The sequence below is a fragment of the Lepisosteus platostomus genome, chromosome 6, assembly GCF_059453375.1.
Source record: "Lepisosteus platostomus isolate fLepPlt1 chromosome 6, fLepPlt1.hap1, whole genome shotgun sequence".
Lineage (NCBI taxonomy): Eukaryota > Metazoa > Chordata > Actinopteri > Semionotiformes > Lepisosteidae > Lepisosteus > Lepisosteus platostomus.
Window position 1 is genome coordinate 31,595,581 of NC_142616.1, and position 537,002 is coordinate 32,132,582.

At 36.7% G+C, this 537,002-nt stretch overlaps 10 protein-coding genes across 36 annotated transcripts; 3 read left to right on the top strand and 7 right to left on the bottom strand.

The window, feature by feature from the left end:
• Positions 1–371: 371 nt before the first annotated feature.
• On the bottom strand, positions 372–94,073 carry marchf8 (membrane-associated ring finger (C3HC4) 8). 12 transcript variants are annotated; one of them, XM_088635401.1, is made up of 10 exons: positions 93,902–94,073; positions 66,196–66,378; positions 61,663–61,680; positions 25,903–25,953; positions 17,803–17,882; positions 16,720–17,589; positions 9,794–9,974; positions 7,512–7,659; positions 5,275–5,289; positions 372–3,803 (listed from the first exon to the last, which is right to left on the bottom strand). In XM_088635401.1, the coding sequence occupies exons 2-10, from the start codon at positions 66,292–66,294 to the stop codon at positions 3,499–3,501; spliced, it is 1,767 nt and encodes a 588-aa protein (XP_088491527.1). In that variant the 5' UTR covers positions 66,295–66,378; positions 93,902–94,073; the 3' UTR covers positions 372–3,498. The 12 variants fall into 12 exon arrangements, with proteins under 12 accessions (XP_088491527.1, XP_088491529.1, XP_088491526.1 ...); XM_088635403.1 differs by having other exon boundaries at positions 7,524–7,659; positions 93,723–94,073; XM_088635400.1 differs by having other exon boundaries at positions 93,906–94,072.
• A 9,558-nt stretch (positions 94,074–103,631) lies between these two features.
• zfand4 (zinc finger, AN1-type domain 4) lies at positions 103,632–119,187 on the bottom strand. Of its 3 annotated transcripts, none has more exons than XM_088635420.1 (10): positions 118,733–119,187; positions 113,118–113,425; positions 111,770–111,845; positions 110,710–110,777; positions 109,864–110,050; positions 109,257–109,404; positions 107,529–108,704; positions 107,037–107,091; positions 105,623–105,740; positions 103,632–104,606 (listed from the first exon to the last, which is right to left on the bottom strand). In XM_088635420.1, the coding sequence occupies exons 2-10, from the start codon at positions 113,299–113,301 to the stop codon at positions 104,471–104,473; spliced, it is 2,148 nt and encodes a 715-aa protein (XP_088491546.1). In that variant the 5' UTR covers positions 113,302–113,425; positions 118,733–119,187; the 3' UTR covers positions 103,632–104,470. The 3 variants fall into 3 exon arrangements, with proteins under 3 accessions (XP_088491546.1, XP_088491547.1, XP_088491548.1); XM_088635421.1 differs by lacking the exon at positions 118,733–119,187 and adding an exon at positions 118,478–118,624; XM_088635422.1 differs by lacking the exons at positions 113,118–113,425; positions 118,733–119,187 and adding an exon at positions 110,870–111,009 and having other exon boundaries at positions 111,770–111,843.
• A 1,568-nt stretch (positions 119,188–120,755) lies between these two features.
• washc2c (WASH complex subunit 2C) lies at positions 120,756–145,134 on the bottom strand. Of its 6 annotated transcripts, none has more exons than XM_088635414.1 (33): positions 145,002–145,134; positions 143,880–144,020; positions 142,698–142,862; positions 142,116–142,184; positions 141,528–141,701; positions 140,402–140,495; positions 139,849–139,910; positions 139,702–139,755; positions 139,454–139,543; positions 139,010–139,097; positions 138,444–138,518; positions 137,247–137,368; positions 136,877–136,946; positions 136,135–136,194; positions 135,163–135,342; positions 134,507–134,670; positions 134,087–134,197; positions 132,487–132,579; positions 132,030–132,143; positions 131,493–131,606; positions 130,540–130,700; positions 130,292–130,409; positions 129,604–129,786; positions 128,653–128,838; positions 128,117–128,245; positions 127,583–127,699; positions 126,155–126,253; positions 125,836–125,970; positions 125,244–125,306; positions 123,741–123,953; positions 122,611–123,228; positions 122,038–122,215; positions 120,756–121,442 (listed from the first exon to the last, which is right to left on the bottom strand). In XM_088635414.1, the coding sequence occupies exons 2-33, from the start codon at positions 144,018–144,020 to the stop codon at positions 121,294–121,296; spliced, it is 4,389 nt and encodes a 1,462-aa protein (XP_088491540.1). In that variant the 5' UTR covers positions 145,002–145,134; the 3' UTR covers positions 120,756–121,293. The 6 variants fall into 6 exon arrangements, with proteins under 6 accessions (XP_088491540.1, XP_088491539.1, XP_088491543.1 ...); XM_088635413.1 differs by having other exon boundaries at positions 130,289–130,409; XM_088635417.1 differs by lacking the exon at positions 138,444–138,518 and having other exon boundaries at positions 130,289–130,409.
• Positions 145,135–168,652: 23,518 nt separating this feature from the next.
• npy4r (neuropeptide Y receptor Y4) lies at positions 168,653–177,384 on the top strand. Its single transcript, XM_088635423.1, has 2 exons — positions 168,653–168,805; positions 173,412–177,384. Exon 2 carries the CDS (start codon positions 173,499–173,501, stop codon positions 174,651–174,653), a length of 1,155 nt encoding a protein of 384 aa, XP_088491549.1. The 5' UTR covers positions 168,653–168,805; positions 173,412–173,498; the 3' UTR covers positions 174,654–177,384.
• A 47,385-nt stretch (positions 177,385–224,769) lies between these two features.
• cccdc110 (coiled-coil domain 110 molecular ruler complex subunit) lies at positions 224,770–230,284 on the top strand. Of its 4 annotated transcripts, none has more exons than XM_088635429.1 (4): positions 224,770–224,809; positions 225,497–225,552; positions 226,300–228,445; positions 228,747–230,284. In XM_088635429.1, the coding sequence occupies exons 1-4, from the start codon at positions 224,785–224,787 to the stop codon at positions 228,905–228,907; spliced, it is 2,388 nt and encodes a 795-aa protein (XP_088491555.1). In that variant the 5' UTR covers positions 224,770–224,784; the 3' UTR covers positions 228,908–230,284. The 4 variants fall into 4 exon arrangements, with proteins under 4 accessions (XP_088491555.1, XP_088491557.1, XP_088491558.1 ...); XM_088635431.1 differs by having other exon boundaries at positions 228,653–228,835; XM_088635432.1 differs by having other exon boundaries at positions 228,668–228,835.
• Positions 230,285–230,759: 475 nt separating this feature from the next.
• hells (helicase, lymphoid specific) lies at positions 230,760–272,070 on the bottom strand. 5 transcript variants are annotated; one of them, XM_088635427.1, is made up of 27 exons: positions 271,842–272,060; positions 261,116–261,254; positions 260,597–260,749; positions 255,595–255,706; positions 254,896–255,028; positions 251,409–251,506; positions 245,009–245,118; positions 243,414–243,536; positions 242,584–242,643; positions 242,278–242,317; positions 242,044–242,105; positions 241,916–241,957; positions 241,261–241,491; positions 240,576–240,758; positions 239,989–240,132; positions 239,130–239,326; positions 238,351–238,447; positions 238,066–238,227; positions 237,660–237,805; positions 235,434–235,575; positions 235,237–235,320; positions 234,850–234,969; positions 234,398–234,514; positions 233,766–233,925; positions 233,076–233,172; positions 232,597–232,673; positions 230,760–232,343 (listed from the first exon to the last, which is right to left on the bottom strand). In XM_088635427.1, exons 7-27 carry the CDS (start codon positions 245,099–245,101, stop codon positions 232,255–232,257), a joined length of 2,466 nt encoding a protein of 821 aa, XP_088491553.1. In that variant the 5' UTR covers positions 245,102–245,118; positions 251,409–251,506; positions 254,896–255,028; positions 255,595–255,706; positions 260,597–260,749; positions 261,116–261,254; positions 271,842–272,060; the 3' UTR covers positions 230,760–232,254. The 5 variants fall into 5 exon arrangements, with proteins under 5 accessions (XP_088491553.1, XP_088491552.1, XP_088491554.1 ...); XM_088635426.1 differs by having other exon boundaries at positions 260,589–260,749; XM_088635428.1 differs by lacking the exon at positions 260,597–260,749.
• A 126-nt stretch (positions 272,071–272,196) lies between these two features.
• Positions 272,197–303,345, top strand: LOC148661537 (uncharacterized). Of its 2 annotated transcripts, none has more exons than XM_088635436.1 (8): positions 272,197–272,667; positions 284,350–285,140; positions 291,992–292,153; positions 294,612–294,780; positions 297,365–297,504; positions 298,009–298,127; positions 300,498–300,604; positions 301,056–303,345. In XM_088635436.1, exons 1-7 carry the CDS (start codon positions 272,526–272,528, stop codon positions 300,592–300,594), a joined length of 1,620 nt encoding a protein of 539 aa, XP_088491562.1. In that variant the 5' UTR covers positions 272,197–272,525; the 3' UTR covers positions 300,595–300,604; positions 301,056–303,345. The 2 variants fall into 2 exon arrangements, with proteins under 2 accessions (XP_088491562.1, XP_088491561.1); XM_088635435.1 differs by having other exon boundaries at positions 272,199–272,667; positions 301,079–303,345.
• A 1,497-nt stretch (positions 303,346–304,842) lies between these two features.
• On the bottom strand, positions 304,843–325,827 carry prkg2l (protein kinase cGMP-dependent 2, like). The gene is made up of 19 exons (XM_088635434.1): positions 325,620–325,827; positions 323,874–324,460; positions 322,199–322,365; positions 321,155–321,268; positions 320,390–320,495; positions 319,938–320,001; positions 318,949–319,026; positions 318,650–318,744; positions 317,664–317,732; positions 316,501–316,599; positions 316,250–316,400; positions 315,366–315,502; positions 312,931–313,020; positions 312,052–312,193; positions 311,425–311,588; positions 310,095–310,217; positions 309,677–309,739; positions 309,258–309,324; positions 304,843–308,480 (listed from the first exon to the last, which is right to left on the bottom strand). The coding sequence occupies exons 2-19, from the start codon at positions 324,329–324,331 to the stop codon at positions 308,385–308,387; spliced, it is 2,283 nt and encodes a 760-aa protein (XP_088491560.1). The 5' UTR covers positions 324,332–324,460; positions 325,620–325,827; the 3' UTR covers positions 304,843–308,384.
• A 9,722-nt stretch (positions 325,828–335,549) lies between these two features.
• col13a1 (collagen, type XIII, alpha 1) lies at positions 335,550–404,554 on the bottom strand. The gene is made up of 39 exons (XM_088635437.1): positions 404,534–404,554; positions 399,457–399,492; positions 397,273–397,299; positions 394,753–394,803; positions 388,710–388,745; positions 388,195–388,221; positions 387,606–387,632; positions 386,125–386,151; positions 386,003–386,029; positions 384,471–384,497; positions 382,878–382,934; positions 378,586–378,675; positions 377,937–377,978; positions 377,304–377,321; positions 375,330–375,365; positions 374,607–374,651; positions 373,554–373,580; positions 367,500–367,544; positions 364,038–364,073; positions 363,088–363,132; positions 360,666–360,752; positions 360,227–360,253; positions 359,402–359,437; positions 358,771–358,848; positions 357,372–357,416; positions 355,978–356,022; positions 355,313–355,447; positions 354,546–354,617; positions 353,194–353,238; positions 352,704–352,754; positions 351,859–351,885; positions 351,135–351,224; positions 349,273–349,308; positions 348,222–348,275; positions 346,864–346,917; positions 345,727–345,762; positions 341,635–341,721; positions 339,355–339,393; positions 335,550–335,921 (listed from the first exon to the last, which is right to left on the bottom strand). Exons 2-39 carry the CDS (start codon positions 399,475–399,477, stop codon positions 335,889–335,891), a joined length of 1,788 nt encoding a protein of 595 aa, XP_088491563.1. The 5' UTR covers positions 399,478–399,492; positions 404,534–404,554; the 3' UTR covers positions 335,550–335,888.
• Positions 404,555–414,186: 9,632 nt separating this feature from the next.
• LOC148661540 (uncharacterized) lies at positions 414,187–467,272 on the bottom strand. The gene is made up of 3 exons (XM_088633776.1): positions 466,543–467,272; positions 457,243–457,312; positions 414,187–414,374 (listed from the first exon to the last, which is right to left on the bottom strand). Exons 1-3 carry the CDS (start codon positions 466,840–466,842, stop codon positions 414,187–414,189), a joined length of 558 nt encoding a protein of 185 aa, XP_088489902.1. The 5' UTR covers positions 466,843–467,272.
• Between the last annotated feature and the right edge of the window lie 69,730 nt (positions 467,273–537,002).

Consider the following 537,002-nt stretch of genomic DNA (forward strand, 5'->3'; position numbering starts at 1 on the left):
GGTGGAAGGGGCCTTAGAGGTTGGTAATCTCCACTCATAAGTCATAAGTAAGGAAATTCCTTCCTACTGTGCTTCTAAATGTGAAATTGTGTCTTCTAAAATATACACAACGATGCATCAAAGATGATATTTCATTCATCATCTTAAAAAGACAGCATTTTTCTTTAAAACAAAAATACTGGAGAATGTTTATGTGGGGAAAAAACAGAGCAAAAACTCTTACACCTGTTTTGCATCACATACAGTATCAGTCTCCTTCTGGCGTGGGCACAAAGCATTTATATGAAAAAAGCAGGTACATTAATACACATACTTGTGTAGGGCAATTCATCAACATCACAATAAAAACAATCTTCGTCCCTCTGGTCATCTTTCTTTCTGTTTTACAAAAGTTTATTGCTGCAATCAACAATCCCTCAAAACCACGACACAAACATAATCACATACATTTCAATAGGAAACTAAAGAGCCAACCTGCTAAAAGTGAGATAATACTGAGAAAAGTATATAAACATACCTAAAATAATACAAAACTATACACTTAAGTTACAACATTTTTTTTTGTTTACCAACAATCATATTTAGCTGCTATAAAAGCAATGAAGACTGCAAGTTTATTCTTCAATTTTCTTTGTTGGACACTCCATTTTGTAAGAGCCTCTGAGAGCAGTGAACAATCTAAACCAAAAGGAATGCCACTGTGATGTCATCTGTTATTTGTCCATGTACTTTTCAGTTTTACCTCTGTTCAATGCTGTGAAGTGGAACCGCTGCTAAAAGGCTTAATGTAACTGAGGTTTCGTAAACCCTCCTCCTGTATCACATGAGGCCTAAAACAACAGGCAGCTCCGTTTTGTAGGACCAGCCAGGGAAATGTGACTTCAAGTGAAAGGTAGGTTGAAATAGAAAATATTTATATTACACAACCACTTTATTATTTTTTTTGCAACATAAAGTAAGAAATGGAAATAATTAAAAAAAACCTTTTTTTAAAAAAAAGCACAGATATCCAAATGAATACATACACATCAAACATAATTCACATTCAGTGGTTTGGAAAAGGAATACACAATAAAAAAGAACTAGAGCAGTATTTCAGGATCAGTTCAATGCCTGCAAGCAGTCAGCAATTCATTTTATGCAAGTAACACCTTCTTACGAAGAAATTAAAAACGGAGGCCTGGTAGCAAATGACTGTAAACATGTTGACTCTGGGCTTCCAAGTCATTTCCTATCTCAAACTCCTCTATTAAGTTGTTTAGTCCTTTGAACGATGAGTTTATTGTGCAAAATACCCTTAATGTCCCCTTCAGATCATCAAGCTAACTTGTGTGTACATTTTAAATGATCTAATTTAAGAAAACTAAAAGCTTTAATACATAGAAAAGTTATTCTTGACTGTCTTTGGACTATACTTGGTGTTAATACATAGACAGTACAAGCTGAAACAAAACCAGCTGGTGACTGCCCTTGTATCTACTGCTCCTAACAATAACACATCAGTTTGAAATCCTAGACAGCACTTAATATAAGCCAGTCCTTCACAGACAGATGAACAGAAAATCAATCTGGATGATATTCATATATGATATTTTCAGTATACCCCCCATGGTAACATGTTAATGTTAGACATCCTTGGAGCACGTTAAAGTACATTTACCTTGGAAGATCTTACAGTTCATTAAAAAATAACTAGCATAGGATAAAAGACAGACAGAAATCATGGTTCTTACAAATAAAAAAAACAAATGAAAGACCTAACTTTGAGTTTCTTTCTTGATTATAACCAAGCCTTTATTTTCTTTCAACGTTGTGTCATGTGTCATACCTAAACAGTGCACCCTCACAAGAGAGGATTTGCTCCCTTTTTCCCATGGTTTTCCATTGTTTGGAATGTTTTTCCATACATATCTATGCTTCACCCCTCTTTTTGGATTGTACGGCACTGTGTTATACTTCACTCAGTTGTTACCTACCACGCTACACAACAATAACATTTGAAAAGGGCAATAAGGGCAAAGCCCTTGTGTCTTCTCCAAGTGTCCAAGTATGCAAAGCACGTCGTGGGGATGCTGAAGAGCATGTGAATGGGTGGGAATGTACAAAAGCAACATTACATATGATACTCCTGTGATTTCAATTGCTAAGTGTTAGTTGCATAAACTTCAGGTAACTTGGACGAGTGCCGTATATACACAAAAACTGTGCGCTTTCAAAATTATTTTCTCAATAAATACAACAAAAGTTATAAAAAAATATGTATCCAGTCCACCTGTACACAATACACAGTGAAATACAAAACATTTAGCTATATGATCAGTTTAACAAAAGGGTAATTGCACTTTTAAGATGCATGTAGTCTAACTGCCCGAAGCATTTTTGTAGAAAACTGTTTCAGGTCTAAGGACCGGATCACAATCATATTCCTACCTTTTCAACAAATGGGAAGATCATTACACTCTGATCTATGAAATTACAAAATACGCCTGGATCAAATGTCATGCATCTGCTATTGCATCACTGATCTCCACTTCTATCTATACAGTCTTTGTGTAAAATACCAAAAATTCAAAATGGGAATTTTGTTAGTTGTCACCATCTGGAATGTACTGTTCTTTAAAGTATGCATTATCTTGCTGACAAAGACACCTTGAAGTTCTTATTTCTCAGTTGGGGTCGGCAAGTTTACCATACAGCTAGCCGCGATTCCTTTGCACCTATTTATCGCTTACAATTCAGACTCAAACCCCACCACTAATAATTAAACAATCGCACAAATGAAAAAGCAAGACAATTAATACAAGAGATGTCAATCATACAGTATAAAACGACTGATTTCATCAGCAGGTTTGCATGATACTGATGGAGAGAGTTGGAGCAGAAAAGCTTAACTTGTTAAATCAGTAGAAAAATGAGTGTAAAAAGTTTACATTCTTTCAACTTCAAAATGTTTGTTTTTCCACTAGTTTATTTGCTTTTCGGGAATACACAGACCACAACCTGCTTTTAAGGGCTAAACCTTTTTTTTTTTTAATGTGGAATGCTTATCTTAGTGTAAAATTACCTACCTGCTCCCTTTTTTTAAAAAAAAATCAAGAATTCATCCAACTTCTACAATGCTGAGTTACAAAAATCATGGTATAAAAGGAGAATTTTGAAACTGAAACCTTTTCTCAAGTTTCTTTTTCCATTTTTAGAGAACACGAGTATCGCGTAGAGGAATGGCCAGAAGAATGCTTGTATGCGTTGTCACAGACTTAACCAGAACTTGAGCAAGAGCATCTCAGAATTTAAAGTTCAGACAACAGCAGTTAGATGGCAGTAGTTAGATGTGTTCAAGATCTGGTGTACTGATTCACACTTATTAGCTGACGCAGATAAACAGGAACAAAAAAGAACCTGGTCAATTTTGTACAAGACTGTGAGCCACAGAATGTCCACCCAAGCATAAGGAACAGTTGTTCCATCAGGAATGAGAGGTTAGGTCACCGTAACTGTTCAGACATGTAGTATTTCCACACTGTAGTCCTCTGGCTCTGTGTACTGGGAAGAGTTTGTGTCTGACAGGTGTGGAGCCAGGGCCTCTTTGTTCTCAAAGTTTGGCTCCATTAGTGCAGGCTTCTCGAAAACTATCTTTTTACAAGTCTCTGGGCGATTCTGCACATATATTACTCTATTGTATGCTTTCAGTCTTCTCCACAGTTGGACGTACACCTTGCACTGTACGTACATAAACACCAGTCCTCCAGTGAAACCGATTGCTACCACCACCAATTTTGTCCAAAAGGGCCATTCCAAAATACCTGCAATAAAAGTTCAGAGGTAAAAGTTAAAAACTGGCAGCCTCTACAAACAAATAAGACTGACTTTAGCTGCAACGGATGTACTGTATGTGAGCAATGGTGACGCATGATATTTCAATCGCACCTTGTATGCACACTTGAAAACATTTTCTCAAAAGGCCTGGCTTGACAAGTGGAGGACAAACATGCCATGTAACGCCCATGAAGGGCCAAATGATACAGAAACTAGATTTACTTCAATATATTTAGATTAAAAAATCTTTCCAATGGACAAAAATGTGTGGGACCACTAGAAGAATAAGGTCCAAAACAAAAAAAAAGTAATAATGACAAAAAAGCAGCCTTTCGTGATCTGTGGATATCACAACTAACAACAAAAAGAGGTTTACTTGACTTAAAATGGCACTGTATTATTAACCATATAGAACAGATGGTTAATTATGTACAAGAACAAGTAAGATGATACAAATGTTATTAGAACAACAGAAAGGAGCAGAAAAGACAGAAAAGCGCTGTTAGCTCACACTCAGGCCCTGCCCTGCTAATGAGATCACAGTGGTCTGGACATTGCCATAAGCCTTCCCAGATACCTGAAGCATTAGAATATCTGAATCCCAACAGTCTGATCTGGTAAAAGCATTTTATAATCCTCACCAGGCCTAGATCTTGACCTGTCCAATGACCTATACAATACCTCAACATATTGGTTTATTCAGGTAATGACAGGTTGTTTAAATAACACTGCTTTGAAGTAAGAAAAAAATCTCAGTATCAGTATTTTTTTTAAATGAGCTTTCAAATATTTTTGAAACCCCAGTGCCTAAAATTGTTTAACCAAATGACACTGATACAAGATGTCGCAAATCCAGCTTACAAGGTTTAATGAGCCATTTCATCCATGTCTAACTGAGACATATGTCTAAGTCAGGGGACTATAACAACAGTGCATGATAACACCCAAATCTGGATGGCTTGTTACAACTGATTTTAATATTCTAGCTACTGCAAATCAATGAAACTCTGCGAGAGCAGCACAATTGTGATATAAACAAAGCTCCCATTTCAAATAATCATGGTGGTTCATATATATTTTCTGTATACAGTATACTTAATTGGTAGATATTTTCTTTAACCCTGCCATTTCCTGTTACCACTAATATTAGCATTGTCTCTAAAAAAGACAAAGAACTACATAAAGGCTCGGTTATGAAGTTTTAAAATTCTGTTTTTGTCTTTCCTGAGTGACTGCTTTTGGGATCCTCTGAGACACATGAGCAACATGCCAAAATGGTATTTATTTTTTGCATTATTTTGCAAAAACACCAATATATTGATTACACTATATTCTCAGCGATGCCAATTAAATGTGCATGTGTATGAAAAAAACCTTGTATAAGCTCACCATATTTCAAACTGAAACTGTTTTTCAAGTTTTATACTCAAAGTAAAAATTTAAGTTAAAAAGAATTACCTGGGATTCTTCCGGCTGCATGGTTAAAAAAAGTTTTAGTTATAATGTATTACCAAAGAAACATTGTGACCATAAGAATACAATCCGATACATAATGTGCTCCTCTTATGATTATTGATATAAGTAATGTAAACTTAACTATTAACACCTTTAGTTTGTGCTGATGAATTTCCAATATCCACAACAACCTGATTTTTCCAGTCTTTGGAAATCATGGAAATACCTGGTCAGATCAAGGGTAAGCACCTACTCAAATGGCAGTATCAACAAATGTGATTTACTAGAAAACGCCCTTTGCAGTCAGACCCCTTCAGTCTCCGAGGCAATTTTGTGCACTGAACCTCCGGTCAGGGGCATTGTTACTCAGAGTAGCTAAAAGACAAGTGGCTTGAAGTGGGTCAGTACCTGCCTATTCTTCCTCATTCTCTCGTGTGCGGTCATGGGTTTTGGAAGACATGAACAGCCAGCATTGGATATTCCAACTCAGGTGGTATTAAAAAAAATCTTTGCAGATTCAATTGTTATTCTTAAAAGATTAATATACCCAAATAAAACAATTCATCTTATCAAGTTCACAGGGCCTTGTTCACAGAAGGTTAGAAGTGATAATAAGCATGTAAGTGCCACTTAATGAATAACTTTATTAACCATGCAAAGTCGTCTGTCTTACCTATGAAAGAACATCAATGTAAACTTTTTCATGTTGAACATGCTAAACAGATCTAGGTTTATGTAAATATGGAAAGACAGAAGAAATGGGGAATGATAAGCACATGGTATTCACAAACATGTCCCAGCTGTGAGATCTGCCCGATTTGCACATGCACACATTTGAACTAGGGAAAGCTATAATATATAATTATACAGATATAACGGGCTGAGATCATTCTTACAAAAATGTGACGTGCAGAATGAATGGTTTATATGAATAGGCAAGCATTTAGGGAAGGAAAAGGCACCATTATCAAAGCAGAGATGAAGAAGATAGTTCTGGTGACAGAAGAACAGCGGCATCCAGATTACATGATGTATTATAAAAAAAAATATCTATTTTATATTCTCCTAAAAAGAAATCACTTCCACCTGCCCACTCTACTACACTTTCGCGTGGTCTCAATTTCTGCCCAGTCCTTTATAATCAGAGGTAGATCATTATTGCATTTAAAACACTATTTACAGGTAGCCTTCTGATAAGGACCATCTTCACATATGACCTCTGCCTAACACACAGGTGGAGCTATGCTAATTATATCAAAATTTGCAATTCATGCATGAACAATAGGCACTCACCCCCATGAATACAAACTTGTATAATCAGTATCTCATTAGATATGAATCCACATGTTTTTTGTGAACATTTACAAAATCTTTGTGAATGAGGCCCTGTGTGTCTAAATCATCTTTCCCTTTACTTTAGCACATAACTCTAAGGAGTATATCTTTCTTTACCAGAAGGGTAACCAGAAGTGGTATACCATAGTCAAAACCTTTTAAGGGTATTTCTAAAAAAAACATTAACCAGTCTTCTTTCCCCCTTAGTCCAAAGACACAACCTCCCTCTCAGACTCTGGGATTGATTAATGTGGAAAGATGTTGACCAAAGAATCCACAATGCTGCAACTTCCAACTGGGATGCAAATGTTTCACCCGGGAATTTGTATTGACATTGTCTAAACCAAAAAAACAGAACAGTCTAATATCATTTTTTTGTGCTGACCTTTGTTTCGAGGGGAGCTACAATATTAAGATCATGTGCAGCTTAAAATGGTCCATGCGGCACAGATAGAAATTAAAACGGACCATGGAGCTTTGAAGGAGGTTTTAAAACCTCTCAAACACTGTTTTTTTAGATGCTCATCAAACATGTGTCACTCTGGTCACTTCAACATCACAAGATAGCCTGAGCTGAAAATCACCACAATGATGGGGGGGGGGGGAGAGTAAGTGAGTGATTCTGTAGAGAACACCTCTATTTATCTTACTATACAACCAAAGGAATACCTAATTTTTTAAAATAAAACCTCTCAATTTTGTCTTTACAGTAGCTACCACTGAATAAGAAACTCCACTTTAATAACGTGTTTGGGCATTATGTAAGGAAAGGGACAGTGCGCACTGAGCATGCAGGGTTTAGGTGCTGTGGCTTACAAAGCTCAATACAGAGGTTACAGGTTCTTCACACTTCTCACGCACGGACAGCGAGACAGGTTTGGCAAAAGGCACCAAACTGTACATACCACTGGTCTGACCTTGTTTTATTTCCTCGGCGGTGCGGTCGATGAGCACATAGAGAGACCACACCACGCAGGTGATGGCGATGATGTGGAATGTCACAGAGCACATGATCTTCCTCCTCTCGCTGGACGTCATCTGTAGCTTCTCCCACTGTGAGGATCGGCCAGACAGCCTCGTTAACACTCCCCTTAACCAACCAACACTCTCGCGTGTACCCTCAGCAGTGACAGAAAAGCCTGTCGATGGCATTTAAACTGCAGATGCAGAGGAGACTGGACAAATGCCTCAGCTGAATCTACCAATCTGACAACACATGACCATGTGATTAAAAAAATGTGAATCAGTGCTGATGATTACCTACTGTATTTATTTTACAGTGGTAATGTATTATTCACTATGCCACTTACAAGAGCATTGTTAAAAGGGTTACAATTGAAGCAAATATTCTTAGAAGGTATTTTGCCATGCTGGAATTTTTTTACTATCTGTTGAACATTTGGGAAAGCACTATATAATTAAGCAAACTTAGTACTGTAAGTCTTACGTTTCATGTACTGTATGTAAACCACAAACAGCATTCACTATATCAGCACTTACTAGGAAGTATAAACACCCGACCCACCCAGCACTAGAACATTCAAGGAAAAGGGGAAGTTTGGGTTATACTGTATACTTTATTTCAACAAAAATATTCTTTTGTCAGGATCAGAGTGAAAAAGTGAAAGCAGAATAATAAACAGAACCAGATACAGAAATCTGAAGTATTGCAATGATCAGAAAGTCATAACCTACAGCAAACTTACGAGGTTCTAAACGTTTCCTAAACCGTGATCTTATTTAAGAAAATATTAACAGCTGGATATCGCAGAGCTGTGTTGTAAATATAGTTCAACTGATTACATTCTGAAATACCCCTTTAACACAAGTGCCATGATATGCAGAGACATAAAAGTCTTTTGATTCAATACATTGAAAGAGAGATAAATATGCTTGTGACAGGCAGTCAGCCTAGATAATCACCTAAGGGGAACCAGCTGCTAGTCATTAACTTCCCAGTCCCTGTCAGCTGGACTCCTAGATTTAAACAAGTACTTCTTACTCATCAGGTGTGCGAGAGAATCACAGAAAGTTTTCACTGCACGCCTGGTCTTGGAGAAAGCCACAGAACCAGGACCAAGGTTGAACCACCAAAAGACAAATTTTGAAGATTTGAAACAAGAATTAAGGAGAAGAGCTGTTCAACTGCCTGACTCTGAAACGGTGGATTTTTCCACCATTTCAGAGTTGGGTTTCTCTCAATGCACTCTAATAACTGTGAAATATATATTTATACATTTCTAAAACTTTGATTCACCATGCATTTTGCATTCTTATTGTATTAAATGTAAAGAAGAGTGAAAGCTCTGGGAGGAGACTTTGACAGAGGCATGAGAAACTGACATGACCAATGATATAAATCACACACTTAGAGGACTGGTATTGACTACACATTAATGACAAGACACAGATGGAAAAAGGATGCCGATGCTGATAATATTTTCTCTACTGAGCCTAAGATAGGAATTCATTCTAAAAATATTTAATTCATTTTGAATTTTGATTTTATACTTGGCACCTCCCTCCCTTAGCTCCTCCTATAATCGTGTCCATGGTCTGTTTTTGTGCAGTACTTATCTTTGTTCAGATGGATTCCCGTAATGCACAAAGGTAATACAGATTGATTTTAATCAAATTACTTTCATCAAAACCTTTCTTAAACTTCTGAAAGTACATTTGCTACATTAAAATAATTATGCTATCAAATGCAATTCAAACAGCACTAAAAAAAGCAGACAACCTCATTCAAGCAGATATCATATGTCAGATACAAAGGGTCTTGCAGATCCATGCACACCATACAGAAAACATCTGGTCTCATTACACAGCTGGAAAAGCCAAGGAACAGGGAAGACCTTAAGGGGCAACAGATTGGTCTGATTTTCTCCAGCAGCAGGAGCCATCAGATAACCAGCAACACCATTTTGAAGTGTTGAGTCTTTAAGCGATGACTATAAAGTTGACTTCCACAGATCTGGCAGGAGGGCATGTTCATTAAACGTAACGTACTCCGCTGGGACACACAGGCTATTAAAAGGAAGCCCCTTATCAGACTTCCTTTTTTCATGTCGTTAACGAACAAAAAAAAAAATGAATATGTTAAATTCTAAAATGATAAGCAAAGTGTTAGACCACAGCTCTCCTGAGAAATTTTTGGAGTTTTTTTCCCCCCCAGACTTTTACTTACTTTCCGTAAAGGTTTTAATTTGGTCTCCATGATGAACTCATACTTGCAGAGCTCGCAGCAGCGCGTGTCCGAGCTCTTGATCCACTGCTGCAGGCAGGCCTGGTGTACGAAGCGCAGGCTGCCCGTGCAGTGACAGGGGGTGATCAGGGGGCTCTCGTCATCTCCTTCACAGTGACAGATCCTGGGGGAGGACAGCAGTACCAACATGTTCTCAGCAAACCAACACTGGGGACCATCAAGCGTACAGGGGTTTTGGCTCTTTCCTCCAAACGACATAACAGAACTTGGTTTGTCTTCAGACCCTGTACTGGTTCAATTTATCACACTTTGGGACTCAGTTTACAGTATATGTAGAAATCATGTAAGCTATGAGTCAAGATGGATGTTGCAACTTTGTGAAAAACAGCAGGTATCGCCCCCCGTCCCATCATACTCAAACAGAAATTATGCCTGAAAGCTGTCTGACATTTGACCGATTTGTTCTACTCAAGAGGTACCTGTAGACACACAATCATTTACGTATTTTTTGTGCATTTCCCCATGAAATTAAACAAAATTAAGTCCCAGAATGGAAAAGGCTGCACAGGCAATATGGGACAAACAAAAATGAACACAAGCAAAACGCCTGATACAGAAATCAGTGTATTTGATACAGTATGTACATTTGCGGGGGAGTTTTACAGCCTTTAACTATTGCACTTACTGTATTTATAACCTGAAGCTGAATTCTGTTTCTTCAGTTCTGCATCTGTCACTTCTGTGATGCTATAGAAAAATACTCTACTTTCACTTTTGTTGTTATGTTCCATTATGTTTAAGTCTCCTTGAAAAGATCATGCTCCACATCAGCAAGGTTTCTAAAGCATAATGGAATTGAAATTAAATATGACATTGCCCCATAGCCTTATTTTTTATGCAGAATTTGGATTTCTCATTAATATAATCCAGTGTGTGGTAAAATATTTTGGAAAGAGTTGTGGCATAAAAAAATCAAGTCCTCACCGTAAATGTCAGCTGGAGATGGAATTATTGTTTCTTTTTCAACTTGACCAGATCTTAGTTTTACACCAAACTGCAGTGCATTACTTTGAGAGCAGTACAGTACATCTAATAATAACAATGCACATTGCTGAACAGGGTTTACTCTGAAGATGTTGCCAATGAGGGTGTAGCAGGGGAAAGGGAAATGAAGGTGGAAACAAACCTGAATCATTTCTTCAGCAACACAAAATATAAAAGTACTTGCAATAACCCTCTCATGTACACTTGAACACAACAATTCTTTGCAGGACCAGGCACTTTGCTGGAACAGATCATTGCTGCATAGATACTGTGGGATGTCTTGTCTGCACCTTTAAATCCAAATATATTTTTGGTTTGTATAAACAGCCTCTGGCAAATCACCTGTAGGTACACAGTAAACATTTCTTGAGGAACATGTGTTCAAATACACTATCTCATCTCCAGGGAAAAGTGGAGTGCTTCCAGTGTAAGATAAGAGAGGTTTTAAGGATGAAGGGATAGACCTGCTGAAATGGGATTAGTTCTGCTGCTCAGGTGTTGTTCAAGCTGTGCTTGCACCATATGGATTAACCACAGAAGTTAAATTTCTGAATGCCTACAGGCAACTGTAAATACAATAAATGCCAAAAAACACATCAATATTGAGCATTCTATGTAGAGACAGTTGCTTTAAAATATGGCTAATTTATCTTTTTATACTGCTTTCTGAATGATCGGAATAAATGAGGTCAGAGCTTAACTTTTGCTTTAAATTAAGACATGCAGAAAGTACATCATCTAACAGACTTTAAGCTCACTAAGTACTCCCTATAGATACCTATGTAATTCTTCATAAAAACAATCCCTTCATATTTTTCCTGTTTTGTATGATTGGATGTGTACTTTAGTTGTATTGTGAGTAAATGAAAGAATGGTACCAGTGAAAAAAATGTTAAAGAAATTTGAATGCAAGCAAAGTAATTGCATCTCCATGAAGCCTTATTTTAAATTTCAGTGACCATGATTATCAAACTGGCTCAGAAAACTGAGAAACAATCAGATTTATCTGTTTTTACAGGTTTTGAAACCATCAAAAGTACCTGAATGTATTTATATCTAGTAAAATTTAAGCACAGAAGTACATATTGTAGTAAGCTAACAATGCAGTTCACCTAATATTGTTCAGCCACAATCATGGCATGGAAACCACCACCTCTTGCTGATTTTTCCTTTCTGTAGAGTTGGTTCTTCAATACAAGTTTTAATTTCAAAATGATTTTTTCTGTAATACTGACAAGAGAATTCATCAGGTGTTATAAGATAAAGTGAAAGATGAAGTGTCAGAATTCAAAAATAGACTTTGGATCTTTACATGAGCTGTAATTCCAAGTGTGAAATAAAAGGTGTGTGCTACACAAAACTCACCTATTAAACTTTATACTTCTGTATTCAAAACTTGTAATCGATAATTAATACCTGTGTAACAGCTTGAATTGCTGGTTTCAGCCACAGCCAGATACTGTATATCTCTTGAGGTGCTAATTGCTTGTGGCCTTTAACCCTAATGAAGTGCTTCTTTCATCTAAAGATGCCTGAGGAAACTGAAGCTGGTAGCTAAAGGTTCAAGGGTATTTCTTGTATTTTCTAATGATGCTAACGCACAGCAAAGCCACCATAGGGTTTCAATAAGCCACAGCTCACAACTATTAAAACCGAGGCCACATTTCAAATGTCTGAACTGACCTCCAGAGAAACATTTTTACACTGTTAGGATGTGTTTCAGGGAACTGCTGTGTATTTCACAGGAGCACCAACTGAAAGCTTTCAGTATGAGGAGCAAAAGGTACAGAGAATGGCACAAATTATAGAAGCCATTCTACATTTATGGCATTTCATTAAAAAGAATAAATTAAGGGCTTGTGCTTAAAAGCAAACTAATTGAATCCTCTTGTCTAGTGGACAACAGGGATGGAATGTCTGCTTGTGTTGAATGCAATTTAATGTCACAGATATGATGACAGCTTTAGGACTGCAAATAAGACATTTTTTACCCCCACAAAAAAAAAGGTGTTATTGCCTGGGCTTTTGTGTTAGGTTTCATACGTCTAGTTTCTAGATTGCAGAGCAAAGGATTTTTTAAAAATCCATGACCTTAACAAAATAAAAATAATAACCACAGATAGTATTTGCCCCAGAATCATTACCAGATTACCAGAATCACTTAATTGATTCTCTGGTTTCTTTGCCCTGTCCAACACAATGCCAGCCTGATTTACAGGCATTCCCAAATGCACATATGAGCACAACCACAATAACAACGGAGTACGAGCTACAAACTCAGCATCACTATGCTGATGCTCAGTACATAAAATGGGAAACACTGAGCTTGATGTTGCTACTTATGAAGAAGAGTTATTTATTGATGTAGACACATCCAGACTCTTGGGAAGCTATAAAAAAGTTAAGTAGAAGGTTGGGATGTACCACATAGTTCAAATAACTTGCTTTGATTTAAAATCTTCAATGTTAAAATTGTACAATGCAGAAGTAAGATCTCATTTGGAAAACCATATTCAATGCTGGTCAATATGATATACAAAACCTATTGCTACTCTGAAATCAGTCCAGAGAAGAGTGACCGAGAAGGTACATTACTGGGCACAAATGAATATCCTAGACAAAAAGTAGGGAACAATTTTAGCTTTGAACAGAAAAGACTACGAGGGCACCCAATAAACCCAGGGCCACCAGTGGCTCTGTGGCTAAGGATCTGTGCATGTGGCTGGAAGGTTGCTGGTTCATATTCTGCGGCCGGCAGAGGAATCCTACTCTGTTGGGCCCCTGAGCAAGGCCCTTCACCTCAGCTGCTCCAGGGGATCCTGCGCTCTGACTCCAAGCTTCTCTCTCCCCGTCTGTGTGCCTGTGTGTATCATGGAGAGCAAGCTGGGGTATACGAAAAGACAAATTCCTAATGCAAGAAATTGTATAGGGCTAATAAAGTGATCTTATCTTATACTGATCTTATCTAAACTTCATGCATTGACAAAGTTAACCTAGAGGACTTCTTCAGAATGAGCAGCGACACACGAACCAGAGGACGCAAGCGAAAACTACAGGGAAGTGTGTTTAAAACTGAGAACAGGGAAACTTCTTTATGGAAAATGTTGAGGGAGTCTGGAACAAGCTACCCAACCATGCTTTTAAATCTGATCCTCTGGCCACTGCCAATGTCTGGATGAGCTCTACTTAAAAACCAAATGAGCTCAACGTGCCAAATGGCTACCTCTCGTTCATGAGTGTTCTTATGTTCTTCTGATTTTGAGTGTGTACCCTACAATGGACTGGCATCCTGTACAGGGCGCAGTCCCGCCTAGTGACTGCTGGCTTAAATAATGCAGGTACTGAAAATGGATGGATGCTCACAAGTGCATCTCAATGTCAATCAGAGGCTGCCGGGCAACTGAAGGATATATCATGTCCTTAGAACATACAGTAACTGACGATCGGTATATTTAAGCAATTACTATTTTATATACAATATCTGAAAAAGTCAGGAATAAAGTCAAGCTTGCATGAAACAAATGAAAAAAAGTCCTAATTTAACTTCAAACAAAAATAAAAAAAATTCCAAGCTACTTCTTGAGAAACATTTGATGCTAAATAAGACCAACAAATTGAGATTACCATTTTTACATGCTTGGACACCGACTATGGCCTCCTCATATGCCTCCATCAGTCTACTGAGTTGATCTTTATAATTAATTCTCATCGCTGATACATTTCTATTAAATTTAAATCTCTAAACCTTGCCTTGTTTTATTTAAATCAGGAATGGCCCCAATAATCTTGCACTGCTGAGCCCAGTCAAGACAGAGTTCAAACTAGATATTAGCAGGGTCTGGAAAAAAAGGGCATTAGTCCGGTGTCTGGAAAAGATGGATTGCTCATGCAATCCCTAACATGATAACACACAATGCCTGAAGTTATTTTAAGCTGTTGCTCTTTCATCACTGATCCCCGGCACTTGAGATATTATTAATCGCAGTTAATATTGAAAGCTGTCGCTTCCCACACCATGACATTTTGTACAAACGTGTGGGATGGCTTTACGAGAGTGTGCTCATGCATACCTCCACTGAGTGGGGAACAAATGCCCCAAGATGAACCTCACACTGATAGCAGCACTAGACAGAACAAAGACATTGGGACCTTGGCTGTGAAAAAGAACTCGGTGTTCCCAGTCCAACGAGAAGCATGTTGTGACTAAAGCCAGTGCAGCTTCACTAGTACAGCGGATCGCTTATGGAAACTTTACACGAAGGAGCAGTCGTTCTTATTCACATGAAATGATCACATCAGCACTATTCCCTGTAAGACTTTATTTGGTGCACCTGAAATGGATGCATTTGCATGAATCAATATTTAAGTGATGTTATCGTGATTTCTGCTGCTCCGTGATTTAGGGTCTTGTATTGTTCGCTTGATTCTGCAACCAGAGTCCTTGCTCAGCAAAATCCTAGACATCTGGCAGACACCCCAAAATCAACATCAATCCAACTTACCCAATTCTCTACTCATAATACTACAGACCATTAGCCTCTTCAGTTATGTATTTACAGGCTGTTATCTCATCGCCATTCAATTCCCCAAAACCAAGGCTACATCTTACGGTCTTACTGTATAAGGATTCTCCACGAGGCGACAAACTAGGGCACCCCTCTGGGGCAACATACTTTCCTAAGTACACATTCAATCCTAGTTCATTCTACTCACAGCCTCAGACTTATGAAAGTGAGTGATGTCCTTTTTATTTTCCTAAAGTGGTGGAATTTTGCACACATATCTACATCTTTAAAAAACATTAGGCAACTGCCTGTAAAATGTACAGAATTGCTGGAGATGTGTTCTCGTAGAAACTGCTGCTTAAGGGGCAAGTACAAGAATAACATGCTCCTCAATTTACAGCAAAGTAATTCTTAATCTGTTTGTGAGGAAAGAGAAAAATGGCCAATCTTCACTTTTTGAAGATGTGATGTTAGAAAATTTAATATTTCCTTTCAGCATGTCATTTTTAGTTTGTACTGAGCTGTCAATGTTACTGTCAGTTACTCTGCATAAAGTCAGGAGCTTTTAAAAGCCTCAGTGCACAGCACATAAGTGATAGATTAGGGGAATATGCAATCCATCATGAAGCTTTTTTTACTGATGGATATACATGCAGACGACAGTAACTGCTTTCAAAACAAGCACCCAGGAAGGAAAATGGTATATTTTTTTTCTGATATTTTCACACACAAGAGGAAAAATACACACAATACTTGTAATTCTGAGTATATACAGGAGACACTTAATGCACAGCCTTTGGTATTTTTAATTGTTTAGAATACATTTTCATTTGCATTGTGCTTCATATAACATGTTTATATAACATGTGTAGCTCATTCTTAAATCACTCCCTAAATCCTGGCTTGGATTTCTGTGTGAACAAATGTTCCAGTCTGTAACGGCACGATGGCCAAAAATGTATGTAAAACTGGACCCTATGCAGTAGCAGGTTAAATATCCAGCACGGGATCTGAGAGAGAGCCTGGTGTACTTAGCCAAATCGTAGAATCCAGAATCGTAGTGGTGCGAGTTACAGTACCTGTCTTTTCAAGAGTTAAAAATCGCAAACATCTAGAAATGTTGAAAAACATTATTACTTATTTCTGTATCTTAACAGCTGCCAAAAAAGAAAGAACTACAATCAAGCAAGCCATGTGATAAAAATAGCTCTGCAGATCTTGCTTTACAAAAAAAATACCTTTCACAAATTTCCAACAAAAGGACAAAACACAGAGGAAAGGAAGTCAAGGCACAGCAGGAAGGAGGGTTGATAAGGGTCTGAAGGGGTGTGACAAGGGTGGTTGGGGTTTGGCACCAACCTGCAGACGTCCCCTGACATTGAATATGGAGACTGTGGGACCATTTTCTCAGACAGGGGTGATGAGCAGCAATCCAGGTCACTGTCCTCCTCCAGCGAGCAGAGGGGGGCGCGCACATCGTCCGCCTTGCCGTGCGACTTGGCGGTACCGCCGTCGTCTTCAAACACCTCGTCATCTCCGATGTCATCGGTACAATAGGACTCATTGCCTTCCATCAGTACGCTGGAGGACTTGGCCATGTGCAAGCGCGTAGCGTAACTGTCCAGCTCCGAGAGCCTGTGAAGGCTCCCGGCCGTGGAGGAACGGGAAAAAGGAAACAAGAGGCGAAGGATGTTTGTGCTCTTCTGCGCATCGTGCACCAGCTTCCCTTCATGAGGCGGGATTGGAATGGCGTAGTACTCGCTTCCTGGACCACTGATGTATTTGTAGTTGGTGGAAAAGGAGGGGACACGAGCCGAGAAAGGGAAGTTGAAATGGTGAGGTTTGCCGTTGTGCCCTTTGGCTTTGCTCATCTGAAACTGATTAATACCTGAGCCGTTCAACGGGACAGGTGGCAGCTCTCCCTCCGAGCATGTCCTATCGATGAAATTCAATCCGCTGGAAAGGTTATCCATCTTTGGGCCCACGTCGTTGAGGGATTTGGAAAATTTCAAAGAGCCACCGTCTGACTTGATGTTTACAGGAGGCTTCAGCAAATGTATCCAATCCTGCCCAAAAGGATTGCTCCTTTTGGCCTTTTGGGCAGCATCCTGGCAGACGGTTGTCACGGTAACACCCTGAGCCGTAGAATTCTTGCCGCTAGAACTCACCAGGACCACGGCTGTCTGTACAGGGCAGTGTGGGCCCTGATCCCCAACCACCACATCAGAACTGCATGCAGGGTTAAATGAATCAAGCAAAGAAAAACAAAAAAAAAAAGGCAGAAAAAAGTGTAAATGAAACAAAAAGGAAAGCATGCATAAAAAATAGTGAGGATTTATAAAGCACAGCAATATTTAGAACCTAATATATCCTGAGATTGCAGCTGGTCATAAGCGAAGCCCAGAGTAAGAACCTTGTGATCTCCTGTGAACATCTCTTTACCTGCAGATATCCTGGTTGGATGGCGTGACAGATGTCCGTGAGAAGCTGCAAGGGGCATTTACGGAGGTTGGGCTTCCTGCCTAAAAGAAATAAAAATATCATTGAAAAGGGTAATAACTAAAGGTGATTTACAACATCTCTTGGGTCCTGTTTGATATTGGACTGGAGTCCTCTGGGGAGTCTCTCTGCGATAATGGGGGTATTCACAGACAAATAATTCTGCAATTTATCACAGTTACACACAGTAGGTGAACTATCTACAAAGCCTTTTTTATCCCACAGTTAAGACTTCATTCTCAGGGATATATTTGTCACAATACAAAGTCAATTTGATCAGGGGTTGCTAACAATTCCTAGAGAGCCTAGTGTCTTTTGGTACTGACACCTGACATCTCGGTTTCATAGTTTTTTAACTGCATCTTCTGATGAGGCTCTGAAGTGGTGACTGTACCCTCAGTTAAGTCAATGTTTTCAGTAACTGTAAAAGACATTAAAATGTCTTTAAAAATCATATATAACTACTAAGAAAATAACTGGGTTAATTTTTTTAATTGACTACTGAGGCTAGAACAGAAAACAGAAAATATTAGGCCCCCGTAGAAAAAAGTTTGAGATTCCTGTCATAGATGTTCCTTCTTTCCCTGCTGTCTGAATCCTGATAAATGGCATTAATCTCCTCATTTCACTGTGCGGTTTAAAGAACTGTTCAGATGAAATACCTGGGTGAAATTCACAAAAGAACAGCACTAACAGGGACAATGTGAAGAAAAACTAACTATCTTATCCAGCTTGTTTCATATGTAGCACTGTGATCTGTAGAGTGGCATCTTTATTCATCTTTTTTCTTTCAGTTAGATCTCAGTTAATTAGAAGAAAACATTGAAAACCTCCTCTTTTGTACTACGGTTTTGGTTTACATTGATTGACATTTTTATCTTGTGTTTTCTTTAAAGACTCAAATTATTCATTGATTTAATCTACAAATAAATGAAGCCAATAGTTTGTGGCTGTAGGCTCGGCAGTAATCAATACATAATGAATGCAAGTAAGTACATAAGATGTTTGTTTTGAAAGTTGTTCAGGACAGCTGATCTAAAAAACAGCTTCACAGCACTATGCTGAACAACTATGAGGCAGGGTTATTGAATATCAATAAACCAACGAGGACAGACTAAAAAACATGGAAACTAAAAGCTAGTTTTAATTTGAAATCAGTTACATAATGGAAACAACATAAAACACTGAGAGCAAAACTTAAGGAGCATGTTCTATCAAAAATAAACACTTGCATATTATTTATTATTTAGTTCAAATTAAAAACAAGGAGATCATTGTATAGGAAATAGTATGAGTGTAGAATGACACAAACACATTTTTTTACATCTTTAACACATATCGCATGTATTTTTCGAAAAGGGGGGGTCCAATTAGAATCCTGTACACAAAGAAATTTCTGAAAAGGTTTTTTTCTTAGGGAAAACTTGTTGCCAAGGTAAAAGGGTAAAACATTTTAATTTGAGAGAGTCATCTGCAGAATATTGACTCAAAAATCTAGAAACAGGAGGTGGTTCCAAAGCATGTCATGTGTCTCAAAGTGGATTTGTTGTATATTCAGTTCCATCAGGTAAAATTAGGACTCTTCAGTCTGTGTGCACTGAGAGCATTATTCACTTGCTGTGTTGCAGCACTCCACCAAGGAAACAAACTGCTGTCTGAACAGCAGCTATCAACTGAAGAAAATCACAGAAATATGTACGAATGATCAGGAAATAACAATGAAATTCATTGTGAATTCATAAGCTATTATCAAACCTCTTTTACTGGAGATGGACAAACAAATTGCATGCAGTAAATAATCTTGAATTGCAAAGATTGCACAAATAAGTGAAAAAAGGAAAGGCTTGTCACAAATATACAAATATGATACCATTTGAGACCATCTTCACTTCTATTCAAGGTTAATATACAGGTATTAAGTTGAATTTCTTCTCTAAAATGCTCTTCCAAAAACAAATTTCCGAGGTTATTGGACCAGTTTTCTCCTCTATCAGATGGTTTCTATCTTTCAAGGCACTAAACTCAAATATGGTCATGTGCTATAGATTTTCACTCAGCAATTATGAGTAATATGTTATCAGCCTCTAAACACTGAGCCAGTTTTTATTTCAGGCTGAACATTTTCCCTGCTACCTAAAATCTAAAGGAGATCTAACAAACATTCCCTATGAGTAAAGTGCTTTTTGAGCTACAGCACTGCCACACATTAGCTTCCGCTGACCTATCACTCTCAAAGCCACATACAATCATCTATTTCCCCATGTTGTGAAATGAAGGACAGTCAGTGTTATACCCACTTTATATATTGTAAAGCTATAGAGCTTCTGCAGTCAGTTCCTCATGTTCAACAAAATGTAAAACATACTCTGCTTACAAACGACAAAAAAATGTCAGGGAAAAGCTCACTTAACACAAATTGCGCAATTTGGTGGCAGAATCCATTATTTCTGCAGTGAGATGCAATTGTAAGATACATTGGAAGTATTCCACCATAGCTCTCAAGGCACAGCGACTTAAGAGATATAAAAGGTAGAGCAAGGAGCTGCATCATAATTATAATAATAATAATTGCTTACACTTATATAGCGCTTTTCTGGACACTCCACTCAAAGCGCTTTACAGGTAATGGGGACTCCCCTCCACCACCACCAATGTGCAGCATCCACCTGGATGATGCGACGGCAGCCATAGTGCGCCAGAACGCTCACCACACATCAGCTATCAGTGGGGAGGAGAGCAGAGTAATGTAGCCAATTCATAGAGGGGGATTATTAGGAGGCCATGATTAGTAAGGGCCAATTGGAAATTTGGCCAGGACACCGGGGTTACACCCCTACTCTTTTCGAGAAGCGCCCTGGGATTTTTAATGACCACAGAGAGTCAGGACCTCATCCGAAGGACGGCGCCTTTTTACAGTATAGTGTCCCCGTCACTATACTGGGGCATTAGGACCCACATGGACCGCAGGGTGAGCGCCCCCCGCTGGCCCCACTAACACCTCTTCCAGCAGCAACCTTAGTTTTTCCCAGGAGGTCTCCCATCCAGGTAAGAAGGATCATCAGGCAAGAAGGATCCACAGGCGTCAACAAGCTTTTTGGTTCCTACACAAATCTATACCTACCTTAATCTTTTCACTTATAAACCGTAAAGTGCATAATATTTAGGTCATTTAGATATTTAATTTTAATAGGTTATCTGCAAGGACCTGTTTATCTATGTTTGTAATATTGATTTTTCCAGAATGCTTTTTCAATTAGGTAATTAGGTAACTCCAGGTAGTTTATAATCAAGCAGTTCTGTCTGGAAGTAAAATTCTATTCTTACATTTTCATACAACAAAAACCAAGTGATATTTTCAGATGTCTCAAGTCCCCCCACCACAGTTTCACCCTTGGTTAGGTGTTCATCATTCAGCACTGTAATTGTCACCATCCATTGTTTTTATTTCCTGTCAAATTTAATCGTATTAAGCTTATTCTAAGGTTTTAACCTTTAAGATCTGTGACACCTTGTGTTCCTCTAACCCTGCTGCATGAGATATGGGAGATACGGACATGGGTAGCCACCACCAGAGACACCTGCTTGCTGGGAGGGAGATATGGGTCTGTGGTCACACAGGTGGACAGGGAGTTTTTCCCAGTTACTTCCCACTCGGAGTGTTTGCCGTGAGAAAAGCTGCACACACGTTTGGCTGCAAGAAGTCACTCACAGCCTCTACTGGAACAGCTTCATTTCCAGACTCTACTGTAAAATGTTCTATGGCAACTTGGAAATACTGGAACCACGTTGGTATAAAACAAAACTAACAATGGCAAACTGATGTACTCTCATGACTCTGCAGTGACGTGTAGAGAATCGGCACAAATCTGTGATGAAATATCTGCATCATGTCATGCAACAGTCTTCAAAGAACACTATAGGAAAGTGAGCAATTTAAAGGAAAGCCATGTACAAACAAAGACACTGAACTACTAAATAGTTAACTGGACAGGATTAACTTGCTTACAGCACTGCCATGAAAGAAAAGCCATTGTGTTTCCTTAGTTTGTGCAAAGTTCATCTGGACTGGTAAATCAAAGGGGTCACCACCCAGCTTTCACTGACATGGACTTCAATCCATCATTTGTCCTGACACATACTGGACCTTTTCTCCTATGCAATATGTTTTTGATACATTGCACGTGTATACTGGAATTTATTGATTGTAGATTTTTTCCCCAATCGATCCAAACATTTGGCCATGAATAAATGATTCATCATTTATTGATAAAGAACGGATATATATAAATAAGTCAGCAACATGGGAGACACAGACTGAGGGAAAGGCTGGACTCTCTCCCCCAGACAATCTGGGTCATGCCTCTGAGTGGCTGCATTTACACCTCAGGGTGAAAACATGTGCTTTGAAGGCCTCCTCCTTCCCTGAGGCATAGTCTGACAGCTCCTTCCATCTCGGTATCACAGCTGCATCAGTGCTAATGTGTGAAAAGTTCTTTAATCCACTTTAAACCAAGGAAAGCAAATGACAGTCTTTCATAAGGCTCTTTATTCACTGAAGTCTACCCTTTTAGTCTAGCTATTTTAGCTCCGAGTACCTTGGTGGGGTGAAATTCACAAATCACTGAAGAAATCATGGGTGTGCTGTATCTTACAGTATATCTTTACCTTCACTGTTCAGCTTACTCTTGATGTGGCCAAAGGCTGAGTTACCATAGTATCTCTATGAACTTCATAACATGTAGTTTGATAAATAAAACATAACATTATAGTACTTCTTGATGCTTTATTGTAGCAGAGGTTTTCATTCCAGTAGTGCTGGATGGCCTTGTAGTTCTGCCCTTCAACATCACTGTCATTCAAAGAAGCATGTTTGTGAATACATACTGTACAGTACAAACTGTAATGTCTATTACATGTCTGTAAATCTCTGTCTGTTTGGAGGCATTAAACTGTATGATTGTCTGTCAGCAATGTCTTTGCTAAACCTTGAATTGGTGAGAAAGACATATATCACTGGGACAACCTATTTCCTTTTGACATCTCTCAGATGAGCATTTCATGTTTATGCATCTGCTCCCTGAAAAGGAAAGAGAATGTTCCACAAAAGACATTTCACAAATCAGAAGCATGTAGTAATTTTTCACTTAAATTTAAATGAAAAAAAAAAACCTGTTGGAATAAAAGTCTCCAGACCTAAGTAAATAGTTGCGAGTACCTTCTTTCAGTTACGTATCTACACATACTGGACTGTACTATACCCACTCATCTGTATAAACACACAAATGTAAAGACTGTAAAAATCAACAACAAAAGAAACCAAAGATTATGAAATGGCACGGATCTTTATTATTAAAAAAACTCCAACAGAGCACCGATAACATCACATACCCAGTCCTAAGACACTGCAAATGACTATTTCACTGCAAAAGAAATGCAGTTTCAAAATATCTGTTTTCTTAATAGCTCAATAGAGTTTACATTTTTTATGTCACACTGAAAAGGAAAATAAGACTCATTGTTGTAACCCAATATTTCTGCAAACATTCCCAAATAGGATAATACAAAATATGTAGCAGGTTTTGTTGGCCTGTATAAAATAGCACACTGTTAGTAATGAGTGAACTGATCTCAATACTATGGAAATGGGGTACTATTTCCATGCCTGAAATGCCATTGTCAGGTGTGTCTACAATATGACCAATCAAATGTTTTTCTCTTTGGTTTCTTAATACAGTATAGCAACGTTTAAATGACTTGGCTCAACCAGCCTAGAAGTTAAATGACATCTATATAACTTTAGAAGCATTATTAATGACATTAATGTCTCAATTTCTATGGCTACCTCCAAACCTAAAGTATGTCACTCATTCATTTTTTAATATCCTCAAGCACATTTTATTATATATTATTTGTAAATATGTCTCTACACAGGTTAACGTCAGCCCCCTGACAATACATCCACATTGCCCAGAATGCATTGGAGGGCAGAAGTGACTTAAACCCTCAAATCCCTCTTTATGTGGTTTAAAAAAGCAGAGAAAAATGCATTAAGTCCTTGGTACAAAATCAGAGAGAGATCTCAGTCTCTTCATATCAATGGTTTCAGTGCTGCCTGTCATTGGGAAATATTTGTTGTCAGATATCAAGATTAAAATTAGGAAGACAACTGACCTCAGAGCTTCCTGCAAAAGCAAATAGTTGAAGTCAGTCCTGAGACCAACACTAAATGGATAACAACTGCAACAGCTTTATTTTTTAAACTAGCCAATTTCCCACAGACAAGGTCAACTGCAGAGTATGAAGTGGTGCAAACATGCAGAGCAAAATCACTGTCCTGAGACCATGAAGGCCATACATGAAATTCATTTCAACTAAAAAAAAACAACTTCCGCAACAATTAATTTTATAGTCCACTCTGAAAAACGAGTTTAAGGGGTCCATTTCTTTTAAAACCCATTCAGAAAAAATAAATAACTCTAAAATATGGAAGAAGAAAAAACTCCTACCCCCCCCCCCAGCAAAACTTTATTTTTTTCATCTAAATTTATACTTGCCTCTTGAGGTTTACAATGTATCAATGTTTTCTGGCAAAGACTATACAGACCTGCTGTTTATCTTTGACTGTCAGCCACAGTGATTACCAGCCATAGCCTGCCAAACTGCTCAATCCTCTGCCAAGGTCTGGATGAAATACACAGCACAACACTGTTCTAGCAGGTACTTAGTGCATAATGTCACTACACTGTACATATGCACCAGTGGAAGTGCAGGAAACTATTACTAGTGAGGTTGACTCTAACATCAAGTAAATGGTTTATCTGCTAAGAGGCTCACACATACACCGAAATGGACTTCGCTAAAGCTGCCTTAGGAGACAGATGTAGCCTTGAGGGAAAGTCTCTTCTTATCACATTTTCCTTTTTCAGCTCTTTTGATTTTTCCCATGCTGTTGAAGGTTATTTTTTAACATGAAAGGGAGGTATTAAAAGCTGGCATTTGAGAATTAAGGAACCTCGATATGAAAAACAAAAATAAAGTAGAAGGTTAGAGGCAACTTTTTCACTAGGCCTTTTAATATGCTAAAACCAAGCCACTGAAGTGTATTTTTACTGCGTCTGGCTCATGGTCCTAAGACATACTGCACATTTACTAAAAAGGCACTGATATACTATGAAAACAAAGGTGTTACCTTGAGAGTGGGCTCCAGTCTTGTAGACTAAATATAGACTTCAAAGCATTCATAACCATGAATAAATTTTAAATTAAATTTTACAGCACACCACACAAACAAGGACTACAGACAACATTTACCCTCTATATTGCCAATCAAATGTATTACATTTAGTTTTTAACTGTAGAAACAGTACTTACTGCTTTGCTGCATATTCCTTTGCTTTTCCCGACTCAAATGTAAAGAAATATGACAACATTTATTCAACGAAAGCCCAATTATCTGGGAGAGCCGATTCCTCACCCCAAAAAAATCTAGTCTTTGCAGAAGGTGTTGGGGTTTTTTCAACCATCCACCTTCTTATCCCTTTAGTCAGCGCTGGGTCACAAAAGAGCCATAGTCTATCCCAGCAAGCAACGGGCAAATGACATACTGAAGGGCAGACACTGACAGGCACACACTCACACCACATTGCGTGGTGTTATCTGTTGTACTGAGTTGTCTGCTGTACTGTGCATGTCCTGAGAGAACAGCCTTTAGTAAGAATCCCATTGTATATGTACATATGGCAAACAAACTCCCCTATCTCACATCATGGCCAATTTTCCCAGAAGCCAAAAAGCCTACCAGCATGCTTTTGGACTATGGGTGAAACTGGAGCAGCCTGTAATAACTCTCAGGATTTTCCCTTCAGCTTAATTGTCAAGTAATAACTGACCACTTATTTGATGAATGAGACCAATATAGCACTTTTCCGAGGTTTTATTCTTTGATCACTTTAAGAGGCCTACACAGTAATTGGATTACAGTTCTTACAGACTTAAACATTACATGTACTGTTTTTGAGTTGTGACTACTTAAAGGTTACATACCTTTGAAATATTACTTGACCGGCTTGCAGAGTGTCCCAGCTGCTTCTCATTCTGTAAGAGAAAGAGGTAAGATGAGTAACTGTTTTCTTCCCACTGAAATATTACTGTTAGGACAATGTGAATGCATAGAAAAAGTTAAAAGACACAAGTCTAGGAAGCCTAAAATTTTACTATATATATTATTGAATATTTTACTTTTTAATAGCAAATATTCTAAATGTTTAAAAGTAAGAAGTTAAATGAAAATGTTTATATCCAATCAGGCAGTTTTATATTTTGTTTAACTAATTTTGCCCAATCTCTTCCCTTTATGAAGACAAACCTATGGTCCTAAATGCCTGAAACACAAAACAAGAATTGATCAAGAAATTAAAAGGATGGTCTGTCCAAATGCAAAGTATTTAGTGCTTACATAATAACAGGTCTTTATTCTACATCTACTGTATAGGCTGTGCTCAGTAGTCTTTCTGCTTTCACATGAAACTAACTTGGTTCATTCTTCAATTTAAAGCCATCTATTCCTCTGCCAACCCTCATTTCAGGTTGGTTTCATACAAACTAGGTTTTTTTCTTAGTTTACAATCTATACATTTACTTTCACTTTGTTTTCCCCGGACAAACACTGCTTCCTGCTGTCCACTGCAGATTTCTCTGGAGAAGGATTTTAAATACCTATTTTCAAAGCATTCCATGTGCCTGTAATGGTTTTGGTCTTTCAATCTTTTCAGAGCAGTCATGACTATAAATCTCGAGAGCAATTTTGTAAATTAACCTGAATGCTTTCATTAGTTTGCATATTTTTGCCATTTACTTCAAAGCTCTGCAATATCTGAGAATATTATCTGAAAAACTAGTACACATCCTCATTTAGCCCTGTAAATAAAGGGCCTAAAAATACAGCTATTCCAACCATAGCTCAAGGGCCTTTTCTCTAAAAGAAAAAGCAGCAATTGAATAATGTGCAAGCTTTCAGAACCTTTAACCTTTTTTTTTGTTCTCAATTTAAAGATGCCACCATTTTTTCAGAATTTTATCCATATTATGGTCATAAATCAGAGGACACCTGATGTATGCAGTTTTACCTAATAGATGTGAGTTTTCCTTGATACTTGTGAGTGGGCTTCTCTGACACTTAAACTATATCTGCTTTGCATTTTGATGATTCTGTATTTGAATGGCTAAGGGGTTAGACAGAGGAAAAACATCCCAGACTTTCAAATTCAAGGACTAACAACGAAGTAAATGCAAGGCTAAATTCTGTGGCTTTATACCAACTAAACTTAGTCAGTTTAAACTGCTGGTGAACCCAAGCTTGGACACAAAGATTGTCATCTAAAGTGATATCTAGTGCCAGAAACCAAAATGAAGCACAAAGCCATATGGTTTATCTTATCCTTTAATCAGTATCTGTTCTTTCTTTTTCAAAAATACATTTCTGTTTAAAAGTATTAATAAATAAATTATTGCATATGTCTCCCTATAGTTATAAATATTGTATGGTGTTTAATCAAGGAAATGCAATTTAGATTTTTTTCAACCGATAATGAATTGTAATTAGCATAAAACAACCAAGGTTCACATCTACAACAACATTTAATAAAGCAATTTCAATGAACGGCAGTGTCTGAGAGGCAACAGCTCATCTGATACAATAAACACTTAATTTGTTTTTATTATAAAATAAACAAGGTATTTAAGCAACACGCACATCACAAGCCAAGGAGTTATGGAAAACAAACAGCAGATGGTAGGAACATAAGAAGGTCAGCCAGTAAGCATGGTGGATGGAACACCAATGGCCAAGATGATAAAAAACAGGCTTTCCTTTCAATTAGGACACCATTACCAACAACCAATTAAACCCTGTGCAGCTGAAAGATAAAACACTATTAGTAGACACAAACAGGAACCCCAGTGTTACAAGTACTTGTGCCCACATGGGTCTTTCAGCAAGTGAAATGTATTATGTTATTGGGAATGCACTGGAACTGATGGGAGTTGACGACTCTAATCCATTCATCGACATTAGGGCTATTTAGAGTATTAAAAACATGACTTTCTGAACAGGATAAGTAGAAATCAGCCCCCAGATATTCATCTAAGATTTTAGTTATTAGAAAATTGACAATTAATGGTGTAAATAAACCAGATTTATGCAAGTTATGCAAGTCTTTGCGAGTGCTTAACATTATTCCTTGAGAGATTCAGTGATTTTCTTTTATTAAATACCTCATTTACTTACTGCAAATATGTAAAAAAATATTTAGAATCCTTTAGATTTTCTTACAGCCTCAAACTAAATTAATCTTTCAAGCACAGTAAAACACAAGACTTTGAAAAATGGTTCCTTGCTTTATGTGCCATTAAATAAATAATTAGGTCTATTGATTGATTTCAGGACAGGAGGCTGAATGGAAATACCATACGTCAAGACTTTTCCATTTCCAATTTTGGGGATACTACAGTAACACTAGTAAAATAACACTCGTTTCATGTTAAACATGGAGATATCCATTTCCAAAGCGCTAAAGCAACACCTCTATCATGATGTTTCTTTCAGAAAATATAATGTAAGCCTTGATTTTGAGAACAAACCCGAACTGTCTGACAAGTTTAGAGAAGGTATGAACCCAGGTTTTAAGAGTCAGTTCTAAAATGGGAACATAAAGGCAGAGGAACCTGTATTCATGCTGACAACAGCTGTCTTTTAAATGTTTACCATTTGTCAATGCTATTTGGCCCTGATCATGCAGAACTTTTTTTGGCAACTTTCAGAGGATAGTGGTATAAAAATCCTCCCAGCAATATTTGACAAAGAGCCTGTTGCACACATGTAGGAATCTGTACAATGTCAAATAACCACACTAATTCAATAAATTGGCAAGAAAATAATATGTGAAAGGTTCTTGTGAGTATCCTGAAGTTTCAACAGCTCTTTCTGAAAACTTAAAACTGTTGTAAGTTAAGTTAAAACTAACTTCTAAAAGTGTAATGCTTCAAAACACTGGATATCGGGATTGAAAAAAAACATTTAATCACCATCAATTTAAGAAATATGCATTAAATAAAGCAATAAAGTATTATAAGCCAGCATGGAAACAACAGTGATGTTTAATATAAACCATTATTCTTTACTTTATGGAAGGCTTCAGGTTGTCCTTAAAGATATTTATAAACTTACCTGCTCCTCTATCAGGATACCTGACAGATACATCTGATTCTCTAATAATTACCACACATTCAGTCATAAAGCTCTTTGAATTAAAAGTGAAAATTTCAGCCTACATCACTTTAGTCAGTACTTTCCAAACAATTCAACTAGGTGCACTGTTCTCCAACTCTGTAGTGAAACACTAATGGTTAGGAGAAACAAAGGCAAGGGTGCTCTCTGTCTCCAAAACTACAGTATGTACACCATCCAGGGCTTACACTTACACATTTTACACAGATCTTTATAATCAAGAGTGGTACTTTCACCCAAGGTCCATGCTTCCTATTTATATCTATTAATTTCCTATAAGGCTACATGTCTTTAGAGTAGCCAACTATACAGGAGCTAAGAAATGTTTTGTCTCCCTGTGTGAGAATGAACTCTGATGGGATTTAAATAGTCCAGGATTAGTAACAAGTATAAGACGTGATCAAAATATCTAGGTCAGCATCACTGGTGTCACACACAGCATAAGACAGTTGTGAAAAGCAGTTATATCAATGTTCAGTAACAAGACTGTAAGCTATATTCTGCTTCGTCCCAAAAGCTCAACAGCGTTGTTTGAAAAAGAAACAAAACCATTTGCTGTACAACTATGAAATAGTACTATAAGTCATCTACTGTATAACACAACCACTAAGAGCAAGCAAAATTGGTTAGTCAAGATCTACCCTTTCTTCTGAGCCTTTTAGTTAGGCTGTTTTCTGAGAAGCCAATCACATAAGAACAGATCCACAGATACACATGACTGCTTATATTGACTGCCATTAGGGATGTGCTCTAACTGAGCACTCAGACCTGTTGATGTTTGATGTCAAAATGCAAAACAAAATCAATGGATGATATATTTGTGACCGTTGTCCATTAGGAAATGACCCTCTCCCATTTTAAAATTACACACATAAAGGATAATTAAATAAGTAATAAGTGAATTAACTACAGTATATTGTTTAATAATATGATTGGCATAACATAAATACAAATAATTTTGACCCTAGGAAATCATTCATTGCTTATAAACAACAATATTATGACACTCAAAGTGTGTTGGATTTAATTCAGAAAGAAAACTATGTTCAAGTCTCATGGAGTAAAAGAATTATAACTAATATTTTTAGATTCAGGTTATGACAACATGCTGGTATATTGTTTTACTCCACCTACAGTTAAGGCCTCTTAGGTCATGTAGTCAAAACATGCTGAAAAGGGTCAGTCTCGGCGACTTCGCTGTCAGCGTACAAAGCGCCAGCTATTAATCACATTATAATCCGTCACTGATGCCAGAAGGCCGGTAGTTTTGATAGATATGCAAAATGCACAGTGGCATCACAATCCTCAGTAAGCCATCAGAAGAGCCAGGCTTGTGTGTGCCAAAGTCAAAAACTACAGCATGCCCAAAGAGCTGGTTTTACCTTTCATGGCTGCACATAAATTCTTCAAGTGGCTGTGTACAGGGAAAACACATTCAGTTTTAATGTTCTTTCAGAAACTATTTTGTAGAGGGAAACAACAATAAAAAAGCAACTGCAAACAGCAGACACTTTCTACAGCAAAATGAAATATTTGAAAGACACAAACTATACAAATATACTTCTTCAATTACAGAGCTCTGTTGACAAATATTGCAATTGTAAAATAAATACCAATCAAAAAACAATTTGCATGGAGACGAGCATAAACTTTAAGACAAAGGAGAAAAAGCTTCTTGTTTTAAAGAGGACTCAGAGGAATGCACTTAATAAGAGTCCTTAGGGAGGAGGTCCCCAAAGACAAGTAGCTCTGCTATCAGCTCTGATAACTTATTACAAACACTAATAAAACTATGCACTCCAATTTAAAGCACTTTCAGTTAAGACCATGCTCAGAGTAAAGTGCCAAACACGTGCATAAAACAAGTTCTATGGCACATATAAAATCTGCCAAATGACATTGCACACAGGAGCTAAGGACAATGTTTAGGCTGATGGATTATATACATGCATACTTTACACTGAGTTCATAGAACAAATTCATACAGTAAATAGAGATCCCTTGTTTCAGAAATGTGTAAATGAAGAACTCCATGTCATTCCTGGTGTACTATTTCTGTAAACAGGTGGCTAATCCATGTACTACTACAGAGCATGGTCACAGATCCACCATGACTCTAATAATATTTACTTCCAGTGACTGTCCACAGACTATGGAGGAGCCACACCTGCTGCAGGGTACAAAGACGGTAAATCTCCTTGATGGATCTTCTTCTTGAGGATGACCTTCTGCCTGTACACAAAAGTGATCCAAGTTAAAAACAGCACACCATTTTCCTGGAAGAAGAGTCCTTTCGTTGAGGCTGCCTGGCACATTACAAAGTTGGAAGAAAACTCGAAAAGCTTTACATCTGTCTGGAGGTCTTGCTTTTTACCTTGCTAACCATATGTAGTCCTTCATGTCATCTTATTGCAAAACACAATGAAAGCCCCCTTCTGGGAGTCTCTGGTCCAGGTTTAGGGCCATCCATAAATCATGTCTCCGATACAACGTGTATCTTCTCATCCCCCTTGTCGCTTTCTGTTGCTCTAAGAATCCACCCACTCCCCTTCTTAAAATAAAACCACATTTAGCTTCCATCATTCATCTTTTTTATGGATTGTGTGACTCAATATAAAAATGTGTTTTCTGTAGCAGGACTGATTTAGGACAAAAACCATCTCTAAAATTTAAAATGAGATAAAGACAAAATGATGTAATAAATGAATGTTAAGTTTTCGGATATATGTACACCTGCCACAAATAATTATGAAAGTTCTATCAGAACGTACACCCCAAATGTAGGTCTGCACATACTGTACACTAAGCTGCACCACATCAAACTAAATTATCTTCACTGGGTCAAAAAAACACCAGCATTACAAAGAATTTGAAATATTGTGTTCTGGAATCACAAAGAAGTTTAAGCTTACAAAACAGTATTTTTTACGGTTGACTTTTTTAGTCAACCCTTCCTGATAATTCCTAACAAAACAACTAAAATACACATTTTAGTCCCATATCTTCAAATCTTCACTGGTTACATTCATGCTTCTCTTTTTGTAACTGCCAACATTGCCTTCTTATTGTCACACAATTTAAACAGCTATTATAGATCAATAGCACTCTCACTATCCTGGTAGAAACAAAGGTATCATGTCATAAGAATCTCTTTGCATCATCAACTTCTACTGTAACAAAATACACACAAATCAAGTGTAGGCTTTTAGATTTTGCATTTATTAAAAAAGAAAAATGCTACAATTGAAAATGCTGCATAAAATATTTTAAATAAAATGTTAAATAATGCCTTAGACTATGGACTATAGACTATCTATCATAAGACCTAAAACTGCTCCCATTTTTTCTGCACTAGAAGTTTAAAGACTCTTGAGATTATAGTTATCGTCTTCCACTTAGTTTGGGCTCCACTATTTAAACACTGTTACCCAGCCTCTTTATGGTGTTATTAAAAATATGAAAATGCAATCTTTCGGTGAAATAAACTTTTGATTAAATGTCTCCTGATGAACTTGCAGTTGTAGGAGTGTACATTTGATGTTTTTTGACAGACATGAGCAATTGATTAAAATTTAATTCAGTTACAGATAAAAGTGTACACACCTACACTGCACTTTCCACTTGTAGTGGAATCATTTTCTGGGGGAATTTCATTATCCTGCTACCATTAGTGGAACTGAAAATCTTGATTTAGCATGCTGGAATAATTTATCACCTATGTACAAGTCACACCACAGTCGGGAACAAGGCCACTTCATTATTTTGCTATGCAGCTGTGGTTCACATTTAGCTTATTTTCATGCATTCTACCACTGTACTATTTCATTTTAGTGAAAGATGTGTATTTCACCTTGATTTGCCACTAACTTGTTTTTGTTATTGCTCGCATTTGCTATATAATTTCACATTTTAAGCAGTCATATGTTTAGACTTCAGACTATCAATATGTGCCTATTTCCTTCCAATTTTCCTTCAATTTTTTTCTACTCTAGAATATTATATAGACATCATGTGTAATTCCTTTCTTACCTCTCAAGTTATTTTGGTAGATACTTTTTTTATAGTTATAGGTAGCATTCCATACAAAGAAACTCTATAAGTTTACTTTAAGCACAGCACATCAAGTTGTATAAACGTCATTACAGGCATTAAACAGTCATTTCCAAGTTATTTTTGTAACACAATTTGATTTATTGGTAAAACATATCCTGAAAGTAAATGCCTGACATCTGTGAGGGGTTCTATGAATTGGCCAACCCAGAATCCTTCCTTTTCTAACCAATTCTCCTGTGAGAAACGTAAACAATGCTTTGCTGCCTTGGGGAGGGCAGACACCGCTACATTAAGGGTCCCCCAGCCATATCTACAGTATCCAAACCAATCCCATAAGCTTATTAAAATTGCAATTTGGCTATCAGAATGTCAATCCTTATTCCCATGGGGTTGTGGGGATATGGAATAAGCTATGCAGTCATGTTGCTGAAGCCGATACCCCGGCTTTTTTCAAGAAATGGGAGCGTGAGGTTGTTGGATCAACTAACCAATTAACTCAATAAACAGAATGGCCTCCTCTCCTTTGTAGCAGTTCTTAGGTCACCAGGATAAAGCAGGAAATAGATGGTCAATGCTCTCTAAACTTCCCAGTAAACAGTGACTCCAGTAACTTGCTAGGCACCTGCAGGCTGGCAGTGATGTCAATGAGAAATACGCTGTTCCTCCAATCTTTAAATCGCCTGTCACACACTACGGAGTTTGCAACAAGTCTGAATAAACTCCATGTTGGGCATATACAGTATATGTAATAATGAGATATTGCTGAGCTTTACACCAAAATGGTTCTGAGCTAAATCAAATAAAATTTGTGGCAAGAGATAACTGTGTTTGAATGTGGTCTTACTTTTCATTTAATAACATTTCCCTTCATGGCAGCACAATCATTTTGTTGTTGCTGTTGGATTGTCTTTTGAAACAGAATTGATAGTGATAAAACTGCTGAGTACCACAGAGTATGCAAATTGGGATTATATTATTTAGATTCATATTATTTATAAAAAAATATTCAATATAAAGTAACCAGCTTTGTTTTTAAGCTGTTCATCAGAACTTCATTAGGTCTGGCATGGTGTTTAAGTTAATTACTGAAATTTAAATGATTATAAAAGCAATGGAGATGAGGAAACTGATTCTAGAAACTGTTTTCTTATGGGTAATGGTCTTCTTTAAAATAATCTTTGTTGTTTATTGGAATGCCCTCCTTTTAGAGAGCAGGGGTCCTGCGTGGTTCACACAGCAAAAGGCTAGAGCCTAATGTACAGGAATTGTGACACTTACTGTCTACAGCAAACAGTCTTGAGACAATAACACTACAAAGGCTACTCACAGGCTCCCAAGTGGTTTGACCAGAAAAGGAAAGCATGTAGAGTCCTACAGTCTAGACATCATTGGAGCATGGATTTCATTAGCTTCCAGGGATTTTGTCTTCTACTGATAGCGTACAGATGTGTCTGAACTCTAATCCGGTACTTCACGTTGGGGAGTAAAAGGAGGGAAAGTCACTAAAAGGGAGTTCTTACTACTTTAAGTTATTATAATTATATAATTAAATATGATAATAAAGCTGCAAAGACTTTTTCTAACAACACCTATTTGGGTCCCATAACCTCATTAAAGCCAACGGACACAGTATGCAGTTGTTTTAGCAGAATGTTTAAATCGTACGACAGCCATTAACTCGGCAAACCACACATCCACCAAATCATACCATAAATACCCTTCCTTCAGCACACTGCAGGAAATCCTTCTCTTTTCATCAGCAGGAACACCACACATGGGTTTCAGCAATCCGAAAAATCCGTGGTCAACTACCACAACAGATTGCATCCACATGTTGCACAGGAAACTGCCAAAATGCAGTACCTACTGTACAATTAAGGCTAGAACTGCACCTGCAATCTTCAAGAAATGGAAGTCAGGTTATGGGTTTTTTTTAAACATGGGTGGATCTCTACTCATTGTAGGAGAGAAAGTGTATAGATAATAAGAGACACTATTTCAAACGTTAAAAGATTCATTTGCAGAGCAGTATTTTAAAACAGAAAAAAGAATGAATCCTGCTGTGAAGGACGCAGGGCTCCGAGGAACTGTGCTATTAGCATGTTGCAATCCATTACATTAAGTCTTAGTAATGTTCTTGTGGTCCAGAAAAGAGGCATCTTCTGACATTTTACAGACTGTTGTACTTACCACAGAAGTAGACAAAAATGCAGAAGTAGCAACAGTAAGCACATACAATATTTTTTACTACGCTTTCTGGTTTTACATCAGAATTCGAAGTTCAGCAAAAACTAATCTCAAAACATGTTTTTTATATTCCTTGCCTCAAAATGAACTGTACAATATTATCATATCTTTTTTCTCTTCAAGAATCACAGAAAGCGAAGTTTGTAATGATTTTGAAATTGTCTAGAATAACAAGAGTGTAGTAATATACAAAGAGCTGACAGGTGGGTTCTAAAGCATTTTCTTTGGCTGTTAATGTGAATCCAAAAAGAGAATAATATTAAAAGGGTTAAATACGAAGGCTTGTGTGTATGGACGTGGTGATTGAAAACATTAGCAATAAACAGATGCAAAATCAAACACTTATTGAGACGTTTTGTTATACTTGCTTCTAATACAGAAGCTGCAAGGTCTGTTGATGTTTCTAACCTAAACAGTATATTGCTGACCTGTAAATCAGGAAGGCTGGGTTGAAGGAGGCCCAATAAGTTAAGGTTGTGCGTTATCTGGCCTCTCAAGAACGCCTCACTCATTTACTACTGTGAAAAAGACAATCCTAAATAAAGAGCACACATTTTCACTTATGATTGTTAAGCTATTTCAATATAAACACAGAAGATCCTGGAGTCTAAATGTTTCATTGAACTGAATGAAGATCACAAGGTTCAATTACCTGACCTTTAATGCAGCGATATTACAAACACTCCTAAATATAAAATTATTTATTTCTCTGAAAAGAATGTTAAATTGCACTAGCATGGAAAAACCTCTGTGACTGCTAGTCAGTACATTAGACCTTGGGAAGCAGATTAATAATTTTGAGGCAAAAGCAACATGCTATTCCAGCGATGTTGGAAACCACTGTATTTCTCTTGCAAATAACAGAGTGTTTTTTTAAAGGGCTGTGTAGTGCATACTTGTCATGTACATTGCTTTTAATAGGCATATCCTGTTTTGATTTGATTTGAATTTTATATTATACCACACAAAATTATCCTTGTACTTGAAAACACATCAGCATGCGTAGGCTGCAAAGGAACAAGTAATAGGTTTATTCCATGCTGAAAAAAAGAAGAAAGAGAACACAACGTTTCGGCCGTGGAGCCTTGAAGAAGGCTCCACGGCCGAAACGTTGTGTTCTCTTTCTTCATTTTTTTCAGCATGGAATAAACCTATTACTTGTTACAATGTATATTGACACACAAACGCACTACAGTATATTAACTAAATCTAATACATTCTTAAATTTTGAGTTGGATGTTAATTTTTAATCAAAAAGGTCTTTACCGATTTTGTACTGTTTTAGAGTACAGGTGGTCTCTTTTGCATTATAACAATTGTCCGGTCACGTATGTCACTTTAAAACTGCTTTGGAAACTCTGTGTTAAGTGTTTTTAATAAGTCTAAAGCCTTGGTTTAAATATGTATAATAGTTAGTTATTTTTAAAGTAATATAAGTTGAAGAAAGATGAAGAATTTTAAACAAACATTACTTTAAAAAAATAAAACTTCTAAGAGCAAATTTCAAACGATGTGAACTAGTTTATCCCTTTAAAAAAAGGTATCAAGTTTGAACTAACACAAGTAAATATTCTTGAGAGATGTTTTTTCGGTATTGTTTGTTTCAGTCAAAAAACATTCAACACTGGCATTGAAACTTGGGAAATGAGTTGTGTTCAGCCTATTGTATTTGTTGTATTTGTTGTAAATATTTCAATACCACATGGTGGCAGGCAGGAGTTTGCCCTTACTATAGGTAGTGACTTGTTTAAAAGTGCTGTAAATGGAGTGTATTCAGAATCTATTTACTAGGTGCTAGTAATCACAATAATACTAGGAAGAAAATTGGCAAACAAATTCCTATGAGGCTCCATCTGAGTATGCTTATTTGTGTACGTTTACAATGCAAAGTTAATAAATACAGATAAACCTAGGATACTGGAGATTCCATCTGGAGTACCGTCCCCTATTGCCACCATTCTGGCAGATTTTACATTTAAATCCCAGTCTTGCACGTGACCATTAATCTTATGCCAAGGGATTTCACACAAAGCCACCGATTTTGAGCAGTGATGTGATTTGCTAAAACTTGGATTGAAATTACAAATCAATCTCTAAGCTCAGCTACCTACTTTCTTCTTGAAAAAAAAAACAAGAGCAGAGGCAAAGGCATAAGTTGTGCCCTTTGTGATGTATTCTGCTCCTTCGGCTCTCCTCTTGTTCGGATGTTTCTTTCTCAGACAGCTCAGTAGCGTTTCAGGCTAAAAGCTGATTATCTGTCACCGAAAGCTCATAATAACATTCGCACTTAAGAAGATTCGAGGAGCCCCGGTGACAGACCTTGAAGCAATATTCGAATCTTAGGAAGACAACAGAATAAAGTGAGTGTAATGCAGATATCATTAATGTCAGTTCACGTCAGAATACCACAGACAATTCAAACTTCATTTTTAAACAGGATTGGAATAAACAATACTGGACACATTTCTGGTATAAATGACCACATTACTTAAAAAAAAAATCAGACAGCACCCACGTTTTTATGCTTCTGAATGAAAACAATATTTGTTTTCAGATCACAAGAGTAGTATAAAGTATAATCGGTCCCTCTCTATGACCGCTCATGATAGTCTCCCACACAAAAGCTCCTCTTTTATATCAGCACATCTCGTTTCAAAGGTTTCATGCACCATTTCACCAGGTCCGGGCTTTTAAGTCTAAAAAAAAAAAAAACAACCATAGAAAGGGGAGAAAAAAAAAAGAAGTGGGTCAATGTTTTGCATGTCTCTGTTAACAGATGTCGTGCTAATCTGGACCCACAAACAAAACAGCCAGTCACAGAGCAAACGCAAAACATTTATGGGACCGTACGTCAGAATGGACCAAACCTTTTTGTTTGACCTCACAGATGACTAGCAATCTCACTTGATTAATCATTTTGAACAACTGACTTTGGCAAAAGAAGAAGTGACCAAGCCGAGAACTGCGAGCTGTGCTCGTCGGTACTGTAAGTGACAGATGGAACAGGCAGGCCTTTGCACAGCATCCATGGTTACAGTACATTCATATTCCACGGCACCTGAGGATGCAAGTCTTGGTTCTGTAGGCACACAGCTCAATTCCCTGCTGTCAATAACACTGGTGAGCACTCTTACCTGAAGCTTCATTTTCCAACAGGAATGCATTTGTATATCCTTAAATGTGGAAGTCCCCTCCACACACACTCACAGAGATTCCCCCAAAGGTTACATGTCTCCTGTTTTCCCTGCAGGACCGGTTGGCAGATATGGAAGCGTTGCTGTAGCAGCGGTGGTGGCGGCGGCGGCAGCCGCAGCCTGCCCTACATTTGCCTGAGCTTGCAGAGCGGAGTTGCGACTTGTCTGGGCTTGCTCACAGCTCCAGAGCACCACACCAGTCTGTGATTACATTGGACAAGCTGCTTCCTCCAGCTGATTCCAATCAAAGCGGCATCTGCTGAATAATTCATGAGGCCTGGGTGAATCCACTTTGTCCCCACCCCTTCTCTTTGTCCCAGAGGGAATCAGCTTTCCTGTCCCGAAAGGACAGCCAGCCATTTGTTGCTATGAACAGGCACTTGAAGAATGAAGAAGGGCCACATGGCAATTTCTATCCCCCCCCCTTTTTTTTCTAGGTCGTCTATCTTCCACCCCCAACACCCTCCTCTCTCCTGCAGGCAGTTCCTGATTGTTGGATCTGCTGTTTAAAAAATAAACATGGTATGCCACTTGTCCCACGGTGCTCAAATAAATTAGCAGCTTTTCCCATAAAACTGCCAGAGAACACCAAGTGGAGAAGGAGCTGAGGCAAAATCAAATAAAAACCTAAAAAAGATGGGGTGTTTCTAGGACCTTTAAGTACACAAAGTGTATCAATGGAATTACAGATATGAGTGCTAATGCCTTTTATCTGACATGAGGTTATTCACTAATTAAGAACATTAAAGATTTTATTAAACTATTTTTTAAACTCTCTTGTAAGTTTACCGCACATTTTCATCCTAGCATGTTGTGACCATATTGTTCTAGTGAATAAAATGATAATAATTATAATAATTGCTTACACTTCTATAGCACTTTTCTGGACACTCCACTCAAAGTGCTTTACAGGTAATGGGGACTCCTCTCCACCACCATGATTGGTAAGGGCCAATGGGAAATTTGGCCAGGACGCTGGGGTTATACCCCTACTCTTTTCGAGAAACGCCCTGGGATTTTTAATGACCACAGAGAGTCAGGGCCTCGGTTTTACGTCTCATCCGAAGGACGGCGCCTGTTTACAGTATAGTGTCCCCGTCACTGTACTGGGGCATTAGGACCCACACAGACTGCAGGGTAAGCGCCCCCTACTGGCCCCACTAACACCTCTTCCAGCAGCAACCTTAATATAAATAATTGAAGCTTTCCAGTACATGTCTAATAAAATTGTTTTGTCAAATGTACATGGACAGTATCAACTTCACAGCTGCATTTCTGGGGTAACCCTATATATATGAAAACAGGGTTCCTGCATAAACCAAAATAGATGCCTGACTTATATTCCTTCACAACAGATGCATAAACTGTAACTAACTCCAGATGTTTTAAAAAAAAATACAGTATTTTTCAATTAACTCCTAACATGGTATCATTCTAGTGAGGATTTTATTCTCACTACTCAAGCTGCTTCTGTCTTGGGAACTATGATAGCAACTGAATTGAGAGTCAACAGAAAGTCATTAGGCTGCTGTACTGTCATTCGTTTCTTGTTTCTACACATGCTGTAAAGCAAGCTGTTCTTGAGCAAATACTTGATCTGTATCATTCTGGTGACAGTATAGTTAACATGTGGCTAAATGGAGGTCCTGCATAAAGCCCAATGTCTGCCTGACTACCATTGTGTTTACAAAAGTCAAACCATCATGGTGATAGAAACTGCTGTATCATTTAACTGGACACTTTCATCACAGCCAGACCTGCATCAGGACAGCACTTCACATGCACCGGTAAATGCTCCCGGTAATGCTGTCTACATCTCCTCAAAACTTCCAACTCCAAGCTTGGCAGACACCACTGTGGTGCTGATATGAATAATGCTGAAAAGGAGCTTCTGCTTAAACCAATATGGCTGTAAGACCACCAACATGCTTACCCAACCGCTGCTTGGTACTGTAGATACTGCTATACTGATTGACTTGAAACTGGTCTGGTTTTACCACACTAAAATCCCATTTACACCTCACATTTGCAGTGAGCATGAATCATCACCTGCTTGACAAAACCTTTATCCTATAACACTAAAATTTTATAGGATATATGAACTCAAAAACCTATTTGCAGTTATCTAGCTAATATTATAAAGCTAAAGCAAGGAGCAGTAGCTTGCAGTTCTAAAGATTCCCATACTGAATGTTATCGAAGGAACATGAATGATACAACAACCAAAAAAGCAAGGCCACTATGTGATCTAGCTTTGATTAAAATGTAGAAATCATGGTTTCTAACCATGCCCATTTTGGGAAGGTCTGTCAGCATGGTGGTAGTTTCAGAGCAAATGCCAGGAATAATTTTCATCACAAACACAAATATCACTTGTGACAATTCAAGGTTTGCTACTGGCTACAGTAAACTGGAACAACCCTCGTCTTACGGATATAGAAGCATAATCCAATTCAAAGCAACACTGGCTGGAGACCAGTATAAAAGAATTGAAACTCTAGTAATGCAGCAAGGGAAAATGATAGATAGTATATGTCTTTTCACTACTCGATCAAAGGATTTCATAGGCTATAGAGATGTTAAACATTGAATCAAAAAGATAAATTTCTTAGCAATGTTTAACAAAATATGTAAATACATTTTTACTTAAAACGTGTTCACCACTAAGTGAAGCTATGAATGAGGCTTGGCATACCTTTAACAAAACACGATGTTTAGGAATGTCTAATTTATTTAAACTGTACATGAACCTGGACTTAGATATGAGAAATGAGAACAGTGCCTGTCCTGCCTAAAAGGAACAAATGTTTGCATTTCTGTCCTGCAGCATCAACAGAAAAGATACCCTGGCAATTCAAACATCACAGGCTAAGGGTATGTTCATGTCAGCACTCCTAAGCCCACTGTTGACGAGCATAGGGTAACCGGTTGCTCAATATGGGGAAAATAGATCTTTCAGTTCTAGAGGGATGCACAAAATGATAGACAAGAGTTAACACTTAAAATCCCTTCTGTAGGAAAATAGTTCTAAATTCAGTTCTCTAGAAAACATTTGCTTCTGCCATTCAGTGCAATTCCCTCCAAAGAGCAAAGATGCATTCTCTCAGTCTCAACAGATGTCTGCTTCTCAGACAAGCTTGGAAAAAGTACAGATTGGACTGAGGTCACACATGCCCTGGAAGTCCATAGGCTTCCATCTGCTTGACGATTTACATTTTTGGCATAGCTTTCTATTTACTGCTGGGTTAGAGGATCCCCAGCAGACGAACTAGAAGATTGTTTAATACTGACAGCATTTATTAGAAAGGGAAGTTTTCAAGGAATTTATTACATCCTGTTCACATGACATAAAGAAAACAGCTAGATCAATGAGATTTTCCCCCACTTTATTTTCTATGATCCCTGTATGCAACTAGTACTTCAGTTTTACCTGTAATGTACTGTAGTGAAATGACTAGATTTCCTCCAAAACAAAGATGGTTCTCTAAGCATCAGAGTAAAGAGAGTAAAGAGAGTAATACAGTTCATTAGCTAGAATAGGATTTTGCCTGTTTGGCCAAGAAGGGAACAAATGATGTCTGCTAACTAAACATGAAAAACTTACATGTTTACATGTAGCTGTACAAGACCTGAAAGGTCTTTCATACTGTACACTATGGTTTGGTACAGTATGTGCTGCACGTCATCAAATACATTTTGCAGTACAATGTTAACTTACTGAAGAATGCAGTTGTTATAAGATGAGAGTCCACAGGTATACAATACATCGAAAACATCAACAAATTACACTGCAGGATATAGTGCACAGCTTTAAAGGCAAGCTTCCTTGCATGCACACTACCCACCTTATGTTCTTGATAAATGATAACAGCTTATCATACAGTGCCACACATAACTGACCCATCTAACTTTCTCTGAATAAATCTTTGACAACATTGAGAGTTATTCAAGGTTATTGTCACGACATTTATAATGGAGGATGGCAAAATTCAAAAGTGTTTTTATATAGGTCGCTGCTTGCACAGTCACGGTACAGCAGCTTCTTCAGACAGCCTCATTACTAGATACTGTACGCACAGGTGCAGTGACCATGCTGGATAAACATTCAGAAAGTCCCCTACTGATCACTCATGCTGCGAAAGCATTGGTTTTATAATTCGAGCCTACATTTGTAACATGATGGTCCTGAAAAGTGCATGGTCTCCAGTGTGCCGAAGAACGAGAAGCGATTGTGTTTACAAGGTGACGATTAGAAGCTTCTGTAGCTGCTTCCCAGCATTGAACATTCTATTAAACAGTTCTGTTAGTTAAAACAAGCTCACATTTCACACTGAAATTCTAGCTCGAAAAGTGAAGTCAAATACCCCTTATCGTCTATTGTTTCAGTTCAAAATAAATTATTTCTTGCAGCATCGGTGCCGGTGATTTAAAAAATCACTTGGTGTGTCACAAAAAGTTTGGACCAGACTTTTTGCAACACAATTTTAAAGCACCATGTTAACAGGATGAAGAACTGGTGGGTGAAAGAAAGGTGAAACGTAACTAGCAGTACACCATTAAAGAAAAGGCACTGAAAAATAATGACAGACCTTTAGCGCAAACCTTGACCTAACGGCAGAAAACACAGCCTGCTTACAGATAAAGAGACATAATGGTGTCATCAGTAATCAGATGTGTATTTTTGTAGTTGAACAGGTAAGCTGATTCAATGGCAATTAAATATGTTCTGAATACCTCCAAGTGTGCAATGAGGATGAGGGCTTCAAGTCTTAATTAAATTCAGTCCTTAAAGAACCACCTGCTGTTTGAGACAGTGCTTTTAGTCATATTGGAAATTTCTCAGTTCCCTCAAGGCTTAAATGTAAAATAACCTTTTATCTTCTCTCTCTCTCTATATATATAACAAAATCTAAAGAGTAGATTTATTTTTATTTCATCTACAATCTTACTGATGTTAGAGCATATTTTAACTGAGGACTGAAAAATACATTATAGAATACATGAATGAGTCATAGGAGTGCTTTACAAGCAGCTGAACAGAGAAGAGCTTGCAAAAAAGGAGTAGATAAATAACTAAAAGGAATGTATGGTCGTCTTTAAAACCTCTTTATACACATGCATTTGTAGAATAATAAAAAAGTTGCTTCAATCACACATTGTACTCTGACGAGAAAACATATAAGACTGAACATTTTTTATAAGACAATTTAGACAACAGTGTCATTCAGATTCCTCACTGGCGAAACTACTAGAGAGGCGAGTGATATTTGAAAAAACAAGATAAATAGTTTTTGATACACCAATTCTGATTCTTGTGCCACCAGATGAGATCTGTTACATAGAATGAACTTTACACATTTTTTACTGCTTATGCATTAAAGAAGGTTGGGTTCTCAGGTATGTGACAATGTGAAGGGAAGATGGGCTTTTTATAACCTTTATATAATTAATCTTATACAACATTTTCATCTACAGAATCTTGGTCACGATGTAAAATGAAGCAAAGAAATTGGGTTAAGCATGAAAAGATATGGGAGAGATTGAAATGACCCAAATTGCAACTTTCAATAGCTCTCATGGTTTACCGAGAAGGACATACTACAACAGAAACATTAACAGTACTTTGCTTTATAATCTCACTGGTCAGAGGACAGGAAACAGATGTCTGCTCCTAATATGCCTGTGATGAAGGGAGACACCAGACTTACGGACAAGCCTAGACCTTGGACTTTCTGCCTTACCAAACCTAACATACTGTATGTATGCTTTCGGAAAACTGACACAGACCTTGTTACATAAAATGCTGTCTGAACTAACAAATTCTTCCTTTGTGATTCTAGTATAAGGAAGGACAGAAGACCTTCTCGACACATTGGAAAAGAAGAAAACAAAGAATTATTTGGATTACACCTCAGAGTGAGACTACAGTAAGTGCCTGCCTCGAAGACATCCTATTTTTGTAGCGAAAATAAAGTGTCTAACAGAAATATTCTGTGGCATTTTTTACATAACAGTGGGCCTAACATTCCACATTTCCTGTGTATGAAGTTTTTTTCCTTCCTTTTTGGAAATGTATTCATCTAAATACTGTCAGCTGCCTTCACTGTGCGAGGCTACCAAGATAAAGCTGATGTGGTACTGCAGGCTCTCCTGTAGCACTAGTTCTCAAGCCTTTATATTAGACATGAACCATTTTTTACACAATTATCCCAGACACACAATACATACTGCACTTTACATCCCCCAGGGAGGACCATTTGTCTGTAATAAATTAAGCAATGGTGAGGAGTGAATAAACACTTCTGTTTTATTTGTAGGTCTGCTGATAGTCTCAGGATATTGTACTCAACTGGAAATGGAAGGGAGGATTCTGAATGAAAGTTTTTTTAGCCGTGACTTTGATCATTTCAACGGCTTGGACTTTTTCATATTTAAACCGGATTCTGCTTTTCAATCATGGTAACCTGCAATCACTCCATACCAAAGCACCCTGTGTGATAAAATTCTATTTCCCTAGTATAATCAAAAGGAGTCCTCAGTAAGAGGTACTGAAATCACTCCTAAAATAGCTTTGGTCACATGTGAAAGATCAATACAAGAGACGCCACAAATAGCTTCATACTGCACTAAGTTCATACCTGCTGTTTTTTTAGGGGATGTGCTGAAAACATCTTTGCAGCTATGCAGAGAAAACATTTATACTGTTAATATAAAATGAGTCCATATTCAATTTAACTTAAACCTCTGTAAAATATCTTTTGCATTGTAACCAACTAAAACTAGGATTTCATATTGTCATGTTATGGGACTACCTCCCTTGTGTAATGCTATTGGACAATGCAATATTCTAAGAAACAAATTAAGAAAATTACAATTTCCGAAATGTATTTAAGGTCATTAGGGGGTTTAAAAAGAGAAGACATTATGAAAATACTATAAGTGTATAATGTATGACTGCTCCTTTGTCCATTACAATTACTCTTATCTAGTTTCAGCACCTTTTTTGTCATTTTAGTTCATAATCAATAAGACTAATGACTTTATGGTTAATTTAACTTCCAAAATTACTCTTGAATCATAGCTTTGCTATTTAAGAGTATTTACATTCTGTGACCTATTGTAGCCTTTTGTTTGTAGAGCATTTTGACAGAACAATTAGCAGGAAAACGTTACTAAATGTAAAAAGTGAAAACAATGGCAAAGAGCCTCAGTGTAGTTTTTCTAATGATCCCTTTTAGCATGTGAAAAAGCAGAGCACTAAAATAATAAAACCTCCATATTACACTGCTAATTGGGATGCGACAACTTCAATATCCCACTTGATGACGCTGGTCTTGTGCCTTTGAAAATCAGCCAACAGCCCTCTCTGGCTGAGTCTGGCTGTGATGATAGATTTCATATGTGCGTTTCAGAAGTTAAAGATCACATACAGCTGCAGAACTGCTCCGATCCATTCCGGTCCTGTTGCAAATTAATCTGTGACAGCTCTTTCTAATGAGGACATGGAATCTAATCCACGTTGCCCTTTTCATGGAAAAAAAAGACATCTGCACAGAGAGCAAACAATAACTTTCATGTGGGTTTCTATGGCAATGTATCTTTCAATTAACACACCTGTGGTTGGCCTAGTTCAGCATTCCTGGAATCAAAGCTTCATGCATCTTAAATTCTATTCATGCATTAAATTTCCACATTTTGTACTTTCCCTACTCAAGTCCATTAGAAGAACCAGAAGAGCCATTTTAGGTATAATCTCCTTATAAACCTTGTTCTAATATTGTTCCCATTAAGGAAAATGGTCGAACCGAGTCAGGGATCCAGTTTATCATGTTGATAAACTAGTTCTTTAAATTATCAAAGAAAGATATAAGATAAGAAATGCAAAGAATAAAAGAATAAAACACCTGAATCAGTAATGTACATAAAACATTTTTTTAAGCAATTTAAAAAAGATTTTAAGCAATTTGATCAGTTCAAGGACCAGTCACTAATTCTCTTTTTTCAGTCCATAAAAGAATTAAGTCTCATAAAGCTGCACTGATATTGTTTTTGTGGGTTTATTTCAGCATCTTAGATTCCACGTAAAAATATTTTGAACGGTGAAATAATTTCAGCTTGTGATAAAATTATGCAAAATGTACATGAAATGTAAAGGTAGTGGTAAAATGGTCATGCCAACATATGGTGTTGGGCCACTGTTACGTCCTCATGTGTGTGTCCGTATGTTTTGTTTTTTTTCCCCCCACTTCCTGTATTCAGCTACCATCACATTGGTCCATCACTACACCATCTTTGCCGTGGTGACATCATCGTCGATCAACTCACGACCAATCAGAACTCAGGAACGGGCAGGAGAACCAAAACTTTGTCACCAGATTGATATGAACGGAAAACAGCTTTCTTATCATTGCTAAATTCCATGCCTTTCTGTACAACTCCTAGTGAATTCTTTGCCGTGTAAGGGTTATGTAGGCGCTCTCGGAATTGACTAACATAAGTTAGCACATTAGTCTTAGGACTTGATTCAATGTTTAAAATGTTCTCCTTTAAAACCTTTAATGGACCTCGAACGGTATGCCCGAATACAAGCTCTGCGGGACTAAAACTAAGAGATTCCTGTATAGACTCGCAAAAAGCAAATAAAACCAATGGAACACCTTTTTATTTACTGTTCGAGAGTCTATACAGGAATCTCTGAGTTTTAGTCCCGCAGAGCAAAGAGACAAAGTTTTGGGTCTCCTGCCCATTCCTGAGTTCTGATTGGTCGAGAGTTGATTGACGATGATGTCACCACGGCAAAAATGGTGTAGTGATGGACCAATGGGGGAATGGGGAGGGTAGCTGAATACAGGATGTTACGTCTGAGTGTGTGGTCCATGTGTGTTTAAGCTAGGGTGTTTGAAGACGCCGAAGACCGAGTGTTTCGGGTTTTGTATTGTAGTTAGGTTAGCTTTCCCTCACTTTCTTAGCCAGCTCCATCTTGTTTGTTGTTTTATTTTCTTTGGCACCGCTCTAGCTCCCTTTCCCTGAGTGTTATTGTGTCCTATTACATACCAGTCACTTAGTCCCTCACCAGGAACCCACCTGGATCCAAAAACTATCCGAAATGTTACACCCCTTTAGCCCTAGACACTTCGGGACTTAACACAGGAAGTGGAAATAATATATACGGACACTCACATGGGGATGTAACAGCCACCATGTATGACCAGTACAACCTGTTTGTGCCCTATTATCATTTATCCTGGAATTCTCCAGGAGATGGAAATTGTTCTGTCAGGTGTTGTTCCTAAATACCTCATAAATGCTGGACTGGGTTCAGAACTGGCGACTGAGAAGGCCATGACGTCTGGAAAACATCAGGGTCATATTACCTAAACTACTGGGCAACCACACGTGCTCTGTGGCTGGGGGCTTTGTTATCCTGGAAGAAACCCCTTGCTGCAATTAGCATTGACCTGGCTTTTCAAGGGAATAAGTGCACCCAAACAACACCAGCAAAATGTGCCCAAAAACATTATGGAGCTACCAGAACCTTTCACTGTTGGAACCAAGTACTCAGGGTAATGGAGTTCTTTACGTTGACACCATGTGCGCGCTCATGCGCTTGTGGAGAACGTGGAGAAGGACGATTATGGAACACGAGCAAGCGATACGAATGATTCATCTGACCATATCACATTCTTTCACTGATTGGTAGTACATTGCCTGTGCTCTGTAGACCAGTAGGCTCGTGCATTGCCAGGAGTGAAGTACAACTTGCGCAGTGCACCTCAACTACAGCATCCCACTCTGTGGAGCTTGCGGCGGACCGTTTTCGAAGCAGCTGGCTGATCCTGCTCCAGATCAAAATCTGGAGACGAAGTGGCAGATGCTCCCTGTGCTTGCCTTACATTTATTATTGCACAGATATCGCAGAGTGTGTGCTTCTTCACCCCGTCGGCCTTTTCTGCTGATGGCTTTACCTCGGAGTGTTGCAAGTGCAAGATCAGCAAGTTTAGCTGTCTTGGCCACTGAAGCTCCTGCCAAACACACAACAACCCTCTTTCAAAGTCAATGAGGCATGCAGGCATGCTAGCCTTGATTATAGTCACCCAGGCCTGTTCAGCCTGTTTTATACATGACCTTGAACTTTCCAGGATGTTTTTTGTTTACTTAACACACGAGCTGACTGGAGTGGAAGCATATTTGATGACCCTCATTTACGAAGGTGTTTCCATTTTTGGGTTCATTAGCTGTATATGCTAGTATAATTCCAAAAGAGATAAGATAGAGATGTCTTCCTTTCTTGGATGGAATATTTTAATAACTGAATTTAAAAGAAGCAGTAGATTTTCCTGTTTTAATACCTTGGTTTTCTTAAATCCCTTTTGTCCCCAGATTCCCATGATTAGGGGAAACCATTTTTTTTTCTTACAGTGAATGCATATAAAGAAGCTTTAGCTTCAACTAGATGATGTAGCCAATTTTCATTAGTATTATTTTGGGTATTGAGTAATGTGCTACAGTATCTAGAACACAATGTTTCTTTGTCTCCATGTATTCCTTCAGTGTCCATTAGACCATTTGGCTTGCTGATAAAAGAGATGGACTCATTCAAGACTCTTACGGACCTTATTTCATAGCTGTGCGTCTCTGGATAAGAAACACCACTTGCTGAAGCACAGCCAGGACGTGCTGTGCACTGCAGCACAGGGAGTTGCCAGTCTTGCTTACACTATTAATCTCTGGCACAGTTTCCTGGGTAACCAGCAATGCCTTTCACCTCACTCGGCTTTCAGAAAAAGCGTACACAATTCACTGGCCTTTTCTGTAGTCTAATGGCTGATCCCGGATGAGCTCACCTCTCTGTATGTGGCTAGGCTGAAATAACTCTGAAAAACATGGATTTTTTCAAGCAGCTATTTAAGAGCAGAATACACATCAATGAGACCTCCCTTGTAAAGTGCATGATGCAGTACGGACCACAGAGGAAGAGGTTTTGTCTGTTGCTTAATTGTGACAGCAACACAATTGGGAACAGAGATATGGAAAGTCTTAAAAAAGGCAACAAAACATTTGGTACAAAAGTTCCAAAATCCCTCTTAAAGTCACAATTAGCAACTGTCAAGCAACCTCTCCCAAAACTATTAGCATGCTTGTAGTCCTTCAGGCCAACAGAGTTTAGCATTAGCGACTGAAAACATGCTTTTTTTAGTTCTATCATAAAATCCAACAGTCACCAACACATTTCTTAAAAATGCTTTCAGATCTCAGAGTTTTTGCTTTCTTCTTTCTCAGCATTTTGTGGAGGATTAGAATTTTTTTCTCTAAGATGCAGTATGCAGTATTTGCAGAACTCCATTTTAAGAAGTGAAGGGAAGAACTACTGCTTACATGGCATTAGGCCACAAGACATGTTTGGTTCCATTTTTATTACACCAGCAGGGCTCTGCACAGACAAAGAGACAACAGAAAGTCTTGCTGCCCTTATCAACCTTCACCCACGTTATTCACATCATATTATCACTATAGCTGACAGGATTAGCATTAATATCTATATTATTACAGCACTGGCTGTGACATACTGTTGTATTAAATGACAGTAATATATATTAGAACTGACAACAATACTGTACAGTTTGCATTGCACTTGTTGGTTCCTCAAGTGGTATAAGTCCTGTCCATTTTACACTGCTTTTCACACTTATTTCATTACTGCCTTCACAAAAAATACATTGAATTCATACCTTCACTTTAAATGAGCGATCTTGTGATACCTTTCATTATGGATGGTGAATCATTGAGGATTGGAAGGACATCTGATACTGTTTATATTAAAGGAAAGGAAATGCATTTTCTGTCAAGTAAACCTATAAGAACACATAGCTCTAGCATTGAGATCAGTGGCAGTATATTTCTTCTCCAGCTAATATTTCTATTTAAAATCAAATCTTGAAGCAAATTAAAATGTTGATAAGTAATAAACAGTAGGGAAACATACTGCATACAGTATGGTAAGATTCTAATGAAAGGCACAAACAATAAGAAATTGTTTCTTATACCGCGGTGTCTCAGCAGAAGAGTTTCTTTCTCGCCTGCACCTGCAGTTAGATGATGACCCCAGCTTCACAATGGATATTTATTTCTGCATGACACATCTTATTAAAAATTAAATCAAAAGTCACTTCATTGTTTTGGAGAGAAAGCCTGCAATACTCTGCCTTCTTCCTTTTAAAATATGAAAAGAGAAAACCTTCATCTCTACCGCAGACCACTTGATCATTTCCCTTTGTATATTTCCAAAAGAGAAACACAGGCCTGGAAATCATTGTAAGATCAGGCTAGAGTGTTTTCTGAGGCAGAGAATGGCATTAATATCTCTATTAATGTAGAGAAAAGGGCATGTTACAACAGAATACAATACAGTACGAATTAAGGAATTTCTAAAAGTGAGTGACAAATTATCCCCATTTTCAAGGAATAGCTACAATACAGCTTAAACTACTCTGCCTTTTTACTTCAATGGAAACAATACAGATTCTCAGAACTTTTAAGTACCAGGACGACGTTTGATGGGTTGGGATTTGAGTTCCTCCAAACTGAACAGGACTGTAATCATCCTTTTCTTCTTAATTCTTAAACACACAGGCATGGGCTTTTGCTGTAATTACTGCAGACACTTTTTCAAAAGTTTTTTTTTAAAAGATGAAATCTTAACAATCATGATACGGTTTTCCACTTACTGTTAGAACATCGGTTAATACAGATGTTATATTTATGAGGACATCTTTTGTTTCAGAAATGGCCTTGTCCATTACTAGTGATCTCATCTTTCCAACAAAACCTACCCAACTTAGTTTTTACCTTACAGTATCATTAAAAAACTCATAAAAAAAGCTCTTTGCAAAACAAAAAGAGCAGTGAGGAAAGCCTCATTTAAATTAAATGAAGCTACAGCACTATCAAACATCTGCATGGAGGGCCAATGTTATACAGTGCAGAAATGAAAGGAATCACAAATTTACCATCAACTAATTAACATTTTGACATTTTATCACCTGCTGGATATACTCTGATTGAATTAGCGGTTATTAATAACATTCACAAAGAATGGAAGGAATATGCAGTATCGCGAACAACAAATCCAGACTAAATTAAGTTAAAGTCAAATGATTAAGGCCCTATAGTGCTTAATGTAACAGAATATCTTTGATGCTATCGGCAAGTGACCGGTATGAACACAAGTATGCTCCCAGCTGTTACAGCAAACATGAGAAGGACTACAGTACGTTACCATTGGGTCTCGGTTTGAAACCTAGCAGAACTGACAGGTTACCCGCGATGTGTAGACTGGTGTTAGAATTGCACAGATTAGGAGCCATAACAAACAATTTAATATACTGTACTTGCCTGGATTTGTACCAAATAATAAAACATACTGGCAGTAACAGAACCAGAGGTGGAGGGTGGAGGTGTTTCCCAAATATTAAAGTTAATAATAATAAATAATATTAAAGGTTTACTAAACAAAATACTAAATAATCATAAAGGTTTTGTATGGACCCCAATCAGAAGAATATTACCATTTAAAGAATGTGATCTAGATTATATTATTGTAATAATCCCTGTGGACATATTTAATTCAACGCTGCTTTCATTTGTGGATCACTTACAGGAGTACTGAAAGCTTCAACTCTGGACAATTAGTACAAATCGAACCATTTACTGTAATCTATAATTACAAGTGTGGAAGTGTCCTCAATAAACCTCAGTTAATCCCTTCCACAATGCTACTGTAAATCCCAATGATCAGAAGATCAGCTATTCCAACTCTAATCAGGGATCTAGCAGTCTTGTAAAAGCAGGCTGTAGAGGAAATATACTGTAGAGCTGATTATGATCCTGTAATGAAGGACCCTGGTAGTGTTGCCTGGTGCCACCTGTGAATTGAAAAGTTAAATGTGGTAGTAAAACAATTTCGGCAAGAATACAGATTCCCGAAATTTCCCAGAGCCTTTCCCATTATTTACAAAATCTACACGTAATGGCAATGTCGCACCTATGAAAATCTTGCATTTTAAGTATCAATATATCCAAACTCTTCAGAAGGCTCCAATATTGACAGAATGCAGGTCATACTTCATATCATAAAGACAGTTTAATGACTTAATGATGACAACTTCACTTTCACTTAAAGGTGTACATTGAATAGTGCAATTCAGTTAATGGAATAATGTCTCAAGATTGAATAGGTCTTTGAAATAGTATATTTCACACTATTTTATCTGTCCTTTTAGTTGCAGACTAGGGATAACATTTCTCACCATCAGTAACAATGAATAAAAATAACCCTAAAATGTCCACATTTAAAGTACCACACCTCCCACGATTCTTTTTGCAGTACTGTACCAGCAAGACCAAAAAAATTGAATATCCTATACATTAACATTTTATCTTTTAATAAGAAATTGAAATTGTTGCTTCTACTTTGCTAGAGGGGCAATACAATGTCTTCTTACGAAAAGAAAATGCTTGAATGGTCTCCTCTCATGTGTAAACTTACATCTTTATTTGTGTTACCAATTAGAAAGGAGAGCAATACGTTTAAGAAAATATTGCACCAATTACATCTGATTGTACTGGTGCATAACAATGGAACTTTTTTTTCCTGTTGTTTACACTCTATAATTAAGTGGTTAGAATATCTTTGTGCTTAAATTGGCTAATTTTATACAATGTTCATTTGACTAAGAAGGCATAGATTTACAAATCTAATTTAGATAATCATGTTTAACAGCTTTGGTTAAACTAAAATATTGTTTTAGTACAGTATATTGGTGATCTCACCAAGGATAAGACCTCAGGGCCTGATGTGATCAATCACAAGCATTCACAAATACAAGTCACAAAGACTGCTTGAAGCCAGAAGAACACAATAACAACAGACCTCTTTAGAAACCAAGAATAAGCTACCAGGTCAGCCAGCAACCCCTGCAATTTTTCATACACCCTTCATTTCAAAATATACAGGCACATTTCATAAAAACATCTCACATAAAGAAAAAAAAAGTATACTGTCCAGTCCAAGGGTCTTCCCTTAAAACCCCCAAAGAAATACTGTTCAATCTCAGATGACCCACTGAAGAATCAATTAAGTGCATAAAAACCAACCCAGCGAGGGGATTGCTGCCAACAGTTTATATTCATGATAAAGTACTTTATTAACAGCACAGTAAGTTGTTATTTGTGACTGTTTTAACCACACCTGAAATGCATGTAATCATGCTGAGGCTTTGTCATGAGCAGACGGCTACTGCAGCCTTCAGAGAAGAAATCATCTCGACTGTGGGAGTATGGAATTACAGTAAATATGTCACTAATAATTACACTGGCTCCAAAGGTATCTGTAAGAACACTATTAACTTGCTTTACTTTACACATACAAAGTGGTATCTATGAACCTTGTTTTCACAGTTGTAAGGTTTCCAAAGATCCATTCATCTCCCAGACATAGTGAGCTCTCCTTTCTTGCTTTACTCCAGAAACCATTTGAACACGCATAAGTCGGTATTTCCTTAGTCTAGCCCTGTCATAGAAGATGCTGCCAAAAAAACTGAATCTTGGGGTTAATTAGAAGAGATTATCTGCAGTTGCTTTTCTTCATCAAGTGTTTGCTGCCAAAACTCAGAGAACACCCCCATACCACACAGGAACACAATTTCTTTGGTTCAACTGACAGTTCCTCTATAGTTCAGCATCTCCTAGCAGTTAACAATGGCTCCAGGGGTATTTTTACTACCCCCAGCTGTTTGAGAGAAAACGACACTTTCTCCAGTGTTTAACTTTTCTGTTGGACAGCCTTCAGCAACCCCACAGCTAGGTTTCTATGTGCTTTGTCTCTTTTGTTTCTTTCCTTCCCAGTTGGAAAAGAAAGGCCCCTCGTGTCTTGAAGGCACGTGTGCTGTCCTGACGCAGGTAATCCACATTTGTTCCCCGTGTGTGATCTTTCAAGTCAGCATTAAACCTGCTTCTAAAAATGCTCAACACTTTTATAGGTGAAATGCAACTGCTCCAATCGCAGTCTAGCTTATCCCTCTGGAAGCAACTGTTTCATAAAGTTGATTATTCTTCTCTTTCCATTATATAACTTCTCAGTTTTAATGTAATGGAAGTATGTTTTACTCTACAGTCTTATAAAGAATAACCTTACATTGACTCCCAATCATAACATACATCAGCAACCGTATACATGGTAATCTGAAGAGACAGACAGATCTAGCTCATTTACCTTCTCATCTAATTTTTGGCATTTAGGCAAAACTATTATACCACTTCTTTACCATTGTACACATAAAAACATATTTACTGTATCATTTTTAAAACCGTAAAATATAAAAATCTTTCTTCATTAAAAGGTAAAGACGCATTCAGTTATAGCAGGAAAACAGAAGTGCTACATTATCTACATGGTGCTGCTGAGATAATTTAGTAATTTAGTAACACTGTTTCCTCAACTGTAAACATAACTGGAATTATGTCGACTGAACCTAAAATCCATCGGAGCCCAGCCATCAACATTGTAATAGCTGCCACCAACATTGGGAATGGATAAGACAAAATTTAAAAAGAATAAAGCTTTTGGCCCTACATTATTTTTTCCAAGCCTGCTATGGAGAGAAATTTGGTCAGAAGTGCTGACTTCCACAAGAGCTGCAGCTTTTCTACTATGATGAGTTGTTACTGAAGGTTAAGTACACAGGCTACAGAGACAAAGAACAGGCCTCCACCAAGGATGCATTTTTAGCCCACTCATTTCTAACAAGTATGGAGGTCAAGATGTACTCTGGTGTACCCTCCCTCTGTAGTGTACTCTGCAGCTGAAAAGGATCCAGTTCAAGTTTAATCCCATAGGTGGCAGCACTTCAGTGTACAGTATGATCATTTATTTTACTGCTGTTTCTCATCTTTATCCTATCTTTTATCCCTGACTATATGGGGTTTTTGTCTGTATGTAGTTAAACATATTAAACTTAATTGTAGTGGTGTTTCATTCATTGAACATACATAAAAAATGCCTTTTGTTCTGACTGTCACTCAAGGCCTGTATATTGTTACATAATTTGGACACAGGGACTCGAGAACACTCTTCTCCACACATGTACGTGTTTCATAAATCGTGCTTCAACTGTTTCCTTTCAAACTGTTCGTCAACTGTATCCTTTCAATCAATCTATGCATACTGAATTAAGGAAAATCTGTTGTATTTTGTCCTAGCTTGTAAAGTATGCAGCAAACAAACACAAAAAATAAAAAAACACGTGGTTTGCTTCTTGTTTTTATAATTTAAATATTTTGGGAGTTCAGTTCCCTCAGCTTCTTGCTGGGGAAAATTACTTTAAGCAATATATTGTTCTTCTCTGGACTGAATCAAGAGCAGCAACATATCTTTTCAAAGATGAGATTTTCTCATTTTGTCTCGCAATGTCTTACAATTTATTACTATATCATCAAATTTCACAAATTATATATCCGCCCCCATGCCAATTATTTCAGTACAATCTTTTTACTGACTCATACTGAGAATATGAACTTTTTTCATTCTGAGCTATACAATATCATTACTGTAAATGTGTTTGGGGAAGCTGGGGAAAGACTTGTTTTATAATTAAGTACTGTACATTTTCAAAATAGCTTCAGATACAAAATGTCATGAATAGAATATTTTTCAATGTACTAGTTAAAGATGAAAATACGAACTAGCGAAAATTGGGATAAGAACTTGCATTTTATAACTTTTTTTTTAACTTCCTTTAGGACATAATTCATTAATATAAGTTCAGATTCATTGAATCGGCATGGAGTATTAAAAATCAGTTTTTGAAAAAGACTATACAGCCACTGATACTAATATTATAACTTAAGAAAGTGAACTTAGACTTAGAGTGATTTGTGTAACAGCCTGCAGGCTTGACAGACAGATTGGTAAACACCTTACTGTCTGAAACTAGTTTTAAACACATTAAGAACATATTGCAAAAATTAATCTGTGGATGTTTTCGTATACGGATAGGGAACGCCCTGGAGACCTGCTACAATTATTTATACTCAGCAAATGCACTTGAAATGCAACTGTGAAATGAGTTAGAAATCAAAATCACTTTTTTTTTTTAAATCACTTTTTTTTTAAAGTAAGGCAATTACAAGTTCAGCCTACTATTAACAAGCATGAGAGTAATTTTTAGGACTGAGGTGTTTCTTTTAAATAGAACATACAAAATGTTGTAATGCTCATTTAATTCTTAGGCACTTCAGGCAGATGTCACAGGGACATTAATTTTAACTGCAACAACAGATCACCACAGTTGTTTCCAGCAAGGTAAAGTTAATGTGGGGCAGCTGTGTCTAATAAGAGAAACAATGTTTGGTGACTCTCCCACCACTGTCAGATTACAAATACAAGGCTTAAATTTTTATTCTTTAACTGGTTGTTGAACTTAGCATTCAGAATCATATTTTGTCAAAAAGTACTGTAGATGTGATTAACACTTACAAAGGCCATCAGAAAGACTACATTTTCTTAAACCTCCTCCTCCTTAACCAGGCTTTTCTGTATGATTGTTTCAAGCATTTGTCTTAAATAGTATCAAGAGCTTTAGCCAGCTCATGCATACAGCATTTCTATGTGTGAGAGCTAAAGAACTAATTTAAATATTTTGGAAGTCACATGCTCCTGTTTAACAGCTGTTTCCTGTTTATCTCACATTTGTCATTGAGACACGAACCTTGGCAAAGCCAAGATCCAAGATTAGAAAAAAAGCAGGGTGTTTCTTAAGCATTTTTTAAATTGTGATTTCTTGCATATCTGTATGATTTGAGTCTTCTATTGAAGGCATTACATGGCTGTAAAGTATCATGTGTTTAGTGACTAGTTATGTAGTGAAAACTACAAGAAAACAGTAAACTAAAAAATACAACTTTACCCTCTTTAATTCATCATTAAAACAGTAGTGTAGTATAAAAAAATATTTGTGCACACATTGCTTGTGCTCGCAGTTTCTCATACAGATCACTGAAAAATCTTTGCTTGGCCACATGCATCAACTGAGAAAATGTTGACAGGTTTACGCAGGTGAGTTGGAATGCATCACTGAAATAAAGAAAAGCTCACAGTCAATAAAGCAAAACAAAGCTGTTATAAAAATTGTTGACCTACAGTACTCCTGTTTTTGCTAAATCCACAGCACATAATCATGCAACTTCACGTTCTGCCAGTGGACATTCTGAAAAAGATTTAAGCCACAACTTGGTTTACAAACATTCGGCACATACTGTAACTTAATGTTCTTGTCAGAACATGTGATTTTATGATGGTGGCTTAGTGTGTGACTTCCAAGACCAGACTGCACACAATGAGAGCCAGAGACTTTTTTTTTGGCCTTTGCGTTTTATCAAGAATGAATACCACTTGATTAAACAAGTTATTTTTGCTTTCTCTTGTTGGGCAGAGTTTCAGGTGCTTCTCATAGAAGGTACGTCATAAGTTGAAGAGATATTGGGAGGTTTCTGAATGTCAAAACTACTCCCATCAAAAGTGACAAGGCTCGACCTGGCTAGTATTGCCTTCGGAGTTCAGAAATTAATCACTAATATTATTAATTGTAAAAGTTTTCTCTAGTATTACATTTCTACTCAACGGCAGCTGCAAACCCAAACGATTCCCCAAAACTGTTGGCACTCTGGGTAAAACCAGACTAACACGAGTAATAAGATCTATGTGGTAAAATGCAGAAAAAAAGCTGACAAAAATAATAAGAACTGCTTGGGTGCATTTTTTGTTCTGAAAAGCATCAGTGTGCATGTTCTTTCTTTTGTCAGATTGTCAGTTTACAACCCCCCACATGAAAGGGCAAATTAGCACTACTCTTTCCAGCACTTAATATTTCTTAAAACAAAGGAAACCTGTGGGAAGCCCCCTATCCAAAACTGACGCAGTAACACCTGGCCAGATCAGCTCCCCAACAGTAGACGGCATTTAAAGGATGGAGGTATCAGAGCCCACCTACATGCTGGCGTGGTCCTGAATAACCAGCATAAGGCAATATCTTATCCAGGGCACATCGGCATTCCTACAGAAACTGACCACATGGAAACTGGCGCAGGAGTGTTCAGCAGGAGTCACAGATCCATCTGGCACGATGGTGTGCAGAGACACGGCGAGAGGTAGTATCCATGTTGCATTGCACAAGTGCCCCAGTTCAAAGGTGGAGGTATGATGGTATGGATTGTAATAGAGTATAAAAATATCATGCATAGGGTTTATTGATAGTTAATACGCAAAGTTATACCTCACACATTGCACCTTAGTTTGTTCAAAGATATGCCCTTGCCTTTATGCATCGACGGTCCACGGCCCCATCAACGTAGCATGCACCTTTCAGACTTCCCAGGCACAGCACAAAATGCACTGGGATGAACCCAGTAGTGCACCTCTGGGATGCACTGGTCCTATGCGTCATCCAGAGCCTAAACCACATACGTTGGCTTGAGCTATGAGGAACACTACTCAGAGAGAAAGAAGTGTTCTTGTAGCATCTAAGTCACAACAGGCAGGAGCTCTGCTAGGTGCAAATGGAACAAAGACTAAATACTGAACCCATTCAAGGAAAAAATGGACTCCCATGGTATCCTCTCAACCTTCTTTGATCTCAAAGGTTTTGAACATAAATGTGCCCTGTGAGACATAAATTAGTTGGGGTTTTTTTATTTAGTAAGCTTGATGCTAAACTGATGCTGTCGGGACATACACAGTCTTCCCGATATGTTTATTCACCAATGGAGACTGGTGTTTCACAGTTCAAAGAGTGTGCGCCTTACCAGTGGGAAATAACGCCAAGATTCTGTGTTTCAAAGCAGCAGGTACCTCTGCTAAATGTAGAGGTCATTCTGACATCGAGATATCACAAAGAACCAAACCATTATATAGCCCCGTGACATTATCAAAGAGGAAAAAAAATATTTGATCCTGCAGGTTCTATTTTTGCAGAATTAATCCTTCATGTGAAATGAAATTTAAAATTTACAGTGGATATAAAAAGTCTACACACCCTTATTTAAATTGCAGGTTTTTGTGATGTAAAGCCAGAAATCAAGATAAACCATGTCAGACATTTTTCCACCTTTAATGTGACCTTGCAACCAATAAAATGCAGGAGAAAAACAAACAGATAATTTTGGGGAAAAAAAATTAAAACTAAAAAACCTACAACACCCTGGCTGCATAAGTCTGCACACCCTTTTATAATGGGGGCTGTAGTTGTGTTCAGAGTTAACTAATCACATTCAAAATCATGTCTAAAGTTAAGCAGCATACACCTGCCATCAATGAAAGTGATTCAGATTAACCCCAAATAAAAATCAGCTGTTCCTGTAGGATTTCCTTGAAACGTTTGTGGTTGGATCCTACTAGGATAGCCATGGTCCACAAGAGGCTGACAAGACATCTATAGGATCTTATTGTTGAAAGGTACCCATCAGGAGAGGGGTATAAAAGAATATCAAAGGGATTGGATGTACCATGATGCACTGTGAAGACTATCATCAATAAGTGGAGAAATTGTGGCTGCACAGGGATTTTTCAGGGTGGCTACCAAGAGGCCTACAGCAACATTTAAGGAGCTGCATGAATTTCTAGCAGGTATTGGTCACTCCTTACATGTGACAACAATATCCCGTATTCTGCACGTCTGAGCTATGGGGTAGGGTGGCAAGATGGAAGCCATTTCTCACAAAAAAAGAACATCCAAACCCATCTAAATTTTGCACACAAAAAAAAATACAATGACCCCAAACCATGTGGGAAAATGTTTTATGGTCTGATGAGACAAAGGTTGAATTTTTTGGCCTTAATTCTAAAAGAGATGTTTGGTGCAAAGACAACACAGCTCATCATCCAATATTGGATAGATACTGTATATATATATATCCATACTGAGGGGTAAATTATTCATATTGTTGTTTTGCTGTACTCTGCATGTTCAGTTGATCTTTATTTTCCTTTGGTTAATAACACACCCTTGAAAGCAAGGTCACAGGGCCTAGCAGTGGTCTTCTAGATTAAATCCTCTTATTTACTGGTCCAATGTGAAAATAAAGTCCTACATGTGGAAGTGTCATGTGACTGTTTCAGGTCACAATGTCAAAACGATTTGCACAGAAAATGAGAACATCTAATTAACCTTCCTCCACTTGTGGAAAAATAATACTGTGTATCATATTAGCAAAACAAGACAGCCTCATAACCTTTAATCATAAGTTATCTTTTAAAGTTATAAAGATACTGTGCCTTGAGACATCAATTACAGTAGAGTGCTTTTGATGTATTTTCAACTATACAGCCCTGGATCTCACTCTCATAGTAAAAAGGAGCTGGGTCTGAGCTCCACTGGGTCCAACACTTCATCCTGTTCAGTAAAGACTATTTTATATCTTAGTGATTTACACTCCCATTTAGAATTTAAATATTTTATTCTGTTCATCCACTTGTATCACTGCTTTCTGACCAAGGGTTATTTTTTTAAATGGTTGCCTTTATAAGTGAATAAGTGAAAACTGCAGTACCTTTTGGAAAATGTAGACTCTCTGAAACCGTTCTGCAGATTTCTGTTACAGAATCCTGCTGTTCTATTATAGTAATATACTATATTATAGTATATACTAATTTAATTTTTACCAGTGTATATTTTGTATACTTCTCACAATAGAACATCAATGAACTTATAATCTTGAAATCAAGATCAAAGAAACATTAAAAAATAAATTAATCTTACTACATATCACTTTTTTCATTTGTAACAAGGTGAATATTATCTGAAAAACACCAATAATTGACAAGAAGGTTTTTAGACATGTACACTTTAGATTGTAGACTACAAACCTACATCCGTCTATTTTACGGCCTCCTAATGTAACAGGAATTTTCTACAGTACTGTTACTACAGCCCCTTATTTTCACAGAGGTAAAACCACATAATCAATTTTACTTACTGTACTCTTCATTGCAGGCTAGAATAAAAAAAACAACATTTTGAATGGTTAACACATCAAAAAGCATTTGATTAAAAAAATAAAATAAAATGCACACAGGGAGATTGCCCTTTACTTTTTTTTTCAAATTGTATTAATGTTTCTCCTGAAAGTTAATAGCCGTACCGCAAGGTAAATGGTTTAACCATTTTTTTCATTTTACATAACCCTAAACAAGAGAAGATTGAGTCAACAACCAGCTGAGTCATGCCAAGACTGTTTTGGAATTACTGCATTTACAGTAGTCTCTTTTGCTTGTAAAAATAAATTCCTCTATCACAGTGTATTTTATTTGTCCGTTAAGCTTCCATCAGACAAACCTAAACGGAAAACCTTAACCTAGTATATTCAAAGGAATATTTTGGTCAATTTTCCTCATGAAAATAGTTAAAGGAATGCTAAATACTGCAGATGTGATGGGAAAATTCAGAAAAGGCATTACTTCATCATTCTTGCATCTTACCCTTGCATCTGGGTATTTTATAAATCCAGCATATCAGTTTAGAATAGAAAAAAAACATTTTCATTAATATCTTATGGTTATATAGGAATATATCTGACGAAGTTATTGAGGTGTTGAAAGGTGTTTGCTCTTGATCACAAGCTGATCAGATCTTTCCTGAGAAGAGGATTAACATAAAATGAGACTGAACATAGTCCATGCATACAGGAATTTTTCTTTTCCTCTAGTGACATTTTAGGCACTCATTCTTCAAAGTCTGTGAAGGCTTAAAATTTAAAGTATGTTAAGACTGTATAAAAGTGTCTGCACTACCCTGTGAAGTCTTTATTAAAACTTAATATCTAATGTTTTCTATACAATCTGAAGTCGCCAGGTGCTCAACCACGACTCTGGCTGAAAGTACTGAACAGAAGTGGATTCAAATTATTTCTCTTTAAAAACTGTGATTCTAGGAGGGGAACTGCAGACTAAGATTCAACTGAGGATATGACTTACTTCCCCACCGATACTATGCCATTCAATAGATAGGCTTGAACAGCCAAAGTCCTCCCCCAAACATTAATTAGATCTGCATTGTCTACACTAAATGGAGCTCCAAACATTCTGGAGACTTCTCTACAGGAATAGGAGGTTATATCTATGATATAAGGGTCTTAAAAATGTTTGTACTTTAAGGGTCAACCAATTGTGTGTTGGTGACCCTGCACGCAAACATCAATCTTTCCTCCGTTTTCCTAAATTTCCTCTCAAGACCCACGGTGCAGTACCATTTATGGAAATATGCTAGGTTACAATAAAATACTGCTTCAAAACAAAATGAAGTCAGTGACTTAAAACATACCATTTGCCATATGCAACAAGACCTCTTTAAAACAGCTGGGATTATATACTTGAGCGCCTCGAGCGCAAAGGGTATTGTCATTCAATGAAAAGCAAGGACTTGACCACAGATTGCCTTAGCACATCTTTTGTTTTTGTCATTTGGTTATATAAGAAACACTCAGACGTATGTCCACAAAAACATAGTCGCTGTGACATACTTACTCCAAAATACTGACAAATCAAAACAATTCAATATGCTTGTTGCACAACAAAGTTGTAATTGGGAAAAACACTTTGAAATTAATGGGAAATAGAAAAATTTAAAAATATGAGGAAACATCAAGTAAACTGAGTGCATAGAACTAGACCACTGCTTTTTATTGCTAAAATAGATTTAGAGAAATTATTCTCTACTTACTGAAGCAGTGCAGTATATTTATTGTAATTTATGCTTTAAGAGGGAGCAGTACAGTAACTCCCAGAGATTGTTCCAGTACTTTTGAATTTCCTACTAATTTTTACACAATACTATTTAAATTGTAATAAACAATTTTGTTTACAGCTCTTCAAGTGTGGAAAGTGAAATAGTTTTGTATGGAAGGGAAACATGGAAAAAATACAGTAGCTCCAGAGTTATAAAACAAAGAGACTGAATCTCTCAAAAGCAGTAGTAGAAGTTTGTAGTAGAAGTCCTACATCCAGACTACACTGCTGTTGTTGCTCAAGACATTAGGTGAAAAATCATTAATCTCTGACCAAAACCTTAATTATGTAATATTGTCTGATATTGGTTCTTCTCTGTGTTTCAATTGTTCATCTGCCTAAATCCTGATGTTTCTGTACCTCAGTTTCCACTGAAATAGTCAGTTCTTTACATGCAGCCTGTAAGATTTCATTTATGCTTATGTTTCCCTCAGACACTGTAGACTGCAACTTTGCTCTATAATTATAATTTGGGGTCTATCAGAAGACCCAGAAAACGTGGTATTCTCCCTCTCAGATTTTCTGTAATCCCAGACTCCTTACAGACAATTATCATTTCTCCCCTTCACTTCAGAGTGATACAAGGATCCCTGTTCTGACTATTTTTTAAATAATATTTCTAACAGATATTTTTATTTGCACGGTTTAGGACTAATAATCTTAGAACAAGTAACCAGGCTCTTCTTTCTCTTTTTTACTTGCACCTTCATTCTGCAGAATGTGCCAACGGTGTACCTGCTGGGCCAGAACTCCTTTGATGTTTTTCTACTGGATGCTTCAATCTTAAACTGCAGAGATTTGCAGAGGAAGAAATCTGATGTGATAATATAAATGCCATTTCAAAATATCCTAATGTACGAATGCTTCATTTAAAACTTTGTACATAAAAAGGCGTGCATCATCCCTCTTAGACAGACTGGGCTTGCTGGTGTGTTGGGAGCTTGTGCGTCACTGGATCTGGGGTTTTCACAGCTATCAATTAGAAAGCATTCTCTACTGCTTTGGCCCTTGGATCCGGACTTCAAGGTGATGGAGGCTTCAGAGGAGAATTTTCCGACCTCATATCTTCAGATGTAAAACCAGAACTTCCAAAGATTACTTACTGCTTAAGTGCATCTATAATATTACATTTCTCAAGTTGCACAATAATACACAGTTCCAATGACTAGACAACCATTTTTTCTTTTGATGTTTGTTTATTTTATACATTTTGCCTCAACATGTTTTTTGAACCTACACGAAACAGTGTACTGCTCTATATGCTACACAAGATTAACTAAACTGACAAGTTAGGTTTCCTTACCCTTTCTTCCTATTTTTTCAGTTTTTAAATTTCACATTTTATTTTATGGCTCACTTTTCTCTCTTATTAAAAAAGGTCTACAGTACTGGAGTTAAACATATTAACTGTACATACTGTATGTAGGAAGATGACTGAATGAAACTACTTCATTCCCAACACGTGTGGTCTGCTAGCACTTACTTCATTTGTGAAGAGAGGCAGCACTAGCACTAATTTATAGCTTAACTCTGAACGTGAGATTAGTTGTCCCACAATGTGTAATAATAACCTCAGCCTTGACTCTAAAATACATTTTCATAAACTGTTTCACCAACAACTGTCAGGTACACAGATAAGCCTGCCAGGTTAAATCCCTCATCATACTCTCCCAAGCTGTGGAAATTTGGTCATTTTCAACACCAATATCATGGACACAACCCTCAATATGATCTTTTAATACTTTTATACATCTAATGTTATAAATCCAACAGAGATATTACAATAACTATTAAGTTTCCATTTAACTTGATGGATAGAGCAATAATAACTTATGGAACAGGCTCAACTGAGAAGAGTTTGAACTATAGAGCAACATTGAGAACACACATCTTTTTTTTATCTTTCAGGAAGACTAGAAATATTGCAAGATTTTAAAAATTTAAAGTGTTTGTAGGGACAGTTATGAGAGAAGAGTATGTCACACACACAGACCATTAGAAATATGTAAGGCTTACGCTTTCAGCTGTTGAGCCACAAGAAAAATACTAAGGAAATTAAGTTTTTGATTCTCATAATTACAACATACTTCAAAAAGGTCTTTGTTTATTGTCTGCATTTTCAAAGAGTTTTGTCCTGTATTATGACAATAAACAATGTCTCTTTAAGAAACCAACAAGTAAAAATAACACCGTCCTCACAGCCTTTCCCACAGAACCTCAAGTGTAAAGCCCCTTGCTTTAACATATTGACTTCTTCCTGCCTGCTACCCTTCAAAAATAAATTCTTCTATAGAGGCAGAGCATCAAATTGAAATCTGCTCTGAAGCACAACAGATATGCACTCAGAATGCATAAGTTAGTGGTGGGCAACCTAAAACCATATTTGTGTCTCACGGGACACAGTGTGCCCACAGCCACACAATGCATAAGAAACTGCAAAACCATGAGCGTTATTAATTTAAGTATTTCTTGTGGGAAAACCAATTTTAAAAAAAAAATCTAGTACTAGTAAATGGATAGCTTCGTTTGTTTAGAATTGATCCCCCTGCAGGCCATTTATAATCTCCAGGGTGCTGATCACATACTGTATTGTACAGTATGTAAGACAAAAGCAGGGAAAAAACACGTGTCTTACAAAATCTGCCATTTTCAGCCAACAGGTCAAAGAGCATGGAACTGCTATTTGCCGTCGATGGAATTTACCCAAGCAGAGCTCTGGGTCCTACCTGTTTTTCCCGGTCCTTCTCCTTTGATTTCCCACTTGAGCCTCTTGATGAATTCACATCCCGTGGAATGACAGAGATTTGATGCAGTGGCATGTTCATCACAGCCGACTGGAGGTTCTTAAACAAACAGAGCCTTTTTCAGAAACACCGTCATGTTGGGTCCTATTGTAATCCCCGCACAGTCTGAAAAGAACGCACAAAGAGAAACATTTAGGGTTTTTTTCGCCAACACACTAGTATCAGAGAATTATCAAAAGGGAAGTCGTTTCTCAGACACCCATGCTGGTAAATTGCAATAGGCAGTTTAAAAATAGAAAACCCATTTTTTCCCCAATTGTCATAAGCAGCTCATAGAAATAGCCCGGAAGACACAAAACATAGCCATAGCACAATTTGTGTGTTAAAAGATAAACTGACATCTGTCTTTCCTCAGGTGTCCATTGAGTTACCGCTGAAAATCAAAGCTTATAGTTTTGTCAGTGTGAATCTTCATCATTTACAGTGTACATTTTTAAAAATCACTATACTTTTTCAGATTTAACACTGAGAATGTTTTAACTGCAGTCCATGTCTGTATTTTCTTCTGTTTTGAATGCACAATGTAGTGAATAACTGCCTAACTGGGCATGATGTATAAAGGAGAGATCTCCTCTGAAGAAAAAAATAAATATGAAAAAAAATATTTTTTAATTCTGTCCCTGTAGTCTTTTTCTATTCCATTTTGGACTTCCTGGGTATTTATTTGTTCATTCCCTTTGACAGCTCCATCACTGCTGAGGGTTTGTTCAGAGTTACGGATGCTACTGTACGCTCTCCACAATGCACACTGCCCAGCTCCACCATCTCCCAGCGCATGTCTGCTGGGGTGCACATCTGGGGCACAAACAGAATGGAGAAATGCAAAACACAAATGCAGCCTGGCGAAAGAGGGAGAGTATTGTATAAATACAAACATTCCTCAAAGCTACCTTTGAAACCTCTCTGTGAGAATCAGGACCACAGAGCAAAACAAAAAAGGTCACTCCACACTGCAATTTGTGAAACCCTTTTTGTTAACTCCCACACCAAAGAAAAGACCAGAACCAAACCGTGAAAACAGAAACCACCTTAAACTAAGTGACTCTTAAATGTTCTTTCCCGTTAGAACAAAGCATCTAGATGACGATGTTTTTGCAAATAGGTGACTCGGCTATTACACAGCACAATGAGCTTATTGTGAAGGTGGTAGGAGTAAAGAAACTATGGCCAAAGTGAAGTTGTACAAAAGAAGTCTGTTGAATCCCACTTAAGCATTATAGCAGAGAGGATACATTTCAAACGCTGGCCGATTCATATATTCACATTATACTGTACAGTATATAGCTCTACATCCTAAAGGCTGGTTTTATGGTTGACAAAAGTCATTACCATATGGCAAACACCCTGCAAAAGTTATTCCCACAAGATAATCAACTGAATTTTTAAAAGAAATATTTTACATGGGGAAACGGTTTAAAAACTAATATTTTGGCCACCTCTTTCATGATGCAGGGCTTACTCCAACAGTTTTCTTGTAGTATTTCTCATGCAGAATATTTTTTTTAAAAAGCAAACTTGTGTGAATATTGGATTTCAATGTAGTTCATAGTTCATCTAAAATCAACGGCTGTTGTAATAGCCATTCTTTTGTACATGGGTAGACAACATAACCCATGCATTTGTTGTAAGAGGTTTTTAACACAAATATTCCAAAATAAAATGCATGAGTATATATAACCAGACGTTTTTACAGGCACATTCCTTTAAGGAACTGATCTAGAATTTAAGTGATCATTGCAAGTGTATTAGCCCCGACATATTGCCACCATTACATTATCAGTCTCATGAACAACAGTACACGTTCAAGCTGTGGCACTAAGTAGCAGAAGGTAGACAAAACGCAGAAAAAGCATAGATGTAGTTCAAATCAAGAAACAATTTTGCAAAACGGAATGATTTAAACGGAATGTTGGAAACGCAAAACACTGTAAAAAAAAAAGCACACTCCAGAAGGTATCAGATCCAGAAGGAGCTGGCACATGTTGCACCATGTTCTGACAATGTGTGCTCAGCAGCCTGCCAAAGTGTCTGCTTCTCGCATGCATTCTGTTTCTCCAGAAAAAAAGCTCCTCCATTCTGCTGGACCATTCCCAACAGCAGAGGAGGATTTCACACTTCAGACCCAGCTATGGAATGAGGCAGTCTACAAAGGTTATGAAAAGACTGCCTTGTGAATTCGACAGTCTCTCAAATTACATCCCTCTGTTATATCTCTTCACACTTAGGGCTTTAACAAGCACAGCTTAGAGCATGCAATGTAAGAATCGAAAACCCCACAAGGCTTTAAATCCAAATCAAGACTGAGAACACAGCAGTAAATCTCAGAAAGGACAACTGGAAAGAAGACATAATTCAGGATATCACAAAAAGTGAAACTTGTAAAAAGAACCAATGTACTAACATTTTAAGATGCAGAGTGCAAAGACAGATTATTAATAAAAATCAAAGACAGATTTCAGCAATTCTATGTCAGACTGCAGAATCCCAACTGAAAGCTTTCTACACAGAACACAATTTAAAAAATACCAAATCAGAAAATAAATAATAAAAGAAGGAACTCTCCTAAGAATTTTCCTAAAAAAGGCTTTACTTCTGCTTGCACAATAGATTGTTTTGTTACTGTACAACATAACTCACTGCCCTTTTGCACCCTTAATCCTTGGAACCATAAATCTACACCACAGCTGAGTCAACTTCTCCTTATCACTGTGAAGCACAATGCGAGAAAGAGTGAACCTTGCAAACCAGGTTTTCTGTAAATCCTGATCTTTACCCCTTCAATCACCGAAAGACTTTGTAGTAGTAATTCATGTTTCCCCACTTCCCTATTCTGCTAAGTGGCTCAGCTCTGCAGACTCATTTCCTTTGGTGTGCCCGACTGTCACCTGATTTTGTGAACTAATGACATCTGAAAAACTTTTTTTTTTTAACATGAAGCCTATGAAAAATGAAACGCAAGGACCACTGTGTTTGCAGACATCACATCATTTTCAATCCCTACTTTTCCAATTCAGGGGCACATCCTGGACGGGACCCCAGGCACACACTCACGCCAGGGATTCGGAATGTGGGAGGAAGCCCATGTGAACACAGGGAGAGCACCCGAGGAACTGACCCAGGGCCCCACACTAACCGCTGGGCCTCCATACCAACCCTATTTGCAGACGTATTCAAGATTAAACATTGCATCAGTTTTGGACATTTTAAAAGATGCATTAGAAAAATGCAAATTAATGCTAAAAAAAAGAAAGATCGAAGCTCGCTGCAGTGAGTATGTATCATGTTGACCACACAGGAACACAAGCTGTACATGATCATTGATAACAAAATATTGGTTGTTACTCCTGTTTTTCTCGCAATCAAAACTTAGGTCTCATGTTTGAAAACACATTGTTTGAGCATTTTCACAGTTTAATATAGACATAGCATGTCAATCGATGTATTGTATGGTCTGAAAAAGTATTAATGGTCATATCAACACCCATTTTTCAGTCAGGATTTAAGGCAGGAGAATTTGGTCTAAGCAACGACATTTCCTGCTTCCTTCTAGTCTGACTTAATCCGATTCAGAAAATCAGAGATGAGTTGCTGTCTGCAGAATCTGGTGTGATTGAAGCATGGTAAGCATAGATTTTAAGTCCTGTAATCCACAACTATAACTGTGCTGTACAGCAAAGTGATACTTACTACACATTCTTACAGTTTTCCCGGGATGAGCAAAAGCAAATTCAAGGACTAATAGCAATAATTGCAGCAGTTATTTTGACAACACGTTCTTCATAAATAGCTGGAATGATAGTGCTACATTATATTACAACCCCAATAAGTTAAATTATTTTGAAGCACAGATTTAATAGAAAGATATTAACCAAAAAAAACATAATCATAAGAAGACGTATTCTACACACTTATATATATATAAAAAACACATGCAGTGCATTTCGCTGGCTATTCCGTTGTGTTTATTTCAATCAAGACTAGAAAACGGACTAGAAAAAAAAAAACAGGCCACACCTGCATATAATAATACTTAAGTAAATTAAAAAAATGTTTTTGTTAAAGAACAGTTTTTATGTTCTTCAGTATTAATACAGAATGAAACAGTCATGCTACTTTGATACACTCACAGAATGGCACAGAAGGGTCTTGTCCCCAGAATCCCAGACCATGTTAATCAGAGCTCTGCATCACGGTTGTCATGAGTTGCCCAGTGAAGGACTGATGAGCAATCCAAGCTTCACCATCTCACTGGGAGAGATGGCCTCTCAACAGGTATGAGGTGCTTTAGCAAAGTGTAGGGGATTCATTATGTACATGAAAATGTTCTCTATGTTCTGTGGTGGCCCAGTGATGGATATCTGTTCCAGTCACAACTACAGTGCCATAAGCAACAACAAGAAGCATTTTTCATAGAAGGCAAAGTGTTCGGAAAATACACTATTAAATAACTACTGAACATCACTCATGGGGTTCCCATTTAGGACGAGTACCTTGAAAGCATAAATGCATCCCTTCATATTTCTTTGAAAACTGCACATCACAGAGTAGCTTCAGTATGCAAGACTGAATACAATAAACAGGAACTACGAAACTAAGTCACAGTCGAATGCTTTTCTGACATACTGTGAAACAATTCCTGACAATCCCAAGTTATTTTTGCAACCAATGTCTATTGTAAATCAGTTACATGACATTACTCATTGACCCTACTAAAGCCTCTCTCTTTTCCTATTCATTTCTAATGAGCTGTTGACAATTTGATACAATTACAGACTGTCAGAAGCATGCTGGTCATACCACCTGAACACTCTAGAAACTTAAAAGGCTCGGTGAGAATATGTAAAGCTTCAAGGTATGGCTTCACCTACTCCATTTCCAAAATGTCCTAAATCCACAGTACCTACAGTATCTAGAAATACATTGTGTAAGAATCAAAAAGCTGAAAGATGTTGTTCCATTTTCTGCCAAAAGGAAAGTCCCTTGTTTTACAAAACACATCAAGCATATTAAATATCTAGGTTCACACATCCTTGATGGCTTGGTTAAACGTTTATAATAGTATACAGATTAGTAACAGATTTTATCTTGCTTTTCATTCATATACCACAACACTAAATTCATCTTGAAAAGACAACAAGTTAGGACCACTATCTTTGAAAGCTTAATTAAGGAGCTAAAATGTTGAAAGATTTAAGGCTGAATCAACATTAAGTATTCTGCAGTTAACATTCATTGCCATTTAGACTTTATTTTCTTACATACATTTTGGGTTTTTTTTCTTAGTGATTTCAAATTTTTTAAACATTTGCTTCTTAATGTTGTAAGCAGCCTATGCAATATCCAAGGTCTTATTTTATGAGCAGACTTTTTAAAGATGTTTCAGTTACCTAGCAACAGTGTGCTTGGTTTAAGGTCAGACAGTGGTGTTCTTTTCTCTATGCTGTTTGAAATTTAAGATCTACTGGCATACAACAGTGCTTTCTGTTTTTGGGTGAAACTGGACTACAGATTTCTTCCATCACTATTGTAGCTTGTCTGTTTTAATCTTCCAAACAGAAACAAAAGGGAATCAAAATGGCTGTCTTCACCTCAGTGCAAAGTGAGGTTGTATTTGTTACTCAGAGGAACCCAAGATCTGCACTAGGTCAGAACACAGGTGAGACAGGAAGCAGGAGCTGTTGTAGTGACTGTTTGCACACAGCTTTAAAAAAAATTCAATTCCTCAAAGGATGCAAGACAAAAAACAATTCTTCCCTTTTTATTCCGGGTATGTATTCTTAGTGTTTATCCATTTTTGTAAACATTTTTTCAAAATGAAAAAAGAAAAAGAAGATGCAAATTGGAGACCAGAGATGTTCTACAGATTTATTTGCTTTCTTATCCTTCTAAGATTAAGAGGGGCCACTGTGGACTCATTACAGAATCATGGTTTGGTTACAGTATCTCCTTGGAGACAGACGGATTGTCTTCTTTCACTTTAGTGCTTTCAGACCTCACTTCCACAACCCTGACAGCAAGATCAACAAAACCAAGCAGAATCTGATGTTGTGACAAGTAAGGAGATGATATAAACTCATTTGTGACTGTATACAAGCTATACTCAATCTAGGAATTAGAAATCAAGTAGAGAGAACCTAAATTAGAAATTAGATATTAGAAAGCGATAATGGAAAACAGATTTTTATCTTCTAAATCAGGGATTCCCAGCTGGGGTACATTTCAAACAGTTGCTTTTGACAGTAATACTTCTGGGCTAAAATTAAATACAAATGTATAATATTGGTGTTTAGATTAAGTATTCATGATCACACTGTAATGTACAGAATTGTGATAATGCTGTGTATTTTATTATCCTGTAGTAAACAGAGATACACATTAATAAAGACTTCACAAGGCCTTTGAGGAACCCTCATTGAAACAGGGGTGACCTTCAACAGGGAAGGCCACTTTACACTGACAATAAAAATCAAAAATATCAAAATCATTACTCTACACCCCCCCCCCACCCAGAGGTTTATTTGTTCCCACTGGGAGTTCTTGTTTTCCTCTCCTCCAATCTCAGGTGGTCAGCTGTTGCTATATGAACCGCAATAGAAATCTGTTCTCTGCTCCGTGCCAAAATGTCTTGAAGAATGTTCTAGTAATTGAAAAAGGGATTGCAATACATTGTACTGTACATGACGGCAATAAAATAACAAGCTGTTAGCTTGACGCACGTGCTGCACAAAACAAAATGGTAAGAACTAAACCAAATGTGGACATTAGACAATTAGTGTCAGAGTGTTAATCATTATGCAAACAACATCCAAATTCACCGTCATGAGTTTGACAACAATATAAAATGCAATGTAAGGCACATACTGCAGTTTTGCACTCCCTCTTGATATTAGGCAATACCAGCGTCTCCTAATATTCTGTACTGGACTGAAGAGGAGAATTGAGAGAATCTAAGTCTTGAATATGTTATTACAAGTTATGGTGATATAGGATATCTTCACTGATAAACTGTAATGAGGCTCCTGAATCTCAGCGTTTTTTCAACTTTATGAAGTGGTCCTGGTACTGTGTTTATTGATTGCTGTTGCTCTTTAGATGCACCACTGCATTGTGGTCAACAGGTATCGTCACTTTCTCAGATTGGTTGACTAAATGTAGGTGTACAGCAACTCCCTCATTGTACAGGTTTCATTCCAAAATGCAGATCCAGTGGATATACTCCATTAAATCTTTTTTTGGTCAGTACAATCTTTAAGTGCTTGATCATGTTAATGTGAATGTTCCAGGTCTTCACAAAAGTAGAGTGAAAAAGCAGTGGACTGCCAAGGCGAAAAATTAAGTTTGTAATTTCTAAACTTAATTCTGCAGAATGTCAAAACATCTAGCTTTTTCACAACCTAAAATGCCATAATTGCATCAATTACAACTTTCTAAGCAAGGTTATAGCTGAAAAAAGCTCAAAGTACAAGCAGAAAAAAAAACTTTCTGGCAGTGTGCTTTAAAGTGCACAAAAGTGTATTTCATTTGTTCTCAAATCACAATTGAGAAGTAAATCCCAGGTATGCATTACATACTATTACTAGAGAAATCGGATTGCACACAATTACCTGTTCTTTTAAACTGTTCAATTATAATCCCTAAGAATAACCTCCAGCTGTTACCATTTGTAAAAACAGTGCTGAAATGTGATTCACAGATTTATGGTATTAATTCAGAGGTGATAATTACTTCTGTATAACTCTAAAAATAAGCTGGTAGGACATTTCCAATACATAAATATGCAAAAAGGCAGGCTTTCACTTCTTTCCAGTTCTGAGTTCATAAAAGAAACAAGGCTTTTTTATTCAAAGCTAAAGAGGATATTCGTGTACTTCAGTACCTGTACAGAGAGTGATACCTGTAAAATTTGTTTTACTGCATTGTGCAAGCCTTTCTATAAAACTAATAGATTCTGTGTAAACTCCCAGGGATAGCAAAAGTACTTCTATAACATTATCCAAAGGTGGAGTCCTGTGACTTAAAATATGCAGGGTCAGCTAGAGAACAGAAAAAAGGTTATAGATCAGAAAGCACCATTCATCCAGTCCAGCCCAGTACATTATCTTGCAAAGAGACTTACCATGTGCATAGTATGACAGTCAAATTCTCCTGTATTTCTTCTAGGTATTTTTGAAATAATACTTTTTAGCCAGCAGCCATATCACCCTGCAACCCACTGCAGCAGGTGTGAGCCTGATCAGTACCTGGATGAGAGACCTCCTGGGAAAAACTAAGGTTGCTGCTGGAAGAGTTGTTAGTGGGGCCAGCAGGGGGCGCTCACCCTCCAGTCTGTGTGGGTCCTAATGCCCCAGTATAGTGAGGGGGACACTATACTGTAAAAAGGCGCCGTCCTTCTGATGAGACGTAAAACCGAGGCCCTGACTCTGTGTTTTTGGGATCTTCCTTTTTTTTTTTGTAGTTTCTTACAGAAATTTTGGTAGAGATCCCACTAATTCAGCTCTGGCATCTGTCCAGACTGCACAGGGCTTTGCGAGAACCACTGAGACTGCCAGATAACAGTTTTTAACTAAAAGGATGATGAAAGAAATCAGGTGGCACAGAAGATGTGTCGTCCTCATTTTAACTCCAGTGAAAGTTTTATATACATTCCTGAAGAACTCACAAATGGAAACTCCCAGTGGCTCATCAAGAAAAAAAAAAGTCAGTTTGGAGTGTAGAAAAAGTTCTGTTGACCAAAACTAATCTTAGGCCCCAGACAGACAGAGTACCCTTGGATGTAAATGAATTTAACTCAAGGAAGTCAACTCAATAAAGAATGTAAGTGTTAAAGCTGTGCCAGTGCTCTGCACCAGAACACAAATAAAAATACAGCTGGGTGGGGCTGGGGTGACTCCACTCCTCTTTACTGATCCTGAATTGACAAAGCAGGGAATTGGGTCGGAGTCCGATCGGATATTAGAAATCAGAAGGAAAGTGGCTTCTGAAAAGCACACGCACACAAAAAGTCTTGCCAAAGGTCCTCAGGGTAACATAAGGAGGGCTTTTCCATCCTACAGGAAAAAGAAGTTTTAAAAGTTTTATAGTAAACCATACGATAGCCATGAGGGTGAGAGGTGGAACTCATGGACAGAGGGCAGGTGCACATCTCAGCCTGTCGTTCAAAATGACACAATCTGTATTCAGAGAGAAAACCGATAGTCAGGAGTTGCCTGTTAAATTGTGATGATTTCTGCATGAAGGACTACTTTTCTTTTGATTTATTGTGACAGTGGTGAGAGCAGTACTCTCATGGAAACAAAAACGCGATTTAACTGTACAGGCTTGATTTAAACAAGCTACAGGACCACCGACATAGGGGATGACAGAGATAGTTACTGGTTCTAATCAAGGGATTCAGCATTTCATCCTAACTGTGGAGCTAAAAAAGAAAGAGAAAGTATTAGAGCTACATGAAGAGGAAGTTAATCGAGTGTTATTTAGATGACGAATATCTATTCTCAAGGAGGGGCATCAGTGCACTGAATAATCTGTAACACATTATCAGTCCCAGCACCTTACTGTGCTACTGCCAAATGTGATGCCAGCATTTCTTCCATTTGGTACTTTCCAAAACATAACTCAGTCAACTGATTGTAATTAGAGTTTCTGTTTTATAAGTAAATGTAGCTGTTGATGCCAGAGGTGTATTAGGGATTACAGAGGGGATTTCAGCTAGTCAAGGGTGCGGCATTACTTGTTGTGCCATTGTTTTACTTACACAAGGAATAGGTGACTGATCACTGGGGCCAAATCATTGCCAGGCACTGCATGAAAAAGGCCATTCCAAAGAGGGAAATCATGCTGTGTGATAACGGCAGGATACACAAATCCAGCAGATCACAAAAGACATTCCGTACTATAGACGTCACAAATTGAAAAGGGAGATCTTCATAAGGAACGCCTTTGGATAGCTATGGAAAAGGATTTTGCCCAATTCCAACTATTAGAAAACTACTGTACAAGTATTAGTCTTTAGTAATTACAGTACCATTACGTACTGTATGCTCACAATGTCACACCAGACTGTTGAATTATCTCTGTTCACATTCTCATTACAACAATCTGGAGACACAAAACTAAGATGGACAGCATGGTCTTTGGTCTGTAGAAGAACAGCGGAGCAGCCGGAGCAAACCCACACAGACACGTGGAGGACAGGCTAGAGCCACACACAATCGGAGCTGGAGCCCAGAATGTGTGAGGCAGCAGTGGGAACAGCTGTGCCACCGGGCCACCCATTCCCAGAGCAGTGAGATGGGAACACTCTTCCACAAGGCCACCAGGGAGAGGACACACTCAACGAACTGTGCTCATTTGGTTCCGTTTCACAACAGTACTGTAACTAGTAGTACTGGTTAAACTGAAAGCAACCCCCAGGAAAGAGAAACGACTTTGGAGAACCTTTTCTTGTAAGTCAAGACACACAGGTCTCCTACCGCATTCTGTTTTGTTGACTGTAATTACATTTCCTGAAGCAAGGTAAGGAGCTGTTGTACATAATGGAAAATGCAATAGCAATAAATTGTACTGATTAAATATTTTGGTGACCCACTTTTATGATGTTTTATAAAGTGTTCATTCTCTGCTTTAGCACTCTGCAGATTACAATGCTTTAGTTCCTGTACAGCCAACCTTAACCCCCCCTAAATCAGGGATTCATCTTAATCCAATCAGTTTCAAGAACTCCTCACTAACCTCCTTTCACCAGTTGGGATCTTTCCTGTGATACTGAATAAAAGAAGAATTCAAAATTGGCACACAAAGGTATTTTTTCTCTGATTTTTCTTCTCGCTATGCACATCATGCGGAGACTGTGTATGATCTAAGTCAAGGCAGTTCAATCCTGTTCCTGGAGGGTATGTCGATCTGTAGGTTTTCCATGTCTCTTTAAAGCACCAGCAGCTGAGAGAAGCTGTTAAACTGGTTTCATTAAGTCAGCGATTGTCAGATTTAGATGAAGGATAATGTAAATGAATCAGTTGTGTCCAAACAAATTGCTGCTAAAACCAACACTTGGTGCATTCGTTTTTTTAAATTCTGACATTTTTCAATTTCTTTGAAATGTAACAAATTAAAGATGTGTAATCTGCAAATTATTAGTACCACTTGCTAATTGCTAAGGCTGCAAACTGGTATTTTGTCAGGGAATTTTACATATTGAAAGTCAACACTTCTGAGAGTTAATAAAATAATTTAGTTTTTTCAGTCACATCAAACTTTTTTTAAAAAAAGGAGAATTAATAAACCCAAGATTATCATTTGGATAAATCCTAGGATTTCAAGGCATCATTTTGACTAATCTCTAGCAATGACTTTGTTGTTTGCGTTAATGTCAAAGCAACCAGCACTCCAAGGACTTGAGAAAAGTAAAACAAAATCTCCCAGGGATATGGTAAACAACTAAGAAAGGACAAACAATACATTTCTCTCCTTATTTTGGAGGAAGGCTAATGTTCTGTATTCGTAGTTCTTCATATGTACAGGACCGTAAAAAAGGTACAATAATAAAAAATTTAAAAATCAAAAGCAGCAATCAGTATAACATTTACTTGTCTCATGCCTTTATCCAAAGTGACTTACAGAGTTGTTTTTTTGATATACAGATTTTGGTACATATTTACACAGCTGGGATTATCGGAGCTCTCTAGATAAACTACTCTTCTCCAGGGAACAACAGCTATTCTCCATGTGGTATTTTAATCCACAACCCTCTGATTAAGTCCAGAGCCCTAACCACTACTCCACATTGCTACCTGGTTATGAAATGGGTAAGAGAAACTAAAGAATTGTTACACAAAGTACAGGAAGACAGGTTTCAGTGGCTGGGGTCCTCACCAGTTACGTTTCAGAATGACATACTACCACTGATATTGTGTGCAGAAAACTACTTTACAGGAACTTTTAGTTCCACCCAAAAACATGTGATCGACCAGTAAAGTTAGCTTGTTGAATGGAAATATGAAAGCAGGCCATGTTATTTTTACTGAATCGCCCTGTAACCAGCAAAGAAGGGAAGAAGTGTTAGGAATGAAAAGGATGTACAGGATCCAGAGCTGGCAGCGTTAATTGACTTAATTTTCCTTTTCCCTAAGGATTTGCGCAACTCCAAATTACTGCTCATTAAGGTTTCATAAACACTGGCTTATATTTTCACAGTGCCATTCTCCAAAAACAACCTTAGGTGTAATGTGCACAAATCCATTTATCTCTCAACACTAGTAATTATGTTCCATTAGAAATCAGACCCATGAAAGTTAATTCAGGAACTTCAAATTTAACAGAACAAATTCCATAAAATGTGTTATTGGTAGTTTCAATACTGACCCTTAAAGGGGGACTTTTGAAAGAAAAAAAAAATCTAATAATGCTTCGCTAACTGGCTGTTATGATGTGGTAAACACCTTGCCAACAGGCTGATGAATCCAGTAGCTGAGCCCAGTGAAGGCTTGAAGACTGATGAGGACTGATGGACATTGCCAAGGTAGGACGGAGAGTGATTGTGGACCGGTCTGATCTGTGGAAGAAGGTGAACACGCCTTCAATCCTGATCCAGGAAGGGCGCTTGAGCCGGTTTGCGGGATTACAGGCTGGAAGTTCGGGAATGTGCCAGTGGTCCGCTACTCGGAAAAAGCAAAAGGGTGCAGACAGGCACAGCAGGGTCGGGACAGAAGGGGACTCTTTCAGGTAGGACTCTTCTTCTGAGACACAGGTTAGTCATGTTGAGAGCACTTCCTGATATTGAAGTTACCTAAATGACAGAGCACCGGATCTGTGGCAAATTAGGGTCTACATATACTTGATGGAATTAGCACCCGTTGGTTGGAGGCAGGTAGTTGGAGCAATCTGCCCGAGTGTGTCTGAACAGTCCTGGAAGGTGTTCGACCCTTTGTGCAGATGTGCCTGGTTTCCAAGGAGATAGAGGGCAGTGAGCTCTAGTTCACCTTGGCACAACACAAGCATGTCTAGTGTAGTGATAAGACTGACTATGTACAGTAATTAGCATATAGCATTTTCCAATAGAGAAGAAAAAGTCAGCACAGCTGACAAAGAGAAAAACAGTAACAGACTTAGTGTCTGCTTGAATATTCATTAAACATTATGACTCAAGTATTCACCCCTTAAATCCTTCATGTGAAGAAGTAACCTGTCACCTAACAGTTTCAGTCCTGAATATGTTTGCAGTTATTTTCCACATGTATTCTCAAGATTATTTTAAAAAAGTATAGCACACAAAGGAGTTGTGGCCGGTTCCAATAAAGGAGTTATTCACATTATGGAAGCTGACTCACTAGGACTTAAGAAAAATGTGAATCTTTGAGCTCCACAGGAGCCAAACAAGCTATATGGCCTCTCCGAAGTGTAATCTTTTCAATGGTCCTATAGTACATTGTTCTACCACTAATTAAATAACTATCAACATGAAAAACACAACACAGCGATGTGCCCATATTGTTTAATGAGATCTACTAATTGCTTATTTGTTAAACTATTAAAATTAACTGTAAAGCTGAACCCTGTGACAATTTAAATACATAATAACCACAGTATAACAATAGCATAAAACCTGTTTTGTTTTTTCTTTTAAAAAAATGTTGTGGTGAAAAACATAAGCCTTAGCTCTCACACTCCAGTTAAATGGAAAAAAAAAAAACCCTTTAAACAAAAATCTGAATTCATGTACTTCATAAATAAGATTCACAGTTTGAGCTTAATTTCATCTTAATTTTCAGCTCAAGGACTGCCTGAAATGTATATTTGAGTAGCCAATGACAATTGTTCTCTTAGAACATACAGTGTTATGGCAGACTGCAAGAATCCTTAAAGGGAGCTGCCCAAAATATAAATATAACGGCATATATTAAGGGTTAGAAAGAGTCGGCTTTGATGAGTGCATTTCAAACCACAATGAAAGTAAAATATACACAGTAATGTGTAAAACCTTCAACATGCATCACAAAATGGACTAAATTTCCAGTTATGCACCGCATCATATTGCCATCATTGTCTACGATTCAGAATGAGGCAACAACACTTCCAGTGATGTGATGCAGCCCTATTACATTGTAAACAATCAGGCTTGTGAATACATCTCTTTTATACAAATATTGATCTACTGTAAACTTCGAGAGGTTTACAGATAAATACTACTTAAGTGTTAACTCTGCATTTAGATTACACTGGAACATTTCTGTGGTGAAATGTCTGCTGCACAACCTGCACTTTGCTTGTACATCACATTTCAGTGACTAGTGAGCAGGAAGGGCCGCCTCACATCACGATTCTCGCTAACTCTTTCTCTTGCCCGTGCCGAGAGCAGCGGTTTACAACAACACAGCAACCATACTGTACTTCATGTACTTAAAAAATTCATGATTTTGTACTTAATTCAGAATTTGTAAAATTTTGCAATACAGGCAAGTAATTGGTGAATCAAGATTTAATAACTGGTCTGAAACACTGGGACAGCAGTTCCCCTTTAAGATTTCTTACAGAAGTCAATGTGAAAGCACATACTATATACAGTATGCCATACAAAACAAAAAATGCTCCAGTCAGAAACACACCTTCAAAGAAAAAAAATTCCACCAGATTTGGAAAGACTGAGAAACTATTCAAGACCATGCTGTGGAGCCTGACGTACTAGCAAGCTTCAGGAATGCCTGAAACTGATAATCAGCTCAACACAAACATGAGAAAGATAGCACAAAGGGCATCTATTGTTTTGTTTCCCTGTGTGAAACTTCCCATGTCTATAGGCTTTGTTGTCATAACACAATAAATGATGATTTAAGGCTGGAGTAGGTCTATTATCCACTAGTCTCATTGGGCATCCTAATGTGGCTAACTGCATTTTCAATTTGTAAGTAGAAAAGTTGTTGTTCACCAGGTCAGTCTCTCTGCTTGTACTCTCCAAATACAGAAAAATGGATTTGCCTTTTTTACACTATATAAAAAATACACAGCTCTGAAAAGCATCTTTTTCCCTTAAAATCAGTGCAGGTGGGTAAAATGGTGATAAGACAAGACAAAGGTAGCCCAACAGGGCTATGCAACACTCATTTGTTTTTCCTCTGCAAACCCTGGTAATCTGCTTTGAGAAGTCAATTCATTAACCACTCTAGCTGATATAAACAAGACGGCGCAAACAGCAACTGTGAATGATCAAGAGGAAAAAACAATCAGAGGCTTTTACGAAAGAAACCCATCCGTACAAAACATTTTACTTAGGAACCTGAAAAGTGCAGACGTTTTTCATGAATTGGACTGGTTTTAATTCCTCTGCTGCAGTATGACATCCCTACATTTCAGAAACAGCACAGGCTTTTCTGTCTTCTGCTACTGATGTTATAATCCATAGAACCCAAAAAGACAAGTACAAGAGGGGATAATTCAATCCACCCATTTCCAACGTCTTCAAGATCGCAAGACTATAAACTACAAACGTGGAGCAATTTATTCACCTGATCTGCTGTGTAGTGAGGCTGCTGGTGCAGAGTGGTTTCTGTGCTTCACTGTGGTGGGCTGATTCCCATATGTAAGTGCTTTGTGATCCTTAGGGATAAAAGCATTACTTATCCCAAAGATTATTAGAAACAAGAGGTGGCCATTCTTCCCAATTTAATTGTTGTGTTAACAATAACAGTTACAGTACATTGCTAGTAGGTAATTGAGGAGGATTGCATACAACCTTTCCTGAAAGATCAGGTTCCACAAACCTGCTGTGCAAATAAGCGATACCTGTTGTTAATTTTAAAAGCCCATTCCTTTTGCTTCCAAGTGGGTCCTGGGATCTGCGTTAACTCATTGATCTGGAATGAATCATCTGGATCCACACTTAAAACCTTTCAGGATATTTAACACATTTAAATAACGTCCTCTTGACTGGTGAATTTCTGTCTACTGTTCTCAGTTCAATTCCTGCATAGAGAAAAAATGGCATTCGAATCAGGACTTAAACTGACTGAAGTTGATAGCAAAAACTTGATTTTTTAACTAACATATCTTGTTAAAAAGTAAAATAAGATGTACATGTAGAAAATTAAAAACATTCATATTTAAAGTAATGTATTTGCAGAATGAACAATAAAACAACCGACAGACCTAACCCTACACTTGCATTAAAGGTCCACTGATTAATTACAGCAAAAATGCCCTTGTTGGAAAAATAAACTGGTCACAGGTGTTCATTAATTGGAAACATAAGCTACTGCATTTTATATTTTTATAAATAGTTGCTCCATATGTTTGTGGTGATCATAGATGATTGATCTTATTCACAATATTCAAGATATTAGACTCATTCACTTATTGCTGCTTATTTCTAACAGATTCAATAGAAACTTCCCACACCAGTTCTGTTTCGGTCTGTACTTGGCTGAATAAAAATCTGCAGAATTCCAGCAGGAGTATGAAGCCCTTGTAGTCTTCTCTTCTCCTAAATAAAGAGATTCAGGTTGATTGACAACATTTCTTTGAGCATGAGAATGAACCTAGTCATTCTTCTATGAGCAGATTTACAAAAACATAAGATTTTCTAGATGAGCGGATGGCATGTGGTAGTAGCTAACAAATTCAAAGATCTTGTTAAGAATTTTTAAAATGCCGGTTGTCAAAGGCCTTTGAAGAGTTTGAATACTTGAATAGAGAAGACTGAGGGAACCTGATTCAAGAATAAAAGGTTCGAACTTTTAACCAGTGAGCAGGACACTCCTTGAAGAAAGATGGTTACTCTTCTTTGACAGATTCTAGAATAGCCATACCTTACTTATACCGTTTTGACCCAAAAAGTACACAGTAGTCTAAATGAAGTCTTACTACTACATTGTACAAGTCTGACACAACATCCCTTGATTTAAATTCTGTGCTTTAAACTGTATAGTCTAATATTTTGTTTGCTTTTTTTAGAGCTTCTCCGCATTGTCTGGAAGATATAGTGTCAACATCAACACGCAAGGCTTTCTTATAAGGCAACTGAATTTATCAAGGCATTTCCAATTTTTATCCGTAGTTTGTTTTTGCTAGCTGGACACAATATTCTGCGCCCACCTACATCAAACATAATCTACCATATTTTTACCCAATCTTGATTTTTACCTAAAATGTTCAGAATTTCATGTGCTTCTTCTAATTCAACTGTAAATCTTCCTATTGTGGTATCATCTGCAAACTAGATGAGCTTACCAACTGTACTAAATCTAGGTCATTGATATAAATTAGGAAGAACTGTGTCCCTTATACAGATACCCCTTATATGTGGTACCCCACTAATTAAATCAACACACTTTTAGCATTCACTCTTTATCTGTATTCTTTATCCATTTACCAGTTCAATTCAAAATTGTGTATTTCCCCAAATTCCTACTGCATGTAATATGAGAGTTACTTTTTATAGGGTGCTTTTTCAAGAACCTTGTAAATACACCATATTGTATGCACCATGCCCCCCTTACAATTGCAGAGTTTATCTTTTGTAAGGTCACAACTAAAAAAGTGCACATTGCTTTACATGAGGTCTTACCCATCTGTTTTACAAACCAGACCCAGCTTTCCTAAGTTCTATGCTTTTAACAATAATGATTACATTGATTTTGCTTCCCCACATTTTCTACAGAAGCGTGGCACTGGGTCTGTGAAAAGCTACCCATAGGTAGCTTCTTCAATCTATGCGTGCCCGTCTCTTCTTTTTAGTGTAGATTTTTTCTTGAATGTTGTTGGCCCAGTCTTGAATTTTGTATAAACATCTATTAATTTCATTGCTGCTTCCAAGGAGTTTGCAACCTCTTCTATTTTGGGATTGGCTGCTAATCTAACAACCAAGGTCAGCCTATGGAATAGAACTGCAATATCAAATGACTTTGTCAACTTTCAGAAAATAATGGAAAAGGATTCAGCATTGCATAAGGGGCAGTGTTGTAAGAACGTTCTGCTACAACATTGATCACATTGACACTGTTTTAGCTAATCAGAGGCCAGATCAGACACAGAAGGGAAGACCTTTCATTGAAGGGCAACAGAGCACATTCAATCAAAATCACATTTTGAAAGAAATGAAAAGAATGAAAAGCCAGCTAAGATCCAAACCATTCTAATCAATGTTCTTGGCTTACCTCCACAGATTACTCACTCTGGCTCTCACGGACATGACGCAGAGTTAACCATGTCCTCGTTTAGCATTTGCTCCATGACAACCAATGCGACATTGTACCTTTCATCATACAGGTTACAGAGCCCATAAATAAAAAATCTATGATCACTAAATAGTTTTAAAGAGTGCAGGACTAAAGCATTGATTGGAATGCTACATAGGTTTACGTAAGAATACTCCTGCACATATTCCTACCAGTAAATCATATGGATGTTTATTGACAATTTCATAATGCTGATAATGTATAAAGTATTAAAATCTTTTACTTCCTGAAGTCAGTAATCAAGACTTGGTATCCCAGAAATATTCTTGGATAAAGATTACTTACAAAGCTAAGAGAAGGCATTTTTTTTTGTATTGCACCTTTGGATGGCTTCAGGGTGGATTATACGCTAACACTTTTAGAGACTTTTAAACTTACTGTGCTCCCTAACCCGTTCAGCACACAGGTACCAGTTCACCTCAGAGGTACTTTGACATTTAATTAAATTTCATCTAGAAGACAGCCCAGTGGACTCATTTTTACCATGTTTTGAAAAATCAAATATCCACAGTTATTTTGTAGGAAAAAAAAATGTAATTGATAATAAACACGTATCATAAAATAAACATCTATGTGAGCAACGTTAATAGATTAGTTTATTTTGTTTTTTCTATTGGGCTTAAAGTGGGACCTCAAAGTAGCCTCACGGGCCACAGCACATCCTCAACACCGGTGTTCAGGGAGACTGTTCACATCCCCAACAGCAGGGTTCAGAGAAACTGCTCTGAACACAGCTCTGGCATCAGGCAGTGTATCAGACTCATAACAGGAAGACAGTGAGCTCTAATCCCAGGTGGGGTTAAAGATGGCATACCCTGGAGAAAGGTGCTCCACAACACACAGGTGTATTAAAGGGAACAAATACAAATCGAAGTCAGCTCCATACATACATACTGTATCTAATAGCACAACGCGCGGTTGGCTGTGTAATAGGAATCCCCTGGAGGCCACAGTCCCCAGTTGCCTATAGATCCACAAACTGCCTCCGTTTTCAATTGCTGCTTAATTCAATACAGCAGATTACATGAAATGAAGAATAATCTAACAATGGGCCTGCACACCCTGGGGACAATGCAGGGACGCCAATTAACCTAGACAGGACATCTTTGGCCTATAGGAGGAAGCGGGAGCATCCAACAAGCATGCTAAAGCAAGAAGTCTTGGCTTAAATGATAAGCAAAAGAATCCTTTGTGATCTTTTCTTGTATAATGCTGAACATGGTAGAAGTAAAGTCACAAAGAAAACATGCCAAGCCACAGTTTTGTAAATCATGGACAGATTCATTTGATTATTTGATTGAACCATAAAAACTTCTTACTTGATCTCTTCAGAACTGTTGGGCCTAGGTACTACTGTGATAAGATGCCTCTATGTAAAAACCAGGCTGCTGCTGGTAGAAAAGTAGGCGGAACCCTTACCTCTGAACAAGCAATTCTTAAAATCCAATGTCCCAGCATGGCAACCAGAGACACACTGTCCACTGACTGCGTCGATGTCCTGACTACTTGGTTAACCCATGGACCTGCTCATAAGAGTAGGGGTGTTACTGTAAGCTCCTGGTTCAACTCCAGGACCTTACAGAATGGCAGCATGTTAATGATACAGTTCACGGGTGGATGAAGTGGATCCCTCACATACTTCTGAAACAATAGGACAGTTTTGAGTATGCTAATCTTGGTCACAGAACAAAACCTGAACCTGATTTCTAGGCATTATGGGTCTACAGTACAATCTAAAACCCTAGGTTCCTTCGGTAAATCTTTAAATTTGAAATGGGCTTTTCGTATGAAAGTTTTTCCAAAAGCTTTTCCATTTTGTTTCACAGTAACTCACTTTTACAACTTCAGATGCAATTCTTAGTTTAATACTTCTGGTTGCATTACTTTTTCTAAACAGCATTGTGTTCAACTGTATACAAATGATCGACAAGGTTTGTACTAAGTTGAAAATACCTGAAAGGTTGGCTTAATGCAACAAACTGCAGAAGTGCGTACCTAACTGGATCTGTTCGTCATCAATTGTTTAACAAATAAGAGCCATTTAGGCATAAATGAAAACCAGCAGACACAGGATCACGCAGGACCAAGATTGTGCAACCCTGTCCTACAATATGCCAACTCATTATGCCAAAAGATGATGAATAGACACGTATCAGATACTCCCACATTAAGCGATTTTTCCTTCTGCGGAAGTCCAGCTGCTTACATTTCAAACAGCACATCTGAATGAGGGCAGATATGGAATTCAGAAAATTGGTACAGGGTTGATACCTATTATAAATCCCACTCAACCTTTTTAAGAGCTGAACACAAATTTTAATACATGCCAAGGATAGAAAATTGCAATCAATCAGCCTCTGGTGGTTAAGAATCAGATAGATCAAAAACAAGACACAGTGGTCACCCAGACCGATGCCTGATGTAGAGTATTAAACTATATGAAATCGCTAGTATAATTTCTGACCTAATCATTGATTGTGAAGGGTAAAATGTTAATAATAAATGTGCACAAACTACCATAATCAGGACTGTCACACAGAGAATTTCCCCAAAATGGGCCAGTTACGTTTCATCTATGTTGTAGAACACTGTACCTAATTTATTACCTGTAATTTATTTCACAGATATTACAAATTAAAGCGACAGAAACTACAGTTTAATAACTGGTAAACAAAGAAAGAAATGCTTTACTTACATTTAAATACATACTTCTATTGAACACATTGTATACTTTCCCATGAAGAGGTTCATGTTCAAAGACGACTGCCTATTTCTATTTGCATAATCTGAATCCGGTTCCTTCCTTTCCTCTGCTGGTAACATCCTCAATTAGACCTGGCTTGGAAATGTACGGATTGTTAGAAAGTAAGAAAATGCATTCTGCTCCCTGGGGCCATAGCCATGGAACTAAAAGAAAACAAATCTTTAAAAATCTTTAGGCTAATTACTTACTTTTGAAGTTGTGTGTGCAGTACATCTTTCTTCCTGAGTGACATCTTAAAGTGCAGGTTGAGCACTGTGGGCCAGGCACCATGAGTCTGAGCCTGGGCTGTGCTCCAGCTGACTGTGACTGCGATTCCCCCAGACCCAAGCCTCACAAGTGCCAGAATACCACCAGGATATGGTGGGGCGTTCATTTGCCAAGCCTGGGTCCTTCTGACCTTTGGCAACAGAGGGATTTCTACAGCTTACTGTGCATGGAGCAGCTTATAACAGCAACACTCGTGAGCCGCTTGTCCATCTAGGACTACCCCTCCCGTAAGGCATGGTGGAACTGACAGACTGACAGGGTGTCAGCCGATGAAAGGGGTCTGGCAGGTGACCCCCTACTGGTCCTGTTCCTCCCCCTGTGCAGAAGCCGCTGTAGAAAAGCTTTCTACAGCTGTTGGTTCCAAACTGAGGCATCATCGAGTCATAATTACTTAATTCAAGAAATACACATCCCTGTACACCCTAGAACCTCATAGAGGCACTGCTGTGCTGTAATTCAGGTAATTCAGTGCTAGCAGCCAAGCCAATACTGTTAGCATTTTAGCTTAGACCTACCTGAACTGAAAGACAAAAAGGAAAGCAAAATATAAATGATAACTGCCATTACTCCCCCCCATCTGTTAATTCTTATGATTTACTCTGCTGTACATACCTTCAGAAATGTCCGAAACACTAGCAATACTGTCCAGCCCCTGATACAGAGGATAGCAGGGCAGTTTTTCTCTGTTTTTAAATAGCTTTTGCTTGACAAACCAATACTTTTATAGTGTGCAATCTTGCTTAATTTAATTTGTTTTCACTGCAAATGCAAGCCTATTTTAATTTTCAAAAGAAACATTTATAAATTATACAATATACAGCATTAAAGTAAACTATGTTTCAAAGTGCTGCATGATTGGATCAATAGGTTCCCATGTCAATTACCCGATTTAAAATGCATCTCTGATGAAAGATTAAAAGTCAATTTGCCACAGTTCAGAAACGCATTCCTTCAAATTCTGAAGTGCCTGAAAAGCAATTTTTGTCAATTAGCGTGCTAAACTGAATTGACTTTACACTTGGCTAATTTGGATTTTAATCAGTGGTTTAAGCTAAAAATCAGTTTTAAACAAACAACTTAACTAAAGCCTGTTTATGAAGGGACTCCAAAAAAACTGATTAACACAAAACATACTGCAATTCAATATTACTCTATATCTGGAAGGTGAATAATGCAGCAGAATACAATTATTCGAAGGAATTAGTTGTTCATCTTGAGTATATGAAAGTATTAAGGCATAAAACAAGCCTCTTGAATTTATCAGATTCAGATATCAGATTTATCAGAAATCTAAGGAAATTGTAAAACTCAGAAGTGGCAATTTGTTACACTAATGGTGATATATTTCTGCTATTACACATTATAGTTAGACAGTAATGTACTTAAAGCACCAAAAATGGAAAGGAAAAAAAACAGTAATTTATTGTTACATTTTTGTTGGTTTGGATATCAGGAGTTTTAGTATACAGAGTAATCTTCTTGGGCTCTAACTGTGCTATTTTTAGTTACCACACTGGGCTGAACACACATAAGGCTCTTCCCATCACCACCACACACACAAAAAAAAAGATTTGTGCACACATTTCAACATCCATTTCTTAGGAGATACAGAGACATATGGAAGCTGCTAGCTAGAGAACACTACCTGTGACACAATCAAAATGTGATGTGTTGCCACCCCTGCCATCTTAGCTTGCATTTTTCACTTTGATGTTAAAGAGTTTTCCAGCTTCTCTGCTGATTTTACAAAGAACTCTCACAGTCACTGACAAGCTTGCACTGAACAGCACAAAGCAGAAAGTAAGGCTGATTCGCTCCATAACTGTGCTCTTCAATTCACTTTCAAACCTCACCTTTGCAAATATCTTGTGAGTTCAGGAGAAAGCCTGCTGTCCTCAGATTGCACTGCTAAAACAGATCTGCCCTAATCTCTGGAGGCTTTCAGGTTATTAAGCTTTGAAAGACTTCTGTCGAGGCATCCCCTACTCGTCTTCTTTAGCAGCCAGGTTAAACAGTTGTTTTCCCTTCACCCATACATTCAAGATACTGGACAGTAAGTCAGAGTGCTGTTTTAATAAAACATTACCGAGCTAAATCACCAATGCTAGTGTAAAGGTTCCAGCAACCCAAATCCTCTGGAGATTGCATAACCTAAGAATGTGCTCCCAGGAGGGGATTCTCTAAAAGGAACTCCTTCTTAAAAAAAATAATCCATCCGCAATATATTGAGATACACAATAACTGAAACTAGAATACATTTCCATACTATACCTTTCTCCCTCTCCCTAATCATGAAAACATACCCATCTTTTCTCTATTTTGAATATAGTCTGATTAGAAGTGAGTAAAATAATTATGAAATACTAATGAAACTGATAAGAATAGACTAAATTCTCCTGTTTGATGTATATTTGCAAATTTGTATTGTAAAAGAATGGTTGTGTAATGTCATTTGTACTAAAAAAAACACAAAAGAAAACAGCTTTCCTACTACAGTCAATGAGCGTTGGAGTTGGCGCCCCACCTGGGATATCGAGCCCTCTGTTCTTGTACCCTTGAGCAAGGTACTTCACTCAGATAGCTCAGCTGATCTCTTTTTAGAGATGAAAGTACTTATTACCCTGAACAAACTATACCAAACCTGGAATGCAGCATAAACATGAAAATAACACTTTTACAAAGAAGCTGTAAGACACAAAAAAGATCAGTGTGTTCAATTGTCATTTTTAAACAAAAAGTACCCACGTGAAACATGCGCTCATTTGGTGGGAACCAGCTAAAGCACCAAACCCCTGGCGCTTGAAAGGTGTCAGCTCAGCGAATACGTTTGCCTGCTTGTGTGCGGTGCGGCTTTGGTGCCCTGAGAGACCCTGGAGGGTGTCCTTCACCCTACAATGCGTGCTGAGCCACACATGTATCACTGGTCCGGACACTCGGGTTACCAAGACAGATCCCCATCTGCTACTGAGCCTGCGGGGGCATCAGCAGGACTTTAAAGGGGTGAGGGCAGCAGATCAAGTCCTAAGAGAACAGGCAGCACACCCTACTCCCCTACTCCAGGTTTACGCAGAATGAGCTATGGATGCTGCCTTGGTTGTGTCCTCAGGATCGCTGATCTGATGAAGTGGGTAGTCGCTGTACTCCTCTGATGAAGTCTATGTCTATGAGTGGGCTTGCTGCATTTAAATTCTTCTCAACCTCCACAAGGTACTCCATCCCTGAAGACCTGAAGCAGCCCCATGCCACACCCCGACTGCCAAGATGCGGCAGGGGCAGTACAGAGACCCTTTCACTGCAGATCTGTCCTTTTCATCTCCATATAAACTCTCGTCTTTGCAAATGGTCCCCATTCTTACCATACCAGACTACAAGACACTATTAAAAACTCCGGCTTGTCTTCACATTTTGGCAGTTTACTGTACACATACTCCAGTTCGGCACTTCTCTTCAGGAGAAGTTTGCACCGAAGCCACGTCTGAAGCCGTGTTTCTACTGCTCTCTTCTAAACGCGGCTGTCTTGGTTCTGGAGTTTTCAAACAATCTGTGTTTTTTGGTTATTTCTGGTATGATAATTGGACTCTGAGGTTAGAAGAGGGTTTGTTGTAGCTATTACTGTTCCATTGATATTGCACTACTTCTGAAATATTTCTACCACCCCTAAACAACTTTAACCTTTTTTGCAGCGTATCACATTCATAGGGTTTCTCTTTTGTGAATCTAATTAGATTGTTATTGTGGTTATGGAAACTGATGTTATATTATACACTGCCCTTCAGATTTATTCATACCACCAATGATACAAGAACAAAAATAGCATTTAGCAGAATGCGTTTAGGATGGGATAATGCATCTCACTTAAATCTTTCTAATAACATACTGTAATCATAGCAGCATTGCACAGAGCAAGAAAAGATCTAAATTCCAGAAAACAATACGAGGCACATTAAGACTCAAACCTTAAGGTATGCCTTTCAATAACGTTAAAGAAAAACAAAATACAATGACATTCTGCTCTTTGGAAGGCAATGGAAGCCTTCAGAACAATACAGAGGACCTGAAGGTTCCTTGGGATATGAAAAGAGGCAGCACACTGAAGACATTCAGTACCGTCATCATGGTTAAGATCAGAAAGCTCTTCAGACAGTATATTGCAGGCAAATGGTCATTGATCTCTGCAGGTTGGGGCTTGGCTATAAAATAATATTCATATACAGGGCCTTCATCTGTTATGCCCCCAAGCTCTGGAACTCTTTGCCCAAGGATATCAGAGAGTCACCTTCTCTAAACTCCTTCAAATCCAGACTCAAAACCCTCTTCTTCAGAAAAGCCTTTACTTAACTGGTTCCATTCTTCACCCCTCTGCTCTTCTTAGTACAACCATCCACGGTCTCCTCTATATATTGTAATTGTGTCTTATCTTGTGTATTCTCCTTATTTATTGTTATACTCTTCTTATTTATTGTTATTGTCATCCTGTAAAGCGCTTTGAAAAGCCACCTTTAAAGGCGCTATATAAAATAAAGTATATTATTATAGTTTATTATATACCAGTTTCTACTGTAGAGTCCATTAATAATAAATTGAAGGCTACTGGTGAATTACTCTTGCCAAACAATGCTCAACGATAGTTGTACAATGCTCAGATGAAGTGAAAACCAGGCTTTTAGGATGTTGCCCACTATGCAATATTGGGGGGGTGGAGACTATTATGTTTTACATCTACAGGTCCTGGAACTCGTGTCAAGAAAGGAAGAATCATGAACTCCAACACACAGTGGGACATTCTGGGCAGACACCTGATTCTTCCTTTCAAGAAGCTCCAGCTTGGCCAAAAATGGACATTCTAGCAAGACATTGGTACAAAGCACACGTCCAAAGCAACAAAAGAATGATAAACCGCACACAAAATAAATGTTCTTCAAGACCATTTGAACCTGAGATTCAGGATGGCAGTTCACTAATGGTAACCAAAGGGTCTGAAGGATGCCATGAATTAACCTCTGAGACTCCAGAATCGCACAGCCCACTACAGGAGGTGTCTGTTGCCTGAGGACAATTTACAAACATACTAAATACAGTGTAAATAATTATATCATTTTTCTGGACTTCAATTATGACAAATTTAACTTTGCTGTGAGCAATGCTATTAACATTAATATCTAACATTTTAGAAACATTAGCCTATCTGTATATATTTTCATTATTTTTTGTTTATTGTTCTAATTTAATCGGGGTTTGAATACATTTGGGAGGCACTGTATATCAGTTTGTACTGTAGGTCAGCACAAATGTAGATAGTGGTATTTTTCAGATTACATAACGTATATAAACCGTTTGTGAAGGTTAAGTAAATAGTGAACACATTTTCAATAAAACCGACTTTTCTTTGTAACGTGGGTTAAAACATTACATGGGTATTGTACTTCCATACAGCTGCATATTCCAATAACTTTTTAAATAAAATTATGTTCCTTTCTTACAGTATACACTCCCTGTTTCGAACATGTTATACAGGCATATCCACATAGCTTTTTAAAAAAGCCTTTGAACAATTTATTTCACTGTGTATGGGTGTGTGCTTCAGGCACGAAAAACATTATCGAGCTACTGCAAATCACCACGCTGCTTCGTGGCGTCAATAACTAAATACTGGACGAATCAAACATAAAAAATGGGGTAACAATACAAATAGCTACCTCAATCACTCTGTGCAGTTAACAAAAAACTTCCACACAGTGCTTTATCGGAGACATACAACTACAGTGATACCGGACGGAGGTGGCTCTTAAGGATTAGCAAGAAAAACCGGTATCCGGTATTACGCGAAACAGTGATTTCTCATGCAATAAACCAAGACTTCATGATGTGATACTACACAGACATAAAACATTCATACATTCCCATTACTTTGAGAATATACTGGCGGCACTCATGATAAGACAGCGATTTGATACATTCTCTCAAAAACGGAGCACCGCACCGACTGCCATGAGCTGGTACTCAGACTATAGTCTCTTTAACCCTGCTTTTCTCCGTCTTCCCATTCAGCCTGATTCAAGGGTAGCTCTGCCCGCATCTTGTGACAGCTCTTATTAAAAGATCTCGTTCGTCCCATTTAAGAAGACTGTCACCCCTTTTCTTTTACGCATCTTCACACCGACGTCGCTGAAATCTTAAAAATAAGGACTACTAACCCCTTTTATCGCGTTACAAAAGCTGCCGTCCGGGGAGCAAAGGAAGAGCAAATCTTTTCGCTGCTCGTCGGTGGCACAGGTTTCGTCTGGATTGCGAATTCTGTTTTCTCTCAGCGACTGTAGACATGCATGCAATTCATCCCCATAAAATGTTTTATATCAACCCGAAATTTGCACACTCACCCCTTATTTTATTTTTTTTGTCACATACGCGATGGCGATGTTTTTGTTTATTTCCTAGTCCCCATGAAATTGTGCGTCACCAACTTCCGTGTTAGCAGAAAGGAAAGAAGTCATGCGCGTTGGGAGACGGGCTCGGTGGGTTAAAAATCTCTGGCAGCGATTTAAGGAGACAGATGCTGAGGAAAACTGTAGCACTGCGGGGAAACTAGCTGCTCGGGATAGCCGGGTCCAAGGAAGGCGGAGACATCGGGAGACGATTAGTTAATTAGTGTTTGTAGTGTACAACAACACATATTCCACATGCTTTTTTTCTCTCTCGTTTTATTGATATAAAGAGCATTTCAGTTTTAGAACAGGGTGGCCAAATGACCCCACATCAACTGAATACGTAGGATGGGTCTTACATATTAGCTCTAATTTAAAACAAATTAACTCGCAGACTAATAGGGATTACATCATTGGTGTATTCTCTTTTTGATCAAAGCTTCCAGTGGTCACATGGTCAGAACAGCTGATCAGCATCACTGACGTCTTGCAAAGTGCGAAATTGAAGATGTACTGTATGCACGTACAGCGGGTAAAAACAAGTAAATAATTGGGGTTAAGTACAAAATAATAGCAACTAAATAAAATAATTATAATTACTCTGCCTGGTGTTAAACAACATCTTTCATTTGGCAAACAATGTCCAGCTTGCAAAATTGCCCCTGGTGTGAATGTGTGTGTCTGTGTGTGCCCTGCGATTGACTGGCATCTCGTCGAGGGTGTACCCTGCCTGTGCCCTTTGCTTGCCAGCATAGGCTCCGTCTCCTCCACAACCTTAATTACATCAAGTCTTGAGGACTTTAGCCTTTAGGGTTTTCTGCAGGTTATACCAGGTTAAACCAGGTGAACCGATTGTTTCTGTGTCCTGGTGCTTGTGCACAAGTGCTAAACCAGTGATGGACTTGTGCCCCTGTTCAGGATGAAGTCCCACTTTGTGCTCTGTGCCTCCAGCATAGGCTTTGGATTGCCTTGACCCTTACGAGATTGGCTTGCCAATAATGATTGATGAATTCAGGTTCTGCAGTTGATCTTAAGCACCAGAAAGAAAGTTAATAATAATAATAATAATAATTGCTTACACTTATATAGCGCTTTTCTGGACACTCCACTCAAAGCACTTTACAAGTAATGCGGACTGCACTCCACCACCACCAATGTGCAGCCCCACCTGGATGATGCGACGGCAGCCATAGTGCACCAGAACGCTCACCACACATCAGCTATCAGTGGGGAGGAGAGCAGAGTAATGTAGCCAATTCATAGAGGGGGATTATTAGGAGGCCATGATTGGTAAGGACCAATTGGAATTTTTTGGCCAGGACACTGGGGTTACACCCCTAGTTGTTCTTCTTTTTAAATCACAGTCTCATCATGAAGGTTGTACAAAGTTTCAGAAGTGTTTTCACTAGCTGTTTCTCCAGTCATCTTTCTGCAGGCAGCCAACATCAGCTTTTACATTGGAAGGTTTTTCTGGCTGTGCTTCTCTATCAGTCAACCTATTTTGTGCTGACATTAGTATCATCTCTTTAAAGCTGTGAGACAAGAGTCAGGTGCTGGCAAGTTCTACATCTTACAGACTATAATTTTCTTCAGTTTACAGCTGGTGTCAGACAGACCTGTGTTCCACTAATTTTAGAGCACGCTAAGTTGGCATCATGCAGGCTTTCAAAAACATTAAACTACATCTGTCTAGAGACACCTTCAAATGGAGTCACTAGAGAGCTGGGTGCTGTGGAATCTACAGGATTGTTAATTCAAGAATCAAATCTTAAAATATTTATTCACTCATTAATAAAATAATTCAAGAAAGTCTGGCACAATACAATGTATTTGTAAGTTCTTAGAGACAGCACAGTGGCACAGTAGTTAGCATTGCTACAGTACCTCACAGTGCTGGAGCCCTGGGTTCAATTAAAGACCTGGGGTGCTATCTGTGTGGAGCTGGTATGTTCTCCCCTGGATCGTGTGAGTTTTGTCCACTAGTGCAAACAGATCCTTGCAGGTTAATTGGCTTCTGGGAAAACTGGCCCTTGTGCGAGTGTGTTCCTGTCCGTGTTTGTGCCTGTGTGTGCTCTGAGATGGACTGGTGTCCTGTTGAGGGTGTATCCAGCCTTGCACTCATTGATTGCTGGGATAGGCTCAAGCTCCCCTGTGACCCTGTATTGGTTAAAGGTTAAATAGAAAATAGACAAAACAAGTTTTTATTTTATTTGCAATTATTTCACAGGTTCCTTAAAAAGGAAATGTATATGGTTAATTTATCATGTTTAATTTACTTTTTCAAACAGTTTTATTGTGAAACACAACTATTTTGGAAACATCTTTTAAAGGCCCTGTCATATAATAAGGTACTGTGCACTTAAAGCTGAACAATCACAGTCCTCTGTTTGTGTGATCTCAGCCTTGATTCTGAGTTGAACAGATTCCAATGATTGGAACCTCTTGAAGGATAGCAAAGGATGAAATGATCATTGCATTAGCTGTGGAGGAAGAAAACAGATGTGAATCTTGGACATATGTTAAGAGCTGAACCTCTTAACAGGTGGAATTTGAGTGTTAATACTAAGGCCACCGAAAAAGTAAATTCCTGTGTTTTGAGCCGTAGGGGATCAGAGCACTTAAGTCCCAGAGTGAACATACTGGGCTCTGTGTTACAGTGGGTCAGGCTAGGGAGTGTTTTACATAAACTCCTTAATTTGTAATTTTACATGTCAGAATTCTGCAAAAAGATTGAGCGTTCTTTTGAAGTTGATTGATAATCTAAACTCAAATCCCGGTATTGCCATAATTGAAAGGAGATTGTGCATCTTGATTTTGCGGCCATTGAAAAGTAGTTCATACAGTTTAGTAATCTGATGTGTCCTTTGGTAACCTGCTCCTACAGTCTAAATATACTTTTTTACTCAAATCTCTTTTATTACTGCTGGTGTTCACTGATAAGGGAAAGACTCTGATAATGCAGGAAGAAACTGTAAAAATGAAACTGCACATTGCTCATCTTTATGAAACGTGGGGACACTCCCCCCTCTCATCACATGACCACTGTACTGTACTGATGTCACCTGGAGCAGTCTTTCAATATATATCAAGACATTTATAAGGCCCGTCCTTTGGACGAGACGTAAAACAGAGGTCCTTACTCTCAGCGGTCATTGAAGATCCCGGTGTCTGGGCCAAATTCCCCCCCTCGGCCTAGAGGAAGATCCTACATGTTCCATGCTGGATTTGATCGCATTCCATTTTCCATACACAAGAAAGATTACAAACGACATCACAGATTACAGATGACCATTCTATCTATTGAGTCATTTTGATCATTCAAAGCTAATTAATTCAACAATCTCATCCAGTCTTTTCTAGAAAGAATCAATGGTATTGGCTTCAAGGCATTTCGTATTGACAGGGGTAGCTTGTTTCATACCTCTTCTGCCTCTTGTTTTTAAAAGCATTTACAAAAGAAATACATTTCAGACCAGTTTTGAATCAAATACCTTTCACATGTGAGGTGAGAGTGATAACCACTTCACTACAGAAACGTTTTATGAGCATTATATTTGCCAGCCCATTGGTATGTTCAATGTAAAAGTTTACTGCCTCTCCACAGTGCAGTTAGGACTGCAGTGAATTCACTCCAAATACACATTGACATTCTCTGTGTAAATATTAAATTTAAAGGGATCTATAAAACACAGCATGGAACTTGTGTTCCACTCAGTGGGTTACAGAAGACATCTCTACATGTCTGGCTCCTGAAGCAAACAAAACATCCAACACAGCAAAAAGAAAAGGCCTCCTACCTCACCACATATAACCACAGATACCGAAAGGTCTCTCTAAAGTTATACCATCCTTTTACAAAATACAAAAGTTTGGGTTTTGAAAACATTTAAGTACTGTAGAATTGAATTAGACTGCAGCATAATTTGTTTCCTGCTAACCTTAGGCACACGGCACCCACCACAACGCAGTTTAATTTGAGTTGCACAGAAGAAACCATCACTAGTTTTAAGTTTTAATAGTTCTTCAGCTTGAAATAATGATTTCAAAGTTCCCCAAACCTAATTTAAAAAAATGTTGGTTCACTGGCTACATGGAGATACAACACAGGGCTTACTCCCTGATAAAATCAATATAGTACTTTTATTAAAATATACATACAGTAAAACAACGTTCTCTTCAACATGTTCTTATATTAGGCTCAAATCAACAGAATAGCAAATGTGCCAAACGTACTAAACTGATTCTTTTTGTATCCAATTGGATACAAGGCTAGTATGTTGATACTAGTTGTTTCTGACAGGTTCTGGTCATAGCCTAGTTGTTCCATACAACACCAGTGTACAGTGCCTTGCGAAAGTATTCGGCCCCCTTGAACTTTTCAACCTTTTGCCACATTTCAGGCTTCAAACATAAAGATATAAATTTTTTATTTTATGTGAAGAATCACCAACAAGTGGGACACAATTGTGAAGTGGAACGAAATCTATTGGATTTTTGAAACTTTTTTAACTAATAAAAAAAATGAAAAGTGGGGCGTGCAAAATTATTCGGCCCCTTTGCGTTAATACTTTGTAGAGCCACCTTTTGCTGCGATTACAGCTGCAAGTCGCTTGGGGTATGTCTCCATCAGTTTTGCACATCGAGAGACTGAAATTCTTGCCCATTCTTCCTTGCAAAACAGCTCGAGCTCAGTGAGGTTGGATGGAGAGCGTTTGTGAACAGCAGTTTTCAGCTCTTTCCACAGATTCTCGATTGGATTCAGGTCTGGACTTTGACTTGGCCATTCAAACACCTGGATACGTTTATTTGTGAACCATTCCTTTGTAGATTTTGCTGTATGTTTAGGATCATTGTCTTGTTGGAAGATAAATCTCCGTCCCAGTTTCAGGTCTTTTGCAGACTCCAACAGGTTTTCATCCAGAATGGTCCTGTATTTGGCTGCATCCATCTTCCCCTCAATTTTAACCATCTTCCCTGTCCCTGCTGAAGAAAAGCAGGCCCAAACCATGATGCTGCCACCACCATGTTTGACAGTGGGGATGGTGTGTTGAGGGTGATGAGCTGTGTTGCTTTTACGCCAAACATATCGTTTTGCATTGTGGCCAAAAAGTTCGATTTTGGTTTCATCTGACCAGAGCACCTTCTTCCACATGTTTGGGGTGTCTCCCAGGTGGCTTGTGGCAAACTTTAGACGAGACTTTTTATGGATATCTTTGAGAAATGGCTTTCTTCTTGCCACTCTTCCATAAAGGCCAGATTTGTGCAGTGTAAGACTGATTGTTGTCCTATGGACAGACTCTCCCACCTCAGCTGTAGTTCTCTGCAGTTCATCCAGAGTGATCATGGGCCTCTTGGCTGCATCTCTGATCAGTCTTCTCCTTGTCTGAGCTGAAAGTTTAGAGGGACGGCCAGGTCTTGGTAGATTTGCAGTGGTCTGATACTCCTTCCATTTCAAGATGATCGCTTGCACAGTGCTCCTTGGGATGTTTGAAGCTTGGGAAATCTTTTTGTATCCAAATCCGGCTTTAAACTTCTCCACAACAGTATTACGGACCTGCCTGGTGTGTTCCTTGGTCTTCATGATGCTCTCTGCGCTTTCAACAGAACCTTGAGACTATCACAGAGCAGGTGCATTTATACAGAGACTTGATTACACACAGGTGGATTCTATTTATCACCATCAGTCATTTAGGACAACATTGGATCATTCAGAGATCCTCGCTGAACTTCTGGAGTGAGTTTGCTGCACTGAAAGTAAAGGGGCCGAATAATTTTGCACGCCCCACTTTTCATTTTTTTATTAGTTAAAAAAGTTTCAAAAATCCAATAGATTTCGTTCCACTTCACAATTGTGTCCCACTTGTTGGTGATTCTTCACATAAAATAAAAAATTTATATCTTTATGTTTGAAGCCTGAAATGTGGCAAAAGGTTGAAAAGTTCAAGGGGGCCGAATACTTTCGCAAGGCACTGTACATAAATGTTAAAACTCCAAAGAAGATGTAAGGGAACTAAAAAAGCCAGACAGAATCAGGAAATCCTTACTGCCCATCAGACTGTAGGCTGTAGTCCAGAACAATGAGAGAAAAGGGACTGTGAACAGCTGAAACATATCAGGGATCTAGTCAGTGAAACAAAATCATCACAGCTGCAGCCTCATCGTTTTACTGCTATAAGAGAAATGCACACTCAAGAAAAGAGAGAGGACGTTTCCAACATACAGCACCACTTAAGTCAAATATGTTAAATACAAGCTTTGAAGAGCTGCAACATTTTCTGACTTTATTTCTACCCCAGTACACTTTTACTTGTGCCCCCCAGGAAGTGTTTTGACTTTCTTAATAAACCTCTTGTGACGTTTTATCACCAAATTTTTCCTTTAAAAGTTAATCAGCAACTTTTTATTTTAATTGCTTATTTCTGCAATGCTCAATTGTCACGGTTATACTCAAGGTCAGTGCAACAAATTTATAAGCCAAAATATACAAATGGAAAAAAGAAACACAACACCTCCTCCTCCACACTCTGGCCCTTTTCCGGATGTTTCAGCAGCAGTACGGGTGGCAGACCTGAAACAATCTCTCAGATGGACCAGTCTGATGTGTCGGTCCTGCTCTGGTGTGGTCACCCGAGAGCGAATGGATCTTGGACGGTCATCTATCCTGCCGGTCTGCTGAAATCTTCTCTGCAGTCGGGACACAGTGGAGCAGCCTACTCCATAGTGTCTGGCAATGCTGGCACATGACATGCCTGCCTGCAGCATGCCAATGGCCCTCTCCCTTGCTTCTGGTGACGTTCGTAGCAATCAGGAATGCACAGAAAACTGACCTGATCAGGCATTGTTCCACCTGGACCTCGTTGGGTAAAAGTGCACCTAACGAGCTTTTGTGTGATTGGCAAGTTGCAATGCCTCACTGCACAAGCTGTATTGCTGGTCAGAGGGCTTAAAACAAATCGACAACTTTGTGTGAAAGTACATAAGCTAGAACTATAGTATTCTCATTCCAGAAAATGTTGCGTTTCTTTTTTCCATCAGTATATATAAATATACTGTATATGGATATGAAATTATTGTGTGGCTGTTAGCTACTTTACTGGTTGTGCTTATCTTCTGAACCTCTTTAACCTGCCTCCTGGAATTTCACTGACTTGCCCTTCTGAGTTCATGTGCATGGTAATGGAAATACCCTCCCTATAAGAATAACAGTGAACAGATAAGAAAGAGGAGAGCATGCCAAAGTATGGGCTTTACTGTAATAACACTAAGCAAACCGTCTTCTCCAATGTGGCCATTTTAACTGTTACTCATTTAAAAAATCAAGCATTAAGTTCTTAAATGGAACACATTTGTATACTGTATGTCAAGATGAAACCAAGTACATTGACATTTCATTTCTATTGTAAGGGCGCATGACAAGATTCTTTTTAATTAATGCAGTCAGTTAAAAAAATTCTCATGTACAATGATGACAACTTGGGAAAAAAACAGCATGACAAGAGCCTGTCAATATCACAATGATTTAGTCCCAACTCTTAGCCGAAACAAAACAAATCTGTAGCCCAGTTCAGCAGCATTAGAAAATTCTAATTTTTCTTAGTATTTTATGTCTAACAGAACTTTAACAGTTCTACTGTATCTACTATTTAAAAAAAATCATGAATGTCAATTAGGTAGCTCAAGACACCCAGTTGTTTGACATCCGTTTTTACATGATTAGTTAAAGGAACACACCCAGCAGCTGTTTCCTTATTTCCCACAGTGTTTTACAAGTCAAGCCCATACTGCTGGACAGGACTATAGGCTCAGGGCTTATTGTAATGTATTACAAGCCTTCCTTACTTCTAAAACGCATGTCCCTCCCACAAAAATCAATGCCAAGGTTAGGCTCCTCACTTTGGTCTCCAATAGCCAAAAGCTAAGCTACAGTACAACTTTGTTTCATGAACAGATTGACAATAGATTTCCTACAGGGAATCAATTTAAGCAAATTCAGTAAGGACATTTTTATTTTTAAAACACATATGCAGTTTAAACCACTATGGAATATTTCAGTTTTGTGGAATTGTTTTCTTTTTCTTTGTAATACAGCAATGCCCCGTCTCCACTCCCATGACAGGTTGAATGTGTGGAAGTGCCGTCTGTCTTATGACTCAGTGGTGCCTAGGATAGAAAAGCCTGTATGATAAGATCCTGTAAAACTGTTTGCAAGGTTATAATTAAATTTCTGTCTCCCATGCTACATGATACTAACTACGTGATTTGATCAGCTCTGCAAAACTGTGTAGTGGTTTGAACATGACCAGGAAGAAGTCAGAAAAACCCAGTGTCAGTAAAATTCACGGACTCTGAAATGCGGTGTGTAAAGATTATAAATATGGTGATGAAAACCATTCTGCTGGAGGTGAATTTTTGCCTCGCTTCCTTCAAAACATTTTTAGCACAATCATGACTATGCAAAACTATTTCTTCCTGTCCAGATATCTTACTTGGAAAGCACACCATTTAAGATAAGACTTACTATACGCTAATGGCATTTTGCCAACTATCATTTGTCTTGCAACTCCCGATTTTAGCTTAGCTGTAGTCTTGTATTTATTTAGACTCCATATTACCTTTTGATTTTTTCTGTTGCCAATGACACATTTGTCTTTCAGTAGATCTTTCTTTACAGACTCCTGACTCATATTTTAGAAATCTATACCAGTGGCTTTTTAAGATCTTAGTTGCTTTGAGCATTACACCCGGGATGCTGCAGTGGATTACATCTCCAGACTGTGCATTAATAAAAAAAGATTCACAACAAGCATTCCAGAACTGATCTGAAAATGGTGTTATTTGCACAGCTTTTCTTCTTAATTATAATATTCAATTTAATGTTATATTTGAGTAATAACGAGTCAGGCTCTTGCTAATGCAAAGGTTAATACCCATTATACCCTGTGGATGTTTCTCAAACAAAGGAAATGTGGCATAGACCTCCTGGAAGGAAAATCAGCACTGTGCAATTAATTTTCCATCTAGTTCATTAATTTCAATTGCCTCTTTTTTTTAAAAAAAAAAAGACACTTAAGAACATACCAATTTTATTCAACTTATGAAAACATGTTCAGTATGCACCAATTACTTACTTGGTCCTACTCTAAACAGTGACAAACACAAAAACCATGTGTCTGAAGTATTTAAAGTACAAATATCAGACAAACTAATGTGCATGGGCTTCCATGCTACTAAATGCATTCATAGCAGTCCTGAAAATGGAAATTTTATACTGAACTCATACTGTACATGTGTTGGCTCTGAATTAGTTTACAATGCAGCCACAACCAATCATCCTGTTAACTAATGCAAGTTTAAAATACACAAGCTTCAATAATTTAATGATGAGCTATTTTAAATCAGTCTATGAGGCATAAAGACATCATCTCAGAGGATGTGTTAGTCACTTATAATGTCTTGCAAATCTTAAGCCAAGAGGTTATTACACATTCTAAAAAGCTAGTAAATAGGAGGGAAATGTGTCACAGCACTGTAAATAATTTTCCCCAAAAAAGATCCATGGTCCAGGATTAGTTATTTGAAGTTCAAATCCTTCATTTATCAATTGAATTAATCTCAATACTGAGCAGGTCATTTTTTCAGTTCTGTACCACAACATGCAATGAATAACACTCTGAAAAGTAATAAAAGACAGACATTTTTTTATTAGATTTTTTTCCTGTTAACAGCACTCAAAATCTTAGCAAAACAGCAAACAGCATTGTGCAATTATTAAAAAAAATCCTGGCATTACAAAAAAAGTAGTTAAAATGATCTTTTATGGCAACAAACAATATTTTTGTTGTATCCCAAAAACTGTATGCTTGATGGCCATATATATCTAGTAGATATTTGTATATAAAATATTACATTGCATCCTAAACTTTTCCTCAAGGTGATATGGAATTTCTTTCAACTCGCACTGCTGAATTTCAACAAGATGTGTAACCCACGTGCCACCAACAAGCCCAGTTTCCTAGCAGTGAGGCTTGAAATACGCGAGGGCGGTGGAAGGGGAAGGTGAGGAATATTGAAACGTGACAGACAAGGCGGGGAAAAAAACACTTCAATAGAAGGACAAAACAGGACAAGGACACAGCAACCTCCCTCAGAACAGGCTACATGGTAAAGATTAATCATTAAAGTGCATCTTTTAAAGACTTGTCTTGTGAAGAGTTATCTTCAGACCTAAAAAAAAAACAGATATAACGTGCAATGTCCAAGTTAAAACCATTCTAATATCTTTAAAAACTACTTATTTACACAGATTTGACTGTTCATTTTGCTACAAATGAAAATGCACACTACAGTAGTTTTCACATTATTCATAAATATTAGACTATTAGACTTGCATGTGCTTTTATTTTGTTGTGTTGCTTGGCATTTAAAAGTTTCAGAGCAAAGTTGGTGTAAAACAGATAGCGGTAGTCACATTCCCTTGCTCAATTAAAAAAAAAAAATTGCTACATGCAACACTTGAATGGTCAGATTTTGGGAAGCTTTGGTGCGCTGATTATTGGGTTCGACTCCTGCAAGTACCTCCGGCCCGCAGTCTTGTAGTCATAGTTGCAGTCATGAGTTTCTGCATAGCGATGTGTAGCACAAAAGTTGTTTCGGCATCTGAAATGAAAGCAAGACCGCTATGTAGCCAGGTCATTCCAGTGATGGCCCCTTTGATGAGTACCTGTAAAAGCTAAAAAAGGCCCAACACTAATTAATGGTATGATGTAGCAGCCCTCTAGTGCCTCACCAAAGCACTAAGCATTGCTCTTCGCCTTCCTGTCAATTTAGTCAGCGATACAAACACTTTGGGCTGTCGATTGCAACCACTTCAAGAAGAAAATTCAAGTTCTAGGTTCATAAGTGTACGTATCTAGGTGCTCCATATAATAAAGATGGAGAGAAGAGCTTTAGTTTCAAAGTGATGATTGTTTTCTCAATCTTAAACCTTCTGTAACGGTCTCAGTTTGAGTGGGTCACAAAAATTCTGAAGATTTAAAAGGTGAAACTTCTTATTGATGAGAAACTTTGGAACATCTTTGAATGCAAAAGTGACAGTACAATATCTATCATTAAGAAGATGAAGCAAGATTCTTTACTTCATCCTGTTTGCCTTTTCATTTAAACCCAATCATTTCCAAAGAAGAACAAGTCTGAATGTACCCTGATGTATGAACAATTTAATTAGGATAACTCCACGTCATGGGTTTTCAAATGTAGTAATGTTACAGTCCAGTATTACAGAACAGCAACACAACTGCACATGAGCATTCAAAATATATACACAACAGATTCATAGATATTTTTTTCCTGTAGTGGCAGTGATCTCCTGCTTTTAACTGTGCTGTCTATCCTGCAAGAGATACACAAGTCTGTAGATACTGGCCCCCAGGGTCTGGCTTACAAGTCTCAGAAGGATCCACTCTGACTCCATGGCTCCTTTGAGACTAGGAACCATGAAATAACGAATCACGACGATGTCAAGAGAATGTAGACTTTCCACTGTCGACAACGACTGTTAAGAATCATTACAACTTACAATTACATGCAGACTTTCCAAGCATGCGCTAACTGTTATCCAAGGCTGTATGCCTGACAAAGAATCCTCCGTGAATAAAGAATCCCTGCAGTTTTACCTGCACTCATAGCTTGTGGCCAGTCCGGTTTTCTTTCCACACAGGAAACAGTGCTTAGAACTTTTCTTTTTAGGAGCGACAGGGGCCTTCACAGGAGGAAGGTGATATGTTGGAGTACCTAAAAAGAATTGTTACATAAATTAACATGTGGGAAAACACTGGATAATTGTGTAATCCAAGGCCCTACAAAAATATATCCTTGAGTTCCTGAAAATTATTTTCTGGGAAAAAAAATGGAAGCTTATTTTGGTGCAGAAACATTTGCAGGAGGAATAGTCACCTCTAGGGTGTATCTCTCTTCATGTTGCAGATGATATTTAGATGTAATAATATTGCCATTATTCACCTTAAACACAAATTATATTAAAAAATCTTGCACTTGAGGGGCCTCAAGCAAAGGCTGAACACCATGATCCAGGCACTGTAGGTTTGCGCGAGCTACAGGCAGCTTGGCTGGGATTCCTCAAGCAAGGTCAGAGGGAAAGCTGGGATTAGTCCGCCAGCTACACTGAGAAACCTGTGACTACTTAGTGCTCGTAGGCTCACGGAGCAGTCAACGAGGGACAATCTTCTTGTGCAATTAAGGCTAAACTACCTGTGACACGTTAAAGGCAAAGGGCTTGGGCAGGTTGGAAGAGCCTGCCTGCATTTCCCAGTTCTTTCCTGTATGCATCAGTAAGGGTGTTTTTCTCAACCACGATTACAAACAACTATCACAAATCGGCTGAACTTCTTACCAAAAATACATCAATAATTAACATTTCAAATGTTAAATGCTCTTATAAGAATGAAAAAACACTTTTGAACATTTTATTGTGCTCCAATAAGCTTTTTAACATATTTAGAACTTCTATATATTTGTTTGCCAGTTATAGACTAAGAAACAAGACATTAAACAATAAAACCATTTACGATTCAAACCAAAATATTTAGTGCAAGAAAACACGGTACATTATTAAGTGGAGAACACAAAAACACAGCAGGAAAAATTGTGAGTAAACCAGCATACACAAGACAGAATTTCAATTTAAAATTCCAATTGCAGGATAAACAACAATGTCTGTAGGAGTTGCTCAGTCAGTAAAACACGCAAAATGAAGATGACCACAGTGTTCAGGTATAAGTGTGTGTGTGTGTGTCCTGAATCGGAAGAAGTGGTTAGAAAAAGGTCTATCAATCTAGTCCTCAACATGAGGGAATGGCAGGTGATAGGAGACTCAACTGTGTTTGCCGTTTGCAGAAAGACTTTCACCAAAGTGGCTGAGAGAAGGCAGGAAACACACAGGAGATAAAAGAGCAGGCTGAAGGGACAAGGATAAGAAGGCATACAGAACAACATGACGAAGTAAGAAAGAGGCTCTTGCAGGACTTGCAACAACCATTGAGGCCTGCAGGAAATGATCACATCACTCACCTATTCGCCTAATTGTGTTGGAAGAGCCTCCACTTGAGCCAAGAGGGTTAGCAGGCTGAAATGAGACAGTTACATTTTCAGGGACAAAATTGAACAGCACTTGTTAATCTGAACAGGCTACAAATTTCGATGATTACTGATAACCAAATGACCACCGCAAATAAAAAAATGTCTGGGAACAGCAAGGCTCTTTTCAGGATCAACGAAAGGCTTTCAGTTAGATGAAAAACAGAGTAAAATAAAATTTTAACCAGTCCAGTATACCCATTCTACATCGCGACGCTGACCGCGGTCTCACCAAAGCCGCTAGAGCAGAATATTAATGTTTAGTGTTAATGCGGGTGTTCTTTCCTTACTTGCAGCCCTAAGAAAATCCTGAACAAGCAGAATGGAAAAATACAACACTAGTAGCTAGGTACAACTTGAAGCTGTGACAATCACCAAGATCTTTTAGTGGGTAACAATGCACAGGAATTGCACCATGTACTCTACCATGCATGAAGCACCAGCTCCCTCTGGTGGGGACACTTTCCTAAGGAGGTCGTCCTGAAAGAGGTGGATGTTGGTGGGAAGAGGCAATGCAGCCGGGTGTGGTCTTCCCAGTCCACAGCTCCCTGGTAGGCTGCTTTCTTTGCTTGTGCTTCGTGCCAGCGAAGCCAGGATTCCTAAATTGCTGACAGAGCCCAGGGGTTCCTTAGAGGCTTTGTTCACCATTTCGGTAATGTCCCGCGCCTCTGTTCTCGATATGATCTCAGGATGCTTACCAGGGGAGTCCACCTTCACACCCCGAAACTTTGGAGTTCGTGCAGGAGAGGCCTCGGCGGCACCAGAGTATTCCTCAGACTTCAGGAGAGCTCTGGAAGCTGTGGGTCTCAGACTGCCATAACCGAAAGACTTGGGCAGCCTCTGGGGCTTCCCAATCACTAAAGGGTTGGAGGTCAACTGAGCAGGGAACTGCAGAGGACTGAGTGCTTTGTTAGCCCTTTGAGATAAACGCTCAGTGCTCAGGGCCCAGGTGTCCATGGATTCAGAACTTACTGCTTTGGAAAGTAATGCTGCTACAGACCGCTCAGTAGCTTCTTCTATCATTTCAGAACTGCTGTCTTTACCCTGTGCTGGTTCCGCGTTGACACTTGCATTAGCCTGCTCTTCATCAAGCACAAGAAAAGTATCCGGGTGGGTGCCCACAAGTACAGTGTCCTCCCTCCTCACCGTTCCCTCGATGTTAGATTTCACTTGTTCCATAGAGCCATCTTGAGACTCCCTATTGGGCAACACAGAAAGTGGTGGAAGAACTGCAACTTTCGGCAGATGAGAGTTGTCTACTTTGACTCGGGAAACTTTAGGTGGAGACCTGATTTTGCTTAAGGAAGCAGTCATGACTGGGCACTCCCAGGACTCGTCTTCCTTCACAGAGTAACATGTGGACGACAGCACTGCCTGGCTGGCGGGGGTGACAGAGGACAAGGCGCTCGGGGGTGCAGGAACAGGAGGAGTAGCTGAGGAATGCTGGTCCCTGACAGGAGGTAGGCATGTTGAAGGGTTCAGAGAGTGTCCAATTTGAGGCAGAACCCGGAACAGTCTTTGATGACGGGCTGTATTCAATGAGTCGGTGCAGGGCCGAGCACAGATGGGAGGCCTGGGTTTCACCTTGGCAGTCTTCTTAGGCTGCAAAAGAAAAACACTGGACACTAAACTGAAATTCCTCACAAATGTATAGAGGATTCATTTATTGTTAACTAGAGTCAGGTGTCTTGGAGTGCAGAACACCTGAGAAACAAATACATTAATTGTGAAAAAACAGCTGTTTGTGTCATACCATTCTTAAAGATTGGCTAAATGTATACACTTTTAGTCAATGACAGGCAAAATGAAGACTGTAATGGCAATGTGCTATTTTTCCCCCAGTTTTCTTAAGCATGTAATTTATATTGTAACTGCATGCAAGTAAAGAATGAAAATGACATTTCTTAAGGAATGAGAATGTTTCCAAGTACACATACAACAGGGTAAATCAAAGTTTCATATGCGCATGCTGCAGAACTGCTCACGATACCCCTCCTGACATGGTTGACGTAGTTTATGAGCGAGTCTTTCACCTACTTTGCCATCTCGCTCCAACAATGACCGAATTCTAGAGAGTCTACTGACAAAGGAGCTTGGCAGCTAATATAATCAAAGTGAAGGATATTTCCCCATAGGGTGTTATGGCAGCAGTACCTTCTTACTGAGGTTCATGTTTTCCATTTTGGCCTTCAGCAGCTTCATCTTATTCATGGTGATGGAGTTCTCCATGATCTGCTGGCCTGAGGGTGAGGGCTCACTTTCTTCTTCCTCCTCAGTGTACAAGTTATACACTGAGCCTCCGCTACAACAGAGGATACAACTGGCTACTCGGCTACTGGAAATATGCATCATCAACTTGCAGAGGAGACCATTCTGGTATTTAGACCCACAGACGAGTATTTCTGACTATTTGCAAACTTCAACAAAATGTTTATTAGACCACAGTGTTATCCAGAATGTAAATATTCTTGTAATTTCTATTTCAAAAATGGATGGCCTGTTATGCCCTACCATATATTCTTGTACCATAACAGAACGTTTTATCACATAGCTCCCCAAAAACTGAGAGAGGGTGGTTAGAAAAAAAATACTATTTAAACTCCAAGCATAATATAAATTTAAATTATCACACAAACCTACTTAAAACAATTAAAGTGCAAGCTTTGATAAGAGTTTCATCATTACCTATTTTCATTTATAATGAATTCAATGTAATAAAACGTTTAAATGTTTATTTCAAAATCAGCCTTTCTTTACACACCTTATTGATTCAGAAACTGGTGTTAAGGTGCCATCTCCTCGATCCACAACTCGGAAGAAATTGAGCTGGTCTCCCTCCTGGTACACAAGAAAGGTGACCTGCTTATTGGGTGAAGTTTTCTCCAAAACATCATCCCGGTTTGAATCCATGTACTCCGCAAATTCCTTTACAGGGTCATCCATTGGAACTGCAGTGGATAAAATACAAAACAATAACTAAAACAAGAGGCTGCATACCATCAAAAGGTGCCAGATTATATAATATATAATTTCCTATTGTAGATATATCCATAATACTACGAGATAAATACATGAAAGTATTTTTTAATTATTTGCTACTACTCATGGAATTGTTCCAACTTCTGTTATAATGCTGTATGCAGTATATGCTCTTAGGAAGACCTGACTGAACATCAAAACTGCAGATTTGCTGTCTGATCACTACGACATCTTGTTTTCCAATTATAATGAATTCAATTTAATACATAAAACAAGTTGCCTTTTGAGTTCACTCACATTCAGTTTCCTGGGAGACATAAATGAATGTTTAGATCTACAAGAACTGTACTTTCATAGCTCACAATTCATCTGTTAATATTATACAGATTACTTAGAAACTACTACACACCCTTATAATGGAGCATCACCACGTTGTTTTGCAAAACGTGGCACACATCAAATGATCAAATGGCAACAAAAACAAAGTGCATCCTTCTTCTACTGCTAATCCTCAATCTAAATTATGGCCTGAAGACACAGTTCTCAGATTAAACATGCCTGCAGTTATGAGCTGCTTAATAAAGAGTACACTGTTATTATGTTCACTTTAAACAAAATAAATACAAACCTCTCCTGGTATTGATGGGTCCCCCTCTCATAGCGAGCACCAATTTCAAAGTGCACCCTTCTGTAATGCTGAACAGACAATATGAACAGAGTAAGCAGCACAGCAAGACTGGAAATGAGGAAAGGCAGTTTGGAGTTTGAGCTTGAACCCATGTGCTTGCCTGCTTCATGAAAATTTCTCGTCTTGTTTGAACCCTTTCAATTTCGAAACCCATCCAAGAACAGCAAGAATGCACCTCAGGTACACAGCAGTGAAGAATGAAAAGACTGGAAGAGCCCAACCTTGTCAGAGAAGATTTTACTGGAAACAAAAAAGGAACTGGAGGTGTAACAAAGGGTTTAAGTTAAAACACTACAGGTTAAATCAGTCTGAAATCACCTGCCTTAGAAAATCCTTACGTAAATGTACTAGCTTGATGGAACAAAAAAGCAGTCCTGGAGACAGAGTCCAGATTTCAGGATTAATGATAAAGGTAACTGCTACAGCTGAATTATTTTTGATGATCCAGCAAAAATCCATCAGAAATAAAATGTTGTAGGAGTTCCCAGGCATTTTACACAGCATAAAGCCTTTGCCAGGAGAGTAGGATTAGTCAAAGAGCCTGGAGATCAAAAGGTTAGACTATCTTGATCAACAGCCATAGCTAGCAGCCTGAAAAAGCAGCATTTTTGTGTGAAACGTGAAAATGTATTATTTAGTGACATGTCATTACAGCAACAGCCTTAGAGGTCAGAAACTACCTAATCAGTCTTAACATTCATATCGGTTGAGCAGGAAGCTTCGAGAGTGCATTGACTGCAAAGGAAAAGTAAAGTTTAATTCCATGCTAAAAGTAGTAAGAAAAATGTTTTGGTTGTTGAGACCTTTTTCAGGAATGTGTGCCTTCTTCACAGTCCTAAAGAAAGTTTGACTGCTGGAAAGCCATTTGTCTTTCCAGCATGGAATTAACCTTTACTTGATCCTTTCAAATTGACAACCAAAATCAACAACAATTTACAAGGTAACTGCAGGAAACTATTTAACAGTACAATGTACATGTTAGAACAGCCAATGATTTTACCTGTAATCATTTAAGCAGTACTCATCTTCTAGTTCCACGTTGTTCCAGATCAAATGCTGCTGTGCAACAGGTATCCCTTTTCAGAAGAAAAATAAAAAAAAAACAGCAGTTAGAAGACAAGTTTATTTTCAGTATGCTGAATACTATGTAGGGAAATGAGAGTCAAATTCTACACAAATGGTAATACTGTGAAGACACAGGTCCATGCTTACCAACAGCTAAGATCATTCCTTGTAATGAATCTCTGATAACAAAAGTACTTTTTTTGATTTTTTGCCCCCTACAATAATACAATTAAGTATTTGGTTTTAACTTCAGCTTTCCGACATCTACAGTACGCATGAAGACAAAGCGAGTTCATTGTTGACATCTTAATTTGTTTATAGCGTTAGGAAGTCACTACACTTGTTCATGTTAAACTAATTGTTGGTTTCATTTCTAAAATATAATTTGAGGGTAGTAATATATATGTATAAACACATTATAAACCAGAAAACTGTCAATATCCCTTACAATAGATTTTAAAATACAATTGGATGCTCTCCAAGACCAGACTTGGAGATCCCAGCTCTAGACAGACTGGTTGCCTTAAATCTGAAACATATCCCAATGTGCTCAAATGTAAAGCAGATACGATTTCAAGGGACAACGACAAAAAGAAAAGATTGCATCTCTGCCACTAAACAGTCATTGTAGCCACAGGTGAAGGAAAGCACAAACCAGCCTTTGGAAATATCTGGTAACAGAAGATATGATATGAGGATGCCTCAATGCCCTGCAAATCAAAAGCAGCAGGCGAGCTGGCAACACAATGCAGATGCTCTAACCACATGCTCAGCACCTGACTCCTGCAGCACATTCAACAGAACAGTTGAAAGTTCAAAAGCACATCCCAAAGGGCCATGGATATTCCTTATTAGGCTCACAATGCAAGTTCACTGCACTAAGTGACAAGTGCAGCAAGGTCAGTCATTCCTTCAGAATTCCTATTAAGATCTTGATTTAGCTTTAAGCCTCTCAGTGGCTCAGTAATGAAAGAACTCACACTTGTTCCTATCTAGACCATGCAAAATCTGGGGTAAAACAGAAATCATTAGAAAGCTGCATCACAGAATTAATTGCTAAGATGCATTATAAATGTAGTGAAGATCAGGTGCTGCTGTAGATCTGTACTCTATACTGTGAATAATCAATAACTGCACATCTAAGCTGTTGATGTAAGATCTCGACTATGACTAGATTCAAAATTTTCATTTTTATTTCTGGTTGCTGACCTGCCTTTCAATCTGTAATGCACAGGCATGGATACAGGGAAAGAGAAAGAGGAGTTAATGAAAAAGAGCAGTACCCTCTAGTCTTTGAATTTTGGCCTTTACTGAAATCACCGTCTCAAAAGGCGACACGCGTAGCTCAAAACACGTGCCAGTGAGGGTTTCAATGAACAGCTCCATCGTCTCATAGAAAGGAAGCTTGTAGTGGAATGGTCCTACATTGTCCTCATTGAAGAAGGGAGGCTCCTTCTTGTGGGCCATTTCTGGTCTTTCCAGCACAGCTTCAAGGCAAGGGAGAAGGGTGACCCACTATCAGAAGGGACAAGGGCAGGAGCACGGGACACTCGCAGGCAGAGAGGCTGGTCATGATGCTGTGAAGCTGCACCTAGAAACAACAATTTAATATTCATTTTACAAGGCGAATATATTCCTAAAGTTCTTCAAGATAAAGTTTACCTTTAAAAGGTAACATTCATACAGCTTTACAAACAGTGAGATCACACCAAAACTCAGAATTCCTGTAAATTTAAGACAAGACCCGTTCTCTGAAGGGGGAAAACAAAGTAAACATTCTCAGATGCAGCCACAAAAATGAGAAATACACATACCAAAGTAAATAAAAACAGCCTGAACCGTCTAACAAATCACCAGTGAGTTCACACACTCATGCAGCGTCAGTGACTGTAGAAAATTCTCCTCCAGTATTCCAAATGAAGAGCATGTATCCAAGCCAAGACTGGAAAACAAGCACAGCCCTGTGCCAGCCCTACTACAGCCAGGGCTGACCTCATAACTGCTCTGCCTGACCTGACTCACGGCAGCTGGCAAAAGCGGAAAGCTTGACCAAGAATCGGAATTGAACTATGTGTGCTAGAACCATGTCAGTGGTACCCCCTGAGGGTTTTCCCCTAAGATAAACCGATGTAATTGGATTTACTGTAGGCATAAACACTGTAAGACAAAAAATAAAAAAGACGTATTTAATATATTGGTCTACAAACTGCACAATACCTTTCCTACTAAAGTGCCAAGTACTTAAATCCTATCTTATATCCCACCACTTTTGTATCTTTATTTAACATGCACATTTATGTTTGTACCACTAACTTAATACAAGCTTTACCGTTACATTTTGCTAAAAGAGAAAATTCTATCCTTAAAAACACCTATAGCACCTTTTCTAACAAACACCACTACAATTGTGCAATGATACTTAACCCTCGAACAAGTACTGAGGAGACCTTTTAGCACACAAAGAGTGATCTCATGTGCGAAACATTTACTCAATGCATAGGTAAGAAGGAGTGAAATCTTGCACCTCGATTACAGACTCCCCACACTCATCCCTTTCCCACTAGTAGTTCAATAATCCAGGAGGAGCTTGTTCTGTTTTTGCAATCTGAATACCAACAGAAGCCCTGGCAATCTGGATGCTGATGTTCCAATTCCTACCCTTAGGCAAATCAGTTTGTGAACATCACAGATAACACAGACTAGAGTGAGTTCACACATATGGAGGTAACTGCTTTGGCCTTGCACATCATAACTCATTAGCCAGCTCAATGCTGAGGACTCAAGTATTCAGGATGTCAAAATAAAACCAATGCCATTTCTACATGCATTTTGCCAAGCTTCCCTGACAAGTCTTTTTTTATTCCTTTCAGCTCTTCAGTATGTTCTGTATTTCAATAATGATCATTTCAAATGTCAGTATTAAAGAGCAAAGTCTCAAAGAGATCATCTTCTGCACGTTGAATCTAGTTAAGATTACCACCCCTTTTATTAAACATAAAAAAGTCCAAAGATTACCGATTTAAAAAAAGAAACATTAAAACATTTCGATTACTGTTACATTAGCATCCTTTAAAACGTACATAACACTTTTCAGCTTGGTTTGTTTTCTATTAAGTAAAAAGACGGAGTGCAAGACACTTCAGAATATGCTGCAAAGCTTTGCGTCAGGTTAAAACGTTCAATTCCTTGACTACTGGACATTTTAAACACTGGAAAGGGAAACCAATTAAGCAGCAGATAGTTTCTGCAAAAATCTTGTGAAGATAAGCAATGAAATATTCAATAAGGTCTAGTGTTATACGTCCCATGAAATGAAATTGGAAGGATCCATAAAGAATTTTTAATTAACTTATTGCCCCTACAATGTAATGGAGTTGAATAATAATCTTTTCTGTTTTACCTGACCTTTCTCACGGAGGATTAAAATGACTGATTGCCTGTACTCCCAACGCCTTGCAGGTGAAACTTTCACATCCCTGCGAATCAAGACTGAGACCACAAAGACTTGCGGCGAAATCCACGAAGCCCCATTACTTCTAATCCAAGGCAGATGCAAACCAAACCCAAACGGCAATCCTCATTCCCGGCAAGGGTTGTGGGGATCAGGAACACAACCCGGGAGCACGGGGTGCAGGACAGGCCACCAATCCGCCACACAGCAGACAGACAAGGGAGCAGGACTAAAAGACACCAGTTGACCTACAAAGCAGGCTCTCGGATGATGGGGGGAATCCAGAGCACCCAAAGAAAACCCACAGGGGCTGCGCACACGCAAGGAGTCCCGGTCCTGCATCGGACCCAGGAGACCCAACAAAACCCGTCATCCCCCAGTGAAAAACAAATCAACAACAAATTCGAGCACCATAACATGAAACCCAGACCATATTGTGTCTGGCACAAAGGACTGCGCTCAACTGTGAGACAAGGTGAAACCACTCGAGCTCAATTCCAGACGTCACACGCCATGGCTTCGTACATCGCGCAATGTCCGGGCCCTAAACTGGTCTGGCATGTATTAAAGAACAATACACGCTGTGGGTTTATGCAGCAGGTTGTTTGTTCTGTGGACTCTTTTGCCACACACTTGAAACTATTTCAGAACTGACAGGGGGTTTTCACAGCAGCCTGTTGCTGGGGTGATCCCCCCCCTCCTCGGGCATATCATGTCTCCTCGTTACAGTGGAGACTGTAATTAACTTGGCAGGATCCTGTTCATGTATTTTGTCTCCTGCTGAGAATGTATGCGCAAGCCTCAATTCCAAATATGGAGGGAAAGAAGACCAAGTCAAAGGCTCTGTATTCTTCAGTCTTTCGAAAGCCTTGCTGTTAATGAAACTAGTCTAATCTCCTTGGAAGCTTTTGTTAATTGCTACCTACAAAAATAATGCCAAGTAAGCAAACAACCTGTGGATCAAAAGGATCCTTGAGGTAAACTACAGAACATAATCTGCCTGAGACAATTCGGGCGGCCTCTTCTACCCCAGTGTCCACACATACACTCTTGTAAACTGGTGTTAATCACTGGACCAAAATAATGCAGCTCTACAGAGCTTACATTTAAGTGCTCCTGGAAGGTGCTTTTCTACAATTGCAAGACCCTTCAATAGTGTTTTTCTACAGATTCCTGACTTATTTTAACCCCCCCCCCCAAAAAAAAATCAAACATATGGAGTATTATTAACAGGAATTACTTAGAAGAAAATGGAGAAAACAGAACATCAGAAAGTATAATCCTCTGATATGAGGATTACAGGAGTCATCCGTAAGGTATACAGTACATACAGGCTGGTATGGTATGACTCCTGTAAGAATTAACTAATTTATAATGCCTTAGACTTATAAAACGCTTTTAGACACTCCACTCAAAGTTACCACTACAGGTAATGGGGACTCCCTTCCACCACCACCAATGTGCAGCCCCACCTGGATGATGCGACGGCAGCCATAGTGCACCAGTACACTCACTACACATCAGCTATCAGTGATGATACAGACGAACAGAGTGATGAAACCAGTTATTAGATGGGAATTAGTAGGAGGCCAATGGGAAATTTGGCCAGGATGCCAGGGTAACACCCCTATTCTTTTAAAGAAATGCCCTGGGATTTTTAATGATCACAGAGAGTCAGGGCCACAGTTTTACATCTCATCTGAAGGACGCTCTACTGTAAAAAGGGCCCCCATCACTATACTGGGGCATTAGGACCCACACAGACCGCAGGGTGAGCACCCCCCTACTGATTCCACTAACTTCCAGCAGCAACCTTAGCTTTCCCAGGAGGACTCCCATCCAGGAACTGAGCAGGCTCACACCCGCTGAGAGCTACAGTGGGCTGCCAGCTGTGAGTTGCAGGGCGATATACAGTAGCAGCGGGCTAAACGGTCATGAATGGACAATTCTGTACACTGTATTTATACTCGGTCCAATTTAATTCTGGGCTGCCAGAGCAGAAGTGGCTTCTATGGACTTGAAACGGATTTGTATTTGGCATTTAGAGAAGCGTACAAGGTGACTGCCGTATATAGCAGGGATAGGTTAACGCACTACACGCTGCTCCTCAACGGCAACCTTCTACCACAACATTCACCCCGGTGCTTCAACTACGAGCGTGCGTGGCCACCGTGAGCGCTGTAACCCCAGCACAGCGAGTGGAAAAGAAGCAGCCCAGAGGTTCAAGTGGCCATCACGACGAGAATTAGTTGCGTGATGCCAACAACAGATGAGTGCACGTGTATTCAACGTGATTTTGTGAGCAAGCAGTTTTTCCAGGTTCAAAGCAATTTTGCAATAGGAGGCCAGGCCGCTCTGTGGCTGGTATTACACGCACAGACTTAAGAATGCACGTTTCCATCACAGATCGCACTCCGTATCTCGGAAACATAGCTTCCGTTTGTCCTCGGTAATTGACAACACTTGATGGAGCCTAAATGAAATAGCCTTGAGCCTTCATGAAATAAAATACAAATACCTTACAGTGTGATCGCCTTAAAGCACCTAGTTCTTTATAACAAATTGGGCTGCGCCAATTTCCGCAAATTCTAATATTTGAGGAATTCATTCCACGTTATACCCGAAAAGGGTTAATAACACAAATTTCCGGCAGAGCGATGTTGTAGCAGTTTGGAACAGGAAAATTACATTTATCAGAGCAAGGAAGCACTGCGCATCACAAATCACAGCGGCCTGCACTGGAGTCGATGGCTGTGTCAATTCAGAAACACTCAGTCTACCTCTACGCTTACGTTCATCGAAGAAAACGAACTACCTGGAGTATCGATATTGTGAAGACCTACAAAACACTTCATTTCTATGTTCTTATAAATTTGGGAACTACCCTCCCCCCACCACACACACACACACCCAACAATGATACATTGTATTTTTGTACGAAGGCTCACGAATAATACAATGAAAATTTTACTTTTAGGACAACCTAACGAGCTCTAGATACACATCAGATCCAATTCTGACCTGTCCCGGGATGCCCAGCTCGAAAGTACTAGCGCGTTCTCTCTTTTTTTAAATGCCCGTCTTTTCACATCCTAGAACAGCGGCTACAGACATTTCTACTTCATGTCTTCCCTCCGCAAAAAAGAAATACCGGTCGTTTTCCCAACACTGTAACACTACACAGCACCTTACCTGCAAAACCCAACCTGGTCCAAAACTGTACAAACTGAACCTACGTGATTTTGTCCTACCCACCCCTATATAACACATTTCACGCAATATCAAGGTTTCCGTGCATGTCCGACCGTACTGGATCAGACACTGTAATAAATCCTCTCCAGCCACAGAAAGATCAGGAGGGATGGTCTGACCTTAGGCGCGGCTACGCGGTCAGGACCAACAAGCTCTCCGCTCAGCAGGACTAGAAACGTGATCAGCCCGACTTACCGTAACATCATCCCTGTGGCGCTCAGGAGAGGCAGCAGGGTTACAGCTGGCAAATATCCCAAAGCTCTCCCACGAGTAACGGCTGCTGGGTTTTTTTTTAATCCTCGTTTAGATCAGATTCTAGATTTCTTTTAAATAAACCAAGCCTGCGCTGACACGGCAGTGACCACAACGATGTAATACCCTCAGCACCTGAATATAGCAATCAAATCCCCTGACCCGTTTCTCAGTTTCGCCCTCAAAGGAAAGCCTATGAGGCTCACCTTCACCGGCCTTGAATGACACTAAAATGCAGCAGCAGCAAAATCATATTTTTAACGTTTTATCACACCTGCGTTCTTATTAGCCATAGTTTTAACCTTCACAATCGTTCAATTATCTCCTAACTTCCCCTCAAATACCTTCCTGTGCTGCTTAACACAACATTTCAAAGAAAAACCTACCCTTTATGACACATTCTGCCTGACAGAGCAATATCCAATGACATCCACAGAAACCCAGATAGAGACGCCAAACAACCAATAAAAAGCCTCTTGAGGCGGGTATAGAATGGTTTGGTTGCGTGAACAGAGCTATTTTCTTTGTGCTCCAATAGTTTCCCGGATGTTGACCCTCATCTCCAACAACAATTAACACGTGACCAATATTTGTGCACCTTGGAGACGCGGACGCTGTGTGATACTGTATCTGATAACCAAGAGACTACTGAGAACACCCTGGGTCTCAAAACGGGCTAACAAACAAAACCAGTCCTTTATAGTTTAATTTGACGTTTTTCTGGTGAAAATTATATTTTTTACGGCTTGGTTTAATCGTATTTTCCTTTCTATCCGCTTTTACACATTCTGTACATTTTCGAATGATGTATCCCTGTAGTAATCACATCACTTAACCTACTGTACTGTTACCCGTGAAATTGTAACATGCTTTGATTATATCAATTGCTTTAGATAAAGGTGTCTGCTGAAAAAAAAATGGCTTTCAACATTCGAATACTGTATTTCCAACCCGCTTTGTAAGTCCGCTCGAGTCGGTGAAATCATCCATTATGGCTTGTTTTATGCACAGATGAGAGCAGCTGTGTTTATTGAATGAGCCTACTGCTTCAGACTGTTTTTCTGTTTTATGGAACCCCCCAATTAAACCTTTAGAACTACAGTTTAAGAACAACGAACTTCGAATATTTTTTTAAAAAAATGATTACATTTGTAAGATTTGATATTACTTGGGGGACAAAAGGTACAATTAAAGACAGTGGGAGGAGTGAAAGACACTTAACAAATGTTACTATCAATATTTTCTAAGTGTTCACAAAAGATTGTTTAAAGCTAATTAAATAACTAACCAATATAGGTATGCCAGGTCAAAATGCACTCAATACAATCATGTTATTCGTCTATACTTGATTTTTATTTTAATAATAAAAATTAAGAAATGGGTCAAATGGACAAGTTAAGATTAATTCCACACTGCAAAGTAGAAAGAAGAAAATGTTTTGTTCTGCAGTTTGAGGGAGAGTGAGTAAGGTAGCAGGAGACTAAAGCACCTTACCCTGCTACCTTACTCTCTTTCATTTACATCCGAAGAAAAAAAACAATTTTTCTTCTGTTTTTCAGTGTGGAATTAACCTTTACTTGATCCTTTGCAGCCTACGTACACTACGCAGCTCCCCACTCAACCTTGTTCAACTGAGTCAAATGGCTTACTACTTACTGAGAGGTTTCAACTGAAAGTAAACGATTAACACAGTATAAAAAATCTGCCAGCCTGTAAAGACCTTTAAACAAAGATCTTTGCCTAACTGCCTTCGTCCCAATGTAAATATGCACAGACTTCAGGTAAGTCTTGTAGGACTGACTGCTGATTTTTTTCCCACTCTTTTCAAGGGGGTATGATAACACTGCACAGTTCTGTTGGTGAGGAGGTTGGAGATTTGAACCTTTAGTATATAAATAGACAGTAAGAGGAGCTCAAATTTTGGGTAAGACATTCAGTATACATGAACCCCACAGCACAAACAAAATTTAAACAAATGCCATTTAGTTCTTAGAAATGAAAATTACAATGAAGACATGCAACCAAGATGTTTAACATATGTTGCAGTTCATATACGTCTCAGCAAAACATTTTCCAGTGCTGAAAAATGTCAACTTTAAACACAGTTGCAATTCTGTTACTAAACATCATTAAGAGAAAACAGATGTCAAATAGTGTGGTATACGATGAATACATAAATGATTCTTTACCATGTTTATTTAGTCACTTATTCTTGTATAAAAAATGTGTCTGGAGAAATACTGTATGTATAATGTATAATCTGTAAGTACTGAAAGACATACAATGAGTTAAGAACTAAGTGTTAATTCCCCCCAAAAAAAAACATTTCTGTCCTCAAGAACATCATTGGATGATAATTCTAACATACATTTTTCTTTTTTTTTACAGTGGTCCTATGCATTTAATATTAAACTATTAACAGTGTTAACAAACTCTATCCTTCTGGATCTTTAAAATTATACAGGTTTATATTCAGACATTCACACCAGACATCTTAAAATAATTTATTTGCCACCCAAAGCATTAAGGGGGTCATCAAAAATGCTGTGGCTTGTTTCTTCTGCCGTGTTTGTCTCTGGAACAGGTCGACTTTTCTTGGTTTTGGACTTAGACTTCACTGTGGTTTTTGCAGTACCAGGCGAAAAGATGTCATCTTAAAAACAGTAGAAAAAGTGTTATTATAGGTTTTTCCTGACAAGACTAACATTTTTCACTTACAACAGAGGAAAGAAAGAATTTGTAAAAATTAAACAAGGAGGGTTTCCAGCAAAAAATTGTGACAAACGCCATATGGAGATAAATAAAGGCATCCAGTCAAGTAAACGAGAACACTAAAAAAGCTTACAAATGCGAGGACACCACTCAGCTCATCTACCTAGACTGGCTGCTATAAGCATAAATAAGATAAATAAGACTCCAAACACTTTGTGAATACAGGCCTGTATAAAACAGCATTTATTTTCTTAATACTGCATGCCACAGAACAGTACTCTACCCTGTCTCTCATCATCTCATGGTCTTCTGTATACAGAGGTCAGAGGTACCAGTTTACTTTACAGACATATTTATCCCATTGAGTTACATTTATACCTACATATATACAACTACCCCTTTTACCAAATCAAGTGAAGTACCTTGCTCAAGAGGACAGCAGTGGCCCTAACTACCCTTTAGCCATATATGTTTTCTGATTTGACCACAAAAACACACAAAGCAAAAAACATTGCGTACAACAATCAGTCACTCACCCATATCATCATCGAATATCGATTTGGTCTCCACTTTCTTCTTTGACACCTTTCCTTTCGGTTTTGTTGCCATTAAGTCGGCAAATATATCAACATTATCGTCAAACAAGTTGACATCCAGGGCCTTCTCTTTAGCTTTTTTGGAAACTTTATCTGCCTCTGCTTCAAAGATATCGTCCTAGGTGTACAAGAATATAAGAATAACGAGATTTACCATTACATTATACTCACCAACCAGCAAACCCTGAAGAACTTGACCCAGGAGTAATAGCTTCACACTTCTGAATTTTAATTTATTGCATATTTTGTTTTGAGGAATAAATCAGAACAAAAAAAATATAAGGAGAGACAACACCAAGGATTGAAAATATTGTGTCATGACAAGTAGGGATTTGGTGTTATATACAGAATGCAAGAAATTCCCTGTTATACTTGAACTTGTAATTATTTAATTGGTTTTAATTTTTGCAGCTCTATAAACTGTGGCTCAATATCACAATCATTTCCTTAATATAAGGTCCTTCATTTCAGAAATTCCCAAAAAAGAATATAAAAGCACATCAGAAAATCTACCTGAAAGATGTCTTGCTTTGGCAGTTTAGGCTCTTTCTGTGCAGAGGAATTGGTTTCTTTCTTCACTGATACAGCACTGGTCTTCCCAATGTTAAAAATGTCATCCTCCTCTAGAAATGGGACTGATTTAGTTTTCTTCGAGGTTTTCTGTTTAGCAGATTGAAACAGATCATCTTCTTGGTCATCAAATATAGAAGGAACCACTTCCTTCTTTTGAAGGTGCCCCTGTGTTCTTGTCATGCCCTCAGGGATCTTTGATTTTGGGTTAGGAGAGGGTTCCTCTTTGGTCAATGAGGGAGCAAACAGGTCATCTGACCCAAAGAGGTCCTCATCTACTGTGGGCAACACGGGCTTGCTCCCCTCTGACCTGGCCGGCTCCTTCTCTCCTGCAGGCAGCTTGGATGATACCGGCACTTCTGGAGATGGCTGCTTACTTTGGGAGCTCGACATCATGTCTGGGGTTTGAGGGGATTCTGTGTGCATAGCGGAGCCGGACCAAGCGCCTGTGGCACTTTCAATTCTGTACTCCTCGTCCTTCACCTCGTCAGACAGCTGTGCTGCTAAGTGCCTGGCAGCTCTCGTTTGTGGTCTGCGATTGCCAGCTCCTCTGGCTCGACCCTTGCGTGAAAAAAAAACCCAAAATCATTCAGTTGAAATCAACAGAATAGGTTTGTTCGCTTTCGCCTTTTCTCTTTAAAGAAGAGTGGACAGCCAGAACAAAGGAATGATGATGCAGCATTTTGTCATTTTGGATAGGTATACTTCCTACACACAAGCATGTCTCATGAAAACAAAGTTACGTTACTGTATTCCTTTGATGAAAATAATAAACCAGGTAAAATGTTATTTAGCAGAAATCTCCCACACTGAATCAACAATTCACACAAATTCAAGAAAAATCCTATCAATAATCATAATCCCTCAAAGAAATTGAAAATTGGGTGGTCTGAAAACTAAAGGATGTCTTTCAGTGACTTCATATTTGTTTCTGAAAAGATCATGTCTCTGGAGAGCGCATGTAAGAGAAGAGTACAGAAGGCATCGTCCACTTCACTCTACTTTAAAAAGAATCCTAAAAGAACCCATCTTCCATTTCACGTTGGGCTTTGTGCAAGCTGTCTTTGACGGACCTTGCTGGTGCTCTGCAGCGTGCTGGCCTGTGCTGGAGCTTCAAAGCTGACCCCCCCCTCCCCTGCAGGCTGAGGCTGTGAGGTGGCGGAGCTTGGCAGCCCGTCTGGTGCAGAAGGCTGAGAAGGTGCCGGGCCTGGGATCACACTCCCGGCACCAGGGATCCGCGGTGAGGCGCCAGGCAGGAGGCTAGCCGGATTGATGGCCAAGTTAGCCTACACAGGACATCAAATCCAATCAGTGATGAAGCAATCCCCATACATACTGCGAGTCGAGGCGTTTCGAACCCCAGAATCTAAAACACACATCGTACCAGTCAGCGCCTTGGAGCAACCTTGTTGTGCAAGGTGCTATATAAATGAATTCAGCAATGTCTTTGTTTTTTATACTATAACTGCAGTGTCAAGACTCAAAATACATATGACTACAAATATTATCTTCATGCTGCTGGGGACAAGTTTGAAATCAAATGCATTTGCTAATATTTGTTCTGATAAAGTGTTGTAGTGGATAGGGAAAATACAACACAAAAGACCAAAATACACAGGAATAAAAATAAAGTGAAATATGTCACAGATTTATTTACACTAAGCTTTAAGCACAATGTTTCAATAAGATGTTGGTATGAGATACAGTATAATGTTCAATAACCAAATTAGGTGGTGCATCTTTTTGTAAACTAAGAATTCAGAATCCACTATGGCAAATATCACATTTTCATATTAAAACCATCATACAGTATATATATGACGGAACTGATCATACTGGTCTGTGTATATAAGCACTGCATATATTTTCCAGCTCAGGTAACCATTTGCCAAAAGCAGTATATCCTAACACACGTCTGACATGCACATCTGAGACTCTGTATCAGTTGAAACTTAGAAGCATTTCAATTTGTTAACCACAATGTAAGACAGAAACTTGAATAATGTTAAAATTGTAACCCTGCCTAACCATAATACCACACTGCTGAACAAGATTAAAACTGGTTTAGGGTTCAGATGGGACTGTCAGTCCATGCATAGTATAAGCAATTATGCTATAATCTCACATTGTCTTAATACTCATGCCTCAAAGAAAATCCTGTATCAGGAAAACGATAGCTGAATTTCATATAGTGCAAGAAAAAAAGATTTTTTAAATGATTGAAAATGTCATAAGAAGAACTAGGTTCAAAACTAGCTTTATTAAAACCATGAACATTAATGAACAAACCTGGAAACTGATTATTTTAGCAAAATTTAGTATGTCCAAACAACTTCCTGAAAATATGACCTAGTTCTTATTTTGACCAAAAGATTGTGCATAGTCTCAGAAAGGTAGCTTCAGGCAATTTTGCCTGTATGTGTATGTCACATACAGAACACAGAAATCAAAAGGTTAGTGAAAATGAAAGAGATTTTGTTTGCTTAAAAGAGGAAGCTTCATAGTTTGTGAAGACAAAAACCCACTGAGACAGGCCACTGAAGTGAAGTGAAAAAGAAAATTGCAATAAAATTTACTTGAAGTTTTCCAATCCGTGAGGAAGGCTCTTTACTTTTAACAGGAGATGAGCCTGGAGGTTTCTGTGCAATCAAATAAGAGTAAGTTACATTGATCATACAGCTTACAACAACATAGCAATTGTGTATGCTTCTTTAGTATTTCTTTCTCAAAACAACATACTTGTAAAAGTGTTTGTTTTCTTACTGTACTAAGAGAATACCCATAAGCAAGGATGCACATATAAATTGACGACAATATTCTTTAAAACCCATATTTATCACCTTTTACACCACTGTGAGTCCATCAAAGCTTCCAGAGCTTATGAGAAATAATTCTCATGGTGGTAAGCAAAAAGTCACCCCTCATAACGTAAAAAAACATGGTGATCTGGATTCAGCTAATTATACAGATGTCAAGGATATCTTGAAAAATACCAAAAATTGTACCGTACCAAAAAAACGTGACCATTGTAATGTTCATTAAAGCTTTTTGAATTTCTACACATCACAGCAGGATTTTAAAAAATGCTGAGATTTTAAAGTTTTCTGACAAAACTGTAAATATGCAATATATGCATATTCTAAAATGCCTGGCTTACAACAGACTCACCTCAATTTCCACTGCCTTGGGCGGGCTTCCTTGTTTTGGGGGTTGTGTGGAAGCAGTTTTACCGATTTTCTCATTTTTTGCACCTGAAAGATCATCGTCTCTAGAGGATCTGGCTATCTTCTTCTCTGGCAGTTTCTACAATGTAAGTTAAATATAAGTTAACACACAAATAAAGTTTCTTTTAACATATTTGTAGGGTAACCTTTTATGTTATATTTTGATTATTTAAAATACTATAATTATATGTTATAATATGTTAATTATATGTCATTATATCATAAGAATTATCAGGATTGATTTAACAAACTATGAAATATACCTGTGGAGGTTTGGGCTTCACAGAGCTAAAAAGATCTTCCTCATCATCATCACCAAATAAAGCAGGTGCTACTGGCTTCACAGAGGTGGGCTTTGGGCTCTGTGAGGAAAAATCATTTTCACTGAAAGCAATTTTAGTCATTTTGTGACCATGCTGACCTCAGGTGCAGCATTGGAGTTGGTCTCAAAAGCATTAATGAAAAACTAGATGAGGAAAAAACAGTAACAGAATACTTAATGAAGCTTTTTCTAAAACTGATTGGTAACCACAAAAGCAGTTGGTATGCAAGCCTATTCCATTCAATCTATATTCAGAGCTTTTTGCATTTTTCATTCTGAATCGCCCATAATTGTCTCGACTCACACCGTGGACTTCTGCACAGCGCAGCAGGAATGAGGAAGTACACAGGAGCTCCTGCTACCTGTCCACCTGTCAAGCCATTGATATGCTGGTAGCTCCAGCTCCACAGCACCTGACAGAAGGTCTAGCGTTGACAGGAACAGTGGTGCATCCTTACTTACTTTCTTACTGCTGTCACTGCAAGCCTCTAGCTACCGAGACGTCAAAGAGCCCTGGCCCAGCAGTCTCAGCCATAACCACAACCTTAGCAGTGCTCTTGCTAGTAGACACTGGAGTTTGGGGAATCCTAGTCATACATGGACCGAGTGCCAATGAGCAACCCCTTTATCTTCTGACTGGTGTCCTTATTGGTTAGTGAAGTGGCAAACTACACTTATCTTGACAAATTAAGACAAAGTGCTGATTCCGCTTCGCAGCATCAGAGTAGAACAGTCCTACTGATGTCAATAACCACACTTACTTTAAAAAGATGAAAATTAAATATTGTACATACAGTACAGTAAAAGGCTTTGGACTAGAGCAGCGGGCTCAATTTCTGGAGGGCCCTGCCTCTTCTATTATTTGTTTCTCTCAGTTTCAGAGGTGGACTTATTAATTATTATTAACAAAACTATGGTAATAAATAATAATTGTAACCATTTATACCAGGCTCTGAAGTGTTTTCTAGCTAACTGCACCTTAAATTAAGTGACTGTTTTGAGCAAATGGCTGCACACGACCTTTATGAAAAATCCCATATATTAGTGAAAAAGAAACAGGTTAATTCTTTAATTGAATACTCAGATGCATGCAAAAAACAGAACACAGAACTGAGTACAAGACCCCCAGAGTACAGAGACACACTGACACTGTTTTTCTTATTAGCTTACAACCTCAAAATTAATCTTCTGAAAAAAACCTGTTTCTGATTTCAATGACTTTTCTTTATTGTCAAATTGTTGCCTACATGGTCTTACAAACTTCACAGCTGACACTGAAATAAAGTAGGTAAAAGGCATAAAAGGCATACTGCATATAAAACAGAATATTATTAATGAATCTTGTTTCAAAAACATAATCTGCACTTACCTTGACTGCTTTACTAAACAAATCATCCTCCTCATCACCCAAGGTGTCACCAAAGTGTGCTTTTGGGGCAGAATGGGAGATAGTTTCCACAGGTTTTGCAGCAGGCTTGTCCTTTATCTAGATACCAACAAAGAAGTCTTGGAAAGTTAGTCATATATAAATGATACCCATACAATACTCAGGTTCATGGAAATATGGAAATATTCATGGAAATATCTCCTGTAGTTATTTTAACAAAAAGGCTCCAATTATTACTGTTTAATGCTTCAAACAACTTTAAAACTATGACTCATCTGGCCACTGATTCTCAGAATAACTACATGTCTTCACACTTAAACAGGTGGTGAGATAAATGAGGAAACTGATCCAGTTCTATATGGAGGTCTATATGTGCAGAGAAGAGAAATGTATCTTCCTAGAACAAGGTAAGTTTAATAAAATTCTTCATACATGATGGGCCAGCAGTGGCCAAGACAGGTTTATTTTTTGTTGCTTTACTAGATCTTAAGCAGGCTAAGCAGTCTGGAATCTCACCACTGCTTTTCCTGTTGTGGCAAAGAGGTCAACATCAGGGTCGTTGTCCTTCTGTTGCTTCTGGCTGAAGAGCAGCTCTTCGTCTTGGAACACTCCTGTGCTCTTTGTTCGAGGCCTCTGCCCAGTGGACTAAAATCCATGCTTATCAGAATCCTTAGCCATTTTTTTCAAATGACAGGCTAAGCAGAGCTGACAGTCTATATCAAGACAACATCTCTATACAGGGTACATCACTCTTCAAAAACATGCAATATTAATGTAAGCACAGGTTAATCTTACACAGGGACTGAATCTTTGCTAAACTTTCACAAAACAGCACCAAATGGTTTGTTCATAACATGAAGCACCTATTAAAAGCCGATGATTAAGTTTATTTAGGAAACACGTCTAAAGTAATTAAAATTGTCCTTATAAAATGATTCTTTAATTTCCACAGTATACTCTTGGGTCACACAGAACATTAAGCTAGTCATTAAATAAAGACAAACTTAATAACTTCAATCAATGTTAACATGTTTCTCTTTCTCTTCACATACCTTCTGAGACACATTTTGCATTGTTGGCTTGTCAGATATTAATGTGGAATTTTGCCCTTCATCATCTTCATCATCATCATCAAACAGGCTCAGCACATTTTTCTTTTTCCCTTTCGGTTCCTCTTCCATTGGTGGAGGGGCATCTTTATACAGGAACTCATCATCCTCAGGGTCTTCCAAAGGACTCTATTTCCAAGAAAATGTCATTAACAGATTACATTCAATCATACTACCATGTTATACAATAACTGATAATATGACCTACATTATAAGAAAATATAATTAACCTTCCAATGTTAAAAATCCAAAATTTACTTTGCAGTACATAATTTTTTATTCATATCACCAAACTTTCATGAACAAAGATGAAAAAATACTTGTTTTACTCATCCTTTTGTTAAATAAGGTTTAAAGGCAGTACTTACCACTATGACTTATGGGACCGCACTTTAGTTATCTAATTAGGCATATATTAAAGACAAAATATAACAGATGAATCTATTTTAAATAATGGACACGAAAGACCTCTTGACTCATAGCTCATGGGTTTCAGGCTTTTTGTGGGGAGTCTGTTCTACCCTTAGTCACGTGGGTTTTCTCTAGCTACTGTCCTCCAGTTTCTTCCCACAGTCCAAAGACCTGATGTCTACTAAACCCTGAATGTTTGTCTGGGCATTAGTGTTTCCTGCACCCACTGTCTGCCAGTTACGCTCCAACTTCCCAAGACCTTGTATAGGAAGAAGTTATTGGAAATGGATGGATGGGTCAATAAACATCTCTCCAAATGAACAAATCATGTGTTTCCTTTTGTTTTTTTATCCAAGTTGCTGGTAAATATTTCAGAATGGAAGGTCAATGCATCTTCACTTGCGATAATGTTTATCTTAAAATTCTGTGGAAGAAATATCATTTCAATTTGACACAACTTTCTAAATGAACTGGGATTTTTACCTTAACGCCTGGTTTCTGTTGTCCAAACACATCGATTCCTCCAAATAAGCTAACTGCTCCGACAGGAGGCTTTTTGAGGCCTGTGCTTTCCACAGAAGGTTTTGCTTCGGCTGGTGTTTCAAACAAGTCTTCCGTCTTATCTTTGTCAAACAGAGAGGGAGCTGGAGGGTCTGCAGGCGACTTCTACAGCACAGACCAGTGAGATAAAGCTCTGAGTGAGAATCACAGTTTTCCATTCATATTCTGTTTTGCTCCATTTCGAAACATTCATACATTACCAGAAAAAGGAGTAAAAGCTTAATTTTAATCTTACAAACCTTAAAACCACAAAAAATCCTCATGTTGTGTACTGTACACTTTTGTCATAAACTTGGGAACAAAGTATGAGTTAATTTTAACTCCGTTTGAATAGTTATTTTAGAATGTACAGACTGTAAATCTGTCCTTTAATTTATGCTGTAAATATACCCTGGAACAAATAAATTTAAATATCTTATTATCCATTAAATACAAGTTTATAGACAAGTTGTAGAAAATAGACAGGTCTCAAAGCTTTATTATGATACATGCATCAAAATTCATATCTTACATATCGTGCTCACAGAAAGAACAGCAACACAAATACAAAAGACTCTTTATTTAACAGGAAGACATGCACATTAATAAGGTTGCAATATCTGCCTACCACCTTAGCATCAGGGGCAGTGATACCCGTAGCTGGTTTGGCACTAAACAGTGACCCCTTGTCCCCATCATCCTCATTGTCATCCTCAAACAGAAGAGAGACTCTCTGAGGCTTCTTCTGACTAGGAAATAAAGCAAAAGTATGCAGCATGAAAACCATAAAGAGAAGTAGCTAGAAAAAACCTATAGGCTAAACCTTCAGCTGCATCTCCAGTTATTAAAACTATTGAAGCTTTCCTGATCTGTTTTTACCTGGGTCCCTTTGTGGCAGGGAACAGATCGTCATCTTCATTATCATCAAACAGGCTCGCCTTCTTCTGGCTGGAAGGGGTGGTCTCTTTACCTGTTGCAGTTCTGGTTTTTGTCTCACTCTTGTCTGTACTTGGCGTCATTTTTGAAGTTACCCACTGATCCTGAAATGATGGAGTAACATACTGTAGTAACTATGTCAAACAAAAGCAACCTCTTCAGTCAGCAACAGTAACACAATCAAATACAAAGTTTAGTTACCTCTATCCATTTTATATAAAACCATAAACACCATACGAGTATGAAACACATTACCTCTATCCATTTTATATAAAACCATAAACACCATACAAGTATGAAACACATTACCTTTTACAACCTCTTGAGACCTCTTTAAAACAAAATAAAATTTGGGGTTTATTACCAATTAGAGGAGAGAGACAACTAGCCTGGAAACGCCTGGGCTGCTACTGTGTCACTGAGAGCCAAGACAGTCCTGATTAACCATCCTACCCCTGGCATAGGATACAGTCATCAGTGACATGACCCAGGCTTGAACCCGCAGTTAGAGAGTTCAACCTGTGCTCAAACAAAAAGCCTATTTAAAACAATTCCCTTTGAAATGAGCAGATTGTGGGCTGCATGCAAGATAAGGTTAAAATTAACATTGGAAATTGAAATCAGAAGAGACCACAAGATTAAAATGGTGCTAATTAAAGCATTGTGATGCTTTAGATTGTATGCTGTGGAGTGCAGCCACACACTAAATCTGTTGGGTGCGTAACTTATCAAGCTATTTAGATGGTAAAAAAGGTGTTATTTATGACATGTTTTACAAGGCCAGGCTAAAGAGCAACGAAGCAGTCTTTGACAGTAAAATGTACTTCAGAATTTACTACAAATATAAACGAAGTAAAGAACTAAAATAAATGAGACATTTCTAGTCCACACAATACCTCATCATCGCTGAAGAGTGAAGCAGTATGGGGTTTGTTCGCTTCTTGTGGGGATGCTTTTCTTTCCTGAGATATTTTCACGGTTGACTTTGGAGGTGCAGAAGCAAACAGATCCTGATAAAGTACAGCAAAAAGTTGCACTTTTTAACTTTGTTTTTGTGAAATCAAAACCCTTTAATTTTTGTGTCAAAAGGTACATTTCTAGCATTGAAAACTATCACTCCTTATTTTGCTACAGTATGCTTTTAATGTTCAGTTTGAGAGTTTAAGCAAACTACAATGGTAGAAAGGCAGGGACTAGTTGAACAAGTTAAAGCCCAAGTTAATTCAGATTCTCCCGATCCTTTTTTCTAATGAATCTCATAACAAAGCACATAACAAAGGTCAGAAATATCACCGTGCATGCTACTACAGGATATACAGAACAAGCTTTTATTTAACCATGAAACACTAAGTAAACCAGTAGGTAGGCAACAGGCTCCTTATTATACAACTGCAACAATCAGAGGAAGTTAAATTACAGATTAAATGATTTACCTCTTCCTCATCATCATCAAAAATGGAAAGTGGTGATTTGCTGGCTTGGCTCTTGGTTACAGGTGCAGGTTTTGACTTATTTTTATTAGTGTTTTTACTGGATGGAAATATATCCTGTGATGTTTAAATAAAATAGTTTGTTAGTGGATCTGGTTTCATTTTCGTGATATGGTCATGGAAAAACAGTAACAGCAATAAACGTTGTAACTGTTAAGTTTGTGTTCTAGCCAACAAACAAACATCTCTCAAAGCGGAGTAATAAATAATATGTAAGATTTAGATAAAAAACATATTTCCAAAGATGTCATGCTGTACAAAATTCATGCTGAACTTCATGCCACTAAAATTGTCCACTGACAATTTGAAACGGTGCTTCAAAATCAAAATAAACCTAAAAGAAAACAGAAACAATACGCTTATTTCCTCTTAAGAGGAAAGCTACTTTAAAATGGCATACCTGTGACTCTTCCTCATCTGAGAAGAGACTTTTGGATTGGGACTTCTCAGTAGGTTTGGCTGCTGTCTTGAAAATGCCTTGTGAAGGTATATTCTGTAAACCAGACATTATTGTTGAGTCAAAATTTTAATGCATTAAGTATCACTTTAAAGGGGAACTGCTGTCCCAATTTCTCAGACCGGTCATTAAATCTTGGTAAACAAAATAAATTAATTGACGTTATAGAAAAAGTTTACAAATTCCAAATTAAGTACAAAATCCTGAGCTTTGTGAAAGTACTGTGTGTTGTCGTAAACCCCTGGTCTCACCAAGGGCGATAGCAAGAGGTCACAAAAATTGTGACGTGATGTGGCCCTTCCTGCTCACTAGTCACTGCAATCACAGAATATGGCTTTGCACATACCTGTAAATTTTGGTTTACACCTTACTGTGTACATTTTACTTTCATTTTGGTTTGAAATACACTCATCAATGCTGATTCTTTCTAACACCGAAATGTAAAAATAGCATTGCAGTTCCCCTTTAATATGATCTTGCATTTGACAGCCTTATTCTCAATTAGCATATGCATATGCTAATTGAGAATAATTAGATAATTAATAATTATAAGATAATAATTAATAATTGCTTATTCTCATTAGCATAACCAGCAGCCATATCACCCTGCAACTCACAACTGGCAACCCAATGAAGCTAAGCAGGTGTGAGCCTGGTCAGTACCTGGATGGGAGACCTCCTGGGAAAAACTAAGGTTGCTGCTGGAAGAGGTGTTAGTGGGGCCAGCAGGGGGCGCTCACCCTGCGGTCCATGTGGGTCCTAATGCCCCAGTATAGTGACGGGGACACTATACTGTAAACAAGCGCCGTCCTTCGGATGAGACATAAGACCGAGGTTCTGACTCTCTGTGGTCATTAAAAATCCCAGGGCGTTTCTCGAAAAGGCGTCCAGGCCAAATTTCCCATTGGCCCTTACCAATCATCCTCCTAACAATCCCCATCTATGAATTGGCTTCATTACTCTGCTCTCCTCCCCACTGATAGCTGATGTGTGGTGAGCGTTCTGGTGCACTATGGCTGCTGTCGCATCATCCAGGTGGTGCTGCACATTTGTGGTGGTGGAGGGGAGACCCCATTACCTGTAAAGCGCTTTGAGCGGCGTGTCCAGAAAAGCGCTATATAAGTGTAAGCAATTATTATTATTATTATTATTATTATTATTATTATTATTATGTAGCATTATGAGTTGCTCCTGATGCCCTCTCTGGTGAAATGCTGAATCTCAAAGGTGAGGTACAGTAAGTATTTCTTTATGCTTTATGTATTTCTGTTGGCAAGAAATGTATTTTTCATTTCCCCCCTTTCAAACCAAAGTACTACTGTAATCATACCTTGGGTTCTCCTCATTACAAACAAACCAGAGAAACCTCAAGCATGTGCCACCATCCCAAGCTGTTTCTTGACCTTAAAGACGCAAAGCAAATGCTTTGTTTTGTCAATGAATTTCAGACCTTTTCTTCTGATATAACACAAAAGTTCAAATGGTCCAAAGAACAAAAGAAATTCGGGAACCACCACAGGCAGCAGAGTAACATTCATATCACCTCTTCAGACTTCTCAGAGTCTTCACTGGTGGAGGGCTGTCGTTTCCTCTGACTTTCAACCAGGAGAGTTTTGGTTCCTGGCCCAAACATTGAAACGGCTCCTGCAGGCATCTGTAAAAGAGTAAAACAACTAAATGTCCCACCCTTCTCTCTCTGTCTTTATTTTCGTCTTCATAACACGTTGTCTTTAGAAAGACCATTGAAAGACTTTAAAAAAATAAGCTGCTTCTGGAATAGGCTGAATATAGAAATATGAGAAATACATTTTACTGATTTAGTAATAATACAGCAAACTACACATTTCTTCTAATGCATGTAACAGTGTAATTGATAAGATTTCCTAACCTCAAAATAGTCCTGAAAAAAGATCAAACAAAAAAAATGGATGTGCAAAGAACATGGGCAAAGGACAGAATGTACCTTTTTCTCAGGTACTGAGACCACCTCCTCCTCATCATCCTTATCTTTCTGATGGGGAGCTGCTGCACCTGAGTTCTTAATGAAAACATCTGAACTATCCCCATCATCTTCTTCATCTTCCCCAAAGAGATCCACTGTTTTCTTCTGCTTTGGCTTTTTCAAACCTACAAGAAGATAATAAAAGTAGTATGTAAATAAAAGTATGAAAATGCAGTAAAACACATTTTTAATATCTTATCTTCAAATGTTATTGAAGAAGTGCCAATGTATATTCTTTACAGATCATCAAATCAGCATCTAGCATTATTTAGTCATCTGTATACAATACACAGGCCATACAGTATGTGAAAGGTTAATCTGTACACTACGAAGAAATGAAGAAATGACAATTAGTGTTAATTTATTTACTTAGAAGGGCAGACAATAAAACTTAAAGAAAAGTATGTACATTAAGTGCATAATTACTACTCACCTTTTTTATTTCAGTCATAAAACAATCCATGTTTATAACTTAAAATCACAGGGATGAACAGGAAAAAAATAAAATTCTATTTAATGTTACTTTACTATTTTGTATATAAGTAGTTTTTGTTGAAATAGTAAAATTAAGTTGTATATAACTGTACATTTGTTTGCAGAATGTATTGGGCATTTACCAGGATCTGATTTTTTTACACTACTTCCACTGAAGATGTCATCCTCTTCCTCGTCATCATCAAAAAGCCCTCCCAGAGATTTCTGCTTTGGTGCCAACTTGGCTTTGTTTTCCACGGGAACCCCATTTTCTTTTCCTTCACTGGATCCAGAGTCTTTTGTGGGACTGAAGAGGGTGTTTCCTGAGGAATAAAAAACAACTTCACGTCCTTCACAAAATAAAAAACTGAACACAGTTTTATCAATTGTTCACAGTACGTGACTTTTAATTTCTCATTTCATTCTAAAACCACTTAAGACTTGTAGAACCTGCACTTGTAGAGACTCTGAATGAACAAAACCTCCAGACCCCACTTAAAAACAACCCCACAGCACAGAAAGCAGTGCACAAGTTATATCTGCCCTTAAGACTGTCCTTGGCTTGCTAGAATCTGCTACAAAAATACTGCATGCGATGGTCTTGCTGAATCATGCCATCTCCCGCTGAACTCTCAACAAAGTCCATCCAGTGAACCAAAACCAGTTTCCATATTACCGAGTGCCACACACAAAATGAAAGCTCCTGGAATTATGGTAAAATTGTATTTCTCTATACACGAAATACTGTAGTGCTCTTGTGTCTTGTTACTTGTACTTGTACTTGTTACTTGTCTTGTACTTGTGTCTTGTTGCGTCTTGAGGGCGGAGCGGTGGCTCTGTGGCTAAGGATCTGCGCCTGTGGCTGGAAGGTTGCCGGTTCAAATATCCCGCAGCTGGCAGAGGAATCCAGGGGTGCCGTACAATGGCTGACCCTGCACTCTGACCCCAGGCTCTCTCCTTATCTGTGTGTTTGTGTGTCTCATGGAGAGCGAGCTGGGGTATGTGAAAAAATTTTCTTTTCATTCCTAATGCAAGAAATTGTATAGGGCTGATAAAGTGATGTTATGTTATGTTATGTTATGTTAAAGATTTATGTAATCTCATTTACACCTCACCTGGATAAATGGAGACAGCACCAGATGGGATTTTTTTGTTGCTTTTAGACACTGTAGGATCTAAAGCCAAAAAACAAAAGTTGTTTTAATTGTGTCAATGCCATTAAACTATTTATCACGGTGATGTGACCCAGATGAGAGCTGAGACAAATATACACAGTATGTATTAAGAATGGAAGCAATCTTTCTAATAAACATAAACCGGAAATAATCAGATTAAAACGTTTTGCCAGAAATGATGGAAATGTACATTACTTAATTAACTAATCAAGTAATTATTTTTCATCACTTACAGCCCAAGTAACAGTTTCTCTAGATTACCCTAATGAAGCCTTATTAAAATATTAAAAGAACTAAAACTAATTCCGCTTTTGCCTTACTTAGAACTATGCAGGTTTGCTTCCTGTTCTTTCCCCTATTCTTGTGTCCATCTTATCACACTGATATCCCTTACTTGTCAGTGCTTTACTGATCTCTCACTTCTGTATTTCTACTCTGTAGAGGAGAGTTGTTTCACTGCTGGTACAAAACGGTTCATAAATTACAGGGCTGCAATTACAGTTTCAACCCTGAGTGTTCACGTACAAGGTGACACAAAGTACACAAAAGTAACTTTATAGTGTAGAATAACCAGAGCTGAAAATAAAACAAAAACTGCATTGCATTTTGTTAGATTAGTGCCTCCCAAAAGTCTGTTCTATTGGAATCCACTGGTAAGATGTGAAACCCCCATCAGACACACCTTTACTGACAGGTAATTCTTTTGTCTTATCTTCAGCCTCGTGTTTTGGCGCATCAGCAAACAGATCACCCTGCAGGGTTTAAAATAACATTATAAACTTTATTTTACATTGCCTATGTAATCAATCATCTTAATACTTAGATGAAAGTACTTAATACTTTCCAAAAATAAACTTAGAGTGAAATAATATATAATCACTTTCAATACTGGTGTTCCTCTTCAAGCGTTATGATATCTTCAAATAGGTAGCAATTAACCAAGCTAAAATTAGTCAAATTAAGTTTAATTTAATTTACAATCAGTAGTGACTACAGGAAACATGACTCTATTTGAAAACAAAATGATTAGCTGCTATTAAACAATCACTCACTTCATCGTCATCATCGAACAGCCCCTTGCCTCCACTAAACAGTCCTCCTTTACCACCAAATGGAGAGAAATCCTCGTCTTCCATTTTTGGGGGTTTGAACAGCTCATCACTGTCCTCCTCATCTAGGTACGGGGAAGATGAACATCGCTTTTCAGAGCAGTTATATCACACAAAATATCTGAATCTTCAATTAAATCTTAATTAAATCCTCATTTACTTTAAATAGGACACTTATGGTTACATTTGTAATAACCTGAGCAGACCCCTTTTGATTTTATAAGGATTAAAGGGCTTTTTTTGTTTTGCAGGAAACATAGGTTCCTTTTGGCCAAGCCTCTTGCAGTTAGTTTCTCAGTGTAATCGTAGGGGTTAGCAGAAGTTCATATAACTAATAAAGATGTAAGACTAATAGTATTCGGTGAATAGAGCCCTTCCCCCCAAAACTGTAGATAAAGAATTATACTAAAACACATTAACTGAAGGAAAATGCATCAAGGGAAAACAAAAAGGCAAGCAAGCATGTAGGGGTGCAAACACACAATTTCAGAATTCTTTTAACCTCTTCAACCAGACAATGGAGGAACACGATGTACAGAATGTACATAATAAGTGTGCAGACCAAAAAAGTGAAGATATGACTTCTCCTCAGCAGATGTTGCTACTAGCATCTAGAAGAAAATGAAGGGCCTCATTAATGCTAAATAATCTGATTCTGAAGTACTGACTACCTTTCATGAACTCATCTGAAAGAGACAGATCAATCCCTACTTTTCACTTGTGATCAAGTGAAAGAACAACATAATCAGCCTAATTGGACGTGTGACAGAGCCCACAGCCACTCATGTCTGTCTGATTATTTCCCTTACTTATTAAATGATGATTAGGATTGGTTGGAATAACATGTCATTACAACCACTAAAAATAAAATCTTATTTCTGAGAAAAAAAAGTTGTAATATTGTGAGCAAAAAGCCTTTTAAAAAACGTATTTGAGAATCTTAGGAGATTCAGTTAAATTCATGGTTTTATTTTAGTTTTGTATGCTTATGTTTTACTCTGACAATTATAAAGAACTGCCTCCAAAGTCGTGCCATATCAGGGGGTGTCTTTTGGTTTCCCAGATAAGAATTCAAGATTTAGCAATATCAGTAATAAGATCGATCATCATGTTTTCCTGCTAGGGGTGAGTTTACCCTACCCTCGGCTTTATCAGGTTTGGACTCTCTCTTTGCTTTTCCCTTCTTCTTTGATGCAGATGGAGCTGATGATAATGCTTAAAAACAGAATGGATGAAATTCATTAATGAAATGAATAGAATGTACCAAACACATGTCACTTTGTGTTGCAGTATACTGACATATTGTTTCTTCAGAAAAAGCAAAGCTCAACATCAATTTTACTAGCATGACACTGAAAAACTGCAATTTCTCTGTTGCTAGTAAAATAGCAGCAAAGCATTTTAAAAAAAGTAAATTAATTAATACTAATGAGAGATTAAATGGCCTGCTCCAACAACAACTATAGACCTACATTACTTTTTGGTTTTTATGTTTAATATATTTCATTTTGTGCAGGTACGCTTTACAGTTCTTCCAATTTTGAGTAAAACAGATCCTCCACTGTGCTTTATTATACTAAATGGTATAAAAGGAAAAAAAAATGCAAACAAAGATAGTGAGCTGAACGGGTTATACTTTTTGAATTTAATTCACTTCTTTAGCATTTTAAAGCACTTTAAAGCCCCCAAACGCAGGATAAACTCACAAGACTGATCTGCATCTTGCGTGCTGGGCACATCTCCTTTAATACGAGCCGCCAGTTCGTCTGCAAAGGAGGACTGTCCCATGGAGCCCTGGAACAATTCAGGCACAGGTGATAAGTCACTGTGTTTAGGAATACATGATGAAATGTACATACTGTACAAAGTGCACGGAATTTACATCACACATTGGGATTCTGAAATAAACGGTACTAATACCTTCTCTAAAAAACACAAAATTATATAAAAAATAACAATTCAAACAAGACTGGAGCTCCCACAACTTCCAGGCAACTCTTTTGTGTCAAAAGCTTTTCCTTGGGTCATAAGGTATTTCCAAGAGCTCGTGGAGGGAATAATTGGCACAAGCAGGAAACAGCACCAGACTCATTTCAATTGAAATGACAGCATTTAACTAATGAATTGACTTCTTTCTACTTAAGCGTTACCTTTTTATCCTCATCTTCTTTGTCTGATTCACCAAATATGTCTGAGTCATCATCTTCCTCCTCCTCTTCATCATCACTGACCATTGGCTTCTATTGAAAACGAATGACATTTTCGCATCTTGAAATTTGCTCTTCTTACAAGTTGGAGGTGGTTTAATTGCTGTCTGCTATTTTGAAATGAAAATCAGATGTCTTCCAAAAAATGTCAGTGTGACTCTAAGAATAAATCCACCAGTCGGTAGACTTACTTTTTTCAGCCTCCCTTGTAACTCATCATCCTGATCAAATTCATCCTCGGATTGCTGTTATTTTTAAGAGAACAGCCAAAGGTTAGATTTCGACTACGTCATTCCAACAGGCATCTAAAAAGTCCAAAGTCCAGCAGGCTATCTCACCTCCTCGCCCTTGTCCTCTTCACTGTCAATGACACTATCACGGTCGCTATCAATTGACATTTCTAAAACACAAAGGAGACAATCCAATAGACAATCCTGTCAATGTACTGTGGCTGCTTTAAGGCACAATGTGTTGTACATTGTAAAGCAAATAATTCAAAGGAAAATGCAATTGTTTGATGAGGGCACATTTTACATTATTCCTGCAATAAAAAGTTTACTATCCAATCTGAACAATGTTGAAAGTTATGTTTATCAGCGTAACCCCAAACTATAAAAAACACAGTCAGTTACAAGTACCTAATACAGAACGTTTAGCTGACTTACAGCAGACTGTAAGCAATTTAATATACTTACTGTGTTTATGTGCTAAAATCAACCTATTCTGACAGATAATAAAATATTTAAAAGACCCCTGACACACATAAAAAAATCCTACACAATTTGGGAGCAAATCTAAATAATTTGTCTGTATTTCTTAAATTTTAAGCCTGAATTTTGCAGACAAAGAAATAAAGATTTACTTGAACTCATCCAGGAGAAAAGATAATACCTTCGCTAGAAAGATCTCCAAGACCCACATCATCCTGCTCCATGAACAGTTGAGAGCCTATCAGGTAAGGTAATGGTCTATCAACATACAGATCCTGACGATACATGAAAATGAAAACAGAACACATGTCAAACACAAACTAGGGTTTAAATATTCAGAAATTAAACAGAAAAGCTATTTTTTGATGTAATAACTAAGACATTGTCAAAAAAAGATTATAATTGCTTTGTTGTCAAAAAGTCTTCAATTAAACTATCAGAAAAGTACAATATGTAAAGGACGATATTTGCTGAGAGTCACAAAACGGTGCCCCTGAACTTTAATATACAGCATATTGTCCAAAATATTATAGAAGATCCCTTAAAGCAGATCAATCCACCTCCAGCAGCAAATGTAACTTCACATCCCAACCTTGGCTCCACTAAGGTTCAGAGACATCCATCTTAGGAGCAATCAGCATTCTCCTCAAAAAACATACTGTATACAGTAATCTGTTCTATGTTCTGTTAGTTCAGCATCTTCTTGTAGCCTAAACTGTGAGTCCTATTGTTGTTTTTACAGTATCTTCCAATTACTCCCTGTGAATTCACGAGGCTGTCTAAATTGATACACTAGCCAGGTCTGCTGTTTCCTCCAGCAATGCACCTGTGACATGCACACTAAAAAGCATTCATCTTATGACATGATTTACAATATCCTTTCTACTCACAGCACACATCTGTCAATTGGCTTCATTACTCTGCTCTCCTCCCCACTAATAGCTGATGTGTGGTGAGTGTTCTGGCGCACTATGTGTGCCGTCGCATCATCCAGGTGGATGCTGCACATTTGTGGTGGTGGAGGGGAGTCCCCATTACCTGTAAAGCGCTTTGAGTGGAGTGTCCAAAAAAGCGCTATATAAGTGTAAGCAATTATTATTATTATTATTATTATATAGTTCTGATCTGCTATAATTTTACAGTCCTCAGGAATCATGGGACAAGACAAGTATAACCTTTGTAACCATTTTTACATTCTTTTCATATAGCTGTTTTTACCTAAACTATGTGGATTTCTTGAATGAGACAGTATGTAGGCATATCATCTGATAAGGATGATAAATTGTTCTCTATATCGAAAGCCTTACCTTGGGTTCCAGTATGGGCTCCACTCTGTCTGCGGCTTCCTCATCCTCTGAGTCCGAGTTTCCTGCTTTAATGTCTAGTTGTTCAAATGCTGACTCCAAAACTCTCAATCCATAATTCACTGCTTCCTGAATCTTTGGAATCAACTCAGCCTCCTTCTGCTCTCGACTTTTGTCCTACAGAGATGACAGCAACAACAAAAATAATTTCAAAATGATTTAGCATTGGCAGTGTCATTTAATATGGAAAAGGTTGTGGCACTAACCTAAAGGACTTTCAAGTCAGTATACAGTACTTCAATGATGTGTAAAAATATTCACAATGTCACTAAAGAACCATTGAATACCTAAGGCTGACAAGTGTGATAAGACAATAAGAGAAGTTAGAGAAGAGACCATTTAACCTACGGTAACTTGTTTATCTGGCAGCTAGAAACTGATTGATCTGTGGATCTCATTCAGCCATTTCTTCAAAGAAGCCTAGTTAGGAAGAGTGACTAATGAAGTGATCTGTGATTACGTAGAACCATTTCCATTTTGAGGAAAGAAAAGCAGATGTCAATAAAAACTGGGCAGGTGTGGAAGTTGTACCTGTTCAGGCTGTTTTTCCACGGGCTCTGACTTAGACACTGGCTCCTCCACCTCCTCGTCATAAACTCGCTGATAAATTAGAAAAACAAACATTAACATAATCAGAAAAAAGCAGAGGTAAATAGTTTAAGGCAAAGGTACACAAAGTAAATACAAAGACATTAAAATTGTTATAAGAAAATTTGAAAATGCAATGTTTAAATTGTTAATTACTGTATTAGACAGTTAAGACCAGTTTAGTGTGAATATTTTACCAAATGGGACTAATAGTTTCCTATTTGTGTTATACATGGCTTTTAACTTTTTATTAATCAAATCTTAAGGACAAATAATAAAAACTAATGAGAATGGTTTCCGTCATCTAATAACTTCATTTATAAAAATAATACTCGTAATGAAGAAAGCAACAACTTTTTTTCTCTTTGTAAGCACTCATCTTTTCACAAAATCACGTTGCTTTCACCAAACGACAGGATTTGAATCAACATAAACACAGTGGGAATGCTGCAATAATGTTAATGGAACAATGCTAAAAAATCCCTGGCACAGGCAAACATAAAGAATCATGGAGAGAAAACATACGTTTTCTATGAACTGTGTATTTGAGAGCATGAGAAAATCATTAAAGACAGTGTGCAGGCAGCAGTCTGTTGCTTTTGTGTCACGAATGAGGCCATCAAGCTGCTTTTCAATTTCATGGGTCTTGGACAGCATTCGCTGAGAGAAGTCTTGGAGGAACAGAAGAAGCTGCAGAGACAATGAAAAAGGAAATAAGCATATTCTACACTGCACCTCCGTAACAACCAACAATGTATTGTAAGCCGATACAAAGGTCTGTTATTACATTACGAACACAAAAAACATAGACATACTGTATACCCATGAGCGATTAAAATATGTTTGCCCATAAAGTTATTCAATAAAACATACACTGCTCTTATTTATATTTATTTCATTAGCAAACATATGACATATAAAATGGATCATAATCAAGGATACCCAACTCTGATACTTAAAACATTTGAAATCCAGAAGCTTTTCTAGGTTTGTGAATAATGATTAGGAAAAGTAGTGGAAAAGAATGTTAAATTGCTCCAGTCTTGCCTTAATATAATAATAATAATTGCTTACACTTATACAGTGCTTCTCTGGACACTCCACTCAAAGTGCTTTACAGGTAATGGGGACTCCCCTCCACCACCACCAATGTGCAGCCCCACCTGGATGATGGGACAGCAGCCATAGTGTGCCAGAACGCTCATGACACATCAGCTATCAGTGGGGAGGAGAGCAGAGTGATGAAGCCAATTCATGGCGATGGGGATTATTAGGAGGCCATGACTGGTAAGGACCAATGGGAACTTTGGCCAGGATGCCGGAGTTATACCCCTTCTCTTTTTGAGAATTGTCCTGGGATTTTTAATGGCCACAGAGAGTCAGGACCTCGGTTTTAGTCTCACCCAATGGACGAGGCACTTTTTTATAGTGTAGTGTCCCCGTCACTATACTGGGGCATTAGGACCCACATGAACTACAGGGTGAGCGCCCCCTGCTGGCCCCACTAACATCTCTTCCAGCAGCAACATTAGTTTTTCCCAGGAGGTCTTCCATCCAGGTACTGGCCAGGCTCACACCTGCTGAGCTACAGTGGGTTGTTGAGTTGTTGGCTGATATAGCTGCTTGCTATATACAGGCATATAGAATTTCACCTAATGGCTGGTATAATTCTGGCTTAGCAACTTCTCATGGTCCAAACTGAATTACCCCAGAATCCGCAGCTAATGACCAGTTTGCACTGGTTTTGCGCATTTCCTCCAAAGTCCAAGGCCTTTCCCAGATATGTTCTCCCTCTGTGCCATTTTGTTCGGTTGGTCCATTGGCTAATGGCGCTGTCGGCCCATTCATCTACAGAATCATTCAGCAAAGACTGCATGGTTAACAACAAGCTCCCAAACGATGCTATCTAGAAATCAGACTATAAGGTTTTTAAATTTTGCTCTGTGTTAAACCTGGATGTTAAGAAATAAAAATTAAACTAAGTGATATCACATGACTATGCAAAGTAGTTTAAACCATTAAAGGATTTGAGTTTGATCATCCTCATTTCTCACATACATCAGCTATTCTAAAGATTTGCATAATGCATGAATAAAAGAGCTAGGGACATTTTTGGCATTCACTTATAAAATGCTGTTTTCAAAGTTCGTGAGGTTGTTTACGGATACGCAGGCGCTTTAAGAATTCTTTGCTCAAAATACTAAAGGAAAATAAGTGCGTCTATCAATTCTTCACCGAACACAGTACGCAAAAAACTGGCAATAGTTTTGTTCTGCTTTTCGTAATGCAATTCATTATTTCAACTAAACGTAACTTAGAATCATAAGCATCTTGTAAAACCTAGTCTCCTATAACTACAAAATGTATTATTATCATCATTACTACTAAAATTAAAACGTCAATGGCGATCATTGAACATCTTCAGCCTGAAACTACCTATCATGATGAAGTTCAGTTGGCTATACTCCTTTAGATTGCTTAATCATTAAAAGTGCAAGTTACAGACGTAGCCATCAAGAAAGATATATTTTTTTGCAGGTCATCATGGATCATACTTAACCGATTGAAAGATCATCGCTACGAATGAAGCTGGTTTAGAGATCTACAGCATTTCTAATGAAAACTGTGATAACACTCTTTGCTTAACTAGCACATACGTTATCTAAGAACAGGCGTTTTAGTAATTTCAATAAGACTAACAAAATGAAAGATTCTTTCAACACAAACGTAATTTTACAACTGGCGCTTGGCCGCGGAAAATAGGAATTTTAACATAGACAAGCCAAACGCTTCCCGCTAAGCTTTTGATATCAGCGTGATTTTGCTTACCTTGAATTAGAATTTCTCTTAAGTCCCTCGTACTTTATCTGACAAGAAAATAAACACTCTTGTTTTCTCAATGACTCTCTGACAGTTCCGCCATGTTCAGAACGTCTCTGCATCAGCTGACTGGAGTCACCTGACAAACTATAAAGAGACCACGTGAGCAATTCTAACCTAAATGTTTGGTAGAACTATTTTTTCTTTCTTTGTACAGAAGAAGACTAAGATTCTTTAGAAACTTTTTGTAAATACTGTAATGCTGAATATTTTACCGCAAATGATCAGACATTTTTAACCTTTAAATAATGTTATTAAAGATTGACAAAAAGTAGACGTTACTAGGCTGTTTTAAAGGTTTTGTTCTCCCATTGATTTGTGAACTGTTGCAAAGACCTTAGTCTGGAGCATTTCCACCAGAGACAGCTCCCATATTTTTTATAACATTTTAAAAGACAGCTGCTGCACTGACCCAGTTTGTCCCCTTTCCCCTTTCATGCAGGCTGCATTCCAGTAGATTACTGCCAATGCTGGCATGCAATGGGCGTAAGGCAGGATACACCTTGGGTGAGACACCAGTCCATGGCAGGGCACTCACAGATACAAACACATACACTCACACCATGGCCAAATCTCCCAGAAGCCAGTTATCCTTCCAGTATGTCTTCAGACTGTGGGAGGAAACCGGAGCACCCAGAGGAATCCCACATAAACATATTGTACAAATTCCACACAAATGGCACCCCAGGTCAGAAATTGAACTGAAGGCCCCAGCACTGCAAGGCAGCTAATCACTGGGCAACCATTATACACAATTTATTAGATATTCAGTGCATTGTAAAGGTCAATAAACTAAAAGAAATATATAAAGACAATATAAATCTTGTTTAAGCCTTATAGCCAATGCAAATCTTTAAACAAAAACATATAGATGTTTCATTCAGGTATTATTACATTTATTAGATATGTGGTCTATTTTCAGTTGAAAGATGGAAAAACTAAAAGAAATATGTTAAGCCTTAAAGCCAGTGCAAATCTTAAACAAAATACACATTTCTATTGTTCACATTCACAGATATGGCTGTTCTGAGTTTAGCACACAATGGAGCCTAACCAGTTCTGTTTGCTTAGCTAATTCTTCAGATGTTTTCTCTATCTCCACCATGAGAATGAAGTATAAGACCTTTGTACAGTATATACACATCTTAATAGTTTCTTTATCAAGGGAATATGTACGTTAGCTTTCATTGACGTTTGAAAGAAAAAAATGTAGTAAACATTTACCAATTCTTTTTCTCAGGCTCAAACTGGAGCACAGTAGAAGCTGCTGATCATGAAAAGCAGATGCATGGGAATCACTTAGGATGCTCACCATTAGAATAGACAGAAGGTTTACATTTGAGAGGAGGACACTAAGCTCTGCATGGGAATTTAAGGAACAATGGACTTTCTCAAACAATTGAAAAAACTAAGCTTCTTAACTCATACGAAAGAAAGAAAGCTACAATGAAAATCCTTATTATGACCTCACTAATTTGTGACAGAATTGACATTTATCCTTGAGAAAAGATCTCATCTTTGTTATTTTACATAACTTTTCCTTGACTTTAACTTAAGATGGGAGGTGCCATCCACAACTTTTGACTTTGAAAAGTATATAAACAGCTCTTATTGCATAGAATCATCATACTTCATTGCCCTGAGAAAAAGAGAAGCTGAGGACTGACAAGATGGTAAGTGTACTAATATTGTACACAATGTGTTTATTCTGATGAGCAGGAGGGCTTAACTTCACTGTTGATTATGAATTTTCATACATTAAAGGTACTCTTTACTGCTTTCCTCTACAACAGATCTGTCAAGATAAAACTTTAGCTTTTAAATCAACAAACAGTAGCTTTCTGTCCTTGAATTTAGTGTTAAAATTAATCATAAAGAAATAATGGCTCCTGGTAAGTTAAAATTAATATCTTCAAAATAAATTAAAAAAGAGTAATTTTTATAACACCCGAAAAAGGCTCCACAGCCGAAACGTTGTGTTTTCTTTCTTCCCTTTTCAGCATGGAATAAACCTATTACTTGTTCCTTTGCAGCCTACGCATGCTGACACAGCTACCCACCTGAGTTGTTTTTTTATGTATTAATATACTGTTATAATATTCTCCATCAACAGGATGTTGTTCCTTAATCTACTTTCTCTCAACAACAAGATTTTGAATGACTACTTTAGACTTTACAAATCCATTACACATCATTAAACCCATGGAATGAGAGCAAAAACTAGGAAGGAGATCTTAAAAATAACATACTGTTAATTTGTCCATAGTCAATACTGAATATTGCCTTTTCTGGTTATATTACTCTAACACTACAATGCTACTTTCCTTTTATTTTTTACTTAGCTTGCTGTTTAAAATGAAGGGTAACTCCTGAATAACATTGTTTTTTACAGAAATATTTACTCCACGTCGCATTTGGAATCCTGAGCGCTGCTCTGCTGTGCAATGGCTATTGCACATTTGAGCCACTGATCATTGAAGACATATATAACCTTCCAACAGGTATGTAGGACTGCCTCTCAATATAACAGTTTTACAGTCTCGATCATCGTACGCAACACTAAACTGAGTGCACAAAGTACAAAAATACAATGTCTCTCTGCGTCTCCTATGATGGTTTTCAATTAAGATGCTTTATATTTTTGTTCTTCCACAAAAAAACTAGAGATGTTCAATGCAATATTGAAGTAAGAAAAAGAAGAAGCTGTGTATTGCATTAATTGCATTTCCTTTAAATTACACTAAAATAAATATTTTTTAATGTCTCTTAGTATATTTGTTTTTCTACCTGCGTTACCTAATAAGCTGTAATGAGGTCACTGCCAATGTTAACTTAAACATTTTAAACAATTAAATTTTAATTTATGAAGGGAAAATACAAGAATAACAATACCTTGTGGTTTTGTTTTTCAGGTTGTAATGACAGCAATGGAGTCCTGCATGAATTTGGATCAGAATGGAAGACTGCCGACTGCTTTAAGTGCTCCTGCACTGAATATGGGATTGACTGTTGCAGTATGTAAGTAGCAAGGGAAGCAGTATTCTGTCATCTCCTTGTCGCACATATATCTTTAAATATTTTTTTAATCAATTTCCAGTCTTTTATTTGAGAAGAAGATTAAACAACAGTAGAATATCTACAGCAGCAGACATGAATCTCTGTCAGGTCTAAAAGTTTCTTCACTAGCAAATCCTAACCAACAACAGTCAGGGTATGAAACACATCACTTCAGAAAAAAGGGTGTATTAAAATCACAATGTTTGATTAAAGTTCTCAAAATCCATGTTCAGGATTCCATTATTTTACAAAAAAAATAAAAAGACCCACTTCTACACCATCCCCTTACATACTGTACCATTCTCAATAATTCTCACTTTTTCAAAAGATTCTGCCCTCTGAAACCGTTTTTAATCAAACTGGGAACCCCTAACCAAGAGAACACTGTGGGAGACAGACATGTGTTTCTGTCTTATTCATCACATACTGATTTCCAGATGGTGAAAAGAAAGGTTATTGATCTACAGTATATACTGTAGGTACACACTGTAGAAATGTAAGTGTTCATAGTGGATTTTGCAGTCCAATAATCTCAAATTATTGAGTCTCACTAAGATAACTTAGCTTTTCATAAAGCTGAACAACAGAACAAGGCATCATGGAGAATTGTGCTTTGAGCTCCTCTTTTTATTTCTTTCATTAATTCATTTTCATATCTTTGTATTATTGATTCTTTTCCCTTACAGAATTCTAACCCCAGTAAAAACTCCACCTAAATGTGAGATGATTGTGAACAAGAAGGATTGCACCTGGAAACTTGTCCTGAAGAATGATCACTCCAAGGAGTGCAGTTAAATGTTGTGGATTTGACCTTTATCCAAACTTTTTCCACCTGCTTTAATATTTAGCTGTTGGTTCTCTCTTGCACAAGAGTTTTGCTTTCTTCCCTGCATTTCGAATCAATATGCGGTTGTTGCACTTGTGTGAGCTTTATGGTTTCAATGAAAATGGGCTGTAATCTACCCAAACAGTAGAAATCAAATAAATTTTCAGCAGGCTATAAACATTGTTCTCTCCTAGGTCCTCCTTAATCTACTTGGCATTGCCCATTAACATTTGTCTTCTCTCTTCTGTGCATAACCATGTTAAACCATAAGAGACGAGTACAACACTGGATATCCATGAATACTAATTCATATGAGAACTTGGGTAATATACTGTAATTCAGTAACTGCTTCAGTTTGCATTGACTGGAAAAGGAAACAGTAAAAATGTAGTAGTTTACAGTCCTTGTTGTGATGTCTTTAAATACAGAATGTAAGGCTTCATAAACATATTTCATATCTTAATGGACTAATGTTTCCATATTCCCACCAATGTTTCCCAAGGTAAATTTTAATATTCGTCGAGTGATGATGCTGATAAATTCAGATAAAGCATATTTGTTGATATAAAGTAGATATCTTCAAATGGAAGACTGTAAAACAATTACTTACAAAAGTGAAATAATAATATGTAACTAGAATAGGTACTAAAATATGGACATACATATTTGTCTAGAGACTTCAAAACACACGTCATACTGATTGATAGTTATACATCCACCAGACAGTTCCCTTAAACCTGAAACAGGCTCTATAGACGACACCAGGTATTGATAAATGTGATGACAATCTTGTACATATTCAACTGAAACTCAGTCTAAAAGCAAACCTGGTAACAGCATACAGCGAATTTATATTCAAAATCTGGGTATTAAATGGTTTAATATATATCTAAAGCCAGAACAAATCTATAATTCTTATTGCTTTTGATGCAATTGTGTTTAATATAAATAATTCTATATTACATTTCTAATACGTCAAAAACTTGGCTATTTTAAATTAAAAATAAATTTGAAGAAAGAAAAAATATATGCAGTAATCAAATACAAACAAGCCTAAGATCATTTATTTTGATTGAGGTTTTTACTTTTGATTCTAAAGCCATTCTGTGTAATATACTTGAAGATCATTAAGTATTAAGATCATAAGGCTTTCATCAATTTCCCTACGGGATTAATATAGTATTATCTATCTATCTATAAGCACAGTCCAAGGCAAAAAGGGGAATCCAAGAGGTGGTCAGAGCAAGTGGAGAGTCAGATCCAGGGAAGCACTGCAGTAAGTCACAAGGGTTATACAAGTGGGTGTCATAGATGCTATCAGGGTTCAAAGCCAAGTAAATATGGAGAAGTAACAAGCCAGGGATGAACCAGGAACAAGGTTGAGAATAAAACAACTGAAAAGGGCATGGTCATAAATCATCTCCAGGTGATCCAAGTCTCCTGTTAATAGGTTTCCGAGGCAACCACTGCTGGTCACATCAATGCTAGATCACCCTGCTGCACCTGAGTGAGGGTGAGCATGACAATACCCCCACCCACTTAAGTGACAAACTTCTAATGATGTGAGACATCTAAACCAAGGGCCAAGCTTGGGCAGTGTGCACATAAAAGGGAGCACATTGATCTTGCGAACCATACATAAGATCGCAAGATCGGCAACTGGAATTCCTGGACCCAGTGAAGCAACACCGTCTGGGCAATGGGAGGAGCTATCAAACTTGTGGAGGGGACAAAAGGCACAGGTGTTGCTCTTGAAAGGATCGTTCATTAGCAGGGGGGCACAAAGGTACTCTCCTAGTGGTGGATCCTTTGGAACCAGGGATATACAAGTAATTGAAACTAGAAGGATCAAAACTGAGTGTACATAAGTAATCATAATTAAACCTTACAGTATATCATTTCACCACAACATTGTGTTTGTTTTGTTTCAAGGTTTTAATAGCCTTGTCTTGATGATGATGATCATAAAAATGATGTAGTGCTTGAGAACAAATGATGTCTGGTTCAGGTGACATGAATTTAAATGTCAGGTCCTTATTTAAAAACAGATTTGTTACTCCTCCAAACAGAATTTGTATGTTTCCCATTTCACTTATGAACAGACATTATTATATTAGACAAGAAAAGCAGATGATTCATGTTTAAATTGTAAAACCAATTACAGTATAATACTGTAGCAATAATTAAGCAATGAAAACAAGGAGATCTACTAATTACATACTGTACATTACATAACCCTGTACTTCCTTCTCGTGGCGAGCTTATTTCTGTTCACTATTGTCTTTTTTTAACTATAGATTTTCCATGCTAATACTTTTATTTTTATAAACCTGACACATGTGCATGTTTTTTAATGTTCACTGTAGCACGTGTTAATCCAGTTTTACTGAAAGAAAGGCATACTGTTAGGATGACAAATACCAGTGGAGCAGGTAATTGGGCTCATTCACAATCCACTGAAACTGCTGTAGAGAGACTGCTGAGCTTGCTGCCTATTTCTGTATTATGGGAATGGCTTGTGCAGCCTTGTTGAACTGTGGCTTTGGGCACATCTGATTTGTCATACAATAAAATATAGAAGGTCTGTTAAGAAGAATTATTTAACATTTTTATTTGCAGAAAAGCAGATATTCCTGCAATGCATTTATATATGCTTTACATTCGCCATCTACATACTCCTTGAGCACTGTAACAATAGTATTTACTTACAAGCAGACAGATACTATTAAATTTTAAATCACTGTCAAGCAATTTTCCCCAAACGGGCGAATCAAGAGTTACGACTTCTCAATAAGTACTGAAGATAACATCATGACCTTGGATACGTATCCAAAACTGTCAATGCGTGTTTCATAGTCAAGAGTGAAAAACTAGTCTTACTTAAATTGCAATCTAGCCCTTATTCGATCACAGACATTTATAGATTCGTATATTTTGCCAATCTTCATTTTTTGTTTTTCAGATGCATATACATGCTTATAATGCATTATCAGTTCAGGAATTGTGTTACAAAACTAAATCAAAATAAAACTGTGAAGAAAATGAATACTATTGCGCTTCCTCTCTCAAGCCTGTCATTTCAAGTGGAAAAAGAAGTATAATAGATGTCAGAATTGCCTGGGTCTCGTAACCCTAACCCTAGTCTGGCCTGAACTGTGTAAGAGTGGGGCTGATAAGTAGAGGAAAAAGCCATCTGGCCTAACCCTAACCCCTAAACCCCTAAACCCTAACCCTAGTCTGGCCTGAACTGCATCCTCATTTCAATACCATTGTAACAGAAGTTTTGAAGTGAAAAAAGAAATACTCATATTTGGTTCATTATTGAAGAAGATAGCTTTAAAAGAGATTTTATGAACAGATTTGAATTTTTAAGTTCCTATTTCTTGGTTTAGTTTCTTCACTAGCAAATCCTAACCAACAACAGTTAGGGTATGAAAGACATCACTACACAAAATTGAAATCACAATGTTTGATTAAAGTTCTCAAAATCCATGTTCAGGATTCCATTATTTTAGGTGTTTCTGTCTAATTCTTCACATACTGAGTTCCAGATGGTGAAAAGAAAGGTTATTGATCTACAGTATATGCTGTAGGTACATACTGTAGAAATGTAAGTGTTAATAATGTCACTGATTGGGACTGATAATGGGACTGATTGTAGTCCCTCCTCCTTAAGGGCACTCCGGCTCTTTTCACTTTGGACTTATATATTATATATATATATTTAAATCACATTTTCAAAGATTCATTAATGGAGTAAGTTTTCTATGGTATTTTCATTTATTTTGTGCATCCTGTTGATTCTGTTTGGTTTTTTGTAGTTCTAAAAAAACTGACTGTGAACACACTTTCCAGAAGTCAAAATGATCATTCTTTCACGTACAGTATTTCTAGTCTGCAGAAAAAATGTTGACTAATTTTACTGAAAACATTTGACGGAACATTTAAAGTTGTGCATCTAACAGGAGCTTATATACAGTACATCAGAATAATGGAAGGATGTTTCTTCTCCACTTAAACATGTAGCTGGAAATGTTTACTTGAACAGGTGGGGCTGATCACACAATTTAAGTGAAACTACTGTACATACAGCAAAACCTTGTTCAATGCTCAGTCTATATTTGAAATACTTTTGACTACTGTTTAATTGCAATAAATCTCCATACAAAGTAAAACATGGAAAGTCAAACTCATTTTATGAATGGGATGGAAATATACTGAGAAGCATTAAAAATGGAAAACAAATACAATGGGTGCCAGTACTCATTGGTTCAATTTCAGTATATACTGTATTAGCTGCATATAATGCATATATTAGGACACCTTATAAGGTGTCTTATGCCTCAAATCATTGTTAACCTAGCCCCGCCTTATGCTGTTGGACAAGATAAGGCTTCATGATAATATAACCCCCTGATACTATAGATAATATACAGTATCTGCAATGAAAGTACAGAAGTGTGAAACAAATAAAAATACTTCATTTACTATATATACTGTAGCAGATTTTGAAAAAATCTTATGATAATTTCTTGTTTCATCAGGTTCCCTCCTTTGTCTCGTCTTCCAGAGAAATGTTTTGAATTGCTGGGTATGGAAACCTGTACTCGTAATATTGTTCTGAAGGAGGACCATTCCAAGACATGTAAAGGGATATCTACTGTAAATAAAGGACACAGCTATCATATAAAGAGATGTTGCATAGGAAGTTATTGTGGAATAGACCAATACCAGAGTGTACAAGCGGATAATATAATATAGTACTGCTCTGCTCTTCCAGAAGAAAATGTAATTTGTGCAACAAAAATAAATGCATGACTAACATATTATAGCCTGTGTCTCATTACAGCTGTACACTTCATCAGAAACCCTAATGCTCAATTTTCACATCACACAGTAATTTATCGTTACAAGCAATGACGGAAGCTGTCCAGAAATAATAAAAAACTAGTTTTCAGAACAAAAGCTTTCTGCTTAATTGTGTTCTATTTTCTAATTCACAGTCTGTCCTACAGTACTGCTGTACCCTGGAGCTTGGTCTTTAAACACCTATTACAAAACTAAATTGTTATCACAAATCGGAAATGCAATATTCTTCCCAGGATGTTTTGTTTAACAAAACATGTTTTGCTCTAAATGACAAAATATCTTAATTCTTGTATCTGACGTCACTGGAGTTTTCATTCTGAGTTGGAACCATTAATCTTGTCCCAGGCTTGCTTATATTTAAAAACAATTATTGCTTATTTTAGATTGCTTTTAGGGATGACAGACAGGTCATAAAGACAGGTAAGTTGGAACCCCTTGCGATAAATCAAAGGGTAGCTGCTGTGGTCACTGGAGATGATAGGAGTATTAGCATATTGAATAATCCAGATGAGAGAGGTATGCCTTCTGTCCTGTAGTGTTAGAAGGCATCTAGGGGAGTCCAGGATTCCTTCAACCTGAGCCCTATATTATTGAGCTCTTTATTCATATTAGTGGACAAGTCAAACCCTTTGCTTATTGTTGAGAAACTAGAAATTTAAAGACTAATGAAATACCCTCAAATACCAAAGCTTGGCACTCTTGCCTGGCCCGGAGAGCCTCTAGAGAGTCATGGTCAGTGTGAACTAGTGTTTCTTCTATTTCTAAGCATTTCACAAAAAATAACTGAATGTGGTTAATTTCTAAACAAACGTAGCCTCACTATAAATTTGTTTTAAAAGATAGGTCACATCACCTGACTAGTAGCAGTACCTCCCAGAATAACATCTTAAATTGGAAACTTAATATCTCTTTAGTCCATATGATAAATTACCAAAAGGAAATGTTTCAACAAGGTAGTCTGCATAATAGGAATGAAAATCCCTTTAATGTGAATGATTTGAATATGAAGTCTGTACTTTAGGATGTCTGCACCACAGGCTGCAACACCAGTTTGACAGCAATACCATCCAACCAGCCAAAGGCTCTTAAAGAAACTGAAAAATAACACTAAAGGGACATTTGTACTTGTTGTGAAGCTCCCATTTGTGTGTTTTTTTAAAGGAAATATCCATTTAGAAAACTCCCCCGACCAAGAAAGGGAAACATGAGGAATTTAAATACAGTACACGTGATATTTATAAAATTAAAACATTTCTAACTAAAGCCCGTGAATAGGATATGGAACAGGGTTGAACCTGACAGCTGCCAAAACACAGCTCAGTAGAGACAGCTGTGTTTGCAGTTGAGCAATATTTTCTTTTTAAAAAGATAAAGATATGTGCAATGTTTTGCCTGTATTTTCATGTCTAAAATATATTTTACAACACCCTAGGTGATTAAATGTGAACTTTAACTCAGGAGGTCCGCCAATTCAAGGATGCAATGTTCTATTTATTTGCATACGGTATAATACGTCATTAAGGTTTGGGCGAGGGGTGTATGTATAAATATGTCTAGAGCCGTTTGCTACTACAGTTTAAAACATACCTTGGAACTTCAGAATGGTAAGTTCAAAGCTTGGCTGGGGCTCGTTTTTTTATTTAAAAATCAAAGAAAACAGCAGGCATGACCATCCCTGAGACTAGACTGTAAACTGTGGGAGAAGGAGCTTTTCATTCTATTTACACAGCTGGTGAAGTTCCTTACATTATCCTCATTTCAGGACCTATTTTTAAAACTCAGAAAAAGATTTGGCTTTATCATCTGGCTTTTCATGAATCACCAGTTTTTCCATGTTCTACGTATTCTGCAATTGTTGCATTGTGTAGAATCCTGTCTGTCTCTGTAGTTGGTTAAACCAAATTTACTTTCTTTTTCTACTAAAATGAACTTCCGATACATTCACCTTTCAGAACGTAATTCTTCATCATTTTTCATAGTGTTGTTTCATGATTACATACATAAACAAATAAAATCCCACTATGTTCTATAACAAAGAAATTACATATAGTTTACAGCAGTTTCTGTATTACCATTACTAAATAATGGTAATACGGGTAATAAATATGGAAACAATGGTTCAATAAATGAAATAACAAAATAGTATATGTACACAATAACTGCACAGTATGATGAAAAGCACTGACCTGTTCATTTATTTCAGTGGAAACAGGGAGTTGCTTGATGTTAATCAGCAGTAAGCAGTAGATACTCAAATGATGACTAGCATGTAATACTGGACTACCTATAGTTCTTTTAGGTACAGTAAGTGAGTCCCGAACAACAGATACAGATCATCTTTGTTGCTAAAGTAATTATTATAGTAGCCATTTAGCAAGAAGATTATGACCATTTATTCAGACATGCATGTCTTTCACTCTTCTTGGCCTTGAATGTCTTTTTTTAGCTAAAAAGAAAATGAATTGGCATATTTTGAGGGATGACTAACCCCACCTATGTATTTATTCATCTGCACAGAAACACCTGCTGTGCTTCGTCGCTGGACTGCTTGCCACTGTGGCCATGGCAAGAGGAGACTGCTACATGGAGTTACCCAAACTGGGCAAGTACACTTTGAAAAAATCTCCTCTGTGATGTCACATTAAGACAACAGAAAGTATCAAAGCAATCATTCTGATAGACTTGTTTTAGGTAAATATTAGAAAATGTTGTTTTTAAAGCCTTTCTTTAATTTTAGGCGAAGCCTTCAGTGCATACAATATATTGAAGTGTGAACTTTAATAAGGGAATTAAACAGTATCCATTATCTTTTTACCTAAGCAGACAGTAATACCTTTAATGCAATTTGATAATCCAGGTTAGATTCCCACCAACTATCTTAAATTGAAATATGTTCCTGTATTATACTTTGGGTATTTTAACATATATACATATTGACACTTTGATTTCATAATCACTCACTGTGTAGCAATGTAAACAATCCCATAGGGATTACTGAGTGACTTTTTATTCAAATACCAGAGCTATAAAGCTTAGGCTTTGACAGTCTTGCAGTGTAAAAGACTAAATGCTACATCTCTAGTTTTTTTGTTAAAATCCAGAACAATTTGTCCAGAGCTAATAAGAATAGTTTACATTGGACTTTTAAAGCCCACACCTTCAACAGGAGGAAGTCATTTAAAGAATAAATGGAGTTGTTTCTTGCCTTTTGTAAAAGATGAGCTTTATATGGCCCTTAAGCCTTAAAAGCCAATTGTAGTTCTTTTTCTATTTAATTTTTATTATGTTTTTTCCAACAATGACCTGAATACAGCAGAAAGAATTGCACATTTGAGAATTCAAACAACATGCATAATTAATTTCTGTAAATTGTAGGTTGTCAAGGAATGGATGGAGATTTTCATGAATTTGGTTCCAAGTGGATAAGGAATTGCTATGACTGTGAATGCAGTACACACGGCATTTCCTGTTGTAACAAGTGGGTATTTTCATTCTTCTCTGTGCATATTGCTCTTTAACCTGATTCCTAAATAATTGTTTTGCAATGATTCACATGACTTCACTAATTTTGTACATTAATTAACAGCTTAATAAAAGATTTAATGTTTGTATCTTATGGTTCCTATTGTTGAAAATATATATTGAGAACATATTAAGAATTAAGAACCTTTTTAAAAAAGATGGTGTTGCATACAAAAACACGTCTAGGTAGCTTGTTCCAGACTCCCATGCCTCCTGTTCTCATTTTTAAATAGTTTCTATCATGCACCCTTCTTCATGTTTCGCTGTTGACTGCATTGCCTTGATTAACTTTATTAATGCATTAATTTGTGCAACAAAAATAAATGCATGACTAACATATTATAGCCTGTGTCTCATTACAGCTGTACACTTCATCAGAAACCCTAATGCTCAATTTTCACATCACACAGTAATTTATCGTTACAAGCAATGACGGAAGCTGTCCAGAAATAATAAAAAACTAGTTTTCAGAACAAAAGCTTTCTGCTTAATTGTGTTCTATTTTCTAATTCACAGTCTGTCCTACAGTACTGCTGTACCCTGGAGCTTGGTCTTTAAACACCTATTACAAAACTAAATTGTTATCACAAATCGGAAATGCAATATTCTTCCCAGGATGTTTTGTTTAACAAAACATGTTTTGCTCTAAATGACAAAATATCTTAATTCTTGTATCTGACGTCACTGGAGTTTTCATTCTGAGTTGGAACCATTAATCTTGTCCCAGGCTTGCTTATATTTAAAAACAATTATTGCTTATTTTAGATTGCTTTTAGGGATGACAGACAGGTCATAAAGACAGGTAAGTTGGAACCCCTTGCGATAAATCAAAGGGTAGCTGCTGTGGTCACTGGAGATGATAGGAGTATTAGCATATTGAATAATCCAGATGAGAGAGGTATGCCTTCTGTCCTGTAGTGTTAGAAGGCATCTAGGGGAGTCCAGGATTCCTTCAACCTGAGCCCTATATTATTGAGCTCTTTATTCACATTAGTGGACAAGTCAAACCCTTTGCTTATTGTTGAGAAACTAGAAATTTAAAGACTAATGAAATACCCTCAAATACCAAAGCTTGGCACTCTTGCCTGGCCCGGAGAGACTCTAGAGAGTCATGGTCAGTGTGAACTAGTGTTTCTTCTATTTCTAAGCATTTCACAAAAAATAACTGAATGTGGTTAATTTCTAAACAAACTTAGCCTCACTATAAATTTGTTTTAAAAGATAGGTCACATCACCTGACTAGTAGCAGTACCTCCCAGAATAACATCTTAAATTGGAAACTTAATATCTCTTTAGTCCATATGATGAATTACCAAAAGGAAATGTTTCAACAAGGTAGTCTGCATAATAGGAATGAAAATCCCTTTAATGTGAATGATTTGAATATGAAGTCTGTACTTTAGGATGTCTGCACCACAGGCTGCAACACCAGTTTGACAGCAATACCATCCAACCAGCCAAAGGCTCTTAAAGAAACTGAAAAATAACACTAAAGGGACATTTGTACTTGTTGTGAAGCTCCCATTTGTGTGTTTTTTTAAAGGAAATATCCATTTAGAAAACTCCCCCGACCAAGAAAGGGAAACATGAGGAATTTAAATACAGTACACGTGATATTTATCAAATTAAAACATTTCTAACTAAAGTCCGTGAATAGGATATGGAACAGGGTTGAACCTGACAGCTGCCAAAACACAGCTCAATAGAGTCAGCTGTGTTTGCAGTTGAGCAATATTTTCTTTTTAAAAAGATAAAGATATGTGCAATGTTTTGCCTGTATTTGCATGTATAAAATATATTTTACAACACCCTAGGTGATTAAATGTGAACTTTAACTCAGGAGGTCCGCCAATTCAAGGATGCAATGTTCTATTTATTTGCATACGGTATAATACGTCATTAAGGTTTGGGCGAGGGGTGTATGTATAAATATGTCTAGAGCCTTTTGCTACTACAGTTTAAAACATACCTTGGAACTCCCATGCCTCCTGTTCTCATTTTTAAATAGTTTCTATCATGCACCCTTCATCATGTTTCGCTGTTGACTGCATTGCCTTGATTAACTTTATTAATGCATTTGAGTATTTTGAATACTTTCATTGGACCCTTTCATAGTCTCTTTTCAAGACTGTTTCTTGAAAAGATGCTAGGCTATTGACTTTAACCACATGGCTAGGTAGCTTGTTCCAAACACAATCTCTTGGGTAAAGAAGGACTCCACTCGTGTCCCCTAGTTCTAGTTTCACTGTTCATTTTGAGGACAACATCTGGACAAAGTCCACTGTGTTGACTTTCTCAATTTCTTTGAGGATTTTGAATACTTGAACTGGATTTCATTATAGTATAGATTCACACACTGTCTAGAAGACATTAATAAAATAAATGTCTAAGTATTTTCAATAAGTTGGTTCTTCAAGCTCAGTATTTCCCCTTTTATATTTGTAGCCTACTGTATATTTGTCCTGCCCGCCGTTCAACAATCTGCATTTGTTTTTATTAAACACTGTCAGGTATTTGAGCGATCTTGAATTCTTTTTCAATTCCCTTTGCACCTGCTACATTCTTGTCTTGCTGAACCTTCTATTTTGATATCATCTACAAACTTCAGTAGTTTACTTTCTATGCCAGAATATACACCATTCATATCAATGAAGAGATCCCCATATTACTCCACTAATTACCTCTTATCTGTAAAGGACTGTTTCCTGACCATTAACTCGTTCATAATTCAAATTATGCCTGAGGTGCTTTCTCTAAAGCCATCTGAAAATCTAAATGTACCATATAATTTGCTCTGTTTGTATTCATTACTACTGTTGTTTGTTTGTTCAAGGAACTAAGATCTTCTGATCTATATAGATCCTAAAATATTTAAGATAATTCAACTACTTATTGAAATAGAATCAACTTGTTCTAAGGTGTGTGCTGTTTTTCTCACAAAGATAACTTAGCTTTTCAAAAAGCTGAACAACAGAACAAGGCATCATGGAGAATTTTGCTTTGAGCTCCCCTTTTTATTTCTTTCATTAATTCATTTAATCTGTTTGTATTATTGATTCTTTTCCCTTACAGAATTCCAACTGCAATTCAATTTCCACCTCAATGTGAGATGATTGTGAACAAGAAGGATTGCACCTGGAAACTTGTCCTGAAGAATGATCACTCCAAGGAGTGCAGATAAATGTTGTGGATTTGACCTTTATCCAAACTTTTTCCACCTGCTTTAATATTTAGCTGTTGGTTCTCTGTTGCACAAGAGTTTTGCTTTCTTCCATGCATTTCGAATCAATATGCGGTTGTTGCACTTGTGTGAGCTTTATGGTTTCAATGAAAATGGGCTGTAATCTACCCAAACAGTAGAAATCAAATACATTTTCAGCAGGCTATAAACATTGTTCTCTCCTAGGTCCTCCTTAATCTATTTGGCATTGCCCATTAACATTTGTCTTCTCTCTTCTGTGCATAACCATGTTAAACCATAAGAGACAAGTACAACACTGGATATCCATGAATACTAATTCATATGAGAACTTGGGTAATATACTGTAATTCAGTAACTGCTTCAGTTTGCATTGACTGGAAAAGGAAACAGTAAAAATGTAGTAGTTTGCAGTCCTTGTTGTGATGTCTTTAAATACAGAATGTAAGGCTTCATAAACATATTTCATATCTTAATGGACTAATGTTTCCATATTCCCACCAATGTTTCCCAAGGTAAATTTTAATATTCGTCGAGTGATGATGCTGATAAATTCAGATAAAGCATATTTGTTGATATAAAGTAGATATCTTCAAATGGAAGACTGTAAAACAATTACTTACAAAAGTGAAATAATAATATGTAACTAGAATAGGTACTAAAATATGGACAAACATATAGTATTTGTCTAGAGACTTCAAAACACACGTCATACTGATTGATAGTTATACATCCACCAGACAGTTCCCTTAAACCTGAAACAGGCTCTATACACGACACCAGGTATTGATAAATGTGATGACAATCTTGTACATATTCAACTGAAACTCAGTCTAAAAGCAAACCTGGTAACAGCATACAGCGAATTTATATTCAAAATCTGGGTATTAAATGGTTTAATATATATCTAAAACCAGAACAAATCTATAATTCTTATTGCTTTTGATGCAATTGTGTTTAATATAAATAATTCTATATTATATTTCTAATACGTCAAAAACTTGGCTATTTTAAATTAAAAATAAATTTGAAGAAAGAAAAAATATATGCAGTAATCAAATACAAACAAGCCTAAGGTCATTTATTTTGATTGAGGTTTTTACTTTTGATTCTAAAGCCATTCTGTGTAATATACTTGAAGATCATTAAGTATTAAGATCATAAGCACAGTCCACGGCACAAAGGGGAATCCAAGAGGTGGTCAGAGCAAGTGGAGAGTCAGATCCAGGGAAGCACTGCAGTAAGTCACAAGGGTTATACAAGTGGGTGTCATAGATGCTATCAGGGTTCAAAGCCAAGTAAATATGGAGAAGTAACAAGCCAGGGATGAACCAGGAACAAGGTTGAGAATAAAACAACTGAAAAGGGCATGGTCATAAATCATCTCCAGGTGATCCAAGTCTCCTGTTAATAGGTTTCCGTGGCAACCAATGCTGGTCACGTCAATGCTAGATCACCCTGCTGCACCTGAGTGAGGGTGAGCATGACAATACCCCCACCCACTTAAGTGACAAACTTCTAATGATGTGAGACATCTAAACCAAGGGCCAAGCTTGGGCAGTGTGCACATAAAAGGGAGCACATTGATCTTGCGAACCATACACAAGATCGCAAGATCGGCAACTGGAATTCCTGGACCCAGTGAAGCAACACCGTCTGGGCAATGGGAGGAGCTATCAAACTTGTGGAGGGGACAAAAGGCACAGGTGTTGCTCTTGAAAGGATCGTTCATTAGCAAGGGGGCACAAGGGTACTCTCCTAGTGGTGGATCCTCTGGAACCAGGGATATACAAGTAATTTAAACTAGAAGGATCAAAACTGAATGTACATAAGTAATCATAATTAAACCTTACAGTATATCATTTCACCACAACATTGTGTTTGTTTTGTTTCAAGGTTTTAATAGCCTTGTTTTGATGATGATGATCATAAAAATGATGTAGTGCCTGGTTCAGGTGACATGAATTAAAATGTCCGGTCCTTATTTACAAACAAATTTGTTACTCGTCCAAACAGAATTTGTATGTTTCCCATTTCACTTATGAACAGACATTATTGTATTAGACAAGCAGATGATTCATGTTTAAATTGTAAAACCATGTACAGTATAATAATTAAGCTTTACATAATTAAACAATAGCAATAATAAAGCAACGAAAATAAGAAGATCTACTAATTACATACTGTACATTACATAACCCTGTACTTCCTTCTCGTGGCGAGCTTATTTCTGTTCACTATTGTCTTTTTTTAACTATAGATTTTCCATGCTAATACCTTTATTTTTATAAACCTGACACATGTGCATGTTTTTTAATGTTCACTGTAGCACGTGTTAATCCAGTTTTACTGAAAGAAAGGCATACTGTTAGGATGACAAATACCAGTGGAGCAGGATTCTCAATCCACTTAAACTGCTATAGAGAGACTGCTGAGCTTGCTGCCTATTTCTGTATTATGGGAATGGCTTGCGCAGCTCTGTTGAACTGTGGCTTTGGGCACGTCTGATTTCTCATACAATAAAATATAGAAGGTCTGTTAAGAAGAATAATTTATTTAACATTTTTATTTGCAGAAAAGCAGATATTTCTGCAATGCATTTATATATGCTTTACATTTGCCATCTACATACTCCTTGAGCACTGTAAAAATAGTATTTACTTACAAGCAGACAGATACTATTAAATTTTAAATCACTGTCAAGCAATTTTCCCAAACATACTAGTCAAAAGTTACGACTTCTCAATGAGTACTGAAGATAACATGACCTTGGATACGTATCCAAAACTGTCAATGCGTGTTTCATAGTCAAGAGTGAAAAACTAGTCTTACTTAAATTGCAATCTAGCCCTTATTCGATCACAGACATTTATAGATTTGTATATTTTGCCAATCTTCATTTTTGTTTTTCAGATGCATATACATGCTTATAATGCATTATCAATTCAGGAATTGTGTTACAAAACTAAATCAAAATAAAACTGTGAAGAAAATGAATACTATTGGGCTTCCTCTCTCAAGCCTGTCATTTCAAGTAGAAAAAGAAGTATAATAGATGTCAGAATTGTCTGGGTCTCGTAACCCTAACCCTAGTCAGGCCTGAACTGCATCCTCATTTCAACACCATTGTAACAGAATATTTTAAGTAAAAAAAAAAACTCAGATTTGGCTCATTATTGAAGAAGATAGCTTTAAAAGAGATTTTATGAACAGATTTGAATTTTATGTTTCTATTTCTTGGTTTCTGGAACATTTTTTTACATCTGTTAAATGGAGGGCTTCAGAGACACATTGCAGAATTATTCAGTTTAAACCCCAGCTAGGGTTAGGGTTAGGATTCTGTTAGTACTTGAATATTTTTAACCTCGTTGCTATACTTTGTGGCCCAAGTAAAGTTTAGAAACAATGTTACTTTTTGCCCAGCATTATTTTTGTTTTTCACATACTTAGTGCTGGTTTACTGCCGGACTAGACAGTGCAGGAATCATCATACAAAAGTACATCAAAATAAAACTGTGAAGAAAATGGATGCTATTGGGAAACTCTCACCAATTTGTCATTTCTAATGGAAAAAGAAGTATAATAGATGTCAGAATTGTCTGGGTCTCGTAACTCTAACCCTAGTCTGGCCTGAACTCCATCCTCATTCTAATACCATTGTAACAGAATTTTTCAAGTGAAAAAAATACCCAGAGTCAGTCCAAGTCCCCAAGAAATTGCAACTTTCATTTCTGGGGAAAACCAGTAATTCCAATTTGTTTACAAAATATTTTAAATGTATTTTCAATAGGAAAATAAATTAGTAGCTTTTCTATTTCTGGTACAAAACACACTGTAAAAGTTGTTTGACTTTGAAAAACAAAATTTGAACATTATTTAGTTCCAGTTCCATGTGTCCAATCTGTTTTCAATCCTGTCTAGATGAAAACATTATTTTTATTGTATTTTTTAAATTTGAATTTTTCCTTTTGAAGGCAAATCTGCTGCAATTGCATGGGGCCACTGAAGTCCCTCCCAATTACATCAAGCTTATTTCAATATTTTTAAAGTGCTATATACAGTATATCTACTGACCAGTGTTTACAACAGGGCAGTGCTCTAAAAATCTTATCTGGGATGCCGACCCTTTGTGTAGTACTTATAACTTATAAAATAATATAAATTATTCATCCTTCTCAAGGCAATACCCATTTACTGTGGAATCATAAAAAGCTCAGACGTCACAAGGGTAAGGACAAAACATTTCTTAGCACCATCAAAAATAATGTAATATAATGTTTCTTTATTAGCCCTATACAATTTCTTGCATTAGGAATTCATCTTTTCGCATACCACAGCTTTTCTCCATGGAGACACAGACACACAGACAGGGAGAAGCTTGGGGTCAGAGCGCAGGGTCTGCCATTGTACGGCGCCCCTGGAGCAGTTAGGGTTAAGGGCCTTGCTCAGGAGCCCAACGAAGTAGGATTCCTCTGCCGGCCGCGGGATTTGAACCGGCAACCTTCCAGTCACAGGCGCATATCCTTAGCCACAGAGCCAAATGTGTTACGTACAAGTGTGACTTATGTAATACACCTTATGTGTATATTGCAAAGTTTGTTTTCTTAAATAGTTGAGATGCCCAAAATACATTTACAACAAATAGCAAAGAATGGTGCGGAAATGGGTAATGTACGTTTAACTACAGAATGTTATCATTAATTTAATCTGGAAAATTGGCAATAACAACTGGGAATGATATCAGATATTAGGATGGCATATGATGTTACTTTGTTATCTCTATACGTAATAATTGTGCTATGATATAAAAAGAAAGATATTAGTTTCATGTCATATTACTATTGCACAAATGTGTATTATCGAAGTCAGTTGCCCATTTATATGTACATATTTAGATGTGTTTAATTACTTAAATTCACCCAATATATTAGTATTTTGTTAACTGGCTTTAAATGTGCTTTTTGTGCTGTTCTTGCAACAGAATCAATTTAAAAAAAGAAACAGCACCACAGAACATGATCTACTTAATTTAGATCTGTTTATGGGTGTGATATTTACTTAACCGTGTGACATTTTGATTTTCTGGTTGGGAGGCAGGCAGCCCTGTCTCTCAGAAAGTAAATGATATGACTGCTGCTTTTCTGAGCATTCTTTATGGTATCAGAGGCAACAACCTTTCAGCAACGAAGTTTGTTTTTCACAAGAGTTACAATATATTCCTCTCTATTTTCTGCTACAACATTAATTCTTTACTGCTGTCTAACTCAAGGGGACTGTAATTATTCCTTTTTGTCAATAAATATATATTGAACTAATTTTGTGTCAAAAGTCCTTCTAATTTATGTATTTGGCAGTGTAATAATTTAAATACCACGTTTATACAAAACTATCATATGAATGTGTCTCATATTGATGGAAGTCATGCACAGCTACTGTATGTTCTGTGATTTGGGTTTTCTAAGATTCGCAGTTCTGTAGCTGAAGCCTCTCCTTGTCTCTGTACCTGGTCTGCCTTTCTCTCTCCTTCAGAACATTGTCTTTTTAAATATCTGTTTGTAATCTTTCAGAAATGACTTGGAATAGAACACTAGTTTTATTTGGAGACGGATTGACGTTTAAAGTCAATATTAGCAGAGGAATCAGGGCACACCCAACTATTTTGAGTTCCTTGTTATGTAAACATATCCGCGAAAGCAGATCTAGCGATTCAGCCAGCGAGTGCAGTAAATGACTGCACACTATGACCAATAAGGATCAAAGCAAGATATTAACTCTTTAGGTTGTGTGTCTAATACGTTGTCAAGCCTGTCATCTCTGGAGATGTTACATCCGAAGGCCACATTATGCCATGCACGGCAACACACGTGCAGTATATCCTATTACAATTAGCTTTGGAGCCCTTTCTATATTTTTCTTAATCTTTTCCATGGACAGGGAAAAAATATTAAAGTCTGTTGTCATCACCACTCCGCTGTGAAGCTGCGGGTCAGGTGCAGCTGTAGTAGCTGCGAGCCACGCCTCCTCCCTCCTGCCCGCCCTGCACCTGTTGTTGAAGACGCAAATACACTCGTAGCGTCCGACTGCAATAGGTAGTCAATCAGGTGCTGCGGATTATTTAAATTCTGTCTGGCGATATTCAGCCCTTTCCCTTCCCTTACAGACCACCAGCCGGCGGTGTCCCAGCGGAGTTCTTCCTGCCTTCCTATCGTTCCCGGTCTGCTTCTATTCCCTCAGTTCTCTGTCCACTCGTGTTTCCCTGCTTGCCCGGACTTCCCTGTCGGCTGCCTGTATCCTGACCTCTCCGCCTGGGGAGCCAGCTCTTTGCTGTGCTCTCGTGGGCGGCTGGCTGGTAGTCTGGATTTAATCTGGGCTTTGTTGTGAAGCACTCAGGGTAATAATAATCAATTGCTTACACTTATATAGCGCTTTTCTGGACACTCACTCAAAGCGCTTTACAGGTAATGTGGACTCCCCTCCACCACCACCAATGTGCATCATCCACCTGGATGATGCGACAGCAGCTATAATGCGCCAGGACGCTCACCACACATCAGATTTCATCAGCAGCAGATGATACCTTAAGACTAGAAACAAGCTTTTGTTCTAAAGGCAAAGCACTAACAAGCTTTTGTGTCTTATTCATTGTCATAACATGTTCTTCCCCAGTCCTGCTTGTGTGTAGTATGTAACTGATCTAACTATTAATTTTATGGAAAATATCAAGGGACAGATAACCTCTCATCTAAACAAATGACCTGTAAAATGAGATTGAGTTTTTTAATGTGTTTCAATGAAATTTAGAAATAAATCAAATTGCATCCAACATGTCCCTGTTATTAAATAAAGGTCTGATTAAATACAGGCAGATAACATGCTAGAAGTCTAGATACTTTCAATACTAACCAATTTTTAATAAGCCTGTTTCTTATACAATAAACCGTTTTAAAGGTAATTCTTTACGGTTTCAAAAAATATACTGCGTGCTGTCTCTTTTAGGATTATTATAGCAATAGAATCCTCTCCAGACTCCAGATGGTAATAAACCAACAAGCTTGCACAATCAAATTCGTTCAAAAGAAGAAACACAAAAGAATGTTTAGAATAATTCTTTGAATTGGTTTCCTGAGTAGTCAAGGCTAAAATGCAATTTGCATGATTAATGTTTTCCTTATCATTTACGCAGCTTTGTTATTTAATTTCTCCAATACCACAATGCGATAATTAATTAAATGAAGGTTCACATCGCATCGGCACGCTCAGACTAGTTCATACGTCTTTAATCAGGATTGGACATGGGTTTGTATGTAAATGTGAAGAAACATTCATCACTGTGCAAGATTATTGGGAAGAGAAGAACAAGGCAGCAAACAGATGTCTAAGACCAGGGCTAAGCAACCTTTGTCTTCTTTTGTAACAGTATGGAAGGAAAATGCCTGTGTTGCTTATATTTCTCCTGTGTCAAAACATCCCAGCCTGGGAAAGAGGAACCACTAAGAACCATCTCAGACAATGCAGTTTTGGTGCTTTGTCTGCAGATAAAGTTTGAAACGTTACACCCCAGAAACATTGAGTTACACAATTCTCCATTCAGAGTGCGTTTACAACATATAAACATAGAAACGTTGTGGTTTAATAAAACCAGAGCTCCCAGGGAAACACAGGAGGCTTCCATCAAGAATCAAGCCCAGGGACCAAGAGCTTTGAGGTGGCAGTGCTAATTTGCATACAAGCCATTATTACTACCATTGTGTGATATTAACAGGAAAGCAATGTACAGTAATTTATCCGTGATAAATGGTTATCACCTGGGGTTGTCTTTGTCTGGCAGATACAAATACAATGAAAGGGAGAAAGAAAGAAATCAATAAACCTTAGTCTCTAATTCTCCCTCCTAAGATTGCTTTCAAACAAGATCATTTCAAAATTAACCTTTTCCTTCAATTAGAAAAAAGTGTTCTTTTGCTCCCACGACATACAGTATTATACAGTAGCTGTGTAAAGTATTTTTTAATACTTGTGACACCACTAGAAGGCAGTGGAGCTCTAGTGAAAGTCTAATTCTTCTCAGAATACTGCTCCATGCTGCTGCCTGAACACTTCACTATCCAGGAGTGTTCCAATATGCAGTGCGCACAAAAAGAGACTGGTTGTATTAACAGAGCAGTCTTCAAGGAACTGCACTACATCTGATTCCCCTGCCTCAGCATTATTTTCGCAATACTGAAACAAATTAATGAATATTCAAGCTTTGTGATAACATGATCTTTCAACCATTTCCAGGTAAGTTTTATTTCTCTGCTGAACTTAAGCTTTATGTCAGAAAGGAATGTCTTGAAAATCAAATATGTCATATACTGAGTATTTTTGTGGATGTGGCTGTCTGTCTACTTATTTACTACTGTCTATGTTGGCAGGGCAGACTCAAGTCCGTCTCTTACAGCTTAGTGCATCAATAGGGGCAATAAAATGAGGAGGGGGAGTTATTTCTGAACCTGCAAAATACACCAAAATAGGATGTGTAAGATATACAGTATACAGCTCACAAAAAGAAATAACAATGGGAAATACTTTATTTTTTGACTTATTAAAATGGTAGTAAGAATTATATATTCATTAAAAACAAAAGTAAAATATTTTGCTGCCTTTTTCCTGTCTAAAAGAAAAGGTTATTTTTCCATCTAAATTTGCATTTACCAAAAACAAGTACAGAGCACTGAGTAGTCATTTACAGAATATCAATTTATCATTGAAAATCTGAATGATCAGCACAGGACAATTCAAACAAAGAACACCTTTTCATCTTCTATATTTGTTTTGGTTTAGTCTCTTGTTTGTGTATCTAGGATCCAAAAATGAATGTAACATGTTCTGTCTTTATCAGGAAATAAATACATGAGTGTGATCATAATTTGAATGACAGCTGTCAAAGTGGGTCTTTGATGACACAAACTTATATTCCATTATGGTTACAGGCACAGAATTATTTAAGCTTTGAGACAGTAACTTGGATTAATGCTGAATGTGTTTGTTTTTTCCTTGCCCTCTTTCAAGATTCTTTGGAGTCATGTGTGAGAAAAGGAGTCAGGCACCAGGAAAAAATATCTGTTGGTTTGACACTAATTTGGATACTATTCCTCTTCCTGTGCTCTTTTTAGAGAAATATACTATTTTCTGGTGTAAAGCTTTGCCTCACTGAGGACGCATAGATTACAAGAACAAGACATTAGTTGCATAAATAAGATGGTGTTATTGAAATAAAATTTCTGTCTGAATCCTTGTGTTGGTGATCTTTCAGTGATACAATTTCAATGTGATCAAATGTATTTTGGAAAAAGGCCGTAACAAATCAAGGGTGAATGGAAAAATGCTATATTCAGGTAATGGAAATGTCATATCCATTTGTCAAAGTTCAATTATGGTTAAGGGGAAGTATTTTCTACTAAAAAAAGAGGGTTACTGGAATTTTCAATTGAACTTAATCTCACCTCCACATCTGCCTTCATTAAATGATAAAGGAGTTCTCCATAGCTGCCCTATTAAAATCTTTCAATCTGATATCATTAAGAGTTTACAAAAAAACAAAACAAAAGCTAGGTGTTACTACCGTATGCCCCAGAAACAATACACCCAGCATAACTAAATTGTTTTTATGTTTTTAAATCTTGGTCATAAATAAACTGCAGGAAAACCAAATAATAAACTACATTTACTGCATTTACTGTTATTCTGTGACATTTGCATCTATGTATCTGAGCAGAGATATGCAACATCCAAAATCAACAAGTCACCTTGCGAACAGGAGAACTAGACAACATAGTTCATAAGCTATATTAAAAAGCTAAATGGAAACCTTATCACACATTTTTACAGGATTTACTATGCTTATACCATCCTCCTACTTTGTTTTGTGATTTTTTCCCATTTGTTTTACTATACCCTATATACACCATTCACTACATTTTACTGCAATTTAACATGCAAAGAAGGTTTATTTAACCATGTGTATGTGAAATATGTGTTGCATCCCCTGACAGGTTTGCGGGATGAACTTACTGTACTGTATGTATTCCCAGTGCCTGTTGTTATCATGACGTTTTAGAAATTATATGTAAGAAAAGAATTCAATCTGGCAGTTCGGTCTTAGACTTATTGATTTTATATCCAAGTGACTTATGTATAATAATGACAAGAAATCACCCGCATTTTATGTCATATTATAAATGACAAATTCCTGTAGTGAATAAATTCATGTAGTGTAGCTCCTGTCTTCTGCATTACAAATGTGTTGAGCGGCTCGTATCTTATTTACAGTATATGGACAATAAATTGCACAATACAAAATTATTACTATAAATTAAAGTTAATATAATTATGGCTTTTCACAAGATGCATTGCACTCAGATTTAGCTGTAAATTAGAAAAGTTTAAAATATTTGGGCAAATACCTGTGAATACAAAGAAGAATGCACACACAGTTCAAAACAAATACTGTCCAAACAGCATTACGTCACACAGCTTGAGAACACAGTATGATTTCAAACTGTGATTGTTCTTAATACTATGTTTAAAAATCCAAACAGAGGCTATAACAGATTTATTTATACAGTGCTTAGAAATCAGGATAATAGACTGCAAATGACAAACTTATTTTGCACTAGCCTTTGGACAGTTTATGACAGTATATTTCAATAACATGAACAATAGTTGCATCTGCAAGCTGATGTGTTAAGCTGAAAGCTAATAAATAAAATAGTCAGGTGTGAAGTAATGTTATATTCATATTTATATTTGGAAATACTGAACTACAGCTGCTGGCTGGCGGTAGAATAATCCACTGTGCTCCAATGCCTGGTGTGTTCATAAAAATGTGAAAAAAATCCTTATTTGTTATTCTGTAAATATGATTACTGCCTACCCTAGAAGCCTCCAGGGTATGAATGTTCATAGTATGGCTTTTCAGTAGTATTCTGAGATTTTTGGCTTGAGACTGTAATTTACTGCCCATTTAAAAAATAACATGCTTCAAACTGAAGGGCTTTAATTAATGGTTTATCAGTTGTTTTCGATATATTTTAGGCTCAAGTGATAAAACAGTTGATATCTAGGCAGAGTACGTCTAGCAAGCTAAAAATATAATTTAATGGACTCACAGTAGAAGCTAAAAGAAATTTAAACATACAATTAAGTATCATTAGTAAACATACAGTAAGTATCATCAGTACCATTAAACATAAAGAAACATTGTACAGGGAATACAAAAGGTTTTAAGGGCCGGGATTGTACGTTATTTACTTGACGATAATGTTGATTCTTTAAGGTCAATAAATTCACTAAGTACAATGAAGTCAGAAAAATGAGCTGAAGTCATAATGCAACCCCATTTACCAACTTTAATCTTCTTTTCATGAACTATGCTGCCTGTGAGGTAATAAGGCTATGTAGTATTTTGTAAAAGACTCATAATCAATCTATAATGTGTATTTGGCAAGAAGGACCAAGAAAAAAAATACAATAGGTTTATTCCATGCTGAAAAAAAAGAAGAAAGAAAACACAACGTTTCAGCTGTGGAGCCTTCTTCAGGTGTGAGGCTCACACGTGAAGAAGGCTCCACGGCCGTAACGTTGTGTTTTCTTTCTTCTTTTTTTCCAGCATGGAATAAACCTTTACTTGTTCCTTTGCAGCCTACGCATGCTGATGCACCTACCCATCGGAACTACCAAGAAAAAAAATGACTGGGGAAAAAATACATACAATCCATCAGTGAGTTTGTAAACTTGATGGGAAGAAGTGCCTTTTAAAGTTATTAATTATTCACCCAAAACTCTTAACTCTCTCTAGGCACAGTTCCTTCACAGAGAGAGCTGCAAGTCGTTTCATTTCTCTTTTGAAATTCCAGCTGGTTATTTGTCCCTCTAATTGCCTGTGACAGAGGCGGTAAACCTTGGCACTTCCATTGCATTTTATGTCTTTGCCCCAGCTAATTTTTAATTATCCAACTCATTTTATGCATCTGGATTAATTAAATAATTACGCTGTAATCCAATGATTCATTTATTGGAAGGTTTATAATGGATGACTACCTTTGGCCTCATATTCTTTTTTGAACTACTTGCACTACAACATTATTGACAGTCTGTATTTTTTTCAATTGTATCTAAAATACACAGTTACATCATTCAGATTCAACAGCCCCCAATAACATGATGAAATTTAGAAGCCTGTTTTCCCTTCCTTCCTCAGTTCTTGGCTCACTTCTTAGCCTTAAACATTGCTGACATTCCGGCTTTTATTTCTAGGGAAACATGACTTTTGACATTTAACATCTTTAACATGTAAAAGTCATTACAATGGAAGGATTAAACAATTTCTTCCAGAACTCCTCTGCAAATCTTCCAAAAACGTTCATTTTGTAGTAACTTAAAGTTAAAAAATAGTTACTTAAAGTAACTTACAGTACAGTAAGTTAAAAAAATAAAACACAAAAATAAAAGGCATGATAGCTACACTTTCTGTGGCAACCTATTCTTTTTTGTCAATTGTAAAAGATATCATAATGTCTTTGATAAAGACAACCTATCATCAAATAAATATGATTTAAAGGTTGTACATTTGACATTAAACATACTAAATCAATATTGTTCTCTGCCTTTTGTGAGTGATGTTTGGCTGTACCTGACAATTAAGCACAACAATATTAAGGCACATTAAATTATTGAAAATATTATGGAATTGGTCAAGGAAGAACAAAACTGAGTGAGCACAAAACCTCTCAGAACAAAACAATGCTAAAAATGTTAAAAGCACAAATTTAACCTTAAAACTGTGTTTACAACCTAAAAATATTTTAGTTACATTTTAATCCATTATTTCTTTCTCCGCCTACAGATGCTTTCTTTCCTGCACCCTGACATTCCCTTTCTGCACTGGTCTTTGAAATGAGGAAGCAGTTTTGTGTCTTCTGAAATTTTCCTGATGGGTGCCATGAACAGGACCAGATTCCCTGGCCTGGATGAGGTCCCTCCAGGTTTCTCCACGAATAAGTCATTCTTTTTCAACTATTCAACTAATGCATTGCCTCCATTTTTGGAAGAGCCTTGTAACGTCTCACCCGGGGTCACTGTCTTCCTGGTGGCCTCCTATTGCAGTGTCATGGCTGTGGGGCTGGTGGGAAATGTGTGCTTGATTTGTGTTATAGCCAAGCAGAAAGAGAAGGCCAATGTCACCAGTATCTTCATTGCCAACCTCTCATTCTCAGACATCATGGTGTGTGCATTCTGTTTGCCCTTCACAGTGGTCTACACCCTAATGGACTACTGGATTTTTGGCGAGGTCCTCTGTAAGATGATGCCATTTGTGCAGTGCATGTCTGTGACTGTCTCCATCCTGTCCCTTGTTCTAATCGCTTTGGAGAGGCACCAGCTCATCATAAACCCGGCTGGCTGGAAGCCCACAGTGCCTCAAGCGTACCTTGCTGTCGTCATCATATGGATGCTCGCTTGCTTTATTTCATTGCCATTCTTGGCCTTCCACATTTTGACCGATGAGCCCTTCAAGATGCTGTCGCTTCTCACTGCCTCTTTGGAAGACAAGGCAGTTTGCAAGGAAAACTGGCCCTCCCATCAGCAAAAGCTGATCTACACTATGTGGCTACTGGTCTTTCAGTACTGTGCCCCTCTGCTCTTCATCCTGGTGTGCTACGTGAGGATCTATGCCCGTCTACGTAAGCGCAAGGACATGCTGGACAGAACCTGTGAAGACAACCGACGTATGACCCACAGCAAGAGGATAAATGTCATGCTGGTGTCTCTGGTCACTGTCTTTGCAGTGTGCTGGCTGCCTCTCAACACATTCAACATGGTGGCAGACTGGAACTATGAGGCGGTCATGTACTGCCACCACGACCTCATCTTCTCCCTCTGCCACCTGATGGCCATGGTTTCTACTTGTGTGAACCCCATCATCTATGGCTTCCTGAACAACAACTTCAAAAAGGAGGTGAAATCAGTGGTGCTGCACTGTAAGTGTAGCCCTGTGGAAGAGGACTATGAGCACTTTCCCCTGTCCACCATGCACACAGAGGTGTCCAAGACATCACTGAGGCTGAGCTGTAGGAGTAACTCTGTGTAGAACACTGGGTTGCCTTCAGTCAGACCAAGCGTGAAGCCCCAGATATAATATGAGTTATAATATATAAAGCATCAGTTTACCAGGGAACTGACGCACTCTGCTAGTACGTGCTGGGTTAAGGCTGAGAAATGTACTATATTATTGTCTACAAAAAAGCATTTTTAAAAGGAAAAAAACAACCTCGAAACCATTAATCCCACAGTGGATTTTACTCAGCTTACTCAGAAAAGAATTGGCTCAAATTTGTTTTGAAGAAAATAGGTATTGTATACAGAATGTGTAATGTGAAAAGTTAACAGCTTACGACAGTTTAGTATTTTAGTGTCATTGAGTAAAGTGCCAGTCAGTAATAAAATTAACATCCTGTTATTAAATTCCTGACTGATTATGGATTGTATGCCCATTCCTTTTGTGATTTAAAAGAGTGGTTTGCACCACTACACTGCCTTACTTCTGCCGATTCTCAGACATCGTGATGGGGAATTTACCATAAGTTATCATTTTTAGTGCTCTAAGTCATAGAGCCATTATTGATCGAAATATTGATATTTCTTCCTGAGAACAGCTAAATTGCCATATGCAAGGGAAATGAATGCAATAGAGCTCCACAAATTGTTCATTTTAAAGGTTGGGCCTAGAATCCAGACATGACTGGTTTGAGTCTGAGCTTTGCCAGTTATCACATGGTTTCAATGGGCCAGAGTATTCTGGACCTGCCATGTGTTACATGTGTCACTGTTAGTGAGCCCTGCTGGTGCTTGTGAGCCTGCAGTGCCGTCACTGAGAGCTGCAGCGCTCCTCCACACACACACCCCTGCAGACACTAATAGGCTCTGATGACAAAGGGATGGAGGGGGTTAACTTCTAGAAATAACATCAGACTCCACAGAAAGCAAAACATGAAGAAGAAATAAGGAGGACGTTATCAATCCTAGTGATTGAGGGAGGCAGTTTCGTAGGTGGCCTTCCTTGGATTTTTGCACAAGTCCAGATAGTATTAGCGATGGTAACAGGTGGAAAATTCTCACAAAGTCCCACAAAGATGTCAGTAAAGCAAGTGGGTACAAGGATGTGGGTATATTAAGAAAAATGTTAAAAATAATGAATGCAGCACCAGACCCACATACTCCTTCAAGTTCAGTGAATATCCCTGAAACACCTCTTTTCTGCACAATGCTCACAACAGCATCTTAGGAATCATTTCAAAGTCTTTATTTTTTCAGGAATATTAAGTGTCAATTACCTTTATCATTTAAGTGGAGTAATTATTTGCACTATTTTTTGTCTTATTTTATGCTTAATTGTTCAGCAAGAACACAAAACTGTATCGTGTAGAATATTGAATTCAGTCCTATTACAAATACAACATGGCAGCTGACTGCGTTTATTTAAATTTACTCATTCACAGTAACAGAAACGTAATGAAATACATAGCATTATATCATTATATGAGTATATTATCCATCTGGGATAGACAAAAATGGTATTATGAACACTGAATGTTCCTTTTATTCCATAAGTTAGAAAAAGGTCTATCACTTGGGAGACACATCAGAAGTTTTGCTTTTTATAAATAACCTTCGGTAGGAGCAAGGCTATTACTTTGCCAAAAACAACAATAGCGTGTTAAGATAATACAAAAACCCAAAACAAAACTAGTTCTTGCATGTACTAGTATTTACACAAGCAGAACAATTTCACAGTATGACTCACACCAATTCTAGGTCTGCACAAAAAGCAGGGCTTTCCAGGATGCATGACTAAATTAAATGTCTTGTATTCTGGATTTGATCCAATCTTGGTGTCCATAACTGCAACAAACATTACAAACTAAGTACCACATTAGACACCTTTTGCATGATAACATAAGAAATGCAAGGACTTAATACATAATCAGTTTTAAAATTGTGGAATGGAAATGCTTATTTTTTATGTCCAGTGCTTTAATATGGAATACATGTTTTTAAATGTGTTTAATTTTTTTACACAGTTCAAGGAAGCATGATTAAAAAAATAATATATATTGCTTTTTAAACATGAGAATGTACCTCATGCAATGTACAGTAAATAACCAGATGTCTTTAGTGGTGCTGCTTTTGACTTGTTTTATCAGCTGAAGCACTCTAGGATTCATTTCAGGGCCAATGTTCTGTATGTAGAAGAACTATCTTTTCTGGGGCTTGCCTAGAACAGTCATGGACCAATGTTTAAGTTCTTTGGTGCAAAGAGATTTAATTAATATTTTTACCACTTGGAAACTGTGGATATGTATGGTATGGACGTTTGTCAAAAGCTCGTGTTTTTTAATAAACTGCAAATCTACTGTATGAAAAAAAAATGAATCTGGTTTACAAACAAAACCAATTTCAAAGTAGTTTTCCTACTTTGAAAATCAAATTTTGAAATTATTTTTTAATAAAAGTGTCATATTATTGTATTTGAATTTTATGCAGAAATACTGATCCAGTTTTGCAGCACCCATTACTGTGATTTGTATGAATTCTGTTATCTTTTAAAAGAGAACATCTAGAAATTCCTAAACGGGGTATCAAACTCTTTCCTATAATTACTGAATTTGATTTGTTAGCAAAGTCTGAAATATAATAAGGATTATAAATAACTATTCTGCTTAAGATATAATGGCTATCATTGTACCTGCAAATAAACAATGCTGTATTTTTTTTGTGAATATTTATTTAGTAAAATGTTACAATAAACTTTTTAAACAATTTCTTGCTTGTTCATTCTTCAATGCACCAGCGCAAAAGAATATTTTTTCCCATACTTTACAATTATTATTTTATCTATGGATGATGATCCAATAATAACCTACCACTTACTATTCTAGTAAACCACTTATATGAAAACCCATTTAAAGGGGCGAAAAAGAATTGACTAATCAATATCATTTAATATTTTATTTACAGTAAGCAAGCTCAAACAATGCTAAACTTCTGTTTTCAAAGTTACCTTTGGCACTCTATATCTATGAGGATGGACTCAAATCAGTTTATTTTGATTTGTTATGCTATTTTATCAAAGTCACCAGTTCCTTTCTCTTGTACTAATTCAACAATATCACTGTTTTATTGTCTCTTTACTGAATTTATACGTTTAAATGTACTGTATGTAGTTTTATTTGAAAGAAATGCCAATGTAAATGAACAAGTACACAACAAATCGTTCAAAGCAGTTTTCCAATTTTGAAAATCATGTTTTGAAAACATTTCTTTGTGTCATATTATTGTATTTGAAAAGTAATTAAGAAAGTGTATTTGAAAAGTAATGACGCTATTAAAACATTATGGATAGCTACTCCTACCACTTGAAAAACGGAAAGAAAGATAAATAGCTATATTTCATTAGCTTGTTAGCTATAGTTCATTTCAGTCTCCTTGCTGATGTAATTATCACACTTTGTTTAGAAGCACATTTCTGAATTAATTGCAAATGAGCCTCTCTCACAGTTCATCCTTTCCCGAGGCTTGGTCATTCTGTGCCACTTCCCATTTTCCAACACATGGATGTTGGAAATTATGCAAAATTCCAAGTCCTCTGTCTTTCTAAGACATTATGCTAAAAACAATTCATTTTCACCTTAATATTGGCATGTTCAAAAAGGAATACTAAATTCATTGTGAGGCAGGGAGCTATATTCCACAGAAGGGTGCATTATAAAGAAACTCAGAAACTGGGTTAACATTGCTTGCATATCTCACGAGGGCAGATCAGAATGTTTGATTGCGATCCTGCAGCTGTTTCTATGCAATACTGCAATTTCATCCTCACAGATTTTGATATTGATTCATAATTGTTTATTTTACATGTAAATTCCAAACTTTTTCCCCCCACTTACGATTATCAAGAACAGTTCAATTATTTCTACTTATTTTAGTCTCATCATCTCAAGAGGTCAGAGATGCACCTGACACCTGCCATCACTTGCAGTTGAAGCTTTGTTCTGAAAGAATTACAGACCCAGACATTTCAAATGAAACAGCTGTGACAAGATACATTTTCCTAATATGAACCACTATAAATATTAATAAAACAGATCTCCGTTAGGTCACATGTCAAAGAGAGACCTAGATTCCTCTTGTTGAGGATTTTTAGTTCACATACATTAGCCATCCATTAAACTGACTTCTCTGAATAATAAGCTATAGCTGAATAGAGTTTTCTGGCACAAAAATCCACAGCTTTGAAGCATCAGTTGGAATTGTCTTGCTTATGTAAGAAGACTGCAGAGAGTTAAACAAATTCCCGGTTAATGGCTGAGCTCACTTCAGCCACAGATAAAAGAGCCACTCTCACCAAATGAACCTCCACTTACTGTATACAGTATATCTCACAGTATTTAAAAGTAGTTCAGGTGGGTAGCTGCGTCAGCATGCGCAGGCCACAAAGGAACAAGTAATAGGTTTATTCCATGCTGAAAAGAGAAGAAAGAAAACACAACATTTCAGCTGTGGAGCCTTCTTCAGGTGTGAGCTCACACCCGAAGAAGGCTCCACAGCTGAAATGTTGTGTTTTCTTTCTTCTCTTTTCAGCATGGAATAAACCTATCATGTGTATTTAAAAGTGGGTTTGACAGAGTAAAGTTTAGAAAATCATAAGTCAGCTCCTAAGAGCATTATAAGATGTCTTGATGTGTTTTAAACAAACTATTTAGAGTAACATTACTTATTAATACCCGAATTAGTGAGTCAAGGTATTGTTGTGGTAAAAGGTAATCTACCTTCTTTACTGACTGCACAGTTTTTCCACTTTCTTTTGGTCCTTACTCTTTGCACCAACACCATATTGTTCAGCTAGCTCCTGTGTAAGGTTCTGGGCTTGCTGACTGATAACTACTGTACCTTGAGCATATCTGGCATAAAAATATTACTTAGATGTAATATGAAACAAATATTAAAAAAATAACTTGTTTATTTACATCTTCTCTGTATGTATTTGTATTAAGTAGCTGCTAGTAACATACATTTTAAGACAGTATTGTGTAGCAGGGCTGTTACACTTGTATATATATTTAATCCTTTTGGCCTTCTTTGGTAGCAGTTTATTAACATTTCACAAAAGAATGTATGAAGTACGAACCCTGCTCCAGCAGATTTCAGCTCTATTTATTTACAGCCCTTAGGGAAATGTCCTAAGTAATTTCCCTGTAATTTTCTGTCATGCCAATAGCTAAAACAGAAATGCATAATGGAACTTTCTGGATCTCAGAAATAAAAAAGCACAATTTAGGCAGGACAACGTCTTGTGTTTTCCCAAACAATCTTATTCCCAGCACTGAGAGGTGTGACCAATAAAGGGAATGTTTTCAAATGGTTTCAAGCTTTTCCAACTTGCTCTGTGTTGTTGCAAAGTATAAGTTAAGGTGGTGTGTAGCAAAACCAAACTTTCAGACATGTATGTGGAACATGGAATTGTAGTTCAGTTTGGTTTTGCCCTGCTTCATCTCTTTAAAATCATTCATTTTCTCAATCTACGGGTTCAATGCATTCCTGGATCGTCTACAGTAACTCATCTTCATTGACCTTGAGCAATGGACCTAAAAATAAAACAATTAGGACAATTAGAGCTGCATGGAATTCAAAGATGCTGAAATTGGTAATTTAGTGCTACATCTGCCTACTTAGTATTTCTGCAGTCGTCTGCTACTTAGATATGGACAGCCTCCTCCTGAAAACTAATTAGGAAGCAATAATCAAAATAGAGATATTTCAAATTCAATTCTTAGAATTTAAGTAGCGTTCTTAAAAATCTGTAATCTAACAATTTTGGGCACTTATCCTAGTGAGGGGTATGAAAAGCTAGAGATCATCCGGGATGTGCTGCTTGCAAGGTGGGACTGAGAACAAGTAACTGCTCTCCCTCTGAATTGGAGGTCAGTCCACTGCTGGGAAGTGGAGAAAGTGATGATTCAGAATAACCAATCAATCTGGAAATTGATCTCAGCCAGCTCTGAGCCGGCAGTTCCAACTCCACACCATAGGGCCACCCCAACTATAAGTCAGTGTAAGAAAACAAAAGGCCTACATGTTTAAAAACTCAATAAGTTCAATTTTGGAAAAAATGGTTTCTAAATGACATTTTATGTTCCAGGACTACCTTTTATTCATCCACCCATTTTCTGTCAGGGAACCCATCAGTAGAATGGGAGGATCCTTATGTGTAACTGCGAATCCTGCAGAATGTGGAGTAGCACAAGGACAATCCAAAACACGTAATCCAGGGGCTTGGTCGATTGGAGAAGCAATGAGTCCGGTAACCAGGGAAAAAGACAATCCGAAAAACAAAATCCAAAGAGCGTGGTCAAAAAGGCAGAAGGAAAGGTTAAGAACTGGGAGAACAGTCAAAAAGGTTAGAAACACACACAAGAGAATACTTTGGGAGGCTTCTCAATAGTGAGCATGGGTTGGTGTGTGAGGGAACTCTGAAGGGAGAGGGACGTGGTTGGATAATTGGTCTGGGAGTAAGAATTTATGGAATCTGGTGCATGTGGGAATGTGATGGGTTCAGTTAGGAATGTAATTGGAAACAGTGGGTTTGGGAATGTAATGGCGTTGGGGCGTGACATTTCTAGCTGTAACGATTGTGAAAGGATTCTGAGGCAGAATCGGTAAGCAGCTGAGACAGAAAGTAACAGTCCAAGGTAGACAAGCACAAACACCAACTGTGAGCAAAGTGAAAAAAACAGGCTAGGGTCAAAACAGCAAGAAGAATCAAGGTCAAAGTCTGCAGCAAGCGAGGGACAAAACACAAGTCAAAAACCCAGAGCAGGCAAGGGAGCAACGCAAGCAGAAGAGAGAGACCGGAGAGACTGAAGCAAGCCTCCAGACTGGACAGTGAGTGAATAGGAAGGCTGGGTTAAATAGTAGTTTTACTGATAATCGGAAGCAGGTGTGGGCAATCATTACTGAAGCGATGCAGTGGAAAGCAGTCCTTGGTACTTCAGAGAGTAGTGCTTAGGTGACAAAAACTTCACGATCGGTGCTTGAGACCGGCCAAGAAAATGAGCAGAGAATCATCATTTTAAACTATGTAATATTATTGTGCCTCACACTAACGCCTTCATCCGATTCAGGGTCACAGGGGTGCCGGAGCCTATCTCGGCAAACAAGGGAAGTAAGGTGGGATACACCCAGGATGGGGTGACAGGGACTACATTTGTCATGTAATTAAAACAAGCTTATATAACTTCCTTTTCATTACAAGTATAGGCGTTTGTCAGAGCTTTCTTTTTACACAAAACTGTTTATTCTGAAATGTCAATTTTGCATACAATCACATACATATTTTATGAATCTATCACATAAAGACAACAGATATTTGCATATCAAGAAAAACTACTCAGGTACAGTAACTGATGTGGGAAGCATCAGAAAACTAGAGCTCTGCTGGTCTCCTTTTAATGAGACAATCTTTGACATTTTGCCATAACACCTGATATATGTACTGTATGTACTGTACTGCTATGTCTCGTTTTAATGAAAGGAAGACCAGCTATGGTTCATTCTGTTTCCAGCACAACAGTTTCAACTCCAATAGTATCACCCAGGCTTTGTAGCAGAAACACATGTATCAAGTGTCTTGACAGACTTATCTTCTCGATTGCTTAGACAGGATGTAACTGAGAAGGATGATTTGTTTACTGTTTGCTGAATATTACTTTTCATATTTTTTTTAATCCTTTTTTTTGGGGGGGGTGGGGGGGGGTTGTTGTTAAAAATAAATTGGCTTCCATCCTGGAACTTGTTTCTAGTCACCCTAAAGGGCAAATGAAGAATTTGATTCTTTACCTCCTCGGGAACAAATCCCAGCTTACCAGCCATTCAGGTTTAGAAATAAAAAAAAAAACACAATTATAAATCATACTCTTAGCTTCTTTCTGTAAATAAGCCAGCCTTATATTTATTTATTTCTAGCTGCTCCCTAAAGTACTCTCTTTCTTCACTCATCATATAATGTACTCCATTTTAAAACATTTATATTTTCCCAACTAACCTATTTAAACAGCATAGAGAAAATAAAAAAGGAAGCACTGAGCATACTGTAATAATTTAAGTAATATATTCATACTGTATCTAAAAACATTTTCTGGTACCATGAGCTGGGCTAAAAAGTGCAACTAAACAGTGAGATAGAAACAAGCCAAAGTGGCGTGTGGTTGGAGGATGACAGACTTCATCTGTAAATGGTGACAACTAGCTGAAGACCTTGGGGTCGGGATCCTGAGCATGCCCATGAACAAGGGCAGGTCTGCAGAGGCGGAGGATGTGGCTGGGGGCTTCTGACAGAGAAGGAGAGGCAGCTGAGCGACAGCAGGCTGCAGGAAGGGGGTGCTCACAGCACAGGGTGACGTCTCCAGAGACTGCTGTGTCGAACCACTTCCAGCTCAGCCGGACAGGCCTGGCGGGATTACAACAGACCAGGACGACGCTAAAAAAAATATTTTGCAACATGTGTAATTATGCAGCTCTGCTCTGGGGTTCCTGTGAAATTTGTCTGCAACCTCCCTGGATTAAATTTTCAGGAGGTAAACCTTCCACATACCACTTGCTCATCAAGTTGTCTGCTGCCATCCTTCTCAGTTAAGGCCTGGAATATAAATTATTTTTCACCTTTAACTGGATCTGGGAACCATGTAATCTCTGGCAGACTGCAGTTACATGAGTCATAATTTGCCACCTGGGCAGTTTTCTAGCTGTGAGCCAATCACCTCATCATAGAGAGCAACCTTCAGTAACAGCATTGGGATTTTTGGCTGCAAAATGTAAGCCACTAAAGCAGGTAAAGAAAGGACACATGTTGATAAAGCCTACATTCACAAAGTGAATAAAATGCCCTAATAAGAGCAGGCAGAACAGCAAATTAGGAGCACTAGTGTTTTAAAGAAATCAAGAGTTAGGCACTATCGTTCATCCATCAAGCCTCTAGTTAAAATCAGGATACAGTTTTGGTGCCAGGCTTCTTCTGATGAAAGCTCCTGTCTTTTCCAATCACAGGACGTATGAATGAAAAGGACATTTAGATTGCGATAAAAAAGAATTCCTCTTCCCAAAAAATAGAGTGTAATGATTTTGCTAACATGTTGCTCTATCATGTTGTAGCACCGCAGGTTCAGCGAGGATGAAAGACAGGAATTCAAGCTCTTTTATTTAACAGCACAATCGCTTTATTGTCAGACAAGCGTCTAACAACACAGCAGCAACAAGAAGAGAAAACCAAAGAAAGCAGCATACAACACACTAGGGTCATTTGGGGCAGAGGTATGTGGGGCTTAGGGTGGTAAGTGGGTACAGGTAAAAAATGATTTACATAAATCTGGGCAATGGTATGATGGTGTACACCCATTCCACAATCAGTCAGCGACACTGGACAGGGGCTCCCCTAGTCCCTGCCTGGCAAGTACAACTCCCGTCCCACTCTCTTCGACCGCAACGCCAGGCGAGGGTGCCACACTATATTCATCTTCATGATCGACATTTACCTGCCACCCAAAATATTATCTAATATTATTATTTTAACCATTTAATGATGCCATCCAGAGACCAATATAAAAAATATAAGAAATGCATAAAAGTATCCAGGATCTTCATTTGGATTTGATTATCCATAATGTAGTTTTTTTTCTTCATCTTCACCAGACCTTTACAGTACCTTCATTTTGCATTTGTTTCAATTGCTTTTTTCTCTGTGCTACCATAGACTCGTCATAACTATTAGGGTCTGGAAGACTATTGATTCTATGTGTGGACTGTAAACTGAAATTGTGCTTTACTGTAATTCTCAGTAAGGACAAGGTCTCAATGGCTACGTGTTTTGGCTGAAATAATTAATCTATGTAACCAAGTTAGAAGATCAAAAAGAAAGGCAAGTACTAGTGATCACCCTGGACCAGGGCTGGCAACTACTGACCTTGGCATTTCAAATAATGTTTGCTAAAGATTTAAGAGAGGACCAAAAGAAAAGATCTGCTTAAAGATTTCCTTTTAGAGAGTTAGTTGATCTTTACAAGTACTAGAGCAGGCAAGATATATTTACATCTTTTGAGATCTCTTGGAAGAGCTGACCACGGTTACAAATGTATATACGCACTGAATAAGCCCTAACAATTGAGGGACACAATTCCCACTTTACATTTCAATGTATTCTATTCTCTTTTCTAAATATTGACAGGATTACCTTAGAGCTACAGAAGGCATTCCAAAGAAATTTGAATATCAATATCCATTAAAAAAACTACATTGATTCACTGTCTTAATTATGACATTTTAATATTCACACTTTTCATTTTGTGTAGATGTTATCATAGCATTGAAAAAAAACCCTCTTAACTGCAGTGATACAGAAGGAAAAGGTCAGTCTATTGTACTTTTACTTTTTTATTCTTTTGCATTACCAAATCATTCAGTGCTGCAAGGCGATTTCAGAAACAGCAGGAGGTTGTCTTGTGGGCATACAGAACACACTTCTGTGATGATCTGACCTGTGGGTTGTTGCAGGTGCTTGAAATATGACAAGGAATAGCTGAAGGCCAGTGGTGAACACATTGTATGAGAGGGGGTCTCAAGCCCAGGATTACAGAAAGGCCAGTGGTAACAGTGGCAAACACAGGGGTATTCTTATTGTGCCCATTTGGCTGTTTCATTTTCTAGCACTGCCTTCTGCCAATGCACATTCCTATGAGCAAGAGTGGGTGTTCAAAACTCGCTCTGTATAAAGTACAACATAAACATATAACGTGTTTCTAAAGTTGCATTTTACCAATACATACTGTACAGCCTACCTTTTATGTACTCTTTAAAGGAACCAGAGGGATAATGATCAAAAACGTTTATTTTACCAGAAGATATTTTTTTCTAGCATTTTTCATCAGGGATTCTGTTAAGCCCAGAATGTAAACAAAATACAGTACAATAAATCTGTTTCTTTCAAATTTTAAGGAAAGAAAATTTAAACTACAAATTTATTATTATTATACACAAGATGGTCCCCAGAATACAGTTCCTGTAATGCTCAAATGCACATCATGCATAGTTTTCATGCTCTATTGAGGTCAGTTGACATATGGCTAATGAATTTTCATTAATATCATCACTTTCAAGGGTGTTTGTTTCAAGATTGTCTGTTGCAGTCTTGTTGCTTCTTAAATATTTGTTTTGCTTGACGCTATTCGGAAAAACTGTGCCTGAAAATTACTTAACCAACGGCATGCTGGCGGCATATGTATTAATGAGCCATCTGTTTTCTCAATCTTTCCTACTTGGACTTTGCCAATAAAAACAATAACTACTTATTTTTGTAATGGAAAATTGCCAAACAGGGTTCAGTGAGTATGATCTGTGAGGTTCTTTTTCAGAATCCTTCTTTATATCTGATATCATTTTTCATTAAAAAAAATATAATCTAAGGAGGGCTTGCATCAGTATTTAACACAAACTCTCCACCAAAACCAAGCAGTATCAGGTCCCTTTAATACAGAAACATGTGGGCACAATTCAATCACAAGATGCAAGAGCTCGACCTGAGAACTAGAAATCTAGGATTCAGACATGTCACTTTCCACATGTGTTGAATTAGGGTCAAAGCATTGCCATATGAGTAACACTGTTCTAGATACAAGTTAGGTTTAAAGTCAAATTAAGAAAATTCCCCTCAAAGTTAAGGACATTGTACTCCATGGAGGAGAATGTCATTCCACTTGCTCAACTACTGTATATTGTGTTGTTCAGGGTCAACTAATAAGAACATAAGCACATAAAGATGGTTACAAAGGAGAAAAGGCAATTCTGCCCATCTAACCTGTTTGATGGTAGATCATTGACTAACTAGTAGTTAAATCAGGGATTTCATCCAGCCCTTTCTTTAAAACTGGTGAGGTGAAGTGGTCCAGACTCCACTTATTCACTTACAATGATACAGTATACTGTAACTACACATATCTCAGTCAGAAGTACAGTACCTACAGTATTTAGCTGTCTGCCTCATTGTTATATTGTTTGCAGGGAACGGGAAAAATACAGAACATGTCTAAGAAAATAAAAAACAGAGATGCTCTTATTCTCACCAGACTCATGGAGAATGTAAAAGCAGTAGGTGTTTTTAGCAAAATGTCAAATGCTTGCATTATTAACATGAGCTGGGTTTGTGGTTTAATCAAGAAATGTCCCTTGAAACTAATTACAGTATTTCTCATTGCAGCACTTGCGTTCCTTAAAAGCAGGCAAAGCATAAATAAGAAGCACCATAAAAATGGTTTATAGTCATCTCAGAAAAAAATGTGTGCTTCAGTTTACAGAATATTAACTTAAGTGAATTTTATTATTTATACGTTCTTAAATGTGGTTTTAAAATCTTCACTTTGGCTCTATAAAAGATATCTTGAAGGTTCACACGCTGTGTTTGGCTGCTGTTGAAATAATGAAAATGAACCAGGATCAGAACTTGTAACAGGGAACATGAGAACAAGGTTTTTATTAGATGCTATAGTACAAGAGAGAAGTGGTAAAATGTTTACACCAAATATACCTTCATTTACCTCCTAATGCTCCATTATTCACAGAAAATCCCCAAGTGTTTCCGGAGGAACTTGATATTTTTATAACGTCAATTACGTCAATGAATATTTTATATGGATACATTTGAAAGAGGCTTGGTATTATCTGGCAATATTTTTTAATCTTTTTTTTTTGAGTGCTTTGAGAGACACAAAGGAACTTGCTGGAGCACATATCCGGACAGGACGACCCGCATTGAACCACGACTCTGATGAGAGTGGCATTTCCCCGATACCTTGAGAACCGGCAGTTCCAGCACGGACGCTGAGGGGAAGGATGAATTAAAAGGGCAATGCCATGGAACAAATGGCACATCTGATGTGTGGCTTCAGCAGATAAAATTCCTGTAGGGCAATACTAGAAGCTGGTGAATATCAATGGAGGTGCATGTCCATCACGGCTACTTCCACCGCATTTCAAATAAATTGTCACATTAAAATGTCCGTGCCTCAATATGATATCAGTTTGGTTAAAATGTAAAACCAAACGACTTGTCATATAAAGATAACCATTTGTGTAAATGTTTTTTAAAAAGGCAAGAATGTCATATAAAAACAATCGTTTTATGAGAAAAGGGTAAAGATCACATTGTCAAATTTATATTTTAGCACTTTTACGAATACAAGAATGTCACAAATGAGAGCCGGCTATCTGAAGCAGTAGCCTGTTTCTCTGAGGATCCCATTCAGCCATTTCATGTCTGATGGTTATTGTCCGTTTTAGCTGCACTGCTTGGCAGCTTCTTAAACGTATGTCTTTGTGTTCTTGTTTCACTGCTGAACATAAAGTAATCCCTTAGGTAAAATTTCTTCATGCCTTTCTTGTATCAAGTCCCCTAATAATCCCTTCAGCTCAGGACTGGAGAGATTCCTTTCTATGAAGCTCTCCGTGTATGGCATTTCTAAAGACCAATAATTAGAACGCAAGTAGAATTGAAATCTTTGAAATCTTTATAATGCTACAACCACAACTGTTGTGAGGTCTAGCTAGCGCATTACATAACCTTAATTTTTTTTCTTTTTATTTAATTTCTACAATTTCTGCTATATTTAGAAACATTTCCTTGGCTTTTTAAAGCCCTCTCCTAAGTTGTCTGTAAAAGGACAATGATAATAATATTCCTGTAATTCAATACCCTGATTTCATGTAAGAATGTGTGGAGCTATTGCATATAAATAGGAATACTGGCTCTAATACTGCCTTTAAAGTTTTTGTCCAAATTTGAACATTTAGCGAGCCTATCCACTTTCTTTTCTAAGTCAATTTCTCTAAATTATTTTAAACTTCTTCTAAGACTAATGTTGAGCTTTATTTCATGTTATTTATGTTTTTAAGCAGCAGGATGAACATCTTTACCAGTGAGAACAATTCAATTTTGAGCTACAGATTGTGAAAAAGTTCAAATGCACGGGATGTGAAAACAAAAGCACAGAATCCACGATGTGACCATGTCATTTAAAGTGCACTAAGCACTTCATGTTTAATGGTTGAACTTTATAATAAGTGGAACTTGTGTAATCATTGCAATCATCCTCCCCTCAGTACCACCCTCCAATCTAAGCAAAAATCCTATCAGTATCTCCTCAAATAGCCTTAGAAATCTCTGTCTCACAAAATCGCAAGCAAAATTGAATTTTTGTGCTTTTCACTCCAGGTCTTATTTGGCAAAAATCTCAGTTGCGTTATACTCTCCCCTTTTGCGATTTTGTTGACACAAGAGCTCCTGACAGCTCACTCTCACACTGGCATGGCAACCGAGCCCCGGGTGTAGACAGCAGGATAAAAAAATAACGAGCTGACAGTGACATGTCTCTCCCTTGATTCTGCTCTACTGGTACAGTGTACCCGCCACAGAACAAGTGGATAAAATGAACAAAAACAAAAGAATGGAAAATCAACATTAAACTTTGTGTTTGGGTCTCTGTGAAAGAGAACCCCTCGCTACCTGTTAATTTGAAAAGGAAAAAATCACAGAATTAATAGGTTCTCAATCTGAGAAAGAAGAGGTGTACACAGTGTGCTATCAGTACACTCCTGTGACTAGAGCTATGAGGTGATGATCAGAATTCACACTAAGTAAATATAGTACAGATACAATAATTCATAATTATGGGGGTTTATGCTTTTGATTCTCTGGTTCTAAGTGACAAAGGTTTAACAGTTTTTTACAACATAACTATCTAAAAGATGTAATCAATGCAATTTACTGGTCATGAAAATTCTGACAGATAAACAAATTATGTACAAAAAACTAAAATAATTAGCTTTACTCGTAAGAGAGACTGAGGATAACAAATCACACAGTTATATATATAGTTAAACAAGAAAATAAAACTTGAGCAAGAAATAGAAACACAACAGTCTTTGTATCTGTGTGTTTTGATGTTGAGGAGACCACATGTTCATATAAAACATACTGTATTTACTTCAAAATAACTCATTAGATTTGATAACTTACTTTGATTTTAGAGGTAACAGCAATATGTTTCATTTATAATTAGTTGTTGTAGTGACAAAAAGCATCAAAAAGAGATTAATTAATAATGTATTCATTGTGAAATGCAAATCCTATGTATTTTAATATGAAAACATTGGACCTGCTGTAGCCTAATATACTGGCTAAACCACGAGCCAATTAGACTAATTTACAGTATATTCTGAACAGAAGTTTTTGGTAAGTTGTAAACTATGCATAATACATATATCATTCCATGCTTTTTTGGTACACATCTTAAACTTTAAAGTTAATTTGCTGAGTGGGGGTTATCTTGATATTTTCTCAGCATTTCAGTTTATTTATTTTACTTAAGATATAGTTTTAGTTCTTACAACATGTTTTGCTGGGTTTGGCTAAGGAGAATGGGCTAAGCATTCAAGTCCTCTAGTCTTCTAATTTTAAGTTTATATGTTTATCAACTTATAACATGATTCTTAATTAATAAAATATTTGCCTAACTAATTCATTAGGGGTGTTACCCGAAGGAATTGGGATTTTCAGTTTTGTTATCATATTTGTTTGTCATTTCCTTTCTTTATAATCCTTTCTTAAAACATAACAAAAACAACATGGCCGTGCTTTTACTGTAATCAGTAAAACATGGATTTCAAGATGTTACATGTGATAAAGAATCCTGCATGTGAATGAACAGCCAACAAACTGCGCATCAGTGCTCGGATGATGGGTTTGCTAATTGCTAAGAGTAAACTCTGGTTTACTCTGAAAAATAAAGTGACTTTTTCCTGCTTAATGTAGATCTCCTAAACACCTGTGAAAACTCTGATACGGTATACTCATGTTTCTATTTCCGCTGTGTACACACAGTAGCCATCACCTTTCCTGCTGCATTCCCCTTTCTCCCTCAGCATTACAGAAGAAAACACAGAGCACAAAAGGAGCAGTCACACTGTCTATTACACAATGCACTCAACATTAAATAATCAGTATTTTCTTTGCCATTGTTTACAGTGATTACTTTCCTAAATGCATTCTAATGAGGTCCTTCAGAAAACAATGCAATCTTGTGCCCTGTCTTTGAATAAACAGCGAGAAAATGAGGTCAGCCTGTAACAATTATGTAGCAGAAAATGAAAGTTTATTTTTATATGAGTACTATCATGAACAAATATTGAAGTACTAAGAAAGGTGCATAAAGCGGTTACTTAGTAACAATTAAACAAAACAACTTAACTATATGCTTTATTGTTTTTATTAGATTTTGACCTGGACATATGGATGGCAAACTTTCCTAATCACTTCTGTACTGTATATTTTACTATTGTCATAACAAAATAAGCTGAGTGCAGTTCCTTTCAAAGATGAGAGGTTCAACCACTAGACTGTACCTCAGAAATATGAATGCTCATTTTTATAAGCTATGTACATTAGGTTAGGAGCAGCATTTCTTCCACTACTTATTATAATCAAAAAACCCACTGCCAGGCTGTCAGGGCTCTTAGTTACTAAACTTTGATATATTTTTTTGTTCTGGAATAGCTCTGTAAAATATCTGTTGTTTTCAGATATGAATTTACTTTTTAGTAAGTGATTTTAATGAGGTGTTTTTACTATTGGTGGAAACATCATTGTTTCTTCAAAAACATAATATTCCGACCCACCAGCACTATGGCTTATTTGATTGAGATTTCACACAGCAAAATAAGATGAAGTACTTTGAATGCAGAACAATTAGCTGATGCCTTTTAAAGTTTAAGGCACCTGACTAAATCACAGTGGTGTTTGTACAGTACATAGCTCTCTGCAATTTATTTTTAATGGTTTTCTAATCAATCTAGGAATTCCTATGTTTTCAATTCGTCTTTAGTGTGATTGAATTTCTCAGTAACTGATATACCTTTAATCTTAATTGAACAATGTTTATGTTTTATTATAATTGAACAGTTCCTGTTATTGACTGTTATTGAAAAGCCAATAGTAATTTCTGGATATCCCAAAATCAGGTTACTTTACAGGAACTAAACAACATCTGAGTCTCAGATTGTATGTGGGGAAAAAGGTTAAATTCTGATGAAATACCCACCAGTTATTGCGCAATGTCAAGACCGGACAGTCCTGAAGAAGTCACAGGTCTGTAATAAATGTGTCACACTGCTGAATCCTCACATCAGTGCACAGCAAGGTATACACTTCAAAAATGGAATGTAATATATCACTCTACACATCGGGTTTCCATGATTAAATAATTAACACAGTCCTCGGAAATGATTTTATTCTATTGTGATTTCTAGCAGATGGATAGAATATAATTTCCAAGAAAAGGCACAACTCTGGACAATCTTAATACTACCTAATGAAATTTACCTTGTGAATTAAATTGTAGCAAAGCTGTACAGCACTTTTCAATACTAACATAACTGAAATTAATATTACACGTATTTATTGCTACCAACTTAGCAATTTATGATTTTCAGGCTAATATTTTTAAATTGCATTCTGACATCTGTCATATCCCCAAATCTTTACATCTACAGTAGTTTTCAGAACAAATCTATTAGGTTTTTTTCCTTCTGACCTAGGCTCTCAAAGAGCTACACAATAGAGCTCAAAACAAGCGGAGCCAACAACAAATTGTCTTTGATCTTTTTAGGGAATAAAATACATAAAGTTTGTATAATAAGTAAATTGCAAATCAAAAACTGCAGACATAAATAGTAACATATCCTTGGCTTTTTTACACATTGAAGGACGCATGCTATTACATTTCATGCTGCGCAAAGGAGGTATTTTGTCTTTTTGACCCTTTTTATCGCTATACTTTATCCAAGCCCACAGCTCATAATAGATTTTCCATGAAATGTCACACCTTTTTTATGTCAGTGTCATACAATTAACAGGGGGAAGACAGTCCACTATTTTCACAAGACCTTACCTGCAGGAGCTTAACGTAAAACTGTAAACAATGAAAATAAGTAAATAAAACCAATCTCGTGTCAACCCACCCCTCCCCCCAGGATATGGGAGAGAAATGCATTTAATATTAGAGTAATATTAAACAGACTGTGCTTAATCTTCCCATGCAGGCGTTTCTGTACAGTATACCTGTGGAAGAGATACCGAAGAAAGGAAACGACTGTCTTTGTAATCAGTTTTATTGTGTTTTCACATCTCTTTTGATTTTTTAAAAAGAGTGGTACACTTTTAGTCTTAACTAATAACAGAAACAATTATTTATTTATACTGATGCAGTGTTCATACAAAGGCTAGATAGAAACAATAAAAATTATTGTTTACGGCTCTGTACTAAGAAAAAAAAACTCCTCGACTTGTTTTTTTACTCCTGAATTATAAGATAATTTGTTTTTGTGATAGAAATGTAATGGTCTTAGAATAATGAAAACATATAGAGGCATAGTGAGATTTATTTGGCAACATATTTGAAAATCTAACCTATTGTTTTATCATTGAGAAGGTGTAAAACCAGCCTCAGAAGGAAGGATGCAGAATAAGTGCTGTTTGCCTTCTAACTGACTTTTTTACTTCCACTTTCCATTTTCCAACATTTCCAAGAGCAGACTGGCACAGTACTGTATATTCATTTTGTAAACAACTTTCATAAGGTCTTCAATTAAGACTCAATCTGGGGAAAAAAATCACATTTAAAAATTAAACTTTCAAAATTTTCTGCCAACTGTAGCATATACACACAACAGCGACTCACCCGTCAAAGAGACTGTTTTGCTTAGACAACCAATAAATTGCATATCTAAAGAATGCATCAAGGTCAGACAGAAAGATAAGAGCAGGCTCTTTTCAGACTGCATTACACTAGCAGATGACAGCTGGAACAAAATTAGAACGTCAGGCTTATCAACGGGACATATGGGGCATGATGTTCACACATTATATAAAACTGAAATATATCCACACATATTGTTTTTGGCAAGGCGTGAAAATAGAGCTGAGAGGTCTAAAAATGAAATGCGTTTACAGTAGGGCAGCTTTAGAAAAAGAAAAACAACTGGATCCCATATACCAAGTTTTTTAGTTTTTGTTCCAGCTAGGTATCAGGTACTTAATTTAGCACATAACTAAAATATATTGCACTAGAATAGGAGATTTAAATTAATGTGAAGGCTATAATTAGGAAAATATTTAGCTAATGATGCTTTTAGTTTCTTTTCCTAACTTCTCAGTGGTGTGCCATGGGTTAGAACAGGGAAGCATCGCTCTACACTGTCAATGTTGCACAGCAGAACCGATTAAAAACGTGATGTAATACCATGGTCCTAACATTACAGTGCACATACAGAGTCTTTAGACAGGAAAAATGACTACAAAGTAAGCAAGGAGTGAATTTGTGTGCTTCAAAGGTGGAGGGGACAGTTGTATTTCACCACGGGTCCCTTGCATGGACGGACACCTCTGCCACTGTACTGCCTGTTTCAAGCTGGTCCAAGGGTCCAAGAGCACATAATTCGATAATATCCTATAGCAGTAAGAAAGTTTCTGTTATGGCCATTGCAGCCACACCATTGTTATATGTCTTTAACCGTGTAGTAAGCTTAAAACCATGGAGTCCAACACCCTTTTTTTCCATGGCATCTAAAAAATTATGGAGCAAAGGAAAATAATGATTCAGTAAAATTAAGGACTTCTTTATTTTTGGTTTGATAAGATTAACAGGGTGTTTGAGTTTAAAGGCAAGGAAGAATGAGTCCTGTAGTCAACATGGACGGAGCAGTACAGCATTAGTGGTTTTATTGAAATTGGCTGCTTTGTTTCAGGAGGGAATTGTCAAATATAATAATTGCTTTTCAGTCTGAACCTGTCGAGGATATAGACAGCATAATAAACACTTAGTCTAATCACGGCACCTGAGAGCCCAGTATTGGAAGGACATAATATCTGTTAACATAACTTTATTTCATGACATCTAGTATTAAGATTTTAAGAGATATTCCACACTGATTACAATATTTTCTCTAATGATTAGGCCAATACATGTTAAACACTTAGATTAGTGTACCTTAAAATTTAATCAATCTCAAGCATTTTCTTAAACAGGAATGTTTTTTTTAAATTGCATTGATGCTATGATAGTTTCCAAAGGGCAGCTGCAGAAATTCACTTGCATCAGGGTCTGTATACCTGAAGCATTCATAAAATATATTTACATAAGATATAAACAGCTCTTCAGTACTGCTCTTCAAGACCATTTTTGCAAGAAACCTTTCATTTATTTTCTATGATGACTTCCAACAGTATGGTCAGAGGTGTACAGTAGGCTTAATTAAGACGGACTGTAATCACTGAAGCCCTGCAGTCAGAAGGTGCCTAGAATTAATCAATGAAAGCATTTGCTAACAATTTTTGTCATTTAGTTTGCCGTAGCCTACAGATGTGTGAACGTTTCTAACTGGTCGCCTGTGCCTTGTTTGTTAAAAAGGAGAAGACAGCAGTACTCTCCCCAGGCAACAACAGTTGACAAGCTGTAGGTTACTGCATGTGCCAAGAAAAATGAACCATAGGAGCCAAATGAACAACCTTTGATTTGTGAGTGCATTTTTAGGTCAATCTAAGGTCACTCAATCCATTTGTTTTTATATATGTAAAATGAATATACTTAATAATTGACATTATTACATTTTCTGCTTTGGTTTAATTCACTTTAAGCAATTTAAAGTCAATTGTATTTTATCTGTAGGCCAAGAAAATAATGTTCTTTGAACAAAAAATGAACAGGAAGATTTTAGCTCAGATTTCACAGTTCATAAATGTAGCACTTTTTAAGTTAAGCTTTTATGTAAACATTAAAGGAACGTCTTTAAATTTTTTTTAGTACAGATAGATTAGTAGGGTGAACCAGGTCTGCTCCCTTTTCAAGTTTCTCAAAAGTATTTTTTGTAACAAGAATTCTAGGTGTATTTACAGTAAAACCAATGAAAAGAAAGTAAAGGTGAGTTTATATAACAATAAAATACAGATACATAGTTTGAAGCATCAGGAAGGAATTAAGTAGCTTAATTTCTGATCTCTGAGTTTAATTCATTATGGTGTCATGTGTAAGTACTCATATGTATATATATTGAGTCTTTAAATGTTCTGTACAGTAACATCCAAGAACTTCTTTTTTTCTGTTCTAAAAATAACTGTTAACAAAATGTTAAATAACATTGTTTGTGATCTGACATGTGACAACACAACACATTAGTATTCTGAATTCCCAACAGTAATCACACTGCAATTACTGTACTGTATGTTCTGTCTAAATTAGCTAGCAAACTACCAACCATACTGTCCCTAACAAGCAAGGATGGAGAAGATTAATTGAATTTATGAATACGGAATATTGCTGCCTATTGATTTATGCCATTCTCACCCCAAAAAGACACAGGTTGTTTGGGTGTTGTGATTGTTAACAGTTCTCTCTGTGACATCTTTTACAGTATGTCTTCAAAAGGTAGTAACAGGTGTTATGAGGCTTATCCACAGCCTTTCTCATGTAACACATGAATGTAACCTTAAATTTAAGAAAAAAAATGTTTTCTTTCTTTGTTTTCTTCTCCTCTCACAGCCTGCAACTCTTACTAACAGTAAATAAACTACTGTATGACCTTCCATAGACTAATAACGGTGGATTCAACTAGTTTGATGGAGGAGGACACAAATCCTTTAATGTAGCTTAATCTCTTTTGCTTGTACAGTATATCCTACTGTCGCTGTTTACAATGATACTCTAACACAGGTTACTGGATCTTATTCCCACAAAAACACATGCAAAACTTCAGGGATGCCTGTAAAGCGACCAAATCATCATTCTCTTCCAGTCTTACCGAGATAGGTTACTGTAATCCTTCAATTCTCTTCTCCCTCAAAAAAATGCATGGACCCACTAATATGTCTTTGATTCCTACCACAGCAGAACAATCTAACACTAACAATTAAGGCATTTCTAAAAAAACTACACAATGTTGTTACTGGCTGGTAGGTGTCTTAACGTCCTGTAATCACGACAACCACTTTCTTCTGCTGTTTATGTCTGAGATTCTGATTTAAATGCTGTTGGTGCTGTCTACATAATTGAGTTGGTAGAGGTAAAATGAGATCTACAACCTGTGCACTGGACTATATTATTTCAGCCCAGAGTAGCTTCATCATCATCTGTTTTATAACTACTGCTAAATGGGTCTTTTCTGGTTGATATAGAAAATGGCAACTTCTATCACACTTTTCTATTTCAAATGCAAAGTTAGTTTTGGTGTGCCATGTCTTTTCTATGAAACAGATAAAAGACTGAATTTGATATGGCATTTTGTCTACTCAGGCATGTCAGTTGTGACTTGAAGCTCTTTATACATCATGACTCGCCCAATACTAGCAGCAAAACTTCCTTCAAAAAAGTGTAAAAGAGACGTAAAGTTGTCACTATGTACCATAAGAACCCAGGATTTATTACTCCGAGGGCCTGAACTTTCTGTTCTAAAATCAAGTCTTCTCACTTCACCCCCATTTTTATAAACGGTATGTTGTACAACCCTTACCTGCTATCTTAATGTTAAGAAGCTAGAAAATCACTTTGATGTGTTAATTAATACTGTATTTGCTCAAAATAGATAAAAAAGTGCAGCAGAAGTGAAACATCAATTCATTTTTAACCCACTTTGGTATTGTGAATCGTGTTTTCAGCTACAGTATTACAAATCTAATATGTTAATTTACTGTACATAATTTTTGAGTCATGTACTGACAAACTGTAATACACATTTCAAAATATTTCAAAATCATTAATAAAACATTTGGATTAGGCAGCACGGTGAGGGATTTTTAAAACCATCAATAATGGCCAAAATAAATTGACTTTAATCCCCAGTGATGCTACAACTGAATAAATTTGGTAAATTTAACTGAAACCCGAAACTATAGTTAAAACATGTTTCTGACTAGAATTATCTGCTATGGTTACTGATCTCTGTTATTTTTAGAGTTTTTATGATGTTACATTTTGTTACATGGAGCTAAAATAATCACTTATTTATTGCAGATATTCAGAGTAGTATATATACCAATGACATTAATGCACTTTTGATTTCCTAGAATAGATTAACAGTTGCAAATTATTATTACAGATCCCAGACTTAATAGGAAGCCCAAGGTTTTCTATTTTGTTTTAATGAGCTCATAATTACTAAAGTTTTAATATGATTAATATGATTGACTTTTCACCTCTTGAAAGCATACCATAAAGTGCAGTATAAGTCCTTTTATTTAGATGCAAAGGGAAGCTCCAAGGAGAACCATCCAATCTTCGGTGAGAACACAGCAGCAATAACACAAGGCAAAAAGAATGATTTGCTTTCTTTTATGAACTAGAAAAACCAAACCACTTTTTTTGCAAATTTTCCAACTTTAAATGCAATATGATATATATCAGAATAACTGTTTTTTTTTGCAACATTATCTGTGCTATATCTTTGAATCCTGACAGTCTGATACATCACCATGTTTCTGTTGGCTTGTTGAAGGTCATTCTATTTATGTGGAAATAACCTTGAGGAACTGGAGAATATTAAAAACATATAGAATCTGGAGAGAAAGAATGGTACATTCAGAATGGGGGAAGTTCGCAAGATCCATTTCAATTGTAGAAGGTTTTGATTTAGGTATTTTTCAACAATAAAATTGATCAACAATGATTTATTTATTACAACAATAATTTATCAAATTAGTTTACAACTCTGCACAGTATTTTTTGGAATACCCAAATGAGCATAGCTGATTTTGTTGAGCATGTTTACATTCTCGTGGGTATAAATTATCTTAAACAGTATTTGGGGAGATTTAAGAAACGTCAAAAACTACTTGTCCTGTAATCTTCTGTAGAAGATTTACAGAGTATCCTCTATGATTTGTGAATGGGTAAAAAAGGTGCAAAATGACAAGTAAATTTTAATTGATTATTTAAGGTCTGGTGCAGCCTGAGTGACAAAGCTGGAGGGTAGTATAACCTACTGAAGACTTAATTACAGTCATTTGTATATGAAGGAATTAATCCCACCCACAGACAAATATCCAGAAACTAGACTTTACCTATACTAGAACTTAATTATTAACATGGAATGTCCTTCCACAGAAATTCAAAAGAACACATGTATTGTGAATACATGTATCTAAAAAATAATTCTAAAATCAATGTCCACTTCCAAAACATATCGTTAAAGCTTGATTGAAGGCCTTAAGAGCCATTCTCCTTTGAAACTACAATGTTTACAATAATAGGTCACAATCCTAAAAGGAGAGATAAAGACCACCACTATAAAAAAAGAATACAAATGTCTTTAACTTGACATGACAACAATTCTGTACTTGGTTTTTGTATCCTTTTTGCCAATTTTATCAAACAGTCCAGACACAGAACACAATTTACTGAAGATGGCCTGTGTTTTGCAATTACATTCCAATGTGTCACTGCTGTAGATACAGTAATAAGTAGGGACAGGGTTTTGAGAAATAAACCCAACAGCAGACAGATAACCCAGGCAAGCAGGCAAACAGATGGTTGTGCACTCCACACACTGTGTGCTGCAAGTAGCAAAGATTCAGCGCAGGCGAGCACAGCGTAGTCCAGTCAAATACAGTTCACAGCCATAAACAGGGACAAGCATAGTTCGAAACCAAGAGACACCGTACAGAGCAGCACAGGAGAACAGAGTAAGGGCAAAGCAGGGTCCAGAATCCAGGAAGCAAACACAGAGAGTATAATAATAATTGCATACACTTATATACCTGTAGCTCTTTCCTGCACACTCCACTCAAAGCGCTTTACAGGTAATGGGGACTCCCTTCCACCACCACCCATGTGCAGCCCCACCTGGATGATGTGACAGCAGCCATAGTGCACCAGTACACACACCACACATGAGCTATCAGTGGGGAGGAGAACAGAGTGATGAAGCCAATTCATAGATGGGGATTATTAGGAGGCCACGATAAGTAAAGGGCAATGGGAAATTTGGCCAGGACACCAAGGTAACCCTGGGAACTCAGAATCAGAAACTCGGGGCGAAGCTAGAAGTGTAGAGAACTCTATGACATCCTGAGCACTGCCAAATCGTGACTTATGTAGTCTTGAACCACCTAAGTATTCCAAAGTCAATTCAAAAAGGCACTGTGCAGTAAAGGGCTTGAAAATAAGCAGAAGTACTATATCTGAAATCCATTCTCAAAGACACAGGGAGCCACTGGACTGTTTCAAACACTGGATGGGCAATGCCCGATTACTGTAAGTAGCTACAAACTAAGTGCAGCTGCAATCACAAAGTGGAGTCAATCTAGTTGTTTGGATATTTGTAATCAACTGATTGTAATTGCTCATTATTAAATTAACATATTACAATGGTCAGTTTAATAATGCATTAAGTTTTCAACTTCATTGAAGTTATACAAAATATTTAGTCTTTAAAGTACTCAAAACAGCTAACACTGTTTTTGCCAAATTTAGCTAATTACACATCATATAGTATTGCATGTATATTTATTATTATTTATTGTGCAATTTATTGTTTATTTATCGTCAGACGTTTGTTAAAGTAAAGTAGAAGGTACTTTTACTAGATCAAAAATGTGCATCTAAAATAAATACATAAACAGTGATATAGCCTTTTTTTAAAAACCTTTATCTGAAAAAGGCTGGGAAAGAAAGAAAAACAGACAACTAATAATACATCCATCTATTTTGTAACCTACACAATACGGGGTCACGGGGGATCCAGAGCCTTTCCTGGCAAGCAAACAGAGTAAGACAGGATACACTCTGGACAGAATAAAAGTCCATTGCACATCCCACATAGACACAGGCACTCACACTCGCACCAGGGCCAATTTTCCCAGAAACCAATTAACTTAGCAGTATGTCTCTTGACTGTGGGAGGAAACTAGAGGCTGTGGAGGAATGTATATGAGGAAACTCCACACAAATACACTCCAGGTCTGGAATTGAACCCAGGGCCCCAGCATTGCTAGGCAGCAATGTGGACCACTGCACCAATGTGCCACCCATAATCAATAATCAATAATCAATAATTAATAATTAATGACTGATAACTGATAATAATTAATTAACATATTCATGCAAAACACAGCAAAAGTCATCGACCATCTTCAACAATGGAAACAGTTAAGACATTTTAAGCATTGTTACGCTAAATCACATTAATAAACAGCAGTCTGGTTTTAGACTCTTCTGGAAGAAAAATTCTATCTATTGGGAATGTCGCTGCTGAAAGTGTCCAAAATATTATACATTTAATTTTTCATTTATTTTTGGGACATTTGAATGCTAATTTAAAAATGATTTTATTTACTTTGAACACAACCCAAAAAGTACTACACAAAAAGCATAAATTGTACTGCAGAGACAGCAGTGTTGTTCCTACTTTGCAAAAACACGTAGTAATTCATAAAATGTCAGGCAAGTATGTCCATATATTTATTGCATTTCATACACCAATGCTAATTCTAAGTAGTTAAAAAAATAAAAAATGCTATAAATAATGTAATTTTAGCTGTAATAAAAATAGGCCAATACAGCTGGATTACAAATCTGTTCAAAGACATGTATTTGGAGAAGGAGGGTTTTATCACAATCATATGTTTTCTTTACTGTTGTGATAAACCCAATATTTTTTTCTCACCTATCACAAGCTGATTTGATTTGTTTTGACACGGAAAGAAAACTATCTCTCCAATTAAAGCTCTCCCAGTATCGTAGACATGAGTTTGCAAACCAGAAATTCTTCTTGAAATAGTTTCTTGCTCACAGCATGCAGTTCTGTAGACTTAATACATTATTGAGGCAAGAGGGTAGGATTATAAACATGACAAATTGTCAAAAATAAGAAAGACCTTTTGTCTGTGGTGTGTTCTAGACATACAGCTGTTTAATTTAAGCTATGATTTTAAAATATAGATCTTTTTGGGTTCCATTGCTCAGAATTTATGTTATTCAGCATTTTGTGTTTGTGATTAATGAGTAAGCCCAGTCTTGCTTATTTACAGTATGTGATATGTTTAACTGAAGTTACTGCATCACCTACTGTATGGCAAATTAAAATAGCACTTTTAGCAGGTTTAAGAATCAAGTTTACACTATACGTATATAACACTAATAAACATAGTATTTTTTTGTCTTTTCAAATACTGCACTGTTTTTGAATGCATCTTTGTCACAAATACCTATATTAAAAGAGAAATGATGAGAATGATAATTTGGAAATGTTCAAATTGTATCTTTATAGATTGTAAAGAGAAAAATGCACAGAAACAAAATTAATTCAGCTTCCTTTAAGATTCCAGTACCAATTAGTATATAGTGAGACTGATATTTCATCATATTCAATTATCTACTGTAGCATTACAAAAATACATGAATAATGAGTTAATCTTAAATTAATCTTAAGGGACTAAGGATTTCATAATAGGGCTATCAATTCTTCATTTTTTACTTTACTAACAAAGTGACATTTTTTCAATTTTGCACAAACAGTAAATTAAACTGTCAGGTTAAGATCAAATTGGTGAAATGCTATTTCAGAGACAGACAACACCAGACATTCAGTTTCGCCTTTAGTGATTTTAACAGATGATTTTCATCATTTAGAGTTAATATAATGAATGAAAAAGGTGCTAATCCATTTTCTGTTTTTTTTAGTTAAACTTTAGTGTTATAGCAAACACTGATTGACAGAGATGCAATGAGTTAGAGATCTGTTTTAATGAAATGAAATGAACAACTTTAAAGAAATGTCTAAATACAGTGTATAACTGTGGCAGCCAGTTTGATATAATCTCAGCCTCATTCGTTGTAAACCATAATAACAGTTTCTCAATAATGGGACAGTAAAAATATATATGTTGCAGTTCATCTTTGTCTCAGAAGGTGTTGTCCAGTCTCTAAAGACAGAATTCTGAATAAATGTGATTTTTATTTAAACTAAATTTACATTGGTGAAACATATTTTATTACATAAATGGATCCATCAACACATCCATCAACTGCTGAGCCCTGCTGCCTGAAGAGAACATGTAATAAATCCATCAGTACAATGTCCCATCCATAGGAACTAAAGGGGGATCTTTGTTTGAGCTCCATGTATTCTCTGGAACAACTGTGGAAACTTTGCCCATCCATGATTACCTGGACTGAGAAGGATAGGATGTAGTAGACTGTAGAGTAATTGACTGAGTGGCAAAGATCCCAGGGGAATTCATTGTGGAGTTTATTCAGAATGGTTACCTAGTTTGCAAAGAAAGTGTCAGACAGAATCAATAGAACGCCTGGGGACAGTCTTAGCAGATACATGTAGGGTGCTAAATATTACTAGCCCAACACATTAAAAAGGAGATAACATTTCAAATGCACATCACTATGATACCCAAAATGCTCTTTCACTGAAATTTCTTCAAGTCAGCACTTTCTTGAGGTGCTTTATATTGCATTGAAGTAATTTATATTGAAGTATGGGTAAGAAACATATTAAGATACATATTCTGAAAGTCCAACCAGTTCTACAGGTTTCCTATTTTTGTTCTAGTGTTGAGGGACTACGCTGGACTAAATATTGATGCTACTAACCACTTAAAGGCAATAAATGTCAGTATGGTCTTGTGTCTGATTGGTTTAAATAATGTGCTCTATTTGCAGCAAGGGTAGTATTTTCTCACACTTCTCATGCTATTATTGTGAGCCAAATGTCAGAAAATAACATGTTATTTTGAAACAATCTTTTGTTCTTTTCCAGTCTAACTGGATATACAGTAGTTTTACATGCAATTACTGTTTTCCCTAATATTTCAATTGAATTTTTAGTCTGTCTTACCTGGTGTTACAGTATGTTTATAGTAAGTATGTTTCTAACAGACAATCATTAACTTTATTGGATGTCTTACAATCTAAACTGTCATCTACTGTATATGGATACTTTACATTAACACAAAGTTACTTTGTTTTAGCAGCTGCATCTCCTTTAATGCTTAGTTTAGAACATGTTAAATTAATATTGAAATAGCAGATTATTTGAATGTTTATAATTCAATTATACTTTTATGTGACCTTTCCGATCAGAAATTGCTGACTATATTTGCTACAACTGTTTCATGGTGATTCAGTTAAATTAATGCAGAGACATACACATGCAATACAGCACTTCAGAATTTATTGTGTTTATCAGATTGTGCAAAAAGCTTTCACAACAATGGAGACATTCTTACTAGGAATGTCACTATATATGATTTACAATCTTTATTTACAAAAGGATTAACAAAAATAAATTGAAATTATTACCTATGGCATCTGATTGAAATCAGACAAATCACATTGAAGCAGAATCAAGTACAGCATGTTCCAAAGGCTGAAAAAGTCAAGGGCCACAGCTTTTATGACCTTAATCCACCTGTGCAAATCAGAATCCCTTATTTTCTTAAAGGGCAGGAACTTCATCAAGATGGCTCTAATTTCTACCATAAATTCTAACGGATGAACAGATTGCAATTTCAATCCAGAAAAATAAAATAAAGTGTTTTCTGTCTGTACCAGAATACAGAAATGGTTTCAAGCTTTCATGGCTTGAGGCTGATCGATGGTTGCTTAGCTCTAATACAGTATATTGTAAACAGATGTGCATAGGATTATACTGTATATGGTAAGCAAATGAAATTTCTACAGTTCTATGCTGTATGATTGCATGTTGTTCAGGAGCATAGTGTCAAATGAAACAAGTTTCCCAGCTAGGCCACTTCCTGGGCTAATTTAACAGCTTTGATCTTTTTCACAGATTCCATATCTTTCAAATGCACTGATCCTTTGAATGAGTGGCGATTTATTCGTGGAAAAGCATCCTTGACAGCAGTGACTATTTAGAAGTCTGATAGAATCTGAGCAATAATAGAGTTCATCTAGGAGCTACAGAACGTGACGATTAAGTGAAGAGGGTCCGGGCCTTTTTGTTACAAAAATAACATTCTTAGGCTGGACTTTCAAATTAAGAAGAATTTATATTTTGTGACTCAATGATGGTTTAGACTGAACTGAGTACATTTAATCTGCTGAGATCTGTGGGAATGAAAGCCAGGCTGGCTCATTGGCTCAAAGAGAAAAATGGATTACACCACAAAAGATTGGAGAAAAATACAATAGTATAAAAAATAGAATGAAATCTACATTCATTTTCAGCCAGTAATGGTGACATTGGCATGGACATGTGAATTCTCCTTGAATAAAGTCATTGCTAAGCAGCCAAACTGAATAAGACAGAAAAATGAAATTTAAATGAAAATGAAATATTGTCAAGATGTACATAGATAAGAGACAGGTTTCACGATTGTAGACCTTCCTCCTTAAGGGCGCTCCAGCTCTTTCACTTCGGAGCTGATTCTGTGCACCTGCCCCTTGTTCCTGCCTCCTTCCCGTCCTCCTTAAAAGCCAGACGCCCACTCAGTTCGGGGCTCTGCATTGGTTCCGCATCATGCGAGCCCGGGACCTGGATGCTTCTGGCTCCGTTATGGTTTTAAGTTTTTGTTTCTGTTCCAGTACCCCTTGCCGATGGACCGCCCGGGTTCGGACCTTTTGCTTTCGTCCTGGATTTCGCATTGGACTCTGTTTTGGATCGTTTTCCTCGGCCACACCTCCCCCGACCACCAGCACTTCGTGGACACGCCCCCCTGTTTTCATCCACGCTTCCTGCATGCATTGTTTCCCTCGTGTATTCTCACTCAACCTCGGATTGTGTCGTCCGCATGGGGTCCGGAAAGAACGCTTTCTTTACAACAGGTCTTGGTAGACAGTGCATATAGGAAACTGAAGTTTCCCCTTTTACGATTAGCTATGAGTTTAAGGCTATAGCAATGTTTTTGAAGTCCTGTTCTAAGCTTCATGCTCACACTGATTCTAACATCTACATCCTTTCATCCTGGAAGTCTAACTGTCTAATTCTAATTCACAATTGTCTGCATCCCTGTGGCAGCACCTTTCCACCTCAGCTCGGACTGCATTTGTCAAAATTCTTACTCTTCCCTTTGTTCTGTCTGGCAAATGTCTATAAGGCAAAAAAAATTACAGCCCCAGGGGATTGTATTAAATGTTTACTTCAAGAGACTAAAAAACATCAGCAGAAGATGTCCTCTGTAGATAATTGCCTTGTCGATCCCTAATATATGACTTACATCCTCTGTGTTGTTATCTGCTTCAGTGCTCGCTTGGTTAATTGGCTTCTTGGCCTATTAAATAGCCAGAATGCAGAATTGGCTTGTGAAAAAGAAATCTTTGTTGTGCTGCAATCCTCAGTTGGCAAAAGGCAGCTTAATAACACAATAAGTTTATGATGTCAGAGTGGGGATGAAGAGTCTCATTTCTATTGTTAAGATGGATACTAAGACAGGATGAAATGGCAAGAGATTGTTCTAATTGGTTGTTGAAAGCAAACTACATAATTTCCCTTTGATATTGTAGGAGATTTGGGTTTTAATTTGCTGTAACAATCAGAAATTGTAAGAGTAATTTGGGAGAGTACTTATCTTGATGACTTTTAGAAACCAACCAAACATAATATATATAAACCTAATTATTTACAGTCTCACACACTGACTATAAATATACGATATATAGTTTATTGATATTACCAAAATATGCATAACAAGCAATAACTTAATAGAATACATATCCGTGAAATGATCTGCTGTGAACACCAATGGCTGATCTTTCACTCAGGGATCAGAGTTGCAGTTCCAAATTCTCAGACCGGTTATTAAATTTCAGAAACAAAATAAATTAACTGATGGTATATACAAATTTTGAATTAAGCCCAAATTTGTGAATTTTGTGAGAGTTCTGTATCGTGGTCATTGGAGTCTCAAACTGCTGGTCTTGCCAGGGACTTGAGCAAGAGTTTGCACAAATTGCAATGTGAAGCGGCCCTTCGTGCTTACTAGGTACTGTAATGATTAATGTTATTTGACGTACAAGCAAGTAAGTAGAAATTTAATCGCAGAAATATTCCAACACAACCTACATTCAGAGTTAACAAGTAGTATTTGTCGGCAAAATCATCATAAAGTCAAGAGCAATATTTCTACTGGATTAATAGAGATGTATTCACAAGCCTGCTTTTTTACAATGTAACAGGACCTTTTCACATCAATGGGTGTTTTGTTGCCTTGTTCTGAAACGCAGAACGTGGCTCTGAGCATACCTGGAAATTTTGTCTAAATGTGCATTTACTATTGTGAATTATACATCAAACATGCATTTGAAATAATAGTTCTCGAGAACTATGATGTCATTAATGAAGTAATACTCAACAATCCATTGTCCAAACGTCCTTGATGAGTTTAAACGTCACGTACAGTAGGTAAAAAGCTGGCTGGGTTTCCGTAGCAGCTTCTCAGTGCTTGGAGGGACCTGATGCAGGACAAAGAGAGAAAAAGCTTAGCAGCTTGCGTTGGCCTCAGGCAGCTCTGTCGAAGTAGCATCTTTTTCACTTTGCTCTTTAAAATCATCTGTGCACAGTTTGTCTTCTTGATATTCATAACGTAGACAAAACAGGAACTCAGTTCTTTAAGTGCTGTAGCCCATGTGTCCTACAGTATATATCATTACATTGTTCAGCTTGATATACTGTTGCTTTACAATTTCTCTTATCAGAGGGGCCCCTTTAGCCACATTTCTGTGCATTTTGGGAAAGGTACAGTATCAGGCTGTTTTGTCAAGGCACACAAAGATTATTAGAAATAATTAATAACACCTAATTCTAAGTGAAATAATAGGCTGTGACTCTACAATATATATTTTTTTGTAAAACTGATGTCAGACATCCTGAGCAAACTGATATATATCTTGAAAACTGAATTGAAATCCCAAAAAGAAGTAAACAAGTTACTTTCTTTGAGCATTACTAAAGGGGGAAATAGATTATACTGGGATTACGTGTTACATGAATTAATTACATGAATCAGGATGAGATTGATCACTGCATAAGTTTGATGCAGCACCTTACCATGTTTTTAGCGTCAAATCCATTTTGGTCTTGCTCCATTTACTGTAATTACTACACACAAAGCCTACAATGCTGAAAAGTTCTTAATCTATTGTAATCCCAAATTATATCTATTTTAGAGTAATACTATCTCAGGATGCAAATTGTGTATCATTTCATTGTTTTCTTGGTCTTTGTGGCGTGATTGTGTAAACAGATACTCACATTCTACATGACAGTGCTCTACCATATCAACCATCTCTACATGTCATTTTTAATTGGGTTTTTCATGAAAGACATTTCATGAAAACATTTCATGAAGACATTTTCATGAAAGACATAAGTAGCACCAAGTGTGAGGTATGTTTTCTGTTTTCTCATTGACTTGGTACAGTAAATGGATCCAGGAAGCAAAAATGTATATTGTAGGTATGAGAAAATATCTACTGGTCCTGTAACAAATCTGTTAAAAGGTTGTGTAATCTTACCAGCTGATGACAGCACTAGGGACTAGACATTTTTGGGTCGCATGAGGAGTATAAAAATTGGAATTCTGTTATTTAAGGCACAAACGTTTGGGAATATGCTAGTTATAGACATTATAAACATCCCTGCTCTTCCCGTCACATATTTACACATAATATATAACTATACTTAACAAATCTATTATTATATACTATTATATTGCACCCTATCACCGTCTTTCTGTCTATTTTTTTACAAAATAAATACTGTATACACCTTAAACACACTGAATACTTGCTGTCCGGAATGTCTTGAGCTCAATTGATTATTTCGTATTGAACTGCCTGTGCTCCTAACTGCATTATTATATGGTGGAGGTGATGTGAGAGTCACATTTCCTCTATGAAAACACTGGGCACAAGAACACAATTTAGTGCTTTCTTGCATATCTTTTCTCTGACACCAGTGACAGGCACACAGTTTTCTTAAAAGTCTGGTACATGAAAAATGTTTGCTTAGACAATAAGAAGTGATTTTTGTAGGCACTACAGGCTTAAGTATTTCAGCAAAAAGTTCTCAGTTAAATGAAGAAAACCCTTGGTTTGCCTCGATTTCTTTTTTTGTACTGTATACTTTAAGGACAACATGCTCCTTTTGTTTTCAGTGATTACCAATATAATTATTTTCCTAACTGGACCAGCCTATCTTTTTCTCACAGCTGAAAAAAGATAATCATTTAAAGACACTGGGAACTCCAGGGACTGAAATTTAAGATCCCTACTGCAATTTCTTTGATTGCTTCCACAAACATAGACTATACACATTACTCATACATTAGAGTTCTTAAGTCAAATAATGCATTTGTGTTTACAAATTGCAGATTCCTGCTGGCAGGATTGTTAATCCTGGGTATCGCAAATATCCAGTCACTAAAGTGTTTGAGAAATTCCCAATAGGAATTAGGAAGTGCCTGGCCAATTTACTCTTCCTACCTTAGGAAGCAGCTGGGCTTAATGGTGCATAGAATTACTTCAGTGGATAGGATACTGTCACTCATTTAAGGTTAAATACTTTGGCCAATACGAATGGGTAAGGCATAAATAATCATAATCAATGTGATACACAGTAATTTTCAAGTACTCTTAAAGGCTCATATATAAATTGCTGGACTTAAAGTTTGGTATTCAAGCTTTTACCATTAAGTGATCTTTACAGACACACATAGCTTGACACATTAGAGATATCCTTGCCTCCAAACCTTAAAATCTCAGACACAAACCCGTAAGCTCCTAATATACCACATCTCTTGATGGTGGTTTTTCGTTTGCCAAAATCCTTTTCTACAGTATATCCAGTGGAGATTTTATGTAATGTATTTACACTAGTCCCTCTAGGTATGATTTCCTTTTTTTCATTCAGCCCTTTCCATTACTAGTTTTTTTTTCAATTTTTGAAGAGCTCTGCTATACTAATTGCCTTGTCCTTTCGTGCTTATCTCTGAACAGCCTCAGTAACCCATTTTCCTTCCCATACGCCTCAGAGCAGACCTTAGCAACCATTATTCATAACAGAGGGAGATATTTTTTACTATAAGATGAAGACAGAAACGTCAATTTGCTACTGTTTCTTGGTTGTCTTACACGCCACACTGCAGGTTTCAGGTTACCTTTTCCACTCACTCAAGACTGTGCTTGCTCTATGGAACAGGTAGAAAACCTTTCAGATTCCGTCTGTAGGTTTATTTTCAATTAAATGGTCCTCTGGAGATATATGTTTTTCTCACACAATTCATTAAGTGATTGTAAACCACTTTGAGATTTGGGTTCCAGTTCTAAAGCTTTTGCACTGAATAATGTGTGAATTCATTACTCTCCTTAAGCCTTAATTAAATATGGCATATTGGGTGTTTTGTGCTGATGAAGTGGAAATCCAAAAAAGCGTAAAATGCTTCCTAAGGTTAGAGATTAAGGTAATTGTTAAAATAACTTTTCTCCCAATATTAGCAGAAAAATCATCTCCAAAAAGTCAGTTTTGTGTGAGATCATGTAAATAAACAGTAGAAAAACATTTGCATTAAAAAAAAAAATTCCATTATTGGAGGCAAATGCAATAAAAGGGCTACAGACCAGTTAACAACCAAAATGATAACGAGAACTAACTCGGAACTCAAACAAACCCCTATTTACAGAGCTAGGGGAACTCTTGTAACCAGTATGATGTTCTCATGAAAACCTGCTGCACAATTCTGTCCGAGATATTCTGTAAAGCTCTCTGTGGCTCACACGTGGGGCAGACAAAATAAATCTCGTAAAAGCTAATCCATAACTCGTTTGAATGAATAGTTCAGCTTTCAGGCAGAGCTTCTTGGAGGCTTGAATGAGGAAATTTCCAAACAGAAGTAACAAAACTTTGTACGACTAAGCTGAAAAGACAGCCACATTCCCCGCAAATACATTCTACTCAGCAACACTGTTGTGTTCAGACACACTCGAATATCCTTGAAAGCTACAGTAAAGCAACAACCAGCATTCTCACTGGAGGAAGCAAGAAGATGAGTGTATTCATACACACCTGTAACACAAAAATCAAATTATTTTCAAGAAAGCAGTTATACTGAACACTAAATAGCCCTTAATTTTCATATAAAGAAGTATTAATGTCAACCACATCTACAACATTGTTAATAAAAAAAAACAAAGGCACACATGCCCTTATATGCTGTATATATTTTTTCTCCCTACTGCTACAGTATAACCTTCTATGATACATGAAACAATGTTCTTTGCCGACATCTGAGTTTCTGCAGTGCCCGTTAATAATTAGGCAACCAGCTGCAACAGCTACTGTGAAAAGTGTCTGTCTTGTCTGTGGTATGCATGGCAGATGCTGATTAGCTGCCTGGGTGCGGCAGACTTCCTGCTTCGTATCACCTTCTCCTGGTGGAATGTTTTTGCTGTACAAACTCTAAAGCTCCATTAAGAATTTCTTAGCATTCTGTTGGTTCAAATGTATTATACAGTATATTTGTTATTATCCTGTTTATATATAAAACTGTTAAGAACTTATATTTATCCATAATCTCTGCTACAACCTCTGTACCGGCTGAAAAGGGAAAAAGAGACAAAGTTAATGTACTTGACACGTCTCACCACGTGCATTTGCAAGCCATGGTATCAACTTCCTTCTGTACTACAAGTCAGAAATGCAAACAGCACAACTTTTGTAGCATGGAGACACCATTACTTCAAATGCCTAAGGCCAGCTGACACTTGCCCAGAGAGTAATTGATAAGTGATAACCCTAACCTGATACTACTTACACTATTGTGTGCTTTAAATTAAACTGATCTTAGTCAGCACCACCAAGCTGAGACCTTACTGAACAATCCATTTAGTAGTAAACTTATATCTTTTAAATATCTTTAAACTAAACTCTGTGCCATTTTTTGACTGATCTTAAGAGCATGATCAACTTGCAGAAAAATCTTATTAATTATACATGCAGAAAAGCCGCAAGAGCATAAACACAATGATGAAGCCCACTGATTTGCTTTGATGACTTGTACATTGCAAAAGCCCAGTTTGTGTGTGTTCTATAATGAGCTCTTTAAACATTCACTTCTTAAACACTACAAAGAGAGCCGATCAATGGAAGATCAACAATGGGTGATGTTTTGCCTTTATGCTATACTTTAAACTTGCTGATTTTGAACCTTTTGGAAGCGAATGGTAACAAGAGAGAAGACCTGTAACTTCAGAAACATAAATATGTTGGTGTTAAAGAGAAAGTACTGTACCTCACCATACAGTGTGTTGCTCATATTGACTGCACTCACATTCAAGGCACCATCCTGCTGTGGTGCAGCAGGATGTGTCCTTGATGTTGTAATTTTTCTAAAGACACTTGCCCTTACCACTCCGTTATGGATTGAAGACTGAAAATACGTTCATTTTTATTCCATGCAATCTTTATTAACTAGTTAAATGTCTGTTGAGGTGTCAGATGTTTATCTTACATCTTGCATGCGTTAAAAACTGTTTTCATAGACAAGCAGGAAAGCTTGTTTTTGTTAACAAAAACAGTTTTGAAACCATTCAAAAGTCATACTTCAGGTGAAAAGGTGATCTATTATGAATTTATGATTGACCTGGGACTTACATTGAGTCATCTGATACATTAAATAGTTAGTACTGCATGTTGAATCATACAGGGCATTTGTGTAATCTGAAGTTCAACGGTTAGCAAAAAATGATGGCTCCCTTACTTGTATGGTTTTAGAAATAACAGAGAGAAAAAAAATGGTAGGAGTGACTGACAGCCTATGTTTGACAAAGCCTGTCTGTTTCAAGTTTGCTTCATACAACAGAGTTTTCGGGTTATGGTTACAGGTGGTTTCCTGGAATTTATAGGTAGCATCATGTTGTCAGGTATACAAGAAGTAATAAAAGTGACATCAAAGGTCAGGGATCTTTAGGAAGGTCAGCTGTGCTCACTGTGACCGTGATGATACAATAATTAATTTTAAGTGAATGAGATAAAAGAACACCAGAGATAATTGCATTTACACAGCAAGTAGAAATGGAAAGAGTTTAGAAACGAAGACATCTACTGTACCACAGTGCTTAATAAAATTACCTCAATGGTCTCAAACCTCAGTTTCCTTCCATGAATTGTAGTCATTTCTGCACATATTAAAACATCCAACTGGGCTTCTATTCTGTTTATTAGCCACGATGATCCTCACAGAAATAATTGCAGTGAATGCAGACATTTTTTAATTTAAGATTCAAGAGCTGTGAGGCAGCAGTGCTCACTACCCAGATACTGTGCTTAACATTCAACCACAGAAAAAAGGCACAAAGATCCCATTTGGACTGCTTGTGCTGTATAGAGTACAGGCTTCAACAGCTATCAACATTTTCAAGGAAAACTATATGTTGTAAGGAAAAACTTTAAAATGCTGAGGAGAATCAAAGATTCATATCATTTAGTTTCTCTAAGTGAAAAATATAATGTCCAGTTTTACATGAGACTCTTGCCAGAGATTTCTCCTGCAGATGCATTAATGACCGAATGGCCTCCATTCATTCGTAACTGTTATTATGTTATTTGAACAAATTTAGGACTATTGCCAATCCTGTCATGTGAAACCAGCCCCTAACATTTCATTTTACCTCATTAATTTCCATTTGCTTGCCTTTCACTTCATTTCATAATGTCTTACACATATCTTGTGTCCACATTGTCTTCTTCAAGGAAGGCACTTTATACTGTATATTCTCCCTTGCCTGAAAACAAAATCTGTTTTTCATAAAGATTTCAACAGCTGTGACGCCATTCTAACCTTAATGCAACAACAGAATTTATACAACTATTTTGTGACTTAATTTCAATTTGCAAAAAGGATAGAATTGCACAAATCTGAGAAATGTTACACAGCTCAGTAACCCGCAGTGGTATTATTTCAGGGCAGGTAATTTAAATTTAACAGATAATTCAGTAAAATATTTTTTACACCAGTTTATCCATTTGTCGAAAATTATCCATTTTGTGCCAAACTTTTGTCCTTCCTACAGTTCAGTTATTACGAGTCTGTACACCAAATTCAATTGACATGCATTGTATTACATGCTACTAATTTCTACTCATTTATCAAACCAACTTCATTCAGCAATAAAATATAATAATGTGTGATAAAACATAAATAAAATAGTATTTCACAGTCCAAAGTATTTGAGAGTCGTGTATCTGTTTCCTGTAAATATTTGGTTTCTACTTTGGTAACCTGATGAATCTTCCACAGGGCTGATCAGTCTGTGCTCTGTATTCTACCCCTGAGGGGCAAGCAAATATACTGGTTTGATTTATAGACAGGAGGACCAGTTTAGTGTATCAGCTATACTAACACACACTCATCTCCTGGGAGAGTAACTATCTCCACCAAGTATACTCTGCAAAATTAAAGTAAAGCAGAGAAACGTTTTTCGTCATTATTTCTGATACACAATTAACCTTTCACAAATTCAGCTACATTTTAATGATCACTCAAATAACCTGCACATTACATTCATTTTTTCAGGCCTTAACTTGGGTTGCAAAATATGCTTGCCTCCTAGGCAGATGTTATGTGTAAAGGCAAAAAAAAAAAGAAAGCCAATTGAAAACAAAAAAGCAAAATGAAATTCCCTAGGTTATACTTCAGGTTACACTATCAAGTGTTCTCAGGAATCCATATACTCCTACACACTTGTTACGCCAACCTAAATTCTGCTCAGCCAGACATCGGCCTAACTATTCTTTCAGACTTTTAAAGACTCGAGTACTTCCTAGGCCTGTCAACAGGTCCATGTGTGCTGAAAAGTAGGTTTATTTAAATAAATATCCTGTGCCTCATTTGTGGCACTTCAGAAGTATCAATTGCCTGTAAAGTTGTCTATTTTATTCAAATGCCAGATGTTTTAAGGAAACGTGCAGTACATACTTTTATTTTTGCTTGAAGAAATTCAGAAAAGACCTCTCAAGGCACTGTGCTAGCCTTTTACAGCATTAACGTTAGGGGGTATACTCAACAGTTTAGATACATTCTTTGACTCAGTTATACACTAAATTAGGCCTGACTATAAGGAGAAAGCACCTATAAACCTATGTTAGGAAATGGCTAAGGGGGAACTAGAAGGACAGTGAAGAGGGATGTGGGGTGGTGCCAAAATGTGAATGCTAGTAGTGAAGGGACAGCTTTAGCACACCATTTATCTGAATTTTATTGCATTTCCTGTTGGTTCTGTGATGTGCATTCCTTCCTTTTCGTGTTTCTGCTTGGATCCCCATCTATGATACTTAACATTTTTAGTGTTTTTCTGAAAACACCTCAGAAACTGCTTCGCACTTGCAAGAAAGCAACTGCTGTAACTCAGTCCTCTGGAGTCCTCTTCTTGAAAATAAGCAGCCTGAATGTGCGTAGCCTAGTTCAATTTCTTTCAGAGTGAGAACAACTTGTCTGCAGCTATGCACAGTCCAGCAAATAACAATCCATAAATAATTCTGAATCAACTGTAGTTCGATCAATTGTAGTAACCATATAATAATAATAATAACATTACTTTATTAACCCTTTACAATTTCTTGCATTAGGAATTTGTCTTTTCACACACTCCAGCTTGCTCTCCATGAGACACACAGACAGGGAGAGAAGCTTAGGGTCAGAGCGCAGGGTCAGCCATTGTACAGCGCCCCTGGAGCAGTTGGGGTTAAGGGCTTTGCTCAGTAGGATTTCTCTGCCGGCTGCAGGATATGAACCGGCAACCTTCCTGCCACAGGCACAGATCCTTAGCCACTGCACCGCTCTGCCAATATGAAAGTTGCAGCAGTATAATAAAAAATTGAGACCACAGAAAATAAAGCAGTTGTCAAGAATGTATACAAACATAATTTATAATTACTGAAACAATTTCTTAATGACAAGCAAAGATGTCAAAAAGATCTCCCTTTAAAAAGAAAGAAAAATGAAAAATGAAAGCGGTACTGAAGTTGATGAACTCAAAGTACAGTAAATTGTAATGTGCTCAAGACGTTACAAAAAACCCTACTGCAATAGAAAGGTGTAGAATCCACATAGTGGAGACTTAGAACTCACCTATGGTGTCAGACACTACCAACTGATTTTTCATTAATCAACCATCTGGAAACACATGAACTTGCCAATTTGTCACAGCAAAGACATATACAGTAATTTCAGCTACTCACCCTATTTAGGATTCAACAAGACATCGTTTATTCTGTATTGGGTAAACCTTACCAAGCTAAGACAATACTACAATCTCTAATGCATTCCAAATATGGGAAAGATTCTCTGCCATTTTACGTGGACCAACATAAATAAAAAAATATTGTTGTACAAGTAAGCTGTTTTAGATGTTTTTTCCAGGTTTTCATGATCCCCTGCCATCAGTCACTGGACATTATTTTAATGTTTGTAAATTAAAAATGAAATAAACTAAATAAATGTTTTGAAATAGTGCATGCCGGATGTGTTCTGCTCCTGACTTGCAGTTTTAAGGGTTGTGCTTGGGAGAGCGAGCAGGAAGCCCCCTAATTGTGTTGCTGTGCTCTAATGAACATGCAGTTTATGCTACTCCTCAGTTACTGATGCTCTGAACTCCTACATCAAGCTGTTGCACAGGGAATGGGTGGTTATTTTCTGTTTTCTTTCGGAAAGCTGCAAGTAATGGAAGCTCTCTTAAATATAAATTTCACTGAGCTCCATTTTTGCTAAAAATATCCATGCAATACAGTATGTATAGCAACATTCAGCAACATTAGTTTTATTATATACTGTATAATATGTACCTATATACTGTGTGTATATGTACCTCCACACACCGCATTCAATAGTATATAAATTAATAGGCCAATATGTCCAGAATGAACATGGAGTATGTGTTTGAGTTCATGTGTAACACTGATTGGGTTACTGTATAACTTACATAACCCCAAAGACATAAATGGTTAGGACAAATATTGTATTTACAGTATGTTAGTGTGACAATATAATTATATTAATATGAAAAACATAATTGTATTTACTTGCATACCCATTTTAAGGACTATTAATAGACTACAACTTTATAATTTACTGTGCTTTGCACATGTTTTTGAAAGACTGAATCAAACGTTTCTACATGCCAATTTATACTGAATTGATAAGAAGTGCCACCTCCTGCTCAGTGCTTAACCTTTGCTTTGATTTCTGTTGCATGGCAGAAAAAATCTATTTTTTTCCATATAGGAAATATGTGTTGTGGTTCTATGATTAATCTGTTCACTCCTTTTCAGAATGAAACATCCCTTCATCCATCCATCTGCAGGAAGTCTCTTACTCTGTTGTGGGCTACGTCGACCAAGATCCTAGCCCAAAAGTAAAGCATGCAAAGTGTCACTGAGGGCACATGACTGCTCTCCTCCCCTAGATAAGACTTCAGTCCCTTGAATAAGAAGGCTCTTTAGACCAGCCAAGCAACCCTAGCCCAAGGAAAAAAACAGAGCACACAGCAGATATCCATGATGGGAAAAAACGCAAAGTCTACACAGACAGAAACCCAGGGCCAGAATCAATATTAGGAGTCTGGAGCAGCAGCTACCACCTAGTGAGCTGTCCCTTTTGGTACGTTTGATAGACAAGATCATCTAATAAAAGCTTTCACAATAATATAGTTCTTTGTAATCACACACAGGGCGAAACTAAGCTACAATAATCATCGGTCGAAAAAAACACTTTTAAAAAGCTAGCTGTAAAAGGTTGAATCTTATGAATCATAATTTTACTCTTCCGTGAATCAATGTACTTGTAGAAGATACAGCAAAATCATCTGAAACCTGGGCTTAAGTTTCAAGTGCTATAGCATATGAAATCACTCCAATCCAAGTGCAGCATAGTAGTGGTTAATTTTTGGTCCTTTTTCACAAACACTTGGAATAGAAAAGTGATGGGCAAGATTAAAGACAAATTCCATGCTTTTTTTAGTAGGTATCAAATCCTGGATCTAATCGTATTTCAAAGGGCTTCCTAAAAGGTGAAAAAAAATCTAATTGAACTATTATGTTACTAAAATAATCCCTCACCAGAATCTCTACACAAATTGAAGACTGATAAACAGAATAAGATAAGTGCCCTGGCTCTTACTGTACATCTCTGCCTAACAGCTTACCACATGAAACAAAGCGGTTTCATTGGAAATGCATGAAACCTTCGGTTGCCTCCTATTAATGGGCACATAGTTCTGTTATTTATGGTATGCAATGAATAAGCTAGGTTACTGGGTCAAGTCAACCTCTGCTGATAACATCCCCATCCCAACCAATTCATAGCACTGTTTTAAATGTATTAGCAGTGCGTTATCCGCTTCAAATCAAGGCTCCATTGTTCCATGTTTTTTTAACAATCTATAGATGTCATTAAATCATTATTTTGAATACATAATTTGGGTCCTGTGAATTGTCTAGGTGAGTTAGAATGAACTTGGGTACCTATAGTTTAGCCAAAATTGATCAAAGCATTTCAGAATTATAATATAACCAATACATCAAGTACTGATGATAAAATATCACCTGGTAATGATGCCACTCTGCAGTTAAACACTGAAATAAAATAAACATGCTGCTGTACGCTTCTGCAATTGTGGGGCAGTAACAGTTCTTATTAGGTCATTAATGGTTCTCCTTTTCAAAGCGTATTTCTGAAATGTGGATTAATAAATATGCTTCTTTTACTATGCATGAATACCTCCAAGGAAGAGTATGACTTGATATTCATTAAATGTGACTTGCGTTGTCAATTACCTTAGTGAAGCAGTCGCTCACGATTAATTGGGAATTCTCATAGAGCAGAGGATTAAAGTCATGTCTTTCCTTGTTGAGTTATGACCAGCAGAGACCTATGTCCTACCAGGTAATGCTTAAGAAATGCCCTCATGGATGAATGGAATTTATATTGAAAGTCTGGGAGTGAGACAAGACACGCCTTTTTTTACCAATCACGTGGTGTACACATGCCACCAAATCACTGGACATAAAAGCCACTAGGACTGGCTCAAATTTTAACTTTAGTATAAAAAGGATGTATTTGCATAGGTCTGTCATACTTTAAGTCAACAGAAATCTATTTACATTGTAATCAAGTGTAGTAAATGGAAAATGTGGGTGGCATTATTACTGCATCGCCTGCCATGTGCAAAGAAGCAACCCGCAAATTCACTGCATGGACAAGACCACCGGCCTTGACCTGTGACAGATGACACACACACATATGCATGCATACACAACCAGAGCTCCTGCTGGAGACCACCAGCAATGGTCCAAACCACCCCTCAATCATGAAAGAAACCTCAGGCTTTACCATTAAAGTATCTGTTCACTTATTGTCACTCTATGATTTATTTTGCAGTGCCTTAAGACCTGAGTGCCTGATCTCCTGCCCCTGCAGACCCTCTTGAACAAAGGTCAGGGACTCTGCTGTGGCACTGACTGAAGCAGCTGGTAGCACTGATTGAGAAGCTTCTAGCTTATCTTTCAATCTCAGTTGCTCAGGTGAGGCAGATGTTTAATATTCCCATTATTTGACAAACAGCTTTCTTTAATGTGAAAAAAAAAGATTACTGCAACACACCTATTGTTGTCATCCAGTGCTTGTCATTCTCAGCTTCAAATTCTCAGATTTCAAGCTGCTACTTCATTGCTGGATTGCTATTTCTTGCTCTACCATCTTACTGGACGTAGTAAATTTGCTAAGGTAATAAACTAATTTCTGAGCTCTGTCACCATGTTCAATACACAAAGTACACCTTAGCTATCTCCCCTATCTATAATTTTGAAAGTGGGCTTCAACAAGAACATCAAAATCTGAGCCATATATCAGATGCATTGCCAATTTCAAAATGTTTTTCTACACCCTGAGCACTCACACTCCAAATGTTTTTTTGGAGAGGGAAATTACAGTATAATTTTCCACTTTCTCCATTTCTGGGTAACTCCTTCACTCGGCTATTAAAAAAGGCATCTATCTGCTGTAGATGTTGTTCCTGCTTTATACTGTATGCCTGGGGTGATTAGCAAAACATTTTGCAACAGCACTTAATACTGAAGTCTACAACACTCATGTTTTGTCAGAATTAAAGCAATTGAAATCAAAGAACTACTGTGCTCTGTTAAGAACTGTATGACAAACAAACATTAGAAAGGAATTAAAGTTGTAAAAAGTTCAAATGCTAAATTTAAGCACTGATAGAAGTAGCCTTATTAGTGGTTTTGTAACTGACAACCAATCTTTACAGAGCTGTAGATATTCATTTGCAACAACCAGCTGAACAAACAACATCCATATGGTGCTAATGGCACATGTTTATAAAATGAAACATTCATTACTTGGGTTGATTTTGTCATTAATTTTACAGACTTGAAAGACAGCCCCTGATATCTGACAGGTTGAAACAGGATAATCTTTTGAAATGGGGAACAAAAAATCTATGTAATCAAACAGGTTATTAACTAAACAGTCCTGTTACTGCCTGTGTATTAATACTGCAAAACATTTGAATGGGATCAGGGTTTTCGGTAAAAAAGAGACTCACTTCATAGCATTTAATGAACCATTGTGTTACAATAGAATTGTCGATGTAGAAAACAAGGCATGACAAAAAAGGATCTTTAAAAGTGACCTTTAAGCACAGAAGTGATAAACTTTAAAAATCATACAAAATCAGTGCCACTTACAGTACACAGTATCTCCAGTGGTAGAGGTCATGACAAAAATGCATCCCTAAAAAGACAGCGTGTCATGATAAACTGTTTAACAGTTCTTGAGTCATGTGCATACATTACCGCCAAGACCTTAAAAGTATAGCTTTTAATTTGAAAACTATCCTTTTATGAAGGACTTTATCTATAGCTTTTTCTGGAAGATGTATCTTGTATGTTATCAACTGTGCTCAATGCCTTCCAATAATTCGAGTGAATTAAACAACAACTTCCCTTTCTATTTCTATAGTTCATTTTGTCTGTCTTAACATTTTTTAATAATTCTTCCACAGTTCTTCTTCAGCTGCTGTTTCCATAACATTAGAAATTATAGTAAGGTGAGGCTGACTGGATTTGACATGGTTTAATTGGTATTTCATTGGTGTTGCAATTCTCAACCTATGATTTATTAAAATTAAGCTAACCCATTCCCTGTAGAACCTCAGGGTCAGTTCTGCTAAAATCACTAATACAGAAAAATCTTTATTGACCCTTTTAAAACATGGATTATGTTACTAACGGCTTTTATTGTGCAAACCTAACTGAAATTAATTTAACATGATTACTTTTTCACCTTCTATTATTCATCTCCCCATTAAGTCAAACTAAATTGTTACTTACATTTTTGGTGTTATTGTTATTGTTACATTTTACACATTTGTAATTTTGTAATATATACCCTCTCAGCAGCTCAAATACAGTAACCTTTTTCAGCTGTGCGTGTAGTTCTCTGAATCTTCGTCCCTTTGCCTAAAAGGTGTCCTCTTGTTTGTAAGCATTTTCTTCTACTGAAACTGAATTGTTTCCCAGTTTACAGCTTGTAAGTTTATCAAGTACTGCCAGAGTCCCTCATAATCATATAAGCTCTAATTTTAGATTCAGGGTTTGAAGATTAAAAGTATACATAAAATAAAAATATTACAGCCAATTTCCAGCAGCTCTATCAAATCTTTCCCTTAATTAAATGCTGCAGTAGCTGTTTGAAAAACCTGAAACAATATCGTGCACACAAAGGTGAGATCACTGTCTTCAGTACATTGTCCCACCTGAATGTAAAATTTTGGAAAAGCAGCAGGGAATGTTAAAATACAGAGAAACACTGATATGTAGGACATGGTATGTATCATTTTTGTGTCAATTAGTCTAAACAGATCAATCAATCAATGCCAGTAACACATTTCTATAAGGATCACTGTGTACAATCACCATAGTCTATCCCTGGCTCCTTGTACATTGGGATTCCTGTACTAAACTACGGAGCCAGTAACACAAATCAATATAAATAAGGATGGAGCTGACAAATGTATTTATTTTCATTCAAGGTGGATGATAAAACTGATTTGTCTCTGCATTTTTATGTTCCCAGGAGGACTTTTAAAGGAGTAGTTAATAGTGACATCTCATCTTGTTTCATTTATTTTTATTCTTTTATTTATATTTATTGTACTGTTTATTCTACTGTGTATCTATATTCTAATAACCAGACAAAGCTGCTACAAAATTGATTTGTGCGTGTAAACCTGCTGAGAATATCTACTGAGGATATGTCTCCATCTAGAGTTACATTTGTGTAAATGACTTTTCTAGTGGCTGCAAGTGCAACAGCTCTACACCTCCTCATCATGCATTCCAGCTGAACTTGCAGCTATTTTGTTTAATTGACTGTGACCTTTACCATGGCGGCTATCACAATAATACAATTATATATACTTGCATGGTACAACTATTAAAACTATTTACCCAAGTAAGTCAGTTGCAAATAAACTGATTCATCATAGATAGTCTACAAGCTTTACTTTGACTATGTTTTCATTTTTAAATTATTAAAAAAGAGGAGATTTAGGCTTATTTGAACTGCACTTAGTTGAAGCCTCCTGCACTCAGTAAAGGATCTGTGAAAAGGCATGCTTAAAATTAGTTTACAAAATGGCAGATCTATATTTGAAAGACTTCAAATTCAAATTTGAAAGGATATTGAGTAACAATATCAGATTTTCCATAAAAATATTATGATTGTGAAAGCCATTAGCGATAATCACTAAAACAAGCACATTGGTGCTAACCACAACAAAGCATGAGTCACAAAAATGCTTTTTATACAGCATTGGTCAAACTGTGAAACTTCCAGGTAAAATCAGCTGACTGATGGATGTTTACTGTCGTTTGTGAAATTAGTGCATTTGAAAAGTTAATGATTTATCAGTTTTCACAGAAATCAGATGAAATTATCTGTTATATCTATCTGATATTGTATTGTTCTATATGTTACTTTATCATAATGTGTATTAGCTTATTTCCTGTTGTATTTCAACGCAAGACTCTAGCATGAAAGTGTTTATGTTCTGGAGTTCCACACAGCAACAAATATAAAAAGACAGAAACTCTGTGCAGTGGTTAATACTATACAATACATAACTTTTACTGTTCTATACTAAAATCACCACAAAATACCACCAAGTGCCAGGTTTCTCACTTTACGGCCATTTCATAACACTGCACTTCTATGATTTATTTTCGATCTGTGTTTATTGAAAACATTGGCAGTCCTTTTGTTTACCATGTTTACTCACATCTTGTACAGGAAAATGACAACATTGTAAAGACTGACTTGGCAGCCTCCTGGTAATGTACTGTAGGTAAGTCGTTTGTTACTGCTCAAATGAAGCAGGAATGCAAATATTTGCTTAGTACTGCTGAAGCCAAATAGTTTTATAAACTGCCTCAGGTCAGAACTATTGAACTGCTAGGATTCCCACCTAGGTGATAAAGAAAAGCTCAAATCAAAGATGGGTTTACCTGAATAATGAAGCAAGCAGCTCCACCGAACTTTGCTACTGGTGCACTTCTCTGCTCCAGACATAAGTTTCTCAGTGTCCAAAGCCATTTGTTGCTATGTGGAACCCAGCTGTTTAAGAAGAATTCTTGGTACCAAGTTCTGAGAAGAGAATATATAACACCAAACACATTACATTAAGATCAGAATCAATTCATCTGTGTCAATGTGAACAAATGACGTGAATGTCAAGATGGAGGTGTGGTGACACTGTATTATTAATTTTGTACGATTTTATGTTTCTCAGCAGGGGCAAAGAAAATTACTATGCAATCTAAATGTTTTTTTCCATTATACTGTAGGTACTGTAAATACAGAACAGCTTACAGCAGTGTGTGCACATTGCAATTGAGAAATTACAGGAACACATTATTGCATGAATTAAAATCCATATTAGCGTCAGCAACCATTTAATAAAGAGGTCTCCTGCTGAGTTGGCAAAGTCCCTTATAAAGGCTTGCAGGATAAGAAAAAGGCAGTTACCAACGATTCAGCTTCTTTTAAGTATCTCATTGCAGCCCTAAGGGTTTCGAGACAGCTCTGCACATGTTGCTATAGAGATGGCCATTTAAACAGTGTGAACAATGAAGTAGCCTTTATTATTCTGTGCATTTCAGTTGGAGAAATCTGAACTCCTGCTGCACGGTAAGAGTTCTACGTTTCTGCAGTGTTACTCAAATGACAAATGTGGAAATTATGTGTATACTGTATTTGCCAAGGTAGACAGAGTTAATAAAGAGGAAAGAGAAGTCTTCCATAAATGTATTTGGGAATAAGGTTGAGAATATGAAGTAACTGCATATTGCATACTGGAGTCTTGTTTATTGTTTGTTGTTCAGTTTTACTTTACTACAGAGTTACAAGAGGATCTCAAAATGTTTCTGTTGCCTCTTTTTAGTTAGATTGCACAGTTCTGTTGAAAGTAATTTAATCTGTAATACATTATGCTGTTTCAGGGTATAATTAAACAATATGAATGGTATTTTTTAAAGATAAATATATCAGTTCTTTAGAGCCTCATACATCCATTTTGCTTATAATTGAAGTGAATATGCTTTCAGCACAATTTTATTTAATTGTATTAAATAATGTCCTTTTCAATGGAAAGGCCATGTTGCAGCAGTGCACTGTACTGCATTTTTCTGTTTATTGCTAAGGTTTAGAAGAATAATAATTAAGAATAAAACCCACAGAATCCAAGCTCCATGACATGGGAAAACAGTACCTTGAGAAACTGGTTTATAGACTGACTATATCAGTGACATCCCTGAATGAAGGATTACTAGGAATGTCCTGGTTTTGAACACCATGCTCTTAATCCATTAATGTGAAAAACGTCACCATTTGTGGTGACTTTTTTGGTGACACCATTTTGAAAAGTCACCATTCAAAGAAACAAACCTAGTCATTATTTTATCATGTCCTTTAAAACTTAAGGAACAAGTAACAATATTGTGTTGGTCTCACGTTTCGTATTTTAGGGAGCACTTACTGTACAATGGACTCGGAAACATGGGGCTCGGGTAATTCCATTTTTCTACTGTTTGTGTGGCTTTCTAAGTGTACTGTATCAGCTGTTAAAGTCAGCAATGATTCGAGAAGAAAAGCTTATCCTGCCTTACAAAAAAAGAAGGGTAAAGAAGGTTAACGAGTGATCAGTGGTCATCCAGCTTTAGTGACCTCGAACCCCTAACCAAATTTAAACAGAGGTTGGGTTTTCATTCAAATCAGAAAACAACTGCCATGGCATAATTCGGTATAAATGTGCAGTATTTTTGCAGCAATGCACATAAAAAAATATTGTCCCAGTGTTTTTGTAATACTGCAAAAATGACCTTAAGGCCTATAACAGAATTCTTTCTAAGAGGCTAAGTACTGAAACTCAGGGGGTTAAATGCTTCTTGAGCAGTTTAAACTGGTACATTTAACTTTTACTTACAATTTAGCATCCTATAATTACTATGTTTGAGGCTGTTTAATGACATGAATTTACTGTAAATGCCAGAAAAAAATAAACTGAATTGAGACTGTTGGTTCTGAGCAGTAACTATTACAAGCAGTCTTCCAGCTTTAACAAATTCTGCTCCATGCAGTGTGGTGTGAAGTAATTTAAGGCAGCTGAGACGTGATAAAAATGCCAATCCTCATCCTTTGCATTACATCAAAAAACTGCGAGTAATTGCTCTAAGAAATGTTTTGTGTTCTTTCAGATAGCTCAGTCCAAGGCTTTCAAGAACAGCACACACTGACCCAGACTACATTAAAGGTAGACATTTTATAGATGGTAATTCTGGTTTTATACATTTGCAAATAAAAGTGTTGATTGATTCTTAATTGTTGACTTAGGGGAGTTTCTTAAACACATTATTACGCAGTAAATATTCAATTTGTCTAATATAACCAAGTGGTAGTATTTTCTTGCCTCTCTTTTTTGACAATTTTATCATAAAGCATTTGTAAAACAAATAAACAAACTGACATATTTAATCCAAAGCTCTCTTAGAAGCATGTTGAAATAAAGTATATAAACACTTCAGAATATGAAATATATTTTTATACATGTATATATTGTTATTCTCTATACATTATACTTCATTTCAAATTGTTGATGTTCATCCTGACTTAATGCAGTATATACTGTACACAGACCCTGTCTACTGAGATACTGTATGTGCTGCTGTCTTATGCAATCACCTCAAGCCAATGGCTTTGTATGTTATTTGGTACTGGGAAAACCCCTGAGAAGATAATGCTGAGGTCTATAGAATCATCCTGCTGAGCGAGAGATCTGTTCTGAAGCTGTTGATATTGGAATTAATAGTTTAGCTTTGGGTTAGGTGATGACTTTTGAAAATAATCACTGTAGTTATATAACCTATACAGATTTAATATTATATACATACTACATATTATACATATTACATACTGTATAGAGGCAAGATTCAGAGCTTTCATGTGTTTGTCTGACTGTTTTTATTCTTTTTGCTCCCTCAACAATTATCAAATAATTCAGACTCCATCATGTGGCCCAAACATATCTGGAGCCATGACTACATCGGAGACTGTCAGACTGTCCCAGAGTCTTAATAAACTTCTCAGTCAGATGAACCAGAGCCTCAGTGAAACAAATTGCTTCAGATCGTACCTGCAGGCCCACGGACTCGGCAGTGATGCTGTTCTCACTTGGCAAAGCGGTCTTCAGAATACCAGCAGTACACAAAATTTGTTGGCGATTTCTGATGTGCCAACTTTAATGCCCTCAAGAATGACTACAGTGAAATCGGACGACCCCATTTCTTCCACTGGTTGCGTCAAACCACTTATTGAGAAGGGAGACCGTAATAACGAACTCTGCAGGGTGTTTGACGGTATCAGCAAGGCACAAGAGTGGCTCAGAGCTGAACTAGAAAGATCTCACTGCAGCAAAACAGATGTGGCGACAGTACTGAAGGAAATGAGGAATCAGACCAAGATACAAGATTCTCAAGAAATCCAATACCATAGAAAAGAAGTCAGTAGCTTGTGCTCAGATATTTTGGTCAAGAAACATACACCTAAGTTTGAAGAAAATGAACCTGAAGCTCAGGTTGACAGTATGCAAATTGCCACGGCATCTCTTGAAAAGGCTTATTTAAACCTTTACAAAAAACTTCAGCTGCAGAGAAACCAAGAAACTAACGAAACTGCCACACAAGTCCTTCTCATTGCCTTACCAAAAGAGAAAGACAGGGTAAGTGAGGAACAAGAGAAAGAAAATGAAATGGAATCTATTTTTCTCAGCAAAATCCAAAGCTTAAAAACCACTGACTCCCATGCAGACATTAAGAAGCTAATTATAAGATATAAACTTCAGGATAAAGAGCTGTTAACCACAAACTTGAAGGACTCAGATGACGGGATGGCACCTCCGGAGGAAAAATACAAGGAAGTAATAAAAGTCTTTGAGGAGAGACTGCAACTAAAAGATAGAGAGATCCAAGAAAACAAACAGTTGCTGATAGCGCGAGAGCAAAAATTGGAAGAAATAACTTACCGGTCAGAATTAAAAGACACAGAAATTAGGTCACTGGCAGAAACGTTACAGCGGGAGAAGAAACAAAACCTGGAGACTCTTTTTAACTTTGAAAAGACTTGCAGCTCTTGGAAAGAAAAATTCTTGAAAGCTAAAAGTGAATACGAAACTGCTGTCCAGAAGCTTAAGCATCAGCTGGAGAAATATGCAAAACTGAAAGATTTTGCAAGGTCGGTCAGAGAACAAGCAGCTCAGAGCTCAGCAGAGAAGGGGCATTTTCTGAAACGTTTGGATGCTGCTAAGCATGAATTGGAAAGTTTGCGCAATGAGCAAAGTCTTCTGAAGGAGGAGAAGGAAGCTGCTCTTTTTGCCTTAGCGGATTTAAAGGAAGACATGAGGCACCTGAGACAGGACCACAGCAGGACTGTAGAGGAGAAATGGAGATTAGAAGAGATGGTTTCCAGAATGAAAGACGAAAATGAATCGCTGAAGAAACAGCTTCAAAATGTAAAACAGGAAACTCAAAGGGCCGTGGATGTAGCTTCCATACAGGAATCAGAAAAGGAATCTTACAAGAAAGGAGTAGAGGAATTGAAGGACACAGTCAGAGAATTGCAAAAGAAAATAGAAGACTTAATCACTGAGAAGGAATCCACAAGTATCCAAATGGAAGTAATGAAGCAAGAAGCAGAAGAGATCCAAAACAAACTCCAGGAGGATATACAGCACATCAAGCAAGAACAGGAAACCGCTGAACGAACAGCAGCGGATCTAAGGAAGGAGTCGGACGCTTTGAACCGGTTTGTAGTAGACTTAAAAGAGGACAAGTGTATGCTCAAAGGAGAACTGGAGGAAGTACTACAGGAGAAATATCATCTTGAAGCTAAATTCCAGGATCTTAATCAAGAAGGAGACAAACTCAGAGGTGTGATCTCCATGCTGGAGAGGGAGAGGAATGTTTTGCTGGCTGAACTCTGTGATTTACGGATGGATTACCTGAACTTGAGTGACCGCATTGCAGACAGAATGAAACAGATGTGCCATGAAAGCAGCCACATGAGCAACCAGGAACTTAAACTAAGTAACGATGAGGTTTTACCACACATGAGTCATCAAAACATTCAGAACAGAGACCCAAAAGAAGAAGGTAAGTTTAAAACGTTGCTAACTGACTGACTTTATTGTTTTAGCAAAAGTAGGAGTTCTATCACACATTCTTATGAGAATACCTATATTCTATATACCTACAGTATAAGCAATTTTTGTAACATAAGTTTCATAGCAGGAAAACAAAATATAATCCTTCAAAAGCCATGAGACCCCATCCTAATCATCTTCCATTTCAAACATTCAGTGATTCCTTCTTCAGGAACCCCTTTAACCTCAACCATCAGAGATAGTCCCCAGAAAATGTAATCTAAGAAGAATCCATACTCTGCTCCCCCCAGTGATCATCCAGATAAAGCAGCGTCTGGAGGAGGAGGAAGGCAGAGCTGCCAAAAGGACTCTCTCAGGACCTCCCAGCAGCTCAGGGAGTCGTGAGAAATCCAAAGAGCGGACGGACACGCTCAGTCTTCATGCGACAAGCACCAAGGAGCCCGTACGCTGACCACCAGGCTAAGCATTTGGACTGAGTAATTCGTATTTATCAAATTATAGCACAGGCAAGACCTGACAAAACCGCAGTCATTTATTATTCAAATAACCACAATGTGACATCCATGGGGCATTTTTTTTATATGCAGGCAAGATGACGGGGAATATACACTCATACAGAGCAAGAGCAGACACTGCGTAACTTCACCCATGAACCATGAGCTTCAATTGATGGAGGTGCCAATACGGACAAGTGGTCACAGTAAACTGGTACAGCGTCTGCATGCACACTGTGTATGGGTATGGGATAAAATTAACTCCGGCTCACAGACCTCATGACAAGGCTATCTGAGCTGTTCAATTAGCTCAATGAAAACACTGTATATCAGTGGTGTGAAGTGTAAAATGATCGTATTCTACTTAAATGAAACAATGTCTATGTTTTCTAAATTAGCATCAGCAATTTCTGTTTAGGAGAGGTGCAAGCTGTGCACAACCACATCGTAAACACTTCAAAACACCCTTTTCTTTCTTTAAAAAAAGACGACAAACTTTAATCTTAAGAAAAATCTTTACAGAAAAATCTAAATGAACAGGCCATATAAAAAGAAATATATGACCGTATAGGAATATATGAATCAATGTCAAAAGGGAAGGAAGTTGCAGTAGGTAAACCATTTTCATATTATCTGATTATTCACTCTAGTTATGATTTATCCTACACAGTCCACCTTTATCTGATCATTTAAATCACACCTCTAAGCAGAATGACCTCTTATGTTTGCATTCCTTATTATTGTTGCAGAGCTGTAGAGCCTAAGACAACAGAACTGCCTTTCAGACCATGTCTCAGGGTTTGCTGGACACTTAAATAAAGAGATTAGAACACCAATTCTCTCAATGACACAAACCAGAAGAAACTTATTGTTGATATTGAATATTTTTTCAGGATGGTCAATTTGTTGTTTTACCAGTTATGGCACTCTAATTCCTTGCTTACCATGAAAGAAAATGTACACACAAGTAGGAGCAGTGCCATCCTCTTCAGTCTTACCTCAGTGAATCTGATCCGTCTGAACTTCCCTTCAGAAAATGGCTCAGGACTTCGGCCTGCAGCCAGGACTTTAGTACATAGCAGATCAGCACTGCAGTGATTGGAAAGACAGAGGACATTCAGCCAACAGAATAACACTCATTTCCTTTTCCTACGCAGTCCTGTTAGATTTCACATAACCTAGCTTTACTGTAGCACTCAAGTACACCTTACCTGTTATTAACCTACTGACCCTCATGCTTGAATCATTACACCACAGAGGGTGTTAACATACTTCTGAGCAGGTGGATGTACCCTGCCTTCATTTGAAATAAACCAAGTGGTTTAGCACCTTCACTTGTGCTGCACTTTTCCTAAACATGTTTTTCCAGGTGTTTTGACAAAATTAAAAAGCCCTCATTTATATGAAATTGGAGGAATTTTCAGTTTCTACATTCCATTATGGTTCCAGTAAGCCTGTTCAGATACACATATAAAACCATTTAATGAAGTGCATTACATCTGTGAACTGAATTCACATCATAGTCTAAGGATTTAATAGTTGGCAGTAGTGAGTACAAAGTTCACCTGGAACACGAGTGTCCTTCGAATTAAATCTATAATGCCTTTTCACCAGATTCAAGTGCATATCTGGTAAGTTTTGAATACTTTGCATTTTTGATCATGCAAGAAACAAAACATGACATTAAGTCTAGATGCCATGTTTCATATTTCTTCTTTAATTTAAAAAGCTGCTTTTAGGGTACATGTTACAATTAGATATAAGAAACAGCTGCATCCATGAAGTTAAAATACCAACAAGAAAAACAAGTACTTCAAAGATAGATTTATTATTACAAAACTGCTTATTACAGTACATTTATTTTTAAAGATCATTACACTAAATGATTGTTAAATTTACACTCTACAAAATATTTCAGGTTTTTCCGCATTCACAAATATAAAAAACATGTATTGCTAGTGCAGAAAATGTAAAAAAATACATACATAAAAACAAGCATAGTATGTTTTCTTGTGAAATAAGTGTTCACTTGCAGTAAAATCAATGTATACAATGCCAATTTAAACTACAGCTCTTTTCTTTTTATGTAGAAATTCGTTTGTTAAACATTTTGTGTTGAGAGATGTTTAAAACCTAGGCCTCTCAGCAACACCTCATATTTAAAACACCTCCAATTTGAAATTTAGGAAATCAACTTGTTTTAAGCAAATACAGAACAAAATATGAAATTTTCAAAACTCAGATTTTGAAATTTGAGACATCAACAGTACACTAGTGCAAAAGATAAGACTCAAAAATATTTTTCCAAAAGCAAAAGTGACAGATGTGCTCTGAAGCCAAACATCACAGTGCACCTGACTCAGACACGATGGAAATCAGAATTGTATCACTAGATAATTAAAAAGGTAATGATAATTTTGATCAAAAATAAAAAAAAGTACTCAGAAATTCAGCTTTCCAGTTAGTAAATACTCTTTTCCTTGACTCTACTTTGATGATGTCCTTATTAAGAAAATTATTTTCCCCTTATTATTTCTTCAGCCATACAAAGGGTGAAAAAGCAATAGAAAAAATATATGCATACTGGATGATTTTCATTTAGTTTTCATAAATGAAAAGATTCTAAAGAAGAAACACAGATCAGGCACTAAATTCCTAACATCATTTTCAAAAATTGCATTTTTTTAGAAAAACTAGTGTGGATTTTTTTTTTGCAAAAGGGAGAAAGGAAACTTCCAGGTCTTTCTTCTGTCAAGTGCAAAATCTAAAATGTGCAAGGTTGAGCTCAACAGTATAGATTTCTTTATATCAGATTTCTAGATTCAAAGACTAAACATTACAGCAAAACAAAAACAGCCCTTTAAATGTATATCACAAAAACGTAAATCAGAAATGATCTAAATCCTGAAATTTGTCAGTACACAATGCTTACATTTTGCATTTTTTATGACAGAGCCATATGCTTCAGAGAATGTCAGTACAGGAATGAACAAAAGATTAAACCGCCTGAAATGAACACAAAATCCTTCATCTTCTCCATGCTTTTCTTTAGCTTCCTGCGCAATGACTTTGGGGCCGTACACACCCACCTGGTTGAAAATGGTGTGGTATTAAGATTTTGGTTGTTGGAGGCTTCACAGAATTGCCTACAGCTAAGACATGCTGCTGATTGAAGCACATAACCTATACCAGTCAGTTTTTAAAAGACCTATTCCAGAAAGGCATTGTAAGAGTATAACCAAGGAAAGTCTTTCCAGACAGGAAGGGCTACTGAAGATTTTTCCAATGTCCATCTTTAATCACCTCATCTCAAGCACATTTCTGAAGAATCACTGTCATTCTCAATCACTCGGAAAACCCCATCCTTTTCTGGCTTCAACCTTTTCATCTCATCTGTAACAAATAAAGAACAGTTTAAAACCAAGGAGGAGTTAGTCAGATTTTTGTGACATTCACAATATGGGAATCCCTATCATACTGTGAACGTCAACTTTCCAAATTAGCCAAATGAGCTCTCAGGACAACCTGGGCTCCAAGAAATGGCAGACTTGTTTTTAAAATCTGAAAACATTCGGCAAAAAATGCTGAAGGATTGGAAGAATGTTAGCAAAGGGTGTATTTTCAGATAGAACAATGACCAACATACCTAATAGGTCGCTGCGATCCAACAGGACTTTTAAGTCTTTGTCACTGATAACCTTCCCATTGGTGCCTTTCACTTCCCTATGAGAGGGAATGACCAAACAAATTAAAAGTTGAAAAAACTATGAGAAGAAGAAAACATTTACCTATTTGCATCCTTTTAATGACAAAAATTAAAAATTTAATTGACAAAATCAATACAAATTGACAAAAAAAAGTTAGTTTCAGTCGTGGTTAAGCTTCAAGATAAAAGACCAGCCAATAACACCTGAAAGTAATAACCTTTCCAAAGCCACTTCACTATTTAAAACTTGAAATTGCCAATTATTCTTTAACGGAAAACCTTAGCAAAGTCTCTAAAAACACACAAGAGCACACATAAAGGCATTAAATAAAGAAACTGTGGACAGATGTGAACTCCTGCTCATTAAAAGGAAGTCATGTGTTTGGTGTAGGTTTTAATCCTTGACATTCTGACACTACCTCTCATAGTCTCTGGATTTTAGCAGTTCCATGAGCTCCTGTGGGTCCAGACAGCTTTTAGACTGGTTCAGCCCTGCCTTCCCTCCTTTAAATTTGTCTGGGGAGAGAAATAAAAGCCATGGGCAAAGTGATTTTCAAAACACAACAAAAAGAAACAAGCTGAGAGATTTAGCCACTATTTGCCCCAAAGAGCCTGTAACAGTGTGAAGCCGCATTACAAGGTGAAGTAATTAGAATACATGTCCTATTTTAGTGCTTAACAGAAACAGCAAGGTGGGTCACCTTCTGTATTCTATAACAATACCACACTTCTGTATTCTTCTTTTCCCCAAATCCTGGTTTTCAATTTACCACTTGTATTCAGATATTTTAGGTATAATCTTAAACAGATGTAATTTTCTGGGAGCTGCACTGGGGTTTCACATTCTCCAGAAAACGGAGAAGAAAAGGGATATGAGGCTGTAGAAGCAGCCCACAGCAAGTTAACAGCACTAGAAGTTACAAACATGTCTCTAACAGTTAAAGTACACCTATGCATTGATTCTCTTGTGCTTCTATGAACCGCAAAAATTGGTTCCCTATGGGTCAAAGTGTGACCTATGGGTCCCTATGTATTTGCTAATGGGTCAGTGTGACCATTTAACCAAGTTAAAACTATTTTCATCATCTAATCTTTAAATAAAACATTACTTTTATGAATGACCATCTTCTCCAGTTTCCTCTTGACTGATGCCCTCTCTACTATCTTCTGGTCGATGGTATTGGCAGTTACTAAGCGGTAAACAACCACAGGCTTGGTCTGTCCAATGCGGTGACACCTATCCTGGGCCTGGAGGTCAGACTGGGGATTCTGGGAATTAAAACAAATTACTGGTGAGACCAGAGAGAAGACAAATACTTAAACACTTAAGAACACAAGTCTGGCTGGTTTACCATGCCACTACACAACACACAAAATCCTGCAGGGTTTTCTCCAAATGAAAACACCACCAGCCCAAAGCCATTGTAGTGATTCCCTACAATAATAGCTGAACTGAACGGACAAGAGACACACGTGCAAAGGCAAATTTATTTTCTTTATTACTTGACCCTTTACACCCTGAATTTTTGTGCTTATGTAAAAAAGTAAGAAGTGCTGAAATATAAGCAGCTAGTCACATCTGGCCAGTGTCCATCCCCTGTTCTAATGTTGCTGCTTACTGAAAATCTTCCCTCCATCCACCCTGAAGCTCAGATTCAGAGTTCATAGACTTTTACTACTAGCAGGACTTTCAAGTTTCTACAAGTTTCTAAGGGATTAGACTGAAAATTCCAAGACTCACCCAGTCACTGTCAAAGATGATGACTGTATCAGCAGCAGTCAGGTTAATCCCCAAACCACCAGCACGTGTGCTTAACAAGAACAGGAAGACCTCAGAGTCGGAGCTGAATTTGTTTATCTGTGAAGATCAAGGATAGAGCCCGAGTTTAGGTTTTTTTTTAAAAAAAGTAAAATCCTAAGTCTTATACACCATATAAATCAAATGTTTTTGAGTTTCTAAAACAAAAACATGCTGTTTTAAACTCAGCATTGAATGCTTATCCTGCCAAGTGAAAACATTGTCTCATTTTGTCATGTTAATATGTCAGAAAATAGTAAAATGGCAAGATTTAGCTTTCCTAAAGCAAGGGTGAATACAAGTCTTACATGTATGTAAGTCAAACACATGGCTACAATTTTTGCTCTGTGGTGTTCAGTGAAAATCTGACCCACTACAATCCTTGGGAAACTTACATTTTCCTCCCGATCTGCGTAGGACATCGATCCATCAAGACGGCTGTATCTGAAACCTCTGAGATAACAGTAGTCCATGAGGATATCTAAAATGGAAGTCATCTGACTAAAAATCAGCACCTGCAAATGCAAAAGCACATATTCATTATGAAATATGTCAATGTCTATCCTGTTTCCTGGTAGGTTCAACTTGTCAACTGCTATCAATTTCAACAGATGAGTTAAAAGTCAGTAGCTAATTCTTCATTTTGTATAAGAACTATGACTGGAATAGCTGACAGATTTAATGGTTCAAAGCAGAAAGTACAGCATTTTGAAACTAATCTGAATACTTTTCACCACAAATGCCAAGTACTACTGCAGTAGGGCATTCAGCCTGAAGTTTACCTTGTGACCGTGTTTCTTCAGTTCTGGGAGCATTCGATCCAGTACAAGAAACTTGCCAGATGTTGAAACCAGCTGCTCATCAATCTAAACAAAATAAAACACTCTTAAGACACTGGACAAGACACGTCTGGACAAGACCTTAAATTAAAAGCAATTAGAGCTTTGCCGCTAACCTTCTATTCCGCATTATAAAATACCTTAAATTCCTGAGTGGCAGGGTCCAGTGGATATTCTATGAGGTATGGGTGATTACAACATCTCTTCAGAACCATCAGGACATTTTGCAACTTGAGGTTGATCTCTGCATCCAAAGGCATTTGCACATCAAGCACAGGCCTGCTGTTGAAGCAGTAAAGGAGATTTAGAGGATTTCATCTAACTTGCCAAACCCTCCATTCCACTAATAACTGGTGATTGAAAAGGTTGCTTGTTTTATTAAGCTTGTACAATGTGGCGTTAAACTGTATATGCAAATTCCACATCTTACCAATGGACTGCCCTCCAAAAGTTGTCTGGCAAGTCAGTGGCTTGGAACTCAGAATGCAGCTTCATATATGGTTGTTACGTTCCTATACTAGCCCACATTTAACACCTAATGTAGCCGAAATTAAAGCAGTAGGTGCAATTAAAATGTAAGAATCTTAAAATGTGTAGGAACCTTGCAATAAGGAGCATGTAAACCATTTTTGGCTAAAATGACAACACATATGTACTACAAATGAAAATACATGTATATAAAATACAGTTTCGCTTAGGTGAAATGTTTATTCAATAGAGCTTTATACACATTTCCCAGATTCCTACAGATACCTATGCCTTTTCAGATAATAAACTTGAGCCTAAACGTGAAGGAAAGAAATCTATGTACTTTATTTTACAGCATTTTTTCTTATCACATAGATATCTTTAAAATGCATCTCAAATTAACATGCAGACAATGTTAACATAACAGACAATGATGAGAGGGCCTACAGGGAGGAGGTCAATCTCCTTACAACATGGTGTGATGACAACAACCTCAACACCAGCAAAACCAAGGAGCTGATCATTGATTTCAGGAAACTGCAAACCGGACATGCCCCTATCCACATCAACGGGACTGAAGTGGAAAGGGTCAGTAACTTTAAATTCCTTGGTGTCCATATCACCGAGGACCTCACAGATCTCTCAACACCACCTGTCTGTTCAAGAAAGCGCAACAGCGCCTGTACTTCCTAAGACGGTTGAAGAAAGCCAAGATATGTCCCCAGATCCTCACTACCCTTTACAGATGCACTACAGAAAGCACACTGACAGGCTGCATCACAGTGTGGTATGGCAACTGCAGTGCTGCTGACCACAAAGCCCTACAGCGGGTGGTGAAAACTGCCCAGTCCATCACTGGGGTTACCCTCCCATCTATCCAGGACATTTACGACAGACAGTGCTTGAGGAAAGCTCTAAGCATAATCAAAGACCCCACACACCCCAGCTACAGACTTTATGATCTGCTACCATCTGGAAAACGGTACCGGAGCATTCGGGCCCGGACTACCAGACTCAGAGACAGTTTTTACCCCTGCACTATCAAACTGTTAAATTCCCAGCCTCTCTCACTCTCACCTCACCTCTCACCTATGATCTGAACCTCACAGTGCCTTCTTTCTTTCTTACCAAAAACCCAAACACACATTGAAAATCTACCTCTACCATACATGTCATAAGCTCACTCCCCATAATTTCTAGCCCTTTATTTTATTCTGTTGATGCATATTTTTGCACATAACCTGTTACCTTTTTGTTGTTTTGCACATTGTCTGTTGTTGTTTGTTGCACATTGCATGTTGTTGTTTTTTTTTGCACATCGTCTTTTGTTGTTTTTTGCACACTGCCTGTTGTCTCTGTCTTTCTTTTGCTACACAATTGTATTGTTGTTGTTGTGTTTTTTTTTCTCTTTGTACTACTTATGTCCGAGAGCTAGCTAAATAGCATTTCGTTATACCATATACCATGTATATGAGTGTAATGACAATAAACTTGAACTTGAACATGCGTTTTAATTAAATAATGAATTGGAACTAAAAAAACACATGATTGCAAGAACAGGGTAAAAGACAATTTTGAAATGATCAACTTGGTGGCTGTTATATAAAGATGACCCTATCAGATGTACCAAAAGTTGATGTTTCTATTCATCGAAATGTAGTGCCTTTATATACAGCACAAGATAAAAACATGATTTTCACAGCTGCAGGTTCAGTGCAGCAGACACAAAGCTGCAGGCCCAAAATACCACCCCATAGGGTGCAGCACTTTAAGAGCAGATGAAATGTGCACCCTTCTATCTGTAAAGTGTTTTAGTGATCTTCAGGCTGCAAAGCACTCTACAAGTCATACAATTTCCATTACACTTCTTTAAGAAGAGAAAAAGTTTTAAAAATTACCTCTGTTCCTCCTCCTCCTTCTTCAATCTGAATATAAGCTTCTCCAGGTCATCAATCGATTTGTCGTTAAATTCCCTGTAGTCCACAGCACGCGTGCTCTTGCGCCTTGGCCTGCCGGATGGAGTGAGCTGCACGGGGGGGGCCTCCTGTCAAGACAGAGTCAAGGGTACAAGCTTCAGGTGCAGCAGGATGAAAGTTCTCATTCCGGCTATGGCAGGTGTCCTAGCACTCCAACTGGAGGCCGTCAACCTGATCATTTCTCATTTAGAAACAAGAGCCTCTGTACACAACACCCAGCATTCTGTCTGGTGTGAACAGTCTGAAGCACCACAGTTGCATTTGGAACCATATAAGGCAGAGGTCGGGAGAGGCCCAGACTGCTGGGTGAAAAGGCCTGTGTCCATACCTGCTGCTGTCCCAGAATCTTTGCTATGGTCTTGTTAACAATGGCGGTGTAGAATGACTCCTGCTTGGAAGTCAGGGGAGCGTAGACCACCACTTCTCTCTTCGGAGGCACTTCCAGAGCAACATCTGTCTTCAACCTCCTCAGCAAAAAGGGTGTCAAGATCTGAAAAGGAAGATGAACAGCCATCAAACTAAACTACAACTCCAAGTCAAGCCAAAATAGAAGACATGCATTTCATCACCGCATTGACATATGAAGCAGATATTTCCAATTAAAAAACATTACCTGATGAAGCATATGTAAAACATTCTGCTCTTGTTCTTTGGCAACAATATTCTCCACATCAGAAGTAAAGCTTGTTATATCAAACCAGGACTCAAAACTGTAAAAAATCCAAAATCAATCAAATTTAAGTCACAATAGGATGGGCAGGCTTGCTGTGTTATGCAATTATAACTTAAGCCCATTTTCACCAGAGCTTGAAGGAGACTCAAGAACATGCAATGCACAATTTGTTTCAACACAGAAAGGACAAGTTTGAAACGACAACAGTCATTTATTATTTACTTCTAAATGCTAGTGGGGATGCACAATTTCTAAGGCTTGACCTTGAAACAAACAAAAGGGTATTTTATGAATGCCTTTGCAAGAATTACTAACAGGCATTCATAAAATACCTATTTGAAGGTTCTACTGTTATAAACAGCTCACTTATGTTTTTAGTAGATGGTAAATTGATGCCAACTTGGTATAATGAATTTAATTAACATGTATGGAATACAGTCTGCAAAATCCCTTGGTTCTGAAGAACGAATGAAAGATGTTTCAAGTTAAATGAATAATTGATGTTTCTGAATGAAGAGATACACTGTGGTTTTGTATAATGATTAAAGTAGGTTTTGCAAACTTTAAATGGGCACGTAGATCACATCACTGTTACTATCCTGTGATTTCCCCAGAATACTGCATTACAGTAAGAATTATACCTTACAATAACATAACTTGCTTGTCTAAGATAACCCTGTTGCTTTTATGCGAGAGGATAAGGTAAGACCCTTCCCTACCTTTTCAGGTCATCAAAGACATCGGGCAGTAGGAAGTTGAGCAGAGACCAGAGCTCTGCCAGGTTGTTCTGCAGCGGGGTCCCAGTCAGAAGCAGCTTGTTCTCAGAGTGAAACATTTTCAGCTCTTGAACCAGACGGCAGTTCATATTCTTGATTCTGTGCCCTTCGTCAACTATAAGGTACTTCCAGTAGCAGTGCTACAATCAGAAAAGATATAGAAAAACTTATTTTTTTTAATCTAAAAGTCTACAATTATTTTTTGTGAGATGTCCACCCAAAGCAGAATAATCATAAGCCTGAGCACCACTTTAGAGAGAGCATGAATCATGCCCCCATGCCAGAGTCAATCACCCTTTAAAATACATTCCTGACAGATGAGAGTTCATGACACTCAAATGCTTTCAAATGTAAAACTTGTTTCATACACTTCTTCCAGAAAAAGATAATGTCATATTCCTGTATCCAGCTTAGTCTAATCTGTAATTCTAAAGAGATGTCCCCATCAAAGATCAATAAATGGGGTGATAAGTAATCTCTGCAGGAGAAAGCAAAAGTAGGCCAAATGTTTTTTGGAACAAGTAAAGGTTTATTCCATGCTGAACAGCGAAGAAAAGAAAATTCTTTGATTCTCTTATCAGCCTGGAATAAACCTTTACTTGTTCCTTTGCAGCCTACGCATGCCGACGCAGCTACCCACCTGAACAAATGTTTTTTGCACAAGTAACCCACGACTGCACCACCACCATCTATGCCATGCCTGAGCAGGACCTGATGACTAAGCCTTTACCTCACACGCACACACAAAATAACAAGAAAGTATTAGAAATCGCTTTCAAACAGAGCACAGCAGTTACCATACCTGTAGGAACCTCCGGTCTCTCATAGCAATTTCATAAGATGTAATAACAACAGGGTGCATCTGGAGTGAGCCATGGTGCCGGTGAATCTTCTTAATGAGCTCACGTCTTGCTTTCTGCTCCCCATGGTAAAGCAAAACTGTGATCTGAAATAACACACATCCAGGTTCTCCGCTTAAAGTTATGTCTAGTTCCAAGTAACACCAGAATTTTCACTCACTGCTTGATGTTCACAAAAACACAGAAAAACAAAAACCAATAAAAAGCTATACCCAGAAAATGGAGAGCACAATTATTCCAATACAAAAGACTGTGAAAGATTTTTTTTAGTTTACTGGAGTGAAGCTTCATTTTACTAACTTAAGCAGATCAGAACTGAAAATCAGAAGGTTTGCATAATCTTAGTTTATTGTGGTAGGTGCAAGAGAAAGCTATCTCCTGTCTCCAGGTGAACTGCACCTTAAGAATACCTTTGTTATCTGGAGGCACTTTTTCTAGGATCTCTGAGCATACCACTCACGTCCTAACAGCCATCTGACTGCACCCTGCCATTGCGAGTGGTCCTAGTGCAGTGAAGACAACTGCCTACCTCAGGGGTGAAGCGCTTGAACTCTGCGACCCAGTTGGGCAAGGTGGAAAGAGGCCCCACCACCAAGTAAGGGCCAGGGACCCCCCTCTCCACCATCAAGGCGACGGTCGCGATGCACTGCACCGTCTTTCCCAGCCCCATCTCGTCAGCCAGGATGCCATTAATCCCATTCTCCCACAGCATCTGCGCACACAAAACCCACAAGGCTCTTACACGGAAGAGTGATTTACAGTAGTGCTGGGGCAGACAGGTTTAATTAATCAAACAAGAGAAGAGCACATACCGCTAATGCCTTTCCATTACTGAGCCAGTATCATTACACAAGAAGCTCTTCACATCACAAGGTGTTAAAAGGAGATTACATTTCAGATCCTACCAATAAAATACCTCACAAATAACAGATAAAGTGTTAACAGTATGAGAAACTTAATCTCTTAGAAAGACGTCATTTCCATTCATTAAACGCAGTTTATAGGAAGCAGTTTGTGCTTGAAACAGTGCCATTTTCTTTAAACTCCCCTAAAGCTTTAAAGCATTCAATTAATCTTTAACATGAATCAAGAAAAACTGTAAAGGCACTTAAAGCAGTGGAAATTTTGACCTAAACAGCACTTCCTCATTAATGTTGAGACTAACCCGCTGTCAGCTTGGACGAGCGGAGAGAGAAAGGGCTCAGGCCACTCACCCGGAGCCACTCCATGCCCTCCACTTGGTACCACCTCATGATGCCACCAGTGAAGATCTTTGGCTGCTGGTAGGGCACAGGCTGCCCATTGACGTTCCTCACTGGGTCAAGCATGTGCTGGGCGTTGTGGCGCACGGTCTGGGACAGGCGGCCCTTGATATCTGAATTTGAATCGCTGATCTTCTCAATATCCTCGGCCTCCAGCTTCTTCCTCAGAGAGATCTCCTCCTCCTGTTAACATGACATTGCCAGGCAACTTAAGAAGCCAAAGAGACCAGCAGCTTGCCCTTCTTTCATTAATCTGACTCGTTTTCTTAAACTGGATAGATTTTACTAATGAATAAAGGCTGAAGTTGTTCTTTACTTGCTTACAGTCAGCAACATTCCAAGAAGAAATTACACAGAATTCAGTTAGACCCTTATTAATGTAAATGATATGTTATAAAGGCAAAAGAAGAAACTTTTATACATCTGATTATTTCTGAAGGGGACTCATGCATTATTATGCTGGTCATTTTATTACAAAAGGCTGACTTCCCCATTCACCACGGCTTCCTGCAGCTAAACATCTCCGTGTCGAGTCCACAGTTAAAGAAAACTGAACAATAATCATTTAAAAAGAAGCAGAGAGAATAGTTCTGGTCATGACAATTACCTCCATTTCCATCCTGGGTTTTTTGGCCTTTGACAAAATATCCTTTAAAAGAGAAATAAAAGTTATCAAAAACCCTTAACACAGCTAATAAAAATAATCTGGACTTTTGGAATTAAAGCAATTATCACCTCCTTTGTCATGATGTCTGAAATTTTATAGTCTTCCTCTCGGCCTCGTTTCTTTCTCTCAACTGAAAAAGAGTGGTTTCAAACAGACTGATAAAAAATGTAATATTTTGGCATACGAACGCTGACAATGAATTTCTAAAATATTCCTGAAAAATAAACAAAATGTGAACAAGGTTTTGATCTTTACAACATTTGTTTTGTAAAATAAACCGGTTAAAATGTACATGCTCATACCTGTCTCAGATCCCTTATCCCCTTTCTTCACCTCCTTTCCCTGTTGAAAAAGACAAGACTTCAGCAACAACCATCACTCACTACAGTACAGTTTTTTGCCATTTTAAATTTTTTATCTGAAGTAACAAATGTGGATGACTTTTTCTGCTAAGTGCTTTGAGAGAGAGAAAACTCTTTCCACAGACATGAAGACCATCACAATTTGCATATACCTTATTGACCCATTCATCACTCGTCTTCCACTGGTGAGTTTTTTTAGCCTGTTCCCTTAACACAGAGTGCTATCTGACACCTAGGAGTACTCACCTTTTGTTTGTTTTGAACAGCTGCCGCTTTCTTCTCCAGCTTTTCTTTTCGTCTTTTTTCCTAGAGTTAATATCAAAAAGAATTCCGTCACTAAGAATTCTGGTGAAGAAGTGTGTTCCGGCAGGATCACCTGTCAGCTATTCCATCCACGCCTGTGTCAGGTGGTGCAGAAACTGTAAGGACAGCTCCGCCATGGCTCAGGGCCCCAGTATATTCTTGTATATTCGACCTTTGCCTTGTTCTTGACCTCCTCTCCCGGCCATCAGCGTGGTGCTTCCCTACTGTGCTTTGAGCCTGGCTAGTTTCTGACCACGAACCCCAGGCTGTGTGTGCCTGCGCCGTGCTCTGCCTCTTTCCCCCAGCCCTCTGCATCGCCACGCCGCTGCCTGTGTGCAAGCCCTTTCCCCGGTTCTCTCAGCTGGCTCTCCCGGAGCAGGAAACGGAAACAAACCGCTGTCCGTGCCATCGCAGCACTGGGATCTGACAGTCACGTTAATTACAGATTCTGGCTTCAGCCACCTGGACAGACCCAGTTCCTTCACGACTACGCGGCACGTCAAAATGTTCAGCCGCGCTCAGTTTAATCAAGAGTCGAGAGCCACCTGTCCACGAGTAATACGCCAGAGTGTGTCTCCTTGATCCAACTGTATTTCAAGCTTTGGCAATAAAGAAACTTTTGCATTAAACTTTAAGGCTACAAAAAATAGGTGGGAACAGCACAAAATAACTGACCTACTCATGTACTTGAAGTCGATCACAGGACAGCCTGACGGGGCACATATGGGTTCATACAGCCACTCTCTTCCAGTTAGTGTTAAGTGTCCACCTACCTCTTGCTGCTGTTGCTCCATTTTTGTGAGGAGGAATTTGGAGTAGATGTTACTCTTCTCCAGTAAGTGCTGCAGCCGCTTGTAGCGCATCTCTTTTGATTCTCTCTCCCAAGACTCCCGGGCCTGTAAAAGCAATAAAAGATTTCATTCAAATGAAAATTCAGAACTTGCAAGACAACATTTTCAAAAACAAAAAAAGATCCATTTTGACAAACCTACCTATAAGGGCAGCCAGTGCTTCAGGAGTTTTCTTTTCAATGAAAGACACTGGTCATAAAAGTAAACATGCTTTGCCTCTGCTATCAGAAGCTGTACCGGGAGAACATGAACGAGGCGGAAATATATGCTGAACTGCAACAGGCCCACCATAGTCCGTTAATATAATTATTTCATATAGTGAAGAAAAGATGCTAAAAAATGTTTTTACTCACTAAACATCAGAGAAACACCAGTTCTTTACTACGATGCTATACATACACTTTTCTAATGCGCACTAATGCATACAAAGACAAAAGTACAATGGACAAATTTCTTGAACCCATTTTAATGGAACCTAGGGCACAAGGGCAATGCATCTTTACACAGTACAGTATGTTATACACAAGCATACAAAAAGCACCAGTTGCAGAATTGATCTTCATAAAATACCCATAAAAGCATAAATTCATAAATCTCCACAGATTCGAAAATAACAAAACACAACCCACCCAGTTATTGAAGTAATCAACCTCTCTTTCTTTAAAAACCCTGCTCTGGTCCATCACTACGTCTGGCCTAATATTTCATCAAAGTGCAACCGGAATAAACTTGCAGATGACAACTTATTCTACAGCAGCTTCCTTTAAGTGCAGAGTACTGTGCCAGTAAGAACCAAAAGAGCAGACAGCTGCCCATCCCACAGCATGGGACGCTGTTCAAACATACTGTACATAACCTGGCATGTTAAGGACTGCCTGGAACAAATTCCTCTGCAGCACTATAAAAGGCTACAACTGCTCTCACATTTCTTACATTTCATAGTAGGCTGAAAGTAGCTGTTTTATTTCATGATTACCTTCAATTGAATTAAAATAACTAATTTTGAAAAAAAAACAAAGAAAATGTCTCTTAATTGTATGCTGCCATTACACCACAGATTAAGAGGTGATAAGGTAGAACGCTCAATGGCATGCTCTCAGTTTGTGCATGCACATTATTTTTTTAATACACTGTTAACATTTAACTTCTGCCCCCAATAAATCTCTACGTACCAGCCTGCAAGCAAAAAATAATTCTGAAACCACAAAATGATACCACAGTCTACAGCTTGGAAGTACAATCACCTACAGATGAACCCACGCATTTGTCCACGTCACCATTTTCACAAGCTGCATGTTTTTGAACAAACAACTTACTTTAATCAAGTATGAATCAAGAAAGCACTGTAATTGTGAGGCACTTAAAAGGCAGTAGCTCACGAAGCACTTTTTTTTAAGTCTTGGCTGGCAAAAAGCTTACAGTCCTTTGGAAAGAAACTTATGTCTACTCTAACACTGCATGTAGCAGCATTGTTCCTCTAACATGAAGCAGTGTGAAACACTGAAACAGAGAATTACCTTTGCCAGCATCTCCTGCTCCTTCTTCTCCCCTTCCTTCATCAGCTGCTTCTCCTCCTCCAGCATCTCCTGCGTTATGACCAGCTCCGCCATCTCCTCAGTTGGGCTCCCTGAAATGGAGGGAACTAATACTTAAACAGATAACACACGAAACTGAATTTAATCTCTACAGTACTTTTCTCCCCCGTTAGGTTTTAGTTCAAAAGACATAAGATTTAAGCTTCTACAGAATAAACACTGAGACATGAACCACAGGGCTTACATGCAAACTACATGACACCTTCAGAGTCTGGAACAAGTTACCCAGCTATGATGTTTAAGCCGACTCCCTGGTTTCTTTCAAGAAACAAGAGGACATGAACTAAAACCCACCAAACAGGAGAAATGGGATGAATGACCTCTTCGCGTTTGTAACCTTTCTTAGGTTTTTATTAAACAGTGCCTGTGATACATTATTAGGTATTAAGGACTCATGAGGTCAAAGGCATTTTCACAGGCCTTTTACAGATGCAGCCATTCAAAATGCGCGGTAAAAACCCGCGGTACGGTAACCTACCCACAAGCCACCGCGGGGCACCGGAGCATACCGCAGGGCAAGTGATTGGCTGGCCAAAATGACCGACAGGGGCACTCGTGGTGCATTGGTTGGTAGTGCAAAGATTGAATCATTTAATGTCTTTACTGTGCACATTTTAATCCGCTTAGTTTTGAATATTTATATGGATTTTACCACTAAAGGGAAATTTTAGTAGCTGAGCATAAAAAGAAGAGGAGCATAACGCATCTGAAGGTCATAAACGATATTAATTTAAAACATTACTGTATGTATGTAAACTGTACTGTGTATGGCTGGTCTTGGTAGTTTAAAGAAAAAATACACACCAGTCTTCCATTTCTCCCTAAACATTTTAAGCATGAAAGTTTTATGAAACGGTACCCAAATATGCGATTGCTGTATAGAATGAATTTTAATTAAAAAAAAATATTTAACACGAACATTAAGCTGTTTACATCTTCCGCCTGAGAACAGTCACCCGTTGCTACCCAACGCAGAATGGTGATTGGCTGACACCATCTGACACCCCTCTGATTGGAGAAAAAAGACGTGCTGGCGTGCTATACCAGGAAGAGGATTCTTTCCATTCAAAACGTGTATTTTAAAAGTTTAAGAAGTAAAAACCTTACAGCGTACACAGATTTCTAAACTGATCAGGATCGTTATCTTTGTCTTATGCATAATAATGTTCACCGCTCTGTCCAGCAAATTAATAATAAACTTTATTTTATATAGCGTTTTAAACGAATAAGTAATTAGATTGCTCATAAACCTAATCACTTGCTTTTTCTTTTTATTTAGGCTCAGATTACAACTATAGATCGAATTATTAATAACCATAATAACAACCAACCAACAAAAACAACCATATAAACATAATGGTGGTGCTGGACCTTCCAGTTTTATTTATTTATTTTTTAATCGCGTAACATAAACATATTACCGTATGCAAACTGTACTGTATACAATATGTACATGTATATTTAATGTCTTAACTGTGCCCGTTTAAGTATTGAATATTCATATCTAATTTTACCACTGAAGGGAAATCTTAACATAAACATACAGTATATGGCTGGTCTCGGTACTTTAAAGAAAAAAATACACACCGGTATTCCATTTCTCCCTAAACATTGTAAGCTTCGAAGTCTTTAACTAACGTGATACCGGAGTCAACAAGCATACTTTTAGAATTTGATTAAAAGGGAATATAATATGGAATCGCGTATCTCAAGAAATTAATAACGATATAATTATATTCATGTTGCAAAAGAACTGCAACGGACATAAAAACTCCCTTGCATGGTTTCATTACGACCAGAATCGGTCTTGAGATATTTTTAACTTGATTTACAGTATTTGAGAGGTATGTCTTAACACCGATACTACAGTGCTTAAGTACTGCTCACGTATATGTTTCTAGGTTTATATTATGCATTTCATACGGTCAAATTACTTTTGAGCAATAAGAAGCGAGAAACGGTATGCGTTTTACTTTCGTTTTGTGCTGGGACCCGTGGATTGATTAGAGATATCAAGTACATACAAGTCATTTTTTAAATGTTGTAGTTCGTCTTGAAAAAATGTTACGAGTACATCATCTATCAACAATTACACAGGTTCTGTTTCCATATTGCGGATTTTGGTTACGTAATATTATTTTCTAGATTTCACGTTGTGAATATGATGGGATGTCTGATGGGATGTTTCTAAAAATCCATCCTCTGTAAAACGTCTTCTCCAGTTGTCCTGCATATGTATTCGCTAATGAAGCTGTGTGTTCTGAGCCTAGATCTCTACATTTCTGTATGAACCAGCTTAGAGGGCTAAAGACAGCTTGTGTTTAAATTGAGTGTAAGGCAATTTATGCTTCTAAAGTCATGGTCAGCATTTATCTTTGTACTGTGTTGTAAACTTGTTCTGTGCCAAGTCACATTATTTTATAGCGTTTTTAAAGCGTTATCAAATACGGTGTTACTGTAGTTTACTGAGTCCCATGTCACATGGTCTGTGATTGAAACCTGTAAAACCGGTTTAATTCGTCACAGCCAGCACTCTTCAGGTGTGAGAGTCTTCTGCTCAGAATGAAACGCTAAAATGTTTGTGTATATTCTAATGGTAGTGGGGGCGGGGTGTGTGGGAATAAGTTTGGTTGAAACATTTTCTCTGAAAGCATTTTCTTCTTGTAACCGATCTTGTTACAGCATGTTACAGTTTACTATTATTAACCATATTAATTTTAAGTGCTTAATGTAAAATCTTGTAAAAATATATTTTCATTGTTCAAATATACATTAAGTCTGACTATCATATAATAAGTTAAATACAAAACTAAAGAAAAAATAGGGTTAAATATAATTCAAAATATTTTGCTAACAATGTTAACTGTTTATGAATAATAAAATGTATTAACTAAGGAGTAGGATGGCACAGTTGTTAGTATGTTTTTTGTTTTTTTTAACCCAATCTCCGGGAAACCATTAGTACGATGGTGAATCGGAGATTCTCAACCCTTGCTGCGTACGACTGGAAAAGAATTCGTGATCGGATCAACGAAATGCTTCGTAGGAGGAGGCAGTCTTTTCCTCTTGTCTAACAGTCTGTCCACAAACAAAACATTCCTGTTAGACAAGAGGAATTGAAAAAAAAACAATGTTGTCAATGAAAACCGGTGTGTGTGTCTCTCCCTGCTGGATGTCCCTCTCACAAACTGCTGAATGAATAAAATAATTTTATTGAAAACGAGTTTGCGATTGTCTGGTCTTTAAATTCTGTAGATACGCGATTCCATATTATATTCCCTTTTAATCAAATTCTAAAAGTATGCTTGTTGACTCCGGTATCGCGTTAGTTAAAGACTTCGATGCTTAAAATGTTTAGGGAGAAATGGAATACTGGTGTGTATGTTTTCTTTAAAGTACCGAGACCAGCCATATACTGTATGTTTAAGTTCCAAAATTAATATCGTTTATGGGCTTCACACGCGTTGCAGTATGCTCAGGCACTAAGTAAAAGGAGATGCTTCGTATTGCTTGACTAATTTTAAAAACTAAGTTATAAATATAAAAATTGCAGGCGCTGCTCTGGTGCGTCGGCTCCTACACAGTGCCTGTCTGCCGTAAGCGTTACAATATACATACAGTACCCAACACTGCTTGTACCCATCTGTCATGTAAATAAAACACCTTGAATTGAATTGAATTGAGGGGAGAAGGGGGGGATACTAAAGCCAATACTGGCTCAATGGGCTTTGACGTGCTAATGCGTTAACGGTCCGGGTGTGGCAGGCTTCCAATGTCAACTCGACTCGATTAGAAGACAATGAACGTATTTTAGCCCTAAATGAATTAATAGCAAACATGGTTTACATAAAATACATTTTTCCAAGAAAGTTTATAATAATACGATCTATAGTTGAAATCTGAGCCTACTTTAAAAATAAAGGAAAAGCATTTTCAAAGAGCAATCACGCTGTGTTTATGAAGAAAAAGTGATTAGGTTTATGAGCAATCTAATTACCTATTCGCTTAAAATGCTATATAAAATAAAGTTTATTTAGAGATGAATGATCAGTGTCGCAGTTTAAATAATGTGAGTCAGGAAACTAACACAGCGCCACCGGATTTAATAACGCAATAAAAACGCTATAAAATAATGTGACACAGTACAGCACAGTACAACAATACTGACCATGACTTTAGAAGCATAAATTACCTTACACTCAATTTAAACACAAGCTGTCTTTCTGTATGAACCTCTAAGCTGGTTCATACAGAAAATGTAGAAATGCATTAGCCTGATCATGATTAAAAAACACATAATTAAACACGCGTTTGCGATTTAAATCAGAACACGATTTAAATCAATATAAATGTTTATATTGTAACGCATACTGTCCCGCCTCCATTTCTCTATAACAATTTACTGTTGCACACACACACACAATAGAAGCAGGAACCACTGTCAGAAGGGAAGATATATTCAAAATATCGCAAATATCGATCATGTTGCGATATTTTGAAATATAAAAGTCAATTGATTGTCCATAATATCGCTTACCTATTTTTTCGAAGAAATGTTTGTTAAAATAAAAGTCCAGCACCAGCTGGATTCGAACACACAACCTACCAGTTGGAAGTCTCGCACCTAGACCAGTAGGCTACAAGACAGCTCGCATGTTCAGGTAGGCGAAACAGCCTTACACAGTCCTGCCGCAGTACACGGATATAATCATACCGTTATTAAATTCTTTAGATACGCGATTCCATATTATATTCCCTTTTAATCAAATTCTAAAAGTATGCTTGTTGACTCCGGTATCACGTTAGTTAAAGACTTCGAAGCTTACAATGTTTAGGGAGAAATGGAATACCGGTGTGTATTTTTCCTTGTGATATTTTAAGCTCTAGTTGAATGATAGGTGTCGCATTTTAAATCATTTTCGTAGCTAGAAATTATGAAACGCCCTGTTAAAAGCAAGGAAGTTTTTATGCCCCGTTGAAGTAAAACAAAATGCCTGACAAAGTATGGCTTGGACAGATTCCAAGTGCTTGTACAAATGTGCTAAAGAAATTATACTTTGAGTATACAGCTTGTCCAAAGTCATCCATTATTAATACTATTAGTAATATCTTCAGTAAAGGCTTTGATGCATAAATATTTCTGATAAAGGTAGGTTGTGTACTTCTGTCCAACTGAGCAATCTTGCTTTCATAATATATACCAACATTTTAATGACTGATGATTAACATGCTGTAATACACAGTTCAAAATTAAAGGCTCAAATGCTGTACATGAGAGGTTAAGCTCCCCCTGGCGGTTTTACAAGGCGACGCCGGATAGTTAGTCACGTGACACACGTGAAATGCGTGATACCGCGTGATACTGTGACACGCCCACCGGGGTATGCCGCGAAATACCTCACCCATTTTGAATGGCTGCATCTGTACCTCTCGAATCCTATAACCCACGGGATCAGTAGATGTCATGTCCAATATTTGATCAGGCCTTGGCAGATTTGGGATCCCTTTAGTTTCTCATTTTCGCTTGCACAGCTATAGGCAGAGACAGCATTGTCTTAGGTGTAACAGCTCCTGGGAAGAGCAGTACTTGATCTTTCATGTTGTGGACAGACATCACATCTCCACTGCAGACCCGCAGCTCGGCCACAACAATACAGGTATCCAAAAAGCAATCCACAACAGAATGGCAGGACATCCCCACTGCATCACAGGCTGGCCAATCACCTGCCACAAACTCTAAGGGTGAGAACACTGGGCTGTCCTCCACTAATTCCTGATGTTTCAGGGAAACCGTTCAATTCAATTTATTTTCATATAGCGCCTTTCACAACAGGGTTGCCCCAAGGCACTCTATACAGGATTTCTTATATTATTGCAGGCTATCAGTCCATGTCGACTGGAATACTTGCAAACCAGTAGACCTCCATTTGAAATCTAGTTTGCAGCACTCCTGTTTAAGGGATCGTGTGTGATCATTAAACCATGGAGAGTGTCTAGTGGTTTTGACTACCTTAGTCTTTAACAGGGCTATTTCATCAAGGGCCTAGCTGACCACTGTATTACAGATGTGTGTGTGATTTCATCAACATTAGTACTGGAGATGAAGTCAGTGACAGAGACAGAGCTTCAAGCTATACCCCTTCTTGTGCCAGTTCACGCTGAAAGAGCAATGACACAAGGGCCCTGTAAAGGTTTTAATTCTGCAAGTAAGGTGGATGTTGCACATTGGTGGTGGGGAGGGGAGTCCCCATTACCAGTAAAGTGTTTCTAGTGGAGTGTCCAGAAAAACCCCGATATAAGTGTAAGAAATTATTATCCTCACCTCGACCCGAGTCGGTCTGCTCCACCGCAGTACCTTCTGGTTGTTCTGACTCGTTGGGTTTGGGGCACTGAGGAGACGCACTTCTTACGTCTTCAGAGCTGCCAAGAAACAAAGACAGAAGCAAATTACATTTCGCCAGCCAGTAACTGTGACTCTCTGTTTGGAGATTCATGAATTTAGTAAACGCCTCTTTTTTATCAGACAAAATGTCTGGTAAGTGGGAGCACTATTTTGGTAAAGTGCCGATCGCTTGAAAAGCGGGGCGCAGCTCAGAACAGGTTAGTGATAAAGGCAAAGTTCTATTCCATTTTTCTAACACATTCATTCTGGACTGGCTAACCTGTATTCATTCATTTCATTCAATGAAATACGTCTATCCCCTTCAGTTGACTGTTTTCACCCCTTTTAAAATGAATACATTTACTCAATACGTTCTAGTCTTCGAAACCTGCTTTTTTAATGCCTTTAATTCCTTAAGACACAAATTTAGAATTCAGAGTCTGTCTAGATAACTTTGAAACGTTATAATCATATTGTAATTAATCGATTTGGGAGGAAAATTTAAAGAATTAAATGATCTGATCTGAAAATGATGATAGTTAACGTGCATGCTGTGAGGCGTTACATAACAATAAAACAAAATACCGGAAATGCCTATGTACAGCAATCTGCAGACCGAACAAAACGATGAGACTGATATTTTAAAACATATATTTCATTTTTTTTAATATTTTAACTGATAAATGACGCTTCGGTAACGTCACTGTATAGTTCCTCCAGATATCCTAGGTTTAGCTCAACTTTCATTTACAAAGATGTTAAAGTTCGGATAGGAAATATGTAGCTGCAACCGAAATCGTCGTACCTGCTCATTTTTACCCGGTTTGGTTTTCCTGTGGACGGTGATGTCGAAAAGATTTTACGAACTGCAGGGTCAAGTCACGCCAACACGTGTAAATAAAAGTTATACAATTCACACGTTCGACTTCGTCAAAAATCCACGCATAAACCTCAACAATACAGCCAACCGCTCGCAGGAATTAAGTTTGCACCGAACAATTAAAAACTAAAACAAAACTAAATGTACTATATGAATACAACTCTTTAGGGACCTCCTTGCAGGTCTGCTTCTTTTCCCTTTACAGAAGGTATTTTTCATGCCAACTGCTTTGGCGCCACTGCGGAACATCCCAACACAATTTTTAGGGGCGTTATACTTCAAGAGGATTAAATATCTCAAGTTTCTCGCGATGTACTTCATTTACAGGGATTATTTTGTAATTATATACAAAATAAAAGTATATATCAAAGTGTTGTTAACTAATTCAAGCCCCCGAACATGTTTTTTGCGAAGACAAAGAAATCGTTTCCCCTCCAGTAACTAAAATAAATAAGATAGTCTATTAAGATTTCCCGCGAAGGCAAAGTTCTTTGATCTCTAGTTTGGTAGGCGTGGACTATGGTTATGAAAGGTAGTGATAATACCATTGGGGATGAGAAACTAAGATATAACACATCCTGGTAGAATACCTGCCCTCTACCATTGACACAAAAAGCAGGGACAGATCCCGACCAAGCGCGGTGGCCATGCCGGCCAGCGAGACGGGGTGACCCAGCTGTCCTGGGGGAAGAGGCAGTGCGTTCGCTGACACCAGTTTCCTGCACTTGCAATATCAGCAGTGAAAGGGACGCCTCTACAATCCAATTGTATTACTCGAATCCAGAATTCACTGCCATGTCTGACACAGAAACTTTATTATTTAGGGTAGCGTGGACTGACAAAAAAGCCCTCTGAACTTTGTAACGTTGTAAATAAGCGATGTTACACATAAGGGTAGGAGGAAAATTAAGTGAATCACGTCAAGGTGACGCTGTAGCTCAAGACGTCAACACTTTTGTGTTCCCAGGCTGATGAGCCTAGTACAAGTACTTAGATACTTGAATTTTATACGGAACTAATAACCATTTTACGATTTAAAATTATTTTAAATCAATAATAATGATAATTGCTTACACTTACATAGCGCTTTTCAGGTAATGGGGACTCCCCTCCATCACCTTTGCCTTTTTTAAGTTTCTTTGTCATATATAACATATATAGCGCCTCTCTTGATATGCTCATGCACTGCTCTTCGCTTTGGTCACTGAATTAATGAGTAATCTATAATTTATAGTTTACATCACATTATCGCTTTACATCTTTACATCACTTGTATTAACAGTGTTGTCTCCGATGAGTAGCATCCTATGAGTTCAATCAAGTACTGGTAGGAAACTGGAAACGGGGGTTGGGGGAACACCGATCAATATATCAATATTTATAGCCTTTAGTAGTCTAATTCATGACAACTGATTACAATTATAAATTTTAGTAAAGAACCAACTTTAAGATACTAATTTGCATCCTTGCTTAAAAGGAGTATTCCCGGCCTAACAAAAAAGCCGTTTTTACATGAGCCTCATGTAAAATCAAGTGTCACCATGCAGTCAGGTCACCCAGCAGGGAGACACTTGGTAAGACACTGTAAGACACTCCTGGTGTCACCTGACACCTGAAGACAGGTCATCGACAATAAGTTGTGTTTCTCCATTCTAGTTTTCAGCATGGAATTAACTCTATTCTCTAGTGTTTTTGACTGACTGCCCAAAATCTGACACCAATATCAATGGAAGCTGTACCACTTCAGTACCGTCTTTAAATTTCTGGCCTGTTGACACATGTGTTTAAGATGACAGGTACTGTATGTGGTTTGGATCCTCTGACTTCAGTCTAGTAGCAAACTGTTGATTTAGTTTGAACTGAAAGGAGAGAAGCATACAGTATAAACAAACATACATTTATTTTTTTCAGATTTTGTTTAGATTTTCTGATTGTTTTCTTAGCTGCACATTTAAAACAATTCTTTTGAAAGAAAATATTGCCCTGTCACCCCTTTAACAGATAAAATATTAAATTCCTACAGTCAAACCTGTATAGAAGGATTATACAGCTGGGTAATAGGAAGGTTCCCAGGTCATCGGGATACATTTTGAAGATGAAATGTCTCTATTTCAAATAATATAATTTTTCACAGACTGTAAAAGGTAGCTATGCGTATTTATTTCATTAGAAATAAACTTAGAGAAATAGTTATTTTTAACAAACAGCATAATGAGATCATTCACTTTGTATATCACGAGCTGATTGACTCACCATATTCACATAACATAAGAGAGCATTGTGTTTAAAGTTTAGTTGTACTGTATGAATTTATTTCTAACCAGCTCACAAAGGAAAGACTCACAGGTTCTGGACAGGTTCTTCTCATTCCTCCAAATTAGTCATTTTTTTATTTTTTTATAAACTCCATGACTTCTCATCTTTACTGGTACATTTTTTACAATTATTTTCAGAAAGATGCAGTATTTGTGTCTGATACCATTGTTTTTAGAAATATTATGGACATAAACTTTTAAGGCAAGATAACCTTTGGAGTGAACTACTTACTGTACATTATGTGTGTTTTTCTGTTAGTGGCTGAAGGTCTGAAATCAACCACAAAGGTGCTGTCCTTCATTTCCAACAATAATGGTAACATTCAATTACTTTGCAGCCTTCTACAACTTTGGCAACTAAAAACCTGAAATGAAAAATGAGTCACAATTCCGATATTTTTCTGTTTCACATTTTTCAAATAGACAGTATATATTTTAATGCATACACAATGCTCTGTAGCTTAATATGAAGCTTCTACAGTACATTTAATTTATAGTAATGTAACTAAATAAAAGAATCAAATGATTCTACATTTGTAGTACATCGGGTACTTAATTCTCAGTTTAAGAGTAATCCCAATTCTATATTTATTATTTCTGATTAGCAAATAGTGTTCTGAGTTCACGTATCAATTCGATTTTGTAATACAGTCAAAAATAGGTCAAGATTAGGTGACGTGGCACTGAGTGCCATATGACAGTCTCCATGATTGATAGTTTAATGAATTTTAACTTCCTCCTTCACACAAAACATTGATTCTAAGGTGGCAACGACAAGAAATCACTATTTTTTTTAATGTGCTTTATTGATTATTTTTGTTCTAGCATGATTTACATCAAGGCTGAAACACAAAAAGATAATCTACTCAGCACCTGTGCCCAATTAGCTCTTTAAAATTACTTAGTTTTAATTTTGAGTGACAGCAGTTACCTTCAAAGAAGAGCACACCTGCTTTCCTCTTCCCAGAAGAACTGTTTTCATCAAAATGAATCACGAGCATGGCACGTTTTCTGTTCATTAGACAGTTTTTTAAATTCAATATCTGAAAAAAAGAATATTAATGCTCATGCCTTTGTCATTCCCAGGATATAGAAAAAGAAAAGGCTTGAAAAGATTTTGAAATTCCATTTTTATTCACCAGATGGCATATGCGAGCTGCAGAAATACACAATAGTCCACAACAATAGGAATGGCCACCATTAGTTTTGATAAATGCCATAAATTTAACGTGGCTGGAAAAAAGCTAATATAGTACTATCCATGCTTTCACTTTAGACCCTTAAAATACTGTATTTTCGGGATCGGCGAGGACGAAAACAGTGACCCAGACACTCGTTGAGTGAAAAACAGCGCTTTATTGATTATCGGCACAGCCAAAACAGAACCCCCGCGCCCGCAGAGAGAAAGAGAGACAGAGTGAGAACGAGAGAAAGAAAGAGCAACACACTGGGGTCTGTTCGGGCAGATACACGGATAGGATGTCAACTGGGTACAAGTATAACAGGGGTGCGAAACCAGGGAACTATTTACAAGAATCCGGGCGATCTCAACAAACTGTTCGCCCGTTTTGCAGTGGGTCAGCTGCACTGGACAGCGGCTTTCCTCGTCCCCGCCCTGACCACTAGTCAGACTACTTCCGCCCTGGCCCTCGACGCATACCCCAACCAGGGCGCTCTTCGGCCGCAGCGCCGGGCGAATGCACTACATTACACACAAATCCCTACTCTTATATTCAAGATATCCCTTTATAAAACTGTTTAGTTTATAAAAATCATCTGAGGGATTTTCCAGGCTGATTTGCTTTCTCAATGTTTTACCCCTACGTTTAAAAACATGTTTCTGATTTTGAATGACTCAGGGACTTTATGCACCTTACTAGTTGTTCAATTATTGTTTTCGTTTTGGAATCTGGTATCTGGCTGGCCAGAATGGGAGTGTAGTTTGGACTGTGACTAGCTATTGTGTGAGGCCAGTTCACAGTTTGACTTTGTGTATTTGCCTGAAAAAGCTCATCTTATTCCCAGCAGCAGTTATTTTTTAATTCAAACTACTCCTGGGGGATGAATAACATAGGAGTGCACCATTTTAAGAAATGTTATATTAACCACTTTAGATTGAAACTCTAAAAGTACAAGTCTACTTTGTTTTCTCCTGAAAAAATGTTCTGATGTATGTTGTTCGAATATGCACTAGGTTTATGTTTAAAGGTTGGTGCTGTAGTGAACATTAGGGTTAAGGTGGGAGGTAAAGTATGCCCTGGGTTAAGAGAGCTAGGCTTAACCCATTATGCCCTCTGTGTCAGGAAGTGCAGTTAGTTTTAACTTAATTACTTACCCATAGGGCCCCATCTTTATTTATGGTTCATTATGGCATTAGAACACTGGTGGGGCTTGTCATGAAAAACAGGAACACACACCAGCCCTGTTTCTAAAAGATTATACATTATTTCTGAGTATTTCTCTCCTCTTTACCCCATTTCAGTGGTACTGTAGGTTCATATGGGGAATGTCAAATACAGAGAAGAGATAAAGACATTACAGTTTAGATTAAATGTAGTAAAACTACAGTTTATAAAAGGAATAAAATACAGCTGATATTACATTTCTAAAGTATTATAGATAGAAGAAAATACAGTACTTTCAATCTAAACTTGGGCTATGGATCTGGTTAGCATTATGGGTTTTCTATTTTCTGCTAACATTCAATAAATCTACAATAGACATTGGATATCATCACGTTTGTGTTTTTTTAAACATACTGAAATGCATTTAAAAATGCAACAAATGAGCTCTGGGAACAATAGCATTTGTTCCATTTTTAATAGCTTTCAGTATACAGTACATTAATAATACATTCCATTTCTCAAATGTTTCTAGGTGGAATTTGCAACCCATAAGCTAAAATCAGTATGTAACTGATCAGTTACATACAGGCAACCCCACAGAACGCAGAAATTAAATGTCCTTCAATTGCTTGGGACAGGATATTATCAGCTTCCCAGCAGCAACATAAATAAATTCTTCTCCAGCAGGGACAGCACACTGTGTTCTGTAAGGAACCTAGGGGGTTTTGTCCCTTGGAAAGTTTCCTTCATAGAGATGGCCAAGAAGGAGGTGTTTATCTAAGCACGGTTTGCCTTTACATAGTTGTAACCATCACAGGAAAAAGAAACCCACAGCTGAGTTACTTATCTAAACATATTTTTGCAATGAATAGTGACTTTTTTTTTAATCAGGACGTCTGCAACTGGAATGTAAATGCTGGATGACGCTTGTCTACCTTGATATTTATAAATAATAAACTTTCATTTGTACACTACAAGATGTCCTCAATTACTCTGCATTGGACCGATTACTCCAATGACTGACCGGAATGTTAAGGGCATGTACAGTAAGATAAATAAGAAAGAACACAATTGCAACTCACACCTGGCTACCCACTGAAGCTAAGCAGGTGTGAGCTTGGCCAGTACCTGGATGGGAGACCTCCTGGGAAAAACTAAGGCTGCTGCTGGAAGTTAGTGGGGCCAGTAGGGGTTCTCACCCTGTGGTCTGTGTGGGTCTAAATGCCCTGGTATAGTGGTGGAGACACTGTAGTGTCCACCATCTTTTGGATGAGACGTTTAACCAAGGTCCTGACTCTCAGTGGTCATTAAAGATCCTTGAGCATTTCTCGAGAAGAGTAGGGAGTTAATTTTGTCCGGGCCAAATTCCCCCCTCGGTCTTTACCGTGGCCTCCAAAAATTGTCCCCATGTATGATCGGCTTGCACTGGCCCTGCGACAGACTGGCGCCCCGTACAGGGTGTATCCTGCCTTGCGCTCGTTGCTTGCTGGCTAGGCTCCAGCTTCCCGTGACACCATATGGTATAAAGTGGATTGGTAAATGACATGACATGACAATTTTAAAACATGTCTGAGCACCATGTACAAAAGAATGTCCAGTTTCAGAAAAGCGGATTGCAAGATTCCTTCAGGATTATGTTTGTTTACCCTTGAGCCAGGGTATTTAAGGATTTAAATGACTTAATTGAGGAAATACTAGAAAAGCATAACGTACTATTGTGACCTATTTAGTGTTATCTGTCAAACTTTTAGGGAAGTAATTCATAGTCTACAATAATAGTACTCCACTAAAATAAGTACCACCTAATTTTGCTTTTGAAGACATTCTTAGGCACCCTGCATAATACCCTACATAATAGAATGCTAAGAATCTCATAGTAGTAGGAATCATACACATTTCCTGTGCTATATTTTCATCTATGTTTTAAAACCCTTGACCCAGTCTAGCTCTCATCAAAACCCTGAAGCCATGTTGACTTAGTTTCTATGTTGAGACAACAGTATGTGGAAGGTTTCTAACCAGATAGTAATTTAGACAATGTGCCATAATGGGACAGTCCCCTCAGCGTTCTTACTGTTCTACTGAGTGTCTTGAACATGTTGAGGGAGAACCTCAAGTTTTTACAATGATTTGATGAATGTGTTTTCTGGATGACAGCTCACAGAGCAGAACATTTTTTCTCAATCACTCAAAGAAACCAAATGTTTGTTGCATTTTGAGATGTGGACTGAAAAAATGCGTCACCTACCATTATGTGATGTTTTTTTTTTAAAGCATTTGTATATTTAAGCACTTTTAGCTAGGTACAGTGTCAACTATTTACCTCTCCTACAGCAATCCAAGTGATTCATTTTGCAGACATAATGCGCTGTAGGCTAATCATAAGAACTGAAACATTCTTCTGCTCTCCAGAGAGACAGTTAAGAGCATGGCCCAAACAACAAAATAATTAAGAGGCCCATAACTGTGTTCAAAGCCTGTGGGTCATAACTGAAACTCCCTAGCACTTCTATGTTGCAATTTTAAATATAGAAACTTAAACTATAGGTCTAATAAAAATACAAATCTAACTGTATTTAAAAATGTAAACCCTTGAGCAACAAAAAGTGTATAAAATGTTAGGCGATCTCATTTCCAGTTCTTATACAATGAGTATGTGAAGTTGAGAAAAGTTCTGATAATATAATTTTACATGAAAAAGCTGGATTTTAGTGACACATACTGTATATAACTATGCAGCAAAGAAATATACATGGAAGAACAATTCACATTAGAAATCCTATATTCTAAAAAACAACTTGTGAAATATGACTTGCATACCAAGTTTCTCAATAATTTTACAGATTTCTAAACTTAATTCTTATAACAAATATGTGTCCCAGTAAAATCTTCTGATGCAAACAGAATATTCAGATATTGATATTCAGTGATATTCAGGCAGTGATTTCCTTCTTCTTTTTGCTTTTCAGAGCATACATTTTTCTAAGAATGTATTTTGTCTTATCTTAACACATAATAAATGTACATATATTTCAACAACTCCTAATTTATCTATGGAAATACTTTTGGTTCACTCCCATATGGGCACCAATATGCTGTTTAAAAGCAGTTTTCAGAGTGGATTTTTCACTTAAAGCCCAAATCAAGATGTGTCCTTCAGCCTGGGGGTCACAGATCTGAGTCAACTCTAGGCTTTTTGCTAAAACTGACAGGTCCAATAGTGTAGAGTTAGTAGGGGTGTTTTTGACTGACTGCCAAAACTCTGACACCAATGGAAGCTATACCACCTCAGTACCGTCTTTTTTTCTGGCCTGTCTACACATGTTTTTATGATGACAGGTATTGTACAGTATGTGGTTTGGATCCTCTGACGTTAGTCTAGTAGCAAACTGTTGATTTACTGTAGTTTGAACTGAAAGGAGAGAAGTACTGTATACAGTATAAACAAGCACACATTTATTTTGCTCAGTTTTTGTTTAGATTTTCTGATTGTTTTCTTAGCTGCACATTTAAAACAATTCTTTTGAAAGAAAATATTGCCCTGTCACCACTTTAACAGCTAAAAATCTTAAATTCTTACAGTCAAACCTGTAAAGAAGGATTATACAGCTGGGTAAGAGGAAGGTTCCCAGGTCATCAGGATATGTTTTGAAGATGAAATACCTGTATCTGTCTTTGAAACAATGTAATATTTCACAGACGGTGGAAGGTGGCTATGTGTAGATGTTTCCTTAGAAAAAACTGAGAGAAATAGTTATTTTTAGCAAACAGCATAACAGCATCATTCACTTTGTATATCACAAGCTGGTTGACTCAGTTGCATGACCCTGGCATATTCACATAACTCAAGATAGCATTGAATATAAAGTTTAGGAATTTATTTCTAACCATCTCACAAAGGAAAGATTCACAGGTTTTGGACTGTTGTCACTACTCCAAATTAGTCATTTTTTTCTTTAAAAAAAATGATTTCTCATCTTCACTGGTATATGTTTTAAACTAATTTCCAGAGTATGAAAAGATGCAGTTTTTTCATCTGTTACCCAGGTTTTTTTAATAAGTATGGACTTAAAATTGTAAGGCAAGATAACCAATAGAACTACTTACTGTACATTGTGTGTTTTTCTGTTAGTGGTTGAAGGTGTGAAAACAGTCACAATAGTGCTGTCCACCATGTCCAACAATAATGGCAACATTCAATTACTTTGCTTCCTTCTCGAGCTCTGGGCAAATGTTTTCTAGAAACCTGAAATGATAAAGTAGTCAAAATTCAGATATTTTTCTGTTTCACAAACATCCTTTAAACATACTGTATTTTTTATACATGCCCACTCCACTGTAGTTTAATTTGGAGCTCCTACAGTACATTTATTTTATAGAAACATAAGTAACTAAATAAAATAATTAAATGTTTATAAATTTATAGTACATCACGTACTTAATTAGTAAGTAAACTAAATAAACTTAAGAGGAATTTAAGAGGAATCAAAATGCTATATTTATGATTTCTGTTTAGCACACAATGTTCTGAGCTCACTAATCAATGAGATTGTGTCTTTGCTTTTGTAATATAGTCCAGACTAGGAGACAGAGGTGGCTTGGCACTGAGTGTCATATGACAGTCTCCATGATTGTTATTTCAGAGACGCCAGCAGGGACAAGAAGTCACAACCCAAGGTAATCCTGAAATTCTCCGCTCTTGATAACAACAGATCAATTTACAAACAGCTTGCAGAAAGAGACTTCAATCTTATCAAGTTCCCAGGCAAGTGTCTTGTTTGTGTCACATTTCATATCTCTCAGTATTGTATCAAGGCCTTCACATTTTGTCAATTTAACACTAAATTTAGTCACTGCTCTGATAGTTTTCAATGCTATTGATCTTTAAAAAATACTAAAGGTCACTCTCACGCACCATTAAAGCAGAGGAAGTTATATTTAATGTTCTGCTTATGAACGTGGTTTAATATTATGTAGATACTGCATGGAATATAGTCATTTTATCTCAAAATTAGTAGGCAACAAAACCTTCTCATTAGTAAATAAATATTAGACACAGTACTATTTGTCAGATCCTTTCAGCCACTGGTTTAAGCACAACCATAAAAGATAGGAATGGGTCTTTTATATATGTTTATATGTTAATTATTTTATTTATTTTTATTTTGGTGCATTTGAAAATGTTACTTTTGATTTATTCTTTTTTATTGAACAACCTTCCATGGTGAACATTACCTCAAAACACTTGGAAAACAATATAGCAGTGCATTCTATGATACATAATCAAAGAAAGTAAAAGATTCTTTGAGACCAGTAATAAAGTCTAAAATCCAAATACATAAATATTTTTAGTTAGCTGACTGTATTATGTACAGTATGTTTGAGAAGAACCTGGAGCCACCAAGTGACATCTTCGATAAAACTTTAAACATTGTGTTTTAAAAAGGCCACTAACGATATGATTTGAATTGGTTAAAAACAAGTTTTGAATTGATTTAATACATTTATGATATTTAAAGGATTTTTTTACTTATTATTTAATCAAACCAACATGTCAAACTGTGGTCTTTGGTGTGGATAGCCTGTGGATTTTGCCTATATTTGAGGTCAGTTTCTGAATGATAACCCCTTGCTTGAGCAACACTATTCTTGCAACAGGCTTGAGATTTGAAGGGAAAGCTTTGGTGAGCTTAAAACTGCATAATAACAAACATACAAACATACAAAATGTTGTGAAAAGAATGCAAAAAAGCACTGTTTAAAAATGACCAAAACAGCATTAAACATAAAAAGGAATAGTGATTATAAACAGGGAAGTACAGTACTTATGATTTTGCTAAAGTGGTACACATGGATTTGATGGTTCAATAAACCATCTGATCGGCTTGATTTGCTTACATTATGGGTGTTTTCTTGTGGGCTGACGTATTTTAACCTGTGTACATTGTGCAAAACCAAAGAAAGGGAAGGCACAGCACACAAAGACCCCAGGAACACAAGAGTGCACTATTTTTGTTAATATGTTTATCACTGCTGGTATTGCACAACCTTAGAGGCCTGTTCCTAGCTAAAGCTAGAATTGGTGTAGATCAGCTACAAACAGAAAACTAAGTGACCTTCCTACATAGGAAGTCAAGTGTGTTTTCTGTGTGTCATATACTCTACCTGTTACAAAGATTGAGAACGCATCTAGTCCACATGTTTAGACAGTGTCGTGAATGTGAGAGTGGTTCTTATGTTCTCAACACAAATGTTGCATTTTGTTAAGCAAAACACAGTCCCTTTTAATATATTTTTAATGCAATGCTCTTGGAGTTTCGAAGCTTCAGTCAAGTTAGGAAGTTTTATTTGACCCCAAGCTGGACAGATTCACATCTAAAAATCAGTCTTTATTGGGCTATAAGGTATCTTATCATAAAATGATGCTAGAGATGTGATAACAATTGCAAATCTCATATGTAACATAACTTTCAGAACTAGGTTAATTCCTGTTCCTCTTTCTTGGATTTCTTCCAGAGCAGCAATTTTCTGTTTGGAAAATTAAAACTGGGAACACTGTTATAATAATTATTATAATGCATACACTGAATATGATTTAATTCACATACAGTCTGATTTATATGCAAGCCTCCTGTTTGGCCTGTTTCATTGTTTTGTTCACCCACAGTGTGGATGAAATTATGAATGAGGCAACTTGAACATATTTGTTTTCTATAGCTTCATTCCTCTTGGTCCCTTCTATCATTTTCAAATGTAGAATGTAATTTTCTGTATAGCTAACACTTCAAATTCATTCAGCATTTGCCATATAACTTACTGATAGGTTTGGTTGCAGGGATGTGGAGTCTGTTCACTGAAGAGATGTTGAAATTCCCGGGACTGTTATCACAGTGGTTTCTGTCACTAAACTGATGGAAATGACTTATTTCTTCTTTCTATCTGTGCAGCACCCTACTGCTGATAGCTCAGTTATTGGGAAAAGTCTTTGTTTTCCTGCCCTCCCAGGTGATTACAGACTAACTACTTATTTATAAGAATGCACCTAAACCAAACATAATTTTTAAACCTAGCGTTTAGAAATTTCTGTATAAACAAATTATCTCAAGCCATTACAGAGTACTGTTTCTTTTTAATAATTGCTATATACAGTATATAAAAGTCAATTTACTAATAGAAACCCTGAATATAATTTAATTCAAGGCTGGATGTTTTGGCAGGAAACCTTTTTTCAATGCTTTAATTTGAACAGTTAATAACACATTGCATCAAACTTTTGGATAGATTAGAAGAAAAACTTACATGGTTTGTTGTTTAAAGGAAGCTACTGTTTCCTCTTTATAATATGTGATAAAAATTTTGGCCTTGTATTAGCTACGGAAATATCACAAGGTATTTGGTTTACTGCTGTTTTGAAATATGATTTGTCTTTGCCGAACATAGTCCTTTTTAAAGTTCCTTTAACATTTTTTTCTTCCATTAAATATACCTATTTTTCTATAAGTAATAGTTGACTTACTGTAGTTAATGCTACACAACCACAATCAAGGGACTTAAAGCAGGCCAGTCCCAGTCCCATTTTACCTACTTCACTGCTAGAAGTTGTGTAATGTTTAGTTGATTCACATAACTGGGAGATGGTGATCATTGAGAGAATACGATCTCTCAAAGTCTTCCGTTGTCACATGTGGTTTGCAACATTGTACATTGTACAATGGCAAAAGACTTTCTTGCAAACTATGCTTATTTTTATAAAGAATTTGATACAATGCTGTGAAAATGAAGTCTGGAAATCAGGTCACAGATATACAGTATTGATTTATTGTCCTTTCTGTGTGTCATAACAGAAGGCAGGCATATGAATAAAGCTTCATAGTTCATAGTACAGAACATTTAGAAAGGATGGTGAACCTGCAGTTCTTCTGCAGTATTTTTCAAACCAAGCTGAAACAGGTTTTCCATTCTGTTTTCTAACATGTGTTGGAAACTCTCTTAAAACCTTTCTTTTGTTTCCATCTTTATAGTGAAAGTGGAGAGATCACAGGTCAAAGGCTGCAACATAATCTTCCAAAGGATTAAGCTTGTCTTTGGAAAAAATCTCAAATCTCATTTTACTCCCTAACAATTTGGAAGATCCAAATTGATGGTAACCACTCACAAAAATCAGAAAGAAATAGAATAGTCCAACATGGACTGGCAGACCTTACTGCCAGCTATTTTTTTTGTTAAAGATGCCCACAAGTGGAATCAGTCGTTACCACATTCCACATTTGAGAAAAATAAGAAACTATTAGATTAACAGTATTTTCCTAAGTCACATGTGTTTTATTTTGGGAAGGTATCTCTAAATATGGACACAGTGCCCAGAGTTCCATATAAAGTACCGTATAATGAGAAGCTTAAATTGTTTACTGCCCAGAAGTTAATTTTATTTGCTAACAATGCTATTTCAATGTGATATTTTGTTGTTCTCTGTGGTCTCGGTGGAAACTGGGAGGATGGTGAAGGTGATTAGACATGCATGCTTCATGTGCTGATAATGCTCTGACTTGTGCATGTGGACATCATTCTTCTGCTAGTGTGTGGGAGTATGAGATTTGCCAAGCAAGGCGGCATTTCAACACTGCTCTGTTAGATTTGCAAGGTAGTCATCAAGTGCCAGGTCTAAAACCAAAGGAATGAGAAAGAGTTTTGCAAGAACCAAGTACCAGACTGATAACCACAAAGTTAAAAGATTTAAATGCCACTGCATGACTGCTTCAGTATTGTAAAGTTACCAATAGGGAGGCACCTCTAGGGACCTTCCCCCACACATGTCCTAGCAACCCTACATACGTAGAGAGAAGGAGGTGAATTGGTGTTGGACGATATATCACATTAAAACCAAAAATTTCATACTGTTTTTAGTGCAGGTTTCAATAAACAGACTTAGCTTTATGACGTTTTGTCTAGGAGTGTGGAGTAGGTTTTGATGCAGGATGAAAACAGTGCCATCTCTCGCGATTTGAATTTTGTCAGACTGATAAAGCCAAATCCCTGCCCCTTTAAGTCGTTACTCCAAAAACAATAACCAGCGTAATTATAGCTTAAACAGAAAATACAAATATGATCATTTATTTTCGTCATTGTTGATGTCCTGAAGTCAGATTCGTAAATCATGTTTGAAAAGCAGAAGATCAGACTGCAAAAGTTTACATTGGCTAAAACAAACAAATTCGACTCAGTGGGTTATTCTTAGTTTAGCCATCATTGTGATTCTTTTAAAGCCTTGCCAGTAATTGTTCCTGAATGCTCCAAAGGAAATTGAGCTGATGTTAGACTGAGATACAGTCCCGGATGTTTGTTGTTCATTTGGTTAAGAAAGGGAGAGAAAAAACAAAGTAACATTTATGTGCAAGGGAAAATCTCAGATGTTTCATGGAGGCAAAGTAGGTGGTGTTCCCTGGGTGGCAGTCCCCCAAGTGGCTCCTTCATTGATAGCTATGTTATTTTTTCCTCAATAGATGGAAATGGAAACGAAAGCTGCAAAACAGGTTAAAGACATACAGTAGAGTCAGAGTACTGTGGAAAGTTATTCTGAAACATCTTAGAGGTGGACATGTGGAGTTAGCATGCCTCTCTGAAATCACAAAGAAACTGAAGAATATGGTCCTAGAGAGAACATGAGTGAACAGAAACATGAACAACCACAAATGGAACCACAAAGAACTCATCATATTCCTCAAATTAATTAAAATGAGACCCATTTGTTCCAAAAGTGCTACAGTACATTCATGTAAATACTGTATGTCTCCAAATAAACCTAGACCATTAAGCTCCTCACTGTGTCCACATTGTGTTGTGAGAAAATGGCATTCCCTATTTTTAGATGAATTCAAAAGGTTTTTTACAAAACTCACAAAACATAAAAGGACAGACAAGGAATTTGTGATGGTAACACAGCATTAGACTTTACATTTCAAAAGGTAGAGACAGGCTTAATTAAATAAATTATTCAATAATCCAAGACAGCTGTTTCTATTATTTTATCAGTACATTAGAATTACGTTGATGCAAAGCAAGATAAAAAAAACAATAGCACATATGGTTTTATTTATCTTGACCCTCCTTAAACTGTGTGACTTCATTAACATGCCAAAGGATTCTGCCTTTCAAAACATTGCCTCAGTCTCCAGAGGTGCATTACAAGTTTTCTCCAATATTTTTTTTCCAAATTGAGATTAGCCAACTGGCTTTCTGTCATCTATTACCTTTGTTCTCTTTTAATAGATGCTTCAAGGTGTTCCTAAATATGTTTAACAATTTTCTCATCTTGTTGATGTTGGAAACTGAGACCATAAAATATGTATGAACACAAACAAAATTGTTAAAAAATTATAACAATAAATTGATCATAAACAAGTTTTGTTAGATGCTTACTCACGCACACTAAATGATCTTTTAAAGATACACTGAGCTGGACTGACCTGTTTAGAGGCCATCTCATTAAAATGGGATTTTCATTTTTTAGGGGGCAAGGACATTCTGGAAATTAATCTAGATATACAGTTGTCTCAATATCCAGATTTACAGTTATTGTTGAACAGGTGACTTGGAGACATAAAATAAGCATTTATTTCTAGATTTAACAGGTAATGTATGTTCCCAAAACATCTGCCGTGTTTTACTGTAGAAACATTCATCATATTTAATATAGAAATCTAAGCACTATGTTAATAGTCCTCTGTGTCAATGAAAAGACATGGTGTGAAATTATGCAAATTTAAACCACTGCAGATTATATTGTGACTATTGTAAAGAATTCATCTGCAAAACCAAATTCATCTTATTTGTAGATGAATTGGTAGCTTTTAATAACAGTCTGGGTTCTGAAACTCAGAAACATTTCCTTTACTTCATGATATCTTATAAAAAACAGAGTACACTGAAAACAAAACAGTTTGGATTTTTCAGTGTGTTAAATTTTTGTGAATTTAATAATGTACAGTATCTTATTTGTATGTAATTAATCAGTACATATTAGTTATGCAGATTGGAACTTCCTAAACCAATGATAAGAACACAAGCAGTAATTCTTAGTTAAATCTAAAAATAACATTTCAAATGGTCATCAAATTTGGATATCATCTTTGGACAACTGATTAGGAAGGTTGACTTTTTAACAGATCCATACAAACTCATCTGTTTTTTCATGTCAGTTAGGTTCACTAATGCAGTAAAACTGGCCAGCAGCCATATCACCCTGCAACTCACAACCCTGCAACTGAAGCTAAGCAGGTGTGAACCTGGTCAGTACCTGGATGGGAGACCTCCTGGGAAAAACTAAGGTTGCTGCTGGAAGAGGTGTTAGTGGGGTCAGCAGGGGGCGCTCACCCTGCAGTACATGTGGGTCCTAATGCCCCAGTGTAGTGACGGGGACACTATACTGTAAACAGGTGCTGTCCTTCGGATGAGACGTAAAACTGAGGTCCTGACTCTCTCTGGTCACTAAAAATCCCAGGGCGTTTCTTGAAAAGAGTAGGGGTGTAACCCCGGCGTCCTGGCCTAATTTCCCATTGGCCCTTATCAATCATGGCCTCCTAATAATCCCCATCTATGAATTGGCTTCATTACTCTGCTCTCCTCCCCAGTGATAGCTGATGTGTGGTGAGCGTTCTGGCGCACTATGGCTGCCGTCGCATCATCCAGGTGGATGCTGCACATTGGTGGTGGTGGAGGGGAGTCCCCATTACCTGTAAAGCGCTTTGAGTGGAGTGTCCAGAAAAGCGCTATAGAAGTGTAAGCAATTATTATTATTATTAAAAAACTGACTTAGGACTGAAAACACAGGAATCCAGCAATTACAAATGAGCAGCCTTAAAGATTACTTTAGAGACAACCTTCAATTTCTCACTGAAAGAACTGGTCAATGTGTTTTTCTCCTTTGCAAAATACACTACATTGTGTAATTGTGTAACAGAAATTTAAATTCAGCAGAGAATATTATGTCTTTGAATTCTGATAATGTGTTTTATAAATGATTCTATATAAATGTAATTAAATAGTAGGTAGCAGAGATTGCCAAAGCACTTAACGTTTGCATTACATGTCATGTCATCACTACATAAGGTGCCTGTCTACAGTTACATACCTATCTAGATATACAGTCCAGACTGATGAACAAAACATTATATTTCCACTTTCAAACATCCTGAGACAAGCACTTTGATAAACCTTCAATAATAATTATTCCTGACTTCCAAGGGGAACAGAATCATGCAACACACAGTTTCCATATAAACAGATTTTATGTCAACAATATTTTGCCATGCATGAATAATATTCCAGACAATCTCTATAAACACTTTTTTATTTAATTTGGCATGACTTCCTATGCAAACACCCCCTGACCTTCTCTAATTGGCAAAAGGTCAGAAATTCTACAAGACTTTTTTCAAAATCTCATTAAATGACATTCTGCAGCTCTTAGACAACAGCGAAGAAGACACAATAAACAGATACTCTTGACTAAATAAGGGGGTCTTTCGCATTAAATTGGAAGAGATGCATTACATCCTAGTATTTCTTCCATGAACACCGTGCATTGGCACCTTGCCCGATTTGGGAATGGAATCAACAGGACTAGGAATTTCAATCTTTTCAAGGTTTTGTCCCAGCTGTGTGAGTTTTTCCTTCAGGTGATATCAAATGAGGAGTCACTTATCTTGTGATATAATGTGAAAACTGAATTACTTGATTACAGGAAACAGTGCTCGTGACTGGCTGTACTGTAGTATTTGCGCCTTTTTTCTCAAGTGATGTTATAACCTTCTTCTGGAATGCACACACATTTACAGACAGAGCAAATGCTGTTTGTGAGTTAAAAAGCGCCTTAAGGAATCTGTAAAATGGGGTGGATAATCATAGCCTTTTAAAAAGAAAGCTTTGTAGCATCTCACCATATTTCTGAGGTTTGCGGTAGCCTAACCATTACTATTCCAGTTTTACTTGAAAATTGTGTTGTTTTCATTGTAGGTGGGCCCTGTGATATAACAGCTAAAATACATTTGTTTTTGTGGGGGCAGATGTACAACAATAAAAGTTGTAAAGGAAGAGTAACCTTTCTGTGCCAAATTAACAAGGTAACTGTAATGAAGCATTTAATAAAGAACATTTCAGCTCCTTGGGGTAGTCGATGCCATGGAGTCCTGAAGAAAACGAGTGCTCCCCTAAAACATTAATCTTGTTGGAAGCATCATGGTGCATAATATCTCAACGAAAATAGAGCTCTTGAATAGTTTTCATTTGCCAAAACCCCAGCATGTTTAGTCATACTTTGAGTGCTCTTAAATTTCCACGTGTATTTTCCTGGATTTGCATGGGTTATACTATTTCATTCGAATTCTCCACCTGTCTGTTTCCAGTAACTCACTGGAGGAATGGGGGATACAGCTGTCTACACAATGGCCGGAACCAATGACCCTAAAGCCCTTCTCTATCCTTCTATAAGGAGGGAGATGAGAGCAATGGAAACTAATTAGTTTAGCTGCACAAACTGTGCAGCAATATCCTGGTTGACACAATCTGTGCCTCATTTGCTAAATATGTAGCGTTTCCCATTGAAGAACTGTGCCCACTTTGTGAGAATTGCAAATTCTCTGCTAGGCTTTCTGAACCATCAAGAATACTTTTTATGAACAAAAGGTCATACATTTATTATTTGAAAAAACTAAACCCGTATTCCCTTGCTTTTATGTGTAGCTATGTTTCCTCTACCATTTTAAATCAGAATCAGAAATTCCAGGTGAGACAACTATAAACTTATTAAAGAACAATGTTTCTGTTACAAAATGTTTAACACATTTCTACATCCGATTGTGTGGGTTGCTACAGTAAATGTGTATTATACTTACAAACAAAATGACTAGCATTTTTTGAGGAAAGTCCAATACAAAGGATGCAATATTGAATGAAGAAGGGTATTAATTAATGTATAAATATGAAAAAGCTTTATATTTCCATCCTCAATTATAGTTAAAAACAAGACAAAAACATTTTAACAGATGTTCTAAGTGTAATACTTTCATGTCAGTGAACAGTATGCAAAAGAGAAAATATACAGATAGCTTTTTATTTACATATGCAAAGTTTCATATGGATACGGGATTCGGAACTGCAGTGGACAAAGTAGGCTAGAGAAAAAAAGTTAAAAAATGTTTGATTCCTGCTTAAACTTAATACAGTTCTCAAAAAAGCTAATATAAACACCAAACATGTCGATTTAATTAAATTAATTCATCCATAATATTTACGTTTGAAGTTAAAAATGTACACAAATAGTTATACACAATTGAGGACATATAGATATGTTACTGGATATGAAACATTAGTAATGCATAAATTCTGATCTCAAGAAAATAAAAATGATGGAACAAATTAATTGTACACAGCTAAGCAGCCCAGCAATAAATACAGTACAGTAATTTGCATACTATTTATACAATTGAAAATCCTGTGAACTATTATGCAAATTAAGGTTTTTCATGTTTATTGTGTTCTGTCTGATAATGTTACCTACAACAATTCATTTGTGCTAATTCAGGAAAAATAATGTGTTACAATGTAAAATTAAAAACAAATACAGACTTATTAAACATGAAATGCACACATATGAATTTATAGTCTACTATACTGATGTATGGTGTATTTTGTTATCCTAAACATTACAATTTGACTAAATGTTTTTGAATAAAATATTGACTGTAAATCACATGTTAACAATTTATCACAAAATGTACCTCTCACATACAGCAGTTATTGTACAAAAAATGTTTTCTGGGGTGTCATTTTAACTCACCTTCCCTTGTTTGGATTAATTTTTCTATTGTTTTTTTTTCTTTCCCCACTGCTTGCTCGCAAAAGTTTGGTTTGGGACAAGTTCTTAAGCATTTCATAGCTGTGTTGTGATGTTTCTACTGTGAGAAACGCTCTTATAAAGTACCCCAGTTAAGGCAGCCCTGTCTCTCTGCGTGTGGGGCAAGTTTTTTATCGGCTGTGTCACTGCTACCCCCTTGCCCCAGGCAGGCTGATGGGGAGACTGATACCTCAGGAAAACTGCAACACATCAAGCCTGTAAACAGCCCCTCCCTCTCCCATCAGTCACCTTGGCTTACTGGAAGGCAAAAGAGGAATTCCAATGGGCTGCTCCCTTGGTAGGTTACTGCTGGCAGCCTGCCATTCAGCGGAGCAGTCTCTGAAAGTGTGGAGCCTCACTGCAGAGGTCTCACTTTCCCCTCGTGCAAGAGAACACTCAGCACGCAGCGCAGGGGGATCATAGAATGAGAGAGGCAAACTTAAGACCTGAACTTGTTAGGTCAGACACCCCTGCAACGTGGACTGAAAGAGGAACGTACTGTAAGTGACAGATATTGCAGCCGGGGAGCTGGGATTGCTGTGAAACAGTGGTGGAGGTGGAGGGAATGATGGACGCTTATTGAGACCAGCTTCGCTTAGATGTCACTGCTGTTGAGTGCCAGTTTCTATGCTGTCACTGGTTCCAGCAAGTGGTGAAGCTGTGGACTGGGGCTACAAGAGGATTATATCAATGAACCAGAAGAGCAAGAGAGCCCACATGGTGTTCAGCTGGCACAAACCCTTCACTATCCTTGCCCCATGGAGGAAAGGTACTGTATGCCACAAATTATTATTTACAATTTTGTGACTTCAGACTTAACACATAGGTTTGCAGTACCAGATACCAGCTGTCTTTACTAGCTGGGCTTCAATCACGTTATGGGCTTGTGCGTGTGTGTGTGTTTTCAAGCTCCCAGAAAGACTAGACATTTCAAACAGGGTGTAATTTCTGTCTTTGATGTGCTGGCTGCAGTGAAAATGATAATGTTCAAGATGCATTTAAAGGTCAGACTTGGCTTTGTGAAGGTTTTGGGGAAAGCTTTATATTTTAAAAGAGAAACTCGCTTCAAGTCTAAAAAAGTTTAGTGGCATCAAAAGTCTTTTTTGGGGTGAAGGGTGGGGGGGACTGCAATGTAGAGGCTTTCCTGTAATTGTTGTGATTGTATATATATATTTTTTTCCTTTAAGGAACCGTCTTATTAAATGAAAAACAGGCATTTTGTGCAATATTTATATACTGTAGTACCTCACAGCTTATGTTTATGTGAGATATTGGCTTTTGTAAAAATTGTAGTATTGTTTGTTTCTAGTGCTGTTTATTCAACTCAATTCAACAGTTTACAAAATTACAAAAAGCAAAATATCATGTTAATTCCACAAAGCACAATGTAAGATCAGAAGAAAAATATTTTATATATACTGTATATGGACTTTTCCAGACTGCTAAGTGATAATACATGATTTATTATAATGTTAATAAATATAATAAATGGATGCTAGAAGGATATTGACTAAAATATGTTTTCTTTACAGCAAGACAATACAAGTAGCTTTTGATTCAAAACTAACTACAAATATCTTTGTGGATCTTTTTATTTTGATGTTTTAGTGCTCCAACATCCTAGCATGAACTAAGGTGAAAAGGCTTAGATTCTTTTGAAGACTGCATTGATCTTCCAATCAAAGTAAAATAAACCACAGCCATGAATGTGTCCTTCAGTACCAATTTTCCACACTCAAAAGACACACTTTGCACGAATTACATTGTATTGACTCTTATCAGAATAAACAGTAAGGCTATGCATTATTTGACCAACTATTTTAAATAAGACTCATGCTGATTATATTTGAACTTTACAATAAATAACATAGAAATCTTTTAGTCGACTCAAGACTAGGAAGTGTCTTGCTCATTAAGTAGCAAGTGAGTTGTACAGTATAAGAGGTCTAATGGAAGAAACTGCTGGTGACACAGTTCTCTTATTTTGGATCATTAATGGTTTTGAAACAGTTGTATTACACTTGTAAATGAATCTTTATATTAGATTACTCTCTTGCCACTTAATGTGACAAGGTTTCAAAAGGATAACATTTGTCATTAAGTAGATCATCTCAGGTTTTGCATGGAAATGTTGTCTCGATACCAAGCTGCTTTCTGAAGGATATGAGTCACTGTGCCAGGGTTAAAGTGAATCACAAAATTAATCCCTTTTCAATGTCAATGGGAATCTAAAACCTTATTTCCTTTAGGCAGTGAAAAAGATCAGAAGACTATCAGGAAAGTTTCCTGGTAGTTTCCTTAAGCTTCCCATATGAGGAACAATGTTTTGACTTAGAGGGTTCTCAGCATGTATTTTGGCTACAGACAAGAAAAATCCCAAATAAATTAACAAACCTACAATCTGTGCCTGGCTCCCGATTCATTTCATTACTGAGTTCAAAAGAACCCCTCTTTGTCATTTTCCATGCACAAGTAAGGCTAATTATGTCTATTTTTTCTGCATATGAGGATCGCAATTGGCTGAAAGGGTATATCCTTGGTGGTTGAATATGAAAAATATTAATGTATTTAATTAAAGTTAATTGAAGTATTCAAGGAGTGCACCAAATTATATAAAATTAGGCAGTTTTCCACGTTTTCTTATTTTATCTTAAAATGTGCTGTAGTACAGAAACATATAAATTATGTGGGCTGTGTAGTTGTTGCATGACACTGAAAGGTTGCTGCTTTCCAATTGAATGTAAAAGGTAAAGCTTGGCCTTGGCTTATAGGTATAAACCATGAGCAACCACGATTCAAAAACTAGTGTTTTTCAAGACGTAATGTTCACGAGATGTCTATAACACTACTAGCAGTATCTAAAAAAAGTCAGTTTGTACCAGAGCCATAGAAATACAGTACATGAGATCACAGATCATTCTGGTTTCTGTAGCATTAAATGGATAAAGAGCATATGATTTCCCCCTTGAATAAGACACTGTTTCCTCCCAAGGATTACCCCACAGCGATGCTTATACTTATATATTTCTACAGTATGCTTATACAGCTGGATGGACTGCTGTCAGAGCAAAGTACTTCACTCAAGGTACAACACCAGTGTTTTGAGTGGGGACCTAAACCCACACCCTGTCAGACAAGAGTTCAAGTGCTTACCTACAGTACTACACTTCACTACACAGCCCCCAGCAGTACAAAGAACAGCTTGAATCCTAAGAAATTAAAAGAAATCTGGCATCATGTGTTAATGTTATGCAACATGTGTGTCACCAGATGTTTGAGGCATGTTTCTGTCCATTTTCTATTATTTGATGGTTCAAAACAATGGCTGACAAATGCAATGCTACAGTACATACCGTACAGTACCTGATAATTAATCATCAAATACCTTGTTGTATACAGTACTATGGTGGTACTGAAAGGATGACTACAATTACAATGAACATTACTAGTCTTTAGGCAATGGTCTGTCCAACTCCATTTGAAGTTAGTTTTTTTTTAATTTTACATCAGGGCAATTTAATTGGCTGGTAAGAAGCTGAATTGGATACTATGTTTGAATAGGTTTAAAAAATGTAAAATGCTGCATGAGTCTCCTTTCCTGAGAGACCCAATTGCTGCAGTGATTCTTAACCAACACCTCATTCAGTGACTGCTGTTTCCTTAAACTGGCTGACCTAGTTAAACACCTTTGTCTTCATGTTGAATGCTCTTTTTAAACCATCATACCCCCCCCCCCCCCCCCTTCTTTAGTTGGTATGACTTGTGAGAAGTCTATTCTGTAAGACTATTTTCATCTTAGAAAATGAATATGTAACTGACAGGGGTGATGAAAAGTACAGTACAGACTATGGTATTTCTAGTCTGTTAGGCTCTAATTTACCATTAATATGATTTTCTGAATGATACTGCTGTTGTAAAAGTAAAGGCTTTGCACAAAAAATAAAAGAAGACAGTAATAGAAACTGAAGGCTGAGGAGAAAGCTCAAAATACAAGTTATTTTTATTTAGTTTTGCTATCCGAAGAAATGAAAAGTACTTCCTGATATTCCAAAATAATATAATTATATAAGTGGTTGTGATTTTTATAAATGTACACATTGATGTAACTATTGATTTACTGAAGTAGACCATTCAGTCATACTGGCTTAGTTGGTTTCCATGGCACTAAGTGGGCAAGAGAATCACCCTTCCTCCTGGACAGGATGCTGGTTCATCACAGCAATGTGGGATCTCATTTATACAGCTGGGTGGACTAGAGCACTTGAGGTAAAATATCTCAGTTATGATGCCCCCATAATTTACTTAAGTATACATTCTCAAATATTCTTTCTGGCTTAAAATAATTGGCTGGAGCACAACAGTAGAATTACACTGAGGTATTAGCCTACAGTAGGATCACAGGGCAAATGCAGAATCTAGTACTACTATGATACTCATAATGTGTGTGACCTGATTACTGTTTACCAGTTTCTCTGTCAATGATTTTCTCAGTTAAAGGGACTTTTTGCTCCAACAAAAATTTCTACCAATTGCTGGTGATCCATTGAGAGGTATTGTTCAAAACAATTAGCATCTAGCATACCAAACTGAATTACCTCACCTGTAAAGTCCTTAGTTGTCATATGAACTCAGATAGTTGAAAAGGTCTGTTTGACAGTAACAGTGGAACAGTGGAAAAAATGCTTCAGGTCAGAGTATTTTGCTTTGACAACATTAACAAAAGCTGAAGCTGTAAAGAAAGAAACTGTGAAGTGAAGTAAAGTGAAACTGTCATAGAGCATCCATCTTTAAAATGTCCAGAAGCTATTTCACACCTCATCATGTGGAACATCTGCTCAGCATCATCTCTCCTGGAGGTAGGAGAGACAGGCTGCTGGTAGACTAGGAAATCATCTAGTCATTGACACAGACAGATTATAATCGTATAAAAACGAGTGGGATTCTGTATAAAATGTTTTCTTACATTATCTCATATGGAAGGTTTCTTTTATGTGGAATCACAAATACAACTTAAGAAAAGTAGTCCTCCTTATACACATCCCGAATTAAGTCCTTTCTCTACTAATTAAGTCGTTTCACCCCTTAACTGTACTCACTGTTTTCTATCAATTAACCACTTCTCAATCCAAACACATACATTAGCTTGCATGCCTACCACCTGAAATATAAGAACATGTCTTTCATCAGTGCATTTGTATACACACATGCTGTAGACACAACAACAAAAAGCTATGTCTGGAGTTGGGGGATGTTAATCACTGAGTAAAAAAGACGGCATGTGCTGAACTCTAGACTGACATAATTACCCCCTACTTTCGTTTCTGCAGCTGGAGGAGTGTGGTGACTCAGCTAACCGAGAGAAGTTTTGACAAGGAGTCCATCATAACTTATAGCTGCTCTCCACATTCTGTATTTGTATCTGTCCTGCATATAACCAAATTGATAGCCTTTTTTTTTAGTGTTCGCATGATGACCGACATGCTGGGCCAACTTAAATTAAACTCATAGTAAGTCTCTGGGGTAGATCTGGAATGGCTTAAGAAGGTAATACAACACATAATTATGACTGTAAGGGTCATTTTGACCTTCTATTGTTTAACAGTAAAGTGGATTTTCTCAGTGAATATTTACACTTAGTGTTGAGTGAGGTCTGGTGTACGCCTCTGAGCACTGTGTGCAAAAACCTTCGATAGACATACGTTTATGGAAAAAGAGTATTTCTTTGATTTACAAAAATGCTACAGGTTCAAATGGTATAGAATATGTACTGAGTGTCATTGTGAGTGAAATATTCTGTTGGACTTTTTTGTTAAAATCAGAACATTTCTATAAGAATGATGTGCATTTGATGGTTAACATTCTTGTATCAGTTCAGACTTCCTTTAGACAATCTAATTTTCTCAATGGAGTCTTCACAGTAAAGTGGCCCAGATAAGCTGTTGGCCACCCAAAGTGTTTGAAGGAGATGGTATTCTCACATGTTCTCCAGTCATAAAAGCACTCTTTAGACCTAGGGATATTTATGACCTCTCCACCTCTGACACTGGCTCCAATTCAATTAACATTTTTTCTTGAGGCAAATATAGACATTTAGCAACTGACGGCTTGTGCACCTTTTCACCACACAACATTAGCACTTTTGCTCTAATGCAAATATTGAAATACTGAAAATCCTACTAAAATATGGAAAATCCACTCAGGAAAGACTCACCATGTTATTTTGACATTGAATATAGAATTATATTATATACATATATATATGTATACATATATACATTATATATATATTATATACATATAGAACATTTTTTTAATTGTTGTTTAAAGCTGTTATCAAATGTTTGTCTGTTAAAGCAAAACAGTTTTAACTTACTGTAGATCTGTACTGGAGAATAACCAATGAAATACAATTACCTTAAGTACACTCACAGTTCCTATAGAACTCTTCCACCATGTATTTACGAGAAATCTGGATTAGTGAAATACGAGTACTAGATGCAGAATTCAATCTTATGGCACTCCTGGTCAGGAATCACTTTCTATGACTCATAAACTATTGGTTGGTAACTTTCCCTCTTCATTTAGATTGTGTCAGACTTCAATTTGACTACACTTTAATGACCTACTGTATAATCACCTGCTTTAAACCATATAATTGGAAAAAAAAGTACATAAAATTATCTAAAATGCTAAAAAGTTTCCAGACTGTGGTTTTAAACTATGAACAAACTCCGTTTATCTTCAGATTACAGTAGTGTTTTTTAAGGATATACACGATCTACATGTAAAGTATGGCAACATGGAAACAACAGTGGAAAAATGTTCACCATGCAGAATACAATGAAAGGAAATATTTTTTTATTGTTCATCCTATCACAAGGATGGATAAACTGCTGTGTTTCCATTAGCTGTCATTATAATCTACTTTTGAAGATGTCTTTGTCTTTTTATAGTGTAGCTTGATCTTTTAGAAAAGGAAGAGATGTTTAAATTCTCCATGAAAACATTCAGGAGTGTGTACATCATAAAATTTTATCCATTCTGCGTCCATAATGCTTTCATTAATGTCTTCACTGTCTAACGTCTTTACTTAAAGTCCTTAATGTAAAGACTAGTAATTCTCACTAGTTAATTACATGAACATTCTGACTTTTTTCAAAATAAAATCTTAGTTATAATGTCACAATACTAAACAAGATGCCTGAGATTTGGTTTCTTTAAACATTTTTTTTTTTCAACAAGGCATTTGTGTGGAAATTAAAAAATTCAGAGAGGTAGCTAAGACCAAATCTGTGACAACTGGACAATAAAGCTGTTCTAAGCTCAGGATTACAGCCTACAATAAAGAAATCAATTTTAGTAATCACAGCTAATGTCGGGATTGTAGTACGGGTGTTACCAAGATACAGGCACATAGAAAAAAAAAAGATTATGTTATTAACAATGCTATTCAAGGAGGCATGGTGAAATGAAGGCACTGATAAAAACATTTAGAGTGAGATGATAATGCGCATCAATGAAACTTGAAAAGACATTAGCAGTTTTTACATGTTACTGATAGTGTTAACACCCACATGTGAAGTGAACATGGTAAGAGGATAATTAACTAAGTCTATTGAAGAAAGGCAGACTGACTTTAGTCTTCTTTGGTCATTTTGAAAGATAAGTAGGGCTGAATAAGCTGTTTCATATCTGTTTTCTTACTTTATACTCTTACTCAAATTTCCCAGTACACCTACTAAGGTGATTCACTATTAAGGAGGGAGAGAAGGGGGGTTAGAAGTGCGTGGTAAAATAGGTATTGTCTTTTTCTTCAAGGCTATAATAATGCTTCTCATATTATGAATGGGAATTAAAAAGAAAGCTACTCATTCTTTCATCCTTACAGTTACACCATGAAAATATAATATTGTCTTCATTGACATTGTTTTTGTTGCCACTTTTTTGTCTTGACAAAGAAATCTACTTGGTTTATTTTGTGAATGCATTAATAAGTGAGAAACATGTGCTTAACTGAAATTTAAAGTCAATGTGGTTCAGGGTTACATTAGGAGTTATTCAAAGAATGTCGGTTTTCAGGAGTTAAAGTTGCTGTTTTGAAGGTGCTGCTGGACTGTTCCAGCACACATATGATTCCCTTTATTTAAAGTGAGGTTTGAGAAACCTTCAGTAGTTTTGTAGGGTGCACAATGTAGATGCACAGCATGTTGACCTAGTTTTTCCCACCTCACACCTGTAATATATTATATGATCTTTTATTTGGAGTCCTATTTTGACTCCAGAGAGAGCACATTTCTTACATACCAGCCTGGCATGAGGGTACAGCTGTGAGCTCTGCTGTTCCCTTTTGATCTTTGCACTTCTTCTGTAGTGGGAGCTGTTTTCTTGATAGTTAAAAGCAATTGCTAAAATATTTTAAGAGAACTGCATTAGCAGATTTAACATTTTAGGCACATTCTTCATGGTTCTAACCATTAAACATTATAACAAGACAGTACTGGCTATGTATTTTAGATTGTGCAGACAGACAAAAAATAGTCCTCACCGCCCTTTTAAATATTTTAAGACAAGGCATGAAGATAAAACAGAATACACAGAAAATGTGCATGAGTGAAGAAAGTGAAGCTGAACTCAAGACACGGTCACAGTAATGTTGAGACACAATTTGGGTGATGTTTTCAAAATCTGTGTCCTAGTAAAAGTTCTTAGTTCAAGAGTTGCAAGATGGTCTGAAAGACAATTAAATCTTACAAAGCAGGTGTGGAAAGTTGTTACTATTAGGGATTGATCGTTTCACCTCACCTGTCAAAAGATAACCCTGTAACCTCTTGTACTGCATGTGATTACTCCACAATGTGAGCCTGCTTTACTTCATAATTCTTACTAAAGAGGGGACCCCATTTGGGATTGTTAAGGTCTAATCGATTTACAAGCAGAACAGCAACTTTTGGGGTGAGTTAAGATTTCTTAGAAAAACAATAAGCTTTATCTTGTGCAAGAATGAACCTTTGGTCTTCAACATCTAAGTTTAATTCGTCATTCTGAGTGTTTCATTGATGACACAAGAGACACTACAAGGTGCAGCAAAACCACAGGAAAATCCTTTGAAAAAATACAGTAAGTACAGACCACACTCACAGGCATGCTGCAGAAGATAAAAACATAATATTGCATATCTTTGACACTCTCTGCATTCACTTCACTTAGCACTACAGTTTTAATGATAAAGAATGATCTGTACCTGGTACAATATTCACATATACCAATTCAACACGTATTATTCACTGGAACACTCAACACATGGACCCAGTTGTTTTCTAGTTACAGTACCTTTCCACATTCATTCAAGCTACTGTAGTTGAGAGGCAGTGTGATTGCAGCACTGTCAAAATCAGACATACTGTGGAGATCATTGTTTTCACTTGCAATAGTTTAACTTTCTGTACCTAGTAATGCATTCATGGAAATACAATACAATCCCAGCAAATGTTTTTTTCTCTCTTCTAATTGGTACTAGCTTGTTTTTAGAAGCAGCTAAGCAAACATGTAGATATAAATAATACAATTTATGCAACATACTGTATATCACTAACCTCGTTCATAAGCTACTGTACATTTGACCTCAGCAAATGTAATGTTTGCTTTGTCAGATACAGTGTTTCATAGACAAAGAGGGATAAATAAATGGCAGATCCCTATTCTTCATATTTTACTTTTTAATTTTAAGGTGAAGATGGTCAAAGAGTTATTGAAGTTCAGAAGACAGTAGAAATAATTATACTATCATGTACAGTATGTTTCCTGTACTGTACAGTATGTCAAGAAACAGGAAACATATTTGGACTTTCTTTGAATCCAGTAATGTGCGACATGACTACAGAAACAATTTACATTTAAACATTTACAGTACATCTCTATTTTACCTTCAGATATTGGGAGTTTTGTAGGCAACAAACTTCACCAATTACTAGAAAAGCATATTTCATTGGCATATCTTTTGTGAATTACTTAAAACTTTGAAACTTTCAAGACTACAGAGTGTTGACAATTAGTTTTTCATGATGAAAATTGGAATATGGAATGTTATTTTTCTTCCACAATAAATATTCTAAAACTATAACAGTTTCTCTAGTCAAAGTTTCTACATCAGCTCTTTTGTATGAAGTAAGAAAATACTAAATTCCCTGATGTTTTTTTTCTCCTAAAACTATATCTCTGTGGGTGTCTTTTGGGGGGCTGCCTGTCCGCCAGGCCCCTGCTGTCCTGTGGAATTCTAGGCTGGAATTATCAGCAAATTCTTGGCAACTGGCAAAGCTTATCTCTTTTCCTTGGCTTTCTTAAGTAAAAACGTTCTTAAGAAAGTGATTTAACAAGTTGGAGTCATGAAAACTAAACCAGGTCACATAATGAATTGTTTCTGGGGTTCTGCATGACTATTGTCACATCTTACTATCCAATTGTGGTGATCTCTAGGGCTACTTATCTTAGCTGAATGTGTGTGTGTGTAGAAATTGTACTTCAGTGGTTCCATATTTTTTAATATGTTTCCTCTAACATCTCAAGAAAGAAACAGATTCAAGAAAGAAACGTGACATCTATCTTTGTTAATGATTAGGGCATTAACATTCTGAGCACCAAAATCCTAATTCACTTGGACAACTGATACACTGTAATAACAAATAGGCCAACAACACTGCATATAAATATTGATAAGTCTTTTCTCCAGTGAGGCAAAAAATAATATTTTTAAATAAATGGATCAGTTTTGTTTTTTTGCCAGTAAGAACAGAAAAATAGTTTACCAAAAATGAAGCCTGTGAAATATTGTTTTACATGTTGTGTCACAGCTTCATCAGATATCTATTTTTTATACACTATAGAAAATTACAATGTAAAGTTTCCTTTAGCTCTCCCAAAAAATTAATATATCAACTAGTCACCATTTTTCTTGTACGTATTATCAAGAAAGCCACCGTGCTGCCAGCAAAATAAGACCTTAATATGAAAACAAAGGAGAAACTGCTATATTACAAGATACATTACTACCTGATTTTTCAGCAGGAGGTAGTGGGCAGTGTGTATAACAATGAAGTCCATGAAAAAACACATTCCAATTGCTGGAAGAAGGAAATGACAAATTCCTTACTGAACACAGGACTTAAAGAGATTAAAATGCAATCATTGTTTTTACACAGCTATTACCAAATTGTAAAATGGTTATCAAAATGGAATTTCCTACGGGACTAAAAGGTTTGCTTTCTTTCTGAAACAAAAAAACAACAACGTACAGTAAAACAAATTCCTGTGTAACATTCCATTTTCATGAATGTTGTGCAGAGCAGTTGTGCTTTGTCTTTAAATGAGATATTGTTTTTAAATGAGTGGAAAAAATTGTAATGCAAATTTATACTATATATACATTTTGGAAAGAACATTCTTAACCCCACTCGAAACATTTTCAAAATGGAGTACTCATTTCCACAATAGACATGATAAAATCTGACATAATTGTGATTTTTAGCATATTAAGGTGCAGCTTCAAAGTGAAAGCACTTTATCATTTTTCAGTATTTAGTAAATGCTTTGATTTACACTTATTTATACTCAGAATATCAAATTCCTCACAATGGGAAAGAGCAGGTGGTACATATCAATATTGCCCAAATTGTTATTAGACAAAGATCAATGCCAGTCTGTCAGTTTTTCTAAATGTATGTAACATGTTCAGCATTTTTGCACCAGTGGGTTAGGAATAAAGCTTGTTTATCTGTATTGTTCACTTCAAGGAACGAATTAAAAAAAACATGCTTGTAAGTGTTAACTTAATGAACGTGATATACTAAATTTAAATTTAATGTTACTTCAAGCATCTTGCATCACGATTTTCCTCTAAAAAGAAACAATGATAATGGCAGGTTTACAAAGGGCTATCAATATGATCCCATAGTAAATGAAAGAGACCTTTGTAAAGAACCAGAAGATATTACATTATTTCGGACATAATTAATATTTTATGAATAAACATATTTGGTTATCTGAAGAAAACAGCAGTTTGCACTGCTGTCTGGAGATGAGCAATTATAGGTCTGTGATCTTCAGCTCATAGCAGGTTTCCTGGTGGAGTCCGCTGATGAGAACTCAGGGAATGGCTGTGAGGCGGGCAATCATTGCTCATTCTCATGTGCTTTCAATCATCTTGTGTGGGGAGTGTAGCAACAGCGCAAACCTGAATTTGATCAAAAAACAGCTTTGGAAAGTAATTAAAATGCTACAACTATTGTAACAGAAAGAAAAATAAGCCATTGAAGCTTTTATGTTAGCAGGCCATTACATTTCAGAATAAAATGGACAAAAAACATTACACAATCGCAGATGCAGAGGAAAAGCTCTGGAAATGAATAAAAGGTTGTGAGCCAAAAATAAAATATGTTTATGCTTTTTCTTCCCATAGGGAAGGGGGAAATGGCAATGGAGAATGAAGTAGTGCTAACGAAGATGAAGATCTTCAACAACTTTCAGGGAAAGTTTGTGAATATTGGAAATTCACCCCCTAAGGACGCTGTGTCAGAGAAAGATGTGCAAGAGCCACAGGACCCTTTGGTCAGCAGTGAGGTCACCCTAGTGCTAGAAGAACCTCAGCCCAAAACAGAGTACTTGTCTGTGCTTTCTGATCTCAGTGCTGAGGACCTCAAACTGTCCAAACTGTTCAAGTTTGAATCTGAGGACTCTGGGGTGGAGCTCCCTAGTGGGGCACATTCCCCCTCCACTCCAATGGGGTCTGAACGGAGCTTTGTGGTTCACAGCCGGGGGTCTTCCTGTGACTCTGGGATTCTCAACACTTTGGACTCTTCTTCAGACCCCCTTCTCCTACTCAGCCAGCGCCCAGAAACAGAGGAGGCAGAAACCACTATCCAGGAGACACCTGAAGAACTGGATTTGATGGAATCCAGAACTGAGCCTATCACTGAAAGCGACACAATAGACTTTAGCCAGTTGAAAGAAAGCAATGAGGCAGATGAAAAGCAGACCAAGAACTTGGAAAATATTTCAGAGGAAGAAGAAGTGAATTCTGCACTGGAGATTGCAGCAGAGGCCTCTGTTGCAGGTGCCATGCCAAGGGGTGGCTCCACAAAAGCTTATGATGACATGACTGAAGTAGAGCTTGAAGAACAGCCATTGCAGAAATATCCCACGAGTGACAGCCTGAATGAATACATGGATGAATGCTGCAGGCTGAGTGAGGTACAAGAGCAACATCAGCCTTTTATTTGCTTTTTAAAGTGCCCAATTACTTTTCCTCCCTAATATACACCACCTTGGATAGTCTGTTAAGATTCACATAAGTGAAGGTTCACAATGCATATACTGTACCATATTACCACCACATTGCAACATAGCAATATTGATTAAGGTTATCAATAAAGGGATCATTTGTATTTTTATGAATTGATATACAATCATAAGAAATAAAAGCAGCACTTGAAAGGGTACCCAACAAGCCCTTTAGCCCTATATTTTAGTTCTTAGTAAAATAGTTGATTAAATTACTAAATTAGTAAAATAGTTGTAAAATGAGGGTTATCACATGTGCTACCAATAAAATGGATTTGAAAAAGAATATTGAGTTATTGGTCGGCAGGAAGAGTTAGCATATCTCAATATGATCTCAGGTGACACCAAGCGGTAGTGCAGCTGAATAAACGATGTACCCCATCATTTCATAAAATTACATCCATCATGCTCTGAGGGCTGTGGCAAGTTCTGTCATTGTTCCAGAGGGACTTTGTCCGTGCATGACAAAATAATCACAGTTCCATGACTGGTTTTGATGGAAGTTTTGCAAAAATAAAAACTCATTCCTTCTGCATGACATCTTCACAAAGCCAATACTTCATTACAGGGAAATCATTATTGTATGGTGTACACCATAAAGGTGTCACTCAGATTTATGGCAGAGTTAAAAGGGACTGCTGTAACACCTTCAGGTATGACACCCGAAGAAGGCTCCACGGCCAAAATGTTGTGTCCCTTTTCTTTTCAGCATGGAATAAACCCGTACTTGTTCCCTTGCAGCCTACGCATGCTGAAGCAAGCTACTTACTTGAACTTCCATACTGTATTTCCAAAGCGTATTTTTTATGTCCTCCACAAATGATATCTCAGGAAATGTTTACTGGATCCTCATTTTGCATGGAAAGCTCACACAGTAACCTTGCATTCTGAGTGCCCTGAGGTATTATGGATTTTTTTCACACAAAAAGGTTGGAAAGCACTCCTCAGTACAAGAGCCAGAATTTCATATTTTCCTAACAGTCACATTTCGATTGGCTCATATGGAAGGTACATGGCAAGCACTATCCAGTCATATAAATGGCCTTCATGAATGCAGCATGGGACCTGTGATAATTGTATGGCAATAACAGAAATGAGTTTGGTTACCAAAAAAGCGAAATCTTAAATTTGAAATAAACCCTTGAGAAAAGGCTTAGGTGCTGTTCTTCAAACCCAAACCCGTATGTGAAGGTGGGACGGGGAGGTTTCTTTCCATGCATTTGCTTGTCTAGCAGCACCTGTTCATCTGCACAGGGTGATTTCCCAGATGGCATCAGAGATTGCGGTCAGAGCTGAGCACCTTGCGGCAGCCTTTCACTTTACTCTGCATCGCCAGCCTGAGAGGCCTGACTATTTGGCTTCAGCAAAACAGGTGTAAAATTGCTTGAATTACTCACATATTTACTGAGATAAAGGCCCTTTGATAGCCTTGCTGTATAGGGCTGAAGACCAACATCATTTCAGGGCCCCTCTGTATTTCTCTATAGCCACATTAGCGTGCAGTGCTGACAGCAGGCCGGGCGGTAAACTCAAGCTTTATCATCACTTGTCACTGGAGCTAATAAGATAATTCCTTGTGGAACAAAATGGAGCTCTGTAGTCCAGGAAAGGAACAGTCACATGGTTTTTCTTCAAACATGGTCAGTTCAAAGGCTTTGTCTAATCTGATAAGTTTCCATGTTATGAAATGAGTAGGAGTGACACACAGATGCAGACTTCTTTTAAAATCAGAAAACCCCTCTGAGCCAGCTGCCCTTACACTAAATATGATTAAATGAAAAAAAGCCCCCCAAAAGAAAAATACACAAACAACCTTAAAACACTGATTGAATACTGTTTACTTTGATAGAATACTGTTTACTTTGGTCTTCACTGACCATCATCCAGCAGATTTCATTGTCTTGTGTTTTATTGGTCTAAAAATACATACCTGCATGACTTATTAATTAAAAACACAGCTGGATTAAAATAGACCCTATGAATCTCAAGGATTGAACAACCTTGGTTTAGATTAATAGAAGACAGTTGAAAAGTCTTAATTCTTAAATATTGTAGCTTCCCTGCAGTATCCAAATTGTCAAAGCTTGGTTCTAAACACCATTAATTTCAAGGCCTACACTCTAAGTTTTTTTTTACTATTTAACACCCTTAAAGAAGGGCTTTACTTATTAACATCCTTGGCATAACATCAGTACTGTATAACTGTCAGCATAAAGTACTCCCCTCTACTGGGATACTATTGATATTGGATGTAAATCCATTCCATACATTCTGATGTGCTCCTTTCTTCCCACAGCTTCATCATGTGGTGTGCAACCTTCCAGATTGCATTCAGCAGACTTTCAGATTTCCTGCTGCAATGCAAATGAAAATTCCCAAGCAGAAATTTGATCATAGAAACTTCTCATGGAATATCTGTTATCAAATCAGGAAAATGTATATTACAAGAGAGCCTCATGCTGAAACTAAAATAACACAAAATTACTGTCATGTCTTATAACAAATGACAATAATAAAGTAAGTCTCTTGATATCCCACAGATGTTTAAAATGGCTCTTAGGCATACTGACCCTGACATCCTGACCTCATATGATTAGGTAGCTACTGTGTTTGGAGTTAATATACTGTACATTAAAGGTTCAAAACCTGAAAGCAGAATTGGGTAGTTTGTATATTGACATGTGTAATTTTCACGTTGTTTTAATACAGTATCCCTGTTACTTCAGATCTGATAAGGCATGCACATATGCAATTTATCAATGAGAGATGGGAAAACAGGTTGATGTTGCCTCCAGAGCACATATAGTATTTTGCACTGAAATGAGCTGTTGAATGAGTTGTTGAAACGAGTGGATTTGACTCAGGCATGCAGCACTGAATGTAAGCACAGAGTAAACTCATAGCACCTTCCCATATCTTAGTGCACGCCCACCACATCTGGTTCTTCATTCCTCTGGAATATTGTCATGTTGAGGAAACTATTTCTGAGGCACAGACAAAGGAAAAATATATTAAAGAATGGGAGAGGTTTTCCATAACCTTTTCACTCCTTGGAAAGGGGCAGGCACCATCCCAGAATTATTTGTAAGCAATCTATCGGATACCGTTCACTTACTGAAACAGCATTTTAAAAATCTTTCCTCACAGACATTTTTCATGTCTTACGTAGCAAAATAAGCCATCAGTATTAAAGAAAAACACACTCAAGACCCCTGTGGTAATATTATCTGAGTTGTAAATTAAAGTTTTAATCTCCAAACAAGTTCAATTCAATCCTTCATAGCATGAAAGCTTCCGTTCTTTTTATTCCATCAGTGCTCTCAGTTACTTGTTTGAATAGTCGGAACATAGTTCTTCTCCCATTGGTTCAGTGGATTTCTTGAGAATAAACCCTGAAACATGAACCAGAGACAGATGTGCATTTAAAACTGAAAACAGGAAGCACTTGTTACCCAAAGGGTGGCCGGTGGGAGTGTGAAACAAGCTACCCAGCCATTTTGTCGAAGCTGATATCCACTTCTTTCCAAGATACGACTGAATGAGATCCTTGCATCTGTTGGCTACTAACTACCAAATGGGCTGAATGGCCTCCTCTTGTCTGTAACTTATCTTATGTTCTTAAGATTTCTTACAGTAATATTAATGCTTAATATTAATTGGATCTAAGGACAGAGTTGACAATTGCTGCTGTAAGCTCATAGGAATGTCTACATGTACAGTATAAGCAAATTTTGAAATTTAAATAAGGCAGAGCTGTGTACAGTATGTTTTCCTCACAAAACTTTGAGAGTAATTGGAGAGGGGTTGGAAATATGGAAGAAGGGAAGGGTGTTTCTAGACTCCTTTTCTTCGCTCAGATTGTTGGGGGATCAACAGAGGGCTCTGATAAGATCAGTCTGCTCTCACATCACATCCAGGAAACTGTCATTGCCGTCTAATATCTACCAATTGAACATTCTCACGCTTCACGCCTATGTGCTTCACCCCTCAAGAATTTGCCTTGGATCTAAATAAACCTCCCATAAATTCTCACTGCCTCACATTTGCTTTACAAAGAAGGTATGCGATTCTTATCCTCTGAGTGATTAATAATGTCAGCAGACTGATAATTTCCAGAAAAAGGTACCCCCATAACAGTCAAATCTGAATTTTATAAACATTCACAGATGAAATTCTGCAGGCTAGGTGTTCAAACACTTTTGCGACTGTGTGAAGAATAGGAATGATCCTAGTGAAGAAAATAATAGTGAGATCAGATACCCAGAAGCAGAATGAATAGTATCCCTTGAATCATAACGAATACAACTTTAGTTTATTAAGTAATAAAGTGTGTGCGTATTGCAATACATGACATTCAATTGTACCAAAGGTATTGGGTATGGCATTCAATGGATTTGGAACATGTATTTCAAATCCTATTTCAAAAGGTAATGTGTGTACACCAACAAGAGTCAGGATTCTTGGTTGCCTTGATCATCCAAGGCTTGTAAATGTGAAGGTGAGACATCTAATTAGTTTAAATGTGTGTTGAAGTCACCTCGACTGGTATAGACATCTTACATATTTTTTCTGGAATCCAGTTCACTCAAGAATTTGAAGTTACCATTAGTTCTCACCTTGCAGGTTTTGTGAGGAATAAATCTAAGACGGAAAAGGGAGTGAGAAGGAAGAGAAGAGGATTGTTGTTGCAATTATAATTAATCTTGTTCAGACCATACAGTATGGTATTTAACCTGTGTGACCAAATGACACTACTGTATATTTAAAAGGAAATGCGTAATGTTGTTCCATATTCATTTTAGACATTCCATCATGGTATCACTCCTATTGTTTAGGGCTCATTTCCACTAGCTGGTCCCCCAGACTGGAACAACAGGCAGTCACACAGTACCCGTGGCACGGAAAAGGGCTCTGGGAAACCCAACCTGAGATCACTTCCAGCTTTTGTTTGGAACTCTTTGGAATGTGGTGATTGTGTAAATATTTGCTCAAAATTTCCTCTTTATTTCCTAAATAAGAACATCTGCGTGTTTCAAATCTGCACTGCCATGCACACTTCAATAAAAAATGAAAAACAAAGCCCTTCATTTCTGAGCCATAGCAGGGAACTAGCCCAGTCAAAATACAAAGAATCCTTTAAGACAGTATTTGTTTTTATTATTTACCTCCTCATTGTACTATAATCTGAAATGGCTAATTGTCCTTCAACTCTGCTTTTTTCTACTCCAACCTGGCATACATACTGTAGATTGATAAAAGAACAACAGATGCATTTTGTAATATGTTATTATAAAACAGCATTATTTTTCACACTGGTTCCACTGCTCCAGAAACTGTACCAAGCTAATTAAAATAAATTAATAAAACTTCAATTGATTGCAGAAAATAACACTTTCTCCAAAAATATTGGATATTGCAATTTAGTTTCGTGTTTTGGTCTTACCTGCCACATAAGTAATTGATGGATCTGGTCAAACTTTGACTCTGATGGCTGTGCATTGAGACCCTCTATAGCTAATGTCTTTATCTTTCCGAAGGGGAAGGGTCTTTATGGGTTCAGTGATAAGAGTGCTGGAAGGAAAGGAAAGAAAAAGGTTAGGTGTGACTCCACATTTCAAAATAATTGGATTTGGAGGGTGGAATACCCAGATAAATATGTTTGCAACCTTCAGTTGCAATTAACCTTGGTTGTCTAATAATAAAGATATGACCAAGATATGGAAGCTTTCTTCAGGTACAGCAGAAAGAGCTCAGTAATTACCCAGGATACTGGGTGGTAGTAAACCATGATTGGACCTTCTGTAATCAGTAGCTACTGTAAAAGAACCAACCATCAGATGTTAATGATTTTCGATCCCTGCTCAGGTCTTGCTGGTTAAATGGATAAAGATATACTGTAGTATCTGATTTCTACCTTCATTACTGATATGGAAACAAGTCATTCATTAAAGTGGTATACTGTAAGTCTACCATCACACAAAGAAGTGAAAGGTACACTCTGGCGGTGGAGTCAGAAATATTCATATGTAGTCACAGAAAAGAGGCTTTGAATTATTTCTGTACATACTTCCCTTCCTTTTTAAAAAAATAATCTAAATGAGGACTCTTGAGAACTCTTTCATTACTTGAAAGATGGCTTGCTGTAGTGGCTGAAACATATTGACTCAAAACTCTGCATATAAAGTTTCACTCAAGAGTTATTAAAGTCACGCGTTAATGTGCCAGACTAGTATTTACTAAATTATTTTATTTTTTTTCAAGGATACAAGCAACTACAAATTAAAAACTACCTGTATGTAAGAGTTATGTTGAATTTATGTTCTTTGAAACAAAAGGTTTGACTGGGTTTCAGGATACCTTGTATTATTAAAAAATAATGAAATTGCCAGAACACACTAAACATACTACAACAGAATGTAAGCTTATACTGTATGTAAGCTTAAAGAGATATAAAATGCCATAAAACAAACAAAAAACAATTCTAGAAAAGAGGGTTCCATGGCTCTTGTATTCACACTGTAAACCCTGAGCACAACCTGTGGTGACTACAGTAAAAAGAATATGGCTCACTAAAAACTGAAATGAAACTTGAAAATAGACTTATTAAAATGTAATGGAATTGTTGTTTTTCTCATTTGAATTTATTTATGTTTTGTTTCAAACTTTGTAACAGCCAAACCTTAGCAAGGGTGTATTCTGAATTGTGTAGAATGCGGTACAGTACATCAGTGTAATGTTCTTGAGGGTGTTTGTGTTTTCAGGTGAATCAGGGGAAGACAAATCCCCTTGGCTCAGGTCTGGGATACCTGGAACACATCTGCCAGCTCATCGAGAAGATCGGGCAGCTCCAGGAGCACAATCTCAAGCTCCAGAGGCAAATCTGCAGCCTGCAGAAGGAAAGCCGCACAAAACAATCGAAGGAGGTGAGAAAACAAAAACACTAACCTTGTACCGTGAAGGTACATTTCAAGGATAAAAGTTCACTAAATATGAACCCACTACAATTATCATGCAATGCTGTGTACCTCAATGAACAATTTACAGTTACAGCCTTTCTGAAAACAACAAAGATATGCCATTTACTTTCATTTATGAATATAAATATACTGTACTATGTTTATTTTCTCCTTAGTTGCTAAATGTGGAAAAGATATTTTCAATAACACCACATTGCAGTCTGTAATCTCTGACATTACATTTAGGATTACAGTATATCCTTTTTCATCTTGATAAAGGGCATTATCTCACTGATTTATAACACTGAGCACAGGATAAAAGACACTATGGATTCTGGATAAAGGCAACAAGAAAAAAAATACCATTTAATAATTTTAAAGACCTGTAAATAAATTTTAAAGACCTGTATGTCAATATCATTGGCTTTGGCTTTTAAATAATCTTTTTTGGTCTGTGAAAGGCTTTCTTAAAATTTTAGTTGTTTCACAATATGTAAGTTAACAAAAGAGGGGCTATGGGTTTGCTCAGCTCGATATTTATTGTCATAACAGTAAGAAATACTCAGGTTTAAATGTTTTATGCCAAATATAAGAAACAAAATGTTATTCCTGTGTCTCCTAAGATATACTTACTTTTACTGTTACATGTTTTTGACTCTGGTACACTTTAAAATGAAAGATTAGAATTGGAAAGATTTAGGTGAAAACCTAATGTCATGTTGAAAGAGAGAACAGGTTAAACAGAGACAGCCATAGAATCTGTGTAGCTGAGGTCATGCTCCAGACATGGAGCTCTTCTGGCTCCGGGATCTTCTGCATTATCCCAGCTTCACATTGATTACCTGGAAAAGTATTTCCTGCATCTCGAAAGGCCATTTGAGAGAAAAGTGAAAAACCACAGGCTGACAAACTGCTTTTGGTCAAGAGTAATCGCTGCCTCTGGGGCTCTGGGGCTCTGCCAGAAAAGGTGCTAGCAATGCCCCAGAGCACAACTGGCCAAGTGCTGCCAGGGGTAGGGTTGGATTAGTCAGCATTGTTCCTCTTGGTGACACAGCGACTTCTGTATCATCCCGGGCCTTGCACATTAGCTGTGCTGTTGATGAGGGAAGCTCCTCTCCGCCAATCCGCTGAATCTCCAGTAGGGGACTGCATAGTCTGTGAAGTGTCAAAAGATGAGGATCTTGAAGTTGGGCTGGCGGGAGAAGCCAGACTACACTTCTTCGGTCTCTTCCACGTGTGATTACAGGGTCCATAGCCATAAGCCAAGACATGCACAACTCACAATTGGTGACTCCAAATTCTATGGGCATGTTACAAAAATAGTTGGGAAAAATAATAGAACAAGAAAAGTTAACTTTATTGACCTGATTAAACTATCCACCTGATTGTATTTTCAGCATTCCTTGCCTTTTTTTAAATGGACAGTTCCACATGGTCAATATATTAGGGTTGTCTGACTTTGCCCTTGTCCTGGCAGATTTAATCAACGTACTACTGTATATTACAACACATTTGTGTGGTACAAGCTGTTATTGTCAAAATCATGAGGACTGCTACAAATCTGCATATCCCTTCCATTATCATAACAACTGTCAATGTGATCAAGAGAGGTAGACAGTTTAGGTCAAGGGCAGGGAAACATTTGCAGTTTTAGCTGTTGTTTAGCACAATGGGGCTCTTTTTTCCAAGAAAAAGAGGAAGAATGAACCTAAAATGACCTTGCAAAACCGCTGTCCTAATCACTGTTCAAAGAGCACCATTTGTCTTCACAATGTGATATTCAGATATGCAGAGATGTGAGTTTATAGGAAACACTTACAACAAATTGCTATATTTAAGATTCAAAATCTGTAGAAAATAGAACTGCTCTGTAGAAAAAACAGTCCAATCCAGTCAGACTCACTAGTTATCTTATCATCTTGAGGGTAAACAATCTGATGGGAGTTAATAATTCCTTGAAATTTAATAAATGCAATAGTAAACCAGTCAGGTTTGCGGGTGATAGCAAATTAGTAGATCAGCAAACAATGTAGAAGCCGAAAATGGAATTTCAAAGCAATTTAGATACAATTCATGACTGGGCAAATGTCAGATGACATTTAACGTAGAGATGGGTAAAATATTACGTGTAAGTACCAAAAACAAAATCTAGATACAAAAAAGAAAGCACATGACAAAGCTTGAAGAGGCTGAAAACACTTAGCTGTTCATGTTGACACATCATTTACCTCTCATGCGCAGGGTGAAGAAGGAATAAAAAAGGCAAAAAGTTAGGATAGTATAGTTCAAAGTATAGTGTTAAAGCTAAGCAATGTCATGTTAAAATCATACAATGCACTTGTAAGGTCACCTTTAGAATATTTAGTATGTTTTGGTCTCCCAGTTACAAAAGCTACAGTATCTCTCTCCTCTCTCTCTTAACTAGGAGTACTTCCGGCAGCACTGTTCCTGTGGAGCAGCTAGCCTTGCGTTTCAGGAGCTGAAACGACACTGCCGGAGCGAGTTCCACAGCCTCACCGCCTCCAGCGGCACACTGTCAGACCTGTCCACCATTCTGGAAATAGCCAGACGACCAGACAGACTGGGAAAGAGAGGTTTGCACACGAGACCTTGTTTCACGTGGCGCACTTTTTATTCTTCAACTTTCAGTCTTCTTCTTTATACTGATATGCTTTTGAAAAGCGCAGTCTGTGTTTTCTGCCTCTCCCCACCCTCCATGTTTGAAAGCCCTGATCAAATGCAGGTCAACACTGTCAGTAAGAACTGTTTTTACCAAACACACATTTTTGATGCGGCTCGGAACAAATATGAAGCTAAAAGCAGGAAAACCAAATGGCAGCTTTGTTTTCTTGTGCTACTATTCCTCCTCATAGGCATTTTCAAATTCTATAACAAATTCCTGGAAATACTCATTATTATTACAATCTCATGAATAATAATTGAATAACTACGTAATAGTGATTAGATTCTAGATTTCTTACCACTGATACAAAACACAAAAGAAGTGAACTGCTTCAAACAGCATCAGATTTTTGTGGTTTTGTTATGGTGAATTTGGTTTTCTAGGAAATAATGTCAAAGAAGTCTGCCTTGTGATCCAATCTCTTTTGTCTGAAAAAGTATTGGAATTAATTTAAAACTGGATTCCTTATTAATCTCTTAAGAGCTTGGACTCCAGCCTTTCCTTCTCGTATTCCCTACAAGAACATGTAACTACCATGGACACACTAAACCCACCCAGCTGCCAGCAACAGCTCTTCCTCAATGATGGCAGGATGAGCTGAGCAAGCAGGAGGCAATTAGGCTTATCTTGTAAAACGTACTGCTAAGTAAATAAATGAAATACATTCATTTTAAAAAAAGCATCAGAGCACATGTATTTTAAACTTCTAAACTGCTAGTTTAGTTTTCTTCGTTTATGTTTTATATCTACATTATAAACTTGTGAGAATCATCCTTCATTGAATCTTCCACCTACCAATCATAAAGTTAGTAATAATACAAAACTGTTTTCTTTTTACTACTAGAAAATATATAGAATGACATCATGCGAAAGCAGCCCCACTACACAGGAGAAGAAACAATTATTAATATTAATGGAATACTATAAATGCAATAGTAAGCAAGCCAGGTTTGCAGATCATAGCAAATTTGTGGAATTTGCTTCTAGAACCAAGACACTAGACACATTTCCTTTTCAAACAGTACAATTTAACAATCAAATAGTTAGGTCTTGGTTTAACATCGCATCCAACTTTGGATAAATGCGTTTAGGACATACATTGTCAAAATGGTTCAATGTATTTTTTCCTTTAAATAGACAATTGTAACCATACATTAGAAACATTGTTAAACTTTTCTCCACTTCCTGAGCATCCTAATTTAAATGTGAAATGTCATTTTTACATAAAGTAAAAATATACTTCAAACGTACATCAAACTCACATCCTAATTTATTGAATAATTAGCTAAAACGTCCACAAAAATGCCACAGTAGTCTACTGACATCTGGTGGTAGTAAAATGAATTTTAAGAGTTTCTCACCTTTGGGAAGCTGAATTTGTACTAGTGTCCACAACAGACAAAAGTGTTTGAACAGGAAACAAAGAAGTGATCTTACTTTTCAATTACACAAATTAATTAAAGCATCTTAAGTTCCTCTTAATTTTAATTTTTCTTATCTTTTAACATATTTTGGCTTTGGTTACACTTTTTTTTATGCTTAGAAATGAACACGGAATTACTTAATCAAAAGTTTAAATAACAACCTAACCGAAGAATAATAATTAAAAAGAAAGCTTTTATAACTGATAATAAATAAAGCCTAAAATGATATTATTTCACTGTGATAATAAAGTAATTTTTGTTCTGCAACTACAGTATGTTGTTTCTTGCTTAAACTACATTTTAAACATTTAACTTTTAGAAATTACGAGCGTTTGATATGGAGCAAAAGCTCCAATAATTGTCCTCTTAGCTATATTGGTCCATACCTTATAGAAATAACAGACTCTAATTTAGAGCAGGCTGTGGGTAAGTGTTATAGAATGAGATCAAGTTCCCTTTGTAGTAGGGGGGGATTAAAATTCCTCAACTGCGGGATATTTGTCTTTAATAAAGAGGGGAGGGCAGCACTGTGGCGCAAAGGTTCGCATTGCTGCCTAGCGTCGCTGGGGCCTGAGGTCAATTCCAGACCTGGGGTGCTATCTGCACGTGGTTCGTATGTTCTTCCTGTGTTCGTGTGGCTGTTGGCCAGGTGCTCCGGTTTCCTCCCACAACCGAAAGTCTTTCTGTAGGTTAATCAGCCTGTGGGGAAAGTGGTCCTGGTGTGAGTGTGCGCATGTCTGTGTTTGTAACTGTGTGTCTACCCTGCGATAGGCACCATCCCCTGCAGAGTGTATCTTGCCTTGGGCCCCAGCTCCCCTGCGCCCCCGGATCGGATGAAGTGGTTAGAAAATGGATGGATAGAGTGGGGTGCCAAGATTTAAAGCTGGCAGGAAACCAGACTTGAAAATGAGCCTTTCTTTTACAAAGATAATTGAGGGAGGCAGAGGCGAACAAATGGTCATACTGACACATGTCCCTATCAGATTTTTTCCTGCTAAAAAAGACTTTCGGGCATCTGCTTTTCTTCTCTGAAATGAATGGCTCTGGAAAGATTGTGTCTCGACTTTGCAGGGTTGGAGGGTCATGGAGAGACAGGAAACAATCCCCCTGTGCCTCTTCTGAGGAAGGGCCTGAACCGCAGGAGCTACACAGAGGGAGAAGGGAGATACCTTTGTGACAGTACAGAGGGCCTAGCTGCACCGTTCAGAAGGGTGAGATATAGATACTGCTCCTCTCACTCGCAAGACCAATAAAGAGGAGTGCATTATGAATATATTTGCTTCAAAATAATTCTAAAGTTCTTTAAGGACTGGGTGAAGCTGTTTACAATAGTAAAAATGCATTAGAAAAAAATAACTAATTACTTGCATAATTTCACCACCAGGTTTTGAGAGATTATATGATATATACTATACTGTATACAGTATGTAGCTTACAGTATTTCTTACAGGCTGACAAGCTGATATTTGTATGGTAATATGTATGTTGTTGTAAGAAGTTACAGCAATAATCTTTAGGAGCTATACAACATGGCAAGTTTTTCCATGCTAAAATCTGAGTTTCCTTCAAGTGAAATAAGCAACAGAGCTGCTCTGATTGATCAGATAAAAAAAAAATCAGAATTTCCTGTAGAAATCATCAGTGGCTTGTTTTTAAAACAAATTGAGCAGGGCTACTTTTAGTCCTTTCAAAAACCTTGTTTTTCTCTATTCTAGAATGAAAATCACCCCTGGGGGAGAGTGAAGGAATTAGTTAAAAAGACAAGACTGAGAAATCATAGCAGGTTGGGCTTATCATCCAATGCACTGAAGAGATCCTGCCCCCAACTCTACAGGTAACGTTCTCCTCACTGAACATACTGGGATGCATTGCAGGTCTGAGAAGTCTCCTCAGAAAAAAATAGCTTGTCTGTAATTTGCTCATTATTTCGTGTGGCCTTTTTCTCATGAAGTGCTTTGTCCTTTCAATTGCAAAAACATGTTCAGATGCTTAGATGTAAAAACAGCTACATGTTCAGATGCTTAGATGCTTTTTGTTCTCAGTCCTAGTGTGTAGATTGTTGGTAGAACACTTAAATCTTTGTGGTTTGTGTCACTATTACATACCGTTTTGAACAGCACAACTTCCAGTCCAGTAGACCTCTTCTAAATCCATCTTAAGAAAAGTTTCATATAGTTTCGTGTTGGTCTGGTGGACAACTTTTTAATCTTTAAAGCAACAGGAGGGCTAAGACTATTTTCTGTAAACTAAATAAACTGATCCAAAGCCCTTTAAGTCTAGTGGTTAATTCCCATTTCTGCATACCCTTTTGCACAGAAAAAATCACACTTTTTAAAGCCAGCCCATCATTTTGAAGCTTACCATTTTGAAGAAAATGGTTTTGTGAATCCCTTCAACAATACAGGCCCACCAAACAAAAAGCATTTCCTAGTTTGTGAACCATGAAGCTTCATAATCATAACTGACTAGCACTAAGTTGTGTCGCAAATGTCACTTCTATCTTCACCAACTGAAAACAAATCCTGTCAGCTTCATACTGGGAACGTAAATAATGTTCACGTTCAAGCTTCAAGCTACGAACCTAGTAACATGAGAATTACATTTGGCATGAAGCTAATGTCACCTGCATTGGCCTTTTCTGGGACATTGTCCCTGTTCAGGGAATTGCTTTTAGAATGAGCATTACCCTTTTCAGTAATGTCAGTTTTGGATGTCATGGGTGGATGACTTAGGCATCTGGAGAATATATCTGGAGTATGGTTAAGTATTCTCCTAATGAGACTGGTGGCTAATCCATGGTGTAAACCAATGGTAATCCTAATAATCAAGAAAACCTAAGAATAGACAAAGTTAGTCAATATTGATTCAATTAGAGTTGATTGTTGAACAGCCAAGCATTGCAGGAAAAGTAACCATCATTTCTGGTCCAAGAATGTAAAATTACCAGAGAGCAAATATTGATAAATTCTGAAAACCACTACACCAGAATCTGCAGAAATGCTTTCAAAAATAAAGGTTGCAATTCTATTACTCATTCATTTGAAAACATGTTGCAGCAGCTTGGGTGGGGAAATATTTGTGTTTGCTCCCTGTTCATTCAACATCATGATTTAATGTATAGCTGTTTACTGTAACCATTTAAGGGTTTGCTACCCCAGCACCCATACAAAAATAACAAACTTTCTATAGAAACTTGAAACATTTCTAGGCCAATAGAGGATAATAAAATTACTCCAAATCACTGTCTTTCAAGGTAAATCAGGTAACTTTCATAACGGCCTATTCAATACATGTAGAACAAGAGTTTGTGTTTCATATCAGAGTTATAAAAGCCACATAAAGAATGACTCCAAAATATCCACCTTTTTTTCTTGGATGGATTATTAGATTCCTCTGCTTTCCCATAACAAAAGAATTTGTTTTCTCTAGTGCTATCACAGTCTGCACTTGTTATGACCTAGTCTGGATCCTTGTGTACAAAGTATGTTGGCAGTGTTTCCTAGTGGTAACCAGCGACTAGCACTGTGGTCAAAACAGAAATGCCAGAAGAGAACACAAAATCCTGCATGTGGACAGACCTGGCTAGAGTTTTTAATTATAAAAGCCGGGGGAGGGGTGCGAGAGCATTCTGGAAGACTCCATTAAAAAAAAAGGAGTTTGATTTCAAAAGCCTTTCCTATAAACCTACTTAGAAAACAAGATAAATGCTTTTCACATACTGTAGTTCATCATAAAGTCTCTAGATCTGGTCTACTCATGTTCTGTCTTGTAGGGATAAGACAACACCTTCGTCACAAGAAACGTGTAGGCTTTGGCTGAGCATTGTATGCTTTGCAGACACTTTGGATTAACTGTGGTACACTATGTTTTGATGTAGTGGTCCCTGCAATTGTGTGGGAGCTGATGTAATGACAGGTGCAGCTAACTTATTTCCCAAGCTGCTCATTGCTGGGTTCCTCGTGAAGGGTTGCTTATTGTTAGCTTGCCAGAAATCCCCAAGTTAAACTGCAAAAAGTGGAAACAGACTCGAGGTTGTGAGAGTTCTCTGAATTCTGTGCTTATCAACTGAGAAATAGAAGGGGACCAAATGTGTGAAATGAAGCTATTCATATATGTACAGTACCAGTAACCACATTCAAAAACCACAGATCTCCCAAAGATGATGCACTTTCATGACTATAGCTGTGGATGTTTCTTTTCACAGGCCAGACCTGGGCTCTGCTGATCCACCAAAAAGAGACAGAAACTCCATGATTGCACTGGGCCAGAATTCTAGGCATGATTACCTATGGCCCCATTAGTCACGAGCAGGTAAAATACATCCTAAATATATATAATATAAAATATATCTTTTCACTGTTGAGAACATGTTGAAAAAAGTTTCAGAAAGTGACTGAAGAATAAAAACAAGCCACTCTTCTGTGTGGCATCTAAAAGACACACTGTAATGTAAAGATTTAGTAGTAGATGTATTTGTGCTGAATAATGTACATCAGAGGCACCTAATCCTGATCCTGGAAGGCTGGTGTTTCTACTGTTTTGTAGTGATGCTGGGATGTTAATGACCTGAATGGGGTCATATTTGGGCGAACTGGAGCAGTTTAACAGCTCTTCACCTGCTTCTGCTTTAAAGAGCTTAGAGAACCTGCAGGTACTGTAGATCAGACCTGCAGGATCAGGATTGAGTCCTGGTATACACACTACAAAAGGTATCTTTCTTTGGAATGACTGTATTTCTTTGCAATGTTTACATTGACAGCAGACATGTTCTAACTTCCTTCACAGAAACAGGTGCTGGAGAGGTGGCCCAGAAAACTGAAAGCAGGTCTCCAAGTGGGATGTTGAGTCATGTTGTCAGGGAAGCTACAGTAAATGAAAAAGAAGAAAGCAAAGGGAAGGTAAAACTATGAAAACCCAGCAGAAAACGGCTTCAAGTCAAAGACAAGCTTGAGGGACTATACTCAGATGGAGAACAAACATGAAAAATTGAGTAATATTGGAAGATTCATAGCTAGAAGAGTGATTAACAGGAACTTCGAGATTTGGGGATTTTGTATGTATATCTGATGTATTGTATATGCTGATTATATGCTGCACACTCAAGTTTTTTAAAGGGTGATGCATCTATTTTCCTCTTTAAAACACCTTATAACAGTATTTAGCATGCTGTTTGGATAGTTTTATTTACCATGTTCAGTTTGCAGGTAAACTGCAATTTCTATTATTTTCATAAAACAAACATTTACAGTTTTTTTTCCCCTGTTTGGCCTAACTTTACGAAAAGTCTTTCTGATAATGTAATCCATGAATTCATCCATTTTCTAACCACTGCATCCAATGCAGGGTCAAGGGGGAGCCATGGACACTGGGAGAACAGACAAATGCCACACAGAAAGCACCCCAGGTCCAGAACTAAACTGTGGGCCCCAGTGCTGTGAGGCAGCTATGCTAACCACTGCGCCTCTGTGTCGCCCACAATGGGATCTATTCTGCAATATACTGTGATGCACGCACTACAACAGACTAACATTCATCCGAAGATGTACTGTATTTAAGCACTAAATGAAAAGATCGGAGGCACTTGTGTCCTTTTTCTTTCACTTAATTTTAACGTTCACAAAATAAAAATCACTAGACGAGATTACACACATTGTAAAAACAGAGCTCCTCCCAAGCCAGCTCCAGCTAAAATTTGTTGGATTAAAGCCATTCTAAACACTATGAGAAGAGAGTACATCGTAAAGTCTCTCTTTGAGCCTGAAAGTGAATACAAGCCATTTAAAGAAATGTGGCATGGGTACTGTACATTCACCCTGTGGCGTGCAAGTTGGCAAGATAAAAACACTTTCAATAAACAGAAAAGGGAAAAAATAAAAATACATACGAAATGTTTTACCCACACTTACAAACAATATCATAAAAAGTCTGCAGTCTGAACTGTGCACATTTATACATTCTAATTTAGTGCAGTGCTGGAGGTACAGTAGCTAATCTGAAGACATTAAGAATACTTAAAGATTTTTATGTTATATCCATTAATATAATCTGCTAGCTATACTTCGTTTATTACTGACGTGAGAATAAACAGAGCCTGCAGAAAACGAAAAAAAGGGTTAGAAACTTTATCTTAACGTGATACGTCAACTTAAATAGATACTCAAACATACAGGAAAATAACTTTTCTTTTAAAATAAGAAAGCATGTCAGGTGTGGGTTGTTGAAATCTAATCTAGCATTAAGCATTCGAAAGCCATATACAACCAGTAACCTGTCACTCTTTAGAGTTCTAGCTATCCATTCATAACTGTTAAAACTGTACTATTTTAATTAAGAATAAAGCAATCTGCAGGTTTTTTAAGATATGACATTAACTATACTCATCACAATTTTTCCACAATGTCTAACAGTTAACATGAGAAAACATATTTCCTGTTATTTAACTCATACTGTATATCACTCAGACCCCTCTGAATCCACACACAGTCCTGGAAGTTCCAAGAACCTACTCTGACATAAAAAAAAATCTCATTGCACTCATAGATCAAAAAACAAAATTCAATGTTCATCTTATTTCTTTTTTAAAAAGTCAAATACATATTACCTAAAACCACAGTTCTTCATAACCTAAAACCACAGAGGGTCACTAAAGTTCTAAGTTATTTCTGACGTAAACCTATACTAACATGCTATGTAATGTATTACTCTACTGCAAAAAAAATGTGTTCAATCAGTTTGCCTTCATTGAAATACACTTCACAGATAGTGAGTGCTATATTCAAACACTAAAGGGGATTTAAGTGCCTAAGAGGCAATGGGAAATTAAGTCCCCAAGCACTTTGAATATAGAGCCCAGTATCTTAAGCTAAACTCTGTACATGTTTAACTAGCACTGCCAAACATTGTTAAAGAATGAGTTCTAATCATGTATTTTTTATTATGTACAATTTTTTGCATTGTATATTTTATTAAGATATGTTACAAATGGATTTCTATTTATAATTTCTGAAACCCATACTTTGTTCATTGAAAATAAAGTTAAAATGCTATTTTTACATTTTGTTGTACTTTTCTATATACATGTATTATGAATCACCATTGGTGAGCTGGTGAAACAAAAACTAACAGTAAAGGAGGATTCAGTCTACGTTTTGAGCTTTAGTTGGTTTAAAATTCAGCTGAATTCTTAGTAAAGAATGAATGGCTTCCCTTGCACAAAAGTGTCCAACACAACAGCAATAGTGTCCTCTGAAGTAATTCATTGTGTTAACTATTCTGGTGGACTGCTGTATATTTACAGGCCACGATTATGTCTCTTACAGAGCTATTGAGAGATGCATTAAAGTAGATATTACTCAAACTTGCCAGTAACTGTAGATCCCCTTTTCTCAGGATTATTCACTTTATATACTAGCATTTCTGCAGATTAGTTTAGGGCACTTCCCTCTTTCTGCACAGTGTGTCAGAAGAACGGCACAATGCATGAAACACTTTGCATTAAAGGTTACTTAGGGCATGTTTTCTTATGATCATACTTCTTCTGACTCTTTAAATCCATAATCTCTTTCTTTTCATAAAGTCATGAATTAATTTCAGGTGTCTTTAGGCCTCAAAGACGCACGTCAGACATAAGTATTAAAAGCTTACTGATGATCTTTCTGTGAAAGATATACTGTAGCAAAAGACAATCTCTGAGATCGCTTACGGTATGTACTCAAGTTCTCGTCTATGTTCTTGAGAGAATCAGAGGTGTACACTGGAAAAAATATAAGCTGATTTATTAGCTGTGTCCACTATAGCCATTCTGATGCCAGAAGCCGATTCTATGTTAGTTCTTGAACAAAATACTACCCACAGACAAGAGGCTCAGAGATGAAAAAAAATAGACCCACACTGCCACCTAGCCTCCAGTAGAGGAATATAAATTCAGAATTGATGGGAAAGCATACCCCTTGAGACCAAATTAAATCTTATTTAGAAAATGTACTTACAATACATGACAACTTAAATGCGGTCTTTCACAGCTCTTGTCATCTACAAAAAAGGAAAACAGAACAGGATCTTCCCAAATAGATAGAACCCAGAAGCTGAACACTTACAGTGAAAATTCAAGATGTTAATGCAGGCTGTTCCAAAGACATGATTTTAACGACTGAATCAGCCACCTATCACAGTAAAAACAACAACCAATCTAGAAGCAACTTCAGATTCAATCAGAATCCAATTAAGCTTGAAGCAAAACACCCACTCAACAAAACATTAAAATAACACAATCCATTGCATCACAACTATGAAATACTTCACCATGGACACAAACACAGACTGCACTGCAATCCAAACTTAGCATCGCTCTGCCCTCAGAGCTAGCAGGGATTACCATCATTGCTGCTGGACTTATAATAAAAAAGCAGTTCTTGAACATGAAAAAATAATTGAACTTGATTAAACGTCAGCAGATGCCTTTAACATATTGAAAAGGTGGATGTGTTATTTAATTATCAAAACTAGTGAGATCCTATACTGCTTTAAATATATTAATATAGAGAGAGAAATCTTAAAAAAGACAGATTTATTCCATAGGAGATGGGTACATTTACATACGTTACAGTACAAAGTCATCCTAAAAACAGATCATTAAGAAACCAACATGAGCACCTAAAGTAAGTCATCTTACAGTATTTCTCCATTCATGAGCAGGGGCTGACAGGCTATCTCTCAGGCTGGAATGCCAGAGTACCATCGCTAGATCATTGGGACACTGAAACTACATTTGACAACTACAATTAGAAATTTTTATCCACAATGAGGCTGTATCGCTGACCCTCTTGATGGCCCATATTATAAGTGTGTAATTATTGTCTTTTTTGCTGTTTATTACCCTAAATATTAAATTTATAAGATTCAGTACTTTTATTATTTAATAACATCAAAAGTACAAAATTTACTTTGCCGACTTGAGAGTCTGTGACTGTTGCTGGTGTTCCTGGGGTCTGTGACACTGTGCTCTTGCTGACTGGAGTTTACTGGTAAAATGTCCATCTCAGAAAGTGCAATTTAAGTACAGTAATACCTTTCTACCGTTAATTTGGTAAAACATTTTATTTCCTTTTGAATTTCCTGCTGTCTTCAGAATCTCCAGAAGTTCAAAAAGGGTTAGCTGAACAGAAAGATGCCTCTCTAGCTTAAAAAGAAAACATACAGCAAGTCATAATTTTTTAAGTTCCATTAGTTTTGTTTATTAAGTATGAACCATAAATGTTCATAATTTAAAAAGATTAATTTCACATATATACATTATTATCCTCAATACATAAAAGTATTTTTCACAATTGTAAGGGAGAATGAAAAACAATAGAACAAACTTTGTAGAACACTTAATAAAAGAAAGTAGAGTCAATGGGGAAAGTTTAATACAGTACAGTATATACCATGTGTTACATCACAACACAGAGATGTCCTTTAGTACTGTATTCCATTGGTTAGCTGATTCCAAAAAAATCTTGTGTGACACTACATCTGTGACAGGTTCTCCTATTCCTCCAACGGGTATGTTTCCCAAGAATCTAATATTCTTCAATACTACAGAAACCTGATGGTACAGCATGTCACTTTTCTGTATGGCAAGAGATACTGTATATCCAAACTTATTTTTAATGAAGTATAAAGTAAAATATTATTTTTCAATAAAACTCCAAATCTGTTTATGACACATTCTGCCAATCATTTATAACCAGCAAAAATCTTTCCAAAAAGCCCTCTGAAATTACTAATCATCTACTGGGTTTATTCTGTACAGTACTTATTCAAGTACAAGTATATTCATATCTGATGGCCACTTCTATATATATTACAGACACATGTCCATTGTAAAATGAAAATAATGATTAAGATACATAATTAACACTTAGCTAAAAATAGAATATGCTATTCAGCTACAAGATGACTCTGATCATTGTTAATACTGAAGACAGGGTTAGTAGACACAAATGGGATATTAGAATATTAGAAGGCACAGATTTATGCAAAATTGTGTGTACTGTACATAGAACAAACAACCACTTCAATAGGATTCTTAAAGAAAACAGGTGTAATTCCTTTATCAACTTCTTCACAAATGATGGGACAGATGATAATCTCTTGATCACTAGCATTTCTACTATATTCTTTGTTCCCTCAACAGAGTCATTTCTGACACATTTGTGAGCTTCTTGATGAATCTAGCACATAAGATATATCTACAGAGACTGAATCTCCTTACTGGTTTAACTGTTGCAGCAGTGGAGCAGGTTTGAGTTCTGGGCTAAGAGGACTGAAAGGTTTGTGGGTTCAGCTCAAAGCTACTGCACCTTTAAGTTACTTTTGGGTAAACATGTACTTCACCCAGTTTGCTCCAGTAAAATATACAGCTGTATAAATGATGATAAATTAGCAATTTTAATAATGGTACCAGACGTTCTGAATGGCAGGCCATGCTACCTGGCCTTCTGTGATTCTCAGAGAAGACTGAAATAAAATCACCAAAGGCCATCTTCAGTACTAAAACAACTCAAGACATTATTCTTCAAGTTCTGTGTGTGCCAATATAGTCATAAATACACACAACAAACAAAAACACATAACCGGTATTATATGTGTATAGAACTGTATAGTTTGCAAAAAAAGAGAAAATTGTCATGTTGTGGGAGTTTGTGTGTTTTCTTTTATTTGTGTGAGAGGTTAAATAGAAAAAAGTTTTGGTTTACAGATTCATATCTTATGATTCACATCATAAGGACATAGGAAAGCAAAAGTAGCCAAACATAATTATTTGTTACTTTTATAGCGCTTTTCATTCCACAGCATGACAAAGAGCTTGACAAATGGAAAAGAGAAAAGTACTTTTCTACAGCTACAGCCCACCTGGGTAAGACAGATATCTGGGTAAGAGAGTTCTGTTCTAGTAAGCCCACTACACAGCAAATCAGGAGGGAAAGTTAGAAGTTCACCAAGTAAAGGTGATATTTATATGTTCATGAAGACCATATTTTATAGACTCAGAAATCTACCAGTACACTGGGGTTAATAATCTGACCTCTTACAAACAATCTTCCAAACAATGCAATGGGATCTTTAATGGTCAAGTAGTCACAACCTCTAATTAATCTAAAACTCATGTCCAAAGCACAGCATTTCCGATAACACAGTGTCCCTGGCTACCACATAGGGAGATACTCAGAAATTGTGGTTCAGAGGGAAGAGTGTCACCTACCAGCCCAGCAACACTTTACCTTGGAGGCCTCCCATCCCAGTACAGCGCAGACCATACTTAGGTGCAGACATTTGATAAGACCAGGCAAGAAGGTGGTAATGCTGCTGTCAAAGTATTATCCTCTTGCACTCACACTGTAATTTAAATGGAACTGTGAGTATATTTTCTCAGAAAAAAACAAACAAACGGAAATTGATTTGCCCTCTCCAAACAGAACAAATCAGGAAACATTTTTTAAACATGCATAAAATGTTATTCTTGTCTTTTTTATTTGTGTTGCAAATAATGCACATAATGTCCAACAAACTAGCGGCACTCCATCTTGGGCCCAGGCAAAGAAACTGTGATACTCCTATCAAAAAGAATCAGACTGTCCTCTGTCCTGGCTCACGCTTTTGTGCGTCTCTCTCTTAGCATCTGCCAGTGGCAACAGCTCTGCCGAGGTTTGCCGCAATACATAATTCATTCATTCTGCCAATCAACACAGAGCTACTGTATCAAAAGCATAGTAATGAGTCTTTTTTAATACACCTCCACTGATGTTTTGTGAACAAAGCACTGGAAATTATGATTAGGTACTGAATTTTCTCAATATTCAAAACAATCGGATAGTAAATCAGTAAATAAACAGTAAGAACATACAGTATGTATGAGGTTTCAAGTATTTAGACATTATGTGGTGAAAGACTAACAATGCCTCGGCCGCAGATCCCTGAAGTATCTTTGCAATGGAAGGTTGGATGATTTGCGTAATACTTTGGCTGTATGTTCAGATACAGTACGTGCTCTAGTATCAGCTTAGCTCTCAAGTTGCCTCTGGAAAGCCTAAAGAATATGTCCTGGTCCTCAGAAGTCCTTATCCCAGCCAGAGAGTTCATCTGGAGGTTCTTCTAATTCTGGGGGGAAGATATCAAAGTTGCTGTAGTCCATAGGCCCTTTCAGCTGTGAAGCACCAGGAATAATATGTTATTTTTAGAAAGTTCCTTGATCCAGGAATTTGAAGATTATACTATATTCAAGAAGTCATGTTATTCTTTTTTGCATGTACAGTATTTAACTTACAGTAGCAACTTATTGATCATATACAACGTACTGTACCTAATATTTAAGCTAAAACTGTAAAAAAATAACTATATACTTTAAGGAACAAGTTTAGGTTAATTATATGTTGTAAAAGAAAAAAAGAAAACAGATGAACATCAGTGTATATCACATGCAATTTCCTCTTTTATTTCTTGTGTCCCATATCATTATAATTTCAGTTCTGAATGATTAAGACACATACACATATTTGAGAAGGGATCTACCATGACACCAGAGCAGAGTGCTGTGTCAGTGTGTGAGGTGAGGTTGAGGTTGAAACGCAAAGAGTAAAATAGTATATTATACTCTCTACTCTCTCTCTTTACTTTCCAGATAAGTGCAGAATTACTAACGGTTTCAGTCAATCATTGATGCAAGAGATGCATACCAACTGAGTAAGACAGGGTATGAAAACAAAAGAGGCAGGTGTGACAAAAATTATTTCTGGTAGGAATCTGGTTTTTAAATATAATCTGTCTTTACATCATTAAAATTTCAGTTATTAAAGTAAAATAGATGCTGCTATTCCAAACATTTGCTCAAACAAGGGTTCTTAGTGTTTAACAAACAGGAGACTTACAGTAAAAGCAGGAATTCTTTTATTTTTCAGACATTAGGATTCAGCGATCATTTTACCTCTCTCTTCAGTGGGGAAGACAGCTTTCTTCTTCTCAGCCCTTCCCAGTTAAAGCCCTGAAACCATCTGTAAGAAGTGACACATGTGACAAAAGCTATCATACTATACTGTAAATTGTTAAATAACATTCATATTCCACTATGTAATATAAAATTAGGCATTCATTAAAAAAAGAAGCTGCACTTAATATCTCCAACACCACCATCAAAGATTTACTAAAGTAAAAATAATTTATCCAATTATCTTCATCCAGTAATACCTCTGACTCAAGATTATGAACTGTATATAGTCTTTTCAAAAATCATATTTTTAGGGGACAAACAGAAAATTATCTAATCAGCCTAAGACAATCCTAGATGATTTTCAGATACAGTACATCTAAATACAGTACTGTTTCAGGTCAGATAAGCAGACTCACTTGTGCTTTTTTATGTCATTGATTCCATTTTTCTTGTTTCCCAGTCTCTCAGCAGGATTGAGTCTAAAGGGAAAGAATAAGCTTTAGGACATTTTATGGGAATAATTCTTCCTGATACATGGGGTATTCTGTGTTGACTACATTAGTATCACTGTAGCTGCTGCAAAGTTGATGAAGTTTTGTCACTATGTGATGTCTGGGGAGTTAATTTTTGCACAGAGCATTCTTAGCCAAACTAAGTACATATAATCTACAGTAATTCCCTCATGAGAATGCATTTTGTAATACTGTGATGGCCACTATTATGATATGTGTCCAGACTCTTCACCCTAGGGTAAAATTATCCTTTTATTTTGTAAGGTAAGGAGGAAAATCCTGTAACGATTTGCCATGAATGAAGTATTTCAAGAAGATTTACTTGCAGAGTCTCCTGGTCAGATCCTCAGGACGCTTGCCAATGCGCTTAGGGAAGTCCATTTTCTCTATTCCGTGGAGAACCATGGTGTAGATCTTAATAGGATCTGATCCCGAAAAAGGGGGACTGAAAAGTCACAGAAGAGGACAGACTGAGATCACAGTTTTCCTTTTAATTTTTTAAACTTTCAACCCAGATCTCACTTTTTTCTTCCATTGAGCAAGAAATATACTACATTCTATTCCCAATTTAGGCAGAGTGAATGGGATGATAGGTAAGTGGACTGGGCATTTGTAGAAGATAAAACATAAATCGTGAAATAATGTATTTAATAAAAAGAGATGTCTACAGGTCCTGTCTTAAAATCATCGGTTTGGGTTGTGATTTAAGATTAAAGAGAATTGTCACTATCACACTAGTATGAGTCTAGGTAAAGCTCTAGTGAATCAAAACTATAAGGCTCTAGAGAAGGCTTATGTAAAAAAAGGAAAAAAATAAAAGTGACCCTCTTTTGTAGTTATTTCTTAAAAATATTCAATCTTATGTTACCAGAGATACTGGACATGGGGATTTTTTAAATGGCCTTACTGAAAGCATACAGCACAGGCTACTTCAATCTGCCATCATACGAAGCTGTTTCCATGGTTACTCTTTCTGAAGACCCTTGCAGCTCTGATCTGTACAAGCAGTAGCTTAATGGTTCACCACATCTGAAGAGACCACACAGCCCCTGGCATGAGCATTGTCAGTCATGTTCACACAATGTCAAGTTGTATGTATTTGGAGAAATAGTGAGACTTTCCTTTAACACTGTCATTCAAAGATAATTTGGTATTTATTGCTTACCACAAAGAGCTTTTTCTAGAATTATAGAAAGCAGATCATTTGCACTAATCTTGCTTCAGAGAACAAATGCAGGCACTCAACAATAATTAAGTCATGCTGAAAAGAGCATAAGTGGAAACACAGCGATTTGGCTGTGGAGCCTTCTTCAGGTGTGAGACATGCTCACATCTGAAGAAGGCTCCACATCCGAAACGTTGCGTTTCCTCTTTTCAGCATGGAAAAAATCTTTAACTTGTTCCTTTGCAGCCTATGCATGCTGACACAGCTACCTACCAGCAATAAATAAGTCATGTATGACACTGGCAAACCACAGAAAGAAAATATTTTAGAAGTCTTCTAGTTTTCTACAATTTTAATGTTAGGTCTCTTAGCTAACAATAACACATCTGGGTTATAATTAGTCCTTCCAATTATATCCATAGTAAAAAACTGCCTAATCTCAAGAAGGATTCAAACCTTTCTGTCTAGAGTACTCCCAGATTCTCACCTTCCAGTAAGCAGCTCAAAGATGAGGATACCCAGAGACCAGCAGTCTGCTCCAAAGTCATGTCCCTTGTTCATGATGATCTCAGGGGCCACATACTCTGGAGTACCACAGAAGGTCCACGTCTTCTTCCCTAGTCCAATCTTCTTAGCAAATCCAAAATCGGCCTGCAAGAAGAGAACAGTGTAATTTAAAACTGTAGTTATTCCACAGATAATACGCTAAAAAAGTCTGCAACATCTACAATATAAAATGATCAAACTTGTAAGAAGAATACTTCAGTATAATATTAATACTGTACATCTTACTGTATTTTACACTTTTAGCATTATTTGGTAATTTGTACAAGTCAACTCTTTTGTACTTCTAACAAAGTATACTTTAATAACTATTTGTACCCTTTTACATACTTTAGCTTGATCTAATCACTCTCTTGATACTTAAGACTCTCGATATATAGGACTGCATTTAATATCAACATTTTAACTTTTTACTTTTTGTGTATACGCTAAGCAATGTACTGTAAAAACTTATGTACCAATAAAGTAGGCAAGACTTAAAGAATTCATTCTTTTCGTTTAAAGATTCATCCAACATCTTTCAGAGCTCACTCAATATGGGCCGTCATACCATTTTCACATATCCATGGTCATCAAGCAACAGATTCTCTGGTTTTAAGTCCCGGTAGACAATTCCCCGGCCGTGAAGATAATCAAATGCTTCAAGGACACAGCCAATGCAGAACCGTGCTGTGGGCTCTTCAAAGAAACACCTACAGCCCAAAACAGACACAACTCCTCAAGGGCTGACAGACAGTGGTAATATGACCTTGCCATTGCTAAATGCTACTAGTCAATCTCTACAGCATTTGCTGTTAGCATAACAGTATACTGTTTTTTGGGGTATAAAATAACTATTTAACATCCACAAACTAGAACAGAAATCAGTTCAAGTGATTGACTCTTTTCTGCAATTAGTTTTTTTGCAAACATTATAGCCCAAGATGAAAACTGTAGTATTTAAGAATATTTTGTATTCTCGCCTATTGAAGAACTTTGTTTATAGTTTAGACCTCTGAAGTATAAAATATACTGTAGCATAAAATATCATAAAAATACATTTGATTATGTATTTTAAATTCATACCAGCTATATACAGTAATTTAAAATACAGTGGAAGATCCTTGTATTGGTTTTATTCTAAAGTATAATTTAAATGATGGTCTCCCCAAAACAATGGATCCTCTTGATTAACTGTGATGTTTAATCTTTAATCCACTCAAGGGGTAAATGCTCAACAGTAGGAGAGTTTTCTGATGTCTCAATCAGTAATGTTTTACAGTTGCCACACAACTCCATTTCATTGCAACAAAATTACATTTCCAATTATTCCTATTTCCAAAGTCACAGAAATTGACATACATCTGTATGTCGTATCAACATCCCCTAATGCAGCAGTGTAACTGCAATACTGTGGCATGGTGAGAAAAGGACCTACATGTACACTCACATATCCCGCAGAATGCTCCATAACTCTCCTCCAAGGCATGCCTCCAGCAGCATATATACATACTTGTTGTCCCGAAAAGTTCTGAACAACCTGAAAAAAAGAACATTTGAAGTTTTTTAATTTGTGGTATATATATATTTAAAAAAATCGATTATTTTTCATATATGAAAGTATATAAAAAATCTATTATTTTATGGATTGTGAAGGTGAGGTGTGAGGTGTTGCACTTGGGTATTTTACTGAATCATTGTTGCTTAAGCACTAATGATCCTCAGAATCACTCGTCAACTGGCCTTGGCTTGACTGGTTAATATTGGATTCACTGTAGTACTCAAGACTGAAACGAACACTGAAATAGAGAGTCGGCATAAGTTTCTAAATTCAGGGAGACAAGGATCACAGGACACATGCAAATATTACTATAAGTGCAGGTAGGATTAAAACTAACTATATGAGTTGTGAAAATATGGATATCAGTTTACTAGCTGGTACTTCTTTGTAATCTTAAGCATGGGTTGCTTAGTTCAATATGTGTTTCGCATCTGGTCAAAGAATATAAAGACTTTCCTTCAAAAGTACGAAATACTGCACCCATTCTTGTTGTAATTTCCTTCAGCTGTCAAGTGCTTTAATGATTGAATTCAATATTAAATTCAATATTTCTCTCTTTTTCCTTGAAACTGAAAGGTGTTTAGTTTCATCTGTCCAGATTTCAACCATCTGTCCAAGTTTATATTGCTATTGCATTCCAAATTGTTCCCACTGTAGATTTAGCACTTGCTGAAGGTAAGATGCACATATCAGTGCCAAAGAGCAAGCACACTGGAACCTGAAAGCTCACACTGGTGTGAGAAGCCAAAGACAACCCTAGCCTACTCTAGCAATTGTGTGCTGCCATTTGGGAAATCTGTTACTACTAGCTAAGAGCAGAACCCAGACCACACTGGTACCATCTGGATTCACCTCATACAGCAAACATCCACCACTTACAACCACTACAAATCAGTACACCACCTGTACAAGTTTAACCACTAATTAGTCCTACACTTGCCATTTTAAATACAATTTCAAATATGCAACCTTCCCCCCTTAACTATAAGCATGTTCAGGTAACCTTTATTATGACTTTTCAGAGTTAAAACATTTTAAAATGTATCACGTGCTAACAACGTTGGCCTTTAAAGTAAACGATGAGCTTTTGTTTTTTATTTCTGTCTATCTCTGTTGAGCAAAGAGTAGGTGTAAAGTATTATAAGGTCTGAATCATTGAAATGCATTCTTCTATTCATTAGTGCTAGCCTACCAGTAACAGCTGGTGCCTGTTTTAAAATGTTTTTCTAGCCCTGCCTTCCTGAAAGTGCAAACAGTCGAGGGTACTTAGTTCAGAAGGAACCTGTCCATGAATTGACATATTTGGTTGAGCTGTGATGTTGTATTTACAAAGGCTTTTGTTTTTAAATGTCAGAGTCTAAATACACCCTGTTCAGCCTGTATGGACCAACATGACAGAGGAGGGCAGAAATCCTCTTGGGTTACCTGGCAACATATTACAACAGATGGTTAAAAAGATTTCCACGGGAAAAAACATCATTCTTTTAATGCAGCATTTTCCTTCTGTGTTCAAAACTGCTATTTTGCTTTTTCACTGTTGTAAAATAATTGCAAAATAATACAGATGCTTTTCAAACTGAAATGAAAAATGAAAATGAAATATTTTATTTTTTCCAGGATGGGGGATCAGCAAGGGTTTCCTAGGATGTAGTGCAGTGAGGAACCTACAGCAATTCTCAGGATTCTCACTGGATCCTGCATCCGAGTCAAGAATACCTGCTCCTAACTCGAAATAAGATATTGAAACCCCACTGCACTTTTTAGAAAACACTTATTTATAATTCATACACTTTGAAAACTAGAGTAAAACCGAGGTTGCTTCATAATAGATCCATTCGTACTGTATGTTGTTGTTGTGCAGTCTGTTCACCACACTTTGATTCCATGTATTATTCATGTATTTGGACAATACAGCCATTCTCTCATTGCCATGGACAATATCCACGCATTTACACAACAATCACTAACTCACATTTTTATCTGGTCAATTTTTATTCGGAATGATCATTTCATTATAATACATAACAATAAAATACAGTTATCTTGGTGTTTTTAATCAGAGTGTTATTTTGTAGGTTATGTTGTATACAGTATCTTTTAGTGATTTCTAGTTACAATACTTCCTTTACTCTGTTAATATCATATCCTATGCATCACTATACCATCTAAAATAATTTAATAATTGCTTTTAGATCTATAAGTGTGATCTAGTAATTAGTCCAGTTTATTACTTGCTCATACTGTACATCTGAAGTGAATATGAAGCATAAGACCCTGAATCCTGGTAGGAGACCATTTAAAACCCTTTGCCCTTTCTGACTGACCTGACGATGAACTGGGAGTTTGTCTGCTGCAGGATGTTCTTCTCTGAGTAAATGTGCTCCTGCTGCCTGGTGTCCACAACATGTTTCTTTTTGATGCACTTCAGTGCAAATGTTGTGTCCTCATCCTTCAGCTTCACCTAAGGCAACAACAGTAACAGTTTATGAAGGGATTCCATTGATGACCTTCTGGAACAACCGCAGACACTGTGAGGGCATTCAATACAGTACTGTAGATCCTAATCTATTTGGTTTCATGCACACCTTTGTTCCAAGGAGTTTCTCAACGGGGTTATTTTTAAGGGAAGCAGCTATGATAATACGGCTTGTACAGTAGGTTATTCTGCAGAATTGATCAAAAATAGAAATCTGAAAAGCAAAGTAAACATGCATACAGTATCTAAAATATGCTGTATATGCTGTAAGGTTGAACACCCCAATTCTAGTTTATAACTTAGAAAGGTATATCTAATGCTGGTCCTTCAGGACCAGTGTTTTTTACATACATGTAGGAGAGAATACTGTCTTACTTAGCATATTAAGAGCTGAGTTGCAAAGAAATCATGCAGACTCACAGGTTCCCCAGGACCTGTACTGGACAACTCTGAAGTAAGAAAACCTGATAAGATTAATGACATCAAAACAAAACCAGAACCCTGTCTGATGACAATGTAGTTACAGCTTACTGACAGCACCCCACAGAAAAAACGGATAAGATTTAAATATTTCATTACCTATTTAGTTATGTCATGAAAAAAAAAACTTAGGCTATGAGAAAAGAATAAAAATCAACATTCTGACTACGAAGCGTACTACAAATGTGCATGTGCACTGTGTTCATGCACACTCCTCCAGCTGGCTTGTTTTTAAATGAGGTGAGGGCTCACCAGCTCAACGCGGCCAAACCCGCCCATGCCCAGTGTGGTGATGATCTGCAGGTGTCTGAAGGGAGAGGTAGCGGAGAAGTGAGCAATCTTCTCCCGGACTCTGATGAACTCACTGGCTTCAGGAGAGCTGTCTATAAGAGGAGAATGGGGCCTTGGGCAACAGTGAAAAAGAGTGGTATTAAAACTCAGATCACATACAGTACACTGGAACACAAATCTTGGTGTTTTCTGTGCAACTCTTCAATACTCACACTGCATTCCTCTTCTCATCACTGCGGGACAGCTGCTCCACATAATCTTCAAGGTAAACTTGCAGCTCTTCGTACGTCCCCACCATCTGGTTAAAGATGCTACAGATGTGGAGAACAGACATCTGTGCATGACTTCACTATGTGAATTAAGACACACTCTTTATTCACAGTTTAGGATGTGCTTATAATTGAAGGTTACATGTTTATATTGTCACATCATTTTCACTTTCTATATCACTTGAACAATAAACCAATAAAAACAACAGAATTTGGGGTTATATAGTTAAAACACACAAGTTAAATCAAGGTATGTAATGCTAAATTTTACACTGCACTTTTAAGCCCTCATTTAGACTACCATGATTTTGGTCAAAATGTTACAAAAATTATTTTAGCTTCACTGGAATCAGTCCAGAGAAAAGTACCCAGATGCATTCCCAGGCTTAAGGCAACATCCTACCTGACTGGGGAAACTGCATTTCTTTAGTTTTGAATCAAAGGATATTCAAAATCCTAAAAAGTATTGATGATCAACCAAATGTATTTCTCCAGAATCAAAAGTGAGACAGAAACCGGAGGGCACAAGCAGAAAGTAAGAAAAAGAGCAATTAAAATGGAAAACAGGAGGTACATTTTTACATGAAGAGTTGTGGGTGTATGAACCAATCTCCCCTACAATGTTGAAATAATTGATACTGTGGCTTTGTCTGGATAACAGCTGGATGAGGCTCTTATTTTTCATATAAAGAAGGAGTTATTATTTGCCTTGCCTCTGCAAAGCATTTACTGTACAGTACAATCACATCTCAAAATACATAGAGAGTATAAGGAGCCAGAGATTTCTAGGTCGAAGTTTTGGCTCCATAAAGGTGTTGTTAATTTAAATCAGGATTTTAATTAATAAACTTTTGCAAGTGTAATAAGTGCAGTTTTTGTTTCTTGATTTTTGGTTCTGATGTTTTTCAAATTATCCTTAACAAATAGCGCTTAAAATGTTGAATGTAAAACACTGCATCAGTTAAAGTAAAGGCCATTTCAACGAGAGGAAATTACTTCTGTTATTCATTGTAATTTGTTGAATGGACTCAAGGAAAATTACAAAAACAATAACAAAGAGAATCAAAAGTTGTATGATGCCACAGGAAGGAGAGCTTGTTACTTACTCTCTGTCAATCACAAGGCACTGAGTATCATTCTCCTTGGCGATTATGTTTGCAGAACGAACATCCTCACTGGAACAGAAGGTCAAAGAGTGTAATAACAACTGTGACTAAATTTGGTATTTGAAAAAAAGCCATTGCACTTAACTTTATAGTGTACATGCTGGAGCACACTACAGTTACTCTCTGACTACTGATGGTTTCTGTTCAGAAATACAAATTATATGTATACAGTATTTTCTTTTTTCTTTTTAGAGTCATACTACTTTGCCTCTCCTCAAAAATATTTATGCAATGTTTTTTTATAGATATTTTACATTATATTACAGTAGATTTTAGAGAAAGAACAGGAATATACTGTATGTAAGATATCCATTTTAATTATCTGGAAAAATAATGGTACTGTATACTCAGCCTAAGGGCAATTAACTGCCTTTGTACTAAAATCACTTTTAAATTAATCACAATTTGTTGGTTTGTTTATATTACATGTGATGATGCAAATTGTCTTAGGATAGCTTCATTTGAGAGCTGTGTGTTGGAAATATAAACTATTATATAATCTACTGATGTAATCATACAGACAGAGTGGTCAGTTTCTCAGCTTTTCACGTAGTACAGTATGTTGAACTTCAGTACAACTCATATTCATGTGTCTTTCTCCTTCACTATATTTCAGGTGTACCAAAGCAATCAGAAGGGGTCCAAAGCAAATTGGTTTTGGCATTTATAAAGACTGCATTTCTCATCTGATTTTGGAGCTTGATGCAGCACAGCTGACAAACACCTAGCAGAGAAGAGAAATGGTAACAAAGGCTTTGGGAAGCTCACTTAATCACTGAGTCATCCAACCCAATGCTACGGTAAAAACAATAAACAGAGAGAGCTGGTTATCACCTTTGAGGTGTTCTTTATGAATTTTGACCCTTTTCATTCATATCACAAACAGTCAAGTCGGCTATAATTAGAGACACATCAATTTCATATACCTTATAAGGGCCTTTTCTCCAAAATACTCTCCTACTCCTAGAGTTTTTATCTCCTGTGGCTCCAAGCATCCTTCCATGGTCTGTGTGACACTCACCTGCAAGAGGAACAAAAACACCCTGAGAATCCCAATTACCCAGCAGTTGAGCCCCAACACTGAAGGTACAAAACGTCAGGTGAAAAACATCAATTGCCATGTACAGTACTCATATCAATTTTAATTGTCATCAGTTCCATGCAGTGTTCACCAAAAGTCCCATTCTTACAATGATGACAATTCAGCTTCTTGTTCCTCTCTTACCGCTCCTTTAGCTATGATGAAGAAAGTGTTTCCCTCTTCTCCCTCACGAATGATGTAATCTCCCTCATCATAATAATCCTAAAAAAAAAGACTGAGTGTCACAAGAATTGTTTTACCGTTTTGCTACTTTGCTTAACATTTCACTTTATGCTTTACTTTATGCAAGTCACATACTAGTTGGTGTGTGTCAAGCAGCTCTTTCCCTCTGACATTAACAGGCACACAATGGGGTCCCAGAATGTAAATGACACCCGAGAGTTAAACTCACGTTTCTCTAAGTCATATCTCTCAAAAAGTAACTGGTGAGACAGTCTTGGGTTGTTTTCTGAATATACAGTATGGCTACTAACATTTAAAGAGGATACAAATTCACTTAAGTGATGAGCGGGCTAACTCATACAAAAAAAGACTTTATCACAACGGACTGAATTAATGAATAAAAAGAGAACTAAATTTTAATATTCATATTCTAAGTGCCTTATGTCTCTGATTTCTCAAAGACAAAGGCTGATTGAAATGTTTAAACAAACTGTCTTCTGTTTGGACAAATCTAAGAAGAGAACCAAAAATATTCCAAAGCATATTCAATTGATAAATACAAAATATATAAGAATTACTTGTTGAATTGTAGCATTTTCTATGTTAAAAATATATTACAATATAAAAATATGTATTCAATGTTTTTTTAAATTTTTGTTTTCTATTTGATTATTTTGTTTTCTGTTTGTTCTCTCCTTCAATTTGATGTCTTGACATTTGTGAAGCAACATGTCAACTAATTTGTGAAAAATGTAATGTTACCTTACATATTTATTGGTACTTTATATAAGTTATTAGACATGTTAGAGGTTATTAAATAGATAAGTAAATGTACAGTACGTTTAGACACAGTTTCAACTTTTGCTTATTACACATCACATCACACAATTCCAGTCATAAAACTCTAATAAGCAGGTTTTCAATGAGAATGCAAGACATACAGTACATACCACTTCTAGACAGTCCACAATCTTTGCAAGCTTCTCTTCAGGCAAATCTTTTAATAAAGATACACTAGTGGCAGAAGAGAGGAGGGAAAATTACTTTCTAATGAAGCTGCAGTTTTGGTATGTCTGCAAACAGCTTTTAAGGTTAAACACAAGTGTCCTCAGACTTAGTCTTTCTTCAATCCACACTTTGCTGTAGCTATTTTCTGTATCTGCATAAAATACTAAATTAAAGATAAATATGGCATTGGTTTGTTCTCTGCCTTTCTTGCAGTGCTGTACAAACAGTAGCAATACCATCTAGTTTGCAGAGTTTCAGTGCTGTCATGAGAAATTATGCTGGACTGCAGCTGCAGCACAAGGATGAATAGGAGCATGTGTCAGTGTCATCTCACTCAATTGAAGTCCACAACGGGGCACATTCTCAAACTGCAAAACTACATCTTTCTGTTTACCTGCAAAGGAAGCTGAAGTATTCTTCTTGCCTAGCCTGTGCTGTTCTCATCATGATGTTCTGAAACATCTGCCGGTCTAGAACCCAGATCTGAGACTGCGAAACCGCTAGGCAGACAGAGCACAAACAAATCAGAACAATGTGACTATGAAAGGTAAACTGTATAGGCAACCCCTATGAAAAGTTCATTAGATAAGGACCTGCTCAGAAAACAGCCCTACTGTACAGTACATCCAAAAAATTAAATTCACAAATGATAATGCATCAGCATCGCATTGCAGCTGTTCATAACCACCTTAAGAAAAGTCATGCAAAACCATGAAAAGCTTTGAATCATGGAGTATTTATCAACAAGAATATGAAAAGCATGCTTAGAAACATATCAACTGAACAAACTGATATTTTCATTGAGATGGACTGTATTCATCTCATAAATGCTTAACATACAATGTTGAACTTGATTGAGTCTGTTCATGATAATTACATTTAAGCAATTATGTTTTTCCCACAAAGTAGTTATCAGGAACATCCTGGGAATTTCACTTTAACAAACTTTTCATGAAATACAGTAGTACAGTAACTTGTTTCCAAATACTTTAAAATCATGGACAATTCTACTTTGTAACAGTAAGAACACAACAATCAAGGAGATATTTTGTGAAATTAACAATGTACAGTATGATATTACATGATACGATAGTGTTACATCTTTTATCGACTTATTCATCTCACTTCGAAAACATACAGTGTGTTGAGATGTTCCCACCTGTGACTGTAGCCGTCCTCTTACAGTTGTACAATATAGCAAGCTCACCAAACGCTGTCCCAGGGCGCATTCTTCCAAGAAGCTTGCTGTTCTGCATTACTTCCAGCAAGCCATCTGAAAAATGACATAAATACAATCGGATCTTGTGTTTGCACAGGTTCTGGCACAATACAGGATGGAAAGTTAACACCCTGAAGCAAAGGATAAGGAATAGAGGCAAATACAATGTACCGATACTTATGCTTTACTTATTGGAGTCAATTCACATGCTCTACGTGTGCCATTTTCAATACAAATTCAGATCTGTTTCTCTTAAGGGCAATTTATTCCCATCCCATTCACTGTAAAGGAGGCTCCAATTAATGATATTAATAACCTATCAAGAGTATGGCCAACATGTTCTGGGGTGCAAAAAGGTTAATGCTAATTAAATCAATACTTCACAGACTCACAATCATTGGTCAATAGCATCCTGACCTCAGTGTCCAAATGCATGAAGTTTTCCATGAAAATAACTCATGAAATCAGGGGGGATTCTGACACATCATTGCTGCTGTAGAACAATGTGCCAGCTCATTGGGCCAGAGTTAGACAGGCCACCACTCACCACTATGGCTGTGAACAGTTGAATCATCCACCCTGCATTTCAGGCTTAGCTCTTAGTGACTATTATTTGTTCCGACATCTAAGTCTGACATTAAGATGATGTTCCTTCCAGTCTATTGTTGAGTTAAAGAAGAAATCAGAAAAGTGCAATTATTAGGGAACGGCTAAGGTACAAAGGGCTAAGCATTCTGAGATGAAGTGGTTTAAAGTAGGAAATAAAGCCAAGACACTGCAGAACGTTTGAACACCCCTTGCACAACATTAAGTGCATCAGACTAAATGGGAGTGGGTGCTCCTGTATGCACAATGAGCTTTGCTGTCTGTGTGTTTTAACCTTTATGCTCTCATTAATCATAAAATCAGTTTGAAATGCATGTGACTCTGGGTAAAATTAGACACAAACTATTATGACAAGATGATGGAATATGATTGATTTACCTGCTAGAACATAGAGATAGTTGCCAGGTTCCCCTTCCTGAATAACTAGTTGGCCTTCTTTATAGGTCTTCTCATACATACAGTCCACCATCTCTCTCATCTGCTGGGGCTCCAGCTTCTTCAAGAAGTCATTGCTCATGATGGCATCATTGATCAACCATTTTGTACTTCAAGCATAAGCAAGAGACAGAAACAGGATGCATAGTTTTGCCACAATAAGCAAACCCAATTTGCCTCTAAATTAGCTTTGACTGGTGATGGTAAAAGTAAATACATGTTACTAATGGGACAAAGCCATTCAGCCAGTCTTTCTAATTTATTTTAAGGTCTCAGACTACTAGCTGCTACACTTTTGTGTAAAGAAGTGTCTTCAATGTTCTATTTTAAATGGCCCTGAACCTAATTTCCACAATTGCTTGTTGCTGTTGATCATCACGAAATCTCTTGAAATGACTGAGTCAGTTTGAATACCAGAATCAAGTCCCCATATAAATACTGTACCATTGTTCCAGGCTAAGAAGATTCAGTTCCCTTAGTCTTTCCAAGTATGATATTCACTGTAAGCAAAGAGCAAGTCTGGTTGCTCTCCTTTATATTGCCTTTATAGTGGCTATATTTTTCTTATTGTAATGGCCAAAATGGACAACAAATTCACTGGATTTACGTTCTACAATTAACAGTATATTAGTACTGTATGTTCAAGCATGTTCATATCTTTATGGTCACCTTCTACTGTCCAGTTGAACATATTGAAGAAAGCTGAAGAGGCTACATAACTTCCTACAGTAGATCTTTCCTACAGTATATACCACTTATTAACTGTTATTAATTGTTCAGTCATTTATAATCAATTATGACAAATTTGTTTTATTAGTGACTGTAATCTCATTCTTGGCTTTTGTATGTGTTGTGGTAATTTACAATACCCTCAGTGGCATAATATGTTCATAGTGAAGGGATCTAATCAGTGTTTATTTTGTAACTTTATAGCATAAGCATTTAAAATTGTGCTTCTACTACAGAGAACTTTCTCATTTGCACTTCTAAAGGAAGAGTGGCTTTAAATTACTCAGAATGGAATGTATGAATTTTTTACTATAGAAGAGTTCCTGGCAGACACTGAATTAAAGCAGCAATTATGTTTTCTATGCATATAGATGGATTACCTTTTGTCTGTCATATGTGCCTTTTTATTGCTCTTGGATTATTATGTAAATGTATGCTTTCAAGTCTTTTTGAGGTTTGAGCAACTACAAACAGTAAGAAGAAGCTGCAAGATCTCATTTTCATTTCCTGTAAAATGTTTCTGGTAGAAAATACTCAAAGAACTAGTTTTTCTAAAGACTACCAACCAATTGTTTTTATGCCTGACCACACCATTGAAGGTGGATTATGAATTCTGTCACTATTGATATACTATTAAATACACATTTAATTAATATTAGACATGGATTTTGGAGGATGCCTAAGTAATCAAACGGTCAGTGTATTGCATGACAAAAGACACCAAGGCAGCATTATAGTGTGAGAAGTCAATAAGTCTTCCACACAACCAATTTGTCCTAGACCGAGGTGTTCTTCCAGTGACACACTATGTGTGCGCAAGACAAATTCCAAATCTGAAATGTCATCAGAGTTAATGGAGCTTTCTTTTCGGGCAGCAAATAAGCCCTACCTGGAATCCTTACGGACCCGGGCCCTTTCAAAGGAAAAGTGCTGAAGATTGTGGTTGTAAAAGTGCCGGGAGGTTGGTTCTGCCGACACTCCCTCCTTGGCTCTGAGGCGGCGATGAACCTCCACTGCTACCCTGTGGAAGCGTGTTGGCCCTTCGTTTATGACACTAAGGAGACGCTCGCTGGGACTGACCAAGGGTGGTGACTTCACCAGACTGTTGTAGCCAATGGCATCCTGAAGCTTGTCTATCTGGGACACCTTTGCCTGCAGCTCCTTCTCCAGCGTACGGAGTCTCTCCTCTCTGGTCTTCAGTTCCTCACTCCTCTTTCTCAGCTCTTCCTCCAGTCGTGCTATTTTGGCCTTGAGGGCCTCAATCACCTCCCATGCTGGTGGTTCCTTGATCCCCGAAGCCAAGCAACTTTCTTCGAGATGAGGGGTTTTGATAGCACCGTTGCCCATGCCTGCTGATGACTGGCCACCATAAGAAAGCTCACCGTCTGCCCTGCAGCGGCCTAATCACCTGGCCTTTTTCATTCTAGCTGCAGCCCAACTGGATTTCTGTCTCTCAGGCTAGGGCATTTTCAGCACCTGCCAATAAACACAAATAAGAAGTTCTATATTTCACTATTATGTTTCATATATCATTATTGAAGTCATAGTGATTCATGAGATCACGACATAAAAACCAGGAGTTCATTTTTTTTCCGCAAAATGGTAGGTTTTAATAAAAAAAATATCATATATGAGCTGTTGTTAAAAAAACTTAGATGGCTGGCTGCATCTTCACTGTCCATCAGTATACAGTAAACTGTATGTCCGCGCCAGTTCTATGGAAATTTAATGAGCTTCCTATTCTTCATTGAGGAGCCCATTCCTTAATCATCTAGTTCTATGAAGACAGAAAAAGTGTAGTACAGCATGTGTTTCAAATACAAAACATAACTGGGTTTAGAACAAACTGACAGTTTTAGACCATAATTCTACATTTACTGTCAACTGTAAATTAACTGTTAACTGTTAATTAACTACAAGACATTGAGGTTTTCTGCCTCTCTCATTGCCTCATCAAAAAAGATAGGGACCATCATTATAAAGAACATTTAAATATGTCAAAACTCTTGACAATTTCAGGTCAGGAAACATATATTACTGAATCTAAAAAAAAACAACAAAATACAGTACTTCCCATCATACAGCCTATTACAGAAAGAGTGCGTTTTATATTCATATTATTGTTAACTGAATTATAATTAATACACTTGTAAATTAAATAAAACTTAATATTTTAATTTATGAGCAATCTTAGCAGAAATTGTTCTTAACATTTATATACAATGATCCGAAAGTAAAGCTGTTTTGACAAAAATCTTTTTAAAGCTTGTTCGTTAAAAAAACAAAACAAACCGGTAGAAATGTAAGTAGCGTAAATAAAATTGTAAATCCAATAATAATAATAACATTTGAAATCGTTAGCTGTATGGCGATTGGTATTTTCTTTGTACACTTGATGGATGCTTTTAATAAAATCCCGTTTAAAAAAACATCATTTTGATTCTGTAATTTCCAAACCACGTAGCAATACATTTGAACGCAGATGATCTGGAATTATAAATTCACACAACAGTATCTCTAATACTCAACAGTATATTCTCTTGCAAATTTTGAACTATTAAATATGACATTTACTTCTGCTCATCGAAAAACAATTACAATTAAAATATAGAGTGAACAGTGATTTTCTACATACATTGTATCCATGCAAACATTTCAAATCCTCTTTGTAATTCCAGACGAAAATCCGAATTATCCAACGTTAACTCGGTGTAGTGTTGGATGTATTGCAGTTAACTCGCATAAGACGCTGTTTCCGATCGGAAGCATTAATACGGCTCTTCAGAACGCTCAGACAAGCACAGCACATTTTTTGGTAACTCGAGTATAATGAAGCCAGTAGAAAGCCTGCCTGTTCAACTGAAGCAGTAGTCATAACCAAGACGTCACAATTAGCCCCCTCTAGAGGGAAGAAGAGTTTCAGTAAAATGCCTTTTAGATGATTTGTCAGTAAATTCTACATAGATACTGTACATGAATACTTCTAATTAAAAATATTGGTCCATATTAGTCAATCCTATTATTAGTGGGATGAATACCTCTTCACGTCTTACATAACAAAAAGCATCTTAAATGATACTTCTTATGAGTCAATACCAAACTACTCATGTAACTTTAAAAGTTCAGGTAAAGTGTTTATCTTGTGGAAACTCCAAATTCATTACAGCCTTTAAATATTCCTAATGAGAACAGAGGTAAGCACCTGTTACGATAATGCCAAGCACATGGAGACATCTTATTTTTAAACCTGTAAAAAAGGCTTGCACTTTGACATATGTTTAGAAAGTCCATTCTCCACCTCTTTTGAAAGCAAAGGCCTGTTATTTTGAAGTGGCAGATGCAATGCGACTCCCAGAGGCCATTCTGGAATAACTTGCATTTCGTCTTTTGATTAATGCTGGTAAAATGTTCGCAAACATACACTGCTGTGTGACAATGTTCTGTCAGGGCAGCCGGCAGGCACTTGGTATGCACCAATACTGGAAATACTGGAAACTGGAAAAGCGGCACTGTGAGATCAAACAGGAAAATAGCTTTACCATGATATTATGTACTAAGCAATATGATGATATGAATAATGAATGTTATTGTTTATTATAAGTCTGAAAATGATGCTGTATGAATGGGTTAAGAGACGCATTCTGGCGAGGATGTTCCAGAGCTCTTTTGGTTGTTCTTTCTTTCTGGGTGATTGGTGTGCTGGGTAGTTGCTACTGTATCTGGGCTGTGCTATTCACCTGTAAATATGTTTTTCCAAGTGGTGCTTCACGACCTACATGGCCTGCTTAGCCCCTGTGATGACATCATTTACTGTATCTGTCCGCAACTTGGAATTCTAGATCCCTGTGATGGCATCAACTATCTGTCCTTGCCTTGGCACACTACTGTCGGTCCCTGTGATGGCATCAACTATCTGTCCTTGCCTTGGCACACTACTGTAGGTCCCTGTGATGGCATCAACTATCTGTCCTTGCCTTGGTACACTACTGTCGGTCCCTGTGATGGCATCAACTATCTGTCCTTGCCTTGATACACTACTGTAGGTCCCTGTGATGGCATCAACTATCTGTCCTTGCCTTGGCACACTACTGTCGGTCCCTGTGATGGCATCAACTATCTGTCCTTGCCTTGGTACACTACTGTAGGTCCCTGTGATGGCATCAACTATCTGTCCTTGCCTTGGCACTCTAGATCCCTAATGGCGCTGTGGCTTGCAGTGTGTGAACAAGACATGGATGTCTTGAGGCCTTCATCTCTGCTGTTCAAGTAAGAAAGATGCTGCAGTGAACTGATGAGACATTTGTTCAGTTCTAAATTGGGGGAGAGAAAGCATGAATGGTAAAGTGCAAATGCATTAAGTCACTAATAGGGGAATGAATAACCTAGGCTCTAGAAAAGAGCACTAGACCTCTCATCAATATGAGAAAGTGTTTCCCATGCTTTTGTGTGTCGATTTAATAAGGAATTCTTTAATTTAATTGATTAACTTCACCATTAGAGGATTCATCCAGTCTTAAAACTCAGAAGTGTAAACATAACTGTCAAATAAATTAACTAAAATACAGATAGATAAGGATAACCTAGATTTGGCTGAACATGTTATATTTATGGAAAAAATAAAAGTACACATAATAATTATAAATCACTTTTATTTTCTTATTAAAATGTTTATTTTTGTTATGTTTTCTTAACATTTCTTGACATTTTGGCACTAAATGATTTCAGCTGCCTTCAGTGGTTTTTGAAAGAATCAAGTAAAATAAAGAAACAAGTAAATACCTTTTGAAAATGAAAATATTTACATCAGATTTTTCATACAATAAAATAGACTAAAAGTTGGAAAGCAAGTGAGTCCCATATGGTGAAATGACCCAAATCCTCTTGCAGAAACCTTTTTTAAGCTGGTAAGGATACAGAAACACAGAGCAGTAGCACTCTATTTCCACAAATGTTTGAGTCATCTCTAAATAAATGGGATCTCGTGACTAATGGTGCTTTTCCCTTGAAGTTACAGAAACTTTTTTCTTAAATTGTAGCAGTTGAAAATCACCAAAAACAATAGGAAGATTCAACAAAAGCAAGAATGCTTCTCAATGAGCAAAAAATAAAACACTAGTAAGTTACAAATAAAAACTGAAATTGTTCTGTGGGCTATCAAACAAAATTAACACCAATTTCAAAGTCATATCAATGCCCTCTTAAAAGCTTTCAGATTGGTGATCCTGAAAGTGATACAAATGACCATATAAACATATTTTGAAATATACAACTATTAAAAACAAAACTCAGCATCCTTACACATTGAGCAAATTATATACTGTAGGTTACTGAAAATAATAGCAGTTTTTTCCAGAATAAATGGATTCAAGCAACATCTTATTTTCTCAATAGCTTTCTTCTATTACTAAAAATAGATATATAGTAAAAATACTATTTAAAATATGGAAATTCATATCAACATACATCAATACAGTTAAACTAACTAGAAAAGTCTTAGAAAAAAATGAATGCATTGACCATTAGTAGGCATGAAAGGTAGATTCCAACTAAATAAAAAGAGAAATGAAAAACACTTTTCTGTTTTCTGGCAAAACTGTATAAAATTATCCATACACCATAATGTAGATTAAAAGTCAGCTTTTTATAGCCATAGAATCTCACAATATGATGTGAAACAATATTTCACAAAAATAAAGCAGTGGAAATGGATGGGACTGGGATGCTCTGTAGAACCAAAATGTTACAAGGCTGTAATAAGAAATTATAAATAACAGAAGATACATTTTTAAAGCTAGGGGAGTTTTTTGAATGGACAGTGGGTCGTTTATGTTCAGTTACACATTTTAAGCCTTAATTTGTAGTCTTACAGATGTAGAATCTATCTTATTTGTGCCAACAATAATGCCCAATAATGCTCAAGTTTTATACTTATTCACTCCTCTGAAGCACAACGTACATGCCTACAGAAATATTCAAATACTGTACGTATACATACATATTTGCAAATATACAGTAAACTCATTGAATAGTTAGTAGTTACAAGGTCAGCAAGGCAAAACTGTGTATTAAAATGTTTTTAATGTGTTTAGAGTAAACAACAACATACCAAATAAAGCGAAATTCTATGGCAACAGTCTTATTTATAGATCAAAAGTAACCATTCTTAAGTTTTTAGATAGATAGATAATACTTTATTAATCCCATAGGGAAATTGCTGAAATTTTATACTAAAATGTATTTTTTTGGTTTGTGTTTCAATAATAAAATGTTAAATATAAATTCCATTAAAAAGACTTGTAAATGTGTAGCTGATTTTGTCAACATTTTCTGTGAGATGAGTTTGTTAAATATTTTAATTTTAAGTATTTGTAAATGTGAAAATACATGCAGTTCAATCATTTATGGTTTCAAGATATTTGTTTAAGCATACTGTGCAAAAACAGTTTGATAGATTGTAATAAATGGAATTAGGGATGGAATTCAAGTTTCCATAATACTACACAATACACATAGTAAAAAGAATAGCTATGAGTGGCATATTATGTTCCACATATAAAAAGAAAATGTACAAAACTATGAATTACATAAACATTGTTATAGGTTAGTTGCACCACAATTACCATGAAAGCCCCATAGTCACAGCAGAAACACACATCAGGTTAGTACATTCTAAAGTCATACTAAAATTGCAAAGTTGTCCCTTGTGGTTGAAGTTCAGTAATGAATTTCCATAAGTAATTACACACAGTATGGGTCAAACAAACAAGAGTCTTATTGTTAAGTCTTGAGGTTATTAGCGGTGATAATAAGATTGTTTTCATTATTCATAATTATTTCATTTCGGAAGAAGTCAACAGTATGGCCTGTGATTTGTTTTGGGGGTAGTCACCTTACTCCTCTAAATTATATTTTGATCAGTGGCGAATCCAATCATGAATTTGCAAGGTTCTTAGCATGCATTTGAAAATGGTCAAGAAAGGATCTTTCAAAACGTCAAACTAAAAATCAAATTCTTAACTGGGGTTTGTACAGTACCTGAAAGCCAAGCAAATGTATTTCTTAGAACTAAAGGCTTAGAGTTAAAACAAAAGGCAAGTCCATTCCACCCCTACAAGTGCACCGGCATTATGTAAATAAGGATAAGATGTGTTTAAAATAGCAAAGGGAATTTTTACATCTTTAAGCTCCTCATAAAAATAAAGCTTAATCCACAGGTGACACATTTTACATATACAGTACCATTTGCACAGCCTGGAGGGGTTTCAAACAATAAAAAATTCAGAAATGAATATTTCAATAAGAACAACTGATTATAAATAAGCAATATATTAAAATATTTTCAGGCCCACTGACATCCTGTCAAATGTTTTTGTGGTGGCAATTTTCTAATAATGAAAGCCAGATTGTGATGAGATTATAAAATATGAAAATGTCTTGATTTATAATCTGTAGCAGGTCTCTCATATTTTATTTTTAATTTTTCTGAATATATGTGTAAAAATGTATTTAAAGGAGTATATTGTGTCATCGGTGCCTCTGACAGGCTCAGTTCTCTACAGTGTATATTCCATATCATGCTTGTTGTTTCCTCAGATTTCTATCAGCATTGATAATAAAAGGGTTAACAAAGGCTTCTGAAAAAACATTCCAAAGCTCACTATCATAAAGTTGGCCATGCCAGAAAATTAACATGAAACTGAAAAGAAATATCTTGAATCTGAAAAGAAAGGAAGACATGTGGTTCAGTATATCAGTCAGAAACTATTACTACAGATCTGTGTCAACTGTTATTTCCACTTTACAGTACGTGACTTCAGCTGACAAAGAGCTTCTGAGAAAGTCTGAGAAAGAATTTTCTGTAGTGAGCACAACAAATGCTGCTTTCAGGAAAAATAAACTTTAGAATGGTACACAGAACATACTTAAGCCTGAACCAGCAAGCATGGTAAAATTAGGAAAATAGAGATAATATACACAACCCCTTCAATCTGTGACTGGAACAGGCGTTAGTGATGCAGAACAATACATTATCATATCATATATAGAAAGTCATAGCACTGGCTTTAGACAAAAACTCACTACAAATCTGGTGCTTTCCGATTACAAAATCAGAATGCCAACTCCAAGACATTTCTGGAGCTGGGATTCAAAAGGGACTATTTTTTTTACTTAATTTAGAGGGCTTTTCCATAACTAAAATTTGGAAACTAAAGGACCAACCATGAAAAAAAATTCACTCAAACTCTACAAGTGACTGAAAATCCTCAAGGCCAGGGAATACAAGGTACAAATTGAAGAATATAGCGACATTAAAAATGATTGTTATGTGAGAAAGAAATATAAACAATCAATGTCTTTTTCATTCATGGATTACTTTAAAAATTAAGGAAGTCACTTTCGAACAAAACATACTGTTCTGTATATTCAAAAATACTTTTTAAAGAATTATACAAAATTACTTAATAAAAAGTAGATTATTCTGACTATCATTTAACAAATAATACTGACATAATTTCCAAAGGGAAACCGCCTGCAGTTCTGGTTGGACTCCAAAATGTAATATATTATAATTAACCCTTTCACTGCCTGTATAGTACAGTATGTTATGGGTCCCTTTACATGTGGAATTGTATATTTTTTAGTTTTCAAAAAAATCCATGTATGGTGCCTCATTTGTCTTTCTTTATGCCATGCAGGGATATACATGTACAGTAAGAGAGGGATTTTGAAGTGTAAGTAAAAACAGTCTTGTTAAATTGTCAAACCAGATATGTTAGTTTTCTTTATTATTAGCTATATAGTTATGCCTATCATTTCTAGCACTTTCACACCAAATTGACTTTAAACTAAACACATTTTATTTGTGTAAATGCTTTGTTAAGTGTTTTAAACTTGAAGAAATTTCACACTAAACATGCCTTTTCAGTCTATTTTGTTTATCTTGTTTACACATTTTGTCATACTAAAATATGTTCCAAAATATTTGCGCCTTGCACTCTGTGAGATGTAAATGTGTGGAGCAGCTGATTCTGAGTGTCGTACAGTACCATGACACCTCAGTGAGAAATAAGAGGGTACACTCTCTCAAAAAAGGTTCAGCATGCAGAAAAGGGTGTTCAGAATGGTGAAAACATTTGTGATGACACAAAGACCTTAGGATTAAGAGGTTCAGTCTCGTAATGAGACAATATAAAATAACATTAAACAATCTGAAATAGCAAATCGACGGCTGCTGTGTGAGGGTTTCAGTTATCCTGGTTAAATAGCATAGGATGGATAGATTAGATATCAGGGAACAGAAAGACCTACACTAGGTTGGGAAGGTTGATAACAGCAGGCTTGGGCTGCCTTCAGCCCTGGTTTCCTCCTTTCCCCATAGTAAAAGGGATTCTGTGTGTGTGGATGCTCCCACACCACCCTACTGTTAATGTGGATCAGCTTCATGTAATTAAAACAAATGAGTGACAAACAGTACTGTACTCTACAACTACGGTACGTGGAGTGTTATTCATAGAGGCATCAATAAGCCAAAGAAAAACTAGAGGTGTGTGAGGGTTTCATTAGAAGAAAAGATAATTAAAAAAATATTAATACTCAAAGCATTTAAAATGTTCAGATTGATTTGACAGGATGTAGCCCAGCAACAATAGTATATAGCAAGCAAACAAGTTCACAAAAATGCTTGATGAGAATAGGAATGCTTGTGCAAAACATATTCTACAATAATCTTTAAAACAATAAACTGGAACAGGCCAATGAGTAAGATCAGAAAAGCATTGAGTAAAGAAATTAAACCACATGGATCAGTGCTCGAGTTATTTTTCAGAAAGAAAAATGCTGACTTACCTCTACTGTAAGAGATTAGAACTAAGTTAAGTATTATACAGTACTGTGTGACTAAAAGGAAGTGAATATTTAGGTTGGTGTCAATATGAAGACTGGGTTACAGAGAAAACAAACTTTTGAAATGATTTCCTCTGCTTTTGCAATATATGAATTGAAAGAAAATGTATGGTGGTAATGCGATGTTTAAGGTAATGAATAATAGTAATAATGATATACTATGGGCTATGAAATAGTCCAGCTGCAGGTTGTTTTAAGGACGTGTTAAATTAGACTGTCAGTGTGGCATCTGTCAATTCCGGACTGATTCAATTCAATTCCAGTGGGTGAAAGAACCTTTTGTGCACCTCTGCAATGATGGAACTCATTACCTAAATCCATTAGAAACTCTGTGTCTGCTGGTACTTTTAAAATTCAATTAAAGTCCTAATGATTCTCTGAAGCTTTTAACATACAATTTAGCTTTACTTTTATCTTCACAAATGTAATGCATTTTCTCTTGCTTCTGTTGTATAATACCAACCAGATAGTAGACAGTGCTTTGAGGTTCTAGAAAAAGTAATACAATTGTATTGGCATTATTATTCAAGATAAAGATTTAATATGCAAGATTTTCTTTTAAATGTTCTTATTAATTATAAATCAAATGTTTACAGATTTGCGGGGATGCTTAACTTTTTTTCTCTACAAAAAGGAAACTATACAGCTCTTTTCATTTCAGAACCTTATCAGTTATTAGGAATGGAGCATCTATAGACTTTTGAATGAGGTGTGAAGATGAGGCAGGTGTCTAGTAAGCCCATATTTCTCAACACATTGAAGGATTAATGAATAATTGTAGGAATGCTAAAAAGGCCTTCTGTCAGATTTGCTCACCTAAACATTTTCAGGAAAAACAAGATTTTGAACAACCTTTATACTACTTGTTATTTTAATGAAGGGGTAGGGATAGGTTAGTGCAGGACTTGAGCTGAGTAAAACCGAGAGGTGATGAAGCTTTTGTGTTTCCTCCTAATTGGCATCTGTTTAGGGTTAGGACAGTGCAATTCCATACCTAAACTGACTTTTGATAAATGCACTCTTTGAAGTTTTTCCAATTTCCAGCAACAATGTCTTTAATGACTAGACAATATCCATATACTTTCTGTTCTGTATTATTGGCATTTAGGCTTCATATCAATACTCAGTGTTGTAATTCAAAAGCTTAGAAAACAAAGCAACAACAACTCAATTTACATAACTTTGCTTATTGCTCATTTCACCCATAATTCATATATTTTCTGTTTTTAGGTTTTAAAGATAAACACTAGTATTATGGGAAAAATGACATCAGTCTAAAAAGACATGAGTAGAATCTGTTGTTTTATTTTGTTAAGACGTAGGACTCCTGCTTAATTATAGATTATTTCAGATATTTATATATTATTTTTGTAGAATATAACAGGGTACATTGTAAACATTAGGCATTTCCTTTAATTGGTGAAAACATTCAGAAAAAAAGAAGTGTTCAGTTAATATATGCTAAATCTATGTTTCCAGGAGTGTTTGAATTTAGACTTCTGCATTCTTATTGGACACTGAAAAAATGTGTTTACAAAAAAAAATACCACTAAAACATACAGATGAGAATTTATTAGACCATTTTTGTTATTAATTAGTGTTGTCTGCATTGCTCCCAAAAATGTTTCTCCTATTATATAAAATGGGATTGGACCATAAAGCATAATTGAGTAATTGATCACTTAAAAAAGTTGTTTTTTTTCTAAAAGTGTTTTGATTGTGACTGACCACCACCACAGAGAATGTAATGGATTATGAAAGGGCCAAGGAAAATCTACTAGAACTGCAATAATAGATTGACAGAGGTAGTGGCAAAAGCAGTAGAAATAGTCTCCCTGTTAGGCTGCTGTTATGTGAGCACATACAGCATTTCTGTATTGCTTTTTAATAGAATAATGTAACAGGTACAGCCCTTCATGCACTGGATGATGTTTTAGATCAGTCTGTGTTTTGGAAAGAAAGCACTTTCGCATGTGTTTTAAGTAGGACTTGCTAGTTTCTAAACCTTCCAATTCATTGTTTTAGTGTAATTTAGTACAAGTGCCTCCTTAGCTATGTATGGGATTAATATGTAATCCAATTTCTTCCACGTTAACCAGTTAGACATGACAAAAGACTCTGAAATATACCAGGAGCCGTAATAGAAAATACCATGAAATAACATATTACAAGCATAGGAAACATATCTGCTGGGCTTACAGTACATACATAGGAGGCACCTTTAACTTTCATCATTTGTCTGAAGAGACCTGGAGTGATTTTCATAAAGGCCCTACTGGTGTCCAAAGTAGTCTAATGCACTACTAACGTACTGTAGAACAGATTGAAAAATTAATCATGCATTGTAATAGAAAACCATTTAAATGTCCAAGGGAAGGTGGATAATATTCATACAAAGAGTATCTTTATCTATACTGTACATCTACTGCTCCTATTTCCTCTTTATCTTTCTCTGTCTTGCAATACATGTATTATTTCATAGGTCCCAAACTTAATGTATTACTTAACATGAGAACTGGCAGTGAGAGGGTTAACTCAGGAATCATCTAAAGCAATTGTCTGGCGGAAATACAAGAACATCAAGATGACATATGTCCGTTCTGTGAGCTGCTCTGAATTAATGAATCACAGTTGTTAGAATAAAATAAAAACAAACAGGAAAGACACTATAAAAAGTTCATGTTCTTTCACATAGTGAATAAAATAACAAAGCATACAAAACTCAAGAAATGCATCCATTCCCTGGACTTCCATCCTCCATGATGTCTTCAATAAATAGAAAAAAGGCAAAGCCCTTTTTTTCCAGTCATATTGAAGCCAACCTGCTCGCTGCTGCCTCCTCCTGTAGCTATCCAAAACTACAGTGATGGTGGTCTGCAACTGGAAAACCCACGAATCCCAAACGAATCTGTGCAAACTCAAGGATTCTTCCAGGTTTGTGCAAGTTCCATTCGGCAACTTCATCAAAGTCATGTCCTCCAAGCATTGCCTTGTCAGACGTCTACTTCTTTGCCAGCTGAAAAGGTGTTTGACCCTTTTGGCAATAAACAGAACATTTTTTTTACTCGTTATAAAACATTTGTGTTTTTTGTGTTTAAGGGAAGACCTTAAAGCAAGCCAAATTCTGATTTAACACCATGCATTCAGAACACGACACTTTCCACGTGAAAAAAAAATTAAAAATGAAATAATCTTTCATATAAGTCCCATTAGGTATTTAGTACCAGAATGTAAAACTGTTCACTGCACATTCATTTGATTTTTCCTTCACAAAACTATACATTTCAATGATAATGGAAGGCCACAGATACTTAGGCTTTCATCAGTGACCAACAAGTTATTAAAGAGCCAGAAATGCAGGTGTACAAGTCATCTGTTCCTGACAGTTTTAGTGAACCTTGCTGATTTTGCCAGAGATTCAGCTTGAATTAAGTTTTTCCCATCAACTCACACACCAGCAAGCACAAGTTAACTCAAGTCATTCCAATACACTTCATGCAGGTTCAGCCAGACTATCCTGCAAAACGTCAGCTGATGAAAAATGCAGGTGTTGGACACAAAACCCTCTACCTTCTATATTAACTATAGAATTTCTGATTATAGGCTAATATAAAAGGGGATGGACAGCAAGGATTGTACTGGATCATAATTTCACTAACCAGCTGCAAGTTAAATATTTCTTGCCAAGTCAGTATTTATTAAAGAAAATGAATGAATACTGTATATGATTGAGCAGGAAAGCTGCGAAGCCTTTTTTTTAAAGTACACTGTATTTTATTATACGTATTAAAGCTAGTTATAAAAACATTTAAAATGTAACTAAAAATTAAGTATTTTTAAAATAAACATCTTCTTTTACTTTGAAATCTTTTATACAGTCTGGCTGTGTTACTGTAGCTTCAGTAGTTTGATAGTTATGTGTATATCGCACTCAGGAAATCTCCCAATATCGGGCTGTCTCAATGATTAATGGATAAGGCTAGCTGGCTTTAGCTAAATCAGTAGCTAATGTACTAACTATTATGTGACTTTGAAAACTTTGAAGCTCAGTACAGTAATTTTAATAATGCAAGGCTTTTAAATATCCAAAACATTATTTGGGGGTATTCTATGAGATCAGAGACATTTTCAAAAAATAATACATAATCCTAACAGACTTTTATTGCATTGCACATTGCAGTCATATCTTTGTCTATCTAAAGCATGTATTTTGATATGCTGTATACAGTACTCTTGATATTGGAAGTATCAAAAAACTATATGTCAGCAAACAGCATATTCCAGAATAAGCAGCATTACTTGACAAATTAAATCTGAGGGAAATTAAATCAATTTAATTTAAGCCATTCAAATGCACATGTAACAGAGGTCTGATTTAATGTGGCTCCCAGTCCCCCTTTTCAGACTTCCAAGTGAAAATGTTTGCTATATAGATTAGCCATGTCTGGTTATGATTTTATTTTACTGTTACTTATATTTTAACTGATGGATGAGGTACTTTTATGAATAGTAGCAAAGAACAGTGTACAGTGGTAACAGATCACCACATAGCAAGCAGCAGTATTTCAAACGTTCAGCAAAAGTGTTCAGATTCCTGCTTAAAAATGATGATATGAAATATAGTATTTGCTGAGAAAAGAAGACACAAAGCAGAAACAAAAATACAATTTGAGAACCTGATCCTTGAAGAAGGTGACAGAATCAGGCTCTGTACGCAGGCAACAAATGCCTCACAATAATATTCATTTCACCAAGACAAAACTTAAAAAAAAAAAAATGATAATGTTCTTGCCTTGCCTCTTCCACCTACTGCCAAAAGAGAAAATAATATCTTCTGTTTTAAAATATCATCAAGAAACTTTTTTTGCTGTCTTGGTGAAAGAACCAAACCTTCAGCAGAGGCTGAACCTTCTTAGTTAAACCCTTGTTGATATGAAGAATGGAAGACCATAAAATTAAGGCCACAAAAATAAACGTGGAACTAAGTTCATATGAGACTAAATATGTCATAGGTTATAAGTTAAATAAAAATAAAGGGAACAAGTTTTCATCTGGTTTTCCAGTGCTTTTTTCTGGTAAAATGCCAGAATGATACAAGAATCTGCTTCTGTTTCCATGATATTGTATATCAATTGCAGTGTAAATTAAATATTCCCTTTTAGTTTGAAATAATTCCCCTGTTGACTAATTGATACACAGGAACAGAACTTCAGGGGATTATATAGTTTAGCATTAATTTCCTGGGAGGATTTAACTAGGTTTAACTTGGAAAGCTCGAGCTTCATCAATTCATCAGCACCACGCTGTACGGCAGCACGGTCCATCAATACTGTGATACAATAAGTTAATAGGCAATGTTCCTTCACATTATGCACAAATATCATGCAAATGCTTTAACAGTATTTTTTTTCTGAAAACAAACTTAGTGTATCAATGCAAAGGTTAAAAACTCCAGTACACAAATATTAACCAAGAATAAAAATAAAATTAAAAAGTCTGTACAAAAACTGCACATATTAAAATAGTACAAAGTTTTTTCATCCATAAAAAGCACAGAAAGTACAAAAATAAATATTTTATATACAATCACACATGCCACTCCAGGATTAACATCACTGCAAAGAAATGGAAAGCAAAAAAAGTTATATTAGTTCAAGCAAAAAATCACAAAAGTAATCAAATCATTCCATTGAGTAAAAAAGTGGATGTTTTCATTTTGCAAGTGACTATTTTGTAGCCATAACTGTGTTCATTTCTGGTCCGAATACTGTTTTAAAAGTGTGCTCTAGACAAAAGCCCTGATCTAAACCTTAAAAATATTGACTCTGCAAGAGAACGCAGAAAACAGTGATGCTGTTCTTACTGTGCTTCCAGATAATCTGTATCAATTCTGGCTTGACAAACAACTAAGACCAGATATTTCTCTGTAAGCCCTGTTTTTTTCCACAAAGTGCACCAGCATTACTGAGCAGAAAGCAGAAGAAACCATCTGGGAGACAAAATAATTTTCCTCACCCTTACCTGTCCTACAATATTATTTCTTATAGTAACTGTGACTGCGCTTGGCAAGATAGCACTGAAGAAACAAAATTACTATACTGCAATGAAGGATATGTGTTGTAAATGCAGGCAAACGTTAGCCGAATGGGGAGGCCAATAAAACGCTTACTATTCCTGTACTAATGAACTGATCCTTTCAATGAAGGAGAGGTCCTTTAGTACTGAGAACATGAACATACTAACCTGTTAGGAGATGGAAGTAATCCAGTATTAACAATTCATGTCAGTCTTAGTCTCATACTGTAACTTTATGTTAAACATGCAAGACGTTCAATGTCTTTTAGTTTAAAGAGATGGGAGGCTGCTTTGTAATTTGTTGCAATATCTCTCTCAAAACAGCATTGGGCCAAGATGCAAGAAAAACCATTACAGAATCTTTCATAAGCTAATAAAGTCAGTTTTCTTACTTTATTCCAGCATCCTGGAACTGGCAAGCCATCATCTCCCTGTGGAAACATAAAGCAATAAAGTGAGAAAGACAAACATACTGTAAAATACTGCCTGCAGAACAGAGGCAATCGTATCATGCAGACTATTTTCAAGTCAAAGCGTGAAGTTCCATGTGAAATAAAAATGCAGATTTCCTTGTGTTATTTACTCAGGTTCACATACAGTACAGTATTTTAACTTAAGATTTGAACCAAAAGACTTTGTAGTCATTCCAACACTCATTACAATTGAATCAATGATTACTTTCAAACCTAAAGGAGGATTTGACTTGACAGAATATTAAAACCAATCTGTGACCTGTCAAAGTGCCTTCTAACCTGCTCAGCAAGTTTTTATTTCCATGCATCTTTTAAACAAAGCATGCCTGTTATAGCTGTACAGTACATGTTTCAAAGGGGGATAGCAGATGGATTCTCTTTTTAACATGACATTTTTGCACTTGTCACAAGAGGAAAATAGAATCTAACATTATTGCTAAACAAAGCATATAGTGGACTGGTTCCTGACATGAATGCTATGCTGGATTTCTAGCTCCTCATAAAAAAGGTTGCCTAATCACATTGTGGACATGGAGCTTGTAAAATGAATTGTGATAGTTGTGTGAATTGGGAGTTATCAACAGAGATGGAAGAAAATTGTCTAATTTTGCTAAATATATCAGAAAACTCTTCCTTAATAAAATGATGATGGTAGGGACTCTTTAAAATCTTTATCTAGTAAGAAAGATGTGGATGCCTCGCATGCAGGATTTGAAAAAATTAAAAAAATTAGATACCCTTAACAGAAGTTTTATATTAAAAAGGGTAAAGGAGGTGACTTTCAAAAGATTATGCACAAATTTAAATTGTCCAATTGCGGTTTTCACTTTGGAACAGTGAATTGGAGGGAAAGCTGGTGTGCCGCTCTTTATTTGATTGCAAGGAAAGAAAAAAAGAGGTCAGTGCTGCTTTGTCTTGCAAAAGCACAACCAAGGATACTGTAAAACAATTTTGACCAATATTGTCAAAGGGTGATTTGTGCAGGATATAAACTTTTACAAACATTGAACACACTTTCACCGTCATTGCATACACAGAAATCCCCTGGCAGGGGTGTACAGTCAATATGCATTTGAGGGGCATGGCTGTGGAATTAAGAGTTCCTGTAAGGGCAGAAACGGCTGACGGCCGTGTTCTATGATTGGAAAAAAAGACAAATAAGCACACCATGCAGGAAGGGAAGGGAACACCATACCACAGGGCACGGGGCATCGAGCCCATCCAGGCCTGGCAAGCCTGGTTCACCTTTCTCTCCCTTAAAGCCACGGAATCCCTGTTTGCAAAATCAATGTCCGTCATTATCCAAGGATTGTTTGCTTAGAACCCGCTTCTATCACATCCCAAGACACAACTGAGACAGTAACACTGGAACTGCAGGGATTCAAAAAGAGCTTTTGGATGTTAAAACTCAAAACTATGAACAAAACACGATTCAGCTCTAGAAAATGAGCTCAGTTTTTGAGTTTCCGATTGGAATGTGTTGTGCTGTGTTTAAACCTCACCGTGAAGTATTAACCCGATATGAATGTGCAGTGCAACAGCTCACGTCTTTATTGCCAGACTCCTGTGCTCTTCTTGATCCCATCATTCCCAAGACTGAACACCCCGAAAAGTCAAGGTTTGTGTTCCAGCTGTTTCCACACTCTATAACTCAATCTGATATTTTATCCTTACTTCCACCCTGAGGAGGTGCTGGAACAGGGGACACCCCAAAAACTCCTTTTAGACATTTTGTTCTTTTTTACATTTTCTGTACAATTGAATATCTGTAAGATCTTTAAGATTTACAGCACCGCAGATAAAAAAGGCAGATTATTTCCTGTCTGCTATACTCTGACTAATCTTGACATAAATCCGTGAAACAGTGGAAGCTTAAACCTTAACATATTTGGGGGTCTTCTTGCGTTCTATGCTTAGAAGGCAAAAGGAGGGAGACCTCATTAGAAGGCAAAACCTAGGCTACAATTTCACTTCAAATACAATTACATGAGTCTTGTAGATTTGATATAGTGTATACCTGATACAAGATATGACACTGTATGACATGAAAAGTATAGGGCAGTAATGCCCCCTTTATATTCAACTTCAGTGAAGTGAAATGAACTGCATTTAATTAAACGCAGTGCAACTGCTCTTGGTTTCTTTAACGCACAAGCTCCCTCCTTTTCCCTCCCACTGGACATTTAATAAAAGACATACCAACGGACAGGGTGCATCTAATCCAGGTGCTCCTTGGTCTCCCTTATCCCCTTTGGCCCCCCTGTTGCCTTTCTTGCCCCTCTCCCCCTGCAATAACAGTGCATTTGAAAACAGGCTTTAGAAGACCTCTCTGCCCACAGGACAACATGAGATCCAGAAATAGAAAGCACAAAAATTTCATTTCAAAGAAATTTTGATTTATTCAATATGGAACTTTGAGATTTTAGAAGTATACGTAACGTTAACATCATGTACGTCGTAAATAGACCTCATTCTAAGATTAAACATTTTTTTTTACAGAGAAAAAAGTTACTGATCTGGGAAATTAAGAGGTTGACAAAGCAGACCGTTAGAGAGAAGGGATACAGTCCAGTGCTATTGGTGAGTGGATATATTTTGTATGTACATACTTTACTTTATACTAAACTCTCTTGTGAAAAAACACATATGAATCTTTGTAAAGAAAAACAAGTAGTTATAGAACTCGTATTCTCTAAAGTGCACACTGTACATTTAGGCAGTAGAAAATAAGCCGATAAACGGACAAACTGCCATGGTACACTAATGTATTTGGAGCTACACAACAGAAATCCATCCACTGAAAATGTGTAATTGTTAATTTCTCACATTATTTATGCAAATACTGCAGATTAAGGTAGTATACAACTGTTCAGTTTAATGGAATATCATTAAGAAACTTCCTTATTGTTTCACGCAATTTAATTTTATTTAATTTTTTAATTTTTAATTTATAGTGAGATTTTAGTGATGTTTTGTTCAAAATTGTTTTGCCTCATAACAACAGCATGAATCCTGTTCTTGTCCTAAGAAGATATACTGTAATTATTGAATAAAGTATAGTTTTAAGCCAAGCTATTTCAACTAAATGTAACTGAACTATGTTATTTTCAAAGCCCCAGTACAGCTAAATCAAACTTTGAAAGGTGGGATCCATGACTGATCCTGTGAATTTGTGTTTTTGAAAGCTTTTCATGGAAACAAACTAAATCTACAAATAAGCTCCAAATTATTTTTACATTTCTGATTTTTCATTCTATAAGTAGCCAAGTAATGGGTACAATAATAACGTTAAACACATTTGTCACATTTCAGATGATGTAGCAACTAAGGAGGTATTTCCTTTGTTTTTTTTAATGCTGAGTGGGTTTAGAAATGATGCACTGAGATATTGCTATAAAATAAATCAAGGAATGGATGAAAATAAATCTGGCTGGGATTATTCCCAGTGGTACAGTCATTAAATACCAAGGGCAAAAACTAATTTTAATTTGAAAGCTTTCATAACAAATTCATTTTAACTGCCATTTTATAATGTTCCCTATTTACAGATTAAATTAACTTTGCTTTCAATTTTTATTTTAAAACACAAGATCCTTCTGCTTTAAGACAGGGAAAACCAAGCACACTTCTCAATTAATGAAAAGTGGAAATGCTGTGCTTAGGCTAAATATTTCATGTGCGGAAAAGGGAATTCCACTCACCAAGGGCAGGGGAGTGTAGCTTCGGATTAAGAATAAAAGGGAAAGACTTAAATATAGGTATCAGAAAAAAAAGATTAAAAGCAGGTTTGGGGGGTAAGTGATAGGAGAGGAGGATATTAACCCAGGCTAAACATTAGAATGCAGGAGACCAGGGGACAAAGGGAGAGAGGACGACCCGGGACAGAGCCAAGAGACACAGAGCAGGGTGGAGGGGAGGAAAGGGGATAGGAAGACCTGTGGAAACAAAGGAAGACAGGAAAGAGTAAAACAGCATACAGTAGGTACCATTTTCACCCACAGCACTTTCAGCTGGCCACTTGACTGACTAAAGCTTCCAGGAAGAACCCTGGAATTCACTTAAGTTACTCTGTTCTGCCTTTGATACAGGAACAGAAGAAAGGAGGTCATCCTGCCTACTGTATACTGCATGTCTTTGACAGTGGGATGATTTGTCAACAACAAAAATATTGAATTGTTCAGTTTTATGAAATATTGCTAAACACTGCCACTGACTGGATAACTCCAAGTAGGATTTGACTGTCTATATATGAAGTATGCACAAAAACATATTCATTGGTGTTCCTGTCACAACAGAACCTAAAATCTCTTTTCACATAAGCAAGGCTCCATTAAAAACATATGTATCTTTATTACCCTAATGTACTTTGAAGCTATAAGGCCATCTGAAATTACTGAGCACAACAGTAATGCACTTAAGCTATGTAGTTATTAATAGGCCAAATATGAACTGCATGACCATACTTCTTAACTAAGAATTACGTTAGTTGAATGTTAATGGGTAAACAGAAAATGGGAAAACTGTGCTATAAAAAAATCAAAAACATTTCTAAATACATGAATCCACCTCCTTCACTACAATAGTCAACATGCCAGTCAAAGAGCATTCCCGACTCAGCAAAGCTTTTATGTGTCAGAAGACCATAAACCAGCAAAGGTGACAGTATTTACTTCTCTATTGAGCAGGGCATTTCAGGTTAAGGGAGCTGGTTTAAAGACCACTCTCACTTTCTTTACTTGTGGAACCAGTTATTTGCTTTATACAGATATTTTTCAAGATGACTAAAACAAAAAAGACACTTTATTTAAGGTCTAGCCTTCAGCCAATAAAGAATAATTAAAACTGAGACTTGGAAAGTAAGTTTCAATCTGTCATATTAATTGCTTTGCATTTGAGAAATGGCCAATTTGGTTTGAATAAAAGCATTTTGAATATGCACTATAGAAATACAGTATATAAATGAAGAGGTCATAATTTTCAATTAATTGTGGCATAGTTATATAGTTAGAATTTACAAGACAATAATTAGGCAAAATAATCCTGTCTCGTCTGATTGCTTTATATCACAAGATATAAGCCCTAATTTTGCTACAGGGTGCAGCATATTTTCATGCATATTGAAAAACACTTTGGTAGCAATAACAGTTTCACTACAAAAACTGTTTCTGGTCCTCTTGTTGTCAAAAGAAATTTTGTGACCACCTTAGCTAAAAATAACTGATTATTTCAGTTCTTTCTTTGAATGTGCAAGCTAAAATATAAAGAGACTAGTCTAAAATTCATGCATGAGCTTAGAACCTAAGAATACTAAAGTTTATCACAGAGCTAATATTTATTTGTCTTAAAAAAATGAACACCGTGGAGTATATTATAGATATAAAGAAAAAGTACAATAATTATTTAATTTAAGATTGAAATGTTTTATAGGGAAATACGAGAAAAGACTTCAAAGAAAAATAATACAACTAAATGCTTTTGTGTATGAGGAAGCCCTCTTATTTTTAACTTCTTCAGTAAACCCTTCACATTTAGTCAGTAGGAATAGAGACTGAAAGAATTTACTTCGAATAAAAAGCTTATTTATAGGACAACTACAATTTTTGCAGCAGAATCCTGTAAGAACGTGAAGACCAGAGAGCAGTTCTTTCAAATTCCCATTTGCACTAACTGAAAACGATGAGTATCATTCCTTGCAGACATGCAGTAAAACCAAAGTTTCCTTGGAGTACTAAGCATCACTTTTAAATGAAGCATGAATTAGCATATTCTAATAACAAAAGGATTATCAAAACAACAAGTTCCAGATATTTACAGTATATACATTTTCAGCACATATTCATCTGCTACACCTCCACAAGTACTCAACAGCAGTTTGAAAGGAAAAAATACTGAACAGCAAGGTTCTCAATATCTGCTTTTTGTTTTCCACTTGACAAGTCAATTAAACAATTCACCTACTTTTTCTTATACAGCCATAGGATTTACTTACAGTCCTTTTTACTGTTTATTAAGCATTTACTTCAGACTGGTTACCTATAAAATCCCTTAAGGCCTGGTTAGAATGACATAAATTAGATAACTAATTAAATTATTAGAACTTCTATGTACTGTATAATAACAGAGAGGTTAGGCGAAACCAAAAGTCAGGCCCTAAGGAATTGAGTTTGACAACCTTGCTGTGCACTGCAGCTTCCTGGCAATTAAAGAACAATTATGATCATTGTTTATTGTACCTAACTTTGGACTCCAGGGAAACTAGCCTTGTTCAAGTCAATTAACATTTTATCTTACCCGGTTCCCTTTTAGTCCTTGTGGTCCTTGTAAACCCTGGGAAATAAAAGAGATCTTTAGGATTTACATGCACGACATGAGACCTTATTTTTGAACTCTTTGGCCCTTGTTCTTGACAATATTAAGTCCAAAGATTTGAATGACCAAAATGTGTACATATATTGCCCTAGTCATGGACTTTTTCTCATTTTCTTGTTTAAGAAAAATAAAATCTTATTGACCTTTTAAAATTTAAACCAATTTTTCCATACATTATCAGACAGGTTTTAATACAAAACAGAATCATGCTATGCAACAAGTATACATTTTGATGTCTAAAGTAACTTTGGTCTATCAGGTTATTTTTTACTGTAATGAATTTCCCATTTTTATATTAAGTAGAATTGGTATAAGGAGTGAAATGTCAATTAAAACCATGTGTAAATAGAATATTGTGTTCTACTGTATCTTTACCTGCTATCATTATAACAGACTAAGAGTTTATATAGTAAAAGTGTCACTAACAATTTTTAAAGGATGTCAAAAAACATAAAAAATCCTCATAAGTTCATATGAGATCACGATAAAGTTTAAGATTTTTTTTTTTGTATGCCCATCCAGAAATCAACTTCAGTGCCTTTGAGTGGTATCACCATTAAAACTCTGTGATCATGCATGAGTGTGAATTAATTAATTTATTGCCTTGTGCATTTGAGATCAAAGGACACACTTGTAGATATCTATGATTTGCATTTGAAAAACCATGACCTCTTCAGGTGCAAGCAATATTTCTGAAATGCAAAGAAGATAATTTAAGTCAAGTGTTGTCATGCTCAGACTCATTGCCAGAGTCACAACAGAGATTTAAAAGATACATTATTCCGTACCCTTTATTAGGTAATGACAAAGATTTTCAAAAAGTAAACTGCAATTTCTTGGGCATTTATTGACCTGCTTCCACAGCTCTGATCAATGAAACATTTCCCCATCTATGAAAGACTGCTGTCAGGATTGCTTTCTGTTGCTTGTTTTATGAACACAAATCTGCAACACCAGAACGATTTATATTACTCCCAGAGCAATCTGATATATTTGTTTTTCATGTACTACTCACATCCAAGAAGTCAAAAGGTATTTTAAGGAAGATGTGGGACTTACAGGGATGCCTGGAGGCCCTATTGGTCCTGGAGCACCTGCGTCTCCCTTGTCCCCCTGCATGAAGGAAAAAGGACAGTAAACCTTTTGCCGTAAATATAGGCTTCACACCTAAGAACAAACGTGACACTTCATGTTCTTATATGTTTTTTAAATCATTTCATACCGGCTTTCATATCGGCTGTTGATCCATAACATCTTCAGGAAGCTTCCCCTTGTAATTGCACACTGTTATGCTTATATTACAAATTATTTCTTATGGCTCTGAAGTGACCCAATCAGCAAGCCAAACAAGTTTTCTTATGTTCTTAAAAAATTCCCTTTGAGCATGATGTTTTGTTCTGGTTTAAATCAAGGTTACAGTATATTGCTAATCTGTTGAGACCAGGATGTTCCAAAAGATAACGACAAGTGGTTGAGCTGTGCCTTTGTAGGCTGGGCTTAAAGGGGAACTGCAGTCCCAATTTCTCAGACCGGTTATTAAATCTTGGTAACAGAATCAATTCACTGACAGTATAGAAAAAAATGCAAATTTCGAATTAAGCACAAATTTGTGAAATTACTATAAGTTGCCATGTTGTTGCAAACCCCTGGTCTCGCCACAGGTGAAAGCAAGAGCTCACACGAATTGTGACGTGCTGCGGCCCTTCCTGCTTACTAGTCACTGTATTGACTACTGTAAGACCATCTTCAAGATAATAAGTACAGGTTGTGCAGCAGATATTTTACCGAAGAAAATTGTCAACATGATCTGCATGCAGAGTTAACAAGTACAGTAATTTCCATTTATCAGCAAAACTCGAAGTTAAGAGCAATATTTCTATTGGACTTAAAGACATGTATTCACAAGTCTGCTTGTTTACAATGTAATAGGGCCAATAGGCATTGGAACTTTTGTTGCCTTGTTCTGAATTGTAGAATATGGTGCTGTGCATACCTTGAAGTTTGTCTACTTTGTGATGTAAATTAGAGTTTTTTAGGAGTTTCTGTGTACATTTTACTTTTATTGTGAACATTTGAGATGTGCTCATCAATGCTGATTCTTTCTAACCCTGAAGTATAAACACAGCATTGCAGTATCCCTTTAAGTTGGTCAGGGCTTCTTGACTTGTCGTTCAATGCATTAGTCTGTCATTAGCAGCCATTTTTGTATACACAGTAGCAATTGATTTTAAATGACCTCAGGGTATTAGCGTCCACAATCTTTTTTCAGCAATTTATTCTGTACCTAAAGTATATGTACAATACATGTACTGTATTACAGAAGCCTCTGCCTTTAACAAATTTCCACTTATTTCCTCAGTCTGCTTGTGGAACATGAAATAACAATTAGGCTAAACTTGCACCCCAAAAGTACTCACCCTCTCTCCCTTTGGTCCTGCTGGCCCTGGAACTCCGGCTGGCCCTAGAAGACCCTAGAAAATAAGGGGAATATTACAGCTCACTGTTATCAAAGCCACAGTCATTCTCAACACAAACAAAATTGAAAAAGAAGGACAGATAAAATTATTATAAAATCATACAATAGGTCCACAGCCAGTATTTATTTTAAATTCCAAAAACCATGGAAAAAAGAAATAGGATTATTCTGATGGTTTTCTTCCTGATATTGACTTGCAATTATATCATGCAAACAGCATGATGATCCTTATCCAAAAAAAAAGACATTGATGGAAAAGTCTGTGGACCTAGAAAATGTAATTTGCAGTTTGCTCCTTTTCACCTTAATTCTTGCAGCATTTTCTTTGTTTTAATTTTTTCCTTGGGTGTATGGACATGCATCCGTAACCCAGCATGCTCCATTGACATGGAATCACGGTGTCGTACACAAAGCTTTATGCTTCTGACATTCGAAGGAGGGAAGTCCCTGTTTAGGCACATCTCAGAAGTCCTCTTTTCAGCACAAGCGGAAGAACAACCTGTTGTAAAATGCATCCTTACTGGGACTGGTAAACCAATACTTCATTCTGAGAATACTGCAGTACTTTATATTATAATTTTGCATTGGAGGACATGGATACGCTACATAATATTTCAGATTTTTAACCTAGTCCTTTGAATGAAGCAGGACTGAGTAAGTTTTCTGCCCAGTTTAAAAACAGCTCATGGTGTATATACAGTATTTGTTCCACATTCCACAAATAGACAAGATGTAGACACTAAATAAAGATACTTGTTTCTGTGTAGTGTAAAACAAAACCATCCATAATGCTCAGTGTGAATATCACCCCATTTACATCAGCCACTGGAGAAGAATCATGAACTGTAGGTAAACCCAGAGGTAGTGCCTAAACAGGGCTGTTTTTTAGACGGGAGGCACAGACACAAGCTTGGGAGGAAGCAGGCAGGCAGCCGGGCAGGCGGTAGGGACAGGAGAAGAGGAGTGATGGGTACTGGATGCATGCCACTCACCACTGGGCCAGGCCTGCCGTCTAAACCATGAGCACCCTGGACAATGTGTAAATAGTTAAAGCAGAGAGAAAAGATGAGGGGAGGGAGGGGGAAAGGGAGTGAGTGAAGCAGTGACTCAGGGACATATGCCTTTTTAAAAAAAACAAACAACAAAACTGAACAAAAAAAACAGGTATTGATGAAAGGTGATGGTGTTGAGTGGTGATGAGGTAACAGTAACTCCTTTTTAATATGTTCATTAGAAAATTAGGAATGTTTTCCTAAATGTTTTGATGTTGAGAAAAAGACAGACAGCTTCACTATGAGACTTGGCCAGAGTAGCATGTGTAATCTTTTATACATAATACATAGTACACAGTGGAAATATGTGTGAATATATGAGATTAGTATATTTCATGTAACAACTACAACCTCATGAGTTCTTCAGCATGTGACTAAGTACTTACTGAGATACAGAAAGTACGTATACAGGAGCTTGTCTTTCTGTGAACCTGTAGAGGTCTGGCATTTTGACAGAGTTAATTTTGTATTATAGCTTATACTGTAGCTATCACAGAAAACTATTTTCATTTACTCAGAAACACAACTTCCATAACACTCATTTGTTGTAAATTTCAGTCAAGAAAACCACAGAGCTAAAATGTGTTGGACAGACCACTGAGTATAAAATAAACTGTATCTGTATGTAGACAAATCTTTTTGCCAAAAAAGATACAGGGCTTAAAAGGAGTCACTGTGCCCTTAACAATGTGACTGTGTTTTTAATAACGACCAGTTACACCACAGGGATTAAAAAGTTATGAAGACATTTCTCTGGAATCTCTGGAAACAGCATGCTATTATATTATTAGACCCCACAGAAACGAATATGTGCATATTTGTATATGTTAAAAATTATGATAACTATAATTCCTCTGTTATATTACATTCTACACCTATAGGTTGTACTCTTTTATGTCTAATTGGAAAATAAAAACAGTATGAAAGACACATTTCTTTTAAAACCCTACCTGCAACTCAGTTACATCAGTTCGGTAAACTCATAGTACTTGTAAAGTAAACTTTAATCTTTATCCTTAAATTGTTTAGGACTGAAAACTGATTCAGAAGGTGTAAATTTGCAATAATAGACCAGCTTAGAAAAACTGGTCCAAAGTACTGAATTATGAGACGTTTCTGCATTGGCCCCATCTCCTAATAAGGATTGAGGTTTGCTTTAGGGCTTGCATATGAAAGGCAAGTTTTACTGCAATTGACCCATGCGTCTTAGTAAAGTTACAATCACAAAAACACCAGGCAGTATGTGCAGTGTTAATGTAACTGAACACAAAAACAATCCATCATCTGATTTCAATGGGATTGAATACCCATCTACTGTATATCTCAGTCAAATTCATGTACTATACTGAAATAATACACTTGCTAATAGCCTCTTATACATAACTTATAAATATTTCAGACTTCAAATCTTGTACAGCACAAGTAGGGCATAACGTATTTGAAAGAAAAAGATGCATTTTCTAATAACAGACTACACTGAAAAATGTGAAAAAGCACTATAATACCTATTAATTATTACACAGTTATCAGTAGAGTCAAAGCTATTTGGAAGGAGAGTTAAAAAACCTAAATATTGTCCAGATTTACTGTAATATTGTGAGATCATTGTTTTTGTTGTATAAGATTGTTTTAGTTTGTTCAGAATGAAACTTGAAAACCATTTTTGAGGTCCATGACTGAAGTATTCATCTGAATTAATTGCTTAACCAAAAGGAAATAATAAGTCAATAAAAAACTCTCATGGAAACCCAGGACCTAGGAAACCCTTAAAGAAACTCGGAGCATGGTGTGCAAATACTCACAGGCAGTCCGAGAGGCCCTCTGTCTCCTTTATCTCCCTTTTGTCCCACATCTCCCTTAACTCCCTTGGTGCCATCAATGCCTGGCTCCCCCTGAGAGGACAGAAACGCAATGATTTTCCTGTTTCATTTCTCTGTGTTTAGTTAACGATGTTTCACAGCTGTGTCTCCTCTTACTCAGCATAATTGTCAAAAATGTCCATTTATATATTTTGTCCTATATTGTGGTTCACTTTTCACCTTTGTACAACCCATTGTTCCCATAGTTCCCTGTCTAGCACTTTCTTTATATTTGGATCCCTCTACAATTCAGGAAGGAAGAACAGACTCGCTCATACATGTGATCTGTAAGTTCTTATTCACTACTTCTTACTCTATTAACTGAAAACAAGGAGTATCAAACTCAAGCCTTCAAAATAATCTGGGTTTAATTGTAACTTCTGTTCTGAATAATTATTAGAACCATTTAATTGAATTGCTACATTTAACATTTTAAATCATCTTCATTGCCTTCTAGAGATCTAGATCAAGAACAAAAATGTTCTTGGCTGGCTTATATTTTGAATTTTGAGTGCCATGTAAAATGTTAATTAAACCAGTTTAGTAACTGGGCTTGGATGAAATGAAAGTTAGATTTCAGTGTGATTCTCTTGTAAGTGGTATGGACTCAAATTCATTGAATTCAAAGTGCTAATCACTTGCAAGGCACCTTTTCTGTAACACTTACCTTTGGCCCTGACAGTCCAGGAGGTCCCTGAAAAGCATAACACAGAAATGAGAAAGGCTAATACAGTATGCAAGAATCGCATTTAGCACTGTTCCAGAATTATTTTTCACATGTCAAAACATATTGCATCTCCCAGCAACGGGATCTGCTCATCTTAGCACTCAGCAAATTAGGTACTGTATTTCAGTGGCTTATGAAGGCAAATGTCATAGAAATTACTACAACTGAGAAGACTATCGGTGGACTTTTACAATCTGTCTGTGCTTAGCATTATTATTACATACATACATCATTGAGAAAACACCTTCTTTTCTTTGTAGTAAACAGTATTGTAACAGCCACAGTTTATAGTCTAGGTGGGCTATTTTTGTTTAAGCAGCTTTCCTACTGTAAACCAACATGCCAGGTTTAACGCATCTGTGCAATAACAAAAAGTAGACGTTGTTTGCATTTAAATATCACTTTCCCATCTCAAAAGATTCCAAAGCAATTTTCATATGGGGGGGTGCAGCAGTCACTTACTGACAATGACCCTATAGACAGATCTCCGTTTACTGCAGGACTTCACACTTTGATGCATTTCTGACACTAGAACCTTGCTATCTCAATAGTAAACAGGATAATATAGAGAATTCCTCTTGAACCAGCCTTTCTGGGTTTTAAGGTAAAAAGATTTTCAAGCAATTGGGCTCAAAAAGCAAGATTACTTTCCTCAGACTGTTTGAGAAGGAACAGTCAGCATTTTGTGAAAAGTAGTACATCAGTGAGGAATTGGTTTAAAAGACCCTCAGTGTATTGGCCTTGTTCTGCTCTATACCAGGAGAGGGAAGGAGAACTGTACTCACCGCAGGGCCAACTGGTCCTTGAACTCCTGGGGGCCCAGGAGGTCCAGAGACCTAAAACACACAACAATCATGATAATCATATCTGTAAAACGATGTCAAAGAAACTGCTGTTATGAGAAAAGCTAAAGCATTTTCATTACCAAAGTCTGACATTTTTTTGCTGTCTGCCTGAATTTTCACTTGTCCATCTTTTGCAAAAAGCAGTTCATGCTCATATTGGATGCTCATAAAATATGCAGGGCTTGGATTTCTGGGATGAAATTTATAAATATTTACGTAAATACCGATCATACATACTTTTTCAATTTCTTTTTAATACACCAAACATGCTGCATACTGAATTAGTACTATTTTAGAGGTACTGTATTTGTGTAATTTGTTTGGCATAAATACTGCGATAGGATTTGACAGAATTTACATAGACAGTATCTGTAGATAACTTTTTGAAATGTCTCTCGTGTTTTTCATATGTCTTAAAAGTATTCCTTACCATATCTCCCTTCTCCCCTTTCTGGCCAGATTCACCTTTTTGACCCTGAATCAGAGAAACCCAGGTGAAAAGACTTCCGGTACAAGTCCCTTACAGTGTCCTACAGTCCTACAGTGTCCACAGTTACAGGTGAAAATATGGTCCATCTTCACCACATACGACAGAAGCCTGATTTTCCTTTTATATATCTCCCATCCCAGTACTAACTAGGCCCAGTCTTTCTGAGCTTATAAAACTAGAAAAAATCTGGCTACAGATTTGGTCAAATATGGCAAAACCAATTGGTGAAACTATAAATACTCCAAACATGATACAAAACTTTCAAAATATTTTGCAAGTCAACAATCTTTGGGATTGGGATAAAAGTACACTTTTATATTCAAATATTTCAATTTGTAATATGAGGTCAATATAAATACTATCCAGGTACTGTACTTTATACATGGATCCAAATATATATTTATGCAGAAAATTCCCTTTTGAGGAATAAGACTGCCTGACTTTTATGGAAAATGCCAGAGCTACAGTATGACCTCACCAGGCAGATAATCCACTATTTTACCTCCAACACCGATCTCTCTGTTTGTCCTTCGAAACTCTTATGCAAGAAAAACTTCATATTCACAAATTCTCCATGCACTTATCGGTGGGCTATTCCTATTTTTTCTCTATTTTAATTCCTTTTTAGTTAAGAGATTGCGGCCTTTAACACTTCCCCTTGGATTTAGTCTCATTTTTCCTTGATTTCAAAATTTCTCACATTTTGTTGCTTGTGCTCTCTTCCATCCCACTTCTCTCTCCCCTTTCCCTGCCCTGTCCCTTTAAAAGATTTTGAAGATGAGGAAGAGGACTCCATAACTGAAATATTGTGCATTTTATTCATTCCTTTTATTTGCCAGTGTGCAATTAAGGTCTGCCTGTTCATTTAAAGCATGCACTGTTGATCGCATGGCTTCGGGCTCTGCAGAGTTGTTGAATACAGTATGTTAAGAATTGAACCTGAGATCGGTCACTTAGACCTCAAATAACCCCAATTAAATCTGTATTTAGTCTTGGAAAATTCATACAGCTGACATGCTTAAACTTTTTTTTTCCTGTAATGAGGCCTGTAATGATAGATTTCAGTTCCACCTAACCTTCATTATGTTTCTAAGGATCTCAAGATCAAGAACTGCAAAGTGAACTTGGACTGTTGGGTAGAGCCCTTTCTCAAGTTTCTGTGACGGGTTTCTTAGCAGCCAATACTGGATAACTACTGGTGTTCACAATGAAACTGACAAACTGTGTAACCACCCATAAAGCATAATCCCATGTAAAAAGCAAATGAATATAGAACAAAGTATGGGGTATACCAGTGAGCCCGACAATCCTATTGGACCTGGTGGACCAGCATCCCCTTTCTCTCCAGTGGGACCATCCAAACCCTAAAACAATAAAGACAAATCTTTGTGTCATGAATTGAAGTGTATAAACGTTCAAAAATAATTTTAAATAAACGTTAAACTGAACCTAGTCCTGTTGTCAAATTGTTTTCTAACTCTTTTCTTGTCATTAAAAAAAAATCTCTGTAGAACAGAGAGCAAACACAATTAATACTATGAGAAGTCCTACATTTTAAGGTAGGGAGATGTACATATTGGCTGTACAGACCCTGCTTTCCTACATCATACTCTAACTGCTTCAGGCAATCCGCCAAATAAGATTATCCTACTTCTCAGGCTTAGTGCTTCAGACACTGTCTGATGTCCCTGAAAGCGAACACAGAAGGGAATGTTGTTACATTGAAGCCGATCACCACCAAAACCACTTTGCTCACCTGCTTGTGGCACAAATAAGATCAATGTGGTGTTCACTGTATGACCATAGCCAAAAAATAGCATCTGGTTATGAAACTGATTTTGTAAACTGTACTGTACAGTATTTGTTTTTTCAAACTACATATCTCTCACATCTTCCTACGACAAAGCCTACACTTCTGCCCTGATTTTAAGTTAGTAGCACACGAGGAGCAAACTAACCAATAAATCTCACAAAGATTAAACATTGAGGTGTATGTCTTTGCTGCAGAATGCTTTGTACAGCATTTCAAACCCAGAGCGCTGTGCTTTTATTCACTCACTGGCGATCCAGCGGGGCCTGTCTCTCCTTTCTCTCCTTTAGGTCCAGGGAAGCCCAGGAGTCCACTCTCTCCCTTAGGGCCCTCAGGGCCTGCAGGCCCCACGGGCCCCGGATCTCCTGGTTTCCCTCGGGGGCCCTGGGACACAGACAAAGATGATCAGGAACAGCACAGGCTGCAGGCCAATGCTACCATCCTATGCAGTGTATAAACTCAAGGAAAACAGGCTGCTGATGAAAGTGGTGTTGGTGGAGCAGCAGTGGTACACTCCTCTCCGTATGATGACTGGGGAATCTGTGCTGTATGGAGTTCCATCCTTTGGATGAGATGTTGAACCAGGATTCCTTCTATATGGAGTCATTAATGACCCTGCAGCCCTGTTCGGAGTTATATGTGCGTTAACTGAGAGGTCTTGGCTAACACATTCACCTCAGGCACCTACCTCTGACCTATCTAAATTTCCCCTTTAATTTCCCAACCGGTGAAATTATTTCTTACTCATAATTTCAAAGGACATTTAATTACTTTTCAATAGAGAGAAGTCAAATTTTGAAATTATTTTGTTAAGTCTGCGTCTATTTGGTGAGGATTTTTCAAAGTCACAGATTCAGATAGCCAGGTAGAGAAGGGCAAGATAGTAACAGTGCTTCACAGTGAATGTTAATTACCTTTTCACCATCAAGACCCGGTGGGCCAGGTAATCCTACTTCACCCTGTAACAACACAAGATCTTTAAAACAGGCTGTTTTAAAAACATGTAAATCTGGGCTGTGGGAGAGAACTACACAGTCTGTGCTGATAGGTTAAGTGCTCTGTTAATACAGTACGTGCTTAAGAATTAGGCTTACATTAAATTGAAATGCATATAACGTCTCATCAATTTCAGGTGCTTGTTACTGTAATCCTTTGATAGGTCATATATTTAAAAACTGAAAAAAATTCAATATATATTTTTTACTTTTTTTATTTAGCCATTTGGCAGTTAATTGATCCACAACTGCAACACGGTAATGTGGCAGGGCAGTGACAACCCAGCAGGACAGTTTCATACAGTACCTACTGCCACAACTCCGCAAGTGGTCCTAACTCTAGTAAAGAAAAAAGTATAGTACGTGATTTCTGTTCCTGGTATTAAATGCACTTCCTCATAGTTTCCATTTACTGTATGTTCTCTTCTTGGTGTTTTACTGTGTTTACTAATCTGAAGAAGTCCACCGGGTTAACTTTGTCACTACCTTTGAGGATTCTGATTCGACCCATAGTATTTTCATAGTTCAAAACTAGAAGTTCCATTTTTGTAGACCATCAGTGTAGGAAATTCCTTTAAGCACAGGAGGAATATATGTGGTTGCTCTTCTCTGGACTGATTTGAAGCTAATATCTTTAATTAATGTGGAGACTAACATCGTATACAATTGTCTAAATAAGATCTAGCACATTGTGCAATTCTCACACATCATTACTTGATTTCAATTGTTAACTATCTATATTGCTTGCCTTTTTTAATGTTCTCCCACTTTGTCAGGAAGATGTATCTTCATAAGCATAAACACTCTTTTTCATAAGTAGTCTTTTCTAGCTCATTGTTTTGCATTGTATATATTGTAAATATTGTTTTTGCTACCTACTTATAGATGCTACTGCTACTGCTAGATGCTTTCACAATCTTTTCATTTTAATTTTATTAAAAAATGAATTTCATTTGTTGCTTCTAAAGAGTTTTTTGTCCCAATTTGGTGCTGTCTGCAAACTTAACTAGTTTCCAAACTATACCAGAATCTAGACCTATATTAGGAAATGCAGTGTCCTCGTACAGATACCTGTGATCTTGACACCAACTAATTCCCACAATTTGAGCATTCATCTATACTGTATTCTATTAACCAACTTTTAATCCAGTCACACATTTACTCACCTGTAAATGAGCATTATTTTTTAAGAGGAACTTTATCCTGAGAATACTGAACATCTTAATACATTTTAACTATATAAACATGTACCTTTAAACATATTAACATAAAAAATAATTCAACGCTTTATATAAAAAGGTCTGCTCCCTTACCTTCACACCTGGGGATCCTGGAGGCCCTGGGGGACCAGGAGGACCCTAAAACCCAATAAAATGTAGGCTTCAAACATTGCAAAGACCTCACAGCATGAAACATGTGATTTTTAGTTTTAGTGATTTTAGTTTATTTGACTGTGGTTAACCCAAGATAGATTGCTCCAGATCCAAAACTATTTGGTTAAGTGCCAGAAAATATGTTTGTAGATCCATATATTGTAAAAATATACAAACAAAGTTAATCATATACCACAGATTTCCAACTCTGGTCCCAAAAAAGACCAAATACAGTTTGTCTTATTCTCTAAGTCAACTTGCATTACCTTTTTTTAAAGATTACGAGCTCCTGTTGATCCATTATGCAAGTAATTTGTTCAAATTAAGGGAACTGGACAAATTTAAGTGTGTTTTTTGACAGCTGATGGGTCTTTCGTTTCAGACATTCAACTGTTTAACTAATCATGGTTAAATTGTTCCACATCTTCCAGAATAAGTGAAACCTCAAATATCATTCCATAAATCATTGAGCTAAAATATTAGAACTTGCAGCTGTTGACACTATTGAGGTATTTTTTATAAAATACCTCAAGACTTTTCAGGGTAAATTTAAAGATTTTATGCACTGTATCATGTTTAATCAAATCATAACCAGGGTTTAAAGTACTCTGCTGCTATTAAGGTTTTGTGGGTTGGATGCATCCCCAGTACAATGTGGGTTACAATCAGTTTTCGGGTTGTTATAATAGTACAGAAGATCCATGTCCTATTTTTAAATATCCACTATAATGCACGGATGCTGCATTAAACAAGAACAACACCAAGAATACACATTTATCCTGTGATTATATTACATTACTTTTATCCTGTTAGGTGGATGAAATTAAATCGTGTTTATCACTGTGAAACTAGAACTATAATAAATACTACTTTTCCATCATGTTTATTCTCAAAGAAAACCATTTTAGCTTTGTGTCACACAAAGCTAAAATGCCCAATTTTAGCTTTGTGTGACACAAATTCAATAACAGGCCCAACTGATCACTTTAAAGTGTTCTTAGCTGTAAATGCTGTTTTGAAACTTCCAATATGTTACTTCAGTTCTATTAAAGCCAGATTTTGAATCTTTGAATGAGATAATTGGGATTATCTCATAGGCAGCAATGAAATTACATTGCATTCATACCATCTATGGTACAGGCTGTATCTTTTGGAAAAAGATAAAAAAAGCTTGCAAGAATAATAATTGAAAAACTACCACCATATTGTAATAATACTTTAAAATTCTAATTAATTTCACTGTTACTTTGATCACAGGTTCACCAATTTTGATAGTGCAAACTTAAAGTGTTTGAAGCAAGGTCACTTTTTGTGTATTAGGTAGATTTTATACACCTACCTGCAGCTTCTCATTGAAGTTTCCATTGTAGTCAAAGCTTTCTGATTTCCCAGGCTCCCCCTTCTGACCTGGAGGACCCTGTGGAGCAGCAGAGTCGCAGAAATCACTAATTGGTTTTAAAAGCTGTTAGCTGTTCCTTACGTCGAATATCTTTGAATTGGATTTAGCTGTCTTTTCTTACCTTACAAAGTAAATTAAATACTGGTAGCTTTAATCATGTTTAGTCCCTGAATGGCGTAAATAGAGCACAATGTGCAGACTGTCTAATATCACAGCAGTGTCCTGAATATTATCCCTCTTTATCCCTGCCTTAACCAACATCTGCTCTTTTACTATTTCTAATTGTAAAAGGCAAATGCAATAAGTTACTTGGTGCCATTTATTTTTAATTGCCCCTGTGACTGGCATGGATCAATCTTGTAATGATTACTTTTAGTTTATAACTCCAATGGCTGGGCACATAACAGTAGGAATGACTTATATTTTATACTGTTGGTAACGTAGTTCCTGCAGCATGTGAAAACAGAATGTAAGAGTAGTGTTATCCTGCCTCCCGGATGTATTTAAGTGCCAGGCAAAAGAAGTACTAAAACAACACGGCCAGTAGTAACAAAACACAGATCACACTTACTCTTGGTCCAGATGGTCCCTCTGATCCATTTTCACCCTAAAAGTAATAAGTGAGATGCAGAAAAGTCATTAAACATTCTTGTGTGTCTGAATTCATTTTAATACTTGCTAAATTAACATGATAACAAAAATATTCAGTTTTTACCAAAAATGCGTTTATAAAAAGTTTTTCATCCTGTCTCCAAGGTTCAATATTTCTGTGCCAAAGTTACATTCCTCGATTCTCAATTAAGACAGCTAAAATATATTTACAGTATATCACAGATTTGTCCAAGTTATTGGCTGAAATTTGGACTTTTATTTTTAGGGGCTTTAAAGGAGTAATGGACTGTATCTGACTCAACCACTGCACCAATGCGACCGTTAAATAAGCTTATGTTGGCAGAATCATAGCTCACCAGCATATCATCCTCCAGGACCACTCAGATGTACCCAATTACATTAAACAAATGCCCTCAAACCCATATCCTGAACTGTGACTTTCCATGGAAGCAAAACTTGAACTGGGCTCATACACTAATATAGATTACTAATATAGATACTAATATACATTAACATAGAAAAATCAGTGGGCTTCTTAAATCTTTTTTTAAAAAGCCTGTTTTATCATTTATGAAAAGCATGATTCAAATCTAAGCATTTATGAATGTCATGAGTCCCCCTATTTACTAAGTTAGTAGGTCAAGTAGAGGTAAATCTCCTTTATTCTTTGTTGAAAGTTTCTTTAAGATACAGTATGGTCTAAACATTTACAGTACATTAATCATGCAGCTCATTCCATAGAACCAAAACACTGTGAAGGCAATCATATCAGAGAAGCACTCACCTTAGATCCCTGGTCTCCTTTATCACCCTAGAAATAAGGTACAATGTCAGGTGTGTGCTGCTTCTGTGGTCACTATATAATTATTCTTTCTATGTTACAGAAAACAGTTAGTATCCTTAGTGTTTTACTGGGATTTATGATAAAAAATGATCAGAAAATACTTGCATCCTTGGATTAGCATACTGTGCCCTCCATCACTGTACTAATGCTATGACTTTACAACTCCCCCCAGTAGGGCGGTGATGTCTTCTATTGAGTTCCCATTCTAAATACTGATTAGCACGGTCTTATAAAATCATTTATAACAAGGTTACCAGTTACTTTTACTTCTTCAAGATTATACCTTTAAACTGTGCTGTACAGCAGTCCCTGAGTTTTGTGTCTCTGTGATAGTAAAGCGAACTAGTAAAACTAAGCGAAACAAAACTACAGCACATACCTTAGGCCCTTCAGGGCCCTGTGGTCCCGGAGGACCTGACTCCCCTTTCATTCCATCAGCTGCTGTGCCAGGGTCACCCTTTTCCCCCTGTGCGAAATTCAGAGAGAAAGAATTGAAGGTAATACATCTACTATATATTCATATACAATATCAAAAACCCCTGCCTTAGGTCAGTGTAGAAAGATGTTTCAATCTATATGAAAATTTTGTAATGATTATTGAACATTTACTTTATGCTTCCAGAATTGAATATATCAACTAAATACATTGTCTTCTTTCTTCTTAGTCCACTCCCACATTTGACTGGATTCCTTATCTAGTGTGCAATTAAAGTTGCACTCAAGAGCACTTCCATTGAATGTTATAAAATAAAATGCAGTCTACCCTGCCCTGCTTTTAGTTTTAAAGGAAAACACGGAATGACTTTTTCTCTTGCATAAAAGTCATTATGACATTTTCCATGAGAACAAAATAACCGCATCAGGGTTTGGGAAGAGATGTATCACATACTGGGAGTCGGATATCAGATAATTGTTGTACATTTTCTAAAGCATTAAGACTGTCTATTATAAAGGATTCATATAGACGTACTGTATGAACTCATACATTCATCTGTTTTCAGTCTTATCCTTAGAGAGCTGCATGTGAGTTGGACTACCAGCAGGTATTGGGAGGCAGGAGGGAGTTTGAATGGAATGCCAATACATTGTGGGGCACATACGGTATGCATGGGTGGCCATTAACATATGCTAATTGCATTGCACCAGGACAGCATGTCTCTGGACTGTACTTACATGGAAAAGATGCCAAATTACTCCATATTATTTGATAGTTTCTTAACAGATTTTGTAAGAAAATTTATCCAACTTATAAATGTGAAAATGTCGAGTTAACTTGGAGGCAAGAATTGCCTCTTCTTAAAAATAACAAACCAACAAACCATTTCAGTTTCCCACTTCAGACTGCAAATATTTTGGAAATTGATCAGATCCTATTAAAATGTGTTTTCTGGCAAGCATGTATAAAGTAGATAATCAATAAGATATCATATGTGTATATGAACCTTTTAGTAAAGAAGAACAGGAAGAAGAAAATTACAAACAAGTTCTTTGTTACATACAGTAAGATGGCAGAACTACCAAACAAGAAGGAGATCCTTATCTGGACTACATTCCCCATAATCCAGTGGGGGATTTGAGCATCCCGCCCGTGGTCACCTGACCACTTCTGAGAAGATGATTGGTCAGGTGATCATTTAAAAAGCAGGAATCAGAGGATTTGCCATCTGGAGATCAGATCCTCTGTGTGCAAATTCACAAAAGAAGGGAAGAAAGTGACTAAAGATGGAACTGTAAGTTTTGAGAGGTGAGGAAGTAGTCCCCTAAATATTCATACGCAGGCTGCAAATCTGCTCATCAACCTCCCAACAAGCCTTTTCTCAAAATTCATAGTTCCTGGTTGGTACGGTAGCTTCCCCCTGAAGAGTTTGCACACAAGATCTGTTCTCTGTCCCCAAACCACAAACTAGCCTCAACCAGCCTCTGCTTCCTGGTGTTTAAATTACCACCTGACCAATCATCTTTTCAGAAGTGCAGTATCTTATTCTCCAAAGGATCTCGCAGAACTTACTGCCATCTGTTGATACATGATATACATTAAGATTAATCACGTACATATTTAGAATTTGAATCGGTGAGCTCAAATCCAATCCCAGAAAACAACAACAAGCCAACCAAACTAAATATTTCAGAAGCAATTTCCTATGTAATCAATAAAAGGCAGGTACATGATTATCGTGGTAACAGTTAAATTAAATGGAGAATATTTTACATCTGGGGATGTTTGAGCAATGCCGTGGCTCTTTGTTGCACAGTGTCGAATATCATAAAACATGGGTTTGAAACAGGTCTCCAATGAAACAGCTTTAAAATCTTGGCAAGAAGAGGCCATGCAACTGAGTTTCTCAGCTTGGCAGGAAACCCACAAGGAATGGCACAACAGCTTGGCAGATATTAACCAATTTGCCTCACCACAACACAGGAAACCTTATTGAGGAGGCACGTGACATGATCAGAAGATCATCTCTTCTTTGAATTTTATTTTCATGCAATTACAGATCATAGAAGAAGCTAACTAAAGTGAAAGGAGGTATCTATTGAAATATGGATACTGCAAGGAAAATGCTGGTCTTCAGCACTTCAGATTGCTTCAGTGTCAGGGTGAGATGATGAACTTGACATTTAACACTTAAAATGGAGACATACAGAGGTCATTATTGAAATGGTACACTTATCTGGGCATAGTGACTACACTGATTTATGAAGCATGGCTTTCATGCAGTGTTGATTGGGATGTGGGTACAACAATGAAAACATGTGCATGCAGTGCGTGGCAAACATCATGCCCACACCAAGCGTCCTACCCTATAACCTCTCTTGCCAGGAATACCAGGGATTCCAGCTTGACCCTTTACACATAGGAGGGAAAACATAGTTACTCCATTTAATCTGAGAATAGTTCTCAACTCGTTATTTTAATTAATTAAATTATTTAAATTCAGATGACTGAGCTTGTTTAATGTATATTTAATATATGTGTCCCCCCCATTATTCTTCATAAATCCCATGAGCTGCAAGTACAGTATATATCAAATTATATTTCCCTATATTGTAAGATAATATATATTGTAAGCCTGAAACAAACACCTACCCCATTTACAGTTTATGCTGATTTTGGACTTTCAGAATTAAAAAAAGGGAACTGGAAGGCTGTTGCAGTTACCAAAAGATTCCCAGCTGCATCAGAGTTTTTGGGGTATTATAGTAATGTGGGTGGGGCCGAGATAGCTCAAGGAAAATTCCTCTGTTTTAACATTTTCATGTGCAAAATCACAGTTTTTCAAGGCTTCCAAAGCTGCAGACCAGTTTTCCTTGATCCTAAAACCCCGATTCACAAGCCAAATTACACACCTGCAAGACAGCTAATGAATAGGCAACAGTACTTTAAATTGCAGAATAACCTCCATGGGAGTTAGCTTGCCAGACAAAATAACACCTCCAGTTAAAAACCCACACGGTGTTGCTCTATTGTGTGAAAAAGCTAACTGTAGGGAACACCAAGTATAAAACACAAATTTCCTGCATATGCTACAATATTTACCAAAATTATGTGGCCAGATATTGCACCATTAAGGCGCTGCATAGCCAAGCTTCCATTATTCCAAACACAGTTTTGCTTTGCCGGTATTTACCAAGGATTGTACTGTATTTAAGACTCAGATCTTGACTTAGATTTAGTTTAACAGGATAATTAATCTGATCGTTAATCCGATAAACATTTTAACTTTCTCCATAGTCAGGATTAGGACTTTACCTTACTTCCAGGTGCTCCAGAAAAACCTGGCTCTCCCTGAATGGAGAACGTTAAGAGAAAGAGGATAGAAAAGGAGAGAAAAGAAACATCAAAGAAAGGAGAAATGAGCCTTGAAGTAGAAACACTGCTGCATGGAAGTAATCGACTAATTAGGAGTCCTTTCACAAGATGAATGAGCTATTTTAATAACCTGCACCACATGCCAAATTACATTAAAACACCTCTCATTACACACAGAATAGTTTTCCTCAGAGAAATGCATGCCTACACTATGTGTTTAATAGAAAAAAAACATCAAGAAATCACAATGTTAGTACCAATAGTGTACATTAGCATGCTGAGCTGTTTCGAGGTGTCAAGAGCAGGCTACATTAAAACAAATCAGGGAATGTGCTCACAGATTGCTGATGTTCTAACAAGTGAAATCAGTATACTTATGCTACAGTATGTTCTTGTTTTATACAGTCTGTTTCCTTTTAATGAGGCAATCAATGTGCATTGATTTAAACTGACAACTACAATAATTGCCAAGTGAAGAATGTTAACAGGAGATGTCCAAATTAATTTCAATATAAATTCAAGGAGTTCCACCAAGAATTGGCTCAAATAATTCTGAAGTACGTGTGAGCCCCGCATTTGGGAAATGTTCATTCCTGTTTTTATACTTAGAAAACAACGGAACATTTTGATATATAAAAAATATACTGCCCGAAAAAAATTATATTTGCAAATATTTCAGTATAGTTCTTTAAAACATCTTTTTAACCACTCTGGATAACTTCAGCTATAACCGATCCTTCAAGCAAGTACTCTTTGTTTGTCTTGCCCAATTAGCCAGAAGAATGGGTTCCTTTAAACTCCACTGACACATGCTGGTGCCTTAGTCCATGCTGCCATTAGCTCTGTCCTCCCTCCACTTAAATTGTAATCTGCAGACAGGTTAGATACACATGCTCACCATGAACGATCTACTGCCACAGCTGCTACTGAGGACTCAAGGTCATAGCAGAGGAACTGCACAACCAGAATCCCATACACTGTTTGCATTCATTTAATTAATTGAGCTAACTGAGACCACATTTAATCAAAATGGTTTAATTGAGGACTATACTATTTAATCCTTATGATTAAAGTAAGCATATATGTGTAATTTGCAGTTCATAACTTAGTGTGCTTATATTTAAATTGTTCTCTATTGGATTTTCTAGTGCAGGGGTGGCAAACCCTGGTCATGGAGAAACACAGTCCAGACGATCTTATACAGTAGGTCCCCCTTCAATGACCAAGTTGTAAAGTCTTGGAGCACTTTGATCAATTTAGTAACATATTCAGTTAAGAAAGAACTGGCCAGCTATGGTCCCTGAGAGCTATATGGTGTTGGTATTTCATGTCAATTTATTCTTAAACCTAATTAGACCAAATTAAGAAGATGAAACACACATTTTGATATAAGTTATACAACAATTTACAATTTGTCGATTTGAGGGTTGTCCTTAAAACCTGCTGGATTGTGGCTCTTCAGGACTGGGTTTGGCCAGGATTCCTGCAAGTATCTTTCCTTTAACAGACTCCCGATGGGCAGGGGAGTTCAAAAGATAGATGTAGCGAGCAGCTCTGAGAATGACTCAAGATACTGAAAAGGTGGAAAAAGGCACACTGTGTTTCAGTAATTCATTGCCATCCTTGCAGTAAAAGGATCATAAAAGAAGATGCACTGGATTTTTACAGACAGAAAATGATGGTTATAATGAAATATAAAGCACATGATTAAAAACTATATAATCCTATTAAGCACCTATATACATTTAACAATACAGAATGGAATTAAAAAAATAGAAATCTTTCTTATTTTTATTTAGATACACTAAAATCTAAATCTAAGGCAAATAAAAATGAAAAAAGAGGAATCTGTTATGCATCTTAAATTAATATAATTCTTTTAAACTTTAATTCTAGTACATACTGTATAGCATATTTCACAAATCACTGGTAGTTTGTAGCTATTAGCTATTGCAAAAAAGTGTGTACAGGAAATTAAAATTAGCCGTCAGTAATTTTTCAAGGGATTATATAATCAAGTAAATCCTTATACAAGTTACAAGGATAGGAATTGCATGAATTAAATAAATGGTACTTGGAAGAAAAATTATTGGAGTCTTGCTACAGCAGCTATGAGGAATGGGTCACTTCACAAAGCTTTTTTATTGTTCTAAGGTTATCCCACAATAATAATCTAAATATTAAAATCAGATATATAATATATATGTATTTAAAATATATTATATAATCTATAAATATAATACAGATGTAAAATTTGAACAACTGCCACAATATTATCAATTTGGTCTTGTGTACAACCAGAGTAGCTTCATGTTCATAATTGCCATTCTCATTAGTGAAATTATACCTTATCTTTATGTAAAGTGCAATAAGCTTGTAACAGATAGAATAGCCCAGGGAACATGCCTGTGATTATACTGTGAGAACAACGCAAATAATAGAGCCCTAGATAGTTTTTCCAGATATGAAGATAATTTACAGAATCCTGGGAAATAAGGGGGATAATTCCTTTTGCAAGAGGATTTGAAGGTCAGAGACAATACCAAGGAGGGAACATTAAGGAATTTACTGAAAGGAATACTTCTGTTGATCCTTGGTGATGAAGCCTGATCTCACCCATTTGGACTGTATCAATATTTCTATGACCTGAAGATTCAGAACTAAACAAATAGGAGCTGATAAGCTCTAATACTGACACGTCTATTGTGCTCTTTAGAGTTAAACAATTTTACCATAATGCACTTGCTTAACTTTTCAGAACAATAGAAATATATTTGAATTGGATGAAATGAAGCAAGTAAAATATGATACTGTATCTTAGATTAAACAATATCAATTCAACAGTGTGGTTATGGCTGCTGTCACATCATCCAGGTGGATGCTGCAACTTGGTGGTGGTGGAGGGGAGTCCCCATTACCTGTAAAGCGCTTCGATTGGAGTGTTCAGAAAAGCGAAACATAAGTGCAAGCAATTATTATTATTATTACTACTACTCTTAATTTTGTAGTTGCTAATGATATGCTAGGCAACACTGTTTTTACTTATAGTAGTTTCACAGGCCAAATACATTAAGAATGTATATGACCACAATAATAATTATAAAATAAAATAAATTATTACAAAATAATAAAATAATATAATACATTTAACATTTTATTTAAATGAAATTTCTGACTGTAATTGCAGGGTGCCCATTATGGATGTTTCTAAACATTATCGCACTATTCTTCCTTGATAAACCTTTCACAATTGACCGCTGTTCTATGCAGCTCTATTTGGAATGGCAGGTCAGTCTACGGGTGAGACCAGGCTCCGATGGCCACACAGGACACCGTTAATGTAACGGGTGAGGTGATTCAGGGGCAGGAGTGGGAAGGAAAGGGATCACTCTTGTGGAGTACCTTCACTCCTTGTTTCCCAGGCATCCCGGGCATTCCCCTTTCTCCCTGCAACAACGCAAAGACAACGGCATTTTTAGCATTAAAAGACAAAGCTGATGGCTATGGCTCTCTTAGTGAAACCATGAAACCGACCAAACGTCATGCTACTGTGCACCCTCATGAAGCCCAGAATCAAGACTGGTGCTCTTCTTGCCTTGATCATTTCTGGCCTTATTATGTGTTTGCAGCTGCCAACGTTATACGGCTGAAGCACAATGAAAAAGGTGAGGATAAACAAGAGACCCAGACCCTTATTTTTAATGTTGAAAGATCCAGGTGGGCATACAGTAAAATGAGACTCTTCAGTGCTGTTTCTTCTTCATTTTCAGCACTTTTCACTACAAGCTGATTACTTAAATGGTAAAAAGGTTGTATTAATATTATTAGAATTAATAGATTTCCAAATATCATTTAAGATGTTTCACTATTTCTTGCAGTAATACATATATACAGTATAGATAAAATCAGTTGCCATTTCTCTGTGTTCATGAGGAATAACATCACCCAATAAGAAAAGGCATTTTGGAATGTTTTTTCCGGTGTCGGGTATAAGAAACCTTGGCTTAACCCTGCTTCTCTGAGGAACAACCGCTTGTCTGTAGGGCGAGAACATCGGGACTGCTCTACAGAGAGACAAACCGAAGGGCAGCCGCCAAGGCGGAGACATGGGCGAGGGGGATTGCAGATAGTCGAATGTGAGCAGGAGAGAGAAGCTTACTATGGTATTTATAGCTTTTCAGGCCATGATGTCACGGAGAATTACAAGACAGAGTAGCAGAGGTGACCGTGACCTTGGTTCCACCATTCCTCCCGAACTGTTGTTATACGCTCTCTGTAAACGTCTAATGGAAAGCAAACCTAAACTCAAAAACTTCTTTTTGAGAACTTAAAATAAAAATCAAGTCAAATATTACTGAAAAGACTATAAATAGCTGTGTCAGACTAAAGTGTTAAATAACAATGGGCTGTTGTCTTCCTTAGTCAGTTAAAAACTTTACTGTGGCTCAAATTGACAAAATAACCTCACCAGTAACTCATTGAAGGATAAGGATGAACTATACAGTATTGGTATAGATGAGAAAAACAGGAAAGAAGGCAAAAGTCAAGTTCATTATTAGTAAAGAAACATATTTCTAATATAAAACTACAAAATTGAAATGAATTTGTTCTTAGCTGATCAGAAACTCTAAACAAAAGTTTTAAAAAAAGATAAGGCAATAAAAATCGGTGGTTTTGTCCTTAAATACTCCAAGCACAACAGACTGAGGCATGATGAAGAGTTCTACAAAGAACAGCAAAAAAAGGAGGAACACACCCCCCACTTACTTTTATGAGTTTTTCTTCACGGGGGAAGAAAAGGAAGTGATAAAAATTGAAAGGTGCCTCTGAAAACACGCGATTCCATAAAGACTGAACAAAGAGCTGTGTGATGGATGGGCGAAACAGCTCTGGCAGCCAGTCAAATGGCAGAGGGCTTGAGCTTGCAGCAAGTGGATTTCCAGACTCGCGCTGCTTGAGGACTGAAACAGGTGCGGGCTCTGCCAGAGCAACAGCGCCCATCTGACAGCGCGCCAGTCCAAGCTGCGTCCTGCCCAGCTGCTGCCCCCGGCACTTTCACACCAACCTGTCAGAAGGGATTGAGTGTCGCCCTTCCCGGAAGATGAAAGGACTGCCTCTTTCAGGCCGAACTGGAGACGAGCAGGGATGACTTTGGTTTAATCGAAGTGATTTCAAAGCCAGAGCCTTGGCTACAGCAGAATAATTTGCACAAACAGGAAAAGGAAACAGAGCCCCTTGATCCTGGGCTCTCATTTCACTGCCACACGAACCCTTTTTCACATCAGCTACACTTCAGCAGATCAGTACAATTTACACAGAGCAATGTTCTTGAGCTGCAACCTGCCTAGATCCCCTCATATAATAAAGAAAGGATTTTTTTGCCATGTTTTCTTGCAGAATAAGAGGTATACAAAATGGTCTCATTGAGAAACCTGAAAGTTGCATACAGTAATTTGCCTAAAACTGCTGTCATCAAATTTAAACTGGAAAATTAGTTTCAGCAGTTGCTATTTAATATACATGGAATTTCTAACAATCATTTTCTTATCCATACTACAATAATACTTTTTTCACATACTGTTCTAAAAGTCTTTTTTCTTTGTTCGGCATTTCCTAATTTTATCACCAAGGAAGACCAATACATTTGAAAGACTTTAAGCTGTCATCCTCATATGCTACAGCATCAGCTTCTTGTGTCTCCCATTACAAAAAAATACCAGGCATGGCAGCCGTATTCAATGGTAAAAAAAAAAAAAGATGTGTTTGGAAGAAAAAGGCTAAAGGTGTAACCTTCTAACTTTATAACTTTCTAACCTTTTCTAACACTGCCATTTCCTAAGTTCACCAGCAGAGGGCAATAAAGTATTACCAAAGGCAGTAAGATGTGCAATAGTGCTTTGCATCTGTGCAAGGTTAAAATGTTGCTTAAATGCTTACTACTGTATCTAGAATTTTGGAGGGCATTGTGAAGACAACTGTAATGTAAGCACAGCAGTTAAAGGAATCTATGTATTTGCACTGCATGTATTGACATACTATTCTGTGATAAACAAAGATGATTTGGCTCCAAGGCTAAAAATATCAAAGGCCAAACAGTGTTTGGACTTGTAAAAATCCCACTTTTCAAAGCTGCTTCACTAAGGTTTCCGTGCTGTCGTGCTATACAGCAGAGCACAGGAAGAGAATGCCCTGGGTATCACAGTTAGTGTCCCTTGACACTTCTGTCAGCTTTTGGCAGACAAACCTCTTCCACCTTTCCTTTGGTACATCCTATTATGAATTCTTAACCTCTGTCTTCAGCTTTCTCTGCCTGTAGCAGGAGATGTTCTTATCTGTTTGCACATCCTTTGTTTTGTTGATTTATAAATTACCAACTGTTTAAAAACTGTTTCACTTAAGCAATTAATTACTGTACTGGGACAAACATCATAACACCCAGGCCACGTTCTAGACAACCTAGTACCTTCAGGCCTTTTCAAATCTACTTTTTAAGATGAAATGTCAGACTGGCAAATAACTATCCAAGTGGAAGCAACTTGGTAATAAATAAAATTACAGTAACAAGTAAGGATAGACCTGCATCTGTTAAAACTCCCCAAAAAGCAAGGTCTTACAGGAAATCTGGCTTATATAGCATTGGGGTTATTACAATGAAATGTTTTTTTTTTCTTTAACTAAAAAATGTTTCAGAAAAAAAAACCTTTGAAAATTTCTGCTGGTAGTAGGTACTGTGGCCTTAATGCTCCTAAAGCGTATTTCTTTCCCAGTCTGATGATGAGGAGCTGATGGAGAAACCATACAGCAGTTCAGCCCATGATGTGAGACTTCTTGCTATGGCAACAGACAGTTACAGTCAAACGATGTGACGAATCCTTCCATGCTGTCAGGATCGGACTAGAAAACCTATCCGAAAAGCTGCAGTTTCCCTCAAACCAGGCACATCACTGTAAGCAGACTGGAGAATGGGGATATGTCACTCACGGGTACAAGACCTCTGACAGAGTTTGATATTTATGACTATAGGCAGATATCAAAGGCTATCAGGGGATTAAGGGATCCCACTAGCAGTTGTTGAGTCATTCCAACCAAGACCAACATCTCAAATGAAAAAACAGACCATTTCCTTTCTAAATGCCTCCATATACTCCATAGAATTTGATAACATACAGTACATGAACATCAGAATGGACTTGCAAAAGCATGTTTCACGTTTATCTTGGACTTAAATTAATGAAATATAATAAAATTATGCATTTTTTTCCCACATGGTGAGTAAGGTTTTTCAAACAATACAGCTGAAATTGGAAATTTAATATATACATATAAGAACAATGAGAAAAGGAGGCAGTATGGAACAGGCTATCCAGCTGTGCTGTTGAAGTTGAAACTCTTTTCTTGGGAAACAACTGGATAGGATTCTTGGATCAATTTGCTACTACAGTATGTACAGTACCAAACATGCCTGATGGGCACGAATGCCTTGTTTGTGAACTTTCTTATGTTGTTTTGCTTAATACTGAGTTACTGATGCCTGATAAAGTGTCTTTTAAAATTGACATGAAATGTCATTCATATATGGATAAGTGATTAAAATGAAACAGTATTCTGGTTGCTGTTTTTTGTAGTTTGAATAGAGCCCTTTTCCATTATGAGTATATAGTACAGTATATTACACAACAGTTAAAAACGGAATCAAAATTCACAGTCACTGTTATACAGTGTATATAGTGAAAAGGACAAAACATACAGTATGTACAGTATATACTTGTATACTGTGTATACTGTATATACCTGAAAAGGCCAAAACATACGTACTACTTTTTTACCTGACGCCAGCATCAATTAAAGAGCATTGCATTAAAAACAAACTAATGTATACCAAGACAAATATTCAAATAAAAATGCTCATTAGCACTGCATTCATTGTTATAGTGTCTTTCATGCAAAAATCAAGCTTACAAGACCATGGAACATTGCAAGCCCCTTTTTATCTAAAAGAAATCCTCTTTACAATAATGCAGTTTAAATGAATCATTGGTGTCCACATAGCCGATTCTGGTACAGTATATTGTTATATTCTGGAAGTTGTAACAGGCAAGGTAGCAGTTAATACTAATACTTTTCTATTTTCTGACACATTACTTTACAATTTGTAACTTATTCTTCAACATGTGCATCTGGATAATGTATGTACAAACAAGAGTATTAGCTTATGATACATCTCAGACTTGTATCTCTGCATAACTAAGGAAGGGCACTGGAAAACATCTGTTTAAGAGCATGTAAACATTGAAGTTTCAATATTTATATAAATGTAGCAATAAAAAAGTGGTGAATCACTGCATAAATGTAAAGGGAAGTCACCAGGGTGACATTAGTGTTCTAATAGGTTTGGAATGAACTAAACCATGGCTTTAGCAATGTGCACTGTATTTACTAGATGCATAAGCTGATATGAAAAACAAGACAAGTCAACAGTGAGATCAAGAGACTATCAGCCTGAATGGGATAACTGCTGAGATACCTTTTCTCCTTTTTCTCCTGTTAGACCTCTTTTCCCTTCATCTCCCTACAGATGGATCCAGAAGCAGTTTAGTAGATAAGCTTAGTAGATAAACAGACAGATGGGACAAATAGCTTTAAGATAAGCACAAAACCGAGTTTTTGTTATTGAGTGAATTTAGATTACAAATGGTATCTGTCATTACCAATGACCTAGACGTTTGGATTAGGTCATCTAGAAAGAAACTTCCAGCAACCCCTGCAGTCACCCTGCTCGCCTTCAAAGGTGAAAGATTCTGATGTGGTGGAACTGTCCTGTTAAACCACAGCTTTCTTGCTAGGTGGTCCAAGAAACAGGGAAGGGGAAATGGAGATTCCATGAGAATTAGCCAAGGGGGAGCTTTGGAAGGCCAGAGTTTTATTGAGTTTTACTGTACTGGCATTTGGTTTAGACAGGCGGATTAACTTTCTCACTCTCGTTTCCAAAAGAGAGGCCAGGGATTTTAAAGGTTTGTTATAAGTTATAAGTCCTGTTTTGAAAAAAACCAATGAAAGAAGATCATGTTAAATGTATGTTGTCTTTTTTCAGTATAACAATTGAACAGCCACTGATGTTGTAGGCATACCAAGATCCTTGAGAAGACATCATTTCTGATTATGATTTCAGCATTTTTACCGAGTTGTACAATTTTGACTCGTGCTGGAACGTTTAACTCGTGGTGCTCAAACCCCACAAGTCTGCACTTGTTGTACTTGTTTAGGTTTTAAAAGCATCTGTTCATAAGACAAAAAAGCGGATTATTCCATTTATTGTTATAGTCCGATGATTCCTTTCAAAAAATAAATTAACCAGACATTTTTATTTTTAATGATGTTTAACTTAGTGTCACTGCTATGCATGAGATGTTAAAATACATTAAACTAACATACTGTATGTAGAAAATGGCTCCCTACCTTGGAACCTTCATCTCCCTTCGATCCCTGTCAAGAGACACAAGAAGTAAGATAGACAGTACATTAGAGCTTTCGAACTCACAATGCTAGGTAATATAATGTTGAGGTCTGCTCTATTAATGCATAAACCAGAGCAAATTAGTGAAACCACTTTAGAGGAGACTTTCAACTTCAAAGATCCTTCAAATTTGATGAGGAGAAAATGAAAAATGTACTTTGCAATATTTCATGTGTTTATTGGTACACATGTTGATTTAACAACATAGATTAAAATGACTGGGTTTACAGTGATTGAGGATTAAAGTAGCCTTAATGTGGAAATGATGCATGCCATGCAGTGCTTCAGCATCACAGTAATGATGGCATCCAGAGTAAAGCTTTAATGGATTAAATAGAGCACATTGTTTATCAAATAGAAGGGAAGAGAAATCAGAGGTGATTTATTTACTTCCACAGGGATAGAGTTTTTTTTCAAATTAAAAATCCTTTTCTGCAATGGCATAGCTCATCATTACTTATGCCGAGCATTAACATTGTCCAGATGGAAAATGCTTGACCTTGTTATGAATCTTTTGGGAACAACAAACCTGTTTTCAAAAAAGGTTTTACACCAGCACCATAATGACCTGTTCTAATGATGCAACACTTTGCCAAGTATGGGGACTGTGATATGAAGGCTTGACAAACAAATGACCTACATAAGATGGGGTTAAGTTGAAAAATGAGGGGCTCTTACATCTGAATGAGCAGAGGATCTTGTGAAATAAAGGGGCCGGACTAGCTCTGCTGGTAATCTCAGGGTAGTGAGTTTGTGTCACACGTAGGGCACCAGGTCCTCCATGTTGGAGGTTGAGCACAAGACTAACAGCCCTGTCCCGTAAAAAACTAATGTTACAGAAACAGCAACAGGATGTTGCTGCCCCTACGAGCAAACATCCATCCATCCTTGTGAAATCAGGATACACAGTCTAAAGCTCCATAAAAGGTTGTACCATTAGGGATCCTGCAGTGTGTATTTGCTCGGTGGGCACGTGGGAAAACCAGAAATCTTACCTTTGGACCTTCAAGACCTAGAGGGCCTGGCTCACCAGCATCTCCCTGACAAGCAAGAAATGAAAGAAAAGTCAGAGATGCAGAAGAAGGCGTTGTTGCAGGGATTTTTTGAAAAAAGAAATTTCATTGAGGCAAAACCCCAACCTTTTTGTTTTCAATGAAAAACCACAGCTTTGATTTTCTGTTTTGTGTGTGAAGTTACACTTCCTTGAAGCATTTCTTCTCACCAGTTGAGAATTGTACAGTAAATATGCCTTCCCTATCCCATCTCTCGTCTTTAATCAATTTAATTCATTCATGCTACTGAGCTTTTTGAAACAAGGAGCCTTTGCTGAACAAATAGGGTTAAATAATCCCAAATAGAGTTTCTCCTCGCTTCTTTAATATGGAATTTTAAATGCCCCTCTTCCAAGCGCAGAACCATCACTGCGCAGGAGCAAAAACCTTTTATGGCACTAACTTAAGTGCAGCTAGATCAATGAGTTGTGATGAGATGAGATAAACATTGGACAGCACTGTAACTCTAAGCTGATTGCTTGTCAATAAACATATCACAGATATGCAATGCGCCCCAATACATTTCTAAAATGCATACAATTCACATAGAAATAAATGAATTGAACCATATTTACAAAGCAAGTGACCACTGAAATGAATCTTGTTGATCCAATCCATGTGATTGGATAATACAGTACTGGTAGTAATATAAATATATAATCCTACCTTCTGTCCTGGCAAGCCTGGAATCCCTGGTTCACCCTATAATTAAATAGTGTAAGTAAAGTTTTACTACTTAGTCTCAAAGCATGGATACGAATTGCTGTACAGAAATGGGATGCAAAACCAAGGTGTGAATCTTGCACGCCTATTACTTTACCTAATCATCACTTCAATCACTTCACATTTCTTCAAATAAGCTCTGTTTAAACATATGCCATATACAGACTATCAGGTGAATCCAGAGTCTATCCTGCCCAATTACATAAGACAATTTTAAAGATGTGTATGTGAATGCTTAAGTACGAAAGAAATTTCATGATTTGTGCTTTTTCATTTTTTTAACAGTGATATAAAGATAAGTAAAAGCAAACTCACAATCTTATATCCAAATAACAAACAATTTAGAACGTATGATAACGACTGAGAAATTATATTCTTGATTGCTTTGTCCGCAACCGTGCATTAATGATCCTCGACGTTTGCATCTATTTAAATGTCTGAAATTGTAGTCAGATGGTCTAACAGAAAGCAGCTGCTAGCAATTACTACTAATTGATTAAATGCTCAACTGGACTGTTCTTAGGGCATACTTGAGAGGTAATTAGAAAGTTGGTCTGTATAAGCAAGATCGTCGACAGTTTTATGCCTCAGGGGAAAAGGTTACGAGAGAAGCTTAGTAAAAACACACTAAAGATTAAAAGGCAGGTCTGTCTTAAGGAGCGCAGTAATGCAGGATCTACCTGTAAACGGAACTCAAAAGCATGATTGGGAGTCCTGTTTCCTTCTTGTAAGAGAAAACTGCCCTTGTTAAAAAATGTCATATTAGATATTTAAGGATCTCAAAGTGGTTTCGATCAGCTACAGAGGCCTTCATGTTTATTCAACCCCATGAAGAAATGGGAATAATAGTATCACATAAGAGAAAGATGTATGGACTGGTTGTGCATAAAAAATCTGAAAATGTAAAAATATATAAAGTCAGATTTGTCTTAATTCATTTAAGTCCAAAAATGTCACCACGGTCGAGAGCGAGAGTTTGCGAGAATTGTGACGTGAGGCAGCCTTTCGTGCTCACTAGTCACTGCAATGAGATATACGAGCAAACAAGTACAGGATGTACAGCAGACATTTCACTGCAGAAACAATCCAACATGATCTGCATGCAGTCAACAAGTAAGTTGTATTAGTTGGCAAATGTCTTGAAGCCAAGAGCAATATTTCTACTGGATTAAATTAGATGTATTCACAAGCCTGCTTCTTTACAATGTAATAGGGCTTTTTCACGTCACCAGATGTTTTGTTGCCTCATTCTGAATTGCAGATCATAATGCTGTGCATACCTAGAAATTTAGTCTATTTTGAGATGTAAATTGGAGGTTTTATATTTTTCATTTTACTTTCATAGTGGTTTAAATGGACTCATCATGAACATTACTTAGGTATTATACCATAAGACAACATGGAAGCTGTGAATCTTTATGATAATGCCTGTCATTAAAAGAAATCCATCTATTACAAAAAGGTAAATGGGTTTATTAATCCTATGAACTTTGTCAGGAGTGCTAAAAATGGTATAAAGAATTACTGCCTCTGGCATGCTGCATTGAAATCATGCATAAACAGGAGAAAAGTGATTTAAAAATATACAAGAGGTTTATTAAAGAAACTAATAAAATCTGCATCACAATTCCCAAATCAACTACATTACTTAATATCCAGTATTGAAAAAAAAATGGTTTACTTCAGGGTCGCTGCTTTTTTATTTGGTTTAATTGCCTCTGCTTCTTCGAATTAATTAAACGATCATTCTCAGACCCATATAAGAAAATATTTGAAGCACTCAGACTTGATGTATACTAGCCCTGCAAGACATAGACTCCTACTGAATAACATAATCAGTTACAGGTATTGAAAAAATAAGGCAAGGACCATTATTACAGAAACAAAAAACAAAACGTGAGGTTTTACTGTTCCTACCTTCATTCCTGGCATGTTCTGGAAGTAAAAAAAAGTAATGTCAATTACAGTAGAAGTTGTTGTTATACAGTGAATTGTGATACTGCATTTAAGGTTAGTAACAAGAATGTTTGTACACAAGCTGGGGTATATATACAGTACATATTTATGATTCAGGGCGGGTAAGTACTGTATAAAGTGGCAGCAAAAACTTGGAAGAACATCCAAGAAATTTGAAACAAAGTCCAGTGCCAGGTTGTAAATTAAAAAGGAGAAGACAATACATAATTTTGAGGGAAGAACCCTACACCAAATGTGAAATAAGTCAAGGTCTGCAACAAAATGTAAGCTACTGCATAAATATTCTTCAAAAATCAACAGCAATAAGGTATTGTCATTTACAATATGTTTCTTCATGCTTAAAGTAACAATCCAAACAGATATAATAATAGAAATTCAATACAAAAGGAAAGGAAAGTTAATATTTTTTACAAAGTATGCTTGAGAGGTAATTATAGAACTATATATATAATATATATATATAGAACTATAGATCTTTTAAAGACAAGATTAAGAAAATTTGCATTTCTAAAGTGCATGCATTTCAGTTACAAAATTATTTTTTGCAGGTTGCCTTTAAGAGGAAGACCCAACCTTAGGATCTTTTCCGGGCTTTCCTGGTTCTCCAGGTTTTCCCTAGATAAAAAAAAGAAAAAAATAATTTACAAGAGTTTGCTAACCACTGTTTTTTAAGTGCAGTTCGTTCAAAGCATTTGGATAATTTAAGAACAGACTCATTTCAAGTCTGAAACAGTTTGTAAACAGTTTATTTCCAGACATGTATGAGTATATATTTTGTAAACACTATATAAACATTTCATTCAACACTCATTAGTAATCTTTTGGATGCAAGGTAGGATTCACTAATCATTCTGACGTACGGTAAGAAGCCATTTCACTCCTTAAAAAGGTTAGGTGTAATTAAACCAGAATGCTATTTAAAATAGTGCATTATTAAAATACTACATATCTGTATACACTTTGGTAAATTACAAACCCTCTAGAAAAACAACTGAACCGTCAGAGGACCCAAAAACTTTTGTTAAAATTTAACTTTTTAAAATTGTACATTTAAATTTTATTCACTGGATGTAGCAGTAATTTGAACATTTTGGTCCACTGTACCACTGCTGCAACCGATAAATATAGAGGTGCACAATAATCAAGGAGAGACGCAATAAGGAAGGTCATTGATCCACTGGAAGGCATAATCTCATAAAGACTCAGGTACCAGGGATCTTACCGGCATCCCACTGGGACCTTCTGGTCCTGGGGCCCCAGGAGGTCCAGGTGGGCCAGGGGGTCCCAGGATTCCTGGCTCTCCCTTGTCGCCCTGCTAAGAGACCAAATGTTATAAACTCGCCACCCTTTTCATGGTGGGAAAATAAATACAAAATTATGGTTGGTTTAAAGTTAGTGAGAAGAAGCAGGAACCATATTAGCAGAAAAAGCCATGTTTGAGTAGTGGATCAGTTTGTGTTGCTGATGTACCATGTTTGGAGAAAAAAAACATTTAACAGAAGTAAATTTACTGCTAATTCTAGAACGAAGAATTAAAATATAGTTACCAAACTGTATGTTTTAATGTCTTTTGACCAAAGACATGCTGTCATTGTAAATTTTTTCAATAATGTTTTTACAATCTTGAGCTTATGAAACGTTTCCTGCATAAAAAGTGGGTTGCCTGTACAGAGACAGGTTCATCCTCTAAATGTACTTCCACACAACAAAATGGCACATACAACAAAACAGCTGAACTAATCAAAATCAGTGGCACATAACACAAATTAGTTGTACTAATCTCAGTCTTATAAAAGACAAGAAATAATGAAAATGTTAGCAGAAAAAAAGCTTTCATATTCAGTTCTAGTCTGCACAAAGAAGAGCGTGAAAATGTTAAGAACTTATTAATTCATGATTCCTTATTTTCCAGGAAGATCTGAAGAACTTTAATCATAAGACATATGAGTTTCACAGCCTTTCTTACTCCATTGGATTAAAGATGGTGATTCATTTCTATTCCTAGTGATATCACCACACCAAGAAAATACTGAGGCCTTCAACTCCCAAGGCTCTTAAAACAATGCCGTGTTTCTTCCGAAAATAAACACATCTGAACCTTCTAGTCATAAATAACTAACCCAAATGAAATAGACCAAAATAAATGAAAAGACTAAACAAAAGTGAAACTTGTCAAGCAAAGAACAAAGGCAGAATTTCGTCTAAAATAAAGAATACTACTTTCAGACATGACAAATTAATCAGATTTTGGGGCCTCAAAAGGAAGCTGACTGTTAGTTCAGAAAACTGTATTAATAACACATTAACTGAAGCTTTTTGTGCCACTCATGAGCAGTCTTAAAGCTACTCATATCCTACTTATTTTTAAAGTTTTCTGAACAAGTTTGTTATAGTAACATGCAAAATAGATGGCTAACTATGAAAATGGCAATTCAACCATAATGTAGATCAAGAAGCTGTATGCAATATTGCACAGCTGCATTTACAGTAAGTGCTGTGCAACTGAAGGAAATTTGTATCATCACGAACCTCTTCTGGGTTGTCCTTAAAATATTCTGACTGAAATGTGTTAAGCAAGGCTTACATTTGTCAATTCAAGGGTCCAGGTCTCCATTTCTGAAACTTGAATCACTGAGAGGTGTTGATTTAAAAAAAAATTGGGTTGTTTGGGTGAAAATGCCTCTGAATTGAACAATGCCGCAAAGCGAATACTCTCCACATTGCGTGTCTAATAACAATACAGAAGAGAGATCTTTCTTTCTGTACATTACATTCCAAATTCTGTATTTACAATTAATAAGATTAAAGTGGTAATGGAACACCACATCTTTCTTAGAATGTGCCCAGATTCTATGTATGAAACAGAAAATTTTGTACTGCCTACTTTGTTGCATTGTCTCCAAACATGGTATTTTATCCTGGCAAAAAAAAACATACACCAGTAGAAAACAATAGGATGCAGAAGCCAAAAACAAATTCTGTGTCAAAAGTCATTTTTGCCAGTTGGCAAGAGTTCATTTTGCATGCTATGGAAATTTCAAGTTAGAGATGGAAACCTTATTTATGTCAATCTAATGTTCTTTTCATTTATTATCTGACCTGCATTATGTAAATAAGGTTGACATACAGTATTGAGACTGCTTTCTCATGTTTATTCATTTTACAACCCCATCTACTTAATAAATGCTACCACACAATAAAACAGGGCTGCTAATTTGTTAGCTCCCTCTAAATCATGTTGGGTATTATCCATTACATATTTTTTGGATAAAGTTACACCTTTGTATAATTTGGATGACATTTTAACAGCATCCATGCCATTGGTTATCATTGTGTTTTTTGCATCCGGTTTTGTTTAATTCTGGATATATATAAATAAATTAAATGACTGAATAAATAAATATCATTATCGAAAGTATGGAAGAATACAAAGTAAAAAATACAACTTCAAAACTGCCAGTCTTTTTACCTGTTACACCATTGATTTGAAATGCCCATATATTGTAACCACTACAATCTCTGATATAAGCTCAGGAGTTATATACATTAAGACATAATGACATATTTTACCTCTTTCTCTAGTGCTGTCCTAGAAAGTGAATGCAGAAGACTACAGTCTGCAGATTAATCCAAAGACTGTAGCTAGATTTTGTTGGAGACAGACTTCATAGCGGTAATGAGCCAAGGATCTTCCAGCTGACCTAAATCAGTTGTGTCTCAGCCTGTAAAGTGCTACCTCTTAGATAAATTACATATGGTCTAGTAATGGCATAGCCTGTACACTGATTGGAGGACTAGACTGAATTAGCCACTCAGAAGCCCTAATATATAGCACTTGCTTAAAAAACTTTGCACTTTCTTCTTTTTATATCACTTTTCAGTGTCATAACTGTGATTAAATCTTTCAAAATGCCAAGTACTCCAATAGACAGTAAGTATGCATGGTACCCTAGAGGGTTACAATTGTGTACTTTCCGAGCTGGCATCCTGGAAAAGCAGAGAGGGCAGAAAGAAATGTACCTTGAAGCGCTTTAGGATTAAAGGGCTCATTGGATGCAGGTTGCGAACGGTGATAGGCAACATCTGCTGAGGTCACAAAGCACAGGTGGCCAGAGGGGTAAAAGTCACAGGGCAACAATGTCACCAGAGGACCAGGGGCAAGAGGAAGAGAAAGGGGAAAGGGGTTGGAAGAAAGAGAGAAAAACAGAAATAGTGATAGTGAATAGCAGGGTTTTGTTGAAAGAGGCAGAGAAGGACAGGGGAGAAATGCAATAGCAATGCAGTTCTAGCTCTGGGAGTGCATTTGAAAGGGGGCAAATTGCCACATCTAAAAATGGTAAGAAAATCACAGACTAGGTAGGAAGGAGGGGTAATGATCTTTAAATGCTGCCAAAGAACAGAGTAATATGGTAAATGTAAACATAATCAGATAAATATTTTATTGCGATAACACTACATGAGATGCACCAATATCTTACCAAAAAGCACTGTTCAAGGATTAGGCCATCTAGAATAACTATCCCTTTGAATTATCATCCTAGAATGACGACTGATGAATAAAGCTCTAAATCACAAAATCATTTTTAAATAAATAATCTTTTTCCCCCATATTCTTACAAAATATCAAATGATCATATTTCATTGAACAGGCAACAGTTTAATACTAGTTTAAAAATATTTGTCCTAATCCCTGAAATTGTCAAGAGATGATTTTTCATGAGAGAGTTTCTTGGTTCACATCCTGTGATGGGCATTTATGCTTTTTCATGCACAGATACTAACCTGCACTCCACCTGCCTGTGTTTGAGTATTATTTTTATTGGAGGATTGAAATTTAATCCTTTGCATAGGGAGTAACAAGTCATTTTGATTTTCCTTCAGGTTTTCGGGGTTATACTGTACCAATGTATCCTGGTTGACATACTATATACAAATAAGTACAAATGAACTCCCATTCCTAGATGCTGCTGTGGGAAGACTGATTTTGCTTCAGTCTTGCTGCAAAGAGAAGGCATAACACTTCCTGTGCACCATCTTCAAGCACAGGTGTGTGTATACTCCATGTCATTTTACAGTCATGCGTTACAGATATATTTTTGCATAACATGGATATTTTGATTTTGCCAAAGAGCACAGTACATCTCAAGCATAGTTCTGAACTATATTTACTATATGTATTTAATAAATTGGTGCGCAGTTCAATTAGCATATTTGTAGGTTTGTGAATCTTTTCATTTAAAGATGGATAAATAGCGAGGACGGGTATTTAAAACATGTACTTGCTGTATCATGGATTTTACTGAATGTCCCAGATGAAGTCCAGATGAATGCATATCGCAGGAAATAAGCTAATTATAGTTAGGTTCTGAGAACATGGCACCTGCTGGCACTTTATTGCAGCTTGAGATTTAGTAGCTGTGCACTGCAATGTGCAGTTTGGGAATGACTCCAGACCCTGTCATGGAATACTGTTTCTCTTTGCAGTGGGACTGGATAGAGCAGGTACCTACAAACCTTGAGGACCAGGATCTGATTGGAGCGTAGCGCAGCTAATGTTTTCACTGGGAGCTCCTACAGAACGTTAAACACACAATAGCTGGTGACTCCCTCTACACTCAGAATCCCACACACCCCCTGTGTCCTCATACACCAGAGCACAACACATTTCACCAGGATCTGCCTGCCTCCTGGCCTTCAAGCCACACCATGAGTCAGAACAGATCTAGCATAGAGCACACAGGAAGAAGGTACAATATGTAAAACAACACATAAAAATACAAATGAGAGACGGATGAAAACAATGTCTTATTATTTAAAAGAAGGCGATATCCATGAACAACCTGTTTCTTACATATTAATATTATCGAGGATTTGAAAAGATACCACTATTAAAGTCTTCTTTTTTCAGTTATTTCTTGGGATAATTTGTCAAAATTAAACTAGCATAAATTCCTGAAACATCTTCATGAAGGCATTTGTACCTACAATAAGATGGCTTATTCTTAGAGCACACTGATAATCAGTCATTCCTGTTTGGGGTAGGGTGCAGATTATTTAACTATAGTTCTTATTTTTATTAAGGATCTATAGATCTTCTGACTGCATCTTTGTCATGAAAATATAACTTCATGAAAACCTTAAAATCAGATAGAAATTCCTTACCCTATTTGGTTTTGTATGTTCAGTATTTATAAATTTAATTTTCCAACAAAGAAACACACATAGAAATGCATGAAAACTATTCAGGTGAAACGTATAAAGGGGAGTAATTGAGAAAAGACTAGCAGCACAACACTTTTTAATAAAACAAAAAACAACTCATTTAAACATAAATGTCTCGCTAAAAGGAACAAAATGTTTTTTTGAAGAAACTGCAGTGTGCTACTTTTGTTCCATAACGGAACAATCACATAGAGAACACTTGGCGTAACACATGGAGTAACATCTAGTTTGGATGGTTTCCACCATCCTTGTTTTTATGTAACAATACAGGGGTAGCCTATTTATGTGACAGTGCGTGAGGCACATGCAAGAGAGAGCTGGACAGACAGGAGCCTAAGGGCTGAAGGGAAACAACTGCAAGGCTTTAAAAAATGGAATTTATCTTACATAAGAGTGGAGGGGTCAGAGTGAACACAGTTGCTGGCAAAGAGAAGGCTTTTGAAAACAGCTGACAGGCTACTGTTGAAAAGTAGACTAAAGAAAGCCAACTAAACACCTCCTCACCAGCCATAAAGGGGCATCTGTAATGCTGAATTTTAATACCAGGTGTGTTGTCTTATTCTTAGTGAAAACATTCTAGCCAAAGAATGCATTCTTGATGTTCTCAAATCTTTCAGTATACGTCTTGGTTCAAGAATACTAGTACACAACGAGGATATTTACATGTAAATAATCTAATCAAGGAAAATATTTGGAACAAGTGGTTCACACCAACATTACAGTATAGGATGTCTACAATTGAAATCACATTTGTAGAAATACAGCTTATAAGAAGTTGCTGACACCTTTATCCTACAAAACACTCTTACAGTATGCCATAAGGATGTTCAGTTTTGATTTTCCGGTCATCAAAGTCTTTAATTAAAAATAAAAGAATTAACTTACCCTATGAGAGTAATCTCCACATGCTCCCTGCAAATAAAGGAGAATTAATGTGAATGAAACATCCTTAAACCAAAACACTTTTGTTCATAAATTATAAATAATACATTTTAAGATAAATTTAAAATAAAATAATTGTGGTCATTAAGTTAACTCTAATATTGTTTCAGTACATACAATACTGAACCAAAACACTGGACAATAATTGTGATCAACAAGGGTAATCCAGTCTGCCCATTATTGTGGTGTACAGTGTTTGATGTGTAGTATGTACCATGATTCCTGAGAACTGCAAAGTTATCACAGACCAGGCATTCTCCTCAGTATGCTGTGTAGGAAGCAAGAAGGCAGAAGCTTAATTGAAGCTGAAGGCAGACCTGAGTAATGATTTAAATTCAAACCTTAACAGGTAGTAGTTGGTAGATAAAATGTTGAATGTTCTGATCTACATCAGTTGCAGTTCTCATCAACCCACATGCAGATCTGAGCCAGCTGTTGATGGTCTCGTATCCTGGCACATATCCATGAACGTCTAATGGAATGGATGTTGTGACATGCTACAGCTGTAATGGCTAATGGAGGTGGGCTGATCTGCTATTAGAAATATTTGGGGATTTTCTGGTAGGTCAGTTCACGTGTAATGGTTTTCAAACTTTCTTTTTATAACATGACCATTTTCTTAAAAAACAGAAACTTGTAAACTACTATTTTCTGGCTAGGGGTCTATACGTCACCTTTATAGGTGACAATGTGTCAGAATAGTTATGTCAAAAAGGATGGTACACATTAACACAAAGAGCCGTTAGAAACAAAAGAAAGCAATAGGGCTCAACTACCCAATTTTGTAGTTAGAAACGAACTGATACAAGGATCAGTGTTACATACTCCCATAAGCCCTTGTGTAAATAACTGTTTTCAGTACTTCCACATCCAACTGACAAAGCAATCAACTTCATAACTTACTGTCCTTATTTATCTCTTCTGTAGATGCCACTCATTAAAAGGATCTAAAATCCTATGGCAAAAAACTACTGACATACAGAAAAAATATGATTCTCTGACTTTTGTTCGAAACAAAATAACTACAACTCAAATGGAAGTACAATTAATTTAATACATATTTAAATTACAAAAATATTCCACATCTTATAAAATTATTTCCATTCTTATTAATTGGAATTGTAACTGTTTATTTACATAAAATGTCCCTAAAATTGGGATACGGAGAAGAAGCTACAGAGAAATCGCGTAGAAGTCTCTTGAGTGCTAATACAATTTAAGTAACACACAATACAAGAAAAATACGGTGGAAGCTATATATAATAAACATGGTGTTGTTGTTCATGTTTTTATTGATACTGAAAACACCTAACAGCATGTATGACAAATTAATTTCCAAATGGCTTTACCTTCGTTTAAAATAAAAGAGAATGTGTTCTATATTGAGAACACATTGAAGGCACTTTCTTTGAAAGGAGTTACTATGGTAAATATCTTACATCAAGGCTTTTGCTACATGTTAAAAGGTGTCTCACCTTCTCCCCTTTTGGACCAGGCTCACCCTAAAAGAAACATACAGTACACCATCAGAATTTGAAAACCCATCCAGAGCATGAATCCATCGTCATCAAAGAAAGAAAAAAATAAAACAACTTACTTGGCTTCCTTTAGGCCCCCGTGACCCCTTTTTAAAATGAACAAAAGGAAATAGGAAATTAATGTAACTGATTAGAATTATGGCATGTAATATGAGGTGAACAATTTTCAGACCAACAACATATTGAACTCTGCAGTGACTCCATTGTTTTTACATGTAAAAAGGCATCATAAAATTATAGGCCAGACATTGACATCGAGTGGTAGGGGCTGGCTATATATAAGAATATTACATAGGAAACCCAAAACTTAAAGTAATAAAATATGCTCATGAAAAGAACAACACTCTTGACTACATCCTTGTTCTTACTACACTGAAGGATGGCCATTAAATAATTTGAAGTCATGGGGACCATTGTTTGAAACAGAGTAAGTTAATTTATACGGTTCATCTACAGTTCAGCACAGTACACTTGAGGAAATGCCTTTAGAAAAGAGTCTATGGAAGTACATTCTAGCAGCAAACAGAACATGTTTTAGAGGTACACAAAGCTCACAGAACAGATAACTGGGTCTGTGAAACACAGATTCTTGTTGTGCTGAATCTGCTCAGTATGAAACATCATTAAAAAATGAATACAGAAAGACCACAGATCTGAATTCCATATGAAACATGAATAGAAAAGATGAAGCTCATATAAGACAGGAAACCGATCTCTAAAACAGTAAATCAACGGCCCAGATGAAAGTGTGATTCTTGCTGTTTTAAGACCTAAATCCATACTTTGAAAAGCCAGGGAGTTTCAATAACACCATCCATTAGGGACCCCTTACAAATGGAAGCAAGCTCATAAACATGTCACCTTGATGTACAGAACTTCACTTTGTTTCTTTCTGAAACCTTTCCCATACACTTCTCTGTGAAAAGTACCGTTCAACATATTTTCTTTCCTTTCTTAGAGGTTTACAAACCTAAACGTGAATTTCTTAGCTGGTGAATTGAATTTAATCAGAAAGTAATAACAAAAGTTGTGTTGTGTTGTTTTCAAGCTTAGCTGGGCAGGGGACATAAATTGGCTAATCTAACAGGGCTAAGTTTGAAAGAGTCCATTACAGAAGGTGACATCACTCCCTGGAAACCTACAGGGAGTGCATAACTCTCCTGCAGCACAAGATCAGGCCTTTTGGTGTAGAACAGTTTGCTGCTGTTTACAGTGTGGAGCTGTGTGAGTGTAGCCCATGAGGGATTCTGATCAAATGCTAGCAGGTGTAGAGCTGCATTCAACATTCTAACTTCCTTTCATTACATATGAAGTATTTTAAAACAAACTGAACACTGACAGACAAAAACTAAGCACATGTTGATCCCCAAAACACTTATTTTATCAAACAGAAGTACTGTATGATTTAAATAATTAAAGTCATGCAAACATAATACCATTATGCCCTCATGTTTAGAAACACAATTTCAAAAGAAAAACAATAAGATTTGTTTTTTTTGTCAGTACTTTGTACTGTTTCACTTCTGATGGTGGCTCTTACCATATCTCCTTTCAGTCCCTTTTCTCCCTAAAAACAAAGAATAGGACATAATAAATACTGAAGAAGTGACAGTTGTTCTCAGAACATGCTCATTCAGTCTATTTTAGCTGCAAGCAAAAGAAATGTGTTTCCACTTTTTCTGGAAGTTAACATGTAAAAATGACCGATGCTCTTGTGATAAAATAACTGGACTAGCAGCCTCCAGCAGAGGACTAATACATTCCCCAGACAGCAGTTTTTCCTGGACAAGAATGATTGTGATAATCAAAGGGATTTACTAAACACATCACTACATCTTCTCCTCTTCATAGTACAGTCTGCCCGAAAGAATCAGCAATTACTCACATACAGTATGTTTATTTAAAAAATCCCTAAAATTCTAGAGGTTAAAAACTATTATTTCTTAGTCAAGGCAAAATTATTTTATTTTTGGTAAAAGATGTTACCTTAAGACAGCTTCTGACTTAACATAAGTTAATAACATAATGCAAATAATTAGTAGTGATAATGAATGTTTTTTTGGAAGTAGTGAACTACTGTACTTTATGCTTAATTCAAGGTACATTTATTAGATTGTTCAAACACTTACTGGCTTTCCATCCAAACCAATTGGACCCTGAAACGAAAGAGGAACATAAAGCTATGAATTTTTTTGACTCAAATAACAAATCTAAATTCTTGTTTTACATGTAAAAACATGGTGTCTCAAAAGAAAATTTGCGTAAATGTCAATGATGGCATTAAACCCAAGGTCAGAAGGCAATTAATTTGGGAATATATTTCAGCACATGGCTTTGTTTGCATCAGAACACAGCACTGACTTTAAAGCTGCCTCATAAAATGGGTCTGAAGGAACCTAAAGAAAACTGAATGCAAATGAATTGGCAACAATATAAATTAATTTACAGGGGCCAAAATTCACTGTTATTAAAACTATTAATAAAACTAAAAATGACAAATGCTTGCCTTCAGTTAATAATCATACAATTAATCATTAAGAAAAGATCACTTTCAGCCACATTATTGACACTATGTTATGGTTACCCATGTATTACATGTTATTCACTGTTAAAGCCCTTATAAGAATCTGCCTGTATGTCTTACCGGAAATCCTGGAAAACCCCTCGATCCTGGTTGGCCCTGCAAGGTGATCATTTGCAAACTTTACTCTGAGAAATTCTAGCACATTCAAATAATGAAATCATGATTTATTTCAAATCTTCCTGAAATAAAGTGAAGCAACCACAAAATAAAAAAATAAATACATATTTTGAAGGATATTTTATATACTGTACATTTTGCCACTAATATTTTGTGTTGTGTGTCATTAGAGAGAGAATCATGAGATGTCAATTAGCATATCAATGATTTACGGTAAATATTTAGTTGTTTGTGTGAACTGAAAAATATAAATGTGTAAATACAATAGATAAATAAAAAGGCAATAAAAGGATAATGAAACAACAGCTAATGCAGTAGCACAGTATAGATTTGTACAGTAATTACAGAGAAAAACATCCTATCTGAAGTTTTTGCCTCTAGGTAAAAAACGTTATCCTGTGTCCTAGTAAAAACAGTGGGAAATGGTCAATTGAGAGAAAATTACAAAGAAGATGCAAAGAACACCAACAAACAAACACAGAACATATGCCTGGGAACCTCACAGTCCTGTTACTTTTTGAATTCTTCCCCAGGGAACCAGACCCCTGGAGTAAAATGTCAGAACAAGACCTCTGTTTGCTATTCAGAACATGTTAGGAAGGTGAGATTTTAAGCGTTAGGCTTACGACATCTGTTTTTGTCACCATTTTCATGACGTCTGCTGTAGTGAAGTCCAAAGCTTAACCTTGATTTCAGATAAGAGTTACTCAGATACAGTAGCTCTGTATCTGCTTAAAATGTATAATGGATACTTTGTAAGGTGAAAGTAAGCTCTAATCTAGCATAGGAAAGTTAAGAGAAGATATTCTGTCATTGATTTGCAATAAAAAAAATCATCACGCCTCAAGGCTTTTACAAAGTGACGGAAAGGAAATGAAACCAATACTATCTATGTTCATAATGATAAACAGGATTTTTATTAGATTGTAACATTATACTATAAAGTTTTTGTGTCACAGATGTTCTTTAGAACTGGTTATATACCAAATATTTATACATTGCTATATAGTTGTTTTTTATTTAATACTCAATACAATTGATATACCATCTATCTTTGCTGTTTAGATTTTGGTCAGTTTGAAGGAATCCCAATCACTTTAGCTCAGAAAGCAAAGGCTGTTGTTGGTACTGGATAGTGTAATGGGCTACCTACAAACAGTATTTGGGATACTACCTATTTTGTGAACAGCCAGCAAAATTATTAAGTTAAGTACGACTTTTTGTGAACCTTTTCTGTGACATGATATTTTCTCCATAGAGTAAACATTTGTAGGTAATATTAATACCAAACTGGTTCAATCATCCCTGAGTGTGATGAAAAGATAAGAGGCAGTCATGTGCTCTGTTTTTTTTCCATACAAATGGACTAAAACAAGAGGTTTAAAACTTGATCAATCATGTGAGCATGTTCCAAAAATACAGTCTGGACAACAAGTGACAAAAAGACACAGAAAATCGTTGCCTTCACTGTGCCACTTGACATTACCAGATAACATGAATGCATGTAAAAAATGCTTTGGGAAAAACTGAATGTCTATGCCTTTAGGGGCAGAAGCTTCTGCTCTTAATGAGGAATTTACCCAACACAGAGTAGCTAAACTAGTGAGCTTAACCCAGGAAGAATATATTTTAAAACTGGATTTTTAAACAAAGCAGCAGGTCTTATCTAAATATGTAAGGGCAAGTATTTTTTTGCAGTTTGATTGCTGGGTATCGATAAGCAAATGTTTAAAGAATGCTAGCATTTTTACTGCAGATCCAGGCATTTGTTTCAGAATTAATATGAATTAACTTAATTCCACGCATTTTATAGTACATTGTTTTCCTAACAATAATAAATCAAATCCATAAATCAATAAAGTAGGCAATGTAATACAGAGTCACTCATCAGCTGAAACAGACAATTTAAAAGGCTTTTAATAGGCAATGAGCAGTGCTTGTCTCTCACTAGATCCAATTTTTAAAAACCTATTGTCTTCTGGTAAGAGGATAATTCATTATTATAAATCTTAATTATTTTTATTATACTTGTGATTATTAGCTAAAATGTACATCTCCAGATTAGATTAATTGGTATTGTATGTGTCATTTAATAGCTAGTGAAAATAAATGTGCAATCCTGCTCACACAGTATATACAGCAGTATGTGCAGAACTGAAATGGAAGTTAAATGGGCTCTGAGAGTAGTAAACACCATCACCTGTTAATGCTCCTTCAGGGACTGATGATGCAGAAGGCCCAGTGGCCACTGATGTAAAATAAAAAGGAGTCTTGTTTTAGAATGAGCAAGGCTCTACAGTTTTTATTGGGAAACAAATTTTACCAAAGACCAGCCAAAAATGCAATTTAATCTCAGTGATGTGTTCTCTCAAATTCCTTAGCATGGGACTTTCTTAGCCTCGCAAATAAAAGTAAACATGTAAAATGTAACACCAGCCATCCATTTTCTAACTACTTTTTCCAATTCAGGATCATGGAGCAGCAGGAGCCTATCCTGGCAAGCAATGGGTACAAACAGAGATACACCCTGGGTGGGGTGCCAGTCCATTGCATGGCAAATGCAGAAAAACACACACACACTCACACTAGGGACTATTTTCCAAGGAACTAATTAACCTACTACTAAGCCATTGGACTGTGGGAGCAATCTGGAACAGGAAACCCAGGCGAAAATGGTGAAAACATACAAATCTCCCTGCAGATGGAACACCTGAAATTGAACTCAGGGCACCAGGGCCGCATGGCAGCAATGCTAACCACTGTGCACCTCCTTTAATAAAAAAGTGTTTTTTTTTCATTTAAAGAACATTTATAAATGTTAAAAATCTGACAATTAAGAGATGGTTTGGTTGTGGTACATTAAAACAATGCTGACTTTCCTTCTGGGGATCATAATAACTATAGAAGAAAGAAAACACAATGTTTCGGCCATGGAGCCTTCTTCAGGTGTGAGCCAGCAAATTTCACTCACAGCTGAAGAAGGCTCCACTGCCGAAACGTGTTTTCTTTCTTCTTTTTTTCAGCATGGAATAAACATATTACTTGTTCCTTTGCAGCCTACGCATGCTGATGCAGCTACCCACCTAAACTATCATAATAACTATTACCTCCTAATGAGCCTTAATAAAAATAATGATTGAGACCAAACTGAGTGAATATGCTTATATTGGATCATACAGAGGCAAGGTTTGCTTTCATCTAGAGATTTTGGCAGTTTGGTCTCTAAGGTCCCCAAGTGAAAGAGAAACTTTATGTTCTCCAGCAGTTTGTCTAATCCTCTGTTTGTGTTTATTTTTCTTTATTTATTTGCAGTAAAAACTGATTTGAGAACTCATAACGTTGAATACTGTGAAACCCATTTAATTCTATTCATATTTTTGTTCTCTCTTTGCGGGTACAATTGGACTCATAATGAGTTTGAAAGCCGTGGATCTGCACATATATTATCAGCAGCAGGGAGGTCTGTCTCCTCAGAGGAAGTGGTTTCCATCTGATTAACAGACACGGAGAAGCAGAGGCAGGAAATTTACCAGCTGTCACAGAGAGAAATACATATCAGACCCATCTGTGGAAAGATTTAGCCAGATAACTTAAAAAATATATACTGTAATTGCTTAGAATATGTCTAGTTGTATATATAGTCTGTGCTAGATTTTATCTGACTACAGTATAGTATACTATATATAATCAACTTGGATTAACTAGAAAATGTTGTTTGTGTCAGCAGGGATACTGTATTCATTCTGTATACTGTATTCATGCTTTCCTCTTTCTTTAGACATCCACAATTGTTCAAAATGCAAGTGCCACAGGGTCTTTAAGAGAGTTAGCATCGACTGATTAACAAAAATGCAAACTCACAAGTACTCAAAAGCACTGCAGAGCACAGGATATAGGTATTGCTACCCAGACCAGCTCTAACTCCACTAAAAATTGCTAGATTTAGGGCATCCTACTGTAGTTTCAGTCCAGTCACCTAATCATGTACAAGAGTCCAGATTTAGAGATTGTCTGGACTACAGTGTTCAATCTCTGACAGGGCACCTTTACTGAGTCATTCCAGAGCCTCCGAGTTATATTTCAGCATCTAATGTTTGCACTTTCATACCCAAAAAATACATTCTGGTCATGTATGACTCCTGCAACAAAACTGGTTTTAATATAAAGTGTGCATATCACAAGGTTGGAAAACCTCTAACACTTTTAAGTTTCAGAAAATATTACATTTAGTAATCTGGTCACCCATTTTCTAACTAATTCAGGGTCACCAGGAAGCCGAAACACATCTAAGCAAGCAATGGGCACACTCTGGTTTCTGGATGGGAAACACCTTTCCTTTCTTTACAGCATGGAATAACCCCGTTACCTGTTCCTTTGCAGAATATCTTAATTACTAATCATATCTGGGCAAATAAAAAAGAAATCAATAGTATTTTTAATGTGCTTCACATCAACATTTTTTCCAGTGTTTCCATTGCTGCCTATAATGGAATGAGGCTGGTGGTCATTTCAATACCCTCAACTTTGATAAAAGATTTGTACACCTAATCAGCTTTTTAACTTAGAAGATCTGAATCCCCCCCCATCCCCTTTCACTCCCAATTCAAGGTCGCAGTAAAATAACTTGTCATCTTCACCTGCTGGAAATAGTGTTCTTGAAAGAACCCTTGCCTGATTGTTCATCGTATATCACTTCCTAAGCAGGGCTGAGCATCCCCTTGAGCCTGGTCCTCATTAGCAATGCCTTATTATAAGGGTGTGTGATATTCAATTCAAAAAACAGATGTCAGGCAAGCACTAGCAATTCTTTGGCCTTGCCATCGGGAGACCTCAACAGCACACTCTGAAAACCACTGTGAAAAAATGGATTCTTCATGGAGTAATCAAAAAGGAAATTGCACATTTAAAGAGGGAAACAGAATCTTTTTGTCTTGCTGTTCTTTGGCAGAGAGGTACATGCAAGACAGAAGGTCAAATGCAATTTTAGTGCGAGATACTTCTTTCCTCAGTTAAAAAATGTCGTTCATTTGTGTGTGTTGTTCTCTGTGAACCATGGTGAAGAAAAATAAATGTTTTAATTTCCTCTCCTGACAAGCTAACACAGAAAACACCAGCTATAACTCAGCAAGGGCCATGTAAATGTCACTCAGATATTTACAAGAGCTCTGCACACTGCGTAAAGCTAATGGAAGCTCAGAGTTTTGGTCTGATCACAGAATTCAGCCATTAGATTTTTTTTACTACAGTACATATTGTAGACAACATTTGATATTTAATTTTATATCTCCGACAACGGTGATGTTTTCCCATTACTGCTAAATAAAGTACTGTGTAATCTCAATTATGCTCATTATAGTCCAGTCCACTGCTTTACCCATTGTAAGTTGCCCAGCCTTGCAGCTGAAGGTAATTTTGAAGCTAATACCCAAGGTTAATATTTACTTAGAAAAACTTACAAAGGAGAGGAGCACAAAAGGGCCTATCTACAGTAGCTCCTTTGGTAGTTAATTAACTTGTCAAGTACTAACTACCAAATGGCAACAGGTTGAATGGCCTCCTACTGTTTGTGAACATGCATTTGTTCTTATTCCCATTATCACTTAAGGGTGTAAGAGAAATGAAATTAAGTTGTGTAATGTTTCATCTATTTCCAATTTGGGACTAAACATATCCCTTTATCATGGTACACTAAAGGGATTTCTGTTTTACACTATACTGTATGCTCAGTAATGCAGTAGGAAAAACAGATCTCCCTTCGCCAGTAAAATCCTGAGACACAACCTCCAGATCCATGCCCCCAAAACAGCCGAAGACTGAAAGCTAAAGAACAAGGAATGGTACGGGCAGGACTGACGTGAATCCTGGATTTTACAGGAAATTAAACGATCTTCAAATAAGGAAATATGCCTGTATGCCTTTAGGCAGCTGTAATACTACTCCTCAACACCACCTCGAACAGAGAAATCATGGAAAAACGTAAACTTACTGGAGGTCCACGTGGGCCAATGATGGACATTCCCGGCTCCCCTGGTGCTCCCTGTGGATACAGAAGGTGCTAATGAAGAGGCAACATTGCCAGAACCTCTGGAATCTCTTTGTGAGCAGGAATAGCTGGGCACTCACAGGAATTTCCTGTGGCTGCCCAGTACCAGCCCAAAGCTTTGTGAAGCTACAGTAAATTGTAAACCAATATACTTGCATTCACTAGGATAAACAAGCAGCAAATGTTTATTAGCCAAATGTAAACATGTTTTGGCCAAGCATTAAAGCAATGATTACACCAAAGTCTAAAAGTCAAAAGAATAGAAAGCTCATTTTTCAAATTTGCAGTTGAGTAGTGATGTGTTTGCGTGTTGTGCCAATTCCACTGCTTATTATTATAGGTTAAGCATATGAGGACCTTTTATAATAATCTTAAAGAACAAAAGGTAGACATACTGTATGCTTACGCATTTTGTCTCAAATATGCATTGCAGGAAACTAAAATGCTTTCCATTTCAGGCTTACACATTAACTTCTCATAACATCACTCAGCAGGTCAAAGCTGTGCTGTGTATATATATACAGGATATTAAAGTCCTCTGGTTAAGTCCTTTGGCATGAAGAGGGTGATTTGCACTGTGTCAGCCTCTGGGAAATGCCATCCATACAGTTCAATAGGCCGTCTCATTACAATCAACAACCCAGTAGCCAGACGGTGCCGTCTCAGGTTTCTAACACTTTTCCTAATTAGTTTCCCTAGAAACACTATCTCTACGCCGTCTTTGACAGCCAACAACATTTCAAAACTCAGTTGATTTGAGGTTTTTGAACAAAAACGCCTACAGAGAAAGTATTTGCTTTCACATATTGTAATACTAAGTGTGTCTGCCATCAGCTGGAAAAAGTATTGGTTTTGCCACGACCCATGAATTGTGGAAAATACAGTTGCAGAAAACTGCTCATCTGTTCCAGCATTTAGAGATACCCTTGGCTGTTTCAAAGGTAGTTATGAGGCAGGAGGACTGAAGATTCACAGATAGCCCCTTTGAAAATTTCAGATACAGACAACAGGATGGGAAAAGTCCAAAACAGAACTCTAGTTGTAAAAAAAGAGGAAACCCAAAAACAATCTAAAAACAAAACTGGGGACAGGGTAATTGCAGATGTTAGCAGAGGTTTGGTTAACAGATTTAACTTTCTGAAGGAGATGTACTTCTTGTTAAATTAAACCTTAACATTAAGCCTTTTCTGTGTTTTTACTGGTCATTAAATGATTTGTTTTTCTGCCGGCTTTATTGACCTTAGACTTTATGGACACTAGATGGGTTAAATTCTTATGACAAATTACTGAACAAATGTTTATGAAACACTGCCCTGCCTAATTTATGTTTTTTAAATGGAAAAAAATTAAACTCCTTTTCACAAAAAAGTACAGAGCGGGAATATTATTTTCTGAGGTTGGGTTCTAGAATTATTATTTTGGGAGGAGAATGTCCAAAAACACTAACTATACCCAGATCATTCTAATACTTGTTCTGTCATTTTTTTTGGAGGCAGCTCATATTTATCTGAAAAACCCTGGCAGTTTTATCAATATGATTTACAGAAAGCCAAAGCTGGTAAATAGTTTTAGATACCTACAGAAACTCATACTTTACAGTATATAGTGTAATTACTGTTGCCTATTTGTTGATAGCCTCATTTTAATACAACAGAAAGATTGCTGTTATGTTCCCATCATTTTCTAAGAAAAGAGCTGTTCAAGACTAAAGATTAAAATATAACAAGAAAACTAACAAAAACTTAACTAGCACTTTACAGGTAATGGGAACTCCCCTCCACCACTACCCCACCTGGATGATGCGACGGCAGGCATAGTGCGCCAGAACGCTCACCACACATCAGCTATTAGTGGGAAGGAGAATAGAGTGATGAAGCCAATTCATAGATGGGTATTATTAGGAGGCCATGATTGGTAAGGACCAATGGGAAATTTGGCCAGGATGTCGGGGTTACATCCCAACTCTTGTCGAGAAACGCCCTGCGATTTTTAATGACCACAGAGTCAAGACCTCAGTTTTACGTCTCATCTGAATGACAGCGCCTGTTTACAGTATAGTGTCCCCCTCACTACACTGGGGCATTAGGACCCACATGGACTGCAGGGTGAGCGGCCCCCTGCTGGCCCCACTAACACCTCCTCCAGCAGCAACCTTAGTTTTTCCCAGGAGGTCTCCCAACCGGGTACTGACCAGGCTCACACCTGCATAGCTTCAGTGGGTTGTATTACAAGTATTACAAGATCTATCCCAGGCAAAAGTAACTTCTCAAAGCAAATTAATCTAAACTGCCATTGCTTTGTTTCAATTTTGGATTTAATTTTAAAGCTGAGTTATCACTGAGCTGGGGACATCCCCTGTCCAGTACATACAAAAGCAAGCTGAGTCTGTCCTGGGAGACAGCCCTGGACTACTCACTGACACCTGCCCTCAGCCATCAACAAGTTCTCAGGTCCCAGACTCACCTTTTCACCAGGCTCGCCCATTAACCCCTGGTCAGTCACAGCAGACACAGTCACATGCAAAGTTTGGAGGAGAGAGACACAAAGAAAGGATTGGTGTTAAAGACATTGAGGACAAGGAGCATGCACTCAACCCAAAAGCTGCAGCTTTGCTTCCACATGGGACTCGTGGAACTGGCAGAAACCATAACTGCGTACCATATGAAAGTGGGAGTAATCTGGATATTGATGGCCAGCAAGTCTTGTTTACCAACAGCAGGTTTAAAACAGTTTTAGAAGAACATGAGGGAGAACGAGGGAGTGATGGATGGGAATTACTTTAGCAGTAGTAGCTTCCTATAAAAAGCACAACCTGAAGACCGCATGGCAAGTCAGCATTTTCTCACTTGCAGAAATGTTAACTGTAAATACATGTAGCAAGGAAAGGAAAATAATTGCAAAGACACAACATTTTTTTTAATCCAGACACCTCAAAAGGTTTTATATATACATGTGTGTGAATCAATGTGACATAGATAGGTTGAAATGAATGGTTTCTAGTTTGAAGTTAACAGACAATAAAAATTAAAATCACTGTCCAAAAAATGATAACAGATTTTAATGCAATAGTGAACCGTTCTGCTTAAAATAAATAATTTAAAAATATGGTTATATCATGAAAAAAGAAAGACATTTAGAAATTTTTTGAATTCCAAACTGTTTTTTTAAATATCCACCTACTGTTTTTTTTATTTTCTACGTTATATATTATTAATAATCCAGCAGTTCCACAACTCTCACAGGACATAAAAAATGGTAAAAATAACTCTTTTGTTTTCACAGTAAATAAGACAAAACCTATATTTAGGAAGAGCTAATACAAAACGGCTCTATTTATCATTAGAAAAACAGTCTGAATAATACCACTTCACTGAAAATATTGATTTATAGTATAAAATTGTTATTCAATTATGTGTTGGTCACTTCAGTCACTTAAAAATAATGTTTTTATTACACAATAGTTAAATATGTCATTTCTCATAAATTTTTGTAACATTTAGTAACCACAGGAAAAGGTATTTTTAGAATCAAAGAGAACAGGAAAATGTAAAAGATAATGCTGGGACAACAGGAGGACAACAGAACACGTTTGCTTAGTGAAAATAATAAAAATGAAAGCATTAAGGATCACATCTTCAGGTTGATAGTTAAAAGTGCCAAGCAATTCTATTGAATGATGTCGTCATTTAACACCTCATGTAATCAAATTGAATCATGTGTCCTAGGACCAATTACAGTACTTTGCAAAAATATTCTACCCTTATGTCTCATTTTGTCACATTACAAATGATGTACAGTATACACATTTTAAGTGAATATTTTAAAATATTTGAATAAGTATCCCTTATCAACAGAAACCGTGAGATGTTTCCTCTCCAGGATTTATAAATGCCAACTCTATGAAGTGAATGAACACACCAAGACATTACTAGAAAGAATATAAACAATAAAAAATTTAAGAATCTGAATACATTTGCAATAAAGGGGTAAATGCAGATACCTACAAATTCTATCTTAAATACACATTTTTTAACGTTGTGGACTGATCTTCATCTATCAATGAACAGAAAAGAGAGGCTCTTGCAAATATACACCAACACTTCTCAGGTTGGTACTGTCAGAAAGACTCCTATTGGAATGTACAATGAAGACACATCTGTTCTCCATGGTCATCATCTTGCCTGTTACCTTATAACCATTTTAATATCATTTTTATTGGTCTCTTACTAATTTCTACCAGGTTCTCTGTCATGATTCTGCTTTATTTATTTCCTTACTCAGTAAAGCTACATTCACTTATCTTTCTATATCTTTGTTAAGTTGATCATTTTGTAAATTTTATAAAGTGTCAAGCAAATATTAAAAATCTACCAACTATTGTATCTGTGCTTTGACAGATTCAAGCAATCAGTGAAATAACAACTTTAAATACAACATTTATTATGCAGTCATATGTTATACTTTACCAACAATTATTATACCCTACTACAAGATGATGTGTAAAGCTTTATGGACAGATGCCTAGAAATAGATAAAATAGGTAAATGTTTTCTAATTTCTTGCACTATTTGGTAAACTGCATCTCTTATGAGATAAGCCCATCTACTGTACGTGCTGATACTGGAGCCCTGTATGCATCAAACTCACCATTCTTCCAGGAATTCCCATTGCTCCTTTGTCACCCTAATAATCAATGTAAAATTAAAAGGTGGTAAACAAAGAAGTCTAAATATTAGGTACTGCATTGCTCTATTCATATATACATACATACAAGAGCAAGCTTAACTTTACAAACAATTTTTTACCTGTCGCTGGGTAAAATATTTGCTTTGTGCATGCCTCACAGTGATTCAGATTTTGAATTTGGCAACAAAGCATCAATGCACTTTTTAAAAAGACAGATTAGACTTACACCAGCCAAATGCTCAGACGTGCTAAAGTTCAGGAAAGTTAAGTTGGACTTTTAGTGCTACTGTAGCAAAACTACAAAGCAGGAACTACTGAATTTCAAGCACTTCATATGAGTGGGTGACTTGTGTCAATGCAGACATGCTAGGAAGAATGCATGACTTAAAAATGAGGGGTGGCTAAACAGGACTTTCAGAGTATTGCAAAGCTGAACAAGCTATGATCTTATATCTTCACTATATTTCTGAAGCTATCTTGAATACATTTACCTGTCGGTGAGGAATACTAAATGAAACCTTAGAAAAATATTTTGAAATGTCTTAAAAACTTGTGAAATGAAGAAAATAACTTCTTTATGTACAGTATATAAGCAGCACAACATCAAAGCATTAGTGATAAAGGCACAGAAAAACAGCTCAACTAATGTACATCTGTGATATAAAACATATAACTTATACAAAAACTGATAACAAAACATATCTGATATGAGCAGTCAATTTTACATTATAGTACACGAAAACTAAACACAGAGAATAATGAAAAAAATAGTTTTGGGATAATCCTTTGGTAGTGCATGTACAGTCTCAGCACAGGAAGAGTTCTACTCATTTATGTAAGGGTGTTTCAGACTATCAGTCTGTCGTATGGTGTCATGGTATTTGCACATCTCATACAAAGGAGTGCACAAGCTGTACTTTATTAAACTCATGTTTTCTGTTATTTTTCCTCTTGCTTTGTGAAAGCCCTCAACTTTAATAATCTGTGTTATGTCTTACAATTTTAAAAGCAAACTATATAGAAATAAATCTTTACAGGTGTATCACATGTATAATGCTCCTGTACGGGTCCCTGACTCGTGTACAAGCAGTATATTCATAGGAACGTCTCCCCATTTTAACATGAATATAAACTCTCAGGTGGTGAGTTTAGTTATTATTTATTTTAAATCATACCAAATCATTTCTAATTTTTTTTACATAGGCAGTTAGTCCCACCACATGCTGTTTCAGTGAGTTAGTGTGGGCCAGTGATAAAAGACTGATGACTTAATAACACATCAGAAATGTAGAGGGTGGTATAATATTTGCAGCATGAATTATCCGCTTGAACAATTTTTTTTTAAAATATGAAGAACTGTACTACATGGAAACAAAGCATTGTCTGAAAGTTCTTTTATCTAAGGGTACAGGTCTTTAACCTGTTTCTGGCAACAGGTAAGATCTTGGAAATATTAATACATTTATTCTGAGTTTTCATTTACTGATTATTTTCTTTATAATGCTGAATTTACACAGACATGAGGATATTTAGAAATGGCAAAAAAGGCTGAGAAATTCTCCTTCTCTATAGTAAATCTGGTAGAGTTTGCGTTCTGGGTAATTAGTGAATAAACACCTATTGGACTGTTAATATACTTTAACCAATCTATAGAAAGTAGATGGATCTCTGGAGATTTTCATATTGTTGTAACTTTGTGTTGAGAGCTATCCATGGTGCTGAACCCAGATCAGAATGCATGTAACTAAACATAAGGTTTTTATGGTAACTGTGGAATGGCTTTGGCATGGCTTATTTATTTACATACATAATATTATTAAACTAATTCTACAGTTGAAATGAATCCGATTCTGGCATTGTTTGTGAACCAGGCTTTGGCAGTGGAGTATTCTCTTACTGGCAGTCTCTACAATATTTCAACTGGTCAGACTTTCTAGAAGGGCATTTTGCAAGACCTCAGAAAGAAACATGATCACTCTTATTTTTAACTGCATTCTGCTTTACTGCTTCATTGTTGCGAGTCAGAGTCTCAAGACTTGTGAATGGGTTCCCTAGTGTTCTTCTTATTATACAGGCCAAAATCTGAATCTGGCTTCAATTGGAAATGAAGTAATTTTGGTGGTTTCAGGTTAGCCTGCACATGACCTCAGTCTACCTTATAAACTCGACACAAACTCCTAGATTTACAGACTCCCATGAACTTCATGGCGGAGGTCATTCGGGTATATTTAAAGAACTATTAGTGGCAAATAGCACCTCCTTGCTTCATGGCTGACTGTAGTCGAAGGCAAAGTTTATATTACCTTTATTTTCACATTACTTTATGAATCTGGCCATGTGTTGTGCCAAACAAACAGCTTCTAAAAAAAGAAATGTCAAGAATGGCAGAAACAAAATTCAAAGAAATAACTTAGCTTTAGCTTGTGCAGTTTGTTGATGAACCATTATATGTCAAGATATGATTTTCTATTCTAAGGAATACTTCTTAAAGCTTCTTAATATTTCCTGCAAGAATTGTATACATTAGAATAATAATCCAAGAAAGGATTATTAGGATGTATTTTACTCAGAAATGTCATTATATTAGACAGTATAACGTTTGTCTCTTGTTCAACTGTAAATGCAAATATATCAAAATGTCAGAAATAATGTAACAGTAACATTTGCATGCAATGTGATCAGTTGGAGCATGACATAAATGTTCTATGTTTTTTTGCATACATTATATTAAAATTTCATGGCCAGAATGTTTTCTTTCACCATGGAACAAATTTTTTGAAAATGATTAAGTTCAACACTTCTATCTGAAATATGATTTATTATGATCATAAGGAGGTGAGGATTAGAATCATAAGCTAATTTAATGAAACTTTTGTTGTTCCTGCAAGAGTTGCATAAGTTACAACTTTAACAAAAAGAGAGAGGGATAAACCCACAGTAAACACATTTCAGATCGTATTATTTCCTAAGGTATTGTCTTTCAGTCTTGGTTATTGCAAATTGTTTTATGTGGAACTATGTGATCAAATTTATCACCAAATTCACTATATGTAATCCTGCTACTACCAACATGAAGTTCTTCAGATCTATAAAAACGTAAATTAATTCCTCCAGTCACACACTGTCCAGAGTACAAACACAGAATAATTCATACAGTATACATATATAAATAAAATCTACCTAGCTATTCCCAAAATGTGGCATTTTTAGAAACTTGTTGACCCTTTTTTTTTTGCTCAAAAAGATAACAGCCTAAAATAATGCTTAATCCCGCTAAAATGATTTGGTAAGTCTGCCATTTGATTGCTTGTATCCTATTTTTAATGTAGAATGTTTAATAAATATAACTTCAGTTGTACCAGTTTTAGGTAATAGCATCAATGTACAGTTATGACAATTGAGCTGTGTCCAGGGATCTAAATTACTTTTACTATTGATGTACAGTATACTTCAGAAAGAACTATACTCTGCTTCATTCTTTTCCATCAGTTTTTTTTTTTGCAAAGAAACACCTGGTTTCATGTTTTTGCACTTTATGGGCCCTATTATAGAAAGTAAATGAACATTATGGAATAAAGAAAGGAAAAGGACACATCAGCAAAACCACATAAAGAATCCAATATATTCCTTCTGTTTATTTAATGGACTTTTCCGTATTAAGATTTGGTTTCACGCTAATTTGTAAATGTTTTAAAAAAATAAGGCAATAGGTGCAGCAATCACTCCTTATTATAATCTGATACAATTTATTGCTTTAGACATTCTAAAAAGTTATTTTAATCATATTTTGGTAATGAACATTATAAGAATACAATTCAGTCCTTCAATTAACTTATGCCTCGACATTTAATTCTTTTATGTTTTGAATCTGGATAGGTGTATTATCCTGCTTTTGCACATTTTGATAATGAAGAACAACCCTTTTTATTTTGAAACTGAGCTCAAGGGCACAACTAGGCCCGATACAGTATGTCATGATAATAAATTTAGAACATTGAACACAAAGCAAACAAAATGTTTTCAAATAAGCATACTGCACGCTAAATATATGCTATTTAAATCAGCTATGGCATTTACATTCAGTACATGCTGAAATAAATAAGTGCATGAAACAATTTGTACCTAAACGCAAATGTTAAGAATCATTGCTGGAGCTAATGGATAATTGTGACAGACCTTGGCTACAGAGATCTACAGTGGCAGCAGAATGGAAATTCTGAGGAATGTTCCTTTACCAGTTAGATGCACAGCTTATGCAGAACAGACAGCTTACTAAACTAGCTTGTAGATTTAAAAACACTGAGCTGGAGCTAGAGTATATGAAAAAGATCCCTAAGTTCCTAAACAGAATCACTACTGAAGAAAGTTCTTAAACAACTCATTTAATTTTACAAACTGACAGTTTTCTGTGGCCCGCCTCTTTTTTTCTGACAGAAAAGTTATTTTCTCTATCTTATGACGTTCACAAAGGAATGGGTCCCAGTGTTTGTGACCATGTTGACAATAAAACAATGGGTACGGATGCCTATTAGTGATATTAGAAGCCTTTTCCACAGAAGCCAAGACTCAGAGAAAAGCTGACAGAGAATGCAGAGGGGCAAGCCAGATACAAACAACAGAAAATAATATTCATTCTGTGACATTGTCTTTCAGATGAAGAATAAGCTATAAAAAGTCATAAAACGTCCTAGAAAATGTTGTCTATAGTACAGAAAAGTCTGTTTTTATTGCATCTGCCCTGTCCTTTTGTTGAAAGACAAATTTGGAGGTTCTTTCATCTGGGAAGCCTCTATACTGTATCTTTGATTATTTAATTATTATTAATTAACAAAGCATAATGTAATCTTTATTCAGTATATTAGCATACCTCTTTAATGGATATGGGAATGTTAGTTTTTTGTTTATGAATAGTTGTGTATCATTTTAAATTTTTCACTCATCCTAGACCTCATTGTACCCAGCTGAAAGAATGCTCTCCAAATAAGTCAAACAGCAGTGCTGCCACCAGAGACGGGACAGAAAGGTAAAAGACAATTACCGGAAAGCCAGCTCTTCCAGGGGGGCCCTGTGAAATTGGTACAAAGCAGATAGAGTGAACTTGACAATAACTCCAATATTACAGAGAAGCACAATAGTATGCACAGTAACAAGCTAACGATTCAAAACCATTATGTTTTAACACAATTAGTTCTTTTCAATTTTTAAACTGATCATGAGCAAGCCAAACAGATAAGATTTAATTAGCTTTAGATGCACAATTCAATCTTTTAAGCATTTATGCTTTGCATATGATGCAAAAATGCCCTTTTGTTTGTCAATTATACAGTAGGGCACTCTGCAGTTTGATCTCCTTTAAAGCTATAATGTAAATGAGGAACTTCATATTAGTTGCATGCCAAGAAGTGAAAATCATGCAGTCATGTTAGACTGTTTAAGTGCTCAGGAAGAAGACAATGTATGACTAATATGTCTTGTCCCATGTCACTGATGTACTACAGTTGTAAATTACACAGCTCGTGTACTTTCTGACCATTGTATTTACAATGTTATGTTATGGACCCTCTCTTCCAATTGATACCATGGAAACCAAGATGAACTCTGGCCTGATGAGCCAATGTGTCTCAGAAAAGAAAATGACCTGTATTGTATTAAATAGTACATGTAATTTTAGCAGAAATACATTTCCTATATAAAGTAACCCAATCTTTGTTTGTATAGTTCTTTAATAATTTCTAATTAGGAAAATATAGAAATACATAATCAATCAGCTTGGCACAATGAAGGCTTTCTTACACAGCCCCATAGATTAGAGCATCAGCTGAAGTAGAAATATAAGTCTCTCACATTATACTGCCTGCTCAAAGAAAATCATAGGGATTGCTGTTGCAAGCAGATATTGGATACTCTTGCCAAATCAAGGTCACTTATCCCCAGTTGTGCTCAGGCAATTAAGGAACTCCAGCTCCCTGGTAAATCCCAGTCAAAGTTGGGTAATCACATCATTTAGACTTGAATCAGTATTGTCTGGATTACAGGGTTCAACCTGCACTCTGCAAAAACATCTTTAATACTTCAGATACTTGGGAGTTACAAACAAGTTTTATTTTTAATTAAAGCATAGCTTCCCATTTTTGAAAACATTTATGATTAAAAGAATAATACTACCTCAGCTGACTTGGATAATTAAATTTACTGATTATGTTTCCTTCTGTGTATACAGACTTGAAAGAAAATGAGCTTTTGCCAAGATGCTTAATTGGCACTGCACAAAAATTCTTTGGCCAGCTTTGATTTGTGTAAATTCCCCTGTTAACCAAGAAGTGGCAATTTCACAAATTAATTTATACGATTCTGAAACATAAATCCTTTTATGTCAAGGCTCCATAGATCTTTATACATATATCTTTACACGTATTTTGGTTTAAACTACCATCCACTAATTACTGTTCAAAATTAACAAGCACACTTGAAAGTTTACAAAATCTGCACATCATGCATGGTTGAGCTATAATGGGCTGTACATTCTGGCATCTTGTTACTGCCATTCAGTTAAAATTATAAGTGAGATGCTGTTAATCTAATCCTCTTGTAAATTGTACTGCCACACTGCACTGTAGCATTGTCTTTGTATGTACTGTATCTTTGACATTTAATTCCAAAACGGAAGTCATTGATCCTTAATCAATCTTCAAAGACAACATCACTGAAAATGTATCAATATGCTTGCAGAATAGTCTGATATTTCTAGACATTGTTTAAAATAGACATGGCCTTGTAATAGAATGGGGTTAATAAATCTTTCAGAATTTAGCCATACTGGATGGATTTCATTTCTTTAACAACCTGGCCTTAGCTGACTTGGAAGGTCAGGTGCCCTCAGTCCATAGTGCTGGGCAAGAAGTGTCATTCATGTTAATTACATGGGTTGCCTACAGCACAAAGCACATATGGAACCAATTCCAAAAAGTGCTTCTGAATACAAAAAAATTTCTTCCAGTGGGATGCAATTGCCAGTTTGCCATTAGCATTCCCATGGCTCAAGAAATGAGAAATTAGACTGGACTGATGTGCTTCACTGCATCACAGTGACCCTTCCTGATAGGATCCTGTGAAGGACAGAAGGAGTTCACCCTGGGTAAACTTCATTCTTTGTCGGTTCACTTCCTGGGAACCATCCACTGACTAGGGCCAACAGGAATGTTTGAATGACCAGTTTACATGATGAACTTGGACAACAAGTTTCTCATCAACCCTGCACCCTTCAAGCTTGGCCTGGAGAGCAGCCTTACATTAGTGAATTACACATTTCAAACAGGCAAGATTAAACGGGAAATTCACTCCGAATACAATGAAGGAAACAGGCCTCTTGTTTTAAATTAAAAAATATATAATTCATTTTATTTGCAGCCCAAATATATTTCAAGTTATTGTTGACTGCTTGCCTATACAGCTGTGACATACATTCGTAAACACAATCTTATTTTTGGTGAACACTTTCTTTAAGTTTTTTGCCCAAAACACACAAAAATAATACTCCATCCACTTGAACAACTCTCACCCATTCCCATCTTTTAGCAAACTTGTTTTTAATTAAATATCTGTTTACTTAAGCTGCATGTTAATACAAAACACCATTCCCTGAACATTACTGGTCATTATCTTACTGATAATGGAGATGATAATTTAGGAGTTGAGGCTACTTTCACTAACTTGCTGTATGAAGATATTCTTTCAGAAAGAAATTATGAAAGACTGTTTTATTATAAAGATATTCTTCCTTTTGACACCCTTATTAAACAAATGGAAAAACTAAAACACCAATGAAAGTATTCAAGGCACCAAGTGAAAAGATGCATTGAAATATTCTCGAAGGACTCAAAAATAGCTTCTTAGGTCACAACTGAAAACACAAAGTGCATATTTGTCACATTAAGGTGCTGCAGTTGTATAAACTGCTGGACTCATTATTCTAATTTTAGAGGCCACTGAATTTGTAAACACGATCAATAAAAAGAAAAGAAAGGCTCAATTTTCACCTCTGGATTTCCCATATATTAGCTCAACATAAGTACGGCTGAGGTCAAGTGCAGCAAGGACCTAGATATTATGTTTTAAAGAATTATACGTAGTATTTTCACATTCTCAATGAACAGGAAAAAAGCAATTGCACGTAGTTACAGAGTTGAAATTATGGGTGTAATTATGTTAGTATAACATGCTTATATAAGTAATAGTAATAGAATCATTTTCACAAACAGGAGTGCATAAAGGTCACAAATGTTTGAAAGCTAAATTATTTGAATTATTTGAGTTGATTTTATTTTGTAACTTTGTTGAATCAGTGCTTCCAAGTTTGTTTTTTTATTCATGAAAATATGTGGCCTTTTTACGTTCACAGCTATTTTATGTCCAATGTTTTTAAGATAACAGACAACAATATTCAAAAAATGCTTGTACACTAAAATTATGCTATATATTGGATAATCATATCTAATATTAATTTTATTAGATAATTAATATTAATTAATCTTATCTTTTAATTTTTAATCAGCACAATACATTGGATGTCATGAAACAAGATTAAAACTACTCTTACAATGCAGAATGTCCTTTCATACATCATAGCATGTATCAAAATCTAGCTTTTGTAAATTACATACTGTATACCATAGCAGCTAAGTAGTGAGACAAATAAGTGTCAGTGATACAGGTCCAGTATTATTAATGCAGCAATTCTAATGCCTTATAAGCCAAATGACACAAAAAAAACATTAATGGGATTAATCATCCACATTTCCTTTCTTAAAATGATTGACGTTCCAGCTTTAGCAGCACAGACATTTCTAATAATTTGCTTAGCAGAAAACCTTATCCAGAGTAATTTAAAATTGTAGAAAATGTACATTTAGTGTAAGTACAAGGAACAATTGTTTAGGTACAGCGAGATAAAAATCTAATGAGATGACAACATGACTAGCACAACCTGGAAGAGTAAAGCAAGTGATATGAAAAATAGAATGAAATATAATTAAAACAGTATACAGATAGTATACTGTATACAGTGCAGTAATGTACAGTGAGCACCCTGTTGGTATGTTATCCATACTTAGAGTGAACAATTAGCAAATTACTATACATTACCAGAGTTGGGAATTAAGTACATTATAGCAATCACGTCTAAGAGTTACTGAAGGATTTTGTCAAGAGCTCAGAGATCACAAGTGCGGTCTTGAGTCTTCGGCAGGTGCTGTAATGTGTCCATTGACTGAGTGTGTCTGATATCAGTGAGTAGTATGTTCCTCTGAGGAACAAGTATGAAGAACAAATGAACTCTGCGTAGGATATTTCAGAAAGGGGGAACAGAGGGCAATTCCACCAAAGGGGGAAAAGGACACGGGGAAAGAAGAGAGGCAGATTTTGGGAGTTTCAGTCTGAGATGATGAGAATGCATCAAAGAGAGGATAACCATGAAATAAGCAGGGATACTCAAGGAGATATGAGCGTTAGTGTGGGAATAAAAGGGAAATTTGAACATAAATACAAAAAGGTGGTGGATTGGAGGTAGAGTGAGAACAGCAAGGAACCCAAAAAAGTGGGGAAGAAATAAAATGTGGAAAAGATTAAGCCTCACCAGTAGAACTGAGGCAACTGTGACTAATCAGATAGGTAGCTGGAGAACCAGGTATCAGCAGAACCAGAACTTCATAGCTCGGCAAATGCTGACAGGAAACAGAGTGACCCACAGTGACAAATGTAGAGAGAAGATCAAGAAGGATTAAGACAGGGGAGAGGGAGTCGGTATGATCTGTGCTAAGAGAATCACAAAGGAGAGGAGACGTGTTTGTGTTGAGTGTGCTCAGCAAACTCGAGTGCGTCAAACAGCAAGTGCAGCCAGAGGAAAGTGGGCAGCTGAAGACCCACTGGAGGGTTTTACAGAGATATTTTAGCAACATTATGTTGTATCTGAATGTGATCAAATAATATATCTCAGGAGCTGTGTGTGAAGTCTAACATGCTGTATGCTGGAGAAAGCTCAGAAGTACTTCTTAAAACCCGTCCACTGGTCTGTGCCCCAAGCTCCTGTGGGATAATTAATCACAGTCACAGCACAATCGGAGATGGTGACCTTCACCCCTTTTACTTGGAGCTGCAGCTGTTGCATCTGGTCCTAATTTTAGTACTCAGAAGGTGTTCAATGCATTCTTCAGTCCATGAGGATTAAGGTTAGACAGGTTATCCAAAGGCAATGGATCACTCGGATTTCTGGGCATTATCCAAACCAACAGAAAGAAATATAGATTTCGCAAGGTCCCATTTCGTACCCCAGACACTTTCCATTCCATAACGGAAGCCTGGCACATAGAGTGACTCAAAGATTACAGTGGAAGTTAAATTCTATTCATATCATTTTTTCATTTTTTTTTAAACTGATAATTTGTTCATATTATCCTTAGCTTTCACATGACATGTTCTATGACACGAAGACAGATATATGTCAGTCAAATGAAATCCTACACACGCTCCCAGTTAATCTTTTGAACATCACAAAAATTGACAATTCTATGATGATTTCTCTTTCTCTTTCATAGAGATGAAGTAAGAAGTTGCCTTTCTGTCAGTACTCTAATGTGCATACAAATGTTATAAGTCTAAATCTCTATTTCTTTACTGGACTTTATGTGAATCACAATGCAATCATACACTATTGAGTCCACGTATGGTCAAATTATGTCAATTTGTTCCCTTATTTAGTTGTACCTAAAATATAATTTTCAAACACCAAATATAAATAATCTGCAGTGCAATTTGAGCACTTACAGGTAGCACTGGCAACATAGCACAACTAGAAATAATATCTGCAAGCTCCAGTCAATCGAAGTCTTTGTAAATATCTTTGTTATTATTGGCCAAAGATATAGAAAGAATGTCAGTTTTGATCAGGATATATAAATAAAGATTTTATTAAGTTAAAAAGACCTGAAGTTAAACAACAAACAGAACATCAAGGCTATGACTGGGCGTCTCTGTTTTAGATGAATGACTCCATTGGGTTGGCAAAGTGATTGCTAAAATATTACTTATGGAAAAAAACAAGGGTTCTTAACTTGAATGCAAGTAAAAGAAGCTTTGGGCAAAAACTATAATGATGGGTTTTGCCTTTTAATTAAACAAGAGCTAAAGTACTCTGTAAATGTTAAACCTGTTTTGTGCCATTAACAGGTTTTCAACATGTAAATGAAAACTTACTGCATAAACACAAGATCATTGAACTAGAAGTCTTTCTCATAATAATCAACACTGTTTGTTTTATACACCCTAATTGTTACTCAACATAATTTGCCAGAAATATTTTCATATCAATGCTACAGGGATAATGATTGTGCATGCTTTCCTCCATTATGTGCACTGTCAGAGTTGTCACTCTCAGCTAACTAATTGTTAGTGTGCTCTCAGGACAAATGCCTGTAGCAAGTAAGCCACTTGGGAGTTTCCTGGGCTATAATACATTTGTGTCATCAAAAGTTATTCTAATTTATCATGACTAAAAGTTTTTATGAGGACTAGAACGATATTTAATTCTGCAATGTTGTACAGTATTCATGCAGGCTTTTCTTTTCATTCCAAATGTTTGTTAAACAAGCACACAAACTGCAGCTACTTTACCACAACATGGTCAAGACAGTGCCTCATCTACTTACAGGAGGACCTGAAAAAGACAAAGAGAAAATAAAGAGATTGTTAATGTTTGCTATAGTTTCAAAAAAATCATATATAAATTCAATTTCAAATTATATACAATAGAAAATGGAAACATTTGGAAGTGTTTTTTTTCTTACATATTTTTTTAGATTTACCACACAATGACCTCTAATTCAATATAGATTCTTAATACAGTCTTTTATGTCAAATACACTATTATGTTATTCAATACCCACAGATCCTGACCAAATTGTTACCATATAGAATTTATTATATTGTTAATTATGTTCATATAAAAATCAGTTGAAATTTGGTATTTCTTCAATTGTTTTACAATTTATTTCAGTGCTGTTTCACAGGGGTTCGGGGAGAAAATTGACAGACTACTAGTTCCTATTCCTGTCAATGATCAGACTATGTGAACAGCTGAACAAAGTTACAGATTTGTTTGAAACTGTAATTTAGAATTTTGTTTTTCAGATGGTTAGTATTACACATTTTCTACACACTGTCATTAACAGTTGATTTTATCTCAGAAAATTATTTTATAATGATGAATTGTGAAATTAAATACTTCCAATTTAAGGGTATTTTTAAAATCTCTTCCTCTTTTAAAGTTCCCGGTAAACACAGCCATATCTTTGCTTATACAAGTTTAATATGTAAATTAAAACATATGGAATTTAATTCATATGGAATTTGCTTAAAAATATAAAGGGAAAACTCATTGGGTTTGTTAAATCTTTTCACATTCAGCAGGTTTTCTGATATAGCAGATCTATACTGAGGCTAAACACCCCTGTAAGAAGTTCAATAATTTAGTGATTTTTATACATAAAATTAACTGGTGGTAAAAGTGATAGAGGCAGAAAATGAAGAAACTTGTCTCACGTAATTAAGTGAGAAAGAAAAGTACACAATGAGTTAGAAGAAAAACAGATTTGTTTAAGACAAGCAAACCTCATCTTGATGATAAAACATCTACCATTCAATGATACAGTAAATTAAACAATTGGTTAAGCTTGAACCTGCACGTTCTTTAAAGAATTAAAGAAAGAAAATTAAGACAGACAATTTTAAACCAATTGTACAAACACGAATAACAGTAGATATATCAGAAAATGCAGAAAACCATATCATATAAGCAAGTATTGACTGTTAAAATGAAATGAGTGAAACTCCTTAAAACATTCCATGTATCTGACTGAAATAGGTGAACTAGGTCTTTCATGAAACTAATGCGAAACAGTCAACCCCACCCTTGTCTAGATCTTGAAATTTTCTTTTCTAACACAATCTTGAAACTGTGTCTCTAACAAAGTCTTGGAGTGCGGCAGCAATGTCCTGGATTACTGGGGAACTGACAGCAGTAACACAACACTGCGGGCTGTTACCACAGACACCACAAACCAGTCGCAATCAAGCCGATGGAGTGTGCATGAATGACTGCACTTCACAACTATTTTCCCAGACTTCCTTTTGTGAAACAGGGGTCAAGTAAAAAAACACAATTCCAGACTACTACATTTGATATAAAGACTATGACCCCCTTTAGTTTTAGAACAGAGGAGAAAAATATAAAGAAAAGAAGGAAACTATATACAGAGCTTGGAACATTACTTCACTGATTTACTTTAAATGGGGAATTCTGAAATACCTACATTTCATTACTTGATTGTATGTATACATTAACAATATAGAGGTATATGTAAGAATTTCAGATTATATCGGATTAAAAGCACAGCAGGTGGGCAGTGAGAACCTTCTTTGTTGTGGAGTTAACTATACACTTGAAACTTTATCAGTGCAACACCAAAAGTTGAATGTAATGGATGTCATGGAAAATATGAAATTCATAACCAACCCTAAGACACTGATTCAAATGAGTACTTTATATCATCTGCATTTCTAGCAGACAATATTAACTGCTTGATACATGGGTTACAACGTATGTACTGTATAATAATATTTTTTATTAGGCAAACTCAGTATTCCAACAAAACTACCTTTTAGAATGACCTCTCTCAAGGCTTATTTTCACAACTGCTAATGGTGTCAGAAAACGCATTGTTGCTGCCTCCTACAGCACCGTGATGCCACACACGTGCACGCTGCGTGGATAATTCCTTTCTTTGCATTCATTTGTGCAACATTCTTCAGGAACCACTCTTTCTGGCATGGCCAATAAGGAGAAATGAGAGTAGAGTGTCCCAAACAAATGTCCCAAAGGGGGGGGGTAAAGCAATACAGAAGGTTACATAAATATTCAGAACAAAATTGTAAAACAAAACTTGGTCAAGCCAAGTCTTCTGCACCAGAAGTAGTTATGGACATGGTATGTGTATAACAGTTTAAGAAAACACTGGCAGAGAAACTGTACTAGCAAATTGCTGTCAGAGGTCTAAATCAATAAGTAGGAATGCAGATGACTGGAAAAGGTTGTAATATATATTTTCTGCATTTTCACTGGAGCCAATGGCTTGAATACAGTACACTTAATCCTAGCACAGACTCTTCGAACACTCAATGGAAGTAATAAAACAGAGCTTTACTTTTTTCCACTCTGTATACAAAGCAAAAAATGTCAGGCTCATTGCTGTTATCATCGCAATGTTCTCTTAGTAAAAAGTGGGAAGAAAACACATTTAAAAAGCAAGCCATCTAATGCAACAGCAAGCCTATGTACATTACAAAAGGAGGCAATTTTTTTTTTTGTTTGTTTCTAGACCCCATGTTATCGGTTGAAAAGACAATTGAATGCATATGTCAAGTCCAGACGAGAAACTGCCAGCTACATTATTAAATTCAGTCTAAAAAAACTGCAGAAAAGCCCAGACACATGTAGAATATACTGTATGTGGGTGTTCAGACGAGGTAGGTAGGTTCCTTGAATGTCTTGAAACTATATTTGAGCTTATTATCAATCCATGTTTGTCATCACATTAACAAGCTTATGTGAGTAAAGCACTTTACTGGCAAAAGATATTTCTATTATTTCTCTTTGAAGACAGAGTTATCATTAATAACACTGGGAGGCAGAACACTGCACACAGTTTCACTGATCAGAGAAGTCACCCTGGCATCTCTGTCCCTAAACATGTAGGCAGTGTGTATTTGAAGGCAGGGAGACATACCTGGATCACCATTGCGACCTCTTTTTCCCCTTGCTCCTGGAGGGCCTGGTTTGAAAATAACCAGCAGTTAGTCAAGGGTCAGACTACAAAGTTTTAAAGAAGCAATATCCCCTCTTCCTCGCAAGCCTGTTTTTTAAATATTTTCAATAGAATTTTGTTTAAATAGAATTCTGTCTTTTAAAGATGCAAATATAGCAACTCCTGGCATTTTATTTTACTTCAGTTTATTATGAGGGTTCCTAAAATGTATTAATTTGGCAAAAATTAAAAACAGTTTGCCTCAATCTTCGGATCTGTGTCTTTTTTTCTTATAACCATATTTCTCAAAAAATGTGAATGCAGTTGTTTTTTTGGCACTTTGTTCATAGCTGACTTTTTGTAAGAAAATGGCTGTCTTTAAAGAAAAACAATGATTGCAAATGGGAGGCAAAAGATCATTAATGTTTGCTACTGTATATGTGAGAAAATTGATATTTTGAAAAATATTTTGCAGATGTGAACAGATGTGCACAGATTCAATGCAAATGTGGGTTTCTTGGTGAAGTGGATTTGAATTTGCAATCCTCAATTATCATGGGGTAATAAATTATATTTATACTGCTGTATTCTTTAATGGCTTTGGGACTTTGATTATATTGGACTTAAACATTTTACAGCTGGGACCACAGGGCTAGATTAACATTTAACATTTTGCATTACGTCTGAGTTTTAGTACAATGGTATTGAAAATAAAGCTTGGAAGTAAGTGAGAAAGGGATATTGCCCCCATTACTAAAATATGCTGTTTTATTTATACTGCCTCTCACTGGCATGCAGCCATAAAGAGGTAAATGGGATTTCATGCTCATGCAAAGCAAACATTGACAGCTAAGAGCTCTATAAATTAAACCCACACAGGCATGTTTTACACTGAGTTTAATTGGGGTGTCTAGTAACTCTTCTGCTCTGCTACTCAGACAGAAAGCCTACACCTACATGTTATACACTGCATACTTCAAACTGTGTTTAATTTAACTATTTTATTTAATACTCATCAAAGTTATGTAGAAGAATATCAAAATTAAACATGCTCCTAAGGCACTCCAATGGCAAACGTAAGATTAAGCAACCTTTTATAATAGATGAGCTTCAACATTTTGGTAAGCCATTTCACAGTAAAGCATCACCCACTTGATATTCAGTCAAAAATAATACAGTCACTTCATAGATATAAGGAATGAGAGGGCTTATAACCTTAAACAACTAAATGTATTTGATGAGTTAATCTGGTTCTGAAAGGTGTAAATGGTAGATAATTTCTAAACAGAAGTGACCACATTCCATATGACTGTAGCGTTTGACCTCCTAGCATGTACCGTCCTTCCAGGAATAACTTGCAGAATTCTGAGCTGAAAATAAACCTCAATCTCTCACATTCCCCGCAGCTCCAGTTCCTCCTGTAAACACTGTAGTGCTCTGGACAGATGCATCAGCTTTCACACTTCCGTACTGTAAGCACTGTACAAGAATTCTGTTACACCGATCAAAGGCTAAAACCAAATACACTGCTTTGGGTTACACTAGTTTAGGCTTCATAAATAGAGTGCAGTTTTACCTGACTATACTGAACTGTATTTTTTTGGGGGGCAGCATTCATTCTTAAACCAAAATGACAAAACTGATTTCCTCACCATGTACATAAACATGGACAAATGCATATTAAAATAATAGAGGACTTCACTAGAATTAATAGTTCTGAAACTACAGGTGCTCACACCTGAAGAAGGCTCCACGGCAAAAACGTTGTGTTTACTTTCTTCTCTTTACAGCATGGAATAAACCTTTTACTTGTTCCTGTATGTTTATAATGACTTGGATAACTGAGTTCAGAGCGCATGACTGAGGTCACCGTTTTGTACAAATGCCTTTTTTCCAAAATTTGTAGCATCCATGATACTGTTGCTGTAAAAGGAAAAACAATCTGAAATACTGTAACATAGTGTGAGTTAAAACAGAATTTAACTCAAGGGATGAAAGCTTAAAATTGTACAACACACTAGTAAGGCCTCATTTAAAAATATTGAGGACAATTATGGTCACCACTTTTAAGGAAAAAATTGTTGCTGCTGTGGAGTCAAGAGAAACAAACACATTCCAGGGTTGAAGAAAATGTCCTACACTGACGGGGTCAAGGAATAGGACCCTTTCAGTCTTAAAAGAGAAGACCTGATACAATTATTCTTCGAAAGTATTGTCAAGTAAACCCAGCAGATTTCTTCAGAATGAACAGTGAAACATGAACCAGAGGCTACAAGTGGAAATTACATGAATGTGCAATTATTCAAGGCCCTTCTCTACCCAAAGAATTGACAGAATACAAGGAACAAGCAACTAAGCTATATTGTTGAAGCCAATAACCTGGCTTTTTTCAAGAAACAGCAGGGTGAAAACCCTGGATCACTACTACCAACCAAATGGCCTAGGGTCAAATGGCTTCCTCTCATTTGTAACTATTCTTATGACTGCTTCTGTGTACTCAAAAGGACTTTAACATTAGCAGTACTGGCCACTGACTTAAGCCATTGAAAAATTTCAAAGACAAATTGCAACAAGCTGCAACAAAGCTATGTGAATGTATCGATTATTTACTATATAAATATAACTATACAGTAGTAATTCCTTGTTAATCAATGATTACAATGAATGTGTTTAAATTCCTTTCTTTAATTGACTGATATAGAAGGTTATTGTTATTTATGTAAAGCAAGTTGGAACGTGTTATACTGTACTATGAAATCCTTTCCAAAATGTCATGAATGCCGTAGAAGATTCTGTCCAGTTTAAACAAAACATTTAATCATATTTCTAATTAAATTAATGTTTTTTTTTCATATACAGCCTCACTGGGTCATGTCTTCTGGGAACTGACTTCCTTAAACCTTCTTCTGAGATTTGGATAAAAACTCATAAGCCCTTGATATGAATAGGTTGAGCCTCCAAATATGGTGTTTTACCAATGCATGGCACATTAGAGACTACTTCACAAATCTGATATCCCATCACACACACCTCAGACATCCATGGGGAACTGCTAAACTCTAACAAAGAGCCTTTGAACTCCTGCCAGCGTTATAAAAAAATTACACGTCTAGACGTGCCAACAGTTCATCACACATTTTGCCCATATCCTTTGTTGAATTTCGATTCAACCTTATCAAACAGAAGGTTCTATCACTAAAACTATTTAAACAAAAAACATTTACTGAAAAGCTAGAAGTACTACAAACTGTTCCATTTTTCTTAATGTTTTTGGGCATTTGGTTATATTTTTTGCATCTAATTTTATTACTTTTCTATATTTATTAGGGATATTTGCTGTATAAATTCTCTCTGACTTTTTCATGCCCTTTTCTGATTCTTAAATTGATGGACAACATCCAAAAAACACTATAAGAGAGACAGAGATTTTAATTGCCTGTGGCACAATACAAAACGGCCATTTCTTATGTTGCCATAAGAATAAAGCACACTTGCAGTAAAATGTATTTTTCTTACATCTTCTTTTCAGATTGATAGTCAGTTCAAGCTAATTTGTAATGCAGCTGTCCAAGCGCACCATTCTCAAGTTCAGCCATTGTTTAATGGGTCCTGAATGGCCCATTAGAAAGAGTTTAATTGAATGGCAAATTTACACCAGCAGTACAGTGGGTTGTGGTGAAAGGGGGAATAGCCTGGTCATATATAGGAAAGTGGGATAATAATGAAAAACAATAAAATGGTTTTTCTGTTAATGGTCTTCCATATAATCAATAGATCTCTGACTTACAATCTTTGATATTTTCTTTCTTCTTGTGGAGTTCAACTTTTGACAATTAAATTAAAATAGCACTTGCAATGGATCTTCATTTAAAAGCCTCACACTGCAGACAACATTTTATATATTTCTGAAAAGATACCATTTTTATTTTTTGAAAGTATGACTACATTTAAATGCAGTACTAAGTTCTCTTTTGAGAATGTAGATATTCAGAAACAAGTTAATTTTTGAGTACTCTATATTGTATCTTAATCACAATTAAAAATACCCCATTAAAATTAGAAATCCCAATATCTAGGTCTCTTGAGATTAAAAAAGGCAGCACCGTCAGCTTGTGAAGAAGGCTGAAGAGGCATGTGTCACACCTGAAGAAGAGTCCATTGCAAAAACACTGTTTTTCTTCTTTCTTGTTACCTTTCAGGGTGAAATTAACCTCTGCTTGCATATAAATGTCCTGTCACTCAGTGTCCCCTCAATTAAATTCTAACTCCAAATGTCAAGCTACAATTTTCTTGAAACAATGAATATTTGATTGAATAAATATTATAGCCTCTTTTTCACACATATGCATGTTTAACGTACCCTATAGAATAGATGGTTCAGTTACTTAGTTTTAGGTTTCTGTGGAATAAGGGAGAAATAATAATAATAATGGCAGGTGAACAGCGATATTTTAAATTCAAGCTTAAAGGATTTACTGCATGTTTACAAAGACACCTAGTCTGTTCTTAAGGAAGTTAGCATAAATATCCCAGCTGAAGCCACCTTTAGCTTTGCAAACTGTATATTGTAGCACCCCTTTACAAATACATAGTACATGTGTAACTCTTCATAGTACAAGTGGAACTCACTGCTTGATAATCACTGTATGGACACTCCTCTTTGGTTTCCTCCCTTGTTATTTATACACCCACTCATAGGAGCAATGTACTGTAAGTGTAGCTTCCTGGAAAACCATGAGCAGTATGACAAGATCTTGGTAACAACCCTGCCGTACCCAGTGGTGATCTCACACTGATTTTTTAATCACCCAATCTTTTAAGACCCAATGTTCTTGTTTCACTACAGAGTCTGAAATAGAGTTCTATGATCTCTTAGGGAATATGAACATGGACCTCCTTTGCACTAGATGAAGCAGATGTGCATGTTTTGAGACTGCGTTCCAGGACCATTAATGTGTGCAAGTGACATAAGGAAATACAAGAAACCTGAGGTGCAAGTAATTATATAAATATTTATTTTTGTGTTTTTGGAGAGCAGGTGAAATGATCAAATGTGAAACTCATTTTCACCTGAAAACTTGACAGTTCCAGAGTAGTTGTCATATTCTGATACTTGGACCTCAAGGCTCAGTACTTCCTGAATCTGTTTCAATAAATTGTACTCAATATGGCCAAGATTAAGGACAGGGTCTTGTTTTTTTATTGCACAGTATGTAAATATGGACAAATGTTTCTACAATATTTCTTCAAAAGGAAATATTTTAAAGTAATTCTGACTATTGTGTTTCTCTAAAAAATATTTAAGGGTCCTCTTTAAAATTGTAACTGTACAGAATATATTCCAGAGCACGAGCGCTCTTATTTCACTCACACATTTTGTGTTTTGTAATCATACATGACTACGTAAGGCAGCAGCATGAAGTACTGGCAAGGGTAAGGCAGAACCTATTGTACTCAGGTGCAATTTATTTCACTCACATTTACTGCCCTATAGAGGACATGCTGTATAAATGAATCTATAGTTTGTCGTTGTAAATGAGAATTTGTTCTCAGCTTAGCTTACATGTAAACTAAAAGATTTTTAAAAAATACTATCACAGCTAGCTCAGTACTGATACATTTACACTTAAGGGACACTTAATCAAAGAAAATCAATAGAAATAATAAAAATCAAGAAAATCAGACCCCCCCCCCACACACAATATGGTTGAAAAATGCTCATTGTTTTTGTGGTACAAGACAAGTATAAAACAGAAGACAAATAATGTATAGAAATGTCTATTTGTAATAGAAATGTTTCATGTTTGGATCTGAGAAGCTGTAGCTGTCAGGGGACATTGGAATGTAGGGGGGTTGCTTTAGTATATTGCAATGGCTGCCAATCCCACTGAAAATAAATAGGATCCCACACAATAGGAAACAAAATAGTCCCTCCTTTCTCGTCTAACCATGGTCTAGAACATACAATAGATTCCTGTGTTGCTGCAAAATCAGAATCCCCCTGTCATAACGGAAAATGGAACGCTAAGCAAAGATTTGAATATCTTCTCTACCTGCCTCTAGACCAAAAATGTACTTAACATGAGATTAAATAATTACCTTCAGCTTTTTACAAGAGATCATGACAAAGACCACATTGTCTCTGTGCCAGAAAAACCACTATTAACTTGACTTTGCTATTATTCTCACAAATTGCTCTCTGAAGGAAAGCATACATTAAAAATTCGAACTACTCCAGTCTGTACTGAATAAAGGCTTCTTACTTAAATTCGCTGAATGAATTAGCTGGGACAGATATACATATAAACCATACTTATTTTTGTGAAGTTTGTTTAAAATAATATAACTGAAACAGTTGGAACAACAGCACAGTTCCAGTGGGTCTGAGTCACAATTACATACTTGTCAGGATTCAGGCACAAAATATAATGAATTATTAGCAAACCTACCTGTAACCTCATCTACCTTTAGATAAACTTGAATTAGAATATTTCTTATTCACAAAACGTTGATACAATTTTATCAAATAATTACTTAAACATTACTGATGTACAAGAGTCGATATTGTTATGATGTTAATATAAGTACAATAGAATTCTAATTCTTTTCTTGGCTATTTCTGTGCTATTACAACTAAAATCCTTGGCAGATTGTTTTAACTAGGGCAATTTGTGATTGAAATACTAGATGCACTTCAAAATATGACACATGCAGTTCTAAAACAGGAAGAAAAAGGTGGCAACCTCTAGAGTTCTCAGTACACCTGAAGGTCAATGTGTTCAAAGAGCGCGATCATATTAACACCTGATAAAATGACAACTGCTATAGCTATTAAACCACAGTAGTCTTGGCTTGGGATTGAAAGTCTTCTCATAGAGTCATAGACATTTTTAGAACGCTTACCCTCCTGAAATAGTGGTTTCAAAACAAATATTTGTCAAACTAACCAAAGCTACCGTACTGTATGTTCATGTGCACCATAAGAATAACATCCATGCTTATAGTCATGCAAACGCAAATTGTCATGAAACCATATCATTTACATTTCCCTGCTATTTTAATTCAGACTGTTTTGCATATCTTTTTAGCATAATGTACAGGTGATGATTGATTACTTTTTTCTCGTAATATTTACGATATCAGCTAAGACAGGCCTTGAAAAAAGAATGTGATTTCCAAGTCTTGGAAAGTGGGTGTGAGTGTGTATGCATGCAACCTGTGATTAACTGGTCTCATCCAGGGTGTGGTCCTGCCTTGTGCACTATGCTTCTGGGATAGGAAACCATTATCAGTAATAAGTCTGATAACATGTGGATGTCTTAGAGTTTGGATGCATAAGGGGACTTAATCTTTCCCATGGCATTCAGGGGAGGGAGAGAAGGGAGGGGGTGCAATTGATAAATCAGGTTCAAAATGAACACAAAAGAAAAAAGTTTCATTTAGTATTCAAACAACATGGTCATGATACTTATTTAAAATGTTTTTTCCTCAATAAAGCAACCAAAAAAATAATGGAGTGTCTGCTCTAAATTGGATTATAAAGTGTGAATGTGAAGTAAATGAATAAAACACTGGCCATTTTTAGTCCTTGAGTCTCACTGTGCCTTCTGGTCTGTCCACCTGAGCTTTGAGTTTGTTAACTGATCAATAACTTAGCTTTTAATTTGAATTTTTACTCACTAGGAGTTTGAAAGAGTTTATAAGACTGTATATATATAGAGTGTTGTTTTCACTTGTATCAGTGATCTAGATCTTGGTATACTCTAGGTAGTAAACTATACATTTGCTGGTGATAACTAAATAGGAGGTTTAGCAAACACTATAAAAGCAGTAAATTCAATTAAAAAACAAAAAGGCTTGGCAAACCCTTGTCAGATTAGCCACTGAGCTAGTAGAGGCTTATGTAAAAGACAGGTATTTATGTTGACATCATCTACATCTAAATATTGTGGGGAAGACAAAAAGGCAACATATTAGGATATATTGTCAAATAAATAGTCAAATATAGAACTTAAATCAAAGGATTTTATGTTACAATAACCACATCATTTAGAATGTTGTGCACAATTAAGGAAATGTCCTACCACTGAAATTTTTAAACTTGAATAGTGAAAAGAGACCAAGGAACCTTATTCAAAAGATTCAAAATCTTCAGAGGTACCGATAGTTAACCCAGTGGAATAAATAATGAAGCCGGAGCCGGAGGGCACCAGTGGAAACTAGGATTAGGCAGTACTTCTTTAAAAAGCACTGTGGGGCTACGGAACAAGCTAACCAGCCATGCTCTTGAAGCCTCCTTCAAGAAATGGCAGGGTGAGATCACTTAGTGAATAAAAAACAAACCGATTAGATGGACCAAATGGCCTCCCCTTGCTTGTAACTTTTCTTACGTTTTTAAAATACTGCACATTTCTGAGGAGAATCCAGAAATGAGATAAAGAACCTCTGGATAAACACCTTAGTGAATAGGAAATTTTGGACTAGATGGGTCCTTTTTACTCTAGCTTCTTACTGGTGTTCTATTCAGCTTTTCTGTGAGGGGTCTTAGGATCAAAATGTGCATATCATTTTATTTTACTCACTTATTAGGGTTACTGTATTTTAACAGTTGTTGCTCTATTTGGAAGTAGCTCTGTAAAAGAGATTCACGTGTCTTGTTTGCTGGATGGGGTTGCCAAGGGAAGCTATTTGTCTCTACTGGCAACTGTGACCTCTACAGTTTGTCTAACATAAACATACAGTAACCAAGAGCATGTAGTCGGCAGAGGTAAACCTTACTGTCTGGCAAATACAGTATAAACATGTTTTCCTAGAAAAGATGTTAGCATGCATTGTTTTTTAAAAAAACAAAAACATATTATGTTGGCTTTGAATTTGTCCCACAGCTTTAAATTAGAACAGCCCCAGTTTTCCTAACAAAGTTCAGATTTCACTGTTAAAATCTGGCTTCCATTCTGTCCATCTTTTCCAATTAGTCGTCACTACTTTTTTGCCTTCATCCTCACAAGTCAAAGTACGGCACTGCCTGTAGCTGTCCATGTGTAGTGCTGCTCACTTTAGCCAATTAAGTATTGAAATATCTTCTGCAAGGCCCAGTCAAGCAATATATCATTGCTGCTGGCTACATTCAACTCTTGGCCTAAAAGTACATTTCTGGAACACCAGCAGAGAAAGGATGGCAGGAACCATATTGTTCCTATGACCTCCACGAGCACACTACAGCTGGGGGAAGTGTTACAAGGTAACTGGCTTTTTGAATAGTAACTTCTTCATAAATCTTGAACAATTTAGAAATGAATAGAACTTAAAACATCCCATCCTTACCTTAAATGTAAAAATATACATACATTATATTTGAATTAAATATAACCCTACTCTACAACACTAAATGTAATATCTGACAAAAATGAATTAACCATCAGTTTTACTTAGCTTCCAACTAATGATGAATATTCAAGCCTTTAGACAACTAGAGACAAATGATTGTCATTTTTAAAACAATGCTGGTTAATTGCTTTTGCAATTGTGAAATTCCACAGAAGAAAAAATTGCATGTGGGTGTTTGACTTTCTTCTCCAGGATGCCCGATAAGACCTATTTATAGGAAGATGCAGTAAATAAGAATAATCTGAATTAATAAGAAAAACTAAAGTCTTACAGAGATTGTGTAAAAATATCTGCATAACAAAGAACTGGAATAGAATTAAAGTTGATTTTCACTCCAGATAAAAAAGGCAAAACACACAAAGAAAGTCAAATGCACCTGTTCATAGATTTGTAAGCATTACTTCTCCCATTGAAATGGCAAGCAGCAAGGCAAAGAACTGTAATGTTAAATAGTGGCATAGATATTTTTTTATCAACTTGGAATATTCATATTCCAAACAGCAGCTTCATGTTCACATTTTGTTTATTTTTGAAACCTTTAATATAAACTTTCTTTTGTTCCAGGTTAAGTGGAATAAATCTACAGGAAATAATTCAGCATAAAATTGAAATGAGCGTATCCTCTCTTCTTTGCAAAAGATCCCAATTTTGTCTGGATCCCATGTTTAGGCTACCAAACCTCTTTAACTTTATTTAATTTTTGCAGTCTTACTCCAGATAGGAGACAGATTTCCATAACAATTAGCCTTATATGTCCCCAGTTAATATATTTTCAGTGTAGCTACCAAATCAAAAGGCAAGCAATTGGATTCTCAAAACATTATTAATATATTTGGTCTCTTCAAAGGTACTTCACCACTGTGCATAGAAAGTTTCCAGGAATGACCAAGTTGTCACAGTCTTAAAGAAACATGAAACTATTCAGACAAATCACAAGAAAGACCTAAGAGCTGCTATAGTGAGATTTTATTAGTTGATTTTTTTAAAGTAATTAAAGAGCTAATTTTAGCATGGGCATTGTTGATGCCCCCAAAAATGTACTACTAAAATGGAAATACGTATGTTATAGGGATTATAACAAGAGCTCAACACATACTGTAGACTCTAGTGAATTTCTAAAATAAATTAGGAAATGTAAATGCTTTTTCCATGTGTGCACTTGGCTTTAAGCCAACAGGCAAAAATCCCTGTTAAACACTTTTAGTTTTGGTAAAAATTAGGCAGTAATTTAGGTCATTAATAAAAAGGAGTCTGCAGAATAAACATCAGAAAAATCAGACAGACAAAGAACTGTCTACCTAGTCTCATTTTTTTTATACATTGCAAGGAAACAAGTTTACCATCTGCACAGAAAAGTGCCATATGTTATTCTGAACTGTAGCTACTGTTGATTTTTTTAACCTCAAATTTAAAAATATAGTTTAATAGTTGAACATTAATTAATTCAAAAAATTATATATGCAAGAATCTCAGTATTCCCAAGATCTTTTGAATCACATGAAACACTTCTATTCACTGTTACATTTAGTCAACAACCGAACATAAATTCTGTCCTGTGATAAAAGTTCAAACTCAGCCATTGACTTTATCTACCAAATAAATACTCCTGCATTATGTGTGTTAAGGCTTCCAAGAACAGGAATGTGAGCTTGTGATCCTATCGACAGTAAACGTGTGCTTAACATGTACCTATACAAACACTAGATTTTCAGGTTTCAGAAATAAAGTCCTCTCCCTGATACACCCACTCCTCCGCTGATGCACCTCTCTGAAATACAAACAGGTATAAACTGTTTACTCTTAACAACCTGTACTAGAAACAAGCTAGCATACAGTATCATAAAATGAGTCAATTTAGGTATATTTATTCAAACAGAATCTGATTACACTTAACATCCTTATGTTCATCCTTGTTGAAGAAATTGCTACCATATGTTCTAAAATCAATAGGGTTTCCAAAGGCAAATTTTATTTCTAGAGGTAAAATCCTCTAGAACCACAGTAAGAAACAATTCCTGTTTCAGTTTCACATAAATCATTTTTTTTTCTTTCTACCACACTTGTTTGTGTTCTCACTAAACAAGATAACAAGGCTGTGGAACCACAGAGAAATTAAAATATAATTTCAGTCACTGGCATGAATTAATCTTGAGGCTATTCTGTTTGGCAACTTAAATAATAAATAAATAGTTCTTAGATTTATATAGTGCTTTTGTAGATGCTCCACTCAAAGTGCTTTATAGGTAATGGGGACCCCCCTTCACCACCACCAATGAGTAGCCCCATCTGGATAATGTAATGACAGCCAAACTACCCCAGTACGCTCACCACACATCAGCTATCAATCTGGGGCAGAACACAGTAATGAAGCCAGTTCATAGAGGGAGATTATTAGGAAGCCATGATCGGTAAAGGCCAATAAGAAATTTGGCCAGGAGATACACCCTAGGCCAGAAATGCCCTGATATTTTTAATGACCACTGTGAGTCAGGACCTTGGATTTACATCTCATCTGAAGGACGGTGTCTTTTTACAATATTGTTTATAATGTCCTACTATACTGGGGCATTATGATCCACACAGACCACAGGGTGAGCGCCCCCTGCTGGTCACCTCTTCCAGATTGGGTGCACTATGCATTGCATTCTGGTGTTCCATCTCATTTTTCTTTTTATTTATCATTGGAAACGAGCAGGGCAAAAACAGCAGATATATTTCTATTGACCAATAAAGTTGCAAGGGTAAATTAATCAGCATTTTAACATAAAAGCAGTATGACTAATACAGACGCATGGTAAATCTGTATGCTTTTGTCTGTGACAAATTCAACAAAATGAAAGTATTCATTACAAAGTTTCTATGCGTTACAACACAGCGATAAAGAGCTCTACAAATAAATACATGAATGATAAATGACTTGGTAAGTGCAGGTAGCTCCTCAAAAGAGATGGATTACCACAACAAGTCTGCCAAATATTTGTGTGTACCCTTCACTGACCTGAGCTTGAGCAACCTTCGTTGTGACTCATGGTGTTTTTTGATCATTAATACTGCTATGAAACTCTGTCCTCTGCTCACTTTTGGCCAAGATGTTTTTAACGCCAAGTTCTGAACTCAACATGAGCACTTGATACCAACAACTTCTAAATTTCTGGCTGCCAAAGTTTTATGGACAGAAACAAAATACAGCACAGCAAAACAAGGTTTTTCAATGCCGATTAAAATTGTTTATTGCCCAGTCAGGTTCACATCCTCATCAAAAAATCCTTAAAATTAAATCTTGACAATGTTATTGTTAACGTTCTCCACATTTGACACATCATGATATACACAGCAGTTTCTTAAACATTCTTCCATTAACTCAGGTCCACACATGAAGGCAATTTGAAATATTTAAATTGTTTTAAAAAATATCTTAAAATCAAATGGGTTTATAAAATACCAATTTTAAGTAAATTGCACGAATGATAGCTTTTGGAAGTTGAAAGAAACGTTTATTGCCTCCTAAAATCCAAACAGGACTGCTTTTAAAATTTTAATAATAAAGAAAATAAATTATATTATATTTGAATACAAATATAAATAGGAAAAAAATCTTGATAAGAGTAGCAACTTTAAGATTAAATAACTATGAGATTTTCTAAATGTAATCCATAGTAAAGACAAAATTTAGATTGAGAACAGCACAGCAGTTATTCAAACAACTGAAAGGAAATAGACCTGCCAAATCATTGTATTTTTTTTAATCCTGGCGAGTCAATAACAGTCATGTAAAAATAAACGTTGGTTTGATGAAAGATGGCAAGTTTACTTTAAAAAAAGTTGACCGTTAAAAAAATCAGGGTTGCGCAGACGAACGGATTGAGTTTCCCAGGGAGATGGAGGAAAGGATGAGAAAAACAGACTGCATTAGGAAACAGAAGCTCTAGACCAGTCAAGAGCTGTAGTAACTGAAGGCATTCTTTTAAACCCACAGACTGCCCCCTTCTCAGGTGCCGGGAAAGGAAGTTAAGTAGTCTTTCTCAGGAAACAAAAAAAATAAATCCAATAAGGTATGGACTGTATACAATGTCTCACATGTGCCCACTGATCCCCCTTACGTGGTTAAGGGCTGATGTCTGATGTCGAGAACATTAAGCAAATTATCTGTGCCAATCCTGGTGCTTCTTAAAATAATATCTTATGTTAGCTAACTGGCATCCCAGATAGGGAGATAGATTCATAGGAGTAATGTTATAATATAAAACAAAAAAAAATCCTTTATGTAGAGCAATGTAATTGGTGTTTTCAATCTACTGGCTCTAGAAATGTGCATTTTCTAGATTTGCTTTCTGCTTGTTGAGTCTTCCAGAATGGTATATAAACAACTTTTAATCTCTTTAATTATATGAATACGTCATATAAAACAATCACCACATCAAACTTTCTAGATATCTCTATAGATACATTTTGCTAGTGCTAAATTGAAATGAGCAACTACTTTCAGATCCTTTAAAATGGATAGTCAGGAAAAAACAATCCCTACACGCTGTACATAAAGATGTATACAGAATATAATTAAATAATTTTTCTTGCACAGGAGCATTAAATGTAACAACATCATCTTGTCATAAAATGTAGTTTATCCTCAGTATACATGTCATTTTTGAAAATGCCGCTAGTGGCCCAACAATCAAAATCTAAGTGAATCATGCTGGAATAAGAAAAACATAAGCTTCTGTATACCCAACAGTCATGTGCACAAGGCTTGTACTGTACACGCCTATGGAAATGAACAAAACAAAAGGAAGTTTGTCTCCATTTGCAAAACTCAATTCTAGGTTTTGCCAGGTCTATTGTAAAAGGAACACTTTCTTCCCTAATTTATACAATATTAACCTGGTGCAAAACTGACACAAGAAACAGCCCTCTGAAAATAAGACTAATTTAGGGAAGTCACAATCACCAAGGTCTATTTTTAAATTACATTTACAATTCTGCTGAAATAAGAAATGAAAACTGATGGGAACGATCTAAGAGAATACACATCACTACACTCAATTATCAGTCATCTGCTTTCTAGATGTATTGTTGTATGTATTGTTTATGGTTCATAGGTGACAATTTACCCTTAGATATTCAAGGTATCTCCAAGACATTTGAGTTCAGATCTATACTATATAGTGCTTATGCCAAGTCTGCAGATACAGGTCATTCAATATTGCAATTTGATAAGTCTGAAATTCAAACTGTGTCTTTACAGGTGTCTTACAGACAGACTTGGAGGCACATTTTTCTAAAAAAAACGTATTTAAAACACCCTTTTGCGAAAGTGGGATGACTGTTTCCATGATACTGCCCAGTACTGGGCCATGTGCAGCAAATCGGCAGGTAGAGTTACTGTTGGCCGAATGCCCAGAGAGCAGCTGCACTCTGCTCTACACATGGCACAGTGACAACGTAGGGAAGATAGAATAAGAGAGCATTCCAGAGAGTCACTGAAGACCAGCCTGCCTCATCATCGTGCTCGACGTGAAAAAAGACCGTCTGTTCCTGTTAACAGCAGGCTGCTTGGTCAAAACCACAGGGAATGCTTTAGTCTGGAATAGTTTGATTCAACCATCCCTGGTACTTCAAAGAAAAGTGTTCTTGCTAAACACTAATGAACTTTCTTTAGCAAAAAGTACATTAATCGCTCATGTGAACTGAAATATTTTTTTTGTGATAGATTTATACACAATATTGAATTTGCAGGTCAATTGTGTAACATTCCATGGCATTTTATAACTTTTATAATGATCATTTTGACCACTGTGACAACCTCTTGAGATGCCATCAACTATGACGCCATAAAAATATTACATCAGTCATATCGTTCCCATGCTTCAATGTGAATATCCCCTTTCTAAAAATTTCAGTGGGACTCTTTAGAACATACTTATTATACTAAGAGCCTTAACAATGTCAACTACTTCTTTCAAAGGGATTTTATTTTTTCTGGAAGAAACAGGGCAGGAATAACTAAGACTAACAAAATAAATATAAAATAATAGACAAATGCAAGACAAATATATAGAATTTTTCAATAAACACCCCAAGATGTTTAATGTCAGCATAGAAAACTGGTGCATTTTAATTGATCATTAAATATTATGTAGGAAACAATAACAGCAATGACTACAAATCCTACACTTTTAAATTATCTGGTTTAATTTCCATCACATAAATGTTTCATCAATATCTGTAACACATACAGTGTATGGCATGTATTTGGGCTGGAGTACTGTCAAATCTTGGGAGGCTTCTGATAAATTGTCTCCATACAGAATCTACATGACTGATATTAGATTGGTCAACTCCACGAGTCTTAGACTTCAAAGTTCTAAAACTCTTGGTGCATGACACAAACTCTAAGAAGATTATTAAAACTGTATCCAATCCCATGAGCCATAATTAAACCTAATGGAATTTCCTGACAAAGGAAGTCATACCAGATTGAGAAAACCAGGTGACAGCATGGGTTCAAAAAACATCTGCTGTTTGTATATTTTGGCAATATGATGAATCCTATTCATTGAGCTCTCATTGTTATGTTGAGCCTTTAAGATCTCTGAAGTTGAACCACTGGTGAACCATTGTGTCATTTTCTCTGGACAAAGCAGTGATGAAATCAAGGCAAGCACAAACTATAACATTTGAGCTCCTCAAGCACAACCCACCTGCAGTCAACCCACAGTCAATTTTCTCTGCAATGTTCTGCTTAGGGTGTTATTATGAGGTTCTCTCTGTGTTTGTTCTCCCTTCAACACACACCGCTAATCACACAGCCAGATTGAAAGTGACATTCGAGAAAGTGTATTGATTATTTCAGAAGACCCCCCACACACATACAAGGACTGTTACTAACATTTCCTATCAAATGTTGCATTTAATATCGGAGCTTTTAACATTTGCTGGTATGAACTTCCAGAAACAGAATGTGATGTTATCAACTGCTTTTTTCACAGAGAAGTGTTTAGCAAATACTACCCACATTAACACTTTTCCATCTGGCATTGCTTACCTTTTAATTAAACATTTATCTTTATTTTTCAAACTAAAAGCTTCAATTGAAAACAGAGTAACTTGGATTTTAGATGGTGGGTGGACTGACGATGGCCATTAAAGTCACATCTTAGTGGCTTCACCAGTTCTAAACTAATGCTGTGACATACTGCACAAAGTCAAATGCAACAAACATGCTGATTTAGTACAGAACTGCATACTAAATTGAGTATTAGCTTGTATGGTACTATCTCTGGATCATCCCCAGTTGTAGGCTCATTTGCAATGAAAAACCCTGCAGAACAAAGCTGAAGACCTGCTGATCCCATTCTTAGTAAAGTACTATGAATTAAACTGTGGTTCTACCAAGGAGAAACTGAAAGGGGCTGAATATTGAATTATTATTTCTTGTGGAATATTTGAATCATTCTTAACAGTAAGCAAATATGTGGTCAGACATTTATATAAAATGCTAAAATACTCCAGATGAAGATATGTAACTAGCTATGTGATACTTTAGAAACTTCACTGTACCACAAATGAGTGCAGCTGCAGTTGGATGATGTTTGAATTTGATCATTCACATATCATATTCGCATATTACACTGGCTTTAACTTCCATTGATAAATGATTGACATACTGAGATACTTTCAATGCTTAAGTTAACATATTGGCAATTTATGTGTATTACAGGCTACGTTTTTATGGGCTATATTTGTTGCTCTTTATTCAAGAGTGCTATCTAATTTATGTGGATCTTGACTGTTCGGAGTAGCTAGGTCTCTACAGTTTTGATAACGACCCTGATTTTCCAAGGATTAAACTACTGGAGCCTTGACTGCAATCCAAGGCATCTTTTTTATATACAGTACCCTTACATTTAACTACATAAAGTAACAAATTGTACCCACTGTACCCCCGTTTCTCAATATTCCTGCTGCTCTCTAAGAACCACCAGTGTGGCTGGTGTGATCACTGGCGGCTGTTCAGAGTAGCTATAGAAGATATTGCAGATGCAGTATGAGGTAGTTATAGAAGACTCCCCAGCCTCACCAACCTGCTAAGACCGCAGCAGGCTGATGCAGTAATTGACTGCTGGCATGTAGCAGACAGGAGTAGCTGTAGACGTCATGGGCTGCCGGTTTGCCGCAGACTGTAACAGCTGCAGACTGTAGCACTCCGGTGATGCTGGGGCTGGTGTGTAGGTCGGGACACGGGGCTAAAGATCCCGTACCTGGAGCCAGGTAGGTGGGCACACTTCATCGGGGTGGTCTAATTGGAGCACGCCAGGAGCAGGGCTGATCAGGGCGCATGCTCGCAGGCCAAGTGTGCACCGTCCTGGCAGACTACAGAAGATACGCCCTACTGGACCAGAACCACTGCAGAGTCCCAGACGATGGAAGAGATGCAGGTGACGTAATCCCCGATTATAGCAAACCGGAGAAGCTGTGGTCATTGTGGCTTGTAGAGGACTGGAGTAGCTGTAGAAGCTGTAGCAGACTGTACTGGTCACACCAGAGGTTGGTGATGCTGTAGAAACCGCAGCGGTCTGATAAAGCTGCAGAGATCACTGAAGGCTGACGCAGTGATTGGCTGCCGATTTGTTGTGGACCAGAGAAGCCGTCATCGGCGCAGTGGGCTAGTGAAGCCGATGAGAGACTGCACCAGGCTGAAGCGGGAGCTGGGTGCCAGCTTGTAATGGACTGGAGAGGCTGTAGAAGTCACAGCGAAGAAAGGGTGCCCGAGGCTAGATGTTATAGCAGTCACAGCAGAGGCTGGCTGGTGACTTCGCGACTCGGGTAGACTACACAAGGCAAGCACTCATAATCTGGTATTCAGGCCAGTTATGGGATCTGTGATCCAAAAAGGGTGTCCAAGCATGTGCAGAGAGGTGTGGTAAGAGCAGTACTGCCACTGAAAGATCAATGGAGCACTGCTTCAGTGGCGTTTCAGGATTAAATAGGAGTTCAATTAATTGGATGATTGGGTATCGGAACTACAAAGTTCAATATCACACTCTTACGTATTAAACTGTGCACTGGGACTATAATTCATAGATCTGTTAAAACGTGCAAATTAATTAGCATAAGAGGGCAGAGCATAATTATTAATAATTAATAATTGCTTACACTTATATAGCGCTTTTCTGGACACTCCATTCAAAGCGCTTTACAGGTAATGGGGACTCCCCTCCACTACCACCAATGTGCAGCCCCACCTGGATGATGCGACGGCAGCCATAGTGCACTAGAACACTCACCACACATCAGCTATCAGTGGGGAGGAGAGCAGAGTAATAAAGCCAATTCATAGATGGGGATTATTAGGAGGCCATGATTGGTAAGGGCCAGTGCAAAATTTGGGCAGGACACTGGGGTTACACCCCTACTCTTTTCGAGAAACACCCTGGGATTTTTAATGACCACAGAGAGTCAGAACCTCGGTTTTAAGTCTCATCCGAAGGACAGCGCCTGTTTACAGTATAGTGTCCCCGTAACTATACTGGGGCATTTGGACCCACATGGACCGCAGGGTGAGCGCCCCCTGCTGGCCCCACTAACACCTCTTCCAGCAGCAACCTTAGTTTTTCCCAGTAGGTCTCCCGTCCAGGTACTGACCAGGCTCACACCTGCTTAGCTTCAGTGGGTTGCCAGTTGTGAGTTACAGAGTGATATGGCTGCTGGCCAAAGAAGACATTTTCACACAGTTAATTGCCTAGTTAGATCCTGTCAATACAACAGTTGGTATGCCTAATGGGATTCAACACAATTCTCTTGGGAATATGATCCAGAATTGATACTCGCTGATAAACACATCTTTTCAGATTAAGGATTTGGTGAAAAGCGTAAGCAGCTGGAACCAATTCACATGCCAGCAGTTTTTGAATTTTAGCAAATGTGCACGTGTCTTAGTGATGAATAAACATGGAAGACAAATGCACAAAAGAGCATTCAAGATTGAGCAAGGAGCGATCCAGATTTTGTATACTAGTCAATAGTTCCCTAGCAGTCAAGAGCATGATCCCTGGAATGTTCATTAAGGTTCTACCTGAAATAAGCTTTTATGTTAGGTCATGAAAAAAAGTTAAAACCTCCTGATCTAGATGTGAATTAAACTTGAGTGAAACCAAGTTCTTAAGGTTAAGAGGCTAGTATAAGGTCAGAGAAGTCTTGGAATCTGATTGATGGAGCTGACGGAACATTCTCATGCATCACTTTCACACCTGCAGTACTCTTACTGCCATCCATGGCTTCTTTGTTAAAAAAACAACTTGCAAGCTACGAACAGAGGTCATTCTTTTCAAGATGAACTCTTCACCACAGATCTATAGACAAAAGTATTTACTGTTGCATATCTTCATGACATCAAAAAATGTTTTTTAGTGCATTTTTAAAGTGCATTTTAGAAACGGTCAAAATGTAATTCTTTTAATTGCTAAAAGCATGTAAAATTTCCCATGGTCTCTTGAGATACACAGCTGAATACTGTTTGTACCTTTTTGTGTTCGTTACTGTGTTAATATCATGTTAGACTATACACACTACATTACTGTATCCTGCTTCAAGACACTAAGAATGATCTAAAGTACATCCGAGCAGATTGTAACAAGAAACCAGGCGTATATCACCAAATGTAATCCTCAGATCACATCCAAACACTACTGAGTGTTATGTAGCTTGATACAGATATAATAAAATGCATGTACATTCCATGGTATACAAAGCTGTCATATCAGAAATGAAAAACAAAAAACAAAAAGTAGTCATCTGACTAATTTCATATAAATCTACAATCCCATTTATTCTAAAATTGTTATTGAGCAAATTCAATCAGCAACCAATTGTGCTTGACAATACTGGAACTAACAGTGCTGGCATGAGAATTTTGTCTCTTGACAAGTGCAAAATCTATTATATTTAAGAATATCCATGCTGCAATCGGAATTTAAGACACTAACCTGTCTGATGGGAATACAATTTTTTGGTGCTAGGTTAGAAAAGAGTTTTAGAATCTAGTAAAAACATTGCCATTTTGACCACCACAGTGACCATGACATTACCTTAAAAAAATAAAGCATACATTATTGTGGCATTGTGAGATATAAAGTTGAGAGACACAAAAGTGATGTTATCCTAGATCTGTATTCCTGCAGGAACCCTCCCCTTCTGAAACCAAAACCACACTCTTTCTAATGTACAGCCAGTTTTCAGGTTTCTTCCACACAATTTTCACATTCCAATGGGTTCAATCAGGTTTTGTCATTAAAGGAGCAAATGGTGGCCAACACTCACAAGCAGAATAGCCTGAGATATCCCTGAAGGAGAGAGGATGGAGTCATATGGAATTTGAACAACCCAGAATGAACCTTCTTATTTCGATAGTGCCTGAACTGAATTCCAGGGTAACCAGAGACCAATATAACAATGGAATCCCAGCAATTCTATAGCTGTTCCTTCTCTGCAGCCGCCAAGAACAGAGGCCTGCTTTCAACTGCTTAAGAAACGATGATAAGATTCAATGTCCCTAGTAAATACTAGTACATAGAGTATTCAAACTTTTTAACTCTGATTAAACTGATTTAATCAGATTTAATGTCTATGGGAAACTAAGGTGAAAAGGTTTTTTAGGAGTTTTTGTTTTCATTTGGAGCTTGTCTCTCAATGAAAATACCAAATACACTAAGCTGCAACTGAGAATTCAGTTTTCCTAAGATTCAATGGCTTGATTAAAAAAATTCTACTTGAAAAAGGAGAAGATGTGGAAAAAAGATAGAAACTGCTAGAACTGTGATTATTTTGCAGCAGGGATCACATGCATTGAGTTATAAAGTATTTTTCTCTTCATTTTTTATGATGTCATGCATGTTCACACTCTGATTCAAAATAGTTCCAAGAAAATATGTAATGTTTGCAGTCATTAGAACAAAACAATTAAAAATATATGCATAACAACAAGTTACAAATGAATTACCACAATTAAATGCTGCATCTTTTTGTGGCAGGATATAAAATGAGATTTACATAGGGAATGGTGGACTGAAACCTATAATATAGACCATAATGTGAGGAACAGACATGATGGGGTCCCTTTTTTTAGAAAATAAATCTATGCGCTAGTTTCTTCAACCCTAAATGATTACTACTCAGGGTGAAGGGACATTTGAGCTCAGATTAAGGAATTGGGACCTTTAAACCTATGGGAGAGACTTTGTTACACATGGCTGTCCAGCAAACAGATGGTAGAGAGTGGTTATTAACTCTCATAGGAAACATGCACCTAATGCAGATAATCTAGTTATACAGTGCAAGAGTTTCAGACTGTTTTTTGTAAGAGCCCTCACTATGTAATATGAGATTGTTATAGTGAAGTTATTCCCTAAAACACTCAGTAGCACTAACATTTTATTAGATGAAAACCAGCCATTTGATGTAAGGGAGCTTTGCAGCCTGTGAGGGCTATGCGGCTTGGGATTTTTAGATGTTTATATATTTGCTATAAGCTTATCATCCAATAAATGAAAGGTGCTACTAAATGTGAAGCACTGTTGCAAATTTTCCACAATAAGTTAATCTGGGTATAATCCATCTAAGGGGGATCTGACGAATTTGTTCCGCACATAATACAAAGTTTACACTTGGGTGATGTGGTGGACAAACAAAATGGGCATTTGCTTTTCCTGTGCGTGCAGGTTTAACGGAACAGAAACTGGAGCTGCCATTTCTGAACTAAAACTGTTGATGGCCCTCGTGTGACTTCATCATATGGATGGCAAACATCTTTGCGTGCTAATACAAAGCTCACACAAAAGGAGGATGCCAAAGCTCAAGAAACCAGAGGGAGTTTCAATCCTATATCTTGAAACCCACACAGATAGTTGTTGTTGTGTTTTTTGTTTTTAACCTGTTGCCTTTGATTATATGAAGCATGGGTTCATAGGGTTCTCTTTACAGAAAGGAGAAAGTGCAACTCTAGTAGGTGGCGATATTCAAAAACGTGCCAAGACATAAAGCTGCTGTGTTCCAAGACTCATGGTCTGCTGTGTGTGCCCTCTGGAGTGCTGGCTAATATTTTCATGGTGTTGCAGATCCTTTGGTCATCTGAAATACAAGCCATGCTAGACATCCAGCAATCTCTCAGATAAGCTGTCCTACCTTTTTTGAAGTTTCACGTAAAGAGAGCTGTATTCTTGAAATAAACACTTAATTCACAATGTTCTCTATCATCACTGTATTTTTTTGTTCATGCATTCAGTAATACTGTTGGCAACAGTAATACTGGCAAAACGCTTTTATCTGCTTCAGGCATCCAGGGAGAAAGTGAAAAATAAAGAATAATGAAGTCACAGAACCCTTGCTGAAGGCATGCCAAGATGGAGCTCTGCAAAATGCAATTAGGGCCTCAGACAGCAGCATCTAAAAATGATCGAGAATGTATTCAATCCACATTATCCTTAGTTTAAAATGGAATGGTTTGGGGCAAAATGACTCCAATCTTTATTATGTTTTTATGTGGAATTTTATAAAATAAGATGATTGCATTTTCCCTTTTCCTTATCTCTATCTTAATCTGGTGTCCTTTCCAAGTAGCCACAGAGAAAGAGCCTTTATCTCAGGGCTGATGAGAAAGAAGGGTGGGAGTTGGGAAAGGAAAGGGTGATAGGGCAGTGAAAAATAACACAAAAAACAAAAACCTCTTCTGAGCATTGTGTACACAGTTAAGGACACAAAACAGTGGGTGACACCAATTGCACCCAGCCAAGGTAAACAAAGAGAAGGAAATGTGGGCCTATCTGTTTAATGGGTCTAATTGGTTCTTAAAGACTTCAGAGGAGAGGAGGAGAGATCAGAGAGCCAGTGGGAGCGGGGGAGTGGTAAAGTGCAAAGTATCAGCAGGGGGCCTGTCTGAGCACATAAACATTTTGCAGTCCGAGTAGAGGGGCTGCTTCGGCTACAGAGAAACTGCAGAGTCAGGACTGCCCCATTAAACAAATGCATTAAATTAGAAAACTGAAACCACTGCTCCTCTGATCACATACATTAAAATCCTAGGATGAAAACCAAAGAAAACATCGACAGCAATAACAGTATTTTTTTCAAACTAGGCTCTTTGGTTCCAACATGCAAGATAAAAAGAGATACAGGAAATGACCAACAGTGCCAAAACAATTCTATGTGTGCAAAGAACTACAACATTCCAAGTGATTACCTTCAATACACACATGTGAAGAAAATAAAGAACAATTTCAAGTTACCACATTGAACTGTTACACACTGGAACAACAATGTTTTATTATAGAAGAAGTGAGAAATCAATGCTCGAGACTTCATGTGCCTTACAACAGGTGTCTCATGACTACAATCTTTAGATGCCATTATTTTAGAATTATCATGAACCTGAGGTGTTTTATGAGGTCTCAATGTGGTGGTGAAAGTCTTTGACTCCCTTCTGATTTGTCATTATTCCTTTAACTGTCACACAGCACATGAAGTGCTCTCAGCTCTTAATGAGCTTTTCAGCAATCTCCTTTTTAGCTAGGCTTAGAGAAGTTAAACGCTGTAGCAGATGCTTCAAGATCGGAAGCACTAACCAAGGAAGCTCAGTTGAAGCCACACTCTTCCCCTGTAGAGAGCTCCAATATCCATTCCCATAAGCACTCAAGCCTTTTAAAAATGATTGCGGGTAATCTGTAGGGCAGAGGTCAAAGCAAACTGTTTGAGCTTCTCCTGTATGCAATGAGGATTACAGTAGCCTATGGAGCACAGCCTTCCAATTCCAAAACTTCCTTTCACCATACTGTTCCAGAAATGGATGAATTTTCGAGAAGGTTCCTTTTTTATCAGATCTGTAATGTCTTTTAAATAAACAGGATAGCAGACAACTTCCCTGGCATTGGATGTCAGGGTTCCATGCATGAGTGGATGTCACTCTTACCATTATCTACTATGGTCTTGCTAGTTCAATAAAATAAGCATGAGACTAGAAAGTAGCATATTTTATGGACCATTTGCAAAGTAAAAAAATGCCAGGACAGCATTGCTGTTTACTCATCAAGGGCATAGACTCTCCCCATGACATAATGGTTATTCTTTACAACCTTTTCATTAAAATAATAAATAAGTAAAGAAAAATAGCTATAATGGAGAAAGAAAGAAATGATTGAAAAAACAGTACTACACCTGGTGTGGGAACTTGAACAAAAAGGAAACCCATCAATATACAGTCCTTTTTTTCTACATATAAAAACAAGTTCTTGTTCATAAGGAAAACTGAAGTGCGTCGTGCCAAGACTGTGTTCTGAAATCCATCTTCAGACTCTTTTGGCCTTGCATTACAGTAGTTTAAAACAAATACAGAGTATTAGAAGTCCACTCTGCTGTGATATTCTGCAGATTTCTTGACTATTAACAGAGATTGCACTTTGTCATACCACACTTCTTCCCTTTTTTTTCCCCATATGTAGCAAAAAACTGCAGTGTAAGCAGTGTAAGTAACTTCCATTTACTAATACTACAGTTAGGAAGAAGTTCTCTATTTTTTTAAGACTGAGGCAAGTCATCAATTTCAATCCTTCAAATTATTTGGTTTGAACTGTGCCTCTCAACAAGGGATTAATAGCTTGTCACTTCTTACTCATTTTTGTGTTTATTACATAAGTATTAGCCTGACATGTCATTATCAGCCGTCCTTTAAATATCAAAGTATTTTGAAGATAAAGTAAAAACAGACATTATACTATTATTTGTGATTGCTAGCTTCAGCTCTTAAACACTTTTCTCAAACCCTGCTGTCTGAGCATGCTGCCTTCTGTGTAGGGTCTGTAAAAACTGAAACACAATACTCCCCACTGCAAAAAGGACTCTAAATGAGAGAGACCTGGGACCTGTGGTTTGTTCAACCAGATGAAGCTGTGAGACAGCCCAGAGGAAGTCCTAATAAGAGGGCACAGTCCAGACCAAAGCTAACGGAGTTTTAGATATCACTACAGCAAAGAACTGATTTTACAGGCTGCACGCTGTGGTTAATAAAACAGTTTAGCTTTTCAAGTGAAATGGAAAAACCTTAAAAGCTGCCTTTTGATACCAAAAATAATTGAGATATGCACAATTTTCTTTCATCACTTTAGACTGGCACCAGGAGACACATCAAATAAAATGTCAAACCTTTACAAACACCTCATGCCAAATAAATTAAAACTAGTATTTGAAAGGGAAATATTCAGTCTTTTGTAACAATAACTAAAGAGAAAAATATGTTTAAAAAATCACATGCAAGGATCACATCACATCACATCACATCAAATTTCTACCATTAACTGGGCAACTACAGTAAATTACATTGAAGCTATGTGTATTGAAAAAATGATTTACAAGGCTTTATAAATCTATGAAGTGTCTTTAGTGATTAACATTTTCTTAGCTGTTCCAAAACTAAAATATTTAGAGAATTCATGTTCAGGTTCTCATTGGTGAATTTGAGACAAGTGATAATTTACTTTTTAGAGAACAGTGGTTTCTACCTGGCTATCCTCCCCTGAAAACCACTTTCATTCAGTCTCTCTCAGGTGTTTGAGGCACGAAGACTGACATTATCCACAGTGAGAGAGACCTGCAGACCCTTAGATGTGGCTCTGATTTTCTGGGTTGCTCTCGGGGAGTTCTTGGCAGGACGACCTGTCCCGATTAGAGCAGACTGTCTGACAGTGGATAGATGGAGTCCCCAACATTTTGTAACTCTCTCCAGATGGATGAACTTCAACTACTCCTTTTCTGAGGTCCTGTGAAATTTCTCTTCATTGTCTCATACGATGTTTCCATTACTATGTACAGTATACTGAAGACCAAGAAAAGGGCCACCTAAAGTCCTTTTTTACTTGCTACCCGATTATTTAACCACATGATTCTAATAACGCCTTTGTTGTGTCTAAGTAACAAGGCGTTTACTGATTTTACATACACTGATTCTTCATTTTGTCTACTGCACTTCATACATCATAGCGTCTGGATAAACTCTTTTGATTACTTAAGAAAAAATAATTATAATTAAACAAGGGTATCAATGTCAAGACACTGTAATTCATGTAATTGTATTGGGGGCACACAAACTTTAACTCAGCATTGTATGTTTTGACCACATGTGAATGAAAGTTGGCTCACCAGTGTGTATAGAAGACCAGAAAGCTAAAGAAAATAGTATTCAGGTTGGACAGAAATTAAAAACTCACAGATTTTTAGTAGCTTCTTATAAACAGCAGGCATCCCTTTACATGTCTACACAAACTGTGTTCAACCAGACCACTTCAGACAATTATAATGAGGCTGTGAACCTTGGCTTTTGGAATCAGGGAAAAGATATGGCACAAAAGGTGTTACATTACAGAATAAACTTGGACAGATTAATGGGAAAACGTCTCATATTGCATATCTTGTGCATGTTGTCATTTCTTTGAAAAATGTTTTGATCTGTTTTGTCATTTATTAGCACATTGGGTGTTCTATTGGTACATAATAGCAAATACATTTGGCTTAGGAAAGAATCATCCTCTCTGAGTCCACTGTCAACTTTTCCTTAGAATGCCAATGGGTTTTACTGACCCACAACCCCCAAAGACAGCTACTGCAATTCCAACTACTGGTGCTACCACTTGGCCAAAGAGAGGAAAAAGAAATCCTTTTCTCTTTCTATTTCAATAAATCTGTTGTTGTTGGCTGCTTTCCCAGTCCTTTTAACGTAACACATTCTCCCTCTACATCACTCAGAACACCATGCTCTGATGCCCAGAGGAAGTCTGGAGTGAGTAGCGGCCAGACCTGCCTTATGCAACTACTGGAGAAAGAGCCTGAAGGAACCATCCTGCGAACAGGCATGCAATCAGGCGCAGAGCTACAGCCAAATAAAATGTCTAGCTGGACGGGAGAAGAATGAAGGGGAGAACTCAGTTTACAAAGAAATACAATAAAAATCAATTGCTTCTCGTTGTGGATGGATGTGTCTTTAATTGTTCAGTTTTACTCTTTTTCATTTGGATAAATAGAACCCATTTCTCCACTGAAGATCCCTTTGTGGGTTTTTTAAGTAATGATCATCTATATAAATCTATTCACTGTCATTTGTCTAAGTTATTTTTTTCTTCAAATTTATAATTCACACTTATCATTGGACTGCTGGAACGGCACAGGAAATCTGCCTGCATATTAAACTCCAATGAAGTTCTTGAGTAAATGAACTCTTGAAATGAGTAAAACAGTTAGAAAAGGTAGTTTTATACTGTTATAGATAAGTCAGATAAGTGTGGACCAGTCTGTACAGCATTACCTCAGTTTACCTGATGTTGTATTTTGTCACAATAAGCTTTTGTGAGACCTAACACACTTGATAATCACCTTGCATTGTGCAGAGGAGTGACGCATTCAGATGGTTTCCAAAGAACGTCTTGAAGTGCCGCTTGACAGATATTTGAGCTTTTTGACTAATATAAGTGAAACTCACTGTGACACACACTGTCAGAAAAGGAATAAAGCAGTATTTCAAGATCTGAAAAATAGCTGAGAGGTATAGCTGGAGTATAACAGTGTATACAATAATATACCAGAGTCTTGAAGTACAAAATAATCTAGTTGAACATTTCTTTAAAGTTATTTCATTTATAACTTTGTGGTATAAATATATGTATAAAATTATGACTATTCACAGTGTTTAAGCTGTGAGGATCAACAAAAATTAAGTATTAGCTATATGGTGCTATATGAACAATTGTGTCTCTTATTTTTAGTTAGGCATTCATATTGTTTTCAATTTCCATTCTGTGTTAAACAAGTTATTCTTTTGTCAATGTTTTGTGTTCAGATTAGCACAGAAATTACCACATTAGCATCACAAGTACTTGGCAAATTAAGACTAGACTACAGCAAGTGTGCCTAGCTGTAATAGGTGAGCTCTCCTTAGCGGCTTATAAACCAGTTTTGGAATAACAGCTGCACTGTCGACAGCAGAACTCAGATAGTGTTGTTCAAAACTATAGTTTTGAATGCTTGCCATGCTAGTGGAAGACATCCAGTTTGTTAAGTGATCTTACATTTTTAATTGAGGAATCTAGCCTGCTGCTGGCTTACATTTGGTGCGCAGTGGTAGCTGGGCTTTGGATAGAGTTTTATAATGATGGTAGGTGGCCTATTTAAAATTCAGAGCATAAACAATAGGATTGGCAGCCTACTAACACATCGAAGTGTTGACTACCCAGGGGTAGATTCCTGTGTCTAATATACCGTATACTTTAAAAATGGTCTTCAAGCCCGCAATTCGTGACTTGTGAAACATTTGGAGTATACTGGAAGACACCCAACAGCTAAACTACAACTGTAAAAACTGCCATAAAATACAGTTCATCCTTTACAAAGTGAATGCAATAGCCAGAATAACCTGTGATTCGCTCAGTGTCAGTGATGGCATAACCACATGAAATATAGTGGTGGTGGCTGTTGACAAAATCAACAACAGTATGCCATCTCCCTGGGTCCAAGGTGTCTGGCACGGTCTAAAGACTAGACAGGTAGGTGCAACAGATTTGTTGTTTTCCCACAGTGGGACAAGTGATAATCCGTTGCATAAACAGTATTATTTCCATATGGTGCAAATTCAACGACCTCAAAAACACAGATAAGCGCAGGACTCAATCTTTTCAAGTCTTTTCAGTCTTCTACTCTTTTGAAGGAACCTGCCTGTCCATATATTAATCCATAAACATAATACCTGGATGAAGCCATTTTGTGTTGGAGAAGCCTTAAGCTTTCTAACCTATTGGAAAACTTTCAAAGACAAGGTCTGTACGGACAGGAAATACCGCAGCTGAATGAGGCAAGGATCTACAGGGAAATTCAGAAACATTTAAAGCCAAATGGAATGATGGGGAAGTATAGTCTGATAAAGCATGTACAGTTAAAACAGAACCCAAAGAAAAAACAAAACATCAAAACCCCAGGCAAATAAGAGCTTCTATCTAGATGTGAGGCATATTAGGAACAAATACAAGAGAAAAATGCTATAGCATTGTCTCCCAATTATTATGTAACTGGAATCAGAAACAAAGAGTTCAGGCACAGAAACATAAGGTAGGTGAATTAAGGGGGGGGGGGGGTGTCTTCTAAACTACAGTATATGGGTCTGTCTCATAAAATATTCAAGCGCCGTAGTGTTAGGAGGATGCTATAGATCACCAGATTCAATTATAATGCACTCTTATATGATGAGATCAGGAACAAACAGGTAGAACATTTTAATTTTTGTTGCATGGATTGCTAATAACAATTAGAGATATCAGCTGAAATAGAAATGCCAAATATGGCCAAAGACTGCTTTTCTACTCAGTTTGTCTGAGCATCAGTTTGTCTTTTAAAACAATCAGGATATAGTAAGAGAAACAGAGGTGACAGAACCTTGAAGAAAATGTAATTATAGCCTGCTATCACAAAAGTTTTGTTTTTTGACAGTTTACACAGTCTCAAAACATACTTGAAAGCATTATGAAGAAATGAGACAAAGTTTACAGGTTGAATAAGACAGGATAAAAAAAAAGAAATCACACAATTAATGACAGCAATTAACCTATATTCTGCTTGAATCACACAATATCCCATGAGCAAGTAAATCAGAGTGAAATCCAGTGGTCCAAATGGTTTAATCACTTAAGAAAAATACAAGGAGAAAGAAAGCACTTTAGACAGTAAAAGAAAAAGAATGTACTGAATGGAAAGGAAAGGCAAAAGGAGGTATTAGAAAGGCCTACTGAGAGAGGGAAATGAGTGGAAATTGCATGGAGGCTTAAATAAAAAAAGAATATGAGAATTACAACAGTATAAAACAGTAAAAGATAAAGTAAAATGACATACTAGACTCATTGTTGGGCTAGACTCACAAAATGAAGAGGTTTTATGTCAAAATTGCACAATGCATTGGTAAGATGTCATTTAAAATATTGTATATAATAATGGATACTATACCATGTTACATAAAAGATATCGCTGCTTTAGAATAAATCCAGATTCAATCCTGCTTCAAGAGGTTAACAGAACTGGTCATGAACATTCGCCAAAAAGCCAAACCAGACTTATTCATAATCAACACTAATATGAACCAGAGAACACAAGTGGAAAGCACAGACTAGAGCATTTAACAGAGAAGGGGAAGCTCTTTTTTACATAAAGCGTTGTGGGAATGTGGAACATGCTACCCAGCTTTGTTGTTGAAGCCAATACACTGGCCTCTTTCACAAAACAGCTGAATTAGTTCATGGTATGAATTAGCTACTAGCAACCAAATACAGGACATTGACCAAAGGGTCTACTCTATTTGAAACCGTATGTTCTTATTATGGAGAGATTTATTTTTTCAAGATAGAAATTTTGTCAGGAGTCTTGACAAAATCAAGTCTAATGGTTTTGGAGTGGACTGGCTTAAACCAGGAAGTCATAGTTTTCAACACTAACACCTGGTCTGCACTTCCCAGCAGTGAAAAACAATAGGACCCATCTGAATCCCAGTCTACTTCTTCTCCAAGACTTCTCATTTTCAAAAGCTCTCTGCATTGCTGATATGTGATATGCATCTCCCAAGTTGTTTTACACACAGGTCTCAGATAGATCCATTACATTTCTTACTACTGGTATTTCCAGCAGGAAACAGAACTGTTTTCCCAGTTTTATTAAGAACTGTTCTCTTTGGCTAGCTTCCCAGTAAAATTAACTTTTTTTTTCTGGTTCTTGTTTTGTACTTATAATACTGCAAAACCCACACGATCACACTACTGATTATTACAAACAGAATATCTATGAAAGGAAGACTCAAGTTAATGGCTTCCAGTTTATAGCAGTTTATGGTCTTCAGCATCCTTGTAAATTGCAAACATAAGATTTTCTATTTATAATATTCAGGTTGTAGGATAGGTAAATGTTATGAGATTTGGATGCAAATCATAATGTCAATGAACTACCACTATACAGAATATTTTTCCTCATATCATTAAGTATATGGGTTGTAAATTAGATAATTATCCTAATTATCAGAACAGATTGTCTTGTTGAACAACAGAGCCATTACTGTGTTCTGTAGCATGACAGAGTGTGCCTTGAATTTTTAGTAATGTACTCTTAATGCCAAAACTGAGCTGATGCTCTTGTAATGTTTGCCCCCAAAGGTTTTGGAATTGAACACTATTGCTTAAGAGCCCCCCAGTGAGTTACAACCTCCTAAGTTACAACTGAGTATACTGTATAAGCAAGTTCAAGCACATTAATATACAACTACTATGGTTCTACAATAATTTTAATGTAAGGACTAGACTATTACTTAGGAAGTGCTACTGGCTTACCAACGTACAGCGAGATAGACAGTTCTGTACTGCAATGCTTAATAATACAATATAAAACAAAGCACATTTGAGAAAAATATACAGACTTCTATGGTACTTTAAAAATCTAATCCTACAGTTCACAAACCAGTGTGGAACTCTACATTGAAAGATAAGCGACTATAACATCCAATTAAACAGCACACGATTCTTATGGTTAATTACCAAAAAACTGTATCTAGAAAAAGATCAAATGAAGTTGAAAGAGTGCATTTTTAAAGTCTAGTAGAAATTAGAAACTTGATGTGTAAATATGAAATAATGACACAAAAACCACCGTCATAAAGTGGCCAGATTAGTTTGGACTCACTGCTGGTTGATCAACATAGACCACAAGGGCTACTTCTGCTTTCACAAACAGCAAGGGGATGGGCTATCAGGGTCTGCATTCTTGAAAAACTATTGTCACTCAAATAAATGTTTTTTGCAATTGACAATGATCCACGAATGAAATGTTTCGGCAGTGGGTCTCCAGAGTTTTCCCAATGGAAGAACACTAAAATGACAGAATTCTACCCAGATGTATATGTAAAAGCTAAAAGGAGCAATGTCTCTTAAAACTCCAAACCTTCATATGTGTTTGTGTGATTGGATCTTAATAGAGTGCAATAAAAAGAAAATTAATTATTTGAGTCAAAGCTTAAGTACATATTTATTTTGTTTTCTGCTCAATGGATATGCAAACCTACAATAATTGCACTCAGTTTATAAAGTACATATAGACAGTACTACAAATAAACTAAGATGTCAGATTATCCAGTTTTAGAATTATCTGTTGTATAAACAGGGTTCTTCAGGAATCATCACCCAGTTTGGAAGAATTTAAGCTACTTTTCATATCCTAAAACTGTATATAGCATAAATGTGATTTTCTTCATACAGATTGTCTTAGATTGTCTGACATCCTCATCATTTTATATCACATTTACTCTTGATTAACATTACGATTTCCAAATGTATGCTTTTATCAACAATGAATTAACAAAACAAGTACTACTTAGCTTTTAGTAAGTTTAGTAAGTAAAGGTTTATTACATGGGGAAAAGAAAAAAGAGACAATGTTTCAGCTGTGAAGCTTTCTTCAGGTGCTGCACAGCTGAAACATTGTATCTGTTTTCATCTCTTTTCTGCGTGAAATAAATCTTTATGTTCCTTTGCAGCCTACACATGCTGAAACAGATACCTATTTGAACTTACAGAAAAAAAGAAACCGTACACGTGTGTTCGGATCAAGTGTATATAAATTTCCAAAGAACTTCAAGAAGTGCATCAGAATGGAATTATTTTCATTGATATTATATCATTGATTATTACATTCAATGATAAAAATACATGTTTAATTCCTGACCTGGGGTGCTCTCTCTGTGGGGTTTGTTTGTGTGGGTTTTCTCCAGGTGTCATGGTTTCCTCCCACAGTCCAAAAACATACCAGTAGGTTAGCCGCCTTCTGGAAGAACTGTCCCTAGGTGTTAGTGTGTATTTGTGTCTATGTGTCTGGCCTGTCCAGGGTGTACCCTGCATTGCACCTGTTGCTTGCTGGGATAGGCTCTGGCTCCCCCGAATTGGAAGAACCCGTTAGAAAATGGATGGATATTACACAATACAGCTGATTAACAACAAGGACAAATAAGAAGATATTTGTATCAAGTCCAGTTAAAAACAAGGAGTATTTTTATTCTTCTTTATTTCTTTAAATCAGAAGCAATATAACAATGCATAAATAGCAGACTGGAGGTGCTGAATGTTTTAAAAAGCAAATATATACAATTTCTAGTAGCAAATTTCTCTAAAGTATCTCCTAAAACAAAATAGTCTTCACTAGGTACATATGAATTCCAATCATTATCTTTTTAATCGCATTATATTTAAACTTTGCATGTGCAATATTGGCTTTTAATCACATTTGTATTTAATACAGAGTGCAGTGGGTAAAATTTTACAATAAGCGACTGTTCATTTTAAATCCATGGTGAATACGGCTAATGAACAGGCCATGAATATATTAAAGTGCTTAATTTGATCAGAAAGCATGCATTACTAATACTTAAAATGTATTTACTTTAAAAGGACTGACACTTCCTACAATGCTGTGCTTACCTGTTTCACAGAGATTGAAAAAGAGAAACCAATTTTGCATGCAAATTAATGGGAACCTTACAGCTCTGGTAAATAGTTACAGTAGCATTTGAAAGATAACACGTTTTGTACAAAGTAACAAGTTTGTTCGGGCTGCAAATGAGTTTTAACCTCTGTTACTCTGGAAAGTAGCTAAAATAAGAGAACAAAGTCCAAAATTGGCAGTGCAGTTAAATCTAAGGCACGAACTGCACAAAGTGCAATACCCGATACATCAAAATTGTCAGGAAAGAATTACTACCACATGTAAACAGACTGAGATTGTGTTACCATTTGATTCAAGGCCTGTCATACTAATTTCAGAACAAGCACGAAATTCAAATCACAAACCCCTCAAAAATGACAATAGATACTTATAATTGTTCCTTTTCAATACAATTTTTTCCTGCTATCCACATTAAAAAAAGTTTTAAAAAATAAGACTTGAATAAATTGACTTTCAGAATTGTTTTTTTGATATCCTGTCGTGTCTAGTGAAAACTCCCCAGATATATTTAAAGCAAAGAATTACATGTTTAGGCATTAAAATTATTTTGGGGAAAGTCTGAAGGCCTTGGAAATAACCCTGTAAATGTCTGCTAAATAATACAGGAGTACTGAAATTAATGGCATAGCCTTTAATAACAATTCCTCACTTAAATTTTAAATATTAGGTATCTGACTGCCTCAAAGTTTAGAATGTTGTACCATGTACTTTACAAACTCCTGCAGAGAATGGGCCATATTCAAAACTGAAAATTAAAGAGTTTAAAAATCCGTGCATCATTTCTTTTCTTCTCAAATTCTATTTTGTACTATATTTACAAACAAAAATTACATGCTGTAAATATATATTTACATATTTCATCCTTTTTAACTTTTGGAGTCTTAAGAACTTAAATTTTATGGACAACTTGTTTGGTGTTAGAGTTGGTGTTCTATATCTAATAAATAAGCAAGGGTATTAAACACTTTCTTTCAAAGACATACATTTACATGCGAAACAGTAATACACTTTCTCCAACACGTATTATTGTGTTCACCAAGCACATATGACCCTCCCTTCCATTTGCTGTGTTCTTTGCATTTTAGACGAGTGTTTAGTCAAAGAGAAAGCGGTCTTTAAGAACAACATTGCCCCTTTAAGCCACCGGAAGAGGACACAAAACCTTGGCTGAGAAGGTTCCACAAACAAAACGCTAACAAGTTTAGGATGTGAGGGCTCTTTTGGAGCTGAATCAGAGAGAGGGGGATCGAGTAGCGGTAGATTTTCAGTCAGTGTTATGTGTATACCAGATGGACACCTAGTCTGTCTCTGTCTCTCTCTCTCTCTCATTCTCTCTCTCTCTCTCCCCCGGCTCCCTCCCACTCAGGGATCTATGCTGTACTGGCCAAACCCCTAGCTGCAGGCCACAAGGATCCCCAAGTAAGGACACACACTGGCAGCTGCAGTGAAAGCTAATCACAGGAGAGGAAAGGGGATACACCAACCCCTCTTCCTGTCAGCAAAGATGTCAAGGTGAACTTGGGACTCCTTAAATAACCACCAACGACCCCTAACCCCCCTCACCCACCACCCCAAACCAAAGATTAGAAGTTGCCTCTTGTTTACAAGGGCAACAGGGCTTTAACTGCATTAACATTTGCAAGTGGGTATTTTAAAAACAGGGAATGGATTAATAGGCTTTACTGCACCAGGTTAATTTCAGCCCCTCCACCCACTGTCTTTGATCCAGTGTAGGTGCTGTTTCATCTGTCATCAATCTGGGATGGACGTGCTTTGCATTACATAGATGCCAGCTGTACTAATATGTGCAGTGTCTCCAATGGAGCTGTTGGTCTGAGAATCCTTCACTCCCTCATGCAGAATTGTGAAAAATATTGCACAACGTAACTTCCTAGTGTGTTATATTTTGCTAACAAGGAACATGAATCCAAATACTTTAAATGACAACGCATTCACATTGAACATAAATCATTTTCAGGCAAAAAAGAACACAAAAAAAGGTTAGGAATAAGAGGATGCTACTCAGTTCCCATCTTATGATTTAATTAAAAAAAAACAGGGTATCAGCTTCAATAACAAGAATGGGCGACTAGCTCACTAGCCCAACTCCCACAACCTGTTGTGTAAAGAAGTGCCTTCATTTAGTTTCCATTTTCTCTCTGCTGGTTTTGTGTTTCACTGTCCAGTGGGTTGACTTTCTCAAAGCCTTTGAGAATTCTGAATATGTGAATTATTTCTCCATAGATTCTAAAGAATGTATTCAGATTATTTTAGCCTGTCAGACATTTCTTTGAATAATTTATCTGTAGGAGTAAATTCTGATTAAATCTTAATGTTAGACATTCTTTTTAATTGTCTGTGAAAACATACACCACAGTTTTATCGTCACATTGGTAACTTGAATAAGAATAAAATGAAATATTCCAGCACAAACTTGGAGCCAATTTTTCCCCCAAAAGGTCTGAATGTTAACCGTTAAGACCATAGTTACATTTTTTGTGGATCACAGCTAACGTTTCAGCATCTACTGTAAAATTGTGTCATGGTCTATCTAAATATGCATTGCAGCATTACATGTTCAAAATAATATAGTTTTCTTCTGCATTAAAATAATGTCAATTCCAAGTGCAGGTAGTGGATAATTTTTGTTTTACTTTATAAATGTCAAAATGGATGGAAGTGCTTTATTCTAGGCAAACCAAGACCATCACAATAACTTATTACTAGTACATAGCAGCTGGATAGCATCTCATTCTATTATTCACTGTGCCACAGGAAGCATTTTCATCCCTGTTAGGAATTAAAATCCTTGAATAAGGGATACAGAGGTACAGTATATATTGGGTATGCTTGTAATCATACAGCAAAGGACCAAGGGGAAGAGTCTCTGCAAGCTGGCACATTTCTCCAACTGTTAACAAGCTGTTTCTTATTAATACATTATAATGTAGACGTGTCCAATAAAGTGCATGAAGCAGATCGGATATTGTAGAAATACTGTGAATGTGTTCTTAGATTCGGTTTGTAGCAGGCATGTATCACTCTGAAGTCAGCTTTGCCAATTAGCGCCTTCTTTACTATCCTTTAATAACTTTATTCATTAGATAAATCTTTCTTTAAAACATTGCGTCTCTTTGAGTAATCCCCCAACTGTGGGGCCAGGTGGCAACTGTAGATTGAATGAGCAGACCCAGCCCTCTGTACTGCTGCAGAGGACACGGTGTCTCCTCTGTTGCTCTGTGCACAGCAGAACTATGGCAAACATGCAGAGCTGCAAGACCAAGAGACAGGCTCCTGTTACACAAACTGGATGACGATTCCCATCGGCCGAAGTCCAGGTAAACTGTCAAATCTCACTTCCTCTCACTCAGGCGGCAGGATTTAAAGATCTTTATCCCTTGCTTCTGACCTCTTGTAGCCCCACTTAATCCGCAGCTAAAGACAGCTCCCCATCATTATATTCTAGATACCGTTACATGTTTGTTATCCCACGTAGCTGGAAAACAGGCACAATGTTAATCTGGAAACATATGAAACTAAGGCAGAAATTAAATGAAACTTCAAATGTACAACAGCAGAGTTAGTTTAGGCATTTGTTAAAATTCAGCATGATGTGGATAAAATCATAGATTTTAGAATCATAGAGGATATTCGGGGTATATATATATATGTCATAAGATGGAAGTAACAATCATATCATTTACCATCCTTAACTAAACCTGTTCCTAGTCCCACTGCAAGGAGAGACCACAACAGATTTTGCAATTAACCTAAAGCCTTAATGTGTGGTACTGAGTGACAAATGTCTGTCAGGAGCAATAAATACATCTCACTGAAGACCTCTCTTGATAATGATGTCAAGTCCCCTGAAGAGAAGCGTTTCCATATTTTGGTGAAAATTAGCAAAAATGTATTTCACAATCATGTGTTCTTTACAATAACTATGTGGTCTCACATTTATGAGTAGCGAAGTTGTGAATGCCTTCATTCTTTAAATTAGAATTCAAAACCTGGCAATTTATTCACCCTACTTCTTGCAACTCTCCATATTTCACATCTAATGCAATATCACTAGATCTAACAATACATGTGGAGTTCAGGTGTTATTTTATAATTATACCCGATGTGAAACAAATCACACACACACTGTAGCCACAGTTACTAAATAATACTTTATAAATACAACAGTAACAAACTGTAAACATCCTGCCATTCTCCTCATTGTTTGGAAAATACCATGGATCCAGGCTGAAGACATTTACATTCTTCTTTGGCTCAGTGTCAGGCAATGGAAAGTCATTTTGTTTTTCACGTTAAATTCAGTATAAATGGAAATCAGGTTACATAATCCACTACTGTAATACCTATACTTTTCCACTTGAGCAAAACGTTTCTTTCACCATACTATGAATTTGCCCCGATTTATTCCAAGTAGACTGAATGCTTATACAACATGCAGAAGAAGCGTGTGTGTACAGGAACTGCACTAATTACAACAGATAAATTGTAAATCGATACATATCTTTCTTGTAATTCCTTTCTGTGTAACAGAAACGACGTGTATTACGGTACCAAAGTAGACAGCTAATTATAAGAAAATAGAAATTACCAAAGAGAATGTGACAGCAGCTATAATCGGAAATTGCTTTTACAGTGCGTTTATATAATCAGATTTAACACCCATCATCAACAGCATGTATACAAGAACTCCCCAGTGTCATATTCTGTTATACAAAAACTGTACTGTATTTTATATAATACTTAATGGAAGAATGGTATGGCAATTGCAGACAAATTGTACTTCCAATTGGGTATTTGGTTTTTCTAAAGTTTAATGACTTGTGATCTTCCCACTGATTAGATTGATTGGCTATGCTGAATTGCCTATTTTGTGGGAAGCAGAAGGGCCTCTTTCTCATTAATCCACCCTGTCTGTAGGAGCTCTCCTGCAATACCAGACGCAGCACAGTTAGGTGAAACGTCAGTTGAAGAAGATGTATATGGCCATGTGCCCCCTCTGAAATAACTGGATGGTTGTTACCGTTATTTAGATCACAAATGTACATTGTTCAAGGCATAAGATGTATCACAAGGAATTCCTTTAGACTTTAGGGTAGGAGTTGAGAGCCATGACAGCGAAGAATTATGGGTATCACTTAGATTGGAGAAAGAACTTTCTCCCAAAGCGTTGACTTACAGTTTCTCATTACACATTTTATTTATATTCCAAATACATATTGTGAAATCAGAGGCTACACTGTGAATTTCATTTCAGAACACATCTGTAGCCTTGCTGGTATCTACTAAATCTACAAACCTTTAGATGACAAAAATCCGCCGAAAACATCTGTAATATGTTACTAGTTTAAGTAAAACAATTGCAATATGGGAAACAAGTGGAAATTCTGTTACTCAAACTGAAAACAAGTTGGCATTAGGGGCCGATGTTAAGTCATTGCTAAATGTGAACATATTAAGCCAAAGTACCTGTGAACAATTTTAACCTTGATGTTACCAGTAAAATGCACTTTTAAAAAAGGAAACCATATCCTATCACCACATATCCCCCTTCCCCCTTATACAGAGAACAAGTGGTGACTTTACAGCATTTCAAACAGAGCTCTGAGGTTAAAGGTTGTGTCAAAAATAACAAACAGGTAGCAATTAATCATGGAGTACAGTCTCAATAAAACATACATTTATAGAGAGGATTAGTGTAACAAAGCACTTGGTTTCCAAAAGGTGCCAGAGTGAGCTTTTATCTCTGTCAGCATCTTTACCGGAACCAAATGCTAATCAAAGTTTAACCAAGCTGGTGTATACATATCTGCTATTCTCCAATGTCATCAGACAATAGCTCTGGGTTCCTGTTTCTATAAAGGGTTCCAAAGGCTTGGAATAAAGCTATGCACTGGCTGGCACTGAAAATAAACAAAGGAATGAGAGCCATTCGAGCACTGTGTGCTGGGTGACTGACAGTGGACAGGTGGACAGGCCATAGTCCTTGCCCTCCCCACCTCACTTACTGCCAATGGAGAACAGCAAGTTGCTAGAGTTCCAAGCTTCTTATTGTTCCATCTCATTTATAGGACATAGAGCATGATGAATAAATAAATGGAAACAGGTGGCAAAAAAAGGTGTTTATAAAAACGCTTTTTACAGGAAGAGAACAGCTACAGTATTCACTGAATAGATGAAATAATAATATAAGAAACATAAGAATCAATCAGCTAGTAGAGTAATTGCTGCCGTAAATTCATTTTGGACTCCCATATGAAACACCTGCATTTATGAAACACTGACCCTGATGATTTTCATTAAATGCATAATGAATGTATGAAAAGCTGCATTGACAAGGTGACTCTGAAACCTTTTTGCTTGAATTCATATGTGTGCCCCAATATAGTAAAAGTTTAACTTCAGTAAGTCAAACAAATATTTCCTGATATATTTTGGATCTAAAATTGTTTTATGGTTATTTAAAAAAACCAAAATCAAGTATCTCTAGTGCCTTTATACTTTACCACAATATGCAGTTACCATACTGTGTCTTGCCCATCTTTGCCAGATTACATTTTAATAACTCAAAATACAGGAAGCATAATAATAAAAGTGAACATCTTAAGAGAAATTCAATAAAAATAATACGGTACATCAGTCTGCACATTTAAAAACACACAAATGCCAAAAGATGGGACCTTCGATTCAGAATGACTGATACAGTAAATGTGAGTGTCTTCTGAATTTTGATATACTGCATGACAAATGGAATTCGATACGTCTGTTAATGATCAGATGAACGTTCACAAAAACTTCAAGATATCATTGACGCAAGTTTCTCCTCATTTTGCAATTATTAAGTAGCTTTGCTTCATTATCAGAATTTCACAACACATACTAGTCTACAGTTACACATTTTTGAAGGATGCAAAAAGTAGCGGAGGACAAAGTTCTGACTTGCTGGCTGACAAAAAAAAGAGAGCGAGAGCGAGAGCTCTTAAGTGCGAGAGCCATGCTGACCTAACAAGAGACAAGAGGCCCTATTAAAGGTCTAAAACAACAAGAAAGGAAATGTAGTGTGACTAAAAACTTTCAAAAGCAAATAACTGCCAAAGCTATAAAAATCATTACTGTCTGGGATGCTATAGTAAAAACCATAAATGACTAATGCCTAGTAATAGGAAACCCTAAACGAGTCTGACAGGTCACTCAATTCCAGCCACACTGATCACCTTAATTAGCTTCTTGCCAATGTCTAAGACACTTGCTTAGCTTCAAACAAGCAGCTGCCCATTGATATGCCAAATTAGCACCAAAGTGTTTGCGCCCCTACCGCTTTCTTTCTCACAGTTTATTCCGCCCCAGCATGTTCAACAAAAGAAATACCTTCACATGTTTAATTATTTAATGGCCTACACCTGGAGGCCAGAGCTGAGAAACAGGTGGAAACAGTAGCTCGAGGGCAGGCAGCAATTTCAGGGTGGAAGTTGTTTTCTGTCAAACCCAGTTTGTCACATTAGCTCGATACCTGGGTAATAAATACAACATTTTAGGGCATACAGGCAACCTCACATAAACAAGATTTCAGACCAAAACACTGATTATGGTATGCCTTTAAATGGTTTCCTAATTTGTACTAAAAACACATGGATAATAATTGGCATATCATTTTCATGTCATACAAAAGTGGATGAATTTTGAATTCTTTGGTTTAACAGTTTGTCAAATGAGCTTGAAGTGTCATTATTTACTCGTTACACTTTTCAGGACAATCACTTCTTTTGTTATTGACTGATTCCTTTGAATGCTCTTTAAGAAATGGAACTCAAGAACAGTTAAAAGCAACTACATTTTGTGCAATAGGTGTCATTTTTGTGTTGTGTGAAACAGAATATTGTGTTGGCTCAATAATAACATTTAAACTACATTCTAAATTTACAGGTGTGACAAATGTCTTTTGCAGTGGTAGAGTTAAGTGGGAAACGAATTTTCTCCTGCTCAGACAAGCTGTAAATTAAAACAAATCACAAATATCATAATTAGCATCACACACTTTTGATGGTTCATAAGAGACACATTTATTGCCTGAGTACAGTTTCATTTTTAAGTAGTCAGACCTCTCTAAATGTATTGATGTTAATGAAAATGGGTAGAAAAAATATTAAGATGCAGGGAAAGCAGATGAGATGTAATATCTTGTGGTGCCACAGCTTGCTGATAGCCCCTCACCCAAGGAATGTTCTGATCACAGCAGTGAAGCACTCTTGCATCATGTACCAGTATTAACACAAAGAATTACTGACAACACCAGGCTCTTGAAATACACTCACACCTGTCCCTGTGTGAGGAAAAAGATCTCAAAGCCCAGCCGCGTGCTCGAGTACACAAACATAACACCAGCAAAGATGAAACTACCACAATATCACAAATGTAAAAAAACGTTTGAGAAAAAGAGGTGTCTTTTTACAGTTTATAAGCAGTAAGAATCCTACAAGCACAGTTATCATAAACTAATGGTTATTTCTGAGCCTAGACCTAGAGTTTTGATCATATTACCTAAGGATTCATGCACACCATGTCTGTTCAATTAATAACCATCACAACGTTTTAACTAACCTTATTGAAAAATTGAAAAAAAATAAAATAACCATAAGCTGTGGAAAAGGTGTGAATACTAGCAAGGAGAAACCCATCAATTTTTAATTACACGACCTACAAACTGCCACTGATAAGAACACAATTCCCATCCATGGTTTGGAAAGGATTTATACAAACGGAGAATTCAGAATCATAGCATGCTTGTCATAGGACCATAAGCACAGCCTACAGCACTGGCAGGAGGAGAAAGTCTCTTTACAATGAAGACACACTCCACCAAGACTCTGGCCAGTTATGTCTGGTTATTTCTTGTAAGCAATGCAGCAGAATTGTGCAAATAACTGGAAGACAAGGAACCACTTACCTGGTGGGCAGACACAGCTGTGGGGCACTTCTCGGGCTTCACGTACCCTGGGCAAGTGGGCAGCCAGTTTCTGGGGAGGTAAATGGGAACAGCTAGTTTACAGAAATGCATTTTCTGGTGATAAAACATGAAACTGTGGGCAGCACTAGTATAGTTAGGACTTTCTTTAGGTGAATGCCATTTTTTTTTCTCCGATTTTAAATTTTTAAAACTTATCTTAAAATTTTTAAAACTTATCTTAAAATTTATCTTGAGGTAAATGAAGGAGGGGTTGATACTTGGTTTGTTATTTTTTTATTAGATTTTTTTTTTCAAAGCTAAAAAATATTCTGTAGAAAATAACAGTGGAATGCAGAAGCCATGGAAAAAATGTGCAGTCCCTAAAACAACTGACCTAAAAAGCAGTTATGGAACTTAGTTTGCAGTTAGTTTTTCCCCATTTACATTTGGAAGGTATTATGATTATACATTATATCTGCCCAGCTGGAGAATGTTTTATATACAACTCTAGCAAAGAGACAGCTCTAACGCTTTAAAGCACTCTGTATAACAGATACGTCCAGTTACAGATTGTAAAAAAAGCAAACATTTAAAAGTAGAGGATTTGTCAATTCCATGACTCTTTGAAACAACTTTTGAATACAGACGTAGTTATGTGCACTATTGTTATAAGAGTGTTTACCTATTAAAAAAATAAATATTTTATTACTTTAATTCAAGACAAACATTTTTAAAAATTGCACAAGAACACAATGCATTTAAGTATAAGTGTTGCTGAGAGTTCACTGCTGTTGTTATGACGCAAGTGAAATGTTCATGGAGTCAAACATTTATTTCCCCCAAAACAGTCTTTTAGACTCAGGGATGAAACAGCGAGGATTCCGAGGTCAAACGATGGGATGCCCTCTGGAAACAGAGGCAGGGGGCTGTGCTGGACTATTTGAATTGTTGTCACATCTGTTAATATTTCAAAGATGGATAGATACTGTACAGTAAATACACCTGTTCGTGATATTTGTATTTAAACTGGCTTTGTGGCCTTCCTCACAAAGTAACATTTATTCAGACTCAAAAGATGCTGGTTAATTAGTAGGTAGCAAAGTACTGCTATCATGAAATGATGACAGGCACAGGCACTGACAGACTTCTCAGATGATGTAAATGGCTGAGTACAAGTGCAGCAGCTGAGGCAGCCCTTTTCTGGGGAAACATTCTCCGCCTCTATGCCTCCCTCTTTAATAGTAATCCGATGCTTTCGGCTTTGATCTGGTTTTAAAGTTCTATTTTAAAAAGATGACAAAACATTTTACAATCTCAAAGTAAGATTAAAAGTAACCGCGTTTGCTTCTGGATGCCTATCAAATTTGATCCCCCTTCTTCTTCCTGCCTCCTGTATCTTGCATATGAGACTAAAGCGCTTTCTGACACAGACCTCAGCCTGTAGGAATAGTGCAGGCTGTGCATCTTCACAATCACTTCACCGGTTCTAAACACAGGACTGCTCTTTTTCTCATCGCCGATCATTAAGAAGTTGTCTAAAAAAAGTGTGACACAATACCCCTAAAATTATTTAAGCAAATTAGAACAATCATGACATTGATCCATTACAGTAGAAATGTAGCTATTGTATGAAATCAGAAGAAAACAGAGAATAATATAGAAAAGTTTTAATAAATATGTTTTCACTGGTACTATCTGAACTTTGTTAAAGTCCACAATTTTAGTGAATACATTTTTAATTTCTGTTGCATTTTTTATTGCAGGGTGGTGCTCTTAATTGATATGTTCAATTTAAAAATCCTTCACTAGAATTAAAGTTAAACCATGCTCATCAATTAAACCTTTAGATAATTTCTTTTAAGAAATTGTTCAAATAGAAACATACCACAGACCGCATTTTTAGGATGAAGCAAACACCTTTCTATTGCAGAGGATTTAAAGCTAAAATTCCTGCATTTGACTGGCAACAATTGCCTGTTTTCCTGATTCTGAAGTGTCTCCTTCCATTTGTAAAGTTTAAGTGAACAGGTTTCTTTAACCCTCATGGGGACATTGACTATAATTAGACACTATATTTATGCCGCACTGAACATACACAAAGCTTATCCCATGAAAGGAAATATTTTAAGAATGCTGCTTAAATAGGACTTGTATTAAATGTGTACCAAAAAAGAGATTTAAATGTATTAAAGTCATCCAACAGTGTACCTTTTCTAAGCAAATTTAAAATGATAATATATCGCATGCTTGCTTCAATCAACAATCAGCATTTCGCCACTTTCTCTGGTGAACACATTTGCTAGCACCAAGACAAAGAATGTTCAGAGTAAGAAGATCTTTTGCCAATAATCGGTTTGATTCAGTGCACACAGGCAGAACACGCAGTGCCATAAGTGCTGTGGCGGTATAGCAAAGATGGAAGAAAATAATTAACAGAAATGACTTCTGTAATTTGTGATCTGGGCCATTCCAATTATTCATACGGACATCACTTCACTTTCCAACAAAAATGTCTCCAATAGCCCAGTGTTTTAAAGGTGTACTGCTAGCAAGCACAGAGAGATTATTATAAATAACGGCAACCAATAAACAGCCTAGTTAGAAAATTAGTTGTATACCAATTATATGGGTGCAATGTAATGTTACCACACAAATTCAAATGTTTGAATTATGCAACTTACAACCACATGATTAAATATTATGATGGTCAAACAGGGGACTTTGTATTCAGCTTCAGTCTTTAAAAGAATCAGAAACTAACAACTGTGACTTACAGAAAATGTTAGATGTTCAAGGTATTTATATACTTAAGTAATGGCTGAGAACACAAGAGGGTGTATAATTCATATGTAATCTTGCATACATAACTGTATGCTTTAACGTTTCTTTCAAATTCACCAATGCAGCTGGGCCATGATAAAATACCATTTTCAATTAAATTGAAATATCATACAACATGGTGCATGGTGGGTTGATTAAGAAAGAAATATCAGGTTTAATGATTTTGAATGACACGTGCTTTACACAATGACCATCATGCTCAATACGAACAGACAGACATCAGGACAGTGAAGATAAACACTGTAAGTAAGTATGCTGTTGTGTAGCAGAGTCAATCACAAGTTTTCATAATGTGAACTAAAAGTAAAACTATCTTCATCAAGAAAAACGTATTATACATAGAATAACAAAACTAACAGATGTGCATTTAAATGAAAATATGAACATTCTAAGTACTACTGCTTTAATTTGCCTAAACTTTCTAAACAAGTGCTTCTCTCCACTCATTACTTTGGGGTAATTTCAGCACTCTTCTAAAATAAAATAAAAACGAAGTTACTTTCAGGGCATGAAATAGAATAAATTAAAATGGATTTACATGTAAGTCAAAGATACTGTTTCATTCGGGAATAGCCCTACAGGTCTCATACAGTTATTTAAGTAATTATTTGGTGCCTGATCCAAAGCAAATAATTTCAGATATTAGAATGCTTTTTGGCTGTCATTAGTGAAAAAAAACAAAGCCAAAATTTGTATTAATTCACTGTGCCTAAAGTTATAACAGCAGTCATGGAAAATGAAAAGTAACTATTTTTTTCATATTCAGTAATGTCCTTAACATATTGTATTGGTCAACTGAGGAAATGAAGTTTCCTTTAAGGAAACTTAGTTATGTCTTTCAAAGATTGCAACATACAAGACTAAAATGAAACAATATAAAATTCCATATATTTTTGCATTGGTACAAACCCGAATAAGAGCATAGCCTTTTTCAAGGTCCTTAAGATAGCCACAGAACTAGTACACCGATGTAAAACCTTTGCTGAGAACAAACCATTAAATCTTTCTTAAGACAGTAGATGATGAGTCTTCAGATTAAAGTTGCCTCCTCAGTATACACGAAACGACAATGCTTTGCGTTACAGTCTCAGTTTACTGGCTGCAGCAAAGAATGATGTCTGCGACAAAAAGTACAATGAAATAGTACATATACAAAAATAGTATTCGTAGACACCCGAAGACTGTTCCACAACCGAAATGTTGTTTCTTTTCTTCTTTTTTCAGCATGGAATAAACGTTTACTTGTTCCTTTGCATATACAAAAATAGTTACAGTGAAAAAGTCCAAGGCAATAAAAATATTAGAAATAACTGTAACTCAAAGGTTTATCAGAAATATTTTATGAGGCATATTAGAATGAACTGTACTGGGATGCAATGCAGGAAACCCTGGCACATGTCCCAGAATATGTTTTAATAACCCTTTCTTATAAACATACAAAGCATTGTAATCTGCCTGCTTAGATAGTTCAGTGTTCCTATAAACGTGACATTAATATACATAGAATATGGGAAAAGAATGGCTTCTTTACAGAGGTTTAACACTTACAGTATGTAGTCTATGCACTAATTGTGACAAGTTAGGAATACTCAGACATACAGAAACCATGAATTATAGTTCGCAGCGTCCTGTTCTGAGAGCAGTTATACTTGTGGCATGGCTTTCTTTTCAAATAACCATCATCGGTAAAGAGAAGGCTTTTCTGTATGGGGAACCAAGATGTTTACAGTATTAAGTCAGGAGTCTATCCTGGACGAATAATACAATCCACACTCCTCTCTGTCTGTCTACTATCTGTTCTTTTCCAAACTGGATACATTGACCTTTCAGTTTTTTTAATGGATATTTATTTCATAATTAACCTTTTGAAGCTCAGCAAAAGCTTATGTATCAATTTATTTTTGAACACCTTGAAGTAGTACATTTGTGTGGCCGTGCGCGTATAATTTCTTTAAAGAGAGTTTAGTACAGACCAACAAAAAAACAAAACTCATCAGCTTTAACAATTATACCTTTTTAAGAAGGAAATGCAGTTGTGTTGCCCTCCACTGTCACTTAATGTATGAAATCACTTCATTACTGCAAGTTGGGTTTCAAAGTCTTTTTAAAGTAACTGCTCGTCCTAAAAAAAGTTGTCTGTGTCTGAACAGAAGAAAATGCCTCACTGTAGTTAAATTATTGAAAGGAACAAAGCACAAAAAGAAACAAAAAGGTTTGAAATGTTGTGACATATTTACATGTGCATACAGTATATAGGTGCATACATCCTGTATATGAGGAGACTGAGACAGAATACAGAACAGCAATGTCTTGACAGTACTGCTGCACAATACTGCTAATGAAACTAACCAGCTAACATAGCTCCTTCTGTTATTACAGCACATAAAATAATAATAGAACAATAATATAAACAAATCTAAACAGATGGATGAATCACAGGTTACTGCAGCTAATGCCAAGTAAAAAACTTTTTGTTTACTGGGTCCAAGTCATACTAATTACCAAATGCTGTCTTTAATGTTTAATAGCTGCCAAAAGGACAAAATCCACAAGTCACAAACACCCAATTTCAAATACCTCTGCATTTTGAATTTCAACAAAAAAGTTGTGTAGGTGTGTTTTCACTCTGTTAAAAACATTGCTTCTGTAACTTACAACCTGTGTCTTACTTGCAATCCTATCCCAAATTACGGTTTCTGTAAAATAGATTCAGTAAACCTGTATATAGCTGATAGGATAAAAAAAAATCCTGAGACATTTAGTGGCAAAAGCAAGTTGTTTTTGTTTCCAAAGATAAGAATAAAGATAAGAATCCTTAAAGCCAGGGTCAGTATACTTCATTTCTGAAACAATACGCTGATAGCAGTCAGACAGATTTTTTCTTTCATTTTAATACATATTTAAGAATTAAAAACCTTCAACATTACGTCCCTATTTTCAATTGTAATTATGTACAAATATATATTTAATATATAAATTTTATATGAAACTTGATTGTGACTGCACATATTATACTGAAAATCTTAAATCGTGTGCTAAATCTTATGGAGTTGTATACTTGTTTTTTTTTGTGTAATGTCCTAAACCTGTCTCTTTCAGACTCGCTTTTACCCAAGACATGTTGACCATTAGCTGGAGGTTTCAGATACTGAATCCAGGGCAAATGTGACCCTGAATTAATTTATTTGAATTGATGGACATGGAAACAAAGTATAAACTATCAGGCTGCACTACAATAGATCTCTGTCAGTACCACAGATGTAAATTGGCCTGTATTTGGACACGATCCATTAGTATCCTAAACATTACAGTTCCCATTAACTTTTAAGGCAGCATTTAGTCAAGAATTTATAACATCTGACATGATACAAAATGGCCCTCCTGGGCACTCTATTCTGTACTTCTAATACTATCCCCCTATTTCTATTTCATTTATTCTTCTGCTACGACATAAGTTATTTGACATTCTTTTCCCCTGTTCCTTAGAAATATCTGTCTCCAGTTATCAAGTCCAGAAATACATCGTCTTTGTTTCAGTCAAGCTAAACAGTTTTCCATTGTACGCTGGCTATACAGAAAATTGCCCATGAAAATGCACATGAATTTTTTTTTTTCCTCGGAAGCAGCCTGATTGAGAGTCTCACAATAGCTCTACTATAAATATCTAATGCCCACTATTAAGGAAAGCCACATGTCAGCATACATACCTATTACATTTAACTGAAATAAGGAAAATTGGGGCACATTTGTCTCAGGAATACTTAAAAGAATGAATCACAAAGATGAGCCTATAGAAAGACTAAACAGAATTCCACATGGCCATCATCCTTCCTCAACAAGGCACAATTAAGACAGTTTAGGGATACAATACATTTTGCTTATCTTTTGGAAGAACAAATGGCTCAGCTTCTTCCAAGTATTAAGTATAGTAAGAATGCAGCCTACCGTACTGGTCTACCAGTGAAACACTAGAATTCAAATGAGAGGAAGGAGGTGTGTATAGGAAATCTGATCTTAGTAAGACATGATACCCCACATGATTTCCTTATAGGGATCCAATATCCTATTTCTAGTCTGGGATACAGCCTAATCTATGTAAACATTTCTTCCAGGAAATGAAAAACAGTTTTATTCCTTTATTACTTTTTCTGTTGTGCTTAGAGATGGTGTGTGTGTGGTGGTGGTGGTGGTGGTGGGGGGGGTTCCCCTTAGTTTTCATACATACATGGTCAATAAATTGAAAAACTTCATAATGAGTAACCTGAAAATGGGTAAAGCCATAAAGTTTAAAACTATAAATGTTAACAGTGCGTCCCGTTTCACGGTCAGCCTGTACAGATAAAAGTCGTGATCAAACTGCCTAATATACTTCAGTAAAACTCAAAACGTTTCAAATCACATAACATTTTGTTGTAGGAGGTGCAAATAAGCTGGTAAGTGCATCACAAACAGTTGTTAGATTCCACCCTGTGCTTACACAGTTTGGCCATTCATGAGTGAAGAACATACTCCCTGCTCCACCTGAGCTCCCAGTGTAGCGAGGTGCTGGTGAATGATGGCCAAGTCGGAGCTGGACTTCAGTGGTGGGCCAAGTGGGCCCCCCACCTACATGAAGTGAAGTGAAGCACTAAGTTACTGTAATTACTTGTAACCATACAGTCGCTGTTTATAAAGCAATTATAAAAGAAATATAGGAATTCAGTTAATAACCATGTGGCTAGTCATTACTGAGGACATACTACATCGTTTTTACACTGTGTTCCTATTATCTTTGAAAACCACAGGCTATAAAAGATTTATACATTAATTTGCATCTCCTATCTGAAAGTGTTAGCTACAAATAAGTGAAGTTATATTCCACTACGTTTTCCATCAATCGATGATCATTTTCAATTTTAACCAACATTAAATCTTATATCATATCAACAAGAAAGAAGGTTTCTGATTACAAAAACAAATGGTTCACTTTGTCTCAAAAGCTTCGTGCACATAAAAAAAGACCTTCTCATTACGTTGAGCAGATATTGACCAGAAGAACCTTTATCCTGTTATAAAATGCATGAAAGCTTGTTCCACTATTACCTAACGGAGCCTTGAATTTCACAAAAGAAATAATTTACACAAACCTTTAATTGGCCTACAGAGTATTTAGCTGCCTTAAAGTAGCCGTGTTTAATTATTCAGATTAAACAAAACAATTTGTAGCATTTTTTGTCAAGAAAGCACAAATGTCAGGGCCTATGCGGAGGTTTAAATACATTCAAAATGTCCACAGAAATATATCGAATATAGGGAGTTCCCTCAAATAACAAAGCAAAGGAAAATTAGAGGTTAGTTACACTTAAATGTTAAAGGCAATAAAATCTGTAATGCAAAAATGCATATTAATTGTCCTCAACAACAGAGCTTCGCCTTCATTTGTCAATCATTGCTTAAGGGTGTTACATAGTGAGCTTTATGTATGACACAGGTGGTATAATCAATTCAGTGTCCACTAGTCTTCTTTCATCTTTTCGTCTTTATTATGCGGTGGATCAAAAATAATACTGTCCCCAAACTGAATTCGGTAACGGCAAAAGTTTTAAGTGCTTATCTTTACTTCATATAAATGCCCAGCCGGCAGCATTTTGGATTAAAACAGGGCTACTATGTGAATTTCATGATTGTGTGAGGGGATTATAAAAAATAATGGTAGTGGCTTCATTTAAATTTTAAATGGACTGTGTGAGAATTTTCTTCTTACTCGAAAAGTGTGAAGGAGAAACTAAACGAATAAATACACCGTGTTAGTTTAAGCACAACCACACCCAACCTTCAATTATGCAAATTCTTCTTGCAGGTGAAATTACTGTTTATACAAGATGTGATAATGGCTTGCCCAGTATTTGTAAACGTGCCCACAATCAGCATAAACACAAGACCCGAAGTACCAAATTCTAATTAAAAGCCAGCCTTGGCACAAAATAGAAAAACTAGATTAAATTTATACAGCATAAAATTGTATTTACCTTTTGCTCTTCTGACTCAACTGCATGTATACGTAATATAGTAAATACTTTTATTTTGTCACTTTCAACTTGTGGTCGTTAACCCTGAAGAATTAAAAATAAAATAACAGTTTTATTACTGAACTGAAAACTTAAGATATTGCGGGTGTTTTTAATACGTCTATGAATTGCGGCAACTAATACTTTATTTCAGAATTCCTTCAAACAGATGTTACTAGCAGAAAACCTGCTATTAAAGGTGCTAATTAGAAAAGTCCCTCGTGTGAATGTCGGGCAGCCGAGTCATGTGAAAAAAAAACAGCGTAGCAACACAGCATGTTTTTTTAAGTAAGAAAGTGTCACTTTATTATGTAAATGACCTCAAACGTAACTTTTAAAGTATTTTGCATTTACAGCACCTATTGCTTCAGAAAACCTTCTCTGTAATGGAAATGCATATAGGATCACTTACCTCTTCTAAAATCTGATCGAGTCTGCCTAACGTAACTGGTTCCATTTGGTCGAGTGAGATCCAGGCAGAGACATGCGTGTCTCTTTCCTTTTCCAGATTTAAAACCCTTGCCTGCAGCTCCGAAGTCCTCAGGTAAGCCAAAATGCAAACTCCCAGGGACAGCAACGACAGAGCGCTGCAGACGGCTACCGCAGACAGGTCTTTGCAATTCCTCAAGGACCGCTTTTTGTAAGGATGCTCTTTGCATGACCTCCCCGCGCTAGACGGAGGAGATACTTGCCAGTTCTGATCATCTTCCATCTTTCAAATTCAAAATTAAATGCAGATCCTCCACGAATTTCCAGCACTCATGAGGAGATAAACCGAGAAAAAAAAGCTATTTATTCTCTAAACTTATAATACGTTTAGGGAAGGGTCTGTTAAAAGAAGCAACTGTTGCTTCTTCCACTTTGTTATCCTAAAATGAGCATTTAAAACAATTTGTTCTCTGCTTATTCACTTAAATTTGCCGGCAAAAAGGAGCTGCTAAGTTGAAGAATGACGACTGTGATTTCCCATTTGGTGACACGTTCAGATCAGTGCTCCAGCAGTACCGTAGCGAACTGGCAAAAGTCTTCAAGCTATCTGTGCTAGGTCACTTTCCAGCTCCTGTGCTTGCTGAAACCCGACACATTAGCCTTCGCTGTAGAGTTCGCAGCCACGGGCTTTTTGCTCAACTACGGGAGAAGGCTCCTCCTTTTCATTTATTTAGGCAAAACATCGGGGCGGGATTCGTGTTTTAGCTGCTCCCCTTCTTTGATCAGACACTCGTGGGGGATATTTTTAGGTGCGGGAGCCAAGATCTAAACTGGACACTGTTGTAACCCCTTCAGCGCCACTTTCCAAAAGAGCTACTGTTCAATATCGATACTTGCAACAGAAGTGTATACGCGGATTTTCACAGTTCCGGTTAATATCAGCAACGGTGGCTATTACACATGATTTTCATGTTTTGAAAATGAATATAATGCGTTCTTATAGTTCTCATTGTTATTGTGGATAATAAGATGCCGAGTGAGTGGATGTTGTCAGGTTGAACTTTTCATTGTTGGTTCAGATGAAGACTGCTGCTTTGTAAGTGGGGTAAATTTGACGAGACGTTCCAGACTTTTGAAGGTACAGGAAATGGTGAAAACCCTTTCAAAACATGCGTTTAAAAGAGGAAGGAACACTGTTAAAGTTGACTGTAAAAGCGCTGCTTGAGTAATTAAGAAGTATTTGTCTTCTGTTTTAAGCAGTGTACTGTCACTGTATTTTCGTTTGAAAACATCGAATTTGCGTTTTAAGACAAATGTTAGGAGCATAACAGTTTACTGGAAGCTTGTTTTTCATTCTGGACTTTGCGATTGAAATGATTAAATGTCAATGCAAGAAATCTCAACCATGTACAAAGGTACGTTAAAATGTTTTTTAAAGATAATATGCTTAATTACGCCAGTAAAAAGGCTGCAATTGCAAGTTGAAGTTACTTTAATATGTAGTTATAAAGACAGTTGCTTGTGTCGGAGTTGAGTGGGTTAAACTCGATATTCTAAGTACAACATACACATTTGCAATATACAAAGCAAATACAGCCATCGCGTATATTAGTCAATCACTCATGAACAGGTAGCAAGCAGCTTTTCAGATTCCACCAGTGTTATTTCCTGGAAAAAATTGTGTTGGCACAAATGGTTCTTCACAATGGTTTATCTCGAGACCAGTTCTGAGCTAGATAACAGATGGCACCTATAATAGACTGCTTGTCAATGCAGAGTTTATAGAGACGTAGCTTTTCCACTTTATCAATAACATCACCTTCTTTTCTTGGTCAAGAAAGTACTGTAAAACTAAGTGTGTCACATAATAATCTAAATGTAGGTTATGTGTTTTGTGTAAATCCGTGCAATAAATTGCCTATGATTGAAAATTGCTAGCAGACCTGACTAAAGTAGAGTCAAACTGGGAGTTAATTGGCCCAGGGAAGGTTGATCCAATGAGTGTAATTGTCCTATTCAAGTGAAATGATATCTGTCATAACTCTAATTCCCTAACAGTCATGTCCTGACGTTTCAGAAGAATAACGAATTGCTGTTCTTTTGCAGCCCCTCACAAATAGCTGTGCCCTTTTCATCATGACAAGCAAATTCCCAACGCAGGGTTGAATATTCTCTGGTCTGCAATATCCTTCATTACACTAAAAAGACAAACCTTAGAAAAACACCAGGCAGGGCAGTTTATTTCCAAAACCGCTGACAGCTTTGAAAAAGTTTGTAAGCTCAGTGTTGCCAAACCCTGCTCCAAACTGTCAAAGAAATTTTAAAATTCCATTTATCTCGTCGGTGAAGTTTTTTTTTTTGCTTTAAGAATTTGAATTGTTCTAACAAAGAAAAATGGCTTTCTTTTTCAGTTATTGATGCAGTAAGAAAACAATTCAGATATACACATCTTAATTAAGCACTGGGAGCAACATACAATATTCTTCTAGTTTTCCGTTTGAAATGATTTAATGTTGTGTGTAATTCTGGGTTAGATTTTGACTGTTTTTATTTAAATTGAGAAGATCGATTTTTATTTTCCTAACCTAACTTGCTTCTGTAGGGATCAAGTAACCTGCTATTTATTTTACTTGGAAAACATCTCAGCCAGATGTGTGAACACACTGTGCCTCTTCTGCTTTACCTTAGCTGGTGCCATGTTTTGGAGACTAATTCACTTAGGCTGGTTACCTCAAAATGTTGTCGATTCAGTATTGTACTTATAAAAAAAAACAGCAAGGCACTTGAAAAGGTTTGAGTCAAGTGTGGTTGATGGGAGTGTAGTTATTTTTAGGAGCAGATTTGGTTGATTTGCAAAAACACAGTGTCAATGCATACGATATAAATATGAATAAAAGTAAATTCTCAGAATTCCACATGCAGTGCGTAAAGGGCTGATAAAAGTCAGGTTCAAATATATTTTGTAATTAAAAACATTCAAGAAAACCACTGAAACCTGATAAAGTTAGTGGTAATATCTCAAGTATACAATGCTGATCAAAAGCTTTTGCTGAAGGTGTATGTTGTCTGCAAACAGAAAACATACATTTATTAAATTGCTTTTGTAACTAGCTGCATATTGATGCCAATACAATTGGAAACATCATCCTCAACAACAAAATATGTCCCCCCCAAAAAAAAGAAGTCAAGAGACGGTAAACTAGAGCTAAAATAGCAGGGATATCTTACACAGATTTTAAATTGTATTAATAAATAAAAACCAAATGAACAAAACAGCCAGATGCCCTCTTCTGCTTTCCAGGTCCCTGATCTTTCCAACATTCTCATCTTCAAAAACCCCTGTCACGTACTTTTACTTTCAAGTTATAAAACATAGGTTTCTCAGGAAACTCCAAATATATTGTTGAGTTTACCAGCTAGCCAAACGATACTAGCTACAGCTTTGAGTAGCAGTAAGTGCCGTTATTAAATCTGCTTGTGTGCTGTTCTTATCTGTAAGATATGCTGTATGCTTGATCATGTTGACGGGTGAAACAGTTGATAAACAGCATGAGAAGACAGAAATTCAATCCAACCGGAAGAAGACAACATGAGTGGGCCCTCTTCTAAAACATGATTATTCAGATTGTTTTTTTCTGGTGGGCATGGACAACAAGAATCCAAGTGGAAGCTATGCCCAAGACTGTAATCGGAGTCCCCAATGAGCTTTCACTGATCAAGAACTCAGTGCCACAACTACAAGAGTGTTGGCCTTGGCCCGTTCACAGGTGAATAGTGTCCTCTAGTTCCTGTTGTCCCGCTGGAGAGGGGAGTGGCAGGTCAGAGGGGAGAGATAAACACTACCCCAAGATCAGTTTACACTCAGTGGTAGCCCAAAGCAAAAGTACACTGTGTTGGTTGTAGGGATTCTTTGAAGTTAAAGTCTTAAAATCATTAAAATAAATAGCTAGCCAGAAGGACCACAGCTGTTGTCTGTGCCTCTGCGTCCGTCAGTGTGTGGACATGCCCTGCGTGGTGTGGGAGATGGTGCTTTTTGTGTGCTGTGCATTTTTGCATCACCTTAGTGACGAACTGGCAAATAAACATTCTGAAATGCAGGGTTCTGAAATGATGCTATATTTAACCACAGTTAACTTATCAAGAAGATAAACTATAATGGTTACATGACTTTTCAGAACTGCACTTTTGCACTGATGTGGTAACCGAGACAATTAAGAGGCACAGATCATGTTGCAGCATGTAACACAACTTAATTTTTGCCATAAAATATAATCTTAATGTAAGATACATCTATTTGCATTCAGATAAAAGGCACAAGTTCTTTGCTTTTGTTTGATTTGTGCCCTTTAAGATTAATTCATACAAATGCTCATTTATGGAAAAAGCTTCTCCTTTAAAAATGATTTTTGAATAACCTTAAGTGCCTTTTTCATTCAACATAATTGAGCATTGATTTTAGGATTGTTTAAAACTTCAGTATTCCTTCTAGCTTATTACAATTGTACTTATTAAATATGAATTCCTTATACTGCTTGGTTTATTAGTAAAGAAGAAATGAAACATTACACACATCACATATCATGTATTTAAAACAGTCTTAGCTTAGTATGCACTTGCCACTCTTCCTTAATACTTTTCAGCTACAGTGTGAGCTAATCAGAAAACAGGGTGTGTGAGCCAGACCTATTAGTTTTCTTCATCAGTAAAATATTTCTACAAGAAACCTTCAAAATTCATCATTTTATTTGTAGAGGATTCAACTCTTTTTCAAAACGTATTCACATCAGTAATTTTTAAAAATGAGAGATAAAACTCTTAGAATAGCAAAATTCATAGGTAACTATGTTTTATTTTAGGCATGGTAATACTACTGTAAAGCACCCCATAGGAAATATACAGTATATTGCTGCATTGTAAAAGCCTCAAAAGATCAATACACTTCACAGGCTTTATACTATGTGGCAGATGCCACTGGGTCACGTAGACATTGCAAACACTGCACAGAATATTTGCCAACAAGAACAAAAGCTAGAAGTATCCTTAGCACTCTGACAAAAGGACAGTTGTGCCTTTAATGAAACTGCATTCAGAGTGGGTGGAAGAAAACAAGATCAGTCTCTCAGAGTAGGCAAGGGTTGATCGCACATGCAAAATGACATCCAGTTCTCTTCCTAAACTCCGGCCAAGGTTGTCGGCACTTTGTACATGCAGAAAGGACCACTGACACTCCTGTGCTACATGCTGAAACCTGGATGTACTGTAAATCTTTGAGGATGTCTCTTTGGTTCATTTTATGAATGTGCATTGCATCATTTATCTGCTATTCCCCAGTGCTATTTCTTTGTCATAAATAGACTGGAAAATTGCTAACATAGCGCCTATCCATAAAAGGGGTGACAAAACTAAACCAAGAAACTACAGAGGTCTTAAGTCCTATGACATCTGAGGTTGCGGAAATAATTAGAGTTGAAGCAGAGGAGCATCTGTATGACAGTGGGACTTCAGAGATCTGTCAATATGGTTTAAGAAAAGGCAGGTCTTACTTAACTAAATTTTGTAAGCTCTATAACATGCAACAGCAGTCATAAATGCAAAGAGAGCATGATATGCTTACATTTTCAGAAGGCTTTTGATAAAGTTACTCCTAAAAGATTATTTCTACTGCAGGCTGTTGAAATTAAAGGTAATGTTTTTGAATCAAGAACAACAAATTGGAAACGTAGGAGTGAAAATAAAGGATGACCTCAAAATTTAGGGTTAATTAGTGGAGTAGCATATGGATTGGACATTGCAAGACTGGGCAAAATCTGACAGTGTGATTGTTAGACAGTGTAGATGTGTCAATATTTAATGTAGAGAAGTGTAGTTTTATTATATGCAGGTAGCAAAACAATAGAGAAAACGTGAGAAACGCCAAGTTTGAAGAAACTGTATATGGGGGGGAAAATGCATAGCTGAAAGCAATGCAATGCAACTTTATCTTCATTTTCCAATTCTTTCTACCTGCGGTGATTTCCAGACACCTGCCCACTCTCTTTTAAATCTAGAATTCTATCTATTCAAGACCAATGAAACCAGACAAGACCTATGCTACAGGTACATAAAACTACTGTAAGCATTTAAGTGCTGTCCTATGTATTATATATATATCTCACTGGCTGCCTCTAAATTGGATGTTTAAGGTTCTCTTGCTCACAGATAAGGTACTAAATGGTCTACAGGTTCTGCTATTGGATTATTGTGTGAGTATAGTCCAGATCTTATTTAACATCTGCCGATTCATGCTTTCTTACTCCACAGAAGACCAAGCTCCACACAATTGTGTACTTTTTTGCCTAGATCCACTAGAGATAGTTGATTTAAAAAAAGATACTTAAAGGTCTTTTTTTCACTAACGTTTGTTTTATTTGTGGATTTATTGGACCATTTGCTTTATTTGATTTTATTTTCATTTAAACATTTTGATTAAATCTAAATTTCTGTGACCTTTTATAAAAAGGGCTTATAAATAAATCTGTTACTTTTATACTTTCTGTATTTTAAACCTACATGAATTAAATATTTGTTGGATCAACTTAAAATTCTTTTAAAATGTACTTTGATGTTTGATTGGGTGTGATTGCACGACCTTAGAAACAGTTTTTAATAGACCCTACCTGTTACAGCTTTAAGTGAAAAGTCCTGTTAGAAGAGAAGGTGAAAATGTGCTAGCAGGTATCATATGTTCTTAGTACACCAGCAAAATCACCCTCAAAACAGTAGGAGACAAATAGCTGTTTTGCTGTTCTTTCAAGCTATTGAATTGTCACCAAAGAAAGAAATGCCCTACTTTTTTCCTCTGTTAAAATGTTTGACTGATCGTTGTAGAGCTCCATAGAAATATTTCTATGCAACAGGATAAGGAAATGTTAAATCTAACAGCACTTAGTTTCAGCGTCTCCTTGTGGAACCTACTGCACGTTTTGGTCAGCTCTTTCCTACAGCAGTGAATTCTAGAATTGTACTGTAAAATTGTGCTCCTAAGGTGTAACGAATCAAACTGAAAGACCATTTTGCTGTAGTGTCACATCTGAACAGATCTTAATTGGAGTCTTCCAAAACTCCAAATGTCTTTTTTCAGAGTTGAATCTTTTCTACTCAGATTGGCAATGACAGGTTCCAAGTTTTAATGCCTGAGCTAAGTATGTTTTTGATGTGAAAGGCTAATATGTCTTTCCAATTGCAGGTCTTGTCAGTTTTAACAACCGTGACCTTTGTTTGCTTGCTGTTGTGTCATAGCAGCTACAGCTGTGGGCACTAAGAGGGTTTGTAGTCAGTTTTGGGCTCGGGATGACTGACTTTAAGTGGTTGATGTCTAATTATCTTGCTAACCACATATGTGGCTTTAATTAAGATTGGATTGCTGGAGAACCACAATGAGTTTCAAAAAGCTAATTGAGAATTTCCTGGTTTGCTTCTTTAACTGCTGACATCACATTGGAATTACACTAGGAGATATAACGTGGTTGTCACCCACATCTGAAAAGATGAAAAGCTGGCAATCTTTCTATTGCAAATTGCAACTCTAATTGATATTGCTAGACTGTGGACTCTGCCTAAACTGCTTAGATATACAGTATGCAATGTATACAACAAATATAGTAATACATACTTCTGCATACATGCAAAATAACCTATAAGTTTTTTAATTGGTTTCACATTCTTTGTGCTTGTTTTAAGTGAGATATAACATATTCAAAAGCTCTTTTGTTAAAACACACTGTAGGTTTCAATATTCGTGTTGCATTTTTAATGCATCTCCATGTACATTACTGCACTAAATGTCAATCTACTTCCACTCTAATTAGTATGTATTAATATACCGTATTTACTAAATCCATACTTTGTTTAACAAGGGAAATATTTTTCTTGTCGTTGATGCTAATACTTTTTATTATCTTGCAGTATATTACATAAGAAATAGACTGTGTTATTACAAACCATATTCCAATGTGGTTTGGCTGCAGCCCGTTGTCTGACCGGAAGGCTTTACAGGGGGTGATCAGGTCAGTCCTGTCCATCGTTGGAGTACAGCTCCCCTCTATTTCAGACATTTTTACAATTTACTGTCTCAGTAAGGCTGGAAGTATCACTAAGGATACCAGTCAACCTGGTTTCTCATTTTTCTACCCCTTTCCTCTGATAAGCGTTATAGGAGCATAAAGGCACGTATGTCCTGACAGTTTCTTCCCACAAGCTGTCAGATTACTGAACTCTACCCCTTCCACTGGCTCACACGGATGTTTTTTTTTCTAAGCTGTATGTTATTTAATTTGTTGTTGTGGCTGCCGCTGTTATGTGTTTGTTTTTGGTGTTTCCTTAATGTCTTTGTATTGGAGCATGCATGCAGATAAGCATTTCATTGTACTTGGGCATATGACATTAAACTGAACTGAACTGATTTACAGATGTATTCAACTGCTGATTGACACTTTAACCTCTTCAATGTTTATTGAACCCTTATTTATCCCTATAGTTGTAGTTACAATTTGTTTCTGTGTGTCTGCGGAAGTCCATGTTGTTCTAAGAATAGGCACAATCATCGAGATCTGTCATGGATATGAAATTGATTTAGTTAAGCTCATCCTGTGTCTCCTGTCCACACACTGCCGAAACCTAGGCATGTGATCAAGTCAGCAGCCTCATCAGCAGTGGTAAGTGGACCTTTTTTCCTTCCTCTGCTCCACCCATGTTACCATTTAAAATGACCTGTGATGCAGCTGAGTAAGTCCTAAATCAAGCTCCGCATTTAAAAAAATAATCTCATTGAGTTCTGAAGCTATGGCATATGGATACAATTTCAACATGACAATTTTCTGGTCGGCTGCTTAGTAATTATCCTGTGAGCTCAATGTCCTAGCATGTGCAGTGACAGTGAAAAATCTGCGAGGGTTTAAGCATACGCTCTCTAAAATTAGAGTGCGGCTCACTAAAGGAATTAATTGCTGGAAACAGTTGCATGACTCTGTTCAGTGGATTGTTTTCACTCCAGTTTCTTTCCCTGCAGGACAGTCAAAAAGATTTTACCTGCACATTGCTGTTTCCTCTCTAAGAAAAGAAGATAAACAAATATCTTAAAAAACAAAGCATTAAGTTAATAGAATAATATAAGAACTTAAAATTGTTTGTGGGTGGGAAAGTGCTTCACTTTGTTACCACAGATATGTTAATCACTTAAATTAACTTGATGGCTCACAGTTATCAGTATATCTGTGTTTCATGTAACATTGTAACATTGTCTACTCAAAGACAGAGACACAGTGGCTAGGACTGCTACCTTGCAGTGCTGAGTTTAAGTCCCGGGGTGCTATCTGTATGGAGTTTGTATGATCCCCATGTGTTTGTGTGGGTTTTCTCTGGGTGTTCCAATTTCCTCCCACAGTCTAAAGAAATACTTGTAGGTTAATTGGCTTCTGAAAAAATCGTCTCTTTTGTGAGTATGTGCATGTTTGTGTCTGTGTGTTCTATCAAGGGTTTATCCTGCATTGAGCCCATTGCTTCCTGGGATAGACTTTGTCTCCCCTGTGATGCTGTATTGTATAAATCGGTTAGAAATGCATGGATATATATTTTAACTTTCTATATGACGAATGTCCCAATAAAACATAAATTAGAGTTAATCAGTTTATTAATATTGTATGAACATCTGGAAAAAGTAAATCAGCCTCAGCCTTAATGTACCTTACATGAAGATGTCTACATGTGCACTCCTTGAAACTATTTCTTAAACCTTTTGCTGCTGTCATTTACAATATTAAATGAAATAATGATAGTTAACTAACCCACTGTGCTGTTGAAGCTGGTCTTGATAAATGTTTTAAAATATTTTTGAATCAATATGCTCAAGCTGTCATTGTCAATTAATAATACTAAATACAGTAAAACTAACATTTCTGCCTTTCTATGTAATATTGCTCTGTTTTCTTCTAAGCGTTCCAGAAACCTAATTGATACTGCCTTTAAGCCATAGAAAAGCAATGCCTGTATTTTGTACATTTCAGACTTTTTAGATATTCTGTTTTAACATTCATGCAGTTGTACTTTATTATAACATCTTGAATTGTTTCAGTGATATCCTGTAGTACTTGTATGCCACAGGTAGGTACCAGAAACTTATTTTAACATCTGTGGAAGAACATCCTTGAATGAGTTCTCTTTTTCATGAGATCTGGTTCTTCTGGGTTAAAACATTACAATGTACCATCAGCCTTGCCACTAAACCCTTCATTTCTGCAGCACAGTCATTTTGGTCTCCTGACCAAGACAGCGATGTGGGAGTGGGAATCGGAACTGGAATCAGAACGGAGAAAAGCAATGAAGTGTATTCGGGGACATTCTGGAAACTAATGTCCTACACGTACAGGCTGAAAGAACTGCACCTTTTTAGTGTTGTGCAGAGAGACCTATGAAGGGATCCGATACAAGCATTCAAAATCCCCATTGGCATAAACAAAGTCAACCAGTGGACTTCATCAGAGTCAACAATCACACAGTGTGTGAGAAGCATGAACTAGAATACAAGTAGTGAAAGCTACTTGGAAGTAAATTTAAACCTGATAAAAGGAGGCACTTTTTTATACAAAGGTTTGTGGATGTATGGAATAAGCTTCCCAGCCATTTTGTTGAAGACTGTACCTTGTCCTTTTATAAACAGCTGGATGAGATCCTTCAAGTCAATAAGCCACCGATTGCCAAATGGGCTACATGGACCGCATAACCTCCTCTTGTTTGGAATGATTCTTATGTCCTTATGACTTCTGGCACTGTAGGACAGGGTTTGCACAGCAGGACATTCTGATGAATGGCTAAGGATGCGAAGCATGTGCTTTCCAGACTCTGTCTGTTTTGACTTTAATTGGAATGTTGTTGGATTGGGGGCCGAGTTTTCTGCCTCCGAAACAAGAAAGTGAGAACCAGCAGAGGTGTTCAACAGGGGCAGAGCGTCTCTCAGAGCTGTCACACCAGAAAGGCTAGAGAAGGGCTGTTCAATCATGATCAATTCGTGAATGGAAAAATCTTGTTCGACCATGTTAGCGATTCTGAATGAAATTTAGTTTCTTAGCGTTGTGAGTTACACTCACTTGTAACCGACCACATCTCTGGTGCTTTAACATGTAGGTATCTCAAGGGAGGTCACAAAGACAGCTTTGAAAGCCGGCTAAAAGACGGCTCTGAAATTCTTCACGTATGGAAGCTGAAAAACATCTTTAGATCCATTACCAACTGTCAGCCATTGCAATTGCCATTGACCAATCTAAATGATTCCTGGTTGGTAATTTAGCCAGCAATAAATTTAAGATATTTTAAGTTATTCACCTTTGAAAATTTTCATTCTCTAGGCTAAATTGGAACTTTTTGTATATAAAATTTTATCATTTGTAAGTGAAAGAGTTCTGTACCTTAGTGTTGTGCATGTTTAAAAGCGTAAAACCACTTTGTGCTGCTGGGGAAAAAAAACCTTTCCTTGAAAATTAGATTTTTCCTAATAATTCTGAAAAACACAGTGATTTGCTTTAGGATATGTCTTACAAAATTTTGAATGTCTAAAATATGTGTATTTAAAATCGTTTTAAATGCCTTATAGATAAAACAAAAACAATTTTAATAAAAAATGGGGGAGGGAGAGAGAAACTGCTACAAGAAGATATTACATTTTCATTTAGTCCCCTCATGGCAGCAGAAACATTCACTGAGTAGTGCTGGGACAGGGCAAGGCTAAATTAACAAGAGGGTTCTTAATTTCCATTGGATTGAGTACCAATTGCTTCGCTAATGGGGGGCCAACCTGTTTTATTCCATTTATTTCCTATTATCTACTCAGTTTTTTGTAAGAGACAGGCAATGTACTGCATATGTATTGGGCATCAAAAGAAATGTATTGCTCTATATATAAATCCATGCCTCAAAAAAACAAAATAAATAGATTTTGAATATTGATACTATTTTTAGTGTCAAGTCCTGTTAATTAGTTAATTGATCATTCATGAAAGATAGTGATATTCAAGTGACTTTGGCAGTTTCATAAACATTTAATCACCTTGTTGCTGAGATCTATTTGGGCACAGGTGATTAAGTGATTTATAGTAACACCACAAGAATGCAAAGTTCACTGAATGACAGGAAAGCAAAGGATGAATAACAGAAAAGAACCTTCATGCCCCACATATCAAGAGGATGTGTTTTTGCCATGAGTATTATGGAGGCTGGGGTACATTACCTCAGGTCAAATGCTGTTCAAAACTAAGGTTTTGCAGACATCCCTAATGGATGTCAGCGAGTATGGCACAGATAAGCAGAAGATGGTCCAACCAGCAGTCGCTGGCAGTTAAAGAGCTTCACTTGCAGTGATGTATGGCGACCTGATTTCATGGCGCTATACTGGTGAGGTCCTGTGGCCTCACGTGCTGCCCTCCCAGTGGAAACACACAGTCCTCTTGTTGCTCACATGGCAAACCGCTCTCTTGTGAAAAGAGATGGCTGCCCCATTGAACATTTGTGGGATGAACTGGGTGATGATGAGCATGAGAGGAATGGGAATACATCCAACAATGCAACATCTGCAATTTTTTTGCAAAGCATGAGTTCCAGATGTACATCTTGTATTGTTTCCATTGGCAGACACACACTCTTGTGGTTCGTGACCTTCACAATAACCCCCCTGCTGATGACAAATGTTAATCAGCATAGTTCATAGTGTCAGAATTGATGTTTCTTTTGATATCTGTACCGACAAAAATTGGTATCATAGACAACCTAGTTGAAAAAACAGTAAACGGGGAAAATAGAATAGTGGGAGATCTGCAGGATGTTAATTTCAAAATACACATGCCATATAATCTCTTCTGCGTTACTCACTTTTTTTGGGATATCTGGTATAGTCATTGTCATTAGTGCAGCGCGTTTGAACATTAGATCACTTGGTATACAGTAAAGCTGAATGAGAGTGGTTTTTCATCTGCCTTTCAGGTGTATGGTTTCAATTTAAAGCCATTTTTATGGGTCTTATTAATGAAGGATTGGGTTCTAGTACAGTCAATGAGGTCACTTGCTTTCTCAGATGTCTGTTAGAACATAAGGGCTTGAATGAGTTTGATAGCACTGAGGAAATGGAAGCTTTTTCTTAACTGTTTCAGGTGCAAGGATTGTAAAAGGCAAGTTCTTAAGTGAAGTTTAAGATTAATGATGACGACAAACCCAGTTTCACCCAGCTGTTCTAAATCCTAATCATTCCCAAAATCATGTCCCATTAGCTATACTATATATCATACAGAAACCTCTCTTTTTTTTGGCAATTTGTCTTATGCATCTCATCTCAACCCCTTGCTAAACTCCTGACTCCTGCCCCTCAGCCACCCGGGTTTAGCCAAATGCCACTCTACCTAAATACTCAATAATCATTCTCAAACACACCTCATTTGTGGGCGTCATTATTCCTCATTAAATATGTGTCTAGTTATTGTCCCTTATCAATCACAGACTTGGAATAATATGTACTTCCCAGTATTCAATTGCCATTACTGCAATGATCAGATGTATTTATATTCACAAAAGGTGATATTGTTGTGTATCTAAGAAAATCATGACTGTTGGTCAAAAAATGGGTGAACTGTGAAACACGACTCAAAGGACACAAGTGGAAATCATGTTGAAGTGTATTTAAAACTGAGAAAAAGAGGTTCTTTCTTTATCCAAAGGGCTGTGTGAGTATGGAACAATCCACTCAGACCTGTGTTAGATTCTCTTTAATACCCTAGGTCAGGAGACAACTTTTTTTATAGCCCATGCTAAGAATAATACAATTAATATAACCTGTTGGTGACATTTTAGGAAAAAGGAATCTAGCAGAGGCAAGTTCATTCACACTGACATTTTTATGTATATTTTATAGGCTGATTATCATCCTTTCTGTAGTTTCACAAATAATGGTGAATAATAACACACCACTGAAGGTAGCATTTTATTCTTCAAAATATGTAATAGAATACATGTGTGGTGTTGTATTGAGAAACGTTTTCACCTTAGTCAATAAAGCAGACGAGGAACTGAAGAGATCAATTTTCGGCAAGGAACTTTTACTGGAGAATATTATTAAACAAAGTGGTTTAAAATGATGCCAGAAAGTCTAATTTATCTTCCAGCAGGGCAATAATTTGGAAAAACCAGCAAAGTAGCCAGGGAAAGAATGCTTCAAAGTGAAAAAAATATTATACATATACCCTACTGGCCTACCAATTCAACATGCATAAATGAATTAAAGCGTCATATTAATGGAAAAGATAAATAAACCTCTGTCAAATTGAAATTCTAGTGGGGAATAGTGGCATCATTTGTTTCAATAAATAATAAAATGTTTAATGCACTGCCACTTATTATGTACAACAATTTACACTTCTGGAATCCTGCCCTCTGATTCTCAATCACTCTGTGTATGAAATGGTTTAAGAAATTGGGCAACAATTAAGAAAAAGTCCGCACTACAAAATAATTTAATTTATGTTGAAAAGGATTTTTAAGTTGCTCATTCAAAATAAACGTGAACTTGTATTTATTTTAAACTCTAGGCATTTTAATTAAGAAAGCTTTTATTCAGCCAAACAGTGTTATCAATAACAGTAAAAATGTTTGTCAGTTATCTTAAAATGAGCCCCAAAGTTGAAATTTCCACTAAAACATTTAAACTAAAATGAAATAAAAGCAAATCACAAAGCCCTCTAAACCAAAATAAGTAATCCTTACCTTTGACAAAGTATTGTTTTGTACACATTTTTCTGTTTCAGTTTCTGTTTAAGCACCATGATCAGCTCCTCTGTGTTAAAATGTTCTTTACACTTGCCTACATTATTGATGGAAACTATCCCTGAGACGTTTTCACAACTTACAATGAAATCGCGACACTCTATAGCTGATGTCTGATTAACTGCAATTAAATAATTTAGTGCTTAAAAAGAGTGAAAGAAGCCAACAGAAAAATGTTGTAAACCAACTGTTGCAGACGGTTTGGCTTCCCTTTCTCACCATAACATCTGGGGGGGGGGAGAGAAGGGTATCCTGAAATGTCATTGCCTTGCTTTTGGCTAATCCTTACAAATGACCTGCAGGTGTGTTTTAGAAAAGAGTCTGTGTTCTGTGCTCTACGGGATGCTTTGTAAGGACACACCACCCAATCTGACTTGAGAAAATGACCCACCTCAAGTTTTAAATATCTTTATGGAATCTATACCTTAAAAAAACATTAAGGATGGTTATAGATAAGCCCCTTCATCCCCCCAACCCCACCCCCCCAAACACACACACAAACTTTAAAATATACTCCAATGAATATTGTGAAAGCTCTGTGTTTGATAAGTCACAGAAACAGAAATAATTCCCGGAATGAATTGCCCCTTTACCTGACAGGGATGATAAAATAATTATATTTTATTTTTCTAAAACCTCTTCCAAGAAGCTGGATTTCCTAATCTCATTAGACCATTTCTTATAGGAGTCCGGTGAGTGGTAAAACCCAGTACTTTACCTCTCCAGTGCTATCCAGGCCGCAAGAACATTTCACAGCTAGTTTCCCTTTATATGCAGAAACCAAAATATTGTGCATGGAAAATGTCAGAATGCCTGAATGTGTTACATCTCTTTGGTAGCACAGCGTATAGAACTGGCTTGGAGAATTATATCTTGTATTTAAAAACAGCTGGATGTATTTGCATACCAACTTTGCCAATTCAATATATTCATTTCAATAACGGATGTAATCCACTATAGACAAATGTTGTTGATTTGACAGCGCATTGTAGAGAAAACCGAATCATTATCAGACCCCCCACATTAAAAATCAGGATGTTTTGTTACAGCATATAAATAGGTTTTATTTTAAAGGTATACAAAACATCTACACAACATTTTAGCCCAGGCTAAAAGCAGTTTTTAAAGCAGTTAAAATGTAAAATAAATGAAGTGTCTGGGTGTGTTGTGGGGGTACTGTAGGCGCAGTTGAATTACAAAGGCAGTTACTGTACATCTCACGTCAATCTTTATGATCATGACTTTGCTTGTCAGTTGCTTTATTTCTCATTGTTTTTCTCTATCTTTGTGACAAAAGTGCGTTTCCTGCTTCACTTCATGTCACTCTGCTTCTCAATAGTTTCCCTTCCCCTGGACAAACAAACAGGACAGCCCCTTTAATCCAATTAGCTGCCAATTGATCATAGGAAGCTCAGTGTAGAAGAATGTCATTCTGAGACCACGTGTGGAACCATAATTAAAATTTCTGAAAATCATCAAGTATACAGACTCTTTCTGATAGATAACAGTGATCCAAATTCTGAGATTTTCACAAAATTAGTTTCCAAACAATTCCTTTCTTTTTGTATTTGAATCTTTAATCAGGCACCTTTGTGGGCTGTTAGAACACACGAACGAGTCTGTTTTAGCCAAGGGGTAGCCAGCAGCTTTGCTGGCCTGCCGAAATTACTTGGGGTGGATTAGATTCCAATGCATTTGCCTTTGCTGGATTTGCTTTAGGCACTGTGGTTCATGTGGTTTACACACACTTCTATAATTAGGCAAGCACTCCACCCTCCATGTTATTTTCCTTTGAATATTAAAGTATTGCTGACATTAATGTGAAATAAATTACAGACATACAACATTTATGGTCAGGATACTTCATTAGGAAACTAGTCACCATTGCAGCTACAGTTCTTTAAATATATTCACCTACTGGCATGGCAGATTATTGTAATATATTTTGCTTTTAAAGACACCAATACTAACACTCAGCCATTTTGGGTAAAAATGTCAAATTTGCTTCGAACTACCATTTCTGTTCAAATTCTATGGTGTGACACCATTTGCCTCAAAACATCTGCTTGTCTTCAATAAATCCATGTGTTCTTCACTTCAGCTGTGATTTTACTCCAAATGTGTAGATTAAAACTATTAGTCCTTTGTTTGTTAACATTAATATGATTAATTTGAGACCTCAGACTGATTAAGAGTTATGGTTTTGTGATTACCTTACAGAACAAAAACGCATTGTCCATCAGTGTCTTGTTTTAGATTTTCTGTCTCTGATTTGAAAACTTGAAAAAAAGTTTTCAAGAAAGATTAAGCCTAAGAATTTTTTTTTAGTAAATAGCAATTTTATATTTTGCTGAATTTACAAAATATAGAGCTTTATCGCAATAAAGGCATTTGATCACTAATAATTGTTTTGCAAATAGTACAATTAGGTAGTCTTTTTAAAAAAACTAACACTGTAGTTAAGAAGTCAATAATATAAAAATGTACTGTATGGCTGTTCCATCTGTTCTGATTCACATTTATCAAATATGATCTTTTTTACATCACGTTAAAAGATTAAAAGACTCTCGAAATGTTCTGACTAAATGCAAAAATGCAAAAAAAAGTCTATTGGTGGTTCTTTCAGTGAGTTCTTTAATTCTTTCAACTTTCTTACATAGTCTTTGTTATTAGGACGCTTTGTCTTGACAGCAAAAAGGATAAAACATTTCCTGAGTCAAACCCATTGTACGTTCATACAACATCCCTTCTTTTGCATTTACCACAGGCAGGCAGCTTTTAAAAATAGTTTTCAGGGTAAATTCAAAAGAAAAAAAATGCTCTACATACAAAAGAGAACAAAAGACTTTAACCTGGTCATTTCAGGCACCATGCATCCAAAATTACAATGGCCCTTTCCAATAGCCACAGAAAGGCAGAACAAAGGAGAATAGTATAAAACATAAAAATACCACACCCAAGACAGCTCATTCTCAGAAGGTTAAAAAATATGGAAACCTGCTCTAAATGCCTCCAAATGCTGAAATTAATAAGATTTCTAGGAAAGATTTAGTTAGGTCAGGGAGGCACAGCGACATAGAAGTTAGTGCTGTTGACTCAAGACTCCAGGTTGTTGGATTTAATTCTGGCTTCGGGTGTATGTTTGTGTGGAGCCTACATGTCTCTCTCATGTTCACAAAGTGCACACATTTCCTCCCATGTCTGACACACAGGCTAGGAGCTGTAGGTCATTTTCCCTGTGGTCCTGTAATAGACTGGTGTCCAAGGAGGGATGTCGGATGAGTACAATTTCTTCATGTGCTTTTTGCTTTGGTTTTCTTATGATGAATGGATGCTGTATTTTTCAAAGTCCACAGAACAAAAGGCAACTATACATTAGTTGCAACCAGTGATGGTACCAGGCCGGGTGGTAATTTCCCACCTGTACCTGATTTTTCTTACCTTTCTAATTTCTGATATCATCATAAACCCAGAACGGACAGGTAAAGACAAATACCAAATGGTGTTTCCATTTCTTTACAACAGTAGTTTGATGGTTTTTGTAAATGATATAATACATAAAAATGAACACTGTGCTCAAAAACCTTTAAATGGCACACTGTTAAAAGAGAACAACAAAGAGCAGGATTGTAATATTCAGTGTTAAAATTCTGTCATGATGCAGCTTTTCTGAGATTTTGCCAGTAAAGGTAATAAAAACTAAGAACTGGTGAACCACATGTTCATGTATTATAAAATATAAGTTGCAAAACCTTAAACGCTCTGAGTTTCTCTCCACATCTTTCACTAAGAATATTTTGTTTCACAAAATGAAATCCTAAGACTTGTTCCATGGGAAAATACAGCAAGTCCCCATTACATTTCTGTGGGCTCATCTTCAGTCCCAGATGTTCGTTTGATTATGTGTCCCTTGTATTGCTTGTCTGTTTTTAATTATACAAGATGAACACAAATTAAAAACAGGTATTCTGTGTTCTTACATTTTTCTCATAAAACCATTGTCATCGAATGCAGCTGTTGAGCCACGATGTTTTTAAGGAAGGAGGACAATCTATTTCAGAAGACTGAAAAAAGTAAAGAACTTCTGAGTCCTGAAAATTGTTTATTGAACTCTGGAAATATAATATATATATATAATTCTGATTTTTCTATCATATTTATGTAGACCATCATCTGGAAGATTTTGGTCTACATTTATTATCAAACTTGCTGTTCTTTAACAGATTTTATGTAATGAAATTCTTCATGTGAGTACCACCCTGAGTCCAATATACCCTCAAGCATTAGAGTCGGACACTTTTCACTGAACTGAAGAAGTTGACTTCCAAAATGTATATTAAGCTTTATTTCCCTTGGAGGTCTTTGGCAGTTTTTCAAGTCACTACATAACACCTACAAGATCGTAAGTTATTTTCAAGGAATATTTTATTTCTTCATGTATATATTTAAAAAATATATAAGCAATATAGTACCATGTATTCCTTAATCACACCAAAATATATTTCTAGGAATTTCACAATGCATTTGTAAAGATGGTTTATTTTTAATTTATCTTGCATGCATCATTTAATTACAGATATTGTGTGACAAGTGCATTTGAGGTAATTTATTTTCAGCTCCTTGGTGGAAATACTGTAAATGTGCTGCTTCAGCACCAGAGCCTGGCATAATATTTAGTTTGCTTTTGTCCTGCTGTACCTAATGGCCATATGATTTTGGATACATCCAAACTCAGTTGATGTTAAGTAACTCACAGGATGTTAAGCAGGGTTTGACCTCTGCAGTAACTGAATAAAATGTGAGAATGAGAATATTACATGCTATTTTATATTAGTATTTTAATGCAGGAGCCCCAATCTGATTTTGGACGACTGGCACCTGCAATGAATATATGAATCCCGCTAACAGGAGGTATATAATTTATTTTGAAATTGTATGTATTGGTAGTTATTCCTGTTCTTGATTCTTAATAATATTTCTTAATGCAACTTTAGTCCTTTAACAATTTTATGTTTATGACTTTCATGCTCTTAGCTATTGTAACATACAGTACATCAGTTTTGCAGTAAAGATGACTCTAATCTGTTGGTTTTCATTAAAAATAAAAAAGAATTTTAAGCACATGCTATAATATACTATAATACATTCCACATTTCTGGCATTATACAGTACTTCCACATGTATTTATGTTCTTTCAGAGACAGTTTAGGAGGCTGGGACGAAAAATTGTTAAATCATCTCAGTCCTTTTATTTTACGCAATGCATATTTCCATGGCAGCGCTCCAGCATCAGGAAAACGCATCATTTTAGACTGCATCTAGGAAGAAGAAAAAAATGCAGTTTCAGGAATCGGGCTTTGAGTTGCAATGTTTGTATACCTTGGCACAGATCTCATACATTGAATAAAGTGATAGAACATTCAGACATTCCAGACTAACAGACTAAGCATGCTGCATCTTCTCAACTCCATGCACTTCAGTTTAATAGAAGGTACAGCCAGTGAAGCAGGTGGGAGTTTGGACGGGTGCATTTGTTCAAGTGTTAAAGTCTAACAGCCATGATACAAGACTTTCCCTTTTAACATTGCGTTTCTTTGGCCAGCTTATCAGCTCTTTCTATAAAAAGATTAGGAAGCAGCTCTTTATTTTAACAGGAGATTTGAACCTGTCCCAAGCTTACACGCTTGTGAAGTTGAATGATTAAGGACAATGTGGACAGTGTTTTGAGCTGCAGACTTGGTCCTGCTATCTCTGGCATGTCAGAGAAGTTTACAGCTGTGTCTGGATAGAGTTCATTGAAGCTCAGAGCAAGCAATACGAGAGTTCTGGAACACTATGCCTCCTTGAGATGAAGCCAAATGAAATATACCAGTGCTCTACTCCCAAATAGTACTCTTTTTCTTTGCTTCATTCCTGAATCTCTGTTTTTTATTGAGAAAGAGCTGTGAGGCACTGTTTCATCTCAACACATATAACTCATTTTGTTTCTACTACTGGACCTACTATTGCACACAAACACCTAGCACTCAGGTCAAGCTGTTGTGTATTTTCAATTGCTGTTGAGCATAAGTTTTTTTTTAACTTACCCTGAGTTTACTTTTTTTGATGTTCTCCTACTGTCTGGAATTGCTCTCAGATTCTCAGATCAAACTGTAAAAGTGATTAGAGACCATGATAAGCAGGCTCCAAGCAGCACCTGGTAAATAAAAATGGGAGCTAATTAAGCAGTCATTTCTCCTAATTATTATTACCAAGAGACCAGAGTGGGGTATTGCAGGCATTGTTTGAACTGGAAAATCTTCTTAAAGAATTTTCTTGAAGAATACTACGTCCATCAATCAGTAAATAAGGCACATATCCCTTAAAAGCTCTTTTCTGTGATCTCTAGAGATTTACCATTGTTGGTGTTGGGTACAGCCTTGGGTTTGACTACAGGCTTTCATCTTACTTCCCTCATTTTCATTCATTGCTTTTAGAATGACAGCCACAGGAAGACACAATCTGCTCCAAGTACCCAGGGCTGAGATATACAGTATGTTCTAACACAAATGTGATCTCCTTTCAGAAATGGAGTATTCATCAGCTTTTTTCTTTCAATTAGGTCAAATACTGATTTATCCCTGATGTTGCTAGAATAACACATGTACTAAAGCCTCAAAATGGTTTTGTATCGAATTATACCTTAAATTAGTTTGATCAAGTTGTTATATTTAAAAGACCCTAACATTAATGAGGTCACCATTGTATTACGCACTGCAATTCCAAAACACTTCCTATAACAGTGTAACAGTCTTGGCACTGAAAACAAGGTGATGTCATATAAATATCTTTTACGAAAAGTGCAGGTGACATATCTTGAATGCCAGAGGTGAAAAGATGGTGTCAACAGCAATATATCAAACGTTAGTGAAAAAACAGAATTACACAGGTGGTTGTTAGCTGCTGATATGTTTAGTCATTAACTGTGTAATATTGTTTGTCCTTAAACTACACATTTTCCATTACTTAGGCAGAATGTTGTCACAAAATCCTGAAGTATTGTTCCCTCCAGCCTGAATTGTTGTACATGTAAGCATCTTTGAAACATCCGAAACAAATTAAATCTGTGACTTTAAGGCTTTCACAGGTCCTCAGCTAAGAACCCAATATAAGTCTCCCCTTAGTCAGTGCACAGCTCACTGAGCTATTGATTTGATTTCTACAAAGTCATTGTTCCTCACCCAGTTCTTTCTGCATGGTAGTTCTACAACCAGATTTTGGCTTCACTTCAAACAAATCTGTTGGGTACAGACGGAACTCTAGGGAGGCTAACAAGAACTATTGCAAATGCCAGGGATACAGTAAAAATAGCCCTGCCTTTAATTAGAGATGACATTGTACATCTATCCTTTGTTCCTTTAATAATCCCCAGGTCTGCAGCCTTTCTTCGAAAGTTAAAGTTTTTATTTCTATTTGCCAAATAGTCCAGCTGTAGAGGGAGTGTGTTGATGTGGAATTGAATATGGCAAGCGTATGGTAATACAATTTTATTTATAGGTGACTTTTTAAAATATAAGCACTCGACCCAATATGCTTTTGGCATGAGCTATGTAGTAAGGCATGATTTAATGAAATGGCCATATGCTTTGTAAAAAGGTGTGATATAAACATCTTTAAAATAACTGGATTTCACCGTGCTCCTCTTCAACACATTTACAACATTGCTTTGTCTCATTCCTTTTAAAGGAGGGTCTGATAGCCTCTTCCTCATGGGCAGCTGTTTCATTCCAAATAGGTTAACACCCAATTTGTATCGCCCTCTAAAGCAGTCAGCTTTGACCACACTTTTTGTGAACTGTCTACTAAAAATGCTTAATAAATCGATGATACAAAAGAAAGAGCAGCAATGGACATATAAAAAAACACTCTTGCTTTACAGTGCCTTTTAAAAGATCTCACTATTCATAAACATTCATGTTGTTCAGTATGTTAATGAGAGTAATTAGCACAATACAAGTCCTGGTTCCTGAATGGAATCACCAAAACTGGTCCTAATAAACATATATTATATACAGGTTTGTTTGTAATTTATGAGGGACCAAACAAACAACATAGCTATTGTTTTGAGCATTTTAGATTTTTAACAATTTAGAACATTCTGATAAATACATTGAAAAACAAGGATAACAAAATCCCAGCAAGGATAACATCATCCCAGCATGGTAATAGTAACTTCACATAGACTAAGTTTCCAGTTGGCCTCTTGCTTAAAACTTGTAACTTAATATATCTTAGATCTCAAAAAGTAACCAAGGGTGAGCCTGATCAGTATTGTTATGGGTGACTGCTGTAAGTAGTGTTTGTAGACCAGCAGGGGGCGCTACTCCCTCTGAACCAGATTTTCCAAGTACGTTTAATGAGGACACTACGCTGTAGAAGGCAGCATCATTTGGATGAGATATGTAAGCAGTATACAGATTTAAATAACAGCAGTAGTCTTAGTTATAACAACTATCAATCAAAATAATAATCAGACACCATTTTATATACATTTACAGTGTTCCACACTGATGACAGTTCATTTTTAAGAAGGCTCATGCTTCTGTTAGTAGAATGAGAATGCTAATGTCTATTGTACTTTTTTAACAAAATTAATTTGTCAGACACATCAAACTGCCTGCCTTCTTTTTTTCCTTTGTTATTTATAATATGTGTAACTGTACAATCAATGTAGTGAAACCAAAATCTACTTAATGGTTTCATTTTATTCACTCTAGTATCAAGGGAGTGATAGACAATGGTTCCAGACAGTCTAAAATCATTATTCCTACAAGTATTCCACTTTGTCATTTTAGCTCTGGTAGCCTCAATTACTAAATAACATCTCAAGAACATAGAGTAAATGTACCCTTTATAAATACATACTAGTGCATGTTAAACTCAATTTGGAAATGCATTTCCATATTTTGCTAATTAAAATGAGAGCAGTATTTAATTACCAGCCTCTAGCTAGGGTTGGTAGAATGTCAGCTGAAAAAACATGAATGTGCTTTTCTTAATCATAGCAATTGTGAGCTTAATCAGGGAGTGGAGTAACAAATTAGGTTGGCAGGGCTTACAGAAATGCCAACCTAAAGCTCTGCACGTGAGTTATATTCCTGTCTTAAACATTTGAGACACAGTTCCCATTAAATACACAGTTAGTCATTAATTTTACATGATGGTCTTTCCCAAAGGAGTAGAGATTATTATATTGGTGAATTTTGATATATAGTTGGTTTTGATGAATAAATGTGCTTTATTAACCCCTTTAAAAGGAAGGATGGCAAATTTGAATTTCCCAGGGGTCCTTGCTTTGGAATGTATTTCTATAGGTACAATTAGCTTTACAATAAATGACTGCAATTCTGATAAAAAGTCTAACAAAAGTCAGGTACCATTTTAATAAAAGTATTTCTTCTAAACATTTTTAGCTTTCATGATGATGTAAAAGAAACAGCTGTGCAAAGTGTTTTCATCAGTTCATTTTTTGCTTGATTCCTTGGTGTAATTCAAAATGTGTTCTTAATCAATTACTGTATTTCATCTTGTCCACCACAGTTTACCTCAGCAGACTATATTTATACACAGTATAGGCCGGATTAAGTTAACTGGCAAACTGGATGTGTGTTTCAATCTTAACATATATTTTATTTCTCATTGCAATGTCTGAAAAATAAGAAACCCATGTGCCGAGGTGCTACCCCCAAAATAAACTGTCAGGGATCATGATATTCCAAATAGTACATTCGACAGTGTAATGTTTTTAGTCAGCACCATAGAATTCCCTAACTGTTGAAGTCCTAAGTCTCTAAACTGTAGTAAAAGTATTTGCATTCTTTTAATTATTTAATTCACTGTAAATCTCTACTACTTTCTAGAATTACACTTGTTGATATTCCATTATTTTCTAATAGCTTTGGTTTGCACTTGTTTTTTAAAGAAAACACTGTAGTGAGTAGATGTTGCCAGTTCATCTCTCTTTAACTGTACTGAATATGTAACTCAATATATACAGTACTACATAAAACTAAGTGAACCTCCATGGTTCTATTCTTCCTTATGACCAAGGTGACAATAATATGTTTAGATGCCAGAGGCATTTTGGTCATTGAGCCAATGGGAACTTCTGTGAAAGTTTAGTTTACATCGGACATTTGCTCCTGCTGCCTTCAATACTCTGTGTACTTATCAGTTTTTTGGAGTTAATAACATTGGCATTTTTAAATAGACAAATAAATGAAACATCAAATGAGTAGACATAGATGCATTAACTGTAGCAAATAAACAATTAATTTCAAATGGATTAAGAGTTTAAAGAGAAAACCTCTGATGGCCCTTCATGTAGCTGATGTTATAACCTATAACCTATAAAGGTGGTGTTTTTCTAAGAATTGCTGACCACTTTTTAATATATGAATCTGCGCGGTCTGAACACATCTACCTTTATTTTCCTAAGTAAGAGACTAATTTCAAAGCAATGGAAAAGGGCTACAACACCTTCCTCTAAATGTCAGTATTAGCAACATCTGAAAGCTATTTCTGAGCAAAGCAGGGGATGCAGTAGCAGAAGAGGAGGTTGAAAGGGAGGCTGAGAGATTGTTAAGTGTGCCAACAGGCTGCACTTTTTCTGGCTTCTTTAGAGAACTGCCTCTCAATGAACCGAGGAAGGTCTGCTTCATGAGCCACTACTGAGGTCTGGATATCTCATCCTCTTTGGGTCAAAACCCAGGCTAAGTGTTTTTAAAGCAATAGAACAAGAATTTACACTTATGCTGCACAGGAGTACTCTCTACCTCTGCTGTAATGTACTTTAGTACTCTGCTCAGTAAGAGTACTCAGTAAAGAAGGAAGGGGGTAATGTTAAAGAAACTGCTTTTTGACATTGATCTTTTAAACCTTTTGAAATGTACCGCTGTATAGCTAAAAGCAAAATGTTAAGATGCTGAACATCACCAATCTCATCACAGAATGCTGTTATTAGTGAAAAGTGTGCTCAAATTAATTACTATTTTACAATGTTGTTCTGCTATGTGATATAAAGTAGCCAACAAGGGTGAGTATAGGATGATTAAAGTGTATTTTGTCTGAAAGATTTGAGAATGTGTTCTGAATTTTAATTATCATTATAAGCTATGATCATCAAAAACTAAGGTTTTCGCTGCAGGCAGTGTTGGGTGACCAGCAGATAGGCACTCTTTCCTCTGGATCGGCGTTCCAAACCAAAGTATGATGACCAGGGCCTGTAGAAGGTGGTTTTCTTCAGATGAGATGCTAAATTAATTTCCTTGTCGTTAAATATTGCATGGCGCTATTCGGAAGATTCAGGGTGTTAACCTTACAACAGTGGTTAAATTATACTCTGGTCTTGCACAGTTTGACCTACCTAAAGTCTCCCTTTAATTCAACTGGTGAAGCAATTTCTATTTCCCTTTCTGACCTGCTGTATAGTAGGGTTGCTGCCACACAATGGCTGCCACATGTCATCCAGGTGGGTCCTACACTCCAGACGCAGACATGGATGAAATGGGTCTCAGCCTATATGGATAATAGGGATCCTCTGGGATGAAAATTGCTATATAAATGCAAGGGATTATTAATTCTATTTGTTATTGCAACTGATAATATTAATAACGCTGCTAAAAAACTGTAACTGTGGTGAACATATCTTTTGACAGTGACAGTGCAGCTGTTGATATTGTATAGACTCCACAAGATCCTATATGACATCCTGTGGTATTTGTAACCACCCATTGTTGACCCAGACCACAATATTACATGCACCAACCTGACATGTCTGCATTTTGATCAACATTTCACAAGAGCTCTGCCATGTCCAGGGCATTCCAGTATTCCAAAGTGAAGTATGCCTGCCAAGCTAAACACCCTGCCTCATTTCATGAATTCCCGAAAAGTGGTGGAACCTTTTATGTTCTGTGCACTGAACAGGAGTTAGTATCCAGTGGGCCAGCAGTGTTCTGCATTTTGCTAGAGAAGGCACAGTTTGGGAACAATAAGCTTTAATTGTCTTCTGCCTTTAAAGAGGTTTTAATGAAATTTGAATTGTCATTATGCAGCATTTTAATTTACATCTGCTCAATATCTTAATTGATGGTTGTTTGGGCTTTGATTGGGTTTTCCCATTTCCCACTGCTCTCCAAAATTCTTTACAACAAATGTCCTATGAGTTTTCTGGAATAATCAACAAGTTTCTGCAGTCTACAATCAAATGGTTGGGTTCTTCAACATGTTGTGCTAAGGCTTCTAATTGAAGGAATTTTGTCCTTAAAAATAGCATAAAATATGTTACAACACACAGCAGTGCAGAAAAAGCATTGAAAGTTACTTTAAAAGCACATCCTTATGATTCAAGCATTTATGTACAGCTTACAGAATCTGGGAGCTTGAATGTCTTTCTGGTTTTCAGTGTTTGAATGACTTAATTGAAAATTCAGTGCTCATTTAGTTTAGCATGTTTCTCAGCTTTAAACAGTCCATTATGTAACTGTGAAGCAAACTTAGCTATAGTCATTTAGGGCCAGGCATCATAAGGGTTCACCCAACTGCAGTTTAGAAGAGGCCTAAGGCTAGTTAAGTTTGAGAAATCAGAAGGTTTTATGTTCTTAATTGCTTGAAAGCATTTTCCTTGAGACACACGCATATACTCCATTGGGAGGAGACTGTTGTACTAAATGAATGTCAAGACCAAATAATTGCAGTAGTGTTGCACATGACTGGAAGCTAAACAAATTAAAATCCTTATTAGGGTCCTACAATTTCTGTTGATTCAGGTGGCCAACTTGTTGTTAATGATGGCAGTTTGTGGGTGGTAGTTTTGCTACATGTTTTTACTCAGTTTTATCCCTAATGACATATTTTTTACAAATGTTTAAAAACATTTGCATAATGTGTTTTCATTATCAAATACTTTGATTCACATTCATATCATGGCAATATAGGAAATACTGCATAAATATTTTTACTGTTTATGATTTGACTAAAAATCGTTCTGTAATGTTACTTCATTGTAAAATCCGGAAACTGCAGGTATTTATTTTATTTGAAAAAGTAAAATGGTATCCACACTTCCATCTAGTTCTGATATCAAGATGTTAATATCTACACTTTATTTGGAAAACTAATACCTTGTTGATCACTAGGTTGGGGAACTGCAGCTGTCTAGTAGGTGGAAAATGTTTAGTCCTATATGTACATCAAAGGTATCTGAATTTAAAATACTGTCAGAATGTTTTTTTTTTTCTAATATACTGATGCCCCCACACCATTGATGGGAAAATCCTATTGGATCTGTTACATTACATACATTACCACTTGTGAGCTAAAGTTATTGATTTTTTTAAAACAGATTTTTCCTTGATAAGGGTGGCATGGTGGTGCAGTGGTTGGGATTTCTGCTTTCCAGTGCTGCAGACCTGGGGTGTTATCTGCTTGGAGTTTGGACATTTCCCCCGTGTTGTTGTGGGTTTTTTAGTGGTCTGGTGTCCTCTGGAGTGTGTGTGTCTGTCCATCTGTGTCCTGCGATGGCCTGGTAGCCCATTCAGGGGCAGAGTGGTGGCTTTGTGGCTCAGGGTCTGTGCCTGTGGCTGGAAGGTTGCCAGGTTCAAATCCCCTGGCTAGAAGAAGAATCCTACTCCGGTGGGCCCCTGAGCAAGGCCCTTAACCCCAACCTCTCCAGGGACGCTGAAAATTGCTGACCCTCTGCTCTGATCCCAAGCTTTTCTCTCACTGTCTGTGTCCCTGAGTGTCTCGGGGAGAGCAAGCAGTGGTATGCAAAAAGACAAATTCCTAATGCAAGAAATTGTATATGGCCAATAAAGCTATCTTCTTCAGGGTGTATTCCACCTTGCACTTTGCTTGCTGGGATAGTCTCCGGCTCCCTTCACCACTTGTATTGGACAAAGCAGTTAGAAAACGGATGGATACATCCATTTCTTGAAAATTATAATTATATGAGTAATAATCAGTGAGTTTATAATATGCCAATGCGGTTTTAGTCACTGTCATTGCTTCTCTTAGTATTATATTTAGCATCTGTGTCTCATAACTGTTTTTGTATATACTGGTAAAACTAAGTTTTTCCCCTTCCAGGTAAAACCCAGCGGCTACAAACAGGCACCATGCTACAGTTGCTTAAACACTGTTTGAGTATTAGTGGTACTGGCTTGTTTATTACTTGGTTGACAAGAGACAAAGCACTTTTAATTGTGCCTCAAAACCTACTGACCCAAGACTGATTCCTGTCGACTAGGTTAGGATGAGTGTAATTCCTCCTTACCTAGCATGTTGCAGCACATTAACATCAATTTAGATGTGGGTAATAACCTGACATCAGCCACAGCTTAGTTTATGTCTCCATTTAAGCAATTTGGGATTCATTTGAGATGCAAAGTGCTATATACAGTAAATGCAAAGAAATATTTGAATCATAACCAGTTATAAAGAATATATTAACATGATATAAACAGTTATGAAAAAAAATATTCTCTATCCAAGGGTTTAGGATTAAGGTTCGGGCTATGTTCTGGATTTGGGTTTTTATTTAAATATTTAACATTCATGTCACAATACAGCATATATTTCATTTTTACGTCATGATACTTGCGATTCTTACGTTAAAGTTCTACCTGAGCGTCTAGGATGAATTTCAAATTTTGAAAGTAAAATAAAATAAAAAAATTAGGATCTCTGTCTGATATTTTGAATAGCTGTGTAATTGTCTGTTATTTGTTCCCCAAAGGCATTGCTAACAACATAAATAAAGGAAGCTGACTTCTTGACAAATTTAGCTTGTTAGCGTGTGTCTTAGGGAAAGAAGCATCTGGTTTTATATCCCTCTGCCTATACGCCTGAAGGCAAATCACCTATGGTTCATTTACAAGTGATTTCATGTGTGTTCATTCTAATTGCTCCCCTTTTTTAAATATGACTAATTCCTACACAGAGCACCAGAACTTCTGGCGCTCTGTTGCTGACCTGCCAAGTGACGTAAATATGTCTTTTGAATTTCCTCATGGAATGTATCAGAAATAGTTGTTGTGTTTACCTTTATTTAAATTAAGGACATAAATGTACACAACAAAGAACTCAGCCTTCAGTAAACTACATATACAGGATTATTTGTTTGCTGTGCAGTGCAATTAAAGAAAAATAATTATAGGTAACATTTTAGAAAAGCTGTCAGTGTTTAATGGAAACATTAAAATCCTGTTCATCTTCAAAGTAACCCTAAAGTTATTAGGTCAAATGGTCACCTTATTAATACAACTAATGAGAATGAACATAGTTCTCTATTTCTGTCTACTTACTAGATGCTACTGTAAAGTATGTGATTAGACTGGGGATTTGCATTACAGTCTAATCACAAGAAGAAGAAGAAGAAGAAGAACAAAGAAACAATCAAAGGTTATTTCAATGCTGAAAAATAGACTGAAACAGTGAAATATTCAACATTGTGGCTGTGTCCTTGAGAAATATTGAAGATTGAGAGCTGTAAAATCAACTGTTAGCTTGGAGAGGTAGGTGTTGTTCCAGCTCCATAGTTCTGATACGTTCCCTGAAACGGCCAAACAATCTTCTTCCTGTTCCTCCAGCGTAAATGACAGGGCACTTTCTACACATGACAAATGAGATTAGTGGACAAGCCTGTTGACCTTTGGGTGATCCCAAAGTGGCCTGAGGGACTGTGTATGTGTGAGCAGTTGGAAATGCTTTTTCAGATGATGTGGTGGATTCTGTTGCTAGCAAACTGTTCCTTGTGTGGATGAAAACTGCAGGCAGTTAAGGAATATTGGCCAAGAAGATTATACAGATTAGGTGCTTAGCAGTATGAGATGATTTAAGGGTCACTTCATCTTTGATTTTGTCACTTGCATGCAATAATTAAATGTTAACTTTTCACTTTAACATAAACACTATATTATCCAACTAATCTTCCAGGGCAAAAAATAAATACTATGTAATTCAGAAAAACTTCTCTTCGAACGGATCCAGGAGAATGTATACACATTATTGGAAATAGACATTCTGTTATTTAAAAAAAAAGAAAAGGTCTCAACTTTTATTTTCAAGAAAAAAAAATACATCCAGCAGATAAAGACAAAAACCTGGACTTTAAAACAAGATTTCTTGCAGGTCATCCAGCTAGAACAGAGTATGCCAATCAAATATAGTATATGACGCACAAAGGGATGAGAAATTAATCATTTAGGAACAACTCCAAAACAATAGAATTTCCTTAGCACTTATGTTGACAGGTTGGATATCCTGCTGATACTAATACTGCAAAGTACACAAAAAGGTCATTTTCTATTTTAATACCATATACATTTTGCCAAACAAAATACTTAAATATTTTGTTCTCTCTGAGTAGTATAATTCTTTTTTTAATATATTGGAATAGTATGACAGAATTAGTCATATTAATGTGCTTCACCCATAAAAATGTATTCATCCATCCATTTACGAACCCCTTTGTCCAATACAGGGTCGCGGGAGAGCCAGAGCCTATCCCAGCAAGCAGTGGGCGCAGGAATACACCATAGACAGGGTACCAGTCCATCACAGGGCACACAGACACAAACACGCACCAACTCGCGCTAGTGCCAGTTTTCCCACAAGTCAGTTAACCCGCCAGTATGTCTTTGTACTGTGGGAGGAAAGTGGAGCACCTGAAGGAAACCCATGCAAACTGAGGGAGAACGTACAAACTGCACTCAGATAGCACCCCAAGTCTGGAATTTGACCCAGGGCCCCAGCACTGCGAGGCAGCAATGAAACCACTCCTCCACTGTGCTACCCAAAAGTGTTCATAGCACTCAGAAATATCTAAAAATCAGTTTTTTTATTTCTTCTAAATGATACATCTATGATTTGCACTTTTGCTGTTATTTTACGGAGCTACCCTAAGTTCATGAACAGAGAGTAAAAATAATTGCACTACGTTACTCACCATACAGTACAAAAACTCCTGGATTAATACACTTCTTTTATGGAACAGATGGCAAAAAATAACAAAGTAAAACTGTATTAAAGCCAATAATATATCTTTACAGAGCATTTAAGACATTGACTATTGACTATTTAAAAAGTTTGTTGTAATTGATAGTTGTATGTATTAGTTCTAATAACCCACTGTTTATGAAATCAAAAAACCACAGTGTGAAAAAACAAATTCTACCATCTTTGAAATCTTTACACTCTGATTTGTGCACACAAGTATTTTTTTCATTTATTCCGTCAATGACTACATTACACGTTTTTGTAGATTTTGATGGATCCATTATTTTTTTTATTTCACCTAACATTAAGATCACTTATTGCATGTGTTTGTTTTTAAATAAATCAAGATGGGGTTTTTCTTCCCATGCAAGGCACTGGGAATATTTTTGGAGTACAGTACTGCAATTTTAAAAGCCCAAAATAAATCACACTTCTATAATCCTGTTATAGGATAGGCAAAATAATACTGATTCAACCACTGTATAAACTTTATGAACTTTCTGGAAAACCTAACTGGTTCATTATATTTTGCTTTAGGGATCTTTGTGATGTACTGTTTATGCTAACAAAAAATGCCCAAAATGAGACTGGCGTTATTTTCTGATGGTACAACCTTCAAGAATTAGTGGATTTTAAAAGCTTTTATTGCTCTTAAGAGTCCCTGTAAATTGGTAAGCTATTTCCTTTGAAGTTTTAGACTCATTTCCTAAAATAGATTTTAACCTTAGGCAGTGTTTTATCTTTTAAATTTCTCTTTGAAAAATGTTAATGAATTAAAACAAGAACAGATGTATTATCCAAGCTCGTGTGAGAATGGAAGAGTATACCGAGAACTTTCTTGCCTCTGTTCTGACTCTTTTGGAAGATGACTTCATAAATGGATTTACTTTTACTTAAATTGAATTGAATTTGTGAATTCTGCTGTACATTGTGTGTGGCATAGTAAGTAACCTGTTGGTCTCTTGGTTTCTGTTCTCTTTAGAGTCTTTCAAAAATGAAGCTATGTTTTGTGCAATAAATAGTGATGTATTGTAAATAGTTAAGTACATGTAATCTAAAATAATAACATAATAATTATAAAATGTATACAATGTCAGTTATAATTACATAAAATAATATTATTCACTAATATTTTACTGTATTTCATATAGTAGTCAAATTTCAAAGTGTTACTATGTAACACATAAATCTTTAACTTTCTGATTATTTTGTACAGTTTTGCTAAAACTCTAAATGAGCAGTTTTGCTAAAACTATGAAAAATATTTAACATTCATCCCTAAGATAAACAACCCTACTATGTAAAAACTATGCTAAGAATCTCCAGTCTGTATTTGAATAAAATTAATACCCTATTTTGCGACTGCTTAAAAAACTCAGTTTATGTCCTGACCCAAGAAATACAATAGAAAATATTATCCAATATAAAATAAGTAGAAAATAATACTGGACTATTGTTTTCATTTTTTTCCTATGTGTGAACTGGACTATGAAAATAATACTGGACTATTGTTGTCATTTTTTTCAATACTTTTCAGTACTGTACATCTATATGACATGATCATGAGTGCGATATGTTTTGTGCTGTGTTATAAATGATACATGTTGTTATGTGTTATACTGTACATGTGCAAGAGAATGATGTGTAATTTTTTTCTTTTCTCTTCTTTTTTTTTGCATTCTATTTAAATGTACAGGAGTGCTGGGTGTCCATAAAAACAATTCCCTCAGGGGACAATAAAAAATCTTATCTTAATCTGTAGTTTCAAAATATTTATGTTGTGAACAACAGCCATATTTTTCTCAAAGCTACCACTGTAATTTCCTACCATTATAATAACTTTGATTCTTATTAATATAGCTTAATTTGAAGGTCGATACTCAAATGGTGTAGCTAATTCATCACATTTATCAATCAGATATCACTGACTCTTAATCAAGAGTTCATTCAAATAATTTGTCTCTACCTGACATCCATAAATTTAAAAGACTAGCTTTTGTCCTGTAAGAACAATTATTTTTAAAAATGGCTTTGTTTCAGTAGGTGTCCTTAGAATTGTGTTTCTGTATTAAGTAGGAAAAAATAGATATTTTGCACTGTTCTGCTCTTCTTTTTACCACAATATACAGCAACTGCATTGCTTTGCTATGAACTCTTATCATCTCTGATGGGTTAAAATAAAAAAATATAATAAATTCAGTGGCAGTATCTGAAGTACTCAGGTATCATTATAATAATAAAACCACTTTCTGAAAAAACTATAATTTAACCACGATTTAAATGACATTTGGAAACTTCAAAATGTATACTGGTTCAGATGTTCTCCTTCTGCTGACCTCCAGGCCATTCTTTAATTGTACAGCTAATCTTTTAATGATGAACATATTTAACTTCAAAGCTCTTAGCTATTTGCGGTGAGTCTTATACATGAAGTTACTCTTGTTTTTTAAGCATCTGCAGAAAACATAATTCCTTGTGTGCTCTCCTTTAATGATGAAGCAGAACATTTGAGTCTGCTTTAGTAATTCTCCTACCTTGAGAAATAAATGACACCGTTTCCTGTATAATCATCTGTGGACTACTTTCATAGGAGATGAGACATCAAAGACAGTGTGCTTTTTCCCTAATAAACCCCAACTGTGATGACTGTTACTTTCATAAAGTCCAACATACTGAGCATGGATAATTACTAACTTACATAAATACAATCGATACATTATGAGCTTTCTCAGATTTGTATATGCCTGGATTATCAAGTCTTCACTTTGTCTTCCACTACGTGGCCTCAGATCTTGTTTAAAACAGAACACCACTGCTTTGGGAGTGTAGTTTTTAAACTCTCCTTTTAGTTTGGCTAAAATAAGCCATAACTCTGTGCATACATAGTTAATATACTACCATTTTTTAATTTTATCAATAATATATTAACCTGAATGTAACACATGGGACACATTTATTATACAGTCTGTAAGATATGAGTCAAAAACATCTTAAAACTAATCTTCACATTTTTTTTCTGTTTGAATTAAGAGCTTCTGTTTCTTCCAAAATGTATGCATCTATTTTTAATTAACTCAAAATAAGTTTTATTTTTAAAACTGATTTCTGAAGGATTTATTTTTGGGAAGCTAAAACAGTTTAAAAAGATGGTAAAACTGTACTAGCACTGTAAAAAGTCTAGAGTGGCTTGAAGTCCGTGTCATTTCACCAACAAACTGTGAGCAGGATTCTCTGAGTGAGATTTGTAAGCCAGGGCTGTCTGGACACCTGCACCCTCCTGGGTGCTAGCTGGTGCAGTTGGTAAGGGACGTGCCTCTTGTCTAGTCAGGGCTGAAACTCCTGCACAGAGCTGTATAGAGGCTCGAAGCAGTTCAGGTTGGAGGGGTCTGCCTCCACTTCCTCTTTCTCTTCCATGTGTGGTTGTGGGGCTCATCATGATTGTGGGGTGTGCATTTTTTTTCGGGAAAAGGGCAGGTGCAAATGACTCCTTGGGGTGAATTGATTTTCAGTGTTAATCCTATATTATTGTGTGCGAGAGGCAGGGTAGGGGTAGAAGCAGAGGAAAAAACTGCCCAAGGCTAACACCTGCTATACAACTAAACCACTTGCACTATGAGTAATGGCATGATGCCTATGCATTATGATGGAATTTAGAACCACCAAAAGGAATATATTAAACATAAATGTGCTAACCATATGGGCAAGTGGGCTAAATGAATGTGTTTTCCCAAGTCCTTCTAATGAAGAAAAGTTGCATTGAAAGGACTCTTGGCAATTCAATATACTGTAGGTGCTGCGGTTAAAAGAGGATATTTTACTCTGTGATGATTCTTGAACTTGGACAGCACAGTTAATATTAATTCATTCTTTGCATGTATGAAGCACATATCATTTCAAAGGATTCCGAAGCACTCTATGCAGGAGTGGATCTCTGAGGTGCACCACGCACCTGGGTGATGTTTGGCAGTCATGACGTGCTTGCAGCTCCACTGCACAGCAGATTCGGTGGATGTAAGGAGGCATTTTTGGTGGCACCAATCCACAGTGTGATTCATCCAGCACACTGGGGTTAATACTCTGGGATTGTTTATGAGCAAGACGTCAGGACATTGGTTTAACATTTTACCAAACATTTGGCACCTCTTACAGCACAGTGTCCCAGGTCCTAAAAGCAGGGCATTGGTCTTAGCAATTCTGGTCCAGAGGGTAGAGTGCCTCCTACTGCTGTAGCTACAGTATAGTTCCTCATCTGCTGTATAGCTACTATCTTTATCTAATCTGTTAAAGTTGAAGAGGTACCATATTTCAAAACTGTGTCCTATTTTTCCTTAGAACCAATATATTTATTTTATCTAAAAAAAAATATATATATATGTATTTTTTGTAGGTTTGAAGGAAATTTATTTTCAGGTTATACAATGACCTCCATTTGGATACTAATTCGGAGTTCAGTGAGGACAGTAAATATGAACCAAAATGCTCCTGAAAAGTTATCCTGAAAGCTAATGGCAATTGGACAACTGACAGGATTTTGGAAGGATGCTGCACATTTGTTTCCTGTTTAAAAATAACCAACAGTAAATGCTACATGACTTTTATGCCTGCTTGCATTGGGAAAAAAAGCATCACCAAGACAGTATTACAACAACAGTTATGGATTTAAAACTCACCTATCAATACTGAAATTCAATTTGTTGCACATAAAGAAGTATAATGTTCTCATTCTGAAATACTGTAGACGTCCCTTTGTTTATGAGTTTGATATTCTGTAGAAGTCATATTCAATCCTGGTTCTAGAGACCGCTATCCATTATCATCCAGCTTCCCTTGTTCAGTTAAAGTATTTTCTCGTGTCTTGGCATCCTCTGTGGCTTGTTACAGTTTTCCCTCTGGTTTTCAATGTTTCAGGTCCACCATTCTCATGATCTCCCCTGTGTTCTACTGCCTCCCCTGTACCGACCCCGCCTGTCCGACCTTGCTCTGGACTGACTTCTCACTGCCTGGCCCTCACCTGTCTGACCACAAAACCAAATTGCAGGTGAATCTTCGTTTCAGTTTCACCCGCCTGCACTGCCCCCCTCCCCCAGAGCCTGCTCGTGGATTTCCACTCCGCCTCTGTCAAGTCAGTGCGGTGAATCTGGCACATGTACCATTAGAAAACTAGGCATTCTTACCCAGAGGCTAAAGCAGGGAAGGAGATCCAGCCTCCCATTCTTTTGCTGGGAAAACCAGACCGGGATTGAAAGCTCTCATTTGGATATTCCACAATTTCAATTTGAAATCAAGGGTTAAGGCATTAACATAGACATTTGATTCCTTTGTCTATACTATCATTTTTTTAATGTTCCATAGACTTACTTCTGCTGCTGCCATATTTAGTTGCATCTTTGATGCAATCGAGGGAACCAGTTCCACTACGCTTCACTCTTTAATCTTTAAATTGGTAAAGGTTTATCTTGATCTGGCCTTAGAAGTTTGTTCTTCTAACTTGCCTTCGTTTTTCCAAGTAAATTCCAAAAAATGGTGGAGGTAATGGCCACCTCTCTTCTTCAACAGTTATATAGCACTTATATGACACTTATATAGCGCTTTTCTGGACACTCCACTCAAAGCACTTTATAGGTAATGGGGACTCCCCTCCACCACCACCAATGTGCAGCCCCACCTGGATGATGCTACAGTTACACCCCTACTCTTTTCGAGAAACGCCTTGGGATTTTTAATGACCACAGAGAGTTAGGACCTCGGTTTTACATCTAATCCAAAGAACGGCGCCAGTTTACAGTATAGTGTCCCCATCACTCTAATGGGGCATTAGGACCCACATGGACCGCAGGGTGAGCACCCCCTGCTGGCCCCACTAACACCTCTTCCAGCAGCAACCCAGGGAGACCTCCTTTTTCCCAGTAGGTCTCCCATCCAGGTACTGACCAGCCTCACACCTGCTTAGCTTCAGTGGGCTGACAGTTGTGAGTTGCAGAGTGATAGCAACATCAGTAGCAGACATCAGTAATAGTTTTGAAGTTTGCAGTGATATTTTTACTTATGTAGAATATATTGCTCCCATATTATTAGGCAGTTTCATAATTCAGCATGACATTGAACAAACAGTAAAAGTAATCAGGAAAATCCTAGAATTGTCAAGTAAATGTCCAGTATTAATATCCAATTGAGCATACATTTTACCTACTGAATAATACATTTGTCAGGACAACCCAAGAATCGGTGAAAAATCAAAGTTTCTGCAGTAAATATTTGACAAAACATCTCAATCAAATCTTTACACTAAGTGTGTGGTGACCTCAATACTCAATGAGTCCCAGTTGTCATGTGTGTATTGCTACAAAAGGGATAGTTAATCAAATACTGATTTTTACAATCTGAAGTGTACTTAAAGTGAGACTGTCCCAACCCATATTCCGTCCCAAAACATAATCTGAAATCACTGGGTTTATCACAAAGTTTGTTTTGTTCTAATATGATCCGATGTGTGCCTGGAATTACACAAAAATAAAACAAATATATTGTATGTATCATTCTTAATAATCTTAAGTGCACAAAAACAAATTGCTTAATCATCTGTAAAGCAAAAATAACATGTTTTGACTTTGCTGACACAGTATGTTTTCGAGAGGCACTGTATTTGCTGCATGCCTTGTGGTCATAATTGTTTTTTTTTTTTATTTAATCAAATTTTTTAGTGTTATGATGTTTAAAGCTGTGTAATTTCCTGTTGAAAAAGAACTACTGTGTACTCTTAACTGCAACATGTAATTTTAACTGAAGCTAAAAGAAGAACACGAGTTGCAGAGATAGAACTATAATAGTATAGTTATAAATGGGTATGAAGTTCAGTTCTAATCCCATAGCTTTATCATTGTAATTGAAATGACGTATTTTAACCTTTTTTTTTTTACATTTTTCTCCAGTTAAAGCCATTCAGTTTAAATAGGAAATATGAACACTCAGCACAATCTTTGAAGGGTAAAATTCAAAAATCCAAATAGCCCTCACAACCCTTCTTTATACACTGTGTAAACATACGTGGTATAATTTTTTGTTGACATGAGGGTGTAATTAAGATGTCCAGCGCAGTGTAAATCAACCCTCCGTTCCCACATTTTTTGAGCCACATTGTAAAGTTGGCATGGAAAAAATTGTCGGATAGACTAGGTTGTGTCCAACGCACATATTTGTGAAATCACAAGATCCTGGAGAGTCTGAAAAGGCCCTGCTTTGTACATGCTATATGACTAAAATGCCAATGAAAAGTTCAACATATAAATGTTTTTCTAGTATTAATTAGGATTTCAGTAGTGCAAAAATATTGGCCTCGGGGTAAGAACATCAGAAACAAAACAGGCAATAATTTGAAGTAATTGTGATTTACATTTGCATTTTTTTAATTTTATGTTTATGGTGTGAGTATAGGAGAGCTCCGTGACATTTTCTGTTAAGTACATTGAAGGGTCAATAATAAAATTACCTTCACATTGTTCCTAATGTGGGTACTTTGCAATCCAATTACATCACATGAATATGCTGCAATACATTTTTAATTTGATGAACAGATCATATTAAAACTGGCTCGATTTTGGACCTGGCATCTACTGCATCCGCTGACCTCCTCTTCACCATTTAGGTGTGACTAAAAATATTGATGAAATATGTTATAGATTTGTTTGCTGACCTCCACCAAAGATAACGAGGCAGTTTTCCCTATGTCCTGCTACAATTTCCTGTAAAAAATCGAGTGAATTCAAAGGAAGTTTTGTGGAAATCAGAGCAGAAAGGAAGCATTAAACATGTTCATCGCAAGGTGATGACAGCTATATTCACCTCCACCACACGCAATGACACTTTCAGTGCTATCTGGAACATTTGGAAAGCCAGAGTCACATACTGTTTTTCTCTCACTCTACTGTTTGCCCAGTGGTTCTCCTGCAGGTCCTCAAGGATAAACGTATTATACAACTTTAGATGCCCATATGTTTTAGTACTATTTATAATAATGTTCCATATATTTTAATACAGACTTTCTTGTGGAGTGAATATGAATATGAATATGTATTCTTGGGCCATTCATATGACTTCCCCATCTTATGAATTCATCATGAACCGTCTTTAATGTCTTTAATTATAAATCAAGTAAATGAGACTAAATATATTATAAATGATAGATGTTGCAGGGGCAGTTTAATTGTTACAACTTTGTATCATCTTCAGGTGTGAAGTATTTACAGGTGTGGAGTTTTATTACCCCAGTTAGTTAAAATACACAGAACAGCTTTATTAAAGTACTGTATGCTGCAGCTGCTTTTGATCCTACTTTTTTATTTACTTTGATGTGTTTGCCTAAAAACTGAAAGAATGCTACCACCCTGTTCTCAGGTGTTTTTAATACAGTACAGTAGGTGCTTGTAAGTCGCAATCAACCTCTTGGGAAAACACTGCATTGGAGCTCCTCAGAAAGAAGCCCAAAAACCAAACTTTGTTTCTATTTTGTTCAAATATTGAAAACTTAGACAAAGGTATAATTTTCATATTAAACACTGTATGTGTGATATCGTATGTAATCATGTCATATGATGAAGAAAATCAAGGTGCTGAGGTACAGTAAATATTACATTCATTTTGTGACCTTTAAAAATACATACTGTAGGTATAATCTGAATCAATATTATTATGTTCACATTTAAAAAAACAATGTCATATTAATTACATAACATGTTGTGATCTGGGAGGAATGAGCTTTTACATATAAATGAAATGAAAAGTTCAACATATAAATGTATGTAGTATTTTTACTACCAAACATTCTGACCTGTAGGATACTATTGTCAGGCTAAATATAGAGAATCACAGGATGAAGCCTCCTATGAATCTGAGTGAATCAGAGGAAACGTCATGGCTAAATCACGCTGGCCTTCACCCCTGATAACAGTAAATGGAAAGTCTCAGGTCATCAACAAATTATCATAACTTTACAGACATCCACAGGATTTTTTCTAGAATGTGTGTTAATCTTATGGATTATTTTAGAGTTGCTACAGGTCCTTGCTTAACATGGAAATATCGTATTTGAATGTCTTGAGAAATAATATTTTTTTTCTCTGAAGTTTTCTGCATTTGTGATGCAGGGAACTGACAAATGTGAAATTTGAAGGTATGTTTCAGATTATTTGGTGCTGACACTTACATTAGCACTAAATTACTGTATGTTGGTTGGGGGGGTTGGTCACTGATTACACAATGGCTGCTCTTTTGCTTCCTGCTTTATGCATTTTATAGTAAAACAGTGTAATTATCTGTACAGCTGGCAAGCATTACTGCAGCTACACACACTCTATCTTACTCTGGGATACAAAGGGTTTCAGGGTCATGCTCATGCACCTGTTGTATAAAAACTAACAAAGGGAAGATAGGATTAATGTGTTTAAACAGAAATATTAGTTATCTTTTTTTATTCAGTTTATTTTTTGGTTTGTGTTAACATTTTACAAAGCACTAGCTCAAATATTGCCTTATTGTTTTTGTCTACTAATGCAAATAGTCATTGCAGGTTGGCCAGATAACTTTTCCTATTCTGAACTAGTGTTCTGTCACATTAAAAGGTCGGTCAGTAACAGTCTTTTACAGGAGTGTGCGAACACATTTAGTAAAGAATACTGTGTTCTGTGTTAAGTTTTATAATGTTTTCAGGGTGCATCTATACTTTACTGTGTATTTTGAAGCTAAAACCCCATTAAATAACTACACTGATAGTAAAGCCTATCAGGTCAGTGTAAATTTATGAAACCAAGAAACTCCGTTAAGGATTTGCAGTTTGTGTCACAATTAATTTGGCTTTGATTGTATATACACAAGGTCTAATTAGTCAAATTCCACTCAACCCATGTGTTGGATTTCTCCTGACCCATTGGAAAACATTAACCAGAAAGCTGTCATACAACAGGAGGTGTCAAATTGTGCCTCATATACGTCTCAGAGAACTGAGCTCCTCTAGCAATGACTGTAAAATGACTTGTCCCCAAAAGACAGCATTCTAGCCCCTTGTGAGCTGCGTGTCCCGATCTCATCTGGCAGTTATCAAGTTAAATTAGAAGAGCACATGCTTTGGGCGGAGAGGCCTGCGTTTCGGCTCTGTTCTCAGAGACCAGAACAGAGGAAACCAGAGCAGGAAGCTTGAGCAGCACTTAGTGGGTCAGTGGACTCTTTCCCCTGGGGCTCGGTTTTGCCCTGGGTGGGGGCTGGAGCTAAGCTCATCTTTTAGAGTTCCTATATTCATATGCACCTTTTGCAAGCTGAACTGAAAGAAGACGAAAACAAGATCTGGGGTATTTTTCAGCGTGAGAAAAGTGAAATGGTTTGGTAGCTGATGGTGAGCAACACTTTTTTTATTTCAGCTTCATGAGCCATATGGTATCAATGAGTCTTAACACACCAGAGGAAAAAAAAGGCCCTGAAACAGAAATAAACAATTCAATAAACTTCAATCATTACAATTCTTCATAGGTAAATAATTATTAAAGCACAGCAATTTCCTGTGTTTTCTTAACATGTGATTCAGTTTACAAGTGTTTTGTTAAGTGCTCACATATTAGAAGTCTGTCCTGATTTCAGAATGAAATTTAAAGCCTCATGCTTCACCCCTTGTCAGCTGTGGCTGGTGTAAAAAAATGACTGGACAGGTACATCTGTTTTCCAATATTTGTATGAAGGGCAATCAGTGAGAGTCAATGAGAATATTCCTGAGTGTCTTTAGCTCTTGTCAAGTCAGATTGAATAAAAAGCTGCTTCATGCAAAGTGGAACAAAGTGCCAAAAACTAACATAATGTATTAAATATACTGTATATTTAACATTATTAATAACTACATTTAAGGTACTGTATAAATAACTTTGAAAGTATGCTGTATTTCATCCAATAGCTAATCTACTCAGTGTAAAAAGCAACACTTTGAAGCATGTTTTTCTTGCCGTATTTACAAAATGGTATGCCAGTAAAAAATATTTTTTTGAATAAAACAAAAATTACTATTTAATGTTTAATGGTAAAAAGAAAAGCTAACATTTGGTTATAAAGAATAATTTTCCTCAGTTTCAGTCTATGCCAATTCCTTGTCTTTGAATTAGATCATCATTATAAGATTAGTATTAACAGCAGTTATCTTCTCTGGTCAGTATTGATTCTTTGTCACAGGTACAGTATGTGGTGCTTGACAGTTTTAGTGTTTGCAGCTACATCAGCTATAGCAATATCCTCCCCAACAGAAAATACAAGCAGCAATGAATACCATGTCCCCACTATCACCCTCTCATGATTTTTCTGCTTTTTCATGTCCTTGTTTCTCCTGGAAAGGGGAGGAAAAAAACACCGATGAAACCTACAAGGATATTCTTTGACACTGGAAGCAAGAGATCACTCTATTACATCTCCTATCAAATATCTTGATACCTTTTCCAGTCCGTTTGTACAGACATGCTTTTCAGATGTCTCACCTTCAACATTTACATCTGATTCCAAAAGCTGCAAACTTCATTAAGAGAGGAGGGAGGAACATCCTACATTCTTAACCTAAGGCTCCCAGCCGGAGAAACGGAATCTGCCTCAACAAGCGAGACAGCTGCTGAGGAGAGGAGAACTGTAATCTTAATAACAGGCCTGCCTCGTATTGGGGAGAAGCATATTGTGGGCTTTGCAGCTTTCAAGAAATTTCCTGAATTTAGTCTACTGTGATGGTTACAAAGGGTTATTTTCACAGCACTTTTAAAGAGATATACAGGATAGTACCATGTCTAAAACTCCCCTTGTCCTGTATCCTGTACTGTATGTTTGTGTCATTTCCCTACTCCTTAAAAAAGGACTAGGTCTTAAGTGTGCTTTGATTGTAGTAAGCTACAAATTCCATTGTTTCTTAAAGGCAAAATTGTCAGCCTTTTAAAAAACTGTCTATCTAATTTTGTGAACCTGGAATGTCACATAATTGTCTAGAAAATGATGCCCGAAAATGTTGCAATTATTGTTGATAACTAAAGCTAAATAGCTTCTAGTAAGTTATGGATCAAGATAAATTTGTGTAGAAAAAAGAAACAACAAAAAGGGAGAAGGTTAAATTTCCAAAAGAGTATGTATATACCGTATTGATTTAAACTTTTTTTGTAACCAAAAAATTAAACGAAATTTTTCATAGGACTTTAGACTAAAGATTCTTCTTAAGCCTTCAACTCACTTTGAAAAAGAAACATAAGGTAAGAATCTCATCAAGCTGAAGATTTCAACGCAAGCATTGTTAGTTGTGTACAGTACTGCAGTTTGATCCCATCTTGGTCAAGACCTTATTGTAAGAAAGGCATTTCTGTTTCAAAGAGGTTCTGTCCTAATTAAATAAAATGTAAACCTTATATTTTCTCCTGGAGAAATCTGAACCTCCTACATTGTGATGTACTGGTGTGTTGGGATAATCTAAAATACATTAGAGGGTACTGTATATTTTAAACTTAAGTAGGTGCTTTTAAACACACTAATGTACGAATGTTTTTAAAACCTTTGATCACAATGTGATTGAGAAGCAAAGCTATAACTGAGGTCTTTGTCTTTCTTTTGTTTTCTTAAATATGGCATCAATACATTTCTGCAAAGACCAACATTATGACAGGGTATGAAAGCACAGTAATGCTTGGGGACTTTCACTATGTCAGTTAATCACAAAGGCTATTTCCTATGTCCTTCCACTGGAGAAACAGTGTTGCTTGGAACCAGACTAGGAGTGTTTTGATTTTCAACTTTTATACTAAAAAAAACTTTCTCAACTTTTTCAAAAAACACTCTGTTTCCCTGATTGCTTTTTAATTATGTTGGCTGGGAATGAAAAATTAAATATCTTGCAGAAATATTTATGAAGAGAAGAAAATTTGTATTTGATTGTCTCACACTTACTGATTGCCAACTAAAATCTATAAGGTATTCTGTTTATTCAATAAGTCATTTACTTCTGAAGGCCTGTAAAAATCGGAAACCAACAAATATTGACTGGAGGAAACCAGGTCAGACAGAATTAAATTAAATTAATTTAATTTGAAAATATTTTTTTCAAAAAAATAACAATTTTTTCTAAAAAAGTCATTTTTATTTTGTCTTCCACTGCAGCACCTTATTATGCATGTGCATGGATAGAGCTCAATTTTCAGATTACAATGTAAAATAATTGAGAAATCAGTTACGTGCAACATCTGTATAAATATGGTTGGTGGCTCACCAATAAATCACGTTGTCACTCTCATCCAATCAAAACAGTTTGTGATTCATGAACAGTCCTCTACATTATTCGTGTCTTTGTGTGCAATGAAAACAGAGCAAAGCCATGAAAAGCAGTTCCTTCCAGTTAAGTCCCATGTGGGGATGTTTCTGTAAAATGCAGTCTATTTCCCATATATTCTAAAAGCAAAACAAGCCTTTCCTTTTTTTATGGCCTCCTTTATGAAAAAAAGAAAATGTTAAAAGGCATCCAATTTATCATTCATCATTTAAGGCACACATGAAGCATTTGTATGTACAGTCCAGCTCACCTCAGTGTCTTACAATATTAGATGTCCTTCTTCTTCAGGGGTTTCTGGGATGTCTGATCTTCTGTTGCTAGAAAACACTTCATTCTAATGGCCAAATGCACACATTTCTCTGTTTTAAGTCTTCCATCTTAATGGCTATATTAATAGCTATATAAATAGCTATATCCACAATAGTGATATCCATGGACTAAAGTTCTGCCCTTCTTAGGAGAGTAATTCATTGTTCACACTACTATGTGTATTGCAAACATGCTTTTAAAATGGTGACTGGATTAGTAAAACATGTACAGTAACTATCTGTTTATCCATTGTCTAACCACTTTATCTGGTAAAGATAACAGGAGAGCTGTAACCTATCCTGGCAGGCATCAAGCACAAGGCAGGATATACCCTGGACAGGATGCCAGTCCATCCCAGAAGCCAAATTAACCTACCAATATAGATTTGGACTGTGGGAGGAAGCCAGAGCACCTAGAGAAAACCCCCGCAGAAGAGCAGCTGGGAATCCAAAGGTGCTCTCAGGGATTTTCTGCTGCTTCTTCAGTAGATGGTGTGATGTTCAGCTTCATTCTTGAGGTTTCACCCAGCAGTTTTAGCAATGGCCAGGTTCTCCTCCACATCACATGTGTATTACGATTAACAGTAGCTGGACCTCATAGAATTTAATACAGTACTCATTCACCATAACTTTTGTATCAAGTAGATACAGATTCATAATGTGCATTAGGACAACTTGCTTTCTGCTTTCCAAATTTATTGTTCTTGAAAGCTGAAATAAGAGAGGCCGTGAAAAGCTCAAAATGGTTTCACAAACTCTGAACACTGGAAAGAATTAGGCGAAAGTGTTTTATGAGCCATTCATAACAGTGAGGCATGATCTCGTATCTGTGATGAAGAGTTCATCAGCATAGTCATGAACCTTTGAAGGTCAGTTTAATGTAGAAAACAAACACCATTTGGTCAGAATTTATTTTAACTAAAACTTGACAGAAACTAATAGATTTTGACTGGATCAATCAATGACTTAAAACCAAACCAGCCAGATGGACCAAATTACTTTGAAAACTTTCTTTTGTTTTTCTTATTTTATTAAACAATAACATAACCATTCTGTATAAATTCAAGCTAGTAACAAAAGGATTACATCTCGAATGTCCAGAGCTTTGGTAGGTTTAATCACTTGTTTTGAAATGGCAAATACAATTAAATAAAGTTTTGTCCAAGCATGAAGACTGTCAGGTTCTCACTACTTTCCCATGAAGTAGGTCAACTTTAATGCTGCATAAAGCTTTTTAACAAAAATATGTTGAACAATGAACTGCCCCTCAAAGGATTTCTGAAATTATCTCCCTCCTCCCATTGCATCTTGAAAGAAAATAGTCTTATAGTATTACTTTGATTAATATAACATTTATGAATTGTTTATATCACGAATGTTGTAAGAAAGAAATTAGTAATAAACTGTTATAAAGCAGTTAAGTAAAAAATCACATGAAGACTTTTCATAGTTTAATCAAACACCGCTAAAAGTATAGTCAGTATTCTCCTTTTCAAAACAGGAAATCTATTAATTGCCTGACTATGGGTCTGCTGCTACCCCGACTCCAGCAGTATTAAGACAGGTCTTACTGCTTCACTTCTGCCCTAATTATAAAAACATACTGTAGCCCAACATCTCTGGCTCTGGTCAGAACTTGTGTCTACATTGTACCCCTTGAGCAAAACCTGTTACAATAAGCTGATGCTACTAAAAATGTTTGAAGAGACTTCAAATAAACATAACTGTCTTAATAACAAAAATCCAGTTGAAGATTACGTCAGCCACACTGAAGCACACATTGTTTTAGAGGAAATTCATTCTGTACATTCAAGTGCCTTTTTCCCAGTTGTGACCCTACTATTTAGAAACCATGTCCTCCAATTATGTCTTCTGTTGTTAACAACTGTACAGTGTCTGTTTATATGGAAAATGACAAAGCAAACTGTCATTTCAAAAGTGAATGTGGGTTTATTCATTAGCACTCCCACATCTTCAGTTTATCCTTCTGAAAGCACTGTAATTTGGTCGTGCTTGGTAAGTGACCTTCATTGATCTCAAACACCTGTCATGTGCATCGGTTTCTGTGGGCTGTCACAGTGATTGATAACTGAAGTGCCTCTTGACTGAAAAACACAAGAGGTGACTACTATATTGACTACAGTATATACAACAATCCTCTCTGTTAAAAGTAACAGACATCCAGGACTGCAAAGCCCTCTTAAAATGCATGACTTTGTAAAGATGTTACACTCTTGGTTTGCATTTTCTTTTTTATTCTTTACATATGGAGTTTAACTTAGATTGAAATAATCTACAGTATACTGAATTTAGATGTATTTCTTTCTTCCATGTTTAAATAATGTTGGTATTTATATTGTATGGCTTATTTTAAAGGTTATCAAATAGTTACAAAAGCTGTCAGAAAGCTATGAAGTTGATGTGGATCAACTAAAGAAGGATAACTAAATAGATCTTCCAGATTTTCTGTTAAACTATAATTTTGTTTTAATATAACCTGTTTAACTATAGTTATGATAGCTTAAAGTGGATACTATATGTTAATATGATAGCATTTGTAGGTCAATGGGAAGGTGGTGCATTTGTAAGTTAGCCCTAAAAACTACAGACAAGTGGACTGAACAAAGATCAAGGAACTGTGAGGAACCATGGCTTTGACAAGGTAGGAAGTCTTTTGTTCCCTTTAACACATTTTGTCTGAATCTCAGCAGGACCCTGTAAAGACAGTGAAGTCTTGGAAATGTGCTTTATTCAGATTCTGCCTGTGGTATTTGCATTGTCTGCATGCTTCATTATATACAAGACTGGAACAGAGCACACATTGCTCACCAGACAAAACTGGCATTTTATACCAATGTGTATTGTTTCTGCACAATGTGGTAGCATAAAATGTTATAATGTAACCTCACAATATTAATATTAAAGAATTAGATTAAATGCACTTAAGATGGTACTTATGCAATACTATACAGCAGTAGTGATGTAGTGTATTCAGTGTAAAACAATCATACAAAAATAGGATGTTGTTCTATTTTGTAATAGTAAAAAGCGTATTGTGATAGGGGATAAGTAAGAAACTCGATTCACAGAGCTATAAATCAAACTGATAAATCAGGCTTTACACCCTTAAGAGCCACAATTACATGCTCCTCTTACACCAAAGAAGATTTTCTGAAGACACAGACAGTGAGATTTATTGCAGGTAGCTCAGTCTCTACCTGCTGATGTCTGCTATTACTATGTGATTTATCTCTCTGCTGGGCTCTTGATTTCTTTCACAGACGGTGCACATTACAGCAGACTTTCAGAAGCTGCACAAGGAGGTCTGTGAGTTTGAAGAGAAGGAAGTGCTCTGACTCGCCGGAGGTAGTCTGTCTTTCCACCTCTATGGCGCTCTGCACAGGACAGGGATATATTCCCACAATTAGATGGCACTTTTCTGTTCTTTTTTTTTTGGTTGTGTTTTCAAAGGCAACAAAAACGTTTTTAATTTATGAAGTGCTGTCAATTTAGATTCTTGAGAACAATTCAAGTAGTTAACATTTCCAAAAAATGTTAACAGTGCTGCTGATATTTATTTTTTTCTAAATAAGCATTCACAATGGGTATTCTCACAAGGAAAATCTTTTTGAATGGTTTTGAAATTGGCATTTTTCCCCTTTTCAAAACTTTCTGATCAATTATGACTTACCAGTACTGTGCAGATTCTTTTTCCTATGCTTTCTATTCTGGTATCTGTTTTAGATATCAAATGAAGCAGCACACTCTTATCATATACAGTATAAGATAGGGTTCTGTCAAAAGGCTTTTAGAGTGCGTCATGTTAAAATGCGTTTTCTTTAGGAAATTTACCAACGTAGTTTGACTTCATACTGTATCTCCAATCTGTGTTCTCTTCCTCTAACATTAACGAATGGCTGCAAACATACCTAACAATAGTTGATGCACAAAATTATATAAATCTCGTGTTCTTGGATGTTCTTGATACGTATCTAAAGTAGTTAATTAACGGTGGTATCGATAGAATATACAAATTATTAATACAATTTTCTATAAACCTAAACTGTAAAAGTTTTTTTCCCTTGCACACTGTAGTTTTGTGACAGAGTACTACTGCTTATATGTTTTTAAGACTGGGTTTTTGACCACTATTAAACCAATCAATAAGAAGTAAAAAGGCCTCTTTTTCTGTAGTCTTCGGTTCAAGTTTTTGTTTCATGACATTCAAGACATTCATTTTGACTGGAGACCAAATGGAAGCTTTACTCCAAGGGTGAACATTCTCCTGAACACAGAGCAAGATTATTTTACCTCAGTGCTTCAAAGGATGGGCTGAATGCTTCATCACAAAAAGCTTGTCAACAAGTGCAAAGCTGTCCATTTCCTCACAGTACATCATTCCTCAGAAAAGTAATCTTTATTCCAAATGGGCTCAGACATCTCACTTGTTCTCAGCAAATACATCAAATACTGTACATCTTTGACATCAGAGGAACTAAAAGCCTTAACATTTTGGTTTAAAGTCTTCCTGGCCATCTGTGGAATTAACAGCATCAGGCTTTTCCATTTCATTTCAGACACCTACAGTAACTTCACTCCAGATTAATGGTTATGTAGGCAGTCGGCTGTCCTTAATGCACTAATGCAGTGAAGAAGGAGGTACCTCCTCTTTTAAGAAGCATCAACCCTGTTAGATGAAACAGAACATTGGCAAAACGCACATACACCAATGGTTTACTGTTACAAAGATCTGAAATTATACTCAAACCAGTATTGTGGTACCACGTTTATAATGTTTCTTTTCTTATACAGAACATTAGCAAACAAGTGGACCATATTCCTTGGGACCATTACTGCCCTCTAGTGTAAAGGGGAATCACAGGCTTGCTGCTTTTTGACGTTTATTTTGCCGAAGGTGAATTACTTCAACAAAACACCCTTGAAGATACTGTGTTTTGTAAATTATGACTTTCACTCCTGTCAGCTGCATGCCTGTGATGATTAGGAGTGTTTATTTCATGTTTAAATCTATTTGTATTTGTATACTAGATTGTTTTAATCATAAAAGCACCATGGCTTGCAAACACTTTAAAAAAATATATGTATAGAGAATAAAATAGTCACAGTTGTTCTAAGAGTACAATGGGAGGTGTTATTTAGGTGCAATTTTTTATTTTAGTTGATTTAAAACAAAATACATATCCACTAAGGGGAGTATATTAGTATTTTAGCAGGTGAGGAGCAGGCTGTACATTTTTAAGAACTTAATTGTACATGATAGTAAAAAGCCTTAAATAAGTAATTTAACACATGGCCTTTTGGGTTAAAGACAACTGTTTTATTACAATATTTTGTGTACATCTGACACATAAATGTAAAAAAAGACAAGCCTGTTTATACCCATGTTCTTTTGCTACAGTATATCCTCTTTTCAGATAGTGTAATGGAATACTGATATACCATTCAAATTGTTTTCTACCTCTCAGAATCTGATATGTTCAAGGAAATTCCTTATGGTGCAAATAAAACTGAGGGAAAACATTTTGACAACAGAACATAAAATATCCATATTTTAAGGACACAGATGAAAAGTGAGTCATAAATATAAATGGCAGTTTACCCTTGTAAAAAGTTGTGATTTGAGGGCATGTCTATAGAAATACAACCTCAGGCAATGTTTTGCTGGGTAGTTTTATATTATAAAGTAATATTTCAGTAAATGTGAAAGGGATACAAAGAAGAAAAAATGCTTGTAAAACATGACTATAATATTTTAATTTTTTCTTCTAAGAGAAGAACAAAAGAAGCTACAGTCCAATATTTTCTTCGCACGTTTTTGTTAATCAGAAAAACAGAAGCAAGAATTTTTTAGAACCCCTGTAACGCATTTTTGAACGTCACTTCGTTCACTTCTGCAAATTTTAATCTATCAAAAGGGTAATGAAATGGTCGGTTTACTAAGTTAATCTTTTAAGATAGTATGCAGTGTGACCCTTTTATTTGATCATAAACTGAGAACAGCACACTATAGAACATACTGTAGAATATGGAATAGCTTTTCTTGTTTCTGCTTCTCCAGAGACATTAGTAGCTTCTATAACCAGTATATTAGACATGTGGAGTCTTAGAAGAGAGAGAGACTGTCAGTGTTGCTTTAGTTTTTACTCAAGTTAACTAAAATAGTTATACTCTACTCTGTTAGTTATACTCACATTTTAGTCACATGCTTTTAAGTCTAGTGAAATAAAATGTCTCCACATGTCTTTAATGCCTGCTATAAAAGACAAGTCCTTGAAGAAGCTACAGATGTCTCTGTGGTTATGGTTTATTGGTTAGGGCTAAGTTTAAGGTTACAGTTGGGGTTACTATTAGGCTTAGGGTTAGGTCTAGGGTTTGGGATAGGATTAGGTCAGGGCTATGTTTAGAGTTAAGGAGAATGAGAGGGAGAGGGTTAAGGAGAGGTTTAGGGTTACTGTTAGGATTAGGATAGGGGAACAGAACTCTTTTTCCCCAAATGTTCTCAAGAGTATAAATGTTTTTTGAAAACTTTCATTTTCTCCATTTTTGATTACCCTGCAGGTCATTGAAAAAATGGTACATTTGGGCTTACATTTTTTTTCCAGGAAACAACACTTTCTTGCATTTCAAATGCATCCTTCTGGTAGCCTAACCCTAATCTAATGACTCCAGATGAATTACATCTCTTTGAAAACAACACTTATAAAGTATTTTAAATGTGCTGCAAATATATTTTGATTTTCTGCATGTTATTTTTTGATACATTCAGATTAAATGGTGGTCAAAACAAATTTTAATGTTGCACTGTATATGGGTTAGGATTATACTTACCACTACAGTGGTCAAGTAAAGGCTTCATTTACAGTTTTGTTTGCTTTTAAATGTAAAACCTAAGAGAGTTTGCTACTGTATATAGAAAGTGTTTTTCAGACATGTGATTTTATTCCATTTTTGATTGACATGTGGCTTTTAGTGTAAATTGAAACCCTAACCTTTACACAGTCCAAAAAAGTGGCTCTTTAGAACACCATTTCAGTTGCATGTTACAAACAGCAAACTGGGAAAAGTCAAACAGATTCACATACTGTACATGAATGATACTTTATATCTGATATTGTCAATGATTCTTACTAATATTGGTGTCATTAAAATACATTTTCAACTCAGCTATTGTAATTGGTAAAGATACAGTATATAGTTTCAAGAAGTGCCTGAACCAGTTTTTGCTGTGTTTTAGAGTGTATTTCAAACATAGGAAAATATTTTTTATTGTTGTTCCTTTGCAGTTTTTGACTTTTTTGACTCACCTCTCCTCCAGTTCTCCCTGATTTTATCTCCTGCTTCCTGCCTTTTCTCAACTACCCTGTCTTTAATATACCTGAATGTATAAATGAATGTAAAGTTAAACAGCTTTGGATCACTGTATCAGCCAAACAGATACAGTATATACAGGACATGTTTAGCTGCTTTCAATAAAATAACAAAATGTATCAGAAATAGTTACTTATATCTCTGTCAAGTGAAATATACAAGGATACACAGTACCAAGAAGAACACTTACTGTAAAACATATCTTAATCTAACACACAATAAAATGGAATTAATATTATAATTGTAGACATTTTCACATAAGGCAAAGCACAAGTTTGTTGGCAGCTTGATCAAGCAAAGTAATATATGTAATTTATGATGTGACAATTTTAGGCAACAGTTATCTGTCAGACAGATTCATCAGACAGGCAGTATATCATTGCAAAAGAAGAGAAAGGCTTTCAATAAAGCATGACCCTTGAAATGTTTGCCAGGCCGCAATTATTGCACAAGGCAAATAGGCTGCTATGAATTTTGGGGCAGGTTAGTTTTGTAGTGCATGTGCAGAGCACTTGGCAGATATAAAGAGAAAACACTGCACACATGTAGTCCTGAAAACATGAGGCAGAGAAAGTTCTGGGCCCATAAGCATACTTTATGAGAAGAGTTTTCTATATTTTCTGTGTTGAGCAAAAACATACAAGAACTTGTAAATAAAGCCCTTTTGCCTTAGAAAAATGCTTTGCAGCTGTTAATATCTATACTGGCCAAAGGCCTGAGCCAAGGCAAAAGAACCAAAAAGAATATTTGGAAACAGATTGGTGATAACATAACATGTTATCTTTCCCTGCATAGCAGCATGCAAGTAAATAATATCTTGGTGTTTCTTAGACATGCAACACACAACCATCAAATTAAGCACAACAGAATAGCTGGAAACAATGGTCTGTTTTGGTTTTTCAGGTTGTTTTCACACATTGATTGAAGAGTCTCCTCCAAAAGTTTTACTAGTATCCTAATTATTGCTGGTATCTTAATCAACTGGAATCCACAACAATAATGATGACTTGTTCATTAGAAACATCTGAATCTTTTATAGAAGAATCATTTAAATTAATGTTTATGTTTCCTGCTGTATGATAAATGATATACAAATGGTGAAGAAAGTAAAAATATAATATACAAGAACTGTGTACATATATTTTTTTTCAGAAATTAGTGATGAGGAAATTATTTGCAGGTACAATTTGGATAAATAATTGAATAATTGGAACATTTTGTGTAGATATGCTTATTTACAGTATTTTACGGTTTCTGGAGTAATCACTTAAACAGGCCGATACTATTTTATGGTAAATTGAGGAATTATACATCTTACCATTTAATGTTCATTAATCTTATTAAAGTGAATGTTTATACTGTTTGTTGAATAATTGTGGAATGTTTATAAATATTTTACTGCTGAAGGTTTTTGTGATGTGAGTTTATTTTATAGACTTTTCTGTGGGAATTATAATGTTTGAATTAATGAAATCAGGTATTTTGCAAAGAGTAAATTTTTTATCTTATCTTATTCCATCCTATCTAGAAAGAAAATCTCTGTTAAGCAATAAATAATAGATTATATAGTAGCGCTTAGCAGCCCCATAGCTAACACTAACAAAATATTTTCCTTTACCTTTACAATAAAACAAGATTTGGACATTAAGATCAAATTTGTTTGGCATCATAGTTTTTCACTTGGAGAGATATATACGCAACTTAATTTAACAAAACATTAAATACAGAACAGAAGAATTTCAAAAGAGGCTTCAGAATTATCTTAAAAATATTGATTGTTAATATGGCTGTGGAACTCTTTATATACAGGCATATAAAAAACCCATTGACCATTGATTATTCTGTATTAAGGTTAGACAGTTGTGAAGGGAGCTTTGCAAATTTGCAAATTTGCTTTGCCTGTGTTGGAAGAGGCTCAGCAGGCTAGAAAGCCAGTGACCTCTGCAAGCTGTTCAGAAAAACTGCAGACGAGCACAGCAGGGTTTTTTTGTACAACATGCATGTTCTCAAGCAGGAACTGGCTTTTTATTTATTGACCACAGGGAGTAAATGACAAAAAAGATATAAGAACAACGCCAGGAAGGCCTTAGATAAGAAGTTCCTCAAAACTCCCCCAAGTATGAAATTTCCAAAAAAATAGACAATTTAGAGTGACTAATCAACCCTAGCCTGCAAGTGTTTGTGAAGAAACTGGAGCGCTGGGTGCAAATGCACAGAGCCAGAGGGGGAACACGCAACCTCTTCACAGACAGCCTCAGCCCCAGCCTGGAACCTGTAGCCAAACACTGAACCTGTGGGGCAGTGGCGCTAATAACCACACCACCCAAATAGACCGTTAGAACACAAAAGATTCAAATTGCTGACCTTATAACACAGATTACTCCATTAACATTGCAAGCCTCTCTGGCTTTAGTTACAAGTGAGTACGAAAGCACACCAGCAAAAGAAATGAACCCCGTGGAAAAGGAGTTAAAAATCACTGTCAGTACAGTCTCAGACAGACTGGGGAATAAAGAAAACAAGTATGGAATGAGTTAGAATATAGCACTGAATTTATGGCATTGAAGCTGACAGCTGAGGTTTTCTGACTTAGTTCAAGGACAGGCTTCAACAGACTGTTCACAAGAAACTGGCCTTTTCTGTTTTGGGTGATAAAGACTGTATCTAAGTAAGCAGAGAGATAGTATCATCAGTGTGAGAGAACAGGGATAACTGTACAGTATCTTTGTCTTTTTAGACAGGTGCCATAATTTCAGATCTAAAGCCGGATCTAAGAACCACCAATGACCTGCTTAAATGCGATACTGTGATATATTGGATATAGTACTAACATATCGTATTAACCAGCTCACTAATAATAACAACTTCACCTTGTCAAAAAGAGATCTTTGTGCTTTCAATGAGGGTGAATATTGCCTTGTGCTGCTTATATTATAATGAAGAGGTACAGTAAATTTAAAGTTAACAGGAGGAACACCCTTAATGTTAATAAATGTTTATAAACACTGTGGGAAAAAGCATCACTGAATCAGTTTTTAATGTCCTTGCTATGTTTTTAGTTATATCATGTTTATATGTTTGTAATATATGTGTATTTTTATATTATATATTTATATTTATATTGTTCATACTGTATTTTATATGAAATATGAAAATTCGATTTCTTTGAGTCACTTCCAAATGAAAAGTGTTGTGTAAAAATAATCAAGATAATGAATGCATTTTCCAATTATCATGCTATCCCATATTTTTTCAGTCAAGGTTTTGTAGTTCATGTTGATAAACAGAAAACTAAACTTAAAAAATCTGGAAATATGTTTCATTTTCTTTATGACTTTTCATTTATTAGTTTTATTTGAACTCGGAACAGAAAGCAAGGAAGGGCATATTTATAGTCTGTATAACTGTGTCTACAGGGTCATATTTCCTAAATTATTTATTATTATTTATTATTATTTATTAGTTATTTACCAAAAGTATTCCTTCCACTAAAGTAACCACTTAGGTGACAGGAGAGGCATCTTTTCAGGTTTGTTTTTCTAGGCTTTCAAAGTTACTGCAATTCTAGACTCTGAGTTTCTTAACCATTTAATTATAAATAACTACTCTTCAAATGCCACAGTACTGAACTGAAGGAGGAAATGAAAATAAATGGTAAATAACAGACTACTATATAACTATCACGAAGTTAAGAAACTTTCTTATGAGTTAAGAAACTCAGAGTCTAGAATTGCAGTAACTTTGAAAGCACCTGAAGAAGGCTCCACGGCCGAAACGTTGTGTTTTCTTTCTTCCTTTTTTTCAGCATTGAATAAACCTATTACTTGTTCCTTTGTATACAGTAGTTCTGGTAGTTCACAGAAATGCATGTTTATACCTGCAGCAGTTTTTAAGTTTAATACCTAATCTTTGGTATTGTTTATGAAATCCTATGTTGGCTTCAAAGGGATGCATGTACAGTATGCTCGGATTGAAAGCTGCCATCCCTTTGAAATTCAAACCTGCTATGTGATGTTATTAAGGTTGTTGTCCATCAGGCAGAGTCACTAATAAACAAGACACTGTAGACTGAACTTAAAGCAAGATGGTGTTCAGAGATAATGTTATTAGCTGCAAAGGAGATATTCTGTCTGTTGTTTTCTGTTACTATGTTGTATTGGGTTAAACAAGCTAAGATAGAGGCTGTAGTTTACCAGCATGTGGTAAATTTCTAGACATGGTCTTAATACAGCAGAGGCTAACAAGACCAAAAATCATTAGTGAGCAGAAACAGGCTGTTTTCAGAATATGTCAGTGGCCATATTAAGTATAACAGGTTAACATAAACCAGAAAAAACAGATGTAGCACGAGATTTGATTTGAAAAAAAGAGGCAAGATAAAAGAGGAAATGTCTAAACTCTAAATATGATTGAGCTTGAGGGATTTCTCAAAGTTCTGGAAATGTGCAACACACCTGCTTAATGGTTATTAGATACTTAGAAAAATATATGTATACAGTGGTAATATGTAATATGCAGTATGTAATATGAAGAAATACACAATTTCATTTTTTTTTTCAAACCAGTATGGTGCCAGCATAGAATTGAAGGTAAATAAGTAGAAATAATACATTTACTCTTTAATTGTATTCATGTTTGTACATCATTCTAGGATTTCCTTCATGCAGAAGATATAGAAGGTCATATTCTATCTATAGAATCAAGACATTTCTCAAAATTATCTGTATTAAAAAAGATAATTCTATATCTTCTAGTATGGTACACATTTTTTCAGTGTTCCCAGGCATATAAATACTTTGAGTTTCTCTCACAGCAGGATTTTTCCTAACTTCTTCTTTGACTTGAACAATTATGTTATAGTTAAACATCACCCTTCACATGCATACAGTATGCTACAAGCACTTTTACTGAGAAACAGCATCTTTCAGTTAGTCCCATACTGAAAAACAGTCTGTGATAAACTGACTTTTAATGTAGATTTATTCAGTAACTGTGGTTCTGTTTTTTGTTTTGGAAGTTATGAAGGGATGTTAGGAAGTTGGGAAGTAATTATGGTGACAGGTAATCCTTATTCTGAACTTTAGAAAGAGAAATACAGTAGCAATGGCATGACCTGGAATTGATTTTGCATATATTGCTGTAGAACAGCATCTTGACCATTTGAATGCATAAATGAGCTAAGATTGATTCTATCCATGAAATAAATTCAATCTGTCCTTATAATCTCCTATAAACACACTGTTGTGGATATCCCTTGCTTGGGGATTTCATATTGCAGGGTCATGCTGGACAAACACGATAGACCTCTTCATAGAAGGGTACTGTCCTGCAGTTGCATAATCTATCCATCTATTGTCTAACTGCTTTATCAAATACAGGGCCACAGAGGACCCGGAGCCTGTCCCCAGCCGCAATGGGCACGAGGCAGGATTTACCCTGATCAAGACACCAGTCACAGACACAAACACAAACATACTCGAACCAGGACCAATTTTACCAGAAGCCTATTGACCTAGCATTATGTTTTTGGACTGTGAGAGGAAACCACAACACCCAGAGAAAACTACAAATGCGCACATAAACAATCAATAGAGATAACACCCCAAGAATAGAACCCTGGGCTCCAGGCCTGCAAGGCCACAGTGCTAACCCCTGTGACACCATGCCACCCACGTAGTCTTGTAGTAAAAAAGATCATTAATACAAGACACTCTTCAATTATTAACACTGTTCAACTGCATGTTAGCAGTAGGCACATTGATGTATTAATGTATTTAATGTATTAAATTACATGGCATGCAAACTAAAGGTTTCTGTGAAAATTTAGTTTGACTGCTATGGGTCTGAGGCAGCTTGTGAGATTTTTAGTCGCATAAGACCAACTGTGGTGCCATACCTTCTACAAAACAAAACAAAAAGAAAATACACATTGTTCTTCAATATGGAGAGAATGTATTGAGCCTAAATGTTTCTATATTCTCTAGAAATAAGACACTTTCCTGCTTCCACTCACTCTTTCACCACTAATTAGACCATGAAACATAAAGCACTGCTTTCCGGAACCAAGCTGTCAACATAGCATTTCTTCCTGTGAGTAAACCAGATAAAAGGGCACTCGTACTGTATAGCCGTATCATGGCATTTTATACGATTTTGAGGAATCTACAGTATGCTGTGTAACAGTACAACAGCATAACAGTAGGCTGAATAATAAAGTATACTTTCAAACATATATGTGTGAAATCCAAACTTGATCTCGATCAACGCAACACTCGCATTACTGTAATTACATTACATAACTGGAATTTGATGAATCCAGCAGAGAAGGATTTCTGTTCAAGAAACTTGGACAGTACTGTACAGTGTAATATTACAACACAGTGCAATGAATGGAGTAACACAAAAAAATCACAAAATATATAATAAAGTAAGGCTCCTTCCATGCATATGAAGAAGGGAGAATAAAAAATGACAGTTGACAACAATATATTTTTAGAATAAACCCGGGTGCTGTTAGTTTCACAGCCCCATCTTCTGATACAGGAACAGGAAATGCTGAAGATTGCCTGGAGTTGTCTTCTAGCCAAGCTTAAATGCCAACTCTAAAAATAACCAGGAGGAATGTGGACCTGGCCCGGCTTCAGTGCAATTCTGCTCCTTGTCGCCACTCTGAGAGCTTATTTTGACACAGCAACACTGTGTGAATGTAACCTAACCAACGTCACCATTCAGCTCTTCCCTTTAATGCCTTATTTTGTTCAGGGGTTTCAAATAAATTACTGAGCATCATGGTCTATTCCGAGTGGTGAGTGTCCTATTGAGGCTGAGCCTGGTTTTGAAATTTGTTCCGCACACTTGTCTAAAAATAAGGACCCCCCACTTTCAAAATATGAAAATAGAATTCTTATCGTTTTCTGTTTTGCAATTCACTTTATCATGTCATGAATCTAGTAGGACAGCCTGTTCCCAAGACCAAGCTGTCTTCCAATACCAGCAGCAGAGAGAAAAGTCCCACATTGCTGTAGGATACACTGTTCAATTCTAGGCTTCAGTTCAGATCTCAGCTTTAAAAGGTTCTGTATTTTGGGGAAGAGATCTCTCTCCTCTCAGGATGTGGTAGTCACCAGCTGTAATAAATTCTGTCCTCTACATTGATGACTTTCAGCTGCCATCGTGCTCTTACTAGTTACAGTGCATTTTGTATTTCCATCATAAGCGTTGAATCAAAAGCATTGCTATTACTATTAATAATATCATTATTTAAAATTATTTTTTTTTAATCTAAACTATGTGCATGAAAGTATTATGTATGATTACACACTGGAATCAATTTCTTCCTGCCAGACATACAATGAGTGAAACAATCAATGTCCCTCAGTCTAATGGAGAGTGCTTAATAGATATTTCTGTAGTCTAATATAACAAATGATCAGTATAAAATCCTCTGGAAGTGTTTCTTGATTAGAGGATCAGTCTGTCTCTGTAATGGATTTTTTTCTCTTTAAATTGCAATGACAAGGCATGCCCATAAGCCTCGTGTACATGTATTAAATGTCTGTAAATAGATGCAGCTTAACCTATGGACATTGTTGGGAACTAGACCATTAGTTTTAGTTTCATTTAGGAAAGGCTTACAAATTGTGTGGATGAGATCAGCCTTCCCAGACCAGGGCTAGGTTTGGAACTGAAACTTTGTAAGAAATGAGCCTAAAGGGATACATTTCTACAGATCTGACACAAGAAGTTTTGTTCACTGATTAACAAAATCTCCTTGAATTACTGTGAATTAATTCTCCTGACCAGTATAAACACATTAAACATGGAAATATCCACTTTTATAGGTAAGACAGTAATTGGTATACAGTAGGATATATGAATCGGATGAATCGATTTAGTGGTCAAGCTCAAATACAAATTACAGCACATGTTTTCATATTAAGAAAATGACCAAATGTAGCTAGATAGTTATGTAAATATACAATACTATGTATGACCTCATATTATACAGTATGTGTTAGAGTGTGTATTCACAAAATGTTTGGAAAAACTCTATAGTGCACCTTAATTTTGAAATGTAATGATCTTCCAACACTCATAACACCAGGGCCGGCGCTAATCTCCCAGCCAATCATCTAATCTGCTCATTCCCGGGACAAAACGATCGGACAGGTTGTTAATTCCACCGGCTCGTAATTAAATGGCACTTACCTCATTACCAGGAGGGTATTTATTCTGTCTTTGCAGTGCTCGGTCTTCTACGACCTACCATTGGTCTCTCCCGTGCTTGTGTGTCTTTCAGCCCCCCAGCGATTCCTATTCCTATTTCTATTCCTATTCCTATTCCAGCCTGTAGCTTCATTTTCCAGCGCTGATTCCTGGATTGCCCTCTGTCTTGTTTAGTCTCATGTGCTTGGCCTGGCCTGCCTGACTCTGATACCTTTCCCCAGAGTCTGGACCTCTCTCCTGCTCGACTGCTCTACCTGGATGTCCATTTTGTACATCTCTGCCTTACTTCCCCGCGGCTTCTGCGTGGCGGTGCAGCGTGTGCACCTGCCTGCCTTGTGTGCTTGCCTGACTGCTCCTGCAGCCCCATGGCCTCACCTGAGCTCCGCACCACTCTCCTCGTGCAGGATCAGCATCCTTCCGGCAGCACGGACAGCCGCCCCTTCGTGTGCCTTCAGCAGGCCATCACATGAAAGAAACAAACTCCTGATGTCACAAAATCAAAAAGAAATAGTTCAACTCTAAAATGAACAGTCTGAAAAGTTCTGCAGTTTTACATGTACATATAAAAGGTGTTTAGGATGAAGTAAAGGTTATTTTCAGGCTGAAAAGAAGAAGAAAAGAACACTGTTTAGCTTTAAAGCCTTTTTCAGGTATTGGCTTAAAAATGCAAACATTGTATTTTTTTTCTTTGTGCTTTCCAGTGTTGAACCTTGACTTTTGCAGGCAGTGTATGTTGATATAGCTTCCCACTTAATTATGTGATAGTTCTTTCCCATAGTGCAAGGTCACAACACATAATTACTGTACATTTTCAGGGTACCAGAGCTAATGAAGTTCATTATACCGTATGGTTCAAGCAGAAGAACAATGAAATAAAACTTATGATACACAAACTCCCTTGATGGATTGAAGAAGATCTGGCTTCTTTAGTCGTCAGACCCTTTCCTTGACATCCTGAAACAATTTCCTAATGAGTCCTATTTCAGATGTTACACAGACAGCTTAAAAATTATTTTCAGACACAATGTGGGCCTTGTACGCATCTAGCAAAGAATCTGTGCTTTAGAGACTATAAAAGCATGAAAAGATTCTTAATAGTGCACATGTGTACCAATGAGTCATTCTTATTTACTCCCCTGTTGATGTGTAGAGATGGTACACATTTGATCTGTAGCACATGTACATGTGTTTGTTTTTCTGTTTGTGCATCTATTTATTTTGCAACATAAACGTCTCAAATTCAGTTTCAGCTAGTATAAAATGTTATTTAATATGTTTCCTCTAATGTTCACTCTGACTTTCCCACAAAACCTGTCTTTTCATTAGGTCCTTATTAAATTTGCTCTCATAACTGAAATTTTTCTGATTGCTGTTACTTTTTATTGAACCACTTTGCACACTTTGCAAATCATATGGTTTATATAAAAATCACCGTTTGTCTTGGCAACAGAACTGGGGAAGTTAAAGAACAGGTAGGTTCTTTGTGTCTGCAGAAGCCAGGTTACGTAAATACCAAACTAGCATACGCATGCTGACAATGGATTTATGAGCCCAGATAACATATTCTATAATAAATCACAGCTCATAAAACACTGCATAATGAAAGCAACCAAAATGAGAAAAAATTGTTGCCATTAAAGTTAAGAAAGTGATAATAATCGTTAGTTATTAGTCTGTTTTATGACTAAATTTGATTCTAATTCTTTTTGTTTTTCATAGCAATGATTGATGCAACAACTGTAAACTCCACGATCTAATATTAAACTTCACTAAATAAGTATCTTCAAAGTTTTACCTTATTTCCTCACTATTGTTGCACAAAATATAAATACACAATCAACAATTTTTTTTAATTGTCCAATCCAAAGAGTGAGCGGTAATGAATTCCAGACTAGTTGTAGAACCAGGTTTATTTTAAATGCTTCAAATCCTTAATGATTAATGATTGAATCCCATGTGAAAGAATAGTTTATATATGCCATAGTGTCTTTAAGTTTGCTTATACAACTCTGCTTTTCTTTTTTGTGTTTAATTTAGAAAAGAGGCACTTTGAAAAAATTATCAAATGTGGCTGGCTTCATTCAGCATGGGTTTCTTGTCATCTTGCATAACAGGAATGAAATGCAAACCTAACCACAGGGCTGTTTGCAAATACTGCGTTTGCATCTAGGTTGGAGTGGAATGGATTGAGTGTGTTTATAGAACAATGACTATATGCTTTACATTTCCAAACCTCTGTGGGATAGAAGAACCATTCTGAATTTAGCTCCATTCATGCCTAAGAGTTCATTCATAATTCCTGTTTTGCGATTTTCTGGTTTCTGTGAGGAATACAGTTTAGGCACTGCAGTTTAAATCCCATTTCCAAGCTGATCTGGTTTTGTTTTTTACACAAATAAAACAAACGGATTGTATCACTTTACATGTATTATGTGTTTGCAGTATACAGTATGTGTATTTTGGATATTGATTTAATGTCATTTTGATTAAGTGATCACTCATGACTGACCGATACCTTTGAGGGAATCTGACTGTTCTATAAGCATTACATCTCATTAAGCACAAGATCTGATTTAGAACAGGTAATGAGATTACTTAACCTGTTAAATTTCAAGCTAGGTGAAAATCCAAATGAAACAGAACTAATCAAAATATTCCGCATCTCAAGAGAATAATGCTTCAAACCAGTTTTTTTTGGAGCAAAATCTCAGCTGGACTCGTTGACAGTGGATATGAATCTTCTTTAGTAATTATTCTAGGTTTTGTGTAGATCATACTGATGGATGTAAGAGATTGTGGTACAAATGATAAGAAGTGTGACTTCATTCCAGCAGGACATCATGATGGCACTTGCACAACAATGGCTTTCCTATGAGATGAAAATGTCCTAGTTACAGTATGCTGTTGACGGCCTGAATGCCAGACTTGGGTCCCAATGAACATCTGTAGGGGGAGCTTGGGACAATATTTGGCATTCAGGACTCAGAGATCAGTTAACAGGCACAAGCTTGTCCAGGTTGTATGAGAGGAACGGAACAGAATCCCACCACAAAGCATATGCACCTCGTTGCAAAGCATGATTCACACATGTACGGCTTGCATTGCTTTCAACACTGTCCACACATGCTCCTAGCCAGTGACTTTAGATAGATACTTTATTGATCCCGTGAGGGAAATTGCAGTGCAACAGCAGCTTAACACAGACAACACAGTCACAGTGTAACGAATGATACAATAATAATAATAGTACAATACATACAATACAATCAGTACAGTGAGGGGTGCACTAAAAGAGTTACTCACAGTCCGGACACACAAAGAACAAACTAGAACAGAACAGTACACAGAAAAATTGTATCACACATATGAATATAAATATAGATATAAATATTGATATAGATATAAATATAGATATAAATGTATTGCACAGGTCCCTGGCATATATTGCACAAAAAACGGTTGTAGACGGGAAAAGAAAAAGAAAGAGACGTTCTTTTGATCAACTCTACTGATGACAAATGGAAATCAGCATAATTAATTCACCTATGACAGGTCTGTTCAATAAGATATTGGTGCCCTTGCTACTATTGTTTCCTCATTTTCTTGCTAAACACTATAATGAATCATGGGCCCTAAATTATACGTCTGGGCCTTGCTTATTCACTCTACTTTGGAAAAAAAATTAACTGACTACAATCCCAGTGAAATATGAGTAGTGAAAGACATTGTACTTAACAAATCAATATTCCTGTAGCACATATTTTATTGTGCCCTGGCCTACACTCATACAATATCTCTAGCATAACCACAGAAACACATACGTATACAGTATAAAGCAGTGCTAAGTATGCTAAAGGGGGCAACAGGATGCTAATATGTTTTATGGTCTCATTCACTCCTATCAAAGTAGATTATTTTTTAACAATTCTTTTATGTTTATTTATTTAAACATAAATAACCCCAATGGGAAATGAAATACAACAGCAATAATAACACAAATGAGACCACATAGCAGAGCTAGATTCTTGACTCAAGCAGCTCCCTCAGGGATGTCACTATCAAATGGCTTTAAAATTAAAAAAGCAAAACTAGAGGAACTAGGGAGACCAAATAAAATTCAAGTAAAATTCAGAGTTTCTCCCACTCCTTCTAAAATGAGAAACTTTGCATTGAAAATTAAAGAAATCGTACCAGAAAAATAAACTGGAATTTGAGGCGGTTATTTAATCAGGGTGAACACTCTCAAAACTTCTCAGCAAGAGAAGAACACGTCTATCTTTATCATGAGAAGAAGCTTTAATGAAAAAGTGTGATAAAAGTATTTGATAATAACTGACCTTCAGTGTCATTGGCATCCATAGAACCTGATTTTATTTGTACTCCACAGTAAACAGATGTTAAAGTTTCCATGGGTATTTATAGAGACCTCCGACAGTGTTTCTGAAGCTGGCACAGACTGGTCTGGCGCATCATGACTTCCATCAGAGACTCCAGAATGTGTTTTAGTATTTCCTTTGACAAAGAATTGTCTCACCTTGCCCTGTTTTTCAAAATGTTTGGTGCATTCTCAATGTTTTCTAGAGATTCATAGTATTTCATCAGCAGGACTGCAGGAGGTGTTGCAGCTGATGAAGTGAGCACGTGAAACTGGGTTAACACAAAACTGACACAAACATTTAGTATATATAATAGGTTTATATATAATATATAATAGACTCTACATTTAGTATATATAATAGGTTTATTCCATGCTGAAAAAAAGAAGAAAGAAAACACAACATTTCGGCCGAAACTTTGTGTTTTCTTTCTTCTTTTTTTCAGCATGGAATAAACCTATTACTTGTTCCTTTGCAGCCTACGCATGCTAACGCAGCTACCCACCTGAACTATTTAGTATATATTATTTTTGTATCCCTTTGTATCTGTTATTTCAGAACTTTAGAAAGTAACATTGGGCATATTGTTTTGATGTGCAAACTCATCTTCAATTGTTGACACTCTTTCTGCAGAGCAAAAATATAAAAGGTTTTTATTCTTTGTAATTTATGTTCAGCTTGATTGGCTGGCTGGATGATAGATCTGTCCTATGTCATTCTTTTAAAAAAAAAGACAGATGTGTTGCAAGACCCTGTTCATCACTTTGCCTAGGTTACTTTAATTATTCATGCTAATCATATCAGATTTGTAGATACCACTAATTTGGTCGAATCAATATGCACATATCAATTGATAACATTGAAAAGCTTATTTTGTTCATTTACATCATTCATTCACAGAGGTTTTGCTGCTGAATTACTCTATTTACATATCCCTCACTACAGTTTTTCAAATTATTCTGATTTTACAATGACCAGTCTCTTGGGACAGACAAGATATACACTATATACTTATTGTGTAGTGCTTTGTGTATTTTGAAAAACTTTCAATTTTTATATTATATATGAGTAAGTTTGTCAAATTTTGGTGATCTAAATTTAGGACAATGACGGTGTGACGTAAACGGTGTTAAATAATTCGTTTACTGAGTAAAAGAGCTGTAATTGGAGCAGCAGTGAAATAATAAGTGACAATGAAGGCACCAGGGACTCTTCCAGGGATGCTGTGCGCATTTGATTATTCCATTCAAACTGACACATTACATGTTTTGCCAGAGTGCAACACTATGTGGAAAGAAGAGTAGATAAACAGGGTTTTAAGAGAGAAAAGCACCAACATCTCAGTTTTTGGGCTTTGAGCCCCTAAGCTAAGATTTGTTTAACTAAACAGCCAAATAGAACAGAATGTTTCTGTTAAAGACAGATATCCATCTTTTGATTAAGAAAATATTTAGACCAGGCTTAGTGGTTCATCTCAAGTTTTTGAGAGTTCTTTTCCCTGAGAATAACAGCGATTATTACATGGGTTCAGTAGTTCCTGAGGGCCTGATTAAAATGTTAAGGTACAGTATTTTTCCTCACTGCTGTCAAAATCACAGCACATTAAACACAATGAGGACATGAAAGTAACAAATATGGTCTAAGCAATTGAAATAAATCATGATATTAATCCCACTCTCAGAAAATGAGACAATGGGAATTTTAAAATATAGTTGCTTTCTTTATTATTTTTTGTTTGTTTGCTTCGTCTGTTGGTTGTTTGTTTAAAAGTAATGACATTCCCATGAATTAACTATAGTCAAAAAGCCATCTCATCCAGATGTTGAATTTTGGCAATATGAAAGCAAGATGATGCAATTCAATTTCCATTACTGGAAACGAAGAGGTACTTCTGAGAAATTCTGCAAAATAACTTTTTCTGTCACATACAAAAAACCTTAGATTACCTTCTTGGGTCCATATATCCTCCACACACAACACACACAACTCTCTTTTAACTCACCTTATTTTTTCCTTTCTCTCTTTTTAGTTTAATTTCACAGTTTTATTTACTTTCTGATTGCTCTTGTTGATTAAAAAGACAGTGATTAAATTGCTTAATATATGACAAATGGATTTTTCCCATTTCTACAACTTCGTCCCATTCCTTTGATCAAAATGTAAGACGTTTCTTTCATACATTTGCAGCTGCTAACTTCCAAATCACCAATTATCACTCTGAAGGACCCTTTATGACTAAATAATATGTCATTGCAGGTAACCCTGAAGGTCACGGGCCTGAAAAAAAAAAAAGAAACTCACAGGCAGGCCTGCCTTAATATGACCTTGTAAATGTTTCCTGAAAAACTCTGCATCACTCTTTTCCTGTGCTCTGTCATCCACAAGACACACAATACAGTATAAGTAAACAGTGCTTGCCCCTGTGCAGTATGACTGATGTCTCAATAAACACGGACAAAGGAAACTTTCAACTTCTCGGTAAACTGCTCCGGGGAAGGTGGACTGAGTGGATGCTCCACCCTTGTTTAGCTCAATTTCTCAGGGAGAGGCGGAACCCTTTGGGTGTCAATGATATCTGTTACTATGAAGTCTTGTGTTTTGTTTTCGTGCTGTTGTATAGTTCATGTGGCAATGAACTTTGGTACCTTGGCACTCTGACCAGTTCTCAATAACACGCTTCCTAAAGTCTAACAATCCCCCAATATAGTTTAGAATTCTAGGCGTAGGCAGTTTTCACATTTTGCTGCTTTATAGTTTGTAGACATGACAGTTTGAAGTGGCAATTAATATCTGTTATATATACAACCTACTCCACCCGTTCAAAGCAACAAATGGGAAAAATTAAATAGGTAATAAATAATAAAGAATAAATGGAAGCGACAAAGCACCTAAGTGATACGGAAACATAGGGCAAAATGTTTTGTGGTCTCAAAGCAAAATGTTACACGTGATGCACAGTGCATCACCTGTACCGTCATACATGGTGGTTGCAGCATTATGTGAGAGTTCTGCTTCTCATTAGCAGGCACTAGGAAGCTTGGCAAAATGAAGCTAAGTACTGGCACATCTTAGTGGACACTATCGGGAGGGGCTGAATATTTTTCCAAGAAACTGTAACTGGGTCTGTTTAACAAGACAGGTATATTTCCCTTGGTCAAGGTCATTCACAAATTTAAGTTGCTTGTCAATGCAGTAAATGTAAATCAGACATGTTAGTTACTGTACTGTATATTTAATCAATTGTATTTCATAATATTTCTTTACATTTTTCTAGATTTAATCCTGAAAGATTTCAAACCATGATACACATAGAAGTGGAACCACTTCATCCACAACTGAAGTGCAGCACCGGTATGAGTGAATTTTAAGCAAAAAAAAAATCACAGACTTAACAAAGACAGAAAGCAGGTAATTCGTAACCCAATAGCATATACAAACCACACAGATCTTGTAGTTGATATCTAACGTCATTTCAAATAACATAACTTTCTTAAACAGATTTGTCTGTTTCAGCAATTCCAACCTATCACAGGATATCACATGTAACCTCACAGACTGTACAGTGTATCTTGTCTAGATATTTAGGGGCTGCTCAGAGAATCGTGTTCCCTAAGAACTGGGCAGAATGAGAGAAAACCATTTGTTGTGTCGCAAGAGAGGCTGCATCTGGCATATTATTTGTTTTGCAGATGTGACCGTGAACTGGACTCCTGCAAATTTTCAATTATTACACCGGATCCCACTTTTAAATTACTCAGGCCAGCATGTGTCAATTTGGTATCTGTATCTTTCATATCTTTTATTGGTTCCATCTGTTCCTGCTTTATTTTTGGTAAATGCAAAAGATCGTCTTCACGTTCCTTGGTTGTCTTCATCTAGACTTAGGAATTAAGGGTGGGCTGCTGATACTCAATTATCAGACTAAAATCAACAACCTCCACCCTCACAGTGATCCAGCACCCAGGTCACTGCTTCTTTTTCATTATTTAAACTGCCCAGCATACATCTGGCACTGTGTAGTGTAATGTGTTACATATCTATTCTGATAAATAAATTTGAAATGTGAAGTTCATATATTATTTGAGGTATGAACAAAATGTTTTAACTATACTGCAATGTAAATAAGTCATTCCAAATCAAAAACCAAAATATGTTGTGACAAATCTAACCATGTAGTAATCTTACACAAACTATGTATGCAGCCAGAATTTTAGATTTATTTAGAATATGGTATTTTTATTAATTAATTTTTATGCCTTTCTTTTCTTAAAAACATAATAGCATACAAAGCAGTTTTGATTGATGCTTCCCTCACAGCCTGCGATCCCTCTTGTGAGACTTTTATAGTATGAAATTCAGTAGGGAGACGTGTTGGTGTTCACCAACAAATTGAAAGTTACATAATTCACCAAAAACATTTGAAGTTACTTAGGTGTTTTTTGAGGTATACTTGTGTCAAAAATAGTGTACCATCCAGAGCATGGTCTACCTGAGCAAGTACTTCAGTATTATACATTCATAAGTGCTTCAAGTATGACCAGGTTGAAAAGAGAGGCCATTTAGTCTGTGGATCGTATCCTACCATGTCTAAACAGAAGCGAGGCAGAAGCTTCAACAACATAGCTCTGTAGCTTCTTCCAGGTTCACTCAACACTTTGTGTAAAGAATTGCCTCCCATTCTCGGTTTTAAATGACTGCATCATGACCATCCTGTAGCCTGATCTCATCAGCTCTCGGAAGCAAGACAAGGCTGGCTCTGGAAAGTGCTGGGATCTCGAAAGAAAACCAGGTTGCTATTGTAAGTGGTGTTGCTAGAACAGAATGAGGGAGCCTGTGCTGTGCAGTAAGAGGTCTTGTCTTTTGGATGAGACGGTAAACTGAGGTTCTGACTGCTTGGTTAATAAAGATGCCTCACTCTGTTCATAATACCAGGGATGTGATCCCCTGAAACTAT

Excerpts from the sequence above, each read along its gene's own strand:
- marchf8 (XM_088635401.1), bottom strand. The coding sequence starts at position 66,294 with ATGAACATGCCACTGCATCAAATCTCTGTCATTCCACGGGATGTGAAT. Across the intron at positions 17,590-17,802 it reads TCCAACCAGGATATCTGCAG|TTCTGATGTGGTGGTTGGGG; the intron begins GTAAAGAGATGT and ends CCCTGCATGCAG. Across the intron at positions 9,975-16,719 it reads ATGTCAGGGGACGTCTGCAG|GATCTGTCACTGTGAAGGAG; the intron begins GTTGGTGCCAAA and ends GTCCTCCCCCAG.
- zfand4 (XM_088635420.1), bottom strand. The coding sequence starts at position 113,301 with ATGGCCCACAAGAAGGAGCCTCCCTTCTTCAATGAGGACAATGTAGGA. Across the intron at positions 107,092-107,528 it reads GAGCTGGTGCTTCATGCATG|CCTGCTAACCCTCTTGGCTC; the intron begins GTAGAGTACATG and ends GTCTCATTTCAG. Across the intron at positions 105,741-107,036 it reads CAACACAATTAGGCGAATAG|GTACTCCAACATATCACCTT; the intron begins GTGAGTGATGTG and ends AATTCTTTTTAG.
- washc2c (XM_088635413.1), bottom strand. The coding sequence starts at position 144,020 with ATGAATGGGCCGACAGCGCCATTAGCCAATGGACCAACCGAACAAAAT. Across the intron at positions 142,185-142,697 it reads ATACACAGTTCATAGAAAAC|CGAGTTTATGACGAGGAGGT; the intron begins GTATGTTTTCTC and ends CTAATTTATCAG. Across the intron at positions 125,307-125,835 it reads CCAAGGCAGTGGAAATTGAG|AAACCTCCAGGCTCATCTCC; the intron begins GTGAGTCTGTTG and ends TTGATTGCACAG.
- npy4r (XM_088635423.1), top strand. The coding sequence starts at position 173,499 with ATGGGTGCCATGAACAGGACCAGATTCCCTGGCCTGGATGAGGTCCCT.
- cccdc110 (XM_088635429.1), top strand. The coding sequence starts at position 224,785 with ATGGACTCGGAAACATGGGGCTCGG. Across the intron at positions 224,810-225,496 it reads CTCGGAAACATGGGGCTCGG|ATAGCTCAGTCCAAGGCTTT; the intron begins GTAATTCCATTT and ends GTGTTCTTTCAG. Across the intron at positions 228,446-228,746 it reads CAGAGACCCAAAAGAAGAAG|TGATCATCCAGATAAAGCAG; the intron begins GTAAGTTTAAAA and ends TGCTCCCCCCAG.
- hells (XM_088635424.1), bottom strand. The coding sequence starts at position 271,933 with ATGCTTAAGAACTTGTCCCAAACCAAACTTTTGCGAGCAAGCAGTGGG. Across the intron at positions 242,644-243,413 it reads TGGAGCAACAGCAGCAAGAG|GAAAAAAGACGAAAAGAAAA; the intron begins GTAGGTGGACAC and ends TATTAACTCTAG. Across the intron at positions 234,970-235,236 it reads TGAAGAAACACGGTCACAAG|GTGCTGATTTTTAGTCAGAT; the intron begins GTAAACTTCAGG and ends TTGCATTTGCAG.
- LOC148661537 (XM_088635436.1), top strand. The coding sequence starts at position 272,526 with ATGCTGTCACTGGTTCCAGCAAGTGGTGAAGCTGTGGACTGGGGCTAC. Across the intron at positions 285,141-291,991 it reads AATGCTGCAGGCTGAGTGAG|GTGAATCAGGGGAAGACAAA; the intron begins GTACAAGAGCAA and ends TTGTGTTTTCAG. Across the intron at positions 294,781-297,364 it reads AGACAGACTGGGAAAGAGAG|GGTTGGAGGGTCATGGAGAG; the intron begins GTTTGCACACGA and ends TCGACTTTGCAG.
- prkg2l (XM_088635434.1), bottom strand. The coding sequence starts at position 324,331 with ATGGGCAACGGTGCTATCAAAACCCCTCATCTCGAAGAAAGTTGCTTG. Across the intron at positions 318,745-318,948 it reads TCATCATAGCTAAAGGAGCG|GTGAGTGTCACACAGACCAT; the intron begins GTAAGAGAGGAA and ends TTCCTCTTGCAG. Across the intron at positions 313,021-315,365 it reads AACTCCCAGTTCATCGTCAG|GTTGTTCAGAACTTTTCGGG; the intron begins GTCAGTCAGAAA and ends TCTTTTTTTCAG.
- col13a1 (XM_088635437.1), bottom strand. The coding sequence starts at position 399,477 with ATGGGAATTCCTGGAAGAATG. Across the intron at positions 388,222-388,709 it reads GGGGTTTTCCAGGATTTCCG|GGTCCAATTGGTTTGGATGG; the intron begins GTAAGACATACA and ends CTTTCGTTTCAG. Across the intron at positions 346,918-348,221 it reads CAGGACCAAAGGGAGAGAGG|GGGGACAAGGGAGACGCAGG; the intron begins GTGAGTACTTTT and ends TCCTTCATGCAG.
- LOC148661540 (XM_088633776.1), bottom strand. The coding sequence starts at position 466,842 with ATGGAAGATGATCAGAACTGGCAAGTATCTCCTCCGTCTAGCGCGGGG. Across the intron at positions 457,313-466,542 it reads TCGATCAGATTTTAGAAGAG|AAACTGGCTGCCCACTTGCC; the intron begins GTAAGTGATCCT and ends TTACCTCCCCAG. Across the intron at positions 414,375-457,242 it reads CAGCTGTGTCTGCCCACCAG|GCCCTCCAGGAGCAAGGGGA; the intron begins GTAAGTGGTTCC and ends TTTTCAAACCAG.